Genomic DNA, 576716 nt, shown 5'->3' with positions numbered 1-576716 from the left:
TCCTGTGGCACCCTGATCACCACTGATTGCCAACCAGAGAAACACCCAGTTATCCCAACTCTCTGCCTTCTATTGGTTAACCAATCCTCTGTCCATGCTAATACATTACCCCCTACTCCATCCTTATCTTATGGATAAGTCTTTTATGTGGCACCTTATCAAACAACTTCTGGAAATCCAAGTATACAACATCCACCTGTTCCTCTCTATCCACTGCACTCACTATATCCTCAAAGAACTCCAGTAAGTTTGTCAAACAGGACCTGCCCTTCCTGAACCCATGCTGTATCTGCCTGATGGAACCACTTCTATCCAGATGTCTCACTATTTCTTCCTTAATGATAGCTTCAAGCATTTTCCCAACTACAGACTAGCCTCTAGTTACCTGCCTTTTGCCTACATCCTTTTTTAAACAGTGGCGTGATATTCACTATCTTCCAATCCGCCGGGACCTGCCCAAAGTCCAGAGAAGTTTGGTAAATTATCACAAGCACCTCTTATTAGCCTGCCCTGTAACATCCCAACAATAGCTTATGTTTGCACCATTCTTTAAAGTGGTAAAATGTCTGAAATGCTTCAGGGGAGTAAAAAACACGCCTAACATCGACAAACTGCTGGAGGAAATCTGTGGTTCGAGCAGCATCTGTGGGATGAAAGGAATTGTCGACATTTCGGGTCAAAACCCTGCATCAGGACACTTTCATCATGTCCGAAACTTTGACAATTCCCTGCTCGACTGGCCGAGTTCCTCCAGCAGATTGTTTGTTGCTCCAGATTCTGCAGTCTCTTGTGTTGTTGCAGCAGGCAATCAATAGGCTGCTTAATGACATTGGTTATAAGAAACTTCTTAAGGGAGAAAAGAGAGGCAGGGATGTATATGGAGGGAATTTCATGGGTTAGGGCTAAGATAGCCAACACACAGCCACAAGCGGTGGAATGATTAAAACTGGGAATGATCAACAGGCCAGGAATGGAGGTTTGCAAATTTCCCAGTGGGCTGTGGGGGAATCCAGGAGTTTGTACTGATAGTGAGGAGTAAATTATGTTATTTCATTGAAAATAGGCTTACACTGATTCACTCTTCCCTTAATTTTCTTCTCAAACTTTCTGAGATCTGAAACATATAAAATCTGGGGAAGAAATCAATATTTCTAAAACAGTAATTATATCATCTGAACCTTAAATAATTTGGTCAGACTCATTAGAATCAGTCATTCCTGCAATCATTGCAGATGCATGGAAAAATACGGAAAGGCTCACTGTCTGAAGGTGAGGTCACCATCACCTCAGAGTCATTTGTTCAATGTTCATTTTATCTACCAACTTCCTTTTATGTGCTTTTAATGACTTGGTTAATAATGTTGCTGGTTCAAATTGTCAGTCTTTGCCTTGAGCTCCTCTCTGAATACACACACACACACACACACACACACACACACACACACACACACACACACACACACACACACACACACACACACACACACACACAGCATCTGAAAGGTTCTCTCTCTCTCCCTCTATCAGGGATTAAGATGTGCAGATAATAGATTGATCTATGATTCAACATCCACTCAGGATGAAAATCTACCAGTTTCCTTTCCTTTGTTTCCTTCCAACCCCTTCTTGTCATTTTTCTCTGTTCCTCTTCACTACCCAAACTTATAGCTGGTGCGCCATTCCAACAATTCCAACAATTACTCTCAACACTGGTGTCCCACAAGGTTGTGTCCTCAGCCCTCTACTCTACTCCCTATACACTCATGACTGTGTGGCCAGATTCTGCTCTAACTCCATCTACAAGTTTATGGATGATACCACCGTTGTAGGCCATATCACAAACAGTGATGAGTTGGAGTACAGGAAGGAGATAGAGCTTAGTGGAATGGTGTCATGACAACAACCTTTCCCTCAATGTCAACAAAACAAAAGAGCTGGTCATTGACTTCAGGAAAGGGGGCGGTGTACATGCACCTGTCTACATCAATGGTGCTGAGGTCAAGAGGGTTGAGAGCTTCAAGTTCCTGGGAGAGAACATCACCAATAGCCTGTCCTGGTCAAATCACATAGATGCCACAGCCAAGAAAGCTCACCAGCGCCTCTACTTCCACAGGAGGCTAAAGAAATTCAGTTTGTCCCTTTGACTCTCACCAATTTTTATCAATCACCATAGAAAGCATCCTATCTGGATGCATCACAGCTTGATACGGCAACTGCTCTGCCCAGAACCGCAAGAAGCTGCAGAGAGTTGTGGACACAGCCCAGCACATCACGGACACCAGCCTCCTCTCCTTGGACTCTGTCTATACCTCTCGCTGCCTTGGTGAAGCAGCCAGCATAATCAAAGACCCCACCTACCCGGGTCATTCTCCCTTCTCTCCTCTGCCATCAGGTAGAAGATACAGGAGCTGAGGGCACGTACCACCAGTCTTAAGGACAGCTTCTACCCCACTGTGATAAACTATTGAACGGTTCCCTTATACGATGGCTATGGGTAAGCCTAGTAATTTCTATGGTAGGGACATGTTTGGCACAGCTTTGTGGGCCGAAGGGCCTGAATTGTGCTGTAGTTTTTCTATGTCTTCTATGTCTATGAGATGGACTCTGACCTCATGATCTACCTTGTTGTGACCTTGCACCTTATTGCACTGCACTTTCTCTGTAGCTGTGACAGTTTACTCTGTACTGTTATTGTTTTTACCTGTACTACATCAATGCACTTTGTACTAACTCAATGTAACTGCACGATCTAACTAACTCACTGTACGATCAGAATGCAAGACAAGTTTTTCACTGTATCTCGGTACAAGTGACAATAATAAACCAATACCAATACCAATACCAAGTAGCTACCTCTTTTATGCATGACCCCAGCAATGTATTGCTGGACTATTTAACCTCAAGGCAAATGCTCTGCTGGCACGAATCACCGGCTAAGGATTGGGAGTCAGGACTGAGCCTAATATATTCCCTCTCCAACCCAGACCAATAGCAGAGCCCTCATCATCATATCACCAGAGATCTATTGTTCTGTCTGATCAATATTACATGGGAAATCAGATTATATGAATCATCAGTTACAACTAATTACTGAAGTAGTAATATTTCATTACGTAGCTCAACGTAAAATGTTGTTAATTTTCCTACTGCGGAGCAACTTGGGAGGTTTGAATGATAAAGTCAATATGTCTGTGTAGGTTCTGTTTCCTACTGTTAATCATCCCATTACCCTGAGATCTCAACTGGTATAGTTCCCCCCTTTTGGCACTCCGATGATATTTACTCAAAGTTAAAAGAACAATTCAGAATTATTTCTGTGCACACCTGGTCAATGTTTCTTAAAAGACTTGTGCAAAGACCAAGACTCAGATTCCAGCAGAGAAGCTGATTTGTCAAGGGGTACAGTGGTGCAGCGAGTAGAGCTGCTTCTTCACAGCTCCAGTGCTCCACGTTCAATCCGAACCTCCAGTGCTGTCTGTGTGGAGTTTGCACATTTTCTCTGTGAGTTTCCTCCCACATCCCAAAGACGTGTGGGCTGGCAGGTTAATTGACCACTTTAACTTGCCCATAGGCTATAGGCGAGTTTATTATTAATGGTCAAATCTAGGAAATGTTGATGGGAATACATGAAAATAAAGTGAGATTAGTGAAGGATTGGCATAGGTGGGTGCTTGATAATTGGCATAGACTGCGGGGGGTGGCAGGACAAAGGATTTGATTCCATGGTGCATGACTCTACAACTCTATGTCTCTAGGTTGCATTGAAGTTAGCTGGTGCACTGCTAGAGAGGATGGGGAGCTGGACTGCATAATCAATAATACATCTTTGTCCTGAGATCTTTGTAACCAAGGCCAGAGGACAAGATGACTCTAAGGTATTGTGGTTAGAGTAGATGCAGAATTCCCAACACCTCCACCACTCTCCCCCCCACCCAAAAAAAGGGATGAATCCCAGGAGAAATTCACTGAGCATTGGAAAACCAGCAAAGTGAGGAGGTAGGGAGTACAAAAGAAAACAAGAAAGGCAGAAAAGGATTGGATTCTGTGGGTGATTTACGCAACTTACTGACATCATAGTGTCTGGTAAATAGGGATGGAGCAGAGCTTTAAATCAATGTGCAAGTGTGGCCATCACAGATGATAGAGAGTATTTCTCCAATCACATCTAATGGCTCACCCATCTTAGTATTCTAAAATCATTAGATGAATGCAAATTGTTATTAACATAGAAAACTTTTCAACAACCTCAGGATGATTCAAAGAGCTCCATATCTCTGTAGAAATGTTATCACTGTTTTAATGTGGCAAACCCAACAGCCGACTAATGCAGAGTCAGGATCTATGAATAACAGACAAGGTAAGAGACCAGAAAGTGTAGCATAATTACACTTGTTAAATGTTGTCATGGAACTTAGGAGCATTTGTGGGCTTTTTGCAATAGTATCATGAGATGTTTTGCACACACCTGTACAACTCTTCATACAACAGTGCAGCACTCAATCAGTATGAAAGTGCACTCCTGATTTTCTGCTTAAGCTTCTGGAGTAGGCCATAAATCAGTAACCTCCTACACCAGCAGTGCTGCCGGCAAGCCAGGCATCACAGACAAACTCAAGGCAATGTTTATATTGGTGCTTCCTGCACAGAAAGCAGTATCAGATCAAACACTGGCAGAAGCGCTGTCTTTCGCTTGAGACTGTAGGCCAAAGATACATCTGAGGTGGTAATAAAGATCCCAATGGCACTGTTTGAAAGAAGAACAATGCGGTTTTCTCAGTGCAGGGGCTCCCTGGGTTACAAAAGACCTGATTTATGAAAATCTGATCTTTCAAAATTTTTCCCATACGTTTTTAAAGCATTTTTTCAAACTAGTAATATTAAAAGGTTTCACGGTATTCACTAATGACTGGATGCAGTATATGTTCCATTAGTTTAACTATGTGTAGTGATAGGGTGATTATTCAATGAAATGAGAGAACTATAGCAAGTGTGCGTAGATACAATATGGGTTACTCTGGACTTTTCTGACACAGAGAAATTGGCTTACGGACAATTCTTGGGAATGGAACCCGGGCAGTGCCTGCATGCTAACTAATCTGGTCTCCACTCAGCCCTTAAACCAGACGACCTGCTCATTTATGTCATTGCTGTTTGTGGAATCTTGCTGTGCATCAATTCCCTTGTATTACAACAAAGACTGCATAATCAATAATACATCATTGGCTGTAAGGTGACCCAAAGGATCTTGAAGTCACAGAAGTTGCAAGATCTCTATTCCTTCTTTTAGATCATACGTCACCCTGTAAAACAGGTGCGTGGGAAATGGTGGCTTTCCACATCACTCACAGCCTGTGTTTGGGTTGTTGTGAATGAATAGGTGGCCCCAACTGGCTAAGCACCAACACCACATATTATTTTGTGAATCCAAGCTGCTTTCTAATGACTCAACCAAGCTGAGACAATGAGCTTGCTGTACCAGCAGTGTCTTGTATAAGTTATACAACAGCAGAATTAGATGGTTATAACTTCTGGCAATGTACCCAGTGTGTGTTAGGCAAGCATTCGACCCTTCTGGGAGTAGATGTCTCCTAAGGAGTCAAGTCTCTCAACCCGACACTTGCGATATTCCACCATCCTCTTCACAAACAACACCAAGGAGAAGACCCCTTCCTCACATTCATCACAGATTGAGGAGGGAGAAGAGCACCATGTGTAAGATAAAGTTACTAGGAAATCTTTTCAGAGACAGACAGGAAGATAAAATCTGCAATGACAGCCCTTTCAAAACCTCAGTGCTTTGCTCTAAAGGAATTACTTTTGACTTGTGATTACTATTGTAATGGAGAAGGAATGCAGCTATGTCCACATAATATATATAAATAAACGTCCACTATTCTGGTGATGTCGATTAAGGGATAGATATTGGCCCAGTTACCATGGAGAACTCCCTTGCTCTTCTAATGCTATGGGATCCCCAAGTTGGTAGATGGGACCTTGCTGTAAATCCCATTTGAAAGAAGGCACCTCCAATGGTTCAGTGCACCCTTGGTACTGCACTGGAGTGTCACTCTGGACCAAGTGGAGTCTGGGTTAAACCCACAAACCTCTGACTGAGGTGATAGTGTTTTCAATGAGCCAGGCACCCAAGGATGGCATATTCTATAGGGGTACCATTGAGAGTGTCCTGACCAGCTGCATCTCTGCCTGGTATGGTAACTGTAACATCTCTGACCATAAGTCTTTGCAGAGAATTGCGGGCACAGCTGGAAAGATCATTGGAGTACCTCTTCCCTCTATCCTGGATACCTACAACACACGATGCACACGCAAGGTCTTCAGAATCATAGATGACCCTTCTCATCCCTCCCACGGCCTATTTGTTCCACTGCCGTCTGGCAAACGGTACCGGAACATCCTGGCCGGAACTACTAGACTGTACAACAGTTTTCTCCCCCAGGCTGTCAGGCTCCTGAATACCCTGGAGACAGTTTCAGACAAATGCCACGTCAAAAGCCCTGCTTTGCACAACGGCGTGTAAGAACTTTGGCTGCTGCTGAACATGTTTATACAATTAGTGCAACACACTGAGTTCTGTATTTTCTTCGGTTTTGCACTAACTCTGCACTAAATTTGTATTCTGTATATACCGTTTTTTCCATTATTTGTACTTGCACAATTTTTTTGTCTGCATTTATTGTATGTCTTCTGTTTTATGTATGTCCTCTGTTGTGTGAATCTGGGGGAAACGACATTTCGTTCCTCTGTGTGTTTTTATAGCATGTGGGTGAATGACAATAAAGTAACTTGAACTTGAACTTGAACCTTGTATAGGAGCATTCCACCAGTTGACTACATCATAAGAAGAGTGAGGAAAGTCTGCATCCTCTGAGAAAGCCTGGCTGAGAAATTCCACTGCTTACCACAACATTTATGTTTGCTGGGCAATTGGATTTCCATGAAAAAAATATCCTGGAAAGAAAATCCAAGCCTTGCCACGTGATTGAGAAGTCTGAGATGTTCTTTCCAGGTTTTCAGTATGTCTGATACACAGGGACATGTGGGTGTCCAGTGGGAGGGAAGTTACTCCGTCACAGTGCTGATTTCTGCCTTGTGGATGGTGGAAGGGCTTTGAAGAGCCAGGGCATGAATCGCTTGCTGCAGAATACCCAGACACTGCCCTGATCTTGTAGCTTGGTGTTCCTAAATCATCTGATTACATTTCTGGTCAGTGGGTGATCCCCTGAAGGAGACTGATGTGGGACTGGCCATCCCAGTGCCAGAGCTATAGGAGATAGTTCGACAGTCATTTGTTGGAAATTATCACTACCTGCCACTCGCATGGCATCACTTACCACTGCTCAACCCATGGCTAAATGCTGACCTGGTTTTGCTGTATGAGGCTTTGGGCAGCTTCACTGTCTCAGGAACTAGATATTTCTACAACAATCCAGTAACTTTATGATCACTATTACAAAAGCTTGATGTTTAATTCCAAATTTATTTAAATCATCCAGCATGTGTCTGGCTCATTATTTTATGTTTCTGGCAGGCACAGTAGCGTAGCAGTTAGCGTAACGCTTTACAGCGCCAGCGACCCGCTTTCAATTCCGGCCGCTGTCTGCAAGGAGTTTGTACCTTCTCCCCGCGTCTGTGTGGGTTTCCTCCGGGTGCTCCGGTTTCCTCCCACATTCCAAAGATGTACAGTTAGGAACTGTGGGCGTGCTATGTTGGCGCCGGAAGCGCGGCGACACTTGCGGGCTGCCCCCAGAACACTCTATGCAAAAGATGCATTTCACTGTGTGTCTCGATGTACATGTGACTAATAAAGATATCTTATCGTATCTTATCGAACTTTAAAAAACTCTGTGCCAGCAAACTCCTTCCATGACTATGTCTTCCAATTGTCTCCCCTCCTGTTCATGACAACCCATTGTAAACATCTCAAATGCCAAGCCATTGAATTTTTGATTGATTCTGTCCCATGAGTGTCTTGCTCATAGAGTCACACAGCATGGAAACTGACGCCACACCAACCATCAGACGCCCATTTATATTAATCCCTTTTTTATTCTCCGCACATACCCCAACTTCCCCCAGATTCTGCCACTCACCTGCACATTGCAGCAAGTTACAGTGGCTAATTAACCTACCAACCTGTACACCCGAAAGTGGAGCACTCGGGGGGAAACCCACGCAGTCACAGGGAGAACGTGCAAACCCCACACAGACAGCACCTGGGGTCAGGATTGAACCTGGGTCACGGAAGCTGTGAGGCAGCGACTCTACCAGCTGTGCCATTCTGCGATTGTGATGGGGCTCAAGGTCAGGGGTCTTTCACACATCTGTAGGAAAACACTTAATGGCCAGAATTTCCCACACAGAGAGCAGAGCAAGTATGCATCTGATGAGACAGGGAGCACGTAGATTCAACAGGAAGCATTACCAACACAGTGGCAGTGGTACATACAGCTGCAGTGTCCAGAGGCCTATTTTCCAAGCCAGCCCACAGGCTTTCACAAAGTAAAGCACCTGATCAGCCCATCACCATTACACATACAGCCTGTAACTGTAGAAAACACAGCAGACACATTGGCAATTGATGTCATTTGCAGAACATTTGCACAGCAAGCCATGTTTCACTGACAATAGATCTACCTTTGATGGAAATGGTGTGCTGCCTGCACCTGTTGTAAAATCGAAGCAAGTGACTCAGCCCACATTCACCGTAAGCCATTGCTTGAAATACAAGGTATTACCAGGTGGATGGAACAAAAGGTTCAAGGAGATGCCAAAAGCCTCCTTGAAAAATTGCAACATCCCACTGATTCCTGGGAATCTTTGGCGTATGAACACACATGGTTTTCTCTCTAGATCATGCACCATCCTCACTTGAAAATATATTGCCATTCCTTCATATCCACAGGGTCTAAATCCAGGAACACTCTCCCCAACAACACTGTGAGGACCTTCACCAGAAACACCACAGTGAGTAAAGCTAGCAGCTCATCCACACCCTCCCAAGAACAAACAGGACTGGCCTTGCCGACAATGCTCCAAACCCCTAAATGAAACGAAAAAAAATTGCATTAAGCACTTTAATTTGTTAGATATAATAATAATACTGGGGTTGAGGTTGCTGCACAGAGCAGTTCAAGACAGAGGTTCATGTGATGAATGCTCTAGAAATACATTTGAGCTTGAACAGAATTGCAGCCAATTATGCAGAAAAGGAACTTACAATTTTTTATAAGCTATCTTGATTTGTCACATGTACATTGAAGCACACAATGAAATACATCTTTTTGCGCAGAGTGTTCTGGGGGCAGCCCGCAAGTGTCGCCACGCTTCCAGCATCAACATAGCACGCCCACAACTTCCTAACCTCTACATCTTTGGAATGTGGGAGGAAACCGGAGCACCCGGAGGAAACCCACGCAGACACAGGGAGAACGTACAAACTCCGTAAAGACAGTGGCTGGAATCAAACTCAGGTCACTGGTGCTGTAAAAGCGTTGTGCTAACCGCTAACTTTACAATACCTGGTGCACTAAAAGCTGGGAAAAGGAAAATTTAATTCTGGCTTGACACATATTGAGAGTGAGTTCGCTATGACAAGGCATGATCTCAGCTTCCAAGCCTCAGCTGATTTGAATTGGTGCTGGTTTCAGTCAGTGCCATGTAGTCACGTTTGTTAGGATTTAGAGCAATCTGATGCATGGCATCAGTGTGAGACCACCTGGAGAAGGCAATTTGCAAAGCCTTACGTGTCGTTGTCACTGTGCAAATGAAGAGGAGTAAATAAGATGCATAAGCACAGAGGCCATTTCACAGCCGACTGCAGCACGGGCTCACACTGAGCAAACGACAGCTTCAGCAATTCTTCAGCTGCTGCCTGAGCAGCTCGGAGACTGAAGAAACGCCAAGTCGGCTTGTTGTTCTCCAAAGAATGATGGAGTCTCTGGGTAACGATGATGAATCCTAGCCTGTTGTACCTCCCAGATTCCACTCACCTCCTCAACTCCCAGCAGTGCCTTCAGCTGCTGAGGTCACCAGATCTGGAATTCCTTCCATCCATCTGTCGTTCTTAACATGCCTCCTTAAGCTGCCCTAATACCTGCTCTTGCACCAGGGTTAATTTTTCCAATAATAGATGTGAAGAGCATTAAACTGTTTTACTATATTGAAGATGGTGCGTGTATACAAGCTCCCATTGCTTCCTTCAAGTCACAATGGGAGATTGCACGGTGGTGTAGCTTGTAGAACCACTGCCTCATAGTACCAGAGCCCCAGGTTCAATGCTGACCTCCGGTGCTGCCTGTGTGGATTTTGCACATTCTCCCTGGACTGCATGGGTTTCTTCCAGGTGCTCTGGTTTCATAGAACACAGAATATCGAACAGTACAGCACAGGAACAGGCCCTTCGGCCCACAATGTCTGTGACGAATAAATGTCAAACTAAACTAAATCTCTTCTGCCTGCACGTGATCCATACTCCTCCATTCCCTGCATGTTCATGTGTCTGTCGAATAACCTCTTAAACACCACTATCGTATCTGCTTCCACCACTACCCCGTGTGGGTTTCCTCCCACATCCCAAAATCTGGCCATGATAAGTTGTCCCAAGTGTATAAGCAAAGGGGAGAATCTAGGGGGTAGCTGATGGGAATGTGGGGAGAATAAAATGGGTTAGGATAAGATGAGTAAGGCTTAGGAAAGTGGGTGAGACATGGGTGTGGACCAAGGGCCTGTGCCTGTGTTGTATGATTGTCTAGATTCGCTCTGTCTGTCTCTCTCTCTCTCTCTCACACACACAGTGGTGTGGTGTGTTGCTACAAACAGCCCAATGAGTGGTAATCACAATACACTCATTTCAAAGAGTGTTAAGTCTCTTTAATAAATTGGTTCTGTCTCTGTTCATACTTTTAAAAATATAACTCCAAGGACTGATGTATTGTGGAGGGTCGTGGCTGTCACTTGACAGCACTGCCCACTACCTGGTCGGAAGACACACCACTGCCAATCAAGGTTTGGCCCCGCCCCACCAATCAGTGCACACCTGACCATTGGTCCCATTAAGTACCTTTGTACTTGGGCTTGGGCCATTGGCCTTTGTAATCGATTAGTCCTTGCTGGCACTAAGCCATTGGCCTTTGCAAATTATCTGGGCTGGACCTCCCAGCCCTCTAGCACTATAAAGGGCGCTACATGTGCTTGGTTCTTTCTCTTTGCCAGCTTTGAGGGATCACCCTGCTTCACTCCAGGCTGAGTACTGTGCAATGGCACTGGAGAAATCATTGGTGAGGTGTGCACTGTTTAAGGGTTGGGAGCATTTTAGTTAGTGTCCCTAGTAGCACAGAGCTGTGTCTGCACTGAGTCAAGGGGTGGCGGGTATCATATTGTTTTTCCTTGTTTGTGTGTGTGTTTTATCCCCAGTGTGATTTTTCCCATGTTTGTGAAAACCGTGTGTGTTAGTCCTGTTACCACTTTCCCAAGCTTGTCTTTTGTAAATAAATCCTTGCCTGCCAGCCTATGTTCAGAGTCCTTGCCTTTGAGATCCTGACTGTTTCCTCAGTCACAACAACTGAACAGGGTTTTATACAGTGCGGCTGCAGAGGTGAGTGATTGTGTGGGTCTCCCGCAGTGCAGCATGTGTTTGGCTGAAAGAAGTTCAGACTGAGTTAGCACTCTGTGAGCCAACACCCAGCAGCCACGATCCATGCCAACCTTATCAGCTGTACACTCTGTCCTCCCACTTCCAGGTAACTGCATCTCGCACTGTCTGATTACCTCAGCCCAATCCTTGCCCATAAGCAACAACAGCATCAACCTGCTTCTGCCCAATTCAGGCAATGCATAGTTCTTGACAATGCTTGTTGTTTAATTAGGGAAAATCACCTAAAGGTATTTAAGAAACAGCAGCAACCAAACCAGAGCTGAAGCAACATGCGATTAGTGAAAAGCAAACACATAAGAAATTGCTTCTTAACCAAACTGTCATTTCATTTTCCTATTAAAACTCTCTTGTTTACAGACTGCAGTAATATCTTGCACAAGCAAATAAGTTTAGGGTTGATTATAATATTGCAATGAGAACATTTATTTAAATCACCTTGGCAGAAACCCATCTTTGAGTTTAATAGTCTGTTTTGATTATGTGAAAATGCAAGGTAATAAAGTGCTTTCTTTTCTGGCTGTGATGTATTCTACCCTTGCTTATTAATCAATTTTGTCAACCATTGACATAGAATGTAGAACAGTACAGCATAGAAACAGACCCTTCAGCCCACAATGTGTTGTGTTGACCATGATGCCAATTTAAGCTTCACATCTGCCTACACTGGTCTATATCCCTCTGTTCCCTGCCTGTTCATGTCTGTCTAAACTCCTCTTAAACTTTGCTATTGCATCTGCTCCACATAAAGTTTTTTGTAAAGGACAGTTTCAACAGAAAGCCTCACTTTCCACTGCCCCCGCCGTAGGTGCAACACTTGCCCCTACACCATCTCATCACCTCTATCCAGGGACCCAAACAGTCCTTTCAGGTGAGACAGAGATTCACCTGCACCTTCCTTAATATCATCTACTGCATTTGGTGCTCCAAGTGTGGCCTCCTCTGCATTGGTGAGACCAAATGCAGACTAGGTGACTGTTTCACAGAACACCTGCTATCATGGTTTTGAGTACTGGCCTCGATTCGGCTCCATTGATGATGCCTTGTTGGGCAGCACATGGATTCCCTGCATGACTAATTGCATAATGACACACACCTGAGCCCCATCAGGGGCCTAGCATAAGTACTTGGGTTTCTCTAGCACTAGTTGCCAGAGTATTGGTCAACCTTTGGATATACTTTGTCTCCTGGCTGCTTAGAGTTGTCAGCTCTAGAACAGTCCTGGTTTCACTGTTCCTCTTAGGATATCCAGTTTTCATGTTGGGACTCCACCTCATCCCCGAGGCAAAATTCCTTCCAGTTCCTGCCTGTGCTTGGTTCTGAGAAAGCACCCTGACTCCAGTCTTGTACCAGTGTGCCGCATTTGGGTTCTCTGCGAGCTTGCTCTTCATTCAACAGTGTGACACCTGCGCTCCATCCATAACCGAGATCTGCATCTCCCCGTTGCCAGTCACTTCAACTCCCCCTCCCACACTATCACTGATATGTCAGTCCTCGGCCTCCTCCACTGCCAGGAGAATTCCAAGCGCAAACTGAAGGAACAGCACCTCATTTTCCGTCTTGGAACCTTGCAGCCTAATGGCATGAACATTGAATTCTCCCACTTTAAGTAATCCCATCCCCTTCCCCACAACCCTTTCTTTCCCCCACGCCCCTGCCCACGCCTCTTTTCCATTTCCTATCCTGTCTTTTTTTCTACCCCTCCTTTTTTCTCTCCTTACCTTTGACCCATCCCCCAGTGGATCTGCTCTCCCCTCCCCCCCATACCTGCCTATCATTATCTCTTACCTGCATCTACCTATCACCACACTGTGCCCACCCCACCTCCCCTCTTTTGTCTACCTATCACTGCTCTGCTTTTCCCTCCTATATATTGGGCTTCCCCTTTCCCTATCTTCAGTCCTGAAGAAGGGTCCTGACCCAAAACGTTGACCGTCTGCTTTTCCCCACGGATGCTGCCTGGCCTGCTGAGTTCCGCCAGCGTCATCATGTTTTTCATCTAGATTCCAGCATCTGTAGTCCTGTTTCTCAAGCCTCATTTTATGTTAGGCTTTCAAATAACCAGTGTCAGGGCATTTCAATTTCAGGCAAAAGTAGTGAAATACGGAGTGAATCAGATATTTCTTTTCCATTAGAGCTATGTCACTATCAACCCTTCATAATCCAAGGGTGATGTCAACTTGTCCAATGACCACAGGCAAACTTGACTGTCAGTTAAGATTAGTATTAAAATGTGCAGCTCCCCCTAAACCCCAATGGGGTTCCAACACTGGACTGCCAGAACAATTGAACATCATCTACAATTAGTTTAAAAAATCATGATGTCTTATTTATATTATTGCAAATATGTTATGAAATGCAATCAAAGTAACATTGTTAGACCTTGTATAATTCATAATCTATTTGACTGTTTAAAGACATAATAAAACAGGCGTTTTCCTTGTCACTGGAACTGATCACAGCCTATTTATGTAATGCTAATGATTTTCAACCTGCACAGATTCTCTTTGCGTACAACATTAGCTATATCATGAAATGCTCATTTTAGCTTTCTTCCCAATCACACATAACAAGCAAACTGGCCTCTAATTCTCTGCTTTCTGTCTCCCTCCTTTTATGACTTAAAGACGTTGCATTTAGAAGTTTAGCCTACCCCAGAACGTATGAAATTTTGGAAGAATGAAACCTATGAAGCAAGATTGAGCAGACTATACTTTCCAAAACTTAGGAGACTGAGAGATGAACTCATTGAAGTATACACAATTCTTATGCAGCGTGACTGGATAAGTGCAGGGATCATGTTTTCCCCTGGCTGAGATGTCTATACCAGGAGTTAGTCAGTCATTTAGAACTGAGATTGGAAGCAATCACTGAACCCAAAGTACAATGAATCTTTGGACTTCCTCTACCCAGAGGGGTTGTGGAGTACTGGTAGTTAAGTATATTCAAGACAGCTTTTTAATATTAAGGAGATCAAGTTACAGGAAAGAGTTGCTGAGGTAAAATATCAGCCATAATCTTATTGAATGGCAGAGCTGGTGTCAGAGGCCAAATGGTCTTTTCCTGCTTTTTTTAAAATATTCGTAACCAATGCATCCACTATCTCTGCAGCCACTTTGGTTAACACCTGAGGTCCAAAATTCTTACCATTCTCCAGTGAGAATGATTGTTTTACGGTCCTTCTCTATTGCCTGTGGATTTTTGACTGTGATTGGATTGGTATTGGTTTATTATTGTCACTTGTACTGAGGTACAGTGAAAAACTTGTCTTACAAACTAGTCGTACAGGTCAATTCATTACACAGTGCAGTGGCATTGAGTTAGTACAGAGTGCATTGATGTAGTACAAGTAAAAACAATAACAGTACAGAGTAAAGTGTCACAGCTACAGAGAAAGTGCAATGCAATAAGGTGCGAGGTCACAACAAAGTAGATCGTGAGGTCATAGTCTATCTCATCATATAAGGGAACCGTTCAATAGTCTTATCACAGTGGGGTAGAAGCTGTCCTTAAGTCTGGTGGTACATGCCGTCGGGCTCCTGTAGTGTCCTCTACTCTGATGACAGATACAAAACATTCATTCAAATGTCCTGCCATTTCCCAGTTGAATTCCAGTGTCTCATTCTCTAAGGAACCGTCATTTACCTCAGGTGTTCTCTTTTTCTGTACTTGTAGATGTTCACGGTTGGCTTTCTATTTCATGCTGTCCTATAATTTACTTTCTCCAGAAGCATTACTTTCTTTCATTATCCTGTTAGTTCCTAAAAAATTTCTGTCTTCTGTCCTGCCACAAATCATCTCAATATTGTCTGCCTTTCCTTTCAATTTGATACTATCCTTAACTTCCCTAGTTAGCCTTGCAATGGTTATCCTTCTCATGGTTAGTTAGCCTTCCCACTAACTTGTTTGGTTAGTTAGTCTTCCTTGGTTAGCATTGTAATGGTTATCCTTTGTTGAGAATTGTGAAATATCTCCTCAAATGCCTCACTATTTATCTACCATGTTACCTTTTCTTCTGATATTCCAGTCTATGTTTGGCTATCCCTTTAACCCTTCCAATTCTCCCAATCTTGACCCACTGCAATTCACCTATTGCCGAAACAGGTCTACAGCGGATGCCATCTCCCTGGCCCTACACTCAGCTCTGGAGCATCTGGACAGTAAAGACTCCTACATTAGACTATTGTTTATTGACTACAGCTCTGCCTTCTATACAATAATCCCACGCAAACTTGTCACCAAATTCTGAGACCTGGGACTCTCCACCTCCCTCTGTAACTGGATCCTTGACTTCCTGACCAACAGACTGCAATCAGTGAGAATAGGCAGCAATACCTCCGGCACGATTATTCTCAACACTGGTGCCCCACAAGGCTGTGTTCTCAGTCCTCTACTCTACTCCCTATACACTCATGACTGCATGGCCAGATTCTGCTCTAACTCCATCTACAAGTTTATGGATGATACCACCATTGTAGGCCACATCACAAACAGTGATGAGTTGGAGTACAGGAAGGAGATAGAGCTTAGTGGAATGGTGTCATGACAACAACCTTTCCCTCAATGCCAAAAAAACAAAAAAAAAGCTGGTCATTGACTTCAGGAAAGGGGGTGGTCTACATACACCTGTCTATATCAATGGTGCTGAGGTTGAGAGCTTCAAATTCCTGGGAGTGAGAATCACCAACAGCCTGTCCTCGTCAAATCACGTAGATGCCATGACCAAGAAAGCTCACCAGTGCCTCTACATCCTCAGAAGGCTAAAGAAATTTGATTTGTCCCCTTTGACTCTCACCAACTTTTACCAATGCACCATAGAAAGCATCCTATCTGGATGTATCATGGCTTGGTACAGCAACTGCTCTGCCCAGGACTGCAAGAAACTACAGAGAGTTGTGGACACAGCCCAGTGCGTCACGGACACCAGTCTCCCCTCCTTGGACTCTGTCTTTACCTCTCGCTGCCTTGGTGAAGCAGCCAGCATAATCAAAGACCCCACCCACCTGGGACATTCTCTCTTCTCTCCTCTTCCATCAGGTAGAAGGTACAGGAGCCTGAGGGCACGTACCATCAGACTTAAGGACAGCCTCTACCCTGCTGTGATAAGACTATTGAACAGTTCCCTTATAGGATGAGATGGACTCTGACCTCACGATCTACCTTGTGACCTCGCAACTTATTGCACTACACTTTCTCTGTAGCTGTGACACTTTACTGTTATTGTTTTTTACCTGTACTACATCAATGCATTCTGTACTAACACAATGTAACTGCACTGTGTAATGAATTGACCTGTATGATCGGTATGCAAGACGAGTTTTTCACTGTATCTTGGTACGAGTGATAATAAACCAATACCAATTCCTTCCAGCTCTTTTGGAACAATTGGGTGGCTTACCGGGACAAATGGAAGGGCAAGTTAAGAATCAACCAGTAGACCTTTACACTTATGTAGGTCAGAGAGGGTAAGGACTGTTGGTTTATTGAGTTGATAGTGAGAAACACCCTGTCCAGAAAGCACATGGTGATGGGCTCATTTACCAGTACACCGTTGGCTATGTCTCATTCTCCCAGCAGCAGAGGAGGTGTATTGGAAATGGTCAAAACTGATCAAAGCTGAGCGAAAGGAGTCTTCCCTGTAAGCCTCTGCTCTGGATCCCACCACACACCCCACCTTACCCTTCCTCCCACCCATAGGACTTCTCCCAATCCTGGAGCATAAATCAAGAGGTCAAAGGCTTTCCACAATTGAGATGTTGATGGAAATGTTGAGCATGTAAGGAAGAGGGACTAATGCACCAAGTTTCCAGCTTACACTGGCAACCACGATGGGCCCACGGAGACTGTGCACTGAGGAAGTGGGTCCTTTACTGTGCATCTGGTCAGGATTGCCTGCCAAATCAAGTGTTGTTTCAGCATGTTGTTGCATTTCACTCGCTGTTTCAATGGTTCTAAGAAAGCATTTGTTTGTGGTATCCAAGGTGTTGTCTCTTATGTATCGAAAGAGGCAGCTGATGTGACACCCTAATCACTGTAGTTACTGAAGGGAAGGATCACTGGATAAAATGAAGGAGCTCTGAACTTAGAACAAAAAAAATCACTGTATAACACTGGGGTACAGTACTAATGGGGATGGGTCTGTCACTGTATAACACTGGGGTACAGTACCGGTGGGGATGGGTCTGTCACTGTATAACACACTTGGGTACAGTACCGGCAGGGATGGGTCTGTCACTGTATAACACAGGTACAGTACTGGCGGGGATGGGTCTGTCACTGTATAACATGGGTACAGTACTGGTGGGGATGGGTCTGTCATTGTATAACACTGAGGTACAGTACTGGTGGGGATGGGTCTGTCACTATAACACTGAGGTACAGTACTGGTGGGGACGGGTCTGTCACTGTATAACACTGGGGTACAGTACTGGCGGGGACGGGTCTGTCACTATAACACTGGGGTACAGTACTGGCGGGGACGGGTCTGTCACTGTATAACACTGGGGTACGGTACCGGCGGGGACGGGTCTGTCACTGTATAACACTGGGGTACGGTACCGGCGGGGACGGGTCTGTCACTGTATAACACTGGGGTACGGTACCAGCGGGGACGGGTCTGTCACAGTATAACACACTGGGGTACAGTACCGGCGGGGACGGGTCTGTCACTATAACACTGAGGTACAGTACCAGTGGGGACGGGTCTGTCACTGTATAACATGGGTACAGTACCGGCGGGGACAGGTCTGTCACAGTATAACACTGGGGTACAGTACCAGCGGGGACGGGTCTGTCACTGTGTAACACTGGGGTACGGTACTGGTGGGTATGGGTCTGCCAAGATGGAATAAACAACCTGTGATGTGACAAGTGGACCAAGTGAGGTCGTGCATGGAGCAATGGGAACTATTGCATTTTGTTTCTTTAAAATAACAAAAGAATTAATATCTGCTTATGCACAGTTTAAGTAAAATATATTACTTGTACATGGCCCTGGGATGTGTCTTTGGTTGTGCATCTGTCCCAACCCACCCACAGAACCATCGTGTACCGCTACACTAATGAAAGCAAAGCAGATATTCACACCTTAGTGGCAGATTAACACCAACAGGTCGATGAGCAGTAAAGATACTTGTTAAATACTGGGATTATTGAGAGATCACCTGATAACATGTTAAGAAGATACTTAGCAGATATGGGAATTAACTGTTCATCTGTTTGTGACCCTGCTCAATCCACCTGCTGCTTCTCTCAGTGACCTCCTTTTGCATTCTTTACAGTGATGGACAGTCTCTATTTCTCAGGGAGCATTGATTTTTGTATATTCGGTTTGGTTACACCGGCATCCTTGGGAACAAGTTTCCTCACTGGGCTGACCAATGGATTGACTCAGCAGCAAATTATCCCTTCGCGAGTAGAGATACCTACAGCAGGAAATTCAGCCAGATACCATTGGAAGAGAGAATAGTGAGCTTCAAGACCTCGTCAGCTGAACTTCTGAAGGTACTCGAGCAAATGCAGTGCAGGGTGCTAACACCACTGTTTGAGAAGAACGAAACATGGAAATGCAATGGGGCTGAACAAAAAGCAAAGGCGAGCAGTGGTTCTCTACTGGTACATTAGGACACACTGTTGTCTCTGAAGCTCTTGAGTGATGAATGGGCAATGCTATTCATCTTACTATGGTCAATGGCCAGGAGAAACTGCGTGCACAAAGGAAGGAAGTGCTACTTATATTTTGGAGTGTAATTACTGCAAAAATAGAGGGGTTTGGTGAGACCGCAACCGGAATATCATGTACAGGTCAGGTAAGGACATACATGTTGTGGAGGGAGTGCAGCAAAGATTCACCAGATAGATTACCAGCCTAGGGTTTGTCATATTAAGCAGACTGGATCTATACTCCCTGGAGATGAGAAAAATGAGGTGAAAAAAATGGGTCTTGAACGAGTGAATAATGGGATGATGGTTCCCCTGGGGAGGGCGTCTAATGCCGTGGGTCACTCTCAAAATAAGGGATGGTCATTCAGGTTCTCTTCACCCAGAGGGTAGCCAGTCTTTGGAATCTGTGGAAGAGGACTGTGGAGGCTCATTCACTGAGTGTATTGAAGACTGATAGATTTCCGGACATCAAAAGAATCAGGGGAAATACATTAAAGTGGTACTGTGGTAAAAGATTAACGATGATCCTATCTTTTTTTCTTTCTTTTTTTGTTCTAATTGTGTTCTTTCTTGTTAAAATTGTGTATAATTTATGTTTAATTTATGTTTTTCTTGTGAATGCTGCTTATCTGATGCTCTGTGCCTATGATGCTGCTGCAAATAAGTTTCATTGCACCTGTGCGTACATGTATTTGTGCATGTGACAATAAACTTGACTTTGACTTTGGAGGGGTGGAGCCGGCACACGGGGCCTACTCCTGCTCGAATTCTTATCGATTTTGAAAGTCTACTTGCAGCAGCATCACAGGCACATAGCATCAGATAAGCAGCATTCACAAGCAAAACATAAATTATATACAATTTTACAAGAAAGAACACAATTAGAACAAAAGAGAACGAAGTCCATTTTAGTGCAAAGTGGTCATAGTGTTGCTAAGCTGTAGTGATTAGGGTTGTGCCAGTTGGTTCAAGAATGGAATGGTTGAAGGGAAGTAGCTGTTCCTGAACCTGGTGGTGTGGGACTTCAGGCTTCTGTACCTCCTGCCCGATGGTAGCTGTGAGAAGATGGCACGGCCTGGATGGTGGGGATCTTTGATGATAGATGTTGCCTTCTTGAGGCAGCGCCTCCTGTAGATACTTCCGATGGTGGGGAAGGATGTGCCTGTGACATATTGGGCTGAGTCGATTCCTCTCTGCACTACTCTACTCCCTTCACCATTTTCTGTTGGGTTATGCATCTTGGATGTCGTTCAAAAACTCTTATGAACCAAAGTAATACCAACCATGGCAGCCTGTGGAATACCAAAGTGGTGATTTGGCTGTCCGAATACAACTGCACAATTGAATGTCACTCTTTGAAACTAAACGTGCCAATTCATTACTCAGTTCATCACTGCGAAGATTCTGACATGGGTAGTGAAAACCTAAGTTTCACAATACGACTAGTCACATTGACTTTCTAATCACAGCTGCAGAAATTCCTCAGGCAACAAACACAGCAGAACATGTTCCTGAAATGAGTTCATGAGTCTGCTCTTGGGGACTGGACCAGCTTGGAAAACTTTTCAGATACAAACCTGCAACCATTTCACAACAGAAGTCTTGAATTGTTCCCTGATCGAGAATGGTTCAAGTGTGGGGACAGAGAACAGTTATCCCCAATGTCCTGAGAAAATGGATTTAAATGTGTCACACTCAGAACATGTTGGTGTCTTGTACTGACAAAGATTCAGAAGATTTAGCATTAAGGTATACAATCAGTTAATAATAATGAACAGGATCATCAAAGACATGGATGTGGCCAACATGAACATTGCAGAGTCCAAGTTGGCTTTTGTCAGAAAGGGAAGAGCAATTTTCTCATCTTTATTGATACACCCTCAAAATGGATTAAAGTTGGGCGTATGGGATCATGCACAATGGCAGAATGTGAGATTTGAAGAGCTGAAATTAGTCTTTACACCATGCGGTAATACTGAGGAACTGGTGTCAGAGGGCTGGCCTCAATTCACATAAGTTCTTTTGAAGGCTTCATGAGGTGGAACAGTATCAAGTATTCATTAATCCCCTCACACCATCCCTCCTCCAAAGGCACATCTGGAAGATCTGTATGTAATCTGGAGGAAGCCTTGAAGAGACGCATTTCCGAGGTTGTTTGAGTTCAACAGTGAACCATTGGCTGGTTAACTTTTTGTTCACCTATTGTTCTACATGACAGGTAAACAAGAAGTTAACTACTTTTTGTTCAACCCCGAAGTTAACTACAGGGTTGAAAGAAAGAATAGTCATGATTGAATGGCAGAACAGACTCGATGATCCAAATGGCCTAATTCTGCTCCTACTGTATATCTTATGGTCTTATGGACACCACATTCTTCCACACTGCAGTGTCTTGGCAATGTGTCAGAATCTTGTGTTTCAACAGGATTTCCTGTTTACCTCAATTCCAGTGCCTATTGGTCCATCCTACTCAATCTCTCTTCATGGGAACGTTGTCTCCTGGATCAGAGGCCAATGCACTGTTTGTCTCCTTCACTGCTTGCTGTACCTGCATGATAACTTTCTATGATCAGGGACCTGTAGTACAAGATTAAGAGGTCTTTGCAATTGCACAGACTTACGATAAGACCAAATCTGGACCTCTGTGTGCAGTTTTTGTCCACCTACCTGCATAGGTTGGGGACGAGTACATTCACCAGATTAATTCATGCAATGGTTTTTGCTGTCACATCTTTTATGAGATGCCTTTTTCTTATTTTTGTTTTACTGAGCTGATGATGATGGAACCACTTCTCAATTCTGTAGCATTTCCTCTGGCAACTTAATTTAAGTGGAGAACATGCAGAAACCAGATGGGAGCACATTGACTGGGATCCCAGTTTGGGTCAGTTTACTTGCGGTTTCTTTTGTCATTTTGCCTATGACTACAGGAGAGATGTGTCTGATCCTTTAAATAACACTCTTCAGCATTGTTCAAAGCTGGTTCTGCGGGGAGTGAGCAGCACCAATTGTGATTCAGACAAACATGGTAGAAAATCATCCCAGATTATGTGGCCAGAAGTCGCAGAAGGAAACCTGTAGAAGTGGTTGGGAACATGATCAAGGGATACTGAGGACTTTAGCTGAAACGGGTTGGGTCGGATGATCTGTAACAATGAAAGACTGAAGAAAGACTCCCCAAGATGAAGCATATGCCAACTCTTTGGTTAAAACTGTTCGGTCTTTAAGGACTCTACCTTTCTTGATTTTGACTAGATTAGATGCTTGTTGACCTCCATACATGTATTGTCCTCAGTTCCTGAACATCTCATACTGTCTTGCAAACACACCTCCTCACTGTATTGAGGGTGAGCTAAGTTTTGTTCTATGTTAGTTTTATATATTTTGAGACTTCATTACAGGTGCTATATAATTGTAAACTGCTCTTTTGCCTCTGAAATAATGGAGCTAGGTGTGGCCATGTAAGTGCAGGGAGCTATCTTCTTCCTATTATGTTGGGCTTGAGGATGACTTGCTTCCACTCTGGTTTGGTGGGTATTGAGGTGGATGATGACCCTTCTGTTAGGTGGATGAGGCGCGGGCCCTGGCTGATGGGGCAGATGGGTGTGTGGTCTGCTCCTTCCACCACTCACACAGGGCTTCCCTGTGCTTCCAGTGCACGAGCTTGGGACTCTCAATACCATCCTGAATCCTCCTCCTCCACGTTGAGTGGTCATGGACCAGAGATTCCCAGGAATCAGTAGGGATGTTGCATTTCTTCAAGGACATTATGGGAACATCCTTGAATCTTTCCCTCTCTCTGACACGCAGTATCTTCCCATGACAGAGCTCGCAACAGTGAGTCCATTTCAGGAGTCGCATGTTGGACTTGCAACTCACTGCATCCGGAATGAGTCAAGATCTTAATTAAGGGGCTGTAGTCCTGTGCACTAGGATTCCTTGTTTTGTCCAGCATAGCCCTCCCTCTCCCAGTATTAAGCCACTAACTCGTGAAACATAACCTGAACTCCAGGGTCTTGTGTATTAAGATTAAGATATCTTTATTAGTCACATGTACATCAAAACACACAGTGAAATGCATCTTTTGTGTAGAGTGTTCTGGGGGCAGCCTGCAAGTGTCGCCACGCTTCCAGCGCCAACATAGCATGCCCACAACTTCCTAACCCACACAGGGAGAACGTACAAACTCCTTACAGACTGTGGCCGGAATTGAACCCGAGTCACTGGCACTGTAATAGCAATACGCTAACCGCTACACTTCTCAACCCATTTTGGCTGGGTTGAGAAATGTGGTGTCAGCAACATGACTTGATTGGTTTATCCAAGGACCTGAGGGCAGGCTGCACAGACAACCATGTTTCTGCCTATTCACCCTCGTTACTGCTTAGCTGAAGTCTGTCTCACAGTTCTCTGTTCATTTTCATGGGGTGGAGGATTTGTTCCTTCATGAATATTGATACCAGAGCCTCCTGTCAACATAAATTATAATGGTATGGATCAAAGCAGCACACTCAGGGAAATAGCCTCACTGAGCACTAGGGGCAGGGATTCAGAGAGTGCAAAAAGCCATGAACAGCATGCTCATTTGTTCATTAATATGACCATTATCCATCACCCCATAGACTCTAGAGCAGAGAGCGGTGGCTTGAGGCAGATTGATAAACACATTGCCTTTTAATCCAGGCTGAGTGAAGTGTGAGAGTGTGGAGATAATGCCCGGTTTACGATGCTGCTTCCACACCCTCTCACAATGCTGTGGTTTGTCCCTGCTGAAAGAAGGGAGCATGGATTTATCTGCCGATGCCTCACCTCCTTGCAAATGTCCCAAGGGACTTGTAGTGGACGAAACATGCTTTAGGGCTTAACGAACAATGGGTAATTAGCTCGGTGGGAGCTGTCTTTGCCCTAGGTAGGGTCACTTAGATGTTCATAACCACTCCACCATGAACCATGTATACAATGGTCAGAGGTGTTGTTTTACAGTTGATAAGTTTCACTACAGTGTTACCTACCCTCTTTAGGTGGGTGTTGAAGGTCACATGACTCTCCAGGGAATTACAACTCCAACTTCAAGAGGAATCAGAATCAGGTTTATTATCACTGACGTATGTCGTAAAATTTGTTTTGTGGCAGCAGTACAGTGCAAGACATAAAAATTACTGTAAGTTACAAAAATAAATAAATTGTGCAAAAGAGGAATAACAAGGTAGAGTTCATGGATCGTTCAGAAATCTGATGGAGGAGGAGAAGAAGCTGTTCCTGAAACACTGAGTGTGGGTCTTCAGGCTCCTGTACCTCCTCCCTGATGGTAGTACTGAGAAGAGGGCATGTCCCGGGGTGGTGAGGGTCCTTAATAATGGATGCCACCTTCTTGAGGTGCCGCCTCTTGAAGACGTCCTCGATGGTGGGGAGGGTTGTGCCTGTGATGGAGCTGGCTGAGCCTACAACCCTCTGCAGCCTCTTCCGATCCTGCACATTGGAGCCTCCGTACCAGGCGGTGATGCAACCAGTCAGAATGCTCTCCACCGTACATCTGTAGAAATTTGCAAGAGTCTTTGATGACAGACCAAATCTCCTAGAACTTCTAATGAAGTAGAGCCACTGGCGTGCCTTCTTCATGACCGCATCAATGTGTTGGGCCCAGGATAGATCCTCTGAGAAGTTGACGCCCAGGAACTTGATGACAGGGCAACGGGACTTGATGGCTTATATCCGAGGAACCTAAGGGAAGTCTAGGTGGATAGAGTAAGTACTCAGCTGGAGGAAGCCTGAAGGAACAGATATGGTGCCTGGTTACACACAAATTCCATTGAAATGTATATACACTTACTGTTCTTTGCCCAATGGCAGGCAGAGAGAGTGTGGGGGGAAGGAGAGAAATTGGAGGTGGGAGGGGTTGGGGGGGCAGTGAATGGTGGGAAAACTGTCAAGAAGATCAAGGTCAATGGTACCAAAGAACTTGTCAGGGGCCAAAAGGTCATAGGTTGGGAATAGGATGGAATGACACAGGGCTGAATGCTCTATATCGTGCAATGGGGAGATGAGCTTGTGGGCAAGGAGATGTGAGGGCTGAAATGGGGAAGTCCTTCTTCACCCCGTGGGTTGTGACTCCTCCACTGAGCTGTGGGTGTTGGGAGCGTTTTTAAAACTGAGATTGATGGGCGTTTAGATACAAAGGAAATTAAGTGGCCTGGTGATGGGGCGGTAAAGTGGATGAGGTAGTGGATCAACCATTGCTGAATGTTGGAGCTGGGTCAGGGGCTGCATTGTGCCATATTCTAATGCTGTCAGTATGATCACTGGACCTCACTATAATGAGATAGAGTCATACGGCACAGAAACAGGCCCTTTAGCCCAACTGGTCCATGCTGACCAAGATGCCTCTTCCAAGCTAGTCCCATTTGCCAGCGTTTGAACCATAACCTTCTAAAGCTTTCCTATCCATGGACCTGTCCAAGCGTCTTTTAAAAGTTGTTATTGTACCTGCCTCAACCACTTCCTCTGGCAGCTCATTCCACATAGATACAACCCTCTGAGTAAAAACGTTGCCCCTCAAGTTCCTATTAAATCTATGCCCTCTAGTTCTTGATTCCTCCACCCTGGGAAAAAGCCTGAGTGCATTCACCCTATCTATGCCCCTCATGATATTATACACCTCTATAAGATCACCTCTCAGTCTCCTAGGTTCTAAGGAATAAAGTCCTAGCCTGTCCAACCCCTCCCTAAAACTCAGTCCCTCAAGTCCTGGCAATATCCTTGTAAATCTTTTCTGCACTCTTTCCAGTTTAATAACATCTTTCCTAAAGCAGGGGGACCAAAACTGAACCACAATACTCCAAGTGCAGCCTCACCAGTGTCCTGTACAACCGCATCATGACCTCCCAACTTCTTTACACAATATCCTGACTTATGAAGGCCAGTGTGCCAAAAGCCACCTTCACCGCCCTGTCTATCTGTGACTCGCTTTCAGTGAACCATGTATTTGTACACCAAGGTCCCTCTGTTCTACAACACTCCCCAGGGCCCTGCCATTCACTGTGAAAGTCCTACCTGGATCTGACTTTCCGAAATGCAACACCTCACAGTTATCCGAATTAAATTCCATTTGCCATTCCTCGGCCCACTTATTCAGCTGATCAAGATCCCCCTGTGATTTTTGATAACCTTCTTCATTATCCACTATACCACCTATTTTAGTGTCATCTGCAAACTTACTAACCATGCCTTGTACGTTCTTATCCAAATCGTTGATATTGATGACAAACAACAATGGGCCCAGCACCTACCCCTGAGACACACCACTAGTCACGGGCCTCCAGTCCAGGAAACAACCTTCCACCATCACTGTCTGCTTTCAACTATCAAGCCAATTGTGCATCCAGATAAATGCCTCAAACTGCTGCATGTTGCAAACCTTCAACCCATTTTAAAATAACTCAGAAACTTTAAAACAAATTCTTCACAGATTCCTGACAAACTGCTATTTCCCTTTCTCTTTCAATCTTTTTATTGAATTTCAAATTAATTCAAATTAATATACATATCATTAATGATTATACATACAATGCAAAGAGATCGGGATAACAGTAATTACAGTTAATATTTATACTCTCGAGGAGTAAAATATGTAATCTGGACCTCCCGCTCTCTTACTAAGTGAACATGATACAAAAAAGAGAAATTGAAAAGAAATTTGATTATATGAAAACCCCCAAATCAAAAAAAAGTATAATAATAAAACAAAAAAAACTGGACTGATATTTCTTCGGTTAAAAAAAACATTCTTATGTCGTCAGCTCCACTCCTCTATATTCAAAGGTTATTGAATCCCATTCGATATGAGTGCAGGAGAATGAAATTCCGAGGTCTCGAGCAATCCTTCTCGGTAATTAGTATGCTGAATCTGCTGCTCTCAATGCATCTCCTCTACACAGGGGAGACCAAATATAGATGAGGTGATCACTTTGCAGTTCACCTCCGTACAGTCCACAAGCTTCCAACCTCCCGCCATTTAATTTTCCATTGACGTGCTCTCTGTCCTTGGTCCTCTACATTGCCCCAACGAAGTTCAAAGCAAGATCCAAGAATAGCACGTCAATCTTTCCTGAGCTGCTTTACATCTTTTGGATTCAACATGAAGCCAAACATTTGGTAGCTCATCTCTCCACCAGAGCTGTATTTGGTTCCTAAATTTGACCTATTCTCATTCCTCAACCTCTCCTGTGCCCACGACATGATTGTCCACCTATGTTACCCTCAATGTGTACCTGCTGAAACACTGTGCACCCAAAAACACTCTCTAGTTCTGATGAAAGGTCATCAGTGTGAAAGGTAACACTCTTTACAGATGCTGCCTACCCTGCTGAGTCCCTAAAGTGCTTTCAGTTTTCACTTTCAATTTTAGACAAGTTCTTCTCCAAAAAAAAGGTTCACGTGAGCTCTTATTTAGCATGTTGGCAGCAGGATGACTCAACTGGGGAATGGCTGCAGTGAGGAATGGCTGCCAACTGCTCATTGTGGAGATCAGCACCATTCAATGAACACAGAAGACTTTCCAGACCTTTTGGCTCTTTCCCAGGTGGAGTTTTGCTGCCATCTAGAGGGATGGTCAAGGGGGTGATTTCTCCGTCAAGAATTCTTTGCAGAACGATGAGTAATTTCTCATTAGATCACATTTCAAAGGCATTTTGCTGCTCTTTGTTCTGTAGATCACTAATACAGGAGATCAGTGTCCTGTCTTAATTAAAAGAGGAACGTCGCACTAATGCTTTCCCTGCCTCATCCCCACCTTATCATGGCAGCTGTTGTTACTAATGGCTGAGCCCCACTGCACCAGAATCACTCTGAAACAGGAGAGCTGTTTCCCAGAATTGTGCAACTATTAGGCTTGTCACTGTGAACAGATGTAGGCCTCGACTCAGTGAAGGCGATACAGGCTGAGCTAGTTCACGGTAGTGTAGCAGTTAGCATAATGCTACTACAACGCCAGCGACCCGGGTTCAATTCCCGCCGCTGTCTGTAAGGAGTTTGTACATTCTCCCTGTGTCTGTGTGGGTTTCCTCCGGGTGCTCCGGTTTCCTCCCACATTCCAAAGACGTACGGGTTAGGAAGTTGTGGGCATGTTATGTTGGCACCGTAAGTGTGGCGACACTTACGGGCTGCCCCCAGAACACTCTACGCAAAAGATGCATTTCGCTGTGTGTTTCGATGTACATGTGACTAATAAAGATATCTTAAAAAAAATTGTCCTGTAGATTAGATCCAGTATGTGACTGTTCACCCGTGTTACCCTTAATCTATACCTGCTGAAACACTGTAGACCAGCAGGAAGTTTGTTGGGGGTGAGGGGTGGCACTGAATCGAGAAGATTGAGAGAAGGGCTGGAGCGCTGATGCAGCTGTGCTTGAACCCAGTCACCCCAGAGGCTGAGTCAGCTGTAGACCTAACACACAAAACGCTGGAGGAACTCAACGAGTCAGACAGCATCTATGGAGGGAAATGGACAGTCGACGTTTCGGGTCGAGACCATTCATTTGGCCTGGCTGTAGACACATTGGTTAAGATCATGGCGTGCACACCATCATGTAGATGTGGCACACCGCCATAATACAAGGTTAATGACAGGACTCTTAGCAGTGTGGAGGAACAGAGGGATCTTGGGGACCACTCCATAGATCCCTCAAGGTCGCCGCGCAGGTTGATAGGGTTGTTAAGAAGGCATATAGTGTGTTGGCCTTCATTAGTCAGGGTATTGAGTTGAAGAGCCGCGAGGTGATGTTGCAGCTCTATAGAACTCTGGTTAGACCACACGGAGTATTGTGTTCATTTCTGGTCACCTCATTATAGGAAGGATGTGGAAGCTTTAGGAAGGGTGTAGAGGAGATTTACCAGGATGCTGCCTGGATTGGAGAGCATGTCTTATGAGGATAGGTTGAGCGAGCTAGGGCTTTTCTCTTTGGAGAGAAGGAGGATGAGGAGTGACTTGATAGAGGTGCACAAGATGATAAGAGGCATAGATCGAGTGGACAGTCAGAGACTTTTTCCCAGGGCGAAAATGGCTAATACAAGGGGGCATAATTTTAAGATGATTGGTGGAAGGTATAAGGGGGATGTCAGGGGTAAGTTTTTTTACACAGAGAGTGGTGGGTGTGTGGAGCGCACTGCCTGCAGAGGTTGTGGGGGCAGATACATTAGGGACATTTAAGAGACTCTTAGATAGGCACATGAATGATAGAGAAATGGAGGGCTATGTGGGAGGGAAGGGTTAGATAGTTCTTAGAGCAGGATAAAATGTCGGCACAACATTGTGGGCTGAAGGGCCTGTAATGTGCTGTAGTGTTCTATGTTCTATTAAGCATGCACTTTAGAAGACAGCTAAATTTGAGATGGATTCTCCACAGTCCCTCTTGATTGACAGGGTCAAAGGCTTTTGCAAGATCAAAATAAAGGCCACGTACAATGTTTGGCGCTGATCTCGGCAGTTCTCTCAGAGTTATGCAGTGAAGATCTCGCCCACTTGGGATCTGCACCGTTACGTGGGGCATGCAACGGGAGGAAGTAGTTGAAGAGGACCTTGTGATGACATTCCCTGTGGTAGTTGGCAGGGAGACCGCTCTGTAGATTCTCCACCTGCAATTGTCTCCTTTCTGGAAGTTAATCACGATTATGGCATTTCTGATGGCCCCCTGGTTTGTCCTCCCCTTCCCAGCCAACGCTGTCTAAGCAAATTCTTCCAAACTCATTATCAACATAAATAAATGATGTCAGTGTTCTCTACCAGGCCCACATCCCCAGCTTCATGACTAATTAACTCAGCCTACTCTGATAGACAGTTCACATCATTCACATGCTGGGCACCAGACTCCACAAACAAACACTCTACTCCCTGTTTCATCAACAAAAGAGATTTCCAGGAGGTCAAAGGAAATGATCCAAGGATGTTCTCTGGGCCTTTTAAATGAACCAATTCCACCCACCCTTGGGAACTCCGAGCCTGTGACCACTGCATGTGGATAAGGAGCATCTGCCATCTCATTGAGAACCTCAAGGCTCATTACTGACAGCAGCCGGAACTCAGCATGCTCAGTGGAATGAGCACACCACTTCCCAAATGAACCCGGCTACCCACTCCATCAGGCACCTCCTGCCCCATCTGTGGAAGAGTGTGTAAATCTCACTTTGTAGAAAGCATCCTATCCGGATGCATCACGGCTTGGGATGGCAACTGTACAGCCCAAGACCACAAGAGTTGTGAATGCAACTATCATGAAAACCAGCCTCCCCTCCATTGACTCTGTCTACACTTCCCACTGCCTCGGGAAAGCAGCCAGTGTAATCAAGGACCCCTCCACCCCGGTCACTCTCTCCCCTCTCCCGTCAGGCAAAAGATGTAAAAGCCCGAGAGCATGAACTACAAGCCAGCTTCTATCCTACTGTTATCAGACTCTTGAACGGACCTCTCAAATGCTAAAGGATGAACTCTTGATCTCCCAGTCTACCTCGTTGTGGCCCCCTTGCACTTTATCTGTCTGCCTGCACTGCACTTTCTCTGTAACTGTAACACTATATTCTTCATTCTGTTTTCTTTCTACTACCTCAGTGTAATTATGTATGGCATGATCTGTCCGGATGGCACACTTCTCAGTAGTGACAAAAACAAAGCAATACCAGTACCAATACCCACAGAACCAGAGAGAAAGCACATCATGCTGGACGCTAAGGGGCTGTCTGAGAAGGAGGAAGTCAAAGTAGAACAGAATGGAGTAGGACACACAGACTCTCAAACTCACTCCATCATTCAGTATGGTCTTGAGTGATCCTATTGCTTTCAAGTTGCCAAGTGTCCAAGCATCAATCAATCCCGGCCGAGTTCTCCGTACTTGCTATGCACAAGAAAATCAGCTCTTTAGATGCCAATAAACAGATAAATTGCAGGTGCTGGAAATCTGAAATAAAAACAGAAAATGCTGGAATCACTCAGCAGGTCAGGCAGTATCTGTGGAGAGAGAAGCAGAGTGAACGTTCTGGGTCAATGACCTTTCGTTGGGACCTTTAGCCATCAGCTCTGGATCAGTTGGTAACACTTCAGAGCAGGTCGTAGTTTCAAACCACTGCAGACTGAGGACAAAATCTAGACCTGTGCTCCCAGTGCAACACTGCAGAAGTCCCGTTGTTGTAGAGACACCAACTTTTGGGTGACATTTTAAACCAAGATCCTGTCTGCCCTGTCAGGTGGACATAGAACATATCATGATGGATTATCCTCAAGACTGGTGCCCCACGAGGCTGCATCCTCAGCCCTGTACTTTACTCCCTATACACTCACAACTGTGTGGCCTGCTTCTGCTCCAACTCCATCCATAGGTTTGTAGATGACACCCCTGTAGTGAGCTGGGTCTCAAACAATGATAAGACAGAGTACAGGAAGGAGGTAGAGAGCCTAGTGACATGGTGTCCCTCAATGTCAGCAAAACAAAAGAGCTGGTCATTGACTTCAGGAAGTGGGGCAGAGTACACACCCCTGTCTGTATCAATGGTGGAGATTGTTGAGAGCTTCAAGTTCCTGGGTATAAATATCACCAATAATTTGTCCTGGTCCAGCCACATGGAGACTACGGCCAAAAAGGCTCACCAGCACCCCTACTTCCTCAGAAAGCTAAGGAGATTCAGCATGTCCCCGATGACCCTCAACAATTCTTACATTTGCACCATAGAAAGCATCCATCCGGATGCAGCACAGCTTGGGAATGCAACTGCTCTGCCCAACACTGCAAGAAGTTGCAGAGAGTTGTGAACACAGCCCAGCCTATCACAAAAACTAGCCTGTCCTGCATTGACTCTGTCAACACTACCCAGCATAATCAAAGACCCTTCCCACCCCCGTCATTCTCTCTTCTCCCCCCCCCCCACCTTCCATCAGGCAGAAGATACAAAAGCTTGAGAACATGTATCATCAGGCTCAAGGGCAGCTTCTATCCCACTGTTATAAGACTCTTGAACGGACCTCTTGTATGATAAAGATGAACTCTTGACCTCACAATCTACCTTGCCGTGGCCTTTGCACCTAATTGTCTGCCTGCACTGCACTTTCCCTGTAACTATAACACTATATTCTGCATTCTGGTATTGTTTTTCCTTTTGTACTGCCTCGATGTACTTCTGTATGGAATGATCTGTCTAGATGGCACACAAAGGCTTTTCACTGTATCTCAGTGCATGTGACAACAATAAACCAATCACCAATGACAGATAGTGCCATCCACCTGCAGGAGCCTGCACTCGGTTCGGGACCTCATTAGAGGGCTGGGTCCAAACATGAGCAAAGAACTGAAACCCAAACATGAGACGACTGTGCCCTCCTTTAACACCAAGGTGGGTTCTGGCCAAGTTTGGCAGCTCGTTTCCTCATGGGTATAATTTCATTTAGGATTCAACTTTGGACTGAAAACATGTGGTTGTCGTGGATGGACAGGAACGGTGCTGGGAAACCTGGTCTCTGAAGATAAATAGGTGAAAGAAATACATTTTAGTCTGAGAAACTATAGCATTGGGATGGTGGTGTATGTGTTCCACACATAGGTATAGTGTGCTCCCCACAAGCAACACACACACACACACACACACACACACATACATACACAGACACACACATACACAGACACATGCACACACATGCATGCACACACACACAGTCACGCATGCGCACACACACATAGACACACACACGGGCATGCACGGACACACACGCCCACACTGACACACAGACATACACACGCGCACACACACAGACACATACACACACACACACACACCCACACACAGATGCACATACATAGACACACATGCACACATACACACAGACACATGCACACACAAAGCCACACACAAACACACATTCAGACACTCGCACACACATGCTCAGGCACACATGTGCACACACACATACACACACAGAAATGCACACACACACACACACATGCACACACAAACACACACATACACACAGACACGCACCCACAGGCATGCACGGACACACACACACATACTGACACACAGACACACACATACACACACACCCACACACAGACATGCACAAACACAAACAGACACGCACACACATACACAGAAACACACACGCAGACACACACATACGTACACACATGCATGCACACACACAGTCATGCAGACACACGCACACATACACACACACACACACACACAGAGGCATGCACAGAAACACATACTCACACTGACACATGGACACGCACCCACATGCAGACATGCACACACACAGACATACACACATAGCCACACACACACATTGACACACACACCCACACATACACATTCAGATACACACATTCAGACACAAACACACACACAGACATGCACACAAACACAGACACGCACATTTGGACACGCACACAAATGCAGACATACACACCCAGACACATGCACACACACTGACACACAAGCACACACTCATTCAGACAGACACACACACACACACACACTTTTCGCCAAAACCACTGCCTCTCCCAGAACCCCCCTTCCCCTCTCCCTCAGTCACTGCTCCTTCATTTCTATATCTTCCACCCTTCTACCTCAGCCCTCTCCACTCTCCTACTCCCACTCCTCTCTCCCCTCCACTCTCCTATCCCCCTCACCCTCCCAGCACCCACCCATTCTCCCACCACACACATGCACACACCCCAGTCTCCAGACACAGTCTCCTCCCCTTCTCCGGGGATGAGGTCACTCCTGGACTGGAGGACGTTTCTTGTCCCTGTGCCAGCATCCACCCCATGAGTCCTGTGCGTTACCTTGCTTCCCCCAACTCAAAGCTTTCCCACGGAAACCCCCCTGCAGCAGTCTCGCTGCCTGTCGCTAGTGCCTTGTGTGGGCAGGCGCGGTCACCTGGATCACTGTGAGCCGGTGCTACTCATGGGTGGTCAACCCTCACTCACTGCCTGTCACCCACACACACTCAATAACCATTCCCCGTACTCATGAACCACTCCCCACACCTCACTCCGCACACCTCACTCCCCCACCCCACACGTCACTCCCCACACCTCACTCCCCACACCATCTCCCCACACCTCACTCCCACAGTTCACTCCCCACACCTCACTCCCCACACCATCTCCCCACACCTCACTCCCCACACCTCACTCCATCTCCGAACACCCCCAGCCTGAGCCCCCGGTGCCCTGTGCTGACCCTCCCCCAGTACGACAGAACGCCGAGCGCCTGGACCTGCAGCCGGTACCTTCGTACAACTTGCCCGTGATTGAAATGTTCACGAGCTCCGGAGCCACCTGAAGGAGCGCCGTCACCGCCTTCTTGTTGCCGTGCATGGCTGCCACGTGAAGGGCCGTCTCCCCCATCGCACCTGCAGTGAGGGAATAAAGAAAGGCCCCACGGGATTCGTAAACCTGTTGGGCGAGGAACAGACCTCTGAGAAGGGGCATCACGGAGCTTAGGGAGAAACCCAGAGTTTTGATGAACCCAGCGAGGAGGTTAATGAGTGAAGAAAGTTTCTGGTACAGCTGACACAGTCCTCTTCCAAAGGAAGACTACTGTGGCACCATAGATGACCATGGTTTTCCACACTGGGACCAGTGGGTGGGTGTAGCCTCTTCAATTCCAATGCCAGTGCTCCAGAAATGATATCAAAGTCCTGGAAGTGTTCCACAGGTCAGGCTGCATCTGAGTAGAGAGAAACAGAGGTAATGTTTTTGGTCAATGACCTTTTATCACAACAGGGAACATCAAGGTGCACACAATGGAGTCAAGGAGTGGAGAACCCAGAGCAAGGCCTTGTTTGGATGGAAGAGATCAAAATACAAAATCATGCAGACGAAATAGGGTGGGAAAGGGATTAGCGAAGAGCAAAGGGTAAGCCCAGGTAAGGCGTAAGTAGTAGAAACAGGGAAGAAGAAACTACGAGAAGAAGAAAACTATAAATGCTGGAATAGAGCAACACACATAAAATGCTGGAGGAACTCAGCAGGTAAGGCAGCATCTATGGCGAAAATTAAACAGTCGATGTTTCAATGCTGGAATGGTGAAGTGCCAATTATGTGCAATCATTGAATTTATTGTTGAGTCCTGAAGGCTATAAATTGCCTGGTTGGGAAATGAGCTGCAGTTCCTTGAACCTACACTGAGCTTCACTGGAACTGTCTGGGAAACTGAGCTCATAATTGGAGTGGGACAAAGAACTAATGTGACAGGTCATTGGAAACTCAGAGGCGGCGTCCCAAATCACGTGGAGGTGATCTGCAAAGTAGGCAGCCATTCTGCATTTGATTTCCCCACTATGGAGGTGACTACATCTTGAACAGCAGATGCAGTATACTGAATTGGTAAATTAGTATATTGGTAAATTAGGTTATTATTGTTACATGTACCAAGGTACAATGAAAACTTTTGCATGCCATCCATACAGGTCATTTCATCACATCGGTACATCGAGGTAGAACAAGGGAAAACAATAACAGAATGCAGAATAAAGTGTTACAGTTACAGAGAGAGCAGTGCAGGCAAACAATAAGGTGCAAGGCTATGACAGGGTAGATTGTAAGGTCAAGAGTCCATCTTATCGTACTAGGGAACTGTTCAATAGAAGCTGTCTTTGAGCCTGGTGGTACGTGCTTTCATGCTTTTGTATCTTCTGCCCGATGGGAAAGGGGAGAAGAGAGAATGACCAGGGAGGGAGGGGTCTTTGAATATGCTGGCTGCTTTACCGAGGCAACAGGAAGTGTGGACAGAGTCTATGGAGGGGAGGCTGGTTTCTGTGATGTGCTGAGCTGTGTCCACAACTCTCTGCAGTTTCTTGCAGTCTCGGGCATACCAAACCGTGATACATCTGGATAGAGTGCTTTCTGTAGTGCATTTATAAAAACTGGTTAGGGTATTGGTAGTGGTTTACCATTGTCACTTGTACTGAGGTACAGTGAAAGACTTATCTTGCATACCGATCGTACAGGTCAATTCATTACACAGTGCATTGAGGTAGCACAGAGTGTATTGAGGTAGTACAGGTATAAACAATAACAGAATACCGAGTAAAGTGTCACAGCTATAGGGAAGTGCATTGCAGGTAGACAATAAGGTGCAAGGTCAAACAAGGTAGATTGTGAGGTCAAGAGTCCATCTCATCATATAAGGGAACCATTCAATAGTCTTATCACTGTGGGATAGAAGCCGTCCTTGACCCTGGTGTACGTGCCCTCAGGCTCCTGTATCTTCTGCCTGATGGGAGAGGAGAGAAGAGAGAATGACCCAGGTGGGTGGGCTCTTTGATTATGCTGGCTGCTTCACCAAGGCAGCGAGAGGTATAGACAGAGTCCAAGGAGGGGAGGCTGGTGTCCATGACGTGCTGGGCTGTGTCCATAACTCTCTGCAGTTTCTTGTGGTTCTGGGCAGAGCAGTTGCCGTACCAAGCTGTGATGCATCCAGATAGGATGCTTTCTATGGTGCATCGATAAAAGTTGGTGAGTGTCAAAGGGGGCATGCCAAATTTCTGTAGCCTCCTGAAGAAGTAGAGGTACTGGTGAGCTCTCTTGGCCATGGCGTCTACGTGGTTGGACCAGGACAGGCTATTGGTAATGTACACTCCCAGGAACTTGAAGCTCTCAACCCTCTTGACCTCAGCACCATTGATGTAGACAGGTGCATGTATACCGACCCCTGTCCTGAAGTCAATGACCGGCTCTTGTGTTTTGCTGACGTTGAGGGAAATGTTGTTGTCGTGACACCATGTCACTAAGTTCTCTATCTCCTTCCTGTATTTCGATTCATCGTTATTTGAGATATGGCCTACTACGGTGGTATCATCTGCAAACTTGTAGATGGAGTTAGAGCAGGATCTGGCCACGCAGTCATGAGTGTATAGAGAGTAGAGTAGGGGGCTGAGGACGCAGCCTTGTGGGGCACCAGTGTTGAGAATAATCGTGCCAGAGGTGTTGCTGCCTATCCTCACTGATTGCGGTCTGTTGGTCAGAAACTCAAGGATCCAGTCGCAGAGGGAGGTGTTGAATCCCAGGTCTTGGAGTTTGGTGATGAGTTTGCTTGGAATCATAGTATTGAAGGTGGAGCTGTAGTCAATAAACAATAGTCTAACGTAGGTCAAGGGGACATTCCAAATTTCTTAGGCCTCCTGAGGAAGCAGAGGTGCTGGTGAGCCTTCTTGGCCAGTCTATCAGAAGAAGGAATTTCACTGAAAAGAGTGCCTGGGCAGGAAATAGATAAAAAGGACAGACACAAGAGACGGCAGATGTTGGAATCTGGAGCAACAAACAATCTGCTGGAGGAACTCAGCAGGTCGAGCAGCATCTGTGAGAGGAAAGGAATTGAGAATGTTTCGAGCCAAAACCCTGCATCAGGACAGACCTGCCCAAAAAGGGCAGATGTGGTACCTCCTGTGTTTGCACAGGCAGGTACCATGGGGACAGAGATATGCTTTGAAGGATACTGAAACAAAACATCCTGGTGGGAATGATTCCTGTGGAATATGGAAAGGGGAGGGGAAGGTGTGTCAGGTAAAGGCACCATGCTGGAAAGTATGGAGATAATCTAATGTCCTTCCACTCCCATTCCTCCTTCTCCCAGACTGAATTAGGATTCTGTTCCACTCCAACACCTCATTTACTCCCCCCTTATTTCTTACCTGGGGAGCACTGGGGGAAACTACATCATGAACGGCTGCTGGAGACCCACAGCACAGTGGGGATAATGTGTTGATCTGTCTGCTAATTAACTGTCCAATTTGTCCCCAGTGCCATTACAGATCACCCTGAAAACAAACTTTAACCAAAGCAATTCTGAGATGTATTTTTAGTTTGTTTCCTCGGGTGCATTGATAGAAGCAAACATCTTGTTCACCAACAGGGTATGGATTTGAGAAGGAAATCTCCGGAATGAACTCCATGCTATTATATATTAGGCAGTGACCTTGTTACAAGCCACTGGTTAATGAGGGAGCTCTCAGTTTTTACAACAGCAGTTTCAGCATTAAATAAAAGCCGATCCAAAACTGGGACAGGAAACATTTTAGCAGGATGTCCATGTAAAATAAGCTTTTATTTAAATAAGTCCTTCTTGGCTACTTCAACATCAACTGATGGACACCGACTGAGTTTGCAACTATCTTTATCTTTAATTTCCTTGGCAACAGAAAGCAGAGAAGAGTTACTGATATTTCTTACTGCATAGAAGAGAGATATTTGAGCCATCAAATCTATGGCTGGTTCTAAGAGCAATCCCATGCAGTTATGTACTTCAGATTTAATCAGTGGTCAAGAACAGGATGATGTGACTGGATTCAGGCTGATAGAGGAATCAAGAAGATAACGTTGAAGGATCCTCAATCCTTGCAACTCTACAACACTAAAGAGGGTTTTAAGAACAGGATCAACTGACCACAGCACCATGGTACACCTGAGCACACATGCAATGGGAGTGGTCAGGGACAGTATAATCAGGGGGGTGGATAGCCATGACCTTAATCCCAAAGGTTGTATCACCTGCCAGGTGTCAGGGTTAAGAGCATCCCTTAGGAACCAGACACTCAGAGTGGGAGGTGGGGGGATCCAGTTGTCAGAAGTACCATCTCTTAGGTGAGATCTTTAATTCAAGCTCCTAATTATGTTTCCTGGAGGATTGTCCATGACACTTTCCGAAGGAGAACAACAGAATTCTCCCTGGGAGCCTTGGCAAGATGCTGGGGATTAAATTTAAAATAAGGTAAGATTTCTTTATTAGTCACATGTACATCAAAACACACAGTGAAATACGTCTTTTGCGTAGAGTGTTCTGGGGGCAGCCTGCAAGTGTCGCCACGCCTCTGGCGCCAACATAGCATGCCCACAACTTCCTAACCCGTACGTCTTTGGAATGTGGGAGGAAACTGGAGCACCCGGAGGAAACCCACGCAGACACAGGGAGAATGTACAAACTCCTTACAGACAGCGGCCGGAATTGAACCTGGGTCGCTGGCGCCGTAAAGTCTTGTGCTAACCGCTACACTACCATGCCTGCCCTTATTATTATATTGGATCATGGCACCCAACATCTGGCTTCACCTAAGCCCCCAATCTCTTGGTGTCCAGGATCTAACCTTCAACCCCCTGGCTGATATTTATCATCCAAACAAATGGTTTAAAAGTGGGATCTTCCTGTGTCCAGATCCCCCACCACATTTTGTACATTCCATCAGTGACTGCACCTCAGGACATCCCTGGCTGTACCCATGGTTTCCAAGAATGAGAAAGGCAAAATATACCTGCATGTCTTTCTTTCTGTCTGCAACTTCTGAGCTTTACAAGCAAACTCAGAACACCTCACCATTTTAATTTGCAGACGACAACGGAAATGAATGTCGAAAGAAATGTGATGGGGAGACAGTGGTTAGTCTTAGAGTACATGCTTACACACACCTCCAGTCAGAGTTACCCCCAGGGTAAGCAAATATCTCTCCTAAAATGACTTCCAGCCACCCTGACCACTGCTTAAGAGTGGGAGGTTATTAAAGGGATCGGGAGGGAGGTCACAGATTTGGATGAATGGAGCTTCCCTTTGTGTTAAAAACTGCTGGAGGAACTCAGTGGGTCGGGCAGCATCTATGGAGGGAAATGGACAGTCAACGTTTCAGGTCAAGGCACTTTATCTAGACTGAAAGAGTAGATGGGTGATTGCCAGTGTAAAGAGGTGAGGGGAAGGGAGGGGGCAAGAGGTGGACTCGGGTGAGGAGGGGTGATCGGCAGAAGGAGGAGGGGAGAGTGGAGGTGGTGCCAGAGGCTGGGAGGTGATGGATGGAGGGAACAGAGGGCTGCAGACAGTGGAATCTGATGGGGGAGGAAGGTGGAGGTGGGGAGGGAGGTGGTAATAGTGGGGGAGGGGACCCAGTGGGAGGAGCGTGTGGGTGATGGGCAGGTGGTTGAGGGGGAACAAACTGGATGATCGGGAGCTGGGGGGGTGGGGAGTGTGTTGGGAGTGACTGGGTAAATCAGGAGAGAGGGAGGGGGACAGAGGGGGAGCAGGTCCCATCCAGAGTAACAACCCATCTGCTGGAGGAACTTAGCGGGTCGAGCAGTATCTGTGGAGGTATAAGGATAGTTGGGGTGGGTCCTGATGCCGCTCGACCCTCTGAGTTCCTCCAGCAGTCTTGTGTTTATTTTTGCTCCAGATTCCAGCACCTCCGGGGTCATCCCTCTCCATTAACCTGGGGAAATGGTGACAGGGCTCAAAGGGGTTAAATAAAAGCTCGCCCAGTTTGACGGCTCCTCCCCAGAGCTGGGACAGTCTGCCCATGTCCCAGTGACCGTCAGGGCCGAGATACCAGCAGCCGGGGACACTCAGCTTCAACCTGTGTCACAGGACTTGAGGTCTCAGTCCGCTGCGAACGGGCGAGGAGTTGTTGCCCGAGCCCCCAGGTCGGTCGGTGTCTGGCTGGAAGGTCGCCGCTTAGCTGAGGCCGGTGCAGGAGCGGCAGGCCAGGAGGGAGATGCCGGGGTTGCTGTGGGGCGGCTGGAGGCTGGCGCTGGGGAGCTGGGTGCGGGCACTGTGGCCGGAGCCGGACTCGGGGCGCGGTCCGCGGGTCTACGAGATGCATGTGGTCCAGCAGCAGAGGTGAGCGCAGGGCGGGGGAGAGGAGGGAGGGGGAGGGGGGTGGGTGAGGAGGGAGGGTGAGGGGGTGAGGAGGGAGGGTGAGGGGGTGAGGAGAGGGGGGTGAGGGGGTGAGGAGAGGGGGGTGAGGAGGGGGGAGGGAGGGGGGTGAGGAGGGGGGGGGGAGGGAGGGAGGGGGGTGAGGAGGGGGGGGGGGAGGGAGGGGGGTGAGGAGGGGGGAGGGAGGGGGGTGAGGAGGGGGGGAGGAGGGAGGGGGGAGGGAGGGGGGTGAGGAGGGAGGGGGGAGGGAGGGGGGTGAGGAGGGGGGGAGGGAGGGAGGGGGGGGAGGAGGGAGGGGGGAGGGAGGGGGGTGAGGAGGGGGGGAGGGAGGGAGGGGGGGGAGGGAGGGGGGAGGGGGGTGGGTGAGGAGGAGGGAGAGGGGGGTGAGGAGGGAGGAGAGGGGGTGAGGAGAGGGGGTGGGTGAGGAGGAGGGGGGTGAGGGGAGGGGGTGAGGAGGAGGAGGGGAGGGGGTGAGGAGGAGGAGAGGGGGAGGGGGGTGGCTGAGGGAGGGGGAGGGGGGTGGCTGAGGGAGGGGGAGGGGGTGAGGAGGGAGGGGGAGGGGGTGAGGAGAGGGGTGGGTGAGGAGGGAGGGGGTGAGGAGAGGGGGTGGGTGAGGAGGGAGGGGGTGGGTGAGGGAGAGGGGAGGAGGGGGAAGAGGGGAGGGAAAGGAAAGTGGAGGGGGGAGAGGGTGTCCCTTGTCCCCGGAGAACCCGGGACCGGGCTGCCCTCAGCAACCGCACCGTCCCGGAGCGGAATCTGATATCAATTAGGGGCGACGGGACGGGCTGCGGGAAATGGGGAACAGCAATGGGATAACGGGGGCAGTGCGTCCGACCCTCGCCCCTGGTGTCCCGTCTGAGGACTGGCGACGTTTGGAGGTTTAGTAACATATCACCCCGCTCCCCAACTCACCCGGGACACGGGGTAACACATCACCCGCCTCCCTGTCCTTGTTTAAATATCTATCATTTTTAAAAAAAGCTTTAGACTCCTTGGTTGACTATTTATAGTGTTAAATGTAGTTAATACCCTGTACCCGTTAGCCAGTCTGCTGTGGACCCTATCCCAAGAGTTATACCGGCTGTCCCCTGGTTCCGAACGGATTCCGTGTTTACAGATGTCCATTAGTTGAATTTGTCTGTAAATCAGAAAGTGCACAAAAATCGCTGGACGTGGTAATGGCACCTCCACTGTACTGCAATGAATGGCATCAAAAACACACGAGAATGGTGGGAAAGAACAGTTACTGAAAGTGGAGAGAGAGGGGAAACTAGTCCGTACTTCCCTTGGACTTTTGAATGTAATGGGAGCTGTTTCTGTGTCAGGGTGTCCGTAAGTCTGGTGTTGGTAACCCAGGGCAGCCTGTACCCAGTCAGGCGCACCATTCAGAGCCATCCCCTGCAAGTGTGTGACCATAGCTCATCTGCTCCCATCTTCCCTTTCAGTCATTAAGTTTTACCCTATTATTGTTACCTACTGCTCCAGACCCATAGAGCAGTACAGCACTATACAGGCCCTTCGGCCCACCATGTTGTGCTGACCTTTAAACCACGCCTAAGACTATCTAACCCCTTCCTCCCACATATCCCCCTATTTTAAATTCCTCCATATGCTTACCTAACAATCTCTTGAACTTGACCAATGTACCTGCCTCCACCACTACCCCAGGCAGCGTATTCCATGCCCCAACCACTCTCTGGGTGAAAAACCTCCCTATGCTATCTCCCTTGAACTTCCCTTGAGCTGTTTTGGGTTCTGACATTCCTCTGTCTGCCAGTTTAATCCAGCTACAATCCTTTATTTATTATTCAAAAGAAGCCATTAAAACAGCTTGCAGAAAGGGAATTAGTCTGATCATCATCTCTGGAACATTCCCCTCCATTAAGACCTCCCTGTAGCCGTGACACTTTGCTCTGTATTCTGTTATTGTTGTTACCCCGTACTACCTCAATGCACTGTGTAATGAATTGATCTGCACGAAGGGTTTGCAAGACAAGTTTTTCACTGTTCCTCGGTACAATTGACAATAATATTCCAATTCCAATTCCAATACCAATACCTTATGTCTCCTCCAACCAAGGGTTGGTTTATCTGTCCCAACTACCAATGTGATGATATTGCCCCTTTTTACATTTGCAAAGGCACTGGTTAAACATAACTAGTTAATGGGTGGAATAACCTTGTTCTCTCGGGGCAGGGACAACCATTGGCCATCCCGGCAGATCACTGCCCACAGTTCGTGTGCAACTAAAATGTGTCAGTGCTTCACTGGTGGAGCCAGAGTTGGGGAAGGGAGCAGAGTGATTTTCTTCCTCCCAATTCTTCTCCTCGCACCCCCCCCCCCACCCCCTCAGGTTTGGTGATTGACAGGTGTAAGGTGGCTCACGTAGAACTTGGGCCACTGCACCTGATCCAAAGAACTGGCTGCACATATGAAGGGAAATCTGTAATGAGAGCGGGAAATGGTGGAGATGCTCACCAGTCTGGGCAGCATCTGTGGAGGTGGAAACAGAGGTTACATTTCAGGCCAGTGACCTTTTGTCAGAACAAAGGAAGGAAGTGTGTGGGTGAGGGAAGGGATGAGGGAGATGTCTATCTACTTTGAAAACCAAAAAAAAACCTACGGATGCTACAAATCTAAAATAAGAACAGAGGACCTCAACCTGAAACGTTAACCTTGCTTCTCTTCCCACAGATCCAACCTGACCAGCACTTTCTGTTTTAATCAGAATCAGGTTTATTATCACTGACTTATGTGATGTGAAATTTGTTGTTTTACAGCAGCAGTACAGTGCAAAGACATAAAATTACTATAAATTACAAAACTAAATAAATAGTGCAATAAAAAAGGAATAACGAGGTAGTGTCCATGGACCATTAAGAAATTTGATGGCGGAGGGGAAGAAGCTGTTTCTGAATCGTTGAATGTGTGTCTTTGTTGTGTGTGTAATGTCTGTTGACAGTGTGAGGTTTACAGCTAGGACTTTTAAACACAGTGGAGACTCAATTCTGAAATTAGTGTGTTTTTCATGTGTATTTTTGGCCAGTGTCTGCAGCCTCCTGTCCCTAATTGTCAGCTGCACCTGGGATTGATACTACCCATGTTTTTCACCAAGTGCCAGCACTGAGCAGTGTATCCTCAACAATCACCAAGGGTGCAGTAACATTTGCATTCCACGGATCATCTGGCTGGGGAGATGCAAAATTGAACAGATTTCTTATGAGAGATGTGCTTAAGGTGATGCATATCTCCAGTCATCTATGATTTCTGGTTTGCTTCTATTTTTAAAACCATAAAGGAGACACAGAGACTGCAGAGGCTGGAATCTGGATCAACAAACAATCTGCTGGAGGAACTCAGCAGGTCAGGCAGCATCTGTGGGAGGAACGGAACTGTCGATGTTTCAGGTTGAAACCCTGCTGTCTTCCTGATGGAGGGCTTCGACCTGAAACATCGACAATTCTTTTCCTCCCGCAGATGCTGCTCGACCCGCTGAGATTCTCCAGCAGATTGATTGTTGCTTTTAACCCATAAAGTTCTTTCCCTACTGTCCCCTTAACCTCTCTCACAGCAGGTACAGCACATGCCAGAAGCAGAGTAAGGCTCCCTCCATCCTGTCTCACCAAACACACATGGGGCAGATTCAGCCACGGGTTTAGAAAGAAATAAAACTTTTTATTCATGATCCTGTTAGTTAGGCCAGGACACCTGGCACACCATGACATGGAAGGCTACAGGCAGAGTGCTGGAGAATTTAATTAGTATGGATAGGTATTTGTTGGCTAGCACAAACAAGATGGGCCGAAGAGTTTGTTTCAGTGCTGTATACTCCAGTGGATAAAATATGTGTTAGATACAGAGTACTCCTCCTTTACACAAACACTTCAAATTCTCCCAGCACCCGGGCAGCACAGGTGGACTGTTGTAAAGCTCCCACTACACTGTTCTGTCAAACAGTGCGTGAGCAGAACATGTTAAACACAGAATAGATCTCTTTCCACAAAATCCCATCAAACACTACACAGCAGGAGTGGCATGGCTCAGAGACAATGTAAAGCTTCTTCTCCAGTAGCCTATCAAACACTCCCAGGACAGGTACAATATGGGTTTGAAAAAGCTCCTTAATAACATAAGAAATAGCAGCAGGTGTAAGCTGTAAGTTCCCTCAAGCTTGCTTTTCCATTCAGTAAGTCCACTGTGATCTAAACAGCTCCGCTTCCTGATGAATTCCATAATCCTTTGAATCCTTTTAAAAACCTTCGCCTTGAATATACTAAATGACTTGGAATCCACAGCACTCTCCGGTAGAGAATTCCAAAATTCAGAATCCTCTGAGGGAAGGAATTCTTCATCTTAGGCTTAGTTCAAGGCTCCCTCACCAGAGAAAACATCCTTACAGCAATTACCCTGTCAAGTCCCCTGAGAATCTTAAATACTTGCTTCTTCTAAACTCCAGCATAGGCCCAATCTACTCAGTCTTCCCAATCTGTCTGATCTCCCCTGATAGGACAATAGGCTCATCCTGGAAATCACATTATTCAAGGAATTTCCTTCCTTGAATAATGAAACCAAAGTTATACTCAGGGCTCCATCTGTGGTCTCACCAAAATCCTGCAGAGTTAGAGCAAGACTTCCCACGTTTATTCATCCACCTCCTCTCCCTCAGTACAATAAACAATAACTTTTCATTCACCCTCCTAAGTACTTGTGTACCTGCAGGGTAACATTGTGTTTCTTGTGCACACAGGCCTTTCAGCACCTCACACAATTAAACAATATTCTGTATTGCTGGTTGTAGTATGAGAGGCCATGACTGTCAGGTAACAGTGACAACACTGACCCCTCTGGTCGGATGATAGCATTGCTCGTCGGGTCAGAAGTGACACCACTATCAATCAAAGGTTTGGCTACACCCCACCCATCAGGAGCAAGCATAGGGATTGGCCTTGGACAGCACCTTTGTTCCTGGGTCTGCCTGACCATTGGCCTTGGTAAACACCTTTGTCCTTGACCCTCAAACCATTGGCCTGTTTGAATTACCTGAGTTAGATCCACCCAGCTCTCCAGCCCTATAAAAGATGCTGCATGTGTGTAACTCTTTCTCTTTGCCGATTGCTGCCGGGGTCGAGACCACAGGTGAGAGGGTGCACTTCCACAGGGGTCTAGGAGCGTCCTAAGTAGATTCCCAGTAGCGTAGAGCCATTGTTTGTCCAGATTCAGGGGGTTCAGACAACGTATTTGTTCGTTCCCTGATCATTTGTACTAGTTCGTTGCGCGCGTGTGTGCGCGCACTTCACCCCTGTTGCGACTCCCCTCACATTTCACGATCACCAGTGTGCGAGTGTGCATTTGTTCCTTTCCATTTTGTTCCCGCGTCTGTCTTTGTAAATAAAATTCTCCTTTTTAAAGTACAAAGGCTGTGTGTCCAGATACCTCTATCTTTGAGATCCAAAAGAACCTTTCTCATAACACTGGTTCTCCTACTAAAGTCGATAACCTCTCATTTCTCCGTATTATACTCCATCTGCTATATGTTTGCCTCACTCACTTAACCTGTCCATGCACCTTTGTGGATTCATTCCTACATTCCCACCTATCCTTGTTTCATCAGTGAAGAAGGATACATTACAATCGGTCACTTCATTTGAGTTATTAACAGGTATTGTAAATCACTGAGATGCCAGTAGTGGTCACTGAGGCACACCTTTAGATAAAACAGGACAACCTGAAAATAACCTGTTTATCCTTAATCTCAATTTTCTGTCTTTTAACCAAATCTCTATCATACTGACAGATTCTTTTTAACCTCATGACCACTGCTCTAGGGAGTAACCTTTTATGTGGTACCTTATCAAATGCTTCTTGAAAACTCACTCCTTCAACTAGTTTTCCATTATCTATCCTGCAAAATATCCTCTCAACAAACTCTGCTAAGTTTGCAAGTCCCCTTCCATAAAACCTAACTGACTGTTTAATCATATTGTAGGGGCTTTTTTAAGTATCTGATTGCTACATTCGATAATATTCCTCCATTTTCTTAAAGGCCAATGTCAGGCTGACTGGCCTGTTCTTCCCTGTTTACTCTCCCTCTAGTTTCTAGGAAACTTTCCTAGTTTTCCGATCCATTTGGATCAAACAATACATACACTTTCTCTGCAGCCCCCTTATCTAGAGCTTTCTGATACAAGCCGTCTGATTCAGGGGCAATAAACAAGCTGCTGGAGGAACTCAGCGGGTCGGGCAGCATCTGCGGAACCAAGGGGATAGTTGACATTTCAGGTCGAGACCCTTCTTCAGGACTGAGAGTGTAAAGGGGAGCTAGCCAGTATAAAGAGCTCAGGGGGAGGGGTGAGGCAGCGATAGGTGGATCTAGGTGAGGAGGGGTTGATGGACAATGGGGGAGGGAGGGGTGGAGATAGCGACAGAGTTTGGGAGGTGATTAGTAGAGACACGAAGGGCTGCAGATCTTTAGGTAACAGTCTCAAATGCTTTCCATTGAATTCAAAGACTATCTTTGCCTTTGTGATTTGTCCAGTCTGTATAAAGATTAAAGTTCCCCACAATTTTCACATTACTGACCTTCATTATTTCTTAGATCATACTCTATTCTACAATATAGTCACAATTAAGGGACCTGATTCGTAATTAAAGAGATTTATGAAGATGCTGCCAGGACTCGAGGGCCTGAGTTATAGGGAGAGGTTGGGCAGGCTAGGACTTTATTCCTTGGAATGTAGATTGAGGGGTGACCTTATAGAAGTGTATAAAATCATGAGAGGTATAGATAGGGTGAACGCACATGGCCTTTTTTCCAGGGAAGGGGAACTAAAAACTAGAGGGCATAGGTTTAAGGTTAGTGGGGGAAGATTTAAAAGGGACCTGAGGGGCAACTTCTTTGCGCAGAGGGTGGTGCGTATATGGAACGAGCCACCAGAGAAAGTGGTTGAGTCAGGTACAATAACAACTTTTAAAAGACATTTGGATAAGTACATGGATATGAGGGGTTTAGAGGGATATGGGTCAAACACAGGTAAACGGGACTAGCTTGGTCGGCACAATGATCGGCATGGATGAGTTGGGCTGAAGGGCCTGTTTCCGTGCTGTATTACTCTGTGACCTATAGAGTGACAATATCAATGTTTCTTTTCCCTTCATATTTCTTATCTCCACCCAAACTAATGTTGCATCCTGATCATCTGAGCCAAAAACATGAGACCATCCCAAGCTCATTGCCTGCAGTATCCTGCCCGGTGCAGCCAGCACACGGTGGAGGTTTTTGCCCTATTAGCCAGCCTGGTTTAGACCACACCTAAAGAAGTGCAAGGGTGATAGACGAATGCACCAATCAAAGCCACCGCACATTGGTATCTTTCAGGTTTTCAACCCTGGTTCATTCCCTTGCCCTGTTCTGTCAGTATGTGGGTTGTTGCATTCTGCCCTGGTCCAGAACCTAGGCTTTAAGCTAGGCCAACACTTCACAGCAGGACCAAGGACATGTGTTTGCATGAGATCTTTATTCAAACTCCCGTCATCCTCCAAATCATATTCTAACAACATTCCCCTCTGTCACAAAACTACCTTGTCGTCTATTTTAGTCGATGGGACCTGTGTGCAAATTGGCTACTGTTTTCTCCCCCTGCTACAAAGTTGGCTACTTTACAAGAGTACACCATAGGCCTTTCTTTAGTTCATTGTCAGGCTATGGACTTGTTCATAATGCTGACCTTCAGTGCCCATCCCTTGTGGGATGGATCTTCTTGAACTGCCGTAGTCCCTGTGATGGAGGTAGTGCCATGAGAAGGGGAGTCCAGGATCTGTGATCCAACAGCAGTGAACAGGCAGTGATACATGTCCTCAACCAGCTGGCGTGTGAGAAGTGCTCTGGGACATCATGAGATCTTGAGGACTTCATACTAGAGTAAGCTTGTTCATTCTTTCTTTACTGCAGAATCAGTGAGTCGCCCCTGCTTTCTGCTGCCAAGGAAAATAAGGACAAGGATATTTATAAATTGGCTCAGTGTCGATCTGTTGACCTGTTTGAAACAGGTGAGAGGGGCTTATTTCAACACAGACATACTCTATGTGGATATCCTAACAATATGTATCCTGTCACAATTTTGGATCCGCATTTTATTTAACACTGGAACCTGCCGTTGTGAAAACAATGTTGCTGTGGGCACTGTCCAATGGAGATATCCCTCTCAAATCCACCCCCAGTTTGTGAACAAAGATATTTACTTCCCTCAACAGGTCTGAGAAAACTTGCTAAAATCCAACCTGGACTTGCTTCAGCCACAGTTTATTTTCTGGATCTGTAACGGTGCTGGAGTTCAATTGGGCGTGATATTCAGTACCTTCACCCCACTGTGCTGTCAGTCTCTCACAGCTCCATACAGGCAGTCCTCTGGTTACAATGGGGTTCCGTTCCTGAGACCTGTTCATAACCCAAGATGTTCATAAGAGGCAAACGAACGACCGTGTGTGGGAGGGGGGTCACAGAAGCAGCAGTGCTGAGAGAGCAGCCACCAGCCGGCCTCACTGACTCAGCGCTCCCGGCTCTGCTCAGCTCCACCCAGCCCCCCAGTTGTTGCAGGGGGAGGGAGGGCGCACGGGATTACCCCGTTCCCATCCAGTAGAAGATACCCGCAGCTCCATCCCCATCCATCCCGCCGGTCTCTTATCTTATCCACATGTACAGGTGTCCATAAGTCGGGCGTTTGTAACCTGAACGGGACCTGTAGTGGGGAAATCAAATGCAGATCAGGTGACAGCATTGCAGATCACCTCTGTTCCGCTACCTGCTACCTTTCTGCTACCTGGCGCCTTCGTCCTCCATCCCACGCAGTTCCAGCGTAGCTCATTGAAGAGCAACATCTCATTTTCCAACAGGGGAGGGGGGGGGGGGGGGTGTCACAATCTTCCAGGTTCGGCAAAGCATTCAACAATTTCAGATTATCAGATCCTGCTTTTGCATTTCACAGTTCCAGCGAACGTAGTTTTCCTACTTCTGGTAGTTTCACATAACTAAATGCTTCCCCTATTAGCATGCAGACTTGCCTTTTGTTTTTCACTGATTTCTTTACTACCCCCTTTCATCTGCACTCACACGCCCCTCACTCCCTAACCTCCCCAGCCTCCATCCTTGCACGACCTTGCTTAGGGTTCACCGCTCCATCCAACCTGTCTCTGCATCTCGAAACGTGTTTTATTCTCTGACTTTTGGTCACCAACCCGAAATGTGAAGTGTTCTTCTGCCGACAGATGCTGCCTGACCCGTTGAGTATGTCCAGACAATCATTGTTCTGTCTTTGTATTGTAAACATTTCTGTATCCTTCCATCAGAGGAGAGCAACGATGATGAATTTTAAAGCTAGAAAATATCTTCTAACTTCAGAAACCATCCTTGATATAGTATGGCCTATAACCTCACGATCTACCTTGTTGTGACCTTGCACCTTATTGCACTGCACTTTCTCCGTAGCTGTGACACTTTACTCTGTACTGTTATTGTTTTTACCTGTACTACCTCAATGCACTCTGTACTGACTCAATGTAACTGCACTGTGTAATGCTGTACAATCGGTTTGTAAGACAAGCTTTTCTGTACAAGTGACAATAATAAACCAATACCAATATAGTATCTTCTTTGGCATTGGAATTGAAGAGGCTGCTCCCACCCACTGGTCCCAGTGTGGAAAACCATGGTCATCTATGGTGCCACAGTAGTCTTCCTTTGGAAGAGGACTGTGTCAGCTGTACCAGAACCTTTCTTCACTCATTCACCTCCTCGCCAGGTTCACCAAAACTCTGGGTTTCTCCCTAAGCTCCGTGATGCCCCTTCTCAGAGGTCTGTACCTCACCCAACAGGTTTACGAATCCCGTGGGGCCTTTCTTTGTTCCCTCACTGCAGGTGCGATGGGGGAGACGGCCCTTCACGTGGCAGCCATGCACGGCAACAAGAAGGCGGTGACGGCGCTCCTTCAGGTGGCTCCGGAGCTCGTGAACATTTCAATCACGGGCAAGTTGTACGAAGGTACCGGCTGCAGGTCCAGGCACTCGGCATTCTGTCGTACTGGGGGAGGGTCAGCACAGGGCGCCGGGGGCTCATGCTGGGGGAGGGGACCCAAGAGCAGGCACACTGCACCCTGATCAAGGGCAGTACTGTGGCGCAGTAGTGAGTGAAGGATGTGAGTGAGTACGGAGTGAGGTGTGGGAAGATGGAGTGAAGTGTGGGGAGTGGAGAGATGGAGTAAGAGTGAGGTGTGGGGAGTGGGTCAAGAGTACAGGAAATGGTATTGAGTATGTGTAGGTGACAGGCAGTGAGTGAGGGTTGGGCAATCTATGAAAAGTGAGTGAGGTTTTGGCAATATCAAATAGTATTTGGCTAAATGGATAATTATCAAAGCCCGGTGTGGAAATAACGGGATATTTTTTCCACAAACAGGGGTAACTGCCCTTTACATCGCTGTGGCAAATGAGGACGTTAGTCTGGTGAAAGAACTGGTCTGCCGAGGAGCGGATGTGGCTGCGTCTCATGCAACTGGGGCCTTCTTCAGGCACAGTGGAGGGAGCGCCGTGTATTATGGTGAGTGCACTAATATGTCCCGGCCTGGATTCAGTGCCAGGACCAATGGCCACGACCCCCTGGAGCACGACAGAACCAGTGGTTGTGTGAGTTTGACCCTCTGTCCAGCATCCCCAACAGATAAGTCTCCATGCTGGGGTACTTAAGTGAAAGTTATAGACCTTAAATTCAATGGAGCATCTTTCATTTATGTAACGTTGGTCCCCAAGGTGCTTCGTGGGGACATCTTCACACCGTAGTTCGATTGAGGAGGCGAACTATAAGGAGTGCAGTAAAGGAGGGGGGATGAATAGGAAACGAAGGTTAGGTTGCAGGATGATGAAGCCACAGCAACTCTCTTGAGCATCACAAGAGGACAGAGCTCGAACACTGCAGGGTTGGAGAATGAGGCGTGAGGCAACGGTTGGGAGCTGGGGAGCATGGAAAGGGAAGATATTGACACTGGGTTGTAATGTTAGATCCAAGGCACCAACGTCACGATGAGCATACTGGTGATAAAAAGAGCAAGGTGTAGTTTGGGATACTGGCAGCAGAGTCTGGCTGAGCTCAACTTCATGCTGTTTTTGCTTGAAGTCCATGTGTTCTCATCAGTGACTTAAGCTGTTCATTGCCTTTCTGGGTGCTTCTCCATTTTGAGCTGTCCATCGTGTCTCTAGATGAACACTGTGATTTGGAGAGGAAGTCTTTGGCCTCTGGGGAAGGCGGATGTGGAGGACGTTTCCTGTGGCAGACTGCAGGGAGATCCCTCTGTAGTTACTGTAACTGTGTTTTGTCTTTTTTGAAGATGGTGATGATTAGGCCATGGATTGTCTTGAGAGCAGTGAACAATTCTGGATACGGTGGTTATCAGTTAGTTGTTCAATCACCCGCACCCTTTCCGCTCAGCATCTGCTCCTTGGCTCCCTCTTTAGGACCTTAGATTTGAGTTGGCCACAGATCTGTTTTCCTTCTCACAAGAGGTGGAGGTGTTTCCAATCTGAGAACACCTTGCATTTTTGTTTAACTAGTTCCTGCATCTTTCTCATCAAACCAGTCGTGGTGTTTCATGTGTAGCGATGGTCAGTCCATACCCATCAAAACCTGAGTGACTTGGATGCCCTCTTGGCCGCTCTCGGATATAGGCTAATGGATGCCAGTGGCTGGATCTGGAAGGCCTTTATGGTGATGACAAGACCATGTTCCAAACATTTCACAGAGGAGGCCTCCATTGGAATTTGGCTACTCTTTCCCTGTCAATCAAAGCTTTCCAGAGCCTTAGAGTCAGACAGCAGGGAAATGGGCCCTTCAGCCCATCAAGTCTGTGTCTGCCATCTATGCTAGACCCATTTTCCATCCCTTGGCACCCGCCTTCTATACCATTGCCTTTCCAGTGTTCATACACCACCTCCGGCAGCACTTCCTCCAAGTCCCTTATAACTCTCCTCTCCCTTACCTTAACACACACAAAATGCTGGATTATTATCTCCCCTCTACAGCCTCCAACCTCATAGTTGCCCTACCCCGCTCTGCCCGTTTCTACCTCCTACCCAAGATCCACAAACCTAACTGCCCCGGTAGGTCCATTGTTTCTGCCTGCTCCTGCCCCACCGAACTCGTGTCCTCATATCGTGACTCCATTTTGTCCCCCATGGTCCAGTCCCTTCCCACCTATGTCCGTGACACTTCTCATGCCCTCCATCACTTCAACAACTTTCAGTTCCCCGGCCCTGACTGCCTCATTTTCACTATGGACGTCTTTTTGTTCCAGCATCTGCAGAATCTCTTGTGTCTCCTTTACATTAAACCCATGCCCTCTGGTTATAGACACCTCCGCTAAGGGGAAAAGTTTCTTTCTACCTTGTCTATGCCTCTCGTAATTTTGTACCCCTCCATCAGGCTCCCCCCACAGGCTCCAAAAAAGAAGCCCAGCCTACCCAGACTCTTCTCAACACTGAGCCGCTCCATCCCAGGCAACATCCTGGTGAATCTCCTGTGCGCCCTCTGCAGTGCAGTCACATCCTTCCTATGAGCGGTGGCTAGAACTGTACACAGTACCCCAGCTGTGGCCCATATAAATCGAGTTTTGCATCATTCCTAGAGTCATAGAGCACCAAAACAGGCCCTTCGGCCCATCTTGTCCATGCCGGCCTGGTTTTCTGCCTAGTGTCACCTACCTGCACCCGGACCACAGCCCTCCATACCTCTCTATCCATGGACTTAGCCAAACTCCTCTTAAATGTTACAATTGAACCTGCATCCACCACTTCCGCTGGCAGCTCGTTCCACACTCGCACCATTCTCCGAGTGAAGTAGTTACCCCTCAGATTCCCCTTAAATATTTCACCTTTCACCCTAAACCTATGACCTCTAGTTCTAGTCTCACCCAACCTGAGGGGAAAAAGCCTACGTGCATTCACCCTATTTCTACCCCTCATAATTTTGTACACCTCGAAGATCTCCCCTCATTCTCCTGCGTTCCAGGGAATAAAGTGCTATCCTATTCAACCTTTCCCTATAACTCAGGCCCCCAAGTCCTGGCAACGTCCTTGTAAATTTTCTCTGCACTCTTTCAAGCTTATTGATCTCTTTCCTGTAGGTAGGTGACCAGAATTGCAGACAATACTCTAAATCCGGCCTCGCCAACGTCTTGTACAACTTCAATATAACATCCCAACTCCTGTACTCAGTGCTTTGATTCATGAAGGCCAAAGTGCCGAAAGCTCTCTTTATGACCCTATCCACCTGTGATGCCACTTTCAAGGAACTATGGATCTGTATTCCCAGGTCCCTCTGTTCTACCGCACACCTCAGTGCCCTACCATTCACAGTGTAAGTCTTACCCTGATTTGTCCTCCCAAAGTGCAACACCTCACACTTGTCTGCATTAAATTCCATCTGCCATTTCGTCCCATTTTCCTAGCTGATCCTGATCACTTTGCAAGCTTTGATAACCTTCCTCCCTGTCCACTACGCCCCCAATCTTGGTGTCATCTACATTTATGACCCTGGGATTAAAGTTCTCCAGGAGGGATCAGTTTGTTTCGCTCTGGAACTGAGGCCAGAAGTCACTCAGTGTTGGAGTGAATTCCTCCTTGGCCTCATCCATATCTTCAGGGGTTGGGGCATCTGTGCTGATGACCGTAATGTGCTAGTTCCATGTTAGTGAGCAGGAGGGCTGTCAGGGGTTCCTTTATCCTGCAGGAACCTGCTGAGACATCAGGCAAGCTCACCTCAGGAAGATTTTGTTCCTCTTCCACCCCAACCTTCCAAGGGTGGTGACCCACCACCGCGTACCTCGAGTTGGTCACCCCCTGCCCATCGTGTCTGACTCGGAGCTGCTGTGGCAGCACCAGAACATCTGAGTACTGCCCTGTGAGAGGAGCGTGCACCCATTAACGTGTCCACGTGCTCACCCATAGACCCTCCGCCACCTCCTCAGCCACTCTCCCTCACCCTCTGTACCCCCCCCATCCTCTTCCCTCTTTCAATCCCTCTCCCTCTCTTTTCTTCCCTTCTCCCAACCCCAGTGGCTGCGCTGTCCGAGACCTGTGGTCAACTGGAACCACCTTCAGCCCCTCTGGGAGCTAAGGGAGGGCTGCAGCTGCCTCCCTGTTGCCGCCAATGTGCACTGTCCCACTGAGCTGTGGGCGGGGTGCTCTGTCCCAGTCCGTTCTTTACCAGTGGTCGGGGGAAGGGTTCATTCTCAGTGTGAGGACCCATCTCGGTCCTCTGACAGGACCAGAGTGTACGTGCAGATGGTATGTTGACAAGAAGACCTTCGGAAGGACACTTCAGAAAAGGATATGATTGCAATGGAGAGGATGCGGAGGAGATTCACCAGGATGTCACCTGGGATGGAATGTTTCAGTTCGAGGAGAGACTGGAGCATCTGGGTTTGTTTTCCTTGGAGCGAAGGATCCTGAGGGAGAGAGGTGTACGGAATTATGAGGGGCATGGATAGGCTAGACAGTGAGAAACTTTCTGCAAGTGTTTTATAGCAGATTGATTACCGAAGCGAGCAGAGAGCTTCCCTACAGGGGTCTTTTCACTGTGAAAGTTCCAGTTAAGACCCAATAGGATAAAGAGCTTTGCTTTTAAGATTTGACAGGATAAAAGAACCAACTGAGGAATGAGAAGGCTGCCACATTCTGAGTAATAATGGCCTTGAAGCAAGGGTAGGAGCAGATCTGGCCGTAGCTGTCAAAGAATTGGACGAATACTCGGAGTCCTCAGGACCACTGGGTGGGAGCCAGAGCCTGTTCCAGCAGCGGCCAATCCCAGGCCCCATGGACCAAGCAGCCTCCTGTGTGGACGGCTTTATGCTGCTGTAGGCCGCTGACATCTCGATGCAAGCAGCACCTGCAGAGATGGGATTTTTATTCATTGATTTGCCTCGGCGATCGGAGAGGTCCCCGCAGAGTGGGCACTGGTTTTCACTCTGTACAACGTTACCGAGACTTTACAACATTAGCAACACGTTACATAGATAAAGGAGATTATCTGCCCCTTAACACCCTACCACAGAAATCCTCTCGGTTCCACCCACTGCCCTCCTCACCTTCTCCGTTACTTAGATGGAGAAGGTCAGTTCTGATGAAGGGTCTTCAGCCTGAAACATTAACTCTGCCTCTCTCTCCAGGGATCCTGCCTGACCTGCTGAGTGTTTCCTTGCACCTTCCTGTTTTTATCTCTGCCGTTGTTCCCCGTTTGTCTGTACCGCACTCACTAATGGCTTCTATCCAGGAAGGAAGTTGCTGAACCCGTGGGTTCTTCTAACAATCTGGCAGCCCCTGGACATTTTTACTGCGAGGAAACAGGCCCTTTGGCCCACAGGGTCTGTGCTGACCATCAAGCTCCCATGTCACTGTTTTATCTCCAGCTTTCTAAAAGTGGTGAGATTTGAGCTCATGCTCAACATTGAAAGTCTTCAGCGCACAAGTGTCAATTTACAGGTGACCCAAGTAGTCCTTACAAATGAAGCCAATTCATGTTGCATTGAGTGCTTACACTGTGGCCTCCAGTACAATGGAGAAACCAAATGTAGTGTGGGTAGGGGTGACTGCTCTGCAGAAACCTCAGTTCAGTTCACAAGGGTAACCCTGAGCTTCCAATCACCCATCACGAATTCTCCAGACCACCCTCACTCTGACCTCTCTGCCTATGTCCTCCAACATGATTCCAATGATGCCCAACACAAGCTCAAGGAACAGAACCTCATCTTGCATCTGGGCACATTGCAGCCCTCAGAGCTTTGAGTGTAGGAGTTGGGACATTACATTGCAGTTGTACAAGATGTCGGTAAGGCCGCATTTGGAATATTGTGTTCAGTTTTGGTCACCCTGCTAGAGGAAACATGTTGCTAAGCTATAAAGAGGGGCAGAGGAGACTTACGAGGATGTTGCCATGAGTTATGGAGAGAGGTTGAGTAGGTTGGGACTGTTTTCATTGGAGCACAGGGGAATGAGGGTCCTCATATACAAGTGTATAAAATTACGAGGGGCATAGATAGGGTGAATGCACAGTCTTTTTCCCAGGGTTGGGGAATCAAGAACTAGAGGGCATAGGTTTAAGGAGAGAGGGGAGAGATTTAATAGGAACCTGAGGGGCAACTTTTTCACCCAGAGAATGGTGAGTATAGGGAACGAGCTGCCAGAGGAAGTGGTTGAGGCAGGTACACGAACAACATTTAAAGGGTACTTGGACAGGTACGTGGATAAGAAAGGTTTAGAGGGATATGGGCCAAACATGGGCAAATGGGACTAGTTTAGATGGGAATCTCAGTCAACATGGACCAGTTGGGCCGAAGGGCCTGTTTCCGTGCTGTATGACTCTATAACTCAACACTGAATTAATTGATTTTTCCCTCTTCACGGATATTGCTGGATATTTCTGTTCCAATTTGTTCTTTCGTTTCTTTTTCCTCTCTTCTGTCTCCAACTACTAGAATCTAAATTGTCACCCTGAGATCATTGGTCATCCTGTCAGATATTCACCCTCCACGCCTCTCTGCTTGTTCTCTCTGTTTTCCACTTCTGACCCAAAAGGTCGACTCTACTTCTCTCCCGTGGTTGCTGCCTGACCTGCTGAGTACTTCCAGCATTCCCAGGGTCTCGACCCAAAATGTCGACAGTTCCTTCTCCCCATAGATGCTGCTCGACCCGCTGAGTTCCTCCAGTTTGTTGCTCCAGAATCCAGCATCTGCATTCTCTTGTGTCTCCAGTCCCAGTTTTCGATTCAGGTTCTACTCCTTCAAGTTTCATTTCTGGATGCATTTGCTTTTCAGGGGAACACGTGTTGTCCTTTGCTGCCTGCGTTGGGAACGAGGAGATAGTCCGAATTTTGATTGAAAGTGGAGCGGACATTACAGCACAGGATACCTTGGGTAAGGGCAAGGGGCAGCCTTTGGGTGGAACTACATGCCAGTGGGCATGCGAGGTGGGTGTTAGGGGGACACCCCCACACCTGCTCTGGTCGTGACCTCTGTCACCCTCAAGATCCAGTGTTTGAGTCGGGACCAGGATTGGGACTGATGTGATGTGGGGAGGGAGTAAATTGAGGCTTCTGTTTGGGGGCCAGGGGTACATCGAGGGCTGGGATGGTTGAGACAAAGGATCAGAGCCCGGGATTTGGGAGACACAGGCAGATGGTGGCAGTGAAATCAGGAGTGTGGGGTGGGTTGGTGGGATATACTTGGGAACGGGTGCGGTGCCAGAAGTACAAAGGTGACAGATCTCTCCAACAAGAGTTTCAATCCAGTTGAGAAAACCTTGTTGCCCAGCACTTCATAGCCAATGAAAGGTTTTGAAGTGTGAATGCTGTTGCTAAATGCAGAAACCCAGCAGCCCAGCCACTTACAACAAGGTAGTAACTCCAAGAGAATCCATGATCCTTGCTGAGGGTTAACACGTGTTGAAGAGAGTGTCCCTGTTCAACATGAAACTAGTAACACCACTTCTTGTATCAACCTCAGGGCCAAGTGGAACCTGGGCACCAAGGAAGAGTATCTGGTGTTAAGCCCTTGTGCTAGAGGGCTGTCCAGGTATGAGCGAGATGAACTGTTGGGTGGCAGGTGGAGGCAAATGAGTCCAGTTGCCCATTGTGGGTGCAGCTGTAATGGGCATTGATCAGATTCGGTCAACTGAGTGAGAGACTTGAGTTTCAAAGGACTGATGCATTTGTGCTGGGGCAGAACCCTGGAGCTACTCAGTTTGTGGGGTCCACTGGCCCAGGAGGACCATTGGTCAGGTGGACTCCAGACACCAAGCAGACGAGAGCTTGCAAACCTGGTCACACCAGGAATAATCACCGTAAGGGAAGCAACTTACAGATGCTGCACTTCTATTGAGATCATTCATGACCTCACTATCTCCCAAAGCACTTCACCTGCCAATTTTGCACGGCACAGATTTATAAACCGCAGAGCGATGATGCCCAGGTAATTCCTGCTGGTGATGTTGTGTGGGGGATGAATGCCGATCAGGAAGAGTTATCCTGCTCTCCTCTGGGCTGCTTCACACACACCTGGAGCAGCAGATGGGGCCTTTGAGAGTGCCACACTCCCTTGTTGCCACATCAGAGTGTCATCATAGACCTTGCACTCAAGGATCCAATATAGAGTAATACAGCACGGAAACAGGCCCTTCAGCCCAACTCATCCATGCTGACCAAGATGCCCATCTAAGTTAGTGCCATTTGGCCCCCATCCCTCTAAACCCTTCCTACCCACGTACCTGCCCAAATGTCTTTTAAACGTTGTCACTGTACCTGCCTCAAACACTTCCTCTGGCAGCTCGTTCCAAATACCCACCACCAAAGAAGTTGCCCCTCAGGTGCTGAGGTAGAGGTGGCACCTCCTGATTGTTCTATCAGTAGAAAATAGATTAGGTAGGATTAGTGTAAAATTGGGTGTTTGGTATTGGTATTGGTTTATTATTGTCACTTGTACCGAGGTACAGTGAAAAACTTGTATTGCATACTGATCGTACAGATCAATTCATTACACAGTGCAGTTACATTGAGTTAGTACAGAGTGCATTGATGTAGTACAGGTAAAAACAATAACAGTACAGAGTAAAGTGTCACAGCTACAGAGAAAGTGCAGTGCAATAAGGCGCAAGGTCACCATGGATGCCGTGGATTCAGTGGGCCGACGGGCCTGTTTCCATGCTGTATCCATGTGACAGGTTGAGGCAGAGGCAGTTCTTTAGAAGCCCGAGCAGCCAGTAGTTGGTGGGAGTGGTGTCCGGAGGAGAGAGGTTGAGCTTAAGTGGTAACAGTGAAAGGATGATCCATTCCCATTCATTTGAAATCCCTCAATTCTGATGCATTGTTTTACCAGGTAACACTGTTCTACATGTTCTGGTGCTGCAGCCAAGGAGCACCCTTGTCCCACAGATGTATGACTTAATTCAGTCCTACGATGAGCCAGAGAGTGAGACTGCAGTTGACACGATCGTCAACAAAGATGGTCTGTCCCCCTTCAAGCTCGCTGCAGTTAAAGGAAATATTCAGGTCAGGAACTTGGTTTCTATTTTAACTTTGACTCCTATTATCTTATCAAGGTTTCGACTGTATGGTTCCACTAGCATCACCATCTCACACTGCTTTCCCTGAGGGTGATCTTCACAGTCGGACAGTTATTCAACTGTGCAGGCAACTCTTTTCTTACCCAAAATACCTTAGTATTCATCTTCCAGGAAGGGGGAAATCAGAAGGTAATGGGAACATACTGTACATTGATCTTGTTGTATATAGCAGTCTGTTTTTATCATGGTACATACTGTAGTTGTACATAGAAAATGCTGGGAATGCTCAGCAGGTCGGGCTGCATCTGTGGGAAGAGAATCAGAGGTAACACTTTAGGTCAAACTCCCTTTGTGAGAACTAGGAAGAAGACAAAAGAAGTTTGTTAAGCTGCAGAGGAGAGGCGAGTGTGTCTGCTAGGGTAAAACCAGGATAAATTGGTTTATTATTGTCACATGTACAGTGAAAAACTTTAGTTTTTGCATGCCATCCATACAGATCATCCATCAATGTATTGAGGCAGTACAAGGGAAAACAATAACAGAATGCTGAATAAAGTGTTACGGTTACAGAGAAAGTGCAGTGCAGGCAGACAATAAGGTGCAAGGCTTTAACAAGGTAGACTGTGAGGTCAAGAGTCCATCTTATCGTATTAGGGAACCATTCAATAGTCTTATAACAGTGGGATAGAAGCTGTCTTTGAACCTGATAGTAGGTGCTTTCAGGCTTTTGTATTTTCTGCCCGATGGGAGGGCGGGAGAAGAGAGAATGTCCAGGGTGGGAGGGATCTTTGATTATGTTGGATGCTTTATCAAGGCAGCGGGAAGTGTAGACAGAGTCCGTGGAGGGGAGGCTGGTTTCTGTGATGTGCTGAGCTGTGTCCACAACTCTCTGCAGTTGCAGTTCCAAGCCGTGATGCATCTGTGTAGGATGCTTTCTATGGTGCATCTATAAAAATTGGTGAGGGTCAAAGGGGACATGCCGAACTTCTTTAGCCTCCTGAGGCAGTAGGGGCACTGGAAGTAGAAGGTGACCAAAGAGATAAGTTGTAGCCAGAGATATTTGCTAAGGAAAGAGATGTGGCTGTGGAAGTGGGTTTTGGTCAATAACTTATTAAAGGCAAGAAGGGGAAGGGACACCACTGGGGGTGAACAAAGCAGTAAAGACAGATGGAGACCTCGTCAGAGAGCAGAGTAGGACTTCTTCAGGTTAGACACTCCTGGAACAGAAGTGTCAGTGAATTCAACAAGTAAGTGAAAATCAACCAGAACTGCAAATGCTGGAAATCTAAAATAAAAACAGAAAATGCTGGAAATACTCAGCAGGTCAGGCAGCATCTGTGGGAAGAGAAACAGAAAAACAAAAACTCCTTGCTTCTCCTCCCACAGATGCTGCCTGACCTGCTGAGCATTTCCAGCATTTTTTGTTTTTATTTTAGATTTTCAGCATCTGCCCTTTTTTTGAATTTTGACATAGTTGTACCATGCATACTTCTGCTTCCCAAACAATAGAAATGTTTTGGAGCCCATCGAGAAGATGCAAGCACTATTTGCCAGGGTGATACGTGCTGTATATAATGCTGGGCCTATTTTTCTTTAAAAGGAAGAGGTTAAATGGGAGCAGATGGAGGTCTTTGCAAGTTATGAATTGTGTAGAGAAGATATTTCCATTTCTGGGTGAATGCAGATGAAGGGTTCATAAATATTAGGGCATCAGTAATAACTGCAACAAGGTATTCAACAGAATCTTGCTTTCTGATCATGTTTTAAACATATGGATCTTGCCTCCACAATGAATAGTTGAGGTGACGAGCCTGGATACAGATAAGTATACAAGGAATAGAGGGTTATACTGATAGAGCAACAGGACAAGGAAGGGAAGGTAGCTGTGTGGATAAATGAGCAACAGCAACGACTAGTGGGGTCAGAAGACCTGTTCCTTTGCTATAAATCCGACATCTCTCTACCTTCAGAGCAGGGGCACCACCACTTTCTCTCCACAGATGCCACTTGAGTTCTTCCTGCAGTTTGTTTTTTGCTCTGACACCAACAGTAGTGTTGCAGCCAACCTCTACCAACTCAGCATGAGAATCATCTCTCCTGCACACTGGGCTGAAACATGGGCGTTGCCTGGTGATCACTCTTCCATGCACTGGTGTTCACAGAGATTCTAAAATAAAACAGTCTGGTTGCTGGAAATCTGGCATTAAAGAACATACTGGAAATCCTTAGCAGTTCAGAGAAATAAAGTCGACGTTTCAGGGATTGATGATCTTTCATTAGAATGCTGACGAGATTGTAGGTATAAGGAAAGATTGGATGGGTTGTGGTGTTTTTCTTTAGAACAGAGGGGGCTGAGGGGAGATTTAATTGAAGAGTATATAACTTAACTTTTTTTTAAATTAAATTTTTTTTTAAATTTTACTTACAGCATGGTAACAGGCCCTTCCGGCCCAACGAGTCCCCGCCATCCATTTTAAACCCAAATTAACCTACCCCTATATCTTTGCAATGTGGGAGGAAACCGGACCACCCGGAGGAAACCCACTCAGACACAGAAGAACGTATATACTCCTTACAGACAGCGACGGGAATCGAACCCCGATCGCTGGCGCTGTAATAGCGTCGCGCTATCTGCTATGCTACTGTGCCGCTACTTATGCTGTCTTATGCGGGACCTAGCTGCTTCCCTCAGCTGTGGCGTTTAAAACCATGAGGCAGAGATTTACAGTCATTGATGGAGGGGTTAGAGGAGAGAGGAGGGAAAGTATTTTCACCCAGAAGATGATGGGGGTCTGGAACTCACCGAGTGAAAGTGGGGAAGGCAGAAATCCTTGGCATATTAAGACATGCCTGGATATGAATTTGAAGAACCATGACTCGCTGGGCACAGTACTGTACATCTTCTATGATATTAAGATAAACAGCAGTATTGACAAATGCCAGTCCATTAAATTCATGGATTTTCTGAAAGTTTACATGTATTTAACACTTCAATGCAGTCTGAAGGTTTTGCGGTCGACAGAGGGGAACTGTTCAGTACTGATGCTCCATCGCCCTTGAGTGTGGGACAGGTTTGATTGATCAGCTGGTATTTTGCCGTTTGCCAATTTCAGACGCCTCTGCCACATTGTGAAACAGACGTTAGTGAAGCCTCTGTGTCCCTGATTCCGTCAAAGTCATTCCCTTCCCGTTCCGTACCAGCCTTGTTTTACTTTGCTAGATGTTCCAGCACCTGTTGAAGAAGAAGGAGCAGGATGTCCCGACAGCCTATGGCCCTCTCTGCAGCACATACTACAACCTCTCTGAGATCGACTCGTGGGGCGATGACCACTCCGTGCTGCAGCTGGTGATCTCCAGTGAAAACAAGGAGGTTAGTGTGGGAGGAGAGCTGTTTGGGAGAAGAGAGACTGTACAGGACAAACATAGAACATTAATATCTTCTGATAAAAAGAGACTCAGCAGGTCAGTCAGCACCTGTACAAAAAGAAACCGTTAATGTTTTGGGTCTGTGACCCTTCTTCAGAACTGGGAAAAAGAGATCAACAAGGTGGTTGTAAGTTAAACCAAAGGTGGTGGGAAGGATGGATAGGACAAAGTGAATAACAGTGGTAGGGTAAGACCAGGTGAAAGGGGTTAATGGAGCATTTAGAGGATGATTATGCTTCTTTTCCTGTGTTAAGTGTTGCAGAGCTGTGGAACACGTCCCCTTCTCTTTCCCAGTTCTGACGAGGGATTATTGACCTGAAACGGTAACTCTGTTCCTCGCTCCAGAAATGCTGCCTGACCTGCTGAGTGTTTCCTGCATCTCCTGATTTTATTTCAGACTTCCAGCGTTTGCAGTTGTTCTGATTTTCATTCATTCCTCCTGTCCCGCTTTACAGGCATTGAAGATTTTACGCCTTTCCCCAATGAAAGAACTCATCCACTTGAAGTGGAATAACTATGCGATATATTATTTCCGGATCCTGGCTTTCCTCTATCTTATTTACATCACCATCTTCACGTTCTGCTGTGCTTATCGGCCACTGAAGCCCAGGCCTGACAACGCGACCAATGAGAAAGACTCCACGTTATATGTCGAGAGAACCCTGAAGGTTAGTACACCCTGTCTCCCCACCCAGGCACTCACCAGCTTTCCTGCAGCACTGTCATATTCTCTGACTATTTGGAGTCACTGGCCATGATTTAACGTCGGGATCGATAGCCTTAGAAGGAGGGAATAAAATTGTAAGCGTGGGCACCACGCTGGTAAGGAGCACGGGGACAGAGTTCCGATAATGAAATGGGCTGACCGCTGAGGGAGTGTTCACACTGGGGAGCAGAGGCACAAATGGAAATGAAGAAATAGAATGGGTTCTAAGACAGTAAGATTAATAAAAGGTGTCTGCTGAGGACGGTGATACTGATGTGTCTGGGTATTCAGTTTATAGTGTCTACCAACGGGGTGAAACAGGTGTTACATAAAGTCATCACACACTAAATGGACTCCTTGGTGCAAATGTGCATGTGCTCACAGAGTGGTAGAGCTGCTGCCTCACAGCTCCAGTGGCCCCAGGTTCAATCCTGCTCTATGGTTCTGTCTGTGTGGAGTTTGCACGTTCTCCCTGTGAACCGTGTGGGTTTCATCCGGCTGCCACGGTTTCCTCCCATGTGCCAGATTTGTGCGTCAGTAGATTAATTTGCCACTGTAAATTGCCTAGTGTGTAGGTGAGTGGCAGAATCTGGGGGGGAGAATAAAATAGGATTAGTGTAAAAGTGGGTGGTTGATGGTCGGTACAGATTTGATGGGCCAAAGGGCCTGTTTCTGTGCTGTATCTATGACTAACATGCTCAGAAAGCAGTGCTGGTCATCACGGTTTCCCTGCCAGCCATGCAGCGATCATGCAGTCTTCAGCAACAAGCAGTCTGCTGGAAGAACTTAGCAGGCCAGGCAGCATCTGCAGGAGGAAAGGAATGGTCAACGTCTCGGGTTGAAGCCCTGCATCAGGACTTCAAGCATGTAGGTCTTCAGCCCTTGTAATGATGGAGGTTGTTAGGAATACCTTATCCTTGTGAGGCAAAGGTGCATCACCTACTGAAGTGTCTGCTACATGCTGTGAGTCCACTATTATGTGCATTAAAACAAACTGCTGGAGGAACTCAGCAGGTCAGGCAGCATCTGTGGAGGGAAATGGACAGTCAACGTTTCAGGCCGATGTCACTGATCCAGTTTACCCCATTCTACTATGATGTGCCCTGGATTAATTTGCTATGTAAAACCATTTTAATCTGGGGTGCTCTCACGGCTGCTAAGTTAGTAGATGATACTTGAGAGAGCTTTGTGGGCACAGGGCACTGCGTGTGTGACCTGGATACTGATGAATCACACATGCTCAGAACCTGTTGGGACCCCAGCAAGATTGCACTCCCTGGTTAATGTATACATGGTGGGATAGTGCAGGTATTTCTGGTGTGTAGATATTTTAACTGTATAAGGAATCTGTGACTTTCCCTTTAATGTCAGCTCACTGTTCAATGATGCTGAGTTATTCTTCAGGTCAGATGTCAATGTTTCTGTATACAATGATAAGGACCCCACAGTGGTAATGTGAAGTGGGCCATTGTACATTTGTTTAGAACATTTTATCACACCAGTAACTGTTACTGACACCCCCTGCACTGTCAAACTCGTAGAGCTGTGAAGTATCACTGCGTGACAAACACGATGATGCTGGAGGAACTCAGCAGGCCAGGCGGCATCTGTGGAGAAAAGCAGACAGTCAACGTTTCGGGTCAGAACCCTTCTTCAGGACTGAAGATAGGAAAAGGGGAAGCCCAATATATAGGTGGGGAAAAGCAGAGCAGTGATAGGTGGACAAAAGAGGGGAGGCGGGGTGGGCACAGGGTGGTGACAGGTAGATGCAGGTAAGAGATAGTGATAGGCAGGTACGGGGGGGGAGGGGAGAGCAGATCCACTGGGGATCTCCTCCCACTCTATCACTGATATGTCAGTCCTCGGCCTCCTCCACTGCCGGGAGAATTCCAAGCGCAAACTGGAGGAACGGCACCTCATTTTCCATCTTGGACCCTTGCAGCCTAACGGCATGAACATTGAATTCTCCCACTTTAGGTAATCCCCACCCCCTTCCCCATAAACACCCCCCCCCCCCCACACCATGCTTCTTCTCTTCTTTCCTAGCCTATGTCTTTTTTTTTAACCCTTTTTTTCCCCCATTCTGTCCTTACCTTTGACCCATTCTCCGGTGGATCTGCTCTCCCCTCCCTGACACCTGCCTATCACTATCTCTTACCTGCATCCACTAATCACCGCCCTGTGCCCACCCCACCTCCCCTCTTTTGTCCACCTATCACTGCTCTGCTTTTCCCTCCTATATATCGGGCTTCCCCTTTTCCTATCTTCAGTCCTGAAGAAGGGTCCTGACCCGAAATGTTGACCGCCTGCTTTTCTCCACAGATGCTGTCTGGTCTGCTGATTTCCTCCAGCATCATTGTGGTTTACGTCTAGATTCCAGCATCTGCAATCCTTTGTTTCTCAAGTATCACTGCATCTTGTGTTACCTGAGGCTGCAAAGTTTCTCCGTTACTTGCAGTGTTTGACTACTACGAGCCTTGAATTGGTTTCAGTAGGATGGAGACACGGGAGATCGCAGACGCTGGAATCTGGAGCAAAAAACAAACTGCTGGAGGAAAGAGCAGCATCTGTGGAGGCAAAGGGATGGTCAACATTTTGGGTCAAGACCCTACATCGAGACTCCCTTATATCCATGCTTGTGAGGCCAGCAACAATGTCTATTTCACCTTCGACCGTGAAATTGGGAATCACAGGGTGGGACGTGCAGTGCGGCCGATGTTGTTCCTGATGTTTGACTGAAGTGATGCTTAACAGTTGGGTGCCTGTGATCGAGAGGCAGAGGTTTGAACAGCTGTGAGGAAAAGATTGGGAAATGTACCTGTAAATGCTTAATGTTCCTGTTCAACTCAGGAGTTGAGTTACAGGGAAAGATTGAGCATGTTAGGACTTTATTCCTTGGAGCGGAGAAGAATGAGGGGAGATGTGATAGAGGTTTACAAAATGATGAGGGGCATAGACAGAGCTAATGCAAGTAGGCTCTTTCCACCTAGATTAGGAGAGATAAGTACGAGAGGACATGGCTTTAGGGTGAAAGGGGAAAGGTTTAGGGGAAACATTAGAGGGAACTTCTTCACTCAAAGAGTGGTGGGAGTGTGGAATGGGCTGCCATCTGATGTGTTAAATGCAGGCTCGTTCTTAACTCCTAAGAGTAAATTGGATAAATACATGGATGAGAGAGGTCTGGAGGGGTATGGGCTGGAGGCAGGTAAATGGGACTAGCAGAATAATGTTTTGGCACAGACTAGAAGGGCCAAATGGCCTGTTTTCTGTGCTGTAGTTTTCTATGGTTTGCTATTGTTTCTATGGTTCACAATGTCTATTTTCCTTTGTCCCTCTGACTCATCTCTTGAATGTACAATTGTTTTACTGTAAAGAATTTACAGTGAAGTCAAACCCTCATTAGCAAAGCAATTTTTAACGCTTTTGACCATTTTTGGCAGGAAAGTTACCAGACCAGCGAAGACCACTTGCGATTGCTGGGCGAGATTATCAGTGTGTTTGGAGCAGTTATCATCCTGCTGTTGGAGGTAGGAGATGCCCCACGTTCACCATCTCCAGCTCACAGAGACAATGTCACTGGTGCTTCTGAGCCATGTTCCCTGAAATAATTGGCCAGATGTTCTTGTCAAAGTAGCCATGAGAGCAGGAGCCTTCCCCATTACTTATGGTTCTCCAACTCCAGTTGGACAGTAGATGCAACTCTGAAGACTGATGTTCAAAGCTGCCGTCAGGGTTGTGGCCCTTGGCTGTTAGTTCCACAGGGGTGTTGTCCCCACATTCACCTCAACGCTGCAGTGGTGTGAAGTCACTGTTTGTGTCTGGTGATGTAAACTAAATTCACCACAGGAAGTAGTTCTTCTCCATCTTATTACATACCTTTTTTATTGAATGATAATTGTTAACTTACAACTAATCAATATATAAGGGGGAAAAAATAACTAGCATTGATTCCTTCAAATTTTAATTGTTGGAGATTTTAAAATTATTGGCCTGGATTGCTAATGACATGTTGCTGTTGGATCCAGAATTGACCAGTAAATGACTTAAAGGCAAATGTCATTTTTTTGTCACACTTAATGTGACAAAAATTTGACCTCCTACTCCCGATCCTGTCTCACATTTCAGTGACATCATCTCCTGGGCAATCTTTGTGGCAAATTGAATCGCATTGTTCTGGGTGCAGCCATTGATCGAGGATTGATGGTTATTCCTGGGTCAACCATGTGTTATTTATGCAGTGGTGGAAGGGACTCCCGTATAAAGAAGTCCCTCTATCCAAGCCCAAGCTTGAAAAAATATCAATCTCCACCACTTGTCACCAGCTCCAAACCCTTTTGCTCCCTGGTCCTGATTCCCCGCATCTGCCACCCACCCCCTGCCTTATGGTCTCCTACCCACTCCCCAACTCCCAATCACACTTTGACTCAACTAACAATCATGAATCACTAACCCCTGTCCCCCAGATCTGACCATTCCCTTCCACACCCTGAAACCCCCACCACACCAAAAGGTTCCAGTTCAAGTTCAAGTTCAAGTTACTTTATTGTCATTCACCCACATGCTATAAAAACACATGGCGGAACAAAATGTCGTTTCCCCCAGACTCACACAACAGAGGACATACATAGAACAGAAGGCATACAATAAACGCAAACAAAAAACAAAAAAATTTTTAAAAATTGTGCAAGTACAAATAGTGCAAAAAAAGGTATATACAAAATACAAATTTAGTGCAGAGTTAGTGCAAAACCAAGAGAAATACAAGCTCAGTGTGTTGTACTCATTGTATAAACATGCTCAGCAGCAGTCCCTGAGCACACGGCCAGGTATGTTATCAGGTCCCGCTGATTTCCGAGGGTCAACCCTGGATAATATCTTCCTCACACTAGCTGAGGACAGACAAAGTACCTGGTCATTGAGCGGTGGAGGTGTCTTGCTCGCAGGTTTGTTGTTAAGTACATCAAACCGAGCATAAAAGTCATTCAGTGCATCTGAGAACAACATCATATTGATGAACTGATTATTCATTCTTCGTGATAGGTTCATGATATATTAAGATATGGACCAAAGAAATACTTTGGAAGGACTGCGTTAGGTGGACCTTTTCATGTCATCAAGTAAGTTTGAAAGGTTCTACCTACTTGCAAATTCCTTTTGCACTGTTGAAACTCCCACTAAATGTGCAGGGACTTGGTGAGCTGCCTTGAACTGTGTCTGTTTGTCTCTTGAATGTGGTTGGACAGGATATGTCTTTGTATGTGTGGATGACAGATGAATGTAAACATTCATCCACAGAGAGCAAGGCCAGATTAATGTACACATGGTGGGATAGTGCAGGTATTTCTGGTGTGTAGATATTTTAACTGTAAGAAATCTGTGATTGTCCCTTTAATGTCAGCTGGCTGTTCAATAATGCAAGGTTACTCTTCATATCGGATGTCAATGTTTACATATACAGTGATAAAGCCCCCACAATGGTAATGCGAAGTGAGTCATTGTGCATTTGTTTAAAACATTTTATCACACCAGTAACTGTTACTAACAATCTCTGCACTGTCAAACTTGTATAGCTGTGAAGTATCACTGCATCTTGTGTTACCTGAGGCTGCAAAGTTTGACTCTGTTACCTGCAGAGTTTGACTACTACAAGTCTTGAATTGGTTTCAATAGGATGGAAACACAGGAGACTGCAGATGTGGAGCAAAAAGCAAAGTGCTGGAGGAACTCAGTGGGTTGAGCAGAGTCTGTGGAGGCAGAGGGATGATCGATATTTTGGGTCGAGACCCTGCATAAGAACTCACCACCCCTCTGCCTCCACAGATGCTGCCTGACCCGCTGAGTTCCTCCAGCTGTTTCAGATTTGATGCCATTGTTGCCATTTTGGAGCTGGATGCCCCAGTAAATGATCATCAACAGAAGGAACAACTACTCCCTCCCGTCCCCTCCCCTCCCCTCCACCAGTGGAGGACTTGTCTTACCTTGCCTTTTGCACAGATTAGTTTCTTCCAGAGGGGCATTATTCACTGTTTCCTCTTGGAAGAGGCTTCATGCAGAGGACATTGAGAGTAGCACAAGCAGCGTGGAGAGTGACGAGAAGGCAGGAAAGGGCTCTCAGCGAGACATTACTTCCACCCCGCCTGTCCAGGAGACAGCCCTCCTATTTGAATAGCTCAGTGCTCATCTGTATGTTTTGATGTACATGTATTGGTATTGGCTTATTATTGTCACTTGTACCGAGGTACAGTGAAAAACTTGTCTTGCATACCAATCGTGCAGGTCAATTCATTACACAGTGCAGTTACATTGAGTTAGTGCAGAGTGCATTGAGGTAGTACAGGTAAAAACAATAACAGTACAGAGTAGTGTCACAGCTACAGAGAAAGTGCAGTGCAATAAGGTGCAAGGTCACAACAAGGTAGATCGTGAGGTCATAGTCCCTCTCATCCTATAAGGGAACCATTCAATAGTCTTATCACAGTGGGGTAGAAGCTGTCTGTAATAAATATCTTGCATCTTATCTTACACCTCTGACCTCAGCAATACCATGTCCTCACTGAAACCTGTCACTGCTCCAACTGAAACATCAGAGCAGGATACGGACTGCATTGCCAGAAGTTGCCAAGGCGGTGCTAGTCACCCTCTTAACCCCCTCCTCTCTTTTTATCCATGTGTCGACCTGCTCTCTGATTTCCCATATCTCTCCACCTCTTTCAAATCCTTGTGTTTTGAACATTCTTATTTCTCATTTTGCTTTCTGTTCAATAAAGTTTTCACTTGTTTTTTACTCATTTTTCTTTCCTTCTCTTGTCTACCCATCTTTGGTTCGCGTTCCCACATTCCCCTTTTCTCTACCTCTTGCTGACCTGGGAATGGCTTTGCTCTCGTCCACTTCTGTTAATCCACTGTGGTGAGTCTACCTAATTGTGGAAGTCCTATGAAGCTCAAGATCAAAGTTTCTGAGATTCATTAAACAGCGGTGGTGGGTCTCACTGTGTAACGACGCACTGTCTCAGCAGCATGGCATTCGCTATTGATTTATTTCCAGTTTTGCAGCTGCCTACATTTAGCCTCACAACTGCAGTCTCCGAAAAAAGCTCTTAAAGGGGCTACCACAATGCACACAGCACTCTTCCAGCTACAAGGGGGTGTATTATACTGCAACGATCGAAAGCAGGCAGAAGAGTGCTCACTTGACCTTGACAGGCTGATGAGGAACAGCATCTGCAGAGGGCATGTCCTTTGTGAGAGGGAGACATGGTGGCCTACACTACAGCCAGATGGAGGGTTGCTGGGGTTGTCTCTGAGATGTCATTCAAAGCGAGTGCTGTCTCTGAATGCCTGTGCTTTGGGGAAGTCTGCTGTGCAGGCAGATCCCTGCACCAACTCTGCCTGCTCCTGATGGGAAAGTCCATGAATTCCACTCTCTTTGAGTGTGGAGTCTGTGTGACCAGCGATGGGAAAAGTATGAGATCTGGCAGGGATCGCCAACAGGTTGGAATGATCCTGAGGATAGGAAGCTGAGAGTGACTGTGTTCCTGATCTCCACAAGCAGACGATTGAAGGTACAGAAGTGAGGTTGTGTTTAAGGTCATTGGGGGGGGGGGTCACAGATCTGAGTAAGGACAGAGAATGAAGTTTAAGTTTTGGCCCTTAATTAGAATTAGACCAGATTCTCCCCCACTGCTGTCAGACTTCTGAAACAATCACCTCTTTCATACCCCTGTTGGATTCGACTGTTTTAATTAGCTTTTTAACATGTATAGTGTTTAATACACCTCAAGTGGCTGCACGAGGAATGGCCGCTTCCTAGTTTATTGGTTCGTCCATCAGGTGAATACGTGTTTTCCCATTGGTTGGTTTTGCCACAGGTATCTACTAGGTTTCCTGATTGGACTATTGTTAACTAAGGAGTACCTGTAATCTCAGGTATAAAGGGTGTAGTTTTTTGTTAATCTCTCTCTTGCTCTCTTCCGTCCCTGGCCCTAGCTCATCTTTAGTTCCTTTTGTCTCGGCTCATCTGTCACTAGTAAGGCTAGTGCCATGTGCTCTGTGACTGTTTCTTTGTTTTAAACTTTTCCAATAAAACTTTGTGAAGCACCAAGTTGTTTCCAACTCATTCCTGGACTCCTGAAAGAACCTGCGGATTCGAAAATAACTGGATCTGACACCCCCTTTTTGGTGTTGCTGCCATGTTCTTGAACTCTTAACTCTACCTCTCTCGGTTAATCCATTACTGTCACTTACGCATTTCTTTCTGCACTACTTCACTTTACACTACAATCTTTGCACCATTCTGTTGTTTTGCCCTCATCGCTGTATCTATTGTTGCATTTATTATTACCATGTATACAGTTTACTCTGTAAGCTTCACGTGAGCAAGGAATTTCATTGCACCTTGGTGTATATTGACGATAAACTAATCTGAATCCAAATAACACGGCGTGTTTTCAGGGGAAGCCGGACTAGTAGGTAACTTTTCTGTAGGTAAATAAGAACTTTCATTTTCAGAGCGCTGAGGTTGGAACGCATGTTAGAGGTGAATTTTGTTTGTTGAGCTAACATCGACGTCGTGTGGGTGGGGGGTTTACACTAGGGGGTGGGGGGGGGAGGGAAGGGGTGCTGGGAGAAATGAAAATCCGTGAAAAACTTAGGAGTTAAATCTCCAAAAAGGTGCTAAGGCACCCACAAACAATCCATTTTCTGCTGTAGGGCACTGATATGTTTTATGTCCTGCAAGGAATTTCTAGCGCACCGTCTCTCAATTTCACCCTCCACATTATTTCACCCCGTTTCATTGTGCTTCTAATTCTCCCTTGTTGTGCCCTTTCCCACTGTCATTGTTTTTCTTCTGTCCTCTCTATTTTGCCTTGCTGCTAAGTCTCTCCCTTGTTTCTGTGCACCACAGTATCTGCTATGGAGTCATGGTCTTGGCTGTGCTAGTGTTGCGACTGACATCCACGCCTGGTGAGACGGTCCCTATGTCCTTCGCCCTCATCCTTGCCTGGTGTAACCTGATGTACTTTGCTCGAGGCTTCCGTCTGATGGGACCATTCACCATTATGATCCAAAAGGTAAATGTTTCTAATTGCATAAATTTTATAACTGTAGGTTTCAGATAAATTATGTTCTCTGGAAGCTGATGCTAATAACAAAATAAAGTACAGTCAGTATATAACAGTTCAGCAATGATAGAAATTAATCCAAATTGGCCATTAGTTAATGAACAAGTCAAACAACCTAACGACTCAAAGACAATTCTGTCTTGGACACGTGGAAGTTTACAACGATAAAGTCATAGAGACATCCAACACAGAAACAAACCCTTCAGCCCAATGTCAGTGCTGACCATCAAACATCCATTTTTACACTAATCCGACCCTAACCCATTCTATTCTCCGTACATTCCCATTAACCACCAACTTCGAGAGGACAATTAGGAGTGAGCAACAAATGCTGGTCTTGCCAGTGACATCCAGATTGTGAAAAATAAATTAAAAAAATACTAATTAAGACAAGATCTGAAACTTGCAATCGCATCTTTCCATCTGTTTAACCTTCTGTATAACTATCATCTTTCTGTCAGATCTCCATCTTTACTGGTGAAGCAAAGAGAGTAATCGGATTGTGGTATCGAGCACCTGGCTTTCTAGCCTTTACTGTTCAATGCCTATTAAAATCCCTCCAGTATGTCAGCTGAACACAGGCCTGCATTCAGTGCTCAGGACTGGCTGTTAGTGGAATCTGGGGAAGTGAGAGTCTTGTCCCAGTGAATGAGCAGTGCTGCAGGAAACCAATCAGTTTTTACTAATGCTATTTTTTTTCTCCAGATAATATTTGAGATTATACTGCCATTCCTGGTGCTGATGCTCATTGTGCTCCTCGCTTTCACATTCAGTGAGTACTCAAAGATGTTTCCTATGTAACAACAGCTCTGTATTTCAGAATAATTTCAATTGCAAAGAACTCCAAAAGTATTTTTGGTATGACAAAGCTCAATGTAAAAACAATTCATTCACTCTGTGTTTTCTACATTCTCTCTCTCTGTCTGTCTCTCTGTCTGTCTCTCTGTCTGTCTGTCTCTCTGTCTCCGTCTCTCTCTCTCTCTCTCATCTTTCCTTTGTCTTTTTCTCCATGTAGTTCCAACTCAAGTATAAGATCTACCCTCAGATTCAGGTCGTGGGAATGGATTCGCCAAACGTTTGCCCCTGGCTGTCGGCAGTGATTAAGTGCCTGCAGTCACAGTGACACACTATACTTGCACGGTGGGGTCGGTTTTGGAGGCAGAGTACAAAAGTTGTTCAACAATATTGTGCGTTTAATGTCACTGACTCAGGATGAACTTCCACGGGTTTTCTGTTAGTCCTGCACTAGACCGGATGCAGAGATTGGGTGATCCTTGTGGAAGTTAGTGACATGTCTATTTCTCTTTATTCTTTACCTTTTTGCCCCTCATCTCTCTACATCTCATTTCATTGTCTCTCACTCTCCATCACTTCTACCTCTTTCTACCTCAAGCATTTTATATCCATTTTACTTTATATTTTTCTTTCTTGCTGGAGTGCCCGAAGTTGTCAGCTTGGTTGCAAAGGCCCATTAATGGGACATCTTTGCAACTAGATCCTCATTAAATTCCCTTTGCATGTATTGGGATGACATTGGGGTTGTGGATTAGACCCAGCCATAAGAATTAAAATGTCTTTTAAAAATGTGCTTTTTCTCTCCTGAGCTTGAAAACCCTCGATTACTGTCTGCTGCTTGGTTTTACCCCTCCCTTCCAATTCCCCTTGTCTCAGTTCATCCCACTGCCCTTGCTCAGTACAGGCTTAGTGACGTGCAGTCTTTGAATGTATCCCTTGCCTTTCTCCAGGTACCCATCTCTCGTTCCAAGTCTTGGATCCTGACAAGTGGGAATACTTTGTGGATTTCAGCACCGTTCTATTCACCATGTACCTCCTCTTTTTTGGGCTCGTCAACATGCCACTCAATTGGGAAGTGATTCAGCCTGACATGGCACAGTTCCTGTATGCTGTGTACACCCTGCTTGCTTTTGCCATCATGGTTTTCCTTGTTATCCACATAATGAGTGAACTGATTCAACAGATTGCAAAGGAGCATGAAGGCATTTGGAGAGCACAGGTACATTCCTAAAGCAATCTCCTTGTTTAAGTCAGTGGACACCTGACTCCAGTGTAGGACTCCCCAGCCGAAGGTGACCAAAGGGGAGCATTCACATGTGCAATAGTGAAAGTTCAGGATCGATGTGTTCCTATAATGGAACAAAGTAAAGCCAAACCCCTTAAGAACCCTGGAAGTCGAGGAACATTGAGCGTTGGACAAAGAAATGTAAGGTAGATTATGGCAGGTTAAGAAAATCCTACAGGAGTTTAGAATGTGTAGAGGGATATGTAAAAAAAAGTAGGATGGCCAAGAGCAGCCATAAAGTGGTAGGATTAAGGAAAATTCTAAAGCATTTTATAAAATACACTAAAGGCAAGAGAGTAACCAGGGAAAGCATAGGGCCCATTTGCGATCAAAGTAGTAAACAGTCAAAGGCCGCGGATGAAGTCTTAAATGAATACTTTTGATCTGTAGTGATGATAAAGAGAATCCACTATGGAGAAGGACCTGGTAATTGGAGAATTCAGGAAGGGGGACAGTGACATTCTCACCAAAATACCATTGGGAAGGAGCTATTAGTGGGCTTAAAGGTGGATAAATCCCCAGGGCCTATTGAGCTGTATCCCAGGCTGTGATGGAAAGCAAGGGAGGAGAATGCTGGAGCTCTGAGAGAAATTTTCATATCATCTTTTGCCACAGAAGAGGTGCCAGGTTACTTGAGGGCAGGGAATGTGGTACCTTTATTCAAGGGCAGAAGGGGTAAGCTAGATTTTTACAGGCCACTGAATGTAGCAGCCATGGTAGGAAACTATTCTGAGGATCAGGGTTAATGAGCACTTGGAGAGACATGGATTAATCAAAGAGAGTGTGGCTTTGTTTAAGGGGAAATTCTGTCTGACTGACTTAATTGAATTTTTTCAAGGATGTGACTAAGGATTAAATGAGGGTTGTGCAGATAATGTGGTCTACAGAAAGGCCTTTGACAAGCTCCCACTAGGAGATTGGTCAAAAAAGTAAGAGCCCATGGGTCCTAGAGCAATTCGGCAAATTGCTTCTGAAACTGGCTTGACGATAGGAGACAGATGTAGATGGTGGTAAATTGTTTGTGCAGTTGGAAGCATATGACCAATGGTATACCACAGGGATCAGTGCTGGGACCCATAACGTTTGTTTTATATGTATAAAATAGTAGCAATCTGGATGTGACTGTAGGAGGAATGACTAGTAAGCTGCAGTTGACACCAAGATTAGTGATGATGCTGAAGTAGTCTTTGGCTACAGAATGATGTTGATCAGTTGGTAAAATAGGTAGAGAATTGGCAGATGGAATTTAATTGTGAAAATGTGAGATGATACATTTTGAGGGGACTAATAATTCTAGGTTATACTCAATGAATGTAGAGCTCAGAGGGAATTTGATGTACCTGTCCAAGGATCCTTGAAGGCCGCGGCATAGATAGATAAGGTGGTAAAGAAGGCATACTTCCCTTCATGAACAGGAGCATAGAAGGGAGGTTCTTATACAACTAACATGAAATATTAGGCCACAGCTGGGCTACTGTGTACAATTCTGGATGCCACATTGTAGGAAGGATGTGCAGGGGGTGCAGTGGAGATTCACCAGGCTGTTGCCTGGGATGGAACGTTTCAGTTATGAGGAGAGACTGGAGAGGCTGGGTTGGTTTTCCTTGGAGCAGTGAAGGCTGAGGGGGAACCATTCGAATAGTGCAAAGTTATAAGGAGTAGGTAGTGAGGGACATTTTTCCTTAGCAGAGGTGCCTATAACCAGATTGCACGGTCTTAAGGAAGAGGGAGGAGATTTAAAGGAAATCACCAAAAAGGTTATTTCTTGATCCTGAGGGTTGTTGCCATAGGAACACACTGCCTGAGGGGGTGGTGGAGGCAGAGACTCTCACACCATAGTATTTATATGAATATTTAAAACATCAAGAGCTGAGTGCTAGGAAAAGGGATTAGTAAGGATAGGTCCTTGATGGTCGGCACAGACACTGTGGGCTGAAGGGTCTGATTCCATGCTCTGTGACTCTAGAAGTTGCAAGGAAGAGGAAAAGCAGCCAGAATTTCAATCCCTTGTCATTATCGTGCTTGAATGTGGGACCTAAACAAATAGCTGTGATACTCCTGACACTGAATTACTTGCCAGCATTGGCTGAAGGCCGATATATAATTTACCAACTTACCTGGGCGCCTCTGCTGCCCAAAGATCCCAGTGCCATCGTGGAGCTGTATGGGGAGGGAGAAGAGATTCTCAGTGGTGTACAGGGAGGGATATATATAATGAATTATTATACATAATATTATTTACTGTATCAATAATAAATGTATTATATGCAAACTATTATTATGTATAATGTAATATATATACCTAGAATTGGATTTCATTCTTTTTTGATGCTCTGTATACTGCCAACACCTGACAAGATTATTGTAGAATTGCTCAAGAAGATGAATGAAAATCCTTCGGGTGGCTTCCACCCAGGAACATGCACTAAAATATGATCTGCATTCTTCACAAGAGGACTGCGTCTGATTTGCCAATCCGGGAAAGGCAGCCATCCTGAAAGGCAGCCATCCTTAAAGGCACACTTCCCAGGGCAACTGGTCAGCAGAACCACACTTTATAACTGACGTGGAGGAGAGAGGTTGCAGGGGATAGGGAACAAGTTTAGGGAGACATCAGTGAGATGTACTTCACGAGGGAGGTCCCTGTGTTCTGAGAAGCTTGGGCCACCATAGGAAGAGACTGGCAGGAGATGTCTACACATGTCTTGCTCCACCCACCCAAGCAACACAGGGATGAATTTCATGTCAAGTAAGCAACATGGTGTGCAGTTCCAGAGAGCACCACTTCTATACAGCACCAAGCTCAGGATCTGGGTAACTAGGTAAATCATTCTAGAATTTTGTTACATTTTCAGTGAGCATTTATCATTTAACTTCAATATTAACGAGTAATTTTCTCATTTTAGTCAGTTGTTAACAAGTTGCTTGCAAGTGACAGTTGAACAGTTTAGCTGGCTGGCAAGAACCAATTACCAGGTAATTACTCTCAACAGGGTCTGAGGTAGAGATCTTTGCCAAGGCACATGGCAAGTACTATTGAGGCCAGTTACACAGTATGAATTTTACAGGATATGTAATCTGGGATTTTTGTGAGAGGGATTTTACAGTGCAGTCATTGTAAGAGGTGCTATTCTGATAACTTATTTCTACTCAGTAAATTAATCTAATAAATAGAAGAATAGCAGGCACCTCAGACCTGTGGAATATACATCCTGTGTGATGTGGGAATTCCAGAGTACTTCCCATGATATGGACAATCACAGGTACAGGAAGTGTTACCAGCTGGAGGAACTCGAGCTCTGGGTTTTCAGCTTGGGTAGAAGTTGATGTTACTGTAGACCATCTGTGAGGCTGCGTTTTATGGATAGCATGGTTCAAAAGACGATCATCCTAGAGCTTGAGAGAGAGAGAGAGAGAGGTTGGGGGAGAGAAGGAAAGCAAGAGAGAAACATAGAGCAGGAAGTTGGATCAAGAGCACTTTGCTCTCATACATTGATTGGTTCTGAATATTGACAGGGAAAGGGCTCCCCTGGGATGTGCAGACAGAGCCAAGATTGAGGCACCACTTGTGTCTCAGCCATAGAGAGAGGGAGGAGAATAGTCAAGACAGGAAATTCTATAGTTAGGAGGACGGACGGAAGTTCTTGTTGCAGAAGTGGGTCAAGGATTTGATTTCACAGCTGCAGAACATCCTGGAGAGTGAAGGATGAACAGCCAGAGGTTATGGTCCACATCAGTATCAATGACACAGATAGAAGAGGGGATGAGATCCTGCAGATGGATTGTAAGAGTTAGGAAAGGTGGCAAGACATGAGTGGTGGCAATCTCTGCATTACTGCTGGTGATATATGCCAGTGAGTTCGGGAGGTAGGAGGAGAATGCAGATGAGGGCATGGGTGGAAAGATGGAATAAGAGGGAGGCCTTTGTATTCCTGGAGTCTTGTGACCAGATGTGGGGAAGGTGAGACCCATCAGTTCAGATAGGGAAAACACCCATATGGTTATGGGCAGGGTTGCTGATGCCGGTGGGAAGGGTTTTAACTAGGGCCAGGGAGTAGAGAGTTGAGCAAAGATTCAGAATTAGAAAAGCAAAATTGGAAGTGCAAGGGAGAAAATTAGCGAGTTTGGAAACTATATAAAAAATCCAGCTAAGAGGGAGACACACGAGACTGCAGAGGCTGGAATCTGGAACACCAACAATCTGCTGGAGCATCTCAGTGAGTCGAGCAGCATCTGTGGGGTGGGGTGGTGGGGGTCGGGGTGGGAAAGGAATTGTTGAGGTTTTGGGTCCAAACCCTGCATTGGTCCTGACGCAGCTGCATCTCTGATTTGCGAACCGTCTGGGTTATGAACAAATCACAGGAACGGAACCCTTCCATAACCTGGGGAGGACCTGTATAATAGCACGGAAGGGATTTTCTGGATCGTCCCTGGATTGGCCATTATTTTTACTCTCTGATGCTTTCTCACACCCTTATTTGCCAGAAATATGAGATTTTGGGGTGGATGGGGAGTGAAGTTCTCCAGGAAGGGGTGATTGGTATTCAATGGATTTGTTTGTTCATTTGAATTTAAATGGTTCAACTGAAAAAACCTAAAAATCCAACTCTGCAGTGTTCACCTCTTCACCTGTGAGTCCAAGAATGTAATTTACTGCATCCGGTGCTCCTAGTGCAGCCTCCTGTACATCAGTGAGACCCGACACAGATTGGGTGACTGCTTCGTGGAGCACCTTCTCTCCGTCTGCCACAACAGTCAGGATCTCCCAGTGGCCACCCACTTCAATTCCACATCCCACTCCTAGACTGACATGTCCATCCACGGCCTCCTCTGCTGCCACGTTGAGGCCAGGCACAGGTTGGAGGAACAACACCTCATATTCCGCCTTGGGAGTCTCCAACCTGACGGCCTCAACATCGAATTCTCTAACTTCCGGTAACCCTTCCCCTTCTTTTTCTCCCCCCCCCCCCCCCAAACTCTTCCCTTATTCCTGTGGCTCCCTTCCCCCACCTTGATGACCTGTCCGCCTCCCCTCCTCCCCTCCCCCATCCTTTATTCCATGGTTCACTGCCCTCTCCTACCGGATTCCTCCTCCTTCAGTCCTCGGCCTCTTCTACCTCTCACCTCTCGGCTTATTACATCTTCTCCCCCTTCCCCACCCACCTACCTTCCCCCTCTCACCTGAACTCACCTATCACCTGAACTCACCTGTCCCCTGCCTGCGTGTTCTCCTCCCCTTGCCCCCACCTTCTTATTCTGGCTTCTTCCTTTCCAGTCCTGGTGAAGAATCTCGATCCGAAGTGTCGACTGTTTATTTCCCTCCACGGATGCTGCCTGACCTGCTGAGTTCCTTCAGCATTTTCTGTGTATTGCTCCAGATTCCAGCATCTGCAGAATTTCTTGTGAATCACAGTGTTATCTCTATGTGATTTTACTGGACGTGGCCTCCTATTTATTTGTCATGAGTTAACATCCCTGTTAAAATAGTCCTTAATGGAAATTGATATGAACATTGAAGAAGTTTGTGCAATAGTTTGATACAACGTAATTCCAGGCTTCAGTCAGTTCCTGACAGGTCATCTGTAACCTCACCACTTCTCAGCCCCAACACATTTGTCAGGGCATCTATTGCTCACATGCCAGCAGTGGCTGTAATCTTGGAACGCACCAAGCATTGAGTGCCAGAATCAGTCAGGCAGTCCACCCCAACCCCGGTCTCGCTGGCACCAAAATCTTACTGAAGGGGCTGATCGTCAAAATCCATTTTTTGACAGTTGCCACCACTCAAAGATTCAGTCGACTTCCCCAGGGCCTTAGTCGATGCCATCGATCTGAAGAGCAGCTCTCCGACATATTTGGGTCCTGCAGTCTTGTCAGGGCTTTCTAGGGAGAAAGTCCCTGCTCAAGGCTCTATCCACAATAGTAGTGGTTGAAGGAATGATCTCCCCTCACTGTTGGGCATCACTGTCTGGTGGGTGCTAGAAGTAATGACGTTATTATCTGTTGAAGGAGAAGATGCTCACTTATCTATCTGAACCCAAGTGAGTCTTGGCTCCCAAAAGTTCCAGTACAGGTTGAAATTCTCTAGTCTGACACCATTGGGACCTGACTGGTGTTGAGCCACAGAAATTGCCCCCAAGCAGGAGAAATGTTCTTTGTGAGTATGGTGGGATGGCTGTAGGAAATGGATGCTGGAGGGTTCCGAGAGCATCTGTAACCCAAAGAGTAAACTCATGTCAGAAACGCTGTCAGCTAACATCGTAAAAGTTGCACTAGCAATTAATTATCTAGATATTAGCACAGATATTAGCTAATTTCAGATCTTAATTAGATCTTAGTTAGAATTAGTTAATTTTACAGATCTGTTCCACAGATTCAAATCATACTGAACCATGGGAGTTGCCAGACCAAGGAAGTTCAACCTGTATTTTATCCTGGAACTGTGTTTTAATACATGATCTTTACAGTAAAACTCTTTGCTTAACTCCAAGGTTGTTGCAACAGTTCTCCTCCTTGAGCGTCGACTCCCAACCTGCTTGTTTCCTCGTTTGGGAATTTGTGGAAAAAAGTACGGATTCGGTGACAGTTGGTACATGCGGTGAGTTCAAAGGTCACTGTTTATCCTGAAAGAGGTGGTCACAAAATTCAGCGTATTAAGATTAGATGTATAATGAAAACTAAAAGAACTGCAGATGCTGGTAAACTGAAGTGACAACAGAGTATACTGGAAACACTCAGCAGGTCAGGCAGCATCTGTGGACAGAGCAAAACAGAGTTAATATTTAAGGTCCAGGACCCTTTATCAATTCTGAGGAAGGGTCCCAGACCTGAAGTGTTAATTGTTTGTCTTTCCAAGAATAGATATACACTATTTGATATTGATTTAGTCCAAGAAATATATTAACCAATCAGATTAAGCATTCCATTTGAAGTCATTTACAGGCCCTCCCCAGGTTACCTACACCTGACTTATGGACATCCCATACATATGAATGAGCTCCCATAAATATTATTAAATTCAAATGAGAACTAGTCTTGGAAAAAGAATGTGTTTACACGTAACCTCTGCTCAGTAATCAGATACCATTGATCTTGAGGAACATACTGCCAGTTTCACTGTGGGAGGCCACTTAAGACACATGCTTTGGAAACTTACAAGAAATCATGTCTAATGATACTTCAAACCCATCAAAACTAGCCATTGAGTGTGGGATGTTGTGATTCTGTACCATTGTAATGATGCAGGGAAAGACTATAAATAAATGTTCATGTTAATTGACCCTCATTAACGTCATTCATTACATTACTATGATATGGCTACCACATCAAATGATTTTTTGTATTTTCCGACAACAGTAAAGACAGAATCCATTTGTAACCCAGTGACAACCTATACGTATCTGAGACTTAACTAATTTCCCAATTTCCCAATTTCCCTGGAGACAAATTAAGAATTTTAGGGCTTGGACGTCAAGATCATTGAGATCCCTCCACACCACATGCACGATCCACTACCCAACCTCCCAAAATGGGAAAACTCAGAGTGCATTTCTCTAAAGTTGATGCTCAAAGGCTGTTTGTTCCACTCTGACTTGTATAAGGTGCACTTGCCTATTAAAACAGTTGGATAAAGCATGTCACTCTTGTATAAGCGGGGGGGCATATTTTACCATTCCTCGTGCCCCCACACCTCCAAAAAAAAACTGGAGGTGCTGGAAATCAGAAACAAAAACAGAATATGCTGGAAACACTCATCAGGTCAGGCAGGATCTGTAGAAAGAGAAGCAGTTAATGTTTCAGTCTGCAAACAATTCATCAAATAACCAGAAGTATTAAGACCCAAGAGATTCTGCAGATGCTGGAATCTGGAGCAACACACACAAAATGCTGGAGTAACTCAGCAGGTCAGGCAGCATCTATGGAGGGAAATAAACAGTTGTTGTTTCGGGTCGAGACCCTTCATCAGGACTGGAAGAGGGCAGAAGCCAGGATGAGAAGGGGTGGGGGAGGAGCACATGCAGGCAGGGGATAGGTGAGTTCAGGTGATGTTTCTCATTCCATGGATAAAGCACAGTGGTGCAGCTTGCAGAGCCACTGCCTCACAGCTCCAGAGACCCAGGTTCAATCCTGACCCCGGGTACTGTTTGTGTGGAGTTTGCACGTTCTCTTTGTGACTGTGTGGGTTTCCTCTGGGTGCTCCGGTTTCATAGAACCATAGAACAATACAGCACAATACAGGTCCTTCAGCCCACTACGTTGTGCTGACCTTCAAACCACACCTAAGGCTATCTAACCCCTTCCTCCCACATGTCCCTCTATCTCACGTTCCTCCATATGCTTATCTAACAATCTCTTGAACTTGACCAACGTATCAGCCTCCACCACCACCCCAGGCAGCGCATTCCATGCACCAACCACTCTCTGGGTGAAAAACCTCCCTCTGACGTCTCCCTTGAACTTCCTACCCATTACCTTAAAGCCATGTCCTCTTGTATTGAGTATTGGTGCCCTGGGAAAGGGGCGCTGGTTGTCCACTCTATCTGTTCCCCTTAATATTTTGTATACCTCTATCATGTCTCCCCTCATCCTCCTTCTCTCCAATGAGTAAAGCCCTAGCTCCTTTAGTCTCTCCTCATAATCCATACTCTCTAATCCAAGCAGCATCCTGGTAAATCTCCTCTGCACCCCCTCCAACGCCTCCACATCCTTCCTATAATGAGGCGACCAGAACTGGACACAGTACTCTAAGTGTGGTCTAACCAGAGTTTTGTAAAGCTGCATCATTACTTCGCGGCTCTTAAACTCGATCCCACGACTTATGAAAGCTAACATCCCATAAGCTTTCTTAACTACCCTATCCACCTGTGTGGCAACTTTCAGTGATCTGTGGATATGAACCCCCAGACCCCTCTTCTCCTCCACACTGCCCAGAATCCTGCCATTAACCTTATACTCCACCTTGGAGTTTGTCCTTCCAAAGTGTACCACCTCACACTTCTCTGGATTGAACTCCATCTGCCACTTGTCAGCCCAGCTCTGCATCCTATCAATATCCCTCTGCAAGCTTCTACAGCCCTCCACACTATCCACAACACCACCGATCTTTGTGTCATCTGCAAACTTGCTAACCCACCCTTCTACCCCCTCATCTAAGTCATTAATAAATATCACAAAAAGTAGAGGTCCCAGAACCAATCCCTGTGTTACACCACTAGTCACAGCCTTCCAATCTGAATGCACTCCCTCCACCACAACCCTCTGCTTTCTACAGGAAAGCCAATTTTGAATCCACACGACCAAGCCTCCCTGGATCACTTGGCCCCTGGCCTTCTGAAGAAACCTACCATGTGGAACCTTGTCAAACGCCTTACTAAAATCCATGTAGACCACATCTACTGCACCACCCTCATCAATCTTCCTGGTCACCTCCTCAAAGAACCCTATCAGGCTTGTGAGGCAAGATCTTTCCTTCACAAAGCCATGCTGGCTGTCCCTAATCAGTCCATAATTCTCTAAATGCTCATAGATCCTATCTCTTAGAATCCTTTCTAACAGCTTATCCACCACAGATGTAAGGCTCACTAGTCTGTAATTCCCTGGACTATCCCTACTACCTTTTTGAATAAGGGGACAACATTTGCCACCCTCCAATCCTCTGGTGCCATTCCCGTGGACAACGAGGACTCAAAGATCCTAGCCAACGGTTCAGCAATCTCCTCCCTCACCTCATGCAGCAGCCTGGGGAATATTCTGTCAGGCCCCGGGGACTTATCTGTCCTAATATTTTCTAACAGCTCCAAAACATCCTCTCTTTTGATATCTACATACTGTAGAACATTACCCTTACCAACACTGTCCTCAGCGTCATCAAGGCCCCTCTCCTTGGTGAATACTGAAGAGAAGTATTCATTGAGAACCTCACCCACTTCCACAGCTTCCAGGCACAGCTTCCCACCTTTGTCTTTAATCGGACCTACCTTTACCCTAGCCATCCTTTTGCTCTTCACATACGAGAAAAAAAGCCTTGGGATTCTCCTTAACCCTACTCGCCAAAGCCTTTTCATGTCCCCTTCTTGCTCTCCTCAGCCCCTTCTTAAGTTCCTTCCTTGCTACTCTATATTCCTCACGAGCCCTATCTGATCCTTGCTGCTTGCACCTTATGTATGCTGCCTTCTTCTTCCTAACTAGTTGTTCCATCCCCCTTGTCACTCACAGTTCCTTCACCCTGCCATTCCTTCTCTGCCTCACCAGGACGAATTTATCCTTAACATCCTGCAAGAGATCCCTGAACATCTTCCCTTCAAAAATGTCATCCCAATTTACACTCTCAAGTTCTCGCATTATAGCCTCATAATTTGCCCTTCCCCAATTAAATATCTTCCTGTCCTCTTTGCTCCTATCCCTGTCCATGACAATGCCAAAGGTTATGGAGCAGTAGTCACTGTCCCCCAAATGCTCACCCACCGAGAGATCTGTCACCTGACCCGGTTCATTACCTAAAACTAGATCTAATATGGCATCCCCTCTAGTCGGCCTGTCAACATACTGTGACGGGAATCCGTCCTGGACACACTTAACAAACTCCGTCCCATCTAAACCTTTGGCACTGAGCAGGTGCCAATCCATATTTGGGAAATTGAAGTCCCCCACGATAATAACCCTGTTATTTTTGCATCTTTCCAAAATCTGCCTCCCAATCTGCTCCTCAGTATCCCTGCTGCTACCAGGGGGCCTATAGAATACTCCCAGTAGAGTAACCGCTCCTTTCCTGTTCCTAACTTCCACCCATATTGACTCTAGAGAGGATCCTTCTACATTATCCACCCTTTCTGCAGCTGTAACAGTGTCCCTGACCAGTACCGCCACCCCTCCTCCTCTCCTCCCCCCCCTCCTTATCCCTTTTAAAACACTGAAAACCAGGAATATTCAATAGACATTCCTGCCCTGGTGTCAGCCATGTCTCTGTAATAGCCACAATATCGTAGTCCCATGTACTTATCCTCCCACAAGGCGTGGTGTTGGTATGTTAATTGGCCACTGTAAATTGCCCCGAATGTGTAGGAGAGGGGTAGAATCTGGGGGCAGTTGATGAGAACATAAGGAGAATAAAACACAAAATGGGATTAGTGTAGGGTTAGAGTAAGTGAGTGGTTGATGGTCAGTACAGACTTGGTGGGCTGAAGGGCCTGTTTCTACGCTGTACCTCTCGGTCACTCTGTGAGATGCTGCCTGACATGCCGAGTTTTTCCAGCATTTTCTATTTCTGTTTTAAAATCATACCGCGCTATAAAAATTATTTGTTCCTCATTCTCTCTTGTCACTTCCCCTTTGACATTGAATTAGTCCTAATTCCCTGCTCCTTCCTCTCCTTACATGAAGTGCAGTGATGTTAGTACTTTACTCAGGGTCAGCAATCCAAGAAAGCACCTCATCCCTGATGAATATTATCACCTGGTTGTCTAAGAGTGATGTGCAGGACATAATCGACACTCCAACTGCAACCCCACCCCAGGTCACAGTTCCCCCAAGTTATCAGATGTTAAAGTCCCTCACTGGGAGAGGGCTGCTAATTCCACCCCCTCCTCCCCTTGTGCTTGGCCACTGAATCTGCCATTTCTGTGGACATACACTGCTTGGTTTAGGCTGTACATTTTGGTTGTTTTACTGTTCCACAGGATTTTCACTTGATGAACCCTGTACAAGTGGCCGAGCAGGGTATAAACTCAGTGAAATGAACTGGTTTAAGTGCTGTGGACAGCCAGGCTAACATTGCGGTTGGCTGTTGCAGGGTGGATAGCAGGAATGATAACGCTGTCTTGGAGATCCCCTCCAACAGCAGAACTGTGGAGACGAAGGGGCGGAAGGAAAGGACGGAGAAAGAAGAGGCATCGGTCAAAAACGAAAGCAAGCAGAATGCTCGCCAGGGGTGGCACGTGGTGAGGCAGCGAAGGATGGGCCAGAACCCCAGTGACCTGTACAATGAGAGCTATGATGAGGCCGGTCTTATTTAATGTTCCCAGGATATTTACTGAGTAGTTTTCTACTTGCTTTTCTTCCTATTGTGTACCAGCCCAGTCTCTAGTCAACTGGTTGGTGGGCTAATTTACAAGCAAAGCATTGGTGGTGGTGCTTCTGTAGAATATTCGGGTCAATCTGACCTCACTGGATGAAGATGCTGGTCATTTGGTTTAATCTGTAAGCTTCTCAACAGTTTTATGGCTATGCATCCCATGATTACCCATGCTGTACCACTCGTTGAGAGTGACTATCTCAATTGTATTGAATCTCAAATGTGTTTAAGAAGGGAGGGAGGCAAAAGGCAGGAAATTATTGGCCAGTTAGCCTGTCTTCAGTGGTTGGTAAGATGTTAGAGTCCATTATTAAGGATGAGGTTGCAGGGTATTTGGAAGCACATGATAAAATAGGCAAAGTCAGCATGGTTTCCTTAAGGGGAGATTCTGCCTGACAGATCTGTTGGAATTCTTTGAGGAAGTGACAGACAGGATAGACAAAGGAGAGTCGGTGGATGTTGTTTACTTGGATTTTCAGAAGGCCTTTGTCAAGGTGCTGCACATAAGGCTGCTAAACAAGATTTGAGCCCATGGTATTACAGGAAAGGTACTAGCATGGATAGAAGATTGGCTGACCGGCAGAAGGCAAAGAGTGGGGATAAAGGGGGCCTTTTCTGGTTGGCTGCCCGTGACTGCTGTTGGCTGCTGTTCCGCAGGGGCCAGTCTTGGGTCCCCTACTTTTCACATTATATCTGGATAACAGAATTTATGACTTTGTGGCCAAGTTTGCAGATGATACAAAGATAGGTAGAGGGGTGGGTAGTGTTGAAGAAGCAGGGAGTCTGCAGAAGAACTTGAAAAGTTGGGAGAATGGGCAAAGAAGTGGCAGATGGAATACAGTGTAGGGCAGTGTACGGTCATGTACTTTGGTAGAAGGAATAAAAGCATAGACTATTTTCTAAACAGGGAGCGAATTCAGAAATTGGAGGTGCAAAGGGACGTGCAAAAGTCCCACTGTGGGATTCCCTAAAGGTTAACTTGCAGGTTAGTAAGGAAGGCAAATGCAATGTTAGCATTCATTTCGAGAGAACTAGAACATAAAAGCAAGGATGTAATGCTGAGGCTTTATGGGGCATTGGTCAGACCACATTTGGAGTTTAGTGAGCAGTTTTGGGCCCCATATCTAAGGAAGGACGTGCTGGCATTGGAGATGGTCCAGAGGAGGTTTACAAGAATGATTCTGGAGATGAAAGTTGGCACCTCCTTAGTTCAAAAGGTTTAGATGGGGCAGAATTTGTTAGGTGTGCACAGGAAGGATTCCTGAAACAGTATGTAGACAGGCCAACTAGAGGAGAGGCCATACTGGATCTGGTATTAGGCAATGAACCTGGTCAGGTGACAGACCTCTTGGTGGGCGAGCATTTCGGGGATATTGACCACAATTCCCTGACCTTTAGCAAAGCCAGGGACAGGGATAGGAGCAGACATTATGGGAAAATATTTAATTGGAGGATGGCAAATTGTGATGGTATTAGGCAAGAACTTGGGAGCGTAAACTGGGAACAGATGTTCTCCTGTAAATGCACTGCAGAAATGTGGAGGTTGTTTAGGGACCACTTACATGGGATTCTAGATAGGTTTATCCCACTGAGACAAGGAAAGACTGGTAGGGTAAAGAAACCATGGTTAACCAGAGAGGTGAAATATTTAGTCAAGAGGAAGAAGGAAGCATAGTTAAGGCTTAGGAAGCAAAAATCAGATAGGGCTCTTGAGAGTTATAAGGTAGCCAGGAAGGAGTTTAAGAAGGGACTCAGGAGAGCTAGAAGGGGACATGAGAAGGCCTTGGTAAGTAGGGTTAAGGAAAACCCTAAGGTGTTCCACACATATGTGAGGAACAAGAGGATGACTAGGGTGAGGGTAGGACTGCTCAGAGATAAGGGGGAGGGGAAGTGTGTCTGGAGGTGAAGGAGATAGGAGAGGTTCTAAATGAATATTTTGCTTCAGTGTTCACCAGGCAGAGGGACTTAGACGAATGTGAGGTTAGCATAGAACAGGCAAATGTGTTGGAGCATGTTGAGGTTAAGAAAGAAGCAGTGTTACAGCTACTAAAAAGCATTAGGTAGATAAGTCCCCGGGGTCGGATAGGATATACTCCAAGTTACTATGGGAAGTGAGGGTAGAGATTGCTGGATCTTTGAGTCCTCCCTGGCCACAGGAGTGGTACCAGAGGATTGGAGGATGGCAAACGTTGTTCCATTGTTCAAGAAAGGTAAAAGGGATAATCGCAGGAATTATAGACCAGTGAGTCTTACACCAGTGGTGGGCAAACTACTAGAGAGGATTCTTAGAGACAGGATTTATGAGCATTTGGAGAAGCATAGTTTTATTAGGGGTAGTCAGCATAGCTTTGTGATGGGCAGGTCATGCCTCACAAGCCTAATAGAGGTTTTTGAGGAAGTGACAAGACAAATTGATGAAGGTAGTGTGGTGGATGTGGTATATATGGATTTTAGCAAGAAGTTTGACAAGGTTCGTCATGGTAGGCTCGTTCAGAAAGTCATGAGGCATGGGATCCATAGAAAATTAGCTGTGTGTATTCGGAATTGGCTTGCCCACAGAAGGAAGAGGGTGGTTGTAGAAAGGCAGTATTCAACCTGGAGGTCGGTGACTAGTGGTGTTTCGCAGGGATCTGTTCTGGCACCCCTGCTCTTTGTGAGTTTTATAAATGATTTGGATGAGGAAGTGGAAGGGTGGGTCAGTAAGTTTACAGATGACACGAAGGTTGGTGGTGTAGTAGACAGTGAAGAAGGTTGTCGTAGGTTGAAATGGGATATAGACAGGATGCAGAGCTGGGCGGAGATGTGGCAGATGGAGTTCAATGTGGAGAAGTGTGAAGTGATACACTTTGGAAGAGTGAACTTGAAGGCAGAGTACATGGTTAATGGCAGGATTCTTAGCAGTGTGGAGGAACAGAAAGATCCTGGGGTCCAAGTCCACAGATCCCTCAAAGTTGCCGCACAAGTGGATAGGGCAGCTAAGAAGGTGTATGGTGTGCTGGCCTCCATTAGCTGGGGGATTGAGTTCAAGAGCCAAGAGGTTAATGTTGCAGGTCTGTAAGACTCTGGTTAGACCACACTTGGAATATTATGTTCAGTTCTGGTCACCACATTATAGGAAGGATGTGGAAGCTTTGGAGAGGGTGCAGAGGAGATCTACAAGGATGCTGCCTGGGTTAGAGAGCATGTCTTATGAGGAGAGGTTGTAGGGTTTTTCTCTTTGGAGCGACGGAGAATGAGAGGAGACTTGATAGAGGTGTATAAGATTATGAGAGGCATAGATCGAGTGGACAGCTAGCACCTTTTCCCCAGGGTGGCAATGGCCAATACTAGACATAACCTGTTTAAGGTGCACGGAGGAAAGTTCAGGGGAGATGTCAGAGGTAGGTTTTTTTACACAGAGTGGTGGGTGCCTGGAATGCACTTCGGGGGGTGGTAAGGGCAGATGCGATAGGGTCATTTAAGAGACTATTAGATAGGCACATGGACAAAAGAAAAATAGAGGGTTATGGGAGGTGAAGTAGAGAGGGGGATAGATTGAATGGGGATAAGGTTTATATAGGTTGGCACAACATCGTGGGTGAAGCGGTGAAGGGCCTGTACTGTGCTGTACTGTTCTATGAAAGGGTTAAAATATGAGGAGCATTTGATGGCTCTGGGCCTGTACTCGCTGGAGTTTAGAAGCATGAGGGGGGATCTCATTGAAATCTACCAAATATTGAAAGGCCTGGATAGAGTGGATGTGGAGAGGATGTTTCCAGTAGTGGGAGAGTCTAGGACCAGAGGGCACAGCCTCAGAGTAGAAGGACATCCCTTTAGAACAGAGATGAGGAGGAATTTCTTTAGCCAGAGGGCGGTGAATCTGTGGAATTCATTGCCACAGACAGCTGTGGAGACTAAGTCATTGGGTATATTTCAAGTGGAGATTGATAGGTTTTTGATTAGTGAGGGCATCAAAGGTTATGGGGAGAAGGCAGGAGAATGGGGTTGAGAGGGAAAAATAAATCAGCCATGATCGAATGGCGAAGCAGACACAATAGGCCCAATGGCCTATCCTATATCCTACATCCTATGGTCTTATGGTCTTAAATATCCATCTGTATGAAATACAATATGATCTTATAATACTCATGTCCGCAGTAGTGCCCAGGAACTCTCTCTCATTGTGTCTGTTGACTCAAAAGGCCGACAAAGTTTGTCAAATGTAAGCAACAAATATAGTTTGTTTTTCTGTCTTCTTGTCAATAAAACTCTCACAATGAAAATGAGAAAGAATCACTTGTCTTGAAATTGTGTTTTTGGAGTGCTGAGTGGGCAATACAATCTTGTCCAACTCAGATTGGAATGTCACTAAAAAAAAATGAAATTGGGACATCCTTTCTTTAAGGAATTACCACTGTAGTTTAGTCCCTTTTAAGAAGCATTAAAAGTTGACTTGAATGTCCATAGATTCAGGTTCTGCCTGAATGTATGGCTGCCGTCTTTTTTAAGGACTGTATGCTGTTAAGCTGATCTCTCCATGGCAGCCACACAGGGTGCCATGGAGATAAGGAAAGATCAGGGAATGGGGAGGGCAGGGAGCAGAGTAGGAGCAGGGAAGGGAGGGTTTTAGCGTGCATCGATGTTGGGGAGTAGCCCAACCAGTGCCACGACTGGCTTCCAGTACTGCTCTGGGCTGCTCCATGTTAATGATCGGGGCTGTGGTGCCCCCGACCTGAAGCTGGGTGAGAAGAGGAGGTGGAGACCTCCCAACACACAGTGCAGCCCATTGCAGGTAGCCCCAAGCACCTGTGGGCAGCAGCAGCGTCGGGACCAGAGACAGAGGCCTCTGTAAACTGAAGATACCCTGCCATTGACACTTCGATCTGTGCCCTGCACTACTGACAATGAGATGTTTGATACATTGGTGGGATTTATAAAACATAAAAACCATGTCTGTGGGGACACCTTAATCCAACAAGATACACAACTTTCAGCCTGATGCAGTCCTTGCAGAACCCTGAGACAATAATGAAGGTCGTGCACTGTACACTTTTGATTCAGTCTCTGCTGGGAAGTAATTCACAGGTGACAGGAATGTTGAAGCCATCTTTTGGAAATATGATGAGTGAATTGTGATGTGAAATATTTGCACAATTTACATATAAAAGAGGGTGCAAATGGGTCGAATTTCAAGTCAGTCGAATCTTCTTATTTCTATTGCAATACTTTGCAGAGTGGCTGCTGTACATATTCCAAGTGTAAGGAGCATTGTGGTATTGACCAGAGAACGTGAGTCCTCCTCCACTTTGCATTCAATCGCACAGGGCATTGGAAATCTGGGAACTCATTTCCGCAAAATGTAAATTGGACCATTCGGAGCTGAGACTGATAGATCAGCATTGGGAAAGAGCAACAAGAGACAAGGAACCAATGTAGGAAAACAGAACGAAAGTACGAAACAGTCATGATCTAACTGAATGGTGGAGGTGGGTCAAGGGGCTAAATGTCTTGGGAGGGCTTTGTGCAGTACAGAAACCATAGGCCTTCTGTTCGTTGTCCAGTAAGGCAAGTGACAAAGCTGGAGCTTCTAACCAACTGGTTGCTGCTAGAAAAATGCATCATAAGTCCACACCACACGATACTCATAGTATATGCAGAGTAATCTTTGCTAAATTTTGTATCTACCCCTGATGGAAACTATCCTGGGAGTGTTTGAAGGGGCAGTGTTGAGGGACCATTACTTGGTACCAAACCCATATCTGCCCAGTGAATTTTTAGGACAGTGTTGTAACAATTTTACTCTGTACCTAACCCAGGTCCTACCTGCCCCAGCAACATTTGATGGAATGGTGCAGAAAATCTCATACTCTCTCTAATCCATGTTATTCATAGAATTATATACCTGTAGTAGTACATCAACAACTGATCCAACTGGTGTGTGCTGGAGATTATTATCCATGTTCCCTCCTTCAACCTCTAGGTGTCAATCCTATCAGTAAATTAAAGGCTCCCTTGTTATAAAATCCGAGTTAGACCACACCTGGAGTACCGTTAGAAGTTTTAGGCACTGTGTCATAGGAACAATCTATTATTCCTGGGTGAGCACTTGCCTGAATTCTACCAGATAAGCAAAAATTAACAAGGATATGAGTCGACAAAGATGACTGATGGAAGTAGGGCAGCAGATGTTTTATGCATGGACTTTCGACAAGGTCCCTCATGATAGGCTAATCCAGAAGATTAAGGCACATGGAGACGCTTGGATTCAGAATTGGCTTGGCCATAGAAGGGTAGTTGTGGAGGGATGTTATTCTGACTGGAGGTCTGTGACCAGTGGTGCTCTGCGGGGATCAGTGCTGGGACCTCTGTTGTTTGTGATCTATATGTATATGATTGGACTGATTAGTAAATGTGCAGATGACACAAAAACTGGTAGAGTTGTGGAAGCGAGGAAGGTTGTCAAGGGATACAGCAGGGTATGGACCAGTTGAAGATGCGGGCAGAGAATTGCCAGATGGAGTTAAGATAAGATAAGATATCTTTATTAGTCACATGTACATCGAAACACACAGTGAAATGCATCTTTTGCGTGGAGTGTTCTGGGGGCAGCCCGCAAGTGTCGCCACGCTTCTGGTGCCAATATAGCATGCCCACAACTTCCTAACCTGTACGTCTTTGGAATGTGGGAGGAAACCGGAGCACCCAGGGGAGAACGTACACACTCCTTACAGACAGTGGCGGGAATTGAACCCGGGTTGCTGGCGCTGAAATCGCGTTGGACTAACCACTACTCTACCCTGCCTGCCCCATAAATGGGACAAGTGTGAGACTTTGCATTTTAGGAGGTAAAAAATGTAAGAGGAAAGTATATCATAAATGCAGGACCCTGAGGAGTATTGATGTACAGAGGTTTCTTGGGGTGCAAGTCCAAAGCTCCCTGAAAGTAGCAATACAAGCAGCTCGGGTGGTAAAGGAGGGTACCACATTTCCTTCAGTAGTCAGGGCGTTGAGTATAAAAGTTGAGAAGTTATGTTGCAGATGTATAAGATTTTGGTTAGGCCACATTTGGATAACTGTGTGCCCATCTGGTCTCTGCATTATAAGAAGGATGTGGAGGCTTTGGAGAGGGTGCAGAAGAGATTCACCAGCATGCTGCCTGGATTAGAGAGAACTAGCTATGAGGAGAGGTTGGACAAACTTGAATTGTTTTCTCTGGAGCGTCAGAGGCTAAGGAGCGACCTGATGGAAGTTTATAAAATTATGAGAGACGAGGCTGAGTAGATTGTTAGAGGCTTTTTTTCCCAGGATGGAAATATCAGATACTAGAGGGCACAGCTTTAAGGTGAGAGGGAAAGTTTAAAGGAGATTTACGAGGCAGGTTTTTTACACAGTGGTAGATGCATGGAACGTGCTGCCAGGGGAGATGGTGAAAGCAGGTACGATAGCAACATTGAAGAGTCAGATACATAAACAGGCAGGGAATGAAGGGATATAGACAATGTGCAGTTTAAATTGGCATCAAGTCTGGCACAGACATTGTGGGCTGAATGGCCTGTTCCTGTGCTGTATAGTTCTATGATAGATTACATAAACTAGGGTTGTATTCCCTAAAATTCAGAACATTTAAAAGTTTTTCGATTGGTTTAATATCAAAGGGAACTATGGAAGGTAGCTAGAGAGAATCTTTTTCTACAGTTTGGGGCACTTAGGACAAATGTGCAGGTCTAAAGGTTCAGGAATGAAGATTAGGAACACTGTCACAGACAAGCAGTAGTAGAAACGTGCAGCTCTCTTTCACAAACACCAATTAGTTCAATCAAACTTTGTGAATTGTTAAGTTTAAATCTGAGACTGGTAGATTTTTGCTAACTAAAGATATTTAGAGAGAACGCAGGGGTGGACATGTCGTGTTAAGTCCCCAATCAGCCATTATATATTCAATAGTGGAAGAGGCTTGAAGGGCTATTTAGTTTAATCCTGCTTCCATGCTCCTTAAATCAGCAAGTTTTCCTTAGGCACCACTCCCTGGCCTTGGGTTTTACCAAAACCACTTCCTCACTCCCTGCCCATGGGAGACACAAGCGATGCTGCAGATGCTGGAATCTGGAGCAACACACACAGGATGCTGGAGGATCTCAGCAGGTCAGGCAGCATCTATGGAGGGAAATAAACAGTCGACGTTTCCGGCCAAGACCCTTCATCGGACCGGAAAGGAAGAAGGCAGAAGCCGGAATAAGAAGGTGGGGGAGGGGGACGAGCACACGCAGGCAGGGGACAGGTGAGTTCAGGTGAGAGGGGGAAGGTAGGTGGGTGCTGAGAGGTGGTAGGTAGAAGAGGCAAAGGGCTGAAAAAGAAGGAATCTGGTAGGAGAGGGCAGTGGATCATGGAATAAAGGGAAGGGCAGGCACAGTAGTGCAGCGGTTAGCGCGACGTTATTACAGCGCAAGCGACCCGGGTTCAATTCCCGCCGCTGTCTGTAAGGAGTTTGTGCGTTCTCCCCGTGTCTGCGTGGGTTTCCTCCGGGTGCTCCGGTTTCCTCCCACATTCCAAAGACGTATGGGTTAGGAAGTTGTGGGCATGCTATGTTGGCGCCGGAAGCGTGGTGACACTTGCGGGCTGCCCCCAGAACACTCTACGCAAAAGATGCATTTCACTGTGTGTTTCGATGTACATGTGACTAATAAAGAAATCTGATCTTATCTCTTATCTTCTTATAGAATAGATGGGCAGGGCAGGGGAAGGGATGGGCAGGTCATGAGGGCGGGGAAGGGGGCCTCAGGAATGAGAGAAGACAAAGGAGAAGAAAAGAGAACGGGGGGGGGGAGAAGAGGGGAGGGGTTACCTGAAGTTAGAGAAATCGATGTTGAGGCCGTCAGGTTGGAGACTCCCAAGGCAGAATATGAGGTGTTATTCCTCCAACCTGCGCCTGGCCTCAACGTGGCAGTAGAGGAGGCCGGGGATAGACATGTCAGTATGGGAATGGGAATTGAAGTGGATGGCCACCAGGAGATCCTTGCTTTTGTGGCAGACGGAGCGAAGGTGCTCAACAAAGCAGTCACCCAATCTGCGTCGGGTCTCACCGACGCAGAGGAGGCCGCACCGGGAGCACCGGATGCAATAAATGACACCCTCGGATTCACAGCTGAAGCGCTGCCTCACCTGGAAGACTGTCAAGGGCCCTGAATGACGGTGAGAGAGGAGGTGTAGGGGCAGGTGTAGCACTTAGTGCAGTTGCAGGGATAAGTGCCGGGAGGGTCACCTGCGGGGAGGGACGAGTGGACAAGGGAGTCGCGGAGAGAGCGATCCCTGCGAAAATTGGAGAGATGAAGGGGAAAATGTGCCCAGTGGTGGGATCCCACTGGGGGTAGCGGAAGTTGCGGACAGTGATTCGTTGGATGCGGAGGCTCATGGGGTGGTAGATGAGGACAAGGGGGACCCTGTCCCTGTTATTGGGGGAGGGGGGTGAGGGCAGACGTGCAGGAAATGGAGGAGATACATTTGAGGGCAACATTGATGGTGGTGGAAGGGAAACCCCGGTCACTGAAAAAGGAGGACATCTTGGATGTCCTCGAACGGAAAGCCTCATCATGGAAACAGACACGGCGGAGGCGGAGGAACTGGGAGAAGGGGATGGCATCCTTGCAAGTGACAGGGTGGGAAGAGGTGTCGTCAAGGTAACTGTGGGAGTGGGTGGGTTTGTGGAAGATGTCTGTGGTTAATCTGTCTCCTGAGATGGAGATGGAGAGATGCAGAAAGGGGAGAGAGGTGTCGGAGACAGACCGAGTGTATCTGAGGGCAGGGTGGAAGTTGGAGGCAAAGTTGATGAAATTGATGAGCTCAGCACGGGTGCAGGAAGCAGCCCCAATGCAGTCGTCAACGTAGCGGAGAAAGAGTTGGGGGGCGTTACCGGTGTAGGCTTGGAACACGGACTGTCCCGCACAGCCGACGAAAAGCCAGGCATAGCTGGGGCCCATGAGAGTGTCCATGGTTACACCTTTGGTTTGGAGAATGTGGGAGGAGCTGAAGGAGAAGTTGTTGAGGGTGAGAACCAGTTCAGCCAGACGGAGGAGGGTGGGGGTGGAGGGGAACCGGTTGGGTCTGTTGTCGAGAAAGAAGCGGAGAGCCTTAAGGCCTTCCTGATGGGGGATGGAAGTGTACAGGGTGTCCATGGTGAAAATGAGACGGTCAGGGTCAGGGAACTGAACGTTGTTGAAGTAACGGAGAGCATCCGAAGTGTCACGAGCATAGGTGGGAAGGGATAGGACAATGGGGGACAAAATGAAGTCAGGATATGAAGACACGTGTTCAGTGGGGCAGGAGCAGGCAGAACCAGTGGGCCTACTGGGGCAGTTGGGTTTGTGGATCTTTGGTAGGAGGTAGAAACGGGCAGTGTGGGGTAGGAGAACTATGAGGTTGGAGGCATTAGAAGAGAGGTCTCCGGAGGTGATGAGGTCAGTGATAGTGCGGGAGACAGTGGCCTGATGCTCCTTGGTGGGGTCAAGGTTGAGGGACAAGTAAGAGGAGGTGTCCAAGAGTTGACATCTGGCCTCGGCAGTGTGAAGGTCAGTGCGCCAGGCTGACGGGCGGGGGAATGACAGCTGGCAGGAATTTAATTACAATATTCAGGAGGTTCGAGCTCCCCACTGTGGTCTCAGTTGGGGGGGGCACCATCATATGTGAGTCAATTGTTGGGGTGGCGGAGACTCGGAGTGTGAGATTCGGGTGACTCCTACTGTCCTGAAGAGGCCACTGAACCCTCCATGGGTCATGAGGGGTTGTAGTGGTCCCCTCAAGAGTTCTCTCACCTCCTCAAGTCTGCCTTTTTTCTTCATTCGAGGTGGAATTTCTCTCACTCTAAAAGCATCAGCAAGACTTCCTCCCAACCTCGCTGATCCCTGAATACATTGACGATGGCGGCTTCCCAGTCGCTGACATTAAAGCATTCACCTTCCAGATCATTCTGCTTTTTGTTAATATTAAATAGCTGTGCATTGAACTGAGACCTGGGTGAATTGGTTGCAATCTTCCTCATAATGATACAGCACAAACTGTACCTACTGGACTGAGATCTTATCACAAAATAAATTAATGGCTCTTGTCAGCGAGGTAAAGCTGTTGGGTAAACATTTCATTGGCTTTATTTGAACACAAAATGTGATTGATGTCACCTGTGCAATCAGAGGTGTCTGTGCAAAACAAAACAATAGAAATGTAACTTAAAACAGCAAGTTTCTATTAAAATAGCCATCCTGCAATATGGCTTATACCAAACTGATAGGAATGAAAGGGTTTTCCAGTGCAGTTTGTTTCTAAGCTCATCCAGACCCCATGAGTGGGAAAGATCAAATTTTAGTAGGGTCATGCAGCATGAAAGCCGGCCCTTCAGCCCACCGAGTCCATCCTGGCCTTCAACCAGCCACTTACACTAATCCTACACTAATCCCATTTTATTCTCCCCGCAGTCCGACCAACTCCCGCCGGATTCTACGATCAGATTCTTGGTAGTGGCATGCAAAATATCCAACGCACCTTGAGGCAACGGCCAAGGAGATGGATCAAGCTAGTGGCTAAGATGCAGAGTTTACCATGGTATAGCTGGGGTGTCAAAGGTAAGGACTTCAGTCTCCTTACTGCCCACATGGGAGATCCTGGAGTGGGTCCTTGCAGCTTTACAACACCCGCAGCTGGGATGTGTTGTTTCTGCAGAAATGGAAAATTCACACAAATCTCCAAATGCTATCAGCAATAACATAACTTGTAAAGCAAAGGTTAAACAGCTTTATCACAGACAGGCAATGACAATGATGTTGGCTTATTTCTATGAGTAATGAGGCTTATCAGAAAAAAGGAGCACACAAGCATTTAACGATCAGGAGTGTCGTAGAGTAATATAGAGGTCATGTTGAGTTCAGGTGAAGGTCAGTGACATTAAGGGTTAATTCTGTTTCTGTCTCCACAGATACTTCCTGATGTACTGAGTATGTCCAGCACCTCTGACTTTTATTTTAATTTCCATTATTAGTGGTAGTTTGCTTTTTTTATTAAAAGTAACTCCACTGAGCTGTGGGGACAGGAACTTGTTGGGCAGGGAAGGATTAGTTGGTCCCTTAAGCCTGTCCACAGCAGGGTGACCACAACATGTCACTAGAGTTTCTTCCATCCTTCCACATCCCTCTCACTCTGAAATGTCCTGGGACAGGCACAAAAGAAGTGGAAGCAAGCCCAGAGACGTCCCCTTCCTGAAGTCAACAATCAATTCCTTGGTCTTGTTGATGTTGCGTCTGAAGTCTGGAGAACACACACCAGTCCTCATTGAGGGGTCAGCGGTGGAAAGGGTGAGCAGCTTCAAGTTCCTGGGCATCAACATCTCAGAGGCTCAATACTTTGATGCAATCATGAAGAAGGCACGGCCTTCTTATGGAAGGTTCTTATGGGAGGAGATTTGGTATGTCAACAAAGACCCCTGCGAATTTCCACAGATGTACAGTGGAGAGCATTCTAACTGGTTGCATCACCGCCTGGTATGGAGGTTCCAGTGTGCAGGATTGCAAGAGGCTGAAGAGGGTTGTAAACTGAGCTTGTAAACTCAACCCTTGCCACCATCGAGGACATCTTCAAGAGGCGGTTCCTCAAGAAGGCAGTATCCATCACGAAGGACCCTCACCATCCAGAGCATGCCCTCTTCTTGTTACTACCATCGGGGAGGAGGTACGGGAGCCTGAAGACCCACACTCAACGATTCAGGAACAGCTTCTTTCCCTCTGCCATCAGGTCTCTGAACGGTCCATAAACCCATGAACACTACCTCGTTATTCCTCTTTTGCACTATTTATTTATTTTTGTAACTTATAATAATTTTTATGTCTTTATGTCTTGCACTGTACTGCTGCCGCAAAACAACAAATTTCACGACACGTCAGTGATAGTAAACCTGATTCTGATTCTGAATGGTACCATCAGTAAGCATTGGTAACACCATTAATATTTCCCCATAGGCAAATTTAAAGCTCAGGGTAATGTGGTGAAGTTATATGCTTTGGATCTCAGGGACTCCTAGTATCATGGTCAACATATTAGAATAGATCTTAATTGCCTGGAAATTCATTCCCAGTTGGTAGTGTTAAGCAAGCTATGTGGTAGCAACAGTGTATTGTTCTCCACCTTAAATTCAGTAACTGTACAATGCATTGTCATCAATTCCTAGGTACACATATCTCCCAATGCATTGTCGTGTTGCTGACATAACCTTTGACTATTATAGTAGAGAGCTGCAAGGTAATGCAATACCAAAAAAGAGGCCGATGCACTGTCAGTATCTTGGGGAATCTTGCACAGAACACTCCAATTAGGGAACCAAGCATTGTGCAGAATATTGGAGAACCATGTACCACAGTGCATGTTAAAACTCTGATAATCCGCTACCTGACAATTCAGAAATCATGATAGTTTGGCATCCGCCTCACCGGGTGCTGATTCCTGCTCTCCCTTCCACTCACTGAGGCCCCGGTTCCCACAATCCTCCATCTACTCATCTGGGCCCTGGTTCCCATGCTCCCGGTTGACACACTGGAGACCCTGCTCCAGCTCTCCCTTTCATTTACCTGGTTCTGTTTCTCATGCTCCCTCTCAACTTACCAGGTTTGCTGGAAAGTTCATCATTCTACTGTGTAACATTTTAAAAATAGTTAATTAAAAGTGTGTTGGTGTATTAATAAAGAATAGCATGTGATCGTCCAGCATCAGCAAAGTCTCAAGTATGCTGGATTAATGGAGTTTTACTGTATATGGTGAGAACTAAATACCGTGTGGTACCTTAAGGAACTATGCACAGTACAGCATGACTGCCCAATGGTGAAATGATTTAAACAGGATCAAACATGCCAACATTGGAAGGGAATGGAGAATGTGGAAGGATGTGCAGGGTGTTCCAGTGATAGAGAAGGTGCGGCCATGGATTCATTTGAAAACAAAGATAATTTTAAAGTTAAGGTATTTCTAGACCATGCACAATGCACAGCATTGGGTGAGCTATGAACCATGCACAGTGAAATAAGTTAATGAACCATGTACAATGAAGTATATTGAATTATCATAATCAAAGACCCCACCCACCCGGGACATTCTCTCTTCTCTCCTCTTCCATCAGGTAGAAGATACAGGAGCCTGAGGGCACGTACCACCAGACTTAAGGACAGCTTCTACCCCACTGTGATAAGACTATTGAACGGTTCCCTTATACAAAGAGATGGACTCTGACCTCACGATCTACCTTGTTGTGACCTTGCAACTTATTGTCTACCTGCAATGCACTTCCTCTGTAGCTGTAACACTTTACTCTGCACTGTTATTGTTTTTACCTGTACTAACTCAATGTAACTGCACTATGTAATGAATTGACCTGTACGATCGGTTTGTAAGACAAGCTTTTCACTGTACCTCGGTACAAGTGACAATAATAAACCAATATCCATACCAAATTCATATTGGTGTAATATGTAAGAGAATTATCCACAGTGCAATATACTGAGAGAATGGGAAGAAATTGCATTTATATAGTGCCTTAAACATAACAAAACATACGAAGTACTCCATAGGGACGTTGCTAAAGAAAATTTGACATCTGGTCCCTTAAGATGATGTTAGGACTGGTGTAGGCCATTAGGGACCTCCTAAAGGGGATGAGAGAAACAGAGGGACTTCCTGACAGACATCAGAGTAAGCAGCTGGAAACATGACCATCACTGGGGATTAAAACTGGAAATGGGCCAGATTTGGAAGGGCTCGGAGAACTGGAAGGATTGTCGAACTGGAGGGTGTTCCAGGGATAGGAAGGGATGAGACCATGGATGGATTTAAAAACAAGGATGACTTTTAAAAGAAGGGCATTGGTAGACTGTGGGTAAGTTAAGAGCCATCACAGGTGCCAATCTTTAACCAATTTAATCAATCAATCAGTTGCTGGTGGACTGGATGAAGCTGGTCTATCAGCTCTGCTGCTGTCCAGATGATAGTACCACATCCCTTTCCAAGCTGTTTCAGCGAAATCACAAGATTGCAATGTACCTGACAAATGGGAAAATTGCCCAAGTGTGTCCTGTCCACAAAACAAACAGGGCAACTCAACCTGGTTAGTTAACACCCCATCAGCTTGTTCTCTGTCATCAGCACTGCTACCAGATGCCACTTTGGGTTCTGCCAACTTCAGTAACATTCAGACCATATTACAGATTAATCCCGATGTGGAAATGAGCTGAATTCCATGGGTAAGGCAAAGCTTATAGCCTTTAGCATCAGGAAAATAATTGACTGACTGAGGCGTCAAGCTGTGATTAAGGAGGATCCTGGTGGGTCGGAGGGTGGTGAATCTGCCAGTGGTGGAAGTTATCCAGGCATAAAGAAAGAAAATCAATCATCTCAGACCAGGACATAGCTGCAAGATAAGAAATTTATTTATTAGTCACATGTACATCTAAACACACAGTGAAATAGATCTTTTTGCATCACTGAAAATGTGCTGGAGGCAGCCAGCAAGGGTCGCCACTCTTCCAGTGCCAACATAGCATGCCCACAGCTCCTAACCCATATGTTTTTGGAATGTGGGGGGAAACCAGAGCACCCGGAGGAAACCCACGCAGACACAGGGAGAACGTACAAACTCCTTGCAGACAGCGGCAGAATTGAACCCGGGTCATTGGTGCTGTAACAGCGTTATGCTAACCGCTACACTAGATTCCTGGTATACTGTATCAGGCCCAATGACATTCAGTTGCTTCATCAGTGACTCTCTGTGTGTCACAATGCCATAAATGTAATTGTGCAGTGTAACTATCTTCATTTATTCAGTGTTAATGAGACAGTGCAGATGGGAGTCAAGCAAGGCTGTCTCCTCATTCCAAGTGTCTACTCCAAACGTTATCACCGCAACACTGAACCTAACCTCCAACAAGGTCCCCGGTGAAGTAGAGCTAAGCTACAGGATGAATGGGAATCTGCTCAACCCACACTACCTCCACTTCAGAATCAAGTTCAGCAGAACCTCCATTATCACACTGCTGCCGGCAACCAACACTGGCACATGGACACGTTTGGAGGCTGAACCTCAAGTAACCATCAACTTACACAATGAAGCATATGAGAAAATGACTCTTTCATTTAACATCTGTGAAACAAAGGTCCACTCCCAAACTGATAAAATGTCATTAACAAGACCACTGCGGGTTGAAGATTCCAATGACTTGGATGAAGTTAAGATGTAGATCAGCTGTGGTGGGACAGGTTAGAAGGGGTGAACAGACTATTCCTCATCCTACAAGTTCCCCTCCAGGTCACGCACTACCCTGGGCTTGGATCACCATTCTTCACCGACATCCTGGCACTCTCTGCGTTCCGTGAAGGCAGCAGGTTCCAAACAAGAATCTTCACCTCCAACTTTTTAATGAAAAGTAGGGCAGGGTAATTCCTGAGACAGGAATCCTGAACATGAATGTTTAGAAGTTGCAGTCTTCAATAACTGGTTCCTTTTTTGAGAAGCAGCTTTTAAGTTTTCCATTTGAGTGTCACATATGGATATAATGGGGCTGAGGTCATAGAGTCATAGAGATAAACGCGGGCTCACTCTTAAGTATTAAGAATAAATTGGATAGATATATGGAGGGGAGAGCTCTGAGGGGTTATGGACCGAGTGCAGGTCAATGGAACTAGTGGAATAAAGTTTTAGCACAGACTAGAAGGGCCGAATGGCCTGTTTTCTGTGCTGTAGTGTTCTATGGTTCTATGGTTCTAGAGGTGCCGCATGGAAACAGGCCCTTCAGCACATCAATTCCACACCGGCCATCAGCCACCTGTTGCATTAATCCCGTTTTGTTTTTAATTCCACATTCTCTCCACATTCTCATCTGAGATTCTACCACTTACCTACACACTAGGGGCAACTTATAGTGGCCAATTAACCTACCAATACATGTATCTTTGCGATATGGGAGGAAACCGGAGCACCCTGAGGAAACCCAAGCGGTCACAGAAAGAACATGCAAAGTCCAAGCACACAACACTGGAGGTCAGGATTGAACCCAGGTCTCTGGTGCTGTGAGGCCATGGCTCTACTAGCTGTGCCACTGTGTAAATCAGAGCCCCAGAATAGATCATGTGCTTTGCCCCTAAGGACACTTATACCTTGCCTTCAAATGAAGTCTAGTGATTACTCTGTAGCTGTAAAGGGTTAAGTCAGGAATATTTATTTGGTACTGGACTCAGAATCAGAATTAGGTTTATTATCACTGACATATGTCATGAAATTTGTGGTTTTTCGGCACAGTACAGTGCAAGACATAAAAATTACTATAATTTACAAAAATAAATAAATAGTGCAAAAGAGGAATAACGAGGTAGGGTTCATGGACCATTCAGAAGTCTAATGATGGAGGGGAAGAAGCTGTTCCTGAATCATTGAGTGTGGGTCTTCAGGCTCCTGTACCTCCTCCCTGGTGGTGGTAACATAAAGAGGGCATGTCCTGGATGGTGAGGGTCTTTAGTGATGGACGCCGCTTTTTTGAGGCACCGCCTCTTGAAGATGTCCTCGATGGCAGGGAGGGTTGTGCCCGTGATGGAGTTGGCTGAATCTACAACCCCCTGCAGGCTCTCTTGATCCAGTATACTGATGCTGTCTTCAACAGTTAGTGAGGAAGAGCCCAGCTCCAATACAGGCACCTTGAACCCTTCATTCCCATCGTCAGTGTCCCTGCTCATTATCTCCGTGTTCAATCTCACTAGGGGTTAAAAGCTGTAAAATATTACACCGCACTCTGCATGAGTGAATGAGAACAAGTCTTATCTGTGGACTGATCTTATCGGCTTGCAATGATTATCACTTGGTACACAATAAGAATTTCAGCCATCTGCATGCAATAGCCGATCAAGATCAAAACTCTGCCAGAACAGCCCCGGGGCACCTTGTGTTCTTGCAGATGTACTGTTACCCATGACCCTTCCGCCAGAGATAGGTGCCAGTTATTCAGAGGAAGCAGGCACTGGAGGGATTAACCTGTGGATTAGTAGATTGCTTTATTGTCTACCAATGCAGCAAAAGGGACGCACATGGTGGAACAATCTACTGGAATCACCAGAGAAGAGCAGACTCCCATCAGTTCTATTCAGGAGCTGACCAACGTCTGAAAGCAGCAGTGATTTGGAAATGTTTTTGACACTTGGTTCCTCACATCAGGAGAAGGGCCCAGTTCTGATGGAATAGGGATATCTACCCCGTCACTGAATGTCAGGGTGAAGAGCTAAGTCCCTCCCACGTAGGAGATGGCCATTGCCTGACACTTACGTAACGTAAATGCTACTTGGCACTTATTAGCCCACGCCTGATGGCTCTCCAGGTCTTGTTGTGTGTGAGCACCAACTCATCCATTACCTGTGGAGTTGTCAATCATGCAATCACCGTTTCTGACTTCATGACGGAGAAGTGTGATGGATGAAGCGACAGAAAATAGCCGGTCCCAGAACACTGCTCTGGTGAGCTCCTGCAGCGATGCCCTGAGCTGAGATAGTTGGCCTCCAATGACCAGACCATCTTCTGTGTGAACACTGGAGATAGTCAGCAGCCAAGGCAGCATCTGTGAACAGAGAGAGAGACAGAGTTAATGATTCAGTGACCCTTTCTCAGAGCTGGAATAGAGAGAAGAGTAAGTTGCTGAAGAGGGGGAGGGTGGAGAGAACAAAAAGAAAGTCTGTGGAGAGTGGAGGCTGAATCCGGGTGATTCAATGCTTTCAGTGCCATCTGAGAGAGAGCACTGACCTGCCTGGAGTAAGCAGGGGAAGGTGAATGGGGACAAATGAACGAATAAAAATACTGGAACTGTGAGATATGATCTGAAATAAAAGGAAGTACTCAGTGGGTCAGGTAGCATCTCTCCACCGACTCTGTCTACACTTCTCGCTGCCTCGGTAGAGCAGCCAACGTAATCAAAGACCCCACCCACCCCGGACATTCTCTCTTCTTCCCCCTCCCATCGGACAGAAGATACAAAAGCTTGAAAGCACGTACCGCCAGGCTCAAGGGCAGCTTCTATCCCGCTGTTATAAGACTAATGAACGATCCTCTAGTACAATAAGGTGGACTCTTGACCTCAAAATCTACCTCATTATGGCCTTGCACCTTATTGTCTGCCTGCACTGCACTCTCTCTGTAGCTGTAACACACCATTCTGCATTGTGTTATTGTTTTCCCTCGTACTACCTCAATGTACCGTTGTAATGAATTGATCTGTATTGACGGTATGCAAGACAAGTTGTTCACTGTACCTCAGTGCACGTAACAATAATAAACCAAATTACCAATTTAAGAAGAGGAAAGCTAAATTAATGTTACCTCCACCTTATATCCAAACTGACCAGCTGAGGGCTAATCTGGTCCTGGATGGGAGATGAGGAGCTGTTCCTTAAGTTGATATTCGGCTTCATTGGAACAGTGTAGGAAGCAAAAAACGGAGAGATCAGAGTGGAAGTGGGATGGAGAATTGGCGATGGCTAAATGTGTTTGGTTTCTCTGTTGAGGAGGAGACCACATTGTGAGCACAGAATGCAGTACACTAAAGAAGCGTAAATGAATTAGAGAAACAAAGGACTGCGGATGCTGGAATCTAGATGAAAAACATGATGATGTTGGAGGAACTCAGCAGGCCAGGCAGCATCCGTGGAGAAAAGCAGGTGGTCAACGTTTCGGGTCAGGACCCTTCTTCAGGACTGAAGATAGGGAAAGGGGAAGCCCAATACATAGGAGGGAAAAGCAGAGCAGTGATAGGTGGACAAAAGAGGGGAGGTGGGGTGGGCACAGGGTGGTGATAGGTAGTGAGAGGCAGGTGCGCAAGTGAATTGTTTCTCCCCAGGAAGGTTTGTGTCCCTTGACTATACCACCTCCCACCCTGCTTCCTGAGAGGACTTCATGCCATTTTCCTGGTTACTCACTCTCTGTTATATGTGCTCTGATGACGGGGCTTTCTAAACCAACTTCTGAGAGCTCTTTCCCTTGCATTTCCCCTCTACCAGAATTGATAGGGCTCTCAACTGCGTCTCCTCTATTTCCCACATTTCGGCGCTGCTTCCAGCTGGACCTATGGATTCAGTGCATCATCCTCTGTCACCTTCAATGTGTTTCCACCACCAGACAAATGTTCCCCTTCCCTTTCAGCATTCCCAAGGGACTGCTCCTTCCATGATTCCATGGTTTGCTGTACCAACCGCTCCACTTCTCATAGCACCTTCCCTCGCAACCACAGGAGAAGCAACATCTGCCCTTTTACCTCATCCCTTCCCACCAATCAGGGACACAAGCAGTCCTTACAGGCAAAGCTACAATTCATTTACACTTCTTTGACTTTCTTATATTGCATTCCATGTTCCTGAGGTAAAAGGGCAGATGTTGCTTCTCCTGTGGTTGCGAGGGAAGTGCTATGAGAAGTGGAGTGGTTGGTACAGCGAATACAGAATGCTTCTGCTCGGTCTGTAAGGGCGACCATGAGCTCCCAATTACCTGTAACTTTAATTCACTTGGATGGTATGAAGCACCGTTGTGTTATTTGGACATTCTTAATCTCCACTCTATCACAGACATTTCTTCTGCCCTCTCCACTCTCCCCCCCCTCTGCTAATTAAAACTCACTTGCTTACACATTTTCCCAAGTCTGATAAAAGGTCATTGATCTGAAACATTAACTCTTTTCTCTCTCCACAGATGCTGCCTGACCTCCTGAGTATTTCCGGCATTTTCTGTTTTATTTCAGATTTCCAGCAGTTGCAGTTTTTTGCTTTTCCTGTGTGAGTTTGACTGCAGCCAGTCAAGTTTTCCTGTGGATTCTCATTGATTCTCATTGTTGACTCTGCCGATTTTTTTTCTGCCATAATTGGTTAAAAGCTGCCTTGATACCAAAAGCAATAACCACATTATTTCCCTGTCTGGACCAAGGCTGCAATAAGGCCTGGAGCTGAGTGGTCCTACCACTACCCAAACTGAGCATCAGTGAACACGTTATGGTGAGTAAATGTCACTTAATGGCATTGTTGACACCTTCCATCAGTTTGCTGATGATAGAGGGCAGACTGATTAGGCAGTAATTAGGCCAATTAGATTTGTGCTGCCTTTGGGGGAACAGGACATACCTCGACAATTTGTCACTTTGTCAGGGACATCGGAGTGCTGTAATTGTACAGAATCTTCTTAGCAAGATGACTAACCAGTTCTGTGCACGTGTCACATATGCCAGCGTCTTTACTTTCTTAGGAGGTTAAGAGTGGGCTTGTCACCAAAGCCTCAAACAAACTTGTACAGATGTACTGTTGAAGGTATTCTGACTGGTTGCATCATGGTCTGGTACAGTAATTTGAATGTGCAGGAACATAAGAAGCTGCAGAGAGTAGTGGACTCAGCCCGCTACATCACGGGCACATCCCTCTCTACCATCGGGAGTATCTACAGGAGGCGCTTCCTCAAGAAGTCAACATTTATCATCAAAGATCCCCACCATCCAGGCCATGTCACCTTCTCGCAGCCACCAGTGGGCAGGAGGTAGAGAAGCCTGAAGGTTCATCACATCAGGTTCAGGGACAGCTACCATCAGGTTCAGGGACAGCTACCATCAGGTTCAGGGACAGCTACCATCAGGTTCAGGGACAGCTACCATCAGGTTCAGGGACAGCTACCATCAGGTTCAGGGACAGCTACCATCAGGTTCAGGGACAGCTACCATCAGGTTCAGGGACAGCTACCATCAGGTTCAGGGACAGCTACCATTTGGTCCTTGAACCAACTGGCATAATCTTAATCACTAAAGTTTAGCAACACTATGACCATTTTGATCTCTTTGCACTAAAATGGACTTTTTTTTTTGTTCTAATTGTGTTCTTTGTTGTAAAAATTGTGTATAATTTATGGTTAATTTGTTTTCTTTGTGAATGCTGCTTATCTGATGCTATGTGCCTGTGATGCTGCTGCAAGTAAGTTTTTCATTGCACCTGTGCATTTACGTACTTGTGCACATGACAATAAACTTGACTTTGACTATGACATCTGGGATGATCAGTCACTCCCTACTGAAGTCACAGAAAGCACCTGGCCCAGATGGTCTCCCTTGCTGTGTCCTTAGATCCTGTGTAGATCAGCTGGCGGGGGTACTTGCAGACATTTTTAGCCTCTTCCTACTTCAATCTGAGGTTCCCACCTGTTTTAAGAAGACCACTATCATCCCAGTACCTAAGAAAAACAAGGTAATGTGCCTTAATGACTACCGCCCGGAGGCTCTGACATCAACCATCATGAAGTGCTTTGAGAGGTTGGTCATGGCACGCATCAATTCCAGCCTCCCAGACAACCTTGACCCACTGCAATTCGCCTACTGCCGAAACAGGTCTACAGCGGATGCCATCTCCCTGGCCCTACACTCAGCTCTGGAGCATCTGGACCGTAAAGACACCTACGTTAGACTATTGTTTATTGATTACAGCTCTGTCTTCAATACCATAATTCCAAGCAAACTCATCAGCAAACTCCGAGACCTGGGACTCAACACCTCCCTTTGCAACTGGATCCTTGACTTCCTGACCAACAGACCGCAATCAGTGAGGATAGGCAGCAACACCTCTGGCACGATTATTCTCAACATGGGTGCCCCACAATGCTGCGTCCTTAGCCCCCTACTCTACTCCCTATACATTCATGACTGTGTGGCCAGATTCTGCTCTAGCTCCATCTACAAGTTTGCAGATGATACCACTGTAGTGGGCCATATCTCAAATAATGATGAGTCAGAGTACAGGAAGGAAATAGAGAGCTTAGTGACATGGTGTCATGACAACAACCTTTCCCTCAATGTCAGCAAAACAAAAGAGGGGCAGTGTACATGATCCTGTCTACATCAATGGTGCGGAGGTTGAGAGGGTTGACAGCTTCAAGTTCCTAGGAGTGAACATCACCAATAACCTGTCCTGGTCCAACCAAGTAGATGCCATGGCCAAGGAAGCTCACCAGCACCTCCACTTCCTCAGGAGGCTAAAGAAATTTGGCACGTCCCCTTTGACACTCACCAACTTTTATCGATGCACCACGGAAAGCATCCTATCCAGATGCATCACGGCTTGGTATGGCAACTGCTCTGCCTGGGACCGCAAGAAACTGCAGAGAGTTGTGGACACAGCCCAGCGCATCACAGAAACCAGCCTCCCCTCCATGGACTCTGTCTATACTTCTCACTGCCTTGATAAAGGAGCCAGCATAATCAAAGACCTCATGCACCCTGGACATTCTCTCTTCTCCCCCCTCCCATCAGTCAGAAGATACAAAAGCCTGAAAGCACGTACCACCAGGCTCAAGGACAACTTCCTTCCTGCTGTTATAAGACTTTTGTATGTTTCCCTAGTACGATAAGATGGACTCTTGACCTCACAATCTACCTCATTATGACCGTGCACCTTATTGTCTACCTGCACTGCACTTTCTCTGTAACACTTTATTCCGAATTCTGTTATTGTTTTACCTTGTACTACCTCAATGCACTGTGTAATGAATTGATCTGTATGAACGGTATGCAAGACAAGTTTTTCACGCTACCTCGGTACAAGTGACAATAATATACCAATTCCAATTCCAATTTCAATAATGTTAAGACCATTGCTCAGCTGCTTCTTAATTTTCATTGAAAACCAGCTGGTGTGATGGTGAGGATCTCAGGATGAAGATGGTTGCAAATACTTTTGCCTTGTCCTCTTCCCTCATGCGCTGGGCTTCATCATCAGAGGATGGAAACCTTCCCCACAGTAATGCTCAAGCTTTCGGACATAGCAAGGCCAGCATTTATTGCCCATCCGTTATTACCCTTGAGAAGGTGGTAGTGAGCCACCTTCTTGAACCACCGCAGTCCTTCTAGTGAAGGTACTTCTGGAGGCAGGCACAGTAGTGTGGCGGTTAGCGTAACGCCATTACAGCACCAACGACACGGGTTCAATTCCGGCCACTGTCTGTAAGGAGTTTGTACGTTCCCTCCATGTCTGCGTGGGTTTCCTCTGGGTGCTCTGGTTTCCTCCCACATTCCAAAGACGTACGAGTTAGGAAGTTGTGGGCATGCTATGTTGGCGCTGGAAGTGTGGCGACACCTGTGGGCTGCCCCCAGAACACTCTATGCAAAAAAGATGCATTTCACTGTGTGTTTCGATGTACATGTGACTAATAAAGATATCTTATCTTATACTCCCACAGTACTCTTGGCGAGGGAGTTCCGATGATGAAGGACCAATGATACATTGGGTGGTTTCAAATTTATGAAGTCTATCCATCTTGTGGTCTATTTTGTTTTATCTTGCCTCAGTTTTAGTTAGCAGATTGAGTGGTGTGTTAAGCCATTTCAGAGGGCAGTCAACCATATTTCTGTGGTTTTGAGTCACAAATAGGCCAGAGGGGTTAAGACAACAGATTCCCTCCCCTCATGGAAGTCTGTAAACTAGGTAGGTTTTTTGGTCATCTATTTTGTTTAAATCCAGTTTATTAATCATATTTCAATTCCACAGGATTTGAACTACTCGGGACTTTTAGTCTAGGCCCCTGGGCTACCTTAACCTTGCCCTTAAACTATTGTTCATCCAGGAATATCAATGTAAAAGGACCAATGCCTTTAGAGCCTTTAACTGACCAATAAATAAGAAGAAAAATAGAAAAAGAGAAACTTTCATGAGCTCAGAGTGTGTATTACCAGCACTTCTGAAGTATGTTGCAATGTAGAAAACCCGGGACAGAATTCACAAATTGCTGGAATTACCCAGTGGATCAAGCAGCTTTATCTCGGATTTCCAGCATCTGCAGCTTCAATTATTGCCAAAAACATGGATGTGCACACAGCAAGATCCCACAAAAAACAAATACTATGAAATAAATACCCAGGTGATCAGTTTCCAGTGTTTACTGAGGGGATAAATATTGACCGATGATTCAGAGAGAGCTCCCTGCTCTTCTTTGAAGTTGCACTGAGAATTTTTAACAGCTGCTTTAAGAGGGCAAGGAGTAACTTAATTGAAAATATCACCTGAAAGCCATGGTTGGTATTGGTTTATTATTGTCACCTGTTCCAGGTACATTGAAAAACTTGTCTTGCATACCATTCATATAGATCAATTCATTACACCATGCATTGAGGGAGTACGGGGTAATAACAATAACAGAATACAGAGTTAAGTGTCACAGCTACAGGGAAGTGCATTGCAGGTAGACAATAAGGTGCAAGGTCAAACAAGGTAGACTGTGAGGTCAAGAGTGCATCTCATTGTATAAGGGAACTGTTCAATAGTCTTATCACCGTGGGATAGAAGCTGTCCTTGAGCCTGGTGGTATGTGCCCTCAGGCTCCTGTATCTTCTGCCTAATGGGAGAGAAGAGAGAATGACCCGGATGGGTGGGGTATTTGATTATGCTGGCTGCTTCACCAAGGCAGCAAGAGGTATCGACAGAGTCCATGGAGGGGAGGCTGGTTTCCGTGATGTGCTGGGCTGTGTCCACAACTCTCTGCAGCATTGTAACAAAAACAGAAGATGACCAGAAATATTCAGTTCCAGCTGTGTTTTGTTGCTTCAGTACTTACCTGAAGTGTCAGCATAGATTCCCTGCTGGAAAAACGGTGTACGGCTTGAACCCAGGGTTTGGACTGCGGCAGCACGCGGCTTGGCCACATCTGACAGTTTAAGATGGGCATTGTATGTGGCCATTGGTAGGTAGATGGGGGAGATGATCCTTTCTCACCTCTCTTTGCATAACTGTCGACACAGTGTGGGAAATCATGAGTGAAGATGTCAAACATCCTTGAGCCTACGGGCCATCACGAGGGAGTGTGGGAAATGGGCTTCTTTGCGTCTCACACATGAACCTTTTTTTTCCCCTACCCTGGCTAGGGGTGTCAGCCTGCATAACTGGAATGGTGCAATTCCCACTTCATCGACATCAGAACAGTACACAAGGACCACACGGGGAAGCTGTCAGCTCTGTGGGAAACAATCACTCTTCTGAGTCAGCAGGATACAGGGTCAGGCTTTACTCCAGAACTCTAGGCACAGTGAAGGGAGTGTATGGAAGGGTTTCTTTCCGTAGATGCCGCCTGACCTGCTGAATGTCTCCGACATTTTCTGGTTTATTCCGGATTTTGGAATCTTTTTTTCCGGGGTAGAAATGCAAAATCCTAGAGGACAGGCATTTAAGGTGAGAGGGGGAAAGTTTAAAGGAGATGTGCGGGGCAAGTATTTTACACAGAGGGAGGGGGGTGCCTGGGAAGTGCTGCCAGGGAGAGTGGTGTTTAAGAGGCTTTTAGATAGAGACATGAATATGCACGGAATGGGGGGATGTGGATCACGTGCAGGCAGAAGAGATTTACTTTAATTTGGCATCATGTTTGGCTCAGACATCCTGTGTTGTACAGTTCTATGTTTGATGTTCCAGCCCCTGTATGTTCTTTGGTCTTCATTAAACTGAATTAGCTGCTATTAGTGAAAGCAGTGTTATCATTAGTGCCCTCACTGATACTTAAATCTCAACCCACATTGCCAAAGATTATCGGATCATTATCACCGTGCTGTCATGGGATCTTGCTGTGTGAGACCTTGCATTTAAAGTGACTGCAGTTCAAAAACACTTCACTGCTTTCAACTCGGTGTTCGGGAAAGGTGCAGGTCTTTGTTTTATTTTCTCACCTGCACGGACTTTGTTCGGGTTAATCAATTTGTCTCATGGGTCACTTGGGGAACAAACTATTGACGGCAACCAGCACCACAGTCACAATAACAGTGTACGGGTCAGGCACTGCTGCCAGGAGCTGCGGTCAGGAATGGGTCCTGAGGCTCACGTACCAGAAGATCCCAGACAGCTTGTCCAGTTTGCACTTGATTAACTCTTCGATGTAATACCTGAGCCAGGTCTGTTCTACTGATGATGATCACCACCTTAATCCATGTGTAGTGAAGTCACGTTAGAACAGACCCAGAAGAGGCTCTCATCGAGTCATACAGCATGGAAGGAGACCCTTCAGCCCACTTAGCACATGCCAACCCTCAGGCACCCACTCACACTAATCCCCTACTAATCCTATTCTATTCTCCTGACATTTCCTTCAATTGCCCCCTAGACTCTACCAACACATGGGGGGCAATTTACTGTGGCCAATTAACCTACCAACTGGCACATTTTGGTAACCAGAGCACCCAGGGGAAACCATTGTGTTCACAAAGAGATCGTACAAGTTTCACATGGACATCACCAGAGGTCAGGACTGAACGTGGGTCTCTGGAGCTGCGAGGTAGCAGCTCCAACCATTGCAGATGGTGTGTGGATGTATTATTTGCACCCTGCCCTCGGTGTCACCCTAGTGCCTTGCTTTTTTCAGGTTGGCAAGGACGCAGGTCCTGGCTGCTGAGAGTCAAGGCTCCTCACTGCATCTTGACACAGCTACAGCTGCTGGAATTGCACAGCCTCGAGGGTAACAGTCACCCAACTGTAGCCTGCAGGCTGAACTTGGCTTCCTCCTGATTGGACCACTTAAGGACTTCTGATACCCTCTGTGCACCATACCTGTAGACATTGTGTGTGCCGGATCAGACCTTTCCTCTGATCTCTCCCTATTTTGGAAGGAGGATGTGATGTTGGGAGAACTGGCAGGGATGGAAGAGTCAGATTGGGGATCACATGGGATCAGGTAAAGAGGGGACAGAGTCATAGTGTTGTAGTCTCATTTTAAACCTTATACCCTTTTATTTTTGATACCCCTATCATGGGGAAAAGAATTCTGGCTACCTACCCTATCTATGCTTCTTATAATTTTATATATTTCTATCAGGAGATTTACCAGGATGCTGCCTGGATTGGAGAGCATGTCTTATGAGGATAGGTTAAGCGAGCTAGGGCTTTTCTCTTTGGAGAGAAGGAGGATGAGAGGTGACTTGATAGAGGTGTACTAGATGATAAGAGGCATGGATCGAGTGGACAGTCAGAGACTTTCTCCCAGGACGACAATGGCTAACACGAGGGGACATAATTTTAAGGTGATTGGAGGAAGGTATAAGGGGGATGTCAGGGGTAAGTTTTTTACACAGAGAGTGGTGAGTGCGTGGAACACAGTGCCTGCAGAGGTTGTGGGGGCAGATACATTAGGGACATTTAAGAGACTCTTAGATGAACACATGGATGATAGAAAAAAGGAGGCTATGTGGGAGGGAAGAGTTAGATAGATCTTAGAGCAGAATAAAATGTCGGCACAACATTGTGGGCCGAAGGGCCTGTACTGTGCTGTAGTGTTCTATGTTCTATGTCTCCCTTCAGCCTCCTTTGCTTCAGAGAAAACAACCCAACCTGTCCAATCTCTCCCCATAACCACAGTGCTCCAATCCAGGTAACATTGTGGTGAATCCCCTCTGTGCTCTCTCCAGCACAATCACATCCTTCCCATTGTCTGGCGACCAGAGCTTCACACAGTACTCAGTCTAACCAATGTTTTATAAAGTTGTAATAGAATGTCCCTACTTTTATATTCTGTGCCTCAACCTATGAAGGCAAGCATGCCATATGCCTTCACCACCCTACGGACCTATGTTGCACTTTCAGGGAACACTGGACTTAAACCCCAAGGTTCCTCTGTTTATACTCCTTAGTGCACTACCATTTACTAACTATGTCCTACCCCTATTTGCCCCCTATTTGATTCCCAAGATGGACCTTGTCAAATATCTTACTAAAATAAGATATTTTTATTAGTCACATGTACATTGAAACACACAGTAAAATGCACCTTTTGCTTAGTGTTCTGAGGCAGCCTGCAAGTGTCACCATGCTTCCGGTGCCAACATAGCACGCCCACAACTTCCTAACCCGTACGCCTTTGGAATGTGGGAGGAAACCGGAGCACCCGGAGGAAACCCATGCAGACACAGGGAGAACGCACAAACTCCTTATAGACAGCGGCGGGATTGAACCTGGGTCACTGGCGCTGTGATAGCGTCATGCTAACCCGCTACACTGCCGTGCCTGAATGTCTGCCACCCTGTCTTCATTAATCTTCTTAGTTACCTCCTCAAAAAAATCAGTGAGACTGGATTTTGCTGCACAAAGCCATGCTGACTAATCCTGATCAGACTCTGCTTTAGGATTTTCTCCAGAAATTTCCCTACCACTGACATAAAGCTCACTGATCTGTAGTTACCTGGCTTATCTCGGCGGCTCTTCTTAAATAAAGGAACAACATAAGCTATCTTCTGGGACCCCACCAGTGGCTAACAAGGATGCAAAATTCTCTGTCAGGGCCCCAGCTATCTCTTTACTTGCTTCCCATAGTAAGAATGGTCTCAACCTGAAACGTCAACTGTCCGTTTCCCTCCTCAGATGCTGCCTGACCCACTGAGTTCCTCCAACATCTTGTTTTTCACTTCAGATTCCAGCATTTGCAGTCTCTTGTGTCTCCCTATTTTAGTATTCAATGCTATTCTAGTTGAGTCTCCAGGATAGATCTCACCTGGGGACTTATCAACCCTTATGCACTCCGTGATATTGAATACCTCCTCCTCCTTGATCCTGTCTTGCTCCATTGTCCACGTACTCCTCCTTGATCTCACCATTTTCCATGTGCTTCTCCATGGTGAATACAGTGGAAGTGTTCCTTTAGGACCTTGCCCACATACCCTTGCTCTACACATAGATTACCTCTTTAGTTCCCTAAGCAGGAGGATCAGAGATCGCATGGGACGGGGATCAGAGAGGAAGGGGATCACAGAGAGGGCATTGCACAGGGAGGGGGTCAGGAGGAGATGGTTTAGGGAAGGGTCGGGGGGGAATCATCGGGGGGGTCAGAGATGGGATCGCAAAGAGGGTGGTCAGAGAAGGGAGGTCTCAGGAGAGGATCAGAGAGTGAGGTAGGAGAGAGGATGGCTCAGGATGGGGGGGAGGTCGGGGTGGGATTGTGCAGGGGGTGTGAACTGGGGAATGGTCAGGCAGATAACAGTGTGCAGGTTATATGGATAATGTGATGTTTTGGGCTGATCATGGGGCCACTATCGGTTGGATGATGGGGTATAGTGATTGGTAGCTAAGAAGGCAGATGACATTTTGTCCTTTATTGCGAAAGGGTTGGAGTTTAAGAATCAGGAGGTTTTGTTACAGTTAATCAGGGTGTTGGTGAGGCCATACCTGGAACGCTGCACACAGTTTTGGTCCCCTTACCTAAAAATTGTAGTAGCATTGTAGGAGGTCCAAAGGAGATTCACCGGGCTAATTCCTGGCATGAGATGTTTGTCCTATCAAGAGAAGCTGGGCAGCTTAGGTCTGTGCATCTTAGAGTTTAGTAGAATGAGAAGTGACCTTATTCAAACATATAAGAACCTATGGGTGCTTGAGAGAGTAGATGTTGAGAGTTTCTCGCTAGTTGAAGAGTCACAAACAAGGGGACATAGCTATAAAATAATGGGGCCAGTCATTTAAAACTGACTTACATGGAAACTTCTTCTCTCAGAAGATATATTTGAGGTGGAGATAGGTAATTATTTGAGGAATTGAGAGTTATGGGGAACTGGCACAGGAGTTGGGGGCAGCATAAATCAGCATGATCATGTTGAATGGTGGGGCCAGTTAGCGTAGTCCTGCTCCTATTTTCTTGAGTTCTAGTATGGGAATCGAAACACCGAGGGCCTCCTGACGGTGTATGAGGGAGAGGGGAATTGGTGCTGAAAACAAATCGAACTGCAGATGTTGGAATCTGAAACAAGAACAGAAGTGCTGGGAGAATGCTGGACTGTTGATGAAGTCTTTACGTGCAGATTTGAGCAGGGTGAAGTGCCTCTGTATGAAGCAAGGGTGGGTGTGAATTGTCTCTGTGAAAGGTTGGGGGTGAGAGGATAGTTGAGGAAATGTCTCTGTGTCACATTAGTGGGAGTGAGGTATCTCTGGAAGGGATGGCTGTGTGGTGGTGGTGTGGAAGGTCCCTTTATGGAGTGGGTGGTTGGAGGTAAAACATCATCAGGTCATTGCTGTTGGCATTCTCTTCCCTACTTTGCATTGACTGCACTCAACAGTAACTCACATCAATGGAAAATCTATCATAACTTCTTATAACTGGAAAGTTCATTTGTTTACCTGCACTGTACTTTCTCCGCAACTGCAACACTCAACCTGAAACACTGACTGTCCGTTTCCCTCCACAGATGCTGCCTGACCCGCTGAGTTCCTCCAGGCCCTTTGTGTGTTGCTCTTATTCTGCATTCTGTTTTTCTTTTTACTACCTCGATGTACTTATGTGCGGAATGATCTGTCTGGATGGCACTCAAACAAAAGCTTTTCACTGTATCTTGGTACATGTGACAATAATACACCAATATCAACGATGAACCATTACCAATACCAAGCTTACAGCAGAAACATAACATAACCGTTTAGCTGGCTTTTGGGGATCAATCTTTTGACGGGCTTGTTGAGTGTGACATCCTCCATAGTTTGAGGGGTACAATTCAAATCTAACTCTCGGGACAATGCATTGGTATTGGTATTGGTATTGGTTTATTATTGTCACTTGTACTGAGGTACAGTGAAAAACTTGTCTTGCATACCGATCTTACAGGTCAATTACATTGCAGTGCAGTTACATTGAGTCAGTACAGAGTGCATTGATGTAGTACAGGTAAAAACAATAACGGTGCAGAGTAAAGTGTCACAGCTACAGAGAAAGTGCTGTGCAATAAGGTGCAAGGTCACAACAAGGTAGATCGTGAGGTCAGAGTCCATCTCATCGTATAAGGAAACCGTTCAATAGTCTTATCACCGTGGGGTAGAATGAACCTCTGACAGTATGGGAGGAGCACTGATGCAAAGCAAGCCTTGATTCAAACATCTGAACTTTATTAGACTATGCAGAATATGCGACAGAACAGCAACATGCTGTATTACGACTGGTCCAATATAACTTCAGCCTGAAGATTTTTTATCACGTGAACATCCTGATTTTAAGCAAACCCGTGGGAAATGTGAGATACTTCTAGCATGGGATGTAGGGTCAAGTGAGAGGGCAAGTGTCATGCTCAGTGTATGCCCTACACTCATGCAGCTGGGAAAAGGTACATAGCAGAACTAGGTACTGGGGTGGGGGTGGAGAAAGTAAAGAAACAAATTGAGAGATTACAGAAAAGTACAGGGGAGAGAGGGAGGAGGGCCCACACCGACTGTGGGAAGTTTACTGCCAGTGTCCAATGAGCAGACTATCGCACCACTTAAACAGAATTTTTTTTTTAAATATTATTTACAGCGTGGTAACAGGCCCTTCCGGCCCAACGAGTCCACGCCACCCATTTTTAAAACCCAAATTAACCTACCCGTACATCTTTGGAATGTGGGAGGAAACCGGAGCACCCGGAGGAAACCCACGCAGACACACGGGGAGAACGTACAAACTCCTTACAGGCAGCGACGGGAATCGAACCCCGATCGCCGGCGCTGTAATAGCGTCGCGCTAACCACTATGATAATTGTAAAGTGGGGGGGGGGTACGGAAAAAGGCAAGGAAATGGGTTCAGAACAGAAGAAAGCATTTCAGGGCCCGATGTTATAATGTCTGTGGCTGATCCAAAATCAAACAATCCTCCTCCATCACCCATCTCCTCAAATATCTCACTTAAACGTATTCACAATATTGTCCCCACTGGTTCCTTGGAACTGTGCCTCTACACACTCATCATTCTCTAGTTAAAAGCTGCATTACTTAAATTTAGCCAGTTTAGGTTAATGTGTAACTTCCCTTCTCTGAGAAGCCTGAGGTCTGGACTGCTCTCAAAACCATGGTTACAAGTTGCTGGATGGTTGTGGTTTTTAGAATTCCCACCATAAACAAAGGCAAAGTTTAGCTGAATATGCAAATACATACTTTAAAATATCAGATAAGATATAAGATAAAATCTTTATTAGTCACATGTACATCGAAACACACAGTGAAATACATCTTTTGCGTAGTGTTCTGGGGGCAGCCCGCAAGTGTTGCCGCGCTTCCGGCGCCAACATAGCACGCCCATAACTTCCTAACCCGTACGTCTTTGGAATGTGGGAGGAAACCGGAGCACCCGGAGGAAACCCACGCAGACACGGGGAGAACGTACAAGCTCCTTACAGACAGTGGCCGGATTTGAAACCCGTGTCATTGGCGCTGTAAAGCATTGTGCTAACCACTATGCTACCGTGCCATCAATCACATTAGATAGAAGTTTCAATACTCACGTAGGTCAATCTGATCACCTGGAACTTCCAAATGGATATCTTTTTACATTAACGCAGTCAGTATGCCATTTTTCTAAGGCATTCCATATTCTACATTCCACATTTAGATCACAGTATAAGTCACTGCCAGCTGTCTATTTCTCTATCTATAAATCTCTTAAAGTGGATTAAATTCTAGCCATAATTCATGCTGAGTAAGTCATTTCATAATGTCAAACATCTGAACCCCTCAATTAGTTCCCAATGTTTAATTTATTCCAAAGTATATATTATAAATGATTGGAACCCTTGATCAAATACAAGATTTCATAGATTTAAGTGATGAGTAAGAATCTTCATTAAATATAGAGAGGTTCAAACCAACCGCAGTGTCAAAGGACCAGTGGTTCTTGCCATCTAGAAGCTGTTATGAGTGTGTATATGCTGCATGTCTTTGTCCCTACCAAGTAAAGCTCCCCACTGACTGACAGGAGAATGGGCAGTTAATGCACTGGTGTTGAGGCTTCCATGGGACTTAGTATAAAGTATCCCTGGGAGTTTACAGAGAGTGCTCAGCCTCTTTCGTCTTACTGTGAGCACCATCAGAACGATGAACCTTCGATTTGCGGTGAAGGTGCAGCTCCATGCTTGGACTGAAGTCAGCTTCACTCCTAACAGGAGGTGAACGGTTCAGCTCTTTCTCCATCTTGTTGCTGGATTCTTGATGTTCTTCCTCCTCTGCACGCTTGGCGTTGCAGGAGCTCTTCAGAGCACTGCAATCATTGTTGTCCTCCACCCTGTGAGACCAAGAGAGGTCATTCAATTACAACTTGCATGTCTGCCACACATCTAACGTCTCAAGCTCAGATGACAGACAAGAAGCAGGTGACAAACCTTTGTGAGAAGTTGGAAAGGAAGGTGGTAGGTGCTGAAAATCTAACCAAAGTGATGTGATTGAGATCTACTGGCCATTTATTGCTATTTCTCAGAGCTTGCTATGAATAGTGAAATGCCAATGTTCTTCCATCTTCACTGGACCATCTCCACAGAGTCATGAGCTATTGACCACTGGTAGGGAAACACCAATGTACAATGGTGTCTTTTAATAGTAGTGGCCATCCTCCAGTGAGTCAGGGTGGTTTAACAGAAAGGTGAGCTATCGAGCGTGACTAGTATGAGCAATTGTTTGGATCTTGGGGGTGGAGGCAAGGCAGAGGTGAGGGAGGGGTTGGCAATCAGTGGTGGTGATACAGTTGTGAGCAGGATGGTAGGGTGCCAGCAGTGGATCGATGGCAGGGTGTGATCAGAACCAGGGAATCAATCTCATGTGCAACCAGTGTTGGTGTGAAGATAATGGTAGGAAGTAGGAAGGGGAGTGATTGGTAATGGGGAGGGTGATCAGTGACAGTGGAGTACAGGGGAAATTGATTGACAGTAAAGTAAATCAATCAGAGGCAGGGGGTGACGAGTGCTGGCTGATCAGTTACAAGACCGGAGGTGTGAGCAATCAATATTTGGGGGAATGATGACTAGCAGGGCAGGGAAGATCACTAATGTCAAGTTCACTGGTGGTAAGGGGGCATCAGAGAGTAATGATGTGGGAGGAAGAATAGAGCTGGGGGCTATAATAGGTGTTAAGTTGCTAGCAGGTGGAGGGAGTAATTGGTAAGAAACAAGAGGTTGATATGGCCAGCCTGGGTTTGGGGGGCTGCCTGTTTTCTTTCTGTGAGGTTTGGAGGGGCATACCTGCTTTTCCTGGATCCATTCACCTAATTATATCATTAAAACTTCCCCTCATTAATCGTGGTCTGACACTGGTGGGATACTTGAAGAACAACCCTACCTTGCTCCCAGCTGTATCACCACCACTGTTTGCCACCTGCTCCACCACTCCTGCCTCCTGCCCCCCTGCATCGCCCCCAACAATTGCCCATACCATTCACCCTTGACAGCACACCTTTTGATCCAGTTACCCTGATGACTAACATCAAAAGACACAGTCCAACAGAGCTTCTCCACCAGATGCACACAGTGTGCAGACCACCAACGATGCACGAGCCTTGCAGTAGGGGACCCGAACAGGTGCTGAGCCCTTGATAAACAGTGCACCGTTCTGCATGCATGTTGCAGGCAGGGCAATGCAGGCTTATTCTTTGTGCTTTTCCAACAGGGAGGTTGCACACTTCCAATTTACAATGAGCTTCCATGTCCTGCCCAACATACGTGTGGCTTAGGAGGCCAATGAGGACTCAAATGTGAGAATTGTTCCATTAAATTTCATACTCCAGTGGTTCAATTTACAGACGAATCAGTAAATGAACTGGCTGAAATGGCATGCTTCAATATGCAAACTGAATCAGGACTGAACAATAAAGGAGTTTTTTTAAAATTTTACTTACAGCATGGTAACAGGCCCTTCCGGCCTAACGAGTCCACGCCGCCCATTTTAAACCCAAATTAACCTACCCGTACGTCTTTGCAATGTGGGAGGAAGCTGGAGCACCCGGAGGAAACCCATGCAGACACGGGAGAATGTACAAACTCCTTACAGACAGCGACGGGAATCGAACCCTGATCGCTGGCGCTGTAATAGCGTTGCGCTAACCGCACATTTATTACATTAAGCGCGCACATTTTTTACATTCATGTATTTTCCTACTTTGCTACATCAAATTCTGCGGCATCCATTGTAAAACAGAGATGGGGCTATTTCCTAACACCACAGTACTGGTGGACCCTGTCCAAGAACCGAGCATCAGTTTCTAAACATTATAGTTTAAATATCATGGAGAAATCACACTCAGATTAAGTAATGAGAGATCAATGACTTGAAACATCAACTGTTTTTCCCTCCACGATACTGAGTATCTCCAAGTGATTTTTATTTCAGATTTCCAACATTTCATTTTTTCGCTTTTTGATGATTATTTGCTAGTGGCCATACCCATTCCTACTTCATCATTTCTGTTTAGTTCTGATTATCTTCAACCTGAAACATTAACAGTTTCTCCCTCCATAGATGTTGCCTCACTTGCTGGGTGTTTCTCTCTCAGATTTTCAGCATAAGCAGTTTTTCTTTAAGTTTTCACTTACATACTCATTCATGTTTTGAGATCTGGACATCACTCGCAAGGCCAGAATTTATTGCCCATCCCTAAATGCTGTGGTGAAGATTGTGGTGAGTCCTGTGAAAGTACTCCTACAGTACTGTTGGGTCGGGAGTTCTAGGACTTAAACCGATGAAGCAGCAGTAATATCTTTCCAAATCAGCATGGGACATGACGTGGAGGTGGTGGTATTCCCCTGCATCTGGTGCATCGTCCTTCTTGGTGATAGGACTCACGTTTGGGAGGTGCCCCAGGAGTAGCCTGGGTGAGTAACTGCAGTGCATTGTGTAGATGGTTCACACTTTTGGCACGCTGGCCTTCAGCAGTCAGGGCACTGAGTATAGAAGTTGGGAGGTTATGTTGCTGTTCTGCAAGACGTTGGTGAGGTCACATTTGGAATCTTGCTTTCAGTTTTGGTCACCCTGCTTTAGGAAAGCTGGAAGAAGTGAAAAGGAGATTTACAAGGATGTTGCCAGGACTCAAGGAACTGAGTCATGGAGAGAAGTTGAGCAGGCTGGGACTTTTTTTATTGGAGCGTAGGAGAATGAGGGGTGATCTTACAGAGGTGTATACATTTATGAGGGGTGTACATAGAGTGAATGTGTACAGTCTTTTTCCCAGGGTTGTGGAATCAAGAACTAGAGGGCATAGGTTTAAGGTGAGAGGGGAGAGATTTAAATGGAACCTGAGGGGCAAGTTTGTCACCCAGAGTGGTCAGTTTGCGGAACGAGCTGCTAGAGGAAGTAGTTGAGGAAGATACATTAACAACACTTAAAAGGTACTTGGACAGGTACATGGATAGGAAAGGTTTAGAGGGATATGGGCCAAACGCGGGCAAATGGGACTAGCTTAGATGGGAATCGTGGTCAGCATGGACCAGTTGGGCCGAAGGGCCTATTTCCATGCTGCATGACTCTATAATTCTATGACTGGCTACTATATGCCAGTGGTGAGGGGCATAAACATTGAGGATAGTGGAAGGGTGACAATCAAGTGTTTGGAATTGGTACTCTGCTCTCACCAAAGATACCAGTTGTTATCAAGTCCAAGCTTCGTACCACAGGTACCAGCACGAGACCAGAAGCGTCTTGGAAGCCATCTCTCCATATGAATCATCGAAGTCATAATCTAGTGTAAGAGAGTAACACATTTTATGGTTCTGATGAAAGGTTTTTGACCTGAAACATTAACTCTATTTCTCTTTCCACAGGCGCTGCCTGACATACTGAATGTTTCTAGCACTTTTGATTTTCATTTCAGATTTTCAGCATCTGCAGATTTTTGATTTTCAAATGTTATCACACGTTTGGGTGAAAAACACTTGAAAGAAAGCTTCGTTCACAGAAGACCCTGAATAAATTCGTTTAATGAATCGAGCCACGATGCATTAATCTGCTGCTCAGTTAGAGCACTCTCGCCACTGCTGAGAAGACTGTCGGATATCCCACATGACTGAGAGAAATATGAGGAACAGCAGGGAGGACCAAAAAGATGAGATATGAAAAGAAACTTGTGAGGAATATCAACTTGACACAAAAAGCTTTTATAACCTAACGTGAATCCTTTGAAAATTGGTGCAGGTAATATTACGTTAAAAAGTAAAGAAATACCAGACTTATTGAATAATTACTTTTTGTCCGTCTTCAACAAGATGAAGATCTGTTGGATTATTTACCATTCAGTAGTGAATTCAGGATGGATAAATACATGTAAGGAAATAGAATGAGGAAAATAATGGTACTGAAGATTGACATTTCCCTGGGAGCTGCATGTTTCTACCCCAGAGGTTCTAAAGAAAGTAGATGAATAAACAGTCAATTCTCAGCCACAATCTATCAAAATGCCCTTGATTCAGGGATTGACCCTTTGGATTGGAAAGCAGTAAATGTAATTCATTATTTAGGAAATCCCAGAGAGAGGGAAAGACCCATATTAATATGTGATTGGAATCTATAATTAAGAAAAGAGTGACTGAGCACTTAGAAAATTTTGAGTTAATCAAGAGAGGAAACATGACATGTAAAGGATTGACCATATCTGACAAATGGACTGTAATCTTTTGACAAAGTAACTGAAACTTGACAGTAGAGTGTCAATGAATGTGTTTTTATAGGAAATTGATAGCATTCCATGTCAAAGACCAATACTAAAAAAAATGATTTTTTATAAGGTGGCTCAATTGCATAAGTAAAAATGGATGGTTACAATTTAATAAGCCATTACAGAGCTTATAACAAGTGTTTATCACTTTAAAGCACAGAGATCTAATAGGAAAAGTAGACTAGCTGTGTCTAATTGGAGAAGGTAAAGATAGTATTAGATCAAAGGGAAATGCTGATAATGTTTCCAACTAAACTTTGGGATTGGGAACATTCCAGGAGCCAGTAAAGCAGCACTAATATACTGATAGGGAAAGGGAAGACGGAATCTGAGAGCAACCCGATGAGAAACATAAAAGCAGACTGTAAAAGCATCTATAGATACGTAAAAAAGGAAAGGATTAGCTAAAGTGGGTCCCTTACAGACTGAGGCAGGAGAACTGACTTTGGGGAATAAGGAAATAGCAGAGAAACTAAACACACATATTTTGTTGGCCTTCATGGAAGAACTCCCAGGGATGGAGGACAGCAACAGGTCAGGTGTGAAAGGGGAGCTGAAGGAAATTAATAAAAAATATATTATTGAAGAAATTAATGGGACTGAAAGCTGAAAAATCCCTAGAGCTGATGACCTGCATTCCAAGGTTTTGAAAGCCGTGGCAATGGAAGTAGCAGAAGTTCTCATTGTCATCGTCCAAAGTTCCATGGACTCTAGAATGTTCCCACAGGTTGGAAGGTGGCAGATGTACTCCACTATTTAAGAGAGGAAGGAGAGAGAAAACAGAGGACTATAGACTAGTTAGCATGACATTGGTAGCAGGAAAAGTGTTGGAATCTGGACACTTTGGAAATAGGATTGGGCGGAGTCAACACAGATATATGAAATAGGAGTCACATTTGACAAATCTGTTAGAGGTTTTTGAGGGTTAACTAGCAGAATAGAAATGGGCGAACTAGTGGATATGGTGTACTTCAACTTTTAGGCTTTAATAAAATGCCACTCAAGAGGTTATTAAACAGAATTAGAGCACATGGTACTTGGGAGTAATATACAGGCAAGGAGTGGGGGCTGGTTAATTACAGAAAATAGGAATGAATGGTCATTTTTGGGTGGAGAGGTTTTGACCAGCAGGGTACTGTAGGGCTGAATACTGGGGCCAAGCTGTTCACTACTTATATCAAAGGTTTGGATGAGGGAGTGAAGCGTAATATCTTCAAAAATGCTGATAATACAAAGCTGGGTGGCAGTGAAGATTGTGAGGAACATGCAGAGAGGCTTTGGGGAACATAGGTAGAAGTTACCTACTTTGGCAGAAAACATAATGAGGAAAAATGGTGGGAGATTAAAAGGTATTGGTGTTCAGAGGGACACTTGGGTGTGCTTGTACATAATTCACTGAAAATTAACAAGCAGATGCAGCAAGCAATTAGGAAAGCAAACAGTATTGCAAGAGCATTTGAGTAGAAGACTAAAGATGGCTTATTGCAATCATACAGGGCCCTGCTGGGACTGAATTAACTCCAGGGGCATTCTGTAAGATGTGGAACTGGATAGACATTGCATCTTGACCCAACTTTATGCTAGCAATAGCTGGTGCATCTTGTGTAGCCCTATGCATCTGAATGGGATCACCAACCTTGATTTGAAGGCAGGTTCAGAAACATTCCTTGTTTATTTTTCTTTATTTCCCTGGATATTTACATCTTTAATTAATTAGCAACAATTTAACGTGTTTTTCTTTAAGTAAGTTTTACATTTTTCAATGACAATTTGCAATTTGTTTTTAACTTTCAAATGACCCTGGTCACTAGAGGTAGTTGGAACGAGTGAAGAGGCTGTCTGACAGCCATGTGGATTGAATGATGCATCAAGAGCAGCAGCTTCTTCAGAGCTGGGCAGCTAAAAAAGGTTAGTGTGATCGCAGGCCAGCGACCACAAGTCACGGGCCAAGAACAATGTCACCCTGACCAATGCCTTTAGCAGGTCTAAACATCTCAAGACATCACTTGAACAAACAACATTTAAAAGGACATGGAACCATCGCAAGTGGATGGAGTTCTGATACAAATGAGCTTTGGGTTAGCAGGACCGAATGGTTCAATCTATTTCTACTCCAAGGACTTGAACTGTTCATCACACAGACACTTCTCTGCAGTACCACACTGAATTGATGTCTTTCAAATGCCACATTAAACCATGGCCTCTTCTGCCCTCTCAAGTGGACATGAAAGCTCCTGTGCAGGAGAGCAGATGAGTTCTCCCTGATGTGCACTTCAATATTTATCCCCCAGACACTATCTGTTTGAAAATACTGTTAAAATGTTGTTTATAGGAGCTTACTGTGCACAAAGTTCCCTAAATTAAAACTCAGTAAAGTGATTAATTAGTTGTCAACCACTTTGAGATGAATCAAGGTAGTGATGAATGATAAATAAATGGAAGATATTTATTCTTTTGCAAGCATAGATTTGGGTCCACTGGTATCAAGCAAAGCCAACTCACTTCTTTCCTATACTCCAAGCACAAACAGACAAATGAATGTATATGAACCTAGCACCTGGGCTCGCCAGAGTACATCATAGTTCTTCATCACTCGCCGGAGTGTGTGGGCAATCAAGAAGATGAAGAGAATGACCATCATCTGGAAAGTCATCATTATGTAGGACACATATAAAATCTTGACCATGAAAGGTGTGTACTTGTCATAGTTCAGTGGGATGTCGAGGAGTCCAAAAAAGAGCATGAAGACCAGGAATATCAGATTCTTAAAACCATGGAAATGAATCCAGTAGGAAGGATCAAGCTCTTGGAATGACAAATATAATGCTGGAATGAGAAGAAATCATTGTCAGCATCAATCTCTGAACCTAACAATATAACATGTATGTGCTTTATAGGGATTAATATAGCTATTACAGCGCCAGCGACCTGGGTTCAATTCCGGCCGCTGTCTGTAAGGAGTTTGTACATTCTCCCCGTGTCTGTGTGGGTTTCCTCTGGGTGCTCTGGTTTCCTCCCACATTCCAAAGCCGTACGGGCGACACTTGCGGGCTGCTCCCAGAACACTCTACGCAAAGGATGCATTTCACTGTGTGTTTCGACGTACTTGTGACTAATAAAAGATATCTTATCTTATCTTAGCATTTGAGAACATACCACAAAAGACATGGCGGAGACAATTAAGGAAAATTTGACCATATGGATAGTGAGAAGGTGGGAGAGAAGAAAGTAACTGTATGCCTAATGGAGTTACTTTTGAGATGGATAGATGTTTTAAGTGAAGTTCTTTAGGGGTTGTTCTGAACTAGGTATTGGCAGAATAATACAGAATTTTTGAATGCGGCCAAATTGCAGAGGACTGTAGATTGTGATAATTATAAAAGCAAAGAAAAATTTACAGCATAGGAGAAGGTCATTCACCCAATTGTGACTGTGAGGAGGCAGAGAAAGGCAAAGAGGTGCCAGAGACAGTTCAATGCCAAAACTGTAATACATTTGGGAAAAAAAGTCATAAAATCATAAAATAGCCTGACATAGAAGGAAGCCATTCAGTCCACCCAATACTAGCTTCAAAGAGGAATCCAGTTCACTACCTGGTATGCTGCCTGGAGCATGCCTTATGAAAGCAGGTTGAGGGAACTCGGCCCTTTCTCCTTGGAGTGACGGAGGATGAGGGGGGACCTGATAGAGGTATTTAAGATGATGAGAGGCACTGATCGGGTAGATAGTCAGAGGCTTTTCCCCAGGGCTGAAGTGGTGGCCACAAGAGGACATAGGTTTAAGGTGCTGGCGAGTAGGCATAGAGGAGATGTCAGGGGTAAGTCTTTTACTCAGAGAGTGGCGAGTGCGCGGAATGGGCTGCCAGCAACGGTGGCGGAGGCGGATATGATAGGGTCTTTTAAGAGACTTTTGGATAGGTACATGGAGCTGAGAAAAATAGAGGGCTATGGGGAAGCCTAGTAATTTCTAAGATAGGGACATGTTCGGCACAGCTTTGTGGGCCAAAGGGCCTAATTGTGCTGTAGGTTTTCTATGTTTCTGTTTCTACCGCTTTCCCATATTCCTGAAACTTCCTCTCCATTACAGTCATTATGCAAATCCCTTTTGTAGGTCACAGTCGAGTCTACCTATCCACCTATCTATCATAAAGTGGATCCTAGTCCTAACCACTCACAGAATACACTTTGACGGTTATGGTCTTAAATGGAGTAGAGGAATGAGTAGATACATTGATCAATAAAGTGAACACCACAAAGAGAGGTGGCTTTGTAGGAGAAAGTACTGAAGTGGATTTGATGGAGTCAGTGTCCATGGTATAACTGATTATTTGTTTCCAGTGTAAATTCTACATTGTCCATAGTCCATTTTCTCTTCTAACAAGATTGTAACCAATATCAGGACAGTACATTACTTTGGGGAAAATACTACATACATCAACAAAACATTACTGAAGAGAAATTTAATTAGATTACCTGTGGTAAATCCTATCAGCACCATCACCATTAATATTACAAACGTCAAAAATTTCTCCAAAATAATCTGAAGGGCAAATAAAGAAAGGTGTTAATTAACATCTTCTCTAATGAGCCAATCATTCAGATAACTGTGCTTGTCTGCACTGTGAATAAGAATAAAGGCACATAGGAACAGATATTGGAAATTGTTCGGGAATTACCCGACTATAATCAATTTTCAGACACACAGTGATACTTTCCCTAAAACACCAGAGAAATTAGCATAATGTGAATGTATTAGCCACGATCACCAATTAATTTGTGGTCTGTGATGCTTATGCCTTCCTAGGTATATTTGTTTCATGGGAAATAAAGATTATTACGCTGCCAAATCATAAAAAAACATATACACAAAAGGAATTGCAGGATGCAGTGGAGATGAATTTTCTGCCTTCAACTCTACCTGTTTGCCTTCATTATGAGGCTTACAATCTTTTGAAATGGGTAGAGGCCACTTGGCCCATCGAGCCTGTACCTCTTTATCATTCTTGCTCCTTGCCCCATGAAACTGTTAACTAATTAAAACCCACCCATCTTTGTCCTGAATGTCTCAGTATCCACAGTTTTTGTACAGCACAAGGGACTATTCATCCATTCAGTAGCTGCAGCCCATTTTAAAATGTCCCCATTGCTCCTTGAGTGGAACCAACCAACATGAGGTGAAAGTAGCAATGGATTCATTGTTTCCGATAGTGTCTGGAACTGACAGCATCCAGCTGACCTGTTTGATAATATATGGACCCTTATTCCAATGAAAGAAAGCTCCATCATGCCGGTGAAGCACTGGTAAGTGCCACAAGAACTTGGCTGAACCACGCTCCAACTTGTTCCCTTTCCTCTATCCTAGACAATACCATGGCAATCAATGTCTGTTACTTATATAATAGACTATATATTACTATATATACTTATGAGGGGCTACAAAGGATCAAGATGAAAGAAAACGTTTCCATCTTCATTGACCCTTTACAGAAAGCTCACTGGTGGTAGAGACATACAGCATGGAACCAGGCCATTTGGCCCATTGTGTCTGCACTGGTCATCAACCACCCATCTACACTCATCCTACATTAATCTCATTTTCATTCTCTCCACATTCTCATCAACTGTCCCCAGATCCTACCACTCACGTACACACTCGGGGCAACTTATAGTGGCTAATTAATCTACCAACCCACCCATGGAAGGAAAACAGAGCAGCTGAGAGAAACCTATGCAGTTACAGGGAGACCGTGCAAACTCCACGCAGACAGCACCCGAGGTCAGGATTGAACCCGGGTCTCTGGTATGTGAGGCAGCAGCTCTACCAGCTGCTCCACTGTGCTCTGTGTTGCAAAGTTTTGGAGCTACCTGTTTTAATGCCCTCCCTGTTCAAAAACATTTCAGATGAGAATTTAGGATTGGTGGTCCCATGTGTGTAGTTAAATTAAATAATACTAAGACAGATAAATCTCCGGGGCCTGACGGGATTTTCCCCAGGCTGCTTCGAGAGGCTAGGGAGGAGATTGCTGAACCGCTGGTGAGGATCTTTGAGTCCTCGTTGTCTACGGGGGTGGTGCCGGAGGATTGGAGGGTTGCGAATGTGGTCCCCTTGTTCAAGAAAGGTAATAGGGATAGGCCAGGGAATTATAGACCGGTGAGTCTCACGTCTGTGGTGGGTAAGCTGTTAGAAAGGATTCTAAGGGATAGGATTTATGAACACCTTGAGAATCATGGACTGATTAGGGACAGCCAGCATGGCTTTGTGAAGGGAAGATCTTGCCTCACAAGCCTGATAGAGTTCTTTGAGGAGGTGACCGGGAAGATTGATGAGGGCAGTGTGGTGGATGTGGTTTACATGGATTTTAGTAAGGCGTTTGATAAGGTTCCTCATGGTAGGCTTCTTCAGAAGGTCAGAGGCCAAGGGATCCAAGGAAGCTTGGCTGTGTGGATTAGGAATTGGCTTGCATGTAGAAAGCAGAGTGTTGTGGTGGAAGGAGTGCCCTCGGATTGGAAGGCAGTGACTAGTGGTGTCCCGCAGGGATCAGTTCTGGGACCTCTACTTTTTGTGATATTTATAGATGACTTAGATGAGGGGGTGGAGGGCTGGGTTAGTAAGTTTTCGGATGACACTAAGACAGGCGGTGTTGTGGATAGTGTGGAGGGCTGTCGGAGCTTACAGAGGGATATTGATAGGATGCAGAGCTGGGCTGACAAGTGGCAGATGGAGTTCAATCCAGAGAAGTGTGAGGTGGTACACTTTGGAAGGACAAACTCCAGGGCAGAGTACAGGGTAAACGGCAAGGTACTTGGCAGTGTGGAGGAGCAGAGGGATCTGGGGGTTCATATTCACAGTTCGTTGAAAGTTGCCTCACAGGTGGAAAGAGCAGTTAAGAAGGCCAATGGGATGTTGGCTTTCATAAGTCGCGGGATTGAGTTTAAGAGCCGCGAGGTGATGATGCAGCTTTACAAAACTCTAGTTAGGCCACACTTAGAGTACTGTGTTCAGTTCTGGTCGCCTCATTATAGGAAGGATGTGGAGGCATTGGAGAGGGTGCAGAGGAGATTTACCAGGATGCTGCCTGGATTGGAGAGTATTGAATATGAGGAGAGGCTTAAGGTGCTAGGGCTTTATTCACTGGAAAGGAGGAGGATGAGAGGAGACATGATAGAGGTATATAAAATATTGAGAGGAATAGATAGAGTAGACAGTCAGCGCCTCCTTCCCAGGGCACCAATGCTCAAGACGAGAGGTCATGACTTTAAGGTTATGGGTGGGAGGTTCAGGGGAGATGTCAGAGGGAGGTTTTTCACCCAAAGAGTGGTTGGTGCATGGAATGCACTGCCTGGGGTGGTGGTGGAGGCAGATACATTGAACAGGTTCAAGAGCTTGTTGGATAGGCATATGGAGGAACGTGAGATAGAGGGATATGTGGGAGGAAGGGGTTAGGTAGTGTGAGGGTGGTCTGATGGACGGCATGACACGGTGGGCCGAAGGGCCTGTTTTGTGCTGTACGGTTCTATGGTTCTATGGTTAAATACCTACTTTACTTACCTTTTGGAGTAGGATGGCAAAATGCCCAAGTATCCGGAACCCTCGAGCAAAGTACATGGAATTGCACCAGGCCAGGGCAATGGCAATGGCCATGAAGAACCCCTCGACACCTGCACTCGTCAGTCGGAGGATGGAAATCAGTAGCACCAGGAATGCATAGCAGATGCTGTTGAGGGGAAGGGAGGCATTCAATGGTTAAATGAGTGGGTAAGCTGTGGCAAGGCTCATTGTTGGGAAAGATCATACACTCAGGACCAGAGAGAGATAGGTCAAGAGTACCTTCTAAATGGTGAGAAACTGTGAAACAGCAGCTAGATTTAATCAAAGTCGAGTTTAATGTCATATGCACAAGTGACCCAGGTTCAAATCCGGCCACTGTCTGTAAGGAGTTTGTACATTCTCCCCGTGTCTGTGTGGGTTTCCTCTGGGTGCTCAGGTTTCCTCCCACATTCCAAAGATGTACAGGTTAGGAATTTATGGGCATGCTATGTTGGCGCCGGAAGCGTGGCAACACTTGCAGGCTGCCCCCAGCACACATGTATTTCACTGTGTGTTTCGATGTACCTGTGACTAATAAAGATACCTAATCTAATCTAAACATGTACGCACGGGTGCAATGAAAAACTTACTTGCAACATTAATAAATACACAGCATCATATAACCAGCATTCACAAGAAAAACATTAATTAAACATACATAAAAGAATTTTTACAAGAAAGAACACAATTAGAACAAAGAGAAAAAAAGTCCATCTTAGTGCAAAGTGCCCTATAAAAAAATAAAAATGCTGATGGGAAATTGTACCTTTTCAAAGGAGCTGGAATGTAAAGGGTGAAAGTAAAACAACACTTATTTAAAACTCTGGCTGGACCCCATTAAAGTTATTGCACTGTTCCTTCATTGTAGCTCTAGAGGGATGGAGCAGGTGAAATGCAGACTCACCAAGGTGAGAGAGGAGCTAAAACTGTGCTTAAATTATGAAGATAGGATCAGAGACTAGGCTTGAATTCCCTCAAGTACAGATTTAAGGGGAAATCTAACTGAGATATTTATAATGATTCCAGAATCCGATAAGGTAAGCTCAGATAAAAGTATTTTTTCCCCACTCCTGAAAAAGGATTATTGAACCAAAATTAGAATGAGATGATCTGGAGAGATTTCAGGAAACCAAAGGGGATTGGAAATCTGGAACAATGTGTTTCAAAACACTGGTCACATCAAATGGGGGTGATTGGAGGGAGGGGAGTCTCAAATGGAAATTTCAAAATGGAGATTGGTAGTTGACTGTTATGCAGGATTATTAAGGGTTATGAAACTAATCTTGTATAGCCATGGTCTGATGGAATGGTGTATAGGCTGGAGATACTGAAATACCCAGCACTGTTTGCATGTTTCCAATGGGAAACATGTTTTGAAAGAAGGAACGCATGAGAAAAAAGATAAGGTAAAATCTTTATTAGTCACATGTACATCAAAAAACACAGTGAAATGCATCTTTTGTGTAGAGTGTTCTGGGGGCAGCCCACAAGTGTCGCCACGCTTCTGGCACCAACACAGCACGCCCACAACTTCCTAACCCGTATGGGAGGAAACCGGAGCACCCGGAGGAAACCCACACAGACACGGGGAGAACGTACAAACACCTTACAGACAGTGGCCGGAATTGAACCCGGGTCGCTGGCGCTATAGTGGCGTTGCGCTAACTGCTGCCCTACCACGCCTGCACTAAAAAGAAGCAAGATCAAAGGAAAGGCTAAAGGTGGTGTAAAGCACGACGAAGTAAAAGAAAGGGGAGAGTCGAAGATGAGTGAGGGAAGAGAGACAGACAGAGAGAGAAGTGAGCATCAGAAAGAAAAACAGGCAATAAGAGAGAGAGAAATAAATTGTCATGGCTTAAGATGGATAAGTAGGGAACAAAGGAGTGAGGAACACACACACAAGAGAAAAGGAGGGAAGAGGAAGAGAAGGAGAGAAAAAGAGAAACGGAGGTAAGATTATGGAGACAGAAAACAAGGCAGAGAGGATGACGGAAGTCACAAGGAGAAAGAGATAGGTATGAGACAGAGGGAGGAAAGAAGGAAAATTTGAAATAAAGTCACAATGAACAAGAGTCCAACATCGCTGAAAAATACAGAGAGAACCAGCAGATGGTGAGCAAGAGCAGGAGGTCAAAATGGAAATGATATGGAGGGAGCCCTGTGACAGTTTGCGGGGGAAACCGACACAGAACGTGCCTGCAGGAAGGGAAAAGTTTGTGCAGCAACATTTTAAATGTGAAAAGGGAAAAAAAACATACGTTAACACAAAAAGAAAATGATAGATTTTTAACAAACAGTGACAACAGTGGACTCTCCAAGACATTAGTCATTTAAACATTTGAATGCAGAGTGAATACACATTTAAACTGGGTCATACAGTAAAGAAAGGTCCAAGGCTTACTTCCTGGCTTGGATTAATTTAGAAGATCTTAATTAAGACAGCAGTGGAGATACTCAAATCTGCCTCATCGTTCCCCCTTAGAGTTCCCATTTCTGGTCACTTTTCAGTGCAGATGTTGGGTGAGGGCACATCTGGGTGAGGTCACATCCGGATGAGGGCACATCCGGGTGAGGGCACATCCGGGTGAGTTGTGTCGACCTCAGCACCAACATTTATGTAACAAAAGATAGCTCTAAGGGAAAGGATTGGAAATTGGTTGTGATGGAGGAGCGCAACGTAACCAAATCCCTGGTGAAACCAGTGATCTTAAGAAAGCTTTCAAAGGTGGGGAGAGATTGAAAGACAGGACAATTTAGGGACAGAGATCCATAGAATGTGGAGGCAAGGCAGCTTCAGGCTGTTCCTCCAAAAATAGATCAATGAAAGAGCAGTTGTGTGGAAAGGAAGAATCAAAGAACAATTCATAAAATTTTACAACACAGAATGCTGTTCTGTCCATCGTGGTTTGATCGGAGTTTAGAAACACCAATCAAATGCATCACGCTCTCAATAAATACACATATTTTTTCAAGTGCATATCCAATTATTTTTTTGGCAAGTTATTATTGAATTTACTTCCACCACCCTTAAGGTCTTTACATTCCAGACCACAACAACTTGACGCATCCCACAAGAAGAATGACCAGCTGATGAACAACCGGTGACCATGGAACCCCGCATGACTATCTATGGAGGATGGTTTGGAGGGCAAAGTGTTAAAAATGGAAGTGTAAAAAATCTACAATAAACACATTAGCACCACACTTAATTAAAAATGCTATTGTTATTCTACTTACATTATAACATGGAATGGGCCTCCAAGAGTCGTTTTCCCAAAGTATCCTGATGTTCCATACCGTAAGAAGTCAACACTCTAGAGAGAGAAAATTAAAATAAGCATCTCACAAATGTTATTTCTTGATATCTAGGGGCGAGTTTTCACTTTCAGTACTGTTGGAACCAGGGAAAAGTAGATAGGAAGTGTCAGCATCTAGGCTAATATGTATCCCTCAGCCAACACCAGAAAAGAAACCCATTACATTGCGTTGCGGGAGCTAATTTTACACAATTGGCGGTTGTACTTCCTTCATTATTCTGCTTTTTGAAAGTCAGGCAGAGTGTACAAGAGGTGGCTGGATCACTGCTGTCAATTCCCACACCTATCCCCAACTCCATCACTACCTCCATTCTCCAGCCAAGAACAAATATCCCTCACTAACCAACTCCCTCCACATCCGCAGAGAGTAGGTGACGCATGTAGAAGCTTCTGGTTTGACTCCCCACGTCGAATTGGGTGGGAAGACTAATCTGGTTTCGTTTAAGGCTGAGATACCTCTGAAAAGAGTCAAATAATAGTCACATCAAGTGTCAGTTATATAAAATGATCTATTCCACATTATGTATGGATCATCTTTCATGAGAATTCCCAGCTCTATCCATTCGCAGTTACCATTGCTGATATACTTTGAATACTCCCTTCTTCTGTCCACTATTTAACACATGCATTATCAATTTATTCTGCAGGGGGAGGAATAGGGTAAGCATATTTCCTCAGATCACTGGTATAAGAAAGTCCACCAATGATTATAGTGCCATAAAGAGATATGGCATGGAAACAGGCCCTTCAGCCCATCAAGTCTGTGCTGACCATCAACCACCCATTCACAATAGACCCGCATTAACCCCATTTTTTAATCTCCCCACATCCTCATCAACTCCCTCCAAATTCCATCACTTGTCTACAATCTAGGAGTATTTACAGTGGCCAATTAATCTATCTTTGGGATGCAGGAGGAAACTAGAACACCCAGAGGAAACACACATGGTCACAGGGAAAATGTCTAAACTCCACACAGAGAGCACCCGAGATCAGGATTGAACCTGGGTCTCTGGCGCTGTGAAGCAGTGACTCAAATAGCTGCACAACTGTGTCACCCAGGTTGGTGGTGCTGAGTAATGTTGATTCATAATGATTTCTGATCTTATAACATTGGCAGAAGTATTTTTTACATTCTATATATAGTAGTAAAGACCTGGTAGTACAACCAATCCTAACCAGATTATCAGTGCTGGTTAATGGAATCCTTATCCACATTTGTGGGTCTAAAAGTCTTTGCCCCCTCCAAGGACAATATAATTTGATGCAATCTTGTAGGGGCATACAGGACTCTACCTGTCTAGTTTCTATTTGTCTGCAATTGATGTCACTTTGTCTGGGATATTTTTAAAAGCAATGATTGCTTCTATTCCTCTCAAACATCCCACAAAGGAAAAAAAAATAGTTCTTACTTCCATGAGAAGAATAGCAATGGCTCCAAAGACAGAAATGATTTCCCCCACCAAACGGATGTAATCTTCTGTTGATACATAGCACAGCTGGAAACAAGAGGCAGAGAGTAAATGGTTCAAAGGATGAACAGAGGTAATTGCCATTATTTTACTACAGATAGCAAACCTTATGACATTACTTCACTGAGACGCAACTGGTTTCAAATAGGACTATAAAAGCAGGTAATGTTATGGTCCTTATATTCAGCCACATCTATAATATTTATTAAACAGGTTCTAAAAGAACAGGAAGTCCACACAAATGCTCTTATGAGTCACTGGGATCTAGTTCTTTCCCATGATATACAATAAAGATGAACTCATGATCTCTCAATCTACCTCATAATGGCCCTTGCACCTTAATTGTCTACCTGCACTGTACTTTCTCTGCAACTGTAGCTGTAACGCTGTATTCTGCATTCTGTTATTGCTTTTCCCCTGGTACGACCTTGATGTACTTATGTTTTGGAATGATCTGTATGGATGGCATGCTGAGTTTTTCACTGAATCTCAGTACATGGACAATAATAAATCAAGTACCAATTTTTGGGCATCATGAGAGTGAACTTTGATAAAACAGGTTCCATGATTAAAATGCTTTTCCCTCAAACACGGGTCTGGGAATCCCATGCATGTAGCATGCTGCAGCAAGCAGCATGTTTACATGAATGATGTCTTTCCTCGTGTGATCCTTGTTTTGAGGATACCACACTGAAATTGCAATTTGTTTGATTAAGAAACACTGTGAATCACTCACAAGGAAGCAGCTTTCCACGGTGTATCCCGTTCACGGAAGCTGCTGAACATAAAGGGCTAATCAGCCACTTTTCACTCAGGAGTGTAACGTGCTGCACAGGGGTTTGGAGGCAATCAGGAGTGACACTAGTGGAAGACAAGTTTCAAATGTTCCTTAACGTGAACTACACAAGTGAAGTGGGAACAATTACAATGTTTAAAATACATTTAGACAGGTACCCGGATAGAAAAGTTTTAGAGGGTTATGAGCCAAATGCAGGCAAGTGGGACTAGCTCAGATGGACATCTAGGCATGGACAACTTGGGCCGAGGGCCTGTCTTCCATGCTGTACAACTCTATGATTCTATGACTGTTATTTCTCCTGTTATTTCCTCTTTGTCATGGTTAGCGCTGGAGCCAGAGGAGAGGAAAGTAGGCATGGCAAGCATGCTCAGGAACCCCAGAAGAGCATGGGAAGTTGGCTTATGAGCCCATTGCCTTCAAGTGCAAGGAGCCAAGCTTTCTATGGAGCAATGTATCCAGAGGCTGAGGTTTTCAAGGGCTGCGGAGACCTTCTGCAGTCAGTGTTCCAATTACAGACGTGTGCTTGGAGTACACTACCTGTAAAGATGCACATCATTATCACAATAGATCACGAGTCACAAGGCACTCCCTGAGCAACCATGAAACAAAACTTCTTATCATCTGTGCCAAGACTCCAGGGAGCTTGTACAATTCGTTTATTCTTAACCTGAACATGGTGCCCACCTAGATATTGAGGGCATGACCCATGGAGGCCAAGGCATTGGGTGTACTTAAGGCAGGGATTGATAGATTCTTGATTGGTAAGGGGGTTAAGGGTTATGGGGAGAAGGGGGCCATGTGGCCCAATTCTGCTCCAATACCTTATGGTCCTATGTAAAGGGATGGCAGACTGCTGGAGATAAAGGCAACCCCTACCTTTCTTGGTTCCTCATTCCTCTCTGGGCTCCACATGAGCACTGATACAATCAGACCCATGGTGCCAGGAGCCTTATGGAGATCACCATCAGGGTCCCCTAGGTGACACCGGTAACTGCATCAATCCCTGGACTCCCTAAAGTACTCTCCAAAGATGATTGCATAGTTCATCATTATCTGGGACATGTTGCATGGTCTGCCCATGTCCGAAGTCCTCCAGCAGGAGATGGGAGGAGGAGAGAAGGTAGAGCAGGTGCCATCCATGACAAATGGAGAACCTCTGTGGACTTGCTGCTAGGGTGCGTCCTATAGCCCAAAGTGTTCTTTGAAGGTTCCACCACAGGCTCAGGCCCAGGCATGGAGATAATAACTGAAGTAACAGCCACCCACCTTGGCCCCACATGGCTTTGTGACTGACCAGACAAGACACCATGGTGGTGCTTCAATGTTTAGCTGGGACCATCTACAGGGTGCAAGAGGCAACACCTACACCTGCTTATCCTTGACATGACCAATGTCTACAATCCGTGGTGCAAGAACTTTGGAGGGTCGTGAACAAAAGGGCATTATGTTTCCCTTGGATATCCCAGCTGCATATAAAACTGGGATGTGATCATGTTCTTATCTTATTGATTTCGCTCACTATGATCCTGTCGTAGAACATAGAACTTAGAACACTACAGCACAGTACAGGCCCTTCGGCCCACAATGTTGTGCCGACATTTTATCCTGCTTTAAGATCTATCTAACCTTTCCCTCCCACATAGCTCCCCACTTCTCTATCATTCATGTGTTTATCTAAGATCCTCTTAAAAGTCCCTACTGTATCTGCCCCCACCACCTCTGCTGGCAGTGCGTTCCACGCACCCACCACTTTTTTTGTAAAAAATTTACCCCTGACATCCCCCTTATACCTTCCTCCAATCACCGTAAAATTATGTCCCCTCATGTTAGCCATTGTCGCCCTGGGAAAAAGTCTCTGACTGTCCACTCGATCTATGCCTCTTATCATCTAGTACACCTCTATCAAGTCACCTCTCGTTCTCCTTCTCTCCAAAGAGAAAAACCCTAGCTCACTCAACCTATCCTCATAAGACATGCTCTCCAATCCAGGCAGCATCCTGGTAAATCTCCTCTGCACCCTCTCTAAAGCTTCCACATCCTTCCTATAATGAGGTGACCAGAACTGAACACAATACTCCAAGTGTGGTCTGACCAGAGTTCAACAGAGCTGCAACATCACCTCGTGGCTCTTGAACTCAATACCCCAACTAATGAAGGCCAACACTAGAGTATAGGTCCTTCCCAGGTTACGTCAGGGTTCCATTCCTGTGAACTGTTTGTAACCCAGACAGTTCACAAGTCGGAAATGTGTCTGTAACCCGAGTTCCCATGTGGCAGGAGATGCCTGTAATCCTGCAGCAACAGGCAAACCCATCCCGCTGGTCTCCAAATGCCCGTTCGTATGCTCAAGCTGGGGAGGACCTGTGATGATGGCTGTGAGTTGTTTCAAACAGACTTTAACAATACCTTGTTTCGAGACTACTTCTTTCAATCCCAGATTAGTACCACCCTAGTAGTTTACAGAATAACTCTCCCCACACTGACACACCCAAGGTCAAGTTCAGGAAGAATTATGAACACCTTTCTCTCTCAACCAACCCCGGGCCAGGTACAATGTAGGATTTGAAGCTGCAATGTACTCTGTTCCACTTGAGACCCTGCTTCTTGTTGAGTTCCAGCTTGGTTGTCCTGCTAAGCATTGCCACGGATGAGTGACTTACTAATTTTATACCTTTTCACAGTAGTTCAGCACATAGAGACCTTTAGCCCGTGGCGCCAGCACTGACCATCAAGCATCACTTATACTAATCCCACTTTATTCTCCCCACATTCTCACTCATCTACATGAGGGACAATTTACAGTGGCCAATTAATCCTCCAATCTGTATGCCTTTGGGAAGTATGAATAAAATGGTGCACCCAGAGGAAACCCACATGGTCACAGGGAGAACGTGCAAACTCCACACAGTCAGCATCTGAGGTCAGAATTGAACCTGGGTAACTGGAGCTGTGAGGCAGCTGCTCTACTAGTTGTATCGCTGTGCCTCTTAGGTCCTTTGTCATTAATACATTCAGGGCACATCGAGGAAAACACTCCTTTGCTTTCTTCCACCCCCAGGAGTTAGTCCAGGTGAATCACCCAGTCTAGCATGGAGATATTGAGGGTTATCTCATGGTTATCCAGCGTGGAGATAGCCCAGATGTCAGACAGTGTCAGAGATCATCACCCAAAGTGCACCATGTTCCTTTAATTCAAATTCTTTGTGAGTAAAGACAGCTCTTGAGAAATGAGCGGAACGTCCTTCAATGGACAGTCTTTAAGGCTGGCAATTCCAGTTGGCAGAGCCTTCAGTCCTGAACGCAGCAACTGCCCAGACTTCTGAAAAGTAACTCTACGGGTGGGGCTCCCTATTGGGAGGACTACCCCAGGAATTACCCACCCCAGTTCAAAGAGCCACAGTAGCTGGTACCAATCCATTGGCACAGTGTTATGGTACTAACATCTAATGGTGCCTCTTCCAAAATCTGAGTATCTCTTGGGTCTGTGACATTGTCCCGCCGTGGTACAAGAGGACGAAAGATGCAGCAGGAGGTAAATATGCTGATGTAAATAAAGTAGAAAGAAGTGAGGATTCGGAAATAATATTTTCCATATTTGTTCCACTTGAAATGAATCAGCGTTTTGATTGCAGGGAGGTTGAGAATCTTCAAGGCCTGTGAGAAACAAAGCAAGCAGAAAGGTATATATAAATGACTTGGACGAAAATATCGGTGGGCTGATTAGTAAGTTTTTCTAATTTGCAGATGACACCAAAATTGGTGCAGTTGTGGACAGTGAGGAAGGTAGTCAAAGGATTCAGCAGGATATGGACTAGTTGGAAATGTGGGCAGGGAAATGGCAAATAGAGTTTAATCTGGACATGTGTGAGGTGTTGTACTTTGGGAGGTCAAATGTAGGAGGAAGGTATACAGCAAATGGCAGCATCCTTAGGAGCGTAAAAAGGGTTCTTGACATGCAAGATATTGCCCCATGAAAGTGGGAACACAGGTAGATAGGGAGGTAAAGAAGACATGTGGTATGCTTGCCTTCATTGGTCGGGGTGTTGAGTATCTAAGTCAGGAAGTCATGTTGCAGCTGTACAAAATGTTGGTTAGGCCTTATTTGGATAACTGTGTGCAGTTCTGGCCACCACATTATAGGAACGATGCGGAGGCTTTGGAGAGGGTTCAAAAGAGGTTCACCAGGATGTTGCCTGGATTAGAAAGTGTCAGCTATAGGGAGAGGCTGGACAAACTTGGATTGTTTTCTCTGCAGTGTTGAGGGCTGAGGGGTGATCTGATCCAAAACATGAGAGGCACAGATAGGGTACATAGTCAGATTCTTCACCCCAGAGTGGAAATGTCAAATACTAAAGGGCACAGCTTTAAGGCGAAAGGAGAAAGGTTTAAAGGGGATCCAAGCAGGAAGTATTTTTTACACAGACAGCAGTAGGTGTCTGGAATGTGCTGCCAGGGGAGGTGGTGGAAGCAGATACAATAGTAACATTTAAGAAGCGTTCAGACAGACACATGAGCAGGGGGGGAAATTGAGGGTTGTAGACCACATGCAGGCAGATGTACAGTTTAAATTGACATCATGGTTGGCACAGACCTCATGGTCTGAAGGGCCTGTTCCTGTGCTGTACTGTCTGTTGTAAAGATGCAGCAGTTAACCTTTGCTCAGCCACCTCAAGTGTTTGTTTCTGTCCAGAACTCATTGTCTCACCTCATCTTCATTACTGCACAGGATCAGTTCAAGGACTGAGTGGTCATCATCCCAGGAGTCAATGCCAGAGAGGTCACAGAAAGTGCCGGAGATAGACTTGAAAAGGCACTGAACGTGATGCTCCCTCTTTTTCACTAAATGTTGAAAGAGCTGCAAAACATAATCCAAATCTAAAACATTAGCTACTCCCATCTTATATCTAATTGGGAAGGGGAGGTTTTGAAAATGTCCATAGATGCTCATCTACTCTGCATGTTAAGGTGCTCAGCCAAGACACCATGTCCACAGCATTCCAGAGGTGAATGGCAGAGATGGGAAGATGGTTCAAATTATAAGATCTTCCCTCAGTAGTTTCCCTTGAAGGGAGGAAGAGCAGTTGAGATAGTAGGATAGAAGGGTAGAAAACATGGTCAGTCAGAAGAAGAAACACATAAGGCAAACAACAGTACTTCACGGCCAAATGAGTACTCTTGAGGTTTATTCGCTCTTGTAGTAGGAAATTTGATAAATAATTTGTGCCTAGCCCAGTCGAACAAACTGCTCTGAACTGAAAATCTAAACAAACTTCAGATGCCCATTGAAACTGGCCACTAAGCGTGGGACATCCTGATTTTGCACCATTGTAGCTTGGCAGCAGAGGACAATAAATAAACATTCATATTAACTGGTCCTCATCAACACCATTCATTACAATCCACGAAGGCCTGGTTACCGTATCGAGTGATTTTGTATATCTTCTGACTTATGGACAAAATCGGCTTATCGACATCTGTAAAAATGGAACCCATTCATAATCCGGGGACAGTCTGTACATCACTTTGACATCTGGAACATCGTCAGCTTCCTCCATCGTCCGGCTCAGTGGGATTGTCTTTGCTTAGTTTCAGCCTTATGTATCTAGTTTTTGTCAGAACATCATCTCCTCCTCCACTTACACTGCTATCCTGTGGTCTAATCTTGATCCTTCTCCTTTATCATCTTTGTGATGTCCTTGGACAACATCATCTAAAGACACAGAGCAATGATGAGACAAACTCTACTGCTTCGCCATTTCCCCCAATCTCCCCACCTTCTCTGCATTCTGCTGATGTCTAATCTCTGAATTTGGCAAATTGGTAAATTGGTTTATTATTGTCCCTTGTACCGAGGTCCAGTGAAAAACTTGTCTTGCATACTGTTCGTACAGATCAATTCATTACACAGTGCATTGAGGTAGTACAAGGTAAAACAATAACAGAACGTAGAATAAAGTGTTACAGTTACAGAGAAAGTGCGATGCAGGTAGACAATAAGATGCAAGGAAGGTGGAAGCCAACTACTTTAACCACAACTGCCAACACCCTCCTCTTGTCACCAATTTCAAGCCCTCTTTGATCATTGTCTCAACCTGAACCAGACTCTTTGCAACTTTAGCAGCCCTTCTGACCTCGAGCTGAGCTGTTAACCCCTTATCCTCTCCAGCGCAAGACTGACCTTTTTTCTCCTCCACACTCCCTGTTCCTGCATCAACCTACTTACAGGCGAGCCCTCATCCATGCCTCTGTGCCTCGGAACTTCATCGTTCCACTTTTCCCCCGATCGGTCTCCCATACTCCCTAAACTTCGGTTCATTCAAAACTCTGCTGCCAGCATCCATGTCACTCAGCAAGCCCTCCATCTCAGCTGACAATTGCTCCGTTATCCAATGCCTACATCACTTAAATCTCTTCAATGGCCTCTCCCTATTTCTGTACTTTCTCTAGCTCCATGGCCACTGTGTCTCACACTTGGCACGAATACCTTCACACTGCACCACATTTTAAACATCTTCATTCTGTCATTTTCATTGATGTCTTCCTTTAAGATCTTCCTTATTAGCCTCCTCTTTGAACAAGCCTCTTAATATATTCTTTGTGGCTCTGTGCCCATCTCCTCTATGAAATACAGTGGGACATTTATATATGTAAAGGATAGCTGGGAATGCAAGGGTTAACAACTGGCAATGTAAGGGTTAATGGTATGCTTCTCATTGTCAAGTGGGCTCCCAGAGTACAGAATGATCTCAGGCATGGTGTGATATTAGTTTTGTCTAGTTTTAATGCCAGGTGTAAGTGGGAAAGAAGTAGTTTTATTAGACATACCTTGTTATGCTAAAAACTTTATGTAAACAATTGCCTGTGCAAGTGTAACTTCCCACCTAGCTTTCCCACGAAAATGGGTATAAAGGTACGCTGTAACCAAGTCTTCTTTGAGTGAGGATCTAGTACAGAGATAGGGTTACACTGTTTACTCTTACTCTGTATCCCCCCCACTCCCGCTAGTGAAAACTAATAAAGCATTTATCGTAAGTTCTTTGGTTCTGCTGTTGTCTGATTCATTACAGGAGCGTGGGTCGACTTTGACAATAGGCTGCAGTTGATGTTGTTTTGCTGGTGGAGAAGGCTGTCAATTGTGGTTCAGTCTGCCTTCAGGTCAGAAGTTTGATTGTAATTATATAATGTGCTTGATTTACACGATAAATGGTAGGGCTCTGGAGACTGTTGTAGAACAGAAAGATCTATGGGTGTAGATACGTAGTTCCCTGAAAGTGGCAACACAGGCAGACAGGGTGGTGAAGAAGGTTTTTGCACACTTGCCTTCATCAGTCAGGGCATCGAGTATAGGAGTTGGGATGTCATGTTATAACTGTACAAGTTGCTAGTGAGACCACACTTGGAGTATTGTGTGCAGTTCTAACTGCTCATCCATCGGAAGGATGTCATTAAACTGGAATGGTTGCAGGAAAGATTCAGAAGGATTGGAGGGCTTGAGTTATGAGGCTGGATAGGCAGGGACTTTCTTCCCTGGAGCGTAGGAGGCTGAGAGGCAAAGAAAATCATGAGGGGTGTAGATAAGGTGGATGGTCATAGTCTCTTTCCCAGAATAGGGGAATCTAAAACTAGAGGGCACAGGTGAGCAGGGGAAGAGTTAAAGGGACCTGATGGGCAACTTTTTCATGCAGAGGGTGGTGGGTATATGGAACGAGCCGACAGAGGAAGCGGTAAAGGCAGGTATAATTACAACGTTTATAAAATATTTGGACAGGTACATGGATAGAAGAGGGATATGGGCCAAGTGCAGGCAAAAGGGACCAGCTCAGGTGGACATCTTGGCTGGTATGGATGAGTTGGGCCAAAAGGCCTGTTTCCATGCTGTACAATTCATCAGTCTCTGGAGACAGAGCACAAAATCCACACTGATGCATGACTGGAAGCGCAGCACTGTTAGAAATGCACTCACCTGGTTGAGGCATTTGGACTGGCTCTGTTAGGCTGGAGCTTAACTGCTCAACTAGGAAAATATTAAAGATTCCAAGGCTCAATTCTACATAAATGCAGAGGTGTGGCGTGCTCTGGCCATTACTTATCACATATTTAACATTGCTAAAATATCATGATTGTCCAGTCATTATCACATTGTGGGAACTTCTTATTCACAAATAGGCTGCCATGTTACCAACATTACAATAGAGACCACAATTCAATAAGTACCTCAGTTGATGTAAACCACATTGGACTGTGAGAGGTGCTATTGAAATGCAAAGCTTCTCGTATGGATGATTTTATGAACTAGGGCTAAACAGTTGTATGATTTTTCTTTCCAGTAGTTTTTTGAGAGTACAGGACCAAAGTTTTACCCCATCATTGAATACAGTATTCCTCTTTCAACTGCCTTATGCAACTCTGGAAAATAAGGATAGTGAGGCTGATTTTGGATAGCTCTGTGGACCAATGGCCTTCTTTGTATTGTTATCATGCTATGTGACTTTGATGCATCTTACATTCAACTTGGTTGAAAAAAAGATTTGGTTTGAATATCTTTCATATTTCTGTCTTTTTTGCAGTTCCTTGTACAGTGGCCCCATGACACAGAGACAATTATATAGAGATTGGTCTATCATTTACCATCATTTCCTGCAGTATTTGAAAATCCTTTTTACCTCAAATATTTATTCTCTTCTGAACTATCTTCCATCAGCCTGCCACCTCAGTTTGTGTTGCAGCTCCCTATCAGACACCTGAGCATTGTCACTGGGGGGAGGTCCTTCAACTCAAGTCCAGCAGGTAATAATTAACAAATTAAAATGAGAGACCAGCAACATTGATAGAATTCAAACACCATTCTGCTGTCAAGCAGTACAGTTGTGTGAGCTATGTAGATCAGAAAGTAGAAATCTGGTGCTATATTTGGAGTCAAACACAGCTATCAGGTACAGCAGGAACCAGAGGTTGCAACAAATGTTCTCTGTCATTTCCCTTCACTGTTCCACTTAACCCTCCCAATTCTTTCAGCACTGCCATTTAACTTGACGCCCCAGGCTTGCCGATTAGTACTGGGAGATTACTAATTACTGAAACGCACAATGGACCTAATCGCTCACCGTCTCCATTGGCCCAATCAGTGCCTATAAGATGTGTAGCACAGATGAAAATTAACCTCATTATCTCAAATGGTTTTAAACACCTGCTGGGGTCGTGTATCTTGATTGTCTAAAGATGGTAATTCGTGTACCAGCTTTTAATCATTGATAGGCAGCAAGATGACTCTAATCTCAGAAAAGTTAGTTGACACCATATTCAAATAACCCTCTCTTTTGGAAACACAAGAGACTGCAGATGCTGGAATACAGAACAAAAATCAAACTTCCAGAGGAACTCAGTGGGTCAGGCAGCAACTGTGGAGGGAAATGGACAGGCGATGTTTTGGGTCGAGACCCTTCATCTGACCAGTCCAGATGAAGTGTCTTGACCCGAAATGTTGACTGTCCATTTTCCTCCACAGATGCTGCCTGACCCACTGAGTTCCTCTGGAAGTTTGATTTTTTGCTTCTTTTTCTTTCGGGTTGTGTGTTAGATGTTAACGTTTGTGCATTGCAGAGTTAATTTCCCAACACATTGAATGCAGCCTATAACAGGCATTCAGAACAGAAATTGTTATCTTGCTCTATGGTAATGACATTTCTCTTGACAACAATTGGGGCTTGTCCTATACCATGTCCACCTTGGGTAAAGCAGGTTGTATGTTAAGTTTAGGCATTGTTTAAAGTCTGATGGTGACATGCGGCTCCACATTGGCTAACTCCCTGGTGCTATAGAGTAGAATAGGCAATGAACCTGGTCAGGAGACAGACCTCTCGGTGGGCGAGCATTTCAGAGATAGTGACCACAACTCTCTGACCTTTAGAATAGCCATGGACAAGGATAGGAGCAGATGATATGGGAATATTTTTATTTGGGGGAGGGCTAATTACGATGGTATTAGGGAGGAACTTGTGAGCGTAAATTGGGAAAAGATGTTCTCAGGGAAATGAACAGCAGAAATGTGGAGATTGTTTACGGACACTTGCATGGGGTTCTGGATAGGTCTGTCCCACTGAGACAGAGAAAGGACGGCAGGGTAAAGGAACCATGGTTGACAAGAGAGGTGAAATATTTAGTCAAGAGGAAGACAGAAGCATATTTAAACTTTAGGAAGCAAAAATCAGGCAGGGCTCTTGAGAATTATAAGGTAGCCAGGAAGGAGCTTAAGGAGGGACTTAGGAGAGCTAGAAGAGGACATGAGAAGGCCTCGGCAACTAGAATTAAGGAAAATCCCAAGGCATTCTACACGTACATGAGGAACAGGAGGATGACTAGTGAGAGTAGGACAGCTCAGGGATAAAGGGGAAACATGTGCCTGGAGGCGGAGGAGGTAAGGGAGGTCCTTAATGAATACTTTGCTTCAGTGTTCACCAGGGAGAGGGACTTTGACAAATGTGAGGTCAGGCTAATATGCTGGAGCATGTTGAGGTTAAGAAAGAGGTAGTGTTGGAGCTTCTGAAAAACATTAGGATAGATAAGTCCCCGGGGCAGAAGCTATATACCCCAGGTTACTACAGGAAGTGAGGGTAGAGATTTCTGGGGCATTGATGATGATATTTGCATCCTCCCTGGCCACAGGAGTGGTACCAGATGATTGGAAGATGCCAGATGTTGTTCCCTTATTCAAGAAAGGTGATAGGGATAATCCTGGGAACTATAGATCAGTGAGTCTTATGTCAGTGGATGTGGTATATAGGGACAAGGCTTTGACAAGGTTTCCCATGGTAGACTCATCCAAAAAGTCATGAAGCATGGCATCCATGGAAACTTGGCTGCGTGGATTCAGAATAGGCTTCACACAGAAGGCAGAGGGTGATAGTAGATGGAGCGTAGTCGGCCTGGAGGCAGGTGACTAGTAGTGTTCTGGGACCCCTGCTCTTTGTGATTTTTATAAATGATTTGGATGAGGAAGTAGGGGGATGGGTTGGTAAGTTTGCAGATGACACAAAGGTTGGACGTGTTGTGGATAGTGTGAAAGGTTGTCGTAGGTTACAACACAATATAGACAGGATGCAGAGTTGGGTGGAGAAGTGGCAGATGGAGTTCAATCTGGAAAAGTGTGAAGTGTTACATTTTGGAAGAACGAACTTGAAAACTCAAGGTTAATGGCAGGATTCTGAGCAGTGTGGAGGAATAGAGGGATCTTGGGGTCCAAGTCCATAGATCCCTCAAAGCTGCTGTGCAAGTTGATAAGGTGGTTAAGAAGGAACATGGTGTACTGACCTTCATTAGTCAGAGGATTGAGTTCAAGAGCCATGAGATAATGTTGCAGCTCGATAAAACTCTGGTTAGACCACATTGAGGGTATTGTGTTCAGTTCTGGTCACCTCATTATAGGAAGGATGTGGAAGCTTTGGAGAGGGTGCAGAGGAGATTTACCAGGATGCTGCCTGGATTGGAGAACATGTCTTATGAGGAAAGGTTGAACGAGCTTGGGCTTTTCTCTTTGGAGCAACGCAGGATGAGAGACGACTTGATGGAGGTGTATAAGCTTATGAGGAGCATAGACAGAGTGGACAGCCAGTACCTTTTCCCCAGTACAGCAATGGCCAATACCAGAGGACATCAGTTTAAGGTCAGAGGAGGAAAGTTTAGGGGAGATGTCAGAGGTAGGTTTTTTTACACCGAGAGTGATGGGTGCCTGGAATGTACTGCTGGGGGTGGTGGTAGGGGCCAATACAATAGGGACATTTAAAAGATTCTAAGATAGGCACATGGATGTAAGAAAAATGGAGGGTTATAGGCTGTGTAGGAGAGAAGGGTTAGCTTGATCATGGAGTAGGTTTATATAGGTCTGCACAACATCGTGGGCTGAAGGGCCCGTACTGTGCTGTACTGTTCTATGTTCTCTGTTCTCTGTTCTAACAGCTGTGCATTAGTCCGTGTCCTGATACCACACATTGCCTGCACAACACAGTGCAGCTATGAAAAAATTTGTACTTGGGCACACGTAGTATGTGAATCTGCATGTACATACCTTGTATTGCCTGGATAGTGGACAGTAGCTGGGTATTGGTCTTGTTTGGGCATTGTATACCACTTGAGTTAGAACTTGCCTGGTTGGGATTTAGGTACTGGATAATATTAAGTGGCATGTAGGTGATCCAGTTGTGGATTTGGAATAGTTCCTTCCTGATGTCTTGCATACCTGGCCAGTCTTCTCCTTTCTGTACATGTGAAGTTTAATACCCCAGTACATGTGAGAACGAACATGTATTAAATATTCCCTCACCTGTACATTTCCTGCAAGGGCAGCCAGTTTGAAGGGAGTCAGTCCATCATTGTTTGTGATTGTTTCTGTGGGATTTCCATTCTCTGGATTGAGGGACATGATAAAATCATACATCTCTGCAGTGTAACTTTGACCCTGTAATGCCAGGTGATGCAGAACAGTGTTACCTGAAATAGACATATTGGGAGAAAGAAACTGAGATTTGCATTTACATTGTGCCTTTCACAACCTCAAAGTGTCCCAAAGCACGGTTGTAATGAAGGAAAAACAGCAGCAAATTTGAATGCAGCCAACTCCCACAACCAGCCATGGGATCACGACCAGATCACCAGTTTTCTTACTCTAGAAAGCAGATAAAACTTTTGAGCCAATCACATGGGTTGTGTTCCGGGCATTGCAGAAAAGGGTCTTGTAGGGCTGGAGCACAGAGTCACTTGGATGATACAGGACTTGTAGTGTTAAATTGTGGTGCTGGTTCAGGGATAAACATTGGTTATAAGTACCAAAGAGAACACCCCCTTTAAGATAATGCCATAAGATCCTTTGAGAGAGCATATGCACAGTTTATTGCTTCATCCAAGAGATAGCACCTCTGACAGTGCTTTACTCCTGCAATACACTGGGAATGTCAACCTGGACTATGTGTTCCTATCTCTGGAATAAGACTCTCCAACACAAAAGCACCCAGCTGAATCTCAGCTGACACCTAAAAGACTGAATTTCACTCCATCTTCCAACTTCCTACAAGAGGATCTGTCACCACAGGGTTGTTTGATTGCTGACCCAAAGATAATAGAGAATCTGGTAAGACAGCATTCCATTGAATCATATTCCCTGAAATATCTTTATCTAGAAGACAGGTAAAACTTTTGAGCCAATCATACAGGTTGTGTTCTGGGCATTGCAGAAGAGAGTCTTGGAGGGCTGGAGCACAGAGTCACTGGAATAATACAGGGTAAAATTGTGAGGATGTTGCATAGACTAGGCTTGTATTTTCTTGAGTGCAGAAGATAAAAGGGTGATCTCACTGTGGTGTTCAAGATAAGTAAAAAGGAATATATAGAAATGGGAGGCAGAGCAGAATTAGAGTGGGACTGCTCCTGATGATGGCAGGAAACACCGTTTCAAAGAGGTGTGGAAGTTCGTCATCTTTCTTTCCAATGAAACTATTGAGAATGAGGGTCAATTGAAAACTTCAAAGCTGACATTGATATATGTTACAGAATCAGAGAGAGTCGGCAAAATTAAGACATAAATTGGCCATGATCTAATTGAATAGTGGAGCAGGGCTCGAAGGGTTGAAGTGTCTACTTCTGTTCCTAGTGAGCTTGTCTCAAGGCTGAAATACTGGGTATCAAACATACTGTAGGATCACACTCACCAATGAGTGCTTTCTGATCCAGACCTTGAGTTGGAAGTCAATAACATATCACACTTTCCATTTCTGATTCTTACCCAGATAATCCTGTGCTTTAATGTCTGCTCCGTTTTCAATCAGGAACTGCACAATCTCTTTATTCCCAACACAAGCAGCAAATGACAATACATGCTCCCCTGAAACAAAGTGATAGCAAATTAAAAGGACTAACTAGAGAAAAAACAAACTGAGTCAAAGCAAAGGAAGCAGAATGTAGCTGACCAGACCAGTGTCCTTGACAGCAATCAATACAAGAACAATTAAAAATGAGAAAAGGCCACTCAGTCCATTAATTACAGTCCTTCTCAAACACTGTCAGCCTGGTCATCTTGAACAGCACAAATATGTTTTATCTCAGCTTGAAATGATAAAGATAAAAATGACCCAAAATAGTTGATCTGTTTGCAAGTGACCCCACGTTACTGCTGTTTGGGTGACAGAAATTCGCTTTTACAGCAATCACAAATCAGTACCCAAAAATTTGAGATACAGAATATAATTCACTCAAGAAGAATTTATGTGAAAATAAATAAATAAACACAAAATTGGATTTGTTTCAACTCGGATTTCTTGGGATGTGTGCAGATGACGAGGCTTTCTGAGATGGAAAATTGATATACGGGCCATTTTCTAGGAATGCAACCCATCTCCCCCTTAACACAGGGCTACGGGGCTCTCCTGCATAGCTAAGTTGACATAAGGTAAGAAATCCTTCTTGATAAGAATGTTTGGAATGAAAAATAATGAACCAGAAAAAGGAGCTAAACAGGCTGGCAGAGCTTGGACATAGAGGGCTGGATAGAGTTAAAGGGATGAGTTAGGATTCCAGATATGTGGACCTAATTTTATGTACGATTTTTTTTCTTAGCATTGCCTGTCCCCTGGTCTTCACAAGGAATGTCTTATTTCTTTATAGGAATCCTCTAGAGTTATAAACAGGATCACACAGAGATCATATCTTAGATTTATGCTAATGTTAATAGATGTCTGTAATGTGTTTTTTTCTACATATATCATCTTCCTTAAATTTTGATTGTAACACCGCATCAATATTTGACAAAACACTTTTCACAGCTGACAACTTTCTTAACTCCAGAGACTATGTTTTTCATTCTCGTATCTTTAACATCTCACAGCTCCATCCAGTGCTGTGAGATCAGTTAATAAGGCATTTTTTTTTCCACAGTATAGGACCCAAAAGTGAATTGATGCTTCTGGGATATTAAAGGAGAAATTTTGTAGTAAATTGAGAGAAGTTGGGTACAAAACGTAGACACAATGATATTCCAATGTATAATCAAACCAGTTTCTGCACCATATTCCTACATTGATCTGTAAGGTTCAGGAAGGTTGGCTGCTTCCCAACTGTATTTTAACCTGTTATTCCACCTTAAACTAATGTTTTGTTTATATATTCTTGTACTCTGCTCAGAAGTGTATTTATCTCACTCTAGATTTAGTTAGATCTAAAGTCTTTAGGTTTCTTGTCACTCAAACCTTCCAATAATGAAAATGATCTCACAGAGTCATAAAGTTAGACCACATGCAAACAGGCCCTTCGGCCCAACTCGTCCATGCTGACCAATTAGTCCTATTTGCCTGCATTTGGTCCATATCCCTCTAAACCATTCCTATCCATGTACCTGTCCAAATGTCTTTTAAACACTGTAATCGTATCTGCCTCTACCACTTCCTCTGGCAACTTGTTCCATATACCTATCACTTGCCCCTCAGGTCCTTTTTAAATCATTCCCCTCTCACCCTAATCCTATGGCCTCTAGTTTTATACTCCCCTACCCTGGGAAAAAGACTGACTATTCACTTTGTTTATGCCCCTCATAATTTTATATATCTCTACAAGGTCAGCCCTCAGCATCCTTCGCTCCAGGGAAAAAAGTCCCAGCCTATTCAGCCTCTCCTTGTAACTCAGGCACTCCAGTCCCAGTAATATCCTCACAAGTCTTTACTATACCTTTTCTAGTAACTGACATCCTTTCTATAGCTGGGTGACCAGACATGCACACCAACAATCTTAACAGTTGTAACAACTCCTATACTTAATGCTCTGACCGATGAAGGTAAGCGTGCCAAACGCCTTCCTCATCACCCTGACTACCTGTGTCTCCACTTTCAAGGAACTATGTACTCCTCGGTCTCTCTGTCCTACAATACTCGCAGGGGCCCTACCATCTACTGTGTGCAACTGATGGTGTCTCTGATGTGGCTCTTGTATGCTTGAGGAAGTTCAGAAATTTCAATAACGTCTCACTTGTCCTACTTCAAACAAAGTTATAGAATTTCAAGCATGGTATGTCAGTAAAGATGAAGGTCAATAAGTTTTAAATTTGGAGTACACTGAGTGGACAATCATGGAAGCCAAATTAGAGGAAAATGGATTTGAAAAAGAGAGACTCTTAAAAGGAGTGATAGAAAGCAAAAGTTGGAACCACGCAACAAATTCATAAAGTTAACACGTTCCCCCCCCCAAAAAAAAATCAACAAGGGAATAAGGCTTGGAAATTAGGGCATTGAGAAATGGAGAAAATGGGAAAACTCCTTGCTTCCTTTGAAGAACCCTGCACAAATGATTTGATCATAGTGTGAAGGGATCAAAGCTCATGGTAAAAGTCCAGCTGCGTTACCTAAAGGGAAACAATTATGCACTCATGCATGGTCTGAAGTAAATTACGATAAACTCTTACCATAATAAACGAAATTCTTTTCACTTCTTTTGAAGAAGATCCCAGTTGCACGTGATGATGCCACATTGGCTCCTCGGTTTATCAGTTCTTTAACCAAATGAAAATTCTCATTTGCCACAGCGATGTGCAGGGCCGTTTTCCCTACTCAGAAAATTTACATGTTGTCAGTTCCTCTCAGTAAGTTCCACTCTGCACCCTCAATTCCATTCATCAAAAACTAAACACCTTTCAATTCCTTAATCTATGCACAAACACCAAACCTCACCTACTCCCTATTCCGTGTACGTTTCCCACTACCTGCTCAGCATAAATTAACCCTTATTCAGATGATTCCACACATGATTCCACACTTCAATCAATAACCACCTCAATTCTTAAGCCCTTTGTCAACACTACAGTAATTCTGACCAGCCATTTCCAATCTTTCCTATTCAAATAATCTTCAACCCCTTCCATTTACTTCCACCATCGCACCCAACCAATTAATATGGAACAAGAAAAGAATGGAATTGTAAACGCTACCTTCGTACAGCTCGGAAGTGGCTGGTATATTGACGAGATCCGGCACTTCTTCAAGTAGTGCTTTTGCAGACTCATAATTATTGTACAATGCAGCTATGTGCAATGCTGTCTCGCCCATCACACCTACAAGAAATAATGAATAACGTCACTATAATTAGTTAAGGTATTGGTTCAACTCATTCACTGGCTTATGTTGAATGGTTGACTCCCTGGGGTTGTACTGGGACCTCCAGGAATCAACAGACACTGTTGTAAACCTTATGGAAAGTTCAGGCAGGGTCAACATTTGATGCGACACACGAAACTGCAGATGCTGGAGCCTATAGGCAACTCCCACTAGTTATTTTTCCCCTTTACTATTCCTAAGGGCAGGCATGGTGGTGTAGCGGTTAGCATAACGCTATTACAGCGCCAGGGGCCCGGGTTCAATTCCAGCCACTGTCTGTAAGTAGTTTGTACTTTCTCCCTGTGTGTCTGCGTGGGTTTCCTCCGTGTGATCCGGTTTCCTCCCACATTCCAAAGACGTACCGGTTAGGAAGTTGTGGGCATGCTATGTTGGCGCCGGAAGCGTGGCGACACTTGTGGGCTGCCCCCAGAACACTCTACACAAAAGATGCATTTCACTGTGTGTTTCAATGTACATGTGACTATTAAAGAAATCTTGTCTTGTCTTGAACTTGAAGCAAAAAAGGAGCTGCTGGAGGAAGTCCAAATGAAGGCTCTTGACCCAAAATGTTGACTGTCCATTTCTCTCCACAGATGCTGCCTGACCCACTTAAGATGCTCCAGCAGCTTGGTTTTTGTTCAAAATTTGATGGTGCTGTAAAATATGGACTTAAATAATGAACAGTGGAGGACTCCCCCCAGTTTGTTCCTGTCATGAAAGAGGTTCATGTGTACACCTTGTGCAATAATTTATGTACTTAAGCACTATTGTTTGTACTGTTTTATACTTCAGTGCACGGGAGTGAGGAGTAAATCCAGGAGCCCCGTGCACCAGTTGAATGAAACTTGCAAAGCTTAAAGGGAAAATGATGATCGATTGCAACCAAAGCTGGAGAACACTGTACTACTTGGGGAGCACACAAAGGAACACCATGCACTAGATACAGGGGCGGGTACCTGCTTTTCAAGCACTCCCCTCAAAATCCTCATGCAAGAGGTTGACAAGGGAAGAGATGTACCGCGCACTCAGTGGGCCCCGGAAATCATCCAGATCTGAGGAGGAAGCAACAGTAGGTAATTACCTGAAGCAGCATCCTTAGAGCCCAGCCCAAGTTCTGCAAGAAATTTAACGACTTCACACATTTAGTCAAGATCAGTGAATGCATCAACATCCAATCAACCAACAAATGCACAACTAATCTCACAAACACCTCTAAGATCCACCTAACAATTTCTGTCTAACCAAGCTATATGACCTAACTCACACACTTAACTGCACTGCAAAACTTGAACACACTAATACATTCCCCTCTCCTCTGTAGAAGGCAGAAAGCAACAGGCAAGTGCAGCAGCAGACAGGCAGTGAGCTCAAATGCGCAACAGACTTTAGAGGAACCATTCAATAAAATCACAGCTGACTCTGTTCCTTAAATCCTCTTCACTGCTCAATCCCTATGACTTCGAATCTCAGCGTGAAATAACTGAGCTCGACACCCCCTGAGGTAGAGATATCCTCAGACTTACAAACCACGGACTAAAGAAATTTCACCTCATCTCACTTATGAGTGGCTAATTCCTTACCCTGATATCCTGAGATTATGTCCTCTAATTCTACACTCTCCAACAAGCATCAGTTCAGAGACTCCCACTTAGAATCCTGTAGGTCTCAATAAGATCACCTCTCATTCTTCTCAATGCCTGTGAGTATAGGCCAACCTTGCACAATCTTTTCTTACTGGACAACCCTTTCATCCCCAGTATAATCTATGCTGCAACAGCAAGTATATTCCTCTTTAGGTACTACAAATGTGAACTCACTAAAACCCTCCATGATCTTAGCAAGAATCCCTAAGATAAAAATTGCAGTACTACCTTTTAGTGGTTTTAAAATAGTTCTGCAGAAGTTGGATTAAGAGGGAGATCTTCAGTTGACAGGTTCACAGAATAGTGTTATCAGATTTCCCTGTGACATGCCTTGCTGTGTCAGCTTTTGAGTCGTGTTCTCTATTGACCACTTTCAAGTTCTCTTATCTGTTACCATTTACCACACCAGTTGAAGTGTTTGCAGCCAGCTCTGAAAGGAACCAGCCAACTCTCTTCCAGCTACTGGTGAGTGTTGCTACTGAATGAAAGAATATCCGATATGCTCTCAGGAGGGGTCAGAGGTAACTGAACAGGCTGTTAAAGAACAGTGTCTGCAGGAAGCATGTTCTTTGTGCAAAGGCACCGTGAAGGTTGTAAAGATAAGAGTGCAGTCTCTGAATGCAGTGCAGGAAGATCCCTGTGTTCACTCTGCACGTTCCAGAGGGCTAAAGGAAAATTATATGAAGTCTTCCTCATTGTTTGTGGAGGCTACTGATGTCCTCAATATCGCTGTGAGCACAAAACTGCGAGATGCGGTAGAGACCAGCAGCAGCAGCCTGCAATGATCCTGGGACAGCACCATGGCACAGCCCCAGTGACCCAGATTCAACCCTGATCTCAGGTGCTGTCTGTGTGGAGTTTGCACGCTCTCCCTGTGACCTCGTGGGTTTCCCCCAGGTGTTTAGTTTCCTCTCACATCCCAAAAACGTATGGGCTGGTAGGTTAACTGGCTGCTGTAAATTACCCCAAGTGTAGGTAGGTGGGTGGTAGAATACACAGGGTAATCTGAGTGTAATCTGAGGAGAATAAAATGGGAGTATGGATGGGTGTCAATGGACATTGCGAACTCAACGGACTAAAGGGGCAGTTTCCGTGCTGTACGGTTCTATGACTATGAGGTTAAGGAGTAACCATGACCTGACTGCCACAGACTAAGCAGTTCAGCCACGTGTATGAGGTTGCTTTTGATGTATCCGGAGTCACAGACCTCACTGAAAACAAAGAATACAGTTTAAGTGTTGTCTCTTTAAATAGCAGGTTCAGGAGAAATAGGGTTAATAAAACTTGGCTAACCTGCAAGAAATAAGAACTGTTAGATTTTTTTCAAACCAGTTAGGTTAAAAATTACACTGGCAATAATTTTACATGTTGAAATACAGGTGACATTTTTGGGTGACATTTTTGCTGAAAAAAAACCTCCCAGAACAAAGGAACATCCTGTGAAAAAAACATGAGACAAATCTCCCAAAGGACACTAAAATACCTGGAAATGTTAAGCTGATTGTCAACTGCACTGCATGGCTTTTTTTTTTCAGAATACTTGCACAATTTCTGGTATCTTGCAATGAAGGCCAACATTTCATTTTCCTTTCTACTTATTTGTTGAGCCTGCATGTTAACCCCTGCATCTCATGAATCGGCACATCAAGATTCCCCTGTACACTGGTGTATACTAATTTCTCAAAGTTTCAGAAGTATTTGTCTGGGAATTGGATTTATTTGCACACTATTTTCATGTTCAAATTGCATTTAAGAGCTGCTTTGCGTTTGTTGGATTGATTAGTGATTAGTGACCTGTGGGCATGTTCAGGAATGATTCACCTAAGTGCATCAGAGATATTCCTAATGATGTCATCCAGTCTACAGCGGTCATCCCTGAAATTACCAACAGAAATTGGATTTTAACCATTTGACTTATGACTTATGATTTTCAGCCACAAAAAAAGACAAGCAGTAAACCCTGCCGCAGATTGGCAAAGGAATATGAATTAAAGGATCCACAATCTTTTATCGATATGGTACTCACTGCATTTACCAACAACAGTTGTTATTGCTCAGAATAATTCAAACAAGATTGTTGAGCATCCCATTACTTATTGCAGTCTTCCTACATCAAAGATGCAAGCTGCAATTTTTGCCGGGGTAAGGAATCGAGTGACACATAGAGGATTGTGGTGGGGGTGGGGATCAGACCTAGCAAAGACTGCTCCGTGTCTACCATGAAGAGGGGTCATTTAAGTCTTCCAGTCCTTCACAGTGGGAATGACATGCCAGCTGTGGTCACACCGTGGCCATCATGAATTGTCCAGGTAAAATTTTTATAGAAGAATTGGGGTGAACACCATTATGATATTTTGTTGTATTATTCCCAATTTCATGATACTTTGCTGGTCACCCAAGTAGGCATTAGCACTAAATACAGCATCCATCGAGAGCACCAAGAATAAGTGAACTCCAATTTCTAGGCAATTCTTTTTTCTACTTTTCCTACCAAATCTTGAGCCTCATCTTCCTTCATTATTCTCTATCTGGCAACTTTTTATATATTCATTTAACCTATGCCAATTTTTGTTTGCAGACGTTGTACCCTATTCACAGCTCACTTTCCCAACTAGCTTGGTATCATCATCAGATATGGATACGTTAGACTACCTTTTCATCTAAGTTATTAATATAACGTGGCTGGCTCAGGCCCATGATTGGTTGTACTCCACTGGCAACAGTTTATCAATGAGAAAGAAAACCATTTATTCCCACTGTTTTCTGTCCTTTAACCAACCCTTTATCCATGCTGCTAGGTTACCTGCAATACTATGAGCCCTTATTTCATGTAACATTTGTACCTTATCAAATACCTTTTGAAAATCTAGATACACTACCGCCAGTAATTCACCCTCATCGTCTTGCTAGTTCCTTCTTCAAAAAAAAATTGCGATATGTCAAACATTATTTATCTAAATGACTCTCCTAATATTAACCATTTTCTAAGTACCCTGTTACTTCACCTTTAATGATGGATTCTAGAATTTGCTGACAACCACCATCAGGCTAATTGATGTAAAATTCCTTATTTCCTTCTCTCCCTCCTTCCTTACATTTGCTACCATCTAACTTTCTGGAATTGTTCCAGAATCCAGGGAATTTTACAAGATAATGACCAGTGGATCTGTTATCTCCGTAACCACCTCCCCAAAACTCTCTTGTACAGATGTTTGGTTTTAACTTCTCTGGTGCTTCCTCTTCAGCGACATTACTGCTGTTAATTCTTTACTGTCATTACGCTTTTGCTTCCTTCCTGTTCATGCTATATTCATTTGGTCTTCCGTAGCGAAGACAAATACGGAAATATTGTTTTGTGCCTCTGCCATTTCTTTATTTCCCATTATAACTTGTTGGGACATTGTTTCCATGGGACCAACATTCATCTTTGCGATTCTCTTTAGTTGCATCTGATTGTAGCAGTTCTAACTTTTTTTTACATATCCCTTGCTAATTTACTCTGATAAATTGTTTTCTCCCTTGATCAATATTTTCATTATTGGTTACTACTTGCTAAAACTCTCCTATATATTAGGTTTAAGACTCTTCTTAGCAACATTATAAGTGCCTTTTTTAATTGATAACCATCCTTAACTTCCTTGGTCAGCTATGGACGGTTTTATTTCTCAGTGGAATGTATATTCATTGTGAATTTTGAGAAACATTTTTAAATGACGGCCATTGTTTATCTTCTGGCAAACCTTTTAAGCTAATTTCTCAAACAACCTTAACCAAGCAACCTCATACCAACATAACTTGGTTTATTTTAATTCAAAACTCCAGTTTCCAATAGATCAGTGACTCTTTTAAGATGGTGTAAAAAAACTCCAGCTTATTCCTCCCCTTATTAAGAAATTATTAATTGGAACTGACTCAAGACACAAGTGTCACGAACCAGCAACAAAAGAAACACACTGAGCATGATTCAGTGTTAAAAACTATTTTATTAATCACTACTTATGATAATACGTAAAATAAAAGTTAAAAAAAATGTTAGTATGTTAGAATTCAAGAATGTTAAACCTCGAACGTTAACCCCAAAACTAAACTCTTCGTGTGTGTGTGTGACAAAGTCCAAAACTCCCAGTTCCTGAATGGTTCTTAAAGTTCAGTTCCGCAAGCCATAAGGTGAAACATGAGCAAGGGCTTCTTCAACAACCACCGTTGTCTGAAGATAAGACGTAGATGTAGAAAAACAGAGAGTACATACGAAATCCAAATGTTCCACGATGGAACCCAAACGACACTCCAGTGTTTACTCGGTAGTGACTTCCTCACCCCGAAAAGCATCCGAATCATGGTCGTCCACACAAATACCTGTTTCCTTCTACAGGTCAGCAACAAAGTGAACTCCACCAGATTACTTCCAACTTCCATACATGGATTTCAGTGGCAAACACAGTTATTGTTTCTCATCCATCGATAGAGAAAACAAGCAGGCTGGTGTCTCTCTCCCTTCTCTCTCTCCTTCTTCTTCTGACTTCAACAACGTCATTACGTCCTTTATCTTCTATTGACGTAAGCACGCCCCACACACACATACACACACACTCTCTATCTTAAAGGGACTTTCACTGAGTCCGTAACACCTCCCACCTAAAAAAAAAATTTTCCCAAGAAAAATTTAACCGTGCATACAGTTAGTAATGTTAATAATTATCATGCTACACAACTACAGACTATCAGATTAGTACAGATACATGTTTCCCATTGAACATCGGGAAAGACAATCAGCAATCACATTATCTTTGCCTTTAATGTGAGTTATCATGAGATCAAACTCTTGCAAAATTAAACTCCAGTTTAACAGCCTTCTGTTCTTGTTTTTGACTCGGCTCAGAAATACCAATGGGTTATGATCTGTATATACAGTCAATGGTTTCTGAGCAGCGCAAACATATACACTGAAATGTTGCAAGGCTAAAACAAGCGACAGTAATTCTTTCTCTATGGTGGAATAATTCTTTTGATGCTCATTAAATTTCTTTGAAAAGTAAGCTACAGGATGGTCAATATCATCAAGGTCACCCTTCTGCAACAACACAGCTCCTGCAGCTTCATCACTGGCATCTACTGCTAATGAAAATGGCTTTTCAAAATCAGGTGTTTTGAGCACAGGATGGTAACATAAAATGGCTTTCAGCTTCTCAAATGCTTCTTGACAAGAATCTGTCCAAACAAACTTTACTCCCTTCTTCAGAAGATTAGTCAGGGGAAGAGCAATATCAGCAAAATTTTTACAAAATTTTCGGTAATATCCAACCATTCCCAAAAATCTTCTAACAGTCCTCGTACCTGTGGGAATAGGGAACTCAGATATTGCTTGAACTTTTGCCTGAACAGGAGCTTGCTTGCCTTGACCTACAACATAACCAAGATACGTCACAGTGGCATGGCCAAATTCACTTTTAGCCAAGTTAACAATAAGGTTAGCCTTGGAAAGTCTTTCAAACAACCTAACGCAGAGATGTGATCTTCCCAAGTATCATTCCCAGTCACTAAGTCGTCAATGTAGGCATCTGTATGTTTTAACCCATGAATCACTGAATTAATCATTCTTTGAAATGTTGCCGGAGCATTTTTCATTCCAAATGGCAAAACATTGTATTCATACAATCCAGAAGGGGTTACAAAGGCTGAAATCTCCCGTCCTCTATCTGTTAATGGAACACACCAGTACCCTTTTAATAGGTCAATCCTTGTAAGAAATTTTGCCTTTCCCACTCTATGCAATCATCCACCCTAGGAATAGGGTAAGCATCTGACTTTGTTAGAGCATTCACTTTCCTGTAATCTGTGCAAAATCTAACAGTTCCATCAGGTTTAGGTACAATAACACAGGGCGAACTCCAATTTGAAGTAGAATGTCTAATAATATCATTTTCCAACATGTATTTTATTTCCTGATCAACAAGTTTACTTTTTTCCACATTCATTCGATATGGGTGTTGTTTGATTGGTTTTGCATCCCCAACATCAACATCATGGGTAATTATCGATGTTCTGTTTGGAACATCTGGGAACAAATTTTTAAATTTTAAAATTAATTCTCTCATCTGTTGTTTTTGTGAAACTTGTAAATGGTCCAACTTCGTTTCAAGGTTCTCCATGATATTTTAGTTTTTCAGTTTCGATGGAACAATATTTGGTCTAAATTGGCCTTCCTCAACATCAACATCAGGCATTCTAGAAACAACCTTTTCACCATCCACCAAGGCCACAACTGAATCCCTCTCATAATAAGGTTTTAGCATGTTTACATGACAGAGTTGTGTTTTCTTGCGTCTATCTGGTGTTTTGATTATATATGTTAAATCAGTCACTCGAGATTCAATAACATAGGGTCCAGAAAAACGAGATTGCAAGGGATTATTTTGGCTAGGGAAAAATACCAACACCTTTAGCCCCACTGCAAATGTCCTAGGCCGAGTACGTCTATCAAAATATGTCTTCATTCTTATCTGGCTGGTTTTCAAATTCTCTCTCGCTAGCTGGCAGACTCTCTCCAACCGAGTTTTAAATTTTTGGACATGGGGAGGTCTCCATTTCCTCATTAACACTCCATTTTTGACATAATATCCAATTGGCACTTTTTCAATCTCCTCACATGAGAGTGCTTTTTCTTTCAATTCTGTCAACTCAGGGTCCTTTGTCTGTTCCACCATAAAATCCTTCCTCGACAAAGACAAATCTTTAAATTCAGGCTCACTATAAGGATGTTGATCCTCCAGTGAAGACAGAAAAGTCTCAGATAAGGCATCAAAATTTTCTTCCTGTTTAGGACTGTCACAAGGAACCACATCAGACTGCATCGGACTGTCTGTCTTGGCTAATTCTTTAGCTCTAGCTCGAGTCACCGCACATGATGGGTAAACATCTGAATCATCCTCAGACTCATCAATCCTTGGTTTGGTTGTTAACCGTACCACAGGATCACTTTCTCCATTTGCAAGGTCATTTCCCAATAACAAAGAAACTCCTTCCACTGGCAAACTAGGTCTTATCCCTATCTCGACTGGTCCTTCTACGAACTTTGACTTTAAAATCACCCTGTGAAAAGGTACAGACATGGTCTCACCTGTAACGCCTCGTACTAGATTTACTTCACCAGTGTCACTTTCTTCACCAAAATTTAAAACACTGTCCAGCAAGAGAGATTGACTAGCCCCAGTATCTCTAAGAATTTTCACTGGCACCTGGGGTGACTCATCATTCAGTGAAACAAAACCCTCTGATACATAAGAACGGAATTCCTTTCTCACCTCCTCCAACTTTTCCGCTTTTCCCTCTTGCAAGGACTGATCTTTAACAGCATCTCCTAAACCTTTTTGATTTTTAATTGCCTGAAAGCAAGCATTAGGCACAGCTTCCTTCCTTTTCTTCAAAAGGGCACAATTAGATATCACATGGCCAGGTTTCCTACAGTAATAACAAGTACGCTCAACAGGTTTCTCCAGCCCTGGCTTCTTTTCATCTTTTCCTTTTTGATTACTTCCCAATTTAATCTCCGGTTTACCTGGATTGTCCCTGTAACTCTTTTGAAAGGTTTTCGGTTGTCCCCATTTGGATTTATGGGTTAAAGCATAATCATCTGCCAACCTAGCAGTTTCTTGTAAAGTTTCCACTGCCTTTTCATTTAAATATGTTGTTAATTCAGCTGGAACACATCTTTTAAAGTCCTCCACCAGTATCAATTCTTTCAATTTATCAAAATCCCCATCTACATTTTTAGCCATGTACCATCGTTCAAAACATATTCTCTTTCCATTGGCAAATTCCATATAAGTCTGATCTGCAGATTTCCTCAAGTCTCTGAATTTTTGTCTATAAGCCTCAGGGACCAATTCATAGGCCTTCAAAATAGCTTGTTTTACCTTGGTATAATCAGCTGCATCCTCAACAGACAAAGCAGAATAAGCTTTTTGAGCTTTACCTTTAATCACACTCTGTACCATAAGAGCCCATCCTTTCCTTGGCCAGTTTGAACTCACAGCAACCTTTTCAAAATGTTGGAAATACTGATCAACCTGATCTTCCTCAAAAGGAGGGACTAATCGAACCTCCCTGCTGGCTGAAAAACCATCATCAGAATCAGATTCCAAACTCCTACGCTTCATTTGTAACTCATGCTGCCTCTGTTTTTCCTTCTCCTCACTATCCAGCTCCATCCTCTTCAATTCCATCTGCTTCATTGCTAGATCAGCCTCTATCTTCATCTGAGTTTGCTTTTGTTCGGCCTCTAATCTCTTTTCCTCTCGTTCGGCCTCTAATTTCTTTTGTTCTCGTTCAGCTTCTATCTTTAACTGGGTTTGTTCTCGTTCAGCTTCTATCTTTGCCAGCTGCACCTGTGCCTCAGAAATTGCTATTTCACTGCCAGGAAACTGTTTTAACACTTCCTTCTCAAACACCTTCTTTTCCACATAATGGCCAGCTATCAATCTCTGAATATCTGCCTTTCTCATAGACTGCTTTACTTCTGTAAGGTTTAGCCTTGTAGCAATCTTTATCAAATCATCCTTTTTCGCCACCTCCAATCCCTGTAGGGTTGGTGACTCCAAAAATGCCTTAATATCCATTGCTGCTGGTTTCCACACACACAAGCCAATTAAAAAGAATTTATCAGACCTCCCTCAACAATCTTTGGATTGAATCCCGAACAAATCTCGTCAATCTGGGGAACGATCCCAGAGGACACTCGTTAATCTTGGGAACTATCCCGGACGAGCCCCCAATTTTGTCACGAACCAGCAACAAAAGAAACACACTGAGCATGATTCAGTGTTAAAAACTATTTTATTAATCACTACTTATGATAATACGTAAAATAAAAGTTAAAAAAAATGTTAGTATGTTAGAATTCAAGAATGTTAAACCTCGAACGTTAACCCCAAAACTAAACTCTTCGTGTGTGTGTGTGACAAAGTCCAAAACTCCCAGTTCCTGAATGGTTCTTAAAGTTCAGTTCCGCAAGCCATAAGGTGAAACATGAGCAAGGGCTTCTTCAACAACCACCGTTGTCTGAAGATAAGACGTAGATGTAGAAAAACAGAGAGTACATACGAAATCCAAATGTTCCACGATGGAACCCAAACGACACTCCAGTGTTTACTCGGTAGTGACTTCCTCACCCCGAAAAGCATCCGAATCATGGTCGTCCACACAAATACCTGTTTCCTTCTACAGGTCAGCAACAAAGTGAACTCCACCAGATTACTTCCAACTTCCATACATGGATTTCAGTGGCAAACACAGTTATTGTTTCTCATCCATCGATAGAGAAAACAAGCAGGCTGGTGTCTCTCTCCCTTCTCTCTCTCCTTCTTCTTCTGACTTCAACAACGTCATTACGTCCTTTATCTTCTATTGACGTAAGCACGCCCCACACACACATACACACACACTCTCTATCTTAAAGGGACTTTCACTGAGTCCGTAACAACAAGCTAAGGTCAAAGCTAATCCGTTCCCTAATTGGTTCTATGATGTATTATTCCAGAAAACTTTCCTGATAGTACTCTGTAAACTAATCCTCCCAATTGACTTGCCCAGCCCATTGACTGCCGTCCGGCAACTGGTACCGGAGCATCTGGGCCAGAACTACTAGACTGTACAACAGTTTTCTCTCCCAGGCTGTCAGGCTCCTGAATACCCTGGAGACAGTTTCAGACAAATGCCGCGTCAAAAGCCCTGGTTTGCACAACGGCGTGTAAGAACTTTGGTTGCTGCTGAACATGTTTATACAATTAGTGCAACACACTGAGTTCTGTATTTTCTTCGTCTAACTCGGTTTTGCGCTAACTCTGCACTAAATTTGTGTTCTGTATATACTGTTTTTGCATTATTTGTACTTGCACAATTTTTTTGTCTGCGTTTATTGTATGTCTTCTGTATATGGTGAGCACAGTGAACTGTGCAGAATGAAAGTCGTACAAGCTTCCTGTGTGCACAGGATCCATTGACCATGAGGGTCTTTTGAGGATGATCATGCACATTCAGGATGGGATAGCTTTTACTGTTAATATACAGCTTGGGGTTCATATGAGGAGTGCTGAGTGTGGTCTATCACTCCTTGAAACTTTGGGAGGCCTTCAATTAGGATAAACACATATGCCCATATTGCCTGCTGCTCCCTACTCAAGCAGAAGAAAATCATTTCCTCTTTCCTTCAGATAAAAGACCGATCACTTTGAAAATGCTGCAAACTGATAGATGTGGCATCGAGCAGTGACCACTGCCTGGTTGGTCTCGAAGCTGGGAAATTCCTGGCCACTGAAGTCCTCATCTCCACAGGTGAAGAGGTGGACCAAGTGCAGTTTGGTTGCTGGAATTCAAGATCCTTTGATTATCAGCTAAAATAAGCCAGCTTAATGTAGCTAGAATGTTAGGAGCAATGTGTAGACTCTGTTCAAGCCAAAGAACAAAACAAATATTTAAGATTAAAGCAGCATCAGAAAGAGAAAGAGAAGTGCAAAGGGAAGGTTCAGGGAAGCAATTCTAGAGCTCAGGGCTCGACAACTAAAGGCTGCTATGGCAAGATGCGATCCTGTCTAATATTTCTGTAAAATGGAAGTGGAGCCATGCAGAACAAGCTTTCAAATCACAAACACTTTCATTTCCACTCCTTTTGAAGGAGAGTTCAATAAGCCCATGCTATAGACTTGGTGAGTCTCCGGTTATTAAAATACTAAGGGGTGATATAGAGAGGACTCTTAGAACAGTGTGGAAAAGGCTATTCTATTTCTACACAATAAATTACAGGATCTCACCTTTCTCAAAAGGATCCACGGTTGGTGACTCCAGGAGTTTTTTGATGGCATTCACATCATTTGCTCTTGCAGCTGAAAACAGAGGTGTCTCAGTGATCCTGGGGGTGGGGGTGGGGGGAGGAATTGCAAATGGCACAGTGAGGGCTTTGGAACATAAAACATAGAGGCAGGAATAGGCCAATTGCCCCCTCATGCTTACACACCATTCAGCGCCACTTTCCTGCACTAACCACATATCCTTCAGTCCTCTTTACGTCAAAACATTTATCGATCTCCATCTCGAATACACTCAGCGACCAAGCTCCCATAGCTGGGGTAGAAAATTCCAATGACTCATTACCTCTGGTTGAAGAAATTTCATTTCATCTCAATCCCAAATGGCTGACCCTTTATTTTAAGACTGTGACCCCTGTTGACAACCCTACCGATGGAATACCAGAGAGCCAATCTGCTTAATATCTCTTCATATGACAAATTTGCCATTTTAGAAATCAAACTGGCAAGTATTTGCTGCAGTTCTTCTACTTCAGGTTCATCCTTCCTTCAGTAGGGAGATGAGACGTGTGCACAATATACCAGGTGTGGTCTCACCAGAGCCCTCTGTAATTGCAGTAAGATGTCTGTACTGTAATTTGCTTCCTAACTGCCTCCTTTATGCACATGTTAACTCTCAGTGATTCTTGTACAAGGACACTCAGGTCTATCTGAGCTTCCCAACACGTTTAAACTTCTCATTTTTTTAAAAAATTCTGTTTTTTATACCAAATGGAATGACTTCACGAAGAATACAATCATGAAGAAGGCACACCAGTGGCTCTACTTCGTTAGGAGTTTGAGGAGATTTGGTATGTCACCAAAGACTTGCAAATTTCTAAAGGTTTATGGTGGAGACCATTCTGACTGGTTGCATCCTTGCCTGGTATGGAGGCTCCAATGTACAGGATCGAAAGAGGCTGCAGAGGGTTGTAGGCTCAGCCAGCTCCATCACAGGCACAACCCTCCCCACCATTGAGGACATCTTTAAGAGGTGGTGCCTCAAGAAGGTGGCATCTATCATTAAGAACCCTCACCATCTGGGACATGCCCTCTTCTCATTACTACCATCAGGGGAGGAGGTACAGGAGCCTGAAGACCCACACCTAATGATTCAGGAACAGCTTCTTCCCCTCCGTCATCAGATTTCTGAACGGTCCATGAACCCATGAACACTGCTTTACTATTCCTTTCTTTTGCACTCTTTATTTATTTTTGTAATTCATAGTTTTTATGTATTTGCACTGTTCTGCTGCCACAAAACAACAAATTTCACGTCATTCGCCAGTGATAATAAATCTGATTCTGATTCTGACTTCACATTTTTCCACATTATATTCTCTGCCATGTCTTGACCATTTCACTTAACCTGTCTACATCCCCTTGAAGCCTCTCTGTACCCTCCTCAGACTCAAACTGCCTTTGTATCATCAGGAAACTATGATATATTGCACTTGGTTCCCTAATCCTTGTGTCATCCAAATAGTTACAGCCTCCCAATGCAAATATAACTCATTTATTCCGACTCTGTTATCAAATAATCCATAGTCTGTGCTAGTATATTACCCCCATTCCTATTTAATTTTGTTCAATAATTTCTTGTACGGCATCTTATTGATAGTTCAAGCACAGCACATCCACTATTCTACACTGGTCGTTGCCCCAAAAAAACACCTTCCAATTTGTCAAACATGATTTCTCTTTGATAAATCTGGTTTTACTCTGCCTAATCCTTTATTATTTTTTGTGTCTTGCAACCACTTCCTTAGGAGTAGATTTTTAACATTTGCAATACTATTGTTTCCCTACTGCAACTGGGCAAGTTAAAGGATGTCCATCCGTCATATTGTCCGGTAGATTTTATTTTTAGGATGGTTAATAATCCTCTCTTAGAATCGCAGCAGGAAGCTGTTTGGCTCATCATGTCTGTACTAGCTGAATCGATTTGTCCAACTCCCTTGTTATTTCTGTACAACCATGCCAATGTTTCTTTATCAAGTACTTCCTCAATTGCCTTCTGAATGTTACTGAATCTGCAAGACCACATATGCTTCCCCTGTTCTTTCAGGTATTCTAGGTTCCACAAATAAATGCAAAAGAAAATTCAGACACAAGAGACTGCAGATGCTGGAATCTGGAGCAACAAACAATCTGCTGGAGGAACTCAGCAGGCTGAGTTGCACCTGTGGGGAGATAGTTCTGCATCAGGACTCAATGGAACGACGGTTCCTTCCGCCAACCGCCCCACCCCCCACCCCCCACAGACGCTGCCCAGCCCACTGAGCTTATCCAGCAGATTGGCTGTTGCAAAGGAAAATTCTCCTCATTTACCATCTGACCCTTTCGCAATTATCATAAATCCCTGCCCGCTGGAATTACTAACTGTCAAATGAAATAGCTTCTATTTTATCAAAGCTTCTCTTTATTTTGAGCACCCTTATATTTTGTGAAAGACTTAATAAAGTTTATGGAAAGCCCTTTTACCTGCAAGTCTGTCTTTTCGGTATTGAGTGATACGGCGATGCAGCAGGTGGTGCTGCCTCGCAGTTCCACAATCCAAGGTTCAATCCTGACCTCTGGTGCTGACTTTGTGGAGTTTGCCTGTTCCCCCTGTGGCTGTGTGGGTTTACTCTGGCTGCTCCAATTTCCTAAAGGTGTGCTGGTAGGTTAATTGGCCACTGTAAATAACCCCCCAGTGCAGATAAGTGGCAAAAGAATCCAAGGGGTGTTGTTAGGCATGTGAGACAGAAAATAAGTTGCAGCTATTGGGAAATGAGATGAGGGAGATCGGAATTGGTGGATTTGCTCTACTGGGAGCTGGCATAGATACAATGGGCCAAATGGCCTCCCCGTGTGTTGTAGTTAGTAAGTAAGAAAGTCTGGTGGGTGAATATGAAAGGCTAGATTTGTAATTTGGGATCTGTGAAAATTAATAGAAAAATAATTTAAAATATACAATAGCCCCAAAGTTTCACCTTTACAACAAGCTGCTGGACTGGGTTAGTGCTAACGTTGTGGCAGACAGCCTCATAGCCTATTCCTGCTTCTATTTACCTGTGTTTTGTTGCTTTTAGTTCTCCATCCCACTACCACTGCTTCCCGTCTGCCTGTGGCATGCATTGCCCAACACAAGTTTGAGGTACAACTCTTCACCTTTCATCTGGATATGCTAGAGCCCTCCGGACTCAATGTCGAATTCTCCAACTTTAGACCACTCGCTCTTTCTTTCTGTCTGCATCAGAACTGGCCGTTTCTCTCAACATTAATGCGGCTTGGTCTGCTGGGCACATCACACAGCTCTGCTATCAACAACAGATAACCCAGACAATAATCTGCTTCTAATTGCCACATAAATCCCTTTGGTCCCACCCGACCAGAGATATTCCCTTTGTTTTACCTATCCCTCCCCTGCCTGCAAATGAAAACCAACTTGTCTTCTTTCTTTCTCAATTCTGATAAAGGGTCTCAAACAGGAAGTCATAACTCTGTGTCTCTTTCTACAGATGCTGCCTGACCTGCTGAATATTTCCAGCATTTTATGTTTTTATTTGAATAAAAATGTTGATTATGGAAAACCTGCACTTCAAGCATTTTGTCAGAAGGACAACTCCATTGGAGGTAGCTTTCCCTATGCCTATCATGCCAATCTCACCTTTCTATAAGTTTCTGTCTTCTTCTACTACAGTATTGAAGTGACCCAGGAGAATCAGTGAGCAGTGATTGCTCAGGGTCGGAACAGAATTCCTCTTTTGTCTGGTCCATGGTTTGCATGGTTGGGGTATGTGTGCTGGCAATCACAGTGTGTTGGTTCTACGTTAGGAAGGCCAAAGAGTCATGGGGTCCCACAGCAGAGTCACTGAGGGACCGAATCACCTCATTCTTGATGGTGAAACACTCACCATGAAGATGGAGTTCCTCTTCCAGTTTTTCTTCCTGAAGGTGTCCAGCATATTACATACCCATCCTGTCCACATATTACATACCTGTCCTGTGATACAGCCTCATGTTAAACTGTTATCCCGTTACACATCCTCCCATTACACAACCTCCAGTTACAAAACCTTACATTACGCATCCTCTTATTACACATGTCCCTGTTACAAAGCTTCCAGTTACACACCTACCTTGTTACACACCTTCACATTGCAAGACCTCAAGCTGTACATATGCCATCAAGCTATACATATGCCAGATGTCTCTTTCCATTGACTTTGGCAATCGCTCAGTTTGACAATCCCAAGTACCTGCACCACTTCAGACAAGACAGAGTCCCAGATTTGGTACCAGCTCACCGTTAGACCATTGCCATTCACCACCTCAGGACATCACCCATCAATTCAACCAGGGTCTTTCAACTTAGGAATGGAGAGATGTACCAGGTAAGGACATCTGCTGGGAACGCAGGGAAACAAACTGCTGGATTGGACTCCAAAGGTGTCACTATTTATCATATGTGAGCTTGGCCGCTGACTATTTAACCATCGCAGGTGTTTGTCCACTCACTCAGTGTCTACCCTTGCCCCATTTCCAGCAGCAATTGGAAGTGCACACTCTGTAAGGATTCAGCATCTAACTCTCACCTCTTCTGCTGCAGCACGTGGAGCTTGCTGACTCTCTCCTCCCATGCAATCCCAGGCAGCAGCTTCAACATTAGCTTGTTGACACAGCTGGAGACAGACCACCTCCTGCTTCCCGACAGAAGTCCTACCATCCTTCACTTGTTGCCACCAGCTCTTTTTTCTATATAATCCAGGAAGAATAATTATCAGGAAACACTGAAGTAAACAGTCCCTCTATTCCCAAAGAGTCTCTGAAAGTCATCAATGTCCTTGAAGTCGGTAAGAATTTGCTGTGAGCCTTCTCCTGCTCAGGGCCCACATCCACACTGCTTGTGACCTGTATTCACTTCATGGCTTAACCCTCTTTTGTCTACTGAGCAATGAATAAAACAAAGAAAGGCGACACTTGCCACCTGCAGAAAAAGGAACTTTCTGCAAAGTGGAGGCAAAGGGTAGCTCGATGGCTTGAGATGCGGGAACACCTCTCTCTGTCCTGTGCTTGTTTGAAGACAGGTTTGCACAGCCCCTTTAAGAAGACACTAAAGAGGTTTGTGACACAACAGCTGACCTGCGATGGTCACTCCTACTGAGGGCGTAGTCACGGCAGCCAGGAGAATTTTTTTTTAAACTTTTGGCAAACTATTATGTTGCAGAGTGATTAGTTGGCAAGGGAATGAGGGCCAAGTGTAGATCTCACACCTTTCCCTGGGAAACAGTGTATCTGGAGATGACAAGACTCCCAACAACATATACAAACAATCAGCTCATGTCATTTTGTGCAGTGTTTCCATACCTGTGGAACTTGTTAACACCTGGAATAGTTGTGGCAAATAGCACTGATGCTTTTTAGTGTGAAGGTAAGTAAGGACACAACAAGAGAGGGTGAGTAAGGCAGGTTTAGATGAAGCAGGATGCAGTATAACTTCCAGCATGAACCATTCATTGTGTGAGATCCCATTTATTTGTGTAACACTGTTACTTTCCCTTGCTCCTTGTTCTCTCCTGAAGGTGACAAATCTCACTGGGTAGAGTTCTCTAGACACCAGCAACCCAATACCTGCCTGAACGTCTTCTCTACATTCACTAGCCTTCTCTGCCAAGGTCAATCGAACCTGATCCAGGTACCAAAACACCTCCAGGCGATGCCCATGGGTTCCACAGGTTTTACATGTTGATTGCAACCATTACCCTTCTGTTATCCTGGCTGAGATCACCAACAACAACAGTGCATTTATAAAGCACTTTCATCACAGTAAAATGTCCCAAGGCATTTGCATCATATCAAACAAAATTGGACACCCAATTGTGTAAGAAGATAGCACCTCCCATTTGCCCCTGTGCACACTCTAACCTTTTGAGGCCCCACATATCTAATTAAGTACAAGGTCAGGTTGCTATGGTTATTGCCACGTAATGGAGCTGTGGGCCTCAGGTGGCGGAACCTGAGTCCCTGATGGTCTTTTGACAGCTCTCTGCTCTCAAGGACATTTTCAATTCTTACTATCCAATCAAAGACATTTAAAACAATTGAAATAGAGTTAAATTATTTAAAAATTAAGAAGTATAATTGAAAAATATCAAACTTAAGAGACATGTAACTGACGTTGTTTAATTAAAAATATTAATTAAAATAAAGTCAAAAAAAAACAAACCATTGACCTTTGCTTATCTCTATCATCTGGGTCAGCAGCTTCATTCGTTTGCTGGCTAGGAGTAAAGCTCAAGGGTGGGATATCAAGTCCCTCTGAACTCTCATCACAACTGTACTGTGTACAACACACAAAAAGCTGGAGGAACTCAGCGAGTCGGGCAGCACCCACGGAGGGAAGTGGCCAGTCAACGTTTCAGGTTGAGACCCTTCATGTGGACATGATGTTGTTAAGTAACCAGTGAAATATTTCCAAGTATTTTCATTGTTGTAGTTCAAGAAACCAGCTAATAATTTGCCCATAGCAAGGACTACAGACAGTAATGATATAATGACAAGGTGATCAAATAGCAATGCAGATGCTGGAAATCTGAAATAAAAGCAGAGAATGCTGGATATACTCAGCTGGTCAGGCAGCATCGACAGAAGTTTCAGGTTGATGACTATTCATCAGAAGCAGCAAAAGTTGGAAATCAAATAAAGTTGCAGAGAACGGGGAACAGTGGAGAGGGAAAAGGGACACAGATGGGGGTTGGCTGAAGTACCAGTGGCTATAGGTTCCAATGCTGAGCGTTACAGAGTTACACAGCATGGAAACAGGCCCTTCGGCCCAACTCATCCATGCTGACCAAGGTGTTTCCTGAGTTAGTTCCATTTGCCTGTGTTTGGCCCCGATCCTTCTAAACCTTCCTATCCATGTACCTGTCTAAGTGTCTTTTAAATTTTGTTATTGTACCCGCCTCTACCACTTCCTCTGGCAGCTCGTTCCATATACTCATCATCCTCTGCATGAAAAACTTGCCCCTCAGGTCCCTTTTAAATCTTTCCCCTCTCACCTTAAACCTCTGCCCTCTAGTTTGAGACTCCCCTACCCTAGGAAGGAGAAAGAGGGGGGGGTGAAGGCTTGTAATCGGTGCTGATATGTCTGGAAGAGGTGTAACTAGGAGATGCATTTGTAACGACCTGGTAATCTATTTTAGTCATGAAGGGTTGAGGGCTAAATATTGACTCAGCCACCAGGCACGCCCTGGGTTAATTACACTGTTCTTCTTGGACGTGGAGTCTTAGGATGATTTCCCTTCGCATAATAGGCGGATTGTGCCTCGGTTTGACAGCTTTCTTGAATGACAGCAGCTTTGGAGTACGAATTGAATCCATGGACTTCCACCAGTTTGCCCATAGCTGTCAGAAGCTAAGCACCTTACAGGTAAAGAAGGCTCTGTGGTTGGATGGAATGAAGTTCCAGAGTGAGTGGAAACGATACATCTTGATACGAACAGTGATAACAGCAGCTCCAATCCATCTCTAACGCACTTAGTTCACTTGACTACAACTACTGAAGCTGTTGTTCCATAGATGCCAGATTGAATTCTTCTCATGATGTAGCCTGCAGTGGGCTGATCACAAACATTTCTACTGTCACCCTCTGCCAACATGTCCCAGCTGCCCTGCCTGTCCACCCACTTTCCCCACTTTCTCTCCCTTCCAGATAGAGGGTGTTCTTGACTTCCACATTCCTTTCATCTGTCCTTCCTGTTGCCACTTTTTGGGGCTAAACTCTTAGTGGTTGAAGGTTTTTGTCCCTCACTTTTAATCCAATGAACTCACATTTCTGAAAACTAAATAGCTACAGATGCTGGAAATCAGAAATAAAAACAGAGAGTACTGGAAGTGCTCAACAGGTAAGTCACCATCTGTGGGGAGTTAAAAGAGAAATTTAACGTTTCAGGTTAATAACCCATTATCAGAGCCTTGGAGTGTGCTGAAGTCAAAAGATAGGGTTTCACTTCACCTGTTTGGGTCTCCCTTATCGAGCAACCTCTTCCAGGGTCACTACCGCAGTCCTGCTGAGCTGTAGGCTTCTGTTTGGTGGAAGCAACTCTGCCAGCTGATGACTGATCCTGCCAAAGCTCTCCTCACCTCCCTCCCATTTCCTCAGGACCGTAGGTCAGAATTGTATCACATGGTGTCATGACAACAACCTTTCCCTCAATGTCAGCAAAACAAAACAGCTGGTTATTGACTTCAGAAAAGGGGGCGGTGTACATGCACCTGTTTACATCAATGGTGCTGAGGTTGAGAGGATTGAGAGCTTCAAATTCCTGGGAGTGAACATCACCAATAGCCTGTCCTGGTCCAACCAGGTAGACACCACGGCCAAGAAAGCCCACCAGTGCCTCCACTTCCTCAGGAAGCTAAAGAAATGTGGCACGTCCCCTTTGACACTCACCAACTTTTATTGATGCACCATAGAAAGCATCCTATCTGGATGCATCACGGCTCGGTATGGCAACTGCCCTGCCTGTGACCACAAGAAACAGCCCAGCGCATCACGGAAACCAGCATCCCCTCCATGGACTCTGTCTATACCTCTTGCTGCCTTGGTGAAGCAGCCAGCATAATCAAAGACCCCACCCACCCGGATCATTCTCTCTTCTCTCCTCTCCCATCAGGCAGAAGACACAGGAGCCTGAGGGCACATACCACCAGGTTTAGGGACAGTTTCTATCCCATGGTGATAAGACTATTGAACAGCTCCCTTATATGATGAGATGGATTCTTGACCTCACAATCTACCTTGTTTGACGTTGCACCTTATTGTCTACCTGCAATGCACTTCCCTGTAGCTGTGACACTTTACTCTGTATTCTGTTATTGTTTTTACCTGTACTACCTCAATGCACTGTGTAATGAATTGATCTGTACGAACAGTATGCAAGACACGTTTTTCACTGTACCTCGGTACAAGTGACAATAATAAACCAATACCAATACATTCAGAAAACTAGGTGCAAATCCTTCCTTACATTTGTAAAATGCAGCCCCAGGTCTCCCTTTCACCACAGAGGATAGGCCCAGTCTGTGTAAGAATGAGTCTGCTACTTGCATAAACCAACAAAAAAGACTTGCACTTTCAATGTTCCTCAAGGCTCCAGATGATTCCAACACTTAATGACCAATAAATTGTTGTCACTGTTGAAACATAAGAACCTTGGCAACTTGCACACAACAAGCTCCCACAACTGGATGATCTGCTTCAGTGATTGTCGATTGAGGTACAAATATAGGCCACAACATTGGGATGCCAAAACTGCTCTTCCTCCAGATCCTCACACAGGATCCTTTGTCATAAGATATTTTATCCAATGTATCATTGGTCCTTCATCATTAGAAACTCCCTCCCCAAGAGTACTGTGAGAGTATAAGATAAGGTAAAATTTCTTTATTAGTCACACGTACATCGAAACACACAGTGAAATGCATCTTTTGCGTAGAGTGTTCTGGGGGCAGCCCGCAAGTGTCGCCACGCTTCCGGCGCCAACATAACATGCCCACAGCTTCCTAACCTGTACGTCTTTAGAATGTGGGAGGAAACCGGAGCACCTGGAGGGAACCCACGCAGACATGGGGAGAACGTACAAACTCCTTACGGACAGCAGCCGGAATTGAACCTGGGTCACTGGCGCTGTAATAGCGTTGTGCTAGCCGCTATACTACTTCACCTGCCCTGTGGTCTTCACCACAGCGAGCATTTTAATGACTTATCTGATGATATCTGATGTGTTCCCAGCTGATCGGAGGAGGGAAGCACTGTTAGCACAGGCTGTAAAGGACTTCCTGATGGTCAGATACTTCTCCATTAGTGACACTTGGTTGCAGGAGGGGTAGGACTGGCAGCTCAATGCTCCGGGGTTCTGATGTTTTAGACATGATAGAGAGGGAGATATTAAAGGGGGAAGGGTGGCATTACTCATCAGGGAAAATGTCACGGCAGTGCTCAGGGAGGACATACTGGAGGGCTTGTCTACTGAGGCAATATGGGTGGAACTGAGGAATAAGAAAGGGATGACAACATTAATGGGACTATATTATAGACCTCCCAATAGTCAGCGGGATTTAGAGGAACTAATTTGTAGAGAGATAGCAGACAGTTGCAAGAAGTAAGGTTGTGATAGTAGGTGATTTAAACTTTCCACATATTGACTGGGACTCCCATACTGTAAGGGGATTAGATGGGATAGAGTTTGTCAAATGTGTTCACGAAAGTTTCCTTAATCAATACGTAGAGATCCCAATGAGAGAGCATGATACTGGGTCTCCTCTTAGGGAACGAGACAGGGCAGGTGACAGAAGTATGTGTTGGGGAACACTTTGGATCTGGTGATCATAATTCCATTAGTTTCAGGATAATCATGGTGAAGGATAGGACTGGTCCTTGAGTTGAGATTCTAAACTGGAGTAAGGTCAATTTTGATGGCATCAGAAGGGATCTGGCAGACATGGATTGGGATAGGTTGTTTTCCAGCAAAGAGATGCTTGGTAAGTGGGAAGCCTCCAGAAGTGAAATATTGAGAGTACAGAATCTGTGTGTTCCTGTTAGAATAAAAGGCAAGGCTAGCATGTTTAGGGAACCTTGGTTATCGAGGTATATTGAAGCCCTGGTAAAGAAAAAGGAAGAGGCGCATATCAGGTAAAGGCAGTAAGGAACAAATGAGGCACTTAAGGTGTATAAGAAATGCAAGCGAACATTTAAGAGAGAAATCAGGAGGGCAAAAAGAGGACACAAGTTTGCTCTGGCAGACAAGGTGAAAGAGAATTCCAAGGGTTTCAATAGCTATATTAAGAGCAAAAGGGTAGCAAGAGACAAAATTGGTCCTCTTGAAGACCAGTGTGGTCATCTATGCATGGAGCTGAAAGAGATGGGGAGAACTTAAATGAATTTTTTGCATCCGTATTTACTCTGGAGACAGACAGAGACTATAGGACTGAGGCAAAAGAGTAGTGAGGTCATGGACCGTATCTGGATTACGGAAGAGGAGGTGCTAGCTGTCTTGAGGCAAATTAAGGTGGGTAAATCCCCATGGATTGATAAGGTGTCCCCTTAGACCTTGTGGGAGGCTGGTGCAGAAATTGTAGGGGCCCTGTCAGAGGTATTTAAAACCTCCTTAGCCACAGGTGAGGTGCCAGAGGACTAGAGGATAGCTAATGTTGTTCTGTTGTTCAAGAAAGGATCTAAGAATAAGCCAGGAAATTATAGGCCGGTGAGCCTGATGTCAGTCGTGGGTAAATTATTGGAAGGTTTTCTAAGGGACAGGATATATACTGTAAGTATTTGGATAGAGAGGGCATGATTAGGGATAGTCAACATGGCTTTTTGTGTGGTAGGTCATGTCTAACCAATCTTATAGAGCTTTTCAAGGAGGTTACCAAGAAGGTCAATGAGGGAAATGTGGTGGACGTTGTCTACATGGACTTTAGCAAGGCCTTTGACAATGTCCTGCATGGGATGCTGGTCCAGGAAGTTAAGTCGCTTGGCATTCAAGATGAAGTAGCCAATTGGATTCAACATTGGTTTAGCGGGAGAAGACAGAGAGTGGTAGTAGATGGTTGTCTCTCTGACTGGAGGCCTGTGACTAGTGGTGTGCCGCAGGGATCGGTGCTGGGTCTGTTGTGGTTTATCATCTATAGTAATGATTTAGATGATAATGTGGTAAACTGGATCAGCAAATTTGCAGATGACACAAGATTGGGGGCATAGTGGATAGCGAGGTAGGTTATCAAAGCTTGCAGTGTGATCTTGACCAGCTAGGAAAATGGGCTGAAAAATGGCAGATGGAATTTAATGCAGACAAGTGTGAGGTGTTGCACTTTGGGAGGACAAACCAGGGTAAGACTTACACAGTGAATGGTAGGGCTCTGAGGTATGCAGTAGAACAAAGGGACCTGGGAATACAGGTCCATAGCTCTTTGAAAGTGGCATCACAGGTAGATAGGGTCATAAAGAGAGCTTTTGGAACTTTGGCCTTCATAAATCAGGGTACTGAATACAGGAGTTGGGATGTTATGTTGAAGTTGTACAGGACGTCGGTGAGGCCAAATTTAGAGTATTGTGTGGTTACCTACCTACAGGACATATATCAATTAGCTAGAAAGAGTGCAGAGAAAAGTTACAAGCATCACCTGCTCACTCCTGTGACAGCAACTGCATTTACGTCACAAATGCAGAGTTAGCTGGTGAAAAGCTGGATCACTAACACCAGCACGAGTGCATAGGGTCGAATGGTCTGAGTTTCAGATTCCATAGCAACACACACATAGAAAGCTGGAGGAACTCAGCAGGTCAGGCAGCATCTACGGAGGGAAATGAACAGTCAATGTTTCCGGTCGAGACCCTTCATCAGGACTGGAAAGAAAGAGGGCAGAATCCAGAATAAAAGGGTGGGGGGAGGGGGAGGAGCCCGAGCCGGCGGGTGATAGGTGTGTCCGGATGAGGGGGGAAGGTAGGTAGGTGGAGAGGGGGGGAGTGTGAATGATGTGAGAAGCTGGGAGGTGATAAGTGGAAGAGGCAAAGGGCTGAAGAAGAAGGAATCCGTTAGGAGAGGACAGTGGACCATGGAATAAAGGGAAGGAGGTGGGGAACCAGAGGGACGAGGGTGTGGGTGAGGGGCAGGTTGTGACCGTTCACAATTCTATAGCTGGCATAAGGCCCAAATTATTCTGTGGGCTCACTAACACCCAACCCCAGCCCACCACATCACCCACGACTCATCCCACCTACCCCTCACCACCATCCACCAAACCAAAGCAGCCCCTCTGCAACCCGACCCTCAGTCAACCCACTTGACTTGAACTAAATTCCCAAAATTGGCCCAAATCCAGTGTGAAACAACTTTGGGGTGGTTTACAACCCAAAACAAGTGCCGGAACGGGACCTCACAGAGTCGTAGAGAGGTATGATACAGACACGGGCCCTTCAGTCCACTGAGTACCCCAGCACCAAGCACCCATTTAGACTAATCATATCTTCCTTCCATTATTTCATTCTCCCCACCTTTTCATCAGCTCCCCCCAGATTTTACTGCTCACCTACATGCTGGGGGCAATTTATCATGGACAATTAACGTATCAACCTGCATGTCTTTGGGATGTAGGAGGAAACTCACCTGGTCACAGGGAGAATGTGCACAACCAGGCAGACAGCACCGGAGGTCAGGTTTGAACCTGGGTCTATAGCTCTGTGAGGCAGCTGTGCTGCCTTACGATTGGGACCCTTGCGTGATTCCCAATGGGACCTTGCCCGGTTGAGTGCAGTTTCTGACACCTTGCTGCTTTGCAATCACAGTGGGCCAACAGCCCTTAAAGGCACACTCCCCGTGACAACTACACAGCAACAACGAACATTATGGCTGTCATGACTGAAGGAGAGAGAGTAGGAGTGCCCATGTTTACTCAGAGGGACGTGCAAATCCTAGTCAATGAGATACAGGACAGGAGGGAGGCATTAGCATTCATTTTGAGAGGACTAGAATATTAAAGCAAGGATGTAATGCTGAGGCTTTATAAGGCATTGGTCAGACCACATTTGGAGTATTGTGAGCAGTTTTGGGCTGGTGTTGGAGAGGGTCCAGAGGAGGTTTACAAGAATGACCCCAGGGATGAAAGGGTTAAGGTATGAGGAACGTTTGATGGCTCTGGGCCTGTACTTGCTAAAGTTCAGAAGGATGAGGGGGGATCTCATTGAAACCTACTGAACACTGAAAGGCCTGGATAGAGTGGACGTGAAGAGGATGTTTTCGGTAGTGGGAGAGTCTAGGACCAGAGGGCACAGCCTCAGAATAAAAGGATGTTCATTTAGAACAGAGATGAGGAGGAATTTCTTTAGCCAGAGGGTGGTGAATCTATGGAATTCATTGCCACAGACGGCTGAGGAGGCAAAGATGGGTATAATTAAAGTGGAGGTTGATGGGTTCTTGATTAGTAAGGGTGTCAAAGGTTACAGAGAGAAGGCAGGAGAATTGGGTTGAGAGGGAGAAATAAATCAGCCACGATCGAGTGGTGGAGCAGACTCGATGGGCTGAATGGCCTAATTCCGCTCCTATGTCTTGTGGTGTTATGTTCCAGCACTTGCATTTCTCTCACTGTATCTGGACCCAGTTGTTCAGCTGGAGATCATACAGGAGTGAATAGCTCAGAAAGTGGAGGGCAGCCCTTATCCCGCACAACCCGTCCCCCAGGGCAGTGCCAGCTCCTGCACGCGTCCAGCTGTGTGATGAAGGAGGCAAGTGTACTTCATGGAAACGTGGCAGGAGGCAATTCTCATGATCCATCACAAGCTACACACTGAGGGAGTGGAAACCTTCCCTGCTGATGAGATAGTTCATGTTATTAATGGGAGTCTTGTGAGCACAAGTGTAGTCAATGGTTGGCTGCACTTAGTGCTGGCAGATCCCACTGGCCGAGATGTCATCTGCACCTCACTGAAGTCATTTCTTCATAAACACAGTGCCTGGGCGAGCAGCAGATCAGGAGATAAGACAGAGGTCTGTTTCAACTAGCTGGAAAGTTGAGAACCAACGTAAACTTGACCTCCACAGTCAGAGTGTGGCTGAAGCTATTCCCACAGAGCAGCTCAGTGATGAGAGCCTTGGCAAATCTAAGTTTAAACACTTTTTCATCAGAGAGGTCCAGGTAGAAAGTTGTGTCTCTGAAGACTCTTTGGAAGTAGTCTCTTGGAATGGGCAGAACCTCACTTCCTGCCCCGAGGTCCCCAACTTGCCCTGAGTGGTCAGCTTGTGCCATGACAACACCTCCAGTAATGGAGAGTAGCCAGCAGGCAGTTCTGAAACTGCCCAACCACGTGTCCCAACGTATGTAGTGCGTTACCTCAAACAGCAAGAAAAGCAACAAGCTAAAGTGACGTACTTCTAGTTCTACTCAGACTGCTCTATGACAGTCCTTGTGTGAAATTTTCTGCTTCAGTATATGATGCAGAGGTGAATGAATGAATTATGTGAGATTAGGTGCTCACCTGAAACTGGGGAAGGGTCAGGTCTGCTAAGATGGGCTACCCAGGAAAGTAATATCACCAGGAAATTATCACTAGCGTGATCTAGTCTGGATAAAATCCAATTTTGCCTGATTAGCACTTGAAAAACAGGGTGCGAGACAACTGGATTTCTCGGCATCTATCTTCAAAATACACTTTTTTCCTCGGCCTGGTGTGTGTCCTTTCTGGACCACTATTTATAATACAATACTGCCACCTCTTGGAAGGTGATTACATTACGTGCATTTCCATTTGCAAAGAGATAATTTTAACTAGGCTTAAGTGTGTCAACAGTGGTGCATAAATGGTGTAGATGAACTTTCAACTTTGGCACTCCAGCGACGGCAATCTTGGTAGGGAAATCCAACTGGACAGCTGGGGTTCCTATCTGGTTTAAGAAGGGAAACAATTATCCAGGACCTCAGTCTTAGATTTAAAGGCCAAGATCTTTTTTTGAACAAGAAATGGAAAAGATAGTCCAGCCTGTTGCCAGCGTCTGTCCTGATGCTGCAACTGGACCTGTGCTTCAGGACCTGATCAAATTTCTGCCCTCCTCATCTGACGAGCTTAATCAGAGCCCTGATTTGGCAAGTGCACTTCACTGGATCGAAGTAAATGGCAAATGCTCCTCAAAATAGAGCAGGCCTCACAGCAAGAGCAGCCAGTTAACCTGCCCACCGACCATCTGTTTTGTGTCAAAGGTTATAGTCAGTTAGTTATGTGGTTCACAGAATCACATAGACTGGTTTCATCTGGCTCTCTCTGCCTGTGAATTATACCTACAGTCCCATTCCTTTTGGTGTTTATGTGCAGTCCTGCACATTTTCATTATATTCATTTATTCATGTTATATTCATTTCTAATTTGAAGGCTGCTACTGAATATGTTTCCATAATACTTCTGTTATTGGTAGCATTTGTGACATACCCTTAGTGTAGAAAAGTAATTGTTAGGAATGGGCACTGAGCCTTCTGTTCTATAATAAAGAAGTAAAAGAAGTTGATGAGCTTCCAAAGAAGGGTGACAAAGCCTTGGTCAAAGAGGTGGATTGTAAGGGGTTAAAGGAACAGACTGATAGAGGGAAGGAAAGGTTTAAGATGGTAATTCCAGAGCATGGGGCTTGAGAGTTGTGGACATGGTCCCTATTGGCGGAGTAAATATGGGAATAGGCTCAAACAGCAGGACAAAGGGCCTGGGTGTGGGGTGGTAGGTGTAGGCTTGTGTGGAGAAGTGTGGGTTGGTGGAGAGCGAGGCCACGAGAGATTTAAACATGGGACATTTGGATGATGACTAGACGTGGTGTGGAACAGGAAACCTGGCGGATATGGATAAGGCTAGTTTTTTGGAGGCAGTGAGAATGGTAAAGGATAGCAATGGGAAGCTGAGCAGGAAGCAGGGAAGACATGAAAAATGGCTTTGGTAGCGAAGAAGCTGAGACAGGAGTGGACTACGTTAGAGATGGATGCAGGAAGATCCTGTGATGGACAAAACTCAAGGCTGGAAGTTTATCCTTGATTCACATAGGATGTGTAAAAAGTTTCAGCCTGGGATGGCAGTCTCGGCGTGAGATGAAATTCGTGGCAAACATGTCATGTTTATAAAGGGCATCAGGGGATAGTGGTGATGGTAATGAATTTTAATTGCTGAAAAATTGCTCATCCAGAAACAGATGTTGACCCAATATCCTATAACCTCCATATTTGTGGCCCATCACCCACACTTTCCTCCCTCTGGTCCCCACCTCCTTCCCTTTATTCCATGGTCTACTGTCCTCTCCTATCAGATTCCATCTTGTTCAGCCCTTTGCCTCTTCCACCTCTCACCTCCTAGCTTCTCACATCATTCCCACTAACCCCCTTCCCCACCTACCTACCTTCCCCCTCACCTGAACTCACCTATCACCCGCCAGCTTGTGTTCCTCCCCCTCCTTCCACCCTTTTATTCTGGCTTCTGCCCTCTTCCCAGTCCTGATGAAGGGTCTCAGCCCGAAACATCAACTGTTCATTTCCCTCCATGGAAGCTGCCTGACCTGCTGAGTTCCTCCAGCACCTTGTGTGTGTTGTTGGACCGATAGTTTGACTACACAAAGTTGGTGGACGGTGTGTGAAGGCGATCTGCATGGGACGGCCATCCTGTTCATCTGCTTTCCATGTTGTTCCAGGTAGGCAAAAGAACGTGTGAAAAAGAATACGTTGTAGGGGAAAAGGGAGGGGGGGTGGAATTGATGTTTTGAAGGGAGCCAGCATGGGTGTGATGGGCTGAATGGCCTCTTTAATTAACAATTAAAGAGGCCGGTGAACTTCTGAAATCCATCCTGTAGATGACACACCCTACAGTCCATGGGAAAGGGACCGAACTGCTTTCCTTTGGATGGTGCCCACCGCACAAGAATATAGCGCGAGTAAGCCATGGTCTGAGAGTAGGGGAATGCTTAGGACAACCCGCTCATCCCAGGAATTAGCCTCCTCAGGACTGGCTCTTACACTACTATATCCTTTCTTAAGTAAGGAGTTCAAAACTATGTGCAGTACTTCAGGTGTGCCCTCACTTGCATTATGTACAATTGTAACAAAACTTCCTATTTCTAAACTCTAACCCCTTTGCAATTAAGGCCAATATAACATTTGCCTTAACTACTTGCTGCACCTCTACTGTGCAAGAATATGAATATCCTTCTGCACTAGTCTCATTTGCAGTCTCTTTCCATTTAGATAATAATCTGCCTTTTAATTCCACTTACCGAAGTGCATGACCTCACACTTTCCCACATTAAACTCCATTTGCCAGGTTTTCGCCCACTCACTCAGTCTATCTATATCCTGTTGCAGAGTCACAATCTCCTCACTGCAACATGCCTTTCCATCGGTTTTCTTGGCAAAGTTGGACATTTCACATTCTGCCCCCTCCTCTAGGTCATTAATATAAATAGTGAATGACTGAGGGCGAAGAACTGATGCCTGGGTACTCCCTTCAGCCGGAAAAGACTCATTTATTCTAACTCTCTGTTCTCTATGTGATTATGTGATAACCAAGCAAACTGTTCTCCTGGATGGTGCTGAATTTTTTGAATGTTAGAACAGTACAGCACAGGAGCAGGCCCTTTGGCCCACGATGTCTGTGCTGACCATGATGCCAATTTAAACTACTCCCATCTGCCTACACGTGATCCAGATCCCTCTATTCCCTGCCCGTTCATGTTCGTCTAAATGTCTCTTAAACGTTGCTATCATATCTGCTTCCAAACCCCTCCCCTCCCACCGCCGCACACACCCCCCCCCCCAACCCCAGCAGTGCGTTCCAGGCACCTACCACTCTCTGTGTGAAACAATTTGCCTTTTCACATCCCCTTTAAACTTCCCCCCTCTCACCTCAAACCTGTGCCCTCTAGTATTTGACATTTCCATCCTGGGGAAAAGACCCGAGCTCACTACCTTATCTATGCCTCTCATAATTTTATAAACTTCTATCAGGTCTGCCCCTCAGCCTCCAACACTCCAGAGAAAACAATCCATGTTTGCCCAACCTCTCCTTACAGGTAACACTCTCTAAATCAGGCAACATCCTGGTGAACCTTTTCTGCACCCTCCACATTTTTCTTGTAATGTGGTCACCAGAACTCCAAATGTGGCCTTACAAATGTTTTATACAGCTGCAACATGACTTCCCAACTTGCCCTGACCATAAAGGCAAGCATATCACACGCCTTCTTTATCTGCCGATTGTTGAAGCTTCACACTTTCAGACGAGTAGTGAGTATCTAACATATGACAAGACTTCGGAGGTGAGTCGCTCACCACAGGACAGCTAGCTTCTGACCTGCTGTTGTACCACAGCAATTATGTGGCCGATCTGGTTAATATTCTGGTCAATGGTCACCCCCAGGATATAAAAGATGGGGAACTCAGCAATGGAAATGCTGCTGAATCTCAAGGCAAGGTGGTTAGATTCCGTCTTATTGGAGATAGTCATTACCTGTACTACCTCAATGCAGTGAGACTAGTGAATTGATCTGTACGAACGGTATGCAAGGCAAGTTTTTCACTGTACCTCGGTACAAGTGACAATAATAAACCAATACCAATACACGTGGAGTGAATGTTATTCCAACTGATCATCCCATGACTGAAAGCTGCCCAGGCCTTGTTTGATGCAACCATGGACTGTGTCATTATCTGTGGAGCGGGGGGGGGGGGGGGGGGGGGTGGGTGTTCAGCAGCAGTGCCCTGGGCAGCCCTAACAAACATTAAAACACCACTGGTGTGTGTTTAACGTGCTCTTCCAAAAGCAGTCAAATTTAAATTCCTGTGCACGTCCTTGCTGAGGAGTTCTGAATGGAACTGAACACCAGCCCGTCCATCGAAGTGACGGCGCAACACAACCTGATGGTCCATGTCTCCACGAGGTCTCTCAGGCAGCAACTCCTGTCAGTACTGCCATGGAAAAGTACATCTGAAACAGACAGGTTGGATGATGAGACCACGTAGGTTTTCCCCTCACTTCTGTTCTCTCACTACTTGGTTTTTCCATCAGCAAATGTTCAGCTCAGCATTAATTTTGAAGATTATTGAAGACCACGACCCAAGGTGCATTCTGTGTCCTTGTTACAATCAGTGTTTCCTCCAAGTACTGTCCAACATGGAGGAATACAGACCAATCAGCTGAGGAAGAACGGTCGCTGTTAATCAGAACATAGAACCGAGGAGCAGGAGTGGGCCATCAGGTCCTTCAACCTTGTCCAGCATCCATCAAGGTCATGGCTGATCTTCTACCTTAGAGCCGTTTTCCTGACCATTCCCATATCCCTTGATACCTTTAATTTTCAGAAATCTATCAGTCTAAGTTTTGAATTAACACAATGACTGAGCCTCCTCTTCTCCTCAGTGCCGAATGGCCTCCCCTTATTCTCAACCTGTGCCTCCTGGTCCCAGACTCCTTGGTCAGGGGAAACATCCTCCCTGCTTCTAGCCTGTCAACTTCTTAAAGAACTTTGTCAGTTCTGATGAGATTTCCTGTCATTCCTCTAAAGTCCAGAGAATACAGTCCCAGTCTACTCAATCTCTCCTCATACCAGAAACCTGCCATCCCCGGAACTAGTCCAGTAGTTGCTCTCTGCACTCCCTCAATGCTAATTACATCCTTTCTTAGGTAAGGAGACCAAAACTGCCCACAATACCCCAGGTGTGCTCTCAACAAGGCCCGACACCATTGCAATAACACTTTCTTACTATTGTAATCAACCATTTTTGTACTAAAGAGTACCTTCCCAAACACTTGCTGCACCTGTAGTGACTCATATACAAGCATCAACACCACCTGTTCTTACAATTTCTAACAAACACTCTGCTTTTCTGTTATGTGCACCTCATACCTACCCACATTACGTTCCATCTGCCATGTTCTCACTCACTCAGTTTGTCCACATCCCCTCTGAAGCCTCTTTACATCTTTCTCCGTACTCACAATCCCAACTGGTTTAGTATTAACAGCAGACTTGGATAGATGACCTTTTATCAAATTTGGATGGTGTCCCTGTCATTGTTTGACCTGCATGACACCTCATGGGGTTTAGAGCCAATACTAGGGTCTCCCAAAACTGCTCCATGTTTATGACTGTGTCTTCACCTCTGGTATTTCTACCTCATCAATAGAAGAGGATTTCACAGAGATGGCAATGGAGGGTTCAGGGTCATTGGTTGAAAGGTATCATTCTGTGAGTGTGACTATGATGAGTGTATGGGACAGTCTCCAGTTATTGTTGAGGAGGCAGGGTATACCTTTGATGCATCTGGTGCCAAGACCTGTGTGGTTTGTCTAATTTCCATAGCTGTTTGACACGGCTTGCTAAGAAATTTTAAAAGACAGGAAAGAGTTAATTATATTGGTGTGAGTCTAAAGTTGCATCCAGGGCAGAATGAGTAACAAATTTACTTCCCTTCAGGAAAGGGGATTACTGAACTGATTAGTTTTATAACTATCAGTTAAATGAACTGCATTTAAAGTTTCAAGATTGCACGTTAGAAATTCGAGCTTGCTTCTCTGGATCATAGGTCCATGGTTCTCAATTACTAATCAAGAAAATTAACCACTGTGCTATGTCCCCCATTAGTGTACAAGTTAATGTTGACCTCAGGTTTGTCAGTGCTATTGCTGAATTATCAAGCTTGAGGTGAAACTACAGGTGAACTTGATTGGATGGCCCAGTCTTGGTGATAAAGATGTCTTGGAGTTCCTTCCATATAGTTGTGTGTGTGTGTGTGTGTGTGTGTGTGTGTGTGTGTGTGTGTGTGTGTGTGTGTGTGTGTGTGTGTGTGTGTGTGTGTGTGTGTGTGTGTGTGTGTGTGTGTGGGGGGGGGGGGGGTGGTGGTGGTTTAAGAAGAGGGCTGATAATGAAGAAATAACGTACAATGTATTTCTCCAGAATAATTCTGGAAAATGAGATCTGGCAGCAGAGAACAAAGGCCGATGGTCTTTAATGAGCTCCAGGCAAATGTTATGATGGGTTCTAAACCAGAGGGGAACTATTCCAGAATCTGTGGGACCCATGTATCTCCATAGCCAGCTCTTTCAAAACCTTAGGATGTAGGTCACTAAATCCTGGGGATTTATTGGCTTCCAATCCCATTAATTTCTCCAATACTGTACTTTTCTTCCACTAATGCTGATTTACTTCAGCCAGTGAGCTGCAGAACTGTACCACCCAGCCGGTGAAGTTTCTCCTCACCTTCTCTCTAATCCTTCTAACAATTACTTTGAATCTGTTGCCAGGACTGACTGCTCCCGTGGATACTGCGTGCCCACTTTATGGGCAGAGGGTACAAGTCTATTTCCACCTCATGATGGCTTTCCAGCTTGGGAATCAACCTAACTTTGCTGGTGTTAAAGTTCTTTGGTATCCTGAGGCCATTACTTCATTATATAAAAGCAGATTCCTGTTTTCTTTTTCCTTTCCTTGCCTTGACTAACAACTGCTCATACTATGAAGTGCCTCATTTTACTTCTATTGTAGCACTTGGACCCTTTCTTTAGGTGCTTAATTTTTGGGTAGTTCCAGGTTGTAGAGATAGTGGCCATGCACAAGGTTAGATACATCCACTTCCAGCTCAGTGACAAGAGGAATTAGTTCATTAGTTACTGCAAACCAGAAGCCCACCTGGTCACACAATATTCTGCATTGCTTGTCTCACATTCAAGGTCACAAGGCAAATTAAAGCCCTTTGTATATCAGTTGGAGAGAACTTCATTTTGCGGAACAGCAGAAGGCAGATGATAGGTCATTGGCGGTCTGTATCATCACCTTACATTGACAAAGAAATCAGGCTGTGTAACTTGTGCTCCCAATTTGCTACTGGCCACCTGCGCCATTGCTTGAAAGGAATTTTGTAAAGACATTAAAGTGTTAAGCCAGATGTGCAAGGGTAAACTACCCATGATTTTTGCCTGTACTTTGCTTTCTCACTTATTTCCCTAATGTGGACAGGGGAGAGCTGCAATAAGCTGCTCATTTAAATTTCCTTATCCAACATAACCTTCCAGCTCAGGTCAGCACAGACACACAGATGAAATGTGCAGGAGGCTGCTTAAGATCCCAGACTAAGTAAAGAAATGGGAATGATTTGTTCTCACCTCTCTTTGTTCATAGTGGTACTTTAGCAAATAATTACCCAGGTTCTTAGATTGTATCAAGCCCTTAATATGCTCAAAGAGGTGTCATTTGACAACATGTTTTACCCCAAGGGAGTTTAAAATTGACTCAGAAAATATGCCGTCTCAGAAGCCCGTGTGCTCCACACAAAACTGGGCATTTAATAACTGCAAAAGGCACAATAAACTGCTCCTGTTGGTTCAGTTGTTAAATACGTTACTGATGCATTTAAATAAATTTTGCACAGAAGTACTTTGAAATAAGGAGGGAATATTCCACTTTCCTTTGTAACTAAGAATATGAATGATGAGGTAGGAACGGGAAAGACTCTGAGATATCTGCGGTCTTCCTTTTCTGGCCTCTTAAGCGTCTTTGATTTCTTTGTTGATTCAACTATGCCTTCAGCGATGAGGCTCCAATCTCTGGAATTGGCTTTCTGAACCTCTCCATCTCACGACCTTCTCTCCACCTCATTCACCTTTATTTTTGGACACATGGCTAGTGTCCAGTTGAGGTCCCTATGAAATGACTGGGGCTGTTTCACTGTGTGAAAGGTGCTATTTAAATACAAGTTGCTGCTTACTGTGAAAATGAACTCTACGAATATGCCCCTGATTTGATTCTAACCTGCAATGAGTTTGCCCATTTTGAGGGCTTGGCCATAAACCAGTACTCCACTGCCAGGGATCATTTACAAGACGGCACTGCAGTAACTTCACTGGGAAGAGATGAAATTACAGTGTGTGAAAGGGAGGCTCTTGTCATAAAGATGCACATAAATTACAACAAAAAATATTGACAGAAACAAACTCAGATTAATATTTTACAGAAGCAGATTCCATTAGGAACATGAATCTCAGAGTCTGTAATAAAGAAAAATTAGAGGGTGTGCAGGAATTGCATGACTTTAAAGATTAAGGCCTAAAATTGCTTCACTCTTTTTCAATGGCATTGAAACAGCATTATGTGTCAGCCTAACACTGTTTTAAAAGTCTTATAAAGATTGGATCTGCATTTGCAAAGTTGCCAGAACAGCAGTGTTGTGTTTCCCTGTGCCAGTCTGTGCTGTGTCAGTTTCAGTATTTACTCCTTGACTCGTTCATGGCAAGATCCCGCAGCCAGTGGTCTTAGCCTCACAGGTCCAGCCCCAGAAGACAGCACACAGACAAACATATATTACAACAGCACTCTTCCGGCTACTAGGTAGTGTTGCTGCTTCAAGGATAGATACTGTAATGACAGGGAAAAAAGAGGATGTCGTCAGGATTCATAGAGAGATAATCATATAGCTAACCTACCAACCCGCATATTTTTGGTATTTGGAAGGAAAACAGCACTCAGAGAAAACCCACATGGTCACAGGGAAAATGTGCAAACTCCACCCTTACAGCACCAGTTTAATGAGTTACCACAAAGAGGAAGTAAAAGGTTTGCCTTAATATAATGCAGCATGATGCTTTCATGTTATCCAATAATAGTCAATGAGTTACTGCAAGATCCCACAAGAACCGGGAATCTCTTTCAGGGTAATGGCAGGTATTGAAAGATGTTGACCAGAAAAGCCTACAATTCTTCAAATAATGTGATGGGATCTTCCATGTCCACCTGCTTTAGCAAGGTGGAGGCTGAATTTAACTTGGTTCACTGATGGATGGTGGCTACCTTAGTTCAGCAATCCCACAGAAAGCCAGTCTACATTACATGCTCAAAGTCCTAGAATGGGGCTAGAATCCAAAACTTTCTAATTCAGCAATCCCTGTAATCGCTCAGAATTTTTGGGATTTGGGTTTGCAGTCCCTGTTTCATTGTTAGGAAATTCTAGGTGAAGCACGACGTGTTTCACGTTGTGAATTAAATTGACACTTAAATTTGTGGGCAGACATTAGCTGTTATTCAAAATAAAAATCTCATTTGCTTAGTTAAGCTTCTTGTTTCTTTTCTTGAACTGTGATGGTCTCCAGACCCATTGTCTGGACTATTTATGTTCCATCTATGATTAAAACTAATTTAAAATTAAAAACAGAAAACACTAGAAACACTTAGCAGGTTGGGCAGTGCCTTTGGAGAAAGAAGCAAGTTATTGTTTCAGGCCGGTGACCTTTTATTATTGGATCCCATAAGCATTTACTTTTTGGACCAACCCGTCATGTAGGACCTTTGCTAAAATCCATGTAGTCTATAACAAATGAACTATTCTTATCAACTCTCCTTGTTAGCTCCTCAAAACCATATTCCCAAGGATTTTCTGTACCATAAACCGGCCACTGGGCCATAAACTGCTGGACATCCATGGCTCTACTACAATGAAAATGGCAAACTCGATATGAAAATGGTGGGCATCAACTGAGGCAACAGGGGCACACTTGCCAATAGTCGGCATCTCTGGAGACTGACTGTTAGGAAGGACATTGGAAGGGGCAAAGAAAACAGGAGGCCATGCTGACTCAGGAAAGGGACTAAAGAAAGCAGAAGACAGATAGGGACTAAAGAAGGCAGAAGACAGATAGTTTTGCACCTTCTCAGCACACTGCTTTCATCTGCCGTGAGCGCAGCACAGGCTGGCACACCAGAGTGGCATTCCTGAGCTGCTTCAGATGGCATTGGACACAGAGTTGACTAAGGCACACTCACTCTACCCTCTATGCATTTTGTCATCGAGGGGGCTTGTGATCTGGTAGTCCCACTTTTTCTCTTTGAGGGAACATGTTTGCCTTGAATTCCTTGATTTCCCTCATACACCTCCCATTGCTCTGTGACTTATTGACCTTAAGTAGCTGTCTCCAGTCCACTTTTGCTGAATCCTTTCTCAGAGCAGTAAAATTGGCCTTAATCCAATTTGGAACAATGCTCCTCTTTCATCTTTGTCATTTTTCATAACAATGCTAGATATAACTGAATTATGGTCCTTACTAAAAAAAAGTGCTCCTCCATTCCTCAAATCTAAGAATTCCTAAAATTAAGTCTGAAAAAAAATCTACTCTAAAAAGGCAAAAGCTTAACAGTTACTTCCGTCCGCCAGAACAGCCAGGATCTCCCGGTGGCCAGCCATTTTAATTCCACTTCCCATTCCCACGCTGACATGTCTGTCCACAGTCTCCTCTACTGCCAAGTTGAGGCTAAACGCAGATTAGAGGAACAACACCTCATATTCTGTCTTGGTGGTCTCCAACCTGACAGCATCAGCATCGGTTTCTCTAACTTCCAGTAACCACTTGTCCACCCTCCCCCCCCCCCACCCCCGGTTTTCACTCATCCCTCTGGCCCCTTTACCCTTTCTCTTTCCCCTCCCCTGCCCTCACGACCTGCCCACACCTTCCTCCCTCTGGTTCCTCATCTACTTCCCTTTATTCCATGGTCTACTGTCCTCTCCTGTCAGATTCCATCTTGTTCAGCCATTTGCCTCTTCCACCTCCCACCTCCTACCTACCTTCCCCCCTCGCCTGGATTCACCTATCACCCTCCAGCTTGTGCTCCTCCCCCTCTCCTACCCTTTTATTCTGGCTTCTGCCCTCTTTCTTTCCAGTCCTGATGAAGGGTCTCGGCCCAAAACATCGACTGTTCATTTCCCTCCATAGATGCTGCCTGACCTGCTGAGTTCCTCCAGCATTTTGTGTGTGTTGCTCCAGATTTCCAGCATCTGCAGTCTCTTGGGTGTCCACAGCTACTTCTTAAGTTTTATTGCCCTTTTATTCGAGCTAAGTGTCTATAAGCAAAATCAGACATCAAAAGGCAGATCTTTGGGGTAAGACTTGCCAATTTAGCGAGTGAGTTTCCCTTCACAGTTTTATCCTTCAACTGCTATCACAGATGGAAAGTCTCCAGCCAGGGTCCCACAAGAAAGTAAAACCCATCAGCTACCTTACTGAATATGCAGAAAAGTCTTGGAGATGGATGAAAGCATACAGGGCCTCTTGATTAAAACTTCTAAAAACAAGTAAAGGATTACTTAAGTACAATTTGGTTCCATTCAAGAAGTTCTAAATAGGCGCTGAGTTGCTGATGGTTATTTTTTTTGTTCTTCTTTCTTCTTGGATCAATGCTTAATCCATTTGTGGAGTATTTGGAATTAAAGATTAAAAGCAGTAACTTTTAAAACCTGCTTTTCAATCAACCTGTGCACAGAGAGTTCATTGCTTATGAGCTGCCAATGAGGGAGGATGATGCTGTGTGTTAAGACATGGGTAGCAAGGTGCAATTTTTCTTTTAACCCTTTCGACACCTTTCTCCGGATCTTTTAATTCTGTTTTTTTTCCACGTGGCTCCAGTTATTCCCCTCAGGTGAATTTGAATGCTTCTCCAATTCCAGTCAGAAACGTGTCATGTCAGCCATGACTCAGTTGTAGAAGTCTAGCTTCGAAGCTGCAAGGCTGTTGTTTGCAGTGACGCTCCAGAGCCTTGAGTCCACGAAGGCTGACTGTGCAGTACAGTTCTCTGGAGTTTTCTTGAATCCTCGATCATTTGCATTGAGGGTTAAACTGAAGCCCTATCTATCCTTGCTGTATCTTTCTATCTTGCTAACTCCCATCTGTATGGGAGGGTAGGCTTCAGGGTCCAAAGGCCTACTTCTGGGTCCAATTCATGTTTATATGACTAAATAATTCTGTCAAAGACCTGTGACTTATTTCTATGCTGCATCATATTTTATCATTTTATATTAGCATCCTCCTAGTATGCTAATATTTATTAATGCTTTTTGATAATATCTTGAATACAATATTAATGCTTTTCGATCAAATGTATACATATGTCAACCCAGATAAGTGTGAAGTGATACACTTCAGGAGATTGAATTCGAAGGCAGAATACAAGGTTAATGGCAGGACTCTTAGCAGTGTGGAGGAACAGGGGGATCTTGGTGTCCACGTCCATAGATCCCTCAAGGTTGCCACGCAGGTCGATAGGGTTGTTAAGAAGGCGTATGGAGTGTTGGCCTTCATTAGTCAGGGTATTGAGTTCAAGAGCCGTGAGGTGATGTTGCAGCTCTATAGAACTTTGGTCAGACCACACTTGGAGTATTGTGTTCAGTTCTGGTCACCTCATTATAGAAAGGATGTGGAAGCTTTAGAGAGGGGGCAGGGGAGATTTACCAGGATGTTGCCTGGATTGGAGAGCACGTCTTATGAGGATAGGTTGAGCGAGCTAGGGCTTTTCTCTTTGGAGAGGAGGAGGATGAGAGGTGACTTGATAGAGGTGTACTAGATGATAAGAGGCACAGATCGAGTGGACAGAGACTTTTTCCCAGTGCGACAATGGCTAACACAAGGGGACATAATTTTAAGGTGATTGGAGGAAGGTAAAAGGGGGATGTCAGGGGTAAGTTTTTTTACACAGAGAGTGGTGGGTGTGTGGAACGCACTGCCGGCAGAGGTTGTGGAGGCAGATATATTAGGGACATTTAAGACACTCTTAGATAGACACATGAATGATTGAAAAATAGGGGGCTATGTGGGAGAGAAGGGTTAGATAGATGTTAGAGCAGGATAAAATGTCAGCACAACATTGTGGGCCGAAGGGTCTGTACTGTGTTCTATGTACCATGACAATTTTGCTCTATGACTGTATAATAAATGTCTGTAATGCCAAAACTAGTTCTAATTTATTTTTTTCTTTTGCCTTTTCAATATTAGTTATTCTAATAAAGAGTTAATCAGTTCCTAGCTTTAGCTCAGCACAATTCCCTGCCCGATACACAGGAAACTGCGAAAGCCCAGCTCTCCTAGAACCTAGAACGTAATAAGTGTGAGAAATAGGAGCAGGAGTAGGCCACACGGCCCCTCCAGCCTGCTCTGCCAATCAGGATGAACGTGGTTGACCTGATCTTGGGTTTAGCTCCACTTCACTTCTGCTCTCAAAAGCTTTGACTCCATGAAAAAAACAAGAATTTGTCAATCTCTGCCTTGAATTAATGGACTGTGCTGAAGAAATCAGTCGGGCAGTAAGTTGGAAGTGGTAGAGATTGGCAATGAGAAGAAATGAGCTAATCGCAGGGGGGGGGGGAGGAGGAGGAGAGAGTGAGAGAGAGAGAGAGAGAGAGAGAGAGAGAGAGAGAGAGATAATTGCTGGGAGGAAATAATTGCCTGGGGTAAAGATCATGGATGTCAAGAAGATAACTGGTGGGCTGTCAGTTAGGGGATCTGTGAGGGAGAGGAGCAGGGTGCCTGAGGACATCAGTGTCTGAGGCAGAAGACAGGATGGAAGCAATATTTAAGTAAAACACTTACATAAGAATTCTTTTGAACAACATTGAAAGAGCTTACAACCCCTTAGTTTAGGGGTTGCTTTTGTGCACAAGGCCCACAAAGTTCATAAGATTTGTTTGCACAGAATAATTTTGCATTCACTGTCAAAATAGGTGACGAACAATCTTTGACCAGCTTCTTATGCGAATGGTCATTCTATACCTTAATAAAAATTGAAATGTGTACTACCAATACACCAGGTGTTTGCTAGCATTCTCTTGCATACTGCCCAAGATCATTAAATTGTGTAGTTGGTACAGGACTTGCAGGGACAAAGAAGATTGATCATTTTCATGGCAGCTGGGAAATTTAAATTCCATTAACTAAATAATCTTCAGTGGAAAGTTAGTTTGGGTGAAAGGGACCAAAATACTACTGGATTTTTGTAAAACCTCACATTCATATCATTTAATTCTTCTGAGAGGACATTTGCTGACCTGCTGGTTGTGGCCTAAAGATAACTTCACAGCTATAAGATTGTGGCCGACTCTCTCAGCATTTGGGCATGATCGAGAAGCCTCTCAGTTGTACTGAATCACCACCACAAAGCCCAATGGGCTAGAAATTCGTTCACAACTCCTAAAAATAATGGTACCATGCTGTTAAAATTCGGGTTAATCTGCAGCAATGTCACTTTCCACATGGTTCTGAGTGCCTCAGTGACTGTCTGGAAATTCATCTTTTCAGTTTTTGGCAGGAATTTAGTTCTCCCAAGCTTTTCTTTCTGGCATAAAATTCCCTCAAATAACAAGAGTGCCAAATAAAATTTATCTGTTGTGAAATTTTCAACTCTACTGATTAAAAAGCAGCAGATGTTACTTACTCACAGAACAACCAGAGTTTATTAACCCTGCTTCTACTGAAACTGTGCAACTTAAAGGACCAACATTCACACTGTATTTTTTGCCTACAGGAAGATCGAGGATCTTCTATTACCTCAAATACAGGCTCACGTCTGCCTGGATTGTTTTGCCTGGGCAAGTCAATGTCATGTTTACTCTTGGATTCCTAGTTTCAAGATCATTCCTGGCTGATGCAGCTAAACTCTGCCATGTCTCATGGTTTATTGCTCACTCTATTAAGGGGACACTTGAATTAAGGAGAGGAGATTTCATCTACTCTGCTGTCTGTCCACAGTAGAGCAGGGGTGGGGATTTGCTGCATTGTGCATTCCCCAAAGTGCAGGCATTGAGGGTTAGACTTATGTCTTCACACAGATATCCCCAGACATCTTCTGCCAGAAACACCTGGCTGGGGAAAGGACTGTGACCTCTTTGCACAAAGAACATAACTCCTGCTGGCAATATTCTCCCTGGGAGCATTCTCCCATGCTCCTCCAATCATTGGCGAGTTTATTCAGTAGCAACCATTAATTCAGGAGTAGCACTCTCCTGTAAGCTGGAAGAGTGTTGTTTATATTGTGGTATGCCCCTTTAAAAGGCAGCAGCAACGATCACACCTGCAGCATACACTCTGCAAACTGTGAGAACTTGCAACACATTAGTGGGGTACAGCTTACTGAAACCGATGTCAGCTTCAGCGTGATATTACAGAAAATGGATGGTGCTATACTGTGAACCATGTGACTGACTGAAGTTTCCTTGATGCGACTTTCACAAGCATTGTTAATGCCGAAAAATGGCATGGAGTAACACCTAGGCTAATTAGAATAAAACAGATGAAGTACATCAGCTCTGTTGCTCGAATCAGCCACAACAAGGGCTCAATTGACCTTGCAAAGACCTTGTTGTGAATATCTGCAGATGTGCTAAAATTGGGAAAGCAGACCCATGGACCATTTAAGCAACAGACTGACATGGTCACAATCAGAGAATCGTACCTCTTGAGAGAACATTCCAGACTCCTCCTTTACCATGCCTGCTCTACCACAGGATGGACCCACTAGAGGTTGTGACATGCTGGTTTGTAATCAGGAACGAATGGTCCAGGAAGTGCCCAATATTCACTCCATAAGATATCTTTATTAGTCGCATGTACTTCGAAACACACAGTGAAATACATCTTTTTGCGTAGTGTTCTGGGGGCAGCCCGCAAGTGTCGCTATGCTTCCGGCGCCAACATAGCATGCCCACAACTTCCTAACCCGTACGTCTTTGGAATACGGGAGGAAACCGGAGCACCTGGGGAAAACCCATGCAGTCACGGGGAGAACGTACAAACTCCTTACAGACAGCGGCCGGATTTGAACTCGGGTTGCTGGTGCTGTAAAGCGTTACGCTAACCGCTACACTACCGTGCAAAGTCTCATAGCATCAAGTTCAGCCTGGGCAGGAACATTTTTTGCCTATTTCAAAGCGGTGTTCTCACTCAGCTAATGAATCAGTACCTTTCCACACTGAATATTACTTGTATGAAGCACCGAGAGAAGCAAAGCCACAGAATGTGCTGAGAAGGGACTTCAGTATTCATTATGAAGAGTGGATTGGTACCATTCATTGAGCTGGCTATGTCCTAAAGGACTAAACACCCACCCTAGTTCTGTAGCAGATGGTGAACAGAGCAACAGGGGGAAAAATACTCAAAGAGGGAGAAAAAGCATTAATATTTTATTTCAATGAACTTTCATCAAAATTGAGAAAAGTTAGAAGATATCTTTATTAGTCACATGTACATTGAAACACACAGTGAAATGCATCTGTGTAGAGTGTTCTGGGGGCTGTCTGCAAGTGTTGCCACGCTTCCGGCGCCAACATAGCATGCCCACAACTTCCTAACCCATACGTCTTTGGAATGTGGGAGGAAACCCACGCAGACACAGGGAGAACATACAAACTCCTTACAGACAGCAGCTGGAATTGAATTCCTGTCACTGGCGCTGTAATAGCGTTATGCTAACCGCCTCACTACTATACCTGCTTGTGTTTAAGTTGCAGGGAGTGCAGAGGGGTGGAAAGGACAAAGCCATTGTCTGTGATTGGGTGGAGACCAAGAGAGAATGAACAGCAGAAGCGGTGGTGGTGCTGGTTATGAGAGGATGGAAGTCATGTAAATGGAGGAAAACATAGGAGGGCAGAGGAGAGAGAAGAACATGCTACAACTGTGAGATATGAAACACTGGAGAAGCTAAACCCTGCTGATGGTGGAATGATGTGGAGAGAGAGTTGTTTTAGCAGTAAAATAAAAAAACCATGTACCTAACTTATTATGTTAGTTGCTTGATTTAACAGAAGTGTTCTACAGCTGGGAAGATTTAAACTCTGTTTGTAACTGGCTTGAGTCCATGAGCTGAGTTTGGCCTAAACTTCAAGGACTGAACTACCTTGTATCAATCATTGCAAAATTCAATTCATACCCTGACAAAATCAAGTCCGCAAGGTGAAAAGTCAAGTTTATCGCTAAGAATTATAACATTAACCAGTAAGGGCATCAAAGTGTCAGGATCGGAATATATTGAAGCTGCTTGACAATAAATGACATTAATGAGAGTCACATTGTGTAATAGCTTGCTTCTCTGTAGCTGCTATATAAAGTCAGGACATTGCACTCACAACAGCTCATGGCAGGATACTACGTTACATTAAAGGTCACTATTTCAAAACAGTAGGGGATTTCTCTGCATTGCCCTAGCCAATATTTATCCTTCAACCAATAGCTAAAGCACATTATCAGTAAATATTAATCAATGGTGTTTGTTGGATTGTGCTGTCCGCAGATAGGCTGCCTTGACTTGGGACATCATGAAACCATGAAAGGTGCTTTTCAAATGCAAGAACTTTCTCATAGTGTATTTTGTTGGAAAGTTTTACAAACAATAATGAAGAACATAAATGTTAAAACAACTCATTTCTTAAAACACAACTTCAAGGGTTCTTGTTTCTGGAATTTTAAAAAATGTTTTGAATGCTTCACATTCAGAGAAATTCAGTTTGTTAATGTTTTGACAGTTTTTAATAGCTTTAGCTAAATTGGGACTGGCATGACTTAACTGGCTGTCAAAGACCTTTGCTCCTTTTTTGTAATTTGGCTTTGTTTTGCTACCTCTATTCCTTCTGAGTATTTAATCAGAATAAAATTACAATCAAAAGCAAATAAAAATACAGAATGCTGGAAATACCCACAAGGTCAGGCAGCATCTACAGAGAGAAACATCCTTCGACAGAGAAGCGTCCATGGAGTGTAGAATCTCTCCATGGATGTTACCCATATTTTCCAGGATTTTTTTATTTCAGGTTTTCAGCATTTGCTGCTTCTTGCTTTATAGCCAAAAGGGAATTGTATAATAATTTTCAGGAAATACAAAAGACATTGGTGATTCTGTGTCTCACTGTGGTTTCCAATTCTTCACTTGAATTGCTCGCACTTCCGTTCATCTTTGAGTCAGCACATCCTACACACCTGGCATTGAGAACCTCGAGTCCCTTCACTAGCAAGGGAGGGCCCGGAATGATGATGGAAGGAGTGGGCGACCTACCAGCTGCCCTGCCAGGCACCTCCTGTCCCAACAAAAATGTTGGAAGAATTCAGCAGGTCAAGCAGCATCTGTTGAGGCATAAGGTGTAAGACCAGATTTTGCGTCGAGACCCTGCATCAGGACTGAGCGGGAAGATGAAAGATTGCCAGTATATAGCAGTATGTAGAGGGGTGGGATAGAGGCTAGTAGCTGATAGATGGAACCAAATGGTCGGGGGGGGGGTGGGAAATGTTGGGCAGACGGAACCAGATGGGGGAGAAGGGTGGGACAGAGACTGGTAGGTGATAGGTAGGCACAGTAGCGTAGCAGTTAGCATAACGTTATTGCAGCACCAGCGATCGGGGTTCAGTTCCCGCCGCTGTCTGTAAGGAGTTGGTACGTTCTCCCTGTGACCATGTGGGTTTCCTCTGGGTGCTCTGGTTTCCTCCCACATTCCAAGGAGCTACAGGTTAGTAGGTTAACATTGGTGTAATTGGGTGGCGTGGGATCGTTGGGCCAGAAGGGCCTGTTACTGTGCTGTACATAAAGTTTTAAGATGGGGAGGGAATGATGGAATTGATCTATTCTTGTCACTTGTACTGAGGTACAGTGAAAAACTTGTCATGCATACTGTTCATACAGATCAATTCATTACACAGTGCATCGAGGTAGTACAAGGTAAAACAATACAGAATGCAGAATAAAGTGTTACAGTTACAGAGAAAATGCAGTACAGGTAGACAATAAGGGGCAAGGTCATAACGAGATAGATTGTGAAGTTAAGAATCCATCCTATCATACTAGGGAACCGTTCAATAGTCTTATAACAGCGGGATAGAAGCTGTCTTTGAGCCTGGCGGTATGTGCTTTCAGGCTTTTGTATCTTCTGCCCAATGGGAGAGGGGAGAAGAGAGGATGTCCCAGGTGGGTGGGTGGGGTCTTTGATTACGCTGGCTTCTTTACCGAGGCAGCGAGAAGTATAGACAGAGTCCATGGAGGGGAGGTTGGTTTCTGTGATGTGCTGAGCTGCGTCCATAACTGTATGCAATTTCTTATGGTCACAAGCAGAGCAGTTGGCATTGGTATTGGTTTATTATTGTCACTTGTACTGAGGTACAGTGCAAAACTTGTCTTGCATACTGTTTGTACAGATCAATTCATTACACAGTGCAGATACATTGAGTTAGTAGAGTGCATTGAGGTAGTACAGGTAAAAACAATAACAGAATACAGAGTAAAGTGTCACAGCTACAGGGAAGTGCACTGCAGGTAGGCAATAAGGTGCAAGATCACAACAAGGTGGATTGTGAGGTCAACAGTCCATCTCATCATATAAGGGAACCATTCAATAGTCTTATCACTGTGGGATAGAAACTGTCCCTGAACCTGGTGGTATGTGCTCTTAGGCTCCTGTATCTTCTGCCTGATGGGAGAGGAAAGAAGAGAGAATGACCCGGATCATAGATTATGCTGGCTGCTTCACCAAGGCAGGGAGAGGTATAGACAGAGTCCATGGAGGGGAGGCTGGTTTCCGTGATGCGCTAGGCTGTGTCCACAACTCTCCGCAGTTTCTTGCAGTCCTGGGCGGAGCAGTTGCCATACCAAGCTGTGATGCATCTGGATAAGATGCTTTCTATAGTACATCAATAAAAATTGGTATTAAAGGAGACACGCCAAATTTCTTTAGCCTCCTGAGGAAGTAGAGGCACTGGTGATCTTTCTTGCCTGTGGCGTCTGTGTGGTTGGACCAAGACAGGCTGTTGGTGATGTTCACTCCTAGGAACTTGAAGCTCTCAACCCTCTTGACTTCAGCACCACTGATGTAGACAGGTGCATGTGCACCGCCCCCTTTCCTGAAGTCAATGACCAGCTCTTTTGTTTTGCTGAGATGGAGGGGAAAGGTTGTTGTCATGACGCCATGTCACTAAAATTCAAGTTGCCGTGATGCATCCAGAAAGGATGCTTTCTGTGGCGCATCGATGGGCAGAATGAACCAGATGGATGGGGAAGGGATGAACAAAGAGTGCAGAAAACCAGGTAGTGTGTGTGTGTGTGTGTGTGTGTGTGTGTGGGAGGAGAGCAGCGGGGGGGGGGGGGGGGTTACCTGTAGCTGGAAAATTCAATGTTCACCCCATTGGGTTGTTTACCTCACCTTATACCGGCAATCTTTCCCCTTCTCTCTCAGACCCGGTGCAGGGATTCGACCCGGAACGTCGACCATCCCTTTTCCCTCCACAGATGCTGCCTGACCCGTTTTTCTTTGCTCCGGATTCCAACACCCGCAGCCTCTTTAATCTTCATACCTGTGGCAGAAGCCTGCCGCCGCCTCAGAACTGGAGCGCTGCCGGAGACAAGGCGATGGCGCAGCGCCGGACACCAGCAGCGGCCCGCGGACGCCCTCCCGCTCCCGCCTCCCGCCTCCCCGGCAGTGCGCAGGCGCAGTGCGTCCCCGCCGATTCGGCGGCAGTGCGCAGGCGCGGCTCGCCGGGTCCGGGTGAGGCGGCGCGGTCGGTGTCCCGATGCGGTGTGAGCCTTGGCCTTGGCCCCGGGGACGGTCCGGCTCAGCCTCTCTCGCACCACGGCCATGGAGATGCAGGAGCCCAAGGGCCAGGTAGCGACCGGCGGCGGTTTTCCGTCGCGGCTCCCTTTGTTTGCGGGGATGAGCGGGCACTGAGCGCAGGCACCGGGGAGGCAGGGCTGGGAGCCGGGGCGGGAGGCGGCACGGCCGGGGGAGGCTGCATTGGTGGGGTACTGGAGGGTCTGTACTGGTGGGGGCTGCACTGGTGGTGGAGCGGTGGGGGAGTGGGAGGGGCTGCACTGGTGGGGGGGGCACCGATGGGGGAGCGGGAGGGACTGCACTGGTGGGGGAGTGGGAGGGGCTGCACTGGGGGGAGCTGCACCAGTGGGGGAGTGGGAGGGGCTGCACTGGTGGGGGTTGTACCAGTGGGGGAGCGGGGGGGTGGCACCGGTGGGGGAGTGGGAGGGGCTGCACTGGTGGGGGGGGGCACCGATGGGGGAGCGGGAGGGACTGCACTGGTGGGGGAGTGGGAGGGGCTGCACTGGGGGGAGCTGCACCAGTGGGGGAGTGGGAGGGGCTGCACTGGTGGGGGTTGTACCAGTGGGGGAGCGGGGGGGTGGCACCGGTGGGGGAGTGGGAGGGGCTGCACTGGTGGGGGTTGCACCAGTGGGGGAGCGGGGGGGCTGCACCGGTGGGAACTGCACCGTCGGGGCAGCTGGGGGCTGCACTGGTGGGAACTGCAGCAGTGGGGGCTGCACCGGTGGGAACTGCACTGGTGGGGTAGCGGAGGGACTGCATTAGTGGGGGCTGCAGTGGGGCTGTTGAAAGAATTGTTGTGTATTGGGGAAACTGGTGTAATAGTCGGTGTCTGCACTGGGGTTTGTGGAACAGGGAGGGCGATGGAGTAATTAGCTTGTGTGTTGGCTGATTTCTGCAGGCACCGTGATACTGGCTCATCTTAAAATTTCCAGACTTCGATCCCAGTGTTTAGTATGGTGCTGACACATGAGAAATAGCAATATCATACCAAATTTAATTTAATTTTAACCTGTTTTCCTACTGGCTTCATGTGTGTACATTGCATTGCTGCTTTTAGTATTACTGTGTTCATTTGTATTTTGGAATATTTAATGTGTTAGGGCTCTAAATTTATAGTTATGAATCTGTAGTCATAGAATTGATTGGATTCCTTCCTTATGTAAGCTGGTTCTGGGCAAAACAAAGTGGAGTAATTATTTGCCAAACTCTTAACTGTATGTAATAGGAATTCTGAGCATCACAGATTAACTTACTGGATCTGGACAGGGGTTATGAAAATCTTGAACTTTGTGCTTGGTGTCAGAAATTGCCCAAATTCTCTCGTGGGAAACTATGTTTGTACTTGCTCCCAGATATTCTTTGTAAAATAAACACTTTTTTTTCCCAGTAAAGAAATGGCCACATGGGAATCTAACTTGAAGAGAAACGTATGTTAGAATATTAGGAGGATTGGAGGAGAGTTGTGTAGGGCATAGATCTGAATACTCATTGTCCTCTGTGGTTCTGTACATTTTTATTTGCTGTTGAAACAACTCCAGGGTCTGTAGTTTGCAAAGCCCTGTGCAGTGAGGATTGTTATACTGGTCCACTGGATTTCTAAGCATTAGGACCCTTGGGTTAAAACTGCTGCAGAATAACTTCATGTCCCATAGAAAATCTCCAGACAAACACTAATGCTGGATGTTAAGGTGCAGTCATCTACCATTTTAATAGCTGAATTTGTTCAACACCTCAATACAGTAATGTGCTTCACTGAACTGCCACAGAACAGTAATGTAGTGAGACTGGTACTGTGCATCATGATGTACACAGCTCACCTCTGTTTTTGAGTGTATGGGAGTGAAATATCAATAAAACAGAATATCCTGTCATACTCGTGTTGCATCCCTCTATTGCCAGCCTCTGCAGAACTTTTTTAATAAAACTGTTACAAAGAACTAATTGCCGTCATTGTGCAGAGCAAAAAACACACTTTTGGTGCAGAAAGTACCAGTGGTATGATGCACTGCTAATTAATCATTCCACATTGCAAATTCAGAATTCCAATCTCCCAACTTGCATTGAAAGCACCCTTTGAATGAACTCAACATCAGTGTGCCTTTGTAGCCATAATAGAACCTATGCTTGAAGGGCACAATTATCTGGTTGTTTTATTTCCTATAACATTCCTGAATTAGTAAGCCAGACCACCCTCTGACTTGAGCAGCAGAAGATTTACAAATAACTTAAGAGCTTTACTTGTGAAGCATGTGCTGATTCAATTATCATGAGTGTGTCCGTCAGACCACCTGATCTCTTCTGTAACTCTGGTGAGCCACAGAGAATGATATAATCCAAAGCGGTGACTGGGTGTTGTCATTAGCCCTTCAAATGAATCTTTCACTGCACTACTCGGAGTGCAAAGTACTTTTAAAATGAGAATGTAACAGAATCAAGATTATTGTAAGAATACATTTTACCTTTTCTAGTATATCCTTTCTATTATTTCTGTTCCCTTTTAGTAGTTGTGTTGCATATTTTTGATGGTCTTTGGGAGTGAAGTGGGGGCAAGCATCTTTTGGTTGAAGGTGAGAGGAATGTGAGTAGAGGGGTGCACCTTGCTGGAAAAGAATCAGCGGGTACACCTAAAATTTTGCTGGAGTAAGAAGCTTAATGAAATGGATGCCTTGACAAAGAGCTGGTGTTGCAAGCGGTGATCAAAAGCTTAGCCGGAGAGTGGCTTTCTAAGAACTGCCTAAAAGGGGAGAGAGATGATGAGGTGAGTAGTTCAGGGAAAAAGTCAATAGAGTGGATTGATTTGGGAAAAGACACAACTGTGAGATGAAGAGAAAGGAACTGCACAGGAAACTGATATCAGAGAACAAATTGGGATGAGGCTGTAGGGCGAGAAGGTGAGCAAAGGTAGCATGAAGGGTGGGAATTTTTAATTTGAGGTGTGCATGACCAGGAACCAATCTGTGGGTAATAGTGAGAGTTAATGTGTGATATGGGCAGCAGATAATACAATGAGTTGACATCTGTGAACGGAAGATAGAAGACCAGCAAACTGACCACATAAGTAATCAAATCTGGAGCTAATAAAGGTTTGAACAATAGCTTCAATGGTAGGTTTGACTCGGCTGGCCTTTGTAGTGGGAGAAAGAGACACATTTGAATAGCTTTTTTCAGCCTGAGAGAACGAAAAATGGAAATGGGCAATAGTATGGGGTTAATATGGCTGGAATCTTGTTTAAGTACAGTATTTCAGTTCTCTTTTATGTAGCATACATCAAAAGATAGGCAACAACTTTGCTGTCTAAGAGCTGTGAGGAAGAAATGTTTTTCAATATATTAGCTATAAGTGCAACTTCTCTCAAACGTGCACACATTTGGTACATTTAACATTTCACTAGAAATCTGAACAATTGAGTTTATGCAAAGTCTTCAGAGAACCATACAGTTTCTCTTTCTGCCACATGGGTAGCTTGATGACACTGCCAAGAAATCTATTTCTTCGCAACCCAATCCCTGGCAAGTCTGGGCAAGATTAGATGTTCTAGACACGGGAGTTTTTTGGACTTCATATCCTTCAATTTTCACTTCTGTATTCACAATGAATGCTGTAATTTGTTTTACATGTGTATGTTTTAATAGAGGTTACTGGTCAGTCTCAACATTAGCTCTACTGTCTGCAATGCAGACTGTGGCTGATGGTCTCAGTGGCAACTGAGTGTTTTCATTACCTAAATGAAAGTGAATTGGCATCTTCCATAGCACTGTGATGCAGAACATATGGTCGATTAGCCACATCCAGCCTATACTCTCAATACAGCTGAGACTGTGGACTTCCCAGTGCTGGAACAAGGACCTGACCGTGCCAGGGAGTCGAGACCCAGTGTTGGGATGCCCAATTTTTGGCCTGATCCCACCTTTGGGCTTTAAGCCAGAGCCATTTCTAGACCGGGTGCATTGTACTGTTAAGTACTTTCGCTGTAAAATGGGTACAGTACTGGTAGATACTGGTCTGCCACTGTTTAACAGTGGGATGCTGTACTGAATGGGTGCAGGTCTGTCACTGTGTTAACACCAGTGTGCAGTACTAGTGGGCATGGGTCTGTCAAGGTGGAAAGTTGCAAGGGAGATGTAGCACAGATCAAAAGATGGGCAACAGCTTTGCTGATCAAGAGCTGTGAGGAAGAAATGTTTTCAATGTATTAGCTATAAAAATAGAACAAAGCAATTTCACTTAAATGTGCATGCATTTTGTATACTTTTTAACATTTCACTAGAAACCTGAACAATGAAGAGGTCATGTGAAGTCTTTGGACAACCATACAGTTTCTCTTACTGCCATATGGGTAGCTTGATGACCCTGCCAAGAAATCTATTTAGTAGAGCATCAAGAACTATGACATTTGTGTATTTAATCATAAAATATTCGTGTCTGGTTACATATGGTGAAAATAAGTTTCATGTGAATGGCTCTTAAATGTGGTTTAGATTGTAAACCTAGCCCTTTTACCAAAGTTAAACGATTAACCCCTCTTCACAATATCGGGACTTCCCTGAAGGCTTTACGCAGCTGAACTGTTTGTAGTCTGTTGAATAGACAAATGTGAGCCAACTTGCGCACAGCAAGGTCCCACAAATAGCACAGATAAATACTTTGCTTCTGGTGTTGGTTGACGGGTAAGTGATGACCAAGTCAGCTGGCGGACACTCCTGTCCTTTGAATGATGCCTTATCTTTTGCATCAAGCTGCTAGGGAAGGAAATCATTGGCTGTAGTTTAAGATCTCATCTGAAAAGTAGTGTTACCCATCAGAAGTACCATGTCAATACTGCACTGAAGTGGCAGCCTGGATATTGCCCTCATGCCCTTGGAGTGGAAATTGAATCTGATCACTTGACTCGCGAGAGTAGTACCACTGATCATAGGCTTAATAATCCAAATTGCAAATATGAATGTACTTTACTAGGAAATAAACTTTAAGCATTCAGAATTGAGTGAAAATGATTTGAGTAGGTGGTAGATCTTTGACTTGAGGATTCTAACTTTTAAAAAAAATTATTACATAAAATAGCCTTGTGCTTCACAAATCAACTGTTCTGTCAGTACTGTAATATTATACTATGTGACTGTAATCTTAAATTCACTGAAGTAGAATAATTCAAAGTCTAATTGTTAATTTCACATAATCACTTTAATTGTCTCGTGGCAGATTGGGATCTAAGGGTCACCTTTGGGCTCTGGATAATAAGTACCTGGTATCCTGAACCTATTTTGCATCTGTAACTAGATGTGGCATGTGGAGTTGCTACTTGTGTATTCCTTTTAATGTACTTTGACAGATAAAGAGAGCACACTAAATGGTAGTCAAGCAACATCTTATAACACCTGTGCTATTGCATCACTTGCATTTCCAGTACTTCTAGTCTTTTTATAGAATTTGCAAATATTACATTATGAATTTTATTTGTAATGTAAGAAACACTATTAAGAGCATATAGCACAGAGCATGTGCCATTTTTAGTGTTTTCTCCTGATGCCACAGAAACACAAGGGAAAGGAAGCACATTGGCTGCTACCTCCTATTAAGGGATTACTGACAGCTTTTAATGATTTTTGCTTTACCACCCAATTTTTATGGGTTTGAGGGGTGGGGGGAGGGGGTGTTGATGGCTTGGCTGCTGCTGCTCTGCAGCCATACCAGTGTGGGGATGCCCTGGTGATGATACTGAAGGGCATGTAGCCAAGAAACTAAGAGCCCCCTCTCATAGCTTCACTGAGTGGACAGACTGAGTATCTTGGGGGTGGGTGAGGGGGGGTCTCCAAAGATCCCATTGGAGTTAGTGGACTAGACCTGCTGGGCTTAAAGTAGCTGTGGTGTTTGTTTAAAGTAACGTTGATGAGCTGGATCAACAGTTTACTGTTTTTCCTCATTCCAAGAGAAGTGCAGCCACGTTTATTCAGAGCAACTGGTGGAGGTTTGAGGCCTGTGGAGATCCATTACGTCTTAGTGACTTTTTGGAGCCCTCACTAATCACCAAATTATCCATCAAAGTCAAACCAGGTTTGAGTCTCTTAACCAGTTCATTAGATTACTAGACTGACAAATTTAACTGCAAGAATCCTGTTTATCTAACTGAAAGTTAATGGAAAATTCAAACAAGGAGGTCTTTGTTATGTTCATTTAAGAATATTCCTTCCTGAGTACTTGGGCAATTTCCTCTCTGCTTATTGTAAAACATTCTTTCCCCATGTATTTGCTTGTTCATCTTAAAGCTACATTTTAAAAGAAGCATCAGTGTGCCTCAGCCAGTGTCCTGATTGAGGTTGCTATGTCAGGCTGTATCAATATTGAGATACCATAGAACCATACAGCACAAAACAGGCCCTTCGGCCTGTGAGATGCCCCCCCTCGCTACTCCTAGAAGTTAGCTGTCTGTGAATGAATGTTTGCTATCATTAGGTAAGAACAGGAATGGGCTCAGTTGTGATCCTTCCACAGCTGATTTGTCTGCTTCTAGTTCCAGTTACAAATTTGAGGCCAATAACAGCTGGTACACTTGGAAAGCACAAAAAAAAGTGTCCAAATATTAAAAATGCTGCATCTTAGCATTGGGGGACAGGCACTTCAAATCCATTAGTAAACGAGGCTGCAGATTTTTAAGTTTGTATTGCAGCTGTCAGGCAACTGGAAGAGGGTTAGAGTTTTGATTTTTGAAAGAGCCCGAGGAAGTTGTGGAAAAAATATTTGAACCGATTCATCAAGCAGCCCCTAATCTTGCAAATAAGGCTTTACTTAAGTAATCAGGTCATATAGGATTTAGGCTATTAGAAGTTAAGCTGCGATAATGTTCAGTAATCTGGGGATATGTATGCACTATTTCCAGGGCAATTCTTTCCATTGTTTTTTTTGCAGTTACTGGAAGAAACAAAATGAGAGAAATGCCTATTTTCCTGAGTAACTGATCCGGTTTCAGAGTGTATACCAAGTTGGAGGCCCAGGATGGCTTGGGTGAATCTTGTGAATGAACTGATGCAGATTTTTCATTCTAGAAATAACAGCCTCATTAGAAGTCCAACATACAGTGATTTATAATTGTCCTCAAATGCTTTAAGACCCATTTGCATTGTAGCTCAGATTCATTTATGTAAAGATCACAAAGATGAGTAAGCATTCATTTTTCACTTGAGTAAAATCATTTTGGGTTCAAAAACTTTGAGACATTGCTTTTGCTTTACAATTTTAAAAGCATGAGGGAAATCGTTTGTTGTTTCTTCCTAAGGTAACCAGAAAATCAAGAGTTTACAACCAAAGCTACAAAAAGGATAGAACTCTGCATTCTTTATTCCATTTCTTAAAATACATCTTTGCTAACAGATTTTTAGCAGACCCTAAGTTATTAAACATTGGCATTGTACCTGACAAATGGCACTTTCATAGTCCTGGAAACGCTTGAAATGGGATGTGTTGGTGTAACTGTATTTGTCCTTTTCTAATAACTCTGAATTAACAACATTTCTTGGGATCATAGATTCATAGTTTCACAGAGATGCAGTACAGAAAGGCCTTCAGCTCATGGCATCAGTGCTGACCATCAAGAACCTATTGACACTAATCCTGTATTAATACATTTCTTACGCTCTCCACGTTCTGATAAGCTGTTACACCCCCCCCCCCCCCGCCACCTTCAGATTCTACTTACCTGCACACCAGGGGCAATTTACAATGGCTAAGTAACCTACCAACCCACACGTCTTTGGGATGTGGGAGGAATCCAGAGCATGCCGTGGAAACCCATGCCGTCACAGGGAGAACGTGGAAACTCTGCAGAGACAACACTGGAGCTCAGGGTTGAACCTGGGTCTCTGGTGTCGTGAGGCAGCAGTTCTACCAGCTGCACCAAAAAGGATAACGTTCCTGTGAACTGACTTGAATTGTACTGTTAAAGATGCTAGATGAATGCAGTCTTAGGAATGTAGCCCTTTTAATTTTAAACATACTGTATTTATGCTGCTGCCATGAGCTAACCTGATTGTCTGTCTGTATTTAAATATCCAGGTCATATCACCTCTTATAATGTCAGAGTTGAGTTTTGTGGACAATTCGTACTCGTCTCCACTTGGGCTCTGCCCCGTGTGATAGTGCCCTCTTTAAGTCAAGTACCCAAAACTGTATTCCATACTTGGTCTCCTGTTATCACTTGGTTTCCTTTCATAACATTGAGGCACCAGAATATTTTGGCACCGAGTGATTGGGGGTGTCGAAGAAACCTTGTTCTTTGTGCAGATCTGGGAGGGAGAATGTAATAAATTTTTGGGTTTGACATCCTGTAGGTTATTTGATTGCTCATTGGTGAGTTCAGAGCAGCGTTGTGCACATGAACATGAAGTAGAAGCTGGAACAGGCCATTCGGCCTCTTGTGCCTATACTGCCATTCAAGATGATCATGGCTGATCTACCTTGATGCCCCCTTGATTCCTTTAATATCTCAACATCTATAAACCCCTGCCTTGAATATACTTAACAGTTGAGCCTCCACAACCCTTTCGGGTGGAGAATTCCAAAGATTCACTAGCCCCATCTGAAGAAATTTCTTATCTTAGACCTGAATGGCCAACCCTTTAGTTTGCGATGGGTGTCTGTGTCACCTGGTTCTAGACACCCCAGCCAATGGGAAACATCACCCCACAAGTTTACCTTAGCAAGTCCTGTAAGAATTTTGGGCATTTCAGTGAAATCACTTCTCACTTTACTAAGTTGTATAGGTTCAGCCTCTCGGGAGATGGAGTGAAAGTTAGGGGGATTCGTGTTCTGAATCTTGTTAAAAGGAAATTTATTTGCATTTAATTTCATTTGTGTTCTTTTGAAAAAAAATTAATGCAATTCAAATTCTATTATACATTAAAAGTCATAAGGTGACTCTTCTATTTAAAAGATGTAGGAAATTGAATATAAATTGTGTAATTTACAGTCATAGATACTGTTGTCTTGGGCTTTAACGTTGTTAATTGGAACAATGTGATATAACAGAAGCAGTAGCTGCCACAGACTAGGTATACAAAACTTGGCGCATAACTCGCAATATCGGCTCCGAGCACCCAAATGCAACTGAATGGTGAGCACAAGTTGTAAGTTACAATTACGGTTGTTATGCTTATCAATTACATTTGTGTATTAAGATGCAACATCTGGTTTACTAAAATTCAGATGAGGTGTTCCAGATGGTAGCCTTGGCTCATTCAACTTTTCTATGGACTCAAAACTGAATACTCTGATTTTAGACTACTCTTTCTGGAGTCATAATTATTGTCCACGCTGTCAGCCCATACTACTGCAATCTGCTTATGCATGGCTTTACAGTGTAGTTATAACAGTGGCACACAAGTTTCTTTGCAGGGTGGGGCAGACTTTGAATCCATGCCACTTCCCAGGACCACCCACAGGAAGCATTTTGTTTTAATCTTCCTTAACCAGATACTGATAGTCTTAGTTATCTTTAAAATACACAAATGATATAGTTGTTTTTCTGCTCACTGCCTTGTCTGGCCTCTGCTTGCTGCTCTGGCTGACCTTCCCTACCAGTCTACTTCGGTGCTACACTGAGTGTACTGGTGCTCTGTGCTGGTGTGATCAGTGAGCTAAAGTATATGAACTGAAGAAATAAGCTCTTGGTGAGATACGTGAAATGTGTGCAGCTAGAAGAGACTAATAATTTTTAGAGGTGGCATCATCTAGGTTTTTAGTGGCTTTTAATATATTAAAAAGGGCAAAATGTATGTTTTGGAAATGAGTCTGTCATCTCTGTTTACCCACACTGTAAATTCCATTTGGCTTTGATTCTCCATTTTCAATGGCATGTTTGATTGTCTTAAATTATTTTTGGATAATTCATTATTAAACATCTTAATAACTAAATTCATTTGCTTGTTTTTCTAAAGGTATATTTATATCAGTTCTGAGAAATGTTTAGTACAAATAAATTAAATATTCCCAGTGTGGGAGTCACTGGACAGCAAGATCCCATAAACAACTGCATTTTCTGTTTATAATGCTTTTGGACTAACAAGGCAAGAAAGCTAGCAAGGACGAGGGAAAACACCCAACTCTTCTATGAATAGCATCAGGGGATCAGTAACATCAATTGGAACAGTCGACGTGTTTTGTGAGGATTGTGTCATTCACTGATGACCCTGCACGCTCTCCATAACAGTATGGTGATGTGCTCATGCTCTGAATTTGAGCTTGAACTATAATCATCTGACTTGGATGAGTGACTTAACTGACCAAACCTGACATTTAAAATTAGGAGTGGAAAAAAATCTGACATCCCTTTATTTGGAACTATGATTTATCTTTTCTTCATCTGTCTTTAACTTGTACAGTAGAATTGACCTTGTGTACAAGTTGATCCGGACTACTACTGTCTGTGAAATGAGTCCAAAGGTTAAGGCTACAAGAGAGTATCTGTTTAGATGCGGGCTAAGCCCTTGCCAAAGTGCTGCATATACTAAATTTATCAATGGTTCCATTACCTTAGGTAGCTGGTAGGGAGCCATCTTGTACGTGACCGGGAGCAACTTTAGACATTTTCGCCTCCTGCATTTGTGATCCCAGAGCTATCTCTACCTGGTTGTTCTTGATAATGTGCTGTATAAATTGTGCCTGATGCTTTTCAAAGATCTAAATACAGCTGCAGGAAAGCCCCAGAGATGAACCAGGATGCAACAGAATGCTGATTTAGATTGTGTTTAGCAGAATTGGTTTCTCAGTGCTGTGTAAAGGGGTGACCTATTTCTTTGCATGATTTTTGAAAGCTTGTGAAAGATGTGGGGTTCACAGGATATCGCTGGAAATGTTTCTTTTGTCGATGTAAGCTGTTACATAATTTCTGCTGTTGGTTAGTACTGTTTATATATAAATAGAGAAGTAAAAGTGATGCGATTAGTCAGGAATATCCTGTGTGCGCTTTCTTTGCGAGCAAAGCTTATTTAGAAAATGCTTTGCATGTTACTTTATTTTAAGCTGTTAGAAGATGCACACTCCACCTGAAAGTTAACTGAAGAGGTTGAATGCTTTTTGTAATCATTCAGCAGTATCAACTCGTAGCAATGGATGTTGTTGCAGGCATGTGATTGTTTTACATAATATTCCAGGGAATATATTCCCTTCAGTGCTTGTGCAAACAGTCCAATTTGAACATTCAGTTTTTTTTGTTCTAATAATAGGGAGTACCTAATACTTGTAGCAGAATCCAGTTCTCTTAGAATTGTATTTGTACCATGAATTTTAAACATCATCTTGTGAAGTGAAAAATTAAGATCTCTACTTGAATTCTAAAACCCACTGTAGCAATTTTATGGGTTAACTGGGCTGTCTTCATTTTTAAATTTTTTTTTAAAGTGAACTGAAAGTATCAATTTGATGTAATTATCCACATTTAAGTGGATTACACGAAATCACTCTTACATCCATATCTGTCATCCATCCATGTGTCACTTCAAATATATCATTATTGTCATTCCAGAAAAAGCAATTAAGCTAAAGAGAAAAGGGAACATTTTTAAATTACTCATTGTGAATTTCTTTATTGAAGATGGAGCTGATCCAAGTTGGTGGGTCTGTCGGGAAAATATCCCTATCTCTATTGCCCCCAGCTCAGTATACAAGACCCACTAAGCAGTTTGCAATCTTGCGCTTAACAAAAAATTGTAGTAGCAGTCATTTGATTATTTATTCTTTTATTACCTAATCATGTGTCATACTGGCTCTTCCACACACTGCTATAGTGCTTATGATTTATTCATATTGATTATAACAACAGAGTCTGTTGATGGCTTGGTGTTAAATGCGCCCGTTATCCCACTGAACTTTGGAGGCAGGCAGAACCTTCAGGACTCGGGAGAGATGGAAAAATTTGTGCTGTTTCCTACATCGCTGTGAACTACAGGGAATAAGGTATGTAGAGGTTAGCTAGCCTCTATTCTTCTTCATATTTGCAGGGCAGCAAATATGAAGAAGGCACAAGAAAATAGTGTTCTTTTTTTCCCCTGTGTTTCCTTTCATTAAAAGCTAAGTGTATTGGAATGAGAAACTGGGGTTTAAAAACTGGATGACCTATGTTCCTGTTGCCAGGGTTCTACATTCTTTGGTTTAGAATTGTGTCAAAATAATCCTGTAGAAATGTAGGTGAGTAGGGCAAATGGATCATTAGTCTGTTGGAGAATTGTAAGCAGTGTTCTCATAGTTTCCTAATATTAGAATCTCATGATTCAACTATTGCTTTATTACTTTGCCAAATATTATCTCTAAAACTTTTGCTTCCCATGGGCATTTTTTGATGTACTTAGCAGGGGTTTTGCCTTTTAAAAATTCCTATGTCTGCATTTTCAAGGGTGTCCACTTGAACTCTTTCTGCACATTGTGAGTAAAAAAGATAATATAACCCCTAATAGTCAGATTAAGCAATTGCAATAGTTCCTGGTACTTTTTCTTGCTGCAGCTTCTGAAAATTATCTAATGATCCCTGTTCTAAAGTCTGTGGACATCAGTTGCAAACTGGACGGAGCGAACAGGCTGGCAATGTGCAGTGACTAGAAAACACTCACAAATTGGGGGCAGGCATGAGGAATAACCATTTCAGAAGGGGTGAAGTTTGGAGAAGAATTGATCCATAAGTACTTTGAGTAACATCCTTAAAATAACTTCAGCTTGATAATTTTCTGTTTTGATTTTATGCACTGTGTTATAGTAAAGGCAAAGCATGAACTGAAGGGATGAATTTTGTTGAAATTGCATTCTTTTACTACTTATGCTGTCCTTGGGATGGAGGATGGCTTAGAAGCAAGCTGGCAGTGGTAGGATCAAGGGTCTGGTGATGATATGACACGATTTGTGCATTTGGTGCCAATCTTTTTTTTCCTCTTGAAACTATTCTTGTAAACTCTTGTATTCTTAAAGATTTCGCCTCACTAGCCTGATAGGGTTCTTTGAGGAGGTGACCAAGAAGATTGATGAGGGTAGTGTAGTAGATGTGATCTACATGGATTTTAGTAAGGCGTTTGACAAGGTTCCGCATGGTAGGGTTCCTTAGAAGGTCAGAGGCCAAGGGATCCAGGGAGGCTTGGCCGTGTGGATTCAGAATTGGCTTGCCTGTAGAAGGCAGAGGGTTGTGGTGGAGGGAGTGCATTCGGATTGGAGGGCTGTGACTAGTGGTGTAACACAGGGATTGGTTCTGGGACCTCTACTTTTTGTGATATTTATTAATGATTTAGATGAGGTGGTGGAAGGGTGGGTTAGCAAGTTTGCAGATGACACAAAGATCGGTGGTGATGTGGATAGTGTGGAGGGCTGTCGAAGCTTACAGAGGGATATTGATAAGATGCAGAGCCGGGCTGACAAGTGGCAGATGGAGTTCAATCTGGAGAAGTGTGAGGTGGTACACTTTGGAAGGACAAACTCCAGGGCAGAGTATGAGGTAAATGGCAGGATTCTGGGCAGTGTGGAGGAGCAGAGGGATCTGGGGGTTCATATCCACAGATCACTGAAAGTTGCCACACAGATGGATAGGATAGTTAAGAAAGCTTATGGGATGTTAGCTTTCATAAGTCGTGGGATCGAGTTTAAGAGCCGTGAAGTAATGATGCAGCTTTACAAAACTCTGGTTGGACCACACTTAGAGTACTGTGTCCAGTTTTGGTCACCTCATTATAGGAAGGATGTGGAGGCGTTGGAAAGGGTGCAGAGGAGATTTACCAGGGTGCTGCCTGGATTAGAGAGTATGGATTATGAGGAGATACTAAAGGAGCTAGGGCTTTACTCATTGGAGAGAAGGAGGATGAGGGGAGACATGATAGAGATATACAAAATATTAAGAGGAATAGATAGTAGACAGCCAGCGCCTCTTTCCCAGGGCACCAGTGCTCAATACAAGAGGGCATGGCTTTAAAGTAATGGGTGGGAAGTTCAAGGGAGACGTCAGAGGGAGGTTTTTCACCCAGAGAGCGGTTGGCGCATGGAATGCGCTGCCTGGGGTGGTGGTGGAGGCTGATACGTTGATCAAATTCAAGAGATTGTTAGATAAGCATATGGAGGAATTGAAGATAGAGGGATATGTGGGAGGAAGGGGTTAGATAGTCTTAGGAGTGGTTTGAAGGTCGGCACAACATGGTGGGCCGAAGGGCCTGTATTGTGCTGTATTGTTCTATGGTATTGCTGAAATAGGACAAAAATATTAAGATCAGACAATTATGCATTGTTAGCCAAACTTGTGAATGGTAAAGCTGTTCCCAGTAAAGAATTGAATTTTCTGCAACTTGAAGGGCGATTCTGAAATAGATTCCATCTATCTGTGTTAATGCACCTAAGATAATCCATCACACTAACTGGGACTTGTGCAGAGTGTTCTCCTGACATTCTGATCAAAATTCCTCCTTCAACCAGCATCATTGGAACATCAATTGGTTAGTAATTTCATTGCTGTATGTTGAGACCTTGCTAACCTGAGTTTGCTTGCCATGTGTGCTTGCATTAACTGCAGAAATAATTTGAGTGAAGTGCTCTGAGATGCGTTTTAGATGTATTTATGGTAATAAATGCAAGTTCTTCTTGTCAAAGAATTTTTCCTGAGGCCTTTGACAGACTGAGGTATAGGAAATGTTGATGCGAATACGCTCTTTAACTAGCATTGTATTTGCAAGGGTAGAGGACGGATTAACCAATCTCCTGGTGAAGCTATGGATCAGAAGATCACCATTTCTGGTTTCTGTTGGTTTTGGCTCTCTGTTAGTTGAAAACAAATCTTTTAAGTTCCTATCTTCAAAATGGACAGTGATAAGTAGAAGGTAGGTTTTAAAACCAGGAGAAAAGGAAAAAAAAATTTGTTTGGAGAATGATGGAATTACATTAAATCTAAGTTGATTGTCAATGACAACTAATATTATGTTCACAATGGTGCAGAGAGTTTTGTTCCAGCAATCTGTGACCTGAAAAAGCATGTGGTGCAGAGAAGGGCATTTTGCCTAAGTATTAAAGGCAATGTTTTCATCTTATTGAAACTGTATAACACTGGAATTGTGAATCAAATGATCAATAACCAACAAGTTCAGAAGGCCATAAGTAACCAGGTCTCTGCTCCTGTGATTCCACCAGTAACTGGCTTCTTCATTAAATAGTGTTACGAGTCAAGTTGCTATTTAGTGAATGTCCCTTTAAGGCACCTAGACAGTGGAGTAGTGGTGTGTGTGTGGTGTCATCACGACAGCAAGATTACAATGTGCTGATGGTTTTGCTCAGAGTCGGAGAAGAGAGAGAGACACCGATTGCTGGTCTCCGTAACAATGGATGAAGAACAATTAGCTGTGTCTGTCACTACAATCCATGTATGGATTTCTGGAGCAAACAAGTGGAGTCCACTTTGTCGTTAACCTGTAGTGGGAAGCAGGTATTTCTGTGGGCGGCCACGTATCGAATGCCTTTCGGGGTGGCAGATACTTCGGAACAAAGCAGTGGAGATCATCGGAGATTTGAGGTGTTGTATGGGTTCCATGGTGGAACATGTGGATTTCGTAATTTCTCTCTATATTCTCTCTACATTTTCTCTTCAGCCAACGGTGGTTTTGCAAAAGTCTTTGCTCACGTTTCACCTTATGGCTTGCTGAACTGAACTTTGAGAACTATTCCTAGACCTGGGGTTTGGGAATTTGTCACACACACACTTTGAGTTTAGTTTTGAGAATTGTTTGATATCTAATGTTTTAATTTTCTTATTATCACAAGTAGTTATTAATAAAATAGTTTCTAACACTTGCCCATGACTCGGTGTGTTTCTGTTGTTGCTGGTACGTAACAATAGCAGTTGCAACGCTAATTCTTAGGTAGCTGTTGTTTTGGTTTGCAGACTGTAAGCATCCAAAATCATCCGAATGTAGAGACCAGTGGTTATATTTTTGGCTGTTGGTGCTACACTTTCAACTTGCACTAAGAATTTTTCTAATTTTACAGAATAAAAGCTGCTAAGTTCTTGCTTGAAATATATAATGCAACTTTCACACCCACAAACTGCTCAGGACGTGGCCGTGATGTGCTGATGGCTTGGTCCTCACTGAGTAACTTGATGCTCCAAATGCATGCAGTAAACTTACCAAAGGTAACTGTGACGTACCACATTAAGTATTGCAATGAATTGTTATGGTTCCTTTGGAAACTACTGTATCCACTGTCCCTCTCCCTACATCCAAATTACATTTGCTTTTGTGCGTAATTCTCTGATGCCAGATTGCTGCTATTGATTTGAGGCCATTGGTGTGGTGTCTGATCCATTCGGTAACATCTCTTTCTGGCTCTGGAGTGGAAGTTTCCTGTGTAAGTGAGTCTTGACTGTGCATGATCATCATGCATTTTGTCCTTCAGACTATGAAATCCAACTTGGATTCAATTGCATTCAAATGGATTTTTAATACCAAGTGTGTGAGACTGTGAGAGCACGTCTTTTCGGTATTAGCCCAATGAAACTCCATTGTTGTACTCTTGTTCATTATTTATATAAGTGACTTGGATGCGAATGCACAAGACTTGATCAGTAAGTTTGCGGGTGACACGAAATTGGAAGGTGTTATTGATGGTGAAGAAGGTTATTGTAGATTACAGGGGGATCTTGATCATTTAGGGAAGTGGGCTGAGGAGTGGCAAATGGATTTCAACACAGATAAGAATGAGTTGATGCAATTTGGAAAGTCAAACCACCATAGGACTTGTACCAGGGAGTGTAATGGAACAGAGGGATCTAGGAGTACAAGTGCATAGTTCGTTGAAAGTGGTATCACAGGTAGACGTGGTGGTGAAAAAGGCATTTAGCACGCTGGCCTTCGTCAGGGCATTAAGTATAGGAGTTGGGACACTATTTTGCGGTTGTACAGGTCGTTGGTGAGGCTGCACTTGGAGTACTGTGTACAGTTTTGGTCACCCTGTTATCGGAAAGATGTGTTTAAACTGGAAAGAGTGCAGAAAAGATTTACGAGGATGTTGTCAGGACTAGAGGTCCTGAGTTATAGGGAGAGGTTGGCCAGGCTGGGTCTTTATTCCTTGGAACGTAGGAGAATGAGGGTTTAAAATTTATGAATGGCATAGATAAGGTGGACAGTAACAGTCTTTTCCCCAGGGTAGGGGAGTCCAAAATTAGGGGGCATGGATTTGGGGTGAGAGGGGAAAGATTTAAAAGGAACCTGAGGGGCAACCTTTTCACGCAGAGGGTGGTGAGTATATGGAACGAGCTGCCAGAGGAAGTGGTTGAGGCAGGTACAATCGTATCATTTAAGAAGCACTTGGATAGGTACATGGACAAGCGGGGCTTAGAGGCATATGAACAGAACACAGGAAATTGGGACGAGCTGGTTGGGTACTGTGGTCGGCATGGACTCATTGGGCCAAAGGGCCTGTGTCCATGCAGTATTGCTCTATGACTCTACTCCAGTCAAATTTAAGTTTTGCAAAACAGAAGCTGCTCTAATTTCAATATAAAATCATTCTGAGACACAAATGGCAAGCAACTGCCCTTCAGTCAAAAATAGGTGGCTGCATTAGTTTATTTCACTCCATGGTATGCAGGTTCAAGGTGCTCTTTGCCTAGGCTAGGCTAAACACTAGTTTCACTGTAAATCTTTGGAGTGAGAACTTGTGTTGGACTAATGGCAGTACTGACTGGGGGAACAGTTTGCTTAGTATCCTGAGGGGGCTCTGTCCAGGTGATTAACTGGTTCAGTATTTGGAGTAGTGTGAGTGATGTATTGCTGCTCAGCCACCCAAGTACAGTGACAGTTCTGCAGCTTGGCTCAGTGGGCTCTTATCTCAGAATCAGGAAGTTGAGAGTAATTGATAATTCAGGTTCACCCCCATGTTAAGTTAATGCTCTAGATTGGCGCAGTGCAGCGCTGCAAGAAGTTTCTCATTGTTGGAAACATGGGACTTAAGATGCTGGAATCTGGAGCAACACACAAGATGCTGGAGGAACTCAGTGGGTCAGGCAGCATCTATCCCTCCATAGAGTTCCTGGGTTCCTCCAGCATCTTGTGTGTTTCTTCTTGTTGGAGCTGACATACTTTTTCATACCTGTGGTTCTGGTGATATTAAAGGTCTCACGGAAGAATAGGGAGTCCACCTGGTATCCTAGTCAACACTTCTTTAACCGTCACTACCAAATGGCCAGATTAGCTGGTCAATCATCTCATTTGTAGGATCTTGATGATGTAACATTGTTGTTCCTTTTTATCTATATGAGATGATTTGAGATGGTTCTGCAACCTACTCAGCTGCTGTACTCGTGCAAACCTTTTCTCTATAACACATTTTTGTCTGTGATTGCCATTGATATTTCCTTATTTGCAATAAGTTTACATGAAGAAAATTTGTAAGAAGTTTAAGACGGCAGATAACCACAAAGTAATTACCTTTTTTCTGTTTTGTAGTCCTTCACAAAAATTAGAATTGTTTAAGAAAAATAGTATTTTAATATAAATTTGAAAGGAAGGCCTGTAATTTAGAGGATATAAACCTGAAAACTTAATGCATATTAAATGCTTTGGGAACTGGTCAAAGGGTCAGCTTTTCCAGTTATTTGTAAAGTGATAAGTTGTGATACAATCAACACTTGGCATTGCGGATGCACTATTTAAAAAAAAAGTGCATGGCGATTGTACTATCTCATCAGCAAATGGCTCAAGTGGTTAAATGCAGTTAAAAATAGATGTATACTGACCATTGTGGGACATAAACCAAAAAACTGATACCCAATAATGGAGTTTGTTCCAGGTAGAGTGACGTATCTGTTTATGAAGTAGAGCACTGAACTGACCACTGGCTATGTAACAAAAATAAAATATTGCAGGTACTGGAAATCTGAAATCAAAACAGAAAAGGTCCGAGAAACCCCAAGGTCAGGCAGCATCTGTGGAGAGGGGCTAAAATAATAGTATAAAATAAAAGTGAAACCAAAATGGGGAAAGTTTCTCAAACAGGAATTATGCAGGTTCAAACAGATACTGTGGGTGAGCATAACTGAGAATTAATGAAGCCTCCAATGTTATGCGCAAGGCTGTTCTTCCACCATTGATCTGATTGAACTGCTAAGATCCTTGGGAACAGAGGCCACGCCATGTGGTCTGGAAATATCTTTTTAAATGATCACTCACCATGTTTACTTACATCCATTTGTCTAGGACATCCAAAGCAATAAAGCTCTCTGAGAATTGTGCCCATGGGCAGTGGTTGCCTCAATGAAGCTATCAGTCTTTCACTCTAATGTACTGGAACTAAATATATAGTGGGTGTTCCCTGTGATTTATTGTTCCCGTCTTAATGCATTGCCTTGCCTGATGTTGGACTGGCTGTGAGCACACGCACTTTGTTCCTGAATATTGAGATTGGAGTGTGCATAAAGTAATTTCCTCCAGGGTACCACTTGACCCTGTTTGAGGCTTCCACAACCGTACCAAACCCTCAAAAGCCCCAGTCCTTGTTGCTAATTTTCTAAGCAATGCACAGAGGCATTTCTGCCTCAATCATTGTGGAACCAGGCCCTATTTAAGAGCAGCAAAGTGACAAGTTTCCAATAAACATTGAAGAAAAATTAAAAATTCCTACTGTAACAAGATGGAAAATGCAGAGATATTTTGAATGTCTTTTGGTGTGGCATTTGTAATCATTTCCTCACATTGTATTCATCAGTGGCAAAGTCATAACCACCAATGTATAAAACTAGTATACTATTGATATTTGCACCTCAAATTTGGAAAAGCGAGATCTGTTCTACCCAGTTGAAATGAGCGTAATTTAGAGATACATTCAGATTCATATCTCATAAGATAAGATCTTTATTAGTCACATGTACATTGAAACACACAGTGAAATGCATCTTTTTTGCGTAGTGTTCTGGGGGCAGCCCACAAGTCTCGCCACGATTCCGGCGCCAACATAGCATGCCCACAACTTCCTAACCTGTACGTCTTTGGAATGTGGGAGGAAACCGGAGCACCCGGAGGAAACCCACGCAGACACGGGGAGAACGTACAACTCCTTACAGACAGCGGCCGGAATTGAAGCCGGGTCGCTGGCGCTGTTACGTTAACCACTACACTACCGTGCCTGCCCTTGATAATTAACAAGTGCTGTTGACAACTATGTTGTCAGGATAGACTCAGTCCCTTTAGGAGTAATTCTGTGGTACGATAATTTAACCACCTTTTGGTAATAGGGGCACAACTGAATTTTTCTATTATTATTTCACAGGATGAGATGGCAAATTTGGGCCTTTCACCAGACAGGCTCTGATGATGCTACGTAACCAACTCACTGCAATCCTAGAAGAACACCAGAAACAACAGAGGAAAAAGGATTCTTGGAAGGTACAGGAATGGTTAAAGCCACTGTGCCAAGGTGCACAACAAACACTGTCTGTCCTGCCTGCTGTTGCAATTCTCACACGTTCAAATACAGCACATCCACTGGTTCCCTCTATCTATTCTGCAAGTTACACCCTTAAAAAAAACTAACAAATTTGTCAAGCATTTCCGTATCATAAATCCATGCTGATTTATCCAATCCTACTACCTTGTCTCAATGATAAATTCTAGCACTTTCCCTACTTCTGATGTCAAGCTAACTGGGCTGTAGTTTGGTTTTCTCCTTTCCTCTCTCAAACAAGTTACATTTGCGACTTCCAAATCTAATGTGACAGTTCTAGATTGTATAGGAGTTGAGAAGATGGCAACCAGCACATCCACTATCTCCATAGCTGCATCCTCCTTAGGATGCAGGTCATCAAGCCCTGGGCACTAATTTGCTTTCAGTCCCATTTAATTTCTCCAATACTTTTTAATAACTACTGCTAATACATTACAGCTGATTTTACTCTAGACCTGTTCTCCATTTCCAGGAGATTTCGTAGTGTCTTCTACTATGAAGACAGACACAAAATATTTGATTTGTCTGCCATTTATTTATTCCCAATGCAATTTTTCCTGGCTCTAAGTCTACTGAGAACCTAAATGAACCTTTTGCTAATCTTTTTTCTTTTTGCGTAGCTTTTATAGTCTGTTGTTTCTCTCTAGATTACTGTAATATTTTATTTTGCCTTATCAATTTCTTGTTTCCTTTGAATTCTGAAATGTTCCCAATCCTTAGCCTCACTGCTTTTTTTTCGATTTTTCCATGCCTTGTTGTTCTAAGGCATTTGACTGTTTCTCTGCTCTCCTGTCTTGTAAGTTCCATCAACTTGAGCTGATTAAAATTTTTGTTGCCTGTAACGCAACTTGCTTTAATCACTATTACCTAACACCTTTATGCTTGTTGATCAACCTGTCTACTAATGCCTTGAATTTAAAATTCTCAACCTTGTGTTTTACATCCACCACAATCTTGTGTTTACATCCTCCACAATCTTAGCTCTTGCATTGTTGTAACCACTGCACCATGCAATCCATAGAGAAATGCATTTTTCTCAAATTCTGTACCTTTAGTGGATACCTAACCACCTTCAGCACAGATTTGGTGCTGTGCCCCAATCCCGCTCCTCCTGCACTTGTTCCTTGAGATGCTCATGTAGACCTGTCTCATTGTGCAAGGTTTTGGTTCATTAGCGCCAATATCACCTTTTTATTTGATTACACTTCTGTGAAGCGTATTGAAGGTTTCATTATATGAAGGCACTTAATAACTTACAAGTTGCTTTGTTGACTTTCACTTTTTAGACTTTCCCTCATTCCCCCACTTTCATGACCTAAACATGATTAAGAGTGCAATATTTCAGTCAGACAGCTGATGATTTAGCACACAGCACGTTTGGCTTGGACTAAATTTTAAATGAGTAACCTTTATTGTAACGTGAAAAGGGTAAATCCCAATTCAGTATTTGCAAATGTCTTGCTATTTTATTATGTTCCTTCTGGTTCTGGAAATAGACTTTGTATTCTTAAATACTTCTCATGACGTGCATTCTTCTTTCAAAAATAAGGTTGAGGATTGCAATCAGGAAACCAACAGGGTTTCAAGAGACTTGTTTTGTATTTATAATTTACCCTCTGTGTAGTATGACAATGATCCGGTACACTGGTGGAAAGACGGAAGTGTAATTCTGACTGTCGCCACAGACTTTTTGAGGTGTCAGTTTATTTTGGTATGATATCCTTAGTCAGCTAGATTACAGTGCTTTAGTATTTGATTAAAGCTCACTAAATTGCAAATTTGTGATCAATTGAAAAATTTTGGAGCGAGACAACATGTTGAATTTATCACATGTTCTGGTGCAGATAAGACATGAATGGACAATGAGATTTTCACATTTTGGCTGGGAGATTCTACCCTTTCATTATCTTTCTGTAAATGTTTGCAAGGTGAAGCTGTGACTCTAACCTCACAGACTGTTCTTGCAGATAATGCTCCTCAATCAAATCTGTCTGATAACACGATGTAGATTGCTACTCATAACTAAGTCAGTCTATGATTGTTCTTCCCTTTGCATTGGCATAGCTGAATGTTGATTCTGGAATTTGCAGTCCCACAGTCTTGAACAGCAGAGTTTATTTTAACTAACGCTTCATGTAGGAACTAGTGCCACTAGTGTGTGGTATTCTATGTAAATCCTTAAGTGCTTAAACTGTGTATAATTTCCATGGACATGTGACTGCCATACTATCTACTTACAGGAAGTGTGGTTTAAGGGCTTCCTCAACCCAAACAACGTTCCTCCAGCTTCCACTGGCCAGGGGCAGCTCTCATGCTGCTAGCTGCGATTTTACTGCTTTGTTGCTATGGCAGCCAGCCAAATGGAGGGTAAGTGGTACTCATTGAATCTAGTGTCTGTCATAAAGGCTAGCGATCAGTTTTTAATGTAGGAACAAGATGCAGTGCAGCAAATGTTTGTTAAACCAATGCATAGTGTAGAGCACCACCTCTAATTGATCCAGATGATGACTAGTTACCTGTAGGTTTATGAATAACCCGAAGTAACTGCAAAAACACTGCCAGCTGACATCTCAAACTCCTAAGAATAATGCATCTAAGCACCAAAGCTTAGGGAAAAAAATGTCTTGAACGCATCTGTCACTTGTAAGAAGGTGTTTATTTTAAATTCAGTTGTTTGTTTCAGCAGTTTGGTAGATTTACAGATAGGAGTTTAGTGTTCTATTGTGTACAACAGCCAGAAAATATTAACTAACTGATAGAGACTGTAGTGCTGGCAGTTGTATACTGATTAAAATGAGAAATGTTGACCTTGGAAAAGAGTGGTTTCTCAACTTCACTGTCAGCATAAAGGTCAGGTCGAGCTCCCTCAGGATTATATCACCAGGTTTACCTTTGTATTTTCCTTGGTGGGTAAAATGTTTTAACTATTTCATAAATAACTTCACTCTTAAACTGGATGGTCCGAATAAAAGCAAATTACAATTTTAGTATAGGGCAAGCGTGTCTGTTTTTGTGGTTTTTTTTGTTTAAATTCAGGTTTTACTTTTAGCTGATTACACAATGGTTAAAAGCTGATGCTACATTCATCTTAACTGATCAGTCCCAAATATTGAGTTTATATGACTGGTAAAAAGATGCTTGCTGTTATCATCTTGATTTCTAAATTATATCCTGTTTGTACAGTTTGGCTGCTGATCTTTATGTAGTCTAGAGTTGTAAAGAGATATAGCAGATGAACAAGTCCTGTGGCGCTGTCACTCTATTCTCTCTGCATTTTGCTCCTTCGAGATTTGACAGCAGTACATACTTATGAAGTGTTGCTTCGGAATATTATAGAAAGGTCTCCCAGGCTGCCTTGGTCAGCAACTCCTTCGCATTAATTATTTCACCTCTACTGTGGTTTAAAGTTGCCTTTCTTTCGAGGGAATTCTTGAGCCAATGCTCTAAACATCTTTCTGTGTAGAGAGTAAGATGCAAGCTGAAAAAAATGGGGTCACTGCTGTCTTCCTACCACAGTTGGACTGAGTAACCCATCTTGCTAACTTCTAATTCTTTAACTGTCTGTGAGCCATGATTGAGAGCCTGCAGCGCTCATTGCTGCAGAGTTTTACAAAACAATCGGAAAGATGAATTGAAGAAAGCGACTACAATAAGAGGCGTGTCATGCTGACCTTCAGGTTACTGATTAGGATCACAGGGTTTGCTTACGGTTACTGAATGCTCTTGTCATTGTCTAACTTTGTTGACTAAAGGCAGATAATTCCTGTACTTTCTGATAGCCAGGGCACTGCAGTACTGAATGCAGGAGTGCTGTTCCTTCTGATATTCCTCAACCTCTACGTGATTGAAGACAGGGGCGACTGAAGAAGGGAGAGGTCGTTGCCAGACTGCAGGAAATCATCAAGAAGCTAAACGGTGAATAAACACATTTGGTTGAATCTGACAGTCATTCTGACTGGTTAGGGCTAGAACAAGAAAATCAGAGGAGTGGGCCATGCTGTCCCTCAAACCTGCCCCACAGTTCATTGTGATCATGCCTGATCTACCCAGGCCATGCGCCTCTGTGCACACTCCCTACAGCCCTTAATCCCCGATCTTTCAAAAATGTATCCACCTCCACTCTAAATACTTATGATCCAGCCTCCACAACTCTGAAAGCAGAGAATTCCAGAGATTCGCCATCCTCTGCAAGAAGAAATTTTCTGCATCGTAGTTTTAAATGACCAGCCCTCATCTTGAAACTGTGTCCTCTAACCCATTCAGTCATTTTGAATGAATGCTCAAGCTAGAAATTATGCAGCAGGGAAGGCAGTATTTGTGGTGAGAGAAAGTCGAGGTTTTGGGTAGATGAGCTTCCACCAGAAATAGAAATATTAGAAATGAGCTGCATTTAAGCAAGGGAAGAAATTGGAATTATGGAGCACAGGAAAAGAGAATTCTTCTGTATTTTCTTCCCCCTTCTGCCACCCACATTTTTCTGGTTCGACACTTTAAAATTTCAATTGTAACCTTCCATTTGATGATAGTTATGACGTAAACCTTTAATTCTATTTCCTCATTCCACAGATTCTGCCTGGTTTTCTGTTCATCTATCATTTTCATGTGTTATTTGTAAAATTAACTTGTAGCAGCAGCAGATGGCTGGTTATTCTTAGGGGTTATTGTATTCCAAGGGTCATAAGTAAGTGGTAGGGAGAAAAAGCTCAGACTAGACTGTCCCAAGGAGTCAACTCCTATTCTCTATATTGTTTAATTTTGAATATGCTGCTATTATGATAGGGTTGTGAAAAGTTAACTGAGCCAATGGTGTGCTTATTCATTCAAATTTCTTTGAAAGGCTGCTGGTTTAAAACAATGTTTTGATGTACGATGGAATTGTTGAAGACTTTCACTCCCGAGCTAAGAATGGAATGTGTGCTTATTTCCTAAATCTGACATACTGTGAGTGACTTCCTTTCTCCACCCTTCCCCAACAATCTGTATGGTTCATTTAGATATTGCTTCACTGATCAAACCAAGGAAACAGATTTCAATGTATTGTATAGCAGCGTGGAGGTTGCGATGTATTGGAAACCAATGGCTTTTGTCCAAGTATAAATTCCAGATCATATAATGACAAGAATTATTTTCTTATCTGTGGCTAACATGGGAGAATACAGTGGGATTGGTGGTAATTTTGCCTGCCCTTAGTTCCCAGCAGTTTCTGGTCCTGATTTATCCATTAGCCAATATAGAAAAGTAAATTTTAAGATATTTTGGCAGCAGCTTCTGGATTTTTCTTCTGTAAGGTCTTGGAGTCATAAAGCACAAACAGGGACTTCAGCCCACCATGTCCACGCTGACCATTGAGTACTCATCTATCTAAATCTCACTTGGCTGTAGCTATCTGTGCTCTGGCGATTCAAGTGCTCATTTAGATACTTAAGTATTGAGTTTCTGCATCCACCTCCCCTTAGTGCATTCCAGATTCAAACCACCCTCTAAATGGAAAAAAAACTTCCTCTCCCTTCTAACTTCATACCCTTACCTTAAGTGTATGCCCACTGGATTTGTACATCTCTGCTGTGGGGAACTGTTTATTTTTATCCACGCCCTTCAATTTTGTGTAGCTCAGATATCACCTCTGTCTCAGTCCTTCCAAAATGCATCACCAGATACTTAGATGGATTAAGTTCCATTGACCTGTCTTAACTTTTCCCCATAGCGGAGGTGTATAAAACCAGTGGATATATGTTTAAGGTAAGGGCTAGGAGGTTAGTGAGGATCTCGGGAAGAATATTTTCACCCAGAGGGTGGGTTGAATCTGAAATGCACTCTGAAAGGGAGGTGGACACAGACTTACAGTGCCTAAGTACTGCTCATCAATATCATCCTGTATCCCAGGACTCCGTTCATCATCAACACCACCAACTTTCATGTCACCTATGAACTCACTGATCATATCTCTCTCATTTATATCTAAAATTGTTAATGTAGGTTGTAAACAGTAGGGGCCCCAGTACTCATCCCTCTGGAATATCACTGGTCACAGGTGACAATCACAACCCTCCACCCTCACAGTCTGACTCCTATTTCCAAGCCAGTTTGGAATCCAGCTTGCCAACATGTTCTGCATCCCATGAGCTCTAACCTTTTATACCAATCTCCATGTGGGACCTTGTCAGAGGCCTTGGTGAAGTCCATGTAGACTACATCAACTATACTGCCCTCAATCAATACTGAAAGCTCTTCAAAAAATTCAAGTCAAATTGGTCAGACAGGATCTCCCCCTAACAAAGCCATGCTGACCATCTTTGATTAATCCCAGCCTTTCCAAGTGTAGATTAATCCTGTCCCTCAGGACTTTTTTTCCAATGATGTCCCTACAACTGACCTGCAGGCCTGTTTGTCCTTGAATAAAGATACATCATTTGCAGTAATCATCTCCAGTAATCTGGCACCTCACCTGTGGCCAGTAAAGATTAAAAATCTGACAGCCTTCCTCTTCCCTTGCCTCCCATTGCAGCCTGGCATCCATTTCATCAGGCCCTGGAATGTATCTACCTTCAGGCCCACTAAATATCTAATACTTCCTTTTTAATGGTAACTTGTTCTAGAATTTCACTGTTTTCTCCTTCCCCCCCCCCCCCCCCCCCCCCCCCCTCAAATTTTCCACTACAAAGTCCTTCATAACGAGTACAAATTAGAATTCATTTAAGACATCCTACATCTGCTTCATGCACAAATTGCCCCTTTGATCTTTAATCGGCCCTACTCTAGTCCCTGATTACCCTTAATGCTTTGGAATTTGCTTAATCTTGACTGGCATCAATATTTTTTCTTTTTTAAATGTCCCTCTGCACCTTCTATACTTGCGTTGGCCTCTCCTGTTTTCGATACCTGTCATTTGCTTCTCTTTACGCACAATCTTTGATACCATTGATGTCTAGAGCTCCTTGAACTTGTCCTTGCCTTTCACCATTAAAGGAATACATTGACCCAGAGACTCTCACTTTTTTCACTTTTGGATGATTCCTACATGTCAGATATACTGTAGACTTATCTGCAAATAACTGCTCCCAGTCTACCTTTGACAGGTCCCATCTTGTAGTGTAATTTGTTTCTGGTTCATTCTGGTGCTTTTGCATGGTTACCATCTCTAAAATGTTCTCTCATTGACATTCCAGTCATTTGCTGATCTACATTCCCCCAAGATTAGGTCCACTACTGCCCTTTCTCTAGTAAGAATATATAGATATTGGCTCAGACTTTACTCCCCTTAAACCTTTCACATTAGGGTGATTGCAGTCAATTCGGGGGAAAGTTGAAATCCTCTACTACTAGAACCCTTTTCTGGTATCTCTCCATGATTTGCCTATACATCTGCTCCTCCTACCTAGCACTAACTGCTAGGGAGCCTGTAGTACAACCCCAGCAAAGCGCTCATTCCCCTTTTTTGTTTCTAAACTCTATGCTTGGCATCATTAGAAGAGCCATCTCGGATATGCACCCCTATTACTACAGTAATAGACTCCTTTATTGATAATGTGGTGCTGCTTCCACTTTATATCCCTCCCTGTTGTTCTTGTATGTTCTAATGTTGAATTGCCAGTCCTGCCCTGTTTTAGCCCATTTCTCTGTAATAACAAAAATAGCATATTCCCATGTGCATGACAACACATAGTTCATCTGCCTTGCTTGTTAGACTCCTTGCATTAAAATGCCATTTATCTTGCATTCTTCCCCATGCCTAATCGCGTCTATGTCTGCTCTGGTTATTGGGCAGATTTAGTTTTCCTTCGATGTGCTCTCCTCCAGCTATACATCCTCTATGCCCCAGTCCCCCACGGTTAGTTTAAACCATCCCCAAGAGCACCAGCGGACCTCTGCCCAATGATGATGGACCCATTCAGGTGCAATCCAACCAGCTTTGATGGATCCTGCCTTCCCCAGAAACAGTGCTGGTAATCCAGAAATCTGAAACCATCCTATACCCCTCTTTTGTCACCCATTCATCTGATCTATCCTCCTATTCCTACACTCAATAGTATATGGCACCAGAAGTATTCCAGAGATTACAACCTTGGGCATCCTTAATCTGCTTTGATCCTTAAATTCATGTTGCAGGACCTCATTCCTCTTATCTATATTCATACCATAGAGAGCCAAAGACCTCTGGCTGTTAATCTTCCTCCATTAATTGTGACATCCTTGGAATCCAGGATCATGTGTTGTCTCCGTGGCGCCAGGATCAAGTCCATTCCCCTCATAATCAAGTCTCCTATTATCCTTGGACTCTTGCTCCTTCCCCTTGTTCATCTGAACCAAACACGGTGCCATGATCTTGCTGCTGGCTGGACTCTCCAAAGGTACATTCAGCCCTGCCATTTTCCAACACTGAGAAAGTTTTGGAGTGCAATGCACCCCGATTACCTACTTACCTCCCTTACCCTGCCTTATAATCACCCATTCCCTTGACTGCATTTCTTTAAGCAGTGGGATGACCATCTCTAAAAACATGCAATCCATGTAACTTGCATCCTCCTCAGTGCACTGTACCGCCTCAAGCCAACACTCAAACTATTTGGAAACAATGCACTTTTGTACATTATAGTATGTTGAGAATGTTCAAGACAACCAGCTTTTATGCATGTCAAATTTAACATGGTTTGTCATTAAATAAAATTTAAAACTCCTATGTTTTTATTTTCATGGAGTAATGGTATGTTTTAATTGCTAATTTCTGTCTTGTTCAATGTTTGCAGAAACGCTTGTGGGTAATGGGGATTTGAAATGGGAGAATACATCATACCCAGATCTCTTTATGCCTTCTGCTCCATCCTGGTCACTCCACTGGGCCTATAGAGATGGGCGTCTCGTCAATCTTCCTGTCTGTTTATTAGTAGAAGGTGATGTCATTGCCCTTAGACCAGGCCAAGAATCCTTTGCCTCTTTGAGAGGGATTAAGGTAAACTTAGATATTTTCCTTCTAATTAATTACGGACATCAGTCCTTTAAAAAGTTGTACTAAGATGGTGATAAACATGTTGTCTCTCTTTCAAAGAGGAGACGGTGGGGAAGAGGGAACGTATCCATCAAATGCAAAGCTGATTAGTCTGTCTTTAAAATAAACTCTACACTATAATGTAAATTGAAATTAGCAAGGAGTTGAAGTATTTTGCTAATCTGGCAAGTCACATAGATTTCTAAAAGGAGCATCATGCTTAACTCCGGAGAATTCTGAGTCAACATGGATACAAAGGACACCCTTCACATGGATTTCAAAAAGCCTTGGATAAGGTACCATATAAGAACTTTGTGGCATTATGGAGAATGTGAACCGTAAAATGGAGGGTGAAAGACAAAATAGAGAAGTAAAAGTAAATTGTGAAAAGAGCATAAGGAGGCTACAAAGTGATATTAATAAGTGAATGGGTATGATCTGGTAAATGTAATATAATGGGGGGGAGAGATGAAATTGTCCTTTTAGCTGGAAACTTAAAAAGATTCTTGAAGCAGAATAATACGGTGAATATTGTTTCATGGTCTTCTGTTAGAGACATTCTTAATGTATGTGTGATTAATCTGGATTTGGGACAATGTAGACATTTTCTGACTTCACTCAAGTTGAAGGTTTAGTTAAACTATATCAATGCAGAAGATAATACTCATGGTGTATGAGATTGGAAGAGTAGCAGTAAACAGAATACATAAACGGATTTTTCTGGTTGGCAACATGTTAATGAGTGCACTACCACAAGGTTCAATGCTGGAGCTTCAACTTTCCACAACTTGTACGAAATAAATGAAGGCACCAAAGGTATGGTTGTTAACTTGCTGAGTTGCAAAAATTGAAAAGTCAGGACTTGTGTAGATATGGGATGATTGAGAGGGTCATGATTGAGGGATTTTCAGGGAGTAATTGGTAATGGATTGCTTTCGATCTTGAGTTAGACCAATAAAACAGCATAAGTTAGATCATCAGATAAAAATTGTCATCAGAAACTGAAGAGCATCCTACCCTGATCAAAGGGAATAAAATATATTGAGAAAAATGTCAGCATGGCAGAAGTGAATATTGCTTCCTGAAGATCAAGACATAGTTTGGTTAATATAACTGAAATTTATCAACATTGGTGATAATAGCTATCAATGTGTATCATTGGATGTGGAATTTTTTCATATCGTATTGTCTGTTTTTCTCTATCTTTCTTGGAACAGGATGACGAGCACATAGTGTTGGAGCTCTGTGATTTGTTTCCACCTTTCTCGCCCCACCAACACCCAGAGGAAAAGGGAAAGAAGGGGCCTGAGGTTCCTCAACAGCACAGGCTCTTCAGAGTAGTGAAGACCCCAGTTCTTGAAAATGTTAGGTATGAGAAGTTAATGATTCTTGTGTGTGAATGAAAATACTCTGGTTTCTTCTCCTAGCCTAGTGACACCTTGGAATCCACTGAGGTTTATAATTAATATTGATGTACTCGGATATTTGATATACTGTCTTTTTCCATGACACATATTTATTGCTGTGTAAAGGTAACTGCAGGAGATAAAATAAGAAATCTGATTTGCATGCAGCTGCACTAAATGATGCAGAACCTTGTACCTTGGATGAGCAATGAGCTGATTATATAGGACCTAATGCCCATGCTAGGTAGCTATATTTAACCATTTAATGATTGTGTGGTATTGAGAATTTATGGCTAACTATTGTGACACCAGGTGTGCAGTTTTTTTGGTACAGTATGTAAAGGTGGTGAATGAATCACAAAAATGCCCATTGATAAACCTGATACTGGAGAATGGTGGTTGTTCATAGTATGGAGTGAGATTTTACAATGGAGTAGATTTTAGCAATACTTCAAAAATGGGGCACAGATCTCCTAATTTATTAAACTCAAATCACTTCTGTTTGGTGCCGGGTATTATTGGGAAAGTACTGTAACAGGTGAGAGTTGTGTATGCATAAAGGTGTGTTGTTCTGGGCTGAAGTGCGTGATATGAGAGAGACATCCAGGTAAACCCTAAGAAGGCAGGCGATCAATTAATTGGAGATGTTTTGAATAAGTAAATGATTGGATGGAGAGGTCTCAGTTTCCTGAGCGACTGCACCTGTGAGGGTAGGTGAAACGCTTGCTGCCTTTAAGAAATGGATCATAAAGGGAACTGTATTCACCATATAGGACAGGTCATGGGAGGTTTTAGATAATCTGCTGTCAGAGAATAGAGGAGCTCCAGACTAATCAGTACAGAGAGTAGCTCCATGCAGTGCAGGCTATAGAATAGCTCCAGCTGATATACTGCTGAGCATGGGAAATTCTATACATTGCGGTACAGAATGTGATTTGGAGTCATTGTAGACATGTTGCAGTATGGTAATAGGTTTCTGTTCAATGCTGCAGATTATAGCATCAGTGAATCAATTCCATTATAGATATTTATTATAAAATAAACATGAAGCTTTAGACTGTGTAATATAGAACCAGATAAGGAGCAGTGTGGACTGGGCAATGTAGACACAAGAGCCTGCAAGATATTGAAATCTGGAGCATCTGTGAAGGGAAATAGACAGTCAACGTTTCAGGCCGAGACCCTTCATCTGGACTGTCCATTTCCCTCCATGGGTGCTGCCTGACCTGCTGACTTCCTCCAGCAGCTTGTTTCTTGGACCATGCAATGTATTTAGTTAATAGAGCACTGGACTGAAGTTACTTTGAACAGTTTATATTCTGGGCTTTGTGTCATAAAACAGTACAGAGCAGCATCGTTTTAGTCCTGCTGTTTGTTGTCACCATCAATAGATTAATTGTTGATAAGTGGCAAAAGAACCAATGGGGAGCTGATGGGCCTGTGAAAAAGAATAAGTTGAAGGGGTACAGGGGAAAATGGGGGAGTGGGACTGACGTGGACCGGATTGTATCTGCCTGCATTGCATAATCGTGGTGCAGGTGTCACAGCTGTTGTGTTTTGCTTATCAGGCGGAGTCTGGATCTGGCACTATCTCGACCTGTCACCGCACTTGATAATGAACGCTACACGGTGCAATCAGCGATGGAGAAATACACCGTTCCTTGCATTCTGGTAAGTTACATTCACATCAGTTTACAATACAGAGGTGTAGAGCTGCTTCTGTAATGTAGGAAATTGGTGTGAATACTCATTCATCCACTACTGGCAGGGAAACACTCCATTTGGAGCAGTGTATTTCATAATGTTGCATACTGCGCTCATTTGATATTTATTTATGTCACCAGAATATTTCCTTGCCTCCCCCAAGGCTGGGAAAAGTTAAACTTCAAAGTTTCAAACCTATATTCCATGTTTTCATTGTATTTTGGTTAGTGTGTATATCCAAAGGGACCATTTGAATCCAAGACAGCAGGTTTGCTTGTTTCACAGTGGATTACACATATATTTAAAAAAATATACTGACCCCTCCAAATCTTTTTCCTGTATGCATTACATCTTGCTAAGGGGTGGTACAGTTCTGCTGCAAGTGGAGCTACTGCCTCAGCACTCCACTGACCTGGGTTTGCTTCTGACCTCCAGTGCTGTCTATGTGGATTTTGCATGGTCCCCCTGTCGTGGCATGGGTGTCTCCTGGGTTTCCTCCCACATTCCAACAGCATGCTGGTTGGTAGGTTAATTGGCCACCAAATTACCCCCAGTAGGTGGGTGGTAGGAGATTTAAGGTGGAAGGAGAATACAGGCAGTCCCCAGGTTATGACAGGGTTCCGGTCCTGAGAACTGTTTGTAACCTGAAATGAACAGAAACAGTGTGTGGGAGAGGATCACAGAAACCCCCAGGAGAGCGAGCCGGCACAGGAAGAGTGGCCATCAGTCCGCCTCACTGACTCCGTGAGTAAACGAGTGAGTCTGCTCAGTGTGTTCAGATAAGCTCTGCTCAACTCAATCCAGACCCTGATTGGCTCGGTGGGGGTGGGGGGGGGGAGGGGGAAGGGGGTGGAATGGGGAGAGAAAGCACAGGGAACTATCCCGTTCCCACTGGGCAGAAGGTACCTGCAGCTCTGCAGCAGCCGACAAATCTATCCCCATCCATCCTGCTGGCCTCCCATATTTAGAAGGTGTCCATAAGTCGGGTATTCACAACCAGGGACGGGGGGCCTGTAGGTTACAGGGAGATAAGTGAGGGATGGAACTGATTGGTATTGGTTTATTATTGTCACTTGTACCGAGGTCCAGTGAAAAGCTTGTCTTACAAACCAATCGTACAGGTCAATTCACTAAACAGTGCAGATACATTGAGTTAATACAGAACACAGTGCAGATACATTGAGTTAGTGCTGTTCCAAGAGCTGGGATAGAATGGATGGGCTAAATGACTTCCATTATTGTACGGAAATGTGAGGAACAGCGTTACGCTTTTTAAGTGTGTATCTGACCATCTGGAGCTTACCATTTCACACAGCGTAAAAGCTCAACCAGATTCTGGCAATATGCATCTTCCACTAGAATTGGGGAACCTGGGCGCACGAAGAGGGTGGCAGTGGGACAACACTTTGCAGGCAGCGACCATAATTCATTTAGATTTTTCATAGTTCTGAAGCAGAAGTTTTAAATTGGTCAGCCAGCGTAGGCTGAAATAAGATTTGGCATTTGGACTGGAATTGGCTGTTGAAATCGATCGATGTCAGAGCAATGGGAGGCATTCAGAGAGGGGCTGGGAGTTTTGGGTCACAAACGTTCCCATAAAACCAAAGAGAGAGACTACCTAAATCTAGACCCCCATGCAAATTGAGGACAAGGTATAAAATGAGAAGATTGTGACAAGTACCATGTTCTCAGCACCGCAGAAAGCGTAGAGGGTGCGGTGGTGAAATTATGAAGAAAATTAGAAAAGCAAAGGTGTAAGTAAAATTAAGGAAAACTTTATTTTTTATTTAAGTACAGAAAAGGAAAGAGGATAATAACTGAAACAGTATTCTGTGCATGAAGGCAGAAAATGTGTAAAGTTCTAAATGAATACTTGGTCTCATCACTGAGAGGGGGTTGATGTGCACAGACATTGACATGGAGGAAGACCATGTGAAGCAATGGAAATGACGATCAGGTTGAGGACATACTGAGAGGTCGAACATCAGATTGCTGAACCGTAATACGATAAATCACAACAATGGACGAAATAGTGCAGGCTCTATGATTTTTCCAGTTTTTAACTTCAGGCTTGGTATTGGAGGATGGCTAATGAATGAAAAGTAGAAAATGATGGATCAATTAAAAGTTGCTCTGCTTGGCATCAGTGGGCATCTTTTGGGGGGTATTCTAAATAGCTCAGTTTTTGTCTGGCATGGATGTGATAAATTGGTCTCCATAAATTTCTGAGATCACAAGGCTTAAAGCCTGAATATGACCACTGGTTTCTGTGGTTCAGTTTCACACTTGGAGTGTGATTTATTTTTTCCCCCCCACTTGCTGGATCTTATACCTTACATGGTCTGGATCGGTCCATCAGTGTTTCCTTAGAGACATCCACAGATTAAAATATCCTACCCATTCAGCTGAGGAATGCAATGCTGTTTCTTTAATAAAGGCAGAGTCCTTGATTGGTTGTAAACTTGAGTCTAATTTTATGCCTGAAAATTGCTTTGGGTAGGAAACATTTTGAAAATGTGTTAGTGATCTCAGTGCTGTAATTATCAATGATAACTTCCTTTTAATAACATTTTAGAATAATGTGACAGGCAAACAGCTAGATTTATTGAGGTCAAAACTCGGGGCTATTATAGTGCAGAATTCTATATACAGAAGGTTTAGAATGTCAAGCTCACCATAATTTGGAGTAATTAAGACATCTGGTGTAGATCTACATGTGAGGGGAACAGCATGATGTGTGTATTAAATGTAGGGTTGTGGAGGCTTGTGTTGAGCAGAAAACTATCATAGACCAGTTTCTGTACCAAACTGAACTTTCATGCTACTTAGTGGTGATGGCACAGCTGTCAACTGTCACGGCTGATGGCTTTGGCTCAGTGTGTAGCAAGATCACGTTTAGATCAGGATGTTGTGGATTCCGTACTTTCTCTAGAGACTTGGCACAAAAATCCATGCCAACTCTCTAGTACAGTTCTGAGGGAGTGCTACATTGTTGGGCATGCTTCTTCTTGAATGAGACATTGTCTTGCATGCTCTCTTAGCAGATGATATTATTTTGGGGAAGTGTCCTCTTCAATATTTATTCCTCAGTTAACAATCCAAAAGCACTTAGCCTTTATTACATTCTTATTTTGGGAAGTTTTCTGTGTTTCATACATTGCAACAGGTTGTAAAATGCTGTAAGCTATTCTGAAAGTGTCATGAAAGGTGCTATATAAATGCAAATTTTTTTTATTAACTCAACGTGGTTTGAAGTGGTTTCCTTGTGTCCTTTTTGAAGCATTTACACACAAACTGCAGAAAATATAAGTATGGTTTCACCCTGATCCAAGGCTACAATTTAGAGGAAGACTGCTGTTGATTTGCTCTGCAGTCAAGTAAGGTGGGCCATAAGTAGAATTGTGCCAATGCTAGTTGCACTGTCCATGATAATGTTTTTAAATTTCGAATGAAATAAGTAGTGGGTTGTGTCGATGCAGAATAAATTCAGGTGGGTATTGAAAATGTCTGGTGAAGTTTCATCAAGCAGTTAAATTTGTAGCCCTGGTTTTAAATAATGCTTAAAAACGATTTCATAATTAGTTTTGGTTAGTTTGGCCAGGCAATCAGGTTATTCTGTTGGAGGATCTTCTACTTGGTGGTATGTTGAAGGGCTTCCTATTAACCATGGGGTATTTTATCCACAATTGTTTTTTGTAGGTTGCGTTTCTGATTACAAATGCTGTGCGATTTGCTCTTGATGCTCCTGGAATCGGCAACTGGAAGTTTACCTTCTTCCAACTTCAGGTAATCTTGTAGCCTTTAAATTACAGTCACAGTAACACAAGCTTTACAGTCCTGAAGTGTAGCATTTAATATCTCCCAGCAAGTCTTCAGTGAATTGTCCACTGAAAAAGATAACACTAGAACTTAGTCCTTTGAATGTGTCTCTCTAGGTCACTGGCATAAGAGGTTCTTGTACTGCTGTTAGGGAAAAATGAGGGTCTTGATATGTCCTGATTATCGTCCCAGCTAAAGTAAAATTAACTTCACTCTGTGAGGTATATTTGAGAGCTAAGTGGCAGTTATTTATGTTTACATGACAATTCTCTGTACTTTGTTTTTGAAGCAGTTTGAAGATTTTTATAGGATATATAAGGTTTAATGTAAATGTAGACTCATTGGTTACTATGCTGTCCTGATATTCTTCCTTTTGTTGTCTGTCTTCGCATGTATGTTTGTTTTCTAATCTATGAGGCAGCTTTTTTCATTTTTGCACATGTCCCAGGATCTTAGAAAGGAGGACTTTCTGGGTTAACTGGGTAGGATTTGCCTTTGGTAATCCAATATCAGGTTTTGGACTTGCTAATTGTTAAGACTGAGTGGCTAGCTAGGTCATTTCAGAGCATTAAGAACTAATCACACTGGAGTCATGTTGAAGACAGCAAATATTTTTTGCTAAAGGATATTAGTGATCAGAATGGTCTGACTTTTAGAATGATCTGCTAACTGTTATTGGCAGATTAATTTAATTAGTTGACTTTAAGTCTGCTAATTTTTGTAGTATTATGTGAACTTGTGTTCTGAGCATTAATCCAGGTCTTTAGAATGTTAGTCCCGAGACACAATATTGCTACTGAGTTGTCTCCTGCATGTGTCATGCCCTCTTCTCAATTCCTATTCACAAGCGATACCAAGTTGTTGATTTCAATCCTAATGGGGTGTGCGTTTATTCAAGAAGATAATTATAGTTTACAATGATTAATTTTTATGCTTAGGTGAATGGCGTTTTGCCTATTCTTCCCTTGTTCTTCCCTGTGGTGTGGGTGCTGGTCACAGCCTACGGAGAAGCTAGAGTTCTAGCGCAGTTCAGCAAAGCTGCTCCTGTTGGCCTGGTAAGCTTTTTCTCCTGTCTCAAATATTGGATAACTGTAACTTCGATAGATAAAAACGAGGGCTAAGCTCTTGTTGACGTTCATTTTAAGCGAACTTCTAATAGCCTCTCATAGATGAATATTCAATTTATAAAGCTTTTGTGGATATAGCTGTATAAATTTGCATCTATTTGGTGAAGTCATTGCAGAATAGTTAAATTGATATTAGTTATTTTTAACTAAATATTACATAATTATAAAAATATATTAAATTGATATGATTTAAATTAAATAGAAAATTTAAGGTCATTGTATTTATGGGATTTGTGGAAACGCATCCCTAAATCAGGCTGCCTGCCAAACAGTAATGCCTGTTTAAGGATGTTGTGGTGGTTTGTTTGGCAAAGGTCTTGGACCTGATGGAGTGTATTTGAATACGTTTATAATGTGTAGGGTTAGTACTTCCACCCTCTGGGTGCGGTAGGTGCTGTGAGAGTAGTATGTGTTGAGTGGTGTTCCCAGATTGCCTGAACTTGCTGAATTTCAGGCAATCCAAAAATCATTTCTTCAAGCTGAAAGATTAATGTTTTATGACGATGTGTTTATATTAATAGTATGTACAGTGCAGAAACGGCTATCTTGAGCCACATTGGTATAAAAATGCAAAATGTTGGAAATGCTCAGCAGGTCTGGCAGCGTCAGTAGAGAGAGAGGAAGAAGTGAATTAACTTGTTGGGACAATGACCTTTCATAATTCAGATCACTGACTTAACTATTAACCACTAATTTTAATAACATGCATTGTTGAGGTGCAATTCACTAGTTCTAATTAGAGCATACTGATTCTTCTTTCCATGCAGCTGGCAAAATTCTCCGAGGATACGCTTAGCAGTTACACAGAAGTGGTTTCTTCAAAGGTAGAGGATTTTGGTTGTATTAAGCCCCATCTCTAAGCCTTTCTTGTGTTCTAAACCTGTATTCATCTGATGCAATTTTTCATTCGTTCCTTGCTGATTTGCTGTTGAGCAAAGCATGTGTTGTGGGAATTGGGGGTGCAAGAAATATGAACCAGTCAATAATATGGCATTGATGTTTTCCTCGGTAACTAGGTTGGTTGCTGGCGAACTGTTACCTGGGGTAAAGTGCATCTTGTCAAATTCTTTGCAAACCCCTCTGGCAACGTGGCAGGGTGGTGACCAATTACAATGTAGGATTTAATTTACCATTCAACCTAGAATTTCCATGCGAAGCCACAAAAATGTCACCAGTGCCGTGGCCTTGGACGGAGCATTGAAAAATGGCATAAATTATCTCTCAGACTCTCTTATTGTTGCCTGCTTATACCCCTGTGAATAGCTAAAGCTCTGCATCCTGCTTTGTTTTACCTCGATGTACTGATGTGGGGTTAATGATCTGTATGGATGGCATGCAAAACAAAGTTTTTCACTGTACCTTGGTACATGCGACAATAATAAACCAATTTACCAATTTAAACCCTACTGTAATCCCATCTCCTCAGGATCAAGCTCTAGTATTACCTAAGGAGTCAGCAACTCTTTTTTTTAAAGAGAAGTCCTAAACCAAATTACTCTTGTGATTGTTACTTCACTTTGGAATTGTTAATTCATCCCAGCTAGCTGACAGTTCCAACTGTTTGGCTGTTTAGTGACCGAAAAAAATTATTAAAGATAACGTGATGTGGCAATCCCTACCCATGCAATTGCTTTGGTTGCATTGTTTTCCTACATTTGGGACAGGAGGGAAGGAAAAATATTTAATATCACACTTGTAATGGGAATCCTTATGGGAGCTTTAGATGGACAATATTCTGCATAATCCCTTTCAATGTTCCCCTCTTCAATCAGAGTCAAGTCAGTGCGATATATTTTGCTTTTCTTTCAGATAAGGGCCAAGGGAATGCTGTTTTTAATTATGACCAGCATTGTTCCTGAGTTCTGTAGCTATCCAGAGGATGATATGGGGAGAACTTGTGTGAGATTGTCTTGCAAAAGAAGTGTTGTTAGATTTAGGTACTTGCTTAGGCTGAGGGAAGAGGACATCGCAGTCTGAATAGAGGGACCAGGAAGGAGAGTCCTAAAGTGAACTGAAGGGGAATCAGTTTATCATGAAAGAGTGCAAACTGGAGAGGAGAGTGTCACGAACCAGCAACAAAAGAAACACACTGAGCATGTTTCAGTGTTAAAAACTATTTTATTAATCACTACTTATGATAATACGAAAAATAGAAGTAAAAATGTTAGTATGTTAGAATTCAAAAATGTTAAACCTTGAACATTAACCCCAAAAACTAAACTCTTCGTGTGTGTGTGTGTGTGTGTGTGTGTGGCAAAGTCCCAAACTCCAAGTCCAGGAATGGTTCTTAAAGTTCAGTTCCGCAAGCCATAAGGTGAAACATGAGCAAAGGCTTCTTCAGCAACCACCGTTGTCTGAAGATAAGACGTAGATGTAGAGAACATAGGGAGAGTAATTACGAAATCCAAATGTTCCACGATGGAACCCAAGCGACACTTCAGTGTTTACTCGGTAGTGACATCCTCACCCCGACAAGTATCCGAATCGTGGTCGTCCACACAAATACCCGTTCCCTTCTACAGGTCAGCAACAAAGTAAACTCCACCGGATTACTTCCAATTTCCATACATGGATTTCAGTGGCAGACACAGTTATTGTTTCTCATCCATCGACAGAGAAAACTAGCAGGCTGGTGCCTCTCTCCCTTCTCTCTCTCTCTCTCTCTCTTCTGACTTCTTCAACAACGTCATTACGTCCTTTATGTTCTATTGACGTAAGCGCACCACACACACACACACACACACACACACACACACACACACACACACACACACACACACACACACACACACACACACTCTATCTTAAAGGGACATTCACTGAGTCCGTAACACCTCGCACCTAAAAAGAATTTTTCCCAAGAAAAATTTAACCGCGCATACAGTTAGTAATGTTAATAATTATCATGCTACACAACTACAGACTATCAGATTAGTACAGATACATGTTTCCCATTTAACATCGGGAAAGACAGTCAGCAATCACATTATCTTTGCCTTTAATGTGAGTTATCATGAGATCAAACTCTTGCAAAATTAAACTCCACTTTAACAGCCTTCTGTTCTTGTTTTTGACTCGGCTCAGAAACACCAATGGGTTATGATCTGTATGTACAGTCAATGGTTTCTGAGCGGTGCAAACATATACACTGAAATGTTGCAAGGCTAAAACAAGTAATTCTTTCTCTATGGTGGAATAACTCTTTTGATGCTCATTAAATTTCTTTGAAAAGTAAGCTACAGGATGGTCAATATCATCAATGTCACCCTTCTGCAACAACACAGCTCCTGCAGCTTCATCACTGGCATCTACTGCTAATGAAAATGGCTTTCCAAAGTCAGGTGATTTGAGCACAGGATGGTAGCATAAAATGACTTTCAGCTTCTCAAATGCTTCCTGACAAGAATCTGTCCAAACAAACTTTACTCCCTTCTTCAGAAGATTAGTTAGGGGAAGAGCAACATCAGCAAAATTTTTACAAAATTTTCGATAATATCCAACCATTCCCAAAAGTCTTCCAACAGTCCTCATACCCGTGGGAACAGGGAACTCAGATATTGCTTGAACTTTTGCCTGAACAGGAGCTACCTTGCCTTGACCTAACATATATTCAATCTCCTGGTCAACAAGTTTAGATTTTTCCACATTCATTCGATATGGGTGTTGTTTGATTGGTTTTGCATCCCCAACATCAACATCATGAGTAATTATTGACGTTCTGTTTGGAACATCTGGGAACAGATTTTTAAATTTTAAAATTAATTCTCTCATCTGTTGTTTTTGCGAAACTTGTAAATGGTCCAACTTCGTTTCAAGGTTCTCCAGGATATTTTGGTTTTTTAGTTTCGATGGAACAATATTTGGTCTAAATTGGCCTTCCTCATTATCAACATCAGGCATTCTAGAAACAACCTTCACATCACATGGTATTGCCTCTGGAAATCTAGATGTTGCACACATGATGGTTAACAAATACTGATTTCCAGCCTTAGACTTTGGCAATGGGCCAACACAGTCCACAATCACCTTCGAAAAGGGTTCACCAAAAGCAGGAATAGGTTTCAACAGAGCCACAGGGGGTCTTTGATTTGGTTTACCTACCATCTGACGTGTGTGACAGGTTCGACAAAACATCACCACATCTTTTCTCAAACCAGGCCAATAGAATTGTTTCAAGATCTTCCCTACAGTTTTATTCACACCAAAATGACCACCCAAAGGCATACTATGGGCCAGGTTTAAAATCTCATTCCTATAAACTTTTGGAACAACAACCTAATGAATAACTTCCCATTCCTCATTAGCAGGGACATGAGGAGGTCTCCATTTCCTCATTAACACTCCATTTTTGACATAGTATCCAGTTGGCACTTTTTCAATCTCCTCACATGAGAGTGCTTTTTCTTTCAATTCTGTCAACTCAGGGTCCTTTGTATGTTCCACCATAAAATCCTTCCTCGACAAAGACAAATCTTTAAATTCAGTCTCACTATAAGGATGTTGATCCTCCAGTGAAGACAGAAAAGTCTCAGATAAGGCATCATAATTTTCTTCGTGTTTAGGACTGTCACAAGGAAACACATCAGACTGCACCGGACTGTCTGTCTTGGCTAATTCTTTAGCTCTAGCTCGAGTCACCGCACATGATGGGTAAACATCTGTATCATTCTCAGACTCTTCAATCCTTGTTTGGTTGTTAACCGTAACACAGGAACAATTTTTCCATCTGCAAGGTCATTTCCCAATAACAAATAAACTACTTCCACTGGTAAACTAGGTCGTATCCCTATCTCCACAGGCCCTTCTATGAACTTTGACTTTAAAATCACCTTGTGCAAAGGGACAGACATGGTGTCACCTGTAACGTCTCGCACTAGATTTACCTCACCATTGTCAGTTTCTTCACCAAAATTTAAAACACTGTCCAGCAAGAGAGATTGACAAGCCCCAGTATCTCTAAGAATTTTTACTGGCACCTGAGGTGACTCACCATTCAGTGAAACAAAACCCTTTGATACATAAGAACGGAATTCCTTTCTCACCTCCTCCAACTTTTCCTCTTTTACTTCTTGCAAGGACTGATCTTTAACAGCATCTCCTAAACCTTTTTGATTTTGAATTGCCTGATAGCAAGCATTGGACACAGCTTCCTTCCTTTTCTTCAAAAGGGCACAATTAGATATCACATGGCCAGGTTTCCTACAGTAATAACAAGTACGCTCAACAGGTTTCTCCAGCCCTGGCTTCTTTTCATCCTTCCCTTTTTAATAACCTCCCAATTTAATCTCCGGTTTACCTGGCTTGTCCTTGTAACTATTTTGAAAGTTTTTAGGTTGTCCCCATTTGGATTTATGGGTTAAAGCATAAACATCTGCCAACCTAGCAGTTTCTTGTAAAATTTCCACTCCATTTTCATTTAAATATGTTGTTAATTCAGCTGGGACACATCTTTTAAAGTCTTCCACTAATATCAATTCTTTCAATTTATCAAAACCCCCATCTACATTTTTAGCCATGTACCATCGTTCAAAACATATTCTCTTTCCATTGGCAAATTCCATATAAGTCTGATCTGCAGATTACCTCAAGTCTCTAAGCTTTTGTCTATAAGCTTCAGGTACCAATTCATAGGCCTTTAACACAGCTTGTTTTACCTTGGTATAATCAGCTGCATCCTCAGCAGACAAAGCAGAATAAGCTTTTTGAGCTTTACCTTTAATCACACTCTGTACCATAAGAGCCCATCCTATCTTTGGCCGGTTTAAACTCACAGCAACCTTTTCAAAATGTTGGAAATACTGATCAACCTGATCTTCCTCAAAAGGAGGGACTAATCGAACCTCCCTCCTGGCTGAAAAACCATCATCAGAATCAGATTCCGAACTCTTTCGCTTCATTTGTAACTCATGCTGCCTCTGTTTTTCCTTCTTCTCTGCCTCAAACTTTAACCGAATTCGTTCCCGTTCCTGTTCAGCCTCTAACTTCACCCGAGTTAGCTCTCGTTCAGCCTCTATCTTTAACTGGGTTTGCTCTCGTTCAGCCTCTAGTTTCTTTTGTCCCAACTCGAACTTCATTCGCGTTTGTTCTAACTCCATCTTTGCGAACTCCACCTGACTATCAGGAATCTCTGACCCACTCTCAGGAAACTCTTCTAACTCTTCTAACTCTTCCTCCTCCAAATCCTCCAAATCCACTCGTTGAGAAGTCACATCAGAAATCACTGGTTTAATCTCAGGAAACTCCACTACCTCACTCACCTCAAACACTTCCTTCTCCAAATAATAGTCAACTAGCAATCTATGGATAACTGCTTTTTTTCACAGACGGCTTTACTAATTTAAGGTTTAGCCTTGTAGCAATTTTTACCAAATCATCCTTTTTCGCCACCACCAATCGTTTTAGGGTTGGTGACTCCAAAAATGTCTCAATATCCATTGCTGCTGGTGTCCACACACACAAACCAATTAAAAAGAATTTATCAGACCTCCCTCAAAAATCTTTGGATTTAATCCCGAACGAAATTCGTCAATCTGGGGAACAATCCCAGACGACACTCGTTAATCTTTGGGTTGGATCCCGAACGAATCTCGGTAACCTTGGGAACTATCCCGGACGAGCCCCCAATTTTGTCGCGAACTAGCAACAAAAGAAACACACTGAGCATGATTCAGTGTTAAAAACTATTTTATTAATCACTACTTATGATAATACGTGAAATAAAAGTAAAAATGTTAGTATGTTAGAATTCAAAAATGTTAAACCTCGAACGTTAACCCCAAAACTAAACTCTTCGTGTGTGTGTGTGACAAAGTCCCAAACTCCAAGTTCCGGAATGGTTCTTAAAGTTCAGTTCCTCAAGCCATAAGGTGAAACATGAGCAAGGGCTTCTTCAACAACCACCGTTGTCTGAAGATAAGACGTAGACGTAGAGAAACATAGAGAGAGTAAATACGAAATCCAAATTTTCCATGATGGAACCCAAACGACACTCCAGCGTTTACTCGGTAGTGACTTCCTCACCCCGAAAGCATCCGAATCGTGGTCGTCCACACACAAATACCTGTTTCCTTCTACAGGTCAGCAACAAAGTGAACTCCACCGGATTACTTCCAACTTCCATACATGGATTTCAGTGGCAGACACAGTTATTGTTTCTCATCCATCGACAGAGAAAACTAGCAGGCTGGTGTCTCTCTCGCGCTCACTCTCGCGCTCACTCTCGCGCTCTCTCTCGCGCTCTCTGACTTCTTCAACAACGTCATTACGTCCTTTATCTTCTATTGACGTAAACACGCCACACACACACACACACACACACACACACACACACTATCTTAAAGGGACATTCACTGAGTCTGTAACAAGAGGCAGGAGTGTGCATTTTCCACCTCAATATGGGAAATGTATCAGTTGTGTAGACTCCTCTGTTCAGTCTCTGCTTTTTTGATTAGCTGTCACTTTATTCTCTAAGCCCTCTTCTGTTGGGCTTGTACAATAAAGCTGAAGCTTAAAAAAGTTGCTCCTGCTTTCTGTTGTCTGTACTAATTCTGTACATGATTCAACCTTCATTTTCCTCAACAGGAAATGATGTTCTGTATTTGGAGTCACTTCTGGTCACTACTGCAAGGAAAATCTCTTACCCTCTGCTACACTTCCAGTCTGCTTCAGAACTTGGGCTCTGTCACGGTGAGTATTCAATGTTTTGGTGTGTGTTTGGTATTATGGGCATCCGTCTGGAATGTGAGCAGGGGGGTCCAGAGGTTGGCTGGGGTATGGACTCCAAGTTGGGTGTATAGCCAGTGCCAGGTTTGGGGTCCATAACTCCAGAGGTCAAGAACGTGGGCAGGTTTGCACCTGGAATCAGGGTCTGGAGAACTTGTATATTTCTTGCTCCCTTTTAAACTCTCTGGATTGACTGGAAAATTTATTACCACTGTGTAGCATGCAAAAGAATTGAACTAAGTGTTTGGGTAAGAGTAACATCCAGTAGTCTAGTAAGGCACCACTAAAGTCCCAAGGGGTGCAAGATCATGTGAGTTTTACTGTAGATGGTCTGCTCAGTTGGGCAGGAAAGTGACAAATGGAATTTAAAATATTGAAGTATGAGGTAATACTCTTGGGTATAACAAATCAAGAGAATAAACAAATGGGAAGATAATGAGTGGTGTGGAAGAGTAAAGGGAGCTTGCTATGTAAGATGTTATGCTCTGCTTTATTAGCTGAGGCATAGAATATAAAAGCAGAGGGGTTTTACTAGAATTGTATACAATACTGACTTTTCTCCAGAATGGCATGACTGTGTTATGATTGTCCCCTTGTCCTAGTACTCTACCACCTGTGGAAAGCTTTTTTTCTCCATCATTCTCTTTCAAAATCTTCCCTTATTCTATATTCAAACCTCAAGCCCATGGTTCTGCCACAGGTAGTTTTGGTAGACGATTCAAGGATATAATTATCTTGTCAACTTGAATTGTTAGGTGCTTTGCTGTGTGGACAAGCAAGGAATACTGTCCTGGCCCAATCCCAGTCCGGAAACGGTTCTGTTCTTCAGTGGACGTGTGGAGCCGCCCCATGACAGCCTAGAGGACCTGAAAGATGACTTATCCATGAGATCATTTTGTCACCCGGAAATGGAAGAAGAGAAGGACGAGGTGAAGGTCTCCCTTACCCTGATATTCAAGTTAGAACCAGAGCCGCTGTTCAGGCTTTCAGTTCCACGTCTGTGTGGCCAACAGGAAACTTTAATACTCTTAACTGCTCAAGATTAACTGTTGTGGAAAAGCTTTGCCATACTTGACAAACCTTCATTTTTAAGTAAAATGTATTGTTTGTAAAGTGCAGATTTAAAAAAATTTGCACATGAGAACAAAATGTTAACATTTAATTGTACTGTATTTTTTCAGAGCTGTGAACATTCAAAGTTTATTTTGAGGTGGCTGCAAAACCCAACAGTGACCTTTGTTAAAGGATAGATAGATTAATGCATTGCACAGGGCACAAGATTACCTCACTTCCTGCACAGTGTGCTGTAAAGTATGCCATGAACATGTTTTTGATCCTTTTATTTGATTCTGTCGTTCATGGTGCCCAAACCAGATCCTTCCCTCAGAATACATGCATGACTAAACTTGTTTCCATGTCACGACATGAAGGAGCAGATGACCTGTTGCTCTTTTCTCCACCCTCATCGATAACCCTCTTCTAGAAATAAGTGTGGTCTGAGTAGGGATCAAACCCTGGGTCTCAAAACCTATATGATTTGGTGGCTGGGCACTGAATCAATAGGGGTGAGAAACACTGCTTTTAACAGAGGATGTCCATTGGTAATATTTACACTGAAGCTTTGAACTCGCTGTCTTAGGCATTCAATTTTGTGTTCTAATGCTGCCATCTTGAGCACTGTCGGCATTTAAGAACTCAGATGAGTTCTGATTAAATGGAGGAACAATTTCCAGTGGCATGAATGGGGGCTGGAAACGAAAGGGTGCAGATGTATCGTTAGGGCAATAAGTCGGAGGAAAGATGAGAAAATATATTGAGTTATATTCTAAATTCTACTATTTTAAAGAGTGAAAACAGAAATAAATTGGATAGGCATTTAAAAGAAAGGAAACGTGTTATGTATTAAGAGCAGGGGATGGCCATTGGTTCTCCTGGTCTTCAAAATTGCTCTAAAGGAATGTGTTGATTTTCTGACACTTAAAAATTCCTAGCCCAGGGAAGCTGATGCTCTGTTGCCCAACACCGGCCTGGAATTTATACATATCACCAATGAGGTTGCACAGGAGAAAGAGGAAAAGACTGAAAGCACTCCACGGTCAAGGAAACGCACTGACAATCGGCGATGCAAGCACTTGTCAGGGTCCAATGTCAGCTTCAGCAAAGACACAGAAGGAGGAGAGGATGAATTGACGCAGGTAATGAGGATTAAAATTGTATGCTATATTTCTGGTTTATTTTAGAATACAAAAAGTACTCAAATATTTTTTTCCTCAATAGCTTGGATTTGGCCAAAAGTAGGAATGATGTATAATCCATAGATTATTTTCCAATTTGGATTATATCTGTCAACCAATATCTTTATAATTTGTGTAGATGATTCCTACAGCAGACCTTGAAACCACAAGAAATGTGTGCCAATGCGTACCAAACTCATTTGCATCTGATTCTGCACGTTTTACAGGTGAGCGGTATTGGTGAAGACCTGGACTTGGAAGCAGAAGATTACATCTGTGATTACCACCTGGAAATGCTGAGTCTCTCACAGGACCAGCAGAACCCAGCCAGTATTCAGTTTGATGACTCAAACTGGCAACTCCACATCTCTTCGCTGAAACCACTGGGTCTCAACATCCTCCTCAATCTGTGTTACTCCACCGTTACCGAGCAAGTGTGCTGCTTCTCTGATCACCTGTCCAATATTGCCCTGCAAGAGACATCGGGTACAGCCATGCCAATCCATGTTCCTTGGGGGCTCTGTGAATTGGCCAGGCTTATAGGTACGTGTCTAGTATTTCTATGGTGGCTAAAAGATATGTTCATTTTGAGATGCAACATTTGAGGGAATTTAACATTGCTGGGATTTCTGATTCCAATTTTCCATTTGAATATCTGCATACATTTGACACCCTGTCATTACCAACTTTCAATAAGATCTATTATTGTCAGTGAGATCAAAGGTTTCATTTCATCTACATAAGTATGTAATTGCAGTAGGAGTTGGCTCTACAGCCGAGGTTGCTCCTTCAGTAAGTGATTAAATGGGTCACGGTACAATTTGGAAATAAAAAAAAAATCTGTAGATGCTAGAAATCTAAAATAAAAACAGAAAATGCTGGGAATACTCAGTTCTGACAAAGGGTCTTTGACCTGAAACATTAACTCTGTTTTTCTTTCCACAGATGTGACCTGAGCTGCTGAGTATTTCCAGCATTTTCTGTTTGTATTTTAATGTATATTTGGAGTGTGATCCAGAAATTTCCAATTGGGTCCAACAACTTGAATTCAAGTAGCCTTTGATGTCAAAAATAGATAAGGGTGCATGATTTATACATAAAGATTCTACTAGGTAGGTGAACAGAAGATAGCAAACCTGGACAAGCTTTGTTTGTGAATGGACTCATGAGAATCTTATACATGTGGTAAATTACTTAAGGATAATCATTTGAGTTGCCAGCGGTTTTCTCAGCTGAGCATCCGAGATAAATGGAGTTTGTCACATGCCCTAGTACAATGAGGTACAGGTACACTGAAAAACCTGCTTGTAGGTACAGACAACACAATATAAATTGTATTATAAATTATAATAATTTATATATAATGTTTCATTCATTCATAAATTTAAGTAATGTGATAGTGAAGGACTGCCGAAAAATGTTTGGATTTGCACGCAAGATGAAGCACTCAGTTCTGGTGTTGCTCTATCCTTGGATGTAGACTTCATGTCATTTGTGGTTTATAAGTTACCCTTTTGCACATTGCAAGCATGCTATCATTTAGAATACTAATGTATCTATATGATAGAGAAATTGCATTTTCATTATATATTTGCAATCTAGGCTTTTTTAATAGTCACTGAAGGTTATTAGATGCGTTAATAATTGTTATTGGGAAGTCTTAAGATTAGTTTAAGTTTCCCAGTTTTACTTATAATATGCCAGGTGCGTCTGTATCCTTTATTTGTCAAAACCTGTTGTTGAATTGAGATTGAAAATAAAAGAACCTGAACAAGGTGAACAATTTTAAATAAGTAACTCAAGGCATTGGCCAGAGCATAGTTGTAGGATGACTGAGATAGGAGGTAAGGAAAGAATTTCTATCTTCCTGAAGAAAACATGGAGAAAAATGTATGCTTTTATTTTGTAGGCTTTACTCCTGGTGCCAAAGAACTCTTCAAGCAAGAGAATCATCTGACCATGTATCAACTTCCGACAGCAGAGATGGTCAAAGAGCCGGTGACTCGGCGACTTCTAAATGTAACCAAGAGGCGACCACCACTCAGTCACATGATTAGCCTTTTTGTGAGAGATACATTGACCGGTGAATATTATTTTCAATGTACTTGAGTTTTGAAAGGGGAACTTTCCCCTGGTGCTAGCCTCTAAGTCAGCTTAGGATATTCCCTTAAATCACAGTAATGGGCCTGCCTCTCAGCTGAAAGAATCCCATTACTGAGCCACTGTCTCAAATATCTGGAGTAAAACCCAGAAAATGGAGCCCTTGGGGAGAAAACTGATGGGTCAATTTCACACCAACAAAAAACCTTCACACCAAAATACGAAAATGGGATTATAGTATAAATGGGTGCTTGATGATTGGGCCAAAGAGCCTCTTTCCCTGGTGTAAGACTCTAAACTTTAAATCAGTACTGGCTTGTCTTGTAATTAGTTCACTTTTATGTAGAAGACTTTCATCAGCTTGGCTTTTTTTTGTACAAAATATGCATCACTTTTGACTCAGTGAATTTTTTAAAATGTTATTGCTATCAACGAATTTAAGGTAACCCCAGAAACCATTGACAGATGAGATTTATTTTCTTCAAAGCTGTCAACTTTTTCTGAAATATCTTTTTTTAAAAAAAAGTGAAGATAAAATAGCTATCAATATTATTAAAATAGTCACCTAAAACATAAAATGATTTTAATAACTGAAAGGTTTAAAGTTAACATGTAAAATTAAAGCATAACATACCTTATTAAAATGCATGTGCTCATGGAAATTGGCAGAGTATCTGAGAGCAGACTGTCCAAACTCTCGCTGAATCATTGGATGCAGCGTAGCCAGAGATTTGGAACTTGTGCATTTACATGGATATAATGAACTTTCCAGCAGCTACCTGGGTAACTGTCTGCAGTTCAGCTGCAGAAATGCAATCAAAATCTAGTAAAATCCAGGCCATTGAAAATCAAGTTTGCTGTATTTCACATATCACAAGCTTCACTGGGAAATGGTGTCCTTTGGAATTTTTCAGCGTAATGGATCATCTGGCACATCAATCTTCATCGTAAAATGTCATTTTAAAATGTTTAAACAGAATTAAGGTGGCACCTTGCCAAAACTTAACACGAGTTCCCAGGATGTGGACATAGTGGGCAGAAGGGCCTGTTTCTGTGTTGTACGTACCTATGATATCAGTTTATTTTAAACTTGTATCTTGATTGAATTACGACGATGATATCAGAAAATACTACATGCTGGTATCTAGATCAGTGTGCTCATCCATTATGGTTCTCAGTCTTTCTGTAAGATATGTTTACCAGCTTATGGAACCTTTATGGAGCTGTGAGCTGAAAGTCTGAGCAAGTTTTGAAAATCCTTTTACTGTGCTCTTTACTTTCACAGATAGTGTGCAGATGTTATCTCACGGTACAGCTGATGTCATCCTGGAGGCCTGCACAGATTTCTGGGATGGTGCAGATATTTATCCCCTCTCTGGATCTGACAGGTTTGTCCTTCCCAGTTGCTCAGTGTGCTGCATGGGGGGGAGAAAGATCATTCTCTTGAAAATTCCAGGATATTTAACTTGTAGAAGGGATAGGTAAGATGGGAGGGAAAGGGATCTAATAGTAAAGGATGGGGTTAAAGACCATAGAAAGAAAGGATCTTGTGTTGAATAATCTAGGAGTGGAACCAGGTTGAGGTAAGGTAGGAAACAGCTAGGGGCAGAAGTCATTGGAGGCAGGGGGGACTTTGACTCTAGGTTCCCAAACAGTAATGGTAATGTAGGGTTTAATAAATCATGAATTGTATGTAGCAAGAGTAGTGCAATAATTGCCAGGAGGCTTAGTAAGGAGTTTGTACGTTCTCCCCGTGTCTGCGTGGGTTTCCTCCGGGTGCTCCGGTTTCCTCCCACATTCCAAAGACGTACAGGTTAGGAAGTTGCGGGCATGCTATGTTGGCACCGGAAGCATGGCGACACTTGCGGGCTGCCCCTAGAACGCTACGCAAAAGATGCATTTCACTGTGTGTTTCGATGTACATGTGACTAATGAAGATATCTGATCTACATATAAACTGAGCAAACCAAATTAGCAGTAATGGTATGAAGAACAAATACCTGTAGTGTGTAAGAGACACTTCTTTAGATCAGTATGTTGAGGAACCATCTAGGCAATGGGTTATTTTAGACCTGGTATTTTGTGATGAGTGAGAGTTGATTACTAATCCAATGGATAAAAGATTAGGGAAGAGTGATCACAATGTGATCAGGATTGGAAAGAATTTAGTCTAATCAAAAGCGGGATCTGTACACTAAACAACAAACCAAGAAGGACAAGGTGTGATTTGGTAGATTGAGATACTGCATTAAAAGTTATGATGAGCAAGCAATGGCTAATTTTTCAGAGAATACAATTAAAGCATTAAAACTCAACAGGAAAAATTGTTTAGCCCAACAAGCAAAGTTAAGGATAGTATTAGATTAACAGAAAAGGCTCATAGTATACCCAAAAAAAAAGTGAGGATTGGGAAAATTTCAGAATTCAGTAAAGGAGCAGCAAAAAATTAGTAAGCAAATGGAAAGAATAATCGAGCGAGAGACATACAAGTACCTATTGATGTGTAAAAAGGAAATTATTCGCAAAAGATAATGAGTGCCTTAGTGTTTGAGACAGTAGAAATTATATTAGGGAATATGGACCTGGTAGAGAAATTAAGCAATTGTCTCTCTTTGGAAGAAGACAAAACCTTCTCAGATACTCAAGAGAACAGTAGATCTAGAGTAAGAAGAGAGCTAAAGGAAATTAGCATTGGTGAAACAATGTGATAAATTATTGGGACTGAAATCCATCAACTCCCCAGGACCTGATGACCTGCACTGTTGTGTTTTGAAGGAGGTAGCAATGGAGATAATGCATGTCACATTGTGTTCTTCCAGTGCTCCGTAGATTCTAGAATGATTTTCACAGATTGGAAGGTAGTAAATGTAACCTATTTAAGAAAGCAGGAAGAGAGAAAACTGCTAACTACCCTGACATAAATTGTAAGGGAAATGATATTAAGGAAGTGGTAGCAGAAGATTTAAGATAATAGGATTGTGCAGAATCAGTTTATTTATTAAAAGGAAATGTTCAACAAGTCTTTTTTTGAGGTAGTTGGTTGAATAAATAAGGAGATATGATGTATTTGGAAGGTTTTTGGTAAGGTGCCACACAGTGGCTATTAAACGAAGTCAGAACTCGTTAAGGGTAATGTACTAGCACAGGATGAGGATTGGTTAGCAGAGAAAACAGTGGGAATAAATGGGCCATTTTTGGGTTTAGCATCTGAGATTGGTTGGGTACTGTGGGGATTACTGCTGGGGGCCCAGTTGTTCACAATCTGTATTGATGATTTGTATCCAAGCTGCTGCTGATACAAATCTGGATGGCTGTGTGAGTTGTGGGGACAATGCAGAGCACTTTCAAGGTGATAAAAATAGATTGAATAAATGGATAAGGACATGCCAGATAGTTTATTGTGTGGATAAATGAGTTTAATCACTTTGATTAAAAAAAATTGGAAAAGCAGAGTATTTTTTAAATGGTAATGGTTGAAAAGCTTTAGTGTTCGGAAGGATGTGGTTGTCCTTGCACACAAAGTTAACAGAATGGTGCAATAAATTGGCACAAACAAAGGCAAGTGGTATACTGGCCCATGTTACACGCAGATTTAGTTATAAGGCTGGAGATATCTTGCTCCAATTAATACAGATTGCATCTGGAGTATTGTCCCCCTGGACTTCCTACCGAAGGAAGAATGTACTTGCAGTAGAAGTGGTGTGTTGAGTTGATTCTGGGGATGTGAACGTTATCCTACAAGGAGAGGTTAAGCAAACTGGGCCTATACTTTGGAAGGGTCTTCCACCTGAAGGATTTTTGTTTTTCTTTCCACAGATACTGCCTGATCTGCTGAGTGAATCCAGCATTTTTACTTCAGATTTTCAGTATCTGCAGTTTTTTAATGGGACTATAGGTTGTAAGAGTAACATTTAAATGTAGAAAATTCTTCTGGGCTTGACAGGGAAGGTACAGGGATGAAGGTTGCCTAGTTGGGGTGTCCAGGACCATGGGTCTCAATCATATGATAGGGATCAATAATTCTCTTCATGTAGCAAATTCTTGTCATTTTTTAAACATTATCTAATTACACTAGTTCATGGCAGATTTTGTATTTAGCAATATGGAAATGAGGTTGAGGGAAAACTAGAGAAGGAATAAAACTTCTTAAAATGGGAGCAATCTGCACCTGGATCACTGTTTGCACTCAAAGTGGAAACTCCTGGGCTACATTTATCAGTGGGGATGGTCAATGCAATTGCAGCTACTGAGCAAAAACTCTGTTGGATTTTTAAACAGATTTAGCTGTTTGCATGTTCTGAAAATGTACTTATTGCAGTTTAAGGGGATATTACTTTGCAGTAGATTATTTTGTAAATTTTTTTCCCTCATTTTTGGTTGCCGTAGGAAGAAAGTCCTAGATTTCTACCAACGAGCCTGTCTCTCGGGGTACTGTTCGGCTTTTGCTTATAAGCCGATGCACTGCACCTTGTCCTCTGAGCTGAATGGGAAATGCATCGAGTTGGTCCAGGTGCCAGGTCAGAATACCATCTTCACCTCTTATGACTTACCGGGGACCACACCCATTAAACACGGCAGCAGACGGAACAGCTGGAGCTCTGATGGTACTTTTGACCTTCCCAAAATTAAATGTTATTTTGTTTGTTCCTGTGTGTACTGTGTGTGAAAGATTTTGTTTCTTCCCTAACTTCTGCATTAGTTCTAGTTACAGCTTAACCCTTGAGACTTGTTAGCCTTTTTAACGTCTCTTTTATGTGTAACATACCATTTTCTCCACCCTGCCTCATCCACAATAATTACAGATTGTAGCGTAGGCCGCACTGCATCCGGGGATGTGTTGCTATTTAGCATGTCAAGAGCAAAATGGTACGATCAGTAATTCAGAGGCACAGGAGCGGAGAATCAAATGAAATCTGTGCATTACCAATTAGCATTATTTAGCATTAACATAGTAATTTTTGCATGAATTGATGTTGACATTGAGACAATTGAAAATCTTAATTTGAGCTGCCACAACCATGCTGCTCATTGCTTAATTTGTTCAAAGAATTTTGCATTGTTGCTTCAGGTAGTGTGCAAAATCTAGATTCTCCTGAGATTCTCCCTACTGCAAAGACTAGATTCTCCTGAGTTTTGAGGAAATAATGTAAACTTTAAGATGAGATGAATAAGTACCAGCATCTTCCCTCCACCATTTTCAGTGGGTAGACTTGGAACCCTGCCTTTGGGTATCTGACAATGGTTTTGGGGACTTTAAGAGATGCATGGGACTGATGAACAAGTGACCTGATAGATGTCCAGACCTTTTTCACAAGGAGAATGTTTAGCAACATTCGCTATTGAATGGATGTTTTGTTGGGCTTAGAAGGCTGAAGGAAACAAAGGATGCATTATGTGGTGAAAAGAGCAGATTTGATTTACTAGTGCCTTCCCTCTTTGTTCTTCATTGTTAAGAAGTTCAAGTAATATTACCACAGCTGCAACTTTGAATACCCATTCTAGTTGATGTTGATGGGACATGCCTAGGCATTTCTTCATTACTTGGACATAATCTTGGATTTCGTAGTTCGATACTAAAATAAGTACCATTAGGCCATTTTTGGCAATGCTTCAAGAAGAAAGTGCCTTACCAGCACTTTTTGAGCTACTTCAGGAGGAGAATAATTGTAGCCTTGCCTGTAACGTCAACATCTGAGAGCAAATGTGTGCATTGCCTTGTACAGTACATTGCTGTTTGTTAATGGAGTAGTTGTCTGTCCCTGATTGCTCAGCCCCCAATAGAGGTAGTGGACCTCGCCTGACAATCTATGCGAGAAATTTCACAGATTAATATTTTAGGTACTGAAGTTGGCCTTTTGGCCGATGAAGTCTTTTGAAAGAACTCTTCAGTTAAGTACATCCTTCTGCTCCTTTCCCTGCATATTTCTCCCTTTCGGATATTTATCCAATATCCTTTTGAGAATTACTATCATCCTCCATCTTTTTCAAGCAGTCCCTCACTTAGTATCCAACCAGCTAACTCCCAACAAAGGATCTCTCAGTGCAATTAAGGTGTTTTATGTGTGAAATTTGGAAGTTATTGATTTTTGTTTTTCAAAAACTGGATGTTTAACTAACCAAAACTTGGGCTTGTTTCAGAGGGAATAGTGGAAGTGATGGAGAAGGAAGACTGCATCCAAGCCTTGAGTGGGCAGATCTTCATAGGAATGGTCTCCTCTCAGTATCAGGCTCGGCTGGACATAGTCCGATTGATTGATGGCCTTGTGAATGCATGCATCAGGTTCGTCTACTTCTCCCTGGAAGATGAATTAAAAGCAAGGTACTGTTTCCAATTTAGGTTTCTGCTGTTTTGGCCAGAGCCTAATAGTATCTCGGGTGACTGTAGCTGTGGTATAATTGAAGGGATGTTGCAGCTCGGAGACCGTTATTCACATAGTCATTTGGCATTCAGCATTTATACTTTGCTGAGTGAGGCCAGATTGTGAGCATTGTTTAGAAAATCTAGATTCAGCTGTTTCTATGTGCAGATCTGATGTCCAAGTGCTGTGTGAGTTGGTCACAGCATGAACCAGCAATGAATAATTGAGTGCAGGTAACTGACCACTACTAAAACTTGCAGTGCAATAGATTGGAGTAGTTTCAAAGTTTTTTTCTGAATGCTTTTCACATCCACAGCTTGAGAGAAGCAGCCTGACTTGTATCACTCTGTACCTGCGGGCCAGTGGAGATATTCCATCACATTCCTGACTCGAGCTTTGTAGATGGTGGACAGGCTTTGGGAGTTAGTTGAGTTACCTGCTGCAGAATTCCTAGCCTCTGACCTGCTCTTCTACGCACATTGAACAGGATTAGCCATATACACGGTTTCTGGTCCATGGTAACCCCCTGATATTGCTAGTGAAGGATTCAGTGATGGTAATGTCTTTGATTGTCAGGGGGTGATTTCTGTTTTTTCTTGTTGGATATCATCATTGCCTGACACTTGTGTGGAACGAATGTTATTTGCCACCTATCAGCCCAAGCCTGCATATTGTCCAGATCTTGTTGCATTTGGATGTGGACTGCTTTATCTGAGGGGTCATGAATGGTGCTGAACATTGAGCAATCATCAGTAAACATCCCTACTTCTGACCTTGTGATTGAAGGAAGAATTGAGGTTACATTTTGATTCCATAATGCCTAATTCTATAGACATCTTCTCAGGTGAAATTACTTTTGCCTGGGTGCAACGGGCATTCAGCTGCAGGCTGACGATGCCAACGACCATTTCCAACAAGAGAATTCAACTACCTACCCTTGACATTCAATGGCATCATCAAAGTCAGATCCTCCACTCTCAACATACTGGGGGTGTGGGGATGAGGACATCACCTTTGACTGGAAACTTAACTGGAATAACCATATATGGTTGCTCGACCAGATCAGAGGCTGGGTGTCCTGTCGTGAATGATTTACCTTCGACTTCCCAAAGCCTTCCCACCATCTACAAGGTATGTGATGATCTTGGAACACTTCTTGCCCGATGAGTGCAGCTCTAACTCTCGATACCCTATTGACTACAGTAAATATTCACTTCTGCCACCTGTGCATTGTGGCTGCATTATGTCCCATTTGACAAAATGTACATCAACTCTCCAAGGCTTTCTATAAAAAAACTTCCAAACATGCAACCGCAAATCTAGAAAAAAGGGTAGTCATTTAGTGTGAACACTGCCTGCAAGTTCTCCTCAAAGGTGTGCACTGTGTCTTGTACTCTAAATCCTGCAACCAAAATCAATGCACATAGTTTAACACAGCTTTCACTCTTTTGTTATCCCTGTGCTTTAACAAAAACTACTTCCCAGGAAGATTTTAATTATTGATACCCATCTACTCTTGGTGATCATTCTTGCTCCAGAATTGGGACATGTAATCTGAAGTGACTGCTTATGAAGATAATTTTAAGGTGGGGTATTAAACTGACTCTAGTTTCCCTGTTCAAGGAAAAAATCTCTTACATTTTTCAGAAAAAAAAGTTCTCTTGGTTTCTGTTCTAATTTTGGTCTCCTAGCATCATCAAAAATATTTTGTGCTGCATCTTTTCATTTGGTGTTACTAAATTAAATTTGAGAGCCAGATTAAGACTTCAATGTTTGTAAGTGATTAACTGCAAAGTTCTTTAGGGTGTCCCACCGAAGAAAGTCACTAAATGCATGCCTGATCATTGTTCCTTTATTTAACAATATGTTGTAATTTCATTTGCATGTATAAATCTCCCCGTGTCATTTGTTTTGCTTGTAAGGGGGTGGTGGGGGGGGGGGGGGGGGGGCAGTGGGGAGGAAATATCCTGATGACTTGACTTATCTTAAGCTGTACTTGGAAATTCTCTTCTCATAAAAAGGATGCAGCTGAGCACTTGCTTAGCTTATAATAGTCTGTCTTTTGCCCAGGTATTTGCAGAAAAGATGGGTTTAGAAACAGGCTGGAACTGTCACATCTCTCTACTGCCGTATGGTGGAGGCTCTGGTTCTGAGATCCCGCAGTCCAGCCCAAGCCACACTGGCTCTCTGCATGATGACCTTCAGGGTAGGGGACCTTTTAATACTTTCTCCTGAAACCTGTGGAAAAGGTGCATGACCAGTGTAATGTGTGCAGAATGTCATATCCACTCTAAAATCTGCTGTACGGGCTGTACCTGTGTATAATTTGTTGTACATGGACACACGTGTATATGCCCCACCATCTCTACTCCCATTCCACCACCTATATTTGCTCTCTTGTATGCAGCAGAGTTGTGTTGGAGTGCAGTCGAAACAAATCTTTAAAGCTGTTGCCTTTGAACTGATGTTTAAAGTGCAGTTCTTTGTTTTTTCATAGTTAATAAATTTTGCATTATTTTAAAGGCAGCAGCTTTGTGATTTTATGCATAACAGTTAAAGATTAACTACTGTTTGACTCCAACAGCCTATTAAATTCCTACAGCCTTTAATATTGTGGGTCTGAGCTACCTTCATTTCTTCATACTGGGTAAGGAAGACAACACAACAGGCTGTGCTGAGAACACAGTCTTTGGAGATGTTAGCTGGCTTCATTCTATTCCTTCAAGTCAGTGGAGGCAGTTGAACCCTGCTGAATCTTATTATAGCCATTGATCTTTATAATTGCGTAGATTCGAAGGATGATGCAGAGGGAGCATTACTAATGGAAGAAGAAAGACACTCTGATCTCATTAGCTTCCAGCCAACGGACAGTGATGTGCCCAGCTTTTTGGAAGATCATAACAGGGTAAGTTGGAGTTTTGGTGATGGATCTGTGCTGAATTTGTGGTCAGTACTTCCATTATATAAACTGAGATTTACCCTGAACTCTTTGCCTCATAATGGTTGGAACAAATGTAAACATTGAGGTTTTGCAAGTTCATGAAACAGTAATTAATCTGCAACCATTGTACATCATTTCTTATTGATAACACTACAAGTCAGAGAGCTTCTAATGTATCTTGTTGATCTTGAGAATTGAATCCAAGGAAACCATTTTTAAGCAATTTGCACAGCACAGTTTTAGCAATGACGGCAAAATGCCTTTATTACAGCCTTTTAATAAAGTAAAATGTCCCACAGAAGCACTAACCAGCAGAATTTAATACAATTGGGGAATTGAAGGGTGTATCGATTACATATCATTCTGAACCATGCCTTGGATAGCTCCAGTACAGTCAGCATACACCATTGTTACACTTTTAATTTTTCTTTTGCAGTAGTATAAATGAAACACTACTTTACTTTTAGGCTAAACTGCCACGAGGAATCCACCAAGTGCGACCACATCTCCAGAACATTGATAATGTGCCTTTACTGGTCCCTCTGTTCACCGACTGCACTCAGGACAGTAAGTGACCATCTACTGTGTACTTTTAGCCACAGTAATAATATTGTCTCGTGACCTTACTTTGAACTGGTAAATGAAGGGTACTGATTGAACTGAATTGGCAAAATAAAAATCTAGGGAGAAATTTCTTTTATTCACTGTGAATTGCAGTGAGATGTTGCCTTGAGGATGTTGGTGCAGATTGAATAGTGGTTTTCAAAAGAGCATACCATAACAGAGTAGAGGGCTAATTGGATAGCCCTTTCAGAACTAACCGGGTCACAAAATCACTCATTTAGTTGTTTACACTCGTCCATTCCAAATGTCTTGGTATTTGTCACGTAAGTAACACTAGATTTTCATAAGTCTGTAAGACTGGAAGCAGTACAAAATTTGGTTCAGCAATCCTCAAGAAACCTGGCCCGGAGATGGCATGACATGTGAATTATCTCCCCTAGATTTCACAGAAGTCATCTGACTTTAAACTCAGTAGCTTTTTTTATATATTGATGGAAGGTCAAAGCTTGCAGCATCTGACTCTCCAAGCATAACAGGTGGGGGGAGGGAATCGGAAAGCTTTAAAAACTTGACATTTTTCAGCAAAGGACAGCTCAAGGGGAGATCTGTGGTTTGGAAGTCCTGCAAGTATTGCGTTAGGGAGTGCAAGGGGTTTGATTGCATTGTGGTTGCAGCGTGCAGGGAGTTCCTTTTTGTGCAATTCCATGAAGTTTTTTGTTACACACAAGCTGCTTTGTTTTTTCCCCAGCAATGTGCGAGATGATGAAGATCATGCAAGAGTACGGGGAGGTGATCTGCTGCTTGGGAAGCTCTGCGAACTTCCGAAACAACTGTCTCTTCCTGCAGAGTGACATTGGGTGAGGATTCTATTCACCATGCATTTGGTTCAGTTCATTTATAAACCAGTCAGAGGTTGCACAAATTAGATGCAGAAGATGCAGTCCTGGCCAGGAATCAATGGGGATTTACTAATTCCTGTGTCCACTCTACTAGAGTAAAGGTGAATTTATGGAATTCTTTTATCTCCTTTTTAGCAAGTGCTGAAGAACTCCTATGGAAAGGCGGAAATGGCCACAGGGATCTTTTGTCACTCTTAGTATTGGCTACTCTCCAGGGTTATTTTAAGAGACGGTTTGATTTTTATGAAGAAATAATTGAAAGTTTGGCTACAGACTAGTTTCTATGCAGCAAGGCCTCAAAAAAAAAGTTAAGGAGTAATCATTTTGGGTAAATGTTGGCCTGAGCACTGAAGTGCTACTGGATCTTTTGCAGGCACCCAAGTGAACAGACAACTCTGTCCTCTGGCTTTGTGCAAAAGTTGGCACCTCTGATACTCCAGCACGCATTAAGTAGGAATTGCAGTTAAGGATATATTCCATAGTTGAGTCTCAGCCCCACAGCTTCTGATTTGGAAGCTGGAGTGCTTTGAACTGAGCTGAACTGGCTCCGTATGATTGACCTTGGTGAACAGTCGCACCGACATTGAGGGTTACCCAGACAGCCAGTAAGACTATCTACTTTGAAATTTCTCTCTTAAGTCTGATGGATCAATGGTATTTGTTTCTGGGCTTATAAATTACAATCTTTTCACACAGTAATCATTGTAGTTTGCATCTGTAAACAATAAAGTATGGAATTAGGAAGAATTAATTAGGAGAAGTTTGGACATAGAAGATCTGGTTGCAAATACAGTTGCAGCTCAATGCAAGTATATAGGTTCTGATAAAGTTTGATTCAGTCACTGCAAACCAGCATACAAATTCTGGTCTGTATGAAAATGGGCTTGGCAAGCAGTGAAAATTCCTAACCCACCTCTAGGCCAATAAGCTCAATTTATATATTTCTATTGATTTTGTACAAATTCATCTAGAAAGAAAATGCTGAAATATTGGAAATTTATAGGCAGATTAGTATCTTGCCATCAGTCTTCAAGTATCTTACAAACAGCTGATGATTGAGAGAAATGTTTAAGTCTCGGACAAATGGGGGAAAGTGGAGGGAGATTCCACAGTAACAGCAATTGCAGAGAGGGTGAAATGGGGAACTCGTAGCGTTCTTGAATGTCCTTCGGTTAGCAGCATTGTAAACATTATAACCTGGCTGTTCAGTAGGTACCAGCCATAAGGCGAGGGAAGAAAACTAAGAGGTGGTGCCCTATCATGACTGGTGATTTGTTACTGAATGATGGGCAGTAGTGAATTGCCGTGTTGCAGGTTTAAGGATAAACTGGGCAGTCTTTTTAAAACATTTGTTGTCCACCTGTGATTCATGATTCCTTACTCAGTTTTTATTTATTACAGTGTTGCAATGGATCCTCTCTACCCGTCCCGCTGTTCCTGGGAGACCTTTGGCTATGCCACCAGCGCAAATGTTTCCTTTGATTCTGATGAACTTTCACCTCTGCAATTATCCGGCCTCTTGAACAGTCTGCCTTGTTCCATTTTCTTTCACCAGGAGGAAAGTATCAGCATCATCAAACTCATCGAACAGGTAGGTGTTTGTCTTCAAGCTGCAAAATAATCCTCCGCTACAGGGACAATTTTTCCCCCAGTTCCCTTGCATTTGGTGCTCAGATGCACTAACTTCAATTCTGAATTAAGGTTTTTTTTCTGCCAGCCCCATCCTATGATGCAGTCGCATGCTTTATCAATGGACAATCCCTTTTTCTGAGGTGAGGTTAGAATAGATGAGCATTGGGATATTTAAATAAAAAACACTTCAGAATATTTTTTCTTTTGTGAATTTATGTCGTCTTCTGTCCACGTGAAATCTGATACTCTTCCAAAAGGTTCTTGTACGGTTGCTGAATCGAGTGCACTAATGGTGGTATCCAAGTCTGATGCACCCTCTCTTAACAGCAACCTCTGAGATTATGGATTGTTCAATTTACTTAGAGCAACAATAATGTAGGAGCTGGAGTATTACAGACTTCTGATTATTTTCCATTTTTATTTTTATCTTGATTTGGATCTGACAGCATCTTTGGAGAGAGAAACAGGGTTTCAGGTTGATGGCTTTTCTTCACAAGTTTTGATGAAAGGTTATTGATTTGAATTTATTAATAGTTTTTCACTCCACAGATGCTGCCTAACCTGAGTATTTCCAGTGTCTTATTTCAGATATGGTGTATATTGCTTTTGAATAAAGTAGATTTTCTTCATTCAGGAGTCACAATTGCTGCATAACCAACTAGAGTGTAAGACTGAGGGGTGGTCTGGTCATGGTATTTAATGACCAGATTAAATGGTCAGTAAATACCATGGTGATGTGATGTGTTTTTAAAATCAAAGCACAAGGAGCAGGAATAAGCCAGTAGACCCCTTGAGACTAACCACACAAAGGTAATAGAAATCTAGAATGTGCTTTTTTTCCCCCCAGACCGACTTCTTGCCCTGCCTCCAAAGTTACTGCACCATGGAACAACTGGAGGATGTCAGACTGAGGGCAATTAAAGTCTGAATGAATATGAAGTAAAAACAGATGTGAATTTGAGGTGCCAATCACCCAATATCAGATTGAATAGAGCTGCAGGCCAGAGGTGGCTGAATGCTCTACTTGTGTTCTGATGTTACCACTTCTGACTAAGTAGCATGCTGCGTTGTCTGTGCAGTTGCTACACTTGAAATGCAATGTATATGGGAAAGACTTTTAAATGTGCGTACTTTTTTCCTGACTTGTGTTGAGGAGGCACCTCAGGTTAAAAATGGAAAATAGGAAAATAAACAGGGCAATCATTCTTGGATGGTTAGTCTATTTGTGTAAAGAATGTGACTACTACATAGCTGAGGATCAAGCATCGGAAAGCTTGTAACGTGATAATCTCAGTAGCAAATGGGAATGAAATGTCTGTCATCATATCACGGCATAGTATTTGCTGCCTCAGGATCTGAAGATAAATCCACACAGAGTGCAGCATTTAAATTTACAAAAGTATATTGGAAGGCACCAAAGAAATACTGTAGTGAAATTTTTCACACTATTAAACATTTGAGTGTGCTGTACAGGAGCAGACTGTCCATTCCAGCAGGTTTACGTTGCCATTTATGCTTCCTTTGCCCACTGCTAATCATACCAGCAATTTTCTATTTCTTTGCCCTCCTTGTATCTATCTCGTTTCTCCTTAAACATCTTTATGCTCTTTGCCTCAACTACAACATGGGGTAGCGAGTTCCACACCTGAACTGCGGTGGAAACGGAGCAAGATAGGTGGTTCTGTGTATTTTGCATTGTTACTGCCTTAATCTTCAGCAGCCTCAAGGATGCCTTCCAAGATATTTTTTAAAATGCATTCTGCAGCAGCATTACCCTAGAGTAATCTTCAGGTATTCACCAAATGTTCATTGCAGTGAATCGTCGGATAGCACTTGGACAGAGCAGTGGTGATGTTGCAGTTCCATCTCCCTCTAATTTTGTGGCATTGTTGAGCTGAGAATGTGGAACAAGGTGGGAAGATTGACTACCCGCCCTCCTACATCAGTCATTGAATAGAATCTTCACATTCATTGATCTCAGAATGTGAGTTAATGTTTTCATCAAGGGGTTATCTGGTGGCTTTGTTTCAAAGTGAGTTGTCAGAGCTGATCTGCAGGTGGGGTTGCTCCATTTATCAGTGAACAACAGACCATTTATCAGTGCAAGATCAATGCTGACGTTTGCATGCTGTGCAGATGTCTCACAGGAGAGGTATTGAAAGGGTTGTGCTCAAGGATGTGTGGAGGCTTCCATTTGAAGAACGATGACGTTAACATCTCTAATCTCACTGGTCAGTATTCCCATCACAGCACGGAGACTGCCATTGTGTCAGTCATCCTCGGGCTTGATTGGTTAGATTTCCATCAGTCAGCATGCTTGTTTGCAAGTAGGGAAGGTGTGGTGTTGAACTTGCATTGACACAGCTGTGTGGATGATCCTTAAAGATCATTTTCAAAAGTTAGGAAATTAATAGCAATCATGGGTTTCCCGAGTTGTATATTCCAAAATGTTCTGTAGAATGGCAGAGAGGAAGGGAAGAGTGTCCACTGCGGCAAAAATATATTTCTTCAGCTCATCCAGATTGTTTGACTATGGAAGGCCTCACAATAAAGCCCAATTCTGCCTCTAATCCCCCCACACCTTGACTGTCATCATGGTGACAGCAAGTGCCCTTGGATGAAGGAGGGAATTGTAGCTAACTGTTTCTTGCCCATCCCTGGTCAAAAGGGACAAGGAACAGTTGCACATCCTGCTAAGTTGACAGCTTGAGGTCAGCTAATTCAGCCATCAGACTGGGCTTTCTCTCTGTAATTCATTATCACAGCACAAGCTAGATTTATATAAGTAACCATATGGGTGGCTGTACTAGTTATTTAAAGTTGCATTCTAAATTGGTACACACCACCTTAAACACCTGTAACACAATGCAAAGTTGATATACTGGATTCTGAAAAAGTTTTCTACATAATTCATGACTTATTGCTGAAGTGGTGCCAGTCCTAGTGATGATCCCACTGATGTTTGGTAATGGGATCCCTGAAGAACAGCATGCTGTCTAAATATATGCTGAGGTATTTTGGCTGATCAGCATTTCAAGGTTAAAGCTATCCATGTCACTTGGGAGGTATTCTCCAAGAAATGTGCAATGAACCAAGTTGGATCAGATTTTGTATATACTTGGTCTCAGTGGCTAGTTGCCGACGAGTTTATGCTGTGTACCTACCCAGAGACTGCCAGTCATTAATCTGGGGATAACCAGAAATATACTGATGAATCATTCCTGTAGCAGGATGTTAATTTTATAATCAAAACTCTGGGGAATGCGTAAGTAGCAGTTACATTTTTATAACTGGGTGTTTCAAATCATAATGAGTACAGCATAAAACGAGGCCATTCAGCCTGTCATGCCTGCACTGATTCTGTTAGAGCAACTCTCTAGTTCCACACCTTCTGTCTGTAGCCTTAATTCTTTTCTCCACCATATGTTTATCCAATTCCCTCTTGAAAGCCACAGTGGAACCTGCTTCCTCCACAACGGTAAGCAGTGTTTCAGATTCCAACCACATGCTTATATAAAAATAGCTTTCCTCATGTCACTCTTAATTCTCTTCCCCTTTATTATATACTCATGAACTGATAGTAATCAACCCCTTCGCAAAACAGAACGGTGTTCTACCATCCACTTGTCATTTTATATACCATCACATCTCTTCTCAGCCTTCTCTTCGAAGAAAACAGTCCCAGCCCCTCTGATCCATCCTTGTATCCATTGTCCCTCATCCCAGCAATCATTGTCGTACATCTTTTCTGGATGGTCTTGAATGCCTTTACCTTCTGCAAGTATTTTTTTAATGATGCATAATATTCGACCATGGAAGGCATCACCCCTAATGCCCATTCCTGTCTTGCACCTTTGTGACTTGACTGGATGAGAATCAGGAGGAAGAAATAAAACTGAATATCACTATTTTAATTTAATATCACTGTAAATGTAGCTATGAATGCACTGGTTTATCTATTTAGTGAAGTTGGTCGAGGAATAAATGTTTGGCAGGGCATTAGCGAGAAGTCCCCTCTTCAGAATAGCCTTTTCTGTGTGTCTGTGGGGAGGCTACCTGTGAAACCTTGCATCTGAAAGAAGGTAACTCTGGCACTGCCTTTGCTCTCCTGGAGGTGACATTAACATTCATTGTGGAGGGTCTCGTCCCAAAAAATAAAAGTTTCCTCATTTTATGATACTTTGGACTTCAAACACCAGATAGCACAAACCAAACATTGAACAGTTAGAAATGAACAGGAAGTTCAAACACAATTCACCTTCACCCAGAAGACAACTTCATTACTTGTGTAAGATAACAATGTGGCATAATCTAAGTGTTCCTGCGAGATGGTTGGGAGAGTTGAGTGTCATCCCATAAACATGGAACCTGACATGACTTCAGTGATGATCACTGAAAGGCTGGCAAGAAAGTGAAATAGAAAGGAATTAATAATAGATCCTTGGGAGACTTTGAAGGCATGAGTGTAGGAGAAGACCTTGTCTAAGTGACTGAGGTTAAAAAACTAGCCTTCATCTTTACGATTCACCAGCACTGACTCTTAGCCCATCTTCCTTTATAAGAATGTAAATAGGTAATGCAATTAAAGCAAGCAATGTAAAAAGAATTGGGAGACAATTAGATTTTCTAAGAGGACTGGTTTGGTAGAATTACTATTGCTAATACTTCTGCATTATGAAAAATGACTAATATGCAGCCCACAATTTTGTACCTTTCATTGGTTGAGGTTGCACAATTTTCCTGTGTGTGTAGTCAATGGGCAAGCATCCATCCCAGGAAACTGAAGTCTCCTGAGCTGAATGAATCTTGCTATTATCCTCAGTGGTGTAATTCATCAGGCTAGATTGCTAGCTTTCCCATTCACTGTTCGTCAGACAGTGCCAAATGAAGGCTTGGTTAAACAAAGAACAGATGTTGTCCATGCACAAATGTGATGGTGTCCACATGTATAGTGTGTTTGTATATAATTTGCAAAAGGTATAGCAGAACTGAACACAACTTTGCTACTGTTTAATTTAACAAGTGTTCCCATTTTTTCTATAGGCACGGCACACTACATATGGAATCAGAAAATGCTTTCTGTTCCTGTTACAGTGTCAGCTTACTCTTGTCTTCATACAGGTAGGAAAATAGATTTTTGTTTTCTCTGTACATTTACCTGACATGGGTCAGATCTTCAGTGTGCAAATACTCAGCAAAATGGCAAATATTTGGTTCTTTCTGCTGTTTTGGCTGTTCTGCAGTCAGCAGAGGATGTTTGAACTCTCTTCTCTCCCTACTCAACCCCTTGCCTCTGACACACTTCCCCGCCCCGCCCCCCCAATGTGAATAACTTATTCCTGGCCAGAGTGCTGTCCCAACACTTACATTACTCAGTCTTAATCTCACCTGCCTCTTTACCCATTTCTCTGTAATCATAGCTACCGTAATTAAAGTCCCCTCTTCCAGAAGATACAAAAGCTTGAAAACTAGCACCATCAGACGCAAGGGCAGCTTCTATCCCAGTGTTACAAGGCCCTTGAATGGACCTTGTACGATAAAGATGAACTCTTGATCTCACAATCTACCTTGTCATGACCCTTGCACCTTATTGTCTACCTGCACTGCACTTTGTAACTGTAACTGCAACACTATATTCTGTTATTGCTTTTCCTTTTGTACTACCTCGATGTACTTGTATTTTGAAATGATCTGTCTGGATGGCATGCAAAACAAAGCTTTTCACTGTACCTCGGTACATATGACAATAATAAACCAATTAGCAATTTGCAGTAAATTATGTAAAATCGTTTTGAGGATTTTGTGTTTTTGATCTAGCTCATTTCGAACAGGAAATGTTCCCTGAGATCCATCACACACTTGAATCAGTTCCCACTTCTTTTCAGTTGTAGACCACGTCAATGCAACGTTTCCACTTCATCAGTTTAGAATTTTAGCTCTCTGATGAACCTTTGGTTCAATTCAGAATGACCCTAGAGCCTCTATCTTAACCTCTACTGTATGCCATCTTTGTTATCCTTGACTGTTGAAGAGATGTTCAACTGTGAGTTGAATATCCCTTAAACAGGTTGTTCTCCTTCTGGTTTAATCCTGCTCTCCCTGGGGAATGTGGAAGTTTCATCCCAGGAACAAGAGCCAGTTTTTCTTTGTTGTCCTTGGCTTATGGTCAATCTCCAGCTGTACTCCAGCTGAAATTGGCAAATCGAGCGGAGTGAGAATTAAATCTTTCGGGTCTGCATTGCTTAGTGCCACAGTGCTTGTCTGAGTCGTCAAAACCACTCTTGATCTGCCTACCTAGGCATGTTGAGAGTGAAGCTGTTGCCTGTGATTGAAATTAGGGCTAACGCTTTTCCCATGTGACCTGTACTGTCTTCGAGTCAGAGTAAAGCAGCATGGAAATGGGTCCTTTGGACCAACTCGTCCACACTGACCAAGATGCCCATCTAAGCTTGTCCCATTTGCCAGCGTTGGGCCCATATCCCTCTAAACCTTTCCTAACTGTGTATCTGTCCAAGTGTCTTTTAAATATTATTGTACCTGCCTCAACCACATCCTCTGGCAGCTCGTTCCACCACCCTCTGTGTGAAGAAGTTGCCTTCAAAACTTATAAATCTTTTCCCTCTCACCTTAAACCTGTGCCCTCTAGTTTTTGATTCCCTTTCCCTGGGAAACAGGACTGAATGTGTTGTCTACTGGGTCATATCACTGTTGTAATTGTACACTGTTCTTTAATATGTTTACCACTAATGTGGGCATGATGATCCCCCATTTATACCGGACTCTCTTGTATTTGAGCAGTTTTTGGCCTGTCTGGTTCAGCTGCCTCCACCTCTCGGCACCACTGATGTTCTCTGGCTATCCTGCTTCTGTTACCCATTGCTCAGGTAGGTATGCACTGCACCTGTGAGCAACAAATCCAAGGGAAAGCTGTTAGTTTTTGCTCATCATTAGGTTGGAAATAGCATTGATGCTCCTGATGTATAAAAACAATGTGGATATAGAATTACTGGTGAAAAAATATTAAAAACCTCCATTCTGATTATAGAGTTGGAAGTGTGCTACTTTGAAAGAACTACAGTCATTCTCCTGCCATCTTTCCATAGCCCTGCAACATTTTCTCCAAGTATTTATCCACTTCTGTTTCTTATAGTTATTGATCCTGCTTCCATCACCTTTTGTGTGCCAGTGTGCTCCAGATCAGAGCAATCTGCTGCAGAATCACAATTTTCATGCTCTTTTATCTTTTGCCAATTACCCTAAATTTGTTTTCTGCCTCTGTAAACAGTTTCTGTCTGTTTATTCTGTCAAAACGCTTTGTGATTTGAACTCCTGGACTAAATCTTCCACTAACCTTCTGTGTTGGAAGGAGAATCCCAGAGTCTCCCTTGTAACTCCCCTACTTAGAGAGGCAAAGTTTAATTCCCAATTGTTACATTACAGATTCCTTATTGTGATTAGTAAGGTGCAATACAAGTATATGGACAGATTAATTATGACTAACTGACTCCCAGCTTTGGAAGGAATGGATGAATGACCTTCAGCTCTCTGTTTAATCTCTCCACACCAGGAAATATATGATATTCTCATTAAGCAGGTTGTTGGATTTTGCTGCAGGCACTGATTCGCTCTATTGGTTGCCAGTTTGTTCATGTATGGAATCAACTAATTGTTTCAATGGATAATACCTGCAGAAAAAAAATGAAAGTTGTATTCCCTGGGCTCTGACCTATGAAGCACAAGGATCTTTGTGTTCCTGTGTAGTCAGGACGAGCTGATGCAGAATAAGTTAGTAAATAACTATTGCTTTTGTCCATGCTATTTTTTTTTCCTGGACATTTGTAATCATATTTAATGCCAGCAGATGCAGTGTTTTATACCCATTGCTGTTTCTCTGCGTAAATCGGAGGAGTTATTATCACCCATTTGCACCGATCCTACTTTGATCCCATCGACTCTCCACAGATTCTGTCACTCACCTGCACAGTAGGGGCAATTTAATTGTGCTTGAGCTTTTGGTAGAACGTGGTTTGTGTTTGCACTGCAGCCATCCTCACATGGAGGGGTGAGATCACTAGGTAACTTTGCTTAACTCTTCATATTGGTTTTATTAGACACCCCTTAGTCAGATGCAGTGGAGGTCTTCTCCATGTGACACTGCATTCTCTTTAGGCATAAAGTTTCCTCTACTTGTAGGATCTCATGTAACTGAATTTGCAAGATCTTAAATGTTCTTAGGAGTTATTGACTGGAAACTGAGGTATTATTTACCTGCACTAATTTCACTTTAGAGTTTTTGGCAAGCACAAAAAAGACGAGGCAAACAAAACTCCCTGAATTCTGAACCAGTGATCTGAAGCTTGGACTTCATGACCTGGGAAGTGGAAGCAGGAGAAGGACATTCAGCCTCTTGTACCTGCTCAGCCATTCAGTAGTGTTGTGGTTAATCTCCCACCTCAGCACCACTGACCCCATATTCCTTGATCTTCATCGAAAAATCTTCTAATCCCCACTTGCTGACTTAGTCCTCTCTGGTAGACAATTCCCCACACTCTGGGTGAAAATATTCCTTTGTCCTGAATGGTCAGCTTCTGATTTTTGGATCCCTGATACCCCAGCCAGGGGGAACGTCATCCCTACATCTGGCCTTCCAAGCCCCATAAGAATTTTGTTTCGGTTTGATCATCTTTCATTGTTCTCAACTTAGTTTTTACGATTGAAAATGGGTAGTTTACGAGTTTAAAAGTACCTCAATAGGGGAACTTTGCCACATCAGAGAAGGAAACATGAGGCGTTATCTATTTCTGATCAGCACATATCGATTATTTCTAAGCAATTTGACGACATTGATCTGCCAACACCCTCATTTGTGGAGTGGCACAAAAATGGATATTGGTCCAAGCTCCCAGTGTACTGGAAGTGCTTAAGTGCAAACAATAACTTAGAGAAAGTAGAGGTTGAACATCTCGGAGAATAAACAAGCTGTGCTTTCATTGTCAGTTTTGTTTTGTCATCAGTGCTGCTTTGTTGGGGAAACCTCCAGACAGTTCGGTGATGACTGTGGCAACAGGAAAAAATTTTGTATCCATTCCAAAAAAGGTGAGACCACACCGCTCCCCGCGCCCACACCCCCCCCCCCTCCCCTCCCCCCCCCGCCGTCATGGATTACTGCAAGATTTCTGTGTGCATTTTATACTAAAAATCTGACTGACCAATTTTGGGAAAAAAGTATCTAAAATAAGGAAATACTTTTTTTAGTAGGTCATATTAGAAGTAGTAACCTGTAATGTATGTATGGCCCTATAACCAGCAAAGCCCACTTTATGTTTTCAACACAAGTATGTTACAGTTTTAGTGCATTTCTTGGAGAAGCAAATGATTTAACACTTATGTTACATACTGGCTTGGCGTCAATGGGCCAGTTTGTCTCTGGTCCCTTCTGGGTATCTATGCATTAATATAGATGTTCATTTAATGTAAGCAATTTAAGCAAAAGACAGTTACCAATAACACAAGAGATTATTACATAGATGTTAACTGGGGGAAATGATTTGCTGCTGATTTGTTTCAATTACAAACTAGAAAGATCATTCTACCCATGACTTGAATAATTATAGCATTTAATTGGCGGATGGCTGGAGGGTGGCTGGTGTTGTGCCGTTATTTAGGAAAGGCTGCAAGGACAAGCCAGGGAACTACAGGCCGATGAGCCTAACAGCAATGGTAGAATGTTACTGGAGGGGATTCTGAGAGCTAGGATCTACCTACATCTGGAAAGGCAAAGACTAATTAGGGTAGGCAGCATGGCTCTGTGCATGAGAAATAGTGTCTTGAATATGACTGAGTTTTTTGAAGAGGTGACCAAGAGGATTGACGAGGACAGGGCAGTAGATGTTGTCTACATGGACTTTGACAAGGTCCTGCATGATAGGGTAGTCTGGAATGTTAGATCACATGGGATCCAGGGTGAGTTAGCCAATTGGATAGGAAATTAGCTTGTGGTAACGGTGAAAGGGTGGTAGTTAAGGGTTGTTTTTCAAATTGGAGCTCTGACCAGTGGTGTTCATCTATATTAACAATTTGGAGTGAATGTAGTTGGCATGGTTAATAAGCTTGTGTATGACACCAAAATTGGTGGTGTAGTGGACAGTAAAGAATGTTATCTAAGATTACAGCAGGATCTAGATCAACTGGTAAAGTGGGCCAAGTATTTGCAGATGGAATTTAACTCAGGCAAGTGTGAAGTGTTGCATTTTGGTAAGTTAAACCAGGGCAGCATTTGCACAGTAAATGGCAGGGTCCTGGAGAGTATTATAGAACAGAGACCTTGGGGAACAAGTACATAGTTCCCTGAAAGTGGCAACAGGGGTAGATAGGGTGGTGGTGAAGGGGTTTGGCACGCTTACCTTCATCGGTCAGGACACTGAGTACAAGAGTTGGTGAGACTGTACTTGGAGTATTGTGCGCAGTTCTGGTCACCCAGCTATAGGAAGAATGTCATTAAGCTGGAAAGGGTGCGGAAAAGACTCAAGGATGTTCCTGGGACAGGAGGGCTTGAGCTATAGGAGAGATTGCATAGGTTGGGGATTTTTTCCCTTGAGCATAAGAAGCTGAGGGGTGACCTTAGAGGTATATAAAATCGTGAGAGGGTAGGGGAGTCTAAAACTGGAGGGCATGGGTTTAAGGTGAGAGGGAAAAGATTCAAAGGGGACCTGAGGGGGAAGATTTTCACACAGAGGGTGGTGGTTATGTGGAACGAGCTGCCAGTGGAAGTGGTAGAGGCAGGTACAATTACAAATGTTTAAAAGATACTTGGACAGGAACGCTGATAGGAAAGGTTTGGAGGGATATGGGCCAAACCCTGGCAAATGGGGCTGGCTCAGCTCAGCAACTTGGTCGGCATGGACGAGTTGGGCTGAAGGACCTGTTTCTGTGCTGTGTAACTCCATGACTCTATCACACATGGGTTAAATAGAAACACTAAACAGTTGTAAGGTGTCACAGCAACAAATCGATTACTTTAAAAGAGAGGAATTCTAATTAGAGTATTAATGTCAGTGTTCCTAATGCTGAGATATACAGATTCACCTGATCCTTGATCTGATCATATTATTGTCTGTGTTCCTTTCTGCAGACTCAGCAGCACTTCCTTGTGTGTTTTCTGATCAAGTTCAGCCTCACTATTTTTGCCTACCTCGTTTGCTTTGGATTTATGCTGCAGGAGTTTTGTAATAAATCTAAATCTTTGAATATTACCAACTGCATGTCAATAATGAACAGGTGAGTGACCATGAGGGGTAGTCTGTTAAAATGGACTTTACCGCTGACTCCAGGAAGAGCCTCTGTATTGAGATAAAAAGCTTTCAGTTAGTCTGTATCCTGCACAGCCCTGGGAAACTCTTTACAATCAAAAGCCTCCTTTTAACATAGTCACTTTGTCCGCTGCCATATTTCTTTCATCAATTTGTATTCCAGAGTTCCACCAAACACCGAGATAATAAAAACAAGATGCTAGAAACATTTGTTTTTATTTCAGAATTCCAGCATCTACAGTTTTTGAGTTTTATTAATGAGGTAATGACCTGCAGATTTGGTTGAGTGATAAAATTTTGGCCAGGGCAGTGGTGGGGAGGAAAGCTTCTTTTCAAGATGGTGCTGTGGACTATTTTACATTTGCCTGAAAGCAGGTGTTTTAGATTTTTATTCAAAAGCTAACACCTTCTGACAATGCAGTGCTGCCTCGCTACTGAACTGGGTTTGTCTGTATGAGTTATGAGCTTAGATCTCTGGCAAAAGATCGGGACTAATAGCTTTCTGACTCGCTGAAGATACCACCTCATGAGTAGCTAAAGCCATCAAGTGGGTTGCTTCTGAGGAATTCTAATGCTTTCTGTCCAAGGAAAGTGCATCTCATGCATTTGTTGTCAGATGAGTGCCTGTCTGTTCTCCAAGGCAAAATGTGTTCTGCTTCCAAACTAGAAGTTAAGAATAAAAAATGAATGGAAGGAAATGACATGCAAAGTCAATAAACATTAAGTAATTTGGTTGTGGTTGTATTAGAAAGTAGGGATGATGAGTATTCAAAGTCTTAGACTACCTCTTGGGTTGATGCTGAATTGCCCATGGTGTATTTACTGTTTTTAGAAATATCACTGCAATTTCTTTCCTTTTACTATAATATTACTTGATTATCCACATCTCAGAACCTAGGAGTCCAGACAAGATGCTGTAAAGGCAGCAGTTGCCTGGAAACTGACTGAACAGGAAGTGAGTAGTAAATGGGCACACCGTGATTTAGAACAAAACCAGAGCTGGAAGAGCTGAGCAGGTCAAGCAGCGTCCTTGGAGGCAAAAGCTAAGTTGAAATTTCGCATCGAGACTTTGCAAAAGGACTGAGATGGCACAGGAAAGATCGCCATTGTATAGCAGAATGTAAAAAAAATCAGTTGGAAATGTGGATGGAGAAATGGCAGATGGAGTTTAATCCAAACAAGTAGATAAGGTGGTAAAGAAGGCATATGGCATATGTGCCTTCATCAGTTGGGGTGTTGAGTATAAAAGTCGGGAAGTGGTGTTGCATCTGTATAAAATTTCAGGCCGCACTTAGATTTATGTGCAGTTCTGGTTGCCACGATACAGGAAGGATGTGAAAGCTTTGGAGAGGGTACAGAAGAGGTTCACCAGAATGTTGCCTGGATTGGAGGGTATCAGCTACAAGAACTGGACAAACTTGGATTGTTACCACTGGAGTGTCAGAGGCTGAGGGGCAACCTGGTAGAATTATGCAAAGCATAAATAGGTTAAGTAGTCTTTCTCCCAGGATGGGATTATCAAATACTAGAGGGCATAGGTTTGAGGAGAGAGGAGGAAAAAGGCATTTAGACAGACACGTGAAGAGGCAGTGAATGGAGGGATATAGACAATGTGCAGGCAGATGGGATTAGTTAGATTGGCATCATGGTTGTCACAGACGTGGGCTGAAGGGCCTGTACTGGTCTGTTCTATATTGGGGGTTGGGATAGAGGCTGATAGATGATGGGTGGAACCAGGCAGGGAGGGGATGGGAGGGATGAATAAAAGGAGAAGAAACCTAGGTGGACAGGTGAGTGCATGTTGGAGGAGAGCACTGGAGGTGAGGGTTAACTGAAATTGGAAAATTGTTCATACCCTTGAGTCGCAAGCTACCCAAGCAGAAGATGTGATGTTCTTCCAATTTGCTTTTGGCCTTTCTGTAGCAATGGAGAAGGCAGAGTTCTTCCAGTACTCTGCTTCTATTTTAGATTCCAGCATCTGCGGTCTTTAAACTGTATTTCTTTTGGTGCTTCTCTGTTATAAACTGCAAAAATGAAGAATAGAATTGGAGTGAAACCAAGGATACACTAAGTAAACTCACATTAAGGCCAAGGTACAGTTGGGTATTAAAAATAGGTGCTAACCCGTCTAACAAATTTGTAACAAATGCGGAGTTACTCCATGCCTGCATGTCGTAGGTCTGACTCTGCACCCAGTGGATGAAGCTTGGATCCTGTGTGTTGCTTTGGAACCGTTTGGTTCAAGATATGCAGCAATTTGTATTTAAACTTCATGGCAAAATTAAATGTTGGCTTTTGAGCTTATTTGATGAGGTTCACATTGTTTCATTAAACGATGTATTGCCACACACTTTCTAAAATTATCCGATTAATTAGTTTGAGATGGGTGGCAGTACATCATTGGGCTGCTAATCATACATTTATTTGTTAGTGGTTCAATAAGTGACATTGAAACTATGTGGAGAAATTTTCTAGCATGAAAATAATAATTCTATACAAACATAGGTTAAGTACAAGCACGGAATGACAGACCTTAATATGTTTCAAATGAACCTGTAGATCTTCCTTTGACTTCATGGCTTCTCATTAGTTGTCATTGTCAAAGTCGAGTTTATTGTCACATGCACAAGTCCATGTATGCCCAGATGCAATGAAAAACTTACTTGCAGCAGCATCACAGGCACATCATGTCAGATAAGCAGCATTCACAAGAAAAACAAACATTTTTCGACAAGAAAGAACACAATTAGAACAAATAAAACAAAGGTCCATAATAGTGCAAAGTGGTCACAGTGTTGCCATACTGAGGTAGTGATCAGGGTTGTGGAAGATGGTTGAAGGGAAGTAGCTATTCTTGAAGCTGGTGGTGTGGGATTTCAGGCTTCTGTATCTCCTGCCCAGTGGTACCTGTGAGAAGATGGGATGGCCCGGATGGTGGGGATCTTTGGTAGATGTTGCCGCCTTGAGGCAGGGCCTCAATGGTGGGGAGGGATGTGCCCGTGATGTATTGGACTGAGTCCACTACTCTTTACAGCTTGTTGCATTCCTGCGCATTTGAATTGTCGTCCCAGACCATGACGCACCTAGTCAGGATACTTTTAACAGTACATCTGTAGAAGTTTGTTAGAGTGTTCGGTGACATGCTGAACTTCCCTAACCTTCTAAGAAAGTAAAGATGCTGGCGCACTTTCCTTGTGACTGCATCGATGTGCTGGGCCCAGGACAGGTCATCTGGTATGTTAATGCCCAGGAATTTAAAGCTGCTGACTCTCTCCGCCACCGATCCCCGAATGGCACATGTTCACCCTCCTTCCTCTTCTTGAAATCAACAATCATCTCTTTAATTTTACTGACGTGAGCCAGAAGTTATTGTGGTAGTTTTCCTGCATAACATTAGTTTGAAATTGCACTTCTTTCCTGACTTTTAAAATCTCTAAATATGGTTGGCGTTGGAAAATCTGCTGATATTCTAGGCAATATCTGCAGAGCCTCTGTCTCTGGTACTGCGTATGGTTGTCCCACAGGTGGCACTGTTTAGTCATTAGTGAGGAGTTTGGCTACGCCCATTCTTTTTGCAATTATCTTTAAATACAACTGGTAGATTTAGTATTTAATGTTTTGGAGTCTGAAAGGTATTAATCAATATCAGTACTGATTTGTGTGTGGGAAAACACAGTGCATCCTGGGATCTGTGTGGAAAAATCACTAAGGCAAAGTTCTGTGCAGTTATCTTGTTATCACCACCTAATGCCCAGTGTATTACGTGGCAATAGTAGTTTCCTTGTTAGCAGCAGGTTGAGGATGGACTGCACTGGACCATAAAGTCAGAAAGCAATAACAAGTTCCCAGCGTCAAGTTCATTCCCACACACATTAGATGCTAATCCCACAGCTATCAGCAATGTAAATAATGTGCTGATTGCTGATGGCTGTGGGATTAGCATCCAATGTAAATAATAAAAATTCTGAGCTGCACTGTACCTATTTAGAATTTGAAGATTTCTGATTTGCTACTCACTCTGAGTTGATAATGAAGGCCATTGATATACACGGATATAATATCCTACAGCTAAACCAAGTTTCATTTGCTTTGCTTTGAGATCTGATTCCTGATGGTTCCTGCCAGAAAGAACTGGATATACTATTTCACACTCTAATCTTCAATCCAGGGTATGCTCACGCTCTCTGAACCTGTACATAAACAGTGGCCTTTGGAGCAGCGTAGTAAAGTTGTGCCTGTAGAACTTTAGTTCACCGTCCTCAAGAGGAACTGGGGAAGCCTGGTGCAGTACAATATAAATAAGGAGCCATTGTAGAAACAAGGAGAATTTCTGGGATATTCTAAAACCCATTTTGTGGAAGGAGTTCAGGTGATAAAGTTCCTGAATCTAAGGTTATCAATCTAAAACCTGCCCATTGGCCTGGGGCACACGAACAAAGAAGGTGAGTTCCTTGTTCTGCTGTTTCACACTTGTCCTGCGCAGTGTGGTAGACGGTTAATTTTGAGATGAGTGAAAGATAACACACGATAGACTGATGGGATGCTTTTATTCTAGTTCTGCAGAGGGAGCACCAGTATGGTTTGACAAGTATTCTAATGGATTGTTGCTGGCTCAGAAGGTGATGGCCTGTTTCATTGTTCTACACACAGGTAATCATCAGTTTGCTTCCAAAATCGATGATTGCTGTAGGATTAATGTGATTCAGAGGTGTTCTTGCTGCTCGTCTAGTGTTGCCTCCACTGGGGAGCTATGTATCTGGAAAGCTCAACTTTCTGGGTAATTAAAAGACAAGGTCAAGCAACGTTTGCGTGCTAGAGATATCTGTTTAAACCAAAGATTCACAATGGAAAAATTGAGTTAAATTGCAAGACGAGTTGTCAATCCATTGAAGTTCTTGGTATTTGAAAACTTTCTCGAACCAATGCACATAAATGTACATGGCAGCACAAAATTCCCTTCTGACTAGATCCAAACTGTCCAGTTGTCTCATTGTCTGCATATCCATTACCCAGTGTTTTAGTCATATAATGTGCTAAAATATTTCGGATGGTGCAGCTGGTAGTGCAGCTGCCACACAGCTCCAGTGACCCAGGTTCAATCCCGATCTCCGGTGCTGTCTGTGTGAAGTTTGCACATTCTCCTTGTGACTGTGTGTTTCCCCCGAGTGCTCTGGTTTATTCCCACATGCTAAAGGCCTGCAGATTGGTACACAACACAGGAGTAGGCCACCAGGGCCCTCAAGCCTGTCCCGACATTCAGTATAATCATGGCTGGTCTATGCTGGCCTCAAATGTGCCAGTTCCCCAGAGCCCTCAATTCTTCAATCTTTCAAATATTTATCTACCTCCACCTTAAATGTATCTAATGATCTGGCCTCCACCACCCTCGGGGGCAGAGAATTCCAGAGACTTAGCTCTGAGTTGAGAAATTTCTCTGCACCTCGATATTAAATGACTGGCCTCCTGTAACGACGACCCCTTGTTCATGACTCTTCCATTAGTGAAAACATCTCAGCACCTAACCTGTCAAACCCCCTTAGGATCTTGTATGTTTGAATAAGATCTCCCCTCATGCTTCTAAACTCCTAGCAAATACAGACCCAAACTGTCTAACCTCTCTTGATGAATTTACCTCTAGTGTGTAGGGGAATGTAGTGGTGGAATATGGGGGAAGTTGATGGGGATGTGGGGAAAATAAAATGGGATAAGTATAGATTAATGTAAATGGTGTACAATGGTCAGTGTGGACTCAATGAGCAGAAGGAGCTGTTTCTCTACTCTGACTACGTGCCTTTCCATTCAGCATTGTGTTGGTGTGTAGGCTCAAGTCAGCTGTTAACCCTGTTGCATGTAATGTGGCCCAGACCATTACTGATGCCAAATCCAAGTTAAAGTAACTGAGTATGTCAGCTGCAGGCCCTAGTAATTCATCTGAACACCGGGAACTGAAACAAACAGTGGGGCAGGCAGCATCTATGGAGGGAAACGGACAGTCAACATCTCTGGACGAGTTCTTTCATCTGGCTCAGTCGACTGTCCATTTCCCTCAACGGATGCTACCCAACCCGCTAAGTTCCTCCAGCATCTTGCTTGTTGCTCCAGGTTCCAGCATCTGCAGTCTCCTGTGCCTACAGAAAATGGCAGCTAGTAGGCCAACTGCTCCTTATAAGCCTGCCTCACACCTTGCAGTGGCTGGTGTTTCACCACCGGGCATTTCCACCCAACAGAAACAAAAGAAACAGAAAAATCAAGAGCATTAAGAGTGAACAAAGTCTGACAGTCTGGGAGAAATAAGGAAAAAAAATCCTGGGTCACAGAGGAAAAAATGTTCTGATAAATTCCTCAATGCTGTGACGCTGGGTTCAAGAGGATGGATTAGAGGGTTCTGATTGAAGGTGAGAGAGGGTGAAAAAATGTGTGATTTTCTGGTTTCAATTATAAAGGAAAAAATATGCCACAATAGTTTGTGAAGATTCTCTCCCACAGCAGTTTATTGAATCCAGTCTGAAAATTGATTGAATAAGTCATTCCTATTCTGCAGGACAAGGGCCATGAAGGTTAATAAGCTGACATTTAGATTTATAAAATCCCACTAAATTCAGTTGGATTGCCTTGAGGTGGTTTACTTAGATCTAATTTTCTATCGAGTGTAGGATAAAAGGGCCATTTTACAAATTGTGCAATTGCATGCTGGGAAATTTCAGTACATTTTAATCCCCAAGTGCTTTTGTTCAGGGAAAGGTCTGTGCTGTTTTACAGGTGGAATTTGCCGGTCTTTGGTAACTATCATGAACAGTTAGGATGTCACTGTATAGCTGAGCTGTAATCACTGCTTGGACTAGGACAATGCACAACAGGAGATAGTGAGAAAGCCGGGATTGGAAAGGTTTTTAGTGTTGGTTCCTGAACAAAACTTCCAAATCTTGCATTCAAGTTTATTCTGTGCAGCTGACTGGAGAGGTGCGAGGCTCAAGCATACCAGTAAAATTTCCTGCTGCACATTTTTCAAATCCAGTTATGGCTTGTAAAACTTTCTTATAAACTTTCAGAGCTATGGAGGTACAGTGGACAGAGTTGGAGCTGCCCTCGCTCTGTTCCTGGGGACCCAGCTCCTATGGGTTTTTGTCCACAAGCTAAAGTAAACCGCTGTGGTTTGGTGGGGTGCAGCAAGGTTGCAATAAAAGGTTAATGGAAATTGTGTGTCATCTGTTTTGTTTATCGGATAGGTGAAGAGAAGCTTGTGTAATTCTCCTGGTCAACCTGATGAGTTCCATCATTGGGCTGTATTGCTACTATTCATGACTTCAATATACCTGCATCCACAGCATGATGTTGTAGATTAAAGTTTCAAACAGTTATTAAAACTGCTTGTTAATTAGGCAAGAGTTTGATAAATTAATGCTATCTGTGTACTTATCATAATGTATTGCTACATTAGCGCAAATACTGCAAACATTTCTGTTGTTCTGGAATCAATCTAATCCTATGCCAACTTTATTGGGCCATATTTCCCCTCGACCCTCTCCTTGAATAACGTTTAACAAATTACTTTGTGCTAATGTGATGCTTTTTATCAAAGGCCACGGACTTTGCAATAGTGTAGACAAAAGTGGATAATTAATGTTCTTATTCCCTCACCTCCTTTTACAGGTGATAGTGGAAGTCAGGTGGCCCAGAATGCAGTCTGACCCTTGTACGGTTTGTGCTGTCCTGTCTTTGCTAGATTTTTGAGTCAAATCTGTCCTAGATCCATGGAAAGAAGGCCTTCAATCCATCGAGTCTGTGCTAACTGTCAAACCCCCATTTACACCAATCCTACACTAAGCTCATTTTATTCTCCCCACCTTCCCTTCATCTCTCACCAAACTCTACCGCTCACCTACAAACTAGGGGCAATTTGCAGTGGCTAATTAACCTGCCGACCCGCATGTCTTTGGGACGTGGGAGGAAACCCGTGCGGTCACAGAGAACGTGCAAACTCCATGCAGCCAGCACCAGAGGTCAGTATTGAACCTGGGGGACTGTCAGTGTGGAGTTTGCATGTTCTCCCTGTGACTGTGTGGATTTCTTCCAGGTGCTCCCATTTCCTCCCACATCCAAACGATGTGTGGGTTTCTAGGTTAATTGGTTACTGTAAATAACCCATAAGGTGCGGGTGAGTGATGGTATCTGGAGGGAATCAATGGGAATGTGGGAAGAATGAAAAAATGTCGCATTCATGTAAAGGGGTAGTTGATGGTCAGTGTGGACTCAATGGACCGAAGGGCCTGTTTTCTGTATCCCTCTATGACCTCTGACCATGTGCTACCCTGAGATTTAATGTGGTCACAAAGCAAGCTAACCGTGGAGAAAGTATTACACGAGATTGTATTCAAGTGTACTTCTACCTTTATTCAGGTATAACTATAAAACAATCTAGTTTGTATAGACAGTACGCTAATATGTTGGTTTCTAATTTGCAGTTTGCATTTCCATCAGCCATGTTCATCGGTCCAAAACTCTGTGGAGGAAAAGTCCTTTCAGTAACTTATGGTGGTGTCTCACTTTACCTGTAGTGTAAGTATCACCAGAGGAGAGCACTTCACAGCTTGAACATGCACCCAGGGTAAGGTGTGTAATAGAGATTCCTCTTTGTGTTCTATCTTGTACTTCTAGATGACATCTCGGGCAAGGTAAAGCTCCCTGCGTTGTGTCTATTATTGTGCCTTAATTTCTTTACAGTTCATCCATTCTCCTTGAAAATGTATCTGATTGTATTCTTAGCAACTTTCTTTAATCCATAAGAAAACAATTTCTATGTAATTATTTACTACTTTGAGGTTAAAATGTTATTTGAAGATAGCATTTCTCAATGTAGTTCAATTTTAAAAAAAAACTTGAACATTAAGATTCAAGAAGCTTTAACCATGTGAGGATAATGTGGAATGATATGGAATTGGAAACTATTCAGCACTCTTCTGGTCAGTTAAGTTTTATGTAGTATTATGGTTTGGAGTGACTACTGGACCCACAACATGTGCACAAGTCACCTGGGGTTCAGAATCATAGTCATACAGCATAGAAACGGGTCCTTTGGCCCAGCATGTCCATGCCAACCGTCACGTACCCATCTATACTAATCCCATTTATCAGTGCAAGGCCTTTCTATGCCTAGATGGTTCAAGTACTCATCTAAATCCTTATGACTGTGAGTCTTTGCTTCCACCACTCACCCAGGCACTGGGCTCCAGATCCAACCACACTCCAGCTGAGAAAGCCCCACCACAAATCCTCTCCAAGCCTCCCACTCCCAACCCAAACCCACGTCCTCTCGTCCCAGACACCCCTGTCACAGGGAATTGGCTTCCTACTGTCCTCCGTATCCCTGCTCGCAACCTTGCACACCTCAGTCCGGTCTCCCCACAGTCAACTCCTCTCCAAAGGAAATAAACCCAGTCTATCGGCAGAGTAGTGCTAGGAGGAAGTACAATTCCTTTTGGTACATTAAAACAAACCTGCAAAATATATTCAGAAACAACTGCAAAAGCTCTACACCATAACACTGAACCAAATGTAGCAGAAAGGATTCCTGTTTAAATGCTGCTCTTGATAAGTGAGCTGACCTCATCAGAGGCCTCTGTGCGGTCTGAAAATTGTGATGGTTTCCCACATGTATTCATGATCCTGTTCTGCCTGTGAAACTTCCCCTGAGCATTACACTGAGACAGCAATTTTCTCTACTCCCATGAATTATTTGGTGTTGTCACCTGCATGTATTAGGGTCACATTTTGGCCCTGAACGAGAATTAATGTCTTAAGAAACGATTAATGGGAGAAGTACTGAGTCAATGGATGGAGGGTATTAAGGTATGAGGTAGCTTGGTGAAGAAGACCGGTTTTCCACTTGTGGGGAGTCTAAAGCCAGGGGCTGTCAATGTGAGATGGTCATTGACAGGAATCGCTTTACTTAAAGACTGCTGAAAACGTAGTGAAAGAAACGTTATAAAGAAAGGAATACGTGTAATTGAGGTTGGATTAAACAGATGAGGAAGGGCTGTGGAGAACAATGGAGCAGACCTGTTTCAGTGCTGTAAATTTTCTGTCAATGTGCAACCGTGCAAACGATGGATGTGGTCCTGTCAAAGGGCTCGTGGATTGGCATACCTGAATTGGTCTGTGCTTGAACCAGTTTCCTTTGTTCTTTGGTGATCTCTAGGCTGGTGAGCCAAATTGTACTGGTGCTGGTGGATTTAAAGCTGTGGGAAAATGTGGACACCCCATTGACTTTTGAGCTGCGCGACATCCCGTTGATCTCTTGGCTCCTTGGCTTCCTGTCTGTCATTCTAGTGGTGTTTATCAATGAAGTGGTCAAACTACATGAAATAAGGTAAGTGCATAGGTTTACAAAGAACAGAAATAACAGTTGCCTTTGAGCTTGTTGCTAGTTTACAGCCGGTGTCCTTTTCACAAGAAGTTGAGAACATTCTTGGCACTTGAGTTATTTGGTGAATTTCTATAATAAATGCAAAATCATACTATTTTTATGAAGCTAAAAATGTTCGTGATATTAATTCATCATAAAAAATGTACGTTGCAGATCTTATAGGATCCCTGGTTTAACCGTGGGATATTGTATGGTATTGGTTTATTATTGTCACTTGTACCGAGGTGCAGTGAAAAACTTGTCTTACAAACTGATCGTACAGGTCAATTCATTACACAGTGCAGTTACATTGAGTCAGTACAGAGTGCATTGATGTAGTACAGGTAAAAACAATAACAGTACAGAGTAAAGTGTCACAGCTACAGAGAAAAGTGCAGTGCAATAAGGTGCAAGGTCACAGCAGGGTAGATTGTGAGGTCATAGTCCATCTCATTGTATAAGGGAACTGTTCAATGGTCTTATCACAGTGGGGTAGAAGCTGTCCTTAAGTCTGGTGATACGTGCCCTCAGGCTCCTGTATCTTCTACCCGATGGGAGAGGAGAGAAGAGAGAATGTCCTGGGTGGTTGGGGTCTTTGATTATGCTGGCTGCTTCACCAAGACAACGAGAGGTAAAGGCAGAGTCCAAGGAGGGGAGGCTGGTGTCCGTGATGCTCTGGGCAGTGTCCACAACTCTCTGCAGTTTCTTGCGGTCCTGGGCAGAGCAGTTGCCGTACCAAGCTGTGATACATCCAGATAGGATGCTTTCTCTGGTGCATCTGTAAAAGTTGGTGAGAGTCAAAGGGGACAAACCAAATTTCTTTAACCTCCTGAGGAAGTAGAGGCACTGGTGAGCTTTCTTGGCCGTGGCATCTACGTGATTTGACCAGGACAGGCTGTTGGTGATGTTCACTCCCAGGAACTTGAAGCTCTCAACCCTCTCAACCTCAGCACCATTGATGTAGACAGGTGCATGTACACCGCCCCCTTTCCTGAAGTCAATGACCAGCTCTTTAGTTTTGTTGACATTGAGGGAAAGGTTGTTGTCATGACACCATCCCACTAAGCACTCTATCTCCTTCCTGTACTCTGACTCATCACTGTTTGAGATACGGCCTACAACGGTGGTATCATCTGCAAACTTGTAGATAGAGTTAGAGCAGAATCTGGCCACACAGTCATGAGTGTATAGGGAGTAGAGTAGGTTTCCATTCGCTTCTCTCATCCCACGGAATGTTGCAGTGTGTTGGATTAGTCTGATTCCCTCCTCCAATTTATAAGATGTTACAGTGTCTTGCTTGTTTCCACTCCCAATGTTCTGATGTCACAGTGCTGCAGTGTCTTGGGTTAGCTCCTCACCCACAGGTTATTGATGTGTCCTGGGTCTGCTCTACACCTCCAGAATACTCTTAACATTTATGGGTGGCTTCCTAAACCATCTATTGTAAAATTCTCTTCTCTCTAACCATCTTTCCGGCTGCTCAGCCCTTCATTGTTCCCCACATCTTGGTGCTCTGCTTGTTCCTTGTGAAGCTTGGATTGAATTTCTGCAGTGTCTGCTAATGCTTAGACTCCAGACTCTTGATCAGTATTCAAGCACCATCATTGCTGAATTTACTACTTACTTCTTCCTTTCAACCTTGGTAGTGCTAACTGGTTTATTATTGTCACATGTACTGAGATAGTGAAAAGATTTTGTTTGCATGTCTGGCAAGTTGGGCCCTTGTATTCCATGCAGGCAATTCTCATAACCTATTTCTTCACTACTCAAGCTCATAATCATATATTTTGCTGCCTTTAATTTTTTGTTACCTTGTATATTGCATGGTGTAGGGTTCCACTCGCTTCTCATATCTTACGGAATGTTGCAGTGTGTTGGATTAGTCCGATTCCCTCTCCTAATTTATAAGATGTTGCAGTATCTTGCTTGTTTCCACTCCCAATGTTCTGATGTCACAGTGCTGCAGTGTCTTGGGTTACCACAGGTTATTGCTGTGTCCTGGGTCTGCTCTACACCTCCAGAATGCTCTTAACGTTTATGGGTGGCTTGTATATTTTGGTGAATAAACTACTTACTGATGAGCTTGGAAGTATAGGTAAAATGAGGTAATTACCAGGTATAGTATGGTGGTTCACCGTTTTCTTTCAGTTAATTTATCCCTTAGTGACTAGTTAGATGCCCTCAGAATCGGTGCCTTGGTCTCGACTGCATGCTCTTTGACCAGCTGTTTCTTTAGGATGATCAAATTTGAAATGTATAAATCTGAAGGCAAGTAATTGAAATGATGATGGATACATTAATGAAGAGGTAATGACCAATTCAAGCAATGTGATTTCACCTCAGTTAGAGAATTTGAACTTGGCTTAAAAGATCTGTGAATAATGTAACATTAATAGTAAAAGTGACTGTGGAGCTGTAAAGAGAGTCATAAAAATACAACTGATTTGCTAACATCTCCTTGGGGATATTCTACTGTGCTTCATTAACTCCGCACTTAAATGCACTTAACTGGAATGTTTCCACTATTCCTTTAGAGTACGAGACCGTTACCAGAAGAGGCAAAAGCTACAGTTTGAAACCAAGCTGGGAATGAATTCTCCATTCTGACACTGGGATAAGTGCTGACGAGCCAGACTGCCAACTGCAGAGGAGGGGCAGCTTCTCGACTGACTTCAGACAGGTCAGGTCAAGGAGCTGGCCCACAAAGCACCGCATTACTACTGCGTGAAGACTTCAAAACTGCACTAGAAATTACCAACCTCGTGTCAATTGAGGGGGTTTACCAGATACCTCAGGACAAACACACAGGGCGTAGAGATAGGAGTGTGACGCTTCAGGAAGTGGTACCCAGAAATGCACGGTCGTGCAAGTTAAAATGGAAAAAAACGCTGAAGCAAAATCGGTCTCCAGTAACTGGAGAGAACCTCAACACTGCGTCTCTTTCTCACCATGCGTGTCTGTCAGCCTGTGCCCAGAGGCTGCATCTCCGTGATAGAGGTGAGGAACTGACGCTTCAGTAAAGGAAATGACATTGGTTGTGGCTTTACAAGCAAATTGTGAAACCTTCCCACAAGGACTTGTTTAGGGGTTGTTACCTTTTCCAGTTTTGGGGCTTTCGGGTGATATTCAATAATGTAATATAATCAGAGCCCTTAAGTGTCTTAGGAAGCAGGAGTCTTATCGCTGCCTCCCATTTTTAAATTCCTTCCATCTTGTGGACTTCCGAGCTGCAGGAGCAGTAACCAGTAGGCAGCAGGGAACCCCTTTGCACTCAGCCAGGGTTGCTTCTGCACGCTGCTGGGAGGTGCTTTATGACTTTAGGTTAGTGACCCAACCAGAATCAGGATTTGCTTTCTCAAGCCCAGCCAAGCACACCCAGCTGAATGCAGTACCTAGCATGTGTTTTTGTATATATGTGTATGCCCTTGTATGTCTATGCAGTGCCAGGTAGATTTGTATTTAATTTGAGAGGCATTATGGATTGTACCCAAAGTAACTCTACATTGGACAAGGTGAGGGGGTGGGTTAAATGTTTCAAATCAGCAACTCACCTGCTGTGATTTATCAGTGAAAGAATTGATTGCTCAACTTGACTGGATCATTCCAAAAGCAAATTGTTGCATATGCTGGAAATCTGAGATAAAAACACAATGCTGGAAGTACTCCGGCAGTATCTGTGGGGAAAGGGTTAATATTTCAGGTTGACGACTTTTCACCAGAGCTCAGTTTACTAGCACTTAACATGCTTAGTCTGTGAAACGAGAAATGAATAGTAGTTGCTCATGCACTGTGCTCTGAGACTGATGGATTGCAACTCCCAGTCAGAACAACACAGCAAAAGAGTGCTGCAGCTTCTCATCTTTCTATTCAGCCACTCCAGATTTCTACAATTATAGAGCCATGGAATGTACACCCTGCCATACAAAGTGAGCTGCCCTGAGCCTGTGCTGAACTTGAATCACATTGTCACAGCAGCTCTGTCTCTGAACTACACAGCAAGCTTCACGGAAGGTAAACGTTGAGATTCTAGGTCCTTAGGAAGGGTCATTACTTGGCAGCAGCTACAGTGGAAGTGTATTCATCTTTTGATTCATTATAATCAGTAGTTTAAAGGGAAGATGAAGGAACTTGACCCCCTTGTTTGTCCTTTCCACCTGGGTAGCTGTAGCTTTCAATCCACATGTACAATTGAAGTTCAGCCTATTTTAAGCTGTGCAAATGAAAAGCATGGTGTCTCCCCCTCTGGAGTGAAGGCTGATTATGATGCTCTCTGGGTTAAATTACAACACTGGAATTTCGATTGGGCACTTCTGGTCGTGAACCACTTATTTTCTGCTGACGCACTTCGATGTCGGATGTATACAGTATAACATCACACCCGTGTGACGTTCTTTAAGAGTAATTGCTGGGAGAAATTAGTCAACGTGATCCTGAAGTGTGCTGCTGTTGGGAATTCTCGGCCCGTGCACGGTTCCACAGTCTGAGCATGTCCTCGCCCATTGCTGTGAACCCTATTCAGGTAGGTCCCCTACTTACCCTCCTGCCTTTTGCAGGTTCCCTCCAACCTCTCACTTTCCTCACCATCACCAATCTCACGACACAATCCGCTCCTCCACTACACACACTTTCAAATTGGAGACCCCAGCTTAAAACCACCAGTCCCTGTGCACCTATCACAGTCCAAACACGAGTACCCCTCCCACCAACCTGAACCCATTTATCATCATGCCCTCTGCACTGGTGCAGTGTTGTAGGCAAAGAACTTGCCCTGGTGTATGGTCAGTTCAGTAGCGCCCAGCACATTAGACCTTGGCTGCTACTGAATTTTAAAGCAGTGTGCCATGCACTGGTGGATTAACATGTCTGTATGGGCACAGGATTCTCCAGTGCATCTTGTCCAAAACTGTCATTTTGGTTAGCCCATGTTAAATTGCTAATCCTTTGAAGTATTGGACACCTTGTGTTGTAGAGATGACTTGGCTTCATGTACTAGTTTGGATGTTATTCAGTGTCCTGCACATTTTCCTTTCACCATCACCTCTCCAGTTTCCACATGTCTCTGTAGCTGTTTAATGACTGAAGCTTTAATATTTCCAGAATGGAGTCGACCCTTGCACTGATGTAGTGCAAGAATTGTTACACTAATATCACCTTGAGACGTCTTTGCACAAAGACTTGCTCGTTTGATAACATGTATCATACAAAGTAGTACAAGTGCATAAATTGGCACCTACCACGAGTATTATTTGTACAGCGCCTGATTTGTGTGGTGTGTTTACCACCCTAGGAACTGTAGTCACTAAACTCCACTGAGTTTCGGGAAGTGTTTTGATTTCCAGCAAGGTTTATTGAAGAAAGCAGAACCACTAACAGATGGGAGCATAAACTGCCAGCGTAGCAGTTGTTTTATCTTGTATTACGCAAAATGCCTGTGCAAGTCCTTACACAAGCCCTCCAAGATGCCAAATTAGTTCTCTTGCAACACTGTTCAATTCAGTGATTATAGAAAATTGTTTTGTTTTTGAGAAACTGCATCAGCTCTTTCCAAAATCATTATCATGCCTTTGAAATGTATACCTCACTGATAACAAATATTGTCTCAGACAGGAAGCCAGACAGTCTTTGATTCTGAAGCTATTTCATGTAAGACTTGATACAAGTCTTGTGTTATTTTGTCACATTATCTTTCATGGCCCTGTAACTGTAGTTGTTCGAGGGCAGTGAGCAGCTTTGGAAGGCAATCTGATTCCAGGTGTTTTGCATTTAGAAAACAGCTGTATACAAGACTCAGGTTCAACAAGCAAAGCTATTTTGGCAGGAGTAAATAAGGACTTCAAAAAAAAATCACTTAGCTCTGTTAAGTTCAATATGAGATTACGTGCAGAAAACATCCCTTACGGTTGCCCAGCCACTTGTATGTGATGCAGGGGGAGTGACATATCTCCATTGATGTAGTCCTTAGTTGTAGACTGATGAAGGGTGCCCTGCATTGAACAAATCATTGAGATCGACATGCCAGAGTGATGTTTGACCAGACTTTGCAGGTGAAGTCCACTGCCCACAATTGTCATCTGCTGCCCAAACATAACTGGTCCAGATGCAGAAGGCTCATCTTGCTGGTGTGAAACATCCCAGATTCTAGTGGCAAGGTTTGAGAGGAGCCAGGGCCTTCACCCTGCCCTCAAACTTTGACTGCTAGCAAGGCCCTGCCCTGGTTTTGCTGTGTGTAAAAGCTGAACATTTTTAAATGTTAGAATGCACGAGGAATCAAAAAACTAAATATAAAATTAAGGATAAATTAAGTTTATATCAGCTAAAAGCAATTGGTGATTAAAGACATGAAACAAAACCAGTCCTCTTTAAGAAATGAACCTGCTCCTCCCATTCCGTCCCGGGGCCCTGCAGTCTCCATTGAAATCAATTCCAAGCCCAAGAGCTCAGGGTCCCCCCGTGTAAGTGCTTGGAAATCCCAGCAGGACTGAGCTGAGACAGTGGACTCTGCAGGGAGTCCTGCAGCAGTGGTCTTGACAGGTATAATTTCAAACTGTTGCTGAGCACCTTTTGGGATTGTTCAGAAACCCAGTCTTGCAGGCATTTAAACAGATAAATGCTGGTGGTGTTGAACAGAATGCAGCTATCAGCAAAGTCTGGACTGTTACAGTAACCTGGAAACACAAGATTTATCTTTTGATTAACCAACGTTTCGGGAGTTAATTTAACCCAGTCCTAAAGTCAGTAGGCTTCACGCTGAAAGAGCTTTGGGAGTTGATGTTCTAACAGCTCATTAACTCACTGGGACAATGCCAGCTACATGAATGGGCAAAAGAAACGATAGTTGCTTACAGCATGTGCTGAAACCTTTAGTAAAGAACTCTGCAGCCGGGTAAAGTTCCTGCAAGTATCATCACTGAGATCCTCCAGGAATTTGTAGTTTGGGTTTCTGGTGGCTTCTGACAGCACAAGGGATGTGATGGATTTTAAGGTTCAAGTTCATGCTGATATCTCTCCAGCCCAAATAAGCAACCCCTTTCAGTGCTTCAGACCCCACTTTCCTGTAATCTGTGGCATAAGCTCCTTGCAGGGAAATGGTGCAGCATATGGGTGCCTCTGTGGTCCAGCTCCCAGAGCATTAGGATGTGCAAATATTGAGTTACCCCCATGATATGAGGGTGGAGAGAGGAGGGAGCCGAGAGTCGGTTAAAGTGGCAGAGACTTCTATTCGAAGTGTGGTTGGCCAGGTTCTCAGCAGAACCCTTCACAGTTGCTCTTCAGCAGCCTGACTGAAGGTTGGGTGTGTCCTTCATCCAGCTAAAGTGCAGCAGAAGTTTCATACAAATTAATGTCTGTGCTTTGTGTTTAAGCCACACAACAAAATTTTAATTGTTTAATTTTCTTTCTGTTGTGTTCTTGCACTGTTTCTGCATGACATGTTGCCAGCATTTGTTGACAACATTTTGAGTGCAGTGGTTGACCCGAGTGAGCCTACTCCATTCACCAAGCCCTTGCTCTCCCCTTCTATATCGCCCCACTCTAAAGCTGCATCTCATGGCAAAGCTGAGGCAAGCTGCTGATGTGCAACTGAGGAACAGCTGTCAGTCTTCGTCTGACCATCCCACAATGTACTGTTCCACACTGAGTAGCTGAGAAAAAATGGCAACAGGGGAAGGCCATTTGGCCCCTCGTGCCTGTGCTACCATTCCATAAGATCATAGCTGATCTTGTACCTCACTACCACTCTCCTGCATACCCTTGATCTTGCAGTCTTGTTAAAAATATTCACAGTTCCATTGAAAAGCGTTGGAGATTACCCAGATCTCTGGTTAGAGTGAAGAGCAAAGTAAGGCAGTGTTAATACTCCCACCTCATTATTTTAAAGCTTGTATGCATGTATTCTGTGAGAAACACATTTTGTAAAAAAAATTACTTTTGGGGATGAAATCGTACAGTTCGATCAGAGTGGGAGCCTCTGATAATAGCAGCCAGCTGAGAGAAAGTTTGAAAGTTTGTCATTTTAAAAGAAAACTAGGCCAAAAAAAAGTTAAGTCTTACACCAGTTCCCCTGCTTAAAGCTGAAATGTTTGCCGCTGTATCTTGTTTGTGCTAAAATGCAGAATCATGGGTTTAAGTTGTCAGCAGCTGATGGAGTTCTGATGACTTGACCCTGGCCTTGCTTTCTGGTGAAGCTGTGTGATGAACAGTACACGTGTTGATATGATTCTCATTTTTCAAGCTGTCGCAAATATTAATTCGGTTCCTCATTGCCTCCCACTGCCCCATCATGCGTCCTTACTGGTCTGTTTTCAATGACTGTGACTGCAGTTAGCTGCATAATGTGTCCCTCGTACATGGTGATGCAAAGTTCTCGGGTAGTCCCAGAGGCTGAAAGGGGCATTGGTACAACTTCCGGTGACCTGATTTGTGTTTTTGGTCCATCATTAGATCTGAATGAGGCAAAATGGAGTAAATATTGGTGCAATAGTAATCTGTCCATTGGTTTGTAAATACTGTATGATTGTGACAGTACATCACAAATGCATCATTTTTAACTTTTTAAGTATGTCGTCTGGGATGAACAGATGAAATTTTTACACTATAATTGGAATGTTCATTGGATAATAGCATCTGGTTGGATTTGTAGCAAGGAATGTCCATCAATAACTACAGTCTAAAAGCTACAGTAAAACTCTAATAATCAGCTATCCGAGTGTCAGAAAATCATGATGTTTCAGCACCTGACTCACTGGTCTCCATTTCCCATGCTCCCTTTAAACTCGCCAAGGCCCTGTTCCTCCTCCTCCTCCTTCCCCCCACCCCCCCCAACCCCCTCTTTAAATTTGCCATGTTCACAGGAAATTAAACCACTGTGCAATATCTTAACAAAAAATGAATTGAAAGTGTGTTGCGGTATTAATAGTAATAACATCCAATGGTCTGGGAAATCTGGAACCACCAAAGTGCTGAATTATCAGAGTTTACTGTAAAATGTCATTTTGCATATTTGATCTACCCTTCCAACAGAAACCTGTGCACCACCACCACTCCCCCCAGTTATGATAAATCCTAGAGGGACAAACTCATTATAACAAAGATTTATTTTTGCTACTCAAAGTTGAAGCTTTAAACTGCCTTCCTGGTGTAATTAAGGTGGACCTTCCAATACTGCATTGACCTTTTTGTTTTTGAAAAGAAGGTAGACTGTAATCTCCTGTTATTTTCCTCCCTAGATTTCCAAAGTAAATCTTTCTGTTTGTTATTGGCAATCAGCATGCTGCCGTATTGAATCCAATAGCTTTGGGACTTGTGGCCCCACATTAAGTTATACTTGCACATATGGTTGAAAGATGTCAGTCTTATTCTAGCGGGGGCTTCAGTTTAGTAATGGATGATGGCCAAGAGCCTTTAATGCCACAGACGATTGTGTTCCAGTGGCATTTTATAAATGATGTACATTGTGTAAATGTTAGAGATATTTAATAATGTTGCACTGTTTTAATTTTTACTATGGAAGCTTGTAACTTGTAAAACAAATTGCAATGGGAATAAATAGCATCTTTGTAGTGTTTGGTCTCTTGCTGACTGCTACATTTTGATGTGATTTAGTGGGCTGCACAAGCAGTCCCTCGGGGTTGCCGATGGACTCATTTCCACTTCTGTCCCGTGAGTTCCGAGGTGGCTGATGAAGTCAGTGTGAGACATGCTGGTCCATTTCTCAAGCCTGGGAAATAACTTGCACACAAGCATGTTGAAGCCAAGCAGGTAAAAATTTGAAGTTCTTAATCACACATGTTAGAAATTTCAGAATACACATTATACACATTTGCAACAATAATACAAGTCAGTAAGTTGTAATTTACATCAAGCTTTTACATAACTCAAAAACAGCTTCTTAATTGTTACATTGTGCCTTTCCCTTTGCTATCATTAACGGTTTCCATAATTTTGTACACTAATTAATCTTACAGCAGATAAGAAATCTTAGTAAATCCAGTGTAGCATCTCCTCTGACTTTCACCATTCTCTGCTGCGGCTGTTTCTCCATCTACAACATTTGGTACATTTATAGGAAGAAAATGTTTTCAAAAATATATATTATTCTGAAAGGTAGGAGCAGGTAGGTATTTACATAATAAAACTTGCACTGCTACAGCAGGCAAAATTGTGCTTGGATCAGGTTGTGATGTCCATGGTGATCTAATACTCAGCATAGGCATGCAGTCTATCACCATGGCGATGCTATGGAATCTGCAGTTATTTACATGCAGGAACCTATCAGAACATGGGTGTCAGTGAATGGTGGCTACTGTGCCCTTTCTGGTATGCAACTATTCACCCGCAGCGCTGGCGGTTGAGATTGGCTGGCACGCTTCGAGGGAAAAGTCAGGGCACCGGACTGATCCAACCACACGCTCGTGTATCTGGGACCATCTCCATCCCATGTGTGGAATGCTGCTGTGCTAAATCAACCACTGTACTGCCCTGCATCACAGCGCCCAGGGTCACTAAAGCCACTTTTTAAATAGCAGTTTTAGGAAGTATATTGGACCGCTTCCCTCTAATATGGTGGGCCTATATTTCATCTATTAAAGTCCTGATTCATTTAATTTGAATCTAGTAAATGCCAAATATCCAACTCCTGAGTTTTTGTTACAAGGGCATGTTATCTGGGTGCAGCTGGCTGAAGAGGATTCATTTAGTAATAGCTGAGTTCATTCAAAGTAGCTGCTGAGAAAATAGACACGGATGGGTCCTCCCCACATGTGTTGGAGAGGGCTCCACACTTGTGTCTGGTAAACCTCTCACTCATGGCTATAGAAATCTTGCATGTTGCATGTGATGGAACAAAGGCAGTTTTCTGGTGTACACAGCTGTAAAGTATCTGGAATAATGTCAGGAGTATTAAGTGAAGGGGTCAAATCATCTGGGTATTGATCTCATTGATTCCTAAGATCCCCAAGCAGCATACAGCACAGAAATGGACCCTTCAGCCTGCTGAGTCTGTGCCAACCGTACCCATTTACACTAATCGCATTCTGTTTTCCTCTCCACCAGATTCCACCATTTACCCTGGGTGCTATCAAAACTCCATGGAACTTTGAGAGCACCCTGACTGTGCTAGGGCTATCCCATGCACAGGCATCCCAGTCACTCAAAGCTGCTCTATTTGTAAGTTGTTTCCCATTACCCCTCCCCAACTGTGTCAAACTTAATGCCCAGACTGACGGCTCGTCGGGCTTGAGTACAGGCAGCGGAAGGTGATCCAATGCAATGCGGCTGATTTCTGAAACTTGGAACACTGTTCTTACAGTGTATTGGAATAATAGATCTACTGTAGATCCCTCTGACAGGCAGTGAAGTTCAGCCTGGCCTCTCCAGTAGTAAACAGGAATAACTGTGATGCTTTCAAGTAGCTGGGGTAGGGGCACAGCCTGGGAACTTTGTTTTACCCTGTTGCTGTTTCACACTTCAAAGCTCATAGGGAGGGCAATCCTCCTAAACTTAACTGAAGCACACCACCTATGCACGAAACTGCAAGTCTTACAGGAATCTCCTGGGCATTTGTGGCAATGGTTTGCTTTGCAAAGCTTCCAGGCAAAGCACATACATTACAATCAAAATTTTAACTTAAGAGGCAAGCAACTTGTTCTACGTTATAGGATCACCTTCCTCTGCAGGGGCTTGGATTGAAAGGACCAAACCGTGATCTATTATAAGAGCTCAAGACCTGACTGCACTGAAAAATCTGTGAAGTTCCTCGCTACTTTCAGTACGAGCCATACAGGTAAGCTGAACAACTCATTTTTCTGTGTGTCCTGGGGTTGCCAAGCACCTACCAGTGGAAATAGTTTCTCCTTCCATATTCTAGCTAAGCCTTTCATCATTTGGCACTGACATCCATAGGACATGGTCTGGGGTTGTGCTATCTTGAAGTCTGGGGTTCTCGATACCCAATCCTAATGACAGTGGTGAGTCCTTGTACGTATTAGAATGTGCTCCTGAGTCAGACATCCAGCAGTAATAACTCTGCAGATGCTTCCTTCCCTCCCAACATCCTGCAAGCAAACATAGGAAGGGATGGACTGTGTGAATGGTCCATCGCACATGGTAGAATGCATGGAGACTGCCTGTTTTGGTAAAAGATTGAGAGGAGAGCAGCATGGTAGTGCAGCAGTTAGTGCTGCTGTCTCTAAGTTCCAGACACCTGTGCTTTTCAATCCTGATGCTGTCTGTATGGGCTTCCTCTGGTTTCTTTCACATTCCAAAGATGTGCTGGTAGGTTAATAGGCCACTGTAAATTTCCCCTTACTGTAGGTAAGTGGCAAAAGAATGAGGGGCGTTGGTGGGCATACGTCACAGGAGTACAGGGAAGTAAGTGGGGGAATGGGACTGGTGGGCAGCTCTCCAATGACAAGAAATAGTTACATGATTAGGGAGCAGTCACTTAAACTGCGTGAGAACTTGTAGGGGGTGGTCAATCTCTGGAATTCCCTTCCCTGCAGACTTGTGCAGACTAGGTCAATGGGGGTATTCAAAGAGAAAGTAGATACAACTTTAAAAGATCAGGGAACTGAGGACTAGGGGGAGCTGGCACAGAAGAGGCCAGGGGCAGATCAGCCATGATCAAACTGAATGGCAGGATAGCCTACTCCCTATTTTCTTACGTTCTTATGATGGGAGTTCCCCTGGGAACCACCATGGAAATGATGGGCCAAATGGCCGCTTTTATTGTAAGAAGTAAGAGATCTAGGGGAACTGATTACCAGTTCTTCTCCTTTCCTGGTACAAACAGGCCAGGGCAAGTTAAACCCAGTTGTGAAAGGGTTTGATCCCTTCAAGCTTCCAAGGCACAGAAGTCAATTACTATTAGAAATCAGTAAAATGCTTACACCACTGATGGACTTTACACATTCACTCTGGCAAAGCAGCCTGCAGTCATTGTGTTAACAGATTTTAAAAAATGCATACACAGACACACGTTTTCACACATATACCCGCACACCAGAAAAGGCACACAAACTGCTGTAAAAAGAGCTGCAGTAGTTACAGCAGCTCTGGAACCTGTTTGTGAAATACTGACCTCGGTTTAAATATCTTGCTTTCTGCTGCATCTCCATGTTTTGTTTTAAAAGTGTTGTTTTGTTGCATATTGCAAGGTCCAAGGGTGGCCATGCACAAATTATTTTCAGGACTGTTTTCTGAAATACTGAACTGTGAATTAAATATTCTTAAGAAATGCTCCTCCTCCACAGGAACTGCAGTAGCTATCAATCTTATCGCACAGGGGAAGAGCAGCCAGGTATTGATAAGCTAATGAGAAGCAACAGTGCCAGGGTTATACAGATCAGCTTATTTCTGGCCAATCACATGACAGTGTTTCACCAGCAATGGTTCATTGTGCCAACTAGAGATACTTCAATATGCAACAGAATCCCTCACTGAGTCACAGATCTGTGCCATTCTTTGTTTCCTCCAAATGTCCGGTGCCTAAAGGACTGTGCTGATTGATCATAAAGTAGCAGCAAGACCAGCCTCCCAGAGCACTGGTGTACTGGTGATTGTCACAGTGGGACCACTGCCAGAATATGGGACCATGTCAAACTGGAATGTTGGAGGACACACTGGACCTTGGTCCACTGGGAATCATAGAAAGCCAAGTGCCCACACAGACACTGATAAGCAGAAGGCTTCACCATACTCGTAGCAGCTGGGAGGTGCAGATTCAGCCCAAACGCAGTTACCTTTGCTGCCTCTGGGAATCTCAGCAGCTTGCATTTATATAGCACCATTAGAGTAGTGAAGGAACACCTCAAGGCACTACACAAGAAATCGTACTGACACACTCAATTGGCACCAACTTGAGTTGCTCAGAATTCTGACAAAATAGAAACGTGAAGATGTCCTGATCTATAGTTGCGTTTTCCACACCCTGAAACAACAAAGATCCTTGGGTTTTCAAAATTAGACGTTTTGGTGATAGGGTAGCATCCTCTTTAAAGGAAAGTTCTGCCTTGTAAATGAACCACCAGTCAGCCTGGGAGCTTGTGCCTGCCTGTAAAACTCAGTCACTGAAGATTAACTGGTTCTAATCGGCAGTTGTTTCTACATTGAGTGCAATTGTAGGTCTTCAGCAGCAGTAGTTAGTAGATCTATGCCCAGTGCAACTGATCTAGAACCTTCTCTTCCATCAGCTGATCTGGGTTGACATATTGTGCTTTAGCTCATTTAAGTGCTCGTTGCAAGGTCAGTTGAAGCTGACAGTGGGGAAGATATCTATACATATTTTTAAAAAAATAAAAGGAATACAATGCAGTGTCTCTTGCTGCCCGTGGTTAATTCCTGTCATAATTGATGAAAATCTGCCAGCATCTCACCAGGGGAGCAGGGAGTTCTGCCTGAAGCCAAACTTCGGGGTGGGGGGGGCTTTCATCCTCAACCACCCCCTGGGAATCAAATGCAGCACAAAGTCTATCAGTAGGTTGTTCATTCCTGCCTCAAACATGGGCTTCCCAGTCAATATTTCCTGGGCACACCTGGCAGTGCAGAGCTTTCTGCTGGGCGTGATCCCCTGGTGGTGAAAAGGAAAAGGGTGGCCTTCAGCAACTCTGCATGGTCAATCTAACATAGCATCCAGCTGATCAGCGAGGTCGTCAAACATGCTGCCAATGTCGTCCAGGATGTTGCCCGCAGACTTCGTGGAATTGGAGCTGGGGGAGGCAAAGGAAGCAATAAGAGAGGGTAAAATGTCTGCTGGCTACACGGGGTTGGGCAGTGTCTGAAGAGATCATTGGGGACCCTACCTGGGGCCAAAATACCACCCAGGGTGAGGGGGCAGAGGGTGGATGGTGTGAAGATAAGCATCAAAACAGTCACTATGCCCCACTGAGTCTGCACTGACCATTCAGTGCCCATTCACACCAATCCCGTTTTATTCTCCCCACATTCCTATCAACGCAACACTAGAGGCCGTTTACAGCGGCCAATTAACCCACAACCCAAATGGCTTTGGGATGTGGGATGAAACTCGAGCACCTGGAGGAAACCCACGCAGTCATAGGGAGAATGTGCAAACTCCACACAGACAGCACTGGAGTTCAGGATTGAACCTGGGGGTCACTAGGAGTTGTGAGGCAGCATCTCTCCCACTGTGCTGTCCAAATCCAAACACCCTAAAAAAAAAAGTCACTAATGAACCCAGAAGGAACTTAAGAGGAAAGCTCTTCATCCTGAGAGCGCAAGGCATCTCACTGTCACTCTGACCCCTCATCCTTACTGCACTGTTCCCCTGAAGCTCAATGTGAGCTTGGGGAACCTCATCTCTTTACATCCCACATTCCTGCCTCTCCCACTTGGCATCGAGACCATCTCCCCATTTCTGGCATTTTTATTTCAGATTTCCAGCAATCTTCACTCCCCCGTGACTTCAGAATCTGCATTCACATCTTTCCCAGGCCAACATTTTATTTTCCCTGAACAGCTCCTTTCACCTTGAACCATTTCCCCCCTTTCCCCCCCCCCCCTTTTGTCACTGAATCCCTCCTGTTCCCATCACAGACTTTCCCATTCTTGAGCAAGGGTCCTTACCCAGAAACATTAACTGTGCTTCCCCCGCCATAGATACTGCCTGACCTGTTGAGCATTTCCAGCACCACCTGTTTTTAGTTATGAAAGCCTTTATTTGAATCTATAATCAACAGTCCAAATGCAGGGGAAGAAGATATGATGTGTTTTTATTTTCAAAAAGCCTTTGGACAAGGTGCCAGACAAAAGCCGAACACTCAAATTCAGAGTTTATTGGATTGGGGCTCGTATATTAGCAAGGCTTGAGGGTTGGTTATTGAACAGAAGGACCAAGAAAATAAAGTTGATTTTCAAGACAGCAAGTTATAATTGGGTTTCTGCAAAATCTCCCTCTGGGTCTCAGCTACTTACGATTTGTATCAATGATGTCGATGGGGGCACTGAATATTATAACCAGGTTCACTGATGGTGCAGAGTCAGCGGGACAGAGAGAGCAAGCAAGCAGGTAACAAATGAAATATGAGGAGCAATGTGACGTTACCGTTTGGAGAGGAAAAATAGAAAAGTGAGATAATATTGGTATTTAAAGTTTAGGAAATTCTGGTAGAAGAATCACAAGAAACATGCAGTTAAAGTTAGCATGCAGGTAAAACAAGCAATTAGGAAATCAAACATTATGAAACACTTTTTAAAGCAGGACTGGAGTATTATAGCAAGCGGGGCTTCCTGAATTAATCCTGGGATTTGGTGAGACCCTACCTGAAAAACTGTGCTCAGTTTTGGTTTCTTTATCTAAGGAAGGATGTACTGGGCTTAGACCTGGAGGGAGTGTAATGAAGGTTCATTAGACTGAGAGGAGCATCCCGAGGAGAGATTAGACCTTAAAATTCAGCTGACATCTTCTTGACGGGGTAGGCGATGAATGTTTTCCTTGACACATGAAGAGGGGTCAGCCAATCAGGATCGAGAGAAGGAGACAGCTCTTCACCCACAGCGCTTCATATCTCTGGCGGTCTCTGCGCCAGTGTGTGAACATGCAGTTGAGATGTATTTTGAAGAGAGATTGATGTATAAAGTGAATTGAGGAATACAAGACGGAGCTGGGACAGTAGATCAGCTTTCATTTTACTGACGATGTAGCATTCTCATAGAGCTGAATGTTAACTTGTTCCCCCACTTTGACTCCTCTGCCTATTTCCCAACTTTGGAACAGATTACTCAACAACCACAATGCTACAGAAAGCTTGTTGCTAACGGTTACTTACGTTGCTTTGCCATTATCTTCTTGGGTCAGTTTGCGTTCCACGGCATGGAGAGCGGCTTCCAGGCAGCTGCTGGTCTGCTCCAGTCGCTGGTGAGCGAGTGCGGTCTGCGGGACCTCCGCAGCAGGTCTCGCCACCACGGCCGCCGTCCGCTCTGTCACCCCAGTGGCCGGGGCTGCGGGCACAGAGCCGCACCCTGTGCCCAGTGGCTGCACCAGGCAAGGGGGCCTTGGCAACGCAGGGCCAGGGCTGCCAGCCTGCAGACACCTGCTGGCTTTGGGGCTGCTGAAGTGCAGGCCTCGGGCTGGGGCAGGCTTCGGGGAAGTGTTCAGACTGGGCAGAGATTGCTTTTGGCAGGTTTCTGAAATAAAAAGAGACAAAACGATTAACAATCTGCTTCTCTTAGAATCAGAATTGTACAGCAGAGAAACAGGCCCTTCAGCCCATCATGCCTATATACTAATCCCACTTCCCTGCATTAATTCCATATCCCTCTACACCCTGCTCATTCAAGTACCTGTCCAGATGCCTTTTAAATGTAGTTACTGTTCCTGCCTCCACTGGAAGCTCTTTATGCAACAACTTGTCCCCTTTTAAACCTTCTCACCTTAAACCTATGCCCTCTTATTTTAGATACCCCTACCACTGGAAACAGACACTGGCTATATCTATGCCTCTCATAATTTTAAATACCTCTATCATGTCACCTCTCAGCCTCCTTCACTCCTGGGAAAGAAAGACCCATGTCTATTCAACCTCTCCTGAAAACTCAAGCCCTCCAATCCGGAGGCAAAGTTGAAGGAACAGCTTAACCAAAAGCCTGTTTCGTCAGCAGCTTCCACTGTAGTAGGAACTGCAGCAGGTTCTGCAGGCTGGTGGCAGTGAAGGGGTTAACAGCTCAGCCTGACTACGGAGTGTGTAGTGAGGATCTCCTGAGCCCAGTGCTATCTGTAATGGCAGAGGTCCAAATTCCTGGAGAGCCAAGTGCAAGGACAAACGCCAACTGCCACTGGAAGATCAACAACGTGGTGACAGACCCACTTTGGTCTGCCCGAAACTTGTATAACGAGATGTCCGTAAGGGAATGCTGCCGGCTGGCACATTCCAGGCTGCAGGACGCACTGAAGCTCAGTATTGTCAATGTAAAGGTTCTGTGGGGAAGGACCACAGTCTAGGGTCCAGCTGCCACTGGATACTGAGTGGATGGACCCTGTGCAAGGGCCACTCAAACACTGGATGGGTCTCAACCCGAAATGTCGACTGTCCATCTGCCTCCACAGACGCTGCCTGACCCGCTGAGTACCTCCCAGTCTTTCTGTGTTGCTCCAGATTCCGGCATCTGCAGTCTCCGGTGTCTCCAGCAGCACTGATGCTGTTGCAGTAATTCAGCAGGTCGAGCAGCATCTGTGGGGGAGGGGGAAAGGAACTGTGTGCATTTTGTGTGGAAACCCTGCATCAGGACTGTGTGTGGAGAAGGCCAGTATCAGGAGGAGAGGGGGACCTCGGTACAAGTGACAATAATAAACCAATACCGATACTGGCTGTTTTCTCCCCCCTCCACTCTCAGTCCTGATGCAGGGTTTCGACCCGAAACGTCGACGATTCCTTTCCTCCCAAAGATGCTGCTCGACCTGCTGAGTTTCTCCAGCAACACACACACACAAAATGCTGGAGGAACTCAGCGGGTCAGGCAGCGTCTATGGAGGGGAACGAACAGTCCACGTTTCGGGTCGAGACCCTTCCTCAGGATTGTCCATTTCTCCAGACTCTAGCACCTTCTGTCCCCTTTGCTGCCGTTACCTGCAGCTGGCCCCCTGCTCTGTGAAGGCCTGTTGGAGGCAGGCACCGGCACAGTCTGTTTGGGCGGGACGGCTGGTTTGGGAGAGAGCGGGGGTCTCAGCGTGTGCTTGGTCCCCTTCTCCAAGGACTGGATGCTCCTCTCGATCTCGGCGATCCTGAACTCCATGCAGGCGTCGTCGTCCAAGTCGCCCTTGAGGTGCGGCCCGGAGTCCACCATGTGCACGGCCTGGGCATCGGCGTAGCGCGGCCCAGGTTTCAGTGGACGGTGCTGCGCTGCCCCGTTCGACCCCTCCTTCTCTCTGGCCTTTGGCCGCCGCTTGACCGTATCGGACTCCGTCAGGTTAAACTCAGGGAGCTCCGGCTGGCTGGGAGCGGTGCTGGTCGCCGTGGTCACCTCACTCCCTGACTGGGTGTCAAAGCCCGGCTGAGCCTGTAGGTCCTCGGTGCCAGGCGCAGAGTCCGCCCGGCCGGCAGCGTTGGGCTTGGGCCGCTGCTTGATGGTCAAGTTCCCCTCCTCGGCGAAAGGGATGCACTCGCTGGAGCTGTTCTGGGAGCTGGAGGAGGCCTCGAGGTCTCCCTTCCCGGCCTTCGGCTCCTCCTCCGTGTCCGACTTCACCTCCTCCCCCTCTGCCTTGCCTCCGGCCTGCCCGCTGACCGCCGGCTCACTGACCGTCCGCCGCCGGTTTGCCACGTCCCTTGCCTTCTCCAGTGGCCCGGGGATGGCCTTGGTCGGCGTTGGGATGCTCCCATCATGCCTGGGACTCTTGGGAGCGGCCTGCTGCTGGCCCTCCTTCCTCGTCTCGGGCATCTCCTTCTTCTCCGGTCTGGAAGGTCTCAGCAAGGCCTGGCCTACCGGGGCGCCGGTCAGCTCCAGGAGGGCGGCGATGCTCCTCACATTCCGGGCACCGTCGCTCGGTTCCTGCTGTCGGGGCAACCCTTCCACCAGGTCCGGGGCGTGGCAGGGGATCGGGCAGGAGTCCCTTTCGGGCTCCAACTCCTGCTCCTGGGCGCTGGACACAGAGCTCAGGCGCTTGGGCGGAGGGGGCGGCGGTCCCTTCTTCTTCCCGCGGACGGCGAACGACTGGCTGCGGTTGACGATGTTCTTGTCCGCCGGGCCCTGGGCCTTGGAGGCCTGGTGACGCCCCGGGCGGCGGGCGAGGGTGGCATATGAGCTGACGGGCCCGATGGCTGGCTCTTCCTCCTCCGCCTCGCCGTCCGACACGGCGTACCGGTTCAGGCTCTGAGACCGCTTCTTCGGTCTGTGGGCGGTGTCCCCGCCGCTGCCAAACTCCGCGCCCGGGTGCTGGAGGACCGGCCCGGTGCCGGGGTGCACCCCACCCGCCTCCTCCGGCCTGTCGCCGTTGGCCACACCACACCGGGGGTGCGAGTAGGCAAAGCCCGAGTGGGCGGAGGAGGCCTGGAGCGGCGGCTGGCAAGCGTGAGGCGAGGCCTTGAGGCGTTCCAGTGTGGAAGAGGAGAAGGCAGCAGGTTTCCCTTTGACAGGGGGCTGTGGGTAGGGCAGGGCTTGGGCCGCCTTCCCTTTGCTTGGGGTATGGGGTGGGGTGAAGCCCGGCGAGGAGGGCAGCATCTTCACCGGGTTGGACGCGGGCACGCCGGGCCTCTGGTAGTGGTCCCTGCCATCTGGCCCATTCCTCTCCTTATCTGGACTGCCTCCCCCGCTGCTCCCCAGCGCCCTGCCGCTGTCCGGGCTGCGGCCGGCGAGCTGGACGGGCGCGGCGTCCCTGGGCTGGCGAAGGAAGGTGGTCCTCCCGCTGCCGCTGCTCCCGTCTCCGCTGCCCAGACTCTCTTGGGATTTGCTGTCCGTCCGGGTCCCGCCGAGAACGTTCTCCTGGGAGTGGCCGGATCCTCGGGACCGGACGCCGATGCTCTCCTGGCTGCGGGAGATGGCTCCCGCCTGATTCATCACTAGACTCTCCTGGCAGTTGTAGCAAGGGTTGGACATGGCGGTCTGCAACTCATAGCTCAGCTCGCTGTCCTGGAAGGTCAGCATCTTGGGCGTGTGTGGAGAATGGCACTCCCCATTCTCGCCCTGGGACGGCTCAATGGTGACAATCTCCAGCGCGCTGGGAGCCTTGCGCCGAAGGGTTGCTGTCTTGGCCTCTGCCTCTGCTTGATTTAGCGCCTTCTGCACGTCCAGAAGCTTCTTCACTGCGATCATCATCTTCTTCTGATGTCCTGCAAAAACACACAGAGTCACTCAAATGGAAATCTCTGGGTTCTTCCCCACCCCCCCTTTTCCTTGTCTGAATATGTTGGTTAAAACAGAACCGGGTAACAGAGCTCAGTCTTCACGTCAGCGCTGACTGGCAGCGGGAGGGGCTGTTTCTCTGTGGGGAATGTGGGTGACTCTCATCTCCTTGGAAAGCTGTCGTGCCCCCTGAGCACCGATCATCTAGCGGCACTAAGTTATAGAGTCATACAGCACAGAAACAGGCCCTTCGGCCCAACTGATCCCTGCTGACCAAGATTCTCATCTAAGCTAGTCCAATTTGATGCGTTTGGCGCATAGCCCTCTGAACATTTCCTATCCATGTACCTGTCCAAGTACCTTTTAATGTACCTGCCTCGACCACTTCCTCTGGCACCTCATTCCATGTAATGACCATCCTCTGGGTGAAGAAGTTGCCCCTCAGGTTCCTATTAAATTTCTCCCCTCTCACCTTAAACTTATGTCCTCTAGTTCTTGGTTCCCCAACCCTGGGAAAAAGACTGTGCACATTGACCCAATCTGTGCCCCTCAGGATTTTATACACCTCTATATGATCGCCCCTCATCCTCCTACACTTCAATGAATAGGGTCCCAGTCTGTTCAAGTTCCATAACTCAGTCCCTCGGGTCCTGGCAACATCCTCGTAGATCTCCTCTGCACTCTTTCCAGCCTAATGGCATCTTTCCTATAGCAGGGTGACCAAATGTGGATGGAATCTTCCAAATGCTGCCTCAGCAATGTCCTGTACACCTGCAAGGTAAGTGTTGAACCCCTGACTGCCGCAGGTTGGAAGCCACTCTTACCCAGCTGTGTGATTCCAATTTCTTGTAGATCCTCCCAGGTGATCTCACTGATGAAGGTGATGCTGTCGTAGCCGTTATCCACCAGCTTCTTGTGGTACTGAGACAAGCCAATGGCACTCAGCCACTCAAACAAATCCACCTGCAAACAGAGGAGCAGAAGGTGGGCATGGTGTGAATTCCAGATCCTTTATACTGTTAGTTCACAGGAAAGCTCTTCCCCCCCCCCCCCCAATTAAATCCCACTGTCTTCTGGGGCACTGCTACATGATAACATTGGTGGTGGTCATTCTTTGCAGCTTAATCCAACCACCAAGCATCAACAATATCTTTGAGCACTGGAGACATTATGGATAGGCTCAAACTTACTCTCAGCCATTACATACTTTCCAAATGAGCTCAATCCACACATTATCAGGAGGCAACGGTCCAGTGCAGCCCTAAGACTCTTAGACATATTGTATCTCCCCGGTCTGGAGAGGCTTCATATCGTCTCAACACCAGATGGACTCTGACTTCACGATCTACCTTGTTGTGACCTTGCACCTTATTGCACTGCACTTTCTCTGTACTATTATTGTTTTTACCTGCACTACATCAATGCACTGTGTAATGAATTGATCTGTATGCAAGACAAGTTTTTCACTGTACCTCAGTACAAGTGACAATAATAAACCAATACCACCAGTGGGCATGTGGCCTGAAGTGGAAAGAGTCATTCTTGAAGCTGATTACAACCAACTTGTCACAAGCATATGATTAAATGTTGATCTCCTGCTTCACGTAGCAAAGGAGGGAGAATCATTTTGGATTCTCCCATGAGTAGGACAGGGATCAAGCTCTTCCTGAGAGGGGGTTTGGGGACCCTGGGACCTGGGCTCAAACCAGAAAGAGAGATGGAGAGATGCAAGGTCCTGTTTGCTGCAACGTCAACAGTTCCTAAAAGCCCACAAGGGTTGACCCACGAGCGAACAATTGGTTTGTCTGGCACTTGTTGGTGACGGACTCAGTAACAAAAGATGGAAACAGGGCATTCTGCAGTGAAAGGTTTCCTTGTGAGGGTGGGGGAATGTATCCTGTAACCACCCCCACATAAACAAGAGCAAAACTACTTCAGAGTGATTCACTGGACACAATGTGGCTTCGGGTAGCTTGAAAGGAGCTTTATAGATCGCAGGTTATTATCATTGGATTTCACTGCATCGAAGAGGGAGCTATAGCCGTGCTGCATCTGCCCTGAGAGTGTTTGACGAGCCAATGCAAGGGGAGTTTTACTCTGTATCTACATGTTGGCAGAAGGCCATTGAATATGTGGTTGATCTTTGCAGAGTGAGCTGATGGTGACATCAATCAAGGTGCAATACTGGTTTGATGCCCTTTTGGGGTTCAAATGCCCAGCTAAAGCTCTGGATCTGCCTTAAACAGTACCAAGGCCACCCCAACAGGACCATGTGCAGAGAGTGCCCACTGCTTGTAGGTCAGTTGGTGAGTGATTGATGCTCCCCGTTGCCACAATTTTACAAACATTGATGTTCTTTAGACATATTTAAGGTGTGGGTTACAGCTGATGAAGGGACCTGTGCTGATTCCAAGGCTGCTGCACAAAGCAGCGTTGAGCCCAGAAGCCAACTATTGGCTGTCCAATCACGATACAGTGATCAATACTGGAAGGACAGTGGCAAAGTGTCATCTCCCTTACTCCTAGTGATACCTCACACATTTTTATTTCACTTTTTAAGAAGTGTTACACAGCAATAGAATAACATTTTCAGCAAGTTTAAAGGGAGTGCGGGAAACAGAGTCTCAATGAGCTTAAAAGGAGTATGGGAGCTAGGACCCTGTGACACAGCTATTAACCCTGTGGCCTAGTAACATGAGGGATGCACTGGAGCTTAGTGGGGGGATATGTGGGAGGGAAGGGTTAGATAGATCTTAGAGCAGGATAAAATGTCGGCACAACAATGCCAAGGGCTCCTTCAGACATGGAGGGGCTGAGGAAACCCCTCAAACAATGAAAGGAGGTATCACCCCAGAGGGCCACATCAGTGGCAATGGTGCTGTGGTTTAAAACAAAGCATTGACCCTATTGAATGTATTGACCAAATGCCACTAAGAATGTATATAGTTTTTTTTTCAGTGTATATGTACTGTTATGAATAAAGTTTATTTTTGAAATTAAAAAAAAGATTAACAGCAAGTTATTGGTTCTCAGGGCTTTAAAACTGAGACATTGAAGATCCCATGAGTTGGACGTGGGAACTGCACACAATAACTGTGGGAAAGACAAACAGGCAATCGGGGCTCATTGCATTTGGTACCGACTTCAGAGGCTGTGCAGGTGAGAGCAGTACCCTTGCTTGGGTAGGGGACTCGGGGAAGAGTGACTGTATCTTTTCATAACTTGGTTACAGCATCAAGGACAACACAAGGGGTAGGAGAGATGGTGGGGGAGAGGCGGAGGTCGTGGTCGGATTCGCTCTGGGTGCCGCGTGGATTACTCACCGGTCTGTAGTCAGGAAGCCACTCTGGAATGCTCAGCTTGCTGATCTCGGTTGAAATCTTCTTCCTGTGGCCAGGTTTTGTCACGCCGATTGCTGTCAGGTCCTGTGTGCAGAATGGTGCCAATCAGTGTCAATCACATCGGGCAGATGACTACCCTGAGTTGTGGTGACCTTAAGACTTTGGTTATGGGGAGAGATTGGAGAGGCTGGGATTGTTTTCCCTGGAGTGAAGGAGGCTGAGGCCTAACCTGACAGAAGCATGCAAGATTATGAGAGGCATAGGAAGGGGAGATGGTCAAAACCCTTTTATCCCCCATGGTGGGAGTATCAAAACCAAAAGGACATAGATTTGTGGAGTTTTAAAGGGGACCTGAGGGGTTCTTTGCACAGTGAGTGGTTGACATCTGGAACATTGGGGACATAGTTTTAAGGTGATTGGAGGAAGATACAAGGGGGATGTCGGGGTAAGTTTTTTTACACAGAGAGTGGTGGGTGCGTGGAACACACTGCCGAGAGAGGTTGTGGGGGCAGATACATTAGGGACACTTAAGAGACTCTTAGATAGACATATAATTGATAGAGAAATGGGGGGATATGTAGGAGGGAAGGGTTAGATAGATCTTAGAGCAGGATAAGTTGTCGGCACAACATTGTAGGCCAAAGGGTCTGCACCGTGCTGTAATGTTCTATGTTGCCAGAGGAGGTGGTGAAATCAGAAACAATTGTTATGTTTGAGGCATTTATACAGATAGGCAAGGCATCAAAGGAAATGGTCCTAATGTGGGCAAATGGGATCAGTGTAGAAGGGCGGCGGAGTCAGCATGGACAGGGTTGGACCAAGGGCCTGTTCCTGTGCTGTACGATTCTGCGACTCCAAGATGTTCTCCAAGATGGGGATTATCACAGGGCCTGAAGTATCACTCTGTCCAATAGGGAATTCAGGAGAGAGGAAGTTTTTAAGTCACACTACCACTGGAGTGGTTCACATCAGAGCCGGTCGTCTTGAGGGGAAAACTGACGGAGAAAGGAACAGGAAGGATAGCTGGTGAGAAGGAAAGTGGAAGGAGGTTTACGTGCGCTGCCTGACTTTGACGATGCAGTAAGAATGTAAGGGAGCAGGTTCAAAGTACTTTGGGGTCAATTACGTTATAACAAACTTCACAACCAACCCAACACAAATACCTAAATCTTGGTGAAACCTCACCCGTCCCCAGTTCCTTGTCAACCTTCCCCCCCCACCCCCACCCCACTCACCTTCTTTGTTGCACTACAATGAGTTCTACTCCACCTCCCTCTCGCTCAGGAACTATCCCCGTCACCCAATCGAAGCAAGAGGAAAGCCCTCAGCAGAGCGGCCGTGGTGAGCTGAGGTGCCTCCTGCAGTGCTGCGAGAGTCTGCCCTCCTCGACCTTGCCTCACTCTGACTCAGGGGCCTTTCCCTCTCCTCAGAAGTTCCCCGGCCTGGGTCAGGAGCTCCAAACAGCCAGGGTGGAGTCACTGCCAGTCGCTGGTACTCACCTCCGGGGTCATGCGGCTGATGGTTGGCACGTCGTACCCCGCGTTGATGAAGTTAGCCGTGTAGTGCTGAAGCTGGAACTCACTCAGCCAGTTGAAGATAGCTTCAGCATCCTGGAGGGACAAGGGGCAGGGTGTTAATGCCTGATGATCACAGTGGCATCCACAAAAACATTCACCAGTATCAGGGTTGCATAGCTGGTAGAGCTGCTGCCTCACAGCACCAGAGACTCAGGTTTGATCCTGATATAGAACATAGAACACTACAGCTCAGTACAGGCCCTATGGCCCACAGTGTTGTGCTGACATTTTATCCTGCTCTAAGATCTATCTAACCCTTCCCTCCCACATAGCCCCCTATTTTTCTATCATTCATGTGCCTATCTAAGAGTCTCTTAAATGTCCCTAATGTATCTGACCCCACAACCTCTGCAGGCAGTGCGTTCCACGCACCCACCACTCTGTGTAAAAAAACTTACCCCCGACCTCCCCCTTATACCTTCCTGCAACCACCTTAAAATTATGCCCCCTTGTGTGAGCTATTGTCGCAATGGGAAAAAGTCTCTGACTGTCCACTCGATCTATGCCTCTTTTCATCTTGTACACCTCTATCAAGTCACCTTTCATCCTCCTCCTCTCCAAAGAGAAAAGCCCTAGCTCACTCAACCTCTCTTGATAAGACATGCTCTCCAATCCAGGCAACATCCTGGTAAATCTCTTCTGCACCCTCTCTAAAGCTTCCACATCCTTTCTATAATGAGGCGACCAGAACTGAACACAATACCAGAACTGACCTTGGGTACCGTCTGGGTGGAGGTTGCACATTCTCCCTAAGATCATGTGGGTTTCCTCCGGGTGCTCCAGTTTCCACCCACATCCCAAAAATGTGCAGGTTTGTAGGTTAATTGGTATTGGTTTATTATTGTCACTTGTACCGAGGTACAGTGAAAAACTCGTCTTGTATACCGTTCGTACAGATCAATTTATTACACGGTGCATTGAGGTAGTACAGGGTAAAACAATACCAGAATATAGAGTAAAGTGTCACAGCTGCAGGGAAGTGCATTGCAGGTAGACAATAAGGTGCAAGGTCACAACAAGGTAGATTGTGAAGTCAAGAGTCCATCTCATCGTATAAGGGAGCCGTTCAATAGTCTTATCACCGTGGGATAGAAGCTGTCCTTGAGCCTGGTGGTACGTGCCCTCAGGCTCCTGTATCTTCTGCCTGACGGGAGAGGAGAGAAGAGAGAATGACCCACATGGGTGGGGTCTTTGATTGTGCCGGCTGCTTCACCAAGGCAGCGAGAGGTATAGACAGAGTCCATGGAGGGGAGGCTGGTTTCCGTGATGCGCTGGGCTGTGTCCACAACCCTCTGCAGTTTCTTGTGGTCCCGGGCAGAGCAGTTGCCATACCAAGCCATGATGCATCCAGATAGGATGCTTTCGATGGTGCATCGATAAAAATTGGTGAGTGTCAAAGGGGACGTGCCAAATATCTTTAGCCTCCTGAGGAAGTAGGAGCGCTGGTGAGTTTTCTTGGCCGTGGCGTCTACGTGGTAGGACCAGGACAGGCTATTGGTGAGGTTCACTCCTCAGAACTTGGAACTTAAGTGGCCACTGTAAGTTGTCCCTAGTGTGTAGGTGGGTGGTCAAATCGAGGCGGGAGTTGGTAGGAATGTGGAGAGAACAATGTGGTTTAGAGCAGGATTAGTGTTTAAACAGGAGGTTGAATGTCGGCATGGACTTTGTGGGCCGAAGGGCCTGTTTCCATGCTGTATCTTTCTTTGACTCGATGTGACTGCAGATGTCATGGCTGAGTTTAATGAAAAACATTTCTCACCCACTCACGAGATCCCTGGCTGAAACAACTTTCCACAAAGGACTTGGAGTTTTGAGTCTTTTTTTCCCCCCAAGTTGGGGTTGTTGGGTGGGAAGGGAGGGTTGCAAAATGTTTTGCCTTGAGCAGAGTTGTGAAGCTCACGTTCGTTGACACCTTCCACTTCTGGTGTGGAATTAGCTGCTGCTGGTTAATTGCTAACAACAGCACAAGACCTCACCTCGAAGTCTGCAGGCTCTGGCGAGAAAAGAGTCATGATCCACGAGTGCCGTTTGGGGACGGGGGGTGTACTTGCAAAGCAGGCACGGACATAACGGGCTCAATCGTGATGCCCTTTCCCTCCAAACCCCTGCTTATGTGAGAAAGGCTTGTGATGACTCATCGGCAAAGTCTGGTGATTTGGGAATGGGAGGCTGTGGATTAAAACCCTGGCTAGAGTCGGGAGGAACAAAGAGCAGAGGGGAACTACTTTTCCAAACCGGAATGTTGGATTCAGGGTAGGAAGAACACAGGGAGATCCCCAATAATCTGCCTTCCCAAGGTCCCTCCCTGCAGTCTCCCTCAAGCCTGCTCACATGGAGCACAATCTTCACTGAATGTTGGAGGAATTATAAAAGGACAGACCACCGGATTAGCCGTGCTTCTTCACACAGTGAGGGTGCAATTATCGAGGGCTCTCTAACGGTTTTCAAAAAATGCCAGCTGTGCACAGATCTTTACACATGCTTCACCTGTGTTCATGTGTATCGATGTGCATAGGTACATGCGTGCATATTTATTTGCATGTACAAGCCCGTACATTGTGTACATGTGTGGGCATATGTGTTTAGAGGCAAACAGGCCCTTCAGCCCATCAAGTCTGTACCAACCATCAAGCACTCATTCCCATTTTATTCTCCCCACATTCCCGTCAACTCCTGTCAGAATCTACCACTCACCTACACACTCGGGGCAAATTTGCAGTTGGCCGTCCAACCAGCACGTCTTTGAGATGTGGGAGGGAACTGGAGGGGGAAACCCATGTGGTCACAGGGAGGACGTGCAAACTCCACACAGACAGCGTCCGAGCTCAGGACTGAACCTGGGTCTCTGGAGCTGTGAGGCAGCAGCTCTGCAGGCTGCACCACTGCATTATCCATGCATGTACGCCTGCACTGGTATGTGTGCGTGAGCACTGGTATGTGTGCAATGTGCCTCTCAGCCGGGGAAGGTGTTTCAGCACTCGAGGTTTACGCATGCGGTTCCTCAGTCTCAGCATAGCTCGGAGGGCGAGGGAGGGGTCTCCAGCCCCCCCCCAGTTGTTCCAGAATCCAATTCTCAGCCACTCCACACATTCCTGTACAGGGACCAGGCCAGAGGCAGGCGCCAGGGAAACTCCTCTGTTCCCAGTGAAAGAAATTCCTTACTAAAACACAGGCTCCATGTGTCAGCCCCAGTGTAACGCGGGGAGAGGGAAAGTCAGAGCAAACAGACAGACTCGGGAGGCAACCAACACAGGGCCCAGATCAAGAGACGTCTCCAAGAAATGACTAATGTTGAACTGAGAATACCCTCCTAACAAACAAAGATTTGTATATATTTTCCATTGAGTAAAAATTTCAGTAAAGAACAGCATTTATCCAAATGGTCTGCCTCAAACCCAACCTTTGGGGCAAACATTAATTCCAGAGTATACCCGCAGGAACACACCACCAAACTCTTGAAAATTCATCACTAAAACCAATTAAAACTCACTGGCAAGTCCCATTAGAACATCATCAAAACTCATGAGGACTCAATACCATTAAACATCAACATTCACTATACATCAATATTGATTAAAACTCCAAATAAATATTGATTGAATCACAATCTATATCCACAAATTCACCATTCATGAAAATTCAATCAATATCAATTAGAAATGAATATTGACTAAAGCAGTCAAAATTGATCAGAACTCTAATTCCTTTAAAGCAATTAAATTCAATCAAAACTCAATATCAATTAAAATATGAAGGGTTCTGAGCTTTGCCTGTTCCCTCACCTTGCCCTCCAGGAGCTGGTCAGGGTGAATGAACTGTTGTGTGTATCCCTGTTCTCCAGACTTGTAGCTGGGGAAGTCCTGATGTCTCTGCATCCCTGTAAAGAGGAAATAAGTCAGTGGAAAGACCGAGACGCTGGTTTTTGATGCCAGTCCAAGCTGAAGAGGCAAAGTCTCCCTGCTACCTGACAGGCTTCAAATGCAATTAATTTGGTATTCCAGTTCCAACTGGCGCAAGTCCACAGCACACAATTGTACATTGTATGTCGCAACTGCAATCATTATGGGGGTTTCACTCAGAAAAGGCATGAGGAACACCTACAGAATGCCAATTAAGGAACTTTGTAATTACATTTAACCTGTGTAGTACCTGCCCTGGGAACATGAGCTGGGACAGTGTAGAGGGAGCTTCACTCATATCTAACTCATGCTGCCTCTACCCCGGAGGTGTGTTATGAGACAACGTAGAGGGAATTTATTCTGTATCTAACCTGTCCTGTCCCTGCCTTGGGAGTGTGTGACAGGACAGTGTAGAGAGAGTTTTACTCTGTATCTAACCTTTGATGTACCTGCCCCGGGAGTGCGTGACGGGACAGTGTAGAGGGAGTTTTACTCTGTATCTAACTTTGATGTACCTGCCCTGGGAATGTGTGACGGGATAGCACAGAATGAGCTTTACTCCGTGTCTAACCTGTGCTGGCTCTGCCTTGAGAATGTTTGATGGGGCCATGCAGAGGGAGATTTACTATGTTTCTAACACATGCTATGCCCACACTGGGGGTGTTGGTGGGGCAGTGTGGAGGGAGTGAAACAGGCCATGCAGAACCTGTGGAAAGAGAAACAAGTTAATGTTTCAGGTCCGGGACAGAGAACTGCGGAAGAGAGAGAATGAGTGGGTTTTCATTAGCAGAGAAGGTGGGGGAGGAAGCTTTATTCTGTATCTAACCTGCTCCATCCCTGCCATGGCAGAGTGTGACTGGACATTGTAAAGGAGCATTACTCTGTGTCTACCCTGTGCTACTTTGTACAGCCTGTTTTATTCTGTTTTCTGCAGTGGTAACGTACAAATACAGCAGTAATGGCTGATGTGGCAATGACTTGAATCGCCCAACCTGAATTCCGACTGCCATTTACCAGCCAGTTGTTCACACACACGCACATATGCCAATCGCTGTTCCCCAAAGAGCCTGCTGAGCTCTCGACGTGTGGTGGGGAGTGGACCCAGGAAACGGCAGCAAGGAACTCTCACCAGGCTTTCCACAGCGATTATCTGGGAGGCGGGTACTCACTAGGAATATCTGGACAAGCATTCGGATTACCAAAGCATTGAAGGCTGCTGACCAAGTGCTTGTGAATGAGACTAGTATAGATAGGGACTTGGTGGTTGGTATGGACACGGTGAGCTGAAGGTTTCTGTGCTGTGAGGATGGCAACGTGTGAATATTCTTGAAGTATTTTGGAAAAAATATACCTTTATATACATGTTACCCAGAATAACCTCTGCCCTGTTGGTGTTTTGGGGAAAGAACCACAAGTGATGTTCGCCAAGTTCACCACACCCTTGGATCCACAGCAACACTGTGACCACTTTGATCACTTTGCACTACAATGGACTTTTTTTTTGTACTAACTGTGTTCATTCTTGTAAAATTTGTGTACAATTTATGTTTTTCTTGTGAATGTTGTGTACCTGATGCTATGTGGCTTTGATGCTGCTGCAAGTAAGTTTTACATTGGACCTGTGCATTTACATACTTGTGCATGTGACAATAAACTCAACTTTGACCCCTCTCCCTTAGTCCAGGGAAAGGACGGGGTCTCCCGCACCCCCTGGCCTGTCTGCATTCAGCTGCCGTTTGTACCGGAGGATCTCAGCAGAGCCCCTGTGCTGGAGGGTTTGAACCGCCAGCAGCAGGTCCGAGCTCCGAGCAGTGCAGAGAGTGGCCAGTGTCACCAGCAGCCGGGTGGTCAGAAGGTGCCCGGCTGGGTCCCCAGCCCATCACTGCAATGTCCTGCCCGGGGACAAAGCCATTGCTCCAACTGGTGGAGTAGAAACAGAAACTGCAGGAAACACTCTGCAGGTCAGGCAGCATCTGTGGAGAGAGAAACAGCTAACGTTTCAGATCCGGGACCTTTCATAGAACGTAGAACAATTACAGCACAATTCAGGCCCTTCAGCCCACAAAGCTGTGCCGAACATGTCCCTACCCTAGAAATTACTAGGCTTACCCATAGCCTTCGATTTTACTCAGCTCCACGTACCGATCTAACAGTCTCTTGAAAGACCCTATCGTATCCGCCTCTGCCTCCGCCACCGTTGACGGCAGCCCATTCCACGTAATTCTTTCATCCGAACCTGAATGGTTTCTCTTCCCACAGACGCTGCCTGACTTGCTGAGATTTTCCCAGTGTTTTACGCTTTTATTTCGGATTTCCAGCAGTCTTTTCGATCGTCACTGGCTCGATATTTACCCCAGCATCAGCTGGTCACCCCTTTTACTGTCGTGTTCATACATCACCGCAGCAGAGAAAGGCCCTGAAGGTGTCTAGTGATCACACTGAGCGCAACTTTGTTGTATTTAGCCCCAGACTGCAAGTACCCCGACTTGTAATCTGGGTTCTACACACACTGAGGTAGTAACACTCTCCGCTCAGTCCTGTCCAGTGACAGAGTGAGACCAGCAACTCCTTGCAGACGTGGGTCTCCTGGATGTTGTTTCTGAGAGAGTCCGGTTTGGAGGTGTGGGATTCGACTATTTTAAGTAGGTTTTTTAACATGTATAGTGTTTAATGGCTGCTTCCTAGCTTATTGGTTTATCCATCAGGTGTGTGTTCTCATTGGTTGGTTTGGCCACAGGTATCTAATAGGTTTCCCGATTGGACTATTGTTAGCTAAGGAGTACCTCTTATCTCAGGTATAAAAAGTGTCGTTTTTTGTTAATCACTCTCTTGCTTATCTCTCTCTCTTGTTCTCTTTCTCTCTCTTGTTCTCCTCCCTTCCCCCCCCCCCCCCCCCCCCCCACCCGGCCCAAGGTCATCTTTAGTTCCTTTTGTCTCGGCTCATCTCCCAGTAGTAAAGCCAGTGCCATGTGCTCTGTGACTGTTTCTTTGTTTTAAACTTTTCCAATAAAACGATGTGAAGCAGCAAGTTGTTTCCAACTCATTTTTGGAAAGTACCTGCGGATTCGAAAATAACCAGATGCGACAGAGGGTAGAGAACAGCCCAGACTTGCAGTACCCCAAGTTATCAACACTCTCCACATTGGTTAGGACCACAAACAGACCTTGTGTTACCTTACCCACTTCTACTCAAGCTTTCTAACAGCTATTGGCAGGGGATTTTATCCACACAGACAGAGGTTGGAGTCCCGATCACACTGCCTGAAGAGGTGGTGGAGGCAGATAATCCCATTTAAGGAGCAGCTGGACAAGAGTCACCAGGGCACAGAAGGCTACAGACCTAATACAGTAAATGGGATTAGTATAGATGGGTACAACGAGCAGCATGGATGTGATGGGCCTAAGGGCCTGTTTCTGTGCCAAATGACTCTGCGATCATTCCACCCTTTAACCTCTCTGTATAGTTATGTAGGATTGTCAGCTCTGGGTGTCTATTAGTCCCTCTTGCCTTGCTTTGTTCAGCTCTGTCACACTGATCACTTAACCACCACTCTCTCACCTCAACACAAGTGACAAGGTGGCATTCACAAAATGAAAGCACAGACCTGAGGCTGGGGGTCAGGGGTCATAGCTCGGCCTAGTTCCAACCCCCGCTCCTTCCAAGTTGGCAGGACCTGTGTGCACCTCGGGGACGTGCCCCCCCGAGCCACTGCGGCAGGACCTTTCCACAGCTCAGTGTGTCACTGAAAACAGCCTCACACACTCATGCGTGAGGGGAAACTAGTGTTCGAGAGCGAGGGGGAGAAGAAGGGGAGTTTGGACAGGTGCTGTCATCGGTTGTCAAAAGGAAGGTTGCTCCGCACTCCTTGACCAAATGGTCATTTTATCTTTGAAATGTGATCTCTGGGAATTAGCATTAGGGGGTCTCAGCAGCACTGCAAATCTGGCTGCACTTTAACAAGCCCTTCCCCGCTCAGTGCAGCATGCACCCACCCATCGGGAGCAGACAGAATCGGAGCCATGTTCTCACACAGAGTTTGTGCGCAGGACAGGGGTAAAACACACGCAGGACAGTGGGTAAAACACACGCAGGACAGTGGGTAAAACACATGCAGGACAGTGGGTATTACATACACAGGCCAGTAGGTAAAACACACGCAGGACAGTGGGTATTACGTACACAGGCCAGTGGGTATTACATATGCAGGTCAGTGGGTAAAACACACGCAGGCCAGTGGGTAAAAAACACGCAGGCCAGTGGGTAAAACACACGCAGGACAGTGGGTATTACATACGCAGGCCAGTGGGTATTACATACGCAGGCCAGTGGGTATTACATACGCAGGACAGTGGATAAAATGCATGCAAGCTGGTGCGTAAAACACGTGCAGGCATGTGTATAAAATGCACACAGGCTGGTGGGTAACAAGTCTATGGACCAGTGGGTAGAATGCGTGTAGGCATGTGGTAAAATGTACACAGACTGGTGCATAAAATGCAGGCAGGCCTGTGCGTGAAACACGTGCAGGCTGACGGGTAAGACGCAGGCAGCTATGTGGTAAAGGATGCGCAGAATGGTGGAGGCTGATACATTGGTCAAGTTCAAGAGATTGCTAGATAAGCATATGGAGGAATTGAAGATAGAGGGATATGTGGGAGGAAGGGGTTAGATAGGCTTAGGAGTGGTTTGAAGGTCGGCACAACATGGAGAGCCGAAGGGCCTGTATTGTGATGTATTGTTCTATGATTCTATAATACACAGACGCAGGCCAGTGGATAAAGCACAGGTGCAGACCAGTGGGTAAAACACAGGCACAGGCCGGTGGGTAAAACGCACACAAGCCTGGGGGTAAATCACACACAGGCTGACCAATAGTTTGATGAACTATTTCAGAGACTTTGGTATTTAACGGCACTGTGAGAGCTTCAGGAGACAGGGAGTCCAGATTTACATCACCCCTTCCTTAGGCCTCAGTTTCAACATTCCCCAACTGTTCCCTTCAGGACACAGGCAGGACTGTCCATTCCAAGTGGGGAACATGGTTTGGGGTACGATCCCCACCCCCCCCCCCCCCCCACCTCACCCTGAGCGCAGACTGGGGATCGCAGACTCTGGCTGGGTGCTTCCAAACACGAGCTCCCAGTCCCAGCTCTTCCCCCGGTTCTGTGCTCTCGCCGGGCTGGAGCAGATTACCTGCGTCCCACCGACAGGCCCCAGTCCCCGTGAACGACGTCCAGGGCCAGAGGACACGTTTAAAGCGAGATAAAAGGGTCGCATCCCAACAGGTGTGGAAAAGGGAGAGAACAAATCAGAAATCAGTGGCTGGGCAACTTTGGGAGGCAGGACAGAGGGGCAGGACCCCCAGTAGTGAAGATACGACGTGACGTTCGGTTCTCAGAGGACGCAGGCAAACTCTCTCCACATCACACCGAGGCAAGCCACAGCAAGTAGCTGTAAAGTCGAGCTGCCAGTTTACCAGGTAGTTAAAGGACAAAGGGCCCAGGGCAAATGGGAAGGCTGATCTCCATAACAACATGGTATGGAGTGACAGAGAGTGCTGGCAGACAACAGAACCACGTCTGGCATCCATCAGCCCACAGACTGCACTCTCTCCCAGCCACAGTCCAACCTGTCGTGGGAGCACTGCGCACGATTCAAGGTAAGAGACAGGTCAGGGCCAACAAACCAAACCACCGGCTCGGCATAAATCAGTCGTACGTTGCCGGGCCTGGATTCACAGAGACAGAGACAGGTGTGTTTCACCTTCTGGTGGTGGGGAGAGGAGTGGTGGAGGAAATGGGAGGGGAGGGGAGGGTAGGAGAGCGGAAGGGGAAGGGAGGGATGAGGGGGTGAGGGAAGTAGGCAGGAGATGAGAGAATGGGAGGGTGGGGGGAGCAATGTGGGGGAGAGGGAGAGGGGGAGAAGGGGAGAAGGGGAGAGGGAGAGGAGGGGGAGAGGAGGGGAGAGGGAGAGGAGGGGGAGAGGGAGAGGAGGGGGAGAGGGAGAGGAGGGGGAGAGGGAGAGGAGGGGGAGAGGGAGAGGAGGGGGAGAGGGAGAGGAGGGGGAGAGGGAGAGGAGGGGGAGAGGGAGAGGAGGGGGAGAGGGAGAGGAGGGGGAGAGGGAGAGGAGGGGGAGAGGGAGAGGAGGGGGAGAGGGAGAGGAGGGGGAGAGGGAGAAGGCGGAGAGGAGAGGGGAAGGATAGGAATGCAAAGGGAAAATTGGAGGGTAAGGGAGGGTGGAGGAGAGAGGAGGGGAGGGAAAGAGGAGAGAGCCAAGGTGACAGAAGGGGAGAGGAGGGGAGGGAGTGTTGAGGAGGAGCGGAGGGATAGGGAGGGGAAAGGGGGAGGGGAAGGGATGGGGGGGGAAGGGATGGGGGGGGTAGGGATGGGGGGGAAGGGATGGGGGGGGAAGGGATGGGGGGGAAGGGATGGGGGGGAAGGGATGGGGGGGGAAGGGATGGGGGGAAGGGATGGGGGGAAGGGATGGGGTGGAGGGGAAGGGATGGGGGGAAGGGGTGGGGGGGAAGGGGTGGGGGGGAAGGGGTGGGGTGGGGGGGAAGGGATGGGGAGGGGGGGAAGGGATGGGGTGGGGGGGAAGGGATGGGAGGGGAAGGGATGGGTGGGAAGGGATGGGGGGAAGGGATGGGGTGGGGGGAAGGGATGGGGTGGGGGGGAAGGGATGGGAGGGGAAGGGATGGGAGGGGAAGGGATGGGTGGGAAGGGATGGGGGGAAGGGATGGGGTGGGGGGGAAGGGATGGGGAGGGGGGGAAGGGATGGGGAGGGGGGGAAGGGATGGGGTGGGGGGGAAGGGATGGGAGGGGAAGGGATGGGGGGAAGGGATGGGGGGAAGGGATGGGGTGGAGGGGAAGGGATGGGGGGAAGGGGTGGGGGGGAAGGGGTGGGGGGGAAGGGATGGGGTGGGGGGGAAGGGATGGGAGGGGAAGGGATGGGGGGAAGGGATGGGGTGGGGGGGAAGGGATGGGGTGGGGGGGAAGGGATGGGGAGGGGGGGGAAGGGATGGGGTGGGGGGGGAAGGGATGGGGAGGGGGGGAAGGGATGGGGTGGGGGGAGAGGACAGTGAACCTATATTAAACCAGGAGTTCACTTCCAGGTAATGATGGTGGCTCAGTTGCGAGCACTCCTGCCTTTGGGTCAGAAGGTCGTTGGTTCAAGACTCCCTTTAGAAACTTGATCAGATATTCCAAGGTGATGTTCCCACTGCAGTACTGAGACCACACTGCTCAAATCATCACCTGGCCAGTCTTTTCAGGCTCTCACTCGGGATTGCACCATGCCACATCCACCCCTTAGCAGCAGCCCCAACAAACCCCCCTCCCCACCCACAAGTTTGCTGATGATACAAAGGTTGGTGGCGTAGTGGATAGTGTAGAGGGTTGCTGTAGGTTACAACAGGACATTGATAGAATGCAGAGCTGGGCTGAGAAGTGGCAGATGGAGTTCAACCCGGAAAAGTGTGAAGTGATACACTTTGGGAGATCGAATTTGAAGGCAGAATAGAAGGTTAATGGCAGGACTCTTAGCAGTGTAGAGGGACAGAGGGATCTTGGGGTCCAGGTCCATAGATCCCTCAAGGTTGCCGTGCAGGTCCATAGGGTTGTTAAGAAGGTGTATGGTGTGTTGGCCTTCATTAGTCGGGGGATTGAATTCAAGAGCCACGAGGTGATGTTGCAGCTCCATAGAACTCTGGTTAGACCACACTTGGAGTATTGTGTTCAGTTCTGGTCGCCTCATTATAGGAAGGATGTGGAAGCTTTAGAGAGGGTGCAGAGGAGATTTACCAGGATGCTGCCTGGATTGGAGAGCATGTCTTATGAGGATAGGTTGAGTGAGCAAGGTCTTTTCTCTTTGGAGAGGAGGAGGATGAGAGGTGACTTGATAGAGGTGTACAAGATGATAAGAGGCATAGATCGAGTGGACAGTCAGAGACTTTTTCCCAGGGCGACAATGGCTAAAATGAGGGGACATAATTTTAAGATGATTGGAGGAAGGTATAAGGGGGATGTCAGGGATAAGTTTTTTTTACACAGAGAGTGGTGGGTGTGTGGAACGCACTGCCAGCAGAGGTTGTGGGGGCAGATACATTAGGGACATTTAAGAGATTCTTAGATAGGCACATGAATAGTAGAAAAATGGGGGGCTATGTGGGAGGGAAGGATTAGGTAGATCTTAGAGCAGAGTAAAATGTCGGCACAACATTGTGGGCTGAAGGGCCTGTACTGAACTGTAGTGTTCTATGTTCTATGTTAAATTTTGCAAGTCTTGCCCAACGGGCTCAAACCATTCATCTGCTGACTTACCGACAGATCACTTCTTGCATGACATGGACAAGTCTCTGTGGATTTGTTCTGCACTATGTCTTATTTTGCACAGTCCTTCTTTCTCTTCACTGCTATAACTTATATTGTGTGTTATCTGTACTGATGTGCCTGTGATGCTGCTGTAAGCAAGTTTTCCATTGCACTGCACCTCACTGTACTTGTGCACACGACAATGAACTCGACTTGAGATATTTTACCCCAACCTTGGCTACCCATCTGCTGAGGGCTCCCACCCTCACCACAGACCCCCTTGCACCACCACTGTCCCGAGCCCGACCCTCACCACGTTGCCGTGGCTCCAGGCAGCTTTGCCCCGTTCCCCTGACTACCAATTCTGCCACCAACGCAAGCAGTAACCCTCCACCTTATACCCAGCTTCCACCCCCAACCTACCCCTGCGTGTGGTGTGTCCGCAGTAGTGAGGGGAATGCCTCTGAGTGAACAAAGCTTGCTCTAAAGGACACCACACTTGGACCTCAGGTCCTTCAGTTTCCCAGTGATGGGCCCTCGACCCAGACCTCTGCAGGCCTACTGTGGTCTGATGTTTACTGCACCCGTGCAGGCTCCTTTCCACTTTGAGGCATTAGGCAATGAACCCTTCCCGTGTACCCCCTCATTATGGAGTGGCCCAGGCGAGCACTCACTCAGGCCTGGACCAATGATCCTCTAAACCAGGGAGCAGCGAGAGGTGTCAAAGCAAGAGTTCCACACCGCTACCTCCATCCAGAGCAGTCGAACAGCCCTCTCCAGCATGGTGGATATTGTGCATGGATCCTACTGCTGTGTGCAAGTGAACATTTGCTATTTTCTGTGCATTTGTGTGTGCCTCTTGAATCAGCACTGAACTTACTCTACCCTCACTACTGGAGCCGAAGCCCAAAGCCTCTTAGAACCTAGGACAGTACAGCACAGTAACAGGCCCTCCGGCCCACAATGTCTGTGCTGAACACAGTGCCAAATTATAAGACAAGATATCTTTATTAGTCACATGTGCATCGAAACACATAGTGAAATGCATCTTTTGCATAGAGTGTTCTGGGGGCAGCCCACAAGTGTCGCCACACTTCAGGCACCAACATAGCATGTCCACAACTTCCTAACCCGTACGTCTTTGGAAGGTGGGAGGAAACCGGAGCACCCGGAGGAAACCCACGCAGACACGGGGTGAACGTACAAACTCCTTACAGACAGTGGCTGGAATTGAACCCAGGTCGCTGGCGCTGTGACAGCGTTACGCTAACCGCTACACTACCGTGTTCTTTTCTGCCTGCACATGATCCATTCCCCTACATATTCATGTGTCTATCTAGCAGCCTCTTAAACACCACCATTATATCTGCCTCCACCACCACCCCCGGCAGCCCATTCCAGGCACCCACCACTCTGGGTAAATAAACCTGCCCCGCACACCTCCTTTAAACATTCCCCCTCTCACCTTAAATGCATGCCCTCCAGTATTTAACATTTCTACTCTGAGGAAAAGATTCTGACTGTCTACTCTATCCATGCCTCTCATAATTTTATAAACTTCTATCAGGTCTCCCCTCAGCCTCTGCCGCTCCAGAGAAAACAACCCAAGTTTGTCCAACCTCTCCTTATCGTTCATGCCCTCCAATCCAGGCAGCATCCTGGTGAACCTCTTCTGCACCCTTTCCAAGCCCTCCACGTCCTGCCTGTGACGGGGCAAACAGAACTGCCCACAATACTCCAAGTGCAGCCTCACCAAAGTTTTGAACAGCTGCAACATGACTTCCTGACTCTTGTACTCAATGCCCCGACCGATGAAGGCAAGCATGCCGTACGCCTTCTCTACCACCCTATCTACCTGCATGGCCACTTTCAGGGAGCTCTGGACTTGGACCCCAAGATCCCTCTGCACATTCCTCTTCACCCTTTACCACCTTGAAGATGGTCTTAGCTTATAGACAACTTCCCTAAAACATCTCAGTAGAGTCGGTGTTTGTTCGATAGTGCTGCTGTCACACACCCTGAGGTGCTTCACCCACGCTGGACACTTCACACACGCAAGCTGCCACTTATTACACCATAGTGCACAGCGGCCTTGAAGCAGTCACAGGCAGAGATCAGGCAAACACACAGACTGGTTCTTACCTGCCGACTGGTCGACCTGTTGGCTGGGAGTTTCCGTACTGACGCAGACCTCCTGATGTGCCGGATCCCCACCAGGGGGCACTGCCTGCCACAAGACAAGGACAGGGAGATGCATCAGGTCTGTATTTTGGTTCTTCTGACCAGAACGTTTCACCAGCTCCAACCCTGCTGCTGTTTTACGTTGCCTGAGTGTCTGAGACCTTGTATGTGGTGTCTTCTATCCCCAGCACACGCCCCGAATTACAGCAAGGAGGCAGGGAAGAGGAAGAAAAGGGGTTGGAGGGTGGAGGGGGTGGGAGAGGCAGGATCGAGGGAGGGGGGACCGGCAGAGGAGGGGAATGGGAGAGGGGGAGAGTGGGAGAGGAGGGGGGGGGGGAGAGTGTGAGAGGAGGGAGGGGGTGAGCGGGAGAGGAGGGAGGGGGTGAGCGGGAGAGGAGGGAGGGGGTGAGCGGGAGAGGAGGGAGGGGGTGAGCGGGAGAGGAGGGAGGGGGTGAGCGGGAGAGGAGGGAGGGGGTGCGGGAGAGGAGGGAGGGGGAGAGGGGGAGAGGAGGGAGGGGGAGAGGAGGGAGGGGCAGAGCGGGAGAGGAGGGAGGGGCAGAGCGGGAGAGGAGGGAGGGGGTGCGGGAGAGGAGGGAGGGGGAGAGCGGGAGAGGAGGGAGGGGGAGAGCGGGAGAGGAGGGAGGGGGAGAGCGGGAGAGGAGGGAGGGGGAGAGCGGGAGAGGAGGGAGGGGGAGAGCGGGAGAGGAGGGAGGGGGTGCGGGAGAGGAGGGAGGGGGAGAGCGGGAGAGGAGGGAGGGGGTGCGGGAGAGGAGGGAGGGGGTGCGGGAGAGGAGGGAGGGGGAGAGCGGGAGAGGAGGGAGGGGGTGCGGGAGAGGAGGGAGGGGGAGAGCGGGAGAGGAGGGAGGGGGAGAGCGGGAGAGGAGGGAGGGGGAGCGGTAGAGGAGGGAGGGGTAGCGGGAGGGGAGGGAGGGGGAGCGGGAGGGGAGGACGGGGATAGCGGGAGGGGAGGGAGGGGAGAGCGGGAGGGGAGGGAGGGGGAGCGGGAGGGGAGGGAGGGGAGAGCGGGAGGGGAGGGAGGGGGAGAGCGGGAGGGGAGGGAGGGGGAGAGCGGGAGGGGAGGGAGGGGGAGAGCGGGAGGGGAGGGAGGGGGAGAGCGGGAGAGGAGGGAGGGGGTGCGGGAGAGGAGGGAGGGGGAGAGGAGGGAGGGGGTGCGGGAGAGGAGGGAGGGGGAGAGGAGGGAGGGGGAGAGCGGGAGAGGAGGGAGGGGGTGAGTGGGAGAGGAGGGAGGGGGTGCGGGAGAGGAGGGAGGGGGAGAGCGGGAGAGGGAGGGGGAGCGGGAGAGGAGGGGGGGGAGAGTGGGTGGGGGAGAGCGGGAGAGGAGGGAGGGGGAGAGCGGGAGAGGAGGGAGGGGGAGAGGAGGGAGGGGGAGAGTGGGAGAGGAGGGAGGGGGAGAGTGGGAGAGGAGGGAGGGGGAGAGTGGGAGAGGAGGGAGGGGGAGAGGGAGAGGAGGGAGGGGGTGCGGGAGAGGAGGGAGGGGGAGCGGGAGAGGAGGGAGGGGGAGAGTGGGAGAGGAGGGAGGGGGTGCGGGAGAGGAGGTGGGGGAGAGTGGGAGAGGAGGCGGGGGGGTGCGGGAGAGGAGGGAGGGGGAGAGTGGGAGAGGAGGGAGGGGGAGAGTGGGAGAGGAGGGAGGGGGACAGTGGGAGAGGAGGGAGGGGGTGCAGGAGAGGAGGAAGGAGGACCGGGAGAGACGGGAGGGGGAATGGGAGGGGGGGAGCAAGGGGGGAGAGCGGGAGTGTACAGAATGTCAGGGACAATTAGCTTCTGTCCCGGAATTAGACGATTAGTCCCACACAGCCTTTAATCACATAAAATCTGTCGGTCAGTCAGCTGACATTGGGTGGCGGGGGAATGGATCCCTGCTCTCTTCACACTGTGATTGGTCGGGAGGGAGGGCGAGTTGACAAATCAAAAAGCTGAGACAGCTGGTAGAACTGGGGTCAAGTCACCGCTGGCTGTGCCCAATGACACAGACAGGGGAGTGGGTGGGTGGGGGAACACACTCGAGCATTGGCCAGGTTGGCAGAGAGTGGCTGTGGAGATACTGAGGCACACAGACAGTCAAGGTGGGAACTGTGGAGAAACTGGACACCGGTTGGTGATGGAGGGGGCTAAATGTAAGATGGACGGACTTCAAATCCTTCAGAGGAGCTTCAAAATGTCTGCGGACTCCTACTGACCGATCCCACCGACCCCTTCGCCCACCCCATATATCCCACCCCATTGCCCATCTAACAAACCCCATCACCCACCCCATCTCTAACACCCCCACCCAACCAACCTCTGCCCCAGGTCCTGCACCCACTTCCATCACTTTCCCCTCCCACTGCTTCCTGGACGTGGTATCAAGGATGCACTGAGGTGTGTTTCCAATCCACAGAAGGTGGAGAGTGGGCTTTGCAGGGTCCAGCGGCCAACTTCCAACCTTGTTTCAGTGATGGGCATCGCGCTCTCATACCTTGCCGTTCTCCAGGCCATTGCTGGCAGTCTGTCCATTGCCGCTTTCTGTGCTCTGCCCACTGCCAGCACTGCGAATGCTGCCCATGCTACCTGAGCTGCCCACACTGCTCCTGTCACCTGCAAATACACAGACACAAGTTGTTGAGGGCAACTATCGGCTCAGGTTGGTGCAAGGCCATGAAGTAAAACAGTCATCTGCCCACAGTGACAGTTGTCTCACACTATCTCCAGTCTACAGACTTGAGCGCCTAACCTGCGCCAGGGGACGACACCAGGGGTCAGAGGTGCTGTCTTTCAGATGAGGAGTTGCACAGAGGCCTGCTTCCCTTCTCAGCTGGATGCAGGGTGTCTCATGGAGAACAGGATCCAGTGGCCCGATAAACATCCTTCCACCAGGTCACAGGGAACGACAGCACTGTGCAGTGCAATGCTCCGTGCACCCCTCCGCCTCTCCCCCTTCACTCTGTGTGACCAACTTTAATGAGACACAAGAGACTACAGACGCTGGAAACTGGAGCAACAACCTGAAGGAGGAACGGACGCTGCTCGACCCACTGAGTTCCTCCAGCAGATTGTTTGTTAACCAACCCCTCGATCCTTGACTTGCCGTCCACTTCTTACCAATGAGCTGTGTTGGCTCTTGGGACATTTTCCCAAGTGAGGTGTTATTCTATTCATTGACCATATCCGGCATTTAACTATGTTCACCACGTATATCACTGCCTGAACTATCCCTTTCCCAACGAAAGAGTCCTCCCAAATTCTGGAAAAAAACACCAGTTGAAAGTCTTCTGAAGTGAAGACTTCCTGGATACATCAATGAGTGTCAACGTAGCAAATGATTCAACATCACAGCTCCAGGACCTGCTTTGGAGAACGGCCTGCGAGGGCAGATGGGGAAAGGGCTCAGTGAGTAGCTCACTATGGCCCCGGCACCTCATCTTCAAACACTTGTGTCTTGTACGCTCAGGGGACAGAGAAATACCTCAGCTCAAAGGGAGGCCCATGCAACGGAGACATGGGAGGCGGGGTCTGTGGTCCACTGAATCTTCTGCTTCTGTTCTCCAAACGCTTCATCCTGCACTCTCTCCTGATTTCGTATATCCCGCATTGAAATAAGGACTTCTCCCAACTCATTCTGAGACCACAATACGAGGCAACTCCCCATCTCCGTCACATGTTCTGATCTCCAGTTCAGTTGCCCATGTTGTTGGATCTCATAACCAGCTCATTCTCTCTCTCGGTGCATCTAACACCTCCAGGCCTGAAATTTTACCCTTGGTCCTTTTCCTCTACATTTCTTAATGAGAACCCAGAGATGAAGGTTAATGTGAAACAGGGGTTCAACGGATGGTTGACTTCATTTGCTTCCTAAGCGGAACTGGGATCAACCGGCAAGAGCTTGGAAGGATAGGGTAAGGAAGTAGTTAGAAGCAGATTAAGTACATCCCACTCCAGGGCTCTGTCCTGGCATTAGTGACAGAAGCATGGATTCAATATTCTGAACACTGCGCAGGAAGCACTGGACATGGAAAGACAACGTTCACAGTTGCTCCAGTACATGGAGGGTCATCACGGGAACATGGATAGGCAGGACAGCAAGCAGAGTGCTTACCAAGATCTGGTTGTCTGAGGACCCAGATATCCTTAGCGGAAACAAAGAGCTGGGCTGTGGAGAGCGAGTGGTCCATGCCTTTCCCTACCACAGACAAGAAGAACCAATGGGTTCACATGTTCATTGCTTAACAACAGAACAACAGCAACCAGAAGCTGTGTGCATACCACTGAGAAATCAGGCTCTCCCAATTACAGCAACCACTCAGTAGACAAGGCCACTTTCCCACTGTTTGTTCAGGAGACCCTCTCAAACTATATCATGTTTAAACTTGGAAAAAATTAGGAGTGGTACTGTTGATCCTTTGCTTAAATTTGAAGACATTTGGAGTCCATTTATTCAATATTTTCATATGATATAGATCCCTTTTCAATAACTTTCCAATTTAGAGGAATGGAGTTGCCAACATAATATTGCTCTGTTCCTATTGAGAAATTCAGTCCAGTCTTTTTCTTTCAAATATTTCTTTTTAGTTTGGTTTGAGAAATTGTTTGTAATTTTTTTTTATTGATTTGGGTTATTTTTCTTTTATATACACGATAAATCTTTTTCTTTCCTTTCTTTTATATTATATTCATTTACTAAGAGATCGTGAGATCTACAGATTTTTTTTATATTTTGTTTTTTTTATGATTACGTCATGATTGTTCCCTCGATCTCCTTGTATTACATGTACAAACATCGATGTTATATATTAATCAGTATTAATTTGGAAACTAATAAAAAGATTGAAAAAGAAAGGAGACCCAAGTTTAAGCTGAGACCCACAGCATCAACATCCTGGGGGCTCCGCTCTGAGCAGAAACTCATCTGGATCGTACGTAAATACCGTGGCTACAAGCACAGGTCAGGCGCTGGGTATTCTGCACTGTGACTTACCTCCTCACACCCCAATGCCTTTGTTGGATTAGATTATTATTATCACACGTACCAAGATACAATGCAAAACGTTGTTTGCATGCCATCCAGACAGATAAGTATACTGAAGTAGTAAAAAGAAAACAGAATGCAGAATATAGTGTTGCAGTTACAGAGAAAGTGCAGTGCAGGTAGATAACTCAAGTGAGAAGGCCGTGATGAGGGAGAATGAGAGGTCAAGAGTTCACCTTTAGCGTATGAGAGGTCCATTCAAGGGTCTGATAACAGCGGGATAGAAGCTGTCCTTGAGCCTGGTGGTACGTGCTTTCAGGCTTCTGCATCTTCTTCCTGATGGGAGGGGGGAGAAGAGAGGATGTCCAGGGTGGGAGGGGTCCTCGGTTATGTTGGCTGCTTTCCCCGAGGTAGCGGGAAGCGTAGACAGAGTCAGTGGAGGGAAGGTTGGCTTGCGTGACGCGCTGGGCTGTGTCCACAACTCCCTGCAGTTTCTTGCGGTCTTGGCCAGAGCAGTTGCCGTACCAAGCCGTGATGTATCAGGATAGGATGCTTTCTGTGGTGCGGGTCATCGGGGACACGTGCGATGATTTACCCTCCACTTGGCCTGGGTGGCTGCAGCTCCAACAGCTCTTAAGAAGCTTGACACCATCCGGGACAAAGCAGCCCGCTCCCCATCCTCTACACCCTTCAACGTCTCCACAATCAGCACACAACGGCTGCAGTGTGCAGACACCCAGGCTGCTCTGACAGCACTTCCCAAACCAGTCACCTCCACCACCGAGGAGGAGGGCAGCAGGGGCAGGGGAACACCACCGCCTGCAGGTTCCCCCAACTTACAACCATCCCAACTGAGAAATACATCATCGGTCCTTCATCACCACTGGGTCTAAATCCTGGCACTTACTCCCTCCCCAACAGCGCTGTGGGAACCACTTCAACCAGAAGGCTGAAGCCAGCTCACCGATGGGGGTAATAAATCCTGAGCGAAAAAACAAACTGCTTGGAAGAACTCAGCAGGTCGAGCAGCATCTGTGAAGGGAAAGGAACTGTCGACGTTTCGGATCGAGACCCTGCATCAGGTAACAAACCCTGGCCTTGCCAGTGATGCCCAGATCCCACAAAACAAATGCGTTACAAACGATGCAGACCTGACACTGCCCAGTCAGAACTCGCCGCTGTTCCCGTGGCAACATTTAAAAGCAGGGGGAGCCCCGTGGGAAAGACAGCTATAGTTGAGTCTCATTCCTTTGTAGTCCACTGACTGGCACCTGCCTGTCAAACACAAACAACAGCGCGCTCTGCAGTAATGGGAACAGCCAACACATCATAAGACTCACAAGAGAAAACGTCTTGAGCTTCAAGTCAGTTTTTCATTGTTTCTCCTCCCCTGGAAGCTCTCTCCGGGCTACCAGCCCCTCCCGTCCTCTCACGGACCATTCTGTGGCCATGCTTCTGAGGACTGGCCGCTAGAAGGGCGCTGTGAGATTCCACCCTGCCTTCAGTCGACACAAATGTGCAGGCATTAGCGGGCACCAGGCAAGTGCAACATTCCCCTTCTCCGGCCCAATGACTTGTCCCTGGATCAGCCGGCCTATCGGCTGACTCCACACCGATTGGGAAAGGCATCTCTCTCATCTGGAAGGAATTTCTGGAAGTTGCTGCTGCTTTTCTGTGAAAAATGAGTTGTTTTAATTAATGAGATGGTGAGAGACTTGGGAAGCAGGTTCTATTCAATGGTCAGAGCCTGCAGCTAGAATGGGCCGTACAGTGGTGCAGTGACAGCGAGGGGTGTTACGTCCTCTGGAGCGGGAATACAGAATAAAGTGACTTTAAAAATAGATCCAGGCCATGGAGTAGAGGTATAAGGAAGCACTTCCTCACTACTCCACTGTGATAAGACTATTGAACGATTCCCTTATACAATGAAATGGACTCTGACCTCACGATCTACCTTGTTGTGACCTCGCACCTTATTGCACTGCACTTTCTCTGTAGTTGTGACACTTTACTCTGTACTGTTATTGTTTTTACCTGTACTACCTCAATGCACTCTGTACTAACCCAATGTAACTGCACTGTGTAATGAATTGACCTGTACGATCGGCATGCAAGACAAGTTTTTCACTGTACCTCGGTTCAAGTGACAATAATAAACCAATACACAGAGTGGGGAAAGGGGTTAAAAATCCAAAACTTTCTCCGCAAGGGTGTTGGTGCCAATTGGACTGAGATTGATCAGCAGTTAGGCAAGAGTGTTAAGGAGTTTAGAACCAAGCCAGATGGATAGAGTACAGATCACCAGAGATCAGAGCAGAGCAGGGTCAACAGGCTGAATGGCCCATTCCTGTTCCCATCTTCACAAGGTTTCTGGAATGCTATTTGGGGATGTGAAATCCCACGATCCCAACCGACGATGCGGACCCCGGGTTACCTTCGGACGCCTTGCTGTTCTCTGTGTTGTGATTGGCTCGGCTGAAGCCCGGGTAGTTGAAGGTGCGATGGGCGGGCAGAGTCTGCGAGTACATCTGTTGGTAGAGCTGGTGCGTCTCATCCATCTGCGAGCTGATCAAGTTGTTCTGGTACGCCTTGGGGAACACCTGGCGCTGGTGAGGCGGAACCGAGGCGTGGCGGGTCAGGGTGCCTGGAGACAAAGAGACACGACAAGGGGCCCAATCAGACCATCAATGTTCCAATCGGACAACTCTCTCTAACACCGCCACCTGCCAATTCTCCTGTTCTCCCCCTCCAGGATATATCACCAAGTGGCCATCCCTCACCAGAGTATTGGAGTCATGAGAGAGAGAGACCACAGAAACAGGCCCTTTGGCCCATGAGTCCATGCCAACCATCAGCCACCCATCTACAACAATCCTACCCTAACCCATTTTATTCTCCCCACATCCCCCTCACCTCCCTCCCTACCACAAACTCTGTAACTCACCCATATCATTCTCCTGAGGATAATGAACTGAGCCAACCCCATGTTCCCGTTTAGTGAGTGAACTGTTCAACTGCCAGCAATTTTTGCTTCAAACTAGTTGAAAGACGGTCAATATCAAATCAAAAGTGACGCCGCCACAAATTGGCAGGCTATTCGGCTATGGAGGGCAGGGAATCATAGAATCCTACAGCACAGAGACAGGCCCTTACAGTCCAACTCCTCCAGGCCGATCCTGATCCCTGTTTATGCCAACCCCATTTGCCCACATTAGGCCCGTATCCCTTTACTCCTTTCCTGTCCCAGTCCCCATCCAAACACCTTTTAAATGTTGTAATTGTATCTGCCCCCACCACCTCTACTGGCAGCTCAATCCAGATAACCGCCACCATCTGTGTGGAAAAACTTACTCCTCGGATTTCCTTTCAGTTTCTCCCCTCTCACCTTAAACCTGTGCTCTCTAGTTCTAGAGTCCCCTGACCGGGAAAAAGGATGACTATCTTCCCTATCTGTGCCCCTCATGATTTTATAAACCTCGATAAGGTCACCCCTCAGCCTCCTCCATTCCAGTGAGAATAAACCCAGCCTGTCCAATCTCTCCTGATAACCACAGCCCTCCGTTCCAAACTGCATCAGACATGTAACAACGTACAACCACCCCACCTTCGCAGAATAAAACAGACACAAGCATTGCATTGAACGTGTGGTAGAGTCATCGAGAGGTGGAAACAGGCCCTTCAGCCCATCGAGTCCATGCCAACCATCAACCACCCATTTACACTAATCCTGCAGGCACGGTAGTGCAGCGGTTAGCCCAACGCTATCACAGCGCCAGCGACCCGGGTTCAAATCCGGCCGCTGTCTGTGAGGAGTTTGTACGTTTTCCCCGTGTCTGCATGGGTTTCCTCCGGGTGCTCCGGTTTCCTCCCATATTCCAAAGACATACGGGTTAGGAAGTTGCGGGCATGCTATGTTGGTGCCGGAAGCGTGGCGACACTTACGGGTTGCCCCCAGAACACTCTACGCAAAGATGCATTTCACTGTGTGTTTCGATGTACATGTAACTAATAAAGAAATCTCATCTTAATCCCATGTTCTTATTCTCCCCACATTCCCGTCAGATCATTCCACTCACCTACACACTCAGGGCAACTGACAGCAGTCAATTAACCCACCAAGTGTGCAGCATTGGGAGACTGCACGGAATTGAGGGAACACTAGACCACAGCCTAACACAAACCCCAACATGACATCCTTATTATGGAAACAATTTTGTCCACTTTATATCCCCAGGAGACCAGAGAACCATTGGATGGATTCAGTACCTTGCTTTTGCTCTGTTATTTCTAATCCACATATCAGACCCCTCCCACCAGCTTCATCCTTTGATCTCATAACCCAACAAATGTCCACCCCACCTTACACGAGCAAAGTGAGGTGAATTTTTCCAAGAGCACTGACCTGATCGCCTGCTGATCACCTCAACGATGGACGGGGGGAAGTAGCCCACGCGGTCCGTCCCCTTCTGACTGTCGTGTATGTGGCCCTTCCAGCGCCCATCCGCATGCTGCTCCAGGACCTGCCGCGGGGAGGGAGCAACAGACCAAGTCACCAACCGCAGGCAGCACAGTAAACCTCGGGGCACAGAGGGGAAGGTAGTCGCACTGACTGTGCCGGGTACAACGGAGGGAGAGTCCAGTAATGTGATCAGCATACTACAGGAGGCTGCCACTGACTGCGCCAGGTACAAAGGAGGGAGAGTCCAGTAATGTGATCAGCACACTACAGGAGGCTGCCACTAAATGTATCATCAAGTATTCTCTCTACCCAGGTACAAGAGAAGCTGCTGCTATTCCCTTCAATAGAGACAGGGGTTTGCTCCAAATACTGTAAACATGAGGCTTTCACATCAGTTATTGTGCACCAAGGGGTGCCACATGCTGTAGTATACACAGGGAGCCTGCTACTGCCTGTAGTATAGACAGGGAGCCTGCTACTGCCTGTAGTATAGACAGGGAGCCTGCTACTGCCTGTAGTATAGACAGGGAGCCTGCTACTGCCTGTATTATAGACAGGAAACCTGCTATTACCTGTAATATAGATAGCAAACCTGTTATTGCCTGTAGTGTAGACAGGGAGCCTGCTACTGCCTGTATTATAGACAGGAAACCTGCTATTGCCTGTAGTATAGGAAGGGGCCGAATTTCACATAGGGGAACTGTTATTAACCTTAATATACACAGGGATATCAGCATTTTCTGTAATGCAGGTGGAGAGCATGCTATTCCTTGTGATATATACAGCAAGCCCTGTTATTCCCTCTAATATATACTAGGGAATTGTTTTGATGTACTACATACTGAGGGCATGTTCACCTGTGTAATACAAGCAGGTTACAATAGCTGCACAAGTGCTTCTGTTCCTTGCTGGGATTCGGATTGCACAGAACAACCCTGCAGTTCCCACCAGTGCACTGACGGTGGAGGTATCTGTTTCCCTTCACACGTGGGTCCACGTACAACCATCCCGCTGCTGTCCACCCCATCCCAGGGCTGCTCACCGTGATAACGTCTCCAGCCCTGATGTTGAGCGAGGTGAGATCGTGAACATTCCAACAATCCTTCAGGGCTCGGACCTGCAGAACTCCCGAGGCCTCTGTTGGGAAGAGGAACTCAGGTAGTGAGAAACGGCATGGAAGTGTGGAAGTCCCATTACCCTGGGCACTCAGAGACAGCAGTGTCCTCACCCGCTGGAGAGGACGTGTTTGCCTGCTACACACTGTGGTCAGTTTATCCATGTGATTCCTTTATAATCTTTTGCAAGAGGAGGATGAAGTTCCCACTTCTGTTTCTCGATCCCACAACACACTCCTAACATCCCAGCAACCCGAAAGTGCTCATCCCACAGGACATTCCAATATCCTTCACCTTAACATACAGTCCGGAGCATCACATCAGCCTGCAGCTCCATCCCAACATTCCCACAGCTCCATCTCAATGTTCCCACAGCTCCGTCCCTACATTCCCGCAGCTCCGTCCCTACATTCCCGCAGCTCCGTCCCTACATTCCCGCAGCTCCATCCCAATGTTCCCACAGCTCCATCCCAATGTTCCCACAGCTCCATCCTAAAATTCCCATATCTCCATCCCAAAATTCCCACAGCTCCGTCCCAATGTTCCCACAGCTCCGTCCCAATGTTCCCACAGCTCCGTCCCAACGTTCCCACAGCTCCGTCCCTACATTCCCACAGCTCCGTCCCAACGGTGCCTTTTCCTTCTCCCCTGGTACTGTGCCTGACACACCCACAGAGCCCCAACCCCTCCCCTCTTTACCTCTCAGTAGGTGCTTGATCTCTTTGCTTGCCTGCGAGGTGGTGAACTGGTTGACAATGTCCAGGGCTGTCTGGCTGTAGGTGTTCCTGATGTTGACGTCAATGCCTGCCTGCACGGAGGAAGTGGTGTGGGAGAGTCGTGAATGGTGAGGCAGAGTCTAACCCCATGACCACCCACCCCTCCATTTCCCTCAGCCCTACCCCCCCCCCACCCCCCTCATACGTCATGGAACCAACAGAAGCCCTCTGGTGACTCACTGGCTTTCAGTCCTATTTGTTTCAGATGAGGATCCAAATAGAAAAGCAGGAGGTAAAGTGGCAGTGAGGATGGTTTGAGTCGAGGACCGTGCTTCTGCCAGCTGAAACACTTGCTCATTTCTCAGCGACGCACACCGCAGGTGGCTGACCGGTGGGACGTCGGTCCGCTGCCCCGGCGCCGGTGAACAGGGGCCGGGGTAGTTCAGTGAACTTCCCCTCGCGTGCAGTCACTGGGTGAGCCGCACATCGCCTCAACACTTTACCGCAGGAAGGCTGTGAGCACAGTGGCACGGCGGGTAGAGCTACTGCCTCTCACGGCACCAGAGACCCAGGTTCGATCCCGACCTCCGGCGCTGTCTGTGTGGAGTTTGCAAGTTCTCCCGGTGATCCAGTAGTTCTCCCCACATCCCCAAAACATGCAGGTCGGTAGGTTAATTGTCCCAAGGGTATAGGTGAGTGGTAGAATCTGGGGGGCAGTTGATGGGATCGTAGGGAGAATAAAATGGGATTTGTGTAAGACTGGTGTGAACGGGAACTTGGTGATCGGTGTGGACTTGGTGGGGACTGTTTCCGTGCTGTGTCTCCCTCTGACTCACAGCGAGGGAAAGTGGTGGGAGGGGGCCTGTGTGGCAGTAAGACTCTAGTAGGTCTTGGATGGTTTTCCCTACTCCTCCAAGGCACACAGAAATTACAGAACTCTTTTTCCACATCCTCTCCTTCCTCGATGTCGGAATGCCAATCAATCACCTAAAGTGGCAGGAAGGTCCTTTCTCGCACATTTTCACATTAGAATGAGTCTGTTGCCTAAACGAGCCCTCGGGATACTCAGTGGTGTTGGAGGTGGAGGGGGATTGTGAAGGGGGGGTGGGGTGGGTAGGGGGTTCAAGAAGCTGTTCTCCCTTCAGCTGGGCAGAAGTGAGAACCGAAGTGCAGGCAGAGAACCAACCGCTCAAGGGCCGGGAGAGGATATCTAACGCCTTGAGGCGTCCCCAGCAAAGTGCATTCCATGGATCAGGACCAACTCCTGGCCACTGCACAGACCATTCAGCTTCAGGCAGAGGCAAAATACTGGACATCTGGGAACGGGGCAGAGAACAACGGAGATAGTAGGTCAGGCAGCATGTGCAGAAGGAGACACAGAGTTAACGATTCAGGTTGATTACCTTTCGTCAGAGGTTCAACCACCCAAAACACAAACTTACTTTCTCTCCCGACACATCTGGCCTGGCTCGTTGAGTTTTGCAACATTTCCTACTATTACTGACTAGCTTTAAACTGGCAGGCAGGAGTGATACTGGATTGCAATCAATCTGGGAATGTGTGGGAAATTTAGCAGAGAGGACATAGAAAGCTGGTCAAGCCTTGTAAAGATACTGTGCCCAGCTCTGAGTAAATGGCCAAGAATTCAAGTCACACTCCAGAGAACTGAGCACATGATTAAACCTGGCCCTTGCCGTGCAGTACTGAGGGCGTGCTGCAGCGCTGGGGGTGCTGACGTTGCACCAAGGCTCTGCATTGGACATAAAAGATGACACGGCACAATTCTGAAGAATTGGTGTCCCGGTCTGTAATTTTCCCTGAGCTCACTTTATAAGCAGATCATCTGGTTGATCACAAAGGTCGTTTGGGGGACTGCAGAGAGTGAAGATAGGCACTGAAGGTCCAAGGAAGAGGCAGCGGAGGGAGGGATAGGTGCACGGGAGGTCAAACGTCAGGGGACTGGGCAACAGGGACAGAAGCTGAAGGTGGTTTCTGAGTGACATTGAGGTAGATCACAGAGTGGTCCATGTGGACCCTGGAGTGCACTGTTGATTTGCTTTACCAGCGTTAACCCCTCGCAGACTTACGTCGAGTAGCAGTCGGACCACTTCAGTCTTGCCACACAGGGCTGCTTCGTGCAGCGCTGTCCCTGTTTTAGCCACTCTGTTGGCATCGATCCCAGCCTTGATTAACAACCTGGAATAGAAAGAGTGGCAGGGTTAACGGGGGCAAAGCTGCGTGGAGTCACTCTCAGGGGAAGTACCCAGTGGGAGTGGAGGAGACCTACAGGAGTGGGGAGGAGGGAGTCACTGTTGTGAGAGTATATATAGAACACATAGAACAGTACAGCACAATACAGGCCCTTCGGCCCACAATGTTGTGCCAACCTTTAAACCTCGCCTAAGGCTATCTAATCCCTTCCTCCCACATATCCCTCTATTTTAAATTCCTCCATATGCCTATCTAGTAATCCCTTGAATTTAACCAACGTACCTGCCTCCACCACCGCCTCCCATGCCCCAACCACTCTCTGGGTAAAAAACCTCCCTCTGATATCTCACCTGAACTTCCCGCCCATTACTTTAAAGCCACGCCCTCTTGTATTGAGCATTGGTGCCCTGGGAAAGAGGCGCTGGCTGTCCACTCTATCTATTCCTCTTAATACCCTGTGCAGAGTGTGCAAGGGCACGCCACGGACAGAGCGTGCGGAGGGAGCCGGTGGGGAGTGTGCAAGATGACCTTGTAGAAAGGCTGCTAGGAATGACTATGGCAAGTGTACGATGGGAGAGCTCAGGGAGAGCGCACAGGGTTGCACTTCAGAGAGAAGGGTGCGGGTACATCACAGACAGAGGGCTCGGAGATTCACGAAAGGAAGAGCAGATAGGAACACACTGGGGGGGGGGGGGGGTGGGCGCAAGGGGGCTCCATAGCAAGAGGAGCTCATTGAGAGAAGGGTAAAGGGGTGCCATAGTGAGGGAGGGCAAAGTGACCGTACAGCAAAAGCAGGTAAGGGGATGCCCCCTCGGAAGAGGTGCGACAGGACTGCACAGAGAGGTGGTGCAAGGGGGGGAGCCCACAGATGTGCAAGAGAGTGTGAAATGGAATCCTCGTTAAAAGCATGCATGGGGGATCCCACAGGGAAAGGGCACAAGGCCTACCACAGGCAGGTCATGGGAGGGTCCCGTGGAGAATGTATAAAGATCCCATGGACAATGCATACAGGTGCAGAGTTCAGGGAGATCATCAGCAAGGTAAGCACCAAAGTTCAGTGCTCAGGGACCACAGGCACCAGATGAAGTTAAGACCACGATCCTCCAGAGACAAGCCCCAGAGGTGCTGGTAGAGATGGCATTGCCAAATGTGGACAGAGTGAATGGGGGAGAAAATTACCTGCACTACCGTGCACCTGAACTGCGGGACCACAGTTATACTGCTGTCTGCAAATTATCAACTATCTAAGATTTGATGTGTTCTGGAGGAAGTGCGTCCATTCCATCTTTAACATGCAGTGATAATCCATGCCTCCTCAAAAATTATTTAACATCCAAACAGAATCTTCACCCTGCCTGTGTTTTAAGATCAAGACAGTCAGAACAAAAGAACACAAAAAAAATAGGAGCAGGGGTATGTTTGAAGCCTGTAAGCTTCTTTGTGAATGGTCAAAGTCTTGTTCCCAGGGTAGGGGTGTCTAACACTAGAGGACACAGGTTTAAGGTGAGAAGGGAGATTTAAAAGGGATCTGAGAGGCAACTTTTCCACACAGAAGGTGGTGGGTACATGGAACGAGCTGCCAGAGGAGGTGGTGGAGGTGAGCACAATTACAGCATTTTTGGACAGACTCATGGATGGGAAAGGTTTAGAGGGATGTGGCCCAAACGCAGGGACATGGGACTAACTCAAGTAGACACTTGGTCGGCATGGACGAGTTGGGCCAAAGGGCCTGTTTCTGTGCTCTATGACTCTGAGTAGGCCATTCGGCCCCTCAAACCTGGTCTGTCAATGAATAAGATCAGGGCCCTCAACGCCTCTTTTCTGTCTGCTCCCCGTAATCCTCACCTCCTCCAGACCGATGGGTTTGAACACCCTCACTGACTCGCTGGGGTAGAAAATTGTCAGGGTTCACACACCTCCCAGGAAAGAAAATGTCTTCTCATCTGCATCTTAAAGGGGGTGATCCGTTTATCTAAAACTATGCCCCCAAGATCTAGATTCCTCGCTCAGCAACTACCTCGTCAATCCCCTCAGAATCCAATATGTAATAATGAAAATGTACACCGTAACAATGACAGTAGAGGGGGATGCAATATAAAGTTTGGTGCTTTTATATGTGGACTGTTGTTTATACACAGAGAATGCTTTTTGCTCCAGTTAGATCCACAACAAATCCTCCGGTAATACGACATCTGGTAACTGTGGACAGTGCAAGCAAATTAGCGTTCTCGGTTAAAGGAACACCTCTGTAAAGTTGTGAGTGTCTCATCTCATTATTGTTTAATGATTGACGTGACAAGTGCCATTAAAGCTGGCCTGAAGCTGATAAAAACAAGAGCTCGCTTGGCAGGGTTAAAGCCCACCGAGACAGGTGGTTAAACACTCCTTAGGTGGTTTATACCTTGCAGCGATTACATAGATGATTTATCGGCCTCTCCCTGGCTCTGATCTGTGCGGAGCGTGCGCATCAGGAATACTGAGATTCCTGTTTCCGGCTGCCTGGAAGATGATTACATTAGTTTTTAAACAGAGCAACTCTCGACCTCCGAGCACTGAAATGTTCAAACCAGACCTGAGGGAGCAGCTCGAAGAATGCCTCAGAGATGCCAGTCAGGTCACAAGGTGGACGTGGCAGAAGGCAGCCATCCCATCCCCAACTCACTCTCACCCCACCCACTCCCCATTTCCACCTCCATTTCACCATATCCCACTCCCATCTGCACTTTCAGATGGCTGGGAGCTCTGCTCTCCCAAGAGAACACAAAAGATCCTAGTGGGCTGTTTCACAGAAGCTCAAAGGAGATCCTGGCTAACGCTGATCCCTCAGTCAACATATAACCTGATCACTATCACACGGAGGTTGCAGGATCTTGCTGTGTAAAAAAAATGGCTGCTGTGATTTCCACACAGCAACAGTGAGCACACTTCAAACAGTGCTTCACTGTGAAATCTCTTTAGAAGACGATTCCTTTCCTCCCACAGATGCTGCTCGACCCACTGAGTTCCTCCAGCAGATTGTTTGTTGTTCCTTATAGAAGTCCTCAGCTTGTGAAAGAAAGGTATTCCTCAATACCCTCAGCCACTATACTACCAGTCTCCTGAGGAAGTTACAGGACGAGTATCCAGTGGCCTGGACTATTAATCTGGAAGCAAGTTCAAATCCCAACATAGCAGCTGGATGGTTTAGATTCGAGTCATTAACTAAATCTGGATGCAATGTGTATATCACTAATGGATGAAACTACAGAATTCCCATAAAATTCCATCTGGGTAAATGGAAAGAAAAACCAGGCATCCCATAAAGTGAATTCCATGCGATTAAATTCAGACCTGACGCTAACCAATACCATCCCCAGTCCTCAGGACATTGCAATGAAGCTGGCATCTAAATAATCACCTGCGATCTGTGGTCCCCACCGTTACGGAGAAAACATTGTGCCTACTTTTCACATTCCACAAACACCACTGGAGATGTACATTGCGTTAAGCTGTTTTCAGATGAAGTTGAAGAACACTGAGGGGAATACGTCACTGCCCTCCTGTATAACCTTCGACGCGCACCTGAGGGGGTAGATGGAACCTCAGTTCAATGCCCCCTTCCAAGGCAAGGCACCACTGCCTCAGCCAAGAGCATTTGCTCAAAATGGTTACAGCCCATCAGATCGAAGGGGAGTGGCAAAGTAGATCCAACATTGGATCAGTGGCAGGAAGCAAAAGGCAATGATTGACAGGTGCTTTTATAAACAGAACTCTACTTACAGTGGGGTTCTATGGGGCTCAGTACCCAGTGGTTTGTTTATGGTTGTACAGATTAATGACTTAGATAATTAATTAATTAATTAGATAATTAATGTGATAAAGAAGTTTGCAGATGGCCAAGAACTGGCCATGTAGTTGACAATGAGGATGACGGGTTTAGAATGCAAGAGATGTCAAGAGGACATAGATGGTCTGGTCAGTTGGGCATAAATGTGACAAAAGAGAATTCAATCCAAAGGAGTGTGAGGTGATGCAGTTGGGGAGATGTGACTGGCAAGGGAATATACAATGAATGGGAGGTTGCTGAGTGGTGCGCTGTGACTTTGGAGTGGATGTCCACAAGAAGGTTGGGTCAAGAAGGTGGTTAAAAAGCCATACTGGAAGCTTCCCTTTATTAACTGAAGCACAGAATATAAGAGCAGGGAGGTTATGCTGGAATTGTATGGAACATTTGTTGCACCACAGTCTGCTGACTTCATGCAGTTCTGATCACCGCATTACAGTAACAGTGTGATTGCCCTGGAGAGGGTACAGAGGAGATTTACGAGGATATTGCCAGGACTGGAAAATTATAGCTGTGTGGTAAGACGGGAAAGGCTGGGGTTGTTTTCTTCCGGGACAGGCGAGACAAAGCGAGGACTAAACTGAGGTGTGTAAAATAATGAGAAGTCCCTGCTAAAGGGTTAAAAACCAGGTGGCACAGACTTAAAGCGATCAGCAGAGTGGAGGGGAGATAAGGAAAGTTTCGACACCCAGAGGGTGCTGCGGGTCGGGAACTCACTGCCCAAATGCGTGGGGGAAGCAGGAACTTTCACAACATTGAAGAAGTATCTAGACGAGCGCTTGAATCACCAAGGCAGAGAAGGCTATAGAGCAAGTGCTGGTAAATGGGATTAACGTGGACGGGGACCTGATAGCCAGTATAGGATTGGTGGGCAGAAGGACAGTTTCTGTGCTGAACGACTTGATGACTGTCCCCAATACCTGGCAAGAGACCAGATTTTTTTGAAAGCCGCAGGACGCACGAAATGAAGCTGACCAGAATTAGACAAGGCTGACAGTAAATCTGTTTATAATTTAATGGGTCGTTGTCTGGGAAACTATGCCTGAAGCAGGGTAACTGTCCTGTCTGACCGCTGGGGGAGATCAGTGCTGCTGCACAGTCACTGACGCACAATGGACAACAGCAGATGTTGGCAGGGAGGGCGGTCCCTGCACCTTCAGCATCCACTCCCACTCCCACCCCGTGAGGGAAACATTAATGCCCGGTCGAGGGATCAAGTGTTACGGTGGACTCCATCCAAGGGATTTAGAGCTTTGTTCTGACACACTGACCATAAATCAATGGCATCGGGAATGTAATGAACAGACTGGCTGGTGTTTTGACAGCAGAAAATAAGGTCGACATATCCTGATGAGTTATACACAAACAGGTGCACAAGATCACTGTTCTACATCTAGCATTTGATGGATTAGTGTGGGGGGAGTTTTACCCTGCATCCAACCCAAGCTGTGCCCCTGCACTGGCAGTACAGAGTCATAGAGCAATGCAGCACAGAAACAGGCCCTTCGGCCCGACTCCTCCATGCCGACCAATGTGCCCATCTAAGCTAGTCCCATTTGCCTATGTTTGGTCCGCGTCCCTCGAAACCTTTCCTACCCATGCACCTGCCCAAATGTCTCTTAAGTGTTGTTACTGTACACCTGCCTCAACCACTTCTTCTGGCAGCTCGTTCCATACACGCACCACCCTCTGCATGAAGTTGCCCCCTCAGGACCCTTATAAATCTTTCCCCTCTCACCTTAAACCTATACCCTCTAATTTTAGACTCCCCTATCTTTTTGTTACCACTAGATACACGGTTCTGGTGTAAAACTCCCCAGCTGATGCCAACAATAGTTCGGCTCTGGTATAATTTTCACACTCGTTGGCCTGAAGAACAATTTTTCGTTTTACTCATCGGACATCAAGTTACACAAACCTGTTCCCCTGAACCCATGCTACTTAACGGGCCAACATTCAAACTGTGTATATATAAAAAAAATCCAGCTGTTCAGGCAGCATCTGTGGAGTTAAGATTTCAGGTCAATGACTCCGTTTCTCTCTCTACAGATGCTGCCCAGCCTGCTGAGATTCTGCTTTTATTTCAACTTTCCAGAATCTGCAGTTTAGACAAATCACACTCTGCAGCCTCCCTGCTTACGCCAAGCATTGCTCACTCTTAACAATGAGACAGCCTTGCATCAGCAATAACCTTCCTACAGGCAGACTGACTTCCAAAGGGAACGTGTCTACACACAGTGTTTCTCTTGCTGAATGACACGGACATGTCCACAGCCAACGCAGGCAGCCACAGGATCCATTTGGGAAGATGCTTGTCAGCTCAACAATTTCCATGCTCACAGCTGGACCTCCCTGTGGTGCTATGTCTGGAACAGGCCAGACTGCACCAAGCCAGCTCCCACTGAGATCTGTGCCTGCATCTAACCTCAATGCAACCTCACACAATGTGACTGGACTGCTCTGCATGTGGAAGACTAGTCCACGGTCAGTGCCATATCCCAGGCTGCTGTCGCTAATCTCTGTCACATCCCAGAGCTGACTGCTGCACTGGCTTGGGAGACTGGGGACACCAACCCTTCATACTCAGGGACAGAAGACTTTAGATAACTAGAGGAAAACTAGATACAGTCTACACGAGTGTGTGGAGATTTGCTGCCAACACAGGTTGCTCTAAAGAGCAGGCGTTCATTGTCCGCATTCATGTACCAATGCTTCATGCAGAGACACAGCCCCCAGACAACTTCCTCCCCGGAGCCCCTGGTTCTAGCCCTGGGAGATCTTATATAAAGAACATGCTTCATGCAGCTATTGTTCATCACCAGGTTGTCCAGATCCCCCTGGTCACCTGGGAGCACTCTCTCTCTGTCTTCTGCAGTCACTGGAAGATATATTTGTTCCTTTAAGATTGAGTAGCCAAGTACGCAACTGAAAGACCAAGAGTTGTCAGCTGCAAGATCTTTCAAAGGATCAAAGGAACAGCACATACTTAACCCAACACAGTGCGACCTTGCACAGATAAAATGATAACACTGTCACTGCATTATCACTTTAAAAGATTTTGATCTATAAGACGCCTATAGAAACAGGCCTATCCAATGCTATGTTAACGCCTTTGAAAAAACAAGAATAATAATTTCATTGACTATAAATCCGTGGTTTGCAGAAAGAACTAGAAGCTTCCAGGAATCTCTCAACAACACACGATGGAGAGAGCCGAGCTGAAAGCCCAGCCATGATCTTATCGAATGGCGGTGTAGGCATGAGGGGCTGAATGGCCTACTCCTGCTTCCCTTTCTTCTGTTAATGGAGGAACGGTGCAGCCAGCCACACGTACGCAAGTCACTGGCACCCCAGTTCCCGAACCAGCCAGACCCTCCCCTTGAGTTGCTCTGCCGAGACATCCTAGCCTGTGTATAACACAGACCAAGCTTTTTACCCTGGACATTTCTACATCCAGACGACTTCCTCCCCGTAGCCCCTGGTTCTAGCCCTGGGAGATCTTCGTGGTGACCTTATATAAAGAACATGCTTCATGCAGCTATTGTTATTTTTTATGCATCCAGTCTCAGGGTTAAACACAGGGTCTCACGCTGAAACAAAAAGCCATACTTGATGATGTCCTTGTGCCCGTTCTTTGCAGCCAGATGCAGAGGCGTGGTGAAGTTGGCATCGGCACTGTCCTTGGACTGACCCTCCAGCAAGGCGACACACATGTTACTGTTCAACAGGAGCTGGGCGACCTGAGTAAGGCAAGGGAGAGATAATCACATCAGAGCCATTGAGAGACTAACAACATCCATTCCAGAGACACTGCCCATTCAGACCGGAACCAGTATGGACCTGGCTGAACTTTAAAACCTAAGGAGATCCAGCTGTTACTCATGGAGCCAATAACTCAGGCCATTTAACATTAGAGGATCAGGAACTCTGGATGGTATTTGCAGATGGCAGTTTGCAGAAGACAGCCATTTGATTTACGCAGTTGTGTCACTGTGACCTTATCATCTGCAGGGCACAGGGGTTACCCACCATGAAGGACTGACAGCTGGGTCTCCAATCACCCCCACCCTTCCTGGCTCTTTCCAGCCTCATCCCAGCACCTCGGCCCTCCACTCCAATCATCCCCACCACCTCAATCATCCTCACCACCTCAGAGCCTCTTCCTCACATATCTGCTACTGCATACCTCGACTCTCCCTTTCCCATACTCCATGCCCGGCAAAGGTCGTATTCACATTCCCGTCTCCGAGTCAGATTTTGCGGGTTCAAGTTCTCCTCTGGAGATGAGAGTGGTTGCTTCAGTGAGAGCACCTTCCACACAAGGCATCACACTGTAACCCCATCAGCTTACTTAGATTTTAGTGGACATTCAAGGAGTTTTGGGCATTTGGTTTCAGGGCTGGGACAATGTCACAGCTAAACCAAAGACAATCATTTCACTGCTGGCCGTGCTACCTTACACAAACAGACTGCTGTGTTACCTACATTATACAGTGACTACACTCCAATAGTGCTGTACTGACTGTTTGGGATGTCCTGAGATAGTAACATTGCAATTAAAGTGCAAGTGTTATGTTGACAGCATTAATCTGCCTCAGTCCGATCTGGGCAATGCTCTTCCAAGCTAGGTTGAACGGCTGACCACCCTTTTACTCTGCTCTTCTCCTCTGATAAAGCCACCTGTTTCCTGGTGTTCACAGGGCCATGAATTAACCAGCGCTTGGTGGTGATCACGCTGGCAAATACAGCTGGGCCGCTTAACAGCAGGGATATCGAGGTGCTGTCCGATCCAACTTCAACTGGTGCCCAAATGCAGTTGATCGCTACCAGATGTCAGCTGTCAGCCATGAGGATTTGCCTGATTCTCACCTCCATGATCCAAGGCCATTCTATCCCAATGACTGAAGTCAGCCAACTCAGCACTGACCCAGGACCAGATGATACTCCAGAATGCCCCACTCAGCTTCACGCACCATAAAGCTCCCAGGTATCTCCAGTGTTTGCCCAATAGTGAGCCTCTGTGGGGTGAAATCCATCTTGCATAGCAGTGCGAAGTAATGGAAGCACACTGGCCAAGCACTCAAGTCAATAGAGTGAATACTGTGGGTCCGACAGAAGGCAATGGATTTATACGACTTGTGCCACACACTCTGAACAATCCTGCTTTACAAACTGGTGACACGGATTCCCCACTTTGGTTGGTGAGTAAGATTTCCAATGACATTGGAAGAGTTAAATGGAAGATCAAGTTCTAAATTGGTGTCACATAATAAACAGGAAGTCCAGTAGACCTTTTGCCTCTTCATGGCTGCTCCTTGGTTCGATAAGGACATGGCTGATCTTTTACCTCAGGACCTCCTACACTAACCTCACTTCCCTTTAATCCCCCATATCTAAAAATCTATCCACCTTTGTCTTCCATAACTGAGCCTCCTCATCGCGCTTGGGTAGAGAATTGCAAAGATTCACCACCCTCTGGGTGTAAAGAGACTTCTTCTCAGCTGTCCTGAATGACTCACCCCGACATTGAAAGTGTGACTCTGTCAAGCTCATAAGAATTTTGTACGTTTCAGTGTCAGACTTCTAAATTCCAGGCACAGTCTGCTTCAGCCCTCCTCATACGACAAACCCCACCTATCTGGTGAACTTTCACCACACTCCCTCTAATGCAAGTGCATTCACCTCTGGGTAGGGAGATCAGGAATGTATATAATGTTCTCACCAGGGTCCTGTTTAATTGAAGCAAGATGTTTCTACTCTTATACTCAACTCCTCTTGCATTGAAGGCCAATGCACTGCTTCCCATGCTGTTGGTGAGTGAAGGGTTACTGGTTACCAAGGATATGGCACCAGGTGTGTCTTCTCCAACTAAAAATTGATCCCATTCAGGGAGAGAAGCAAAAGACTCATGTTCGGTGTCTGCCTGGATCAAAGCCAGAGACCCAGGGAGAATGCATGGTGAGTTCGGGTTCTGTGTCCAATCAACAACCTGTGCACAATCGGTCCACTAACCAATTGCCCATCTCGTTTGGAAAACCAGAGGGAACGGTGTGGTTGGTGGCAGGACCGCAGAGAGAATAGAGAGACATTTCTTAACAAGAGCAGTTAAGTGAACTGCAGAGACACAAGAGACTGCAGGTGCTGGAATCCGGAGCAACAAACAATCTGCTGGAGGAACTCAGCAGGTCGAGCAGCATCTGTGGGAGGAAGGGAATTGTTGACGTTTTAGGTCCTGATGAAGGGTTTTGACCCAAAACTTCGACAATTCCTTTCCTCCCACAGATGCTGCTGGATCCGCTAAGTTCCTCCAGAAGATTATCAAGTGCAGTGAACTGCCCAGGCCACTGTGCTTCAAAGCCTTGAAGTGATGAAGGTCACAGACTAGTTCTGAGTGAACTGAATAATTGCCTCTAAACAGTCCTCAGTACCATAGGAGTACACGGATTGGCTTCAAACTGCTGAATATCAGCTGTTTGGCAATGCTTGCATCAAATGAGGAATGGGTCAGGCTGAAACAAAACAGAAAATGCTGGAAACACTCTGCAGGTCAGGCATCATCTGTGGGAAGAGAAGCAGAGTTAGAAGGGTTTCGGACCTGAAACATTAACTGGTTTTCTTACCACAGATGCTGTCCAACCTGCTAAGTGTTGCCAGCAATTTCTGGCTTTTATTTCAGGTTTCTGCAGGGGTTTTTTGATTTTTATGGGTTCTTCTGAGGTGGATGCACTCACAGCCAAACAGCCTGTTGCCACGTGCAGTCCAGACCTCAGGTACAAACCCCGGCCAACTGACACCGAGGACCTGTGGAAGCGGAGCCCAGGCTTCATCAGTGCCAAGTTGTGGGGAGGGAGGAAGGGAGAGAGAGAGAGAGGGAGAGAGAGGGAGAGGGAGAGAGAGAGAGGGAGAGAGAGAGGGAGAGGGAGAGGGAGAGGGAGAGGGAGAGGGAGAGAGAGGGAGAGGGAGAGAGAGGGAGAGGGAGAGAGAGGGAGAGGGAGAGAGAGGGAGGGAGAGAGAGGGAGGGAGAGAGAGGGAGGGAGAGAGAGGGAGGGAGAGAGAGAGGGAGAGAGAGAGAGGGGGAGAGAGAGAGGGGGAGAGAGAGGGGGGGAGAGAGAGGGGGAGAGAGAGAGGGGGGGAGAGAGAGGGGGGGAGAGAGAGGGGGGGAGAGAGAGAGGGGGAGAGAGAGAGGGGGAGAGAGAGAGGGGGAGAGAGAGAGGGGGAGTGAGAGAGGGGGAGAGAGAGAGGGGGAGAGAGAGAGGGGGAGAGAGAGAGGGGGAGAGAGAGAGAGGGCGATGGAGAGAGAGGGCGAGAGTGAGAGGGCGAGAGATAGAGAGGGCGAGAGAGAGAGAGGGAGAGGGAGAGAGAGGGAGAGGGAGAGAGAGGGAGGGAGAGAGAGGGAGGGAGAGAGAGGGAGGGAGAGAGAGAGGGAGAGAGAGAGAGGGGGAGAGAGAGAGGGGGAGAGAGAGGGGGGGAGAGAGAGGGGGGGAGAGAGAGTGGGGGAGAGAGAGGGGGGGAGAGAGAGGGGGGGAGAGAGAGGGGGGGAGAGAGAGAGGGGGAGAGAGAGAGGGGGAGAGAGAGAGGGGGAGAGAGAGAGGGGGAGAGAGAGAGGGGGAGAGAGAGAGGGGGAGAGAGAGAGGGGGAGAGAGAGAGGGGGAGAGAGAGAGGGGGAGAGAGAGAGGGGGAGAGAGAGAGAGGGGGAGAGAGAGAGAGAGGGGGAGAGAGAGAGAGAGGGGGAGAGAGAGAGGGGGAGAGAGAGAGGGGGAGAGAGAGAGGGGGAGAGAGAGAGGGGGAGAGAGAGAGGGGGAGAGAGAGAGAGAGAGAGGGAGAGAGAGAGAGGGGGAGAGAGAGAGAGGGGGAGAGAGAGAGAGAGAGAGAACGAACCTGCTCTATAACAAAATGTGTGTCTTAACGTGTGTGCTGAAAAGCTATCTGGACAGGAACAAGAGTGAAAGCTACAAGGAGATATCTATAGCTAGACAACTTACTGCACAATTAATTACACAGGTTGCCAGTACCCCTTATTCCACATATACCCACAAATAACTACACAGAAAAAAGTGGTTCCAGTCTAGAAAAGCGTTGAGCCACCATATGCTCAATGCATATGGTCAAGAACCTGGTTAACATTAGTTTGACTCACTGGGGTCTAATTTAATCACTGTTGAAAGGCAGAAATTTCATAGAATTTCATCACATAGTGAAATAAATTGAGCACAGGGGAAAGTGTACAATCTGTGGAAGGACTGGGCTTTGACAGCTAAGGACCCAGTCCATAGCAATGCAGTCAGGCTGTGTTTAATAGACCAAGAGCTTCCTATTAATGGCTTTGGGGATAGCAAAGTGGAAATAAGAAATAGGCTTTGGTCAAGGTTGTGAGGGACCAAACAAATGAAAAAAAAGGAACAGTCGACTTTTAACGATCCTTATAATAGGGCACCAGCGTACTGACATTGTGTTTCTGCATGATTGGTGCGTCTCCAAACGTCTTGGTGCACAATTCCTCTACTTTTACTACACGTTGTTGGGCCAAGAGGAAGGAATAATTTTATTAATAATCATCCAATGGGCACCAGACTCACCATGGAATGGGCTGGATTGTTGCACCCTGTTCTTCCATACATAGAAAGATTCCGCTGTACACATTGGTGATTGTTAAAAAGAAAATGCAAGAGTTATGCCTTTTGACACCTTTCATAACTTTAGGACTTCCAAAGTACCTCACGGTCAATGAAGTACTTTTGAAATTAAGTACCTTTTGTAATGCAGGAAATATGGCTGACATGCACACAGCAAGATCCATAAAACAGCAATGTGATAACATCTGGATGATCAATGTTGGTTGAGGGCTAAACATTGATCAAGGCACCAGAATTAAACAGCACTATCAATTAGTCTTGAATACACTCAGTGGCTAAGGCTCCACAGCCCTCTTGGGGAGAGAATTCTACATCTCATCCAGAGAGTTGGTTGTGTTGCAGCAACTGTCCAGTAATACCAATGTTCTTGAGCACAAGGACACCCAGGACGAAGTTGCTCACAGCCTCTCATCCTTGTTGGTCTCTCATTCTTCAAGATGATCCAAAGCAACTTCTCACATGGGTCTCTTCGTCAGCCCTTTGCCTCTTCCACCCATCACCCCTCAGCTTCTCACGTCACTCCCTTTCATGCCCCCTTCCCCACCCACCTACCTTTCCCCCACTCACCTGGACTCACCTATCACCTGCCAGCCTGTGATCCTCCCCCTCCCCCGACCTGCTTATTCTGGCTTCTACCTTTCCAGTCCCGATGAAGGGTCTCGACCTGAAACGTCGACTGTTTATTTCCCTCCACAGATGCTGCCTGACCTGCTGAGCTCCTCCAGTATTTTGTGTGTGTTGCAAAACATAGTCAATGTGTACTAGCCAAAATGAGCATAGCATCATTTATTGAGGTGATTATTGAGTTAATGCTGGTTGAAGGGTAAATACTGCCTTGGGTTTACTTCAAATTGTGCCATGTGGTGCATTACACCCAGTGCAAGATAGCACCTGCAACAGTGCAGCACACCCTCAGTCCCCTGTGGATAAATCTCTGAGATCATGATTTAGAACCCCACTGTATGATTCAGCGATGAGTGTCATCTTTGGCTTAGCTGATGATTGATCAGCTAAGCCAAAGGTGACACACACACGGACTCAGGCTACCTAATTACTTCAGTCTGACCACAAGCTTGACATCATTTCCTGAAACTGTCCCATGAGTGGTATTGAAATGTTGTCTTATAAGATTTATAAGAGACAACTAACAATCTGCTGGAGGAACACAGCATCTGTAGGGGGGAAAGGAATTGTTGATGTTTTGGGTTGAGAGACTGCATCCTCCTTTTGACCCGGAACTCTGACAATTGCTTCCCCCCCACAGATGCTGCTTGACCCACTGAGTCCTTCCAGCAGATTGTTTGTTGTTCCAGATTCTGACATCTGCAGTCTCTTGTGTTATTACTCCACTCGTAAAAGAAAAACTCGAAACCGAGGTGTACAAGATGATAAGAGGCATAGATCGAGTGGACAGTCAGAGACTTTTTCCCAGGGCGACAATGGCTAACACGAGGGGACATAATTTCAAGGTGATTGGAGGAAAGTATAAGGGGGATGTCAGGGGTGAGTTCCTTACACAGAGAGTGGTGGGTGCGTGGAACGCACTGCCGGCAGAGGTTGTGGGGGCAGATACATTAGGGACATTTAAGAGACTCTTGGATAGACACATGAATGATAGAAAAACGGAGGGCTATGTGGGAGGGAAGGGTTAGATAGATCTTAGAGCAGGATAAAATGTCAGCACAACATTGTGGGCTGAAGGGCCTGTACTGTGCTGTAGTGTTCTATGTTCTATATTCTATGACAGTCACGCCTCCAATACCAAAACTGGACAATCATACCATCCAACTAACCACCGATGGTTTTAATTCTGAAACCTTAATGCAAGAATTTAGCACTCTTTTCAAATGAATAGTCGGTTCCTGGCACCATTTGAGGTTGATGTCCTCACATTGCAGCTTTCCAGTATATTTTGGTTTACGGGGAGTTTATCATTTGAAGAGCCGATGTCCCGTGGCATTGACTGGACTGAGAGGATCTGCTGTTTTCTAACAACAGGGGCATTACCAACAGGGTGAGAAAGAAAAAGTGTTAGTCGAAAGATGTGCAGCACTTATAGGAAGGGTACACCATATACAGTACATCTTCTCTAATATAGAAAGGAGTTCATGCAGGAACAGAATCCTGCATGACTGATCAAACTATTGATCCAGATCCAGGGGCTGGAAGGGCACCTCCTTTTCCTAATATTCTTACGATCTGGTTAGAATACTGCAAGGCCTCTGTGCAACATGTTAACCTGTGTTATTTTATTTAAGATTCTTTCAGGTTTTTTAAATGCACTCTGGTGCACTGATACTGACAATGACAGGGTGACTATCACATTCACAGTTCCTGACTTTAGAACATAGAACATTACAGCACAGTACAGGCCCTTCGGCCCACAGTGTTGTGCCGACATTTTATCCTGCTCTAAGATCTATCGAACCCTTCCCTTCCACATAGCTCTCCATTTCTCCACCATTCATGTATAGAGAACATGGTCGTAGATTTCTGAAAATCAAAGCCCATACAATTAACCACAGCTCACTTTGTCAAAACAACTGAAATTTTGAACAGATAATCCTTGCTGGTTGCACAAGAGACTGCAAATGCTGGAATCTGGCGCAACAAACAGTCTGCTGGAGGAACTCAGCGGGTCGAGCAGCGTCTGTGGCGAGAAGGGAATTGTCGATGTTTCGGGTCGACAATCCTCGCAGGTCGCTAGCTTGTACAAAACTGAGAGTGCATTCCATTTCCCACGAGCTTTTTTTTCCAAGTGGCAGAGCTGACATTAGTGAGGCGCTTGAAGGTTGAGACTTGTTAAGTAAAAGCAAATGTTAAAATAAAAGTCAAATCTTCTCACTTATCGAATCAATGACAGTGTGTGACTGTGTACTTCCGAATTATCCTACTGGGTCACTGGCTTTTGTTTGTTCACTCCTTAATATTCACTTCATTTCCTCTCTGGGGAATCCTTGTCCGTGCACAACTCCCTCAGCACTTGCCTAGTTCATGCCTGCTGTCAAGAATGACAGTTATTTCCACGATGAGATTATCACATTGACAAGTATTAAAAGTCAGCTCGCCGGGCACTGCACCGCAGGAATACAAATCGTCACCCTGAGTCACACACATTCCTCGATGAACTCAGCACCAGAACAGAGAGGCTGCACTAACCCCACCAACTGCAGCACGGACCAACTGAATGACAGCACTGGTGAGAGTGTCCAGCAATGTCCAAGGCCAGCAGCAAGACAGAATGCAAAACATTCAAGGCCTACTTTTTTTTTTAGCAAAAATAATATGAAGTGTTCCAAAGAGCTTAAGAGGTGTTGATGGATCAACTTACGGGTATTGGGGCTCAGCTGCTTCAGAGGAGATGTGAAGAATTGACAATATTAAAGTCATAGGGTCATACAGCGCAGAAACAGGCCGTTCAGCCCATCACGTCCATGCCGACCATTGCACCCATCTGTACCGTACCCCATTTACACAGTTTAGATCCTTACCCCTCTATGCCTTGGCAATTCAAGTCTTTATTGAGATGCCTTTTGAACATTGTGAGAATATCTGTCTCCACTACCCTTCTAAAGTCTTGCACCCATCAACGATGCCTTCTGAGCCACCCCTCGTCCTCACTCTGGGAAATCAGACCACCAGGCTGTGCTCCTCCTCCCCGCATACAAACAGAAACGGACACGGGAGGATCCAGTACGGAGAGTCGTGCAGTGCTGTTGTGAGGAAGCAGATGAGCTCCTACGTGACTGCTTTAAGACAGTGGACTGGTCCATGTTCAAAGACTCAGCTGCCAGCCTTGATGAGTATGTCACCACCATCACAGACTTTATCAGCAAGTGTGTGGAGGACTGTGTACCAAAGAAGACAAAGGGAAACCATGGATGAACCGGGAGATCCACTCCCTACTGAAGGAGAGGACTTCTGCACGCAAACCTGGTGATCCTGATCTGTACAAGAAACCGAGGTATGACCTTCGGAAAGCTATCAGGGATGCTAAGAGGCAATACCAACTCAAAATAGAGTCCCTGACCAGCTTCCAGTTACGGCAGGGCTTACATGCCATAACAGGCTACAAGACGAAGTCGGGCTGCATAGCTAACAACAGCGCATCCCTTCCTGATGAACTTAACACATTCCATGCGCGTTTTGAACAAAAGGGAAGTGGATTGTCACCATCCACCCTGACAGCCACCAACGCAGCTGAACCTGTGATCACAGTGGAGGATGTAAGATCAGTCTTCCGGAGAGCAAACACGAGGAAAGCACCTGGCCCAGATGGTGTCCCGGGCTGCGTGCTCAGATCTTGTGCTGATCAGCTGCCAGAAGTATTTGCGGACATATTCAACCTCTCCCTGCTTCAATCTCAGGCCCTCCTGTTTTAAGAAGACCACTATCATCCCAGTCCCGAAGAAAAGCAAGGTAACATGCCTCAATGACTATCGACCAGTGGCTCTGACATCCACCATCATCAAGTGTTTTGAGGGGTTGGTCATGGCACGCATCAACTCTAGCCTACCAGGACCCATTGCAATTCACCTATCGGCGAAACAGGTCTACAGCAGATGCCATCTCCCTGGCCCTACACTCAGCTCTGGAGCATCTGGACAGTAAAGACACATACGTTAGACTATTCTTTATTGACTACAGCTCTGCCTTCAATACAATAATTCCAAGCAAGCTTGTCACCAAACTCCGAGACCTAGGACTCAACACCTCCCTCTGTAATTGGATCCTTGACTTTCTAACAAACAGACCGCAATCAGTGAGGATAGGCAGCAATACCTCCGGCACGCTTATTCTCAACACTGGTGCCCCACAAGGCTGCGTCCTCAGCCCCCTACTCTACTCCCTATACACTCATGACTGTGTGGCCAGATTCTGCTCTAACTCCATCTACAAGTTTGCAGATGATACCACCGTTGTAGGCCGTATCTCAAACAGCGATGAGTCGGAGTACAGGAAGGAGATAGAGAGTTTAGTGGAATGGTGTCATGACAACAACCTTTCCCTCAATGTCAACAAAACAAAAGAGCTGCTCATTGACTTCAGGAAAGGGGGCGGTGTACATGCACCTGTCCACATCAATGGTGCTGAGGTCGAGAGGGTTGAGAGCTTCAAGTTCCTGGGAGTGATCACCACCAACAGCCTGTCCTGGTCAAATCACATAGATGCCACAGCCAAGAAAGCTCACCAGCGCCTCTACTTCCTCAGGAGGCTAAAGAAATTTGGTTTGTCCCCTTTGACTCTCACCAACTTTTACCGATGCACCATAGAGAGCATCCTATCCGGACGTATCACGGCTTGGTACGGCAACTGCTCTGCCCGGGACCAAGAAGCTGCAGAGAGTTGTGGACACAGACCGGCGCATCACGGACACCAGCCTCCCCTCCTTGGACTCTGCCTTTACCTCTCGTTGTCTTGGTGTAGCAGCCAGCATTATCAAAGACCCCACCCACCTGGGACATTCTCTCTTCTCTCCTCTTCCATCAGGTAGAATATACAGGAGCCTGAGGGCACGTACCACCAGACTTAAGGACAGCTTCTACCCCACTGTGATAAGACTATTGAACGGTTCCCTTAAACAATGAGATGGACTATGACCTCACGATCTACCTTGTTGTGACCTTGCACCTTATTGCACTGCACTTTCTCTGTAGCCGTGACACTTTACTCTGTACTGTTATTGTTTTTACCTGTACTACCTCAATGCACTCTGTACTAATTCAATGTAACTGCACTATGTAATGAATTGACCTGTACGATCAGTTAAGACAAGCTTTTCACTGTACCTCGGTACAAGTGACAATAATAAACCAATACCAATACCAGAAAAATAATGAAAACCTCTCCTTTCATTGACTTGATTTTGAAACAAAAGGCACATTTTCCCAGAATCCTGAGCAGGCCGTTTCTTTTGATGATATCAAAGATAGAAGGTGGAAGATGAAAAGGATTCAGCAATCCTAGACCCGGGAACACTGGAATAACCAGTCATGGTTAAAAGCAGTTCATCACTGAGATCTCAACCTCTTTGCCTTCTGAGAGGCAGTCCTGTCAACGGGAGCCATTCCCTCCACCTCTCAACCCAACTGCCCAACCCCTCCAGACTGCACACTTCCGAATCTCAATCCCTGCTATTTCCTAACATCAGATGAGATTCCCACTCTTTTCTCCCACCTCAGCCCAGAGATTCTCACTAGTCTCACATTTCCCCATCCTGACGCTCCTCTTCCAAATTCCATACACCTTTCCTCGTTAACATGTGGCTCTCAGTTCCCACAATTATACAGCAGTCCCTCTTGATCGCAACACTTAGGCCTTCCAAACAGTGATTTTAAACTCAGACAATTCACTATTTGACTGTTTGTAAATCCCAATGGTCCAGCATCTAGTTCACCAAATGATGTTTGCTGCGCTCCTAATGAAACACACCGGGGCCCAGGTTCCCGTGCTCCCAACTGGGCTGTTAATGGGAATACCATCAAACGGTCTGGAAATTAAGCCAGTCCACACCACCAAAGACCCAAGCGTTCCAGAGTATCAGAGTTTTACTGCACTTAACCCATCCCATTTCTTTTGCCATTGAAACAGGGATACAGGTTGTGCTCATCGATCACTGAGATCTCAACGACTCGTTAAGAGAGGGAGCAGCCTTACCTTCAGTCTACCAAACTCACACGCGAGGTCCAGTGGTGTCTTCTTGGCCTTGTTTATAATGCAGGGATTGGACTGGTGCTGTAGAAGCATCTCAGACTGTGAGGGAAGAGAAGGACATTGCTGCTATTAACAGGTGGACCAACCCTACAGATATTGGAAACCACAGCTTAAGCCATTTTCCCACTTCACTTCATTGGACTCTATTACTGCCAATCAAAATCCCACCAAAAGCCACTAAATGTCCTGAACGGACTCTTCACTTTCCATTTGTATCTTGAGAGATTACCCTATCATCAAAGGTCCCCACCATCCGGGCCTAGTCATCTTCTCGCAGCTACCATCGGGCAGGAGGTACAGAAGCCTGAAGTCTCACACCACCAGGTCCAAGAACAGCTACAGCTTCAAGAACACCAACCATTTAGTTCTTGGACCAACCTGCACAACCCTAATCACTACCTCAGTACAGCAACACTAGGACCACTTTGCACTACAATGGACTTAGTTTTTTTCTGGGTCTAATTGTGTTCTTTCTTGTAAAATTGTGTATAATTTATGTTTAATTTATGTTTTTCTTGCGAATGCTGCTTATCTGATGCTCTGTGCCTGTGATGCTGCTGCAAGTAAGTTTTTCATTGCACCTGTGCACACATGTACTCGTGCACACGACAATAAACTCGACTTTGACTTTGAACAGGCCCCTGCTCCTGCTCTCTCTGCATCAGCAGCGACCTTGCTCCCCTCCTCTGTTCCTCCTGCCCTTTCACTGTACTGTTTCCTTCCAGGTCCCACCCTTCCCACTGGTGGGCTGGGCTCGGCCCAACACCCTCGCCCGCTGCTCCTTGTCTTGTGTGATTAATTTCTCTCTCGCTGGTCATGGCTCCAGGCAGCAGAAAGATTTGATTTTATGCTCCTGATGAAAGGCAACAATCACCTTTACAAGCGCTGCTCCAGGTGAAAACAAACAAGTCTCTGCAGGCCTGTTGCCTGTGCTGACTGATCTGTGCTCATATGCAAACTTCAGAGTTCCTTAACACTTAGTCCCCACCAAACACACGTGTGGGGCCCCAAGTGAATCCTTAGCCAATGGCGAACAGGACAAGCGCTGTGCCCTAACATACCTGTCCAATCAAAACCAGCAGTCCAACCGGCCCACAACAACATCTGGGCCCAACACAAGCATTGCCTGAACATTGGCCCAGAACTATTACAGCCACTTTAGTGGAGTGCTTTGGTAACAGAGTCATAGAGTAAGACAGCACAGAAACAGGCCCTTCGGCCCAACTCGTCCATGCCGACCAAGATGCCCATCTATGCTAGTTCTATTTGCCCGTGTTTGGCCCATATCCCTCGCAACCTTTCCGATCTGTGTGTCTTTTGAACGTTATTGTACCTGCCTCAACCACTTCCTCCAGCAATTCATTCCGTATACTCACCACCCTCTGTGTGAAGAAGTTGCCCCTCAGGCCCCTTTTAAATCTTTCACCTCTCATCTAAAGCCCATCCCCTCTAACTTTAGGCTCCCCTTCCCTGGGAAAAAGACAGTGTGCATTCACCCAATCCATGCCCCTCTTGACTTCACACACCTCTGTAAGATCACCCCTCAATCTCCTAGGCTCCAAGAATGAAGACCTCACTTGCCCAACCTCTCCCTGTAACTCAGGCCCTCAAGTCCTGGCAACATTCTCGTAAATCTTCTTTGCATTCTTTCCAGCTTAATGATGTCGACCCTCACCAATTTTTATAGATGCATCATGGAAAGCATCTTATCCAGATGCACCCCAGCTTGGTATGGCAACTACTCTGCCCAAGACTGCGAGAAATTGCAGAGTTGTGGACACGGCCTAGTCCATCACAAAAACCAGCCTCCCCTCCATGGCCTCTGTCTACACTTCTCACTGCCTCGGGAAAGCAGCCAACATAATCAAAGACCCCACCCACCCCGGACATTCTCTCTTCTCCCCACTTTCATCAGGTAGAAGATACAAAAGCTTGAGAACATGTACCACCAGGCACAAGGACAGCATCTATCCCACTGTCATAAGACTCTTGAATGGACCATTTGTACTATAAGGATGAACTCTTGGCCTCACAATCTACCTCGTCATGGCCCTTGCACCTTATTGTCTGCCTGCACTGCCTGTAACTATAACACTATATTCTGCATTCTGTTATAGCTTTACCCTTTGTACTACCTCAATGTACTTATCTTTCCAAATGATCTGTGTAGACGGCATGAAAAACAAAGTTCTTCACTGTATCTCAGCACGTGACAATGTAAGAGTCACTAGAATGATTCCAGGAATGAGAGGGTTAACATATGAGGAACATTGGACGGCTCTTGGGCTGTACTCCTTGGAGTTCAGAAGAATGAGGGGGGACCTCATAGAACCATTTCGAATGTTAAAAGGCCCGGACAGAGTAGATGTGGCAAAGTTGTTTCCCATGGTAGGGGAGACTAGTACAAGAGGGCACAACTTCAGGTCAGGATTGGAGGGCACCCATTCAGAACAGAGATGAGGAAAAATTTCTTTAGCCAGAGAGTGTGAATCTGTGGAATTTGTTGCCACGGGCGGCTGTGGAGGCAAAGTCATTGGGTGTACTTAAGGCAGAGATTGATAGGTATCTGAGTAGCGAGGGCATCAAAGGTTATGGTGAGAAGGCGGGGGAGTGGGGCTAAATGGGAGAATGGATCAGTTCATAATAGAATGGCGGAGCAGACTCGATGGGCTGAATGGCTGACTTCTGCTCCTTTGTCTTATGGGAGCGACCTTGCTGATGGAATTGACTAGAGGGCTGTTTTGGCCATGACCAAAGTGCCCACACTAGTGGTAACGACTGGCCAACTGAGCCTACTGACAACAGTACAGGACCAGGACAGTGCCCTTTACTTACCACTTCATAATGACCGTACTGGGCTGCAAGATGCAATGGGATCTGCCCGTCTTGTGAGGCCAAGTTCACCGCAGCTCCTGCTCGAAGAAGTAGACGCACGGGCTCCACCTTCCCCTGCCACGCTGCGTAGTGCAAAGGTCGCATTCCTTTACCGGACATCAAAAAGAACATCGTCAACAAACCGTTGTGCAATCACAGTATTAGTGCTCAGCCATCCCGCTGGGAACTTTCCTTCATAGAAATGGGAACTTATTCAGAAGTTTGAGGGTGCTCAAACAATTGGAGATTCCGAGGCTGAGATCAGTGGGTTAATGTTATCGAGTGGAAAGGATAGAAGGTGGGTAAACTGAGCTGAGGTAAAGAGAAGGTAGGATCCAAGAAAATGACAGTGCACGTCCAAGGGGCAAAATGAGTTATTATCTGCCATAACAAAGGATAGGCTGCTCCGATCTCCCCTACTGGCTGGAGGGAGATGTGGAGCAACCGGTACAGGTGTAGGTGAGATTGGAGGAAAAATCAACCTTGGCTGATGTTACAGGAGCGTGGTAAATCTTCCCGAGAGGAATTCTGTTGCAATATCCCAGCTCAGACCAACTCCTATTCACCCAATGCCAATGCAGACCACACCCAGCCCCGGTAAATCAATGCCTTGATTTTAAAACACAAACTGTTGGAGGGACTCAGCAGGTCAAGCAGCATCTGTGGAGGCAGAGGGATGGTCAACGTTTTGGGTAATAGGTGGAAACAGATTAGGAAAACATAACAGGCAGATGGAACTAGGTGGAGGGAGGGGAGAAGGAAGGTAGAGACAGAGGCTGGAAGGAGACGTGGAACCAGATAGGGAAGGGATGAGCCCATCTGCCCCCCCATCCTTCCCTTATCTCATTCCACATCACCTTCCAACCTGTCTCTACCTAGCCCTTCCTCTCCCCCACCTGCCCATTCTATTTCCCTTGAGGCGAACGAAGGTGGATAAATCCTCAGCGCCTGACGAGATGTCCCCTCGGACCTTGTGGGAGGCTGGTGCAGAAATTGCAGGGGCCCGAGCAGAGATACTTAAAACCTCCTTAGCCACGGGTGAGGTGCCAGAGGACTGGAGGACCAGAGAACCGTTGTTCAGGAAAGGCTCTAAGAATAAGCCGAGAAATTATAGGCCGGTGAGCTCGACGTCAGTCGTGGGTAAATTATGGGAAGGTTTTCTAAGGGACAGGAAATATAAGTATTTGGATAGACGGGGCCTGATTAGGGATAGTCAACATGGCTCTGTGCGTGGTAGGTCATATCTAACCAATCTTAAAAGAGTTTTTCAAGGAGGTTACCAAGAAGGTCGATGAGGCAAAGGTGGTGGACATTGTCTACATGGACCTTTACAAGGCCTTTGACACAGTCCCGCACGGGAGGCTGGTCCAGAATGTTAAGTTGCTTGGCATTCAGGATGAAGTAGCCAATTGAATTCAACATTGGCTTAGCGGGAAAAGCCAGAGAGTAGTAGTAGATGGTTCTCTCTCTGACTGGAGGCCTGTGACTAGTGGTGTGCCGCAGGGATCGGTGCTGGGTCCATTGTTGTTTATCATCTATAGTAATGATTTAGGTGATAATGTGGTAAACTGGATCAGCAAATTTGCAGATGACACAAGCTTGGGGGCAAAGTGGACAGCGAGGAAGGTTATCAAAGCTTGCGGCGTGATCTTGACCAGCTAGGAAAATGGGCTGAAAAATGGCAGATGGAATTTTAATGCAGACAAGTGTGAGGTGTTGCACTTTGGGAGGACAAATCAGGGTAAGACTTACACAGTGAATGGTCGGGCTCTGAGGTGTGCGGTAGAACAGAGGGACCTGGGAATACAGATCCACAGTTCCTTGAAAGTGGTATCACAGGTGGATAGGGTCGTAAAGAGAGCTTTTGGCACTTTGACCTTCATAAATCAGGGCACTGAGTACAGGAGTTGGGATGTTATGTTGAAGTTGTACAAGACGTTGGTGAGGCTGAATTTAGAGTATTGTGTGCAGTTCTGGTCACCTACCTACAGGAAAGAGATCAATAAGCTTGAAAGAGTGCAGAGAAAATTTACAAGGATGTTGCCAGGACTTGAGGACCTGAGTTATAGGGAAAGGGTGAATAGGTTAGCACTTTATTCCTTGGAGCGCAGGAGAATGAGGGGAGATCTTATAGAGGTACACAAAATTATGAGGGGTATAGATAGGGTGAATGCATGCAGGCTTTTTCCCCTCAGGATGGGTGAGACGAGAACTAGAGATCATTGGTTTAGGGTGAAAGGTGAAATATTTAAAGGGAAACTGAGGGAAGACATCTTCACACAGAGGGTGGTGCGAGTGTGGAACGAGCTGCCAGCGGAAGTGGTGGATGCAGGTTCAATTGTAACATTTAAGAGAAGTTTGGATAGGTACATGGATGGGAGGGGATTGGAGGGATATGGGCTGGGTGCAGGTAGATGGGATTAGGCAGATCAGGTTGGCATGGACTGGACGGGCCGAAGGGCCTGTTTCGGTGCTGTAGTACTCTGCGACTCTATGATCTGTATCACCCATGACACTCCCCCTCCAACTCCCCACCTGGCTCCCTCTGCCCCTCATCTCCCACCTCAACTGGTTCCACCTGTCACCTACCAGCCCGTATCACCCCCTCCCTCTCACCTCTTCATGCCGGCCACCTCCCCTCTCCGTTCTCAGTCCTGATGCAGGGTTTCAGCCCAAAACGTGGACCCTCCCTTTGCCTCCGTAAATGCTACTTACCTCGCTGAGTTCCTCCAGCAGTTTGTATTTTGCTCCAGATTCCAGCATTTGCTGACTCTTGTGTCTCCTTCATTTTAAGACTCTCATTTTCAAATCCCTCCTCACCCCACTTTAGCTCTGTCACCTCAATTCCCTGATATCCATGTATCCCTCCAATTCCAGCCTCTTGCAAATCTAAAAACCCCTTCAGTTCTTCATTAGCAGTCATGCCTCGAGTACACAAGACCTCCTAACCCTCTGGGCATCATTACCTCTCTCTTCTTTAAGCCACTTCTTAAACCTGTATAACTAAGCCTTTCATCATCTCTCCTGACATTTTATATTGCTTGGCTGCAAATTTTGTTTGATGGCACTGCAATGAAGGCCCTTGGGATGTCTTACTTTGTTAAAGACACAGGCCTAGAAATTCCTGCATCATGTTGGCTACAATGCACAGTTTGGTGGTGCTTAGGCACAATTCACTTGCAGGTATGTCCCGGCCACTCAGAGACGCAGCTTTCACTTGTTGTGACCTTGCACCTTGTTATCTACCTGCAATACACTTCCCTGTAGCTGTGACACTTTACTCTGTATTCTGTTATTGTTTTTACCCTGTACTACCTCAATGCACTGTGTAATGAATTGACCTGTAGGATTGGTATGCAAGACAAGTTTTTCACTGTACCTCGGTAAAAGTGACAATAATAAACCAATACCAATACCAATACCAACAGGCCAACCTTGCTCTCGCACCATTTACAAGGGACCAGGTCCTTGGTCCACCTTTAGGCAAGTCTGTTCATTCCTCACCCCTTTGCTCCCACACCACCTCACTCCCACCGCAGATCCTCCAAGAGCCCAGCACTGGAACTTGGACCGACCATGTCCTCAAACACACCCCTCCAGCCAATCGCATCGTCCACCTCAATAAGCTGGTGTAAGCTTCAGTCCCCACTCCACAACTTCCCCCAAAGCACAGACCCACTCAACCCTTGGTCCCCTCTCCTTCCCCACACGCTCCACTCAAGGTCTGACTACCTTCCTGCCCCAAGCCTCTCTCAACTGCAAACTGTTTATACCCTGGCAATGGGTCACACATCTGTGGAGAAGGCTACATTTTGGAAGGCCACTGTACACACAGGAGTTGCTTTATTTGTTTAAAGAGGTGGATTTCACAGGAGAGTGAGACAGTGGCAGCACAGAGTGAAGCAACGTGCATTCCAGACAATGGACTGAAGGCCGAATTTTATGGCCAGCGGTGAAGTGATAGGGTCACTGAGGAAGCCGGTCACGAGATTCCAGTTACCCAAGGAGCTGGGGTCACCATGCCTGACGTCAGCTGATGATGGTTCCAGAAGATCATTGGGCTTCAGTAGCAGTGATGTCACAAATGCAGCTAATCACAGGGGAATAAGGAGAGGGGCAACTGGGCAGCACAGTGGCTCAGCAGGTAGAGCCGCTGCCTCACAGCTCCAGAGACCCAGGTTCAATCCTGACCTCCGGTGCTGTCAGTGGAATCTGCATGCTCTCCCTCAGACTGCATGGGATTCCCCCCCTGGTGCTCCGATTTCCTCCCACACCCCAAAGATGTTAGATGTTCATTAATTGGCCACTGTAAGTTGTCCCTAGTGGTGGAGTCGATGTGAGGAAGAGAAATGAGAGCGAGCGAGAGAGAGAGATTTCTTTATTAGTCACATGTACATCGAAACACACAGTGAAATGCATCTTTTGTGTAGAGCGTTCTGGGGGCAGCCCGCAAGCGTTGCCACGCTTCCGGCACCAACACAGCATGCCCACAACTTCCTAACCCGTACGTCTTTGGAATGTGGGAGGAAACCGGAGCACCCAGAGGAAACCCATGCAGACACGGGGAGAACGTACAAACTGCTTACAGACAGTGGCCGGATTTGAACCCAGGTCGCTGGCACTGTAAAGCGTTACGCTAACCGCTACACTACCGTGCCTGGGGAGAGTGGATTGGTCTGAGAGCTGGCATCGACTCAATGGGCCACATCATCTCCTTTCTGTCAATATGAGAAAATATGGGACAAATGAGGTTGGAGCCTGGAACCGATGGGCTAAGTGGCCTCCTGCGTTATGATAAGTAATCACAATGAAGATTTCTCTCGGGCAGCAAACCAGGAAATGGTAAGCACAAGCTTTTAACCAATTCACAGTGCGTGAAATAAAAACTCAGCAATCACAAGGTGGAAAATGAAAAATAACAAACTTTCTAAAATATGGAAAAAAAAAGTACAATTTTTTTTTACATGATTCCCTGAGAAAATGACAGTCGAAATGCTGTGATTAAAGATCATCGACCTGACGAGTTAGCTGTTTCTCTCTCCACAGACATACACAGAGAGCGTGGGTTCCTGGAACGTTGTCAGGGGAGTTGGTGGAAGCAGAAACAAGAGCAACATTTAAGAGGTGTTTGGACAGACACATGAACAGGCAGTGAATGGAGGGATATGGACCTTTTGCAGGCAGATGGGATTAGTTAGACTGGCATGGTCAGCACAGACATGGTGGGCTGAAGGGCCTGTTCCTGTGCCATACTCTTCTCTGCTACCTGACCTGCTGAGTACCACCAGTACTCCATTTAATTTCAGATTTCCAGAATCAGCATGTTTTGCTTTCAAATTAAACTTCTTTTTTTTCTTATTAGGGAGAGATTATGCAATCCTGCTTTACTTTATCATTTAAAACAGACTGAAACCTGTGTTGAATTACCACACACCTGGGGAGCCCAGAAATTGCCAAGATTCATGCTGGTAAATGCAGGCTTGTTCACTGCCGATACAATAGTAGAATCAGGGCCAATGTGCTCCGAAATTCCATCACTGTTGTAGTCAAACATTGTAGGAAATACATGAACAGTAAGTGTGACAAATGCAGGATTAGTTTAAAGGACAATGAAGGCAGACAGGATTCGCAAAGGAATTCAGGATGAGGCGCTGAAGACCCAGCCTCCAACTGGTGCAGGGATGAAAATTGGAAACCGGAGCATTGCAAAACCGATAAAGGTTACGGTGACAGGAAGAGGCCAAGCCACGAGGTGCTTCTGAGCAAAATACAAAGCAACACTAACCATTGCTGTCCTTGATGTCCACCATTGCCTGAGCTTCCAGCAGCAGTGAAATGAGTTCCGTGCTCCCACTAAGTGCAGCATGGTGCAATGCTGAGAACCTGCAATTGGAAAACAAGAATCACTTCAACAAGGGCAGTCACAAACCAACACGGGCCTGAAGCTCCTGCGTACCTTCACTGAGTAAAACCGAGCTACCCTCTGTCCCTGGCTCTGGAAAGGTCAGGTAGAAGGTGAGTAAGGAAGCACTGCTGAAATTCCACTCTTTGCAACTTTAACTCTTTACATGGTTGATCAAATGCTGGCGAATGCAATTCAATGATTAGTAACTCCTTTCCACCCATCTTTGCTAGTCTGTCAGAGATTCTGAAGTCCACTGAATGCAATTGTTGATCCCAAAGGTTTAGTCTCCAGTACTCTGCTCTAAAATCTATTCCACCTCTAGATCACTCTTCAAAAGGAGCAGTTTCCAAGTTTTAGTCCCAGATTTTCCTTTACACCAGTTGAAGCTGTGACCCTCTGCCCTGCTCTTGAAGCACACGATGGTCAATTTACAGGTTAATTTTTTCCATTCCATTACTACCATCCCATATTTCCAGCCCCTCTGTAAGTCCATCTCTCTGATATCTTCTTCCCAACTTCCTCTTGTCTTTTTCTCATAGTTCAACTCCTCACACCAGAGACTCTTCTGAGCACAGTCGTTAGGATTTCATTCACAGAGTTGCAAATGACTTTGAATCAGAATCAGATTCATTATCACTGGCTGAAATGACATGAAATTTGTTGTTTTGTGGCAGCAGTACAAAGATATAAAATTACTATAAATTACAAAAATAAATAAATAGTGCAAAAAAAAGGAATAATGAGGTAGTGTTCCTGGACTGTTCAGAAATCTGACGGTAGAGGAGAAGAAGCTGTCTCTGAATTGTTGACTGTGGGTCTTCAGGCTCCTGTACCTCCTCCCCAATGGTAGTAAGTTTAGGAATGGGTTAAAAACGGGAGATGCTCAATTATTTGTGTATAAGTAGCATGGACATAGCTGACAAGGCCAGCATTTACTGCCCGTCAGTAATTGCCCTCAAGAAGAGCACCACAGTTCAAGTAGCAAAGGTAATCCCAATGCATTGTTGAGGAGGGAGCTCCAGGATTTGGACTCTCTGATGAAAAAGGCACAGCAATGTGTGTCTGGGTCAGGTGTATCACTTCCAGAGAAACTGGAGCTGACGGCATTATCCCGTACCTGAAGCCCTTGTTCTCTTAGGTGAGAGATTTCATGGGTTTGGGATGTGCAGTTGGAGCAGCTCGGACAAGAGACTGCAGTGTGTTTTGTAGATGACACACGATGGAACGGGTGAGAGATAGTATGAATGAAGCACACTGTTTTGTACTAGATACTACCTGGCTTCTTGACAGTTGATGCAGCTAAACTCATCCAGGCAAGTGGAGAGTGGTTCATCACACTCCTGACCTGTCTTGTTGAAATAAAATCATTGAAAACAGCACTGCAGGAGGCCATTTAGCACTTCGGCCCATTGAGTTAATACTGGCTGAAAAAGAGCTACCCATCCTAATCCCACTTCCAACACTAGATAAGATAAGATATCCTTATTAGTCACATGTACATCGAAACACACAGTGAAATGCATCTATTGTGTAGAGTGTTCTGGGGGCAGCCCGCAAGTGTCGCCACGCTTCCGGCGCCAACATAGCATGCCCACAACTTCCTAACCTGTACGTCTTTGAAATGTGGGAGGAAACCGGAGCACCCGGAGGAAACCCACACAGACACGGGGAGAACGTACAAACTCCTTACAGACAGTGGCCAGAATTGAACCCGGGTTGCTGGCGATGTAATAGCGTTACGCTAACCGTGCCTGCCCTAGATCCATAGCCCTGCTGGTCGAGATGACACCAAGGTTTTCGGTTACTTGTCACAGGATACCCAGTCCCTTGACCTCCTCTGATAGCCACAATATTTATGTGTCGGTCCAATCGAGTTTCTGGTCAATAATAACTGCCAAGTATGTAGGTGATGATAATGCCACTAAATATTGTGAGGATATGGTTAAACCATAGTGGGAGATGGTTATTGCCTGGTGTGAATGTAATTGGATACTCTTCATCCCAAGTCTATTCAGCTCTTGCTCACAGGAGTACATGTGTCACTGCATGTTGTTTCCGAACTGCAGAGCTCTGCACCTGGTGTATTCAATTTCAACTCACATTGTTCTGGTCACTTACATCCAGCGCACTCTTACTTCTGAGGTGCTTTCGCTGAATCCATTCTATGGTATCATCTGAATATTAACTAACTTGCCTTAATGGACTCAAGTGCATTGTATCACCTTCGTTGATTGAGGAAAGTCTCAGAATTTCTTTATTTTTGATTATGCACGAGTTATATCGCAATAAGCTAAACTTCACTCTCCTGAAATTGTCACTTTCCCAATGCCTCGGTTTGATGCTCTTAGCTTTACTGGGCTGGATGCTTGGTGGTTGAACTAGTGTGATTCATTTAGCAGTGACCTAGTGAACAGCAGTGTCAACTTTTGAGGCAGAGAGCGTTTGAGGGCCAGGGGCTGGTTCGAAACCACACCAGGATTGGAGGTACCTCCTCTCAGGTGGGCCAAAGGCCATCCCAGGTGGCTGTGAAAGCTCCAAGAGCTTCACTTAAAAACCATCCTGAGCAATTTTTGTGATGTGATGATCCATATGTAGTCCTCAACCAGCAGGGCCCACAAGTCATAGTTATGGAACATAGCTTGGCAATTGAGCTTGTCCAATTAACAACTGTGAATTCATCTCAAACAATAAATTGAATATTTTATATGAGACACAAGAGATTCTGCGGATGCTGGAATCTGGAGCAATACACACAAAATGCTGGAGGAACTCAGCAGGTCAGGCAGCATCTATGGAGAGAAACGAACAATGTTTCGCGTCCTGATGGTCTTGACCTGAAACATCGACTGTTTATTTCTCTCCATAGCAGGTCAAGCAGCACCTGAGTTCCTCCAGCATTTTGTGAATATTTTATATGATGCGTTTTGGATCACACTGTTACACCTTAGCACCTCTTAACACAGGAAAGAGTCCAAAGAGCATTTACCAGGACTTGAGGGAGAGGTTGAGCAGGCTAGGAATTTTTTTTCCTTGGCGTGCAGTAGATTAACGGGTGACCTTATAGAGGTGTATTAGGGCATGACGGGCCTAGATAAGGTGAATGCACACTGTCTTTTTCCCAGGGAAAGGAAATCAAAAACTAGAGGGCTTAGGTTTAAGGTGAGAGATTTAAAAGGGACCTGAGGGACAACCTCTTCACGCAGAGGGTGGTGCGTATATGGAACAAGCTGCTAGATGAAGCTCTAGAGGCAGGTGCAATTACAATGTTTAAACGACATTTGGACAGGATTAGAGGGATAATGGCATGGGCGAGTTGGGCCGAAGGGCCTGTTTCTGTGCTGTATTACTCTGTGACTCTTCTGCCATATACCTCAATCATGGCCCCTTCTTTAGCTCACTGTCTTTGGTCTGATTGGGCTCTTACAAAGCATCCTGGATTGTATCAGCACATTAATAAAGACAGCAGTTTGCCATTAACTTAGTGAAAGGACAAAGCTGCTTCACAGGAATATTAGCAAACCACAACTGGCAGTGGCCCAAGGAGGAGACATTAGGACAACAGGAGAGTCCTGAAGGAGGACTGAGAGTTGGAGAGGGGTAGGGAGAAAGTTCTAGGACTCACGATCTGAAGAAAGGCATAGCCTCCAACCGGTGAAAGGAACTGCGGAGACCCAACCCAACAGAATACATAAATGCAGCTAGTTGTTGTAGAGTGCAGCGTCATTATAGTAAGGTGCATTCTAAGGAGTAAGCACATTCCAGCCAGACAGCATGAAACACACTGAAGGCATCATGCGCTGAATGTGAATGGCATCAAAGTAAACAGAGCAATGAAAGCTCTGACAGGCAGCCAACAGTCCACTGCCGACATTCCAGGCTTTGCTGATAGGATGCTTCCCAATGTTGCTGTGGAAACGCCACTGCCTGCCCGGGTATGCAAACGTGGAACAAGGGACTGGACTGTCTCCGTGCAACCCCGTGGCCCATGCAAGGTTAACACTATCGCCAGTGTGTCTGTGTCACACGGGCGTCTCTCTCCACCCCGACGTCTTCTCAGCAGCACCTCAGACAGGCGACAAATCTCTACTCTGTTGGCAAGCTGAGTTCAACGTAATCTGAGGGCGAAATCTGAATGTGAAACTGTGGCCTTAAAGGGACAAGAATGAGGCATTCAGTTCAACGGGTGTCTGCCCTCCTCATGAGCATCCCACTGCTCCTCCTCACATATCCCCATCAACGTATCCTTCTGTTCCTTCTCACTAAAGCTCCCCCTTAAACACATCGACCATATTTATCTCCACCACTACATTTGGTACCAAGTTCCACATTCTAACCTCTCTGTTGGATTCCTTTCTTGGAATCTTCTATTTCTGATGCCCAAATTTTACTCTACAAATACTGCTGCAAAAGTAGCTTGTCTGACTGTACAGGAGGAACCTGCAGCACCGACAACAATGGAGAAGTAATTGCTTATGTGCTCAATGGAGCAAGAAGCTCTTATGCTATTGAAAACCCCGATGAAAAGCCAGAACCTATGGTTCAGGAAAGCTCCACTGAAAAACTACAAGCAATTCAGACTTTTGCCAATTGGCACAAAGCCTTTCATATCCTCATAAACACCTCAGCCCATGTTTAGCAAAAAAACAAACTGCTGGAGGAACTTAGCGGGTCAGCCAGCATCTGTGGAGGGAAATGGAATTGCTTTATTATTGTCACATGTACTGAGGTACGGTGAAAAACTTGTCTTGCATATCACTCGTACAGATCGATTCATTATACAGTGCAGTGAGGCAGTACGAGGTAAATTCAGAATGCAGAATAAAATGTAACAGCTACAGAGAAAGTGCAGTGCAGGTGTAAGGTCATAACACAGTAGATTGTGAGATCAAGAGCCCATCTTATCATACTAGGGAACCATTCAACAGTCTTATAACAGCGGGATAAAACCTGTCCTTGAGCCTAGTGGTGCGTGCTTTCAGGCTCTTGTGTCTTTTGCCCGATGGGAGGGGGAAGAAGACAGAATGTCTGGGGTGGGTGGGGTCTTTGATTATGCTGGCTGCTTTCCTGAGGCAGTGAGAAGTGTAGACAGAGTCCATGGAGGGGAGGCTGGTTTCTGTGATGTGCTGAGCTGTGTCACGGGCAGAGCAGTTGCAGATGCATCCGGATAAGATGGTTTCTGTGGTGCATTGATAATTGGTGAGGGTCGACAGGGACGTGCCGAATTTCTTTAGCTTCCTGAGGAAGTAGAGGCACTGGTGAGCTTTCTTGGCCGTGGCATCTATGTGGTTGGACCAGGATAGGCTATTGGTGATGTTCACTCCGAGGATCTCAAAGGTCTCAACCCTCTCGACCTCAGCACCATTCACGTGGACAGGAGCATGAGCACCGCCCCCCTTCTTGATAGTCAATGTTTCAGGTGGACACCCTTCGTCTGGACTGTCTCGACCCAAAGGGTCGACCGTCCATTCCCCTCCACCACTGCTGCCTGACCCACTGAGTTCCTCCAACAGTTTGTTTTCTGCTCCTGATTCCAGCATCTGAAGTCTTGTGTCTAGGCCCATTTTTGTTTTGATTGACTTCAAAGGGAAAATGGGAGGCAGGGTGGAGTGAGGTATTTCATCTCCTCTCAAATCCCCAGAGGATTTCCACCATGGACAAGGCACGGGTCGGGAGTGTGAAGGGCTACTCTCCCCTGGCCTGGATGAGTGCAGCTCCATCACTCAAGAAACTCAACACCATCCAGGAAAAAGTAAGGTGCCTGAGAGGCAGCTTATCCACCCCCTTCAACATAGGTATGCAGTGGCTTTAGATATACCATCGACAAAACATTACCCCCTGCTTCCTACCACTGAGCCCATTTTGGATCCAACTTTTCACCTCCCCTTGGACCTCCACTTTTTTGTCCAGCCTGCCACAAGGACCCTTGCTGAAACCCAACATCGTACGATACTGAGCAAATACCTTTATGACACAGCATGCTTTTCTGTAACGCTTTTCATAGCTTCAACACTCCAAAGTGCTTTACAGTCAACATACTCTTGAAATGCAGTCACTACTGTTCATATAGCTCACAACATAGCAGCCAGTTATTCAACCCATTGAGGTTATGCCAGCTCACAGAGCAATCATATCAATCACATTCCCCCACTTATTTCCTTGTAACCTATTCTCTCTCGCATGTTCATCAACTCCACCTCAATTCCATTAGCCACCTACACTAGGAGTGATTCACAGTGGCCAGCTAACGTACAAACCAACACATCTTTGGCATGTGGGAGGAAGCCCATGTGATGATGTGGAGAAAGTGCAAATTCCACATAGACAGCACCCAAGGTCAGGATCGAAGATGGGTCGCTGGAGGTGCGAGGCAGCAGCAGTTGCGATGCTACCAATGCAATAGAGGAAACAAGACAGGGAACCTGGACACAGGCAGTTCCCTCAAACAGCAAATCCATGGTGTTTAGTTAGTTTGTGATTATGACCAGTGGGCAAGACAACAAGAAAACTTCTAACGGTGCCGCGCAGTCCTTTAATGTCGAACCGCCAAGGCAGGCATCTCACCTGCAAAAGACAGCTCCTCCAAAGATGCAACACACCCACACTCCTACACTGGAGTGTCAGCCCAGATTATGCGCACAGGCTGAAATGGGAGCTGGATGATTTGGCCTCCCTTGGTTGGGAAGGAGGCACTGGTGCTCCTGAGTGTGGTAAAACCCCAAAAAATCTGTTCCATTGACCACTATGGGAATGTAAACTCGGTGGATAAGCACAGGTCTCAACTCTGGTGTTTCTTGAAATCAATCAGCCTCCTCATGAAATATTGACTTCATTGGCTGGGCTACAGAATACAAGAGCAGGAAGGTTATGGTACAACTTTATAAAATATTGGTTAGGCCACAGCTGGAGTACTATGTGCAGTTCTGGTCACCACACTATCGGAAGGACGTGATTGCCCTGGAGTGGATAGAGAGGAGATTCACCAGGATATTGCCTAGGATGGAGCATTTCAGCTATGAGAAGAGACTGGATAGGCTGCATTTGTTTGCCTTCGAGCAGAGGAGGCTGAGGGAGAAACTTTGCTCTGAGGCTTATAAAGCCAGACAGCATCGGTTTAAGGGGTTGGAAGGAGGCTCAGATGGGACCTATGAGAGAATCTTTTCACCCAGAGAGCGGTCCGAATATGGAACACACTGCATGATGGAGTGGTGTGGGCAGAAAATCTCACAACGTTAAATAAGTATTGAGATGAGTCTGGGTCATTGAGTATAAGAGTCAGGAAGTCATGTTGGAGCTACATAAATATTTGGTTTGGCCGCACTTGGAGTATTGTGTGCAATTCTGGTTAGCTCATTACAGGAACAATGTGAACACTTTGGAAAGGGCACAGAAGAAGTTTACCAGGATGCTGTCTGGATTAGAGGGTATGAGCTATAGGGAGAGGTTGGACAAACTTGGGTTGTTTTCTCTGGAGCGTTGGAGGCTGAGAGGAAATTATGAGAGGCATAGATATGGTAGACAGCCAGATCTTTTTCCCCAGGGTAGAAATGTCAAATACTAGAGGACATGCATTTAAGGTGAGAGGGGGAAAGTTTAAAGGAGACGTGCAGGGCAAGTTTTGTTTATATACCTCAGACTGCCTGAAACGGGCTGCCAGGGGTAGTGGTAGAAGCAGATACCATAGTGATGTTTAAGAGGCTGTTAGATAGACACAGGAATATGCAGGGAATGGAGGAATATGGATCATGCGCAGGCAGAAGGGATTTAGTTTAATTTGGTGTCGTGATCGGTGCAGACATTGTGGGCTGAAAAGCCTGTTCCTGTGCTGTACTGTTGTATGTTCTTGAATCACCAAAGCATGGCAGGCACTGGAAAATGGGATTAGTATAGATGGGTGCTTGATGGTTGGCAAGGACACGATGGGCTGAAGGGCCTGTTTCTGTGTTCTATGACTCATCTAGACTTGGTCCACTTTCCCATTGGCCGACCTACTCCACCACCTTTTAAAAGAGAAGGAGATGGAAGATAAAAAGTGGAAATAACAAAATTCCACCCCCTCTCTCGGGAGACAGGCAGGCACGGTAATGCAGCAGTTAGCGTAACGCTATTATCACGCCAGAGACCCGGGTTCAATTCCCGCCGCTGTCTGTAAGGAGTTTGTACGTTCTCCCCGTGTCTGCGTGGGTTTCCTCCGGGTGCCCCGGTTTCCTCCCACGTTCCAAAGACGTACGGGTTAGGAGGTCGTGGGGATGCTATGTTGGCGACGGAAGTGTGGCGACACTTGCGGGCTGCCCCCAGAACACTCTACACAAAAGATGCATTTTACTGCGTGTTTCTATGTACATGTTACGAATAAAGATATCTTAGTTCCACTTCACCTGCTAGGTAAAGCACCTCTCTGCCCAATAGTGCGTCGCACACCCATCCTAATCACCCTGATCACATCCCACTCCCAGGCAGGCTCCTAATTAAACCCTCTAATCACGGCCTATCGTGCACGGGCACCTGTGTGATTACAAACTGCCGACAACATTCAGTCTTGGCCACTCACTGCCCAGTTTGGCATTCACTGGCAACCACTCACTCAACGCAAGAGCACGGTCATGCCACAATTAACCTGCATTGTTACAGATATACTCCATATTCATCGGGCCATTTAAATACTACTAAAAGTTAGAGTAGAATACTTCCTTTCATGGTGCTCAAAGCACATCAGATTGCAATGGGCTAATGAAGCTTGCTATGGTAAATAATCCACAAGGCCCAAATCTACTTCAACTGAAGCAGTTTATTTTGTGTGAAGTTCAGACTCCGAGGATGTGCTTCATCCTTTATCTTTGTTTGATTAACAACTGCTGCCTGTACTCGAGTCTCAGCAAGTCCCGTTCAACCACTGCCTCTGTTCTTGCCAAGCATCACCGGTTGGACGGCCACGAATTCCTTGAAGGAAGAATCCTCTTCCCTCTCCGTGGCCTCTTCTCCCTCAGTGTAACCTCCTCCACACCCTAGAATTCTGCATTCCTTCATTTTTTGCCTTCCTGAGCACCCTGGCTTCCGTTAGCTGATGTATTTTCAGCTGTATTGGTGCTAAGCCCTGGGACTACCTCCCAAAACCTCTCCAACTCCCAAGAGTCCCACCTTTCTCCGAGTCACTCCTGGGCAGGCACGGTAGTGTAGCGGTTAGCGTAACGCTATTACAGCGCCAGCGACCCGGGTTCAATTCCAGTCGCTGTCTGTAAGGAGTTCGTACATTCTCCCCGTGTCTGTGAGAGTTTCCTCCAGGTGCTCCGGTTTCCTCCCACATTCCAAAGACATATGGGTTAGGAAGTTGTGGGCATGCTATGTTGGCGCCGGAAGCGTGGCGACACTTGCAGGCTGCCCCCAGAACACTCTACGCAAAAGATGCATTTCACTGTGCGTTTCGATGTACACGTGACTAATAATGATCTGATCTGATCTGTACACCAAGTTCATCACATGCCCCAATTTCACCTTATTCAGCCAGGGATCAGATTTTGCCTGATTTGGCTTCTGTGAAGACCTTGTGATATATTGTGTTGGAGGTGATATGTAATCCAAGTTGTTGAACTCATCTCAAGAAAATTTGCTCCTACCCCACCAACTCAATGTTAAAAGGTCCAAAGTCCTGAAGAAGCAGGACCTGGGCTCTGCTATACCTCCTTGTCTGTACACCAAGGGCAATTTACAGTGGCCAATTAACCTACTAACCCGCACGATTTTGGCCTGTGGGAGGAAACCAGGAGACCCGGGGAAACCCACACTGTCACAGGGAGAATGTGCAAACTACACACAGACAGCACCCGAGGTCAGAATTGAACCCGGATCATTGGAGCTGTGAGGCTGCAGCTCTGCTAGCTGTGTCACTGTGCTACCTGCCACTGAGCCAATTTTGGATTCAATTTGCTGCTCCCATTTGTATTTTGACTCAGAGGTAAGATGGAAGACAATTAGTTTCTTGAAGGGGGAGAAGGTGCCAAGGGAGAAGGGGTTAAGATCATAGTAGACTGAGCAACGAGGGCAGTGTCATTGCCCTGTGTACCAGAGAAATGAATCGCTAGGAGGTTTCAGTGAGAAGGGATTGCTGGTTGTGCTTCTGGTGACCCTGGAGTGCCAGTCACTCACCTACCAGTAAGGTCATGGAAGTCAAGAGCAACACACAATCTGCTGGAGGAACTCAGTGGGTCGAGCAGCATCCGTGGGGGGGAAAGAAAATGTCATCGTTTCGGGTTGAAACCCTGCATCAGGGCTGAGAAACGTTGACAATTCCTTCTCCCCCTTACAGATGCTGCTCGACCTGCTGAGCTTTTCCAGCAGATTGTGTGTTGCTCCAGATTCCATCATCTACAGTCTCCTGTGTCTCATGGAAGACAAGGACTTGCTCTGGAGAGGATTATTCCAAACATCTCAGTAGGATCATCCTTGAACCCCTTCTCTCTGGGGTATACTACAATCATTTACCAACCTATCGATATATTTTACCTTCTGGATCCAGGGCTATACTGATGAACACAGACTCTGAGACCTGCAGGTGTTCCCCAAGGTGGGGTGTTCAACACTGAACAGAATATCAAAGTCTAATCTGTGTACAACATGACCACAGCAGCCTTCCTTTAATGTTATATCCCAAAGCTTGTGATGAAGCCTGACACCCCATTAATGTAGATGAGGCTTTCTTTGCACCTGGTCAAAATATAGCTTAATGACTTAAACAGTGATTCCCTGAAATAAGAATCAAACAATTCCTCCCCAAAAACAGCTGATAATCTCTCCTCCCCAGTGTAATTTATGCTCTGCTCAGATTACACAACTTTACACTTAGTAATGTTAGATTACTTTCTGCCATCATCCCTACCCAGTTGTTTAATCCACGTCCTTCTGCAGTTTTACATTCTCCCCTTCACGCACAAATGCACCTTCCCAACTACGCATTATATGCAGACTTGGGCGTTCTCCTTTCTAGACCCAGTTGTTGAATAATGCTACAAGCTAAGGACTTGTCCCTCCTTGCAGTCGGGGAAATTCACTCCCACCCCTACAGGTTTAAGGTGGGAGGAAGGGGTTTTAAAGTGGATCTGAGGGGTAAGTCTTCTCACACAGAGTGGTTGATATCTGGAACTCGCTGCCAGAGGTGGTGGAAGGACTACAGTTTAGGGTTCTTCTACCACAGGAGAGGGAGGGGCGGGGTCAGGCAAGGAAGCCCCTTAAATTTTGTAAATATGGGATTGGGGTATCACCCCAGGGAGCCACACGAGTGGCATCGGTGCTGTGGTTCTTCTATAAAAAGGTAACACTAATGATCGATCCGTACACAATGTAAAGGCTTGCACTGTTTTACTATTGTATATAGTTTTTTTTTATGATGAATAAGGTTTATTTTGAAATTAAAAAGAGAGGTGGTGGTGGTATCAGATACAATTACTATGTTTAAGAGGCATTCAGATAGTTGAACAGGCAAAACAGAAGGATACAGTCCTAATGTGGACAAATGGGATTCATGAAGACGGGCAAAAAGGTCAGCACGGACACGGTGGGCCGAAGGGCCTGTTTCTATGTTGCGCAACTCTGACCCTCCGAACAACAAGGCAAACTCTGATTCTACGCGTCTCCTCCAATGATCTCCTGTGGGGATAGAGGGAAGTGGGATGGGGGAGGGGCAGGTGAATGAACGAGTCCGCTTTAAATAAAACGAGGTGAAACCCAACCAGAGACAATGCGAGCAGGCTGCACCGATCAAACGTGGAACGCAAACAACCTGTCAGCCAACAATGTGTCTGCCAGTGATGCTGACTGGCTGAGGTGCGTGACTACAAGTTACAGATTGTAATGCTACACATATTTACAACAGAGTACCAGCTGTCAGAATGCAAGCTACAATAAACATCCACTCGCACCTCACTGGGTTCTTTTTACTTGGCCCCAAGGTAGGTTCAGTCAAGCCAGCTCCCTCACAGCTCCAGTTACCCAGGTTCGATCCTGAACCCTGAGGGGTGATCTTACAGAGGTGTATAAAATCATGAGGGCCATACATAGGGTGAATGCACACAGTCTTTTTCCCAAGGGTTGGGGAGCCAAGAACTGGAGGGCACAGGTTTAAGGTAAGAGGGGAGAGACTTATTAGGGACCTGAGGGGCAACTTTTTCCACATAGAGGGTGGTGGGTATATGGAACGGGCTGCCAGAGGAAGTGACAGAGGCAGGTACATTAACAACATTTAAAAGACATTTGGACAGGTACATGGATAGGAAAGGTTTAGAGGGATGTGGGTCAAAGGCGGGTAAATGGAACTAACATAGATGGGCATCTTGGTTGGTATGGACCAGTTGGGCTGAAGGGCCTGCTTCGGCGCTGACTGACTCAAAGGTGCTGACTATGAGGAGTCAGCCATTCTCCCAGTGACCGTGTGGGTTTCTTCCCTCATCCCCTGGTTAGCAGGTTAGTTGGCTGCTGTAAGGTCCCCAGAGTGTGAATGGGGGGGGGGGGGGTGAATTGGCAGTGTCAATGGGCATGTGAGAGAGAATAAGTTACAGTGGGAGAATGGAATTAGTGGGATCACTCTGAGAGTCAGCATGGACTTGATGGGCCAAATGGCCTCCCACATCATGAAATATGAGAATGCCTCACTCCAAAGACTTGAACTGAATATCCATTCCGACCTTCCAGTCAATGGCAACATAAATTTAAGGAATACACCCAAGACTACTCACTCCCCAAACCACAGAGGCTGTGAACAACATCCATGAAGACAAACCCCATGTAAAGCTGGATTAGACTCAGTGACAGACAGCTGCGTCTCAGCTGCCTGTAGGCTACAGAGTCATGACTTGTGTGTGAAGTAACCCTTGGCTCGGTGTCAGGAATTCACTGTTTCCTTCTGCACTGACTGCGCCAATTCCCAGTTATTCCTGAGGCACGGGCTCCTACTTTAAGGCCCATGTAAGAATAAGACGGTGGCTGTGCCGGGAACACGGGCTGCAGTGTGTCGGACAAGAGATGTGACCCAGGGCAGAACGAGAGCGGATGGGCAGACACCTCAGGGCAGAGAGGCAACGGGGAACAAGGACGAGGAATAAGCCCTTGGATAATGGGCCCTGAAATGCAGGAAGGGACTGGAGGGTGTAAGGTGCTGCCTGGTATGCTCTCAGGTCACCTGACTTCGCACCACGCTACCTCCTCCAGTGTGACCCTCGGCACTCATCTGCTCTCGGAGACCTGCTGCCTGGCGAGGAGCAGCCTGACAGAGCCCCACTCTGGGTGCAAGCAGCCGGCTGCACTCCCAGAATGGCTTCAACAGCCAGTGAGGCCGTCACTGAGGCAAAATGTTTGCCAATGTTCAAGCACATGGGAAATAATTAAAAATATATATCAATACCTATTCTTTTGAAAAAAAACTCAGAGCATTCACACACATTTGAAAACAATTACACTTAAGCTGCAGAGGAAACAGAAAAGATTCACGAGGGTGTTGGAGGGGAGAGACTGGATAGATTGGGACTGTTTTCCCTGGAGAGAAGGGAGGCTGAGGAGTGTCTTTATGGAGGTTTATAAGACCATGAGGGGTGTAGGTAAGGTAGATGGTCAGAGTCTTTCTCCCAGGTTGGGGAGTCTAATATTAGAGGGCATAGGTTTAAGGTGAGAGGGGAGAGGGGATCTGAGGGCCAAGTTTTTCCACACGGAGAGTGGTGGGAGGCAGGAAAAATTACACGTTAAAGACATTTGGGCAGATTCATGGATAGGAAAGGTTTAGGGGGATACGGGCCAATTGCAGGCCAATAGGACCTGTTCGGGTCGGGAACTTGGTCGCCATAGATGAGTTGGGCCGAAGGGCCAGTTTCCATGCTGTAGAGCTCTATGAGTAGTCAATTCAACCCCTCAAGCCTGGTCTTTCATTCAATAAGATCAGGGGCCAAATATGACATTTAAGCATACCTAAATGAAATCTGCTACAGAGATCTGCTTATCATTTCCCAGCTCTATTTTCACAAGACAAAGGAGCAGAAGTCGGCCACTCGGCCCATCGACTCTGCTCCGCCACTTCACCATGAGCTAAACTATTCTCCCATCTAGCTCCAATTCCTGGCCTTTCCCCCAAATCTCTTGATACCCTGACTAATTAGATACCTATCAATCTCTTCCTTAAACACCCCCAATGATCGGGCCTCCACAGCTGTATGTGGCAAAGAATTCCATAAATCCACAACTCTCGGGCTAAAGATATTTCTCATCTCTGTTTTAAATGAGTATCCTCTAATTCTAAGATTGTGCCCTCTTGTCCTGGACTCACCCACCAAGGGAAACAACTTAGCCACATCTACTCTGTCCAATCCTTTCAACATTTGAAATGTTTCTATGAGGTCCCCTCTCATTCTTCTGTACTCCAATGAATACAGTCCAAGAGCCAACAAACGCTCCTCGTATGTAAGCCCTTGCATTCCGGGAATCATCCTCGTAAATCTTCTCCGAACCCTCTCCAACATCAGTACATCCTTTCTAAGATAAGGGACCCAAAACTGCACGCAGTACTCCAAATGAGGCCTCACCAGTGCCCCATAGAGCCTCATCAACACATCCTTACTTTTATAGGCTATTCCTCTTGAAATGAATGCCAACATAGCATTCGCTTTCCTTACTGCCGATCCGACCTGGTGGTTAACCTTCAGGGTATCCTGCACGAGGACCCCCATTCATTTCAATGTGATCATTCTACTGATGCCATGTTAACCTGGCGCCATATTAAGCTGGAAATTCAGTGGGCAGCTTCCTGGGAAGCCTGCCCCGATGGAATCCATGAGGAATTTTCAATCCACTGCATGTGAAACCCAAGTTGATTTTGGTGTCCTGGATCTGTGGGTCCAAATTCAGTCATGAGGTGATCAAGTGTTTCCTCCCAGTTTCCATTCAGCTGGTTAACAATCTGATCCGGCGCTCCCATATCAATGTGCCATACTTCCTGAAGAAGAGACTTTATAAACAGTAGCTTATCAGAAAATAAGTCCATCATTTTCACTCAGGAAACCACAAAAGCCACAAGCCCAAAGTCCTCACGTCGGACACCCCATGAGATGACTTGGCCAGCCAAAAGTCTCCAAGATCCAACAGACCTAATTACACACTGGGATCTAGCATCAATCTCTAAGCTTCCTGCCTGATTGTAAGCCAGCTCTCTTAAGTATGTTTGTTATTCCTCAACTCAATGCCAACTACAGATTATAACAGGCACATCCTACCAGCTCAATCTCCCAAATCATGTCTGTTCTTACAACCGTGGTGCAAAGTGCATTTTCCCTTTTAACATTTGCTATCCCCCCTCCTATCATTTAGCCACTCTCAGTAAGAAGAGCTGCCTGCCGCCATGTCCTCAGGGAATGTTTTCTTTCTCTTCCAGTGGATGGGAGTTGTTTGTGTTGATACGGCAAGCTCACACTCATGCTAGACTAAACAAAGCACACTTATCTGTTGGGTTCAAAATACAAAGCTGGAAATTCCGTTGGCGGGATCGGGGAAGGGGTCGACGTAACCCTGGCTGGCAGGAAGCCTGCTCATGGAGACCAGAGTCAGACTCCAAGTGCTTCCTGCTCCTGGCAGATTCCCTGATGAACCGTGCACCCGCTGCCCCAAGCTTCTGACTTTTAGAAGCAAGGCCGGGGGTGTTGTCTGCTTGGCACAGGCATGTTTCTGTCTGAATTAGCCACCATATTCACGCAAATGAATTTTGATTAAGGGATATCAAAATATAGATTGCACGGTGTTTGACACCACTGAGCATGACAGATACCTCTATGTTTAAGTGTGTTATCCAACACAAGAGAGGAACAAAAGAGGTAATGACTGGGTAGTATGTTGATTTAGGGATAAATATTGGAGAGGCCTCTGTTCTTCTCAGCTACATCCAGTTAAGATGTCTGACCAGACCTTGGTGTCATAACCAAATGCCAGCACATGTAAGAACGCGCACTGTTCCTCCACACAAGTATATTGGAGCAACAGTAGGCCACGCCATTCAATACATTCATAGCTGATCTACCCCTGACCTCATCTCCTCTGTGTCAGTTCCACATAGCTCTCAGTTCCCCAACATTTCCTTCTTAAATGCATCCAGTGACATCCCCCCACGTCAGAAGCCCGACTCCCCATGTTCAGCCTCAACCTGCACTCAGCCTGCATCGGAGAAACGGTGCTACAATCAATTTCAACCCTGACATCCTGGTTTTGGGGCAACACCCTTTGGCCATCAAAATATTCCTATCCTGCAGATGCTGGAATCTGGAGCAACAAACAATCTGGTGGAGGAGCTCAGCGGGTCAGGCACACGTAGTCATTTCTAGTCCAGATGACCCGAAACGTCGACTGTCCATTTCCTTCCACAGATGCTGCCTGACCCGCTGAGTTCCTCCAGAATCTTGTCTGTTGCAATCAGGGAGCAAAGTTATTCAGCTTCATTCTGTCCCCGCGCCTTAACCAGCCTCACAGAAATCAAAAGCAATGAAGCTTCCTTGTGACTTCATAATCTCAACGAACAATATAGCACCACAGCAGCAAGGTCCTCTGTTGAGCTGGCTTATCTCTGCTAGCTCACGATGGAAGGTTGGGTATGAGAAAGGGCTCACTCCCTGGGTCTGTTCCCTCGGTTAAGGACTGGGTGTAACCCCTTTCTCAGACCCTTCCTAGAGAACAATAAATCAACTGATGCACTCCTAGGGATATGCAGTTTGAAACCTGACAAATGACAAATAAAATATTTCATTCCCTTCTGATTTTTCAAACTTTCCCAACCCTGAGAGACTGATTGGATTTCAGAGGATGATTTCCTCCATTAATTTGGTTTCTTTTCGAAGCAGTTAATTGAAGCCTTTGTATGGACACTGGCACGGTGAAGACGGAGTGCAAGCTGTCAGTTTCAGGCTCTGCCCCTTCCTTTCCTGATCCCACGCCTTTGATACCTTCATCCCTGCACTTGAGCTGCTGACGGAGTCTGAAGCTGAGATGAGTTTAGATAAATGCAGCCCATTGTTTCCACCGCAGCTTCTCACAGACCCAGCTCTGTCTTCGAAGGGGTCAACTGTCAGCCTCAGGACTGGGAACTGCACTAACACAGGACTCCTGTAATTCACACTCCTTCAGTGCAAAGAAAGCCGCAGAGGAACATGGGCCATTTCCCATTACCTCACCACCATGAGAAACTCCTGAGCGAGAGAGATCGGGGGGGGGGGGGGGGGGGTGGTAGGGAGGGAGAGGGGGGGGAGGGAGAGAGGGGGAGAAAGAAAATCAGAGACAAACCGAAAGAGAGAGAGTGAAAGAATGAGAGAGAAAAATTCAGAGAAAGAGAGAGAGAGAAAAAGAATGAGACACAGACACAGAGAGATGAGAGAGGGATGGGCCATTTCCTGTTACCTCACCTCAACCCCATGAAAGGTGAGAGGGAGGGGAAGGGAGGGAGGGGGAGGGAGGGGGGGAGGGAGGGAGGGGGAGGGAGAGGGGGAGGGAGGGGGGGAGGGAGGGAGGGGGAGGGGGGGAGGGAGAGGGGGAGGGGGAGGGGAGGGAGAGGGGGAGGGGGAGGGGAGGGGGAGGGGGAGGGGGAGGGGGAGGGAGGGGGGGAGGGAGGGGGGGAGGGAGGGGGGGAGGGAGGGGGGGAGGGAGGGGGGGAGGGGGAGGGGGAGGGGGAGGGGGAGGGGGAGGGGGAGGGAGAGGGGGAGGGGGAGGGAGGGAGGGAGGGAGGGAGGGAGGGGGAGGGGGAGGGGGAGGGGGAGGGGGGGGGGAGGGGGAGGGGGAGGGGGAGGGGGAGGGGGAGGGGGAGGGGGAGGGGGAGGGGGAGGGGGAGGGGGAGAGGGAGGGGGAGAGGGAGGGGGAGAGGGAGGGGGAGAGGGAGGGGGAGAGGGAGGGAGGGGGAGGGAGGGGGAGGGGGAGGGGGAGGGGGAGGGGGAGGGGGAGGGGGAGGGGGAGGGGGAGAGGGAGAGGTAGGGGGAGGGGGAGAGGGAGGGGGAGAGAGGGAGGGGAGAGAGGGAGGGGAGAGGGAGGGAGAGAGGGAGGGGAGAGAGGGAGGGAGAGGGGGAGGGAGTGAGGGAAGGCGTGAGGGAGGGGGTGAGGGGGGGGGGGGGGGAGAGGGAGGGGGAGAGGGAGGGGGAGAGGGAGGGGGAGAGGGAGGGGGAGAGGGAGGGGGAGAGGGAGGGGGAGAGGGAGGGGGAGGGGGAGAGGGAGGGGGAGAGGGAGGGGGAGAGGGAGAGGGAGGGGAGAGGGAGGGGGAGAGGGAGGGGGAGAATGGACAGCCAAAGGAAAAGCAAATGAAAGTATACAAAAAGTGTAAAGTATAAAAGAAAATTTGAAAGAAAATATGAAAAAGAAGTGTGAATGAATGAATAAAGAGGAATAAAGGCTTGTGTAGAGGAATCTGAAGGAGAAAGAAAAAAGGAATGAGGAAAAGTAAGAGCGAAGTATAAAATGGGAACAACATTTACACTTAGAGACACCTCAGGGTGTGCCCAGTCATATTACCACCAAGGAGGGAATTATAAAGTCAATATGAGAACATTGGAAACAGCAGCCAGTTTTGCCCACAAGATTCCACAAACGTCAATGTGTGAATGATCAGATCTGGTTTCCGTTGTTGGTGGAGGGGCAGGTATTGTCCAGAGGTGCTGGGGAGAGCCTCCTACTCTCACGGGAACATTTACGTCCACTCAAGTGGTAAGACATGACCTCAAGATCCAAGAATAGCTCTCCCTGACAGTGTGGCACTTCCTCAGTACTGCACAGGATTTTAGCCTAGATTCAGCTATCTGATGTGGACCTGAATACCTGACCTTCAAATCCAGGGCAGTGGCCCATTGCCCCACAGCTGACAGTTGACAACCCAGTTCAGATCCCACCAGTGAGGTCTGGCACCAGGGCAACTGCTTCAGAAACTGCTCATTCATAGAACTGTACTGCACATTACCATCTTCAAGAAAGCAGTCTATAGAGGGGTCTCCCTGCTGTCTACATCGCCAGGGTCCTCCTCAATGACCCCATCCCACTTTCCGAAGAGCCATTCCCTGAATCAGAATGTGATCGTGACCTTCATCGCAACTCCAAGAGATATGCAGGGAGCAGCATCAATCACTACACGTGGGCCTTTCGGACCTCACCAGAGGCTTTGGCCGAAGGGGGTGAACTTCCTCATCAGCCTGCCTTTGTTGAGAGATGGGGCCAGAGACGTGGGAGGTGGTGCAACTTAAGTTGGGATGTCCTTGAATCTGAAGTGGAGGCAAAGTGGGTTAAACCGTTTCCTATTCGGTGAAACTGTTTTCCATTCATCCTGTCGATTAGATCCACTCCAGTGGGAAACTTGTTGAAAGTGAGGTGCAACATTATGGTGAGACAGATCGAAAAAAGTGTTGGGGTGATGATACAGCCTTGCTTGACATTGGTCTGCACAGGGGTTGGGTCTGGAACATAGAAGAGTACTGCACAGGAACACTATGTCTTTGCCGATCCAAATTAATCCCATCTGCCTGCACACAGTCTATACCCCTTTGCTGTGGACCCTCTGGCTAAGGTCGTAGCTTGCATGTTAGATGAAGATGAATTTCATCTGTGACTGTGGAGTATTCCTCTCAAAATCAGCTGGCTGCATAAGCCCGCTTGTATTAGATGTATCACTGCTGCTCAGCAAAAGCGGTCGATGATGAAATTTACCACCTTCAGTGATTGAGCACAGTACGAGGTAATGGTGATGTAGGCATACGTTGGTGGGCTCAACCCCAAGACATTGTCGATTCATTCACAATGAAGAAGTGAGAATGGTTAACATCCACAAGACCAGGGTCCTCTACCTGTACAACACAGGTCCCCTCTGTACAACATAGCCCTCCGACAATAAAAGTCCACAACAAGACCCTGGAAAATGTGGACCCCTTCCCATTTCTTGAGAGCCACCTCTCAGTGAAGGCAACCATCCATGATGGAATTCACTGACACCTCCAGTGTACCAGCCACAGCATTTGGATATCCCATGAAAAAAATGATATCCAGACCTTAAACCCAGAGCAAAGCACAGTGTCTATTGGGTAAGAGTGATCCCGACCCTCCTGTATGCACATGGACTACCTACAGTGGGTACCTCAGAGCTCCAGAGAGGCATCACCAATGCTGTCTCTGCTAAATCCACCAAATCCATTGACAGGATAAACCAATCAACATCAATAACTTGGGAGAGGGCAACAATCCCAACAATGAGGTCCTAATTGTACACAATTGGCTCCAATGGACAGGCCACAGAATTTGCATTCCCAACACTAAACGCCTGAAATAAACACTCATACTGTGCTCCGTCATGGAAAGTCATTATCAGGAGGACAATGGGAAAGATTCAAGGGTGTTTTCAAAGCCTCCCGGAAAAAGAGTAACATCCCCACAAACCTGTGGAAATCCTTGGGCTATCGCCACTCAAAATGCAGAAGCAGCATGCGGAATGGCCCTGAGAACTTCCAGTCCTTACCCTGGGAGCACACAGAAATCCAGCATCTCCCAAGCCAAACACCAACCCCTCCCACCTGCAGATCCCACACTGGCCTCGTCAGAGCCCACAGAATTGGAGTGGAAGCAAGTCACCCCGGATTCCGGGGTGGGCTACTGAGGAGGAGCAGGAAGAAGCCATTCGGCCCACTGTGTCTGGGCCAGATCTTTGAAAAATCTGTCCAATCAGTTCCACTCCCCACTGTCCTGTGATTGTTATCATTTTTAAGCTGCCTTCCAGTTCCCTTTAGAAGTTACTCAGTCCACTCAGCCATCCTTACAAGCAGTGCATTTGGATCAGATAAAAGACAGGTGCATGGATAGGAAAGGTTTAGAGGGATATGGGCTAAAAGCAGGCAAATTGGACTTGCTTATATGGGCACCTTGGTCTGCATGGACGAGCTGGGCTGAAGGGCCTGTCTCCGTGCTATATTATTACATGACTCTGTGCACTTTGAGAGGAAGAGATGGGTCGAAATCCTCCTCACCTCCCTCTGGTCTTTTTACCAGTTCTCTTAATTCTGGGGTTCTCTGATTTCCGGCCAGGCAATGATCAACTGAGCCATCCCACGTCTTGAGCCCACCTTGTCTCACCGTCCTAAAATATCTGATTGATGACTCTTAGCAACCAGCAGTGGGCAATAAATACCCCCTTGCATTGTTGGGTACTTCCCAATCACACAAAAAAATACCTTTATCAGGTTTATCATCCGAACATTTAACAACAACCTCTTGCATTTACTTTGCATCTCCAATTTACAAGAGCGTCCCAAACTCTTCGGAGGTGCATGAGTGGATAAAAACTAATAGCAAGCCACGCGTGATTATTCTCTAACCCAGTCATTTGTTGGGAGATATGAGCATTTCTGGCAAGGTCAACGTTAATAACCAGTCCCCAAATACCTGTTGGATTTGACTGTTTAATATATATCTTTTCTTTTAGGTAATTTTTTACATGTATAGTGTTTAATACACCTCAAGTGGCTGCACAAGGTACAACCGCTTCTTAGCTTATTGGTTCGTCCATCAGGTGAATACGTGTTTTCTCATTAATTTTGCCACAGGTATCTAATAGGTTTTCTGATTGGACTTTTGTTAGCTAAGGAGTACCTCTTATCTCAGGTATAAAAGGTGTCGTTTTTTTGTTAATCACTCTCTTGCCCCTTGCCCCCAGCTCATTTTAGTTCCTTTGTCTTGGCTCATCTCCTAGTAGTAAAGCTAGTGCCATGTGCTCTCTGACTGTTTCTTTGTTTCAAACTTCTCCAATAAAACTTTGTTAAGCACCAACTTGTTTTCAGCTCATTCTTGGACTCCTGAAAGAACCTGCAGATTCAAAAATAACTGGATCTGACACTACCCTTAATAGCTTGGCTTGTTAATCATTTCTAGAGTCAACCACATACTGTGGGATGGGAGTCACATCAAGGGCAGACTGGGGAAGGAGATTACATTTACCCTCCTGACGGGCATTAGTGAACCAGATGGGTATTTTTAACAGCCCAGGAGTTTTGTGGTCATTATCATAAAGAGTAGACATTACCTGAATTTTAGTCCCAAAGCTGCTATGGTGGGATTTGAACTCAGGTCTCTGGATTGTTTGTCCAAGCCTCAGGGTGACTGGTCCAGTAATTTAACCAGTGTGCTACCACTATGGAGGAGGAGAGGGAGAGAGGGAGAGAGATTCAGGGAAGGAATTCCAGAACTCAGGGCCTGGGCCGTACATTATGTTTGTGCTAACTAGCAAGCTGCTCTCCTCAAATTGGTTCCACTAGCTCTGAAGCTCGGTTAAAATTCAAGGCACTGGAGTAAAATGCCCAGGAATACAGCATGAACTATGCTGACATTCACTGGGTAATGAGTGACAAGACTCCCACCAAAACAGTTTGCAATAGAAAATGAAGTTGGGTCTTTAGATTTGACCTATTATTCTGAGGGGACAGAAATAATTCACACGAGGCTGCAATTCCAACAGCACCAGCTTCACCAAGGACACTCTTCACAAAGGTCAGATTCTCAATTTGGAAAGGCATCACTTTTAAGCCCCATTCTGCTCTCCTGAACTGCACACAACTCTATTCAGGGTTCCCCTGTTTAATAAAGGGGTTAGGTTCCTACAGAACCCTTCATTAAGTGAAGATTCACATAGCAGGAGGTATAGTAAACCCTTAACTTTTGTAGGGGGTACCAGCTGCCCTGCATGATGAGAAGTCAGTAGTTAGTCAATCTCCTCCCTGTGAGGATGCAGTAAATCAAAAGCAAACCAGGCTGGTTTTGACCAGCTGAAATGTACAGGTAATTCATCCGCGTCAGACAAAAGAGCACAGGTGCTGGAGTTTGCTTCCCAATTTAAATAGCTTGTTTCAGAATCAGGTTTATTATCACTGACTTATATGTCGTGAAATTTGTTGTTTTGCAGCAGGAGTACAGTGCAAAGACATAGAATTACTATAAATTACAAAATAAATAAATAGTGCAAAAAAATGAATATTGAACATTTAGATTACTGACCTATTGTTTCCGCATGGTGCTGTTGTGAGCACAACAGATAAGCAAGGTCATACACCACTTGTGGTAGCTTCTCCCTACTAATCTGATCCGAAAGATGGATTACCATTTCTAATGGGGCTGTGTTCCAAAGCAATTTCACCATCTCCAAGGTACACGTCTATAGTATGATAGTCTATTTTCTGGATGAATGCAGCTCCAAAAAACATTCAAGATGTTCAGCATATAAAGGAAAATGCAGTCACTGGCTCTGCCCTCACTGCCTTAAACACCACGGCTGCAGTGTGCATAATCAACAAGGTTCATAGCAACAATTTACAAAGGCTTCTTCAACAGAACCTCAAACAATAGCATCTACCAGATGGAACAGCAAGGCAGAAATCCCACTGCGTGCAGGTCTTTCCCGACTTGGAAATATATGGTTGATCCCTTATAATCAGTAGTTAAAATCCTGGAAATCCATACATCATAATGTTGTGGAGTTCCTTCATAATCGACACACAACCCAACAGGTAGCTCTTGAGCACCTTTCCAATGGCAGTGAGGGACAGGCAATAGATGCCAGTCTCGCTTGCAGTGCACACATCCCATGAAAGCAACATTCTAGGCAACTGCAAAGTGAGTAATTATTTCTGCCCAAAATACCTAACACAATAAATACATTCTAATTGACTATGGTTGAGATGGAAAACAGCATAATTAGCTGATTTTAAACAATTGTTCAATTTTGAATTTGAAAATTTTAAGTGCTCAGGGCTAAAAATGTTGATTAATTTATTGTTTTGAACATTTAGATTGCTGACCTATTGTTTCGGCATGGTGCTGATGTAAACACAACAGATAAGCAAAGTCATACACCACTTATGGTGGCTTCTCCCTACTAATCTGATTTGAAAGATGATACCATTTCTAATGGGGCTGTATTTGGGGGAAAAAGAAGTCTTCAAATGCATACTCTATCCTCTGTTGTAGCAAATGAAACACTTGTTAAGTGACAATTTAAATAAACCCCCCCTTTTGTAGTTAAGATTTGTCAGGAGCATGTTTGCTAACTGGGTTAGCCCTCCTTGCAATTCTCAGCAAGTATCAGCGAGGAGCTCTCAGGTTGTAATCCCACACCCTGCCCCCTGGAGCTCAGGGTAAGAGAGTCAAAATGCCATTTCTACATAGCAAACAACTTTCCATCATTCCAGTGTTCCTGACATGGGGATTCACACCACACCCTGCAGCAATGCATCCGCAGAGTTCCGTCTATTTAAGTCTCTCTCTCTCTCGCTCTCTTGAAATATCGCATTTTGGCAGCACCCCTAGTGACAGCTGCCTGACGACCACCTTCACCACACTTAAAAAGAACAATCCTTGGGCCTCATTCGCTCTCTGCCATCACACTGGGATAAATGAGCACATTAGTGCACTCTCCTGGCTCAGGCAGTGTCGACTGCCTCAGATTCCACCGACAAGACACAACCTGACCACATCATGTGTCATTTGCTCTGGCTCATGGAGATAAGAAAACAACAGGCATATATAAAGCCCTGACTACACATCTGTAAACACTCCACCACACAGCTGGACCTAGAATTATGGAAGTTGGCAGCACAGATCAAGCCCTGTCACGTCGGTCCGATCTCTTAATTTACCTTCCATATTAGTTTGTATTTTCATTTATCAATTTTCCCCTAGAACTCTCCGCTGTTTCTAGTCAGACATGCTATGTCACAACAACTCTACCGAATTAAACAACTGCCCTCTCCGCCAACCATCCATCCCATGTTGCAGCCAGGATGTGTTACGTGAGTGTTTGCTAATCAGGAGAACATGCAGGGGATTTTCTAATGATCAGCAATGGGTTTGTGTTGGACTTAAATACCAGGCTTCCTAGCTGACTAAACAACCATTGAAATACTTTCTCTCCACTTGTCTTTATCAATTTTCCTTACAATTTTGAACAAATCCCACCAATATTTTGTAGCAGCAAACAATCTGCTGGAGGAACTCAGCAGCATCTATGGGCAGTGGGGGGGGGGGGGGGGGTAAAGCAATTGTCGACTGGTCCACCAGTCTTGATGCAGGTTTTGACCCCAGACATCAACAATTCCTTTCCTCCCACAGATGCTGCTTGACCCGCTGAGTTCCTCCAGCAGATTGTGTGCCGCTCCAGATTCCAGCATCCGCAGTCTCTTGCGTCCCCACCAGTGTTTTGTTGGCTTTCTCTGGTCTTTCCCACCTTCAAGACACCTCGAAGTGCCAGAAGGCTTGCGTGTAATGTAAATGTACAAATGAGGAGGAGTAGGCTGCTTGGCCCCTCTACCATTCAGGGAGATCATTCATACTTCCTTACAATGGGAGGAGGAGCTCTTTGGTCCATCATGTCCAGAGCACTCCCATCAGTCTCAGTCCCTCACTTTATACCCTCCAACCTGTTTTCTCTCACATGCTCAACATGGCTGATCTGACCACAGCCTCAACCCCAGCAACCTTTCACCTCCTTTGCCTATCAAGGATCTGTCCAACGATACAAAACATGCATATTAAAAAGGATCATTTGCCTACTTACTAAGATGAACATATGTGGCAACAATGTATGTTGCCACAACACTTCACAGCTGATTTGAGAATGAAAGAAAGATTTGCATTATACAGTAAAAGACCACTAATCGAGAAGTTTTCTAAAAGTGATCACTGTTGGATTCCAGGGAACTACCACGGCCAATGTGCAAGGTCCCAGATGCAACATCAATATAACTGACCAGATAATCTATTTCAGTGATATTGGAAAAGGGCTAAACACTGATGAGAGCACCAGGATGGCCTCCCATTTTGTTTTTTTGCCTTTATTTCGGCGTTTTTGTGTGTGTGTGTGTGTGTGTGTGTGTGTGTGTGTGTGTGTGTGTGTGTGTGTGTGTGTGTGTGTGTGTGTGTGTGTATGTGTGTACACACGCATGCGCATTTTTCTTTGTTTTGAAACAGCATTTACATGGAACAGTACAGCACAGGAACAGGCCCTTCGGCCCGCAATGTTGTGCCAAACACAGTGCCAAGTAATACTAAATCTCTTCTGCCTGCACATGATCCATATCCTACCATTCTCTGCATATTCATGTGCCTTTTCTAAGAGCCTCTTAAACACCTCTACCGTATCTGCCTCCAACACCACCCCCTGCAGCACATTCCGGGCACCCACCACTCTCTGTGTAAAATAAAAACCTGCCCCGCACATCTCCTTTGAATTTTTCTCCCCTCACCTTAAATGCATGCCCTCTAGTATTAGGTATTTCGACCCTGGGAGAAAGACACCGGCTGTCTCTTCTATCGATGCCTCTCAGGTCTCCTCTCATTTAGGAACAAAGAAAGGTCTGTTGTGCGCTGTTGTACTTAAGTGTCCAGCCCCTGTAGTGGTCAACAGTCCCAGAAGTGGAACTGCGGGATCATCATGCCCACTGAAGACAGGAAAGGGGCTTTGGTGTAACGTTGTTCCTGAAGGCCAGCACCACTGACAGAAATTTGCTCAGCACCGGACTGACGTGTGGGCCTGGTCCGTCGGTGTGGGACGTCTCCAGAGCCAGACTCCTGCGGCTTAGAGACCAGAGTTCCGCCAATAAGTCATGGCTGCAGGGTAGAAAAGCATGCTGGGAACTGACGGCTCCAGTGAATCGTCATGGATTGGGTGGGATAGAGGAGTAACAGTTAGCGCTGCTGCCTCACAGCTCCAGCCACCCACGTTCGATCCTCACCTCCGGTGCTGTCTGTGTGGAGTTGTAGTGCGCACATTCTCTCCGTGACCACGTGGTTGTCCTTCAGGTTCTCCGCTTCCCTCCCACATCCTAAAGACGTGCTGCTTGGTTGGTTAACTGGTCACTGTAAATTACCCTAGTGCAGGTGAGTGGTAGCAGAAATCAGGGAGGGGCGAGCAGATGGGAATGTGAGAGAGAAAACGGGCTGGAGGGAAAAAAGTGGGGGAATGGGACTGATGGGGTTGCTCCAAGCATTACATTGACTCGATGGGCTGAATGGCCTTCCTCTATGGAATATGAGAAATCTGGATACTATGATAAGCCATTCGGAAAGCTGATAGTTCAAGTTATAAATGCACACTGATACTGCGGACTTGTGTTATTGGATGCTCCTGTCATTCACGGCGTGGCCATCCACGGCTTTTCTTGCATTCCTTACAACGGAAGCTATGCCAAGCGTGCTTGGGCAAGGAAAAGAGCAGAATCCAAAACAGGTGGGCACCTCAGTGGCACTGCATTAATTGCTGTTTCCCAGCAGGACCTTCGGGCAGCTGGCTACACAGTCACGAGGCCCAGTGACCCACTGAGCTGTCAATCCATCTCTCCTCTAAGTATCAACGTGCCGGGATTCAACGTGCAGGCTTCCCGCAGGTTTGTTTGATGTTCGTCTTTACTCAGCCAGCAGGAACAGACTTGAGACTCAGCCCTAACGCTCTCAGTCAAACTGTGGACTGTGTGTTTTTAAATATTTTCGAGCCTGAGTCAGACTCCTGAGGCAAAGGTCCAGTGTGCCGACTTAGACAGTGGGCTTGCAGGCTCATCTCCCTGATAATGTCTGACAACTACCAGGTCAAACTGAGGCAGGAGGTCCAAAGCAAACCAAAAGACAGAGTGTGCGTACACAGTGACCTCAGCACCTCTTGAAGTCCTTCTACAGCCAATTAATTGTTGTAACATGGAAAATACATTTAATAGATCAGATGGCACCATTTCAAAGAGCAGCAAGAGAAATCCTTCCTTTTCCCTGTCATTACCTCTCTCTTGAACAATTTATTTTCTGATTATTATATTGCAGACTGTGGGATTGGGCTGTGCATACACTTTTCTTTCTACAATGCAACAACAGCACTTCAAGACTATAAGATAAGTATAAGGTGCTTTTCCTGAGATCATGATGGGCACTAAATAAACATCTGTCTCATTTTTTTTTTCCCCTTTGACCAGGCAAATCAGAGTAAAGAGCAGTGAACTGCAGCCTGCAGAGAGCCCCGCAACCAGGCAGAAGGTCCGGAGGCAGACAGGGAGCAAGGGTAGGAGGAGCCTCTTGAAGCATCAGCACTTAGAACATAGAACAATTACAGCACAATTCAGGCCCTTCGGCCCACAAAGCTGTGCTGAACATGTCCCTACCCTAGAAATTACTAGGCTTACCCATAGCCCTCTATTTTACTCAGCTCCATGTACCTATCCTCTTAAACGACCCCATCGTATCCACCTCCACCACTGTTGCCAGCAGCCCATTCCACACACTCACCACTCTCTGAGTAAAAAACTTACCCCTGACATCTCCTCTATATCTACTCCCCAGCACCTTAAACCTGTGTCCTCTTGTGGCCACCAATTCAGCCCTGGGGAAAAGCCTCTGACTATCTACCCTATCAATACCTCTCATCATCTTATACACCTTGCCTAAGACAAGGAGGCCATGGAGGCTGTTCAGTGGTCTTGGGCAATGTGAGGGAACCCATCAACTCTTGATGTGTGGAATGGGTTGGTACCTCAGTGCCCTTCACTGGGCTGATGCCCAGGGGCCTGCCAAGTGATGCAGAGGAGTCACACCCCTTTCAGTATTGTGTAGTGACTGGGCTCTCCCAACATCTATCCCATACTCCTCTGTATTCACCGACCTCAGATACCCAGCGAGTCTCATAGCTTCCCCTCAACTGCATCTCTTCATTAACTCTCAGCACCTGCCTTCCAAACCACTCCCTGGCGAAAGAATTATATCGCACGTCCTTTACTAGTGGCCCTGACATCTGTGTTTTACTGGATGATCGACACTTCCAATGTTTCTCCGAAAGCCCGCGTGGAGCATAGAACACTACAACCAAGTACAGGCCCTTCTGCCCACAACGTTGTGCCGACATTTTATCCTGCTCTAACATCGATCCAAACCCTCCCTCCCACATAGCTCCCCATTTCTCTATCATTCACGTGGTGGGAAAGAGTGGGGAAGCAACTGGGCAGGATCATCTGCACCGTGTTACTGTTGTTTACCCGAGGTCTCCTGAGGGGTGAAGGACCATCACAGAGCATAATATAATCAATGTAAAAGACACAGCCACTGCCTGCATTCCTGTCATGTTTCGTAAGGAGTGAATTAGTTGTAAAACCTTCAGGGTTGAACGTTCCCCCAAATATGCAGGCTGAGCTCATATATAGATGGCAGGCAGCTTGGCTGAGGTACTGGACAGCAAGCAGCCCTCAGGTATCCTGCCTGGTGTTTGTGAGTGCCCTCGGCACAAAGAGCTCCAGCATTCTGACCACTTCCTTCAGCTCCTGAAATGCTGCCGTGAGGTCCAAACAAATCCGAAATTGCTGGTAATAGATGGGTCAATCAGCACTGGGTGATTCATAGTCTGAGTGCCAACCTGTCTGTAGAACCTGCTTTACACCCAAACATTCTCTCTTTTCTAAAGCTCTGATGAGTGGTCACCGACCTGAAATGTTAATCTGTTTTTCTCTCTCCGCACGCACCCGGGTGTTTCCAGCATTTTCTGTTTTCAGATATTGAACCACCTGTTGTTTACTTCCAGAAGTTCTGAATTTAAGCTTTCAAAGTCGAACAGCATTCACTTTCGTCACTGATCTGTATCTTGTTTCTTTTGTAAGACTGGGTATCATCCCTCCCCCAGTTCCCAGCCACTACATCATCTGATAACATGACTGTGCCAAGATCCTAGGGGTACTGGTGACTTCAAAACAGACTTTGACAGATTTTTGAAAATCAAGAAAACAACTGCAGATACTGGAAATCTGAAATAAGACCAGAAAATGCTGGAAATACTCAGCAGGAAGTTTGTGGAAAGAGAAATGTTTCAGGTCTGAGAATATTTTTGACAGATTTTTCTTTGCCGAGAGTAATCGAAGGATATTCAGAAATGGCAATACCCCCTTACCTCCTGATGTAGATCAGCCATGATACTACACCTGCATAATAAGAACAGGCTTGATGGGCTGAATGGCCTTTCCCCCCCCCTCACTGATGTTCTTTGTTTGACCGTTTTTGTAGAAGGCAGAACCACAACTATTTCACAGCAAGAATTAAGTTCTCAGAGATTGTGTAACAGAGGACCCAGCTACTACCAACTGCTCATTGTATTTTCATGCAGATAGAATCAACAGTACAGATAGCATCAGCTTATAGCAGGCAAACATAAACTTAGAGAATGCTTTGTGAAACTTCCCCAGAAAAGGCATCCCCTCTTTAGGTAACCAGTACAGGCCACTCAATGTTAAGAATGCTCCCTGGGTTATTGCTTTATCCTATGGCTAAACCGGTTTATGGCATTGGGGTTGGCAAGTTTAATGCAAATAGGATGCTGATGGTACTCACCCATCTGAATCTTGGTAATTAACATTCAGCCTCTTTGTGGAGCCCAGGAGCTCTGCAATTGAAGAAAGAAAAGTGATTAAGACAGGAGAAGCTTAGCTCAGTTACAGAGTGAGACTTACAGACTTTGGGACACAGGGCTGGTGCTGGAAGGTGGTGCAGAGGGTAACGGATCAGCCATGTTCTTCTCGAACGGCAGGGTAGGAACAAGGGATCAAATGGTCTGCTCACTGGCTCTCAGTAACCTCTTCACTGAGCCCGTTACTGGAAACTACAGATTGGGACTTCTTGAATGAGGTGGAACAACACTGTATGCCGTTCTGCGATCTCCAGCAACAATAGAAGCCACCAAGCTGTCGTGAGTTCCAAACAAGTGGGACGGAGTTCCCTCATTTTGTGAAAACCAGCCAGCTCAGTGCTCACTCAAACCTAAATTCTGCCATTCGTGCTTTCTGTACAAATCTCTGCTCCCTCTGGGGAGATGGAGGAGGGTGGAAGGGGGCTCACGTAGATTATTTGGTACTCTATAAAATACGGTACAAATACAGGCGGCATTCTTTGGTTTCTTTACTAATCCGATTCCAGCATCTGCAATCTCTTGTGTCTCCACTTTTCACCTTCCAGCCTCTGTCTCTATCTCCACCCCCCTCCCCCCTGGCTCCATACACCCATCATCTCCCCTCTACACTCTCAGTCCTGAGGCAGGGTCTCGACCCAAAGCATCCACCATCCCTCTACCTCCACAGATGCTGTTTGACCCACTGAGTTCCTCTGGCAATATGTTTCTTGTTCTTTTGTTTCTATTGGCCTCTCAGCAGACTCTCTGTCAGCAGGGTTACTAATGGACCCTCCCCAACATGAGGAATACACTCACGTTCTAGTTGCAGGGTTGAGGAGTTGTTCCTGGTGAAAAGATACTTCAAATAAAACAGTTTGACCTCAAGCTTGGGCTGCCTAGAATGGTTGGGAATAACCCATTGCCTAATCAAACCACTTCCAACCATCACATATATTTTTGTGATTAAAGAAAATGAAAACAAAAAATGTTTTAATGCACCTGTGCTTTTTGTTTCTCTGGGGTCAAAGAGCCCAGGACAGTCTTGAATCCTGGCGATCATTACTTCCACCAGGGGAGTGTCATGCAGCAAGTCGGGGCTCTGCCTTGGGAGCGGGTCCAACAGAAGAAAGCCAAAAGGGGTGCCAGGAGGCTGGGGAGACCTGGGACGTGCTACAATGCAAATTCCTTTGGTGTGGTGGACTAGTCAGCCGGCTGCTCGCTAGTCTAGACACTGGTGATTTAGCTGTGTTTTTTGTGTTTAGTGTGAGATCAGTGCAGTGTGCACCAATTCAATCCAGTTAATCATTAGCTCTGCTTTTATTAACTATCAGCCAAAATTACACACCACAGTGAACTCACTGGAAACAAAGAGTAACTAAATCACTAGCGCCCATTTTCTGGGGTGACCATGTGTCCACCTCCAGACCAAACATCCCAGGCTGATTGTTGAATGAATTACCTGGGAACTTTGCAAGTTATCAACAAAATGCCAATAGCCTTTTCTATACAAGTCCACTATTTATCCACTACATTTGTTCCTGAGTTTGTTGAAGTGACATTAGTTCTTTAGATATCCAGTGGATTTTTGCCAGTGTTGAACTCAAACCAAAACTCCATCCCAACATCATCCTCGTCCACAATCACTCTATACATGGATGAGACCCATTCTGCGCCCTCAGATTGATGTAAGCAGGCAGCACACCGGTGCAGCAGTTAGTGTGGTTGCCTCACTGCTTGAGACCCAGATTGATCCTGACCTCCAGCGCTGTCTGAGCAGAGTTTACATGTTCTCCCTGTGACTGCGTGGGTTTCCCCAAGTGCTCTGGTTTCCTCCCACTGCCCAATCTGTGCTGACAGGTTAACTGGTTGCTGTAAGTTACCCCTGTATGTAGATTAATGGCAAAAAAAAATCAAAGGAGAGTTGATGGGCAAATGTGAGGAAAAATGAGTTACAGGGATACAGGGAAATGAGAGGGGAGGTGGGATTGATGGGAATGTCTCCCTGGGAGCTCATATGGACCTGATGGGTCAAATTCCTTCATTATCGGACCCTGCAGAACTACTTGAAGAGCAGCAGGGAACTGCTCCCAGTGCCTTGGATAATATCCATCCTTCAGTTAAAATCACTAACAAATTATCTCACTGCTTCAGGAGCTCTTGGAGCAGAGACTGTCTCACATTGCCAGGGTGCCAACACTTCATTAGCTGCAGACTGCTTTGGAATGTCATGAGGCTGTGAAAGGCACTAATTAAATACAACGCCTGACTTTACTTCCCACTCCAAATATGCAAGGATGGAATAATCCTGAGCTGTATGGGCAGGCAGCGTGGCTGGGTTAGGGAATCGGGAACAAGAATGTACACCATCCCACTCTGCACTCGTCCAACTATTTGTCCTTCACCATGGCTGACTCTTTCCTGCCGATCCCCGCTGCTGGGAAGAACGCAGCCAATACGTTTTCCTTAATCTGTCGATGGGGCCACTATCCTGGCCCTGGGCTGATCAGAGTCATGCCGAGGAGGGAATGACCTACCCATTCTGTGTGACTGAGACCCCTGGAGAAAACTATTCCAGTCGTCTCCTGTATATCTGAGGTCACTGAAAACACTGCCCTTCACAATGAGCACTGACCCACTGGTCAGTGGTGTTCCTCCAGGATTAGTGAGACAGCGCTGAAAGGCTGTGAATTAATCTCTTGCTGCCCAGACTACCACAGGCTCCTGCGAGAGGCTGCAGATTGTGACAAGAGTTCCATGCACGGTTTAATTTCAGAGTGGTGGATTACAACCAAGTGGTTCACTTGTCTGGCACTGGTAATTAAACCTTCACTTTAAAATGACATCTACCAAGGGAGTAAACTCTGTGTTAGCCTCACATAGCCTAACTTCCAGCAAGCCTTGCTTGCTCAATTACCCTGTACTTGTTGATCTCCCAATCCAGCAAGGGTCTGATTTTAAAATCCTTATCTTTGTGTTCGAATACTCACTGGGGCTTGCCTCTCCCTATCTCTATATCCTTTTGACCCTCCAAGGCCTCTGCACCACTGCAGTGTGCCTCTTGCCAGCCCCGACACACCAAGCTCCAGAAGTCCCTCCCTAAACATCCCGGTACAGCTCTTCGCCTTCAAAACACTCTTAGACATCTGTTTCATAGTCAAAGCTTACGGTCATCTGGTTCACTATCACCATACGGGGTACAGTCTCATGTTGCAGGCACGACAGTGTAGTGGTTAGCGTAATGCTATTACAGTGTCAGTGACCCGGGTTCAATTCCGGCCACTGTCTGTAAGGAGTTTGTACGTTCTCCCCGTGTCTGCGTGGGTTTCCTCCAGGTGCTCCGGTTTCCTCCCACATTCCAAAGACGTACAGGTTAGGAAGTTGTGGGCATGCTATGTTGGCGCCAGAAGCGTGGCGACACTTGTGGGCTGCCCCCAGAACACTCTACAAAAGATGCATTTCGCTGTGTGTTTCGACGTACATGTGACTAATAAAGAAATCTTATCTTGGAACATTGTCTGTATTTCCTTACAACAAAGGAAGCCATTTCTGCCCATCGAGTCTATGCCAGCTCACAGAGCAATTGCATTCCTAATTTTCGCTGCCACCTATTCTCCCCACATTCCCATCAACTTCCCTCAGATCCTATCACTCACCTACGCACTAGGAGCAACTTAGAGTGGCCAATTCACCCACTGACTCACACATCTGTGTGGAGTTTGCACATGGTCACAGAGACAACAGGCAGACTCCACACGGACAGCTCTGGAGGTCAGGATCAAACCCAGGGTCACTGGAGCTGTGAGGCAGTGGTCCTGTGAGATGTGCCACCATGCCCCCCCAAACTTTTCTCAGCCTGCAGCACCTGATATTCCCACCCAAGTACCAACTAGGCGGGAGCCACAGGAGGGAGTTCAAGACAATATGAAATTGAAAGTTGCTGAGGTGTTTCAAAAGTATAATTTTGCCAGGAAACTTCTTCCAAGGATGTCTTTGTGAACAAACTTTATGCTGGCAAAGCATGTGGTGAGAAGGCACAAACCTACCAGAGTTTAACGTGAAGGGGACAATCACCAGTGCCAGACAAGTGCACCACTAGGCACTAGGTTATAATACACCACGGCGAGAATTAAACCGCACGTGAACTCTTGTCACAACCTGCAGCCTCTCACAAGAGCCCGCGGTAGTCTGGACAGACTGCTCGGAATATTGGTGGATCAGTAAGAGATTAAGTTATAGCATTTCAACACTCCCTCACTAATCACTGAGGAACACCACTGGCTGGTCTATCAATTGTCATAATGAAAGGCAGCCTTTGTCAATACTCAGCAACCCAGTCCTGTGCCATTCTATACCGGGGTCTATGTGGTTACTAAGACAACAAGGTCATAACAGGTCATACCTCTATGCTAAGCCAGTGAATTCATAACAGCACGTTTACAGTTTCTAAACACTGGGTTGTAATAGTTATTTCTTATCTACCGAACTGCTGGTGATTTTTAATAACTTCCTCTCTGGGAACTAGTTGTAGCTATTCTGATGGCCAATCACATTCGAGAAGAAGGTTTGCAGAATCTGACAATAATTAAAAGTCACGAGTGAATTAATACCCTGACCTTTGTGCCTCAAACATAGTTAGAGATGGGAGTGGCCCTCTACGTCCTCGGAGGTTCCAGCTCAGAAGAATGGCTGCAGTAGAGTACAAATGAGCACATGAATCGGGGCAGGAGTAGACCACTCAGCCCCTCGAGCGTGTTCTATCATTCAATAAGATCATGGCCAATCTAAATGTAACCTCAGCTCCACATTCCCATCTACCCCCCGTAACCTTTCTTCCCCTTACGTACCAAGAAACTATTTATGTCTGTCTTAAAGATATTCAAAGACTCTGCTTCTGCCACCCCTTGAGAAGCCACTAACTATACCAAGGTCCTCACCCTCTGCTGATCCTCTGGGAAGAAGGGTCAGGCACAGATCTCCAACACAAACCTCCAGCTGTCCGCTGATGCTGCTTGTAAAAGAACATAAGAAAGCCATCGGGCCTGTGAGCCTGCTCCGTCATTCAATAAGATCATGGCTGATCTGGTCGTGGACTCAGTTCCACCCAACCTGCCTTTTCCTCACAACCCTTAATTCCCCTACTATGCAAAAATCTATCTAACTGTGTCTTAAATATATTTAATGAGGTAGCCTCTACTGCTTCCCTGGGCAGAGAATTCCACAGATTCACTACCCTCTGGGAAAAGCAGTTTCTCCTCATTTCCGTCCCAAATCTATTCCCCCGAATCTTGAGGCTATGTCCCCTGGTTCTAGTCTCAACTACCAGTGGAAACAACTTTCCTGCCTCTATCTTAGCTATCCCTTTCATGATTTTATATGTTTCTAAAAGATCCCCTCTCATTCTTCTGAATTCCAGCAAGTGCAGTCCCGGGTGACTCACTATCTCCTCAGAGCTCACCCCCTCATCTCCAGAATCAACCTGGTGAACCTCCTCTGTATCGCCCCAAAGCAAGTATATCTTTCCTCAAGTAAGGAGACCAGAACTGCATGCGGTACTCCAGGTGCCGCCTCACCAGAACTGTACAGTTGCAGCATAACCTCCCTGCTCTTATATTCAATCCCTCCAGCAATGAAGGCCAACATTCTATTTGCCTTCTTGATAACCTGTTGCACTTGCAAACCAACCTTTTGTGATTCATGTACAAGTACTCCCAAGCCCCTCTGCACAACAGCATGCTGCAATCTTTCACCATTTAAATAATAATCTGATTTTGTGTTTTTCCTTCCAAAGTGGATGACCTCACATTTACCAACATTGTGCTCCATCTGCCAGACCCTTGCCCACTCACTTAACCTATCTATATCTCTCTGCAGACTCTCCGCATCCTCTGCGCAATTTGCTTTTCCGCTCAATTTAGTGTCTTCAGCAAACTTAGATACGCTACACTCGGTCCCCTCTTCCAAATCATTTATGTATATTGTGAACAGTTGTGGGCCCAGCATCAACCCCTGTGGCATCCCACTCACCACTGATTGCCAACCAGAGAAACACCCATTTATCCCAACTCTCTGCCTTCTATTGGTTAACCAATCCTCTGTCCATGCTAATACATTACTCCCAACTGCATGCATCCTCATCTTATGGATAAGTCTTTTATGCGGCACCTTATCAAACACCTTCTGGAAATCCAAGTGTACAACATCCACCTGTTCCCCTCTATCCACTGCACTCATTATATCCTCAAAGAACTCCAGAAAGTTTGTCAAACAGGACCTGCCCTTCCTGAATCCATGCTGTGTCTGCCTGATGGAACCACTTCTATCCAGATGACTTGCTATTTCTTCCTTAATGATAGCTTCAAGCATTTTCCCAACTACAGACGTTAATCTAACTGGCCTATAGTTACCTGCCTTTTGGCTACATCCTTTTTTAAACAGTGATGTGACGCTGGGACCTGCCCAGAGTCCAGAGAATTTTGGTAAATTGCCACAAACGCCTCTACTATAATTTCCGCCATTTCTTTCAGTACCCTGGGATGCATCCTATCAGGACCAGGGGACTTGTCTACCTATAGGCCCACTAGTTTGTTCCTCACTACCTCCTTAGTGACAGCGATTATATCGAGGTCCTCACCTCCCATCACATCCACAACTTCTCTTTTTGGCACGTTAGACATGTCCTCCACTGTGAAGACAGACACAAAATAGTCACTCAAGGCCTCGGCCATTTTCACAGTTCCCCATCTCATCTTCCAAGGGATGTACGTTCACATTAGCCACCCTTTTCTGCTTTATATAACTATAAAAACTTTTACCATCTGTTTTTATATTTTGTGCTAGTTTACTTTCATAATCTATCTTCCCTTTCCTTATTGCTTGCTTAGTGGTTCTTTGTTGCTTTTTAAAGTTTTCCCAATCTTCGAGTTTCCCACTACTCTTAGTGACTTTGTACGTATGAGCTTTTAGTTTGATGCCTTCTTTTATTTCCTTAGTTATCCAAGGCTGGCTCTCTCCACCCTTACTGTCCTTGCTTTTAACTGGAATATACTTTTGTTGAGCATCGTAGGCATAATAGACCGGTTTTAGATCGAACTATTACACCCTCCATTTGTATGAGAACTTCAATCACACCATGATCACTCTTTCCAAGAGGATCCCAATCTATAAGATCATTAATTTTACCTGTTTCATTGCACAGGAACAGACCTAAGATAGCATTTTCCCTCGTAGGTTCATTAACATGCTGTTCAAGAAAGCTATCGCGGATGCATTCTATGAAGCCCTCCTCAAGACTGCCTCGACCAATTTGATTCACCCAGTCTATGTGAAAGTTAATATCCCCCATGACAACTGCCGTTCCATTCTTACATGCATCAGATATTTCTTGGTTTATTGCCTGTGCCACTGTAATGTTATTATTCGGGGGCCTACAGACAAGTCCTACCAGTGATTTTTTTCCCTTTACTATTCCTAATCTCTACCCTGATAGACTCAACATTCTGCTCCCTAGGTCGCATATCGTCTCTCACTGTCGTCCTGATCTCATTCTTAGTTAAGAGCGTTATCCCACCTCCCTTACCTTCCTGCCTATCCTTCCATATTACCTGATACCCTTGGATATTTAATTCCCACTCATCTCCACCTACAACCACGTTTCTGTAATGGCCACTAAATCATAACTCTTTGTACTGATTTCACTGACCTTGTTTCAAATACTTTAGGCATTCAGATAAGGTGTCCTTACACTCATTGTCCTTTTAGAGTCTAGTAACCTTTGTGTCCTTTGCGTCTGACTTTTCTGTCCTCCACTCTTACTCTTCTCTTTTCTAACTTTTGCTCTGGTCTACATGGATTCCCATCCCCCTGCCATTTGCTCCCAACTCTGATAGGGCACTTTCCTGGAACATTGTCATAAATCCTCCTACCCCAACCCACCCAATCCGTATGAGCTACCAATACCCATGTACACCAAAACACGGCAATGCCGGGGATTACTAACATGCTCGTGCAGAACCTAGTGTTGGGGCAGGCACGGTAGTGTAGCAGTTAGCATAACGCTATTATAGCGCCAGCGACCCGGGTTCAATTCCCGCCGCTGTCTGTAAGGAGTTTGTATGTTCTCCCCGTGTCTGCGTGGGTTTCCTCCGGGTGCTCCGGTTTCCTCCCACATTCCAAAGACGTACGGGTTAGAAAGGTGTGGGCATGCTATGTTGGCGCCAGAAGCATGGCAACACTTGCAGGCTGCCCCCAGAACGCTCTACACAAAAGATGCATTTCACTGTGTTTCGATGTACGTAACTAAAAAAGATATCTTATCTTAAAGCATTTATAAGCACAGACTGAATACTCACTGCCATCCAGTGCACTCTCTCCCAGTTTACATACTGCCAAGCTGTACCCTCCCTAGTTAAGCACTGCCATCTGTGCCCCCATTTACAGTGTCATCCTCTGTACTCCACATTTATACACTGCCACCCAGCATTACCCCCCACTGACATCCCCTCCTTCCTTCCCCATCTCCATCATTTACACACTCCATCCAATGCGTGCCCCCTCGTTAATACACTGCCGTCCCACACATCTCATCGAGGTGTCTCACACTACAAACCAGACCTGAGGCTGTGAATACTGCGAACAGGCACTGGATGCCTGTCTTTAACACTGTGCCAGTTACATTTACTGATGTACATGGACGAACATGGGAACAAGAGACCAGTCAGCCCCTCAACAGGATAATGGTTGACGAGTATATCAACACTACATACTCACCCTTGATCCAGGTCTCTGTAAAACAAAATCAAAGTACATACCTCATCTCTAGAAGACCTGCATTTCGTTCATCACTGAACGATGAGGGATATTTAGTTAAGTCACTTCAACAACGATTTTAAATGAGCTATGAATGCTTTAATAATGTTTTAAAATGAGCAGTGTCTTTTTGTTACTGATTTTAAAGCTGCAGGGTGCCTTTGAGAAATCTCAGAGTCCTGAGAGAACAGTTTGTGAACCAGATGACGGTCTGCAGGCAGCAGCAGAAGATAAGAAACGTTAAAAGCTTCAGAGCACTGGTGGGGAGGGACACGGAGAGAGGAAGTAGGGGAGGGATTGAGCGGTTCAGCGGATGATGAGCCCAGCTAGGAGAGGTGGCCGCAGATGGCTGCTTATTCAAGCCTGGTCTCCCACGCAAATGTAACCCACATTTTGAAATTTCTCTGTAACATTTCTACCATTGCTTCAGTTGCCTGTCACCACCGTTACCTCTTCTCGGTGGCAGGACCTACTGTCACCAGAACCCACCAACAGTATAAGCAATGCCAGCCTCGTGGACCAGGACTGCTGCGTTTCTCGCTTTTTCAGGGAGCATTCAGTCCCTGCCATTATAATCCCACCCTTCTCCCACACACAGAAGTATCAACTGTAAATGAGCCCCAAGAGTCTATCGTGCGGGAAGCAATGTGGAGGTGTTTGGAATGGCCTTCTGGTGCTTCATCCAAGTGCCCATTCTGCATCTATATCAATGGGCTGTTCAGCTGTGAAAGGCTTCACCACAGACCAATGTTGTTCGTCATACATGCATTTGATCAGCAGTGAAGAGATTGATCCAAGGACAAAAGAACATCAAAATTGATGCGTCCTGATTTGGGGCGTTGTGGGCTATTTTGCTTTGTCGGTGGCAACAGATTTCACGTCCCTCAGAGAGGATTGCTGTAATACGGTGTCTCAGTTGGCACCACGTTCCTCTCTGTGAGATCAAGACCCAGTCCAGAGACTTGAGCCTGCTGTTCAGACCGACGTTTCCAGTGTGGTCTCTGAGGAAATGTTGCAGCCGTTTTTCCAGTGCAGCACTGAGGGAGTGCTACACTGTTAACTGTGCTGCTTTCCAGTACATACTGAGGGAGTGCTGCATAGTTGCCAGGGCTGTCTTCCAGTGCAGCACTGAGGGAGTGCTGCATTGTTGCCAGGGCTGTCTTCCAGTGCAGCACTGAGGGAGTGCTGCATTGTTGCCAGGCTGCCTTCCAGTGCAGTACTGAAGGAACGCTGCATTGTTGGCAAGGCTGAGACATTAAATCAAACTGCAGTCTGCGCTCAGAAAGATGAAGCGAATCACCTTTTCAAGGGCGAGGGAGTTCTCACTCAGTATCATCCAATATTTAATCTTCATCCAACGTTGGTAAAATGGACTGCCCACTCATTTAATTCATCAGCCCATGCATGAGGTTGTCGGGTGCACATTTCCTGCACACTTCATTAGCTCACCCCAGATGAGGTAGTTCCGAAGGTTGTGCACAAAATTACACAACTGCACATCTTTTTCTATGATAAAGAAGAGAGAAAACCCACTTCCCCAAAACGACGCAGAGACGATCAGGGAAGAAAGTCCCGCTTTGGAACAAGGTCACTTATGGATGCATGGAAGTCTAATTCACTCTTGGATCGAAGCCTCAACATTGGCTTACCACTACCCAGCCAATACTGGCCTCCCTTCCTTCCAAGCAACCCGGCGCCCTTCAACGATAATCTGATTTAAGCACCATTGATATTAAGTAGATTATCAGGTGTCCCAGAAGACTTCATGATGAACAGCCAGGCGATTACAGAGGAGGGATCCTGGGGGAATGGTGCACTTTGAATACATTTAATTTTCTTGATTGATCTTAAATGCCAGGGTTGCTGAGGGACTTTATTCTATGCTGCAGAAGCAAGAGTTTCCTGGAAAGCAGTCCTCCCAGGATGATTACTTTGAACTTGTCGCGATATACATTTTGCACGGCAACCAATCATATCTCGGCACCAACACACCAGTGTGTGCCATCCCTATTGGACCAGTGCTCCTGCCCAGGTGATCATTGCAATCACACTGCAACACAAACTGGGCTTCTGAGCATCTCCCTGGTGTTGTTTTTAAATTATTTTCTCCCTTTCACAACTCACATTGTATTGCCATTCAGTATTATACCTACAGGAGGTTTAACAGCCCACTGGGTTGCAATCAGCAACAGCCCTATACCCCAGTGCCAGTAGACTGATGACACATGTGGGTCTGGTTCTGGGGCAACCTTCACATACACACAGTAGGAGACAGTCATGACACCATGCATCCCCTCTGCCACAAACTTCTGGTTTCATGTTCCTTTTCAGAGACCAAAATCAAGGATGGCATTCCCAGCGCAGGATGTGGACTCACTTGTTCATTACAGCACAGATAGAAGCCATTTGGCCCATCAGGCCCATGCTGACTCCCAGAACAGTATTAGTCCCATTCCCTCTCTCCATATTTCCCTATATCTCGGCAACTTATTCTCTCTCACAACAACTGCTTTTGCCATTTACTTACAAAAGTAGTGGCCTACAGCAGCCATTCGCCGGGAGTGACTTACAGTGGCCATTCACTTACAGCAGCTGAATTACCTGCCAGCACGTCCTTGAGCTGTGGAAGGAAATCAGAGCACATGCAGTGACATGGGAGACATGCAAACTCTCGACCAATAGTACCTGAGGTCAGGATTGAACTCATATTGCTGGAGTGGTGAGGTAGCAGCATTAACCGCTGCACCACCCTGTCGCCCAGTGTTGCTGCACTAAAGGAGATCTCATTTTTCAGGTGCGAAGTCTGTCCCCTCAGACAAAAATTCAAGGAGAAGAGGCAATCTACCCGGACAGAAATCTATCGCCACCAGCATCAGAACAGATTGTGTTACGAGTTGTCCGAGTGCAGTTCATTGGAGCTTGCTGCAAACAAATTGGCTGCTGTTTTCTCTATGCGGCAACAGTCCAGGCATTTCCGAAGGGCTTTACCTGGAGGGAGTTTTGGGACATCCTGAGGCTCTTTCTAAAAGTACCCATGGAGGCTCATGCTTCTCCATACAGACTCCCTGGCCTCCCGAGTGAGACAGCCAGCATTCAGTCCCGGCTACAAAAGGAGCAAGACTGAATGAGCCTTTCAGTCCACCCTGGAGTTCACTAAGGAGAGGGGGCAGGGACCTCCTTACACAAAGTTTGCTCTGTTTCAAACACTTTGTGTCGGCATTGTGAGCAGCCCACCAGCAGACAGGCTCAGCACATTCCCCCATCCTTTTCAACACAGATCTATCCCACTACTCCCCAGCTTTTGCTCCCCGCACAATAACTGGTCTTGTCATCTTTTTGCGCTCAACTTCCCCCTTTCCCCAAGTCAGGATTCCTTGGGAGAGGGGCCATTCCTCTGGATTAGTAAACAAGGACCTGTTTCAATCCGAAAGACACTTCGGTGCATTCAGAGGTGCCAGTCGGGGGTAACCCTCTTGTCTCTAGGACAGAGGCTCATAGATTCAGGGGTCCGCTCACAAACCTGGGGCAAAAAAATCTATACTTACATGCTCAGTGCACTGCTGAAGGACTGCTGCACTGTCAGAGCGCCTGCGAGCTCTCCTCGATGTCCTGTTCATTATTATCTGATCAACACTAAATATAGCGCACATATAATACACCTGGTTCCCTGAAACTGGCGACACAGGGTAATGAAGGAGGCGCTTGGGGGCTAATTAACCCACCAACCCGCACATTTTGTGAGATGTGGGAAGAAACCGGAGCACACGGAAGAAATGCACCTGCTCACAGGGAGACGTGAAAACCCCAGACAGACAGAGTGAACAGCCTGAACCTTTTCCCCAGGGCGGCAATGGCCAATACCAGAGGACATCAGTTTGAGGTTAGAGAAGGAAAGTTCAGGCGAGATGTCAGAGGTAGTTTTTGGTTTTTGGTTTTTTTTTCCACACACACAGGGAGCGGTGGGTGCCTGGAAAGCACTGCCAGGAATAGTGGTAGAGGCTGATACAATAGGGAAATTTAAAAGACTCTTAGATAGGCACATGGATATAAAAAAATTGGAGGGTTATGGGCTGGTAGGAGGGAAGGATTAGATTAATCAAGGAGTAGGTGTTTATATAGGTCAGCACAACATCGTGGGCCGAAGGGCCCATACTGTGCTGTACAGTTCTATGTCCTATAGCACCCGAGGTCAGGATTGAACTGCGTCTCTGACATGTGAGGGAGCAGCTCCACCAGTATGCCACCAACATGCAGGCATCGTAACACTGCTGTTGCCAGGGTGCTGGGTGCCAACTGCTGCTGAGTTTCCAACATCAGTATGTGCACTCTGCTTGGTTGTAACACACTTCAGGACATCCTGAGGTTAGGGAAGGGGCACCTATTGACACGTCCAGGTTTTCACTTGAACCTTCCATGCAGGCTGTGTAACTTGGTTTCTGACAGTGTTTTGCAAAACACAGGGATGCCAAATCATTTAACATCACTTATTCAGGGTGGGGGAACAGAGAGGTTTACAGGCACTTTCAACTTATTCTACACTCCAATTTCCTGCAATCTTTGATACGTGCCATATCCTGCTCGGGTATTGCTCCACGAGAACAGACGACCTTCTAGTACATCATGCAACCACCCATTCCTCATGTAGGAGCACCGCCAGACTGTTTGACCGTGGAGTGGCCAACCTTGACCCACCACTAGCACCATCCAAGGATGCAGGGGCTGGAAACGGTGGTGAGGTGGAAGAGACAGGAATGGGATCACTGGACGGTGATCAGGACTGAGAATGGGTTATAGAGTAATACAGCACGGACACAGGCCCTTCGGCCCAACTCGTCCATGCCAACCAGGATGCCCATCCAAGCCAGTCCCATTTACCTGCGTTTGGTCCATATTCCTCTAAACTGTTCCTTTCCATGTACCTGTCCAAGTGCCTTTTAAATGTTGTAATTGTACCTGCCTCAACCAGTTCCTCTGGCAGCTCGTTCCATGTACCCACCACCTTCTACGTGAAGACACTGCCCCTCAGGTCCTTTTTACCTTTCACCTCTCACCTTAAACCTATACCCTCTAGGTTTTGATTCCCTTTCCCTGGGAAAAAGACTGCGTTCACCCTGTGTGTGCCCCTCATGATTTTATACACCTCTGTAAAATCACCCTTCATTCTCCTACACTTTAAGGAATAAAGTCCCGTCCTGCCCAAACTCTCCCTGCAACTCAGGCCCTCGAGTCCTGAGTCTCATAAATCTTCTTTGCACCCTTTCCAGCTTAATGACATCTTTCCTAGAACTGTACACATAGTCCAGGTGAGGCCTCACCAGCATCTTGTACAACTGCAACATAACGTCCCAACTCCTACACTCAGTGCCCTGACTGACGAAGGTCAGCGTGTCAAACACCTTCTTCACCACCCTGTCTACTTGTGACCTGGGTTGTTGATACTCCTCTGTGCAGAAGGCTCCAAATGCATTACTGCCTCTCCCAACTTGGTTGCACTCTGCCAGACAACCTGCCTTCATCACCTGAGAAAGCAGAGAGCACCCAGATACCTCAAAGGAGTGAAGTGGCTATTCAACAGAATCCAACAGAGCAGGAGTCTTAAAGGCGAACAGAATCAAAATCAGATTTATCATCACTGACATACGATGTGAATTTTGTTGCTTTGCGGCAGCAGTACAGTGCAAAGACAGAAAAATCTATAAACTACAAAAGTAAATAAGTAGTGCAACAAAAAAGGAATAATGAGGTACTGTTTATGGATTGTTCAGTAATCTGATGGCGGAGGGGAAGAACCTATTCCTGAATGGTTGAGTGAGAGTCTTCAGGCTCCTGTACCTCCTCCCTGATGGTAGTAACAAGAAGAGGGCACGTCCTGGGTGGTGAGGGTCCTTAATGATGGATGCCGCCTTCTTGAGGCACCGCCTCTTGAAGATGTCCTCAGACGGTGGTTTCCTGTTTGGTTAAGCAGCAGTCCACACATCAGTGGGCCTGTGTGTGCACATCTATTTGTGCTTTTGCATTTATCCCCAGCAGTCTTTCAGCGTGAAGCTGCTTCCTCGCGCTCAGTGGTCTGCACTCCTACCTCTGCTCCAGGAGGACTGGGTGACCAGGGATGATGAAATACGTCACAGACATGAGGAACTGAGAACATTGGGTGGAGAGGAAAGAACCCACAGCACTAATTCAACAAAGTGCAGGGAGATCCTGCTCAGGCACGGTAGCGTAGCGGTTAGCGTAACGCTATTACAGTGCCAGAGACCTGGGTTCAATTCCGGCCACTGTCTGTAAGGAGTTTGTACGTTCTCCCCGTGTCTGCGTGGGTTTCCTCCGGGTGCTCCGGTTTCCTCCCACATTCCAAAGACGTACGGGTTAGGAAGTTGTGGGCATGCTATGTTGGCGCCGGAAGCGTGGCGACACTTGCAGGCTGCCCCCAGAACACTCTATGCAAAAGATGCATTTCACTGTGTTTTTCGATGTGCATGTGACTACTAAAGATGTCTTGTGTTTGACACTGATCTCCAACCATCTTATCAGAGTGGGCATGAGGGGCCGAATGACCTACCCCACTTCTATCATTAGTTCATTGCTGCTCGTGGCACAGATTAGCTGCATAACACAATTTAATAAAGTACATCATGAATGCTAAATGGTTTTGGGGCACCTGAGAGGACGCTACACAAATTCAATTCTTTATGAAGGCCTTGGAGTTCCACCTTCGTACTGTCCATGCTCCCCAGAAGGGCAGAGTGGCCCTCGGATTCCTACAGGGGGGAAGGTGGGCCTCGGTTCCTGTGGAGGGGAGACTGCTCCTAGGGTTCCTGTGGGGGCCCCCATGCTGCAAGTGGAAAGACAAGTCAAGATCATGACTGGATCTATTTCCAATTCCCTCCATAGTTGAATAGCCTTTTGCTGCTCATCATATTTTGAATCCTCAAGTGTTGATCGACTCCACCCAAACCCTCCCACAGCGTCTGTGGCCTTGCACCTTCTGGCAATAACACACAGGGGCAGGAGCCAGCTTGTAACCCTAAGGGAGAGTACAGCCAGCTTCTGGTGACACAAACATCTTTCAGCTCTTGGACCAGCAAGACTAGGGTGGAAAGGGCAAGCTGTGGAGTGGTAACCAGACTCCTGCGTGCTCACTTGGAGGCTCTCCCAGGCCTCTCTCAGCATATTACACCTGGAAACAGCAGCCTGCCACTCCCCACTGATGTGACCTCCAGTTCCTGGTAACTTAAGCCCATCTGCATTGTATTTCTTACTTGCGGGTTTGTCCTCTGTCAGCCTAGAGCTTGTCCGCTCTCATTGGTTCACCAAGTCTGGGACCCGGATTCCCTCCCTAAATCAGAGTCGCTCCTTAAAGCCCAACTCCTAGCTGCCAGTCCTTAAGACTCTGTGTACACCATTGTCTGATGATGCTCTTTCCTGCATTAAGAAAGCTTATAAATGCAAGATATAGTTGAATATTCAGCTAACAACCAGAGTGACAAGTATCAAGTGGTTTTTTTTAATGATCTTCTCACTAGCTGGGTGGCACTGACAGGTGGGCACTGTGCCGCCCCTGGGGGGATTAAGGGTCAAGCACATGGAATGGGGCTTGAATGGCTATTGCGAGGTCAAGTTCCACCTTGGCAAAGCAAAGATCTGGCAACTGGGTGAAGTGGAAGGGGATTGGTTTAAATGGGTAGCAATGTATAAATGCAGGGAATTGGGATTGGTTTATTATTGTCACTTGTACTGAGGTACAGTGAAAAACTTGTCTTGCATACCGTTCATACAGGTCAATTCATTACACAGTGCATTGAGGTAGTACAAGGGAAAACAATAACAGAATGCAGAATAAAGTGTAACAGCTACAGAGAAAGTGCAATACAGGTGGACAATAAGGTGCAAGGTCATAACGAGGTAGATAGTGAGGTCAAGAGTCCATCTTATTGTACTAGGTAACTGTTCAATGGTCTTAAAACAGTGGGGTAGAAGCTGTCCTTGAGCCTGGTGGTATGTGCTTTCAAGCTTTTGTATCTTCTGCCCGATTGGGGGGGGGTAGGAGAACGTCCGGAGTAGATGGGATCTTTGATTATGTTGGCTGCTTTACCGAGGCAGCCAGAAGTGTAGACAGAGTCTACAGTGTGGAGGGGAGGCTGGTTTCTGTGATATGCTGGGCTGTGTCCACAACTCTCTGCAGTTTCTTGCGGTCCCGGGCAAAGCAGTTGCCATACCAAGCCGTGATGCATCCAGATAGGATGTTTTCTATGGTGCATCGATAAAAGTTGGTGAGGGTCAACAGTGACATGCCATATTTAGGGATGTACTGGATGGCAATCTTCAAGAAAACGCAATTCCCATGTGCCTTGCACATTGTTGAGAAGTGAACATCTCGCTGCACTGTACGCTCCAGAAGGTCAGCTCACCTCAGGCGCCAAGCGCCGTGGTAAGCAGCCCAAGAAGTCCTTCTGCTTAATTCTGCACCTAGTGTGGAAGTTCCAGTGTTCCAGTCACAACCTCCATCCTGTGCTGTGGGTGAGCGCCACAGTGGGTGTGGGTGAGCGACTCAACAACACTTCCAGCGATACAAAGCAACTGGGGGAAGTGAACCTAGTGGAAGTAACCATTCAGTTGGGCCTTGCCACAGTACCTGTCCTTCGTTGAAAAGCTTCTGCAGAGAAACCCTTTGACCACAAGTCTATCGAGCAGTGGTCAGCTTAAAACCTCCTGCAGGCCCGGTGGACGTGGGATGGTTTCCTGCGCAGACCATCAGAACCATTTGGCAGGATGCCTTCTCACCAGAACTCACCTAAATTTCGCTTGGCTGACAGTGATTGAACTCTTGATTCCCCCAATCTACCTCGCCGTGGCCCTTGGACATTATTTGTCTGCCTGCTGCACTTTCTTTGCAGCTGTAACACTATATTCTGTATTCAGTTTTCTTTCAGCTACATCTATGTCATCATGTCTGGCATGATCTGGCTGGCACGCAAAATAAGGTTTCACTGTATCTTGATACAGGTGCCAATAATAAACCAACACCAATACCCTCCCTGTCAGATCCTTCCTGTACAGTTGAGTCTCACTACTGATGCTCGAGATGGCTGCAGTGCGGATGAGATGATCACCCACCTCTCTGTGGACTGTGCATTTGTCAAGGTCTGGAAAAGGATGCAAAGGTCCTCACCGAGGTTTATCCCGAGCAACTGCATAACTGTGGACTCTCTGATCTACAGGATCTTCCCAAGAATACACACCGAAACAAGCATCAGGTGCTGCTGGAAGATCATCACCTTGGTGAAAGACGCACTTTGGTCTGCTAGTGTAAGAAGAATCTGGCAACTGGCACATCCCAAGGTGCAGGAGTGTGCGCTGAGGGACGTACTGGAGCTCGGCGCAGCCAACCCAGAAGCTGTGTAGGGGAAGGACCACAGTCTGAGGTCCTGCCATCACTGAGTGGCTGAGTCCTGTGTCACAGCCCAGCAAATACTTCATGGATGTATTGCTTAAAGAGGGCACACAACGAGCACTGACACGTTGTAAATAGAAGGTATTAATTTAACGACGCAATGTAGAGAAAGACAGGTATCATTTATGTTCCCTATTTGTATTTTTTATGAAGTATATTTTTGAAATAAAAGTAAGAGTACCCAGTTTCACTCAATCATCACCCCACTAACCGCTCATTACCCCACTCAGATTTAACTCCCAGTCTGGGCCAATGTAACAGGGGCCACTGGAACTGCCTCTCCACACCCAAGGGTTCGGGTTGGAGAAGCCAACTACAGATACTGCTTCAGATCCGCGCCAGAAATCAGACGACCCTGAACAGCAGATGTGCAGCCCCTCAACCGCACCCCCAAAGTCGTCCCACCCACCTCAATGTGATCCCACTTGGGGGAGACACCCAGTGTAAATGGGCAATATTGGCACTGTTCCAACACCACATGAGATAAAGGGATCAGAAGTGCTTCAAAACCCGATCTAAAAGACTAAAAGGAAGATTCAATAGGAAGAAAGGGAATTTACCAATCTGGTTAACCTATCGACCAACATGGAAATCAAAGATTCAACGACACCGACCTGTTTGAGTGCAGGAACTTGTCTGACCCATGGCTCTGTTCGAGTTTTCTGGAAATTAATGCTTCTTCAACATCTGCCGCCAATCATCTTAGCTCACGGGACAAGACTCCAATGTGACAGCGCCCATGGATCACACCTCAGAGAGCTGTCCACCTTGCCATTCTTCGCCGCTCTGTGCTCCCAGCTTCCCGGGAGCAGCAGCTTCCAGTTCGCACTTGGCTTCCTCTCCCCTTTCTGCCGGAGCCGAGTGTTTTTCTCTGAGGGAATTTGAAAGGGAACCTTGCTCTGCTGCAACAAGTAGATTCAGAGCCCAGTCACGCTTGGACGTGCTGCCGGAATTCCAACTTCCCTCCTACCTTCGAGCTCCGGAGAGGCAAGACCGAAAAGCACTCGCCACTTTTAGTCCGACGAAGCTGCACTCCCTCCCTTGCTGATTCCCGCCCCCTGAACAAAGCCATCGACAAGCCTCACATCACTCCCTCGCACACACCCCTCTCGTGAAGAACTCGAGGGCCACCTGACCAAAAGCACAAGGGAACTACTTCACTTCCAAGTCTTCAATGAATCCCTCAGTGTGCTAATATACCTCAGCATCCTGTATAAAATAGCATCAGCCCTCTCTCCCCTCTCCCTGCAGCGGGCAGTCTCCTCTCACCGTCTCCCTCATCAATAGGTCTCAGAGATGTCAAGTCCCTCGTGGTCAGAGATAGCTCAGGGGAGGCACTGGATTTCCTGGTCACTCTCCGTCCCGAAAGAGACGCAGTCTCAAAAGTGTCCAAGCGCTTCCCTGTTGCCCAGGATCACCCACAGCTGAACTGTGACTCTTGATAAGAATCACTCAGCTCAAAGCTGTTCTTTCTTGTTCCTCCCACCCCCAGTTGAAGCATCCCCTCACCAACCAAGTCCCGCCCACCCCACCTACTGCCCCACCTCCAGATAACACTGATTAACAGCATGTGAGAGGACTAATTAAACACTGTTCACACACTCCCTCCACAAAGTTGTCAGATCAGTTGAAGGAAAATGAAAGGAAGAAAAGAAGGCAGAGACTGAAGAACAACCAGACCCTTTATTCAGCACAAAAACTTGCGCGGGACACCCTTTACAACTCTTTAAGAAAATGTTTTTTTTTAAATCTTAGTTCTCTCTTGTAAGACCAATTTCCAAACTCCACACAGGCATGACAGAATGCTGAATCCCTCATCTCTGCTCCCATTTAATGTATTCCTTAAAGTGAACACCCTGGCTCCAGTCTCCCACTCCCTTACAGCAGCCACTTCATTCTCCTGTCACGTATACCACTCACTCTTTGAGAAGGAGGTTCTCTGGAATGGTGTTAATGCAATAAGAGCAAGTATTGAATTGATAGCAAAACTACAGTAGAGAAATACATGTCCTTGTTGTATTTATAGTGTTATTATATATACTTTACTCATTACATACAGTATGAGTAATGTATATCTTCAGAAAAAAAGGGATGTTTTTTCCCTGTCTCTTGCTGGGTCTCTATTCAAAGCCAAGGGATTTGCTTGAACAAGGCCCGTGATTTCTATTTTCTCTTTCCACAGATGCTGCCTGACCTGCTGAGTGTTTCCAGCATTTTCCATTTTCTGCTTTTATATTACGTTGGCTCTGTTTCTCTCATCCTACTTGTATAAATCTTGCCAAACAGGCAGGTCTTATCACCTTACCATTAATAATTCTTACGTCAGTGGTGGGCAAACTATTGGAGGGGATTCTTAGGGACAGGATTTATGAGCATTTGGAGAAGCAGAGTCTATTAGGGATAGTCAGCATGGCTTTGTGAGGGGCAGGTCGTGCCTCATTAGCCTAATTGAGTTTTTCCAGGAGGTGACAAAACAAATAGATGAAGGAAGAGCGGTCAATGTGGTGTACGTGGACTTCAGTAAGGCGTTTGATAAGGTTCCCCATGATAGGCTCATCCAGAAAGTCGTGAGGCATGGGATCCATGGAGACTCAGCTATGTGGATTCAGAATTGGCTTGCCCACGGAAATCAAAGGGCTGTGGTGGACAGAGTGTATTCTGCCTGGAGATCGGTGACTAGTGGTATTCCACAGGGATCTGTTCTGGAACCCCTGCTCTTTGTGAATTTTATAAATGACTTGGATGAGGAAGGGGAGGGGTGGGTTAGTAAGTTTGCAGATGACACGAAGGTTGAGGGGTTGTGGATCGTGTGGAAGGTTGTCGTAGGTTACAACGGGATATAGACAGGATGCAGAGTTGGGTGGAGAAGTGGCAGTTGGAGTTTACTCAGGAAAAGTGTGAAGTGATATACTTTGGAAGATCAAACTTGAAGGCGGAGTACAAGGTTAATGGCAGGATTCTTAGCAGTGTGGAGGAACACAGGGATCTTGGGGTCCACGTCCATAGATCCCTCAAAGTTGCTGCACAAGTCGATAGGGTGCTTAAGAAGGCATATGGTGTGTTGGCCTTCATTAGTCGGGGGATTGAGTTTAAGAGTCACGAGGTAATGTTACAGCTCTGTAAAACTCTAGTTAGACCACACTTGGAATATTGTGTTCAGTTCTGATCACCGCATTATAGGAAGGATGTGGAAGCTTTGGAGAGGTTGCAGAGGAGATTTACCAGGATGCTACCTGGATTGGAGAGCATGTCTTATGAGGAAAGGCTGACTGAGCTAAGGCTTTTCTCTTCGGAGCGACGCAGAATGAGAGGCGACTTGATAGAGGTGTATAAGATTATGAGAGACATAGATCGAGTGGACAGCCAGCATCTTTCTCCCAAGGCGGCAATGGCCAAAACCAGAGGTCATCCGTTTAAGGAGAGTGAAGGAAAGTTTAGGGGAAATGTCAGAGGTAAGTTTTTTGTTTACACAGAGAGTGGTGGGTGCCTGGAACGCACTGCCGGGGGTGGTGGTAGAGGCTGATACAATAGGGACATTTAAAAGACTCTTAGGTAGGCACGTGGATGTAATAAAAATGGAGGGTTATGGGCTGCGTAGGAAGGAAGGGTTAGATTGATCATGGAGTAGGTTTATATAGGTTGGCACAACATCATGGGCTGAAGGGCCTGCACTGTACTGTACTGTTCTATGTTCAAAACAAACCAAGAAGCTTCGTGTGCTGGTATTGGTATTGGTTTACTGTCACTTGTACTGAGGTACAGTGAAAAGCTTGTCTTACAAACCGATCATACAGGTCAATTCATTACACAGTGCAGTTACATTGAGTTAGAACAAAGTGTGTTGATGTAGTACAGGTAAAAACAGTAACAGTACAGCGTAAAGTGGGGGTAACAGCCCCTATTAAACTATTTCAACTTGTCCAATCACATACATTCCCTTTATTCTACATATCAGTCCTCCACCCTATCTACTGAAAACTACTTCACATATCTCTGCCTTTGCCAGTTCTGACAAAGGGTCCCAGACATGAAACATTGACTGCTTCTCTTTCCACAGCTGCTGCCTGGCCTGCTGAGATTTTCCAGCATTTTCTGTTTTTATTTCACGAGTTCCGATCGTTAGAAGGTGCAATGTACTCCCTCCCACTGCACAGATAGAGGAAGATCACAGGCACTGTCCTGATGCCCCACTCAACCAACACTGGCAAAAGCAGATCAGGCTTGCATCCATTGTGGCACCATGCTGTCCACTCGTGCTACCACATGCTTGCCACAAGCACTTACTATTGAGCCCCACTGGGCACTCCAATAAGGCAACCTGTGACAACCCAATACCAACTCAACTGCACCCCAACAGGACACCATCTGAAGTGAAGGGAGCAAAAATGATGTGTGTGTAAAGTTCCACTGCATATTGAGGCCCACGTGGGGAACAGAGTGCTGGACTTTTGTCAAAGCAACATGTTCAGCTATTGATCCAAATAAAAAAAAATCTGTCAGCACCCAGCCAATGTCTCAAACTACTTGGAACTAAGGAGTGGTGGTAGATAAGCTCAGGAGGAAGTGGTAGAGGACCTTGAGGGGAGGTGTGACGAGAATGGGCAAGAAGGTCAGGCCAAGATAACAGAGTAACTGGAGGAGAGAGGTTCTGTAGCAATGAAGGAACCTGCAGGGGAGGGGAGGAAGGGGGAGCTCATGGTGAATAGAGGGGTGGTGCAAACTGGAACCAAGGGATCGGGTTGAAGGAGATGACAAAGGTGAGGTAGGGCAAGACTTTGGAGATTTTAGCTCAGAACACTCTTGGTCTCAAGGGCCATAAGGTGGTGAATGTGTAAGTGATGAGGTTTTATGGCCAGATTGTTTTCAACCAGGGAGATGAAATGTCAAAGCAGGATTGATCCTGTCCGGGTAAGGGGGTGGGAAAGTCATTATAGTAAGAGTGAGGGGCTGGAGCAGATTTGTAGCATGGAGGCACCTGACAAGGGCAGATCAAAACTGGAGGAGTGGAGAGGAGGTGGGGAGGGGGTGGTTCGGAGAGGAGGTAGGAAATGGGCTGGAGGGGAGGTGGGAGCTTGGTGGAGAGGGGTAGGGGAGGTGGGAGGGAGAGTTGGGAACTTGGTGGAGAGGGGTAGGGGAGGTGGGAGGGAGAGTTGGGAGCCGATGGAAATGGGAGGAGTATTGGAATTGTTAGCAGGCAGTGATCAAGATGACATAACAATAAAGAGGAGGTAGAATTCAGACTGGGGAGAGAGGAGAGGGAAACAACCACAGGAGATCAGAGGTGGAAGCTGGTGATAAGGAGGATTTCCTCTCCCAACGGGGGGGGGTTGGTTGCAGAAAGCAGGAAGTATCTCACTGGAGTGTGTTGGCACATCAACATATAACATGGCCAGTCTACCTATCATTGACCCCTGCTGCCTAAGTTCCACTCTCGGATTCCCACGCCACTGTGAGCTCCATTGCTACCTGTGTAGGCGATGTCCTCAACCAATGAGGGGCTCTAATGGCAGGGTGTGTGCCAGACACCATTGATGCAGAGGAGTGAGACTGGGGCTCAGTGGATTAAGTTCCCAGGCTTGGAGCCTCAGCTGGACTAGGACTGACTGCCGGCCCTGGCAACCTGCGATGTTGGGTCCATTACTGAGGCTTCACCCCCCCCCCCCCTCCATTGTACAGCAGGGCTGAAGAGCTTCCAACTCCAAGACAGCCACTCTACAAGATGATATCATTAAAGCTGTTGGAAAAATTCACGATGATCAGAAAAGTTAACATATGTTTGTCAAAGGGAAGTCACTTAGTCCACTTTTGAGTCAGAGACTCACTCAACACAAAAACAGGCCCTTCGGCCCAACACATCCATGCTGACTTTTTTGCCTATTGACTCTAATCCCATTTCACAAGATTCTTGCATTAGGACCATACCCTCCTATGCTTTATCTATTCAAGTGCCTGTCTAAACGTCTTTTAAACATTGTATCTGATTCTAGCATGTTCCTCCTTCAGCAGCATGTTCCAATATCAACCACTCTGTGTATAAAAAAAGCCTGCCCCTTTTATCCCCTTTAAAACTCCTTCTTGGGGGGGGGAGGGGGCCACTTAGAACTGATTGACAGCTCTCCATCACCCAACCCACTCAATGGAGTTAAAGAAGTAAAACTCTACAGATAAATTGGAGATGGCTGATGTAATATACTTAGATTTCCAGGCGGCACTTGGCAAGGTGTCACATCAAAGGTTATTGGAATACCAATTAGAACAAGTGCACCAACCCATCCTAATCTGCGAGAGCAGAGAGTCTGCACATCATTAATCACTGTGGGGCTGAGAAGTGACACCCTTTGCCCCCTCCACCAGTCCTTCACTTCCCCATATCACTGACAGGAGCAGCTCCTCAGGACAATCGTTCGTCCATTCCCAACCCGAGAGCAAGGGAGCAGTGGCCCACTTGCACCTCTACACTTACCCATCCCCCCAGCACCCAGCTGACACCTCACTGACTGAAGCGAGCAGAGGTGGGGTGTGTCACTGGCTGCCTCTATAATTGGGAGTTGAAAAAGCTAATCCTATGTCTGGATCTGGGGTTGTTACTAGCCGAGGGTGGAGCCCCGCAATCAAATTCCACACATCCCATGAACACATCGTCCTCTCCAATTGGCCAACACACACAAATGTGTCTTCTGAGAAACCACTGTGGCATCTGTACTGATTTAAGAAAATAACACACTTGGTAAATGTACCTTTGTAAATATGTTTGAATGTCTTGAGGAATGCAGGTCAGGCCACAGCCTTACCTCAGTGAACATGCGGAATGATCCACTGCACAAAACAAGGGATATATGACCTGCCCTCTGTCCAAACCCACACCCCTTCCAAACCTCACTGCACCAATCCCTGCCCTGCTTCTCATCTACCCCCTCCCCACTCTCCACCCCCTTCCCTCCCAGCTCTCCGCCCCCCTCCCTCCCCACTCTCTCCATCCACCCCTCCCTCCCAACTCTCCGCCCCCTTCCCTCCCAGCTCTCCGCCCCCCTCCCTCCCAGCTCTCCGCCCCCCTCCCTCCCCACCACTACATTCCCCACTCTCTATCCACATATGTCACCCCACCCTGGTCTCCATCCACCACACCCAGTCTCCATCTACAACAATGCGACACGCAGGTATGTGCCATCTCATTTGCAGAGGAGTTGTGAATGGAATTCAAAGTTTTGCAATCAGTGAACATCCCTACTTCTGACCCTATGATGGAAGGAAGATCACTGTTGAAGCAGCTGAAGACAGTTGTGTCCAGGATGTTGTGGGAAGGTACATAATGAACAGCTTTAGCCCCCTAGAGAAACATTTACAAGGTGCACTGGAATAATTCACCAAGAATGACATCGTCAGGAGTCTGACTCAAACTCACCATAGCACACTACAGCACTGTGCAGGCCCTTCAGCCCACAATGTTGTGCCGACATTTTATCCTGCTCTAAGATCCATCTAACCCTTCCCTCCCACATAGCCCCCTATTTTCCTATCATTCACGTGTCCATCTAAGAGTCTCTTAAATGTCCCTAATGTATCTGCCCCCACAACCTCTGCAGGCAGTGCGTTCCACACACCCACCACTCTCTGTGTAAGAACTTACCCCTGACATCCCCCTTATACCTTCCTCCAATCACCTTCAAATTATGTCCCCTCGTGTGAGCCACCTAGGTCAAAGACCCCAGATGCATGGAGGCACCTCCACACTCCTGATTAACTCAAACAGATGCCATTGTGACTTGGAATTCACTGATTTTTCATTGATCCTGGATCAGTGCTGAGGAACTCCCTTATGGGAGAGCATTCACCACAAAGACTGCGATGGGTTAGGGAGGAGGCTCACCACCATGTTCAAGATTGACCCGGGATGGGCAATAAATGCTGGTCTTGAAAGCAACACCCATATCCTGAGATAGAATAACAAAAGCAAGCACCGAGTTCCATGGGCTGAAATACATCTCCCTCTGCAGTCATAAAGAGAACTTGCAAACTCCACACAGACAGCACAGGAGGTCAGGATAGAACCCGGGGCCCTGGAGGTTCTGCACTCCCCTGCCAACAGCATCAGCACCAGCCCTGGCACTCCAACCAGAGGTAGCTTCGTTGGATTTGTCCTCAATTACAATGTGCTTGGGGCATCAAAAAGAAACAGGCTCCAACCACTCTGCACTCCTCTGTTACACAGGCCACTTGGTTCACCCAAATAGGTTTCCAAGACTGCACAGGTCGAGGGACACCATCTCTCTCAGCATAGAAAATTGTTTGCCTGACTAACCAAGCCAAGCCTTGCAACCTGTGGGCAACTGTATGTGGAGTCCCTCTGAACCCGTCCCATGAAATCAATGGGGCACTGGTGCAGGCTGATGACAAAGCCCCAGCAGAGACCACTTCCCAGCCACTCCCACTGGCTGTGAGCTGCCCATTCACTTCACTGAGCAGGAGAAGCATGGCTGGAATTTATTTTGAGGACTGTGCCAAGATTCCTGACATTACTCTCAGGAGCCAGTGCAGATTATTAGCCTGAGCGTGGGATTCTTCAATGCATATGCACACAGCCTGGACAGATCAAAACTCCCACCAATCACGCCAACTTCTACCGCACTGAAAAACAAACACTATTTGTAAAGAGACTGGCTGCTTAAAAATAAACTGCAGATTGAGGCCACCCCCCCCCCACCAACCCCTCTCTCACAACACACACACACACACACACACACACACACACTCACTTTGAAGCTCTGTCAGTTCGCTCTGCAGCAGTTATTAACAAAGCGAAGCCATTATAGAGTTCTGGAACCCATGGGTGTCACTGGCCAACTCCTGGCCAACCCTGCCACTCACTGCACTGCACAGAAACCAACAACATGGAAGCGATCTGTGATTAGTCCCCATCAACGTACAGCTTGCAAGCAAGTATTCCTGTGTTATTTAATCCCGAGCCTATTCTGTTTCCCGATCCCGTTTTGCCTTCAGCCACTTGTCCAACTTTTTTTTTATTGCAGCCTTGCCTCTGTTCTGGTTCAAATCCATAGTTTACTTCACAACCTGTCACCTTCTCCGCATCTTAAATCTCTTGAATTTTAACTGCAAGTGATGTCATCTCTGCAGATGGAAATACACTATTCCTATCGAATCCATCCCAAACCATCACAACTTTAAACAGCTTTATTGAGTCACTCATAAAACCCTCTGGCCTAATAAAAGCAGCGTTCAATTTCCAAGGCTGATTGTACATTTTTATTTCCTGATACGAGGCAGTATTCAAGTGAATCTTCATGAAACTCAATTATCTCAGCATTCATTCCACAGTGTACAGCCTAACACGGCACACAATGCCACAGCTGTAAATTTGTCAAGGTTCTATATAGCTTCACGATTGCCTTTTATCTTCTATTTCATTATTTGAAGCCTGTTAACCTCTTATGAACCTGAACCCCAATTCTTCTGCTGCCTCCATCACACTCCCTTAGTTGGCCACTATGTCCTGTTTCATAGAATCATAGAACATAGAACAGTACAGCACAATACAGCATAATACAGGCCCTTCGGAACAATGTTGTGCCGACCTTTAAACCTCACCTAAGACCATCTAACGTCTTCCTCTCACATATCCCTCTATTTTAAATTCCTCCACATACTTATCTAGCAGTGTCTTGAATTTGACCAATGTACCTGCCTCCACCACCGCCCCAGGCAGCACATTCCATGCCCCGACCACTCTCTGGGTAAAAAACCTCCCTCTGATATCTCCCTTGAACTTCCCATCCATTACTTTAAAGCCATGCCCTCTTGTATTGAGCATTGGTGCCCTGGGAAAGAGGAGTTGGCTGTCTATCTATTCCTCTTAATATTTTATACACCTCTATCACGTCTCCTCTCATCCTTCTTCTCTCCAAAGAGTAAAGCCCTAGTTCCCTTAGTCTCTCCTCATATTGCATACTCTCTAAACCAGGCCACATCCTGGTAAATCTCCTCTGCACCCTTTCCAATGCTTCTACATCCTTCCTATAATGAGGTGACCAGAACTGGACACAATACTCAAGGAGCTATTGCTGCTGTGGGCAGCTCAACCTCAGCACACTCACCTCACCATTAATTACATGTGAATATAATAGATTACATCACAGAATCATCCCACATGATCAGTGAGTGCTGACAAGCCACCCATCTCAGCCAGCACCAGAATGGACCTCTCTCTTGCTCAAGCCCGATCTGCAGTTTTATTAGCCAGTGTCACTTATTTTTCCTATTTTCCCCTACTTCCCTTGCTTCATGAGTCAGTATCCACTTTCCTCTTTAACCACACAATTCAAGATGATCCCTTAAACGAGTAGAAAGCTCTCGACTTATGAGCTGCCCGTGTCCGCAACTATCTTTGGACACAGTTCAGGAACCTGAGGGGGATTGATTTATAGCAAATCCAGTGTTAAGGACGAGTAAAAAACAGCAGCATGTGGAACACACCATCTCACAAGTCCTTTAATGCAATATTAGTGGTCGTAAAAGTGTCTGACAAAGTATTCAAACCAGAAACAGTGGAGAAGGATGAACCGCAGATGCTAAAAACAGAAAATGCTGCAAACAGGTCAGGCAGCTTCTGTAGTTCACCAGAACTCTCAAACCCTCATTCTTGCTTCCCCATTCAATAAAATCACAGCTGACCTTTCACCTCAGCACTCCTGCACAAACCCAATATCCCTTAGATCCTAGACATGGGTCCAAAAAATATCTTCCTCATCAAGTACAGGTACCAAGTTTCCCTGTCACATCATTCTGAAAGAGCACAAGAAGCCTTGATTTAACATCTCTTGAGATGAGCCACCCGAAAAGTGCAGCAGTCCCTCAGTATCCCACCAAAGGATGGGCCTGGATTGTTGTGCTGAGGTCACTGGTGGGGGTTTTGACCTCAGAGCCCAGTGCCTCAGAGGTGAGCATGTCTAACAGAGCCAGACAGATTATTTCAATCTCTCATAGGTCTCACCAACAGCCTCTGCTTCTTACTTTTAAAAACTATCCCTTAAGTCTTCCTTTGTCTGTTTGTATTCTTGGTTGAATTACCCATTATTTTAAAATTTATTCATACTTATTCAAAACCTGCCCAAGTTCAATCCCCACCAGTGCAACTGTGGAATATGAATTCAGTTCACAATCTCAAATTTTAAAATAGTCCTCAGTAATGATGAACACTGAACTGTAGGCTTGTTATAAAAATACATCTGGTTTACTAATGCCCTCTGGGTAAGGAAATTTGCCATCTTGACTGCAGACCCATCAAGGTAGTTGACTTATACAAAGCCGAGCAAGCCAGTTACCCTAATTGTCCTTGAACTGGTTCAGAGCAGAGATTTCCTTCCCATGAGGACGTTGGTGAACCAGATATGCTTTCATAACAACCCTGTTCATCATTTGGAATGACTAGTTTTCTTTTAAAATTTGAGATAATTAACGGAATTCAATCCCAGCTACTGTGGTGGGGTTTGAACTTGACTCTCTGGATTGTTAGCCCAGACCTCTGGATACTAGTACTGTAATTTAACCGCCGTGCCACCCCTACAGATGCAACTCACATAGTTCCTTCACGAGTAAAGCTCTGATTCACACCCTTGGTGTCCACGTCAGCTGATCATCAGTTGGTGGCACTCTCAGGCCCCAGTCAGAAAGCTGCGAGTTCGAGTCCCACCCCAGACACTTTAGGGCAGGAGTCATCCGACCACGGTTTGCAAGGTGTTTGCAACTCAGGAGATTCACAGCAGACACAATCTTGGGCAATCCAATTTCATAACTTTGGTGCAGAATGAAGGCGGTCCATGGCATCTGTCAGCCTTTGCCTTCAGCCTCGCTAAGAGCGGCCACAAAGCAGCCATTGCCTGCAGTACCTAGGGAACTAAGATGCAGATCACCCAGTGTGGTGAATACCCACAGGATGCTTGCAATCTTCCTACAGAATGTTTCTACAGAACCCAGGGTGTGTACATTACTGCTTGTGCTCACTAATTATTTTTAAGTGTAGTTAATGGTGCTGTGTTAATCTTGTGAATGAAGACATCATCAAATTGCAAGAAACGCCCGGGTGAAGAGGACAACAGAAGTTTAGAACCAGAATGGAAATAAGAGATATAATCCTTCAGTACTTGTATCACTGTTATAAAAGGGGAACTGCATTGCCATATCTGCAAACCATCACTCACTCTCCAGAAGACAAGGAATTTGAAACGTCACCACAAAATCAATCACAGCAAATTTACATCTGAATACACCCCGGATCAGAGTTAAGGAGAAACAAGATAACCACATTAAAAAATCAGATCCAAGCAGCAACAGCCACTAATTTCTGCATTAAGTAAATGAGCTGACAGAACAAACCAAAGCCAGTTCTGGCATTTTGTGGCATATTACCTGTGCTAAATGTCCATATTCGAATGGAGAACATGCTAAGAACATTGCAGAACTGCCTGCAATTTTAAACCCAAAGAACAAAAAGCTTCAGCAACAAATAAAAGCTTGGCTACAATTGCGGGCTGCCCCCAGAACACTCTAAGCAAAAGATGTATTTCACTGTGTGTTTCAATGTACATAAAGATCTTATCTTAAATCCAACTTCCAAAGGATTTTCAAGCAGGATGAAGAGTCAAGAAGTCCCCAGCTCCAGCAGTAGTCTCGATGCTGCACGATAAGGTGTTTTCCTACCACTTTCATAGGATGGAGTGTTGTGATAGAAACGCACGTACAATGCATTTGTATAATTCACGTATATATATATATGAATAAATAGAAATGTATGCATAACGCACTTGGTTCTCAAACTTCTGAATATTATTGGGTGCAGCGCTGAGGGACAGGACCCTTGACTGGCACCTGATCCAGGCTGACATCTCCAGTGCAGAGGTACAGAAGGTGTAGTAATGCACCAATGCAGCAAAGACAGAGGGGTTAGGGCTGAGGCATTGATCCGAAGCCCTGTTTGCACTCTAGGTCAACACAACAGATCTGTTGGCTGAGTTTTGAAGCAGGTGCCGCTGTCTGTTTTTCTCTCTCAGCATCATTAAACAAATCATATTGTTAATGTAATACACAAAGTGCTGGAGGAACTCAGCGGGTCAGGCAGCATCCATGGAGGGAAATAAACAGTTGATTTTCAGGCTGAGACCCTTCATCAGGACTGGAAAGAGGGAAGATTGCTAATGTACATGTGCGCTGTGCACAATATGCCTGCTGACTTCCCAAAGTGTTCCACTGGCTGTAATGTGATTTTGGATGCTGCAAATAGTAATGAAAATTCTTTATTCCAACCAGAATCTTGTCACGCTCAGCAGACCCTGGATCCACAGTCTCAAGGGTAGAGGGTACCAGGTTTGCATTAATAGTCCTTCTGTGCTCTTCAAGTTAACTGAGGAGGAGAATCCATTAGCGAGGCTTCTCCTCGAGACAGGGCTATCAACACCCATGCCACTTGACTGGGACTCGGCTGAAAGCGTGGCCAGGTCAAGCCAATGCTCTTGCCGCAGCAGCAAGAACGATGTGAGCTGCCAAGTCTTGACTCCTCTTTCCAGCTTTGGACTGGGAGCATATGGGGAAGGTGCAGTGAAACTGACAAAGTGCTTCAGGATCAGAATCATTATCACTGACACGACATGAAATTTGTTGTTTTGCAGCAGCAGTACAGTGCAAGACATAAAGACATAAAAATTACTACAAGTAGCAAAAATAAATAAATAGTGCAAAAGAGGAACAACGAGGTAGTGTTCATGGACCGTTCAGAAATCCGATGGCGGAGGGGAAGAAGCTGTTCCTGAAACCTTTTGAGTGTGGGTCTTCAGGCTCCTGTACCTCCTCCCCGATGGTAGTAACATGAAGAGGGCATGTCCCAGGCGGTGAGGGTCCTTAGTGACGGATGCCACCTTCTTGAAGATATCCTCGATGGTGGGGGTGGCTGTGCCCGTGATGGAGCTGGCCGAGTCTATAACCCTCTTCAGCCTCTTGTGATCCTGCACATCGGAGCCTCCATACCAGGCGGTGATGCAACCAGTCAGAATGCCCTCCACCGTACATCTGTAGAAATTTGCAAGAGTCTTTGGTGACAGACCAAATCTCCTCAAACTCCTAACAAAGTAGAGCTGTTGGCGTGCCTTCTACGTGATTGCGTCACTGTGTTGGGCCCAGGATAGATCCTCCGAGATGTTGACATCCAGGAACTTGAAGCTGTTCCTTCCACCTCAAGTTCAGGTTCAAATACAGCCCAGACTGATCGAGTGTGCATCCCTTTAGTGTGATGGTGTTCAAAGTCAGTTACCAGCGGGACACTGCCTTCCTGATTTGTTTGAGTACCGCACTGCACAGTGTGGGGCACAGGACACCTCCCTCCCAGTCTCCACGGCTGGGTGAGAGGAAGGAGAGGGGCAGCAGGACATCTGTCTCCCTTGACTGGTGCTTATTACCTTCCTCTCACTGACCAAGACAGAGCACTGTGATAGTCACAGCCCACACACCCCATCCCCTGCGGAAGGAATACAGTCAGAGGCTTGTTATCCAAAACATGCCTGTTCCTTTCGCAGAGCGGCTACTCACTGTAGCTTCTCCTGTCTCCATTCCTCCCCGCCATCCACTGATGTAGTGTGCAAATAAATTAAGACAAACAGTGTCAGTAACTAATGACAGAGCCCTAACCCCAGCTCTGCAGTACTAGGAAGTCAGGGTTAATTATTCATCACATCAGCTCTCCTTGCTCAAGCCAAGGACCTCTCCCACCCCGAGCAAGGCAATCATCAGTTCACATTAACTCTGCTTATCCAGCTAATTCTCCCTGCCAGTTATTGCAAGTTGGTGTACGTTAAAGGGACATTACTCTTCTTGGACCACGGTTCTCACGGTTGGCACTCTGTGTACATTCTGTAGATTGTGAAGCCCTCCCCCTCTCCCAGTGAAGACATTTTCTTCTCCCCCTAGTTCCCTTCTTTTCACTTGCTGTCAGGGTGAGCAGTGCTGGCTGCTCTCCGAAGCAGCCAGTTGCCATTCTGTGGGTCAGATCCTGGGCAGTGAGCGCCAGCGGGCTAACTGACCGAGCAACCAGGAATCAGCGGTCGGCCACTGACACCCAAGATTTAATGGCTGCTGGTCCAAGGGAGCGTGGTCAACAGGTAACAGGATCCAACGGATCAACAGTGCGACGCTATCACAGCGCCAGCGACCCGGGTTCAATTCCAGCCACTGCCTGTAAGGAGTATGTACGTTCTCCCGGTGTCTGCGTGGGTTTCCTCCGGGTGCTCCGGTTTCCTCCCACATTCCAAAAATGTACGGGTTAGGAGATTGTGGGCGTGCTATGTCGGTGCCGGAAGCGTGGCGACACTTGCGGGCTGCCCCCAGAACACACTATGCAAAAGGTGTATTTCACCGTGTGTTTCGACGTACATGTGACTAATAAATAATTGTCTTATATACCCAGTATCTGCCAGTCTCTCTGTGAGAGACGCACATGTCTTCTTGTCTTGTTTTGGACAGCACTGTATAATGGACAACCATTTGGCCCATTGACACTGTCCTCTTCGGAACCTGCAAAAGGAACCTTCTGGGTTCATTCTCCTGCTCTTACCCCATATTCCTGCAACTGCTTGCCACCGAATGCTTATCCAATTTCCTTATGAAGGCTCCCTTAGACTACTGGGAGGCACTGGATTCCAAGCCCTAACCCTCAGGCACTGGATTCCAAGCCCTAACCCATCACTGAGCAAAACTCATTTTTCATTACGGCCCCCTTCACTTTGAATCTATGCCTCTGGTTACCAACAGTTGGAAACTAGAAGGCAGATTCAAAGCAATTTGGTTTACCTGAACCCTGCCTGATTTTCAAAAGCAGATCTTCCCAAGACCTGCCTTGATCTAAGTAGAACAACCCAGCTGCTTCAGGCTACGCATTGAACCGTGATCTCCAATCCCAGAACCACACTACTGCATCACTTCTCATTCTAGGCTCCCCCTACCCCCACAGACCTGTTCAGTTATTCACAAGACCACAGGTACTCAGTTTTCCAACTGGAAGGACTGTAACCAAATTGGTGGCAGGCACACACTATGCAGCCACCAAATAATGCACCAGAGGAGGTTCTCGTCCATAACATCAGCGGCTGGTAGCAAGTTCAGTCATCACAGGTGTCACTATAATAAATTCCATCTACGGCAAATAGGCACCATTGTCCCTATCCATGGGGACTTGGAAGTGAGCAAAAGCTGTGTGAATTTCTATATTTCCCTGCTATATGTAGTCAGCAATAGCCAACTCTTCAAACCGTGGGAAGAGTGGCGTGCCCGTATGATTGACAGTCAGTGCTAAAGCAGCAGGTGGGTGCAGGGAGAGGCTGCCTCCCTCAAACAGTGGGGGTGCTCCAGTTGCGTCCTCTCTCCACAACAGTCAAGGATCACCGAGAGCCAGGCTAACGTCCCCTCCACCAACCAATTCTGGTCACTCCAAAACCTGGGAGCTTCCTTCTTCATCTAGTGTGGTCACCATCAAGTTTTTTTTCCATCAACTGAATTATTCTTTCACAAAGAGTTGGTTTCCCAGCACTGCCTGGCCTCCACGTTCAAGGACAAGGCTCCACTGATCACAGCACCATGGCACAGTCAGTGCAGCTGCTGCCTCCTCGCCCCAGCGAGCTGGGTTCGATCCTGCCATCCAGTCCAGTGGAGTTCGCACGTTCTCTCTGTGACCATGTGGGTTTCCGCCGGGTGCTCCACTTCCCAAAAGTGTGCAGGTCAGCAGGTCAATTGGTCAGTGTAAATTGCCGAGTGTGTAGGGGAGAGCTGAGTGGAATGCAGACAGAGTAAAATGAGATTAGTGTAAATGCATGCTTGATGGGTCAGCATCACTTGGTGGGCCGAAAGGCCTGTTGTTGTGCTGTAGGATTCTGTGACAAAGCTGCTGCAAACCTCCCCCACCCAACACACCCACAAGGTGCACTGCAACAACTTGCCACTCAGAAGTCCACCGGGCAAGGCTCGATGTCTGACACCAGAAACTCCCGAAACAGTCACACGCTATCCTCAGCCCTGCCAGAGGTGGAGATTACTGGAAAAGATGCTTCAAGCCCCTTTGAACAAATGTAACATCTGCATTGACTCCAGGCCCATGACTGCTCAAAGTGGAGAATGCACACTCAGGATGGACTGAGAACCTCGAGTCTAGGCATCGGGAGTACAGAGAAACCCACAGAAATGGTGAGGGAGTGCACCACCTCACAAACTACACACCCGCCACAGCATCAACGGAAGAGTCTCAGGTCCCACGTTGGCCTCAGAACCCAGAGAACTGGAAAGGAAGACAGGCATCCTTGATCCCGAGGAACTGCTTAAGATGATAAAGTCTAACAAGGTACAAGACAGACACCTTTATTGGATTCTGCTGACTGTAGTTGTGTAAACAATAAGAACCCCTTTGTTAGAGGTGAGACAGCAGTGTGAGGGAGCTGAATTAACATGCATTCAGTCAGTGTTGTCTATCCCCTCCATTAATCAACTGCTCTATCACTCAACCCCTGGATCGGTGAAGGATAAATTTTGATTCTCCCGCTCCCCGTTGGTCTGTGCCCTCCGGCACTGTTATAGTGAGGCCCAATGCAGGCTTGAGGAACAGCAGTCAGCTTCCACCTGGGTACATTACAGCCTTCCTTTACAATTCCCCAACCTATCACTTTATTTCAGAACCGTTCATTGCTGCTGTTACTCGCCCACCTACGATACTTGCTCAGTGTTTCTCTCCCCATTAGCCGCTGCCTCACACCTCCAGCAACCCAGGTTCAGTCCCGATCTCGAGTGCTGTCTGTGTGGAGGTCGCATGAGCTCCGTCACCATGTGGGTTCCCCGGGGTGCTCCGGTTTCCTCCCACATCCCAAAGACATGCAGGTTGGTAGGTTAATTGGCCACTACAAAATAGAGCCACACAGCACAGGAACAGGCCCTTCCACCCACTACAACTGTGCTGACCTTTAATGTCCATCTACACTAATCCCATTTGCTCACATTAGGTCAGTATCCTGCCTCGCCTAATGAAGAGCCTGTCTGAATGCCCCTTGAACATGGCAATTGTATCTGACTCCACCTCCTCTGGCAGCGCATTCCAGATATCATCCACTCTCGGTGTAAACAAATTGCCCCTTAGTATACAAGTGAGTAGTAGAATCTGGAGGAAGCTTAGAGGAATATGGGGAGAAGAAGAATGGTATTAGTTTAGGATCAGAGTGTGTGGGTGCAGATAATGTGCCTAGGGGCCTGTGTCTCTGCTGTATGACTCTGGCACACCCTGCCCACTGGGCATGTCCCACTACCTCTTTATTTAGAACATTAACCCAATTGACTGGAGGACCCGTACAACTCGGTATTGGTTTATTATTGTCACACTTGACGTACGAGGAGCGTTTGATGTCTCTGGGCCTGCACTCAGGGTTCAGAAGGATGAGGGGGGGGATCTCATTGAAATCTACCAAATACTGAAAGGCCTGGATAGAGTGGACGTGGAGAGGATATTTCCATCAGTAAGAGAGTCTAGGATCCAGGGGCATGACCTCAGAATAAAGGGATGTCCCTTTAGAACTGAGATGAGGAGGAATTTCTTCAGCCAGAGGGCTGTTAATCCATGGAATTCATTGCCACAGAAGGTGGCGGAGGCCAAGCCATTGGGTGTATTTAAGACAGAGATTGACAGGAGCTTGAACGGCAAAGGGGTTGAGGGTTACGGGGAGAAGGCGGGAGCATGGGGTTGAAAAAAAATCAGCCACGATTGAATGGCGGAGCAGACTCAATGGGCTGAATGGCCTAATTCTGCTTCTATGTCTTATGGTGTACTGAGATACAGAGAAAAACTTTTGTTTGCAATGCCATCCAGATCGTGTATACATAAGTACATTGAGGTAATAAGAAGACTTTTCCCCACAGCAACCCTAGCCTCACCCTATCACAGATATTCCCTCAGTCCTACCCTTCACCCACCCCCTCCCCCAACTCTCCACAAGCTTCTCGGTAGTTAAAACCAACTTGTTTTCTTTCTTAGCCACTTCTAATAAAGGATCTTCAAACCGAAACATTAACTCTGCTTCTCTTACCACAGATGCTGCCTGACCTGCTGAGCGTTTCCACCATTTTCGGTTTCCGTTTTTCACTAGATTGACCTTGATCTCTCCTTGTCTGGTTTTTCCAAGATTCCCTCCCTCACTCCTGGTTTAATCTCCAATGTTTATTTTTTTTAAATAACATTATTACAACACGAACAGAAATTGTGCAGTAAAGCATTCTGACACTTCTGTCAGCTTGTTCAACAATACAGAGACTGAATAAAGAGACTAAAGCCAGCAGTAAAACAGAGAGCAGAATTCGATTACAAACCGCTCTCCCTGCGATGGTAGTTCAGCTGTTAATTCTGTTCCCTCACATCCCCAGCTCTGTAACACCCTTAAGCCATTTCCATAATTATACAAATTAATAAATATCTGCACAATGCTGTGTCTGAAGGCTTCACATTCCAGCTTTCAGGGCACCAACCAACCAGGAACAACCACAAGTCATCTCTCATTTTAGATGCATCGTTACTGCCCCCCATTTTTACGACCCAGCGACCCAATGCCTCTTCTTCTGAAGACTGTGACCTTCACATCTCACACTGCCTTGTTGGGACATTCATTAGTAAACTTGCTGTTCCCCATCTCTAAACCAGCCCCCAATTCCTGCCCTCCAACCTAGAGAGAAAAAGTCACTCTCCTGGGGCTTCTGCAAATGCCCCAGAGTGGCATAGCTGGTAGAAGTGTTTCCTCACTGCTTCTAAGACACAGGTTCAATCCTGACCTCAGGTGCTGTATGTGTGGAATTTGCGTCTTTTCCCTGTGATGCATGCATTTCCTCTGGGTGCTCCAGTTTCCTCCCAAGTCCCAAAGACATGCAGGTCTGTTGGTTAATAGGCCGCTGTGAATTTCTCTAACCATGTAGGCGAACGACAGAACCTTGTGGTGTGTGATGGTAATGCAGGAAGAACAAAATAGGATTTGTGTAGGATTAGTGTAAATAAGTGGTTGATGGTCAGTACGGATTCATGTCAGTACTGTTTCCATGCTGCATGTCGCTATGATTCTCTGTAATGGATATTCAAAGCTTTGTTGGAAATAAACACCAGAAACTTCATGTTAAGTTGGAACAGCCTATGTCTGTTCACACCTTGCTCTGAAACAATAGCTCGACCATCACATCTCAGTTTGGGTACAGAACATTCTAGGTGGGAGGGAGAACAGCCAGCCGCCGTAGCCCATGTTGGTACAACATAGGTAGAAAGAGGGATGAGGTCCTGCAAAGTGAGTTTAGCAAATAAGGAAGTAAGTTAAAAGCAGGAGCTCAAAAGGTTGTAATCTCATAAGTACATGCCCTCTTCACATTACCACCATCAGAGAGGAGGGTACAGGAGCTGAAGACACACACAATGTTTCAGGAACAGCTTCTTCCCCTTCGCCATCAGATTTCTGAACAGTCCATGAACACCACCTCGTTATTCCTTTGTTTTTTTGCACTATTTATTTTGTAATTTGCAGTAGTTTCATGTCTTTGCACTGTACTGCTGCCACAAAGCAACAAATTTCATGTCATGCAAGTCAGCGATAGTACATCTTATCCTGAGAATCAGGATTACTCCCTCTAGCATGTGCTAGTGAGAGGAGGAGTAGAATGGTAGGAAGGATGGTGGTTAAAGGGCTGGTGCAAGAGAGAGGATTTGAGGTATATGGATCATTGGGATCACTTTTTTTTCCAAAAAAGATTTCTTTATTAGTCACACGTACATCAAAACAAGTTCCTAGGAGTGAACATCACCAATAGCCTGTCCTGGTCCAACCACATAGTCGCCACGGCCAAGAAAGCTCACCAGCGCCTCTACTTCCTCAGGAGGCTAAAGAAATTTGGCGTGTCTCCTTTGACACTCACCAACGATAGAAAACATCCTACCTGGATGCATCACAGCTTGGTACGGCAACTGCTCTGCCCAGGACCGCAAGCAACTTGCAGAGAGTTGTGGACACAGCCCAGCGTGTCACAGAAACCAGCCTCCCCTCCATGGACTCTGTCTATACCTCTCGCTGCCTTGGTGAAGCAGCCAGCATAATCAAAGACCCCACCCACCCAGATCATTCTCTCTTCTCCCATCAGGCAGAAGATACAGGAGCCTGAGGGCACATACCACCAGGCTCAAGGACAGCTTCTATCCCACGGTGATAAGACTATTGAACGGTTCCCTTATACAATGAGATGGACTCTTAACCTCACAATCTACCTTGTTATGACGTTGCACCTTATTGTCTAGCTGCAATGCACTTCCCTGTAGTTGTGACTTTACTCAGTATTCTGTTATTGTTTTTACCCTGTACTACCTCAATGCACTCTGTACTACCTCAACGTATCTGCACTGTGTAATGAATTGATCTGTACAAACAGTATGCAAGACAAGTTTTTCACTGTACCTCAGTACAAATGACAATAATAAACCAATACCAAACACAGTGAAATGCATCTTTGCAAAGAGTGTTCTAGGGGCAGCCTGCAAGTGTTGCCATGCTTCTGGCACCAACGTAGCATGCACACAACTTCCTAACCCGTACGTCTTTGGAATGTGGGAGGAAACCGGAGCACTCGGAAGAAACCCACACACACACCGGGAGAACGTACAAACTCCTTACAGACAGCGGCCAGAATTGAACCTGGGTCGCTGGCGCTGTAATAGCGTTACGCTAACCGATGAACTACTGTGCCTGCTCCTCTGCTACCGTGCCTGGGATAGGTTGCACCCAAACTGGAAGGAGAACCAACAAACTTGCAGGGAGGTTTGCTCACGATACTCAAAGTTTAAACTATTTTGGCAGGGCAGCGGGAAGCACAGTAGCACTGCAGCAGGTGAGGAGAAGAACATAGAGGATGAATCAAGAAAGTCTAGTGGGCAGAGCAGAGGCAGGTTGGGGAGCAAGGGAGGGCTGGCAGGCTCAACTGCATCTATTTTAATGCAAGGAGCCTCACAAGTAAGTCGAATGAACTGAGAGCATGGATCAGCAACTGGAATTACAATACAGTTGCACTCAGAGAAACACGGCAGGACTGGCAGCTTAAACGTTCCACAGAATAGAAGTTTCAGATATGACAGAGGAGAATGCAAGAGGAGGGGAAATTGCAGCACTTATTAAAGAGAACATAATAGCACTACTCAGAATACCCTGGAGGGATCATCCGGTGAGACCGCATCAAAGGAATTTAGGAATAAGAGAGGGGCGGTCACTTTATGCTATGGGCCACTTGCAATTGTAAGCGGGAGTTAGAGGAACAGATCCGAAAGTACATTTTTATGGTTGTGGGGAGGTTTTAACTTTCCCAACATTGATTGGGATTGCCCGGGTGCAAGGAGCTCAGATGGGGCGGAATTTGTTAAGTGCGTCCAAGAAAATTCCTTGAAGCAATATGTAGAGAGTCCGACAAGAGGTGGGGCAGTCCTCGATCTGTCCTTAGTTAAATAAAAGCGGGCAAGTGGTGGAAGTGTTGATGGGGGAACACTATGGGTACAGTGTCCATGATTCTGTAAGTTTCAAGGTAGTTATGGAAAGGGACAAGGTTGGTCCTCAAGTTAAAATCCTCAAATTGAGAGGGGGGGAGGGGTGGTGGTGGTGGTCGAGCAGCATACATAGGGGGAAAGGACTCATATATAGGACTATAAACAGCATATATAGGACTCAGCGGGTCGAGCAGCGTATATAGGGGGAAAGGATTTGTCAACGCTTTGGTCGAGAACCTGCCTCAGGACTCGCGTACTTATATCCTAGAGTCATAGCCTAATACAGCACGGAAACTTGCCCAACATCCATGCCAACCAAGGTGCCCACCTAAACTAGTCCCATTTGCCTATTTGGGCACGTTTGGCCAATTTCAAAAGCATAAGAGAAGATTTGGCAAAAACTTGGGAGCAGACACTTGTGGGTAAAATGACAAACCATCTTTTAAGAGTTAATAAGAGCTCAGAACCAACATTTTCCAGTGAGTAAGGGTGCAAGTCAAAGGTGGCAAGATCAGGGAATCTTAGACGACAAACTATACTGAAGGTTTGAACCAGAAAAGAAGGAAAACACAAGGCACGCCCCCTTTATTCCTTCAGGCCCTTCTCTTCCTCCACAATCCTCTCAGGTGCTATTTCATCTCGTTCCCCAGACCCCAGGTTCTGTGTCTCACCAGCTGTAGGGGTTTCTTGGCTGAATAATCACTCACAGGAACAGCAATTCTGGGATTCTTTAAAATTTTGATTGATTTTATTGCATTTCCAAATCAGGTTTACTAGTTCTTATTTCATTTGTTACCATTACACCAATCACCAACAACGCCACCTCCCTTCCACACCTGCCCTGCTCCCAGCTGAGGTTCTCCTCCTGCCCACTGCCTGACATCTTCTCTCCCTCCCTGCCACCATTGTTCTTTATTTATTATTTCAAAATCTATTTTATTCATAAAAATTCTAAAATATACAAATACGAAACATACAATTCAACATGCTCATAATGAGTAATGTCATTCCATTACAACACTCGAACATCATCAGTTAAAGTAAATAATTCATGGGGTGTTAACAAAAGTTTGAACCAATATTTGTGCAAAGGTAGGAGAGCCTTTTCCCAATACAGCCTCTGCAGTATTATAATTTTAAACAAAAATTCATTTACTTACAACGCTCACAACAATTTCAGATTAAAATGCAACCCTCATTATCCAGGATGCACTGCAGCCGCCTGCAGTACCCACTAGTCCCAGAAGCCCTCCGGTGAGCCAGCAGACACCAACTCCCACTCAGGGGACACCGAGGCACAGATGTGTGCTTGGAAGGGTGCAGGAAGTGGGCTCGGGTGGAACCCTCGACAGACCACTGCCTGGAGCATTACTCCTGCTCCTTATTTGGCCCAACCTGACAATACCTGCAATGCAGTGACACTACAGGCCAACAAGGGAACTGCAGCACTATTTCCACTACAGTTTTAGGTTTGAGCAGCAGGGGCAGCACTGAGCAAGGGACAACTAACCCCAACAACCAATGTTAAGTGAATTCTCCCCGAACTTGCAACATGGGGAAGTAGACTGTGGAGATGGAGGAGATCCAGAGATACGGGATCATGGCAGTATCACAGGTAATCCAGTGGTAGTGCCCTTGCATTTGAACCAGAAAATTAAGAGTTTAATGCAATTTATGTGAGCGTTAAATAAACCTACACCGTGGTGAGGCTTTGAGACATTAAACAAGCTCCAAAAGATTCAAGAATTGGAAAAAAGGACAACAACGAAATCTTGGAACAAACCAGAACATATCCAAAAATAACCAATTACAAGTTTACTTTTATGTTATAGGTAGTACCCACAAAACACCTCTGGGGCTCCAGAATTATGCCAACAAGCAGATCCACACAAGCCCAGTATTAGAATAGATGTCCAAAAAGGAGTGGGTTTCAAGCAGTGTCTAGGAGGAAGTAAGGGGCAGGGAAATTTTTGGGGAGGGATTCTTGAGTTTATAGTCTTGGCAGCTGAAGGCATGGATGAAAGTATTAAATTCAGGGATGGTGGGCCAGAATTGGAGGTGCAGTGATATCCTGGAGTGCAGGAGGTAAGGAGGGGCAAGGCTAGGGAGGCATTTGAAACCTAGAGAAAAGTTGTTAAAAATCCAGGCGGCACAGTGAGTAGAGCCACTGTCTCAGGCTGCCAGAGACCTAGGTTCAATCCCTACCTTAGGTTCTGTCTGGACGAAGTCTGCACGTCCCCCCCCCCCCCCCACCCCGTGACCAATTGGGACTTCTTTGGTTGCCCCAGTCTCCTCTCACATCCTAAAGACATGTGCGTTGGTAGGTTAATTGGCCACTATAAATTGCCCCTGGTATGTTGGTGATTGCTAGAATCTTGGGGGGGGAAGAGACACGGGACAGAAAAAAGTTGGGGGGGGGGGGGGGGGGGGGGAGAAAGAGGGAATAAATGACACAGCAAGGCCCTGTGTACAGGTTTAGAAGAGGATTATGCAGCAGGAAAGTTGGGATGTGTTGGGTGGGTGCAGCTTACAGTTTTGACATGCTATTTGGAGTCCATTTGTGGTTAGGAGAAGCAAATAAATTTATAAACCATTAGGAAATCCTGTGTCAGAGCTAACAATAGCCTGAATCTCCAAAATGCTGTCAGAGAGAGAGTTAGGTCTGAAAGCAAAGAATAGTGGCGGAACCAAGATCAGACGGTTAACGTCCAACTCAGATACAGGCCCCAGGCCTCGGTTCCATTAATCCAAAATAACTGAACCTTTCCTTGCCGCACCTCTGTGTAATGTTTACAGTATATCACTGGCAGTCACTGAATACTTGCTGCAAGACCAACAATTACACGGTGTTGGGACATTTGATGCAAGTCCTTTCAAGCCAGTGGCAACAAATTCCACACTCGGCAATGAGACAGGACTGAGCAACTTCACTGAATTACAACCCTCGGCACAGGTCAAGGGGGCAAAGCAACCTTACTGTTTCAGCCCTTTACGTTCCTTAGTTCCAAAAAGAAAAACAAAATGGGATTATTGTCAGATTAGTGTAAATGGGGGGTGGGTTTGATGACTGACACAGATTCTGTGGGCTGAAGGGCCTATTCCCATGCTGCATTTCTGTGATTGTAAACTCAAAAGGTAGAGCAGATCGCGCATCATTGACCAGAATTGTTGTTTCTTTTCTCTCTGGATCAAGTTCCTGGGGCAGGCATAGCAAGAGTTAAAACAAAGTCACCCCATTTCCCCCCACCCTTCCCACCACCCCCCCCAACCCCCAAGCTTCACCCAGACTCTCATGAAAGTTCATGGTCATTCTCTCTTCTCCCCTCTCCCATCGGGCAGAAGGTACAAGAGCACGAACCACCAGTCTCAAAGACAGCTTCTATCCCACAGTTATTGGACTCTTGAATGGACCTCTCATACACTAAAGGATGAACTCGAACTCCCAATCTATACCTCATCATGGCCCTTGCAATTCATCTCCCTGCACTGCACTCTCTGTAACTGTAACACTATATTCTGCATTGTTTTTTCTTTTTACTACCTCAACATAGTTATGCATGGAATGATCTGTCTGGATGACATGCAAAAACAAAAGCTTTTCACTGTATCTCGGTACATGTGACAATAATAAACCAATACAGTTCTCTCCCCACAGATCTTGTCTGACCTGCTGAGCACCCACAGCAGTTTGTTTTTATTTCAGATTTCAAGCACCTGCGGTATTTTGCTTTTATTGAAAGCTTCCCAGAATTCAGAGTCTAAACCGAACACTGCACAGCCATGCTGGGAACACTGAACTCTTTACCTGGGAGCAGGCAGGAGACAGACAGAGATGAGGAGACAGATAGAGATGAGACAGACAGAGATGAGGAGACAGACGAGGCAGAGAGACCCAGTACAATCACTGGACTTCAATCAAGGACTATGGTTCGACTGGGAGAGTTGATTTTTCAATAGCAAAGGTTAAAAGATAAGAATCAAGTAAACTGATCACGAAAGGAGCAGACGCTCACTTTTCAAGCTAAGTAGCCGTATTTCTATATTTCCTCAAAACACAAGGGGGCGTTCAATTCATCGCATCTATGCCAGCTCACGGAACAATCCCATTTCCCTGTAACCCATTCTCTCCACATTCCCATCAATTCTCGCAGATTCTACTACCCACCTACCAGGGGCGATTCACAGCGTCCAACTGACCTACTGACCCGTACGTCCTTGGGATGTGGGAGGAAACCGGACCACCTGGAGGAAACCCAAGCAGTCACAGGAAGAACTTGCAAACTCCACACAGACAGCACCAGAGGTCAGGATCAAACTGGAGCTGCGAGCAGCAGCTCTTCTAGCTGTCACTGTGCCAGGGGAGAAAAGGTTTAGAAATGTCAACCTAAAGAGCAGATCCTTTATATCTACTGCTGAGACAGAGTGTTAAAGGCCAAATTGTAATATATTGATTGCACTGGTAGTTTCATTAACAAGTGCAAGCTTACTTCCAATCTGTTTGAATTCATTGAGACAATTTATTTCATGAACAGGTTTTAGATCAGCACCTGACTTGCATGGAATACATAATAACTGTCCCTGCCCAGAGGTGATGCTGACCACAAGATCGTGACTGCAATATCTCTGAAGGCATGTAAAGTTACAGAGAGAAAAGGGCAGTGGACAAAGAACAGGGTGAAAAGTACAAGCTCCAAGTTGGATCTGGTTTCTAGTTTAAGTATTGGCCCAACCACAGTGTTTCTCTGCAGAGGATCAAAGGGAACAAACTGTTTGGTCTCCAAATGGCCCCTGAACGGTTTCGTCCTGCTACTGCAACCCGTGAAGAGACAGACCTCCCCTCATGCAGTGCACCCCACCAACCCAGGGCTCCGCAAGTGAATGATCACTTAAGTACAGTCATTGTTGTACTACAGGAAATCCATGCACAACACAACCCCACAGGCAGCCATAGGAGAATGACAAGACAACCAGTTTTATTTTCATTAAGCAACATGAGGCAAGACACTTGAGGAAACTCTCTACACCTTCAGGATTGCAATTTGATGAGCTTTCTTTATTAGTCACATGTACATCAAAACACACAGTGAAATGCATCTTTTGTGTAGTGTTCTGGGGGCAGCCCGCAAGTGTCGCCACGCTTCCAGCACCAACATACCATGCCCACAACTTCCTAACCTGTACGTCTTTGGAATGTGGGAGGAAACCGGAGGAAACCCACGCAGACACGGGGAGAACGTACAAACTCCTTACAGACAGCGGCTGGAATTGAACCCAGGTTGCTGGTGCTGTAATAGCGTTATGTTAGTATTCACCTGAGCCCGTTGACAGTGTCTAAACATATAGTGCACAGTGGTACAACTAGTGGAGCTGCTACCTCACGTGCCAGGGACTCTGTTCAATCCTGACCTCCGGTGCTGTCTGCGTGGAGTCTGCACATTTTCCCGTGACTTTCATCCAACTGTGGGTTTCATCAGAGTGCTCCAGATTCCTCCCACGTCCCAAAGATGTACTGATTGATAGCTTCATTGGCCAATGTAAATTGCTCCAAGTGTGAGGGTGAGTAGTAGAACTTGGAGGGAGTTGATAGAAATGCGAGGAGAATATAAAAAGGGATTAATGTGCAGGATTGGTATAAATGTGTGGTTGATGGTCAACATGGACTCAAAGGGTTGAAAGATTCCATGATGCATCTAACTAACGTCTGACAGTGCAACACTATCTTAGAACTGTATTAAGTATTCATTGGATTGTATTCCAACCTTGGAATAGGGCTGGGGGTCTCAATGTTCTCACTCTGAGGCAGGGACATGATCATGGGCTCTCAATGCTCCCGTATGGAATTCAAGTCCTTTGTATGGGAGATATACAAATAGGAAATGTTCAGTCAGTGCATGATGCAGTTACACAGGGCATCACAATTGCTTCTAGTCAAATGAAGTGCCTCTGAATACGTTCACCGACTCCATCAAGAAGTGCAGGAACCAGTTTGTGCACAGTAAGTTTCCACAAAGCAGCTCCCTCCCTGCGGCAATAAACCGTCTATTCTTTCAGCACCACTCGTTCAAGCTCGCTGCCCCTTTCTCCCCTCCACTTGGAGCACACTTTCCAACAAGAAACATTATATAAATGCAGGGGAACCAAGGAATGGGGTGTGCGCTAAGCAGGTCTAAACCCTCCTCATATTCCTGTTCCTGCTGATCCCACGGTAGTTCAGTAACTCGAGACACAAGTGAGTGCAGAATCTGGAGCCAAAAAAACCAAACTGCTGGAAGATCTCAGCAGGTCGAGCAGCATCTGGGAGGGGAAAGGAATTGTCGCTGTTTCCTGATACAGGGTCTTGACATGAGACGTTGACAATTCCTTTCCCCACACAGATGCTGCTCGACCCAGAGTTCCTCCAGCAGTTTGCGTTTTGCTCCAGTTTAATAAGTCACCCACAGCCTCTTTGCGTTGATCTGAAAATCAGTGATGTCATTAAACCCCATTAATATATGCAAATGAGAACCACCATTTTAAGGGGTTGTGACCATGCTGCTAGACTGAGAATGGGTCAGCCCGTTTTCCGGAGTGTCATGGTGCAATGAGAATGAATTTACTGACTAATTAATGCAAGCAACCTTCATCAGGCAGTGTACAACATGCTCTGACAGGGGAAGAACACAAGGAAGACACTTTCTTTCTCATACGTGTCCAGGTGAAGGGTCTCAACCAAAACGTCGACTCTCCATCTCCTCCCACAGATGCTGCCTGACCTGCTGAGTTCCTCCAGCGGTTTGTGCGCTGCTCCAGATTCCAGCATCTGCAGCCTCCTGTGTCCTCTCATTTTTTCCTATGACAAAGGAGGCCATTGGGCCTGAACTTGACCCCATTCTTGAGCACATCCATCAACCTCGTTGCCTCCTTTATTTCTCTGCAACCTCTTCTCTCACACACTCTTCAGCTCCCCCGATTCTCCTACCATCCACCTATACCAGGGGCACTTTAGTGGCCAATTCCTCTCTCACACTATTTTATTTTTTGGTACCTCGTCGTCATTTTTATGCCTTGCACTGTACTGCTGCCACAAAACAACAAATTTCACGACACGTCAGTGATAATAAACCTGATTCGGATCTTTGCGACGTGGGAGGGAAGAGGAAACCCACGTGCAAATTCCACACAGACAGCACTGGAGGTCAGGAGTGAACTCAGGTCGCTGGCGCTACAACACCACACTACCCCTCACGATGGAATGCTGTGGTAACCATTGATCCAAAATTATCCCACCCGCCCATCGCCCAAAAATAAAATTCACATGTTGTAGAGCATCCAGCTACAACTTCAAACCACGCAGTTCCTATTTCTTTGAGGACAATGAACTATACTCCTTTCCCCAGTGAAAGGGCGAGCCGCTGCTGTCTGTGTTTTACTCAGTTTATGGCCTATTCACAACAGCAGCCCCACCCCAACTGCTGTGGAGTCAGCGTGGCTGCCATTAGAAGAGCTTCAGAAATGACTTCATCCAGGTTCAGTGGTGCCAGGTGCAAAACAATGGCCCCATTCCCAGCTCGCTCAATTGCTTCTGCTCGAGGGAGCAGCTTGACTCGGTCAGAGCCGTCTCGAGGGTTGGCTGAGGTTCAGGAATGTGAGAGGCAGGTACCCAGGCCCGACACCCCGCCCAGGAACCCTAGGGGCAGGGCTGGAATCCTCCATCGCTCTTGGTGCCGATGAAATCACTAAAAACCCCGCTCTTCGCGGATGGGCCTCAGGGCTTTACGTGGGAAGAGGTAAACGATTATGCTGCGGTAATCCGTGACCCAAACATGGAACAAGAATATCAACATTGCAATGCTGTATAATGTTTAAAGTTAAGCAACAAGGACAGAGTTCAACTAGGTGAACCAAGAACTTGTTCAGATTATTTCCTTCTCTCTTGGTGTTGCTTTGTTGTTGGTCTGCACTCTAACACTGACCGCTAGAAGGGATGTGGCTGGTGAATAGGATTAGGATGGATGGTCTGAATGAACACGGTGCGCTGAATGGCCAGTTTCTGTGCTGTATTACTCAGAGGTCTGTGTGGTTGATACTAACATCTTCACTTTAGTGAAGGGAAGTGCATTTGTATAGTACCTTTCCTGATCCCAGTCCATGCCAGAGCACTAACATAGAACAATACAGCACAGAACAGGCCCTTCAACCTACCTACAGTGTCCATATCCCTCCATTTTCCTCTCATTCACGTGCCCATCCAAGCCCCTCTTAAAAGCCTCCGAGTTTGCCTCCACCACCCTATCAAGCAACACATTCCAGGCATCCACCACTGAGTAAAAACTTACCCCTCATGTCTTTTCTGAAACGACCCCCTTCTCACCTTAAATGCATGCCCTCTGGTATTGGATCGCTCAATAATAGGAAAAAGATATTGCTCGTCAACCCTATCTATACCCCTCATAATTTTATACACTTTCAACAGATCACCCCTCAGCCTCTGCCGCTCCAGAGAAAAGAGCCCAAGTTTGTCCAGCCTCTCCCGATAGCACATGCCCTCTAATCCAGGCAGCGTCCTAGCCTCCTCTGCACCCTCTCTAAAGCCTTGATATCCTTCCTATAGTGAGGTGACCAGAATTGCGACCTATGAAGGGGAGTGTCAGTCACATAACGAAAAGGTACCAGAGAGAGCAATGTAATGAGCAATCAGATACCGCGTTCAGGTGATGATGGCAGCTGGACGAATGTTGGCCAGGACACCAGGTGTGGTTTTGGCTTCTCCTCAGGCAGTCCCTTGGGTTCAGGGGCAACTGGCTTCCGAAGGTTCTGAGGTGGCAGATGAGACCAACACGAGACCCACAGCCCCTGCCGCAAGTGGGGCAGGAGCAGCTTGATGCAACAGGCAGATGGGCGGTTTGGGAGGCTCACCCTTCCTTCCATCATATTTGCTTAACCCCACATGCTCCCGAAGAAACTCAATTCCTTCCCTGATGCTCCTCAGAAAATTAGCACTTGATAACTCTCATCAACTGGGATGCCAAAGAATTGTTGAGGATGGTACATTTCTTCAAGGTGGCTTCAAGAACAGGTAAACTGTTTCCTCTCTCTTCCTGGGAATCTTTTCCTCCGATGGGGTTTGAGGTGGCTGGTGCTGGACGTGGAGATGTTGTGGCTGGTTGTCCAGAGACAGCCCGGTGCAATAAAGAGCCGCTACACTGGAGATATTGGCCTAGATGAAGAGGTTCGCCTCAGCTTGCTTACCCTGCTGGTGGGTTTTTATGGAGGCAGCTTTGGAGGTAAAGTGCCAGACAAGGGCAGCCCCTTCACAGCCTTTGCTCGAGCAGCCAGACGTCTCGTCTGAGAATCCCACACCGAATCACCACAAACTGTTCAGAATTGCAACCCTGTGTACTGCTCAACAAAGGAGAGTCTGTGAATGTTACAACTAATAATAAAGCAGGTTTCTGACACAAGAACAGGGAAATTACAAGACAGGCAGTTCCACTGAATGAAAGTGTGGTATTAGCTTTGTTACTTGGAAAAACAGAATGAACAAGAACTGGACAGGGATTAGTAATGGAAAGCAGAGCTGTGATTGCTTATGGCTGTGTGTTGGTGTACCAGAAAAGGAACGTTTGTGTGTCTGACACCCCACAACTGTAATGCACTCCCACACTGGATTATTTACATTCCTGGGCAGCAAGGAATGCATCCCAACAGCTACTCAGGTACAATGCACTGTCTAAATGGCTGTGGTTCCACCCTCTGCAATATCCCACCAGGGCAGTTATAGCCACACACTGCTTTATCCCAAATGGACAACGCATAGTCTTTACAACACATCAGAAGACAGGATTTGCATTTCTGAAGTATCATGAAGTCAGGACATCCTACAGTCAACAAAGTACTTTCGGAAAGATGGCTACTGTTCTAATACAGGACACCTGACAATTTACCATACAATGGCAGTGTGATAAGGAGCAGATCACCTGGGACACATAAGACATCGACCAGAGAACCGTGCCCTTCCCTGCTCTTCTTGTACCTGTGTTCTCTGAAGTGGACGTCTCATTGAAAAGTTGGTACCTCAGGTAATGGGCATTCCCTCAGCACTTCAACAAACGGCCAAATTTCATTGTGCGGAAGTCTCTGATCAGTCTTATGTAATTCCCCTTTTATCAGTCACATCATCTGGCATAACTTCTACCCCTGCTGATGTTGTTTGCCCATGGCCTTTTGAAATTGATGGCCAATGGTTGAGTTTGCTGTCCAATTCTTCCAAATATTGAATGTGCTCAGTTCTCACTTCCTCAAACAGCACTGCTGGGTGTCTGCACACTGCCATCTGCCAGTAATTACCTACGTTAGGCTCCATTATGCACAGTAGCTGAAAAAAAATCGCAGGAACTGCAGGCCTGAAGAATGACGACAAAACATTCACACACTCTCCTTTTCTTCTTACCACGTTTGCAACAAAGCCCATTCAGCCCATTTTGCCTGTCCTGACATTCAATTAGATCATGGCCAATCTTCTACCCAAGCACTATTTTCCTGCACTAAGCTCACATCAGTTTGATGTCCAAAAATCCAATCTTTGTACACTTGGTGATCGAGCCACTTGTGTGAAGTCCAAAAATTCAGCACCCACTGGGTGAAGAAATTTCATTTCATCTCAGTCCTGAATGGCCAGCCCCAGGCTCCAGACACCTCAACCAAAGGAAACATCGACTCAGCATCTACCCTATCCAGTTCTGTAAAAATTTCAAAGGGATCACCTTTCCTTCTTCTAAATTTATACGTTAGCCTGGGCAGCTTAATCTCCCCTCATATGACAAACCCACCATCCCAACAATCAATCTGGTGACTGTAATTCTCCATCTACTCTGACTTGTTGGTCTGTGGCCTCCTGTACTGTTACAACAAGACCCAACACACACTGGAGGAACTGCAACTCAGTTTCTGCCTAGGCACGTTGCAGCATTCTGGACTCTATGTTTAATTCTACAACTTCAGGTAGCTTGATTTCTGTTTGTAACCAGATTGACTGCTCAGCTTGCCTGTTTTTTTTTTTGTTTCCCTCCCCCTTTCTCTACCCCCCACCCCACAAGTGGAGGACGTGCCCAGCCTGACCTGCCGGGTACATCCTCCTGCTCTGCATTTTGCAACTCTTACATTCTTTTGTTTCTGTTCTCTCTCTGACTGCTCCCATGCACTAGAAAACCTTGTTTACAGCTTATCCCCATGGCCACCCCAGTTTCATCCCATCAGATATCCACTCCTCCCCACCGTTTAACAAACTTCTTCCCAGTTCTTTCAAGGGCCTTCAACCTGAAACATTAACTGTTTTCTCTCCCCATGGAAAAGTATATCCAGCATTTTCTGGTTTTATTTTTTAAGATTTCCAGCATCTGCAGTCTTATTTCATTTAATTTAGACTAATTCATTGATTTGGAAATCAAAAACAGCCGATGGCCATGTATAGATTTCCTAATTAGCTACGTGTGGCTGGTGGCTACTGTACTGGACACACTGTCCTTAGAACTGTTGCACAAACCTTCACTTGGTGGAACACCAAGGCTGCCTCCTCCTCCCGCTAGTGACGTGCTACAACAGGAGCAGGTGAGGGGGTTGCCGTCATCAGAACTAATTCTGCTTTTGCAGCTTATTTTTTTTTTAAAATGAGGTTACGTGCTGGCGGTTTAATGGTTGTTCGCCGAATGCAAACATAGCTATTATCTGATTCCCTTCCCCCCCCCCCCCCCACCCTTATCTGAGCTCCTCCCCCTCGTCAAAGTCAGTCTCACATGCAGCTTTCGGCAGAGCTGGCTCCGTGCCCTTCCCTGAACATCCAGCCAATGAAGGAGAACTGACATGACACAAACTCCATCTAGCAACCTCAGGACCTCCCAAGGAGATGCACACCCAGTGCACTGGCAGGTATAGTGTACAGGAAACGTGGCACACACAAACTCTGCCACCAGCAATGAAGAAAACCAGCTTGGAGCTTCGAGTTTTGTTATTCATCATTGGGATAGGATTCACATTCAAGGCCAGAATGTAATGCCTGCCTAGTAATGTCGCTGAGCTACCTCCTTGAACTGCTACTGTGTGGCTGAGGTATCTCCATATGATTTGTGAGGAGGCCATTTGGCCCAGTGAACCTATGCTGGCTTTCAGAGCAATCCTATCAATCTCATTCCCCTGACACTCCCACCAGCCACTGACACACCAAGGGTATTTTAACAGTAGTCAAGTAATTTAACCACCAGCATGGAAGTCACTCAACTTTCCACTGCATGTGGGCATGGACAACTTCCATTACCCAAGTTGTTGCAAACAACAATCTTTAATGTTTACAATTAAAGATTGTTAATTAAAGTAAACAAAGAACTTTGCAATCAGTGATTGTCCCCACTGCTGACCTTAAGGAGGAAATGTTTCCACTGAAACTGCTGAATGTGGGCACCCCAAGGCACGGCCCTGGAGGGGCTCCAGCAGGGACATCGAGGGCACCAGCTCCGCAAGAGCCTCAGGCTTCCTAAATGCAAACACCCAGCCTCGATCTCAAACTTATAGCACATCTAAAATTAAACAGACAGCGGAGAAATCATTAGGGCGTGTGCTGAGGGTGCTGTAACAGTTAGCCAAGTGAACTAGACTCAAGCAATTGAACTGTACGATTCTGCTTGTGGTGGTTGCTACCATCCAGTGAGTGCCCCGTCTGCAGTGTACGGTCCTGGAAGCCGACAGAACCCCGTCCTTCTAGGATTAACCATTCAAATGGACGCAGTCGCACCCTTCCACTTTCTAGGATTAAATCATTCAAGCTCTCCGAATTAAACTGGGAGACTGCCATGTAGACAGCTTTCACACAGTGACTGGTTAGACTGCAAAGCAACCCAAATCCATTATGGGAGGAAGGTAATGAAGGAAAAACCACAGGGCTATTAAGCCATGCGACTTGCCCCACCCAGCAGGCAGGAGTTCTTGCTAGGGAAAGGAAGCTATCGGAATTTATCCACTCCCTAGCCCAGGGATACCAAGGCCCACCATGGAGCTACACCCTTGCAGAGCATTGCTCTACTTGGCACAAGCTGCTCTTTCTTCGCACAAGGAGCGATACCCAGCAAACTGACTTAAGGATTTTCTCAGCATGAGGGGAGCTGAGCACACAACAAAACCAGTTTGCAATGCTTTTGGGGCAAGAGTGTGCTTTACTGCCTCTCTTATCCCATGGGCGAGTCACCGATAGTCCTCGCCTCCAAACAAAACCTCAATTATGGGAACAGGAAGATTCCTCGAAATGCTTTACACCATTAAATGGGAAAGAGAGCATGTACTACAGGTTCCCAGAGTTGCAGGCCTAGTTCACACAGAAGACACTCAATGCTGTGTCATTAAGGCTTTCAAATGATAATTGGTTAGACAATGAAACAGAATCAATAGTTCAGAGAACGGGAGGAAGACCGAGACAAGGCAAATGATGGGACTGGAGAGAGCAGAAAGATAAGCTCTCTTTATTAGTCACACGTACATCGAAACACACAGTGAAATGCTCCTTTTGCGTAGTGTTCTGGGGACAGCCCGCAAGTATGGCCACGTTTCCGGCGCCAGCATAGCACACCCACAACTTCCTAACCCGTACTGCTTTGGAATGTGGGAGGAAACCGGAGCACCTGGAGAAAACCCACGCAGTCACGGGGAGAACGTACAAACTCCTTACAGACAGCAGCCGGAATCAAACCCGGGTCGCTGGCGCTGTAATAGTGTTACGCTAACCCGCTACGCTACCGTGCCTGCCCGGGTATCTCAGCTCCAGGCACCTGGATTCAATCCTGACCACTGCAGTCCACGCGGAGTTTGCACGTTCTCCGGACTGCTTGAGCTTCCTCCGACATCCCAAAACTTGCATTAGGAGGTTAATTAACCGCTGGAAATTGTCCCTTGTGTAGGTAAGTGGCAAAACAATCATAAAGGAGAGTTTATGAGAGAGAATACATTACAGGAAAGAGGAACAAGCAAAGATGGGGTATGGGACAGACTGATGGGATTGCTCCCTTAGGAGCCAGCACGAATCGTGAGCTGAATGGACTCCTTGCATGCATTAATAAATAGCAAAAAGGGTAGAAAGGGCCAGGAATATTAGAATTCAGCAGTTGTTAAAATCTGTGAGCTTTGATGCTTGAAGGGAAAAGCTCCTTCACTGAAGTAACAATTGCAGTGAAGAGAGAGGTGGAACTGTGGACTAGGACAGCTTTAAGAAACGTTGCTGTTGGAGTCAGAGGTTCAAATCCTGCACATGGCAATGCATGGATCTCAGGGTGCCACAGCAAGATATCGGTAAGTGGGAAAGGCCAGGACAAGGGCAGAATGAATAAAATTCTATGGGACAAGAACAAGGTGAAACAATGAGCCCACCAGGACAGTCCAACTTGTGGATCTCAGGGAGAAGGTAAAAGCAGCTGAGAGAGATTGGGGGACGATAAACAGATGTGTGATTATAGTTTGAGCCAAAATGTGCTTCTTGATGGTCAGCATGGGCTCTGTGGGCCGAAGGGCCTGTCTCTGTGCTGTATGACTCTTTGAATCTCGATGAAGGGTGGAGTTCCAGTTTGAATCCACGGAGAATAATTCAGAGTCAAAGACCTTCATGAGGAAAGATGTGGCTGCAGAAGATATAGTCAACACCTTATCCAAAATAGGGAAAGCAAATGAAAAAAATTTAATATGGGGATTAATTAGGATTAGTGTAAATGAGCAGTGGATGGTCAGATGCACTTGGTGGGCCAAAGGGTCAATTTCTGTCCCATATCTTTCTATGACGATGAAATGGAAACCCACAAAAGAGTGACTGACAGAGGTCCTGGAGAGGTTCAAGTAAGACATTCCCAGCAGATTGCCAGTGAAGTAAAAAAACCAAGGCAAAAAAGGAAAATGCTGCAGAGGCTGGAACTTGGAAATATAAACAGGAAAAGCTGGAAAGACTCAGCAGGTCAGGCAGTATCTTAGGAAAGAGAAATTCATTTAACTATATAGGTCAATGACCCCTGAAAAGAACCAAGGAGAGTTAGAAATAACTCAGTAGCAGAGAAACGGGGAGAGAAGAGAGCAAAACGGAAGGTCTGTGTTGTAGAGGACAGAGCAGATTTTAAGACTTAAGTGGTGCTGGCTGAGAGAGAGAGTAAAGGCTGGTGAATAACAAAGGGTATATCAACAGCGGGTGTAGAGGAGATGAATTAAATTTAAAATCCTACGAGAAGAGAGGGAAAATAACTGGAAATGTGAAATATAAAACTGGAATAAAAACAGAAAATGCTGCAAATACCCAGTAGGTCAGACAGCATCTGTGGGAAGAGAAACAGAGTTAATGTTTCAGGTTGAAGACCCTTCGACAGAACTGGAAAGGAGAGGCGAGAGGCTCATTTCTCTTCCCACAGATGCAGCTTGACCTACTGAGTATTTCCCACATTTTCTGGCTTTATGTTAGACAGCCAGCATGCACAGTTTTATTTTTGATTTTCGTTTGCGGAACTGGAATGGCTGACTAACTGAAATTACCGAATTCAGTTTCGAGTCTCGAGGGCTGTAATGTGTCGAGTGGGAAGATGAGGTGCTGCTCCTACAGCTCAGGTCAAGTTTTGTCGGATTTGTGTGGAGGACTCAAAAGGCAGAGGAGTCAGGAGTCAGAGGGGGGAAGAGACAAGGCAGGCAAGCAGGAATTGCAGTCATCCTTGCAGGAGCTCCACAAACCAGACGTCCAATCTGCATTTAGTTTCTCCGATGTAGAGACTATATGGTGAATACTCTGTAAGTGAAGTACAAGTTAATCGCTGCCTTACCTGAAAGGATTGTTTGGGACGATTAATAGTGGGTAGGAAGGAGGTAAACAAGGCAGGAGTTTCGTGGGAAGGTACCTTGAGAAATGAAGTGAGGATGGGTGGAATTTCAAGAGTGAACTATATTGCCAGTGGGATCAGTCCCCTTACGTTACTGAAAAAGGGAAGGGGAAAGTGTGTTTGGTGGTGCCGTGCATTTGCACACACTCAGGACTTAGTGTGCACTCAGAGGCTGGGAAAGAGTCTCCTGAGCAACAGTAATCAGAGTGCCTGGCGCAGACAATGCATCTTTACGTTGATGTAAATTAACAAAAGCTCTCAGAACAGAGAAGGTACAGCTTAAAGTGAAACAGAATCTGGGTTAGGCTTGGGAATTCCAGCTGAACTTTGCATCTGAAATAACTTAATTGCCCTAAAGATGCACATTAGGCTGCAAGTGCGTAGAACACGGCCTATATGGTTCCAGTCTCACAGCTTTCAATAGACTGTCAAGCCCATGACATCATTGCTTGTGTATGGCCACTCACTGATATTTGGTTGTGAAAGGGCCACGGGCGGATCAAAGCGTAGCCTCATTTTGAAGGCGCATTTGTAAATTCCCAGAGTTGGACTTCTGCCCAGTCACAGCGAGAGAGCCTGCATTTGCAAGTTAGGAGCCTTGTAGCGAGGGAGGGGTGCTGCACTGGCTCGGCAACAATTCACACAGCTTGCGTTACTCCCTGGATGTTAGCCTTTGCTGAGAGCTCATTCATAATTACACTTCCGTCACTGAATACACAGGAAGCTCCCACAGTTCTTGCAACAAGTGTTGTGACAGGAACTTCAAACACCAAGGCACTGCAAACTTCATGCTTTAACCTATACCCTGAATGAACAGCAACTGTCCCATGAGTAACCCTTTCCCTGTTGAAAGGACACCAATCGTCCCGTGGGTGAATAGACATCACCTCCCCAGATAGGAGCATTGTGGCTTTACATCAATACACTCTGTACTACCTCAATGCACTCTGTACTAACCCAATGTAACTGCGCTGGGTAATGAATTGATCTGTACGATCGGTACGCAAGACAAGTTTTTCACCGTACCTCGGTACAAGTGACAATAATAAACCAATACCACCAATATCCTGCTCTTCCTCCAGAAGGTGATTTTACTTATTACGTCAAATGCATGATGAGCAGAAAGGTTGGGAGGATTGCATCCGGGGTAGTAATGGGCAAGAGGGTAGAGTGGCTGATGGAAGCGGCACACACTTGACTGGTGAAATCCAGTGCAAGAGTATGGGCGTTACACTTCAAAAGAACAATTCACACCAAATGGTGATCTTAAGGTGGGTTCAGAGACACGTAGAGGGGGAGGGGTTTAAGTCACTCAAAACTAACCACCCACAAGTCCCATCAGCCATACCTTTGGGCAGTGCAGTGGCATAGCTGGTAGAGCCGCTGCCTCACGGCACCAGAGACCCGGGTTCAATCCCGACTCCCTCAGGTACAGTCCGTGCCAACGTCACACAATCTCCCTGCGACTGCATGGGTTTCCCCCGGGTGCTCCGGTTTCCTGCCACATCCCAAAGATGTGCAGGCTGATAGGTTTATTGGCTGCTGTAAATTGCCCGTAATGTGTAGGGGCTTCGTCAATCATGGAATTGAGTTTAGGAGCTGAGAGGTAATGTTGCAGCTATATAGGACCCTGGTCAGATACCACTTGGAGTATTGTGCTCAGTTCTGGCCACCTCACTACAGGAAGGATGTGGAAGCCATAGAAAGGGTGCAGAAGAGATTTACAAGGATGTTGCCTGGATTGGGGAGCATGCCTTATGAAAACAGGTTGAGTGAACTCGGCCTTTTCTCCTTGGAGCGACAGAGGATGAGAGGTGACCTGATAGAGGTGTATAAGATGATAAGAGGCATTGATCTGTGGATAGTCAGAGGCTTTTTCCTAGGGCTGAAATGGTGGCCACAAGAGGACACAGGTTTAAGGTGCTGGGGAGTAGGTATAGAGGAGATGTCAGGGGTAAGTTTTTTTACTCAGAGAGTGGTGAGTGCGTGGAATGGGCTGCCGGCAACGGTGATAGAAGCAGATACGATAGGATCTTTTAAGAGACTGTTGGATAGGTACATGGAGCTGAGAAAAATAGAGGGCTATGGGTAAGCCTAGTAATTTCTAAGGTAGGGACATGTTCAGCACAACTTTGTGGGCCGAAGGGCCTGAATTGTGCTGTAGGTTTTCTATGTAGGTGAGTGGTAGAATCTGGGAGTTAAGAAAGTGGGGAAGAATAAAACAAAAGCGAATTAGTGTAAATGGGTGGTTGATAGCAAGCACAGGTTTGGTGGACCAAAGGGCCTGTTGCTGCTCAGTATCTCTGAATCTTGCGTTGTCTATGGTGAGTCTGTAATTCCCACATTGGCTTTATCAGCCATCTCAGAACTGGAGAGGAATCATCATCCTCAATCCCAAGGCTCTGCCTAAACAGAAGCAGTCGCACAAATCTGAAGGTCACAGGCAGGTTAACAAAGGAGTTAAAACAATAGAGATCCTAGATTTATGGATTACAAAAACCAGGAAGCTTGTGCTAAACCTATTTAGGCCCAGCTGAAGTGTTGTCTTACCCTGGGCACCACACTTCAGGAAGGATTTGAAGGGGGTACAAAAGAGATCAACTCAAATCATTCCAGGGACAAAGATGACGTGATGAAACAGGAGAAGCTGAGATCATTCCACCCAAAGGACAGGCCAAGTGAACGGAAATGGGGTAAGAGTTATTTAAAGCCATGAAGGATTTAGGAGCAAGTAGCAAGAGGTTTACAGCCTTACAGCCAGCCACATTAACTAAAGACATGATCAATATTCAGAGATACCAATTTAAGGTGACTGGCAAAGGAACATATAGGGACAGAGGGATTTGGAATGTGCAGTACAAATGGGTGAAGGATTCAGTCAATGAATGCTTTTGAAAGGAAAATGGTTAAATGCAAGTGAAATACTTTCGGGAAAAGGAGAAAAGAGCAGAGAAGAGGGACTAACGAAACTGCTGCGAGCCTGGGCCATCTCCTTGAAGCCGAGTGCTCATCCCCTGCTTCTGTAGTTTGTAAGAATCTATGGACACCACATTTCATGTTTCTGTATCTCCTTAAGGCATAGAGGGAGGGTATTCAGCCCACTGAGTCTATAGCAATTCTATCCCCCATTTATTTCCCGATTCTCTCCCATGCCCTGCAACCATCCCCCTATTCCCTCGTAAACAAGGAAGAATTTACAGTGGGTGATTAACCTCCCAGCCAGAACATCCTTGGGGTCTGGGAGGAAACCGGAGCACCCAGGGGAAACCCATGTGGTCACAGGGAGGACATTCAAACTCCACACACAGCACCAGAGATTGGGCTCGAACCCAGGTCACTGGAGCTGTAAAACAGCTGCATTATGTGCTATGCCACTGTGCTACCATGGGTCTTTCAAAACAGTCATACTGTGACTGACTGGAATTCCAGTGTCAACTCCCACAGTGGTTCAGTACTCTGGGTTATCAAGCAGCCTAGTCCCAGCTGGATGGGAAGACCAGTGAGAGTTCACTGATAAAGAGCCACCATTGATTCAAAAGGGCCAAATGATTCCCTTCTAAGCCATTCACACAAGTGCAATGATTTTAGTCAGGCTCAACCTATCCCAGGCATGTAACATTACTGCATTGCTTCAATCAATTTGCAATCAATAAGTGTCAGCTGTACCTGGTCAATGATATCACAAGGATGAGAAATACATTTTTAAAATACATCACTCAATGCCTTCATAAAATGTACTTTTGCAAATTCTATCAAAAGTTTCAAGGCATTCCATTTCACTTTTCTTTGTGGCAGTGTTGTAGACCACATCCTCCTGGGATATGAACATATGAATTAGCAGCAGGATTAGGCTACTTGACTCCTTAAGCCTGCCTCTCCATTCTATAAATTCATGGCTGATCTGATTGTAACCTCACCTCTGAAGTCCCATCTGCACACAATAACCTTTCATCCTCTTGCTTATCAAGAATCGTTCTCCCTCTGCCTTAAAGTATTTAAAAGCTCTGCTTCCACTACACTTTGAAAAAGAGCTCTAAAGATTCACAACACTAGGGGAAAAAAATTGCCTCATCCATCTTAAATGGGTGACCCTCTTATTCTTAAACTTCTAATTCTTCCTCTCCACATTCACCCTATGAAGATTACTCAAGATCACGTGCTTCAAGTCCTCTATCTTCTATAATCCAAGTCTAGTTTGTCCAACCTTTCCTCACAGAACAACCCAGCCATTCCAGGTACTTGTCCAGTGAACCCTGAACTGCTGCCCACACTTGTGCATCCTTCCTTGGAGGAGACTAATACAGTATTCCAGATTTGGTGTCACCAGTGCCATGATACTGAAACGGCAGAGTGGTGCAGCTCATAGACCGGCTGCCTCACACCTCCAGCAACCCAGGTTCGATCCTGACCTCCACTGCTGTCTGCATGGAGCTTGCACATTCTCCTGCTCACCTTATTGGTTTGCCCCAGGTGCTCCGGTTTCCTCCCACAAAGATGTGCAGGTTGGTAGATTAATTGGCTGTAAAATGCCCCTGGTGTAGATGGGTGGTACTAAGAATCAAAGGATTTTAGAGAAATTGTACGATTACAGGGAGATAACAAAAGAACAGAGATGGGACTGACACGACTGCTGATTGGGAGCCAGTGGGCCCAATGGCTTTCGCCTGCATCCAACTGAGGATGTCAAGTTATGAGAGTATTCTCAAGCACAACAGGATACTTGAGTGAACTTCTGCTCTCCCAGGACCACAAGGCAGAGAAGGTGCCCCTTGTACCAGAGCAGAGCACCACAGCTGGCGGAGGTGAAAGGGAACACTAATGAAAAGGGAAGCTGTTAAAGTCAGGCAGATCATGGGAGGAGCGGAGAGGAGAGGGTGAGGCGCATGCTAATGGTAAGCAAAAATCATCCCACTTCAGACTTCATCACGGAAAGATTAATAGATTAATCTCCTCAGCGCAATACATTTCCCTAATGTGCACTTTCACATTAAATACATTGCTGCCTCTTCTTTAATGGACTTTGTAATCTAACGGCAAGAGAGCAAAAGAGGCCTTATCACTACCTTGGGAGGTCCCATGTGGTTTTGCAACCCACATCTTACTTTGAAATGCCATTACAGAGGCAAACGTAGCAGTCTGCACAGAGCAAGATCCCACAAGCAAGCAAATTGCCGAAAGTAGATCTGTTTTCTGGCATCCAAAATTCTTAATTTTTATCCAAGTTTGATTTCTCAAATGGCCATGGTAGGATTTGTACTCTTGGCCTCGAGTGTATGCTTCCAAATCTCTGGATTACCAGCCCAGTAACTGATCCTTGACCACTTATAGACTCTTGGGAAATACCCGTCATACAATGTTATAATTGTGCAATTTAAGGATTGAATTCTGGAGAAGCTGCATAAACTCAACAAGCAATCCCTTGATTCTAAGAGATTGAGGCAGAGATTAAGGAGTTGTGTGACGGGAGATTTACTGTATACTGCTGAAGGACACTGTTTGCGTAGATATGGAGAAACACTCCTTCTACTGAGGAACTGAGCGAATAATAGTGTCAGGCCCATTCCATAGTGAAATCACATGGGGGGGGGGGGAGGGGGGGGAAGAACCTCTCCTGAAAAGATTGGGAGAATTGTGCTTTCACAAGATGCACCATAGAAAGCATCCTAACTGGATGCATCACGGCTTGGTACGGCAACTGCTCTGCCCAGGACTGCAAGAAACTGCAGAGAGTTGTGGACACAGCCCAGCGTGTCACGGAAACCAGCCTCCCCTCCTTGGACTCTGCCTTTACCTCTTGCTGCCTTGGTGAAGCAGCCAGCATAATCAAAGTCCCCACCCACCCGGGACATTCTCTCTTCTCTCCTCTTCCATCAGGTAGAAGATACAGGAGCCTGAGGCATGTACCACCAGGCTCAAGGACAGCTTCTATCTCACAGTGATAAGACTATTGAACAGTTCCCTTATACAATGAGATGGACTCTGACCTCTCTATCTACCTTGTTGTGACCTTGCACCTTATTGCACTGCACTTTCTCTGTAGCTGTGACACTTTACTCTGTACTGTTATTGTTTTTACCTATACTACCTCAATGCACCTCCACTGTGTAATGAATTGATCTGTACAATCAGTATGTTTTTCACTGGACCTCGGTACAAGTGACAATAATAAACCAATACAAGAGAAATCAATTTATACAAATAGAAAAATGAAACAGATGCTAGAAACTAAAACTTAAACAGAAAATGGTAGAACAACAGACAGAAGAGGTGATAGTTCCAGACAAAAGACGGAATCTGGGTATTGGCTGTTTCACCTATAACGAGAGGCACAGAGCCAATACCCAGAGAGAACAAGCAAAACACTCCACATGCTGGGAATCAGAGATGAAAACAAGATGCTAGAAACATTCAGCAGTTCAGGCAGCATCAATGGGGAGAGAAAAGGGAGTTAACATTCCAGGTCAATGACCCAAAATGTTAACCGTCACAGACACTACCTGAACTTTGTTTCATTACATTATCCAAGATTGTCGAACTTAGTGTTGGGACCATAGTCAAATAACAGACTGCTCTGAGCTTCAGTGGAAGACAGAGGAGGTTGAGGTCAGAGGGATCACAATGGGAGTGGAATGGCCATTTAAAGTGGCATGTGACCAGAACCTTGGCATCACTTTCCGCCGAGAGCGGTGAACCTGTGAAGTTATCCGAATGGTGACAGATGAGAAAGGGAGGGTTACAACTGGACTTGGGTGTCTGTGTGCACCAGTCACTGAAGGTAAACTTGCATGTGTAATAGGTGTTTAAAACAACAAATTATAGCTGGCCTTCATGGGAGAGGATTAGAGTCCAGGAGCAGGGATGCCTTGCTGCAGTTGTACAGAGACCACACCTCAAGTACTCTGTGCAGTGGTCGTCTCCTTATCAGAGGAAGGGTGTTCCCTCCATGGAAGGGGTTCAGCAAAGGTTCACCAGCCTTATTCCTTCACTGGTAGAAGTGCTGTATGGAGAGAGATTGTGTCAATTACATTTATATTCACCGGGTGTCAAGGCCTGAGATCACAATGTAAGGATATGGGGGGGGGTGTGAAGAAAGACATTTAAGATTGAGATGAAGTGAAAATTCATCCAGAGTGGTGAATTTGTGCAATTCTCTACCACAGAGAGCAGCTGAAGCCAAATCATTGAATATATTTGAGGAGTTGGATTTTTTCCCCTTGGGGCTAAATGGGTCACAGAATAGGGGAGGAAGCTGGGAGGAGGAACTGAATTTGGATGACCACCGCCTGAGATCAAGAGCCTTCCTCCTTTCTGTCAGTCACACTACCATTTTTGTACATTCCCCAAACTTCTTTATCATGTTGGAAGGAAATTATGTTTGATGAGGGTATTAAAAGAACAAAGCTGATGTACCCTACCATAACTTAATTGAATGGCAGAACCAGTTTCAAGGGCTGATCAGTCTACGCTCCATTGGAATGTTCCCAGTATTCAACCGGATGACCGGATCAGCGCAGGAACCTCTCGATCAGAAGTACACTACTCCTCCCACTTTCAGAGTGGGAGGCTAGGATCTCGCTACTGTGCTGGGGAAATGGATTAAAAAAATCTAAACAGTGTGCCCTAGGTCCAGAGCTGGCCCGAGTGAAGTACACAGCCATGGGAGATGGCATGAAAGTGCACCGTCCTCCTGCACCCCAACACTCGAGGGCTCTGATACTTTAGTGCCGCGACAAAAGGCAAGGATGCACTTAATGAAAGACCACCACCAGTGCGTGAAGGGGAAAGGAATACCCATGAAATGCTAATGGAAGAGAGTCAGTGGGAGGAAGCTCGCGTGGAACAATAACGCAGCCGGCCCAGTCGGGCTGAAGGGCCACTTCCATGCTGGAGTGCCTGTACACAAAGACCTCTGACCCAGGAGCTGGGGACGTTAGTGGTGGTAGGGTAACCTACAGTAAAGTTTTGGACGCTGCTTGAAGAGTCACATTGGATGATACTGCATATATTGCGGGGCAGTGGGGCGGGTTGTTAGCACCAGGGATTACCCTGTCACCGTCCGCTTCCACTCCTCACTGGCATGATTAATGCCGTCATTAAGTGAGGACAAGACCAGTGACTCAGCTCATTCATCACTATCACATGTGCTCAAACATCACAGCTCTGATCCGTCAGGCCTGCTCAATGCTGCAGACTCCGTTCCCCGATTGGCCGCAGCATCATTAGGCAGGGGATTTGGGTCTGCCTAACTCTGTCACTCAAATCCATTGCTAACTGGACAGCGATGGGGGACACAGAGGAGTGATACTTTGGGGTACATTTCAGAGATTACAGCATATTTAATTCTGTAGTTAACTTGCTTATTTGAACATGTATCGTACAAGTAGAGGGAATCTTGCTTTGGGTCAAACCCAGGCTGTAGCTTCCTTGGAACTATTTGGTGATACATCATGTAGTATATAATACAATATTCCCTCGGACTGCTTGATGAGAGAGGTTTACTCTGTATCAAACCTGGGTTATACCTGCTCTGGTAGCATTAGATGGGACCGTGTAAAACCTCCCCAAACTATAGCTACTGTGTGCAGTCATCTCAGGAACAACTTGCTTTTTGCCATTGGCTGTCGACAGGACAGGAAAGCCATAAAACTGCACTGAAACTCAGGCAAGGTTTGACAAGTAGAACAAAACAGCAGCAAAACACAAGCGGCAAACTTTTCCCATCTGAAGTCCACTGAGCAGAACTCCATGCAGTTGATTTAATGGTCCCATATTATGAGCCATGCATTCAACGAGAACTTAAAATGTTAATCCTAACGTGAAAATCAACCTGAACAGTTATCAATTTGACCCAAAACGTTGACCATCTACAGATGCTGCCTGACCTGCTAAGTGCTCCGAGCAGTTTCTGTTTTCATGTTGATCCTAAAGTGTTGCTCTTTGAAATATGGAAATGCAAAAGCATACAGTGGCCATGCACAACTCACTAAAAACCTGGTAGAAAGGTACCAAAAACAAAAAGGAATTTGGAACACAAGGTTATGCTTCAGTTGTCAGGCCATTGATAAAGCCAAGTCTGGATGGTGTTACTGCTGCTAAAAGGGGTAAATTATGGCAAATTTAGGATCTGCTCAAGGTGTTCGGAGGGGCAGCTGTTTGGAAACTGCTCCTGGTGGAAGGATCCAGGAAAGGAGGCAGAATCTGAAGCCTACAGCTATCCCATTCCAGGGAGAAACCAGAATGTACTTTCTTCAGGCAAAGCAGCAATCTGGAATGCTCCCCCCAAAAGGACGGGGACGTGAAGGGGAATCTGGACTTTAGGATTGGGATGCACTGACTTTTGACAGAAAAGGGGAAACGAGGGACATGGAACCAATAACTTTGCAATGCCACGTGCTTTGGCCATCTGTACATCAAACAAGGGCATGAATGGCCTCCACCTGCTCCCAATGTTAAACTAGGAGTGAGGGTAAAGGACAGGGAGCAGCAGAGAAGCGATGACAGCCCAGAGTGGAAAAGAGGGCATGTCTAAAATTCAAGCTGATCTTCCTCGCTCTAACTCCTGTGCATTTCCTGCAATTTCTTTCCAATTTATTTCATCTATCTACCAGTCAGCATTTCTCTTTTTAAATTCTGCCGGCCGTGATGAGGGGATGGAGGCAGGAAGAGTACACGGGATGAATGGAGGATATCTGGTGCCTGGAAGGTGTTCAGGAGCACAAACCATCAAGAAACTGGAAAGACACAAGACAATGGAACAGAACAGAACAGCCAGATTACAAGCTTCCCCTTATCCTTATTTTACCATGAAGCTCAGGAAAAGGAGTTCAAAAATAGAGCACCCAACACAATCAAAGTCAAGGTATGTTGAACAAATTGAACAGGAGGAAAAGGATGACGACAAGAATTTATTTTCAACATCTGACGTGACAACAGGTGCCCAGAGAGCCTCCGCAGAGACACGAGCAGGGTTGACCCCTTGTTTTGGCTCAGGTTGTGGAGAGTAGCAAGAGGGTGTGAAGAGAACAGGATTTGGAAGATACAAGTAGGTCTTCCTGAAAAAACTTGACAGGTTAAACCAAGTACAGTAGTGTAGCAGTTAGCGTAACACTATTACAGCACCAGCGACCCAGGTTCAACTCCAACTGCCGTCTGTAAGGAGTTTGTACGTTTTCCCCACGACTGCGTGGGTTTCCTCCGGGTGCTCCGGTTTCCTCCCATATTCCAAAGACGTACAGGTTAGGAAGTTGTGGACAGGCTGAGCTGACGCTGGAAGCGTGGCGACACTTGCGGGCTGCCCCCAGAACACTCTTCGCAAAAGATGCATTTCACTGTGCGTTTCGATGTACATGTGACTATGAAATCTTATGTTCCCACAAAGGAGAGAAACAGGGGGCCAGAGAAACAAAATAACACTGAATAAATACAACAGAAAGGCTGGGAGAGTGGTTGGGTATGGAACGAGTGGTCAACGCAACATTTGAGAGAGAGCTGGATGAACACGAGGGAGAAATGAACTCCCTCAGTATTAACTCCTCTCAAACAAAATAATGTGAGGGGGATATTCTCAATACAACTGGCTGAATGGCCTGCTGGCACAATATATTCCATGTGATTCAGAGATTCATAGAGTCATACAGCACAGGAACAGGCCGTTCGGCCCAACTGGTCCATGCCGATCAAGGTGCCCATCCAAGCTCGTCCCATCTGCCCGCACTTGACCCACATCCCTCTAAACCTTTCCTACAGTGATCACCAATAGCCAGTCCTGGTCCAATCACATAGACATCACGGCCAAGAAAGCTCACCAGCGCCTCTACTTCCTCAGGAGGCTAACGAAATTTGGCGTGTCCCCCTTGACTTCAAAATTATGTGGCACGACCTCAGTTGCGATGCTGCCATTTTTCAGGGAACTGGTTACACAAGAGTCCTAAGGAAGCCCAGCTCTTTCCCAGGCACTCTCTCAGTTCCACACCCAAAGTTAAACAGTATTTCAGAAGGATAACGCATCCTGGCTCCTGCTTTTATTGGGATCTCTCCAAACACCACTCTTCCTGCCTGCCTGGAGATGTTATGCTTTGCGTTCTGTACCACTGCGTGTCCAGTTCCGACGGAGGAGCCGCCAAGTACAAAGGCAGCCAGAAGGAAAGAAACACCACAACTGTGCAACCCCACCCTCCATCAGAGCCTCTGCGAAAATAACCTCTGCCACAGCTGCTAAAAATACCAGCAATTCAGCATGGGCTACCTCAGGGCCTGACTAGCTGAGGGAAAGTGTCAGAAACATCAGGGAGAATGTAGCATGGCATGGGGGCAAGAGGGTGCATGTGTTGACAGTGCAGTCATATACAGAGAGCCACAGTAATCGATAACTCTCGTGCATCCTGCTGATTAAACAGCAGCTTAAAAATCCCTTCACCAAAAGGGAGCAATACAGCTGCCTCAGGAGGCCAGAAACACTCTGCACATTTCTGGGTTTCTAGTACGGTAGGGAAATTTGACCCTGAGCTTTCAGTGGGACTTCAGTTTGTGCTAGGACCAAACAATGTATCATGCAAATCTCAAAATTCATATCAAGTGTGCTTTTTTGAACCTCAGATCAAAAACAGACAATACTTACTTATTCACAGAACAACCCAATTTCAGTAATGTTGTTTCGCCTGTAAGGGGTCAACACTTGCACTGCATTCTGTCCTTGCCACATCCTGCCTAGACTCTGTATCCCAGAGACACCAACGTCATCCTCCCTCTCAGCTTCCTAGCTGCAAGGTCACTCCAAGCTGCTCCTGCATCTCACAGTTTACTGCTTAATGCTGCCTCAGAGAGACTCTGTACTCAATAAGAGGACTTCATGTTTGCATAATTCATTAAGAGCACTGCTTGCATTGTGGTACAGCACAGAGGTAAATAAAGGTGTGGCCGCCAGGCTAAAAAAATGGCAGCTGCGAGATCTTGCAATGGGTCAGTAGATGAGCACACAGTAAAACTGACAGGGTGCAGCACTACACAGGGAAACTCAACAACACTCTTCTGGGAATCTTACAAGGTTGCAAAGCTTGACATAAGTTTACAAACTGTGAGAATGACACACAGTGATCATTTACCTGAATTAAAATTTATAAAGCAGTTTCTATGCCAGTGATTCTGTACAATTACACTAAGCCTCAGCCTGCTGACTAAGAATTCTGTAGTTGAACAAGTCACATGAACAGCCAGCACTTTGATACAGTGCAGGGTTCGCAAGGAGAATAACACACTGCCCTCCTCCTGACATTCAGCTCGTTTCAGAGAGAAGCCTGTGGGTTCAATGCTTCATTTTAATTTTTTTAATATATGAAGGACTTTGCTTTGCTGGCTGAGATCCAGGGCTGGCTTGGTGTGTTATAACTGGTTGACTTTCAGTTTGGCAGGGTACCGACGAAATGCCCCTTAATAGTTCCGCACTGAACACGGCCAAAGCTGAAACCTCCGAATGCAGAACTGCGGGTGCTGAAATCGTATCTGCTTCAACTACTCTGGATCAGGAAGTCACAGGGTCCAACAACACTTAAACAGAGTGGGTTCAGAGCACCACCAACCAATGGTAAGGGGTGGTAACCTTAACTGTGTCAGTCCATATCAATGGTGGGACTAGGTTTGAACTGTGGTCACGGCCAGATAAAGCACGCAAATAAGGGATAGGTCCCTTTTAATATGCAAATCAACACTACAATGCAAACATGGAATGTTATCAATTAGAGTTAGAACTGGGCAGGATCTGTTGTGCAAGTCCTGAATTTTACAGACCAAGGGGGTATAGTAGGGAACATCCCAGGCTCCATGAAGATCATGGAAGACAGTTGTCATCTTCGAAACTCACCCACTCACCCATAGCAACCTGGGTTTGTGGGTCACCTTTAATCGAATGATTTGTTGGGCTTGCCAAAGACTCATTAAAAAAAAAATCCAGGTCAGAGGTGCTATAGTCTTAAATAGATGGACAGGTGGATATAGAAGGCATCTTTACGTTATTTGAAGGGCAGGGAGGTCACCATTGGGAGAAAGAGCACATTGACTGGATCCTGCAGTGGGAACTTGGTTGCTGAATCAGCACACTTCAAAACCAATTCTCCATCCAAGTCAGGCTGCGGGAGCACATGCCTATTATTTCTTCTGGCCCCATGAGCCCCAAATTTCAGTGACAAGTTGGGCTTTGGACTCTACCTTTATATAAAATTGGACCATGGTTCCAATTGTATCCCGAGAACCTTTACTTTAAGCGTTAATAAGTTCACAAAGGCATCAGGAATGAGAGAAGATAGCACCAAAACTTGCAAAATCCTTAAAGGGCTTGACAGACTAGACGCAGGGAGGATGATTCCCTGGCTGGCAAGAGGCTACAGACTCAAAAGGGATGAGCCATTTATCACTGAGACGAGGAGAAATTTCTTTATTCAGAGGGTGGCAAGTTTTTGCAATTCTCCACCTCAAAGGACTATGGAGCCGCAGTTATTGATTTCATACAGAGAATAACAGGTTTCTAGACATCAAAAGAGAATCAAGGGATTTAGGGATGATTTTGGAAATTCATCAAGATCATGGCTGATCTCTCTCTAAAATCATGATCTTAACGAATGGCAGAGCATGCTTGAAAGGTCGTCTAGCCTACTTCTGCTCCTATTTCTTGTGTTACTGAGTTAAAAGCCAGAAAGCTTAAAGAGGCAGAGGGTTTGTCAGTGTTGGTCACTTCAAAATCTGATCCCCAGTCCCTGCAGAACTAAAATTAGGCCTCAAACTTGTGAAAGGCTTTAAGATGATCTGTGTGTGTGGAAGGCTCTTCACAAAAGCACGGCCTTTCTTTTGGCGGAAGGAAGATCTTTCCCAGGGCTGGTATCCTGAGTCAGTGCAACTCTTCCTCATCTCAGTGGCTGAACCCTATTCAAGGTCTCCCCACCCAGGGTGAGGGGGAGAGGGGGCAATCTCAAGACTCGGTACATCTGGCACTCAATCCCCTTATCACCCCATTATTGAGGGAAGAACAAATAGCAGTTGCAACATACTGGGCCCTTCACTTGTGTACTGACAGCTGGTGGTGTAGGAGGTCTTGGGCACACTGGCATTGATGAATTCTCCTTCACCCACTGGCTTCACTGAACAGAAGGCACACAGCTGGCACATCCGTACCATGCTCCTTTCCATACACGAGCCTTGCTGCAGCGTCGATGGGCATAAAGAGGTCAGTATGGACCCGGTGAGCCAAAAGGCCCATTTCTCTGCCGTACAGCTCTGCAACTTCCTAAACACTTAGCCTCCAACCTGCTTGGTCCCAGGTCCCTACTCCACACAAAGGAAAAAGGATGAAGAGCGGATGCAACTTGCGTCAAACATGACACAGTGTTCCCTCACTCCACACCTCATCACGGACCATCGTTCCTGTTTTCACCAAGTCAACAATCCAGCAGACGCACAAAGAACTGCCAGCAAGGCAGGGATCCTTTCAAAAAATCAAAATCAGGGGCAGATAATCAGCCGTGAATCATTTTTCATTAGGCTTGTAGGCACTGTAATTGCATTCCCATCGTTAATCTTTCAGCGCTCGCCTATCATTCATCCCAGAGCTTTGCCCTCAGCACCTCATACAGATGGCTGGGTCAGTGCAGTGCTGACAACATGCAGGGGGAAACTCTGGGCCAGGGAGAGAGATGAGTGAGCACCTGGATATGGTTACCAGCTAGTAACTTTTGCCAAAGGAGGGCCGTTTCAACACATCGCCCAAACTGCCCGTTTAGACCCCAGCCTGCAATTCTCCGATGTTCCATTATAAACCATCCGGACCCAATTATATTCCAGCCTCACAATCTCTCACTCGCGCTGCCATAATAGGTCGGGTTTTGTTTGCGATGCTGCTGAAATCATTCACTTAACAAAGCAGAAAACACAAGTTCTCCAGCGCTGGAGAGGACGGGCTGGGCTCTGACGGATTAGGAGGACTCGGACCCCCGTCCCTCCCCACCTGCGGAAAGGCCCCCAGTGTCGAACTTGACTCGTAACAGCTCCTCCCTTCCCAGAGACCCCAGTGTGACAGATACCCTTTGAGCTCAAGTCAGAAGTAAACTCGAAGCTGTCACCTGCCCGAACTGTTTAAACACAAGCAGCTTGCAAAACAAACGGCCTGGAGTGTTGCCCAGGCCCCTGGCATCCTACTCCCCAGCGTGTCACTCAGCACGTAATAGGCCACGATGAGCAACAATAACAAAAAACACCCTTCGATCTCTTAAAGGGACAGACCCTAAAAATGAAAAGTCCAAATGGAAGTCGAGGCAATGAGGTTTTCTGACACTGGCTCCCGCCGGCTCAGATTTTCCAGCCTTGGAGGAGGACCCCTCCCAAGTCTGCACTGTGACGAACAATACGAGGAAGAGGGAGGCTGGGAGGGGGCTGGATTCTCATCCACGGCAGAGGAAGCACAGGAAATCGGATGCACCTGTTTGGGGCAGTCACCTCAAGTCACACATCCTCCCTGCTCGATTCCCACTGGAACCAAGCCAGACTCAACCCACCACTCGGAGAAAGACTGCACAGAGCATTCAGATTATGTAATTGGCCAGATTAGTTAAATTTAACAGCAGTGCATTTTTAAGTCTTCTGCAAATTGAGAGCCAGAAGCAAGTGTATGGCCATACTTGGAGATTTATGGAGGAGAGCTGTAATTCAGGATTGCAACAGACAGTTGCTTCAAAACTTTGGGCCTGTACTCGGAGTTCAGAACAACTTGGGGAGACCTCATTGAAATCTACTGAATACTGAAAGGCCTGGATAGAGTGGACGTGGAGGAGATGTTTCCATCAGTAGGAGAGTCTAGGATCAGAGGCACAGCCTCAGAATAAAAGGACATCCCTTTAAAACTGAGATGAGGAGGAATTTCTTCAGCCAGAGGGTGGTGAATCTGTGGCCACAGAGAGCAGTGGAGGCCAAGTCATTGGGGTGTATTTAAGGCAGAGAATGATAGGTCCTCAGTAAGGGGGTTAAGGGTTACAGGAAGGTGGGAGAACGTGGTTGGGGAGAAAAGCCACGATTGAATGGCAGAACAAACTTGATGGGCTGAACGGCCCAATTCTGCACTTATATCTTATGGTCTGAAACTCTGACACAGATGACATAAGCTAAAGCCTTCTTATTTGGCAAGTCCTACCGTAACATTTCATGATTCTTTAATGAATAGGCCTCAATTAACAAAGAAACGGTGTTCATGGCTGCTCATCCACCAGTTCGGTGTTGTCATCTCCACTTTCAGAGGAGGTCCCAACCCAACTTCAGACACTGAGGGAGTACAGCACTGCAGGTGGAGTAGGCAAATGAATGGTCTTATCAGAAGGGCTGCTGCTACATTATTCTATTGGACACCATGTCTACAGCATAGTGTGTAAAAAGGGACTTGTATAGTACACCTGCTCAAAAGGTTTCTCCCCTGGTTCAGGGGTAGCAGGAGGGACAGTGGGCCAGAGATAAGGGCCATTAGTTGAGGGACAAAAATCCCTCCTAAACATAATGATGGTTTTGGATTCCACCACCACCTCTGGCAGAACATTCCAGATATCAACAACACTATGTGGGGGGGGGGGGGGGGGGGGGGGGGGGGAACCATACCCCTCAGATCCCCTTTAAAAATCCTTCCTCATCTTAAACCTATGCCCTCTTGTTTTTGATACCTCCACCACAGGCAAAAAGATTCTAACCATCTACCCTGTCTGTGCCTCTTATAATTCTCTCTCTCTCTCGATCAGGTCACCTCCCAGCCTCCTCCGCTCCAGGGAAAACAAGCCCAGCCTGTCCAATCTCTCCTCATAACTGAAGTCCTCCAATCCAGGCAACTTCCTGGTGATCTCCCTCTGCACTCTCTCCAGCATAATGACATCCTACAGTGTGGTGACCAAAACGGCACACATAGTCCTAGTGCAGTCTAACCAGCATTCTGTAAAGCTGTGACATAGCATCCCAAGTTTTATATTCTATGCCCGACCCATGAAGCAAAACATGCAAATACCACCTTCACCACCCTATTGATGTGTTGACATTTTCAGAGAAACATGGACTTGAAGTCTCTCTGTTCATCAACATTACTTAGCACCACACACACACACACACACAGTGGCCAATTAACCCAACAACCAGCACATCTTCGGCATGTGGGAGGAAATTGGAGCACCCAAGGGAGAAACCCACACAGTCACAGGGAGGACGTGGAAACTTCACACAGGTGAGGACTGAATCCAGGGTTGCTGGAGCTGTCAGAAAGCAGTACTACCTGCTGCATCGCCCTTTCAAGACTTCTCACTATATACTGTATATATCTTACCTCTACATGACTTCCCAAAAGGCATCACCTTGCACTCGTCAGGTTGGACGGGATTGGGAATTGTGAGGTGGGACCCAAAGGAAAACCGGAAGGGACAGGAACTTCTATACGAGGCAGAATGATAAAATGGTGACAGCTGAAGCCATTTCCCAATGCCACACTCAAGTAGGTCTCTACAGACTTGCACCGAGGCAGGCCTCACACAGAAGCCGGCTCCTTCACGTCATGCAACACCCATCGATGGCATGGGCCACGGCTTCATCGGTGGAGGACGAGCAGGCAGTTCTCCCTGTATCCTGGTCAATTGTTGTCCTCAGTCAACACCAAAATAACCCGCAGAATGGGAGAGCTAGGAGAAGCTCGCCATTGTTTCTCCCCTCCCCCCAAAAGCAAACACAAAGTTTTCCTGGAGATTAAACCCACCTGTTCCATTTAACAAGATCTTTATTAGTCACATGTACCTCAAAACACACCATGAAATGCATCTTTTGCGTAGAGTGTTCCGGGGGAAGCCCACAAGTGTCGCCACACTTCCGGCACCAACAGCTTCCTAACCCGTACGTCTTTGGAACGTGGGAGGAAACCAGAGCACCCGGAGGAAACCCACACAGACACAGGGAGAACGTACAAACTCCTTACAGACAGTGGCGGGAATCTAACCCAGGTCGCTGGCACTGTAATAGCGTTACGCTAACCGCTACACTACCAGGTTTGCAGTCTACAAGGGTACATTAAATCCCATCTTATACAACCGACACAAGCAAGGTATAGGGGAGGGTGCCCCAACAATTTCAATTTTCATCATGATGGAAATGAGCCAAGCTGCATTTATATAGCACCTTTCACAACCACAGAATATCCCCAACTGTTTATGGTCAGGAGGTTGTGTGAAATGCAGGCACTGTTCTAGAGTCGGAAACCCGACAGGCTACCTGGCCCAGCAAAGCACAGAGCTAGTAGCAAGATAACCTCTCAGTGAGGGATAAATTTTGGCCAAATTACTGGGAGAAGACTCCCTCACCCATCTCCTCAGGATCTTCCACATCCATCTAAAAAGGTCATCTCATCCAAAATGTGGCACTTCTGACAGTGCTACATTCCCCTTGTACTGCAGTGTCAACCTTGCCACCCAGTGCAGACAAACAGCAAGCAAAAAGCACCCAATGCTCACCAGGTGCCCCTGAATAATCAGCCATCTTATTTTCATCATTCAACCACTAGAGGGAGAACAGAATCACAACTCCTCTTCAGAAAAAGAACCTCATGTCGTAAAGATTTAACCACATCCCCGCCACACCCTCCCTTAACGTGGATGAAAAGTGTGCCTGTGTAAAATACAGGGCTGAACCAGAACTGTAAAATCATGTTTACAATCTAGCTGCAACAACAAACAATCTGCTGGAAGAACTCAGCAGGTCAAGCAGCATCTGTGGGAGGAACGGAATGGTCGACGTTTCGGGTCAAAACCCTGCATCAGGGCTTGAAACGTCAACAATTCTTCTCCTTCCACAGATGCTGTTCAACCCGCTGAGTTCTTCCAGCAGATTGCAGATGCTGTAACCTGGAGCGACAAACAAACAAGTCTCTTGTGTCTCCTTTACAATCTACGTGGTGGCTTCCTTGATTCACTGTGAATAGAACAGCTGAGTTTACACTACATCAGGTTCAGTGGTTGAGGGAAGTTCTGGTTCTGTAAAATCCTCATCAGCTTTAAAAATGGTGATCATGAGTTCTGGTACTATTTTGTTCCTTCAGCTTTGCTTGCTTGGAACATAATGGTGTTAAGGAGACACAAGAGACTGCAGATGCCAGAATCTGGAGCACAATGGTGTTAAGATCTGGCTTCACCAAATCCAAATGCACTGCATCACGACTGCTTATCAGTGACTCTGCAGCTATCCATCCATAGATATAGGTGGTATATTCTGGGAGAAGAAACCAACTTTTGTCTCAGTTCCCTTCCCTCAAACAACGAGGCTGGGTATGGTTCAGTGTTTGACTCTGTTCCTGATTAGGAATTCAACACCTGTGAAGTTGCCTCCATTGTCTGGCACAACCAACTCTGGAAGACTGGGTGTAGTGAAAATTATTCTCAACTTTGAAATCATTGCTTGGGATGTAAAACTATCCAAAAGGGAACCGTTTCTATCCACTTTGAATGTGCATCCATTATGATCATGATAATTTTTTTTCTTATTACGATAAGATATCTTTATTAGTCACACGTACATCGAAACACACAGAGAAAGGCATCTTTTACGTAGTGTTCTGGGGGCAGCCCGCAAGTGTCGCCACGCTTCTGGCGCCAACATAGCATGTCCACAACTTCCTAACCCGTACGTCTTTGGAATGTGGGAGGAAACCGGAGCACCCGGAGGAAACCCATGCAGACACGGGGACAATGTACAAACTCCTTACAGACAGCAGCCGGAATTGAACTTGGGTCTCTGGCGCTGTAATAGCGTTACGCTAACCACTACACTATCGTGCGTGCAAATCCACATACATGCTTTCCCAAGGTTCGTTCAGGCAGGGCCTGGGATGGGAGCTGCATTTGGCAGAATCCTCAGAATATCTTACATTCCTTCATCGTGCCCTCTAACTGCTAGTCTATTTCCAGCCATCAAACAGAACATCTGACACCATGCACCTTGCACACAAGACATCTGGGAGTCCCTCGCACAGCTGCTCCTCCTTCTGCAGGATCCCCAAAGTATCGCACCATTCCGAGGGCTTAAACCGCACCTTCTGCTGAGGTGCAGTAACAATGCGACGTCTTTACTTTCTGCACCCTGTGCATGCTGGCTACATTCCTGCACCAACAAGTGGGCAAGGTCATATCATGGAAGCAAGGGGTTGGATGGCGGCAGAAGGTTAGTCTATGTATTTCAGCAGTGACACAATCGCAGCCAGTATTCCAGCCTCACACGGAAGTGCATTGACTGGCAGCCGATGCAGTGGCTTAGAGACAGCACAGAAGCAGGTCATTCGGCCTACTGATTCCGCATGGACCACCAACCATCCCACATTAATCCTATTTCTTTTATTCTCCCCAACTCCCCCATTCCTAACATTCACCCAGATGCCAGGGACAATCTACAGCAGCCAGTTAACCCACCAACCCGCATGTCTTTGGGTTGTGGGAGGAAACCTGCCCGGTCACAGGAGAATGTGGAAACTCCACACAGACAGCACCCGAGGTCAGGATCGAACCCGGGTCTCTGGTGCTGCAAAGCAGCTGCTCTACCTGCTACGCCACTGTGCGGCCCCATCCTGAATGTATTCTCTGCTCTTGTACTCCAGACCTAGGTGTATGCAGTCAATGATAAGGACCACCTCTGTACTCTGGTTTGACCAAGAATACTCTGCAATGGTTTGTGGTCCACGAAAAAAAAAATCACAAAATTCTGACTGTGGGAGTGCAACAGTTACTGCCGTCGCAGAGCTCCAGCGACCTGGGTTCAATCCTGACGTCGGGCATTGTCCACGAGTTTGTATGTTCTCCCCAGGATTGCATGGTTTCTACCAGCTGCTCCTCCCACATCCCAAACTCATGTTGCCAGATAACTGAAAACTAGTCCTGGAATAGGTGGGTGCAAGAAAAAAATCAAAGGGGAGTTGGTGGGCATATAAGAGAGCACATTAGTTGCAAGGGTGCAGGGAAATATGGGGAAGGGAACAGGACTGATTGGATTGCTGAGAGCCAACATGGACCCAACAGATCGAATGGCTGGTGTTAAAATAAGCAAGTATTTGTGGAAATACAATATATTGCAATTCCTTCTTTTAGACTAGGTCTAAATCCTGGAACTCCCTCCCAATAGCACTGTGGGAGCAAGTTCACCAGAAGGACTGCAGCAGATCGAGATGGTGACTCATCACCACCCACTTGGGATGGGCAATAAGTTCTGGCTTCATTTCTGCTCATATCGCAAATGTGGTAACACTGTCAATTTTCATATACATTTTTTTCCTTCAACAGGGACTAATATAAAAAAAAGTTCAGTAGAATTCTGGCTGTGTGAAGCCTATATCATCAATCACCTAGTTCAGGTGCATGTTATCTTTCCCAATAGTCTTCACACTACTTGTTTACTCTAGTTTACCATGGTCTTGCTTGGCCGAAATGCAAATTGCAGACAAACATTCCATGATACCAGAAACATCCCAAATATGCACTGTTATATTAATTGGCCACAGTAGATTACCCCTGGTGTAGGTAATCGGCAAAAATTCCTGCTCATACCGCTAATGTGGTAACACTGTCAAGCAAGACCATGACAAGCTAGAGTAAACTAGTATGAAGACTATTGGGAAACATAATAAAGATATCATGCACCTGAACTAGGTGATCGATGATATAGGCTTTGCACAGCCAGGCAGATTGTGTCTGTCCTCATCAACTTGCTACTACAGGCTGAGTATGAGGATGACACCTCTCCTTCAGGTACGTCTGCCCAAAGCAGGTGCCCCCACCCTGTGAACACTCTAGGCCTTTGCTGGGTGATGTTGCAAATCTGCTGCTTGCTTTATTGCCTGTCTCCATTGGTGGGCAATACCAAATGCCCCCTGGATATTCAGTTCTTTCTCACTGAGCCCCCTCTGACTGCGCATACCACAGATTCCACAAACTATGCCACCTCACAACATCTCCAAACTTGCACCATCTTACAGTGTTCAGCAGGTCTTCAGCAGTTTCACCTGGATGCGGATTCCAGCGGTTAAACCAGTACCGTTGCATTTGGTACTTGGGGTGCACTTACTTACTTATTATGGCCTCCTCCTGTGCCATTCAGCCACTTGGGTCCATGCCACCTTCCACAGCAATCCTAGTCACCTTCTTCCTCTCCATATCTGTTCTTTCACAATTGCTGGGTGAAAATCACGGAACTTCTAACAGCATTGCGAGTAAACCAAGGACTGCAGCGGTTCAAGGCGGCAGCTCACCACCACCTTCTCAAGGGCATCGAGGGATGGGTAATTAAATCTGCTTCAGCCTGTGAAGCCCACATCCCTTGAATGAATAACAAAATACCCTACAGCCGTGCAATCTATTCTCTCCCACGTGTTCATCAACTCCCCTTTGATTCTTTTGCCGATTACCTACACCAGGGGGAATCTACTGTGGCCAATATGACAGCACATATTTGGAACATGGGAGGAAACCAGAGCACCCAGGGGAAACCCACACAGTCACAGGGAGACCGTGCGAACTCCACACTGTCAACACCCAAAGTCAGAGCCGAACTCAGACAGTGGGAGCTGTGCGGTATACAACTGCCCATGCCGTCTAATTCGTTTACCCAAATCTTTAATTGTCTCATTGCCTGGCTCGGCTGAAGTCAGCAACATCTTAAATCAACTTCTGTCTTAACGCTTAGTTGCGAGCAAAATAGCCTTCTTGCCACCTTCAGTATCATTTGCCAGAAAGTGTTCTGTGATTGTTTCAGTGGAATGAACACGTGGCAATGAGAGGTACCAAGTGTCGTCATCATCCGCTGTAAACAGAATCAGTGACCTCCAGTTTAGGAATAAAGCCAAGAAGGAACCGCCAGAAATACTCAGGTCAGGCAGCATCTGTGGAGACAAACTTAGTTAACATTTCAAATAGATGGTCTTTAATCTCAGGCGATTTCAAAAAAGGTCATCGACCTGAAGCATTAACATCTTTTCTCTCTCCAGAGAGACACAGGAGACTGCAGATGCTGGAATCTGGAGCAACACACAAATCCTGATGCAGAGTTTTGATCCAAAACATCAACGATTCCTTTCCCCCACAGATGCTGCTCGACCCGAATTCCTCTCCAGCAGATTGTGTGCTGCTCTTTCTCCGTCTCCTCAGATGCTGTCTGACCTGCTGAGTATCCCCAGCATTCTGTTTTTATTTCAGATTTCCAGCATTTGTGGGTTTTTGTTTCCCCCTGCTTTTCTGTCCTAGGTCAACCAAGCTGTTCTACAGCTGCAAAGAGGAAAGAAAAAAAATCTAACGAGAGGCACTCACTCCCTTATCACATCTTCACCATTTAGTGCCAGCAGACATCAAGTAAAAAAAAATGCACAGTCCAGCAAAGTCCCTACAGGACAAGGATTCATTTTATTTTTGCGTTGTCAGAGAATTAAGCAACCGGATCACAACCTACTCTTAAAGGAACATTGCTTCTTTAATGATTATGTGCCTGTCGTAATCACCAGAATGAGGTACAACCTTTCAATTCAAAGGCAATGGTATTAACTCTGAGCTGAAGCTGAATGCAGCTGGGAGCAGCTTCTAAATTTTGGCCAACTCTGCCATCCTTTGATCCACAATCTTTTATTCCCTTGCACCAGTCACACCCTAAATGTCCCGCCTGTGTTTTTGGTACCATAAACAACAGAAGCCACATCAAACCCCGGGGCTCTGACATCTGACAACATTGTTCTTCCAGCTCAAAAGGACAGGGAAAACCACAGGAGACAGAAACAACAACACAGCCCTCCTTGGGGAGGTTCCAACATCGCCATATAAAAAAAATCCCAACAAACAAACAGTAAACAAACAGGAGGCCAATTCGCCAAAGTCACTGGTGATCCACACTGTCAATTTAACAATGAGGTTCAATAAAAGAGGCCCCACTTGTTTCTTCCCTCCCCCTCTCTGCCACTTAGCCTCTACCACAGCCCCTCCTGATCCCGAACTCCAGAGCTCACATTCATGTAAAATCTCGGAGACTCCGGATCAGTGATAACCCAGCCCGGTAGTAACCCACTTCCCACCGCCGTGCAAGTTCCCATGTAACCACCCCGTCCTGTCTCTGTAACCTTCCCTATGGGATCGCTGCCAGCCACAGTCAGTAATCGCCTGTCTCGCTCATACCTCCTGGACCCTGGCAAAGGTCCCAACCCCTGTATTCGAAACTCGCAGACCCTCCCCACCCTGTAATCCGCCAGTGCCCTCCATTCACAAGTAATCTTCTTGGCCCACACTGCTCCAACCCCACCGTGTCATCACCTATTACTGCCTCCAGCTTCCGCCCATAGCTTTCACGTCCCAGGGCAACCTTACCCACTCCCGGCCTGTGATCACTCACCCACGGCCCTGACACAGCACCACTCGGGCATCCCCCCCTCCCCCCAAATCATCCAGGGTCCCACATCCTGCAATCCCACGCCTTACCAGCTCATTCTCTTTAATCTCCCAGGCAGCTCGCTCCACCAACCAAACCTGTTTCCCCAAGACAAACCCAACATCACTCTTCTATCCCCTGCAACAAGCTGAAGTCTCCCAGCATTTCCCAATCCTCACAATCATGTCTTCTCCCGTCGGTTCCCAGGGAACCCTTTCCACCCTTCATCACCCAGGTCATCCTCCATTCCTTCCAAACCCCTGCCTAGTAACCTCCAACACCCAAGCCCTGTTCTGTAATCACCCACATCCCTCCCATCCAGTTTGCAATCTCCCGGGGAACATCCCACCACTACCCCAAACCCATTACCCTCTTAACCATCTCCCTCCCCCAAATCCTGTAACCTTCACTTCACCCCCAACCCACTATCTGGTAGTCTCCCATACACAACCCAATCCCTACCATCCTACAGCCTCCAAAGGACCATACCCTTCCCTGTAATCTCCCAGATTCTCCTTCAATATCTTCTCCCTCCAATCTAAGGTACCTCTAAAAGGTGCAAGCTATGATTCTTTGCTTGCTGGCTGGCAATACTTGATCAAGTTCCAAGCTCAAAGTAATTCTGGCTGTATTCCCAGTCAAGCCCAGAGGGGCACAATGGGCTTGTGTGAAAAATTTCCTTTATATGGAAAAGTCTCTCAGTCCCATGCTTAGAATAGATTAAAAGAATGATAGCCTTGGCTCATTCTGGCTCCTAACTCACTCTTATCCCAGAGGATGCTTGCCATACACCCACAGATGGTGGGAAGAAATGTTACTGTAAATGATGCCTTTGTAGCCAGCTGAGCAACATAAACTATGGGAAAAGTGAACAGTCAACTAGATGCAAAGGACGATGTGGGCTGATCAGTTCTGAGACCTTGACCTGAAGATGACAAAGTATCTTCAACACCTCTCCCTAATGAGCACACTCATAAATGCACGGTTAGAAATATTTCACTTCATTTTAAAACAGGTTCTCCCCATTGGTCCATGCTACTGATCACAGCTCAATCACTGAAGCACATTCACCCTGGCAAACTGACAAGCCCAGCAGCAGGTGGCCTTCCAAGCTGAAAATTGCTTCAATTTATCAAATCACGGGGACGTGTCCTGGAAAGCCAAACTCTCGGCTCCTATACCAGCAGCACATCTCCAGGAATAGTTGCGGGTTATCTTCAGGCCTCAGGGTATCAACTAGGCCCAACACACTGCACGGGTCCTCTGGAGTCCTGCCTGGCTCAATAGGAGGTATTCTCACCTTCAGAGGTCTGCATGTCTGACCCCATTCAAGAGATGGGCCAATAATCACTCCCGGACCAGTCTTGTAACATTGAGGGTACTGCCTCTCAGAAGTAGAGGGCCTATCACCCCTCTCAGCCAGATATTAAAGATCCCATGCTGCTTTTCTGAAGAACCACACCAGAGGTCTTGTCCAATATTACCCTTCATTGGGAGACTTCTGGCAGTAGTCATGGTTGCAGTTGCCAGGCCTTACTGTGTGGAAATCAACTGCCATGTATCCAGCATCACCCAATGACAACAGTGGATGTGAAAGGGCACTGATGTACCGAGGTGGTGTGCACCTCCAGATACATTGTCCAAGGACATGGTGCAAGGGATAAAGCACAAGAGGAGAGACTACACAGGGGAATGGGGAGTCATCACCATAACAATGACCGATGATAAAGGTCAAACGATACAGTAAGGAGGGATAGGATGAGGAACACAAGGGATTCAAGTCCATCAAACAACTGAGGTGAACGGTATATCACAGTATAAATGCCTCCCCACCCCACACACCTAGAAGCCACATAACCAGCCGATACACTAGGGGAGAGGGGTATTCTACTAACGATTGTGGCTGGTCACCCACCTCATTTGTCCTTTGCATCATGAAGTCATACATCCCCACAAGTCCACTGCCCTCAGGGCCATTTTCTGGAAAATGTAGAGGACCATCCCCTAGAGTTCCCGTCCTTTCTCCCAGGAAGGTGCCCTCAGCTCCCGCGCAAAACCGACAGCGCTCCAGACCATGGTTTGTTTGCGCCGTGCAGCCTCGAGATCCTCAGTCCAATCTGTTCCAGAGCTTCCTTCAGCCTATTCACCCTGTGCTGTCTGCCCAACCCAGTAAGCTCATAGTCACCTCAGTCCCCTCCACCATTCAGTACCATGTCCTTTAGCACAAACAGTCCCTTTAACCAAGGATCTGACTTGTACTTCAAGTGTAGCGGTTATAGCGTAACGCTATTACTGCGCCAGCGACCCTGGGTTCAATTCCGGCCGCTGTCTGTAAGGAGTTTGTACGTTCTCCCCGTGTCTGCGTGGGTTTCCTCCGGGTGCTCCGGTTTCCTCCCACATCCCAAAGACGTACGGGTTAGGAAGTTGTGGGCACGCTATGTTGACGCCGGAAGCGTGGCGACACTTGCAGGCTGCCCCCCCGAACACTACACAAAAGATGCATTCCACTGTGTGTTTTGATGTACATGTGACTACTAAAGAAATCTTATCTTAGACCTTTTCTCCTGCTCACCTTAACAGGAACCATGAAGCTTTAATGCTTCGAGTGCAGAGCAGAAGACCACGACCACAGAGAATGTCCAGGCAAGGTTGCATTGAAGATACAAGTGGCGGCTCAGTGGGGCTTCTACTGCAGGAGCAGATCAGGTCAGGCCAGCAAGAGGAGAGGAATGACAGGACAGACAGCACGTTCTCTCTGCATTGCCTCACACCATGCCAGGAATTAAAACACATCCACGCCCCATCCTTCAGCTCAACAATCTCGCCGCGGGTCTGCCCCGCTCCTACCCTGGCTTCTGGCATAACCTTTGACGCCTTTGCCTCAACCACGCTTTCAGCTGCCCTGGCCAGAAGCTCTGGAATTATAGAACACTACAGCACGGTACAGGCCCTTCAGCCCACAATGTTGTGCCAACATTTTTCCTGCTCTAATAGCCATCTAACCCTTCCCTCCCACATAGCCCTCCATTTCTCTATTATTCATGCGTCTAAGAGTCTCTTAAATGTCCCTAATGTATCTGCCCCCACAACCTCGCAGGCAGTGCGTTCCACACACCCACCACTCTGTAAGAAAAACCTACTTCTGACATCCCCCTTCTACCTTCCTCCAATCACCTTAAAATTATGCCCCCTCCCACTCCTCAAACCCCCACCTCACTGAGCAAGCCGCCGCCAGCTTGCAAACAGAAACAGAAGACTTTTCAGACACTCAGCAGGTCGTGCAGCATCTGCAGGAAGAGGCCTTGTTACAGTGTCAGGTCACAGACCCTAAAGGAGCTGCCTGAACTGCTTTTTCCAGATTTCTAGCATCTCATGTACAGAAACAGGCCCTTCAGCCCATCAGGTCAATGCCAACCACTGGACTTGTCTATACTAGTTCCTGTTACTAACATTGGGTCTGCAGCCTATGTTTTGGCAATTCAAGTGCTCATCTACGATGTTTTTTTAAACATCTAGTTCACAGGCTCTCTTTTTCTGGTCAGCTTGGCTTAGTTCAGGACTTGTGCACGACAACAACATCGTGAACCAACAACAGGAGGCAATCCTCATTAATTCTTTGACATGAGGCAAGGAGAAAGCCCTGCATTGAAAATCTTTGGGAAGTACAAATCCAAAGTCATCCGCACCCCATAACCTTACCACACATCTCAAATTCCTCATACCCTGAAACTTTCTCTTAATATCTCTCTCGCCTGAATTCTGATGAATCACAAACTGTTCCCATCACCTCCCGAGGGACCAGAAACCAGAACAGTTAAAATAAACGAGGCTCAGCCCTAACCTTGACACCATTAAAATACACAGCTGAGGAGTAATTGAAAAAATACTTACAAGAACAAGTGTAGGCCCTTCAGCTCTCAAGGCTGCTGATCTGCAATTAACTCCACATAAATGCATTGGATTGGTAATCCTGAGTAACCCTAACCCTACCTTGCTATCAATCTGTACCGAGACATTTTCAGTGTTAAAGAGTACGCATTGACACTATAATATCCACCGACCTTACAACAGGAGCAATACAACTGGTGATAACAGGCCAAAGAGTTTGCTGCACATTCTGACTGCCTTCTTAAAGGAGCCATGCTCTACCAGCACAAGAATGGGAGCCCTGACCACTAACTCAGGGCACAAATGCTTGTCCGCAAAAAAAATACTACTCTTCATCCCAAGTGGAAGGTATTCCCCGAGTCAATCTGGTGAATGTCATCTTCCTTGGCTTACTACCAGTAGCTGCATGGAGACCAAGGCCAGTTCACACCTTTCATCACAAGCATGTACACAAGCATGTTCAACACTAAATAACCCTGGAAACACTCCACAGATGCTGCCTGACCTGCTGAATGTTTCCAGCATTTTCGGTTTTTCTTTCAGGTTTCCAGCAATGCAGTTTTTTTTGTTCGATTTCCACTGGTCATAAACATCGGTGAAGATTTCAATCCCACGATTGTGAACTGCACCCTTCCTGACCTCCCACAACCCACCTAGCAAACAGCCTCTCCAAATCACCACTCCTCAGCCCACCAGGAATATGTGTGCAACTAAAAATAACAAGAGTTCACATTTTCCACCCCCCACCATTTAATGAACCCGTGCTGACATCTCACCCGGGTTGTTCACACCATCTCAGAGAGTAATCTGCAATATCCAGCAACTCAAGATGGCACAGCTGCCGCCTCAAAGTTCCAGCAACCTGTGTTCAATCCTGACTTCCAGTGCTGTCTGTGTGGAGCTTGCATGTTCTCCCTGCGACTGTGTGGGTTTCCTCCCACATCCAATCACGTGTGGGTTGGTAGGTTAACTGGCTGCTCTAAATTGCCCCTAGTGTAGAGGTGACTGGTAGAACCTGGGAGAAGTTGATGGAAATACAAGAGATGAAAAATAGTGGAAGCAATGTAAGGTTTGCTGTGAATAAGTGTGAATAAAGGCCCGTTTCCATGCTCTCTCTCTCCAGGACTCTAGCACCACCCTGGAAAGTGTGAGCATGTCAAATTTTGCCAAACTAACCCCACGGACAGGCAAAGAAAAGTCCAACAGATTTCCTATATGGCAGCTCCTCTTGTAGCTCCTGCTCACATCTGGAGGCAGGGAAGAACAGGGCAGGTCCAATCTGTCAGAAGGGATCTTTCCCCAACTGCTGGTCACACACAAATTCTACTGGGAATGAGATTTGGGAGGAGTGTCAGCCCAAACTTGCACGCATTCTTTGCGCAAGGCGGTCCCCAGCTCAGTATAAATGCAACAAGCCTGCCTCTGATGTCTGGACTTCAAGAGCAAAGAGACACAGCGACAGCAGAAAGTACCATACGGCTATCATTTTCCCTGTGGTGGGACTTTCTGGCTGCTAAAAGGCTCTGCCCCATCTGAGAGCAAAATCCTGCAGATGCTGGTTATCCGAAGTTTTAAAAAAAAAAGTACTGAAGGCATTCAACAGGTCAGGCAGTATCGGCGGAATATTTCCAGAAATTTTTAATTTTATTTCACATTTCCAGTATTTTGTTTTGGATTAACAGTTCAGGTTGACAAACTTTCATTAGAAGAGAGAAACGTTAGAAATAAAGCATGTCTAAGGTTGCAGGAGAGACAAAAAAGGAAGATCAGTGATAGGCTGGAGACGGGGAGAAGCAGAAATGACAAGTGGTGTTGGCTGTGGGAGGGGGTAAAAGCCAGTGAATAACAAAAGGGCAAGTCAGCAGTAGGACTGAATAGGAGAGAAATTACATCTACATTACCAGAAGAGAGAGAAAACTGTTGGAAATGTGAGATACCAAACCAAAATAGCTGATTATCTGAAACCGTTAAATTCAATGTCAAGTCCCAAAGGCTGTAATGTGAGACGTCAGAAGACGAGGCACTGTTCCTCAAGATTAACGTTGGCTTCATTGGAATGGTGCAAAAGGTCAAAGACAGGAGGGTCAGCGTGGGAGAATTAAAGTGACGGCCAACTATGAACTCCAAGTCATCATTATGAACTGGACAGGGGTGTTCTACAGGCAACCAATCGGTGTTGGGTTTCCCCAGTGTAGAGACAACCACATCATGAATGCAATATACAAACTGGAAGGATGAGTAATTCACTGCTTCACGTGTTTGGGGTGGTTTACCCTCCACCCCCATCTGTTCCATTTCTTGTACCCCTCCCTTTCCACTCGGGGCTACCAGGGCTCCCCGTATTCTCTCCTCCCACCCCACCAGCCTCCACGCTCCAATCTGCTGTAATTCCTGGTATCTCCTACACGATGTCACCGCCAGACACATCTCCTCCTCCTCACTGGCATTCCAAAGGGATCATTCCCTCTGGAACACTGTGGTTCCCTCTTTCATTCCCACCAATGCGCACTCCTCTACCAATGCATTACCTGGACAAGCAGCCTCCTTCCATGCTGCAACTTCCATCTAATTCCACATTGGAAAGGGAAATGTCTCAATGAGACTTTCGATTTGGTGAATGCACAGCATAAAGGGAGCTCTTCTTCAAATAAGTGGTTGACTGGACCAAAGGTGATGGGGTACAACACTGAACTGGGAGACAGGACCAAAAGGGAACAGCATGCTTGCTGGCAGGGAGCTTTCTTTCCCACTTCCTGGGAATTTTCAGGATTGTAAGCAGCTGGACATTAGTGTCAGTGAGGCAGCACCACTGCCTTGTGGCGCCAGGGATTGAGATCCTGACCTCAGGTGCTGTCTTTTCAGAGTTGGCTTATTCTCCCTGTGACCATGTGGTTTTCCCCGTGTGTTCCAATTTCCTCCCACATCCCAAAGACATACCGGTAGGTCAACTGGCCCATGGTATTTTATCCCTTAGTGTATATTGAGGGCAAAAAAAATCAAAGGGAAATTGACAGGCATGTGTGAGAGGGAGGGAGGGGGAGAGAGAGAGAGAGAGAGAGAGAGAGAACACGACATAGGGAAAGGAAGAGGAAGACCGACAGATAGGATTGCCTGGAAGCCAGAACTGGCTGAATCTTCTGTGTCACAAAATAAATCTGATTTGCATTTCTATAGCCCCTTTCATCATCTCAGTACATCCAGAGGATTCTAACATTTTACTGAAGTGCAATGAATGCTGTAAGAAACAGAAGCAATTTATGCACAACAAGATCTCATAAGCTGCAATGAAGTGATGGCTTTCTAGTCTTTGCGATTTGCAATTAATATGCAAAACTTGACCCGTGTACAGAAGAGAACCACCCATCACTCACAAAATAGTGCAATTTATCTTTAAAATATATCCATCAAATGGTTATTTTCTCATTTGACAGAACATTCACAGTGCAGAATTCAGAGCACATTCAGAAGGAAGGAGTTGGGTGGGTGAAGGTTTAAAACCCAACAAATAATGTGGGTAAATACAGAAAATCCTCTTGGAGCAATTAAACCACCTGCAAACACTGAACCCATAAATGGTGATCACACACGGTCACCCAGAAAGATGGTAAAAGATGACTTTAGGTTTTAGAATATATCTCATTCAAAACAGTTTGTCAGCAGAGAGAGGCAGACCTTGCTGCCTACCAGCATGGCTAACACACTGCAGGCAATTGCAAAGAATTGTTTTGATATTTTTCAGAACACAGATACCAATGTGACTCAAATGTTCCAGGGCAGGAACTGAAGGTCCCATTAAGAGATAAATAGTTGCAATTAACTCCTGACAAGTTCTTTCTAGGCCTGAATGCTGCATCGCAAATTTGACCGATTAAATACGAGAAGGGATAGGGATCCAACAGTTTGCAATAACCCTTGGATCCTACAGAAGCAGCTGCACTTCCTCCACGGTTTCCTCGGTTTGTTGATGAAGTGGGTGATATTTGCAAGGCTACGTTCACGCAACATCCCCAGTAACATGGTGACCCTCAAGTCCCACGCATGTTTGCTGCACACTATGCTATCGTCTTTATCTTAAACCTCGTCGCACCTTCACCTAGACTACGCGGCACGGGTACTACAGCTGCCGTCCCGCACTACAGCAGACCCTGTTCAATCCTGACCTCCAGTGTCGTCGGGGTGTTTGCGTTCTCCGTGACTGTGTGGGGTTCCTCCGGGTGTTCCTGTTCCTTTCCAGATCCCAAAAGCATGCGGGTTGGGTAGGTTAACCGGTCACAGTAAATTGTCTCTTAGTGTGTAAATGTGGCAGAATCTGGGGGAAGCTGATTGGTATTGGTATTGATGGGACTGTGGGGAGGACACGATGGGTTAGGACAGGATTAGACAGCTGATGGTCAGCATGGACTTGATGGGTCGAAAGGTCTCTATCCGTGCTAAATTATTTCTCTGACCCAATTGTATCCACAACTACAGAGCCCCTTCCCACCTCTCAGTCAACTCATTGTGAACCCGAGGTTCACATTGCTACTGTGGTTTTTGCACCTTGGCCCAAAGGCAGCCTCTGGGCCAAATTAACTTGCCCAAAATCAGGAATCATCTATATGTACCTCAGTGCGAGGCACAGTACAACAACTGACCCAGTATTATTCGAGGCCTGCAAGGAGGCTTCAGAATGCTGATTAATTAGTCAATCCCTGGGCTTCTTCACCCATTGAAACCTCATTTGTAGTACTGAGTCAGAGTAATACAGCACAGAAACAGGCCCTTTGGCCCAACAGATCCATATTGACGCATTGGGTCTTTTACTGAGCGAGCAGATTTTTTACCTCAACTACACCATCTTTTCACAGCTACCATCAGGCAGGAGGTACAGAAGCCTGAAGTCCCACACCACCAGGTTCAAGAACAGCTACCTCCCTTCAACCATTTGGTTCTTGAACCAACTGGTGCAACCCTAATCACTACCTCAATATAGCAACACTAAGACCACTTTACACCAACATTTTTTTGTTTTGTGTTTTCTTGTAAAAAAAATTGTGCATCATTTATGTTTAATTTATGTTTTCCTTATGAATGTTGCTCATATGATGCTCTGTGCCTGTGATGCTGCTGCAAGTAAGTTTTTCATTGCACCTGTGCACACATGTACTTGTGCATATGACAATAAACTCGACTTTGACGTTATTCTCAGCTGTTGCCCTGTGAATGAAGTGGAACTTGCCAGCGTTACAGAGTGCCCTGTTGCTGCAGACAGGCCAGGAATGGAAGCCAGAAGTTTCCACGCCAGGAGCTAATGAAGCCTCCAAAAGCAGGCAGGAGAATGGATGGATTGGACCATCACAGCCCACTGTTGGCAGGTGATGTCCCCAGATCATCCATGATCTAATTAAAAGGACAGAACCAACTCAAAGGGCTGAGAGCTTACTCCATTTCCCAAGCTCATGCACCCACCGGGACCCGACTCTCCTGTCTGGCTAAGAGGAAACAGATTAAAAAGTATAAAAAACAAGGGAAAAGAAAAACAAAGCAAACCTCAGAAGTTATTTCAAAGCAAGCCAGTAATCTTCTTTAAACCTCTTTACACAAGGAGGACTGTAGATGTAAAGGGATATCAATTAGCAAACCTTTAATTTGTCACCCCGTGTGATTACAAGGCAGGGGGTGGTGTCGCAGCACATGGTCTTGGTGCCGTTCCAAAGGTCAGACCAACACTCCGACAGCAGATTCCCATCGGCCGGAATGCACCTCACCCCGACAACTGGGAGTGCTGAGGAATGCGGAGACCCACCCAAGCCAGGCAGCTCCTCCTGCCAGAGGCCAAAGGCAGCCAACAGCTGGTGCCACCAGATCTCACTGATAGTACAGGCTGGATGGAGTACACTCCCACTCATCCCACCCCTGAACCGGTGGAACTTCAGCAGGATTAGGGAACGAGCTGGAAGTCACAGCTGCCCGTTACGTCACGGTCCACAGATGGGTCAGCTTCAAATGCTACTCTACTCTGGTCAAATCTGGGATGAATTGCGTTAGTTGTGATGCCCCCATGGTCAAGTATTATTGACACTAATCAGCTAGACCCACCTCTGAAGAAGGACCATCATGGTAAGGTGTAGTTAGGGGCCAAGTGAGAGTCTGTCACCTAACAAAGGAGTGGGCTACTTGGCCCCTCTAGCTCCACCATTCAACAATGACATGGCTGACCGCTGTCCGTCTACCCCAATTAACAAATACAAAAAGGATACTACTTCCACCATTCTTTGAGGAAGAGAGCTTCAAAGACTTACAACCCTCATAAAAACCTCACCCATCCATCTTAAATAGGCAAACACCCGTATTTTTAAAAAAATAACAGGAACTGTTTGTTCTAGGTTCTCCCACAAGACAGAGCACCCACCTTGCCACAACCCAGTCAGGGTCAGTGCTTTCAGGAGAGACTGGGGAAGGTTGTGTTGAGGAGTGGTGGGAGATGCAAAATCTCACCCCCACCATACCAGGGCTCACCTCAACTCAGCAACAACGGCTGCGCCCAGAACACAGCCTGGAGTAGCTCACAGTGTCACAACAGAGCGAGCACTTCAAGATCAGTGGGTCACACTTTAATTAGCAATGTTCACCGCGAGTCAACTTTTCCCCGAACAGAAGAGCGAGGAGCCAGAGTAGGCCACGTGTATCTACTCCCCCCCCAATCCATAGGGTCATGTAGCATCAACCCTGCCTGTCTGTGGAGATACTCGACTATCTCCACTTTCCTGTCCGTTCCCCAGAACCCAAGACTCCCTTATAGACCAAACTGTCTCCACTAGAACTTATTCAGCAACTCAGTCTCTACAGCCTGTTCAAGGTGGGGAATTCAAAAGTACCATCTGGAGAGAAAAACAAAATCATCACCATCTTAAACAGGCCACCTCTTATTCTGAAATCAGGCCCATATTTAGATTCCTTCACAACCACCAAGTCCACCGCGAATCAGACCCATATTTAGATTCCTTCACGGCCACCAAGTCCACCGCGATCTTCAGAGTCACACTCAAGTGCCAACCATTGGCACATTTTACGGCCTCTAATGGCTGTTCAAAGGGCAGGAGTGCTGGAAGAGACCTGTGGGACCCCAATACTTCAACTGCCTGCAGGATACGGGCAGCACGTGGCAAATTGCCCATGTGCCCCAGCCTCCAACTGCAAATAGCAACAGACTCCCAGGGAACCAGCTGCAATTAGTCATCGTGCCCCAGAGACTCACTGCAAATACAGACACCATCCCAAGGAACATTCTTTAAATGATTACACACTGCCTCCAATCCCTCAACCCACACACCACTCATTTCCTGCCCCCACCATCCACCAAAAATATTGCCATTCCCCATGAATAATCAAAGTTTCAGGCACCCTTGAGCATACCCAGTGCTGGTAGACCGGCCCTGGGCAAGAGGCTCAGTGGTACAGAAGGAAGGCAAGGTCACTAATGCAGACCCAGCTTCCATTTCATTACAGCCCCTCCACCAACAGCCTGCACCCCCTTCCCTTCACCGGGGTAGGGGCTGTTAGTTGTTACAGTGCTGGACCAGCACTGGGCGTGAACCTACTAAACCACAGACACAGGCAGAGTCGGGATTACTCGGACTGAAAATAGCACTGTGCTTCCAGTCAGTTCTTTCCTCATTTATATTTATAAGTCATGACTTCAATGTCTGTTGCTGCTGGGGTCATCAAACTACGTGAAAATGACAGTGCAGAGAGCAGCCAACATTAATGTGGTGAGGGAAGATTTAGTATACAGGCAGGCAGTTGCTGGCACACAGCAGAACTGTCAAGTGAATGCACTGGGAGCAGAGACCAGGCCAATGTTTTAACTAACGCAATGAGCTGGCAACAGTACAACATGGCATTCAAACACTATACTTTAGTACCATCCAATCATCTTCATTGGCAACTGCTGAGATGGCCGGTAAAAGCCCAATCCTGGTGCCATACCGACAGAAGTTTGTCCGTGAGAAGGGCCCACTGCAGGGAAGGTCAGCATGGGACATGGTGGACCAAAGGGACCATTCCTGTGCTTGTATTGCCTTCCCAAACAGCCCAAGCCCAGCTTCTCGGACAGAGTACAGGAAGGAGATAGAGAGCTTACTGACATGGTATCATGACAACAACCTTTCCCTCAATGTCAGCAAAACAAAAGAGCTGGTCATTAATTTCAGGAAAGGAAGCAGTGCACATGCACTTGTCTACATCAGTGGTGCCGAGGTCGAGAGGATTGAGAGCTTCAAGCTCCTGGGAGTGAACATCACCAATAGCCTGTCCTGGTCCAACCACGTAGATGCCATGGGCAAGAAAGTTCACCAGTGCCTCTACTTCCTCAGGAAGCTGAAGAAATTTGACATGTCCCCTTTGACACTCACCAACTTTTATCATTGCACCACAGAAAGCATCCTATCTGGATGCATCATGGCTTGGTATAGCAACTGCTCTGCCCGGGACCGCAAGAAACTGCAGAGAGTTGTGGACACAGTTCAGCACATCACAGAAACCAGCCTTCCCTCCGTGGACTGTCTATACCTCTCACTGCCTTGGTGTAGCAGCCAGCATAATCAAAGACCCCACCCACCCAGGTCATTCTCTCTCCTCTTCCATCAGGTAGAAGATACAGGAGCCAGAGGGCACGTACCACTAGGCTCAAGGACAGCTTCTATCCCACTGTGATAAGACTATTGAACGGTTCCCTTATACAATGAGGTCGACTCTTGATCTCACAATATACCTTATGACCTTGCACCTTATTGTCTACCTGCAATGCACTTCCCCGTAGCTGTGACACTTTACTCTGTATTCTGTTATTGTTTTCACCCTGTACTACCTCAATGCACCGTGTAATGAATTGATCTGTACAAACAGTATGCAAGACAAGTTTTTCACTCAGTACAAGTGACAATATTAAACCAATACTAATAACTGTACCATGGGGGAGGGAGTTCCACGCATTTGACCCAGTAACAATGAAGGCCAGTGGAGAATGTCAATGTCAGCCGTAAAGCACAGGTGCAGCAGGTGAATGTTTAAGGTTCATTAAATGCCATTCGAGTAGGTTGCTTTGTCCTGAGTGGTGTCGAGCGTCTTTGTCGCTGTTGGGGCTACACTCCCCCAGCACTGGAGACACATGGAGCATAGCTCACAGTCCTGACGTGCCTCGGAGGTGCTAAAGGTGGAGGAGTCACGAGGGAATCTCTCACTGCAGGATACCTGATCTTTGAAATGCTCTTAAAGTCATGAAAGGTCAGTCAATTTTCTGCTCAACTGTGTCCCCCACAAAGGGGATCCTTTCTTTCTTACTTAGGAGGCGGCCATTCAGCTCATGTCCATGCCGGCTCCTTGCAGAGCAATCACATCAGCCCCATTCCCCCTTCCCTCATCTCTCTGCACCCTTGCAACATCCTCTCTCACATGCCCATCAACAGCTCAAATTCTTTCACCACCCATTTACACAAGGGGTAATTAACAGCATCCAATTAACCCACCAATCCATCTTTGGGATGTGGGAGGAAACCGGAGCACTTGCGGTCAGGGAAAGTTGGTGCAAACTCCACACAGTCAGCACCCAAGTTCAGGGAATTTGGTTCCATCCTGGATTTGGGAGGCAGAAGCACTAACTGCCGCAGAACCCAGAGCAGCAGAATTGTCACCAGAAGTCAAGGGGAAAGTAGCTACACTTCATTTTGCTCGAGATGTTCATCGGCTGGCACTTCTGGGAGTTCAAACATTATTTATTTCACGTATCAGGCCAAGTTTGAATGCCGTCATGTCCAGATAGAGGTTTATAAAATTATGAGAAGCATAGACAGGGTCAATAGAGTCCTCCACCCCCCACCCCACAGGATGAAAATGTCAAATATTAGAGTGTGTGGCATAAAGGCAAGAGGGGGAAAGCTTAAAAGGAGATTTGCAAGGTAAGTTTTTTTTACACAGAGAGTGTTAAGTGGCTGGAACATGCTGCCAGGGGAGGTAATGGAAGCAGATACAATAGTTATGTTTAAGATGCAGCTAAACAGGCCCACAAACAGGCAGGAGACGGGGATATGAACCTTGTGGAGGCAGATGGGATTAGCTAGACTGGCACAGTCAGCATGGACATTGTGCTCCTGTGTTATATTGTTCTGTGATCCCCATGGGTAAGACGACTGTATTATCAGAGGAGATGCAAATAGCACAGAACCTTCCACTCAGCAGAGAACATCCTGACTTTTGGCTTAATGATGGAGGGTAGATCCTTATTGAGATAGGTGAAAATGATTGTGTCTCTGACATTGCACTGAGAATCTCTTGCAGTAATCTACGTACACGAGTACTACAGAAGCTTTACAGATCGCTGTGGTACTGACCTGTGCTGGTGGCATGTTTGAGACCAAGGTCAAAGCCCTTGAGGTGCTATAACAGTCAGCCAAGGCAGCAAAGTTAAAGCAAAACAGAACTTTAACCAAAGAACAAACAAAGTGTGCAACCTTACCATTTGGCCAAAGCCTCCTGGCCTTACTGATTTCACATAAAACATGATGCTACTAGATGACTGCAAAGCTTTTCTTTACCGCAGTAATTGCATCTTAGATGGAAGAGAATTGCTTCATCAGATTCCCTGGAGACCCCGTGCTCTGATGAATCAATTTTACACAAGGAAAAGGTGACCATTTTAAAATCTGAACTTTCGACTTTTGAACATAGCAAACAAAAACACAACTCCACTTTTGGTTAGGGAGAATCTGACGGGCCCTCATGCTGTTTAGTTGGAGTGGTACAACTGGCCCATTACCTCAGACAATACCTGACCTTTGATCATTTTCCCTTCGCTTCTTCTGTGCTTGAAAGCAGCTCAGGCGAAGGTCAACTTGTGGAGTTAAGATGCCCCTTATGATTGACAGTTGACACCATGCTCAAGTCTGGCCAATATCGGGCATTTGCATCATGATACAAGTGCCCATGGTGCATTACCACAGAGGGAAGAGAAAACTTAGCCAACATATTACAGAAAAGTTAAATCCAGATGATAATATCAGGATACTAATACACTCAATAATAAATGACAACAAGAATTTAAATTATGACACAAGGACTTGTTTTCTTTGGAAGCCTTATTAAAGCTCTCAAGATAATCTTAAAAAAATGCAGACTAATGATTCACAGTGATGAAGGGTTCGAGTAGGTAATAAAACACAGACTAGAAAAGTTTGCGCCAACGCTGGAGTGATAATCTGAAGGAACAAGAAAATGACTGCAGCATCATTGCTAGAAATCTTACTCCATGACAGTGCATCAGGACACAGCGATGCACAGGGAAGGAAAAGAGGCACAAGCAAAAGCCACAGAGAATGAATGGAGGTAGAACTTCAAACAACATGGCCTCAAACATCAGACCAACCAGTGCAAGATCCCATCGTAATCTCCGTATCTGGTCAACAATGCTGACTCTGTGAGCAATTTCTTCCCAGGAACCACTGGCTCTTGTTCCTCAGTGCCTCACCAACAGAGCGGTTCCAATGAAGAATCATCAACCCAAGACATTAACTCACATATCATCTCTCCACAGATGCTGCCTGTCCTGCTGTGTATCTCCGGAGGTGGAAAGGAATTTAGGTAGGGTCCAAACTTTGTTTTCTTTCTGCAGGGGCAGAACAAGGTCAGTGTACATTCTACACAAGAGAATTCACCAACTCCCGACCCCAGCACTTAGATGATATAATCACCATTCACACTTCAACATCAGAAGGGACATGAGCACTAGTGAATATGATGACAACTATTTCAATGGGCAACTCAGGCAGCAGGCAATACCAGCACTGATTCAGAGAAATATCAGTGTTCAGTCTGAGTTTACATAGACATACATTATAGCTCCTCTGTCCTACAGCTATGGATCCACGCTAAAATGTGGTTCAGTGCAACTCTACCACATCACCTGATTAACAATTCATCCAGCACAGGGTTTGTCGGAGAGCAGACAGTTGCCACAGAGGACACATCAAATCGAGGCTAATCTTGTCCTGACACCAAATACACACATCCTACAGCGATCGTAGTGGGAACTCATAGCTGTTCACACAAAGAGTTTACATTGAATTTCACCGCCAAAGCAATTTCACCCCCACTTGCCCACTGTGCAGAGACTGGGGGTATACACCACCCCTTGTCTACTGTGTATAGATACAGGGGGTATACACCACCCCTTACCCACTGCAGACAGAGACAGGTGGTACATACTGCCCCTAGCCCACTGTATGGGGACACAGGGTAGACACTGCCTCTATGCAGCATGTGCAGCTCAGGGGTACACACTTTAGGTACTATTTATGGAAAGGAATTAGGTAGGGCACACCTTAAACACAACTCCTCGATTAGCTGGGAGAATATTGCCTGCTATATACTGCTTGGCTCAGCTGCTGAAACCTTTATATGGTACAATTATAAATGGACTTATAAATATTGACTGAAATAGGACATTAGAATGATATCCAGGCCATCATTTCCATCGCGACCAATTCCAGTGTTCGGTAGACACCACTGCTTTCTTCTCCTTCAGGGAGCTCTCTTCCCTTTAATGTCAGCCCATGAGATTTACTCCAGTGAATGGTGAGGGAATACTGCATTAACAAAGAGCCTCTAGTTCGGGGGCTCTCTCGCCCTCTCAGGTGAACACAAGATTTCACTAAGGTGCCCTTGGGAGGTTCTGGTCGATACTTATCCCTCAACTAAGACCTAAAGGACAGATAATCTGGTTATTAAGTCACTCCTATTTGTGTCACTTTGCTCTGCAACAACTGTCTTTTATTGACATTAGAACATAATTAGGTGCACCAGGAAGATTTCAACAGCTTGGTGGGGCTTCAGGGACTCCATGGGATCATGCAGGATGTTATTACAAGAACACAAGGAAATGGGAGTAGGCCAACACATTCAAGGCTGGTCTCTCTCTCCTCTGCCATTTCCCCAATCCGTCAAAGATTTAAATCAACCTCCTCTTTAACTACCCCTAATGATCCAGCCTCCTCAACCCTCTGGGGTACAGGATTCCAAATATCCCCCACCCTCTGCCAGAAAAAAGTTCCTGCACAGCTCCGGTTTAAATGACCACTGCCTAGTTCTGTAACTACATCCCCTTGTTTGAGATTCTCCCACTAGTGTAAACATCTCAACTTCCCCAAAAGGTCACCTTTGGAATCAGAGACTACATTTTTCTTGCGTTCCATATTTGGGGCTAGTGAAGGTTGAAATTGTTCGTGCAGGCAGGGAGCAGAGGCTGGTTAGTGGGCCCAGCAGGAGACTCCTGGCCAGACACTGGAGCATAGAACGACGTACACCTACAATTCCCTCTGACGAGAGGACTGAGGGAGGACCCAGGGGAGCTTTCATCTTCCCTCTCTGGCCAACCATGCTGCCGTCCAGGCACAACACAACCTTGTGTAAGTCCAGGGACCACACACAAGCAAGTGCGGGCAATCCCACACCCAGCACTGGAAGGAGTGAGCAAGCAACTCCCCCTCACCACCCACATGGATGGCAAAACAATAAGTCTGAGCATAATATGCATTGCAAGATGGTGCCAGAGCTTGGCGACTCGTTGCAAACTGATCTCTGCAGATCTACTCGTTACTTTTACAATAATCATTCTACTCTTTTAAATTTAATGTTACTAAGTACCTGCACTGCACTTCCCTGTAGCTGTGACACTTTACTCTGTATTCTGTTGTTGTTTTTACCCCGTACTACCTCAATGCACTGTGTAATGAATTGATCTGTACAATCGGTATGCAAGACAAGTTTTTCCACTGTATCTCCGTACAAGTGACAATAATAAACCGATACCAATTACTAAACCACTTACAAACCCCAGGATATTGCAGTCAAACCCACCTACTACACATTCTACTTAACACTCAATACGATATGATTTCTTTATTAGTCACGTGTACATCAAAACACAGTGAAATGCATCTTTTGCGTAGTGTTCTGGGGGCAGCCCGCAAGTGTTGCCACGCTTCCGGCACCAACATAGCATGCCCACAACTTCCTAACCCATACGTCTTTGGAATGTGGGAGGAAACCGGAGCACCCGGAGGAAACCCACGCAGTCACGGGGAGAACGTACAAACTCCTTACCAGAGTCTCAGGTTGGAACCAAACCCTTCTCTCAATGCATAGGTCCCTCCCAGCGCAAAACCATGATATCAACTCTCCAACTGCACTTGTAAAGGGTGGCAAGCCACGTTCTTGCACAGCGAGTCCCACGTAGCTGGGGAAATCAGAGACGTTGATCTAGCCATCATGCCGGCTGCATCTCTCAGTCAATACTTGCAGTTAGTGGCGCCCCCACGTTGACCTGTAGTGCTCAGGTATGCAGCTTACTAGCAGGTTTCTGCTATTGGTGGTGCAGACCGCAGCCAGGAAGTCACAGAAAAAGTCACAGAAGGCGGCACAGAACCAGGCCCTTCGGCCCACCAAGTCGACTCTAATCCTACACAAATCCTCCAGTAATTTTACTCTCCTCACATTTTTAACTCCCCACAAATTCTACCACTCACCTACATTTTAGGGTCCATTGATAGAGGCCAATTAACCTCCCAACCGCAATGTCTCTGGGACAGAAACCAGGAGTATCCAGGTGACTGTGGAAGAAGGTGCAAACTCCACAGGGACAGAATCAGAGGTTAGGATCGAACTCGGCACCCTGGCGCTGTACAGCTGCTGCACTGTGCTGCTCTACAGAGTGTAGATCCAAGCTACCTTTGATGGTACAGAATCTCTTTTGTACTGTGGCAGCTGCACCCACTCAGGCAAGCACCAAACGTTCCACTGCACTCTGGATCTGCGCCTTGGTGGTGGACACACTTCAAGAAGCTGAGAAGTGAACTGCTCACTGCAGAACACCCAGCCACTGGCCTACAACAGGCCTTCACACAACATCCCTTCATCAGAAATTATTTCTTGTCGAATGGTTAATCTGGCAACCATTCTACATCTGTTTACAAAGCAGGTTAACTTAGAACTTTTACTCGACCCTGTCTCTTCAGCCACTTCTGCTTCAGTGGGAGTCAGCTGCCCTGCTTTGCGGAACGTGTTGTCTGTGCTCCAGCTGAGGTCACTGAACCAAAGTGGCTGTAAAAAAATCATTCGATTGAAAAACTCTTCGCCCTTTGGGTGGTTGGATGCAAATTTGTAGCTGTGCACTCCCCACAGGACATCATCTCACATTGCAGCTGATACCAAGTAATGAGGGGGAGGGAACTTGGCACGAAGGACACGGCTGGGAGGCGGGGGTGGAGCGGCTGCAGTAAACAGTCTAAAGCGGGCAAAAGTCAAGGAACACAGCTGGCAAGGAGTGGGGATGGGCAGGATGCAGAACTGAGAAACAGAAAATGACAGGTACAGGCAGGAGACACATCAAGACAAAGTTCAAAAGGAAGTATATACACACTTTAAAAGAAATGATGAAAAAGGAGAGACATAGCCACAACAGTAATTTAAATTTATATATTGTCTATTAACCGGAAGCAGTTGCCAAGCAATTAGAGAGAGTCGAAAGGCTGAAGTCACACGTGCATCCAAGCCACGTTCGATCCCAAACCCTGGTGCTGTCTGTGTGGAGTCTGCATGTTCTCCATGAGACCGCATGGGTTTCCCTCCCACACCCCAAGGACGTGCAGGTTGGTCGGTTAATTGGATGCCGCAGACGGGTGAGAGAAGACTCGGGGGAGTTAATGGGCTTGTGAGAGAGAATGGGTTACAGGGATACAAGTGGGGCAATGAACTTGATGAGATTATTGAGAGCCAGCATGGACTTGATGGGTTAAATGGCCTCCATGTTGTAACAAAGCATGAGAAATACAAGAAAAATGTTTCCAGCAACTGATGTGTCATGCATCTCACTATTCCAGCACTGTTTTGTCTTTCTCTTGTCATTCCTGTCCTTTCACTTGCACCTCCTCCAGACAGATCACCTGTGATTAACAAGCCTTCACCACCTTCCCTCAGCCGGAACCACCACCAATTGCATCATTTCATCTCTCTGTCCCCACCTCACTGTTTCCTTTGTTCTCTCCACTCCTACGCCGCAATTTAAAACTCATTTCTTTTCCAGCATTCATTCCAAGGACAGGTCAACGTCTCAAAAGTTAACTTTCTCTCTCTCTCTCTCGCCAATGATGCTGCCTGACCTGCAGATTTCTCTATAACACACATTATATTTCAGGCACAAGTCTTTTAACCTAACAACAATAGTATATGAAGGAAGGAAATCTGTTCCAAAGGAGAAAATGAATGAAGCTCATTGATAATTGGATTGGAAGAAGATTGAGGACTTTGTAGATGGTGGTACATTTCTCCTGATGCCTAGAGTAGAACATATCATCACATTCAAAACTGGCTAAAACAGGTGAAGTGTAGCTGCTCCCGTCTGTAATTTTATCAGAATGTTTTACAATTAAAAAACAAAGTGGGGTGAGATGGAAATTGCACTAATCTCCCAATTCAATTATCGATAAAGGAATTTTTTGGCAAAGAGGGAATGGCAAAAAGAGGAGGGGGGAGAATGGAGAAGCCTGTGGAGTTAATACTGAAACCCCTGCAGTTTGCTTGAACGGGCTGGAAGGAAAATTAATAAGCTTATTAAACATACCCAGAGCACTCAGAAAGAGAGCAGGAGAGATAAAGAACGCAGCAGGATATTGGCAGGACTTAAATCAGTTACAAAATTGACAGAACAAATGATGAATTAAATTTAACATTGCGAAATAAAAAAGCCTTGCATCTTAATTGGAAATATTTGGGTAAGTACGCAAAGGAGAGAACTGAACAGGCTTAGAAAGACAACAGACAGGACTTTCTTTCAACGTCTGGACTACATGGCAAAGTAATTGAAAACGTTAATCAAATTTGGAGAACGTGTTGCCAAGGCAGCAGAATACAAATCTTTCAAGGTTTATCGGTTATTTTTATAGTGGACAGGTCAGTCCACATGAGCTTTGGACTCCATACCACAGAAAATCAATTATGTGCTCGAGAGAGGGTACACGAGATCAGGACGACTTTTTCCAGAGATGGCAAGGAGAAAAGTTAACCTCAGGGTCTACAAAGTGGGAAATTAAGAGGCATAGATCACGAAACTCACCAATTCCTCATGTTGGTATTCAGGAAAGAAGAGGAAATGTAGTTTTCAGCTAGAAGGATGTGGAAACTAGTCTGGTCTCAGAAGCTTCAGCTCAAAATCTGCGCTGACATGTACAGTGCGGGACTGAGGAATGGCTGCATTGCCAGTGGTGCTGTCCTTCAGTGGAACTGTTAAACTAATACCTTGTCAGGCGCTCTTTCGTAACTTTCCCCAGTGTCTTAACCAGCATACCTCAACCAACATCACTCCAACAGATCTGTTCACTTTCACACTGCCGTTTGTGGGGAATGTGCAAGAAAACAAAATTACTTGTTGTCTTTTTCCACATTATCAGAACAGTTACCCTTCAAACCTCTGTTAATTGGCTGTCTACCACTGATACTCTGCATCATTTCCTTTCCTCAAAAGGAACAGAAAAGGTACTAGATGAGTTATCAGACCCACCACATATTTGATATTGCCCAAAGACCAAAGTTCCTTTTCATTTAGCGCAAGGAAATTTCAACTGCACTCAATGAGTTACCACAAGCAGTACTTACAACTGCAGATTAGCAGTCAAAATTCAAACATCACCAGAAGAACATTTTAGAAGACCCAGCCAGTCAAGTGACAAACCACAAGGTCGCCACCTTTACTCTAGATTTGATCAACAACTCAAACCACAGGATTCCAACTTCAAATCCCAACACAGAGCTTTCCAAAATTCGAGGCTGGCAGTCCCACTGTGGGAGAGCTGGACTTTTAGAAGGTGCAATTTTCAGATGGGGCGTTAAACCAAACCCCACCCCCCATCTGCAAAGGTACATTAACTCCTGGCATTAATTTTGACGATAAATGAGGGAGTTATCCCCAGTGACCTGATCAACACTGGGGTCACTCACCCCTTCTCTATTATAACTCAATATAGATTCCATCATCATGTTGTTGTTGTATGCAAGAGATTGCTGATCACCAACCCTGTCTCCATTACAATACTGATTCCACTTCAAAGCTTATGCATCAGCTGCAAGGCATTTTGGGACATCAGGAATGGGTTTTTGAAAGGTGCTATATAAATGCAAGCAATCAGGAAACTCGGTGGCAGCCAGCTGATCCACACTCACTTATTGATTACCCATTAGCCAAATGTGTCACAGCTCAGCATACATCGATCACCAAACGGCACGGCTGGGGCAAGCTGCTGCCAATATCTCCATGGATTCATCAAGACCCCTCCAATCAGCACCAACCACCCCCGCCCCCTTCCTCCCACAGCCCAAGGGAGTGGGCAAGATAAAACTCAGGCTCCACAGTCTGCAACCAGTGGATACAACTGAGACAGGAGGCTGCAAAAACAGATACAGAACATTTAGCCCATCAAGTTTGTCCTACCCTTTACATTGCTTCATCTATTACCAGGCCAACCTTCCATTCCCTCCAGGCACATTAGTTACCTGACCTCTCTTTAATGCACCCCTACTGCTCAACTTATTCATTATGATCATAAATTCTGCATTCTCACCTCTTTTGGTAAGGAAGCCACTCTGAATTTCTTACCGAATTGATTGGTTACCACATTATATTTATGGCATCCAGTCTCGAAACATTATTTTAGAAATTCTGTCGTGCCTGGAAAGGCAAGTCAAACGTGCCCTGCACCACGGCTCAGTGCTGTTTTTGCAAGAGCCTGCTGCTGCAAAGTTCTACACCACAGGCAATTAACGCTAAGTCACACACTTTTAGTCAAAAGTTGAAAAACTGCAGATATCAGATTTCTGAAATAAAATCAGAAATGCTGCAAATACTCAGGTCAGGCAGCATCTGTGGAGAGATAAAATCTCTGTAGAGAAAGAAAATGTTGCACACACTTAATATACTTGATAGCCTCTCCCTCACTCAGCCAATTACAGGGGGCCACCAGAAGAGAAGGGGGTCAAAGTCAAGACCTCAAGGATCAGGTCATGGGGGGGGGGGGGGGGGGGGGAGAAGAGCATTCACAACTGCAGAAAGAGGGAGTTTGAATTGAAAACATGTCAGGGTTTGGTTGGGGGGGGGGGGGGGTGGTGGAATAAGGGAGAAGAGGAGAAGCCGACAGGGAGCTCCACAGCCTCCGAGAAGGATACATTTTCACCAATGGGCTGGGAACTAGTCACCCAGCTCCTGCATTCGTGCCCTGGACAATCCATGCATGAATCTGTGAAAGGAACACTCAGGCATGTGGTGCACATTGTTTGTTCAGGTACTTCCATCCATCAGGATAGAAGGAAAATCATGGACTTAAGTACCAAGCAATACACAAAGACAAAAAGTTCTCAGACGCTGGAATATGGAGCAATAGACAAAAAGTGCTGGAGGAACTCAGCAGGTCAGGCAGCAGCGATAGAGGGAAATAAACAGTCAACGTTTCGGGCCGAGACCCTTCGTCAGTACAAGTACCAAGCAACTAGCTTTCCAAATAACATGTAGTACCCAATCATTGTCCTCTACTAACGAATTACAGGACAATGGTCACTCCATTGGCTACATTGAACCAGTTTATCAATTTCAAGGCTGCTAGCTGGTCAGTCTCCATCCTCCTGACTCCAAGCTGTTCAGCCTTTCCTCAGAGCTGCCGCCTCGCAGAGTTTGAGGAGCACCAGCAAGAACACAAACTGCAACCTTCCACTTTGAAGTGCAACAGTTCAACGAGCATTTGTGTAGCAGCTTATGAGGACGTAATGGGAGAGAGGAAGAGGCGGCCACTTGACCTCTTCAGCTGACCAATAAGATCGTGGCTGCTCTACACCTGATCTCTACTTGGTCTCCTAGAACTAGGGGACACCATTTAAAACTAAAAGGTGACCTGTTGAAGACCAACAAGGCAATTTTTTTCTTCCTTGTAGGGGATCAAAGTCTTTGGAACTCTTCCTCCAGGTAGAAGGAGAGCTTGAATATAATTTTTAAGGCAGAGGAAAATAGTTTCTTGGTAAGTGAAGGGGTCAATCAGAAGCATCTTATCCAGAAACATCACAGCTTGGTAGGGCAACTGCTCTGCCCAAGACCACAAGAAATTGCAGAGAGTTGTGGACACAGCTCAGTCCATCATGAAAACCAGCCTCCCCACCATGGACTCTGGCTACACTTCTCACTGCCTCAGAAGAGCGGCCAACATAATCAAGGACCCCTCCCACCCCAGTAATTCTTTCTTCCCAACAACACCCACCCCCACGCTGCCACCCAACCCCCCCACCCCCACAAAAAAAAAATCAGGCAGAAGATACAGAATACACACCACCAGGCTCAAGGACAGTTTCTATCCCACTGTTACAAGACTCCTGAATGGACCTCTTGTACGCTAAAGATGGATTGTTGACCTCACAATCTACCTTATGGCCTTGCACCTTATTGTCTGCCTGCACTCCACTTCCTCTGTGACACCATATTCTGCATTGTTATTGCTTTTATCTTTGTACTCTATGTACTTGTGTTTTGAAATGATCTGGATGGATGACATGCAAAGCTGTTTTTCACTGCATCTTGGTACATGCGGCAATAATAAACCAATTCCAAATCCAAAGGTAGGTGAGAATACAGAATTGAGAATACAGTCAGAGTCACCGTGACATTATTGAACGGCAGAGCAGGCTTAACTCATGCTCCTAACTTGTACATTCACATGGTTTGTGTCCATTAACAATCTTGCCCACCTAAATCAAATCAAAACTGACAACTGCCCAGTGAACAACTATCTGCGGGTGGGGAAAATTTTCCCATTTCAAAAATATTTGACTAATTTAATCTGGCCTTCTGTCCGAGGTCACCCCACACAATGCCATTTAGCGACCCTGGGTAAAAGGATTTAGAATCTCATCTGAAAGGAGCATCCGCCCGAAGGACAACTTTTTCTTCTGGGATTTATCCAATGCATAAATCTAGAATATTAAATATTTAACACTCCAAGACAGCATCTCCCCATATTAGAATTGGATGACAGTCCCTGTATTTAATCCCTGATGTGATCTACTACCATTTCAATTAGATGAACTGATAAGAGGTGGTGCCATATGGCAGTGTGGGTAAAATGCAGTCAAATGACAACAGGCTGTAGAGCAGGAACACAACAACTGGAAGAGTCATCAACTCAAAGAAACAGGAATTGAACCGGTGTTGCAGGAATGCTTGCTTCACCACAAGCAGGACATTTCTGGTCAAACTCGCTGAACTCCCTTCACCCTTGAACAGGGTTATCTACACGTCTTGTGCCCCCCTCCCCCAACACACCTTCCCCACCCGCTTGCAAGAACACGTCTGCTTTGGCACATTGCACTGGACTGTTGGAACACAATGGCCAGGAGCAGGGACAGGGCCCTCAAGGCTGCCCCACTTTTCACTGAAGCATAGCCAAACTTTGACATTGAATCCACTTTATTGCCAGCTTCCCATAGCCATCATTTCAGCCTGATCCGTCGAACTTACATCGGTCACTAATTTACCCATCGACTGAACGTGCACCGCCCTCTGGGTGGGGAATTCAAAGATTCACAACCTCCACACAAAGATTTCTTATCTCATTCTTAAATGGCAGACACCTTAACCCAAGACTGTGGCCCCAGTTTTAAGGCTCCCTGTGACTTCACCTCCAAAGTATTTTGGTTGGTGCTTTGGGGCATCCTGAAGGGAGTTGTTGACTGATTCTTGTGCTGAATCAGGGGAAAAAAAAATCAGTCAGTATTGTCATTGATGTGGAACACTAGCCATTGTGGCCCTATTAGTGCTACAAAGAGGTGGGGAGCAAATGCAAGTTCTCTGTCCCTATCTCCACCACCAGAGGTACTTTCCCATCCTCCTCCATAGCAGAATAGACTACCATCATCTGCCTCATGTGTAACACTCCTCCTCTGTCTGGAGATGTCAGGGGCATGCACCAGCCCCATTAGAAAATGGATGCACCCCTAACGAAAAAAAACTCATCTCCTTCCAATGTCAAAACCTCTCCACTAGCTCCAAGTACAATTGCAAATTGCAGCTGTTTAAGTTTGCTTCCCTCAAAAGAGCAAGCCCCCATTTCATAGTGAAATCCTCCCTGTGATTAAAGGAGGGAGCTGCAAACCAAAATTTAATTGAAAAATTGGCTCACATTCTTCACGAAGGGATGGGATTGCATGGGAGTGGTCTTCAGATCAGGCCTTCACTGCAGGCAGTGTGATGGGGCTCACCTCGAAAGACAGTGCAGTCTTTAAAAGGCTCACTTTCCACCCCCCCGCCCACCTTGACCAGGGAGGTATAACAATAAATTTGACTGAATAGCAATATGCACAAGTTCAATGAAAAACTTACTTGTAGCAGCCTCACTGGCACATAGCAACATATAAGCAGCATTCACAAGAAAAACAAATTAAACATAAATTATACTCCATTTTTAAATGAAGGAACACAATTAGAACAAAGAAAAACACAAAATCCATTTTAGTGCAAGGTGATCAAAGTGGTCATAGTGATTAGCGTTGTGGCTGGTTGGTTCAAGAACTGAATGGTTGAAGGGAAGTAGCTGTTCTTGCCAGAAGCAGCACTGACAAACTCAGAGACCACTTTCCATCACCAGCCTTAACCTTGGAGTCTGTTGGGGGGGGGGGGGGGGGGGTGGGAGTGGATGGTGGGGGAGGAAGCTCAGGGCCTCAAGGGGAGAAGTCACAGTGCACATTGTTGTAGCTGCTGGGATCATTAATCATCCCTGGGTACTACCTGCACAGTTTTTGGAACAGTCACAGCTGCACCATATCCCATTGCAAGGGGCCCTCCATGTAAGTGGATTATTCGTCCAACTGCTTCACACCCAGAGGCCGAACGGGACACGGGCCAGGTGGGAGCAGATCACCAGAGGGCTCTGCTTTTAAAGCGGAGGCTGACAGCTCAACAATGCATACAGGTTCTTTTGTTCCAAAAATAATCTATGCACCATTTGCCCCTCCCCCTACCCCGATTCCACATGTTCGAAGACCCCACGGCTCAGAAGGCAGGTTGATGTACCTGCTGAACTGCTCCCGAGAGACCAGATCACCAGGAGGGAGACAGGCAAGTTGACCACCAGCCAAGCATGAGGAACAGCAATAGCTCTTAGTGGATTTACATGGAAAATGCAGAGACACTCAGCATCTGCTTGAAAGAAATCCGCCAAAAATCTCACCAGCCCAGTGTTTCCTTTAAGACTTTCTAATAAGCTATATTGGAATCCATTTTGGACATCAGACATACACTTCCCTACAACAGAAGAGACCATGCCCACCCATCCCATTCCCCCACCTTGCACCTTATTGTCTACCTGCAAAGCACTTCCCTGTAGCTGTGACACTATTGTTGTTTTTACCTCAATGCACTGTGTAACGAAGGGATCTGTACGATCGGTATGCAAGACAAGTTTTTCCACTGTACCTTGGTACAAGTGACAATAATAAACCAATACCAAAACTTACTTTCCTGTAACCTATGCTCTCACACACGCCCAGTTCTGTCCACTTCCCCCAACAACCACCCACACTAGGGGTCATTTACAGTGGCCAAAATAACCCACCAATCTGCACGGTTTGAATGTGAGGGGAAACCAACGGCACCCAGAGGAAAGCCACATGGTCACAGGGAGAGTGTACAAACTCCACATAGACAGCACCAGCGCTCACAACCGAAGCTCGGTTACTGGACCTATGAGGAAATAGCACTACCTGCTGTGTCACGGTGTCACCAGATGAATCCTAAACCAAGGCCACTTCAACCAGCAGCCACCAAACTTCTGTGCATTAAAAGCACAGAATTGACTAATAGGAGCAAGACCCATAACATTAATGCAAATGTCATTGAAAAAACACTGTTGAGTTGCAAAAAAGCTTTGAGTTTATAGTGCGCATTCAGGAAAATGATGAACACGTCTTGATCATGGATGAAGTGACGGAGGAGGATAGCATTCTATATTTCATCCACATACAACTGAGTGATCCAAGTACATTTACGTTCCTAATCAACATCCAAGCAACCATTTCCAAACATAATAGAGAGGCCACAAGACAGCATGGGGCCCAGTAGATATAAATAAAATATTTTTGTCAGTTAATTTTGGCAGTTTTATATACAAAACTTTCCTTTAATTGTATCCCTTGGTGCCAAACAATCATTGTTTAATGCATTTAAAGACCACTAAAACAAAACCCTGTTAACATTTCTATGATTACATGCCAGTGTTTAAGTCTGGAAGGCACTTGTCCCAGTCCATTACTGCTGGGTCTCCACTGGAATCATCTCCCTCGCCCTGCCCACACCTTTAATATTTCTCCTTTCTAAATTGTTTTTCCAATACATGCCACGATTATCCTCCACAATGTAATAGCCCTTCACTTAATTAATTTTGCTCACTAGCCCCTTTGTGCTTCCAATTGCCAACCTTAAAGGCAGATCTTCACCTTACCTGAGCAACAGAATGCCCCTCAATTTGGCTAATTCTTTCAAGCCCCTTGGTAATCCCCTCTTGCCTTAATTGCAGCCTCAATTTTCCCCGAGTCTCATAGGTGTATCCCTGACATCATCTGACTGAGTCCTTGCTAATCCCTCCTGCACAAGTGTCCCAAACAGCCCTTAAATTCCAGAGGTTTGCACCACTGGAAGTGGAATTCAACCCCTTATCCTATACTCTCAAGGAGTCTGAGAACCCTGCCTTTCCCCATTAATTATTTTCCTTTCTCCACCAAATCCATTAAAAAAATTATTAGGGAAGGAAGGAAGCCGAGGGATGACGTTAGAGGTTTATAAAATCATAAGTGATCACAGTCTCCCCCCCCCCCCCCCCCCCCCCCCCCACCGAGTAGGGGAGTCTAAAACTAGAGGGCATAGGTTTAAGATGAGAGTGGAAAGATTTAAAAAGGGACCAGAGGGAGAATTTGTTTCCGCTCACAGAGTGCTGGGTATTTGGAACGAGCTGCCAGAGGAAGTGGTAGTGGTAGGTACAATTACAGCATTTAAAAGATTTTTGGACAGATTCAACGGATGGGAAAGGTTTAGAGGGATGCGGGCCAAATGCAGGCAAATGGGACAAGTTCAGGAAGGAACCTGGTCGGCAAGGACGAGTGAGGCCAGGGGGCCTGTTTAGCTGTTTCCATGCTGTATAGCTATGACTCTGTTTCCCACCACTCCTGATGTTTCTGCAGGGAGATTCCATGATCAAAAGTAACCCTCCACCACCACCCCACACCCCCCCCCCCCAAACAAAAAACAAACCAGGGTTTAAGTTAACAACTTTCACAACACCACTCTATCCCCAGGTTCTTCACAGCCAAAGTATTTTTGAAATACAAATAACTGCGGTAAACATACAACACATAGTTGCCAAAGCGACACACAGCGAGGTCCAACAAAGAGCGACGGGATTAATGACTTGATAATCAGTGTATTCTAATAATGTTGGTTGAGGGATAAAGATTGGCCAGGACCCTGCCTGCTCAGGTTGCCACTTCACCAGGCAGTAGTATTATTAAAAGCAATGATAATCTTAAACACATCTAACAGATCAGCGACTTGCTTTCACATTCAGTGACCCGCACATAAAGCCAAGAATTCCAGTTGCTCTTTGCCTGGTTTCACTTGCTATAATCCAGCTTGTGACGTGGCTTCCAACGCAAGGTTGCTCACTTCAAATTTCATAAACAGCAAACCTTTTTTAAAATTATTTACAAAATAAACTTTATTCATAATAAAAGACAAACTATATACAATTACAAAACAGTGCACACCTTTACATTCTTGTACAGATCATTCATTAGTGTTACCTTTTTATACAGAAAACAGCACCGATGCCACACGTGCGGCTCCCTGGAAGCTACCCGGTCCCGTCTTTACAATATTTAGGGGCTTTCTCCCTGTCCCCACCCCTCCCTCTCCAGTGGCAGAAGAACCCAAAACTGTAGTCCTTCCCCACCGAGCCTTTGCGTTGGCTGCGCCCAGCTTCAGTGCGTCCCTCAGCATGTACTCCTGCACCCTGGAAGGTGCCAGCCGGCAGCATTCCCCTACGGGCATCTCGCAGTGCTGGGAGACCAACAAGTTTCGGGCAGACCAAAGAGCGTCTTTCACCGAGTTGATGACCTTCCAGCAGCAGTTGATGTCCGTCTGTGTGTGTGTCCGCGGGAACAGCCCGTAGATCAGAGAATCTTCTGTTACGCTGCTGCTGGGGATGAACCGTGACAAGGACCCTTGCGTCTTTCGCCACACCCTCCTCGCAAACCTACAGCCCATAAAAAGAGGGGGCAACCATCTCATCCCCAGCGCAGTCCTCCCGGGGGCAGCGCGCGCTGGGAGTGAGGTTCCAACCATACGGGAAGGATCTTACTGGGAGGGCCCCTCTCACCACCAGCCAAGCGAGGTCTTGGTGCTTGTTGGTGAGTTCTGGCGATGAGACATTCTGCCAGATGGTCTGGACAGTCTGCTCAGGGAACCACCCCACAGTATCCACTGAGTCCTTTTCCTGCAGTGCCTGCAGGATGTTCCGTGCTGACCTCTGCCTGATGGACTTCTGGTCAAAGGTGTTGGTCTGGAAGAACTTTTCCACGAAGGACAGGTAGCGCGGCAACGTCCAGCTGACTGGGGCGTTGTGTGGCCACGGGGCCAGGCCCATCCCTCGCAACAGCAGGGACAGGTAGAACCTCGGTACATAGTGACACTTGGTGCCCACGTACTTGGGTTCCACGCACAGCCTGATGCAGCCACAGATGAAGGTGGTCATCAGGAGGAGGGTGACACTGGGGACACCTTTACCCCCATTGTCCAGGGACTTGTGCACGGTGGTCCGTCGGACCCGCTCCATCTTGGATCCCCGGATGAATCGGAAGACGGCGCGGGTGATCCCCAAGCCAGAGGAGCAAGGAACAGGCCACACCTGCGCCAAGTACAGCAGCCCTGAGAGCACCTCACACCTGATGACCAGGTTCTTCCCAGTTATCAATAGGGAGCGCCGTCCCCACAGTCCCAGTCTCTGCTTCACCTTCCCAATCCACTCCCGCCAATTTTTGTTGCACGTCCCAGCCCCTCCGAACCAGATCCCCAGCACCTTAAGATAGTCAGGCCTGATGGATCGGTCGGGCCAGTTGCCGAAGAGCATGGCCTCGCTCTTCGCGCGGTTGACTCTGGCCCCTGATGCCGATTCAAACCGGTCGCAGATGCTGATCAATCTGCGAACTGACCTCGGGTCCGAGCAGAAGACGGTGACGTCGTCCATGTACAGGGGGGTTTTCACCTGGGTGCCCCCGCTGCCTGGCAACGTCACCCCTCTGATGCTCTCGTCCTTCCCGATGGACTCGGCAAAGGGTTCTATACAGCACACGAACGAGACAGGGGAGAGGGCAGCCCTGCCTGACTCCAGACTCGATGGGGAAGCTGTCTGCTTCCCACCCATTGATTTGGCCTGCCCTACAGATGTCTGTGTAGAGCAGTTGGATCCAATTCCTGATCCCCTCCCCAAAGCCCATTTTGGAGAGCACATCCAGCATGTACGTGTGTGATACCCTGTCAAAGGCCTTCTCCTGGTCCAAGCTGACCAGACAGGTGTTCACCCTTCTGTCCTGCACGTAGGTGATGGTATCCCTGAGCAGCACAAGGCTGTCAAAGATCTTCCTACCAGGTACATCACCATAAACAGCAAACCAGATGTGGAGTTTGCTCGAGAAATAATACATTTTTGTATCTTTTACTGTGGGTGCATTGTCAGGGGAATCTTGCTACCTTCCTCTTTTAGGAAAGGGTGGATACTGACTTTCTCTTTAACAGAAGGCATACAATAACTCCCCCACCCAGCTCACTGCCCCTGGTGTGGTCCCTTGTGTTTACACTGACGCATCCTCTGCTTTCTGCTCAATCAGCACAAGTGGAAGAAATAAAATACCAAACATAGCCTCGGCGTGTTGTAACCTGACAGTCAGACTGTGGTAATGCAACACCAAACACATGTCAAAACCAAGGCTGGGTGGATTTGTGAAGCAAGAGATGTTTAGTGAGTGGCTCACCTTCCTGCTACAAAGGAACACATAGTTCAGCTTTCTGTGACAAGTGAATCAGAATGTTGGAATGGCAGCACACATTTTCGTCTGTCAGGCCCCCTTCCCTCCTCAGACAGCCCCCCGGGTGCAAGGATGACTTGCTACCACTCTGGTGCTGAGCCCAATGCAAGACAAGCCATACCCTGCCACAGGTGAGTCAGGAGCTGGTCGACAGTTTGAGAGGTTGGGCACTCCTTCTGCCATTAACACTGGGCTTGTGTACTGCCCAATAAATGGACTAGGTTTTCTCTACTATCCCAAATGCTTCTTCTCTACTTTGAGCGATCGCAGTCAGGATGAGCCACAAGTCAGTGAGGATGTTGTTCTTTAAGTCTTTGCGAACATCCTTGAATCATTTCTTCCATTCGCTGGGTAATCTCTTGCCATGTCAGAGCTACATGTAGAAAGCCTGCTTCAGGAGTCCGGTGTCAGGCATGCAAACAATGCAACCTCCCCAAAGAAGCCCACACAATGCAACTAGGCCCTCAATGCTAAGGCCATCCGTCTAGGAAAACTGATATCCTGTCAGTGAATTCGGATGATTACGTGGAGGTAAGATTGGTGATACCTCTCCAAGTGCTGAGGTTCCTACTGTAGGTAGCTCACATCTCAATTGTACAAGGCCACAGGAATCACTGCTGTCCAGTAAATCACGAGCTTTGATCTGGGCTTCAGGTCTCAATCTTCAAGCACTCAAACAACCAAAGGCCACACCAGCAGTGGTTCAGTGTAAATTTCATTTCTGACGTCTGCCTGTGCCGAGAGTGGTTCCCCAGATATGGGAATTTATCCACGTTTTCCCTAGAGTCTCCTTGTGGATCTTTCTGGTCCGTGGCTCTCTGGTGGGTTATCTCAGGAGGAAAATAAACACTCCAATAGAAACTTTGCTTTGTTGAGAGTTTTCTTCTTTCCTCTCCACTTAAGCAAAGGATTACATTGCACAGGAATAGGCCAGGCTGCCCAGGGTCAGTGCTGATCCTTAAAGTGCCACCCCACCTATCAGCTCCTTTTCACGCCTTTTGAAGTGCAAATTTCCTCTCAAAAAGACAATTTCTTGTCCGAAGTTACCACTGAATGATACACCCCACCTTGCTTCGAGATGGCAGCTCACAACTCATGGCCGAAAATAGACTTCTCATCTCTCCTCCAACCAATCATCTTAAATGCATCCCTGGTCACTGACCCAGGGCCACAGGAGAGAGCTTCTGCCACTTTGTTGCCCTTCTGAAAAGAACAGCTCCTCCACGTAGCTTGGCACCACACTGTCCACTGACAAACTCCCTGCAGCGCTCACCTTGTGTACACGAGGCTGGACTTGCACCAGTAGGTTATCTGACAACGGAGTCATCTTTCCTATCATTATGCAGGAGGGAGTCGGAAAGGTTACCCCCTCCTCCCCTAACCTGGTGGTTAAAAAGAAAGTGACTCACCGCTTAGATGCAGTCAACCCCAGACTCTTCACCAGGTATGACTCATCACCATAACTTAAAGGAACTGGTGTCAGGGACCAGTTATGGATTCAGGTCGAATTCCTCCACCCACACAAGAGTGATGTCACGCAACCTCATCAATATGTTATTGTGTACCAGTAGCATCGCCTTCTGAAAATTAGGACAGGACAGAAGTTGCTCCAAGTGTACGTCTTCAAAGAATCAACACTCCAGGCACAGTCAGCAAACATCAAACTCAACAGCCCAACCGCCTGCACAAACACTGGCAGGACTCAACACTACCCAGACCCATTATAACAAACGTGGGGAAGTCAGACATCACAGTGACACGGATCAAAGCGAAGTAAATGAAGCAGGGGTACACATCCATCTTCATCTAATTGTACAATGCGACAGGCACCAGGGACTAAGTGTCCATCTTCTGCTCCCTTGCACATTTCCGAAGAAGAAATAAAGCAAAAAGGTCCTTCCCAGGTTATGACAGGGTTCCGTTCCGGAGAACTGTTCGCAACCCAAACAGTTCACCAGTCGGAAATGTGGTCACAAGCAGAGTTCCCACATGGCTGAAGATGCCTGCAGAGGTGGGTTGTCCAAAAGGAATGGATAGTCAGAAGTATTTTAAATCTTGTTTTGCTATTCTTAATTATAAAGCCGATAGTGACAGATTTAACCCATGTCCATCTCAGGCTAATAATGATATTCTTTTAAAAGATTTTACTGCAGATGAGGTTCTAAATGCTATTAGTGCAGTCACCTTTGTAATAAAACACTGCAGCCACATTTAGCAGAACAAGGTCCTACAAACAGCAAAATGTTTATGGGCAGATAATCTATTAAACATGTTGAAGGATCAATGTTGGGCAGGTTACTAGGAAAAACTCCCCTGATCATCTGACAATATAGTGACACAGGATCATTTATATCAATCTGGAGAACAGATAAGGTCTCCATTGAACACTTCAATTGGTGTCAAATAGCACGGAAGCAGACTCTTCAGCCCACACAGAGCATCAAGTATTCATTTACTCCAATTCCATATTATTTTTCCCACAGATTCTACCACTAACCTGCACACTAGGGACAATTTACAGTGGCCAATTACTCTGCTAGCCCACACGTCTTTGGGATGTGAGAGGAAACCCATGCAGTCACAAAGAGAACGGGCAAACTCTACACAGACAGCATCAGAGATCAGGATTGAACCTGGGTCACAGGAGCTGCCAGTCAGCAGCTCTATTAGCTAGGTCACCGTGCATAATTTTCATTGAAAAGACGATGCCTCTGACAATATCGTACCAGAGGCCAGCCTCGAGCTTTTGGTCATATCTCTGTGGTCAAATCTCTGTGGTCAAACTACAGGTCATGAATGCCTGACTCAGATCACCCTGCTTGCATCCCATTTCTATTGACTGAGAGGTAACTGCCCCCAACTCAGCGTGACACTGAGTAATACAACCAAAACAGAGTCAGCATTGATCCCTGGCTGAGCAGAATAGTTTTATCGCAGTCAGAGGACACTGGTTTTGGGGAGGAGAGGAACCCCTCCTGATTGCTATCCAGCAGACCCAGCTGGGACATGCACCTTTGCAAACAGGACGGAGAATGGGACTCAGCTGCGATGCCCCATGGGGTCAAACATCCTGTGGACACACATTATCAAGGCTGACAGTGACAAATGCCCACTTTAGAGAGATCCCAGAGGGCTGCAACTATTTAGATGAGGTGTGCCCGGAAACAGTCATTGGTAGTGCCAGGAAGGCAGGGAGAGGAACAATTGCAAAGTTTAAATTTTGAGCATATACTTTGCATCTCCATCTTGAGTGAAATCTTTTCCAAAGAATTGCTTCCTATCCCCAGATTTTCAGGGGTCCCTCAAACCTCTGAACACTGCTCCAATATTGATCAATGCACGAGACAGTCGCTGCTAACACCAGGTTTATTTAGTGTAATGCCTTTGGGATGAGAGAGGAAACCCACGCAGTCACAAGGAGAACAGGCAAACTCCACACAGACAGCACATGCTCTGTGAATGCACTTCCTCCGCAACACTCTTAATTTAGCCATGCTGAAACCCTAATGACAAAGTCCAACTTACTGGATTTAACCAGCAAGTCATTGGACCACAAGGATGAAGCAACAACTATGGAGAACAAGGGGAGAGCGAGAGAGCGAGAGAGCGCAATTCACTTCAGCAGCCCCTCTTTTTGGGATGTGGGAGAGGGGGTAAAAAAAAAAATCATGTTTCCACAGCTTGCCCTTTCCACCAGTTTGTGTTCGATGTACCCCATGCTCAAACAACTCACGGACACTCTCTCAATTAAATACACCATCTCACAATATGGTCAGATGCATTTTGCAGTGCCCAGGCAACCACAAGAGATCAACACCCAATGAAAATTAAATCCAATAATACTCCTGGAGACACGGACGTCAAACCAAAACTCCGACACTTGCAGTGGGAAAGAGAAGTGAAACTTCCCATCTTACCTCAAGGAGCTCCAAACTTCTCCCTTGATTAAGGGGCCAAATCCAATAAGAGCAGAAAGCAGTCAGAGACCAGCCGAGCCTTTTTACTTTAGGAATGCCCATTGTTGACAAGGTTTAAGAAGCATTTAGACGGACACTTAAATAGACAAGGCATAGGATATGATCCAAATACAGGCAAATGGAATTAGTGTCGATAGGCAAAAGGGTGGGCATGGACATGGTGGGCTGAAGAGCCTAGTTCTGTGCTGAAAGACTCCATGATGTGGGTTGTGAAGTTCAGAACCCCTTCAGCCGATAGGCAATAAACAAGAGACAGGGCTGCAGATGACCCTACGTTTGATAATTCAGAGCACATCAAGTGTTGATGTAAGCTGAAAGGATTCCAGCACTGCCATCCTTCACTTTGATGTCTACAGAAAACACACGAATATTAAAAGATGGATCCAGATCCAAGAGTTAATTGATTTATGTTTTAATTGAAGCACTGCTACTTCAGAAGAGAACTGCATCAAAATCTAATTCATATAAACTAAGGTCTCCTGGAATCAGGCAGCACAGATCTTGTCCAATCTTGCTTCTGGAGGTATTACACTGCATTGTGGCTAGGCAGTCAAGTCATTTCTCCCTCCCTTACACTGGGCACTCTGTTCTAATTACTTTATCAGAAGAGCTATGGAAACAGTTCCAAGCACAATAAAACAGTCGAAACAAGCCAAGCTCCAGTCCATTCAGTATCTGCTTCTACTATACACACACACATCCTGAAAGACATCGCTTGTAACAGTTCAAGTGCTTCCTTCTTAAATTTTTCCCGCTGGTGGGGGGAGGTGATGCAGAGTATAAATGGAAGTGTAGGTAAATTTTCCAAGGATTTCAATACTTCCAAGTGCTTCATTTGGTAAATACTGGGCTGCACATCACAGACATCTTTGTTCAAGTGCCAGCCTGCAGAGAGGGTACTCTTATTAACCAAGTATGGTCACCACTGGCTTCAGCACAAGATTGGGGCTCGAAGGAAGGGGCAGAAATCAGACAGCACTGATCAAGCACATGGCTGCACCTATGTGCATGCATGCGGACGGTCACAGACATGGGCGGTTAACTGCAATATCCCATTCGAAGGGTAGGCTCCAATGACCCCAACTGATACAACAAAGGCATCAGGAACCTCATCAGAAAATGGAGCGAGTTACCAAATGATCCAGGGGGAGCAGTTTAAAAAGGCACGAAAGTGAAGACTTAAGGCAGTCACCGAGGCCTGGACAGGGGCTCAAAATCTCCAGATATAATGAAGTTTGTCAGTTTGGAAGTGGCTGAGTTTTTGTGGTTGCTGTGGTCTGTGTGTTAACAGCTTGTGCTCTCAGCACTAATTAGTCAGACAGGGTAAAGGCTGCAATACAAACTCAAGCGACACTTCCTGACTGCTTGGAAAGACGTAGATGCCAAAAGTGTCTCATTATAACTATTCAGGTAGTGGGCCCCTCTACAATGCAAAATGCTGCAGTTAAATTTATGAAGGCGAATTTAATTCACATTCCATTTGCAATAATTTATTTCAATGGAGAGCAGCAAGATCTAGAGTTGTTCTCTTCCAGTTAAACTCACAAAAGCATAACGTTAAAGGAGGCATCTACAACTAGAGCCTCTGTCACACAGTGAAATACCCAAGGTGTTTTACTGAACATAATGTCAAATGAGGGCATTGCCTGAGGAGATCGGAGAATGAATCATAAAAAGCTTGGTCAAAGAGGCAGGTTTTTGGGAAGACGGAGACACAGCAGACTGCAGGGGCCGTAATCTGGAGCAACAAACAACCTGCTGGAGGAAACCTTTGGGGACAGCTCATAAGCAGAGGGGTTTATGGAGGAAATTCCAAAGCCGAGATCCCAGGCAGTCAAAGGGACGAGCACCAACACCACAAAGAAGAGGCCACAAACTGTGGAGCATAAGCTTCCTGGAGGGTTTATAGCACTGAAGGAACAGAGAGGTAGGAACCGAAGAGCCAAGGATTTCCAGAGAACACTGGGTTGATAGGTGAATGAATGCAGCTCTGGGCAAAGATAAAGGTGGCAGATTTCATGGAGGAAGTCAGGAAGCCAACTAGAGGTTCATCCATGGGCAAACTTAGCTCATCCGGCAAGGCAGGAGGAGGCCGGACATTGGCGAGGGCATCACCGGAGGCAAAGCAATGGGAATCATTTGACATTAACCTTGAAGGACCAACTGGCGCACCCCTGACACCATACTACTACCATCAGTGAATACCATCTCTACCAACATCACTGCCTACACCCAGTCAGCAATCCAGGAACATACAAAATTTAAGCTACAAGATAAATCACATATTTTTTCTACTGGAAACCCCATGAGCAGTTAGTGCAACCCGACACAACAAGCATCTCCCTGATGACCTCACTAGTTTATGGACTCTGTCACACTTGCAGATACTTTCCCCTGTTGTATTTCTATCAAACACTCCCGTCATTCAGGACAGCATCAACCTAGGCACTGACGACACTGGAATCGAGTTCCACTGTCAGAGGAGGAGAGGCGCAGCAGCTGTGGGTTACCGTTACCTCAGATCGACACCAAAGAGAAACAGCAAATTGCAAATTGCCAAACAATCCACTGGAGACGCTCAGTGGGGCGAGCAGCATCTGAGAGAGGAAAGGAATTGTCGGCGTTTCGGCTCAAAACCCTGCATCAGGTCCTCCTCAACCCACTGAGTTACTCTCACACATTGTTTGTTGCTCCAGATTCCAGCATCTCTCTCGTCTCAACTGCAAATCACCTGCTGATTCTGTAGCATTGTACAGCAATGTGATTTAGGGAGAACCATTAGATAAAAAAAACAGAAGATAAAGTCGAGCAGATGAGGCCAGACAAGGGAGACTGGTCTCATCAGTCAGAACTTTGTTGATCCAATAAGTCTGGATACAGCAATGGGGTATCTGGCCCGAGCAACTCAGCATTACTAATATATGAAATTTTCATTCAATCGACATCAGCACAATTGATATTTTTAATCATTTCCCGTGCCTGAGAACAAACAATTATCCCACCAGCATTCACAATTCCTATAAGAAAGTCTTATTGCTGACTTGCGAACAACATCCAAACTGTCACTTAAAAGGGCAACACACAAAAAGTACTGGAGGAACTCAGCAGGTCAAGCAGCATCCGCGGAGGGAAATAAACAGTCGATGTTTCGGGCAGAGACCCTTCATCAGGACTTTTCCCCCAGAGGGCAGAAGCCAGGAATCACTTAAAAGACTCCTGTTCAACCTCCAGTCTGAAAGACAATACTTCTGGCAGTGAGGGTTTCCCCTTTCCCATGACAGAAAGGGGACCCTCAGCCCACCATGTCCATGTCAACTTTCTAACCCATCCACACTAATCTCAGTTACCCACATTAGGTCTGTATCCTTCCGTGCCTTGCCTATCTAAATCTCTCTTAAAAAGGTAGTGAGCATCAGCCTACATTCTGCACTGTCCGTGGTGAGGTTCAAACCAACTACAATAACAGACCCAAGGTCGAAAAAGTAAAGATTCTTGGATTGGAGGTAGCCTATCTCCCCATAAACCGAGCAATGTTACATCCAGAATTGCTACATGTCCTTCATACTCTAACTCAGCGAGCGTGACCCCTGCAATATCCACATTATTGACAGAACCATTTGTGTCAACAGCTGTCCAAATACAATGCGCTAGGGCACGTTTACTGTGATCTGATCAACTCCAACTGGACTCAATGCAACATGGTGTCCCTCCATAGAGCAACGCCACTTTTCTGAAGTAATTCATTGGCTGTAAACTACTCTGGGTCAGGAAGGAGGCTAAACAGAGGCAAGCTCTAAAACTGCATTTAAGAGATTGCTCAATGAGTGGTACTTGGCAGTAACGTATTCACTCAAAAGGGAAATAAAGAAAGCCAACAAAATTCACTTTAGCTGTTGTTTAAAACAAGTCATTTTTCCCCATTACCATCCTGACAATTTGTTTTCCATTAGCTCCAGCTTCTATGAACCAGCTCCTGACGGTTTAGTCAAAACGAATGTTCACACCATGAGAAGTGGTTCCCAGCATTGATTATGGTAACTTGCATTTATATAGCACCTTCAATGCAAGAGGGTTTTCACAACACGCAAACAGGGGTGGGGGAATTCAGCCCAAGCCAGAAAAAGAAGCATCAGCGTGTGTGTTTAAGAGCTTACTCGCAGATATGAGTTTGACAGAACTCTGGCAAATTCATGGACAAAAAGCAAGTTTTCAGCCTCAGCAGCCAGCAGTCCTGTGTCACAGGGACCTGGGTTCAATCCTGACTTCGGGGACAATTTGTGCAGAGCTTGCACTATTTCCCCCATGACTATGTATTGAATTCCAGTGTTCAGTTCCCTCCCACATCCCAAAGTCCTGCTTTTAGGATAACTGACCCCGTAGGTTACCCCTTAATGTAGGCAAGTGGCAAAAAGAATCAAAGGGGAATTGTTGGGCACATGCGGGAGGTAATAAGTTGAGGGCATGCAGGGAAATACAGAAAGGGGGAATGGGATTGCTCTGCTGGGAGCCAGCATGGACCCAATGTGCCAAACATTCCCCTTCTGTGTCATTATAAGATTATACCTGGACCCAAACGTTTGCATTGATCCACAGAAAATTGAACCAAATGTGAATAAATATTAAGATCACTGATCTTTCAGATGTCATAAGGAGGGTAAGGGTGTTCATACAGGTCAACTGAACATCTCTGAAGTAAAAGTCCATCCTCCTAACCTCCTCATATTTTATAATTCTCAGCCTTGTGTTCTGATTCCTCTCCAAACTTGCCCTCTCCATATCTCCACAGCTTCCTTCAGACTACGAGACAACTTTGTGCTCATCCAATCGTATTGCCTCGCATCATCCCTGTGTTTCACAGTCCACCACTGGCATCTGTGCCTTCAGCTACCTGGCTCTTGAGCTCTGTAGCCACCTCACTAAATTTCTACCACTCTCTCCTCACCACATTCCTTAAAACCCACCTCTAAACAAGCAAGCTTTTGATCGGAGGAGCAGTCGGGGGTACAAAGGCGAGGCCTCTGCTGAGGATGGACCACTCTGCATCAGAGAAGGGGGGGGGGGGGGGGGGGGGAGGTCAGAGGGGATGGTAAAGACACAGCAGGGGGTTGGAGCTGGGGTCAGGCAAAGGATCATAAAAGGGCAGAGGGGTGGAAGGGGTCAGGTCAGCTTTTTATACAGCTGGGTGTTAAACTTTGCTGGATAACAGTTCCTGTGTAGCACCTTGGCACAACTGCATACGTTATGGCAAGATATACAAACACTAATCATTATTTTGACTGCTCCCATCAACATATGCCAAGTTTCCATATCTCCAGGATCATTTATGGACCAGGACCTCAAGTGCTGGTTCAACTTTTGGTTACGCGCCCAAGATAATGAAACAATTAAATCTAGACTGTTATCTGGGTTTAGCTATGGGAGTAACCAGCACCTTCATGGGATAGTTATCACATTGAGTAACCAGTCCATTCCCCATGTGGATCCAGTTCTTAAAAGTTTAAGGGTAAATCACTGAGCTGGAGTTTATTGGACAAAAGGAACCATAAACGAGGATGCCCATGCTGGAACTGGAGCAAGAAGGGACATAATTTTAAGGTGATTGGAGGAAGATACAAGGGGGATGTCAGGGGCAAGTGTTTTTTTTTTTAAAAACACAGAGTGGTGGGTGTGTGGAATGCACTGCCGGCAGAGGTTGTGGGGGCAGATACATTAGAGACATTTAAGAGACTCTTGGATAGACATGTGAATGATAGAAAAATGGAAGGCCAGGAGGGAAGGGTTAGATAGATCTTAGAGCAGGATAAAATGTCGGCACAACATTGTGGGCCGAAGGGCCTGTAGTGTGTTGTAGTGTTCTATGTTCTATAAGACCTGCCTTAGCCTCCATTCCTGCCGTGGACCACAGCCTACAGTCCAAGGTAAGGGGGTGGGGACGAGGAACGTGCACAGCTCAGGGCCGTCCAAGGGTTAGGGGAGTGGGGAAGGGCACAACAGTAATGAACTTTACCTCAGACTTGGGGCAGCACAGTGACACAGTTAGTAAAGCAACATCCTCCCAGTGCCAGAGGCCAGGGTTCAATTCTGACCTCGGGCTCTCTGTTCAGCCTTTGCACATTCTCCCTATGACTGCGTGGGTTTTCGCCGGATGCTCCAGTTTAAATACATCGTAGAATCTGAGGGCACTTGGTGGTAATGTGAGAAGAATAAAACAGGATTTAGGTGGTGTGTAAATGGGTACTTGATGCTTGGCATGGACTCAGTGGGCCAAAATGTCTTATTTCTGTTCTCTCTCTGACTATGAAAGAAGAAATAACAAAAGAGTAGAAATGTTTGTAGATGGGGGAAATGAATCGAACTCATGAAAGGGTCTCAAAGTGTGCAATAATTCAACAGCTGGCATTATGCCCCTGGCCCCATATTTAATCAGGTTGATTCGGAAGGACTGACAATCAAACATGTTCAAAGCCACTGTGTTGGATTCACCTCTCATTTCACCCCTGGCTCTGCCTTGGTTTATTTCCAGTTGCCGAGATGGGTTGGATCAAGAACCCTGCACCTCTGTAATTCAACCTTCAGCGCAAGTTAAATTGGAATTAGAAGGTCTTCCTTATTCGCCACAGTACCAACTACAAAGACGCATTCTCCAAACTCCCTGCCAATAAATATAACAAGAACAGCAGAAAGCTTCAAAGATCACACTGGCTGGCTTGCACTACCCTGCAAGTGAAGCGAGTATCACGTTACTTACTGTTTTTTGAAGCCTTGATCTTGGCCAACAGCTTCTGTGCAGTCGGCATGTCGCCGTTCTTAGCCGCCTGCACCAGGTCCTGTTCTCTTCCCATGTTTGGACAATCAGAGTGTGCGTCTTCGCCCGGGACCGAGCACCTCCCCACTCCCTCGCCGCTTCCCCTGGGTTACATTGTGTTGACTGAAGGCCACCGAGACAGCCAAACCGCACGTACAAACACACGCAAGCATTCAAAATCCTTCCCGGGAGCTTCTGAGCCCAACAAAAGTGAAAGTGATCAACTCCGGTCAACTGCAGGTCGAGCGCAAGTTCAAACTCCGCACCTTCCCGCGAAGGATGTTCCCGAGTGTGTAGAGGTTGGACCGGGATTTTCCTGCGGGATTTGCCGCTCTGCCCCCTGGATCCAGGGAATGTTTAACTCATGCCCTGCCGTTGTCCCAACAAATAAATCACAGCCTGGGGAAGGGAGACACAACAGACACCAATAAGTTCAATAAACTCATCGCCCGCCCCCCAATGACCCGGTCCAATTAAAGTGGCTTCGTCATTTCTTGCGAGTTTTCTCCGCACTGACAGCACTGCGGCGCCGGCTCCCCGCGGCAGGTCTGGGTGCGCACCTCGGGCGGTGCTAATGAACCGGCCATCGACTCCCGGGGTGTAACAGCGAGAGGAGAAACTTGGCGATAGGACCGCCCCAGACATCGGCAGCAGGGCCAAGGCTAACCCCGTGCCGAAGGGCATCCTCACTGGGGACTACCTCCACCCAGAACCCACACTCTACCCGGACACCCACCCGGGACCCTGGGGGGGGGGGGAACACACCCACCCCCTACCGGGACACACACCCGGGACCCTGGGGGGGGGGGGGAGAACACACCCACCCCCTACCGGGACACACACCCGGGACGGGGGGGGGGGGGGAGAAACACACCCACCCGGGACCAGGACACACACCCGGGACCCTGGGGGGAAAACACACACGCTACCAGGATACACACGTCCCGGAGGACTTTCCTCATAGGGCTCCCTCACCAGGTATACACCCCCCCCCCCGCCTCCCCACAGATACCCATTTCCCCGCCCCCAGGAACACCTACCGGGACACCCAGTCGCCCCCTTCCCCCCCCCCCCCCCCACGGGGGCACCTTTTCCCCATCTGCCCGGGACAAACCGGGAATCAGCGCCCCCTCCCCTGATCCAACTTAAAAGCATTCCCGCTCCGGAATCCCAAACTTTCCCGAGCTGGGATCCCGGTGGGGTCCCCCGGTTCTCCATCCAGCCCCAACCCCAACCGGAGCAGAAGGTCCGCAACTAACCCGGGAGAAGGGGCAGTGTGAGCGAGAGGAGAGGAGAGCGGGTCGGAGACGGCAGAGCGACCCCCGGGGACGGTGCGGGGCGCCGGGAGGAAGGCTCCCGACGTGGGTTCGGTCCAGAGCAGAGAGTGCGGGTAAAAAGTAGTTACGGTGGAAATTCCGCAACCAGCCCCGCACCAAGGGGCGGGGGTCAACAACTCACCGGGAGCCCCGACCCACAGGAGAACACTGTCCCAACTCAGCGGCACAGCGAACGCGAGCTCCCCAACTCGGGCCGGGCGAACAGAGACCAGCCCTCCGCTCGGCTGGTAGCCTGTGCGCCGTCTCTCCCCCCCCCAGAGGCTCCGGCCGACTTCCAGCCCAAACTCTCTCCTACATTATCACCTGCAGGGCGAGCAAGCGGCCGGAACTCCCACCTCACCCCCTCCCGGCACCGCTGCCCTCTCCAGCCACATTGGACCAAGCTCCCATCAGTCACAGAGCGCTCCAACGAGACGGGAGATGTAAATATTAACACCCGCCCCTTTATGTTTGTGCAACGATTCTGTTAGTACAGTGTATTTTAAAATGTATTTGCATTGACTTTGTTGTATTTCTTTCAGGCTATGGTTTAGTGATTAGATATTAACTCCATTTGGTCTAATGTTCAGTCTCCACAAGTGGGTGGCTCATTATGTAAGTTATGATGTTAGTATTTTTGAGCGTAATACTCTCTTTTGTCTGCCTTATTGTACCCGGCATAATATCTCTTTAGTCCAGCATTCAGCTCCTGAGAAGCAGTTCAGGAGATCTTACAAGTTTTAAAATGCTAAATAACTATAGGTAATAACAAAATGAAGATGCTGGAAATACTCAGTGGGTCAGACTACATCTGTAGAGAGATGAACGATCTTAACCTTTCAGACATACAAACCCTTTGTAAACGGAAGTTCATTTGAAACTCTGCTACCCATGGTCTGGTGTTCACTGAGTCCCATTCACCCACATTAGCTGCATTCACTGATCGACATTCGGTCCCAGCCTTGAATTTAAAATTCGCTTTGTTAGTCAAATCTGTCAACGTTGGTCAAATCAACCTCTCCCTCCTAAACCAATCCTGCAACCTGCTGAGTTCCATGCATTCCTTCTGTGTTCCGTTAATGTGCCGGTAATCCAAGCTCTGGAATTTCCTTCCACCCTCTCCTCCACTACCTTCATATTAAATCTTCTTTAAAACCTCTTTTTTTTGGTCTTTCTGTCACCTGAAATAATGTCTCCATCATTGGCCCTTATCAGATTTTATCTTACGTCATTTCTGTTAAGTAATTATGGGTGTTTTACACCTTAAAGATGCAAAATAACTACAAGTAATAAAGTCAGAAAATACTCAGCAGGTCAGGCAGCATCTGTGTAGAAAGAAACAGAGTTGATATTTCAGCTTGATGATACTTCATTGAAACCTTTCATCAATCTGGGACAGGCATGGAATTGTAGCACTTAGTGTAACGCTATTACAGCGACAGAGACCAGGGTTCAATTCTGACCACTGTCTGCAAGGAATTTGTATGTTGTCCCCGTGTCTGCGTGGGTTTCCTCCAGGTGCTCTGTTTTCCTCCCTCGTTCCAAAGACGTACGGGTTGGGAAGTTGTAGGCATGCTATGTTGGCGCCAGAAACGTGGTGACACTTGCGGGCTGTCCCCAGAACACTGAACGCAAAAGATGCATTTCACTGTGTGTTTCAATGTACATGTGACTAATAAAGGATATCTTATCTTATAAAACAATGTTCAACTTCTTGACTAAATAAGAGATAACGAATCATTATTAATCACATGTACATTGAAACACACAGTGAAATGCATCTTTTGTGTAGATCGTTTTGGGGGCAGCCCGCAAGTGTCACCACATTTCCGGCGCCAACATAGCATGCCCACAACTTCCTAACCCGTACGTCTTTTTGAAATGTGGGAGGAAACTGGAGCACCCAGAGGAAACCCACACAGACACAGGGAGAACGTATAAACTCCTTACAGACAGCGGCCGAAATTGAACCCGGGTTGCTGGGGCTGTAATAGCGTTACACTAACCGCTGCACTACCGTGCCTGCCCATAACCATAGGCTGTCGATTTCTATTTCCATTGGAACTGAGGGTCGGGTGGGTTCGATAATGGGCAGTCATTTTGCTTGGCTTACAAGTGATCTGTTCACCTTTACTGTAAACACGTTGAAGTTCAAAGGCAAGGAAGATAATAGAGGACTTTAGTAAGACCATTATGTGCAGGTATTAGTCCCTGTGCCTAAAGCAGCATCTTCCTGCCCTGGAGTCGATTTCATGTAGGTTCATTAGATTGACTCCTCGGATGAGGGATTTTCGTTTTGGGACAGATTGGTCTCTCCTGACAAGAATTTAGATGGCTGTGAAATGATTTCATCAATACATGTAAGACTGAAAGAGATTTACATGAGACATGTTAGGACGACTTTTCTTCTGGGTGGAGAGTTTAGAGTAAAGGAGCATAGGCTCAGGATACAGCACTCGAAAGGTGAGAAATTTCTATACCCAGCGTGTTGTAAATCTTTGTAATTCTCTCCTTCGAAAGGCAGTGGCTGCTCAGTCTTTGAATGTATCCAAGGCGGAGGTCGATAGATCTTTGCACATTGAGGGAATCGGAAGATATGCTGAAAGGAAAATGAGCTTGTGGCATGGAGTTACCTATGATCTTAATGAAAGGTGAAGAAAGTCTGAGGGGTTGTATGACCTATTCCTTATTCTGTTTCTTATGGTTTTATGAGAGTTTTACTACCTGCTCATAAGAAACAGAGGCAGAGGTATTTAAAAGTACATTTGCACTATCTTGGGTTTGTGTAGAGATGACACAAAAGTTGACCCTGTGTTCAACAGTGAGGAGAAAAGACTTAGGCTGCAGGAAGATATAGTTGGTCTGGTCAGCTGGGCAAACAAATAGCAAATGGAATTTCATCCAGGGAAATGTGAGGTAATCCAGAGCTGAGTGAGGTAATGCATTGGGAAGACATAACAAGGCATAAGGATACAGAATATTGAGTAGCAGGGTGAACAGGGAGACTTTGGAGACTGTGTCCATTGGCAGCAGGACAGGTCAATAAGGTTGCTAAAAAGGCATAAAGAAAACTTTCCTCTTTCAGGCAAAGCATAAAATATAAGTACAGGGAGGATATTCCAGAACTGTATCACAACATATCATCAGTTCTAGGCACCACATTACAGGAACAATGTGATTGCACTGGTGAGGGTGCAGAATAGATTTCTAGGGTATGCTAGGATAGGGAAATTTTAACGATCAGGGTTATTCTCTTTGGAACGGGGACACAGAGAAGGTGAAATAATTCAGGTGTGTAACATTATGAGGGGTATAGATAGAGTAAATAGAAATAATCCATTGCCAGCAGGGGGCTCAAAGCAGAATAATTGATGGAGGGATTAGAGGAGAGTTGAGGGAAAAGTTTCACCCAGCTGGTGGAGGGTCCTGGATCTCACTGCCTGAAGGGATAATGAGGGACAGAAACCTTCATCATGCTTAAACAGCAGTTGAATGTGGAAGAGCAGTGAACTGCAGGGCGACAGACCCATTGCTCTCTGTAGGATTAAGGTGAGTAGCTCTTTTTTAACAAGCATGTAGATGGTGGGTCAATTGTAAATATTCTGTGATATTCTGATTACATGGCTGGAATCTGGCTTTATCCTACTCACAGAGGGAGTGATGCAACTATAGTGTCCCAGAGCAGAGAGAAATGGCTATTTGCCCCATCAAACTGAGCTAGCACTGACGAGAGTAAACTTAATGCACAGAGAGAATCCATTCACTCCAGCTCTTTATGAGAACAATCCAGAACTAATCTCATAACTGAGTGGATCCGATCAGGTTTGTAATGGTTACTCTTCGATACTCACACAACCAGGAGGAGCCTTTCCACCAACAGTAAAGGACACCAAACTAACTGAAACCAAATTGGTTTGGCTTTTTTTTTGCCTAACTTGGCCGCCCTTGTCACATCACTCCATTCGCCATTGTTGGATTACAGAAAAACTTTGCAGTTTTAGGAAAAAGATTGATGTGAATTGTCTTCATGAAATCATGGAGAGAGGTTATTTCCCACCTTGTGGTATTGCCCATTCATCCTATGTGTTCCTTCATGGTGAATAACTGCATCATATTGAATGCATTAAAAAGTGATATGTGTATGAGATGCTAATAGTCTCACTGCTCCTCATCACCCTTCCCTTAAGGTTTTAGATTTAGTTCGCAATCTGGTGAATTGATCCCAAAGAACTGTAAACCAATGACGTACTTTTGAGCAGTATTCATTGTTAGAGTATGGGGAAACATAGCAAGATTGACAAACTGCATTTTAGGGATTTTATCATGTTTCCCTATATTACATCATGTTGCAGTTGATTACAGAGTAACTATTGGCCAAGGCACCCTGCACTTCTTTGAAAAAATATCAAGGGAAATTTTACATCCACCTAAGTAATCACACAGATCCTTGGTTTAATGTCTTGCCTGACAGATGGACCTTCTGTTGTACAGCTTACCCTCAATGGTCTGGATTGGAACTTGATCAAAGATCTGAGGATCACTAACTGAAGTACTAACCTATCAAACTGTTCACAGCCTGCTGTGTCAGTCACCATTACCTGCTTGTGACCAATCCACAATACAGCTTCAGGGAAGTATCCTTAATGCCTGTAACCCAACACTTACCCGCAGTCTATGAGTACTAGTTTGGGAGTGCTTGGTCCCGTATTATATGAGAATCTTAAACAGACTCAGGCCTGTTTAGTACTCAGATGGGAGGCAGTGTCAGGATATTGAGTGTAGTAGGCTCTACCTGGAGAGGAGATGTGCACCATCACATCATCACCCATGAGTACAAAGCGTGTTGCAAACTCTCAGATGCACCATTAGTACAGTAGCCTCAAGAATGACTTTAACTATGACCCTTATGCACAAATAGCATTTTGAGATCAAATAGATCAAGGAACGTGAATCGTGTAAGGAATATTTTATCTTGGTTTAGTTTTGAATAAATCTGTTGTGGAAAAGAAATATAGAACAGTTTTCCTTTTTTGAAAACACTTCATAAAGCAAAATTATCCCCAGGATAATAATATCCACTGATTTTGCTCTGCAGGGAAGCCTACAATTCATAGGAAGATGAGAGACATGGAAATGAGAAAATACCTTGACAGATTGCTTTCTACACATGACATTACCACAATCGCAGCAGGACTGGAGCTCTAATGTTCCACACAGTATTCAATCATCACCAGCTAAGATTATCCTGATAACACGGAAATTTCTGCCTAGGACGGCACCCAGTCTGCTCCTTCACCAGGGCCCTGATCCACCTAATATTAACTAATCTTTGGTGGGAGCTTAGTCCTCATGTCAACTTCTCAACAAAGGAACAGAAAACTACTTTTCCTCTTCAGAGGCACATCTTTCATTTCTTCACATTCTCCTGTTTTCTTCATTCAGTTGGAATTCAAGGAATGTTTACGCGGATTTCATCACACTTCATGCCCCCTCTAAAACTTCTCACCAATAAACTCAGCTCCGCAAGTCACCATTCATAACTTTGAACCTTGCGTCCTATTATTTTCCCTTTTGCTCTTTTCTGATCAATGAACATCTGATCAATGATTTTTGAGAAGTTGATTTATGTTGTTGGCAGCTGCTCCTGTTGAATGACTATTATCAGTGCAACCAGATTTTTGCTCCATTTTCCTGTTAAATAATACAGTAAGAATAATACAGATGCTGCATAATTTAGAGTCATAGACTCATACAGCAGAGAAATGGACGCTTTGACCCACCATGTCCAAGCCAACCATCAAGTACCTTTCCATACTAATCCTATTTACCAGCACTTGGTCCATGACCTTTTCTGCTTTGGCTAATTTAATCTGGGTTGTAGGCATTGAGGACAGTTTTAAGTCTTTACACTGGAAGATATTTTGACAGAGTGGGTGACTCGTTGAATGATCTTCTTCATGATTCAACCCAATAAAGTAACCCAACCTAATTAGTATAAACTTCAAGCTGCTTCTTCCATGATCACCCTGATCTTTAAGGATAAAGGTGACATTACTGGAGTTCACATTAAAGGTTTGCTTATCATACTTGTGATCTTCCCTATAAATGTTGTTAAAAGATTGTGCACTGGAATTTTAAACCACTGTAGGTTAGTGTGACACCAGCTGGGAAAAGTCCAGGGAGAGATTAACAAGTCTGCGGTCGTTCTCCTCAAGAGCAGAGAAGTCAAATTTTACTGGAGGTAAAGGATTTGCACAGAGTACATAAGGACAAACTTTTTGCCGTTGTGTCAATACCGGAAGACATGAACTTAAAGAAATTGGCAAACTGCCAAATTGTGAGAGAAAGAGAATTTTTTTAAGCAGCAAGTGTTATAGTCTTAAATAGTTAAATATTTATTTATTTAATTTAATTTAATTAATTACATCTTAAATGGCTGAAAGAAAAAAAAATCTGTGAGTGCTGGAAACCTGAAACAAAAATAGTGAAAAACAAAATTGCTGGAAACACTCAGCAGGTCAGGCAGTGTCTGTGGAGAGAGAAATTCAGGTCAAAGACCCTTTGTCAGGAAGACACAAAAGACTGATTATCATCTGAAGGAGACCAGCATCTTAAAGAGATGGCTAGTATCTAAAGGAGAAAGGGAAGATGTGGGTATGAAGCTTCATCCTGGTGTGATAGGGATGGAGAAGCTACTTCATCTCTCTTGGCTCCCAGTGCTCTTTATTACCTGTGGTCTCTCCTCTCCTTCAGATCATAGAGTAATTTTCTCCATTTTTTGTGTATTGGGAAATAACATTTCATTCCATGATGGCAAACGACCTCCTGATATGCAACGAAGTCAACCATTTCCTCTTAAAATAAATTAGGTGATTGATCTCAATGATTGCAAGTGGTTCATTGGAGTAAAGGCTGCTTCTGTAATTATCCATCACATACATTCCTATAGCCTTCCTCCATCTCTCATTCTCATCATCAGTTGGCTTTTATTTCCTTAATCTCAATAATCAAGGTACTTTTGAAATTGATTTTCTGACCCCCTTGTTCCTTTGTTCAAATTGACGCAGTTCCTTCCCATGTCTGTTACAGCACATTTACCCTTCTCTGGATCTCCCCCTCATACACCTAAAGATTGTTCTTTCAGAGGTTTACACAAGACTTTTATTCTTCTTTAGTCTGATCGTTTATTGTTGACACTACCTACAGATCATGAATTTTGAGGCCCTTTTTTTGCCATTATGCTAATGCACCATAAACTTGCACAAGTACCTTTCCCTCCATGTGTAAGAACAGCCACTGATTACCCTTAGGAAGCTGCTTTTGCGATTATTCCACTTGTAATAGTAATCTATAATCATTCACTATACCTTAATAAAACTTTAAATTGTACCCTGATTATTGTATCAGAACTTTGAACTGACTTACCTAAGTATCTCTACTCTCACTCTCTCTCACCGTTGCTTTGCTCGCTTAATGTGATCTGTCTGCTAATTATTACTTGAGGATCCTCTTTATTACTTGTTTCCACCCATATTGGTTTGACCATTTTCTCTTTGTTTGTTTTTTTGCTCTCTACTGCAGGGACCATAATTTGCCATTAATTCTGCTCCTTTTTCTAAATCCAAAAAAATTAGAGTATTTGGAAATTTACTGCCATAGCTCCTTCTCTTTCTGCACGGTGCTCTAATGTCAACCACACACCCACAAAACAAATAGTTAGCAGTTATTCCAAATGCACCATGTATCAGCTTAAGTTCAACATTTCACTCCTCCTGAACATTTCATTGTAGTTGCATTTCCCTCTGTCCTGTAGCTGATCTACTATCCCGTGGTCTACAGTGGCCACCAGCTCAACAAGTTCTCAATTTGTTAGTCCAATTGCCTTACCATTAAACCTGATTTAAACTTATTCTTTTCCAGAATCCATCTACAATGAAAAGCCTTCTTCGTCTTCCTTCCTTCCTGAAGTATGCAAACGCAAAGAAAAACAAGCTTGCCCACAACCTCATCACAAGACCTGGTCTTATTATTTTTTTCCAGTCTTGTTCATGTCCTTCAGTGTTAGCCGTTGTTTCTTAAATTATAAGACGTTTCCCATTTTTTGTTCCCATCCTTTGTCCTAAGTTACATCCCCAAATTTTGACCGCCTTCTCTCCTTTCACTCAATCTGAGAAATCTCCTTAGCTCTCAGAGAAGAAACTTGCATTTATCCAGCAAATCTCAAAACTTCAAGGTATCCCAAACTATTCTTAACCACCAAAAAGTAACTTGAAGTCAGTGTTTCAATGCCTGTGCACAAAAGACCAAGTACCTACCTTAGTGATGTTGGTTGAGGGATAATTAGTGGCCAGTAAATCTGCCCTGCTTTTTCATCAAGTAGTGCCTTGGAGCCCAAATGGAGAGTAGACACAGTTAAACATTTCTTCCCAAAAACAATGGGGTAGAAATTTGTCTACAGTACAAACGTACAATACAGAAACATTGAAAAATAGGAGCCAGTGTAAGCAATTCAGCCCTTCAAACCTGCTCCATTATTCAATACCATCATGGCTTATCATCTATTTCAATATCATATTCCTGCTTCCCCTTTGATGCCTTTTGTGTTAGAAATCTATCTATCCATCCATCTATATCCATATATATTCAGTGACTTGGTCTCCACCTCCTTCCTACAGTTTTACCACCCTCTGAGTAAGAAATTTCTTTTCATCTCAGTCCTAAATGCCTACTTGTATCTTGTGACCCCTTGTTCTAGACTCTGCATCCAACAAAAACATCCTCACTGCTCCAGCCTATCAAAATTGTGTACATCTCAATGATTCCTCCAGTAGCTTCCATGCAGTATAATCCACTAATTCAGTTCCATTGAAGTCAATGGAAATAAAGTTTTGGAAGCAGAGTATGATATGAACACTTAGCGCTCAAGATCAAGAATAAGTTTCTTCCCAAGTCCCTCTACCCAGTACCAGCACTTCACCAAGATGTCAGTCTGGATTGTGTGTCCAAATTAAGGAGTGGAGGCTTGAACCAGCATACTTCTAACCTTCAGAAGCAAGATTCTCTGCTTAGGCATCTCCTATTATTCATACATTAAGTCACTTATTAAAGTCAATGTCATGCCCATTCCTTGTGTCTTCAGACATCAGCATAGCGTCGCACATTGCTTTTGAATAATTTCGTTTAAATGATCTTCATATCTACATCATTTCTGCAGTTTCTTGATCCATGGTGTCATTAGTTTATCTGAAGCATACATTCAACTTGTCCTTAATACTGATAGATTTGCCCCCAATTATAAATATTGCAAATCTTCATTGTATAGCAACCATCGGGCTAAAATCTTTAATAGTAGAAAATGATTGAAATATTCAGTAGGTCAGGAGCATCTGTAGAAAGAGAAATGTTTTAGGCAAAGTCAATTACTTCAAGCATTACTTCTGTTTTTTCCTATATAGCTACTACTTGTCCCATGGAATATTTCCAGCACCTGCAGTTTATTGCCTTTTTGGGCTAAGTTATCCATGATTAACCAAACGTTGGAGGTGGGGGGGAGGAGATTATTCCCCAACCCCTCCCCAGTTTAATTTAGAAATTATTTCTTCTTATACCCCACCCCCCCTCTACCATTACTCCTATCTTCAGACGAGGCTATGATGTTTAAGATGTTAAGATATGGCTTCATGGATATGACTGGAAACCCTATGAGAAACATTCTTCCCATGGGACTGAACCTTGGGAGCAAACTTTCCTCTGAGTACCCCAGACAGTGAGGGCCAGTATGGCTCTGAGGCAAACTCCTGATTTCCAGCGCTGACCATGAAATTTCTGACTATCCAATTGTCCAGATAAAGGAAACTCATAACCTTGCAGCCATCCAAACTCAAAACTTCAGCTAATTCTCTGTCTGTTTTAGAACTGACTCCAAGTTATCCATCTGTTCAATGTTTCTCTCTCCATTAGTATGGCAGGACTGCTGTGCATTTCCTATAGCTCTGCTTTTCCCAAATTGCACATTCTTTTCTTGGTATTCTTACTCTTCAACTGCCCAAATCTCACAATTGTTATTCCATTTTCTTTCTCTCTCTAGTTGCCCTCATTAACCCATTGACTGGATGACCTCGACAACTTATCCCCATAGCAACCCTGATCTCACCCTATCAGGGATATTTCCTTTGTCCTATCCCTCCCTCTCTGCAACTTAAGACTAACTTGCTTTCTTTCCTTCCCAATGCTTACAAAATGTCTTCACCCTGAAAGGTTCTGTTTCATTTTCACAGCCCAACCTGCCTGAGCATTTCCAACACTTAATGTTTTTATTTCAGATTGCCAGTAATTGCAGTATTTTGATTTTCATACTTAAAATGAAGCAGCTTTCCGACAATTAGAAACTGGGAGTGAGGGGATTAAGTCTAAAACAGATGGGGGGGGGGAAGAATTTCATTACAGAAAAACTAAGAAACTCTTGGAATAAGATGCCACCAAGATGAAGAGGACAACATGCGTTCTAAATGGCCGGTTCTTTGATCTTTTCTCACGCCCTTATGTAATGTTAACCAATTTCCAGAGCTGTTTTCTATTGCTGCCGAATCTAATCACTGCCCATACACATCTCCAGCTCCCCAGTTGCCCAAGCTGCCTTTCTCCGCTTCCGCCCCCCCATTCCCACTTGCATTGTCCAAATGCTCCTCCCTACTTTGCGGATCAGGCTACAGAGACCAATGGGATGGTGCCTGCCTCCTGATCACCCCTCGTGCCTGATCTCCTGGCAACGGGCATCCTCTGTCAGACACCACCATCCCAGCCTCATTAATCAACAAATGAAGACATGATTAATCGCCATTGCTTAAACCTTAACAGTTGAAAGGGCTTCAAAAAACCGATGGTTTAAATTTAGCAGTCTGGTGATACCAGCCAGAAGCAAAATCAAACAGGGATATTACTAAGCTCCTCTGTGTCCGTCTTTGTCAATTTAGCTGAGAAGCCTCTGGAATAAAATCAAAGGACTCCTGGAATAAAGTTATACTACACCTTCTTGACAGCTCAGGACCTGAAGCTTAATGGTCTCTCTGAGTTTGGTTCTGGCCCTGAACATCCCTAAGGTTCATTAATTCAAATCCAAAATTGTTTTGTCATGACTCTCAACGCTTTTTTAATGTGTACACTCTTTTCCTGTCACAGTACTTTGGCCAATATAGCACAGTCATGCTGCACAGAAGTAGAGACACAAGGGACTGCAGATGCTAGAAATCTGGAGCAAAGAACAAAATGCCAAGGGAACTCAATAGGTCAGGCAGCATCTTTAGAGAAAATGTACAGTCGACGTTTCGGGTCAAGGCCTTTCATCTGGACTGGATGAAGGGTCTCAACTTGAAATCTCGGCTGAATATTACCTCTACAGATGCTGCCTGACCTGCTGAGTTTATGACGCAGAAGTGCCTTGGGTTGTTTTTACAGGGTTAAAGGTATCATTTAAATGCAAGTTCCTAGAAGTTGAAATGAAAGATAAGTTTGTTGTCACATGCCACAAGTACATGTTGTGCACAGGTGCAATGAAAACTTAACTGCAGCACCATCACAGGCACATAGCATCAGAGACACAACGTTCACAAAAAAACATAAATTATACATGAATCATGCAAAAATTATACAGGAAAGAACACAATTAGGACAAAAAAGACAAAGAAAAAAAACAAAGAATAAAACCAAATGGGGCCTTGCGAGGATCTGTCAGTGAAGGATGGGGTCACGGAGCTGAGATACCGGGGAGTGGGATAACAGGGGTGTCCAGTCACATGGCGGGAGGTGGTGGGATTTGCAATGTGGCAGAAGAGATCAGGCTGAAGTGGAGCTCAGGACGATGTGAGAGAAGGCAAGCTGGTGAGGGCTTGGGTCAGGCCCACAGAGGAGACAGAAGTGAGTTATTAAACAGAGGCCCAACCTACCCACACATATCCCCCGAGCCACATACCCGCCTTCCCCAACCCCTACTGGCCAATATTTGTGCCTCAACTGAAACAGAATATAAATCAGAAAATGCCAGCAACAGTCAGCTGGTTAGGCAGCATCTGCAGGGAGAGAAACTTGGGTAAAGCTTTAAAGTGATGACCTTTCATCAGAACTCAGCACTTCCAGTTAACTTCCAGTTCCATTAACTGGAGATCCTGTTTCTTGTGTTAGTACTCACTATGTTGTAGCAGCGGAATGTTTCGAAAATCATAATGCTTCAGTATCAAAAAGAATTAACGTGGTTTGATGAAAGGGAACATCAAAGAGAGTCATAGAGAGATACAGCAGAGAAACAGGCCCTTGGCCCACTGAGTTCGCGGCAACCATTTGACACCCACTTCTACAGTAATCCTACTCTAACCCGTTTTTATCTTCCCCATTCCCATCAACTCTTTCCTCCTGCCCAGTTTCTACCACTCATGGACGCTGCAGGGGCAGTTTACAGCAGCCAATTAACCTACCAACATGCACATCGTTAGGATGTGGGAGGAAACCAGGGAATCTGAAGGAATCTCACATAGTCACAGGGAGAGCATGCACACTCCGCACAGACAGTACCGAAAGTCAGGATTGAACCCAGGTTGCTGGAGCTGTGAGGCAGCAGCTCGACCAGCTGCCACCACTGTGCTGCCCATCTGTTTGACAAGATTATTAGTGTTCCTTTAGGGGTGTCATGAGCAGTGTGGATAAAGGGGATACAGTAGATGACATGTATTTGGATTTCCAAAGGCATTGCATAAGATGCTAAAAGAAAGGTCACACCACAAGGTAAGAGCTCAATCGGGGCAATAAACTTAGCAAGAACATGGAACTGGCAAACTGAAAACACAGAGTCAGGATACATGGGTCAGTTTCAGGTTGTCAACCTGTAACTAATGGGTTGTCATGGGCTTCGGTTGCTGGGGCTTCAATTGCTCAGTCTTGATGGAGGGACTGAGTGAGTCACAACCAAGTTTGTTGGCAATACAGAGATAGGTGGCAAAACAAATTGTCAAGAGGACACAACATTTCTGCAAAGGGATTTAGATAGGTTAGTGAGTTAAAGAATTGGGAGATGGAGTATAATGTTGCGAAATGAGAGGTTATTGGCTTTGGTAGGAAGAAAAAAATGCAGACTATTTGTTAATTGGAGAGAGACTGCAGCATGTTGCTACACAGAGGGAATGGTATCAACAAAAAACTGCAGATGCTGGAAATCAACTATGATTTTATTGAATGGCTGAGCAGGTTCGAAAAGCTAGAGAGCCTACTTCTGATTTTTTTTTGATATTATGTTTTTTATGATCTAAATTACTTAACTGGATGATGTGGATGTGAAAGACTATATACAAATGTTGGATATTCCTTTCTATACAAAAGACACACTATAAGAGCTATCACCACGTAATGGGGTTCAGGTGTTGAAAATTGACAGAAGTGATAGTACAAAAGAGAGACTTTGCCTTATTGCTCTATTCCCTCTGCTCAAAGCTCACGTTCTCTCATATTTGGAGTTTGTACCAGGCAGCCCATGTGATACCATTCATTTTGTGCAGGGGCCCAAGCCAAATTTCCGTGGAGTTTCACACAAGCAGACAGTTCAAACAATCAAATAGTCTGGGATCAGAAATCTGGGACTCCCTCTCAACAAACCAACAATAAAACTTCTTTTATATAAAAGCTGCTTTTTATAAGTGATTCATCACTAATCAGAGCCCAGTTGGGAATTGCTATGAAATCCACTGGAAACAAAAATCAGACTGTCTGCAACAAGCAGCCAGTTGGCATTGTCCAGGCGTAGGCAGTTTTACCAGCAAGGTTTTTACTTTGGTTGTGTGTCTTGGGCCCTCTTCTGCCTATTTGTATTATTGCATTAAGGTATATAATATGGGGGCCTGGATCTGCAGACATACTCAAGCAGTTTTTTCAGTGCCAGGCGTATTTAAATACACATTGATTTCTGGGGTGGAATATGGTAAGGATGTCTTCTGGGGTGAATTACAACAGTATGGATATTCGGCTTATGACTGTGCATTGTGCTTTCAGAAACAACTCCTTCTCCATCTCAGATGCTCATCTAATGAAATCACTCCTTGTGCAATGTTGGTCGGGAATGAGTTCCCGTGGTTCTGAGGTTCACCTCTTACTGAGCACTCTCAGAACAAAAAGGTTAGTTGCAGCTGTGTGATTTAAAGGGGTCCTCCCTCACCCAGGTCCCAACCCAGCCTTGGGAACCAGGCTAAAGGCAGGTCCCTTTAATTTAACTATTCATCTCCACTCCTTTGGGACCTGATTCACTCCACACTGTTGGAGTCATAGAGTCCTACAGCATAGAAATAGGCCCTTTGGCCCAACAGGTCCATGCTGACCAAGATGTTCTGACCTTCATGACCCTTGGCTTATACCACCCCACCCAACAATCTGCTGAATCCCAGCCCCAATTCACCAGGTACTGATCACTTCACCCCTCTTGACCACCCCAGGCTCTGATCCTTGACCCCTCTGAACTCCATGGCCCTGATCCACCCCCTACCCCAGACCTCCAGGCCCTGAACAGTTGATCTCCTTGGACCCCCTGTGTCCATTCCATGACCCTTCTTTAAACCCTGGCCCAGATCCATGTCCCACCTCAACTTCCAGGCCCTGTTCCATTGATCCCACTCGAAGCCTCCAAGGTCCAATCCACAATCCCCCTCAACGCTCAAAGCTTCTATCCACAATCTCCTTGATCCCCAACTCTGACCCATAACCCTTCTCGACCCTCAGGCCTTAATCCACAATGACAGACCTCAATCTGGTGATTAAACCAGGCTTCTCATCCTTGGACCCCTCGACGGCCCAACTCCTGGACTTACCCGCCTATTGACTTCTGTGTACTTGGCAGCTGCGCTGTGCCTAAAGTGATATGAAAGACCAGTGGAAGTGCCTGACACCTTGGGCTTTATGTCGTACCAAATTTGCAGAAAAGAGTGTGGACGCACTGGTGAATATCCTAGGTCATTGTGTCCTTGGATCAAGCCAATCACATTCAATAATCAGAACTATAGTGGTGGTATAATTGTCTTTGTTTCTTCCACAGTTTTGGGAAGGTGGGAGAGACAGGTGCAGAACAGGACAGCCTGACTCAGTAACATTAGGATTTTTCTACGTACAAAAAAATCGATTTGCATCTATATTCACTGAATCCTGAAGCTGATGCAAAGCACTGGACACCTGTTGAATCATCTCTGCAGTTATTGTGTGAGTCAATGCAGGAGTCAATGTGTAGACAAGAAGATCCAAAAAAGCAAAATCGGTGTATTTTACAGCACATTTTATGACTGTTATCTCCCTCATCAGGGCCCACCTCTCTCCAGACTCCATGTTTGAATCCCACCGATCACATTTCTGCTCCTGCAGCAGCACCAGAACTGCCCTTATCAAAGCCAGTGACATTCCACCTTGTGGTAATGATCCCTGCATGTTTTCTTTAATCTGCTTTGGTTTACATAGCCGCCCAAATATCCTTCTCCAACATCTCCTTACTGTCATCCAGGACTTCAATTTGAAATTCCCATCCTTGCTTTCAAATCCTTCTGTGGCCTTGCCTCTCCCTATCTCTCCAACATCATCTGGCTTACAATTTTATAAGATTTTGCTCTCCCAAATTCTGGCGGCTTGCACATCCTCTATTCTCCCTTACTCTACCATCGGTGACAATACTACCTTAGGCCAAGCAATACCCTCACTAAGCCTCTCATCCGTTCTCTCTTCCTTTTAGATAAACGTACCCCTTTGACAGACCATTTGATCATGTGATTGGATATATCCCTTTATGGATCAGTGTCACGTTTTGTTTCTGTATTGACCCTGTGAAGTGACCGGCTATGTTTATCATGCTAAAGTTATTGCATAAATGGAAGATGACATCATTGAGTTAAAAGCTCCACTCCGGAGGGTTGAGCACCTGATCAGTGCTGTACTGTGCCAGTGCTACTCTGTCCGTGACGCTGGTTATTGGGTGAGATGTTAAACTGCTGCCACGACTTCCATCCCATACATGAAAGGTTGCATGGCGCTAGTTCAAAGAAGAGACTCTTGAAAGGTCATTGGACCCAAAATGTCCTCTCTCTTCCTACCCTCACAGATGCTGCCTGACCTCTTCAGTACTTCCAGCATTTTCTGTTTCTATTTCAGATTTCCATCATTTACAATATTTTATTTTGCTTTAATTGGCTCTTCACTGCTTGTTGGTCATCTTTAGATAAATCTCTTCTGTACCCTCTCCAAAGCCTTCGGTAATCTCCGGGAGACCCCGAGAGTTTCAGAAATGAACTAACTCTTTCATACAGACGAACAGCCACCCATATGATGATGCCAACATGTCACATGCATATGAGATATACTTACATGTTTACATGCAAGTATACAATCCCACCCACCGTCAAACCACCTTGGGTAATGCAACTCCCTCACTTGTGCCCAATATCCAATGGCCAATATGATTCCCCTCCACCACACATGTCCTTGTCATCTGATGGTAGCAAGGAAGCTGATACCAAATATTTAAATCACTGGCTGGAGCTTGGAGAATCCCATATCTGCAGTGTTAACCTCCTCCCCATGTCTATTCCTACCTCACCATTAGCACTAGGGTTTAAGTGTTAACATTCAAACAAGGTACAAATCAGAACCTGGCCACTGTAAAGTGTCCTTAGTGTGTAAATGAGTGGTAGAATTGTGTTGGGGGAGGGGATGGGAATGTGGGGAGAATAAATGAGATTGGGGAGGATGTGATTAAGTGAGAAAGGATGCAGAAAGATTCACAAGGATGTTGCTGGGACTGGAGGGCTTGAGTTATAAGGAGAGACTTGGAAGGCTGGGACTGTTTTCCCTGGAGCGAAGGAGGCTGAGGGGTGACCTTGTAGAGGTGTAGAGGGGCGTAGATAAGTTGGATTGCATTGTCTTTTTCCCAGGATAAGGGAGTCTGAAACTAGAGGGCAGAGGTTTAAGGTGAGAGGCGAAAGATTTAAAGGAGACCTGAGGGGCAAGTTTTTCACACAGAGGGTGGTGGGTATGTGGAAACGAGCTGCCAGAGGAAGTGGTAGAGGCAGGTACAATTACAATGTTTAAAGACATTTGGACAGGTATATTGATAGGAAGGGTTTAGAGGGATATGGGCCAAATGCAGGCAAATGGGACTAACTCAGGAAGACACTTTGGCTGGCACGGATGAGCTGGACTTCAGGGCCTGTATCCATGCTGTATCTTCTCTATGACTATAAGGAAATGCTGGAAATACTCAGCAGGTCAGGCACTGGACATGGAAAGAGAAACAGAGTTAATGTTTCACGTTGGAGAACTTCCATCAGAACTGGGAGAACATAGAGACAATGCAAGTTCAAGTTGCAGAGAAAATTGGTAGAAACAGAGAGAACACTATATTGGTGATACAGTGGAGAGTGGGAGAGATTGACAGGAAAGTGTGTCTGGGAAGGTTTAAATAGGAGGAACTGAACAAAACAGGAATATACCAAAAAGGACAAATGAGAGAAACAAAGGACTGAAGATGCTGGAATCTAGATGAAAAAACAAGATGCTGGAGGAACTCAGCAGCTCGGGCAGCATCCGTGGAGAAAAGCAGTCAACATTTCGAGTCAGGACCCTTCTTCATGAAATACGGCTGGAATGGCTGATTAACTGGAATTATTTAATTCAGTGTTGAATCCAGAAAGCTGTAATCTGTCAAGTCAGAAGATGGAGTGATATTCCTCAAGTTTATTTTGAGACTTTTTGGAACAGTGTAGGAGGTCAAAATCAGAAAGATCAAAGTGGGGGTAACATGGAGAACTGAATGAGAGTACCTGAAAGCTCAGGGTCACTCTCGCAGACTGAACAGGTGTTCTGCACAGAATCAGCTATCCTGCATTTGGTATCCCCACTGCAGAAGAGACCACATGGTGAGCGTTCTATACAATACACTAACTCGGAAGAAATGTAAGTGAATTGCTATTTCACACTAAAGGAGTGTTTGGGTCCCTGAACAAAGGGAAGGGAGGAGGTAAAATGGTACGAGTAGCATCTCCTGAGCTTTCATGGGAAAGTACAATGTGAAAGGGAGCGAAGGCTGATGGAGATTTAAGAGTGAACCAAGGCATCACAGAGTGAACAGTCCCTCCCAAATGGTGAATGGGGAGGGGAGGGGAGGGGAAGATGTGTCTTGTGGTGGGATTGTGATGAAACTGTTGGAATTACTGAGGACCTGTTGTACACGAAGGTTGGTGAGCTCAAGGGGAGCCCCATCCTTGTTCTAGTTGGAAGGAGAGGTGGGAAGGGGCAGAAGTGCAGAAAATGGAACAGACGGGGTTGAGAGCTGTGTCAAGTACAGTGGAAGAAAAAATAGGATAAAGGATAATAAGTCAGAAACTCTGGTGTGGAAGATGGCATCATCAGAGTGGATGTAATAGGGATAGATAAACCTGGAGAATAGAATGGCATCCCTCTGGTGCTGTGGTGGAGGTGGTTGAGAGCTTCAAGTTCCTAGGTGTAACCGTCACCAATAGCTGGTCCTGGTCCAACCACGTGGAGACCACGGCCAAGAAAGCTCAGCAGCGCCTCTACTTCCTCAGAAGGCTAAGGAAATTCGGCCCCATTGAACCTCATCAATTTTTTAGCTGCACCATAGAAAGCATCCTATCCAGATGCATCACAGTTTGGTATGGTAACTGCTCTGCCCTGGACTGCAAGTAATTGCAGAGTTGTGGACACAGCCCAGTACATCATGGAAACCAGCCTCCCCTCCATTGACTCCATCTACACTTCTTGCTGCCTCGGGAAAACAGCCAGCATAATCAAAGACCCCTCCCACCCCGGACATTCTCTCTTCTCCTCTTTTCTGCTGGGCAGAAGATAATAAAGCTTGAAAACACATACCAGCCAGCTCAAGGACAGCTTCTATCCCATTGTTATAAGACTCTTGAACGGACCTCTTGTACAATAAAGATGAATTCTTGACCTCACAATCTACCTTATCATGGCCCTTGCACCTTATTCTCTATTTGCTCTGTACTTCCTCTGTAACAGTAACTGTAACACTGTACTCCCCATTCTGTTACTGCTTTTTCCTTTGTGCTACCTCAATGTACTTATGTTTTGAAATGATCTCTATGGATGGCTTGCAAAACTAAGTTTTTCACTGTATCTTAGTACATGTGACAATAATAAACCCATTACCAATTACCAAGCAGACTGGTGGGGAGCATGTGTGAGTCCGTGGCTTGTAGTGGATGGCAGTTCACTTATTAAACAAGCCATGTAGCAGTTTGTGCTGTGTGATATTGCCCAAGTGCTGCCACTGAGGTTCACTTGGGGAAATCCAAATTTCACCAATTGCAATATCACAATGTACAGGCACTCAATCACTTGAGCAGTGAGCAGTCTGGGTCCAAATCTCCTCACATCTTTAAAAGTTTCAGCTAAAGTTGTGCGAAAAATTTACCACTCACTGTTCACTGCAGAAAGTGCTCCTATTAGGCAAAGGCATGAAAGCCAATTTTGTCCTGAGTGACGGCAGATGGAGTTTATTCCCCATGGAAAATGCAATCAGACTCACATTGTGCCTCCATATGGCCTTCCCAAGCAGCCGTTGCAAGGTTGTTTGTGGACTGCAAACAGTCCAAAGTACAACTTTTACATGATCCTGTCGAATGCTCAGCTGCCCTTTTCAAATCTAATCTACACCCACGCCTGGTAGAGGAAAAAATAATTTTAAAGCAGCTCACGGTTCATTTTGTATGGAGAGAAAAGCACAGAGAGATCCCACAAAAAGTAAAATTCAATAAATGATCGTCATGTCTTTTCAGCGGTTATGTTGGAACTAGAGGAGGCAATTTATTAAATCAAGGCTAATCTGCACCAAAATTAATTTTACCATATTAGATTTATACCTATTAGCCATTTATTAATCAACAGGACAATCTTTTGGGCGAAGGTAGTCCAGAGTTCTACTGTGTTCCAATGTTGGATGGAACACTGTGCAACTTCTTGGAAGTCTTTGAATAATGTTTTGGGATCTTCTCCAACTCCCTAAGCAGGGAGATGGGGTTTCAGTTCATCGACAGCACCTCCAACATGCCACATTCCCTTGGTACTCCTTTGAAATGTTGGGATAAAAGATAGGCAGAGGCTTGAAGCAATTACCATTGAAATTCAACAAATGTTGACCTAAAATTCCATGAAGGCATGCATCTATTTAGATGTAGTAAGCGAACGCAACAAAATTAATGTTGTGAGCAGCATGGACAACTTGAAGGAATCTTAGATAGGTTCAAAGTTTGGTGAAGTTATCGATTGGAGTAGATCATAGAAGTGGATTATAGTTAGAGTGGAACGACAGATTGCAGATAGAAGTGGATCATGGATTCAAGTGGATCGCAGCCTGAAGTAAATCACTGATAAAAGTGCAATCACAGACTGAATGGAGATGAATCTCCTCATTGGTAGATATCAAGAGATGTATTATGTGGTGCTAGAGTGATCCAGGTGAATAACTGCAGTGCAGCTTCTTCAGTGCATTATGATGGGTTTTGTTTAGGTGGGTTTTGTGCAATTAGTCATAGAGGGAGTTAATGTTTGGGGTTGGACTTTGGAGATGCACTCATCGAGGCAAAGGAACAATATTTCATCGCACCCGTGGCATGTGCTTTGCAGAAGATAGAACAGTTTTGGTGTCTATGGAGGGGAATCATTCATCGCAGGATATCCAACCTCTGCTCTTGTAGACATAGTATTTGTACCACGTCCCCCTATGTTTCGGGTTATTGGTGACTTCCCAGGATGTTGATCATGCAGGTCTTGACAATGGTAACTTTAAGGGTAGGTGGTTAGACTCTCTGATGTTGGAGATGATCATTGCCTGACACTTCTGTCGTGTGAATGTTACCTGCCATTTATCAACCTCAGCCTGAACGTTGTCCACATCTTTCAGCATAGAGGCAAGGACTGCTTCATTTTCTGTCAGGTTGCAAATGGAACACAATATTCTGCAATGATCAGTGAATATCCTCAATTCTGTTCTTATGATGGAAGGAACATCACTGATGAATTAGCTAAAGGTTGCTGGAACTAGGATAATGTCCTGAGGAGGCACCCTACATATCCTGAAGTTGAGATGATTGACCTCCAACATACACAACCATCTTCTTTGGTGCAAGTGGGGTGGGGAACAGGGAGGGAGGAAGAATATTTCTTTAATGTCCACTGACTTCAGTTTTATTAAAGGCTTTTTATGGCTCACTTGGTCAAATAGCACATTAAATTCACTCTCAACTCACCTCTGATATTCATCTCCTCAGGAAATGCTTAAACTGGGGCTGTAATCAGATCTAGAGGGGAGTGGGCCCAGCAAAACCCAAATTGGTTTTATCAATCAGCTTTTATTTATTTATGAGGCTTTACAAAACTCTGGTTAGACCACACTTCTGTTCTGGTTGCCTCATTATAGGAAGGATGTGGAGACATTGGAAAGGGTGCAGAGGAGATTTACCTGGATGCTGCTTGGATTAGAGAGTATGGGTTATGAGGAGAGACTAAAGGAGCTAGGGCTTTACTCATTGGAGAGAAGGAGGATGAGGGGAGACGTGATAGAGGTATACAAATATTAAGAGGAATAGAGAGTAGACAGCCAGCGCCTCTTTCCCAGGGCACCAATGCTCAATACAAGAGGGCATGGCTTTAAGGTAATGGTGGGAAGTTCAAGGGAGACGTCAGAGGGAGGTTTTTCACCCAGAGAGTGGTTGGTGCATGGAATATGCTGCCTGGGGTGGTGGTGGAGGCAGATACGTTGGTCAAGTTCAAGAGATTGTTAAGTAAGCATATGGAGGAATTTAAGGTAGAGGGATTTGTGGGAGGAAAGGGTTAGATAGTCTTAGGAGTAGTTTGAAGGTCGGCACAACATGGTGGGCCGAAGGTCCTGTACTGTGCAGTACTGTTCTATAGTTCTATGGTTCTATTCACTTTTCACAATGTGGGAGCCACTGCTGAGGCCAACATTTTTTTTCCATCCTTCCTTACATTTGAGAAGGTGGCAGTGAGCTGCCTCCTTGAACTACCCCAGTTCTTCTCGTGAAGGTAGTCTAACAATGCTGTTGGGTAGGGAGTTCTGGATTTAGATATATTTCCAAGTCAGGATGGTGTTCAGTTTGGAGGGAACCTGCAGGTGGTGGTGTTCCATGTGCCTGCTGGTTGTCTCCTTTTTGATACAAAGATCACAGGTTTGGAAGGAGCTGAGAAGAGAAGCTCAGGCAGGTAACTGCAATGAACTTTGTAGGTAGCACATACTGCAGCCACAGTGGGAGGAAATTAATGTTTAGGGTAGTGAATGGGCTGCTTTGTCCTGCTGTCAAGCTGCTTGAGAGTTGTTGGAACTGCAGTCTTCTAGGTATTGGAGAGTAATTCATTGCTCTCTTGACGTGCTCTGTTGATGGTGGAAGATTTGAATCTGATGTCATTTTAAAGTCCTCATGATGTTCAAATCCATCCACCTCCAGCACCTCCACCCTACACACCTCAGGTCACTCTATCCCTCCAATTTCTAGACTCCTTCACATCCCAGTTTCCTTAGTCTGGACTTTGGCAATTTTGTTTTTGAGTGTGAAACAACAATGGTTGACCTATGTGTACAATGACACAGTAGGAGGCCATTCGGCCCTTTGGGGTGGGTGGGGCAATCCTTAATTCCACTGCCCTTCCTCTTTTCCCTTCACTTCTGCAACTTATTCTCTTTCGTAAACCAACAACTCCACAAACCTACATTAAAGGGCAATTTACAGCAGCTGTTTCACCTCCCACCACATCTTTGGGATGTGGGAGAAAACCAGAGCACCCGGAGGAAACCTATACGGTCACAGGGAGAGCGTGCAAACGCCACGCAGACAGCACCTGAGGTCAGGATTGAACCCAGGTTGTTGGAACTGTGAGGCAGCAGCTCTAACTGCTGCACCCCATTCTGTCAGACAGACTTAAACTTTATGTAATGGTAGGAGATGAGTTTCATTTTCATTTGGACAGTTAAATAAATATGCTGTTTAACATAAGAAACTTCCACAGGAAAACTTAATTGAAACAAAAGGTTTGAGCAGTGGAGTCCGGACCCATGAGCCTTCTGGTGCAATCAGAACCTGCAGGATTCAAGGAGAATTGAGTGCTGAGATATTCAATTTCATCTTAAAAATATACAGTCTAGGATCGGGAACAACCTATTTTGTGGGTATTACAAGTCTAATTTCAACTTTAACTGGATGAGATCACACTGAAGATCATTTCTAGGAGATTGGACCAAGCGCTTTGAGTGTTTCGTGTTGTTGTGCCTGCCATTTTCTTGGTATCTGATGGGCACTGAAGGATATTATTCACTTAACGCCCATTTCCACGTAGCTATGTAAATTGGAGCAAATCTCCACACTCTGATTGTTGTGGAACAGTCTCAGTGGAGCTGGGAGCACATGCACTAAAGGGATCCTCTGCTGACATCAGGAGATCTGACTGGACAACTTCAGAACTGACTGCAATCTGCTCAGACATCCTCCATAGTCCACAGAGTGTGCTTAAGCGAACAGGGAGTGCTGTCTCCAGCATACGGTTGCTGCAATATTCTACAGTTGCCTCAGTAATAACACCACTGGCAGTACTCTGATACAGGAGACATTGTTGTAGTCATGGTTGGCTCAGTCGGCAGGGACCTCTCTCCCAGAGGGTCTTCAGAGGCATTACATCCTTCTTGGACTTCTCTGCTGAACCATATATTTACAGAGACTCAGGACACTGCAGATGCTTCATCAGTCTAGATGAAGGGTCTCGACCCAAAACATAGATTGTCCATTTCCCTCACAGGTGCTGCCTGACCCCCTGCGTTCCTCCGGCATATTGTTTGTTGCGAAAAATCTACTTAATTTTATGTGTTAAGTGTAAAACCAATTTAAGCTTGGCAATTTATGAAAAGCAAATAACTTTAAGAATAAATTTATTGTCTTTCAATAGGTTAGGTCTAAGTAATTACAACACAAGAATGCAGGCTACAGGTAACAACTAGAGATTTATGGGAAGCTTGACTCTAAAGCACACCTGCAATATTTACTCAGGTAGAACTTTGCTTCGTCTGAACCCATTTAAGACAACGTTCAAGTTATTTCTGTTGAGAAGTAATGTAAATAGACACAGTCTAGGGTCAAGCAGAGGTTTATTGCTGAAAGAATATTTTCTAGATTGGTAGTTGTTTGTAAATGACTGGCTTTTCCCAAGGACATAGAGTATGCAATCAATAATAAAACATTAAAAGGAAAATGACTTCTTTTGAGAAATTTTGTTCAGATTGTTCCATTTGTCATTTGTTGCTGCTTTATCATTGGCTCGGGGGAAGGATATCAATGATATTTTACAGCCACAGTCTCCATAGAGGTCAAGGTCACATTGACACATTGACATTGGGCCAGGCATGGTAGTGTAGCAGTTAGCGTAACGCTACTACAGCGCCAGCGACCCGGGTTCAATTCTGGCCACTGTCTGTAAGGAGTTTGTACATTCTCCCCGTGTCTGCGTGGGTTTCCTCTGGATGCTCTGGTTTCCTCCCACATTCCAGAAAGACGTACAGGTTAGGAGCTGTGGGCATGCTATGTTGGCGCCGGAAGAGTGGTGACACTTGTGGGCTGCCCCCAGCCCATTCTCAGTAAAGCAAAAAGACCCATTTAAGATCTCTTTATTAGTCACGTGTACATCGAAACACAAAGTGAAATGCACCTTTTTGCGTAGAGTGTTCTGGGGGCAGCCCACAAGTGTCACCACGCTTCCGGTGCCAACATAGCATGCCCACAACTTCCTGACCCGTACGCCTTTGGAATGTGGGAGGAAACCGGAGCACCCGGAGGAAACCCACACAGACACAGGGAGAACGTACAAACTCTTTACAGACAGCGGCCGGAATTGAACCCGGGTTGCTGGCGCTGTAAAGCGTTACGCTAACCGCTACACTACTGTGTGTTTCAATGTACATGTGACTAATAAAGATATCGTATCATATCCTATCTCAACTTGCTCACCACAGGATGTTTCTGAGTGGCTGCACAGCAGGGCTCCCCTTACCAACCCAGAGCTTTACCTCAGCTGGAAAGTTTCCATTTTCTCAGTATGCAACGTTGTGGATCACGGGAGGGATTCCATAACAGTCAATACCCATGATTCCAGGAAGCACACACGGCCCTTCATCATGAGGGAGTCCCCACCACCAGACATGTACAGTGTCCCGCCCTGCTGGTGGATCGTGGAGGGACATGGGCTGTCCTCTACTTCCTGGCTCCTAACATCAAAGCACACTCCAACCAATTCTGCGTAGACATCACGAGAGCCATGCATGTATCAGTATGTGGCGGCATGGTAGCGTAGCGGTGAGCGCAACGCTATTACAGCGCCAGCATTCGGTGTTCGATTCCCGTCGCTGTCTGTAAGGAGTTTGTACGTTCTCCCTGTGTCTGCGTGGGTTTCCTCCGGGTGCTCCCGTTTCCTCCCACATTCTAAAAGATGTACAGGTAGGTCAACTTGGGTTTAAAATGGGCAATGCAAACTCGTTGGGCTGGAAAGGCCTGTTACCACGCTGTAAATAAAATTTTTTAAAAAATTTTAAATCTAAAGAATATCCCTGCAGTGTATCAACAGATGTACACGTGAACAGGCAAGGAATAGAACGATACAGACCAAGTGCAGGCAGATGAGATCAGGTAGACTGGCATCATGGTCAGTGTAGAAGCAGACATGGTGGGCCGAAGGGCCTGTTCCTGTGCTGTACTGTTGAATACTCTATGTTTTAATGGTCGTGGAAGCATCATTAATCTCTCCAAGATGAGATTCCATCCGAGCAGACCCGGCAGTGCATACCAAGAAGACGGAGAGGGTTCATTGGAGACACACGAGACTGCAGATGCTGGAATCTGGAACAACAAACAAACTACTGGAGGAACTCAGCAGGTCGAGTAGCATCTGTTGGGGGGGAAGGAACCGTTGACGTTTCGGGTCGAAACCCTGCATCAGGACTGAGAGTGGAGAGGGAAGTTAGCCAGTGTAGAGGAGAGGAGGAGGGCTGAGACAGAAGTCTGAGGTGATTGGTAGAGAGTTCACTGTTTGTACTGCCTGCTGCACAATCTGACAGACAGCAGCCGGTGGCAGAGGGAGAGCAGCAGGGTGAATAGAGCAGGAGGCCTGTGAGGCAGAGCCTGGGGAACAGCATGAACAGGAGCGAGGAGGAGGCTGCTGGGAGTCGGCCCTGCTCAGCTGCATGGCCTCAGCTTCTAGCTGAGCAGAGGAAACGGGCATTGACCAAGTGCTTTACAAGAGACAATTCCGCAAGGAGCCTGCAAAATAAAATTCCCCAGTGCAGATCATGGCCCTCCCCACCCTGCAATCCTTAACACCAGCCAATTAGTAGCTGGGAGAGACCAGTTAGTGCATGGAAGTGCCTCACATGTCCATTTGTACTGAACATAACACATGAATGAACAGATCCCCTCTCTGATTACTTTAATGGCTTAGTACAATATCTTGGCATTTCTTGAAGGTCTCATCACTTGAAAACCTCTGCAGAAAACGCACCTCCCTGTTAAAATCTCCATTCTGCAATGCAAGCAGTGGTGTACAGATCAAAATCAAAGTCAAGCTTGTTGTAATATGCACGAGTACATGTGTGCACAGGTGCAATGAAAAACTAGCAGCAGCATCACAGGCACAGAGCATCATATAAGCAGCGTTCACAAGAAAAACATAAATTAAACAAATTATACACAATTTTTACAAGAAAGAACACAATTAGAACAAAAAAAACAATGTCCATTGCAGTGCAAAGTGGTCATAGTGTTGTTATACTGAGGGAGTAATTAGGGTTGTGCAGGTTGGTTCAAGAACCGAATGGTTGAAGGGAAGTAGTTGTTCTTGAACCTGGTGGTGATCACCCTGATATACCTTGTGAGGTCGTCTAACTTCTTTCACCATTGCTCCAGTGCATAGAGGTTTTCAGTCCTGGGGGAGATGATTGTGGCCATCTTCTGCTAGAGCCTTCTTATAGTGGACCTGGAGGGTCTCATTCCAAAACCCCTCCACCCCCCTTGGGCTCACGACCCTCCAGGCATGTATCTTGTTGACCGGGGATTGTATGCTGCCTTGAGTGAATGTGGAAGCTGTCTTTCTCTCCCCTGTAGGCTCTTTCTGTACCATAGCAGCCAATGTGTGTGTGTTACTGCCATATGGAGTCATAGACTCATAGAATCAGGCCCTTCGGCCCAAGTGGTCCATGCTGACCAAGATGCCCCATGCAAGCTAGTCCCATTTGCCAGTATTTGGTCCATGACCTTCTAAACCTTTCCTATTCGTGAACCTGTCCAACTCTCTTTTAAAAGTTGTGATTATACCTGACTCAACCACTTCCTCTGGTAGCTCATTTCACATAGACACCTCCCTTTGTGTAAAAAATTTGCCCCTTAAGTTCCTATTAAATCTTTCCCCTCTCACCTTAGACTAGTTCTTGATTCACTAACCCTGGGAAAAAGATTGAGTGCATTCACCCTATCTATGCCCCTCATGATTTTATACACTTCTACAAGATCACCCCTCAGTCTCCTACACTCCAAGGAATAAAGTCCTAGCCTGTCCAACCTCTCCCTATAACTCAGTCCCCAATCCTGGCAACATCCTTGTAAATCTTTTCTGCACTCTTTCCAGTTTAATAACATCTTTGCTATAGAAGGGCGACCAAAACCGAACGCAATACTCCAAGTGCGGTCTCACCAGCGTCCTGTACAACCGCACCATGACTTCCCAACTTTTATACTCAGTGCCCTGACTGATGAAGGCCAGTGTGCCAGAAGCCTTCTTCACCACCCTGTCTACCTGTGACTGCGATGGAGTGTGCCTTTAAGGGCTTTTGTCTTTCTTTGGTTGCAACAAAGTATCAGGAGATGCTTCATATAATGTGAGGTCCGTCAGGAATCCCACCGCCGTTTTAGTATTTGTTCCGGGGTGTAAACCACCCAATACAGTTTCGCGCTGGATTTTTGCCAATTTGATTGTTACCACAGTTCAATTTTTGACAGGTGTTTTAATGACATTTTAAGGTGCATTTATAAATATTAACACATTAGTTTCCTTTCCCAAAATCACATGGGTTAATTGAATAACTGGAAGGCTTCAGTGAAGAAAGATTCTACTACTACAGAAGGGTCACAGTGGCTCAGTTTTAAGGTGCCTCTCCTGTCCTGAACTTCCTTAGACGGTTCCTCCAGATTAAGAATAATTTGCTCCCACTCCAGTCCTGTGGGCTCTGAAGCAACAAACAATCTGCTGGAGGAAGTCAGCGGATTGAGCATCATCTGTGGGAGGAAAGGAATTGTAAACGCTTCGGGTTGAAACCCTTCATCAGGATGCACCCTGTCTCCTGTGGGCTCTTTGAGCTAGCTGATGAGGTCAATGAGAGATGACAGACTCTGCCACAGGAGGTGCTGGACAGGGTGGTCAGATGGGCAGTTTGGGAGGTGGTGCACCTCTTCCTCTGCTTCTCTTTGGCTTCAGTGTGCTCCTGATGGGTGAACTCGAGGTTCTCAACACCTTCTTAATCCGCACCGCCCCCCCCCCCCCCCCCCCACCCCACCACCCTTCAATCTGTGCGGTCATGTTCAGGGGTTGCCACAAATGGGTGAGACTGTTACACTTTTATAGATAAGATAAGCTTATGAAAGATAAGATTAGAAAGCTTACAGGATGTTAGTAGAAAGCTTATGGGATGTTAGCTTTTATAAGTCGAGGGATCAGGTTTAAGAGCCGCGAGGTAATGATGCAGATCTGTAAAACTCTGGTTAGACCGCACTTAGAGTACTGTGTTCAGTTCTGGTCGCCTCATTATAGGAAGGATGTGGAAGCATTGGAAAGGGTGCACAGGAGATTTACCAGGATGCTGCCTGGTTTAGAGAGTGTGCATTATGAGGAGAGACTAAGGGAGCTAGGGCCTTACTCTTTGGAGAGAAGGAGGATGAGAGGAGACATGATAGAGATGTACAAAATATTGAGAGGAATAGATAGAGTGGACAGCCAGCGCCTCTTTCCCAGGGCACCAATGCTCAATACAAGAGGGCATGGCTTTAAAGTAATGGGTGGGAAGTTCAAGGGAGATATCGGGGAAGGTTTTTTTACCCAGAGAGTGGTTGGGGCATGGAATGCGCTGCCTGGGGTGGTGGTGGAGGCAGGTATGTTGGTCAAATTCAAGAGATTACTAGATAGGCATATGGAGGAACTTAAAATAGAGGGATATGTGGGAGGAAGGGGTTAGATAGTCTTAGGCGAGGTTTAAAGGTCGGCACAGCATTGTGGGCCGAAGGGCCTGTATTGTGCTGTACTGTTCTATGTTGTCTATAAGATATCTTTATTAGTCACATGTACATTGAAGCACGCAGTGAAATGCATCCTTTGCATAGAGTGTTCTGGGGGCAGCCAGCAGAACACTCTACGTGTGTGTGTGTGTGTGTGTGTGTGTGTGTGTGTGTGTGTGTGTGTGTGTGTGTGTGTGTGTGTGTGTGTGTGTGTGTGTGTGTGTGTGTGTGTGTGTGTGTGTGTGTGTGTGTGTGTGTGTGTGTGTTTTGAAGTTTGTCAAAGCAGATAGATAAATGTAATGTCTCTTCTCCCAGTGTTTCAGCCCCGATGTCTCTTCATCAGACATCCCCGCGTAATATTAAATTAAATTATGATCCCAGTGTTCATGGGTATAAGATAAGATTAGATATCTTTATTAGTCACATGTACATTGAAACACACAGTGTTTTGCGTAGAGTGTTCTGGGGGCAGCCCGCAAGTGTCGCCACGCTTCCGGCGCCAACACAGCATGCCCACAACTTCCTAACCCGTATCTTTGGAATGTGGGAGGAAACCGGAGCACCCGGAGGAAGCCCACGCAGACACGGGTAGAACGTGCAAACTCCTTACAGACAGCGGCCGGAATTGAACCCAGGTCACTGGTGCTGTAATAGCATTACGCTAACCGATACACTACCATCCAAGGAGGTATTGAGACTGTAGCTGAAGTGTTTTCCTCTGTTCTCCTAGAAATCTCTTGCTATGATGATGCTTGGAGTAGAATGCCTATGTCAGCAGTCTGGTGTTGGACTGCCTACTCATCAGAGCCAACTGAGTATGAAGAGGGTTGTTGGGCTGGAAGAGGCCACTGAAATTGGTTCACTTATCCAGCTAGTGGATCTGGAGGATTTTGCAGAGACACTATTGGTGGTATTTGTCCACCACTTTGAGGGGTCAGCAGGTAGTTCATGTCTCAGAAGCAAGCAGGACAGCAAGGATCACTGTTGCTTGGTAGACAATATGCTGGATTGAGGTACAAACATTTTTTTTCTCAGTCAGCCAAAGACATTCCTGGTGGAGGAATTCTCCGTCCAGTGTCCCATTCCGTCCTTGATAGGCCCTCCTCTGTCCTTGACGGTCAGCGTGATGGGCCCTTTGGCTGTAGACGATTTTGACAGTCCTGAAGAATGCATGCATGTCCTGGTGATCAGTAAGTTGCTCCTACATTCCATCCACTCACTATCTGGTTGTTAAGTCGGGAATTTTTTTTGTTGTTGGACTCTAACCTTCAGGTGGCTGTGGAGCTGTGTTTTCTACTTGAATAACGCTTCCAATCCAAGGAGGATTAGCGTTTGCAATGAATTAGTTCCTGGATCTCTTGGTCATTCTCATCAAAGTAGCCCTGGTGCTTTCTGGTAGAGAAGCCAAGATTCTTCATCTATGCTAACCATGGTGGACTTCAGGGCAGTCCAGACACTGTGGACACTTTGGGGCTTCTGTTGGCTAGGGGTTATCAGGGTCTCTGACAAGAGTTATCTCTGCAGAGCCTTGTGACCTCTGACATTGAATTTCTTGCTGGTGTCATTGTTCTGGGCTAAACTGATGGAAATAACAGAGCAGATTAGGCAGTAGCCAGTCCATCTGTTGTCAGTACCAGTAATAGTGTGAATGATGCAGATCATTGTAGACAATTGCTTGGATGATTATATAATCTAACATGTGTCGTGTTTGGATCGGGAAAGTTACCATGAAGTCTTACATAAACAGGGTGTTGGCATTGACAAGACTGTGTTCTGACCACTTGGTCAGAAGGAGGACCATTGGAGTTAGCTTTCACTACTCCCTCCTGCCAGTCATGTCCTGCCAGAGGTTGTGTCCTTTCTGCTCTGGCATTGAAGTCAGTTTGTTTCCCTTGGGGGTCTGGGTCAGGGATCACCCAAGGTCAGAGTGGAAGTCCTTCTTGGTCTCATCCATATCTTCCAGTATTGGATCTTATGTGCTGCTGAGTCTAGTGAGCTAGCTCAGTGTTACACTGTGCCCCAGCGTGTTGGGACATTCACTTATCTGATGGGGGCATTGCTGAGTGACAGAAAAACCCACTTGTCACCTTGAACTGGCCACCTCCTGCTTGTCAGTCTTCAGTCAGGCTGGTAAAATCAGTGTCAGAGCATCTGACCAGTGGGTGGGGACAGATTCATCCTTGCTCCAGAGACCAGCTTGCGTCTCCACCGCTACCGAATGAACACCAGGTACATTTCTCTTCCTATTAATCCCATTAACGGTGGACAGTTGAAAGCCTTGGGTGGAATATAATTTACTGCACTGTGCCTTGTGGATGCCCAGATTGGTTCTGTGTCTATCCCAGTTAGCGGAACGGTAAAGCCACCCAACACGATGGAGAGTGTTTTCAGTGTAAAGATGGGACTTTATCTCCACAAAGACTGTGAGGTGGTCATTCCTATTTGTGTTATCATGGCCAGGCACATCTGCTACGGGTGGATTGGTAAGGATGAGGTTGTAAGGTTATCCCTTATGTTGGTTTACCTGCCAACTGGCAGCTGTGCTCTTCAGGATTCAACTGGCTTGTCTGTGATGTTGCTGCATATCTGTCAATGCCCATGGTTTGCCTGCCACTCTGACAGGTTTTGTTGTGCTTTGGTGTCTTTAGGTTAAAAATCTCATGGGAAAACTGATTTTCTTGCAGTGGTGTTTGTTGGTGTGATAGTTCCGGGCCTAGACCATTGGAGATAACAGAGGGTATTAGGCAGGATGGTTGTTAGTCCTGTACCACTGGGAGACCAGATGTCAGGGAAAACACCCCACAGTGGACTCTGAGGCCACCTTTGACCTTCATTCTACCTTCACCTGCCCCACATAAGACCCACCTGTTCCCGATGCCCTTCTTTCCCTTCTCCCTCTTTCTCATTATGTCCTTTCTTCTCTCTCCCAACTTTCTCTCTCTCTCCTCCATTTTCCCTCTCTACCTCTTTCTTAACTCTTTTTCTCTCTCTCCATCTCAATCCTTTTCACTTTTCATACTTTCTCTTAAACACAGACTGGATGTGAACCCATTTCCTTTCCCCTTCCTCCTCTCTCTTTGCAATACATCGTCCAGAAAATGCTATTCTTATCATGGATACATACAGCACAGAAACAGACCCTTCGGCCCACTGAGTCCATGCCAACCATCAACCACCCATTTACACTAAATGTACCCTAACCCGTTTTACCTTCCCCACATTTCCATCATCTACACATTAGGGGTAATTTTTTACCGCGTCCAATTAACCTACCAACTCCACATTTTTGGGATGTGGAAGGAGACCGGAGCATCCGAAGGAAACCCACGCGGTCACAGGAGGAACGTGCAAACTCAACACAGTGCTGGAGGTCAGCGTTGAACTGGGATCGGTGGAAGTGTGGAGGCGGCAGCTCTGCTAACTGTGTCTGTCCTTTGTACAAGCTTAGCAGTCGTGTAACCAAGCAATATGATAATGGACGACATTGTCATTTGCCAGTGGACAATGGAAATCAGGGGTGTGCAACAGAACAGAATTGGAGAAACATAGATACCTGGGGGTTGTCGGACTGGAGGAGGTTGCAGAGATAACGGTTAGTCACAGGAGATTTGAACATAATGAGCACGTTAAATTATATTATTAAAGGCTATTAAGGCAAGGCATGTTCCACTGTGCCACTCAACAATATTAGTGTTCCATTATAGTGTAAATAAAAACATGACTAATTGGGATTTGTCTTTAATGTTGTGGTTATGTCATGGTGTTATATATATTAAAGAACATAGCAAATAATGAAATGTATTTTCTGCAGCTTTCAGTTTAATAAACTGGTCGACGTTATATATTTTTATACAATGATTTTGCATTGTTATGTTTCATGATTTGCTTCTTTAGCCATAGACGGATGTCTTAAGGGCTGGAGGCAATCTTTAAATATTTGAAAGCGCTTGGGCTCGAAAGGGTTGTCAGGTGTGGATCACAGACTGAAGAGGGGCTGCTTATTGGTGGGATCACAAATTAAAGTAGATCACAGATTGAAGTGGATCACAGATAGAAGTGGATCACAGATGGTAGTGGATCACGGGTAGAAGTGGATCCCAGGGAGAAGTGGATCCCAGGGGTAGGAATGCAGGTAGAAGTGGATCATTGATTGCAGTGGAATCACAGGTGGACATGGATCACAGGTAGAAGTAGTTCACAGATTGTAGTGGGTCACAGGGGTGGGAACACAGGATCACTGATTGGAGGGGCCACTTATTGGTGAGATCACAAATTAAAGTGAATCACAGATAGGAGTGGGATCAGAGACTGAAGTGAGTTCACAGATGAAAGTGGATCACAGATCAAACTGAGATCACTGTGGAAATCCCTCAAAGATAGAAGTGAAATTATGACCAACAGCAGAGTTAACGACTTTCATTGGGTGAAAAATGAAGCAAGTAATATTTCAATAAACATGATCGGTCAATGCCAGGGTCTCGATTGTACAACTGGTATTTGACAGAGCCGTTATAGAAACAGAACCCTTCATTTTGCACTGTAGTGGTCATTAACAGTTAATTCAGAGCCCACAGGAATGTGGAATAACTGGAAGGCAAATGCTGGCAAAGTCACAGACAGAATTCCCTGTTTGCTTAGAATTTGGCTAAACAATAACATATGTCAACCACATGAATGTAGCCTGTGACTGGTGTGAGTGAGCTTCGTTTAGTGGCCCCCAGACATTGTTTAAGTGGGTCATGGCCCTCTCTGCTATGCTCCTCTCTCTAATAGACCTTTGTAGTATCTGAAGGCAATAACCACCAAGATGTAAACCTAAATGCAACAAATCCATCTTAAAAAGCAAAGTCCAGAATCACTGCCAAAGCTCAGGGCGCCAGCTGTTATTTTTAACCTGATTTTCTGCTCTCTCTTTATGAAGGTATTAACCCCTCACTGGGGTAAAGTCTGACAACTATCAAGAACCCAGTATGCCACTCATGTGATCATTCTTTATTTGGGAGGTCACACAGCTATTGTTAGAATTATCCTCTTCGTTAAATCAGAAATGGGATGTTGGATTAATTTGAGGGGGCAGACAGGTCATCAAAGTGCTATGCATCTGGGAGATCGAGCACTGGGAATCGTGCAGTACTGCCTCAGTTTCACAGTTTGGATTTTGTGGTCCATTCTTGGAGAAGAGCTTGAAGTCACAACATTCTGATGCAAAAGCAGCAGTCAGAGAGTCATAGAGCCATACAGCACAGATACAGGCCCTTCAGCCCAACCAGTCTATGCTGACCATGATGCCCACCCAGCTAGTCCCAATTTCCTGCATTTGGCCCATATCCCTCCAAGCCCCACCCCTCCATGTACCTATCTAAATGTCTCTTAAATGATACTATTGTACCTGCCTCAACCATTTCCTCTGGCAGCTCGTTCCATATAATCACCACCCTCTGTGTGAAAAGGTCTCTTTTAAATCTTTCCCCTCTCATCCTAAACCTATGCCCCCTTGTTTTGGACTCCCCTACCCTGGGGAAAAATATTGTTACCGTCCACCCTATCTATGCCTCTCATAACCCTAAACATTTCTGTAAAGTCGCCCCTCATTCTCCTACGCTCCAAGGGATAAAGAAATAGCCTGGCCAACCTCTCCCTGTAACTCAGGCCCTCTAGTCCTGGCAACCTCCTTGTAAATCTCCTCTGCACTCTTTCCAGTCTTTCCATGTCTTTCCTACAACAGGGTGACCAAAACTGTACACAGTACTCCAAGTGCGGCCCACCAACGACTTGTACAACTGCAACATAGTGTCCCAGCTCCTATACTCAGTGCCCTGACTGATGAAGGCCAGCATGCTAAGCACCTTTTTCACCACCCCGTCTACCTGTGATGCAGCTTTCAATGAACTATACACTTGAACTCCTAGGTCCTTCTGTTCCATTACACTCCCTAGTGCCCTACCATTTATAGTGTAAGTCCAATGTCGGTTTGACTTTCCAAATTGCATCACCTCACACTTATCTGTATTGAAATCCATTTGTTACTCCTCGGCCCACTTCCCTAAATGATCAGAGATCCCCCTGTAATCTACGATAACCTTCTTCGCTATCAACAACACCTAATTTCGTGACATCTGCAAATTTACTGACCCAGCCTCATTCAGATCATTTATATGAATAACAAACAACAAGGGTCTCGACACCGACCCCTGCGGCACACCACTAGTCACTGGCCTCCATTCTGAGAAACAACCTTCAACCACCACGCTCTAAGTGTACTAAGCCACAGAGGATCTCCGTCAGTCATTGGTGGAAGGGAAGGCCAGGCAGGTTGAAGCATTCCCGAATGTTGAGGTCTGGCAATAACATTAGGGCAAGCAAACTTACCAGGAGTTGTGATTTGACTCAGAGACCATAGAGGAGAAGACTGTTGGAAGTACAGGAGAAACAGGGGAGAAGCAATGATCAGAACATTACTGAGAAAGGGAGCAGGTGCTTTATTTCTAAGGCAAGTGAGCTAGAAGTAACAAAATGGGTATATTGCAAGGAACATCTCAAATGCAGCAGTGGAGGAAATGCTTCGCATGGGAACCATATTCCGGACAGATTTGGGCTATAACAAGAAATCTTTAAGACCTTGGCAATTCCTGAGATCAAACAGTAAAGTTAATTTCTTGGAGCAGCCATCAGTGCTGCTATATTCTGCAGTGTCATGGACAATGAGTTTATATGGTTTCTGAGGGAATGGTAAACCAGCATGGGAGGATTTTTACAGTGAGGAGGATGTCACTGAATAGAAACTTAATTCCCTACATATTCTGACAGGAGATGGACAAACATATTGTGTTAAAGAGACAGTGTTTCCATACAGGGCCCATTTTATATTTTGCCTTCATTAATAAGAGAGCCAAAATCAATATACATTGCATTAGAGGTCACAAGGGGCTAGTTACCATGATGGGCATATTATAGTGGATGAGGTGATATAGCCTGAATGTTTTCTCACTTGGTAAGGGACCCATAAACTATGTTTATCAAAGGTTACTGCATCATGCTGAAATCTATTGTATCACTGTGAGCAAAATATCCCAATAGAAAGCTGTGCCAGGAAAAGCCTGGCTAACAATGTTTTTGAATTCCATGCTACTGTTTAACACTACATCTGTGCTCACTTTCCTCTGGTTTGTGGTAGATCTAATCGAACAGCTGCCCCAGATGTCGAAAGCAAGAGATGTCTGAAACCTAGAGACAGCTTGTTGTTCTCAGCTTTTCCCAAATTTGCTCTTTTGTCCTCATAGAATCGTGAAATGAAGCAAATATCGTTTAGGAGATATCAGAGGGAGGTTTTTTACCCAGAGAGTGGTTGGGGCATGGAATGCGCTGCCTGTGGCAGTGGTGGAGGCAGGTACATTGGTCGAATTCAAGAGATTACTAGATAAGCATATGGAGGAATTTAAAATAGAAGGATATGTGGGAGGAAGAGGTTAGATAGTCAGGCGAGGTTTAAGGGTTGGCATAACGTTGTGGGCCAAAGGGCCTGTATTGTGCTGTACTGTTCTATGTTCTACATTCTAGGTTCATGAAGGAACTTCACTCTATTTTGTCTGTTTTAAATATGTAAAAGTTCCAAAGTCCTGCTTTGAGTAGTGTGTCCGTGATGAACCACACAAAGTGGTGAACAAAGCCCCTGCCCAGATTGCAGAGAGGAATTATCAGGAGACCACGATAGATGAGAGATTCCAGTTGGTGAGTTTGGAGAAGCTATTGTTGTTCTCCTCAGAGAAGAGAACACGAGGGGGAGATTTAATGAGGTGTTCAAAATTATGAAACTTTTTTTAGTGGAGGGAGACATTGTTTCCAGTAGAAGAGCACTGATTAAAGATAATGAGCAAAAGGCCAAAACAAAGAGGGGTTATTTTCACACAGTGAATTATTGTAGAGAAACAAGGGACTGCAGATGCTGGAATCTAAATGAGAAACACGATGATGCTGGAGGAACTCAGCAGGCCAGGCAGCATCCGTGGAGAAAAGCAAGCGGTCAACGTTTCGGGTCAGGAACCTTCTTCAGGACTGAAGACAGGAAAAGGGGAAGCCCAATATATAGGAGGGGAAAGCCGAGCAGTGATAGGTGGACAAATTATGATCACGTGGAAAGCACTACCTGACAGGGCAGTGGAAGAAGATTCAGTTATAGCTTTCAAAAAGAAAAGAAACTGCAGGGCTGTGGAGATAGAACAGGGGCAGTGCGACGAATAGGAGAGTTCTTCTGAACGGCAAGTAATGACACAATGGGCTGAATGGACTTCCTTTGTGGCATTTGATTCCATGATTAAGAAATACAAAGGGTGGTTTATTGCCTCGGTCAATATTCTGTCAGTCCACTGTGTTTTGTTTTATCAGTCAGAAAGAAAGGGAATAGCTTCCAGTACACATCTTCCCAGTAAAGGAGTTCATTGTTTGCTTGGTATCTGCCGATTCGAGGTATTTTACAAGCAGATTTTCGCTCATAGGGATTGCATGCTTGCCTGTGGAAACTGAAGTTTGCATCGGGCAGCCCGAATGTTACCAATGCCTGCTTATCATAATCTGAATCAGCCATAGAAAAAAATCCACACAGAGCATCAAAGCACTTCTTTTGTATCATCCACAAAACTCATTTTCATGTAAAGCTTTTAATGTCGTAAAAATGGCCCAAGGCTCTTTGCAAAAGCGTTATCATACAACATTTGCCATTGAGCCACAAAAAAGTGTTGGAACAGGTGGCCAGGATCTTGGTCAGAGAGGCAGGTCCAGGAAACAATTCTGCTGATTAAATGTTTGTTTTTTTTTCAATAAATAAAGCCAGCAATTCCAATTATGCTGCAGTGTAGCGAAGGGGCACTGGTCACGTGTGAATCTGATTTTCTCAACTCTGACTAAATTCTTTTGACAGATAGTAGGATTCTTTAACCAGGCATATTTCCCCTCCAGTGTCCTATAAATGTGCAAGTTACCTGCCCTTGAGCCAAAAATTAAATTTAATGACATGTTGTCATGTCTTAAATAATCTATTTTATCAACAGCAAGAGTTCACAAATCCTTGTATCATTGGCATGTCCAGTTACTACTGCAACAGAGAATCTTCACCTGACTTCACACAGCCAATCACACGTAAGTGCATCCCTGATCTGCACCACAGCATTTGCCGTCCTTGTCTTTATCGTTGCAATGAAAATAGAAGGGCTGAGGAAATTGTTGGCAATCACAGGACCAGAGATAGTACAAGACAGATGACCATTCAGTTCATCGAATCTGTGCTGGTTTATTTGAAGGATAATCCTGTTAGTCCTACTGAAAACAACATAAGTATCAGAAGCAGGAACAGGCCAATCAGCTACTTGAGCCCATTCTGTAATTCAGTAAGATTATGGACGATCCAATCTTGGGCTCAACACCACTTTCCTGCTCTCTCCTCATATCCTTTGACTCTATTGTATTTCAGAGATTTGTGGACACAGCTCACCACAGCCCCTCCTCCACAGACTCTGTCTATATCTCTCACTGCCTTGGTAAAGCAGCCAACATAATCAAAGACCCCGCCCACCCCGGACATTCTCTCTTCTCTCCCCTCCCATCGGGCAGAAGATACAAAAGCCTGAGAGCACGTACCACTAGGACAGCTTCTATCCCACTGTTATAAAGCTATTGAACGGTCCCTTGGTAAGATAAGATAGACTCTTGGCCTCACAATCTATCTCGTTATGACCTTGCACCTTATTTCTGCCTGCACTGCACTTTCTCTGTAACTCTTACACTTTATTCTGCATTCTGTTATTTTCCTTTGTGCAACCTCAAAGCACTGTTGTAATGAAATGATCTGTATGGACGACATACAAAACAATGTTTTTCACTCTGCCTCAGTACATGTGACAATAATAAACCAATTTACCAATTGACCAATTTCCCAAATGTCAGTCAATCTCTGCCTTGAATAGATTCAATGACTCCGTCTCCACAACTCTCTGCAGTCGAGTATTCCAAAGAGTCACAACCTTCTTGGAGAAGAATTTTCTCTTAATCTTCCTTAGCATCCACCCTGTCAATCCTCCTCAGAATCTTAGATAAGATCACTCTCATTCTTCTAAATATCAATATGCTCAAAATGATCAACCTCTCTTCATGTGTCAACCTTCATCCCAGGAATCAACCCAACGAACTTTCTCTGCACTGTCTTCAATGCAAGCACATCCTTCCGTAACTATAGGGATCAATACTGTGCATCATACTCCAGGTGTGGTCTCATCAGCACCCTGTTAATTTCCCTCAGAACTTTTATACCCCATACCCTTTGCAATAAAGGCCAACAGTCCATTAGCCTCGCTAATTACTTCTGGTACCTGTATTCCAACCTTTTGTGCTTCATGTATCAGGATCACCAGATCCCTTTGTATCACACAATTCTATAGTCTTGCTCTATTTAAATAATAATTTGATTTTACAGACTTTCTTCCAAAGTGGATAAACTCACTTTTTTTCCACTTTATACTCCATCGGCCAATTTCTTGCCCATTCACTTAACCTAGCTACATCCCTTTGCAGGCTCATTGTGTTCTCCTTGCAACTTGCTAACCCACCCACCTTTGTATTGTCAGCAAATCTTGGTCCCTTCATTCATGTTATTAATATAGATTATAAACAGTGAAGACCCCAGTACTGATCCTTGTGCACCCCACTTAGTAATGGGGCCAATCTGAAAATGACCCATTTTCCCAAGTCTTTGCATCCTCTTATTTAGCCACTTCTCTATCCATGCCTAAATATTACTCTCAACCGTACATGCAATAATCTCTGATGTGGCACCTGGCTGAATGCCTTCTGGAAATCGAAACACATTACACCTACTGGTTCCCCATTATCCACCCTGTTTGTTACATCCTCAAAGAACTCGAATAAATTTTCCAAACATGACGTCCCATTTACAAGACCCTTCTGAATTTGACTGTTACATGATTTTCTAAATGTCCTACTAATGCTTCCTTAATAAGTGATTCCAGGATTTTCCCAATGGCAGATGCCAGTTTCCTGCTTTGTCTCTCCCTCCTCTCTTGAATAGTAATGTTATATTTCTGGTTTCCCAATCCACTGGGACGACCAGAATCCGAGGAATTTTGATTGGTTACAAATAGTGCATCCACTATTTCTGCAGCCTCTCCCATTAAACCGTCAGGTCAGCCATTAGCTCCATTAGTTTGCCCAGAACATTTTATCTTGTCATCGAGAGCAGAGTGATTGGTGTGGGAAATAGACAAAAGTTTTTAGCTAGAGCAGTGATGATGACAGACACTGGAGGTAAGGGGTATATAGAGTCAAGGAATAGGCCCTTTGGCCCACAGTTGAAAAGCCTGGATAGAGTGGACGTGGAGAGGATGTTTCCAGTAATGGGAGAGTCTAGGACTAGAAGGCACAAACTCAGAATAAAAGGACATCCCTTTAGAACTGAGATGAGGAGGAATTTCTTTAGCCAGGGGGTGGTGAATCTGCGGAATTCGTTGCCACAGACGGACGTGGAGGCCAAGTCATTGGGTATATTTAAAGCGGAGGTTGATAGGTTTTTGATTAGTGAGAGCGTCAAAGGTTACGGGGAGAAGGTAGGAGAATGGGGTTGAGAGGGGAAAAAAAATCAGCCATGATTAAATGGCGGAGCAGACTCGATGGGCTGAATGGCCTAATTCTGCTCCTATGTCTTAAGGCCTGATGGCCATGCTGACCATCAAGTACCCATCTATACACATCACATTAACCAGCATGCACTATCAAACGCTCATCAAGATACTGTATGTCCTAAACGCTGTGAGAATTCCTGCCTCCACCACCTCTACCATGCAGTGCATTCCAGATTTGAACCATGCTCTGGGTGGAAAAGTTCTTCCTCAGGTCCCCCTCTAAACCTCCTGCCCCTCACCTTAAAACATTTGCCTTCTAGTTTTAGACATCTCTATTGAGGGTATGTTTCCCAGTATTTTTCCCATTTATACCCCTCTAATGTTGTATGCCTTTATCAGGTCTCCCTTCAGCCTTCTCCACTCCAAGGAAAACAAACCAGGCTCTCCTCATAACTGAAACGCTCCACCCCAGCCAATGTCTGGTGAATCTCTACTGCACTCTCTCTAGTGAAATCATGTCTGTTCTCCATTGCAATCACACCCTTAGTATGCTGGAGTGCTCAAGAAGTATGAAAAGATTTGGGCATTTGTCCTGTATATGGAGCGAGTTGGAAAATGTTCCCTCAAAGGCAAACAACATTGTCAAGAACCCAGAGGAGGACTCACAAAAGAGAGGCGAGGATAGAGTGATACAGGAGGAGAGGAAGAGGAGATTATTGCTGTTGGTCAGGGAGAGGGCATGAGATGTTGGTGAGTCTACTAGCGCCATGAACTATGGGCAAGACTTCATACAGAGGACACAGAAAAAACCTTCAAGGGACTTTCCACTTCAGCGAGTTGGAGATTTTTAGGAGCTGCAGGTTTAGTATGGGTAACCAGGGACCTGAGGAAATGGTTGGCAAGTGCATAGTCAGACCCTGTCCAAAGGGTGGCACATCAAGACCTTCCTGGAGCAGATGCTTCCTGAATGGAACTGCTGATGAGAAACTATTTAATATCTGATATTTGGGGGAGCACAACCTATCTTTATGGAGATGATGCTTGTAAATATGAGGCAGTTTCACTCAGGGCATAGTTCCAAAGTGTAAGCAGGGAACAGGCCCACATGGATGGTAATGGTAGCGTGGCCTTCTTCACAGCCAGATCACCAGGGGTTCGACAGGACACCATAGGTCATGTGAGTACAGAAGGCCGTGCAATTGATGTTAAGGGAGCCACCCGGCTTTAGCATGTCTGCTGAGAGTGGTCTGACACTAAATTTGTCACAAGGTGGGGTGTATTGCAAGGGGATGGAAGTTTCTGAAGAAGGTAAAAGTCACGGCACCTTGGTCCTGAGACAGTGCAAGCTCCCTCAATTCTAAAGTACGCATTGGCTGGCTGCTCAGAGAGGAGGGCCACACCCACTCCGGAATCAGCAGACGATGCCCATTAGGGACCCTGACAAAAGAAACTGCAGATGTTGGAATCCGGAACAAAGAAAAAGCAGAATGTTGGAAGAACATTAAACATACTACAGCACGGGAACAGGCCCTTCAGCCTGCAACGTCTGCGCTGACCATGACCACTAATCCCATCTGGTCTACATCCTCCGTTCCCTGCCTGTTCATGTGCCTGTCTAAATGCCTCTGAAACGTTGCTACTGTTTCTGCTTCCTACCACTACCTCTGGCAGTGTGTTCCGGGCACCTAGTGTTTAAAAACTTGCCTTGTTATTCTTTTTTACACCTTCCCCCTCTCGTCTTAAATCTATGTCCTCAAGTATTTGACATTTCCGCCCTGGGATAAAGACTCAGGCTACCTCCTCTATCTATGCCTCTCATTATTTTATATAATTCTATCAGGTCGCCCCTCAGCCTCAAACATTCCAGCGAAAACAATCCAAGTTTGTCCAACCTCTCCTTATAACGAATACTGTCTAATCCAGGCAATGTCCCAGTGAACCTCCTCTGCTCTCTGTCCAAAGCCTTCACGTTCTTTCTGTAATGTGGTGACCAGAACTTCACACGATACTCCAAATACTCAGTGGGTCAGTCAGCCTCTGTGGAGGCAAAACGTGTAAGTCAATGTTTTGGGTCGACCCTGCATCAGTGCTCCCATGAATGCCCTACATTCAAGAGGTGTCTGTGAGAAGCCATTACCACGTCAAATGGGTGAAAGTGGGTCAATAGGTGACAAGTGGACGTGGGCAGCACAGTGACACAGCTGGCAGAGCCACTGCCTCAGAGCACCCGAGACCTGGGTTGATCTTGGGTGCTGTCTGTGTGGAGTTTACACATTCTTGCTCTGACAAGGTGAGTTTCCTCCAGGGACTCTGGTTTCTATCATCAAAGATCCCCTCCATCCGGGCCATGCCATTTTCTCACAACAACATCGGGCAGGAGGTACAGAAGCCCCACACAACCAGGTTCAGGAACAGCTACTTCCCTTCAACCATTCAGTTCTTGAACCATCCTGCACAACCCTAATCACTGCCTCAGTGTAGCGACACTTATCACTGCTTTGGCTGCTTTGCACTACAATGGACTCGGTTTTTTTTGTTCTAATCGTGTTCTTTTTTGTATAATTTTATATAATTTATCTTTAATTTATGGTTTTCTTGTAAATGTTGTGTCTCTAATGCTACGTGCTTGTGATGTTGCTGCAAGTAAGTTTCTTCTAAGTAGCAGTATTTAACAATAAACTCGTCCTGACTTCCTCTCACGTCCCAAAGGTTAATTTGCTGGTGTAAATTGCCCCTAATGTGTAGGTGAGTAGTAGAATCTGGGGGAAGTTGATGACAATCTGAGGAGAATAAAATGGGATTAATGTAGGATTAGTGAAAAATGGGTCTTTGATGTTCGGCACGGACTCAGTGGCCTGTTATTCCATGTCTCAGAAGATCTGTTTCCGTGCTGCATCTCTCTGTGACTCTATCTATATCTCAATGCTGAATGGGTGAAAGTGGGTCAATGGAGGAGAAGTGGGAAGTGGTGTGAGTTACATCTACTTTCCCCAAGTCCTTCTTTCACCCTCCTCACTGCAAGCATCGTCAAAGTCAAAGTCGAGTTTATTGTCACATGCACATGTACATGTACGCACAGGTACAATGAAAAACTTACTTGCAGCAGCATCACAGGCACATAGCATCAGATAAGCAGCAGTCACAAGAAAAACATAAATTTATACACAATTCTTACTGGAAAAAACACAATTAGAACAAAAAAAGAAAGTCCATTTTAGTGTAAAGTGATCAGAGTGGTCAAAGTGTTGCTATACTGAGGCAGTGATTAGGGTTGTGCAGGTTGGTTCAAGAACGGAATGGTTGAAAGGAAGTAGCTGTTCTTGAACCTGGTGGTGTGGGACTTCAGGCTGGAGAGATCAGTGTTGCACTGTCAGAACAAGGCTAAGGAGTCAGTCCTATTTATCAGGGAGTGAGACTGCCTTTGGGCACTTTGGGTGGCTGGACAGATCTGGAGATGCCCTTCACAGGATCTCCAGAATGGTTGCACTGAACACCATTGTACAGCACTGACCGTTGGACCTGCAGGAGGACCGAGGCCAAAGAGTTGGTTGTCTGTGGATGGTTCTGAGAAGGGGGATGGAGAGTACAATGATGATGAAGAGGGATGTGATGACAGCGATGCTTATGATGCTGTCCAGGAGCTCAGGCATGCCCTAATTAATGCAAGGTTCAGAACAATACCCCCCGTCTCCCCCCGCCCTCCAATCTCTACCCTTCCCCCACAATGCCCTTGTGTGCAAGTCAGTGTACTTCCTGAGATACTGTGATTTAAAAGTATTTAATTGGCTGTGAGATACTTCAGGACATTGTGAATGGTGTTTTAGAGCTGCAAGCCTTTCTGGTAAGTAGAGCATGATGAATTCCTCTTGTGTGGAATCAAAAACAAATGAACCTAAAGTTAAAACCAGGCCATACACCAAGAAAGACGCACATTTTTCACAGAAGAGTTGATGTCATTGAATCATATAGCACAGAAGCAGGCCCTTCCGTCCATCACTTCCATGCTAACCTGTTTGCCCATTTATACGAATCAAATTTGCTCGCATTAGGTCCATGTTCCACCTTGCCTATTTAAATGCCTGTCCAAATGCCTCTTAAATGTAGTGATTGATTCTGACTCCACCACCTCCTCTGGCAGCGAGTTCCAGATATCACCCACTCTCTCTGTGATGAATTTTCCCTTCAGATCTCATTTCAAATTCCTTCCACTCACCTTAAACCTGTAGAACATTGAACAGTAAGCAGACACATAGGCCCTTCAGCCCACAATGTCTGTGCCAACCATTATGCCAACCTATACTGATCCCATCTGCCTGCACATCACCCGTATCCCTCCGTTCCCAGCCTGTACACGTGTCTGTCTAAATGCCTCTTAAATATTGCTACCGTATCTGCTTCCACCGCCTCCCCCGGCAGCACATTCCAGGCACCCACCACTCTGTGTAACAAAACTTGCCTCATAAATCTCCCTTAAACTTTTCCCCCTCTCATCTTAAAGCTATGCCCTCTACTGTAGGACTTCTCCATCCTGGGAAAAAGATTTTGACTGTCTACCCAGTCCATGCCTCCCAGAATGTGATAAGCTTCTATCAGGTCGCCCCCTCAGCCTCCGACACTCCAGAGGAAACAATCTGTCTAACCTCTCTTTGTAGCTGATACTCTCTACTGCAGGCAACGTCCTGATGAACCTCTTCTGCACTGTGTCCTCTTGTTTTAGATGCCCAGAATCCAGAACCCAGTCACCCCAAAGCTTGTTATGTTAGAGATCAACTGGAGTTTCAGGAGACTGGAATCAACAGGGTTTTATCATAAGAGATATCGAGCTGAGATACATAAATGAGATCAAGATACAGAACACCCTGCTTCAGCTGAACAACAGAGCGAGCTTGAGGGGGTGAATGGTCCAAAATCTGCTCTGCTGTTCCTAGCTTTCTTTGTTAACTCAGCCTGAGAGGATTTGCCAGAACTAATAAAAGGCTTTTGACAAATCCTTGCAGTGAATTTATTCAGTTAGATCTTTGATTTGCCAGAAGGCTTATCACTTGACACATAGGGCTGGATTTGACCCTCTGATGACTTTTAGACTGAAAGTCAGGAGGCAGGGTCTGAGGCTATGTTCAAGGGCTCCTCCTTCAACAATAGCTGGGTAGGGGAGATGGTTCTCCAGGGACATACCCTGGTAAGCTAGGCAACATCTGATTGATTGCTTTCAGAAGCTGTTTAAACATCGAGGGGTTAATGTAATTAAGCAATAGGCCTCTCTCCACAGATAAGCAGCAGCACAGTAGAATCTAATAACTCTGGGGGGCAAGATTCTCATTTTCTCGTTGCTATGGTTAATCAGAATTTGCAACATTAACATTTCTACTGGGCCTGTATAGGACGCCAAATGTCACGTGGCAATACGTGGCAATATGGTGATCTCCATCGTTAACAGATGGCGTCCTGAGTATTTCAGATAATGACAGAGGAGTTACGTCTGAGGACGGCAGATGGCAGCAACTGTCGCGTTAATCTTTAGCTTTCACGCCATGGCTGGCAGGATTGCTAGCCCCAGATATTCTCTTCTATTTACTGCCCAATTACATTCCCTACTCTCGGAAGTTGCAAATTGAGATTGATTGCGGAAGCACCAAAATCTCGCTCGATGGGAGCACAAGGCTCAGTTCCGCAGGGGTGGGGAAGCTTCTGCTCCTTGCTGAGAGGCCTTTCTTCAAGTGTGGTCCTACACAGTGACAGTTGTTTGAACCCTGTGTTGGGAGTACCTCTGTTAAACACACGTCCTCAGCTGTTGGCTAAAGTCATGTACTTTCAGTAATCAGGAAGGGTCCCAAGGTGATTTGCAGAGACAGACATCAAGTGCTGCTGGAAGGTCATCAACTCGGTGAAAGACGCCCTTTGGTCTGCCTGAAACTTGTCGGTCTTGCAGCACAGTGAGATGTCCGTAAAGGAATGCTGCCGACCGGCACAGTCCGAGCTGCAGGAGTACGTGCTGAGGTATGCACTGAAGCTCGGGCAAGCCAATACAAAGGCTCTGTGGGGAAGGACCACAGTCTGGGCTCCTTCAGCTACTGCACATGGAGGCGCTGAGTCCGGTGGGGAAACCCCTCAAACAATGGAAGGGTGGACCACCCAAAGGGGCCATTTGAGAGGCAATGGTGCTATGTACAAAACAAAGTTGGGCTAACACTACTGAATATATTGACCAAATGACACAAAGAATGTAAAAAGCTTTGCATTGTGTTCATTCTTTTGTATATATATTTCTACTATGAATAAAGTTTATTTTTGAAATATTAAAAAAATTATCACTGTGGGCAGCACTTAACTACTGCCTTGACTGACAGTAGGATGTTGCATTGGTCACGGTCCATGTTGGCATTGAACTGGGCTGGCTTGGTACCTCAAGTGTGAGAGGCACCTGTTGACCAACAAATAGGAATTTCAACTTCTATTTATTCTTTTTTCAAGATCTGACAAAGCCAACGTTTATAGTCTATTCCTAATTTCCCTCAAGAAGGATTTGTATTTCATTGTATTTGACTTGACTTGCATGGGTGAGTGCAGATCCAACCGCTCTCCTGTGGGCAGGCACGGTAGGGTAGCGGTTAGCGTAACGCTTTACAGCACCAGAGACCGGGGTTCAATTCTGGCCACTGACTGTAAGGAGTTTGTACGTTCTCCCCGTGTCTGTGTGGGTTTCCTCCGGGTGCTCTGGTTTCCTCCCACATTCCAAAGACGTACAGGTTAGGAAGTTGTGGGCGTGCTACATCAACACCGGAAGCGTGGCGACACTTGCGGGCTGCCCCCTGAACACTCAACGCAAAAGATGCATTTCACTGTGTGTTTCGATGTACATGTGACTAATAAAGATCTTATCTTAAAAGGTGGTAGTGAGCTGCCTTCTTGAACTGCTGCAGTCCTCCTGGTGAAGGTGCTACCTGGTGCTATTGGTGAGGGATTTAGACCCGGCGATGAGGAAGGAACGGGAATATGAACAAGTCGGTGGGGGGATCCTGAAGGTGGTGGTGTTCCTGTGCACCTGCTGCCTTTGTTCCTCTTGCTGGTAGAAGTCACGGGTTTGGGAGGAGCTGTGAGAGTAGCCTGGGTGAGTAACTGCAGTGCATTTTGTCGATGTGATTTGCACCACTGTGTACTATAGTGGATGGAATTCATGTTTAGAGCAGTGGATGGGGTGCCAGTCAGGTGGGCTGCTTTGTCCTGGATGGCGTCAAGATCCTGGAGAGCAGTTGGAGCTACACTCGCCCATACAAGTCAAGTCAAGTTGAGTTTATTGCCGTGTGCACAAGTACAGTGAGGTACAAGTACAATGAAAAACTTGCTTGCAGTAGCATGACAGGAACTTAGGGTCAGACCACACGCAGAAGACAAATTATACATAAATTATACAACAATTGAAGAAAGCAACTGTGCAAAACAAAACAGTAGTGCAAAAAGTAAACCACGAGTCCATGGTAGTGCAAGAGGTGGTCCACAGTGTTCCGTTGCTAAGGTAGGATTAGGGTTCCTTCATACTTTGTACCTTGTAAATGGTGAAAAAGCTTCAGGTAGTGAGGAGGTGAGTTACTTTCCGCAAGCTACCCAATTTCTGATCTGCTTCCTCAGCCACAGTGTTTATGTGGCTGGCCCAGTCGAGCTTTTTAGTTTTAATTAACCCTTACCCTGTCTGGAAATCAGGGTTCCACACTGGGACAAGCAGGCAAAAAATTGGTACTCGATTTTTTTTGACAGCGACAAGCACTAAGTGTGGAGAAATGGTTCAACTTGTGGGGAAAATCCAAAAAAGGTTTGATAAATATAAGACTGCCATTGATAAATGGAAGGGGAAAACTCACTACCCACCAGGTGCTGAGGATATGGAACAGTGTGGAGGTCACATCCAGAGAGCAATCCGCAGGGGTCCTCCAGTAGTCCAGTCGGTGCAGCCCTCCTCCCACACCTACAGTTAGACCAGCCCATCTCCCACACCTACGGTCAGACTAGCCCATCTCCCATACCTACAGACAAACCTGCCCTTCTCCCACACCTACAGGCAGACCAGCCTACCTCCCACACCTACAGGCAGTCCAGCCTACCACCCACACCTACAAACAGTGCAGCCCACCTCCCACGCCTACAGGCAGACCAGCCCAATTCCCACACCTACAATTCAAGCCACAACACATCGCAACAGGCAGTGCAGCTCCTATCGTGCACCATAAGGCAATGCTGGTCTAAATTATTTGCTTATGTTTTGTTGAGTTAAAATTAAACTTAACAGAGCATTACAAGGAATCGAAGCTGGAGAGGACATTTGGTCCCTGGATGTTTTGTCTCAGCGCCGCTCCCCTGCACTAGTCCCATATCTCCTGACTCCCTTTGCATCCTGTTCCCTTCATAGCTGATTTATTGAACTGCTTAACATATGAACTGCTCTGCCTGCAGTGTCCGTTAACCAATCTGACAATTACCTGGTGTGAATCTTTGTGCCAGAAAACAAAACCCAAGCCTGGGTTTCTGCTTCTGAGATTTTAGATTTGAAAGATTTATGAACCTGCTCAGACATTCATTTCTGCAAATTAATGAATCATCACTTCAGGCACTGTGACAATAGTCTTCACGTAAGGGGATAGTCGTATTCCAAGGGCTGGATCCTGCAGATTAGAGAGTGCTATGGATACTGAGAACTCTGGAGTCTCCTATCATTTGACTGAGCACTGACATCTTGTGGAGTGCTGTGAAACTCATTGTTCCTCATTCTTTAGCTCCACATCTTTTGAGACCCATAACTAACAAAAAACTAGCAGCCCTGAAAGCTCCAATTATCCCCAACCTTTCGGAGAGAAGCTGCCAATTTCTACTCTGCTTACTGTGAAAAGAAAGAGTTTCTCATTTCTTTTCTGAATTCTAACTCCAAGAGTATATCCCTTCGTTTTGATCCCCTTGGTCAGATTACCTCTCACAATTCATTGTTCTAAGCCCCAGTATTGTTCTGAATAATTATCAGGATCAGAGACTAAATCAACCCTGCCAGTGATCCTGTTACAGCCATGGTTGCTTGGTTGATTGGGGGTCTGTTAGGCAAGAGGCTGCAGAGGGTTGTAGACTCAGTCAGCTCCATCATGGGCACAACCCTCCTCACCATCGAGGACATCTTCAAGAGGCGGTGCCCCAAGAAGGCAGCATCCATCACTACGGAACCTCCCCATCCAGGACGTGCCCTCTTCTCGTTACTACCATCGGGGAGGAGGTACAGGAGCCTGAAGACCCACACTCACCATTTTAAGAACAGCTTCTTCCCCTCTGCCATCAGATTTCTGAACAGTCCATGAACCCACGAACACTACCTCGTTATTCTTTTCTTCGCACTATTTATTTATTTTGCAATTTATAGTAATTTTATATCTTTGCACTGTACTGCTGCTGCAAAACCACAAATGTCACGTCGTATAAGACAGGGATAATAAACCTGATTCTGATTCAGTAACCCTTCACTGAACTTCACTGATTTCTCAGAAAGAAGTTTCTCGTTCTCAGTGCAGGGTTATATCCCACTTCTTCTTCCTTTGGGCTGAGTCCTGACTGATCTAGCCTCCAGGTGCCATTAATGACTGGTCAGCAAAGCCTTAGAACCCACCCTGCTCAGGATTCATTAGCCCACTCAGCTGTGGGTATCAGTCAAAGCACATTGTGAATTCAAGCTGCACTCCAGAACACTTGAGGTGGCAACCTAGTGTGCTGGAAATATTCAGCAGGTCAGGCAGCATCTGTGGAGAGAGAAACTGAATTAAGATTTCAGCTCAGAACTGACCAAGAGAAAAAACAAGTTAGTTTTAAGTTAGAGAGAAGGTGAGGGAGGGAGGGATGGACAGGACAAAAAGGATAAATCCAATGGCGTGAGACCAGTGTTGCCACGGTGTTAATAGCCGAGGAAGGAATCTGGTTGATAGGCTAATGAGAGCAGTCAGAAAGAGAGAGACAAAACAAAGCCAGGAACTTGTAAAAGCTGTGAGATGCAGGTCGGAGCCCAGAAGATCAGACTCAGTCAGTGGAGAGACAAGCACTTGTCATATTACAGGTGGATAACTTTTGGTCAGGCTAACCTGTTTTCTCTCTTCCCCAGTTCTAATGAAGGGTCTGCAACCTAAAGCGTTAACCCTGTTCTCTCTCCACAGATGCTGCCTGACCTGCTGAGTATTTCCAGCACTTTCTGTTTATATTTCAGATTTCCAGTATCTGCTGCGTTTTATTTCTCAGTCTGACTGCTGCTCCAGCAC

General features: G+C 45.5%; 4 protein-coding genes across 11 annotated transcripts; 2 read left to right on the top strand and 2 right to left on the bottom strand.

The window, feature by feature from the left end:
• The first annotated feature begins 50921 nt into the window (after positions 1–50921).
• LOC127580140 (transient receptor potential cation channel subfamily V member 6-like) lies at positions 50922–88299 on the top strand. Its single transcript, XM_052033350.1, has 13 exons — positions 50922–51039; positions 51451–51591; positions 57854–57952; positions 59909–60081; positions 63316–63465; positions 63977–64189; positions 67668–67754; positions 69268–69344; positions 73133–73298; positions 74055–74121; positions 75095–75363; positions 81921–82027; positions 87218–88299. The coding sequence occupies exons 1-13, from the start codon at positions 50922–50924 to the stop codon at positions 87438–87440; spliced, it is 1890 nt and encodes a 629-aa protein (XP_051889310.1). The 3' UTR covers positions 87441–88299.
• Positions 88300–121277: 32978 nt separating this feature from the next.
• LOC127580139 (transient receptor potential cation channel subfamily V member 5-like) lies at positions 121278–173415 on the bottom strand. The gene is made up of 15 exons (XM_052033349.1): positions 173285–173415; positions 168672–168769; positions 156058–156180; positions 155536–155676; positions 152872–152970; positions 151417–151583; positions 143806–143955; positions 142542–142754; positions 138242–138328; positions 136750–136826; positions 133474–133639; positions 130398–130464; positions 128483–128751; positions 124847–124953; positions 121278–121515 (listed from the first exon to the last, which is right to left on the bottom strand). The coding sequence occupies exons 1-15, from the start codon at positions 173413–173415 to the stop codon at positions 121278–121280; spliced, it is 2133 nt and encodes a 710-aa protein (XP_051889309.1).
• Positions 173416–204388: 30973 nt separating this feature from the next.
• tmem94 (transmembrane protein 94) lies at positions 204389–297788 on the top strand. Its single transcript, XM_052033348.1, is given in 34 exon segments — positions 204389–204773; positions 224860–224969; positions 227268–227292; positions 227295–227394; positions 228807–228871; positions 228874–228942; positions 233772–233974; positions 235228–235379; positions 236985–237087; positions 240820–240906; positions 241878–241994; positions 242834–242890; positions 249648–249752; positions 250544–250717; positions 251780–251983; positions 252250–252565; positions 253932–254105; positions 255408–255510; positions 258509–258726; positions 260261–260441; positions 261543–261612; positions 262552–262687; positions 263271–263386; positions 263890–263989; positions 264735–264843; positions 266287–266476; positions 271561–271638; positions 273316–273401; positions 275532–275613; positions 277649–277794; positions 282382–282476; positions 286289–286382; positions 288022–288192; positions 290763–297788. Coding segments are annotated over 34 exon segments (4494 nt in total). The 3' UTR covers positions 290836–297788.
• Positions 297789–297981: 193 nt separating this feature from the next.
• LOC127580049 (caskin-2-like) lies at positions 297982–525855 on the bottom strand. 8 transcript variants are annotated; one of them, XM_052033195.1, is made up of 22 exons: positions 525780–525855; positions 524083–524538; positions 400097–400148; positions 369617–369714; positions 363793–363938; positions 360901–360996; positions 349220–349350; positions 341664–341772; positions 339560–339668; positions 338788–338882; positions 337689–337806; positions 335721–335930; positions 332417–332500; positions 330800–330918; positions 328285–328369; positions 317716–317810; positions 313856–313966; positions 312339–312440; positions 309840–309978; positions 306807–309002; positions 305010–305367; positions 297982–302930 (listed from the first exon to the last, which is right to left on the bottom strand). In XM_052033195.1, exons 2-22 carry the CDS (start codon positions 524174–524176, stop codon positions 302837–302839), a joined length of 4641 nt encoding a protein of 1546 aa, XP_051889155.1. In that variant the 5' UTR covers positions 524177–524538; positions 525780–525855; the 3' UTR covers positions 297982–302836. The 8 variants fall into 8 exon arrangements, with proteins under 8 accessions (XP_051889155.1, XP_051889154.1, XP_051889159.1 ...); XM_052033194.1 differs by lacking the exon at positions 525780–525855 and adding an exon at positions 525598–525765; XM_052033199.1 differs by lacking the exon at positions 525780–525855 and adding an exon at positions 514767–514937 and having other exon boundaries at positions 524083–524217.
• Between the last annotated feature and the right edge of the window lie 50861 nt (positions 525856–576716).

The sequence above is a fragment of the Pristis pectinata genome, chromosome 18 (assembly GCF_009764475.1).
Source record: "Pristis pectinata isolate sPriPec2 chromosome 18, sPriPec2.1.pri, whole genome shotgun sequence".
Taxonomy (NCBI): Eukaryota; Metazoa; Chordata; class Chondrichthyes; order Rhinopristiformes; family Pristidae; genus Pristis; species Pristis pectinata.
This window is presented reverse-complemented; position numbering and strand designations above follow the sequence as displayed.

Coding starts and splice junctions, on each gene's coding strand:
- LOC127580140 (XM_052033350.1), top strand. CDS start 50,922: ATGGGGGAGACGGCCCTTCACGTGGCAGCCATGCACGGCAACAAGAAG. Junction 67,755..69,267: donor TTATCATCCTGCTGTTGGAG/GTAGGAGATGCC, acceptor TCTTCGTGATAG/GTTCATGATATATTAAGATA. Junction 69,345..73,132: donor GGACCTTTTCATGTCATCAA/GTAAGTTTGAAA, acceptor TGTGCACCACAG/TATCTGCTATGGAGTCATGG.
- LOC127580139 (XM_052033349.1), bottom strand. CDS start 173,415: ATGGTAGGACTTCTGTCGGGAAGCAGGAGGTGGTCTGTCTCCAGCTGT. Junction 155,677..156,057: donor CACTTCCGAGCTGTACGAAG/GTAGCGTTTACA, acceptor TTTTCTGAGTAG/GGAAAACGGCCCTGCACATC. Junction 130,465..133,473: donor TTGCCATCCTACTCCAAAAG/GTAAGTAAAGTA, acceptor TTTGCCCTTCAG/ATTATTTTGGAGAAATTTTT.
- LOC127580049 (XM_052033195.1), bottom strand. CDS start 524,176: ATGGGAAGAGAACAGGACCTGGTGCAGGCGGCTAAGAACGGCGACATG. Junction 338,883..339,559: donor GATCAAGCACCTACTGAGAG/GTAAAGAGGGGA, acceptor TCTTCCCAACAG/AGGCCTCGGGAGTTCTGCAG. Junction 309,979..312,338: donor GGCTTCCTGACTACAGACCG/GTGAGTAATCCA, acceptor CTCTGTTTGCAG/GTGGATTTGTTTGAGTGGCT.